Consider the following 576,716-nt stretch of genomic DNA (forward strand, 5'->3'; position numbering starts at 1 on the left):
TCTTAAATGGAAGTAATAAATTTAAAAACGAAACCCATTGAGACAACTGTTGTTGTGATTTTGAGCAACTTAAATAAAATTGAATTGAAAAAAGTTAGTGAGGCAACAACTGCACGTTTGCAAGTTATTTCTTGGAAATCCTATACCCAGACTGCTGAAAGCAAAACAGGCTGGTGAAGGCAGCTTTGTGAAAGTCTCCTCCCAGTGCTGACCCCTCCAACAAAAGCTATGAACAGGTGGTGGGGAGGGATAGAAAAGACATTTGTCAGACCCCCTCCTTCAAAAACACCAACGATATATGTGTTGAGTGGGTTTAATATACGCGCTTTCAAGGCACGTGTCTGTAAAAAAAATAAGGAAGGAAACAGTATTTTCAGAAATGTGATGTGGAATTTTTGAACCCACATTCCACATCCTTTTCCATCCACATGCTCAGCGCGACCTCACTCTGAACCGAAACATGTGATCCTCCGTTTACCCATGTTGTTCGTTAGGACTCGTTTGTTGTCAGCTGCAAGAATACACAACTTTTTTGGGAAATTCTTTAACGACAGATCTTCTTTTGTGAACGTCTACTCTTCACATTGTGAGTTTATAGGCTCTAAATTTGTTCGGCGTTTTCAGAATGGCAAAAAAAAAAAAAAAAAAAAAACTTTCAAGAGTCGTTTTTGTTAAATCGCGCCTGATTGGCCAGCTTAAACGTAACGCCTCTTATGATTGGACAAAAAAGTATCCTATTGACCGAAGGTGGAATCCCAAAGTCTGGAACACCAAAGAGAAAAAAAAATTCCAGTCACCAAACTGAACCATGCGCCTCCACCAACCAAGAGGGTTTGACTAATTCTTAGGAAGTCGTTTTTACTCAAGTTGGATGAATTTGTCGTCCGACCCTTTAACAGCCGCCGTACGATGTTTTGTTTCACTTGGTCTCGTTTTTGGACCGTCGTCACTGTCCGCTTCTAGCGACGCTGTTCAACACACAGGTAACTTTGTTCAAACTACGGTTAGCATAGATGCTACATGCTAGCAGTCTCTTAGTTTGGGCTCGGCGTTGTTTTGGTTTTTGTCACGTACTTTTATTTATCAGTATATTGAAGTTTTCAAAAAGTAACTGGACGCTAAGTTCGTTGTGAGATGACGTTTAAAGCAGTAATAGGTCATTTTGTTGAGCGCTAAAGAACAACAGTTAGACACGCCGAGTTGATGATCGATCTCCAGTGTTGTGATCAAATTCAGCCCCTTTACGCAAACCCACCGGATTTTTATTGTAGTATTAAAGTGCGACGTATTTAAATCAATGACCCACATTTTATAGTTTCTTTTCATCCGTTGTGGGGCATCTTATTTGAACTACAATGACTCACTTCGACCTGCCTTCCGTTCCGTCTGTGACCAGTTGTTGTTGGCTTGGTGGTCATTCATTACGTTGAGATTACTCAGTTTCTGCGTTTCAAAATAATGGCGGGGAAGCCTAATTTACCTTTTTTTTAGCCTCGATTTACTTAGTTAGTGGCGAAATGAAGTCAGTATTTAATAAAAGAGCCTATGTAACCTGTTAGAGGTGGATCAGATTACTTTGAAACGCGGCTAGTAACTGAATACAGGTTACATGACCAATATGCAATAGGTAATTTATTCATGATTTATTCACGTATCTTTTTTCCCTTCCCGGCTTGTGTTTCTGAGGAATTTCACTTCAAAACACATTTAAGTGGTAAAATAAAGCTACCAGTGAGGTATTCTTTGCCTTTGGTTAATAACGTTGATTAAAACAACAATAAACTACAATGTTGTTTTTTATTACATTGATGACAAGTACAGGGATTCTTTTGAAAATGATACTATATGGACCTACTTTTGCAGAAATTAGTTATATGATGCCACAAATGTCTGTAAAACGAAAACAAATTCTGATGTTTTGCTGAATGAGATCCTGGAGCTTTCACACCTTATTGATTAAACTCTTCTGTTGTGCTTGTTTTTTAACAGATGGGCTTTGGATTTCAGAAAAAATGGGATTATAAATCAAGACGGTATGTTTTGCTGCGTCTTTTTGGCACTGAATCGTCAGTGTGGGCTTTTACTCACAGCAGGATTTTAACCAAAGTTAAATGATGGCGTTCCGTTGGGGTCCTCCCTGTGAAGATGAGGAGAAAAGAGCACGGTTTTCTTTCTGTGAGGTGAGTACAGACAAACCAATTTTTGGATTACCTTTGTTGTGTTTATTTGCTCTCTGTCATGAGGAAATATGAAAATGGTTTTTGGGAATTGATGTTGTGGCTTTAAATAAGTTTTTCTAGCTCAAAGTAGGGGTTTATTGGCTGTTTTTTCGCCAGTGTCTTCATCATAAATAAAACGTTCTCTCATCAAGTTGTGGATAAAGAAATGTAAGTTGGATAAAAAATGTTTTAAAACTGTTCTTGTACAAGAATATACAAATAAGGTTAAAACTGTTTATAAAACATGTTTGTAAAATAAGTGTAAAGAAACAAAAGTGCTAAAGCCGTTTTTTGAAATTAGAGGCTGTGACCTCTATTATAGCAGACAGGACACCATCTGCTTCTCTGAAAGTGTGTCGTCTAAAGAAACACCCTCATATCTTTTGAGTAGCTGCTATAAATGGAAAAACTCTTAGAAAAAAAGTCTATATATTTTTGAAATTGCTCAAGCTTCCCCTGTTTGTTTATATTTTTTAAAAGAATCGCTTTCTCTAGGTGAGCTTGTATGAATGGTAGATACGATGGTCATTCTAATACTTTCAACAAACTGGATAGGCTGAACCAGATTGAAATGAGCTTCCTCCGTAGGGGGGCTGGGCGCTCCATTAGAGAGAGGGTGAGAAGCTCGGTCACCCGTCGAGAGCTCGGGGTAGAACCACTTCTCCTCCACATCGAAAGGAGCCAGTTGAGGTGGCTCAGGCATCTAGTCCGGATGCCTCCTGGACGCCTCCCTGGATAGGTGTTCCGGGCATTTCCCACTGGGCGGAGGCCCCGGGTGAAGACCCAGGACGCGCTGGAGAGACTATGTCTGTCGGCTGGCCCGGGAAGGCCTCGGGGTCCCCCCCAGAGGAGCTGGAGGAAGTGGCTGGGGCGAGGGGAAGTCTGGGCATCTCTGCTCAGTCTGCTGCCCCGCAACCCGGATAAGCAGTGGAAGATGGAATGATAGATGATAACTTTGAATATAATAGACTATGTCCTTTAAGCTTGGCTTTTTTTGTTTTGTTTTACTTTTTTTACCCAAAGATAATCTACATTAATCATGTGAATAACTCTTGATACAAGTTTTTGAAATCGATAATAGGAAAAATAGTTACCATGAAAAAATATGATTAAAAAAAACAAAACAAAACATAAAAATGAACTTATAATACAGATTTTGAAAGCTGAAGTATATTTAGCAAAGAAGAAGTCACTGACTTATCCTCGTAATTTTGTCTTCATTAAAGCTCATTATTTATCTCATTTTGGGTGGCTGCCTTTTGACAGAACCCTCAGTGCAGGCATCACATGGCCAACTGATGGCGATCGGAAGGGAAAATTGAACTTCAATTAGATAGAGCAGCCTGTTACTTCCTGTGGCATTATAGTTAGGCTTCTGGAGCAAACATAAGGCATGGCTCTGATTTATTTTTTCCCTCCTATAACTCGCCTATTTAGTGAAACGTCTATCCCGTCTGCGACAAAAGCCCTTGTGTGTCTTGTTTAGATAAGTCATAAAGGCTTGGATGATGAATCATTAGTGACAAATTGAACAAAAGAAGTTTTTCCTTTGATGCTAGTAATGTTTTTTCCTTTGTCAACAGTTCAATAAATCAATTTCTTGATCAGATCTTTCATGTATTCTGCAATTAAATGTTTTTATTTTTCAGTCAAGCCAACAGTTGTGCTACAGTGCATATTCAGATCTAACCAAGACATTTTTATCGAATCGTTTACTCATAATCATTGCTCTAAGATTATTCTATTCTCTTTTTTTTTTTACATCTTTAGCCTGCCAGAAAGTTATCAAAGTTCACACTAGAGCTGAGTTTAGAAAAAGTAATGAATCCAGCTAATTATATTAATATCAATTCCGTAAATCTGTGCAAAACCATCAACTTTTAAGGCATAAACCGGGTTTCTGTTTTCATGCATGAATTCCTGTTTTCTACTAATGGAAGTGTAAATCACCAATCAAAATTGGTCTTGAGTTAAACATGCTGAATTGTAAACGTGTGAATTGAAATACAGTCAGTTTAATGGTACTTGCTGTATTTATTTGCACTATAGGGCTCACTGGATTATATGGGGCACCGTCAATGAATGGTGTATTTTTAAAATGATGTTATATATGAGAAGCACCAAACTATAAGGCTAGACAAACGAGTAAGAGAGAAGTCAATCAGTCAGTTTTTATTCACTCTGTTTACTCTAAACTTGTTTGTAACACGCTACACGTTAGCCACGTTAGAAGTGTTAGCGTACTCACAATACTTTCATCAATACTTCAACCTTGTTTGCAACATGTAAAAAACAGACTGGTACAGGTAAAGCAAATGTTACTGTGACTAAAAACTGGCGCAATGCGTTAGCCACGTTGGCGTATTCACAATAACACTCAACCAAACATTTGGCGCCGTGTACTTCTCAAAGTCGCTTTGGCGTCGATAGAATTAATATAATTAATCCATAAAGTGCTCCGGATTAAAAGGTGCACTGTTGTTTATAAAAAAATTAAAAACAAAAAATAAATTAAGGCATTAAGTGTGATTTACAGTAGTATTCACACTGCAGTGAACTGCACCAGGGTTCACTTCCACACGAACCGTGACTTTATGTGAACATGTTTGGTCCTTGCCTCAGATCAGAAGTGAAGTGAAGTGAAGTTTCTGAGGAAAGGCTGTTGTCCTGACCAACCTGCTGTTAGAGCCTGAAAAAAAGATCACGGATGAGGCCCTACAGCACTTCTGACCTTGGCCTAAGCGGCAAGCTTTGGAGAGCCAGACCTTGCTTGTGAAGCTCTGTTATTATTATCACAGGCTTATAACAGCATTGTGTTTGGTTTGGCCAGGATGTGGTGTAGAATGTAGCAGCCCACAGAGAACTAGTTTTTCTTTTAATTCATGGTTTTGTGCTTCTGCGTTGTTTGTGTTTGCTGGTGGGGGCAGATTTAATGTGCTGCTGACGATGTCTTTTAAATCAGTTTTCCAAAATGCTGAGCTTAAGGTGTGGTTTGCAGTTATTTCCTAAATATGCTAAAGGTGGAAATTCCAGTCGAGGTAGGATCACAGCTGAATTTGTATTATTAGTTTAATTTCCGTTTGTATTATAAATGGATTGTGTCAGTCGTTTAATAAGTATGGAAATTCCATTAACAAAAACTATCCCCTTTGCTTTCTGCTATTGCCACCATATTTTTTTTAGAACATAAACGGTTGTAGGTAAAAATGAATAAATAAAACTAGAATAAAATCATTAATTTAAAATGATTGCCCTGTTAAACACTAGGTTAAAAAGTTAAAGTTCAAGCAGCTTAGCAAACATACCAGACTTATCTTCTATGTGCTAATTCTATGCTTGGACAAGCACGTGAAGGTTTTAGCTCAATAGAAAAGGCAGAAATGATAACTGGGATAGTTTTTCTCTACTTTTCAGCTTTATTTCTGCTCTCAGGCTTTTGAGCTTTTAGCTTCAAACCTTTTCATTAATAATGGTTTGAAGAGACTTTAAAATCCCTATTCGGCTATTTCTAAAACCCTCGTGTTTTTATCAAATGCCACTCATTCTTTATCTTTTGCTTTGGGAGTGTAGACATGATCACAGGCATATAAAATTAAATATTAGCTTGTTATGAAGGAATTGTGCAATAATACAGTCCAGTGGACTATGGCAAAAAAGTTGCTTAATTTGAGGAGTGGAATCTAATAAATTATTTTTTTGCCGTGTTAAAATGTTTGCCTCCTGAGATCAAGGGCTAATCCTTTTTTTATACAAGGAAAATGCAACTGAATAACAAATGGTACAGGAAACCTAATTGATGCTGCCTCACCCAGTGCAACCATCAGTCTGGTGATTCATAAATGGGTGAGAGGCAATTATTGGCGGTTAGTAACGGTGTATGTTTTGGTACACATTTGATGTTTTCTCCTCATTAGTCCTCCTGAACAATGTTACAGATACCAAGAATTCCTCATCTGAGCTCCTGGGATAAATTTTCATTCTTTCCTTGTGTTGGTTTTCCTTCCTTTTCAATTGAAAGGGAAACCACCATGTGATTTTGGATCTTATTGACTTGTTGTATAAAGGCAGCTTTAACTCTGCAGGAGGTGAGATAACACTGCATGGCAAGTGTGTGTTATGAGGCCCACACCCCCTTCCTTTGTACACCTCTAAAGATCATCGAGTGGAAAACTGCCTCACTCCCCGATCCAATTGGGCAGACTAGGACTTGCTTACCCTGAGGTTGTTCATGTATCGGTGCAGGTTTTGCTTTACTTCCTGCGATCTATAGTCACGTCATTTTTGGAGCTGTCTCCTTATGAATCTAAATGCTGGTAGGTGTGCTTGTAAGGAAGCAGACAAGCACAGACTTAAACATGAAACCCATGGCGTTGCTGAATATGGTTATTCACTGTAAACCGGTTAATCTGGTTTCTTCAGGATACATTGGAGTCAACTGTACCTGCAGCATTTTCTTTGCTCTGTGTGGTTGTTGTACAGAAGCTTCTCTCAATTCTGTGTTTTCACTGGAACATTTTGCCACATTAAAAAAAGCTTTTCCATTTTGAAGGTTTGTTCTTTTTATAAATTCATGGTTGAAAGCAGAAAAAGCTAAAAGGGCATCCTTTAATGTTGTATACACAAAAAAAACAATCTCTTTGTACCTGAATTAGTTAAATATTTTGGTCATTCTTTTGTGTGTGTTTTTTGTTCTTGTATTTTTTGACTCATGTCAGTATCTGCAGTGACTGTTTCACTGAAGGATCTGTATGAATTATTTTTGTAAAACAAGCTTGACCAGTGTGATCAAGAGATACGTGTTAACAGTTACGATATTCTTTGCATATTTTAGACTCGATACTACAATAAAATGCCTTTAAGCTGGTAAATTCAGTTTTTTTTTTCTTTTTTGCAACATTTTACTGTGCAAACACCACAGCTGAAGATGTTAACGCAAGCTCATCAAATTCCTCACATTGTGGGAAAAGGGGGAGGGGCTTATTTGAGACAGAGTAAAGGTGGAGAAAATAAAATACAAACTGGATCTTTTTGTGCAGCAATGAAAAGCTAAAAAAAACCTTGTGCTTATTTTGATATGGTAAAGATTTGAGTCCGATGAGGTTGTCACCCCACATATACCTCGATCGTTTAACTCAAGAAGTTTAGTTGATAAACACAACATTAAAGATAAGACAGCTTATAGAAAAAGGCAGGCATATTTTGAACATCTACTTACACCAAAAACTGGCAATTTCATCTGTTTTAAGCTGTTTTTCTGTGGTTGAAGCAGTTTAGGAATTTTTTTGACTCCATCAGGCTGTGGTGCTTTATGTGGGAAAAATTAATCAACACAATAACATGTCTCACCCTCTCTGGCCGTGCCAACACAGTGATTCAGTGTGTGCACCTGATTATGAAAAGTTGATTCATGTGTGAAAAGTCTGGGTAGCAGACACACATCCTGGGTGTTGCAATATATTTCATAAATTGCTTTGCTTTTTCAAGTTGTTATTTTTAGAGTTGACAAAAAGGACAGAAATGCTATGATCAGTTATCATACTTCTGTTTTGCTGCCTCTTGACTTTGCTTCTTCGACTTGTAAAGATGTCTGCTTTTATTCAGAACTTCCAACTTTATTAAATGATCAAAGTTAGATTTGACAAAGTTTTTATTTTGGAGTTTTGTCCGTTTTGTATTTTTCTGTTGGGGTTTTCCTGCCCTTTAACCGATTCCTGTTTCTTTATTCTTCTTTGGTCAGAGCGACTATGGAGCGTGGAGGACTTTGGCAGATCCTTTTGCAACAGAAGAGGAACCATTTGCATGGCAGAGGCCTAAAACTCTGCTTTTACGACGCACATCCCAAGGATTCGGGTTCACCTTGCGACATTTCATCGTGTATCCTCCGGAATCGAGCATGCACGGCTTCCCGGTTAGTTTCATAAATGTATTCACTAAAAAAGAAACATGCTAGAAGCTTGTGTTAAATTCTGACATCATGATGAAGGCAGGCATTGAAATGCATGTATTTGGACTTTTTCAGGTGGAAGATCAAGGCCGCAGAGGTAAGTCAAAAACAAAATATGTCTTGTTTTTTTTCTCTTAATAGATTGGTCCCTAAAGTTATGTTTTATTATGTTTAAAAGTGCTTATAAATGCCTGCTAAAATAGCTTTAAAGTCTATAAGTAAGGCTGCCAAGAAAGATGTCTTAAAGTATTTTACATTTTTTGTTATTATATAATTATTATTCGTTATTTTACTTTATTACTTTATTTATTTTATTTCCCAACTAATGACTAATCCGCGATGATCCAGTTTAAACTGAGGGAAGTGACTTTGACAAAAAAAATAACAAACAAAATAGAAAAGAAGTAGTCCGGTCCTGCACTTGATTAGTCAAGTGGGCCGAGCGACTGAGCGACCATGTCTCTGAGCAGAGCAGACGGACTTTGTGTTTGAGGGGAAGGGAGGATGCTTTGTTACGTGTGCGCTAAATGATGGGAGACTTCGGACTGCGATCCGTCCCGGAGCTCTAGGTGAACGAGCTTCCGAACTCAGGAGAACCGGTTCTCCCGGTAAAAGTGTGTGTCCGCATCGATTTTTATATTCATCAAAGGCTAAATGTTGTTAGCCTGTGTTAGCCTCTCTTAGTTCTGGCTTCTTCCCGCTCCATTCTTCAACAGAAAAAGCACTGAACACACGAATTAAAATTAAAATGAGCGAACAGGCGCTTCATAAAAACTGTAACATTAATAAAAGCTCGTTTAGAAGATCATCTCGTATATTACGGAACTGCCAGATATCTATCTATGTAGCCTCTCAGCGGAAGTCATTTCCTCTTCCAGTATTTCAAACACTACCGCGCTTGTGCGAATGATTCATTCCGACCGAAAGTGTGACCCATGTGAATGTTTGTTATAATCGGAAAAAAAATTTCTGGGCCCATGTACTTGGTTGAATTTTCATCCATCGGCACAACCCTAGTCCAGTTCTCTTGTACGTATATCCAGATGTAATGGTATACCTATAGATTATAGTATATAGAATTTCCCTTTTTTTCCACACAAAAGAAGAAAATTCAAACTAAGATGTGTATTTGTTTGTCTTTTTTGGTGATGGCAGCAGAATCTTTAAATGACCCCCTCAATCAGTAACAGTCACGAGGGCTCTCATGATCGACTCTCATTGTGAGGCAGTGTGTGCTGATTCACCACCAGAATATCAACCACTGTGGCCGAGTAAAGCTGCTCTGCGGCTTGGACCATTTATGTCTCACTTTACAAAAAAGAGTGGGGTCTGTGACCACACTGTCCCTCTTCCTCCTTGCTCTCCTTCTTTCACTGCCTCTATTTCTTTCCTCCACTCTTTCGCTTTTTTGCCGTGCAGCTGCTAGGAGACGAGGACAGAATGAAAAAACAGGGTTTGCCTTCCGTAGTCGCTCTAATTCATGTCACTTAAACACAATTTCCCACTAAAGTTGTTTTTAAATTACCTTATTTTATACACTAAATGTTTTAGATGTTTATCTAAAGTTAAGCAAGCAGGAACTGGAATGCTGCCTGTTCTAAAGAGGGCAGTAGAACTTCATTTCTAATTTAAAGTTTATTTTATGTCTGTTTTGAGTTCAGCTTCAGAGAATTATACCGTCGGTGAAGGTGTCTTAAAGCCTTAAATAACTTATTTTTTGGAGAAAAAAAACAATAAGTTAATTTTCAAGGTTTGCATTTGTTTACTGTAAAGTTTCTTTGTAAACATTTGTTTGTTCATATTTGTTTTTTCATCAGGGAGGCAGCAGAATAGGCTGGACGCCATGGACACTATATTTGTGAAGCAAGTCAAGGAAGGTGGTCCTGCTCATGAAGCTGGGCTTTGCACAGGTAGCTTGTTTATTTAAAAATGCATCCACTTGCAGACAAATAGTTCCTCATACGTCTTCATTTTCCGTATCCGAGCTGGCATCTACTCCTCCTGCCTACAACTCTGAGCTAAATTTCTATTGAACGACTGCCGCTCTGCTGAAACTATGTCCTAGAACATTTGAATGTTTTTTGCCTAAAAACAGCGTAAAAAAAGATTCAAAGATCCCTGGGAACGCCTTAAAAATAGATCAAAAGAGGATCACAGTGGGGCTTAAATAACCGAAATTCCTACTGTATTCCCCCTGTCTCACTCTTACCCTTTCTGCTCGAGCGCCCCTAGTGGCGGCCGAAAAAATGCATTAAAAAAAGAAGAAAAAAATGCATAAATTGAATAAGCCGCAGCGTTGAAAGGGTGTGACAAAAGTAGCGGCTTATAATCCGGAAATTATGGTATTCAACGTCTATATTAACTTAAATGTCTTTGCTACTTGCCTCACTTTCTGTAAACTCTGGTCCCTTCACTGATTTATAGACTTTAATTTTCCAATTTCTGCCTCTTAGTTATCACAGGCCATTTTATGTGACATATATGTGTTGTACATGTCTGTGTCTCCTCTGACAACTTTTCTGTTGATGATCAGGGGATCGAATAGTGAAAGTGAATGGAGCTAGTATTATTGGGAAAGCCTATGGAGAGGTGATATCTTTGATTCAAGACAGGTAAAGTTTCATAGTTTCATAGTTCAGTCTCGTTCATGTTGGCATATTTCATCATTTAATTATTCCTTTTTTTCTTTTTGTAGTGGAGACTTTCTTGAACTGTGTGTGATGCCAAAAGATGAGGATATTCTACAGCTGGTAAGATTTAATATATATGTTTTTATTAATTAATATTTGCTCAAAATGTAGCTTTTTTTATTGCGTGTCTAAAAGACAAGCTCTTGTTTTACCTTATACGGACTTGGTTCTTCCATAAAAGACTATTTAGGAACATGTCAGTGTTCGCTTATACTTGTTGTAAAATAGGGCAGAGATTTAGTAAATTAGGCTAGAGATGCAGAGATGCCTACAGAATTGTTTCTGGGCGTTTTAGAGGCCATGTAAACACCTTTCACCCCTTTTTTTGAGCCAGGTCTCCAGGACTAACTGCTATATTGCTCTGGGTTCTTTTTGTAAGTTGGAAGTGAGGCCTTTTTCAATATTGTGAAAATGTATGTTTGTGCGAGTCAAAAGTATCAATTCTGCCAAGTAATTTTATAATGTGCATTCTGGCATTGTAACAGGATAAATATCACACATGATTTCACACATCAGTTGTTCTTCTCTGGCGATTAATCGGTGAAAAAGAAAATGTTTTGATCGGTTATATTTCCATTCTGTCACATAGTTGATCTAGTTGAAGCTACTCAGGACTTTAGTCATGAGTTCCAAGTATCTGGCTTGTCCCATCAGAGGCCTCTATATAGGCCTTCTAATCAGGCCATAGCAGACTTGCAGTGCTCCAGAACTGCTGCTGAAATGTCCTAAATGTAGTGTGTGAGCAAGCGCCACCAAAAATACCCTCACAGACCAAATAATGTGGAGTGGAAAATATTCAGTGCCATCAATTTCTCGAGTCTATAGTGTTATTGTTTAAAGTTAGAGATCTGAATGTGTGCTTACACAATTCTAGTCAATCTAATTTTATTGATATAGCCCAATATTACAACACATTTGTCTCAACTGGCTTCATACCGGTAGATTCAGACATTGCAGCAACCATGAACTACAAATCATTACTTAATCATTTCTTATCATTTAATATACAGTGGAGCAAAAAAGTATTTAGTCAGCCACCAATTGTGCAAGTTCTCCAATTAAAAGATGAGAGAGGCCTGTGATTTTCACCAAACCTCAACTATGAGAGACAAAATGAGAAAAAAAGTTTCTTGTTTTTTTTTTTAAGAATGTATTTGTAAAATATGGTGAAAAATAAGTATTTGTTCTGTAATAAAAGTTCATTGTTGGCAATGACAGCAGTCAAGCATTTTCTGTAAGTCTTCAAAAGGTTTTCACAAACTGTTGCTGGTATTTTGGCCCATTCCTCCATGCAGATCTCCTCTAGAGCAGTGATGGTTTGGGGCTGTCGCTGGGCAACATAGACTCTCAACTCCCTCCAATTATTTTCTTTGGGGTTGAGATCTGGAGACTGGCTAGGCCACTCCAGCTCCTTGAAATGCTTCTTATGAAGCCACTCCCTCGTTACCCGGGCGTTTGTGCTTGGGATCGTTGTCATGCTTAAAAACACAGCCACGTTTCATCTTCAATGCCCTTACTGATGGAAGGAGGTTAACGCTCAAAATCTAAAAAAAGATGTCCCCATTTATTCTTTCATTTTACATGGATCAACCATCCTGGTCTTTTACTGAAAGCCCTTGGTCTTTTTTACAGGTGCCCTTAATACAGGTAACGAGTGGAGGACAGAGGATCCAGAAATCTTGTTTGTAGGTGACAAAATTACTTATTTTCCACTATAATTTACAAAAAAATTCTTTAAAAATGGGATTTTTCTGGATTTTCTTCCTCATTTTGTCTCTTATAGTTGAGGTTTACCTATGATGAAAATTACAGGCCTCTCTCAAGCCAAGGTTTGATATATCTATGTATAGATATATATTTTGTTTTGTTTGTTTTATTTAGTTTTTTATCTTTAATTGCTTAAAATAAATTAATTCCTATCCAAATTAGTTGCAAAAAAAGCATTTAATTGCATTTTTGTACTTGTCTTCTGTAGGATTAAGGGGCCTGTACCATGCAAGCTTTTAAGTGTATTATTATATTTATTCCTCACTCTAAATAACCCAAAACAGTATTTTCATCCGTTCATGCATTTTTGAGAATTCCTCAAAAAACCTGCTCTCGGAGCACCAGCCCCTCCCAACCCACAAAAATGAGCAGGTTTTCACATTGGGATGTAGACCAGTGAGAACCGCCCCTTCCAGGAAGAGTCTGCACTGCCAGCACCACCCCCAGGCTAATACACACACCCACTTTTTTTGCAGAGCTAGCATTGTTTTATTTTATGTGCACATCCATCTTTGCAAAAGTTTGAATGTTTTTTTTTTTTGTGTGCGAAACGCAGACCCGCAGCCGAGGCCGGCTCTGGGTTGACATCATGAAATGATGAAATTACATGAAATTACTTCCGGGTGGGAAAAGAGCTCAGGAAAATTACTAATATTTAATTAAAAAAAAATCATTTTCTCTGTGCTAAAGGTAAAATATTATATTTATGGATATAGGTTATTATAAAAGGCTTTAGAATGGCATGGTATATGCCCTTATAATATTTTATTTTTTAGATCCAGGCAAAATTTAAAAAAATCTGTTCTGTTTTTCAAATAAATACTTTTAAATCGTTCAGAAAAAATAACACATGAATACGTTTCTTTTTTTCTCTCTTCTTTTTTTAATTTGTTCCGTCCAACAACTGAGCAAACAGATTAGACCTGAAGGCCTTTTGTTTTGGACATGTTTTATTATTGTATATCTTCAAAAAACCAGACTGCAAATATGTATAAGCCCCTTTTTGTTTTTTATTATTTGAATACGTTTTCACTATTTTTGAATGACCTGTTGTTGTAAAAGGGCTGGGGGCGGGGCTTACTTTACCAGAGGTTTTACCTAGTAAACTATTAAAGACCAAAAAATCATGTATGAATAAATAAATAAGATTTTTTTAAAATATAATAAGCTCTTAAAATTCCTAGAAGTAATTACAGTGTGAGTGCGCCTTCATTTTAGTTAAGTCTCATTTTAAGGACTTTAGCCTCTTTGCTGTATATTGTAGCTTAATCTTTTCTGCTGATAAACACGTCACTGTACCTCCCTCTTTTTTTCCACTAACCACAGTCATGTACACAGTTCACACTCTCCTCCGCATGTGCTGTGATCCCGCCGGCCATAATGTTGCACAACAAAAGGAAGCAGCCGTATAAAAATATCACTATTGAAGACGAGCAGTTGAGTTGGAGGATTACGAGATGCTTGCAGAAAGACGTGACACTGTAGGAGGGAGTGCACGGCGAGTGCTTAAAGACCGGCAGCAGTTGCTTAGCAAAGAGGAGTGATTGAACATTTCAGGAGCAGAAAAGAGAGAGCACTATGATCCATGAAGGCGACGGGAATGGAAGCAGGAAAAGGAGGGAGAAGCGTGAATGATGAGCTAAAACCAGTCGCTGGAATCAGCTGACTGCACTGTGTTTTTAAACAAGTTAATGCGTGGAGAAGAAGCGAGAGGAGGAAGACGTGGGAGTGGGAGCCGTACCATCACAGCTGAATGTATAATCAGCAGCTGCTGCTTCTGTCATGTGAGCAATAACAGGGAGGGAGAGAGGCGTAGACTGGAGGCACCTTGTTCAGTTAGCGTAATACTCAGTTTGAAGATGGATGGAGCCACGAAGACCTAACAGCACCATGAGAGGCAATCTTCTGCTCCTGTCACCTCACCCAGGACGGAGTGTCACTGGCAGGTTGTAACATGGCAACCCCTGCTACATCTTTGGCTTTTCATCTCTGTGTAGTGCTACTGCAGCTCCAGAGTATTTTTAGCATGTCAAGCCCAGTCAGTGCTGTTTCATCTTCTCCGCTTTTGGATTACGTTCCGTTTCTCAAATTGTGTGCGTTTTTTTCTGCATCCTTTCTCTTTCCACCTCGCTGCTATATTTGCTTCCCAATCCTCTATTCACATGTTGTAACTGCAGCCTTTCTCTCTGGAAACGACTAATCTGGTAAGAAAATTGCACCCTGGCTGGCTAGCTGCTGGGTGTTGACATGCTGTACCCTCTGTTTTAATTTTGCATGTGTCATGCATGTCATCGTCCCAGAAGAATGACTCCTTGTACGTTCCTGCCATTTAGTTGAGTGAAGGGATCTATGTTTTTAATTCAAATGTAAAGCCTGCAGAAATGGCTGGCGCACTGTTCCTGCAGTACCTGTTACATTGAGAGCTCAGGTTGGCATCCAAATGACATTTCAGGGAAGCCTCGCCCTTTCTTCATCCTCTGTCAGATGTTATTTGTGTGATAAAGGGCAGCGACCCCTGAACTCAGATGTTCAGTCATCGTTGTGAAGGCTGGACCTGAGTCTGGCAGTGATTTCTGTGGCACAGACAGTTTATGTAAGATTGTAATCTGACACCAGCTTGTAATGGGTTCAAAGTTCTTCTACGTTAACAGTTTTTTGTTGCAACAGTGCATAACGAGTAAAGCAGGTGAGCTTTTTTTTTTTGACACATAAGCACATAATAAACTGAGGAATGTGTAACTGGACCTTTATGGTTGGTAAAACCTTTTTAGTAATTCTTTGTATGAATAGCGCCAATTTATAAATCATTCATGACGAGCCAAATGTGGCACTTAAGGGACAGACAACTGCTCATCTAAGCTGACTAAAAAGGTGGTGGTACCTTTGCACATTTTTCCTCTGTAAATCAGCGTCATCACTTTTTTGGGGGGTAAAAATGCTTAAGATTTTAATATTTAGGTGTTGAACTACTCTTAGGCAAAATTTTCTATCTGAACATATCTTTTTAATTTGTGTAAAGACACCAAACATTTTGTGAAAATGAACTGAACTGCCTGAAACGCCTCCACTCACTTTTATTGCAAAGTTGCATTGCCTCCACACGCACACCCAGTAACGTGCCGTATCACACTTGACCTGTGTGTAAGCAGTCCTTACCGCTCTGTTGAATTCCACAGGTACTTGCCGTTTGTGCTCAATGCACTTTCATCATGCTTTGTTGCTTTGTCTACAGGCTTATTCCCAGGATGCCTACATCCGTGGCCACAGCAGCTACAGTGGAAATGCCAGCCACATCCCTGATCCACCACCAGTATGTTACCCAAGAATAGACTGTAAGCCAACGGGCATGGCCCAGGCAACAGATATAACGGGGCAGGCTGGCAGAGGGCTAATGGCAACTCCTGACCACGGGTATCGCAAGGAAATCACCGTACCGCCATCTCCTCCCCGTCAGCCATACCCTAAAAGTCAAACTGCAGTGCGCATGCACAACAACAATGTTAGGACTGTGGTGGTTCCTCCTAATACAGCCCATTTGGGGCGCATGGGTCCAGCACACAGGGCGGATTTCACAGGACCTGCCTTTTTCAGGGGGAGACCTGGATCATTAGCCCAGTATCCTTACCCCCAAAAGGCTGATGTCTACCCTGGTGGTCCAGGTATGATTCTAATGGGAGGTCAGGTACCTCAGTACCCAGGCAACCATCAAAACATTGACTGGCGCACATACCAAACTTACAGGGAGTATATCGACAACAAGGGAATTCATTCCCATGGCAGTCGGACTATCCAAGACAGGCTGGACAGTTTACGAACTGCCAGTCAGAGTTCTTTTCCCACTTCCCATCACATTCCCCGAGGTGACTGGGCCCCTAAGGATATACGACGCAGGAGTACGTCCCATGAACGATCATACCAAGTACCCCCACTTCACTTTCAGATTGCCCCACGTAGTGTTTCACAAGACCGCATGATCAATGCTGACAAGATTAGCCGTGCCTCAGACTGGCCCCCTCGAAGTGCATCTCAAGACGGCCTTGTCCACAAAGCTCGAGTACGCACTACAGACTATTGTGATCCAGCAGAACTAGCTTGGTCTAATGAGAGGAAAATAGGACTTGGAAGGGCAGACCAAGGCACAAGGCCGACCAGACAGTCAATGCCTAGACAAGCGATGCTTTGTCGGCCCTCTATTGGATATGGGGGTGCCACGAGGGTGCCAACAAACCCTTCCTTCTACCACAAAGGACCAAATTTTAACCAAACCCGATCATCACCCATCCTCTCCGATAGGACTGTATATTATGGAAAGAGCAAAAGTGTTGAACAATCTTTCTCCGACCAAAGAGTTTCAGTCAATCTAGGCCAAACTAGCCAACAAGGCCAAAGCAGGATGCGAGCAGAAACCATGCACCCTGCCGAGACACGAAGAGATGAGCCATTGAGAGGAGTTCGATCTGCATCATGCTCTGCTTCAAAAGAGCTCCCCCAAAGGCCTGCTATCCCGAATGTACCCCAACCAAATGCTCTGAGTGAAATCAATGGGCAAAGTCAGTCGGAGGCTGGGGTGGTTCTAAGGCAGAAGCCCCCCTCTGGAAAGAACCCAAGTCCCCTGCGGCACCAATCCTACATCCTGGCTGTGAACGATGAAGGAGCGGACGTGATGGCATGCTATCTTCCAAACGATGCACGTCGAGAGATGCATATGCGCCGCCTCGAGGAACATCACACCTCCTGCTCCAGCAACCTGGATGAGTCTCTGGACTCCATTCCATTCATTGGTAAGATAATCATCAGTTGTAAGTTTTTGCTGGCCCACGTTGTCATGACAACAGGGAGCACAGAGAAAAGTGGTTCAGATTGATTGTAGTTGTACAGTGGCTAGTTTGAAAAAACAAGTACTCCAGATTTCAGCAGAAGCACTATCAGAAACATGAACACCGACTGTGAAGCAACAACACTGTCACTGCTGTTGGGTTTAGGTGTAACTGGTGTCTACAAGCCCAGAGGAGACGTTATTGGTTAAACTTTCCTCCCAGAGGCTATGAGGTATTTACACAGTGGCTATGGGATTTTCTGCTAAAGCAAGATAGATTAAAGGATGTCTAGGAATGTATTGATTTTTCTACTCTTGATGCATTGTTTTCTTTGGATGGACCTGTATTATAATTGAATTTTTCCTGTAATGAATTAGTTTGTTATTAAATTGTTTAGCTGCTTCCCATATTCATGTGAAATTGATAGCATCTAAATATAGACTGAGTTTTAGCGACTGGTTATTGAGGCATGTTCTGTCTCTTTAGTACAAAACCAACATTTATATGGCGTGGGTGTGAAAACGATTAAATTGACAAGGGGGCTGTTGAATGGAGGGTTTTATAAAGGTTCTTTAAAATGTAATTTTCAAACTCAGACACAATATAGGCGTTATATCAGAAGTCTGGATAATAAATAAATATTTGAGAAGCTTGGTTCATTCTATTTATTTTTGCAGATAGTCTTACTTTAATTTGTTTAATTCAGCTTTTTTCAAATTTAAGAAAACTAAAAGTATGTTAAAGATGCCAACGTTTTGCCATATATTGTCACGTTGTCTCGTGTTTTATTTTTTGTTGTAAAAATATATAATATAAAAAAATATATAATTTGTGTTTTTTGTTTCACAGATGTATTTGTCTCAGTCTTACGATGGTATAATGGCTAGTTCTAAAATAAAAACATCTTTTTAGAAAACTGAAACAGTTTGAAATAACTTCCACTTTTATCTTTGCAACTGTCTCTCTACGTTTAAATCCAATTAATTTACGAGCTTTTGTGAAAAACTTAAAATTTTAAGATTTTCATGTAATGTATTCACATTTCTTCACTTGTGTACTGAACTTAGAGTTGATGATTTATTGTTCTGTTTTCTGAAGCAAAGTACTTGTGTGTAGCTCTGCAGTTTTTACATCCGCAGTGTCTATTTCGGTACCTCAGTCCCAAAAACAGTGTCCTTATTAAGCAAGACTCTGTTGCAATCTCCCCCAGACACATCCTTTAACATTCAGAGCTGTTCTTTATAGAAAGAAACCAGCCACCTCTGGACTTTCCAGTGTAAAATCTAAATTGGGTTTTGCTGGGGAAAATTGTACTTTCTCGTATTTATCTGACGATGCTATCTCTGAAGCCAATCCTTTAAAAACAGAAGAATGAGGTCTGATGTTTTCTCATTCAGAAGTGCTGAATGTCTGTTCTAGCATTTGGAGTTTTGTTTTTGGTCCCCAGAATAAAAGTTTTCATTTGAAGTTCTTCTAATCTCAACATAGCTTTCTGCTTTGCATGCTTGTATTTATGATGCGTTTGCAGTTTTTATGCTGTAATAAGCTGATAAAAGCTAAAAAGGATGTTGTTAATGTAGAGTTATTGTCATGACAAAAGGCTTCAAGATCGTTGTGATGCATAAGATTTTTAAAAAAAAAAGACACCAGATGTCTTCTTTTTTTTAAACAAAATTGACCAAAAATTACGGTGGTTGCTTTTATTTTAACACCAAAATCCCTTTGACTATAAAGAATAAAATGTTGCTAAATATCAAAACATGCAGAAGTTTAATAAAGAACTTGAAAAAGATTATATCTCCTCTTTTGTGTTACATTGACTGTGTAAGAGAATTGGACTGAGTAATCCTTCAGCATTCCTTAAGCATGTGGTGCCTGCTGGCCCCCACCTCGAACATTCATAACGTTTGATTGACAGACTGGGGCCGCTTTATGTGGACAGGGTGTGGACTTCCAACAAGGTTACTCCTGATTGGCAACAGTAGTTGCCATAGAAACATGAATTCAGTCCGACTTGGACCAGTCGCAGAAAAGTGTCGACTGAATTGGCTTCATTTTGTCGGAGCAGGAAGTAAGACAGCTATGTGTGACGTCGCACATACTCAGTCCAGTTTTCTTACGCAGTCAATGGTTGATGAGAGAACAGTTTTGCTAAAAGAAAGATACATTTCTGCTTTTTTTTTTCTTCTGGCTTCGAGAATAAATATTTCCTGCTGCAACCACTAACTTAACCTTTGATTGATTGCTTACTTGTTTTCTGACGGTGCTTTATTTTGGAGGTTTCTAAAGCTGAGCTGTTGTTTCTCTCCCTGTAGATGAGCCGGTCAGCCCCAGTGTTGACCAGGAGGCGACTCATATTCCTCCCTCTGCTGTGATATCTGTTGCACCATCCATAGCCACAGCACCTTCCAGTCAAGGCTCACCATGTCTTCCCATTCGTCGTCAGCTATCACATGACCAAGGTAATTAGTGTTCAGTTGCAACAGTAGATTTGCTAATAAATTAATCATTTGTTTTGGACTGTTTTTGCTGCAACATCTTTTCAAATGTTATTAAAAAGGTCAGGATAGCATTTAATTAATTGGTTTTACTGTCAATGTAGAATCCATGCGAAGTGCTTTGTTGGACTCAGACTCTGCCAGTAAAACCGAGCGCTCCAAGTCTTATGATGAGGGCTTGGACAGCTACCCAGAAGAGGGCAGGGGGTGAGTGCACACCTTACTCCAGTTAACAGCCCCATTTCAAAACTAAAATTCCCTCTTTCTCCTTTCTTGTCTGATGCAGAAGATCTTCTAGCAAACAAATATCAGGTTTCAGGGGACTACGGAAGGTGAGGAAAAACTTGAGTGATAAAATGCTTCTTTTTTTTTAAATGTACCTTTCATTTAGCTTTTCCTACATTTTAATTGATAGTAAAATGTTGTCACTTTTTCTTGCTCCATCATTTATAAAAAGTAAATGCATCAAAATTACAGAAATAAAAGATGCCAGTTCAACAAATGCTAATTGGATTTAGGAATAATTCAATTTCTTTAACAATTTGAATTGATGCTCATAAAGAAAACACTGGAGGACTTCTGCCTTATCTGTGTTTCTAGAAAATTGGTGGAAAAATGACACGCTGATTAAGCACCTAAACCATTAAATCTACATTATATCATGTCAGTTTAATGGTATGGTTAAAAACCCACTCTGAAAATGATGTTTTTGATGTCTTTAACGTGTTCTTGCGACATTTTTCCGATGATGGAGGGCATATATTAAGAAAATTGGGCTCAAATTGCATTTTTGAGTCTGTATTCGATATCCGATTTCTACCTTGCGTCCTATTTAGAAATCATTTTTATTTACAAATGTTTTTTGTGAGTGAAAGTCTTTTGGTTTTTAAGTTGGAACATGTTTTACTATGTAAAGCACACTAGTTACAAATGTTTAAGAAGGGCTTTATAAATAAACTTTTATTGGATTTGCAGACTCTGGATGGGACTAAACCTGGAGATACTGGATCCCGCAGGGAGTCTTCTTCATGCATCTTCCCTGATTCTTCCAAAGAGGGGTATCTTAACTTCCGACAGCTTTGCGCAGAGAAAAACAAGGTAGATTTTTGTTTTCATACTAATGCCCTCAGTTTACAGCCATACTGAGGGCTACTGTTATAAAGTGGAATCATTTGCGTCTCTTTCCTTTCTTTTAGCGTGTCAGCGGAGGCTTGAAGTCATGGAAGCAAATATATGCTGTTTTACAAGGTCAGACTCTGACCCTTTACAAAGATCGGAAAGACGCACAGTCGGAAGAAGACCCACTGCGGATCGGCGTCAAAGCCTGCCTGATTGACATCTCCTATAGTGACACAAGACGGAAGAATGTGCTGCGATTAACCACCACAGACTGCAAGTATTTGTTCCAGGCAGATGGCAAGGAGGAAATGTTATCATGGATCAAAGTCATTCAGGATAACAGTAACCCAGACGAAGAGGTGTGTTTATTTCTTTTTTATGTTCAGGCGAGTCACAGAGCGGGTTAATAATTTTTGTAAGTGGACCTTGACACCGCCATCATATCTTGAAACGCCATCACTACAGGTTGCAAGTTTGTTGTTTTTGGGGCACAGTTGTAATGAGATGCAGGAAAAATGAGCAAAAATGTTAAAACCATCACGCTCTAGAGAGTTAAAAGAAAAAAAGGCACACCCAGGTGGTTTGTGACAAAGTTTGGTCTCTGAAGAACTTTCAATGAACACGCAGGTGAGGAGTTTTTTTTAACACCAACTGAACCTCAAGTAAGCAGTCATTTGAAACCAGTTCTACCTGGATAAAACAAAAACTCAGGTGTGAAAAGAAAATCAAGGCTTTTTCTCTTTAGCAGTGTTGCTGTTTGTCTTTAGGCTATGATCCTTGGCATCAGTTTGTTCTGAAATGAGACCTGTTGCTTTGAAAGACATTTTATTGCATTCATGCGTCCTTGTTTTGATCCTCTCCTTATCTTTAATGGTCTCGGTGCAAAAGTTTCTTAAAGAGCAAGTCAGGAATATGATGTAGTGTAATTAGTGCATCTGTTTATTCCTGGTTGTTGTCATTGCAGAATGCTGCGGTAACCAGCCAGGACCTGATCAATAAAAAGATCAAAGAATACAACATGAGGTATGCACCGCTGCTTGTCGACACTTGAGGAACATCCGCTGTGACGTGAAAATGATGTTTGCCTTTTGTTTTTCCTTCTCCAAACCTTCCAAACTTCCCATGCTGATCAGCTCGTCCAGCAGCAGATCTGAACCCTCCCCAAAAACAGGCAGGCAGTCACTTAGCATCAGGCAAACTCTGCTGGGGGGGAAAAACGATGGCAGGGTTCTTGGTCCCCATTCACCTAAAATGGGAGAGGAGCGGAGGACTCTTAAAGGTACCAGTCCTGAAGTGCTTATCTCCTTGCTTTAGACGGAACTGTAGATAAAAATGTGTCATTTTACTTTTTTTTTGTCCCTGTTTTGTTAGACGAGGCGAGTCCTCCGCGGGACAGGGGAGCCTGGAAAATCGGTATTCCAGGAATCATGAGGAAACCCTTTGAAAAAAAGACTCCGGCGGGCATCACGTTTGAAATCCGGCTTGAAGACTGTCCACCTTCAAAAAGTAACGAGGTGAGCCTCTCTGTTCGATGGACCGGTCCGCACTCAACACCGTGGCTTGTTACCTAGGCAACGATCCGATTCAGTTCACAAATCCAGACCAACGATTCCCGGATCAGACCACGATTCTTGTTATTCAAGGTGTTTGATTTGAAAACATTTATTTAAACACTATCATTTAAACCTGTATTTAGTACAGGAGATCAGAATCTATAACACATAAAAGCACAATGTTTTGCTGACTACGGTTAAAATAGATGGATAGTAATAAGATGGTAACCAGCTCAGTGGCCTTGTGCTAGAGCATCTGCCCTGAGACTGAAGATCGTGAGTTCAAATCCAGGCCGACTCATACCAAAGAATAAAACTTGGACCCAATCCCTCCCTGCTTTACACTCAGCACTAAGCGGTTGGATTGGGGAGGGTTAAATCCACCAAATGGTTCCCGAGGGCGTGTCTGCATCTCACCGCTCCCCCAGAGTGACTTTAACTTTAAACAAACACCCAAATACAAATGATTAGAAATCCGTTTGTAAAACATTTTCAACAGAAAAGTTTTTCAAAATGACTTTTTAGTCTATTTTAATAGAAATACCAAACACGTCCACACGTTAAAAGATTTGTGATTTTCCTTTTTTTTTTAATTCAAATTGTTAACTAAGTTTAAAACAAAACATGTTATTCTGACTATATTTCAGTAAATGTGCTAATTCAGTTTTGATGTTAATCTACAATTTTCATAGTCATGAAAATGAAGAAAACTCTTTGAATGGGAAGGTGTGTCCAAACTTTTGGTCTGTACTGTACTCAAAATGCTACATTATTCAGCTTTTTTTGTGAGAACTACATCATCTGAAGTATATTGTTACTATACTTTACTATATTCATGAAGATCTCAAGTCAGTGAGCTCAGGTGTGTTCTCAGATTTTTGGCTACCCTATTATAGGGTTCATGAGGTCACGGCTCGTCTCTCTCTCCGCTCTCATGCAGTTTGTTCCGCTCATCGTGGAGCTGTGCTGTAACATTGTGGAGGAGCGCGGGCTGGAGTTCACGGGGATCTACAGGGTTCCTGGGAAGAAAGCAGCCATCTCCAGCATGCAGGAGGAGCTGAATAGCAAAGGCATGGCGGACATCGACATCCAGGAAGAGGTGAGTGACTGAGAGTGGGGTCACAGAGTGTGGTTTGGCACTGCTCTGACAGCATCCTTTAGCACAGATTGATTTCTACTGTGGCTTAAAGTGTTTCTCTTTCCATCTTGTTTTCTCTCTACAGAAATGGCAGGACTTGAGCGTCATTAGTAGTTTACTAAAATTGTTTTTTCGGAAACTCCCAGAACCTCTTTTTACAAACGGTAAGGCTAAGATTGTCCTTAGAGGCAGGTGAATTGTTGTCTAAGTTGAGGTTTTCCTGCACTGTTTACAGAGAAGTATGATGAATTTATCGAAGCCAGCAAAACAGAGGACCCAGTGGAGAGACTTAAGAACCTCAAGAGACTGGTGAGATATGGCAAACGTTAACTGGAGGATCAGGCAGAACTGTTAAATTCTGCTTTGTCCTTGCAGGTTTATGAACTACCGAAGCATCATTTTGAAACTCTTAAATTCCTTTGTGCTCACCTCAAGAGGGTTTCTGACAACTGTGAAAAAAATAAGGTATGACTTTAACCAGACCTACCAGCTCGGTACACCCTTAAGTTCAAGCTTAACCGATTTATTTCCTGTTGTTTTCTGGACTGAGAACAATTTTTTTTCTATCAAAATGCTTTTCTTTGTCTTTGTGTGCAAAATGTTTTTAAAATCTCTGAGCGACGGGAACAGATTCACTGCTCTGTTGGATGCACATGACCTTTGCGCTCCAGGCAGCACTGCATGAGAAGCTATCATGCTGATGTGATCCATTCAGGACTTTCATAGAAAACTGACTGCTGCCGCTTGGCTGGAAAAGGATGAGAAGATATAGCTGCTTTATTAATCCTGCACATTAACAGCCATGTTTTCTGGTCAAAAATCACATTTCAGTTTTGCTGAGAAAAGTCTACAATGTGAATTTTCTTTACATCCATGAACTAAAGTACTTTCTACCACAATAACAGCTTTCAGACTGGTCTCCTCTCTCTCTGCCGCCTCATCATGTCCAGCAGATGAAGTGCTCTTACCTACAGCGCCCTCTGCTGGGCAGATGTCTTAGTCTCAACATGATGCATTCAGATATGCTGCTTATTATTTTGGGTCGTGTTTACATTCACTCTTCTGTGGGATTGGAGACAGAGAAGGTAGAAATCAGTTATAAATCTATGTTAACAGTTTTTAAGCTAATTTAAATAAACACAGAGTTGTGATTAAAAATATTTACCTAAAATAGATAAAGAAATTGTTTTTTATTAATCGCACACCTTGTGTCTTAGATCACAAATAAGTAGTAAGTTAAATACAATTTTAAAGCATCCAAATAGGAAAATTCTTACAGCATAAGCAGCAAATTTGATTGGATAGGAACAAAATTACAAAAATATATTTTTTTTAAACCTTAATTTTTTGACATAATTTGATTCATTATTCATTATTATTTGACCCATTAACTTTAACTTTTCACCATCAAAAGGAACATTACAAGCCTCATCTTTTTATCAGCAGTATTAAAGATTGACAAATACTTTTTCAAACTGCTGTACATAAATTGATGTCCGTTTGATTTAAATCTTACATCAGACTTCCTTCTGAAGATAACTTCCTTTCAGTAAATTACTTTTCTCTGGCTCTTTTGTGCAGATGGAGCCTCGTAACCTGGCGATCATGTTTGGTCCTACTCTGGTCCGAACCTCAGAAGACGACATGACCAACATGGTCAATCACATGCCAGATCAGTGCAAGATAGTCGAGAACCTCATCCAGCAATACGACTGGTTCTTCACAGAAGAATGCGAACAAGACCCTATCGTACGGAACGACTTATGTTCTAGTTTAACCCTAATAAATCTAAACCCAATCAATTCACGCATGTCTCTCTTTCTACAGACATCAGCAGACCAGGAAGGCACAGTTCAGTCCCAACCTGTGCCCAACATCGACCACTTGCTCCCAAACATCACTCGCAGCTCAACCTCACCGGGGGAAGTCTCAGGTAACTTAGCAGCAATTTGTTGTCGATATCCTAAAGGACAGTTTCATGACTGCTAACAAGCATTTACTTCATGATTATTAATATTACTATTGCTTTGATTGGTCATATTGTACTTTTTAAAGTGAAAGTGAGATTCTTTTTGCCAAATTTCAACCAAAAGAGTGAGGATTCCTTTTTGTTTTTTAGTTTTTTTGTTTTTGTCAAGTAAGCTTTTTTGTATTTTTCAGTAATTTAATCACTGAAAAAATATCCCCAAAAAAAGTATTCTAAGACCTTTCTTGGATTTATTTATTTTAATTTTTAAACGTGGTTCATTTTTCTGCTTTTGATCATAGTTTTTTTTTAACTCCTTTGCTTTTGGACAAAACTGTCCAGATTTAAATGTTTTGTTTTATTTGCATTACTCTTCTATTTATTTATCCATTTATTTGCTCAAGTCCTTTTCTTTTCTCTCCGTGCTTTATTTGTGTTGACGACTCCTCCTTTTCTTTCAGTTCTTTTCTTTCCCTCCTCCTCGTCTCTCTCAAAATCCCGGCATGTTCTTTCCCAAAGGAAATCCTAACAAACCAAAAAGAAGCGATGAAAGTTTTAACCCCTCTGACCTGTGCGCTTCTGTATGTAGTGTGTTGTTTTTCTCCCTTATCCCTGTCAGCACTCACACATTACCCCAATCTTGACACAGGCCAAGTGGGCGGCGTCTATCACTCGATGATGTCACTGATGGACTCTGTTTTGTCAGTGATGGACAGCTGGGACTGTAGGAAGAAGGACGAGTGTTGTGCCCAGTGTAGCTGCCTAGTCTGCAGAAACCCACAGCTCTTTTAAATTTGGGGCGAAAGGAGGAAAAAAGATAAAAAGAAAGAAAGAGAAGTCGATGTTTGTCATTTATTCCTGTGGTGTGCACGTCTCATATTTAAACCAATACCCTACATTGAGGGGATACAGAGCGATGCTGCTGCACTTTCTCTGAAAGCCCTTCTACTGTCTCTTGTTGTCTTTAAAGCTGATCGCAAGGACAAGTAGCATGGTACGGTCAACCTCGGGTTCTCTCCCGGTCATGTGGCATAATGTGTCATGATGTCTGAGGGTGGGGTTGTGTGTCGGGACTGAGCTGGGTGTTCCCGAGCACACACGCATTAACACAAACGCAATCTACACGCCTGCCCAGGAAGAACTTTGGAACTCCACTGATGCAGAGCAGCACCAGACAGAACAACAACCACCAAGAACAATATTTACAGCTCTTTTATTTATTTATTTATTTTAAGCCTTGATAAAACTGTCACATCAGCCACAGTTAAACATGATCACACACTTTCTCATCGTCTGTTACCTTCTTGACATCAGCCACTAACATTCTTCACTTCCTCTCAAACCTTTTGTATGTGCACAATCACTAAATGTGGAAGAAAAAAACCATCTGTCTACTAAAATACACAGCAGCTTCCTCACACTGAGGCTGTGTCTGAGTTCCCTCACTACACCCCCTAACCCCTAAAAGACAATCTGATGGGGTCAGATCACCATCAGCTTCAAGTAAATAAAAAAACAGGTTGTAATCTTAAGGTTAAATGTTTTACATTTAAAAAATTAAATTGTAAATGAAAAAAAAATATTTAACTTGAAGGAAATGTATAAAAAACATACATGCCGATATTGAATAAAAAAAATAACCTAAAACTGTCTTTCCCTTTTCACTTACAGTCCTAAATTTACAATTTTATTTCAGAAATTCTGTTTTTGAACTTAATTTTATGTTTTGTTTAAGGCTTTGAGCCCATTGGCCAATGGGACATGATTAACATGGGGTAATGGAGGTTTCGCTCCAAAACAGCGCCTCCTGCTGTTGCCCCATGTGCCTCCCTCCTCCAATCTACCAGACTTTTGGAGAGTATTGTCATCACTGTACCAGTGAAAAGTCCAAACTCTGAATGGAAACTGAAAATTGAAGACTTAAATTATAAAGGGAACGAAATGAAAAAAACAAAGATTACAAATACAAAAGTGTTTTTACATTTCTAATACCGGTAATTTTTTATAAATTTGAAACATTTACCAAAAATGTATATTGTTTTCGATTTTACAATTATAGTTCCAACATTCAATATTTTTATGTTTACAATTCACACTTTTGAGTTTTAAACAGTTTTCAAATTTTATTCTATTTTTTTTCAAACTTACAATCTTGTCTTTTATTTACTTCGAGCTGATCCTGATTTGACCTCATGCTATCCAGTGCCCTGGATTTTAAAGGGCTCATACCATGCTAAATCAGTATTTTCATCCGTTCCCACATCTCTGAGAATTCCTCTAAAAACCTGCACTCTGAGCACCAGCCCCTCCCAACCCACGAAAACAAACGGGCTCTTACATTGGGACGTAGTGAGAACGGCTCCTTCCAGGAAGAGTCGGCGCTGCCAGCACCTCCTCCAGGCTAACACACGGTACAAAAAGCTTTTGTACCGCTCCGCATTAGGCACGTCCATCTTTGCTAAAGTTTGGATGTAGTTTGTTTTCCTGGGCGAAACGCAGACAGGCTGCCGAGGCCGGCACTGGGTTGATGGCATGGAATGGACGACGCCCACAAGCAGCGAAAGGCGGTGCCCCAGATCGAGTCGTCTTACTTCCGGGTTGGGAAAAAGTTCCGGAAAATAACTCGTATTTAATTTAAAAAAACACTGGATTTTGAATTGTAAATTAGGACAGAAAAACGTGTACAGTGCACCACGTAGTGAGAAAACTCAGACAAAGCCTTCGTATGACTCAACCTTTTTATAATTTTTCCAAAGTTAGTTAAAGGCACAATACGTTTTTACATTCTAACATTTAAGAATAAGAAAAGAAAAAAAAAACTGAATTTTGTGTAGAAATCTTACAGCAGAATTAGAAGTTTTTGTGAGTCCTTTGTTTTGATCTTTTGCATTGTTATTTATAGTGGCAGGCACCATGTTAACCCTTTAACACCGAAGCTTTAGCTCCAATGTTTCCATTCTTTGACCACCGTAACTCTGTAATTCCAGCAGATTCTGATATGCGTCTCTTTACTGTATCCTGGTGTTAAATTACCTGATTGTGACGCAGAGCAATGAGGCTTGAAGGCGCTTGTCTCCATGTCAGAATTGCGGGATGTCAAAGAATGTGTTATTTATTTATTTAACATCTTCAGTGTTAAAGGGTTAAATGAGCAACCCGTCCCTCAACTGCATCCACAACACACACACACCGCCATGTTCAGCTCAGGCCCCTTCAACCCTCCGAGTCGGAGCGAACCCCCGTCCCTCTCCTCTGTGACATCTTGAGTTGGGGAAAAAACCTTGCCGACTGCTGGATAGTGGCGCCGTGTAATGCTCTGTGACTGCCGTGTTTTCCCGTAACGTGCCGTCGCTCCATTGAAACATGAGCATGAGCCGCTTTCTGTGCCTTGGATCTACTGGCGGGTCTCTCTTCATTCTTCATCTCGAGTCTTTTCTGCTGCTTTTTCTCCACTTTTCTATGTCCTGTTCGGTGTGTTTGCTCATCCTCCTGCCTCTGACTACTTGTGTCATCTGCTTTTGTCCAGCTGCTGTCATAAAACTGTTTTATGTCACGTTGATTTTGAGTAGACTTCTGCTGTAACAGAGACACTTAGGCTTCCAAATTCACTAATGATTCTCTTCTTATACCACAGACTCGGCATGTAGTGACTCCTCCAAATTAGTGTTCGGCTCCTTCTTTGCTAACCGCAAACGCAAGAAGGCCAAGGACAGAACTGTGCTCAACAGCTCAGATGACGACCTGGATGCTGTTTTCACTAAGGAGGAGGTGCAGAAGGAGGGCCAGCAGCAGCCTCTCTGGTCCCCCGACAGCCAGATTGAGGTGGATGTGCAGACGGATGAGAACAGCGACAAAGAGAGGGGCAGGGACAGCTCCAAGGAAGAGCTGGACAAGCCCACCCGGGAAGAGCCTTACCCTCCCGACTACTTGTCTGCCGAGCACATTTCCTCCACCCTTCAAACCGCTTCACCCTACACCTTTCCATTCCATTCCCCAAATCTCGGCTACTCTGTGCCTAAGGCTCAAGAGTCGTCCCTGTCAGACGCGCCTACCAGCTATGACGACGTGGTTTCTGACCTCGGTACGATGAACAGCACCAGCTCCCAGGCGTCTGTGCCCAGAACCAGGCGGGGGAGGGCGGCAGCTCTGGGAATGGAGGCTTGCCCGAGCGGTCCAGGAGCCGAGGTTTGCTCGATCACCTCGGACTACTCCACCACCTCTTCCATGACCTTCCTGACCGGAGCTGAACACAGCGCGCTCAGCCCCGAAGTGCAGTCCGTGTCCGAGAGCCGAGGCGGAGACGACGCCGACGATGAGAGAAGCGAGCTCATTAGCGAGGGGCGGCCGGTGGAGACAGACAGCGAGAGCGACCTGTCAGTGTTTACTGTCGGGAGGGCGGATCACCCAGAGGTGCAGGAAGTTCCTCGGGCCTTCCCCACTCATAGGCTCATCGAGTGCGATACGCTGTCGAGAAAAAAGTCTTCCCAACAGAAAACCGACAGCGAGTCGTCCCTGGATGGAGCTCGCAGTGAGAAGGACTCCAGCAAACTGTCACGCGGTTCCGGTTCAGTGAAGGGCCGCTCCACCGGAAGCCTCAGCGCCTCGTCCCGGAATGAGCTGGACAAGACGGAGCCAGCGTGGAAACTGAAGATCACAGACAGGTTGAAGGTCCGGCTGCGAACGTCGGCTGATGACATGTTTGGCGTGGGCACTCAGAGGAGTCAGTCCCCGGAGACCCGCAGTAAGAAGAAGAAGAACATCAGGCGCAGGCACACCATGGGCGGACAGCGGGACTTTGAAGAGCTGTCCGTTTTGGGGGTGTGGTCTCAGCAAGTCGGCGGCGGATCAGGCTCGCGGTCGGAACTGTCGGCTGTGGACCGGCTGAAACCCAAGTGTAGCTCTCAGGACTTCTCCATCGGAGACTGGATAGCCAGACAGCGCCACCGCACCAGCAATCCCGAGGTCAGCTTTGACCTCTCTGAACAGCAGGGGGGGCTGTGTCACAGCAACTTTCAGAACCCAGGGCCCTCAACCTCTTCTGAAGCCCCACGGCATGCAGCCGAACCACTAAGCGGAGACGCCCCCCCCAGTAAAAACCTGAGCCTGTCCGCCACCGCACACCCTCATAAGCTCAACAGTTCCCAGGTGGTCCATTCCCGTTTTTATCAGTACCTGTGAGGCGCGTAAGAAACACTACGTTTTCCATGTGTGAGTGTCCGTCTACTGTTGTGCGACCAATGTTCATTAATGAGCATGTTTACAAAACTCGTATGCAGCGCGCGTCTATAACCGGAAGCAGCATCACTGCTGCATACAGGGATGTTGCTCTCGGCATGAAACAAACATGGTTTCTATTTTACTTTTATTTTCCTTATTTTTTTACGACTCCGTGGAGGAAAGCCTCCATCCCGATAGAAGTTCCCGTCGCGCGTTGAGGGTCCGGTTGGCTCGCCAATCCACGAGCATGTGAAGGCGCGCTGAAGAACATGTGAACTCCAGATTGGGTTAATGTTTTGTTAAGGTTAAGGCTGACCTACTAATAATAATTCTAGTATTGCAGAGGAAGTATTTTTATGTAAAGAAAGTTACATGTTAAAGTTAGTGTGGCTGTAGGTAACCAAATGAAGAATGTACAGACATGCTCGCTGTAATACCGACTAAAAGCTTTACATGCTCGTGTTTCATTCAAGAGTGTACATAGCCCTATTTTTCTCTGTACTTGAAGTGGGGTTTTTTGGTACAGTCTGTGTGTGTGTGACTGCCTACTCTGCTGTCCAAGAGGCCTTTCCAAAGGTACGACGTTTCGATGAGGAGACACTGGACTTATGCAAATGAAAAAAAAAACTATAAAAAACACTTCACGTTCATCTCTGTGCGCTTGGGGAAAAAAAAAAAAGCTGCAAACAGCGTGGAAGGAAGAAGTTATTGATCAGGAATTGTTTATCTACTAAAGAAAGTGCCTCGACGAAATGTTTAGGGTGCCATACTGTCTTTGAGCTACGCGAGGTGTTACTGTGAACGACGTTTTTATGGCCGACTCATTCGACAGGTGAAGTAGATGCCGAGCTTCCATTCTCAAGGCATTCCACTCTGGTCTTAACCTGTTTTATACACATTTATCCCTCTGTTTTTCATCTGCTTTTTTCTTTTTTAAACTGAACTTGAATTTTAAAGATTCTTTGTGAAATAAGTAATTTAAATGTTCATATAGAAATGCCACATTTTAGCTGCTTTACTTTGTTTTTACATCTGCTGTAAGGAATAGGAATAATATTGTGAGAAGATGATTCGAGTGTTGGGGGCCGTTTGGCGCCTCTCTGTGGAGACGGGTCATTTGTAGGACACTTCAATCGACTTTTCCATCTTTTGTATCGGTGCAGTGTTCCTCTGAATGTGTGGCGGGGGGGAGGGGGGTACACAGACTCCTGAAATACTGGAAATAAATCACTTAACGGTGGCAAACGTCTATAATCGCCTTTTTTCATCTTCGTACATTTCAGAAACTCCATTTTGTTTAGTATATCCCTGAAATCTGAACACAGATCTGACATGTGGATGCCAAGCTTTAAATTTGAACCATTTTCCAAAAATGTATATTGTTTTTATTTCAAGTTTTATGTTGAAAATTATATTTAAAGAACCAAGAATGCTAGAATAATGGGGAAAAAAGATTTTTTATTTTATTTACCAAACTAACGTTAGATATCTGGCTGAATTTCTAGCATTTTTCTGTCCTTATTCTTAACTAAAGATTTTATTTAGTGTTCTAACTTTTATTCTGAAATTTTATTTTTAGTCATTTAAAATTTTCTTTATGAGGACCTAAATATGCATTTTTATTTTTGTCCTAAATTTCATCTGTCTTAAATCTCAAAATCAAAACATTTTTGAAAGAGGAAACTATTCTTTATTCCTAAATCTTTGTTTTCAAACATAGGAAGAATATATATTAAGTAGATTATACTGAGAAAAAAGAGAAATGGGTGTGGCTTTGTGGTCTAAATCTATATTTAGTTTTTATCGTATATATTTTTTTATGTTTCAGTTCCACACTTGAGCAAAGTCAATGTGAGAAAACTGCATTTCAAAATGCTTTATATATACAAGTTGCACATACAACATAAAGACATAAAAACAATGTAAGTTTATACACTTTGTACATCAGCTGTCTAGAAACCACTGATAATATTCTAACAGAAGGGACATGAAGAGGACCGAGTCAAGAACACAAGGAAATTCACTGAGGAAAAGAAGCGGTTAACTCACAGCTTTGGATTGGAAATATTGACAAACTCCAAACCAAATACTGTTTACATTTATGGGTCGGCTCTTTCCAAGAAACCGAGGAGAAGAGAGACAAACTTTTGCTCCAAACGTTTCCTTCTCATGTTTGGTGGTTTTGTGTTGGGCTCCCGGCCTGACCGTCCCGACCCCGCTGTAAGGCACAGTGACTAAAACAACACCAGGTAATGTCACGAGTGTGTGAACACTGAAAGGATGACTTTAGATACCTTTTTTTTGTCGACGTTTTGAGTACAACACAAGTAAAACATTGTGTGCTTGTCTCTAAAGCAACGCAGGACTGCAGGTAGATGTCCACTCGCACACAGCAGACCGTCACCGCAAGACACTGGACAGAAACGAGTAGAAACAAGTAGCAAGAAACACTGATGACCACTGCTTTCAGCAAGTTAGTTGGCAAAGTTATCACAAACTGGCAGCTTCGTAAAAAGTCCGATCTTTATGTGATGAGATGTCCTCGTGGGGTTTCGTTATGCTGCAAGTGCGTCCTGCTTCAGAGCGGAGGAGAATGTTTCAAATTTAGAAGGCGACCCTTCGTTTGGACTCCAGAGGGAGTGCTGGTCCGCTCATTCAGGGAGAGCTGAGGCTGTTCTTCACCACCTCTGCCTGCCGCAGCAGCAATCATACGAGGGGGGTGTGAGCAGAGGCCCTGTTTCACATGCAGGTGAGGCAGAATCAGACTGGAGTGCTGGGAGGAGGTCTGTGCATTTACTGGGAGAGAAGAATTGGTTGCATATTGTGCTGCGGTCCGACTGCTAAAGGATCAGGCTTAGCTGTCGTCCTCATTTTCTTCCTGCTGGTCTTCTGTCGGCATCTCCGGCACTCGGAAGCACTCCTCAAAGAAGTTGACCAGGGACTGGCTCAGGTGTTGCCGTGCCCCCTCGCTGTGCAGGAAGTGACCCTCGTCTGGGTAAATCTGTAAGTCACCACAAAATTGAAAGAAATTAATCTTTTAACAGATTTTTAGCTAACAAATAAATCCTGGAAGTTACATCCAATGCCAGGCCAGCACTCTACTGTAATCTCACGGTGAGAGCCCCTGGTTCAAATCCCAGCTGGGACCTTTCTTGTGGATTTTGCATGTTCTTCCTCTGCATGTGTTTTTTCTGGATGCTCCAGCTTCCTCCAACAGTCCAAAAACATGCTTCATAGGTTAAATGTGTCTCTAAATTGCCCCTTGATGTGTGGTAGTGTGGCCCTGTAACCAGTGGCGGTTTTTGATATGGTTGAGGTGGGCGGTGGCCCAGGGCGGCACTTCATAGGGGGCGGCATTTTCCGTGCCCGCTGAATTACACACAATGATAAACCAAATTCAAAGAGGAAGCTTTGAGCTTCTATTTTGACATGCCTGCAGCAGCTGGCACTTTGTGCTCTTATTTTGACAGATCTGACTCCAAACATCGCACCAATCTCAGAAGCAGTGACTCAACTTCAAGACGATGAATAAAAACCCTCTCAGAAAATGAATTCAACTACTTAAAAACACAGTTGAAACACTTTTAAAACTTTTTTTATGTTAAAATTATAGCTGGAGAACAGCACTGCCATCCATGGACACATCCATATCATAACAAATGTGACATACTAGTTTGGTAGAAAAGAAGAAAACGATTCTTCGTACATTTTTAATTGCTGGTCTTTGTTTCCAGAAGTGTCAATTAATCTATATGTAGCCAACTTAAGTTCCAAATAATTTATTTTCATTTAAGTTTCTTAGTTTTAGCCTTTGGTAAACTATTTTGACTAGAATGATAGCTATATTTTATTTTTTAAAACAGTTTCCAATGGAACATTCATTCTAAATGCAACACAGGCTGCTTTGAGGAATTGAAAACAATTTAATTAACAGGTGTTAATGTAAGCAATAATGTTTCTAGTGGGGCTCACCTGTAGAGTGTAATTGGCCTTCTCGCTGATTAAATGGTTAATAAATTTGGCTGTGTGCTGGAAGTGAACTTTTTCTGTGGAGGAGAAAGTGAGAGATTGGAAAAAGCCCGTTAGAATCACAACGCCAGACGGATGCTGCTCCTTTCGGTGAAGTAGTGAGAATGTCTCTAAAGTGTGCTACCATCAGCAGTGGGGTGAATTATTAAGTACTGTTTCTCCAGCAGCTGGCCGGCTCTGTTTGCCAAGTTTGTCATCTGGAGGATAGAAAGAAAGAGAAAATCCACCATCAGTTTAGTTCCACTTAAACATGGTCATTGGATAAAGAGATAAAAAGTTGGACACTTTACTGCATAAACTCTGGAGTCTGTCTTTGGGCCAAGGTAACGCTCAGAAAACGCAGAAGCTGGGGAAGAAAGGTGAGGTGAGAAAGGTTCTGTTCAGCTTTACAATAAATAAATGTGCTTCTTTATACCATAAAGCTCAAAGTCTGTGATGGGAGAGACGGCGGCTCCACACTTCAGTTGTGTGAACTCCTCCGAGCTCAAAAGCATTGTTGCTAAATATCCTCCATACGCCTGTGAGGAGAAACACAAACATCCCTCAATTTAGCTTCCATGACGACATACAGCAGCATGGACTGTTGCCTTTACCTTTCCATAAACCCCCATGCGACTTTTATCGATGTAAGGCTCTTTGGAAATAACCCTGCGAAGCAGAAAAGATGAAAACAGCTGAAAACCTTGAAGCCCTTCAGCTTCCATCCCGACCTGAGCTGGGCTCAAAGTGGAACCTGAGTGCCTCCAGCTGGTCCCTCTCCTCCAGCTTCCCCAGTTTCCTGCGGACCTTGTGGAGGAGGTTGGTGCCCTGAAATCCGCTGCCGTGGCCGTCAAAGCGGATCACAATGGTGCTGAAGCTGCTGACCAGAACCGTGGCCCAGTCCACCTGGAACTGCTCTGTCACCATCTGTCCACCGGGGGTGCCGTCTCTGTGGACACGACCAGTACATGGTTCACTGCATAGTGCAAATGCCTGATGACGTTTAACCAATAAAAGAAATAATTTCCCATTAGGACCTTTGTTAAAGCATGTTTCTAAACTTCCTGTAGTTTAGACACTTAATACAGAATCTGCTCACTGTGTACAAATCAATGTTTTCTTTCTTAACTTCCTGTTTGATGTTTTGCGTGAATCAATGAATTCTAAATGGAATAAAAATTTACCAAGCAAATGTCTTACTTTGCGCTTTAAGACCCACTAAAAATAAAAGTCGTGTTTTTGGTGTTTTTAACATGTTCCTGTTGCTTTTTCTGATGATGGAGAACAACATATATAAAGAAAATTAAGCTTAAAATTGTGTTTCTTTTGAATCAGGAGCAGATGAAAAACAATTTATTTGTGATGTTGGATAATACAGCTTCCTGCTCGGCTCCATTCGGATGCATTCACTTGAAAGTCTTCTTTGTTTTCCTTATCTGGCATCTGGCTCAAAACTGTACGGTTAGCTGGGTAGCTCCAAAATTGCTCGCCATTTTTGTTGCACCGCTAATGTTTAGTTGGGGGCATGAGGGCCTCTGAGCTACCGAGAGAGTGTAAATAAAGGGGTGATTGGAAAAGTTGGAAGGCTTACTACGCGCCAACGGTCCCACCCACAACTCAGAGGCCAATTTTTAACAAACAGCTGCCCTTCTGCAGAAACTAAGTCCTAGAAGCAACAAAGGTTTTTTTTTTTTTTTTTTTTTTTGCTAAAAACTGTGTAATCATAGTTAAAAGACCTCTGGGAAGACTTTGAAAGTGGGACTTTAAAATATCAAGTTCAAATATAAGATATTTCTTGCTCTGTTCCCAACAAAAACTGTAGTAAATATTTTCCTGTGATTTGACCAAAACCTAAATCAGATTCCTGACTGTTTTTGAAAGAAAATTCCTACTCACACGAGCAGCAGTAACGGGTAGCTGGCTGTGTTTATGAATCCAGCTGGCTTCAGAATCTGCATCGTCAGAGCTGCAGAGAAAAAGAACGAAGCAAACACTGAGGCCCTTTCCTTCCAGCAGGACCTCTCCACAGACCGCAAACACAGACGCACATACTGTAATCGTCTATGTTGATGGTCTTATTCTCCACTTTGGGTGTCTGCAGGTTGTTGTAGGTGCTGTTCACTTGCTGGTTTGTCTCCACGTCGTACATCTCTGTAGATCGAGAGGAAAATCTCAAACGTGTGATCAGGCAATGTCATGGTAAAAGCTGTGGGAGGAAACGACTCACTCTGTTTGTCCTCAGTTCTGTACACAGCTACACTCGGTATGTCTGGGCCTAACCAGCAAAAATAAATATTATTTTACAAAAAGGAAGCATAGTGTTTGATAATGAAATCACAGTACTTGTTAAAATAGGACACAAAAATCTAATTGTCAATTCGTTTCCTCTATTTAGCACTTTCTAGATAACAAAGTAAACTGTCCAAGCCTTCACATTCCTTCAAATTTCTTCAGAAGGATCTATATTTCTTTTTACTCCAAACGCAGTGATAGCGGGTCCACATGGCTCACCTTTGCAGTTGAGAAGGAAGTATTGCATGTTGTGGCTGAATGACACGTCCACATAGCCGCACTTGAACTCACAGGACAGGCAGCAGCGGTTGAAGGGAGGGATGGTGTCAGCGCTGTGGAATGAAAAGGTGTCAGGATGATTCGCAACAGCATCCTACCCACCAACTAAACTGAACTCTACCTGTACAAGTGCCGCCGCTTTGGGTCGTCCTCAGTGCTCAGAAAATATCTGGGAAAATATCCAAATGTTATGAATTAAATAGAAAAAACTGTTGGTTCTTTATGGGGTCAAATAAGGGTTAACTTGATGTGAATAAAAAACTAGATTTAAAAAAAGAAAATTGACTGTTTTAAACTCAATAGTTCAGATTGTAAGCTTGAAAAAGTAATTGAAAATAAAAAATTGTAAATTTGAAATAAAAATATTTGAAACTCGAAAGAAATTTTCAGAGTTTGAATAAAAAATTTATATATGAAAAAAAACTTGAAAGAAATATTGAACAAAAATAAAAATAAAAATTAAACTTGAAAGAAATATTAATATTTTGATTTAAAGAATGTAAATATGAAAAAAATTTGTAATTAGTTAAATAAAACGTATAATTAATTAATAAAAAAAAAAAATTTGAAAGAAGTAATGAAAATAAAAAGATAGGAAATTTGAAACTTGAATTTAAAAAAACGATAAACATAGGGAGAGAGCATAATCACACATGATCATGCCGTCTTGAAATCATCCAATGGCAATCATGTCACAGTGACCAATTGGCTCAAAGCCCCACTCCCACATAACATTGTGGTCAACTCAGAAAGCTAAACTGTGGGCGGTAGTTTAGCACAGGCGGTAGAGCAGGTCGTCCAACAAACAAGGGTTGGCAGATCGATCTCCACTCTCCCCAGGCAGCCGTCGCCCTCACCGCTCCCCCCAGGGGATGGGCCAAAATGCGGAGTAGAATTTCCCCATTGTGGTATAAATAAAGTATCAATTACCATTATTATTAAAAAAGATTCTAAATTTAAAACTGTTTATTGAGGGCTAAAAATATAGTTAGAGAATTGAAAATCAAAAATACAAACCAGCAGCTGTTACAGATAAGCATTTTTCAGGTGGTAACAGTTTTCTGTGTGTAGTCTTTTTGTAGTTTCTTTCAAGTTTAAAATAAGTTTACAAGTTTACAACAGTTTTCAAAGTTTCTTTTTTTCCTTCTTCAAATTTATAATGTTCATTGTTCTAAAGTATAATTAGATTTTTCGTGTACTTTAGAATGATCCTGATTTGGTTCTGGCTCTGTAAACGGTGAAAGAGGCGGCTTACATGAGGTTCTGTTCGTGGTTGTAGGCCAGGATGCGGGTGACGTCCCAGTCCCCGGAGGTCAGGCTCTGGAGGATGTCTGTGCTGCTGTTAGGCTGAAAGACAAACGCGCTTAAAGCAGCTGACCCTTTGAGGAAAACAATACCATGTCCCAGCTTACCAGTGAGGTGGACATGGAGATGTGGAAAAACTTCCCCCTCCCACCTTGAGGGATGGCCCTGGTGAAGAAGAACTTGTGTCCATCTTTGGAAAACAGTGGCTGTTCATTCTACAGGGACAACAAAACAATTTGTATTCCCTCAAACGTAGCTGCAGGCCATTCTTTTTTTTTTTTTTTATCACATCCAGAAACAAGGAGCAAATCTATTCCCTCCTTTCATCACCTACCTGTCGATGCAGCCAGCTTTCACTTTCATCTTCATGTTTCTGAAAAGAGTTATAAATGATTTCACTATTATTTTTATTCAATCAAAACTGTTTTGCAATGACGGTGCTGAACCATATTCTGCAAATGTTTAAGACAACCTCAAAACCACAAAACAAAGAGGAAACATACAGCTTGGCATGCTACTTCAAAATGCCCTCAGGTGAGATGAACTGATATTAAATATACAGTGGAAGTCTTGGCAGCGGGAGGAGGATTTCTACTTTTAAAGATGCTTTACTGCCATTCAGACGAGATTCTTTCATGTTTTCCTTTCATTAATGTCAAAAGTGAACACAGATGCTTTACAAGGTGAGCAAAAACAAAACTGTTGGGAACTTTTCATTAATATTGATTAGTCCCAAAAACAAATTTTAGCTTCTTCACTAGCATCTCTTTTTTTAACATAGAAGTTTGTGACAATTGAATGAAAAAAACATAATATCTGCAGTATGTCTAGTTTTTGTTTAGTGCAAATTGATGATAGTATACAAATATTTGTCTTTTGAGCCTCAATTACTTGTGTGTGATTTCATGTTTATGCCTATTAAGTGAGTTTTTAAAATTTCTCTTTGAGTCAGGAACAAATATTTAAATGGGAAATGGCTTTTTTGAAAAAAAAAATGTGTATTTGGAAATGTTCTATTTCAAGCAATCAATAAATCCATTAATATTTATTAAAACAAAATTAACAAAAAAGAAATTTGAATCTATGCACACATATATCAACTTACAATTAGTCATCCTATTGATTGGAAAATATATACGCATACATCCACATAAGCTTGTAAATAGTTCAAATGTTACTCTTAATCATAAATAGACACATCTGCGTACAGAACATGACACATCAGACTATTAAGTATGACGTTTGTCAGTATAAAATAAATAATTGCTTTCACTCATCAATCTTAAAAATCACCTTTTCTTATGAGCTTTAGAAAAAATTTATGACGCAGACATTTATTTTTGAAAATATTCGACAGGATTTCATTTCTATTTTATTTGTGTTTTTAGTTTTATCAAAGTGTTGCTTTTACTCCTGTTTTATTTTGTAATTCTTTCAGTCTAAAAGCCCTGTTTAACTAAATTGGCAGAGGAAAGCAACACATTCCTTCTTCAAGCTTTATGATCCTGAATCTAAAAAATATATATAAATAAGAAGCCAGTTGTATTTCGTTTTCACAATATCAGGGTGTTCAAGTGGATTACACATTTAAATTTAAATAGCGAAATAGATTTTTGTCAAATAAAAACATCTTTGTTTTGCTGTTTTAAACAAATAACAGGTGAATTTCAGCTTAGAATGACATGAACGATGGCAGGCGGGCTCACCTTTACACAGACTCCAGTGGTGGCTTCACACAGAGTCAGGATGGAGTTGTTCTGCGCTCTGTTCAGCCAGTTGACAGCCAGTTTGGTGTTGGTGGCCCACTTCACCATGGTGATGTAATATTCCCTCCTAGCAAAACGAAAGAAAAAGAAAAAAATCACACACCCCTGACAATCTCCATCACGGCACTGCTCCGGGGATAATGTTGCTGCTTCATAAAGCGACTGTTTGTCACTGACCTTATTCGGGGGTCGTCTGGTTTTTTCATCACCACCGTGTGCAGGGGCCCGTGGAGGTTTACGACTGACAGGTGAACCGTCGGATTCTCCTTCCCAGCCTGTGAGTGGGGGGGGAAATGTCTACTGCAGGTAAGCCCAGATTTGTGTTAAAGTAAAAGTTCCTAAATAAACACAGTATTTATTTATTTAAAGGATTCTCAACCAAAACCTGAAATCACAAATGTGATCTGGATTTTTAAATTGAAAACAATTGCTTTGTGAAGAAAAAAAAAGTCCATTTGTGTACAGAAGCCCTGAACTATTTTACTGTTTTTAGAAAAAAAGGATCCAAACATTGGAAAAATTTTTCATGACAGATGACTTAAACTTGCCTTTGGATAATGATAATCCAGGCTGGCGGGATATGCAGAGCCTGTGAAAAACGGGACCTCCATTTTCGGCACCAGAGTGTCGTTGATGGTCATGTAGGCCAAACGGAGGCCGTCTGGAGACCACCAGTGAGTGATGTGGGTCTGCAGGATCTCCTCTGCAAGAAAAAAGAAAAGACAAACAAATATTTTGAGTTACAAAAACATATCCTTGACCTTTTTAAAATTTAAACTGATAATCAAGCAGTAAAAAATATTGAGAATAAAATCTCTGAATTTATTTAAAACACAAATCAAAAAAGAGAATTTCAAAAAGCAGCACTATAAAATGACATGAAATAAAATTCTACTGCTTTGTTCATTTAACATCAACATTTAAGGTATGTGAACAACTGTCACATAACAACTGGGGCAAAAGTCAATTGTTTTTCCTAATCTTAATCCATTTTCACTTATAATTAAAGTACTGATGTAGTTATGAACATCTCAGTTTGCCTTGAATGAAAGTCATTTTCTGGTTGCATTTCCGGTTAAGCGGGGCTGATTCCAGCAGGGGGCAGCAGAGTTCCATGAGAAGTCAGACATGAACGTCATCCAGTCATAGGACGAGTTCCAACAGCAAAAATAGTCACATCAGAACTTTGGTTTCCTTCTGATTGATGTGAATTTATGGTCGTACTGAACCAAAGACTTTGTCTTTTACTACTTCATATTCCTTTATTTATCCACTTATTTAAAAAAAAACACATCAAGGGAGTTAAATAATATATATGATAAATTAAATTAAAATATCCCTGAATGCTAAGTGTTTGATTGAGTTCTCACTATAGGACTGAGAAACGCATATTCTTTTATCTGAGTTTCTAGTACAATCTTGGCAAAAAAAACAAACATGTCCAATGCAACCCTTTCAAAATCCAAATAGCAACGCTCCAAAGAGAAGCTCCTTTGTTTGGTTGTTAGACACAAACCAGGTTGGATCTGCCAGGAAGAGATTTTCTCTGCAACAATATCAAAAACATGAGGCTTTCATATTTTTCCATATTTCATGGTGAAAGCTCAGAGGTGTTGTTGTTTTTCTCATGTGTTGCTCCTTCTGCTTTACCTGACAAGCTGAACATGATGAGCCTGAAGGAACATACAGATGTCCAGAGAGGGCTGAAAAACCTTCAGACCTTCTCAGAAAACAGACAGAAACATCACCTGTCTCCTCACAAAAACTTAATTCCCAAAAATGTCTCTCAGAGATGGATGCTTGGAGGAATCGAGGTTTATTTCTGAATTAGCTTTTCTTTAATCATCTCTGTTTTGCCTAGGGCCTCCTGAAAGTACCCATGGGGTATGAGGAATTTATTTGCAGTACTGTAAAGATCCACACACAAATGTTGACCTTAAAACCCCACTTTAAAAAAACTGAAGCAGTTTTTGAATCTGTCATAAAATCTTTATTTAACAGTAAATGTTTGGCACAGAAAAACAAACATTTGTTTTATATATTTTTTAATGTCCGGCATTGGATTATCTGTGCATAATTACAGCTGACAGAATTGTACATTTCATCAGAATTTCAAGACCCAATCTGATAAAAATCATGTTTTTGGTGTTTTAAACATATACTTATGGCATTTCTCTGATGATGGAGGGCATGGGCATAGAAAATTAGGTGAAAAAAATAGCATTTCTGAGTATTTATGTATTCAAATTGTTGTGAATCAAGAGCAGACCAAATAGCCTTTGATGCATCCACTTGTAGTCGACTAGATCCATGTACGTCTTTGTTTTCCTTGTCTGAGCGGACATCTGGCTCAAAACTTTGCGACTGGATAGTTTCAATATTGCTAACGATTTTTGTTGCACCAGTAATTTTAGGTTAGGATTGTGAGGGGCTTGTGGGAAACCATGTAAACAGACGGGTGACGGGAAGTGGGGGAGAGGTTGCCCAATGCCAACGATTCCGCTCACAACTCGGAGGCAAATTTCTGATGAACTCCTGCCACTCTGCAGAAAATTTTTCCGAGAGAATGACACAGGTTTTTGGATCATGGCTAAAACCGGCATTTTTCTAATTAAAAGATCACTGGGAACTCTTCTTAAATAGATCTAAAGATGATTGGAGTGGGATTTTAAATTTTATCTGCTGGTCATGTCTACAGACTTCAAAAAAATACTTATTTAAGCAGGACATCCTTGTAATTTACAGTTTTGAAATGCTTGAAAAAATTCACCAAAAGAGCTAAGACAAGCCAAAACTGGATCATCTGTGTACCTGTAAGTGTAAGAAGTGTTTAGTTTTTAACAAATATTTTAGCCTTCCCCTCTCAACTTTGTATCTCTTTTTATCTCCGAGGGACCACGGGATGAAGAATATCATTTCTTCAAGAGACTGATGCAAAACATTGCTCCTCATCTTTCAAAATTAATGCTTTTTTTTTAAAATAACGATTCAAAGTTACAACATTTGACAAACTGTTGCAAATCAACTGTTTTAAAAAAGGAAATTTTCTTGTTTTATAGTGTCTATTTGCAGGTGTTTTGTAAGTCCCTGCTGTTCATTAACTGAACATTAAATAGCTAATAAAATCAAAGTGGCAGCTGCAGCCCGAACCCAGCAGCTGAATTAAGGAAGAAGATGCTATAAACTCTGTGTTAAATTCTCCATCAGCTCTTGTGAGAAACTTGCATAAAAATTCTAAAAGAAAAACACAAGCCAGCAAATCTTCCTTAAGCTCAGGAAGTGGATTACTTCTTTCATGTCATTTTCTGTGTCTGCAACAAAGAAATAATCCTATTAATGCAAAAGCGATTAGAGCCGACCCCGAAGCAGCTCCTGCTCTTCAACAGAATTTCTCCACAAAATAACTGCCGTTTGCAATCAAATTTCCCCTGCTATGACTTTATTATTACAATAAATAATAAAACCCACAGCTGAGGAGTGGAATTGCTGAACACAGAACACAAACAAGATACCAACAAATGCTGTTAAAGAGCGATTTCCGTGGAATAACGACTCTCTAACATGGCGTTGCATTTGTAAACAAAGCCCTATCAAAGTGGTGTGTAATGAGGATGTGTGTCCCACATGCGCTCTAATCAGAAAACGTCTCGCAGTACACGACAAGAGTGTTGGCTTCTGAACATTTGCCGGGTTAGATTTCGAGCGCTGCACACATCAATTAATTGAATGTGTTTGAACACAAAGACAAGCAGGGAAAAGGAGGGGCGCTGAAATGCACGCCAGCTGTGAAACTTCAGATGCAAAGCTCGTCACACCTCAGGGAGAGGCTGCCCCGGGGGGCATTTCATGTAGGATTCTGTCAAGTCAATGCAGCATATGTCCTCCAGCTTTTTTTAACTGGAAAGAAGCTCTAAAAACCAGGAAGCAGTGAAAGCATCAATGCTCAAGAATGAAACTCGCACATGAGGTGCAACATCTAGACAATCAAGACTATTCTGTAAGACAACCTTGTTTGTGTGCTTTGCAAACAGGCTCAAATGAATTGAAAGAAAATTCTGAGAATCCTGTAAACTTTACACAGGAAACCACAAAAGTGTGTATGTTGATAAAAAAAGGCTGAAGGCCTGAAGAACTCAAGTCTCATCCAAAGAATTCAAGGACAACTGAAAGTTTTCCAACTTCATAAAACACCTGATTGCTAAATAGTTGGATTTTTGAAGTCGTCTTACCTTCATAGAGCCAGTCAGCGAGTCCGTTGAAGACCACTCCCTCTTTCCCGGTGGAAACCAGGCGGATGGATCGGCTCTCCACCGTCGCTCTGTAGTAAATGTTGTTTTCAAATACGAAGATCTGCACAAATAAGTACAAAAGGGTCAAATCTTTCACTTCGTCCTCTTCATATTCAGCTTACACTAATATTTACCTTCAACAATTAAATGCATTTTAAAATAATTGTTGCATGAGGAAAAGAGATGTTTTTCAAACTGTTGCACTTTACAAACTCCTAAAATATTAGAAATAGTTCGAAATTTAAAGTTTTATGAAAAATGTGTCCGTTGATCAGCTCTTGCTAAGCCAGAGACTTAAATATTTAAGAGAACAAGAAAAAAGGAGCGCCGCTTCCCTAAACAGTGGTGAAAAAGCAGCATCGAAGACACCTGTGGAGATGAAACAGAATGGATTCTTTTTGCTGTTTGCTTTTTTAAGTGCGATTTGGGATTTCTTGCAAAGATCAGAACTTTATGTCATTGCCTGTTCAACTAATTGATGAAAATCTCTTTACTTTGGTGTCAATTTTCATCAAAATCCAACACACAGCCTTCCTCGTGCACGTGTACGTGTTGCTGATCGTACTCTCATGTTGGAGTAATTGCTTGTAGATTAATGAGGGAATCGCTACAGGATTCATCTTCCTGCTCCCCTCACTGTACATTTGATGCTTCACTGCACACAGACACACACCCTTTTAGCTTGCTGGTGAGACCTCGGATGAATCGTTCCAATTCTGCCACCATTAATGAGAAATCATTACATCCACATACCGAGCGGCAAACAAGAAAACATGTCCAACATCTTCAGGTCAGACACAGACAAAAGGGGTCATCTCATTTTACCTCCACAACTTCCGACCTTCATTAAATGAAATGCAGAACCAGAGCTACAGCACTGAACAGAACAATCAGCTGCACCATTACCATATGGAAATTCATCTGCGGTCTCCCCTCAGCAGGAAAAGTCACATCACACACTTGAAATGGTAACATTTTCTAACACCAATGCACCTGTAATCTCAGCAAACTGGGCGGCAAGAGCAGAAGAAAGAGCTTTGAAGTGATAGCTGACGACACGCTACACTGTCTGCTGTTAAACAGAACAGCTGAAACAAAGAAAATTGACATAAAAAGCATGCAAAGGATTGAGAAACAGCACAAAAGACCCTGTAGTTGTTTTTTTCTCCTCATTAAAAAATACTTGAAGGCATTTCTTGTTTCATTTGTTTTGACAAAGCAACATCATTGCCCTTTAAAAAAATGCAGTAGCTCTTATTCAAAAAAGGACACCTTAAATGTTAAAAGGGGCAAAAAAAGGCGCTGAAATTGCGGGGCACTGCTGGCTCCCGCATGCATAACTCAAACAGGCATAAATGGGGCATTTGTTCCAGCTGCAGACTACAGGACATAAAGCCTGTGGGCAGCTGTGAAATGGACTTGAACCATGATCTATGAGATTATTAACGTTTCCCCTAATGTTTTTGAGTAAAAATAAAACTATTAGCTGGGAAAAATCATCAAATTCTTAAGTAATTTAGCCCTTTTAAGCACCACAATCTTTTAGTGTTATGGTTAAGGAAGCATTTATTTTGTGGAAAGGAAAAAATAAATAAAATATTTCTTGAAATGAAGCTTAAAGGAAACAGGTTCATGAAGAAACCTTTTTAAGAACAAGATCCAGAAACCAAAAAAGCAATAGAATTGAATGCTATTTATGCTGAATATTAAATAAAAAAGAAAAAAGACATCAAAAATGTTTTGACAAACAGGAACAAAGGTATTAAAACTTCATATTTCCTTCCTGGTTTTCATATTTAATTTTAATTTATATTTCCCGATTGGCTTTCACTGTGTAGTTTCCATGAATGCGACAAGATTCAAGGTTTGAAAAGACAAGAAAAGTTTCTCTCTAGGTAAAAAGAAGCTGCTGCTCAAGGGCCTAGCAAGTTTGAAGTTCAGCAGAGTTAATGTTTGGTTATCTTAACACTCCAAGGATTTCTAAAAAAATAAAGAATCAGCAAAGGAAACCAAGAAGTCAGTCCACCGGTGCAAACACTAGTGACTCGTGCAAAGTAGCACACATGCAAAATAGCAAAATAAACTAATGATGGGGTGAAACAGCAGCATTTCATGCTAACAGACACATTAAACTATTATAATGAGATATCTGCTGGTTCTGGGAAGCTCCAGATGGCACTGCTCTATGAATTCACTAAAAATGTCAAAGCTTTGCAGTACTTCCTGTGTTACCTTCACAATCAAGTTAAAAGTTAAACTTGACTAAAAACAACTAAAAAAAAGTTTTTAAGACATAGTTGGATGTCTCAATGATCATATTTTGATACTATATTACAAGTTGTCACCCTCTGCTCTGTCTTTCCCAGCAATCCCCCTCATCACCTGCACCTGTTCACCTGTCAGCCGACCCATTGCTCTTCTCCCCACCAGTTCTCACCCAGAAAGCCCCCATCTCTCTGCAGCTCTCCTGTCTAAAGTGGTATGTACTTGTGAATTTTTTCATTTTATCACTAAGAAAATCAAGGCTGTTAAGAAGGATTTTTTGCTGGCTCTATGGACAGTCAGAAAAAACAGGGAAAAAGAAGAAAAAGGAAACACAATGTCAAATTTAATCCTGATCCTCATACCAAACTTAGATGGGGCAGTAACGCACCACAAAGCTGCTTGCTAACCAACAAAGAACAACAGAATAAAAAAAAAGAAGTTCTCCAGTCTATGAATCCTAATCTACTTGCTTAGTTCTATTTTTGACCCCAAATTGCCCTGGAATTGCCCCTGCTTGTGCTTCTGCATGTCTTGTGAGCAAACTAATTCTGGGATTTAAACAATGAACTGCATCAAAGCCTGTAAATTGGAGTGTTATGATAAGGTCCTCTCCTCATATTGGCATCAACCACCTCTAAAAGACTTTGTAGCTTCAGCCTGTTGCCCAGACCTGCTCAGACTTGCTGGGAGTCTGCTCAGTGCTGCCCCTCTCCTCTGCAGTGGATCTGCTCTCATCCCTAAAAAAGAATTACTAAACCTTTTGTTCTTTCCTGCCATCTGGGTGATTTTGCATTTTGGGGGGATTTGGGTTCTTCCAAAGTCGCTGACAAAAAGTAGAGTAAACAAAGAAGTACTTCCTGCTGTGAATCAATGTTTTTTTTTTCAAAGTCATTTTCTTTTTTATGCAATTTACAAAGACAGCAGATGGTAGATGGTTATCACAAGGTTTAACTTTGGCCTCTCTATGCTTAATCACAAGTGGCTTCTGGAGGCAGGCTTTGCAGATCTGCTGCAGCTGTTGAGTTTGTGAAGAGGGTTTTTAAAATGTACTTTAAGAACCTGCAAAGATTTTAAAGAGGGCAGATTTTTTTACCCAAATTGTTGTGCTTCAACCCATTCTTGTGTGTGTTGATTTAGTTTTATTTAACATGTACTAGTTCTCTGAGTGACCACAAATCAGAGTTTTTCTCTACCTCTACGGCTTCTCCCCATCCCTACAGTAACGTCTTCTAATCCGGACGTCACTCCCACTCGATGACGTCATTAACAGTCGCCAGTCAGCTACGTTAGCGCAGAAATGCACATCAACATTGGTTTTATGACTTTAAAAAGGTCATGCTAAAACATGACATTACTTACATTTAAATGTAAACTTTTGTGCATCAAAGCACACCCACGTGAAGAAAAACGGTTCTCCTCCGGGGCACAGCACGATGCAGAACACCCTCGCGGCGGAGGGCTCGGCATCCCTCCAAATGCCCCTACAATTGGAGGGTAAACCGTAGGGGTAGGGGACAAATTTGGAATCGGCCATGACTGCCAGGGAGCCTGTTCAGGACGTCTGGCCATGTTTTTTGGTCAAAAGCGGGATTGGCCACAGCCTCCTTCTGTTAATGCCTCAGTCACTTGCACCCTCACGAGGATTTGACCCCTACCGGTGCCGTAGGTATTTGGGTTGTTCGAGAGTGGTAGACAAGAGGGGGCCGCATCTTTAGAGGAGCACAGGCGTGTCTTGTAGGTCTTAGAGGCCCGTAAGTCACAAAAATGGAATGTACGATAGTCATGCGAGTGTTAAGTGTATGATAAAGTGTTTGTAAGAATTATGTAAGTTCCATGCATTTGTGAAGTGATGCCCTTACGCCACACTCTAGTCATTAGTACGATGGGTCCCTACTGACTGCTTGCACGGGATGTGCAGGTGATACGTAAGTGCCTGTAGGATTCCTGTAGGCCCACACAAACTACATTCTGATTCAGTCAGACTGCAAAAACAACATGTCATAGGGTGCACCTGGAATGCGCACTTACCACTTGAACAGCACTAACAGGCCTTTTGCGTTGTGCACAGGTTTCCCGGGGGTTGGAAAAGTGAAAACTCCACATGGCATTCCTGCGTCTAACCTACTTCACTCCTGCTAACACATATGTGTTGTTTAAATGTTCACTACAACCGGTCACTCACATTTTTGTTCTATGGGCTAGTCGATTAGTCAACAATCTTAAAGTTTTGTGTGGCCACCTGCGTGCCCTGTACAGGTTTGTCCATTTTTTTTACCCACAGAAAGCCCGTACCTGCCAATCAGGGCAGTTGTGACTAAGGCTAAGAAAGAATGGAGTGAATTGAATGTTACTCTGCTTTGTATTGTTCCAACAAACTGAATAAGTTAGTTCTGGTGAAGATTGAAAAACCCCTGTTTGACTTAATGTCTTCCGTAATTGAACATTCACATTACGTCCTCATCAAGATAAGCAAGAGCAGCACATAGCCTGGGTCAGTGTCATCTGTAGACAGCCATCCCCATAAAACTTCACGGCCCAAACCACCAGTTGGGGCACTGAGATGCCATCTGCCACTGTGGATTCGCTCTTTCATGAGTCCTCACAGAGAAAAACGACTTTAGCTGACATTGATGGAACACAGAGCTGCTAGAACCAACAATGCTGTGATTATGGAGAACAAAGATATCTCATTACCACAGCGTTTGTCTGTTTCCACTAACGTTGAGCTGCTGCGATGTGCAGTTCACACATATTCAGGGAGGCGGCCTCCTTACCAGCTGTTGGCCTTGAGGTCCCCATCCGGCAAACTGGAGAACAGCTTCTTGAACCTCAGGAGGATTTAGAGGCCAACTGTCCCTGTAGGGGGTGGTCACAATAACGATCAATAAACTCATTTGCACTCCAATGTTGCATCTCTGAGGACTAATCTCCATTCAGGTCTTAGAAGAAGGGCACGTTTTTGAGATGTTATTAGAAAATGTTGCTCATCTTGAAACGGAAAGGAAGAGATGGAGAATTTAAAAAGCAGAATGTAGCTTCCTGTGCTGAACTGAACTGAAAGGTTTTCCCATAGGGAGGCATTAAGGGCAGATAAATGTGACTGACGTCAGTGAACTGAGGTCAGAGTGAGGGCATACTGTCCATTCAAAGATCCGTGAGAGGAAGGAGACAGGCGGCAAAAACAACTGAGGAGGTTCTTACTGTTTCACAAGGCTGTAAATAATGTACTTGGCCACATAGGAGTGTTGGTAGATCTGGAAAACAAAACAGAAACACAGTCAATGACAAATAAAATGGATAAAGACACAAATACTGTAGGAGACAGCAGGTAGATTCCTCTTACTGGTTTCACATCAAAGGCAAACAGGACATGCTGCATGTCTGGGGACACTTGGTACTTGGAGGCCTTGGATCTGTCCTGGATGGGAGTGACAGGATGAATCAAAACACTGGAACATGACCAGCATCACAGCAGAAGACAACTGGACTCACGAAGAGCTGCTTGGGCACGACGGTCCTCGTTTCTTTTGTTTCGACGTTGAGCCTGATGACATTCCCGTTCCTTGATCGGAACATCAATTCATTCTCTACCAACGACAAACGAAAAACAGAAATCAAAGTTAGCTGTCATCGGGAGGACTTACCCCCTTTTTAAGTCCATATTTGTGCTATTGACAAAGATGAAGAAATCTATAATACAAACTTCTTTCACCTTTGCAAAAATAACTAAAGCAATATTTTAATAGCTAAAAAAAATACTATTTTAATATTAATAATAGTACTACAACGTCTTTGAAATACTTATTTTTGATTCTTTCATTTGTAATGGCCCTCCATTCTGCTGTTATTTCCCACTCTTCCAGAGTCTTCTGCCCCCCCAACAAAATGTTCTAACTATGCTGCTGGGTGTCATTTCAGTTTCTTAAAAATCTGAACAGTAACAATGGCTGAAAAGGCAGTCACATGGAAAAGTGCTTGAAAAGAACAGATGTATAAAAGCAAAAACCTTAAAATATTTTCTGCATGAAGCGTGTATTTAAAGCCTTGGTTATGTGCAAAAAAAATGTTTGAAAGCAAAAGATGGGAAGAAAATCCATCCGTCAATCTGGAGAGGACTAAAAAGTAATTCATCTCATTTCTTTAAAGAAATCTCTTTTCTTTCCTGAACCCTGTTGGCAAACGTCGTGGTACACAGGAAGGGATGTCTGTCTGTCTGTCTGTCTGTCAACTTGGTTTGAGAAGGAATGTTTTTCCCATGTACCATTCCAAGATACAGAACTGACACAGTCAAACTTTAAAAGTACATACTTGGACTACAAAGAGTACATTTACAACTGTAAGAGTATAATTCTGGACTGCATAAGATACACAACCTTGCATCAAGACAACAAAAAAGGGATCCTAAATGAGTTCAGTTCTGTTGTAAATATTTCTACATTGGTATAAAAGCATGAACTTACAGCATACAAAATTTACAAAAATGTGTGCACTCCAAGTTTTTCTAGTCTTTAATCATAAATGATCAATCATTGCTCCATTTTAAGTGCATCCTCTGTTCCAGCTGATATTTGAAAAAGAACAGAACATTCTTTTCCCTTTTAATGTGATCGATTTGAGCATCCTTTTTGAAGGAGACTCTTAGTTTTAGTCATTTTACTCAGTAAAAAATAAAAACTTGTCTTTTCCAAACACAACGTCAATAATTCTCCAGTCAGACAATTTATTTAAAAGAGAAAAGCATTTAGAATCTTTTTTCCAGCTGATTTTCGTTCAAGTTTCTAAGTGAAATCAAGATCAAGTAAATTAAACTTAAAAAAAATGAAAATACATTTTCCAGCAATATATCACTGACCCCAACGCCTCAGTTAAATGTTTCTTGTGAAATGATACACATGTGTGGTTATGTTTGGATTTTGTTTTTTTTGTGAAAGTAGTGTTGAAATTACTTTTTTGCATCTTAACGCGAGATGGAAACATCAGAAAAATCTTCATTTTATTTTTCCCAATATGGTTTTATTGAATATATTTGTATATCTTTGGCATGATGTTGACTTGAAGAAACACTGGTTTTGTGGTGAGGAGGGGTAGAAATTAAAATCTGACTAAAACTTTCCTCAAAACACATCCAGGTTTATAAAAGTTATGAAAACTTTTCTATTTCTAAATCTCAGTGGGTAAAATTTTTTTTAACTCAAGTTACCTAAAATAAATGTAAAAATGTAAAGAGAAAACAATCAGATGGATTAGCAATAATCAGTGCAAAGTTGATCTAGAATGGAATACCTAAATTGATTCTAAAGAAGCAGAGTTACGGATGGAGTTTCAAGATTGATCTCTGCTTTTGACTGTTAGGTGATATTCTATAAGGTGGAAAAATGCTGCAGAGCAGGATTGATATCAGAGCAAATGTTTTCAAAAAAATGTTTTTTTCATTTCGTTGAACCAATTTTTTACCTGTTAGAAACCGCAGTGTCTGTAAGAGGAACTCAAGTAGAACGGTGGAGTTGCAGGGAGCAGAGGTGAAGAGGGTGGAGGACTTTTAAATAGTTGGGGTCAACAGTCCAGAGAAAATGAGAGTGTGGGGAAAGAGGTGTAGAGGTAAACAGGTGGAGGAAGGTTTCAGGCGGGATATTTGAACTATGAGTGTCAGCAAGAATGAAAGGAAAGGAGTAGAAAACTGTGGTGAAAGGAGCCGTGTTCTTGGTTTTGAGACTCTGATGCAGAGATAGGAGGCAGAGCTGGAGGCAGCAGAGATGATGATGTTGAGGTTCTTTTTGGGAGTGACGAGGATGGATAGGATCAGGAATCCATCAGAAAAACAGATCATGTAAGATGTTGGGGAGATAAATGCATGGAAGCAGGCAGAGATACGTCGGGAGGGGAAACGGTGATGATTTGTTAAAAGGATGCTGAGGTTGGAGCTACCAAGAATTACAAGAGGACCATAAGGAGGACGCAGAAAAGGAGGATGGTTGGTGTAAGCAAAGAGAAGGGAGAAAAGAAGGTTAGATGGAGGTGAAAATTGGAAAAAAAAAAAAAAGAAAAAAAGGCACAATGACGAACAGAAAAAGCTCAATAAAAAAAAAAACTGCAAAAACCTGTGGCCACAACCTGAGGGGAGATTTCATTTATCTGTCAGTTTTATAAACTGTTTCAGCATTCTATTTTTTCCCTTCTCCTCAATTTTTTACATATTTTTCTGAAAATTATATAAATCTCTAAATCATTGTTGAAAAGATCTGTTTTTTCCTCACAGTCCCTGTATATTTGTACCATTTAAAACTACTTTAATATTTCAGTTAAACTACCCAAAATAATAGGTTTGAGTTTCACTGTTTGTCTGCCTCTAAACACTGATGCTTTCTCAATAATTCCTAAGAGCTTTGTGTCATGGAACAGCAACTATATTAGTAAATTATTGGGTAATAGTCAGCCATTAAATTGATCCAAGTCATCTGTCTCATCCTGAGAGTTACTGATTTATTTTAAATAAAAGAAAATTGGTAATGATACATTAATTCCTCATGACTTAACCATTATTTGATCTTTCATTTCTCCCGTAATGAAAGATCATACGCTACAGTCGTGCGTTGCATCACTCTCTTAAGATTGCTTATTAATAATTACCGAATCACTTTCTCTGTATTGAGTTGTTTTTGTGCGCCCTTGAGCAAAGTAGTGGATCAAGCGCTCACACTGAACATGGGGAGGATCTTTGAAGGCAGAGTTGGAGATTAAAGCACAGCTACAAAACAAATAATGCAACGCACAGTTGAGCGTGGTTTAGAAACACTGAATATATAAAATAAAGCAAGAACACAAAACATTCCAAAAAAAGACCCACTCTGATTAAAATTGTGTTGTTGTTTTAACATCATTAGCATTAGCATGTTTTAACAGCACAGTACCATTACTGCTGCTACAAAAGTGATAAATGACATTCTTGTTGCTCTTGACAATAAGCAGTACTGTGCTGCACTCTTCATTGATTTATCAAAAGCATTTGACACTGTGGATCACATTGTGTTAAAACAAAGACTTATCAGTTTTGGCCTTTCAGATCATGCAGTCTCCTGGCTCACAAATTACATGAAGAACAGAACCCAATGTGTTAGACAGGACGGTTTGTGTTCTGAATTCTTAAATGTACACACGGGGGTGCCACAGGGTTCTGTATTAGGACCCCTCCTATTTGTCATGTATATAAATAATATAGATCAAAATGTGTCTCATGCAAATATGCATTTTTATGCTGATGACACAATTATTTACTGCTTTGACCCATCCCCTACCACTGCTGTTAAATATCTGCAAAAAGCTTTTGATACGGTACAGCACACATTTCTCCAGCTAAAATTAACGGTTAATGCAGACAAAACCAAATTAATGCTGTTCTGAAACTCTAGAAAAACACCACAGGGTTTCCTTACAGTTTCCACTCTAGAAGGAAATGAAATTGAGTTGGTTCACGTGTACAAATATCTGGGAATCTTGATTGATGATGCACTCTCATTCAAGCCCCACATTGAAAATCTTGTTAGGAAACTGAAATTGAAACTGGGTTTTTTATTTCGAAACAAGTGTTGTTTTTCATTTGGGATTAAAAAACGACTTGTCACAGCAACTTTCTTATCCATTTTAGATTATGGAGACCTTTTATATATGAATGCAACAGCCCAATGTTTGAGTAAGATTGATTCTGTGTATCACGCCGCTTTGAGGTTTGTGACAAACTGCAAGGCCTCGACTCATCATTGTGAACTGTACTCTCGAGTGGGATGGTCTTCTCTGTCCACCAGGAGGTTCACACACTGGTGCATTTTTATTTACAAATCTCTTCTTGGACTTTTACCTTCCTACATTTGCAGCCTGATCAAGCTGAGGACTGTGGAATCATACGGACTGCGCTCAAATGACCATCTATCGCTCGCCGTTCCATTTGCTCGTACAGAACTGGGGAAAAAGGCTTTTGTCTTTTCTGCCCCCTCCACATGGAACACTCTACAGAAAAGATGGAAATTAAAAGAACTCATTCCTCTGAATATTTTTAAATCCAAGCTGAAATTTGAGGAGAAAGTCACTTTTAACTGTACCTGTTTTACATGAGTTCTAATTTTTATTTGTTTTTAATGTTGACATTTTTATTGTAAATGTAATTTATTGTTTCCCCTCTAGCCAGGACTCCCTCGAAAAAGAGATTCTTAATCTCAATGGGACAATTCCTGGGTAAATAAAGGTTAAATGAAACATGTTCTTGTGCCATTTTTCTGATGATGGAAGACAAATTTAAGGAAAATTAAGCTAAAAAATTACATTTCTGAGTATTTCTTTTTTCAAATGTTTGTAAATCAGGAGCGGATAAAAAATGGCGTATGAAAAACAGCTTGGCGGGTCACAAGCTTCTGATGCGTCCATCTAGAGACAAATAAATCCATGTACGTCTTTGTTTGCCTCCTCCGAACTGCCGTCAGACTCAAACCTGTGAGGCTGGAAGGTTCCAATGCCAATGCACCAGTAATGTTAGGTTGGGGTCAGGAGGGGCTGTAGGCTAGTGAGGGAGTGCATATACAGAGAGTCCTCAGCAACAGGTAGGGAAAGGGGAGCGGAGTTCCTCTGCACCAGTGGTCCCGTCCACAACTCGGAGGTCACAGGATTTTTGACTTTGGCCCAAAAAAAGGCATAATTATAATCAAAGCACCACTGGGAACGCTTTGAAATTAGATCAAAAGTTGATCAGTCTTTAATGAAATGAGTTTCTTTTCTCAGACTTAGACCAAAACACTAATAGGGAAATAACGGGGAAAAACTCCAACTTTTTTATTCTGTTATATCTCCAAAGTATGAATGCCAGACAGACAGTGACGCCTTTGTCTTTAAGACATCAATGAGAAAGTGGAATCTTTTGTCTTTGAATCTGGGTGAGAAACCAGGAGGTGAATGTGAAGGCTGCAGAGGCGATCAAAGGGAACACAGATCAATTACCCACGCTTTGAATGAAGCATGGGAAATATTGATGAGGGTTCTGAAGAGTGAGGTAATCCCTCTGGGTTTCTTATCAGAAGGTCATTAGTACCAAATGGGAGCTGATTCCAATAATTTAAGAGACAAATGCAACGACACACAATAGTTTGCCAGAATTTCATCAGATGCTGCAAAGCTTTTAAACCCTGATGTGGATGAGTGCACTCACACACGAGGATGTCCTCCATTTTTTGTTAATCAGGTGGTAACATCTGTAACTACAAGAAATTGGACATAACTACTTCCCGCCCTTCTAGGTCAATCTAACAGTTGTTGCTTCTAATTGATAAAAAAAAGAAGTGAAGTTTTAAAGGAGGCTTGTTACCGCTCCTAAATGTACAGTCTGACATCTTTGTCCAAATATTTTAATCAGAAATATTTCCATCCATCACTTTTCTATACCGGCTTATTCCTGTTCAGACTCACCAGGTTCAGAATTATCAACATTGTAACATTGACAATAGTTTATGTAACATCCTCACTGACCTTTTTTTTTAAACTTCTTAAAATACATATTTATAGACAAGCATTTGACAGAGCATGAGATTCGAGTGGGATTTTATGATCCTATTTCTTTTATACTTTACTATGTTGCAACTTAACTGTTTTATTCTTTTAATAGTTTTAAGAATTTGAGCTTTTAATGTACAGCTGCCTTGTTTGGCCATAGTCATATTAAGACACCATATAAAACAACTGATTTTATGATTCAATCTATATCTAATCTATATTTATCTGTGCATATGGATGGATGGATGGATGGATGGATGGATGGATGGATGGATGGATGGATGACTTTATTAATCCCACAATGGGGAAATTTCATTTATCTGTGGCAGCAAGAACGACATTCAGAAATAATCTATATAATATAACATCAAAAAAGGACATCACAAATGACATTCATATTAAATAATTAAAAATTATTTAAAATTACCCGGTCGCTCGCAAATACTTTGTGAAGGACTGTATTTATGCAAGTAACACAATTAAATGTCATAAGGCAAAAAGCAGAAGGACACAATTAAAGTTCTTAAATATTACAAAAATAACTCAAAAACAGACGAACTAGATGTTTTTCTCTCTTCAAGAAAGACAAACTTAACTAAATAGTGTTGAGATAAGACTTTTTTGGAGCCACTGACCTTACGTTCTCTTGTAACCCATTTATACTCACTTTAAACAAAGGGGGTCTCTTCACGGCTGCTCCGCAGACAACCTTAAACTCTATTTGTGTTTCTGTTGTCTGTCTGATTGTTCTGTGATTTACAAAAACCAATTTTAATTTGGGGGGAATTTCCCCTTGAGGGATTTATACAATTCTGTTTCTTTCTTTTTTTTAACTTAGTTTTATTCCACAATCAAAGGTACAGAAACATCGAAACAAACATCACATACGCAATAAATAATGTTTATACTTAAATTCAAATTTAGTCTCAAAATATGAGCCATCTTTATTTTTAGTAATTTTTATAAAGCTGACCTGTATCAACTTTTTAAGCACAGATGTGGTTCTTAATTCTTCAAATAACAAACATGTCACATTTCATAAATTTTGGTAACTTTTAATGAAGCAATATAATTCCATCTATAGTTGGGTTTTTTTCTCGCAATAAAAAGTGGAAAAAAATAATGCTGCTTAGTAGCACAGCAGTAAAGATAATAGACAAAGCTAATCAATGCAAGACACATTTTTGAAAAAACAAAAGTTTACTTTTGTTGAACTGTTTATAAAAATACTAAAGTCAATGTTTTTGTTTTCATCTTTTATTTTATTTGGCTTTATACTGAACTAAGTACTTAAATATTGTTATTTAACTAAAAGGAAAAAGATTAATTCAAAATCAACTATGTCCAAACTAAAAAAAAAGTTCTGCATTTTATTTTGTAGGAGAACACTGAAATGCTTTAACATCAACCTTGAAATTTTTCAGAAGATACAGTAATTTAATTTAAATGAATACATTTGACCTAAGTTCACTGCAAAAAAGACTCAACCTTGTTTGACAATGAAAGTGTTCCTTTTGAAACTACAAGGCAAATTATATTATTAAAATGAATTCAATAAAGAAAAGTCCCAACCGATTTGAACAGAGTCTTTGTGCATGAACTTCACCATTTTACCGGCTGCTGATGCACACTGCAGTCCCACAATGCAAGAGAAGAGAAGCACTGATTGTTCTGTGACCGTGCGGGGAAATGTTCCTGCTGAACACCAGGAGGCGCCCAGGTGACTCCTCCAGCAAACTGCAGCTCAGGTGGAAGCTTCCATCTCATTACTCTTGAAAGGTTGGAAAGGCCACAGCGAGCCGCTCCATTGAACATCTGTTCAATTTTGAATTCCTCACCGTGAGTCAGGCAAACGTTATGCTAAATTAGTTTTAAAGCTCACATTTAGTGGCGGTGAATGCAAAACACCCCAGCCAAAAACAGCCAATTATCTGAAACACTCTGTATTGTGTTGCATCTACTTTGTTGTCAAAAGAGGAAATCAGGGTTATGGAAAACTTCTGGCTTTATTAGGTTAGAGTTGTTGTTTGTTTTTTAGCTGCACAAAGAGGCTGTTTCATAAAACCTTTTCCGGGATTGTTTGTTGTTTTATTTAACAAAGACATTGAAGTGGATTTGAGTTCTTATTTTGCTTGTTTTTATTTTTGAAAGCTGAACCAGAAAACCTTTCTGTTTACCGCTGATCTCTCTCATTTCTGTCCTGTAACCACAGCACGCACATGGCAGACTGTAGACTCTGCAAGGTCACAGAGAAACCCAGCAAGGAAACCTGATCTCTGATCTGGCTCTGTGGTGGGCTCTTCTAAATTTTCAATCATATGCATTCAAGTTGACACGCTGCAGCTCACTGCATTAGGACCTGAAATCTCACATTTTTCGGCGCAGGACTTTAAACATCATTGGTTATAACTCCATAACTACTAAAAAATTATAAAGTGCTGGACAATCCAGCGTATTAATTGAAAGCAATTCGGACACCGTGCTCACAACCTTTTTCTAACGGCAAATATGGCATTACCGATTTCCCAAATTAAAAACCTTATAAATGCGATCATTTTACGAGGACTATTTATGAATGCACTGTGCTGTGATGATAACTTGGATGGCTTATGAAAAAAAATTATGCATTTTTGTCCATAGAACACAAAACATTATGGTCCATATTTGCCAATCTAGTGTGCATTGATGCAAACTGATTTTTCGCAGAATTCTGGGAAATGTCTGGGGTACTCAATTTTTGGAAATGTAGATTTGGACACCCCTACATAACGGTGAATGCACATTATTTAGTGAGTGGGGAAGGAATTCTGACACAACCAGAGAGTTTACTCACCGCTGAGCCACTTAGCATCCGGATCATGGATGTGAAGGTCTGGACCAAAGACATCTTCTATGGTTATCTTCTTTTTAAGGGCGAGGCTGTCGTCTTCACCTGTCAGGTGAGGAAGCAAAAGAAAAATACATAAATGATAAGATGTTGAAGGAATAATTTGAACGTTCTGTCAAGTTTTGATTAAACTTAAATTTTTGGTTCTTCCTGTTTTAGCAAAAGTGATGAAAAATACATAATTTTCAACCACTGCTGTTGTTTTTATGATTTGAGAGCCCATAAATCCTAATCTTTTTCTCCGCTGTGTATTTGTGTCTTACACAAAAATTAAAATGAGGAATTGGACAAAGAGAGAAGTTCCGATATGTGTGAAATGTTTATTTTGTTATTTATTTATTTTTTTTAAACTTGTCCTGTCCAACAACTAAGCAAACAAATGAGAGCTGAAAGCCTTTTGTGTTGGACATATTTTACTTTTACAACAGGGGTTATGAATCTTCTGATACACCAGATGTATATTTAAATAAACCGCTTTTGTAATTTCAACTAAACTTTATTCATGTTAATTATATTTGTAAATATTTTTTGTTGGACCGGACGGAAAAGAAAAGGAAGAAAGAAGAGAGAGGGATGACAGATAAGGGGAGGGGGGGAGGGGGGTGATTAGATAGATAGATAGATAGATAGATAGATGACTTTATTAATCCCACAATGGGGAAATTTCATTTATCTGTGGCAGCAACACGACATTCAGAAATAATCTATATAATATAACATCAATAAAGGACATCACAAATTACATTTATATTAGATAATTAAAAATATTACTAAAATTATTATGAAAAATTATTATCAAAAATGAGATTCTTATTAAATAAAGAAATAAATATTAAATAAATACAGCTGCAAAAGTGTAAAAAACATGCGGTCTGCAAAACATGTAAACTGTAAAGAAACATTACAAATTTTTCAAAATACAGAAATAACTAATGAAGTTCACACCAAGAACAAAAACAAACAACTGTTCAGGAACAAAAAACAATTTAAAATTGAAAAACAACAACTACAACAAAAGTAAATGAATCAATGACTAAACAGAAAAACACCCCTGGGACCGTGGAGTGTCACTTTGACACGGTGTTGTACAGTCTGATGGCTGTGGGGAGGAATGACCTGCGGTAGCGCTCCTTCTTACACTGAGGGTGCAACAGTCTTGTGCTGAAGGAGCTGGTCAGCGCCTCTACAGTTTTGTGCAGGGGGTGGGAGGGGTTATCCATGATGGATGTCAGCTTAGCTAACACCCTCCTGTCCACCACCTCCTCGATGGACTCAAGTGTGCAGCCCAGGACAGAGCCGGCCCTCCTAACCAGTTTGTTAAGCCTCTTCAAGTCTCTGCCTGCACTGCCCCCCGCCCAGCACACAATTCCATAAAGGACCACTGAGGCCACCACAGTGTCGTAAAAGGTCCTCAGCAGCTGTCTGCACACGCCAAACGACCTCAGTCTCCTCAGCAGGTGAAGGCGACTCTGGCCTCTCCTGTACAGAGCATCCGTGTTGTTGGACCAGTCCAGTCTGTTGTTCAGGTGAACACCCAGATATTTAAATGTGTCCACGACCTCAATGTCTGAAGCCTGGATGTTCACCGGTGACAGTGATGGTGAGGACCTCTTGAAGTCCAGTATCAGCTCCTTTGTCTTGCTGGTGTAACTTCACACCAGCTAACAAAGTCAGTGATGACCCCCCTGTACTCCTGCTCATCCCCCCCTGATACACAGCCCACAATGGCACTGTCATCTGAGAACTTCTGCAGATGACAGTGGTGGGAGTTGTAGGTGAAGTCTGATGTGTACAGGGTAAACAGGAATGGGGAGAGCACAGTCCCTTGAGGTGCCCCCGTGCTGATTATAGTATTAGATTATAGTATTAGTATTATTAGATTATAGTAGCGAGGGTAAGATCATGTCAGAAAGCAACGAGTTGCTGGAGCTTTATAATCACAACTGACGGGATAAGATGCAGGAAAAATCTAAAATGGGCGGGACCTATCCACACACACACAAATGTTACAAACACACCTGTTGGCTCCAAAACTGTTCGCACACAAACAAGTCTACATGGACATACTACCACTAACATTCACACACGCTTACTTATGCATTCAGACGCACATGTGAAACATTTCATTCAGTCACGCAAACTGTTTGTGCAAAGGTGAGATGGCACCTGTGCTCGAGTGAGTGTTTATATTCTTCTGGGGTGGATGATGGAATGTAAAAAGAGGGAAAGAACCAAGCCGCCCCCCCACCAAGGCCCCCACCGGAGCAGCAGCGGCAGCCAGGACCCCCCAACACCCGTACAGTACAGCAGGTACAGAAGGACTGCCCGCCGGGCAACCACATCTGCCACCCCGGGCAGGGCCAGCGGGACCGCCACAGCGGCCCCCAATGCCAGAAAGCAGGGGGGCGCAGGGGGTAGAGAGGGAAATCCCCAGGCCGACCCATAGAGCAGCCTCCCCACCACGCCCAACGACGGGCCCTGCCCCAGGGGGGCACCCCAAGCCCCAGACAGACAGCCCACCACCACCCAGGAGTCCTGAGCATCCCCCCGCCCCAGCCCCAGGCACAAGTCAAGGCACCCCAGGGAAGACCCGCCCCCATGCTCCAGGCAGCCCCCCCCAGGCCACGGTTAGTCTAGGAGAGAGCAAGGCAGGGGGCGGCCCTTCCGCCCAGGAGGAGGACGCCCAAGAGAAGCGAGGGTCCCCAAGGGGTGTCATAAATATGGCCCGACCAGGCTCACCCGCAGTTGGAAAATATGAAGAAGTCCAGCGCCCATGGGCCAGGACCCACGCCACCGGGACACGGACACCCCCAGGCTCAGATGTGATATGATCCCTGGCTCCCGGATATGTGTGAAATGTTGCCATGTTTTCTGTGCCCACTATGAGATAATCCGATGGCGTGTTCTTCTTGAACCGAATCTGTAACCATTTTTGTATTTTGTCGCTACAAATACATAATGTAAAACCTTGTTTATGAATGTTAAATACACTGAGAAAACTTCCTCTCCGGTAAGGAGGAAAGGGAGAAAGCCGATTCCCAGCAGGAGGCTAATTGTATCTGATGTGCAGATCTGAAAAACGACTGGAGCTATTACTGTATAATCATCTCCATTAAACAGGCCAGGACGTCTTAATACTTTAAAACATCCATTATCAGAAAGATGATTCTGTGCCATTCTAAAGCTAGCATCCAGGCTCCATCCAAAGATACCTAAAAAAAAACAAGTGTTGGCCTACTGAAAGGTCGTCGGATAGCTGCCTGCAGAAAACTGCAGTTGTATGACTCGGCAATATCAAATACTATTCGTGTGTGAAGAAAACTGTATGCTAAAACCTCTAAATTGGTGTGTCTGAGCGCTCTTCTCTCTTATCACCATGGATACATGCCTATTATGGTTTCCCATAAATAAAGCAGGCTTCAGTGACATTTGTTGGAGTGTTATGTCATGGCTCCAATGAAATGGACAGATGATTTTCTCTCAAAATTTTCAGACCTCGTTTTTGTGTTGCTGTGTATCTCTAATGTAAATTCCTGTCTATTACTGTAACCTGCAACCCCTTTGGCCAAACCGTACATTTACCAAGGCCAATTATCGAAATTGTAGTTGTTTTCCAGAAGCCTGTGGCTGTTCTGTAAAAAAAAATCAAACTTGTAACTTGTGATAAAATGCAAACTTATTTTCAAGGCAACTATTTTTTGTATAAACGATTTATAAATGAAATATTTTGTTGGTTAGACACTGCAAACAAAAGCGTTTTCACAAAAACATAGTGAGCCTGATATGAGTCTGAAAACTTTCTAGGTGTTTTTATTAATTTTTTTATTAAAGTTGATGCTAAAGTCTGTGCCTTAAAAAAAAACTTTAATACTTGACATTTATTGAAAACCTAGATAAAATATTGCAAGACCTGCAGTTAAGAACACTTTCCTTGTCATAAAAATGTAGAAAATGTGCAGACCTGACAACCTGACTCTCTTAAAGAAGTAGGGGGTATTGTCGGGTGAGTTTTATTCTTTGAATCTGAAAGGTTCAGACTTATTTTTATTTTGCAGAAAAATAGAGACTTTTTTTCCCCCAGAGACAAAATCGTAGGAAATAAACCAGGTCTCACAGCAAAAGAGAGAAGTTCTGCTTCCTTTAGTATGTTTAAGAATTCAGTGTGTGTTAGAGTTAAGTTTAACTGTTTTTTTTGACAGTTGGGTATTTGTAACATTTTAGTAGAATTTGTAGCAGTTTATTATTTGAACCATTTTATGATTTGTAAGTTCAGTATTTGTAAGAGTTTAAAATTTAGCAAAGGTTTAGTATTATAACAGTTTTCTATTTGTAACAGTTTAGTATATTTAGCTGTTTAGTCTTTTTAACAGATATGAGCTTGTAAAAGTTCACAAATGTATTATTTGTAACAATTTTTTTTCTGCAGCAATTAAGAATTTGTAGCAGTTTAGAATATTGGGTCCTACACCAGTTCCTGACTTTGTAACAGTTTATTTTTTGCAGCAGTTTAGAATTTTTCAGTTTTGTAACAGTTTTGAAACTGTGAGAGGTTAGAATTACTTTTTTTACACATTTACACGTTTAAGATGTTACAACAGCTTTTTTGCAACAGTTTAGAATTGGTAAGTACATCTTGTGTCAGATATGCAAAAGCAGAGATTCCTTTCAGAAGATGCTCCATTGCTTTGCGTGAAAACAGTCTTCTCCAAACACGCAGGTCCTGAACAGGATCTTCACTTTTTAAGAACAGGCTGAAATATAAGCCCGACCAAAAAGTTTTGTTTGTGTTAAAAACCTGGAAAAAGTCTTTTCATAATGAACCCATTAAGTGAAGTGCAGTCCCTTGGTTGCATTTGCTTTAAGTGTGATACATACTGGGGGTGAGAAGAATTACAGAAGTGACAATCAGGGAGCAGATGATTAGGATGACCAGCAGGGCGATTGCAATTCCCTTCCAGTTCCTCTGAGGCGGCGCACTGCCCACCAGGTCCTGAAAAACAAATTAATGATGTAAAATAAAAAGTAAAACTAGATTCCTTTAAGCAAACGCAAAACATCCATTAAATTATTTTCCTCACACAGACAAACAGATGATGATGAAACATGCGGCAGCTGGGAACCCCCAACACAAATGACCTTGGACAGTTTTGGTTTCATCATAAGTGAAGCAAAAGAATTTTTACCGTCTCTGTCGGAGGCTAGGGATGGCCATAGGACAGCTCATTCTGTGTCAGACAGAGGCCGACGGCTCAGCCACTTGTGTGTGGTAACGATGTATAATCGAGCCGTTCCCTGCTGCTTGCATACGAAGAGTCCCTGCAGCTTTGCCTGATAGCCAGAGTGGAGCACTGCCTCTGAGCTGACACAACGGGCAGAATAATGAGCTGCTCTCTTCACACAACTCAGCAGATGGTAGATGGCAAATCAGTGCCGTGTGAAACACATCTACTGCAAAAATCCACAGGCCATACAAAACATTTTTAGAGGAAGCTGCAGTCAGACAGACCCAGATGCCCGATCAACTCGCCTTTGGATGATTTTGATCAAAAGGCAACTTGAGTGTTGTTACAGAGTCTTTTTTTGAGTAAGAGGGCATCCACTTTGACGGTCCATTAGACATCCATGGAAACGGATGGAGTTGTAAATTGACTGTCAGTCACAACATCCAACAGATATGTCAAGTATTTCTATTTGCTCCAGTCTTACTTTATGAACGGACTTCCATTGTTTTTTTTGGTGGATGAAATCAAGCACTCTCTCAGCACAACAACTCGCGCTGAACACAATAATGAAGTGTGAAGCTATGGACTAATGAAACAATAGTTAATTAGAGGGCTGCTCTTTCCCAAGTACCCCGCTTTTTACACTCAAATTAGGCAAAATTTCCACACCACACCATTTCTATTCAAAAGACAGCAATTAAACAGGATTTTTTTTAAATAAGAGCTTTATTGAAAATATAGAAATAAAAAGCTGTGAATCTATTTATTTGAATTGGGTTTTCTTTAAGTTTTACTCAAATGATTGCACAGACATTCATTGAAACGTACAGTACATATGAGGAAATGGCCTTTGAGAGAGACAGAACAGAATAATTAATCCAAATTTGAACGAATTTTGGCACATAATTTGTGAAATTAGCCAGTTCTGATGTGGATTACTATAACCTATTAATGGCTAACATCATTAATGAATACTGGCCATTGAAGGATGGTAGTGATAAAGTATTATTTTGTATTCAAGCCACCAACTGCAATATATCACTAATTTATGAATACGTATGTAAGGGACGGAAATAAATGTTTTTGTTCCTTCCTTTATGAGCTACTGTTGATTAAAAACAATATCAAATGTTTACAGCTGAAACCTATCTTTTCTGAAATCATTAACAAACAGTTAAAGTCCCATTAACAGTCACACACCTAGCTGTATGAAAGGAGCTAAACTACTGACTGATTGGTTAGCAGCTTCCCTTGGATCAACTCCAAGTTTACCTATTGTACTATTAATATTAATTATTGCACTTGTTTAATATAATTGTTTTTATTTACGGAATGATCTATTTTTTTTCTAATTTAATTTAGTTTTGTTATGTTGTATTCTAGTCAACACTTGTCAACTCTTTTCCAATATATCTTTATGTGGTCCTTAACAGCTGAGCTGAGAGAATTACATATTAACAAGTTAATATATCAACTCTAAAAGGCTTGAATTCCTAAAATTCCTCCTTTTTTTTCTTGTTTCTTGCCAGGTCTTTCCATGAAGCTCAACTTTAAAAAAAAAAAAACATTTCATCATAAATACTCAAGCCACCTTTTTTCTTTACTTTTAATTTTGCAGTATGTCAAATTGAAGCTGAATTTGTATTTTTTTTTATTTAGAGATGTGCTTTGTTTACATTGAAATAAATTAAAATCATGCTGAAACTGAGTAATTCTTTACTCAAATCAGGGTAAATCAGGGGCAGACAAAAAAATGCCCTTTTGGAAAAAAAGCCTGTAGTGATGCCGGTGCCACAGTGGACGGGGCACAAACTCTCAAAGCCGATCCATTCTGATGCATCCACTTGCATCAGAATGGATCCATGTACATCTTCGTTTTCCTCATCTGAGCGGGCATCTGGCTCAAAACTGTTTGGTTGGATAGCTCCAATATTGCACCCCATTATTTTCAGGAACTATGGCCCAGAAAAGGATGGAAGTTTATTTGATTTTGTCTAAAAACAGCATAATCATAACATAAAGACCACTAAAAACGCTTTTCCAATAGATCAAAAGATGATTGGAGTGCCACTTTAATCTGTAATTTAAAAAACACAATGTTTAAAAGGAGGGTTATGTGAATAACCAGTGCCTTTTATATTAGTAAATATGTTTAGTATAGTCTTTGCACTGGTCTAATTAGGAGTCTCTACCTTTCAAGACGTAATATTTACAGTTTAGTAATATTCCGCACAGCTTTCAGACAGATTAAAGGTTAAGGTTTGTTTGGAACCATGAAAATGACCATCTGTAATCATGTTTGAGTACAAACAGACAACAAATTTGCAAATTAATTTTTGTTCAAATCAGCGAGGAAATTGAGCAGCTCCAGCCACATTCATTTCAGCCCAGCTTTTGATAACACTGTTACCAATTAGACCTCGTCTCTGGCTGCCTGTGGTGGTAAAAGTATTTATAGAGCCACAAACCATCCGCTACCTAATGAGGGGTCTGCAGAAACGTGAGGGGAAGAGGAAGCTCCGCTCCTGAGCTGTGCTGAAGCTTTACACCCTTTTTGAAGGCTGTACACTGTTCAATTGCGAGTTACTTTCTATTGAATGCTTAATGTGATCCTGTCTGTGTGTTGTTTACTTTCCCTCATATGCAGTTTGTCTCAAAGCAAAGCAAATCAATACTGAAGCCACTGAGTACACACTGAAAAACAGCGTCAAGTCAGTGCAGATATTTTTTTAACCTTGAAAAAAAAAAATACACACTGATACCAACGATCACCCCAGACCTCTGACCGAGCCAGATATGACACCGAGGCTATGACAGGCTGGCAGATAATGGTCTTTTCCTGCATCTGCTTAGTTTGTCTACCTGAGCTAAAAATGGCAACTAGAAATGAGAGAGGACAGGTGATCTGAATTGAGCTCAGACTGGAGCCCAGGTCAGCACCTGCACCCAACAACGAGAAATGAACTCCAAAATCTGACAAAGGAATCCAGTCAACCGGATAAGAAGAAACTTCTCATTAACGTATTTCACTTAAACGTCAGCCTGGAAGTGTTTGGTTCCGCAGAAGTTAAAATAAATACAAATTGAAAAGGACGAGCAGCACCAATGTTGACCTTGGTGAAGCTGCAAGCAAACATTAGATTATTGAGAAGCAGCCCAAGGAGTATTTTTTTACAATTCTAACCAATAAAAAAACAAAACAAAATGTAGCTGTAAAAGTTCCCACTTTTTCCTAAACCTCTAAGGATACATTGAGATATTAGTCTTTTGTTGAGCCCTTATGTTACGTTCAAACCGACCTTGGCTTGTGGTTGAAGTGGTCACTTCGTTCAAGCGACCACTTCCAATGAATAGTCTATGTAAATGCACATTTCCGGCTCTACATTCAAAACTTTGACATTGATGTGTCGTTACGCTAGTCTTAAGTCAGTTTCCAGTCTCTATTTAGCAGAACCTCCTCTCCACGACCCTCCACGTCCCCATTTGTTTAAGGCAGACCAGGTCTAAAAGAGTAGATCCAAATAAAAGGACACAAACATTTAAAGCAGTGACCTTTCCCCTGCAAATCAGTAGCAGAAGAAAATTCTGTTCATGAACATAAATTATGTTTTTGCTATCCCAAGAATCTGCTTCCTCTTGTGAGAAAAATGCCTCAATGGCCATTTTACTGCCATCATCAGACGGTCAAGGGTCAATGTTTGCTTTTTGACACTGAACACTTATTTCGACAAGCAACCTTTTTAGTTTTTTTTTTCAGTCCAAACATGATTTTGTAGAAACTAACTGAAAAATCTCTGTTCAAATGAGAGCCCGTCCTTTGTTCGTTGCTATAAAACCCTTCGTTTATAGTCTATTTGGTAAAATCCTGATAGTGTCTCGCACAAATTCAAAAACAACTTTAGAGACCTCAAAGCAACTGTTCTCACAGCTGGTGTAACCACTCTTATTAAGCCTCTAAGCTCTGATGCCTTTATCCTTGCAGCATGCTTCAACTCTGTTGCAAACGTGGAGTCTTTTTATCCACCTATTCAGCCCCAGACTGCAGAGCGGGCAACTCAGTCTGACTTTTAAAAAATGTGGGAGAAATCCCATTTTCTGGAAGTGAGAGCAACCAAACCCTTGAGAGCTGCACAACACCCAACATGAGATGGATCATTGGATTTCTCTGATGTCTCCACTGGATGTGAGTTTTAGTTTACTGGACAGTTCGAGTCAAAAACTGAATCTCAAAAAAACCAGCAACAACAGAAATGTTAACATTGAAGAGTTATTGTTAGCTTCCTGGATCAGCTCATTTTTGTTTGTGTGGAGCATGTGGGCAGCCCAAACAGCTGAGAACAACAAAAGCGCTATCAATAAATCAAGAATTGCCTCCGTACAGGCACTTCTAAATAAACGCTGTGCATTTTAGTTCTCACAACTCCGAAGGGCAGGAAATCTCATGGGGAAAACAATGTTTCTCTTAGCCCATTTGTTACTATTTTCATTCTGCTGAGAAGACAAAGGGTCCAAAGAATGAAACATCTTTTGAGGTCAAGCTTCCTTTACCCCCCAGCACTCTGTCTAATCCTCTCTACCTCCTACTTCCCTTTTAAGCATCTATTTGTCTCTCCGTTGGCTGCTGAAGTGTGAAATGGATCTTTCCTGATCTCCGAGCACCTGGTTTCCAAGGGAACCAAGAGAGTTGTTTGAGTCATATTCGCAGTGAAGAAAGAGTCGGCTGGTGTGCAGCCCAGCCGAGACCACCATTACAGTTGAGCTTGTCGGGAGTCTTTTCAGGGAGATTCCTGAACAGGATGAAGATGATGACATCTCAAACATAAGTAAACCTCTACAGATGTTGTGTTCTTAATGTGGCATTATGGTTTCCCTAAATAGCAGACTGGAGCCACCAGAATACGAAAAAGCATAAATAAACACAGGACTGTCCAACACTGGAAGCTGAGGTATTTTAACAAAATAGAAGTCTTTATTAAAACAAAATTATTAAAATACCTATGCTTAAATACACACACAGCACAGACGCCTTATACACCACACTGACACACGATGTCTCACATCGCTGTAATCTAGCGACTGGAGCAGTCAAACCAAAGAGTGACGCAGGATCCTGTGGACGTGGGGATCAACTTTCCCCCTGGAACAGCATCTATAAATCATGGCCATTCACAAGTGAGATTAAGAATTCATACCGGCTGCCTATTGGTTCATGAACGGCCAGCGGCTCGTCTAAGTTTGTGCACTTCGGAAATTGTGCGTTTGTTTGAGTTACCTTCAACTGATGCCAAAGCAAAGATGAGCAAAATGTTTTTTAATGATGCTCCGATAACAGAGTTCTTATAAAAAACAGAAGGAAGCCCCAAAAATAAAATCATAACATCATTTTGATGTAAAAACTGGACAGAAATGTCTCCTCTGTGGTGGGCTGGACCCAGTTTGTGTATCTGAGGCCGTTCTGCTGCATAATTCAAGCCTTTTTGGGTTTTTTTTTAGATATTTTCTATTTTTTTTCTCCTGTTTGATTTTTCAATAATCACAGGGTCAGAGCACTCTGCCTAACTGAGTTTATGCATACTTCCTTTTTATAAACTGCAGGCAATGGAGCAGTGCTGATGGCAGTGCTGTGAGGTAAGTGAAAGAAAGATGCACTAAGATCACAACATGTCAAGATAACATTAAATGATTCAAACCTCAGGCTTTTTTTTTGTGGCCATTATCTGACTCTACCTGAACATAAATTATTCAGCATGTTAGGAGATACTTTTTCTGTTCCATCACCAAGAACCTTCAGTTTTTTCTACACCATTCTATGTAATGATAATTCTAAATTCAGGGATATATTTCTAGGATATAACCGGAAAATCACGTATTAACTCTTTTTTATTATATTCTCAGATCTAGTGGATTTAGTAAGAGAAAACCCTATATATGAATGCATAAAATGTTAGAAATAATCAATAATAAACAGCACAGATTGTGAATTTCCAGAAATTGAAAATCACCCAATTTATGCAAAGTTCTGATCTAATAAGGGACTCCAAGTTTACGGCAGATTTTAGCTAAAAAGAGGATATTTCGGTGAACAAATCAGATTAAAAAATCTATAGATTTAATCCTTTATTCATCCGTTTACTTGTGTCCTGCTTGGGAAGAGAAATGCTGGTTTTATGTCATAAAATATGTTTGTCAGATTTTCTGCAGTAACAAGATCAAAGCATCGAACAGCAAAAGAATTAAGAGATTTCAACAAATCAAAAATGTCAAGGTTTGTTTTTTTACTGAAAAAATTGTAAGGTCAACTGCAGAGCGGCAGTAGTTCATTAGAAATTTACGTCTGAGATGTAGGCAGCACTGTTTGCATGGAGCAACCCCCCTCTCCCTTTCCAGCACTGTTCTTCTTACACGCTATGGCTTACAGCTCCTAACAACCCCAACCTAACATAACCAATGCAACAAAAATGGCGAGCAATATTTGAGCTATCCAGCCATGCAGTTTTGAGCCAGATGTCAGCTCAGACGGGGAAAACGTCTGAGTGTGGATGTATTTGTCTCCAAGTGGATGCATCTGAACAGAGCGGAGCAGAGACTTGTGGCCCACCAAGCACATGTTCTACGTCACAAATATGATCTTTTTCAAACAACATTTTTGTATCTGTTCCTGATTTACAACAATCTGAACATATAAAAACTCAGAAATGGAATTTTGAGCTTAATTTTCTTAGAATATATCTTCGATCATCAGAAGAAAAACCACAAGAAAATGTTAAAAACATCAGAAACGGGATATATTTATTGGAGTGGGTCTTTAAATCAGCAGAACTAACTTTGTGTGGAAGAGTATAGAAAAACTAAACGTTTTTCTAGTTTTGCTGGAATGGAATGGAAAGGATAACCACAGAACCAGCGATGGCCTGACCAGAAGGTGCAGAGACGCAAGGATGACAGTATGAAGTCAAAACAAGAGTAAATGAATGTGTGGGAGAACGTTCTCTTCACACAACAGGATTTTATGATCATAATAATGATAGCGATGAGTTTGGAGTGTTAGATGTGCTGCTCTGCATTAATATTCTAGTGCAACATTTGGTTTTCCTCCACTAGATACTCATTTTCTGTTATTTTGTTTTAGTGGAAAGAAATCCATCACAAGGCCAGCGCCACCGTGACGATCAGCTCCATGAAAGAAGAAAGATTCAGACCACCACTTTTTTTACCCCTTTGTGTGGTTTTTCATCATCTGTGAACAAGACAAAGGGAAGATGAAGGAGAAGGAACGTTTCTCAGAGGACATGAATTACTGCCTGCCTCTGGACAAAACCGCCACCGTATCTTTTAATCATCAGAGGAAGCCCCGCACAAAACAACGCCAGTGAAGTTGAAGAACAGATCAGTTGAAAGTGTCCCTTGTTATTTCTCCACCTTTTTTCTTCTTCAAAGCTGAATACGCTCCTCAAAATGTCGCCGAAAATCAAGTTCCATTATGAGGTGCGGGGAAGATGAGAACCGTGTTATGCTTTCAGGATAATTATGTGCAGATGTGGCATCGGGAAGGATTGAGGGGAGAGTAAAAGCAGTTGACACATTAAGCAAGAAGGTTTTTTTTGTTTTTGTTTTTAAAGCAATGTATGGAGATTAAGATGGGCGACATAAACTGAGAGGTTTATTCAAGCCAAGCCAATATGACAACATTATTTGGAGCGCTGCTTTATAATTTAACAGGATTACTAGAGTTTAAAAAGGGTTAGTTTTTAATCAAAGCACATTTGCTTTAGATTAAAATTGGCTGAAAAGAATAAAACACTTGATTTCTGCATTGTATAAATCTGCAGTGTAGCTGCAGGAGGTTGGTACATTTTTTCCTGTGTTGCATTTTCAAAGTTGTAATATTTCGTCTCTTCAGTGAGGGGGGAGCCTACATTTCCAGCTTTCAGTGCAACAAGAAATGGCATGTTTTGAGTAGCCCATGAATGATAAGGATGAAAAATCAACTGAACTCCATCAGATTTAAAATCACAAAATTGAAACGCTGCTGCAAAAATAGTAACCATGGGAGACCTGTGATGCACTGATGTGCAGATGAGCCAGTGTGCATCTCACTTTCTGCCAGACATCCAATTTCTTCAAAACCTTCAAACGAGCTCATGCTTCCTATTTTTTTAGATCCAAGCATGGTCAAAGACCTTCAGCGCTGCTGTCGACTCTGCAGTTCGGCTTTCATAAATGTATAAATAAGACGAAAAAGTAAACTCTCCGTGGGTAAAAAAAAAAATATTCAAAGATGCAAAGGAACATGGAAAAAAACTCCATTTGGCTGGAAGAGCGTACAATGAAATGCTGATGAGGTTTTTGTAAAAGTAAAACAAAAAACAGCAACCTTTCCCTCACTTTGTCTTCTTTCACAAAGCTTTTTCAACCAACAGCCAACAACAACATTTACTTTTCCTGATGTTCTCACTTCATTTGTGCAAACAGTAGTTTGTTTTAGTGAAGCACCTTTCAACATAAATTATAGCACCAATGCCAGAAGCCCATTTGTGGAAGCTGCAGAGGTGGATTTGGTGTCCACAAAGCATTTTATCACATCAGTCTTCCCTGATCCGCCCCCCCTGTGAACTGATCCAGCACCAGAGAGCTATTAGGACCCACTCCACGCCACTTTATTCATTTCTGTTTCTCTATTGCATATAGGGTTACATTCAAAAGTGCTCAGCGAGATATGCATGGCCCTGGACTCACACCCACCCTGCAGGAACTCTGCACCTCCGTGAGCCTTTTTCAAAATTTGTTTTACATCCATTGATCAACAGCACACTGACAGACTGTTATTGTTAAGCTGTAGAAGCTGCACCTGTGGGTTACAATAAGACCTGATTAAACATTCATGCTGGAGTTCAAGCTGCAGCTGTCTAAATTAAAAAAAAAACTGCGACCAAAAGCAGGCTGCCGTTCCTGTCACTTTCTCCTGTTGAACTCTTTGCGCTCACCGTGCGCACATCCTGACGCACGAGGAGCGCTAAACTCCACAATTAGAGGACGCGCAGTTTCAAGACCTACCTGATCGTACTGCTGAGCCACTTTTCCCGGGCCGTTTGCGTCTTTTGTAGAAGTCATGACAGTAAGCGGAGAGAATCGGGAACAGAGGAAGACGCTCGCTGCCTGTAGGTGCGGGATAATGAAGCGGGGGAAGGCGGGAGAGATGGGGAAAGCGAGAGGAGCGCACCGAGTGTTCAAGGAGCTCCAGCGATTTGCTAAAATAATGACGCGGATGTGGGTGCGCGCAGCGCGGAGTTCAGCGGCTGACGCTCAGTGCTGACATGTGGGAGGTTCAATTGGGTTCTAGAGCTGTTTGTTTTTTTAATTTTAAGGATACTTTTGTCAAGAATTCCACCTTTCATCCTCTGGAGGGTTAGAAATATTGAAATAAAACAAAATTTACATCTCAATGCCACCGAGGCATTAGTAGCCAGTTTGTTTGGTGATGCTTTTCATTTTTAAGGCAAGTTTTTGCTTTCAAAGTGAAGTAAACAGAAAGGTGAAGGTAAAAAGAAGCTAAAATGACAACAACAACAAAAAAACACTTTTAAGTTGTCTGAAGTGCCTCAAGGCAAATGTCTTTGACGTTTCCGTATCTGGATTGCTCCTTTGTTTTCTCCAAATATAGTTCAGAATCCACTAACAACTGCTGAGCTCCAAGCAGCAAGTAATAGACCTGGCAGTTTGTAATAGATCTTGCTGGCACTCATTACTGGCAAGTCCATTATACAGGAAATGGAATCAGGAATCAATAAAAAAAAAGAACTAAATACTTTAAGTTGTTGTTTTAGTTCTGTTCCGTTGGAATTGACTGACAGTCTGGATTCTGTGCAGCCTGGGGAATAAGGATTTGCATAGTTTTCATTTCATCCCCCCCCAAACGCATCTGTATTGTCAGCCAATGAAAAAACAGCTGGCCTGACTGTTGAGAAGCACAGATACCGTCCTCCCACATGGAGCAGAAATAGTTTGCAGTTTTAAAGCATAGTTTGCCCGAAAGTGTCACATCTTCGTACAAGCCAATCCACATTCTTGTTAGCACAGCTTGTCTGCTTATTTGTGCTGCACACACTCTCACTCACCTACACACATGTACGTTTGTGCAGGAGAGAATGTTTCCTCAGAAGTCACGCACAGCCTCTGCAGCACTCGTAGCCGTTTGAACCAGATCTCTGTTTGAGGAAAAGGAACTTTACAATCCCAGATAAGACAGTCCACGATGTGAGTCACTGGCACACAGAGGAGGATAGGTTCGATATGAAACCAAAAATCTCCTTCAAGCATGTGCAAAGCTGAGAGCAGACAGAAATGTGGGTCCTTCGCTTGCAAACATTTTAAATGTTTTAACTGCACAATGAAATGTGTGAAAACATAAGAAAATATGATCAAAAAGACAAGAAAATTTGCAGCTGTTCTGCTTTTTTGATAATATGGAAAACTACTGTCTTATGCAGCCTCAAGATCTGTCTCACCTCTTTCTTTAGCAGCTCAAACGTGCTGATTGATGGCTAAACTTTGTCTTTACGTCTTCCACATCATTATCACTTCCATGTTCTCCCCTGATTCTCCTGGCAGAAAGGGTTCTGATCTATGGATGCCCACGGTGTTACCATGTCTTAGTTATCTTCTCACCTTCTTTCACAGCTGATACAGTCTCAGAATGCACACAAACACACACCGAAGATGAAGGGCGGCGTGCTGATCCATCATTTCAAGATTCCAATGCGGAGAGTTGCAAGAGTAAAAGCAAAGTACAGAGGCAGCAGTTTGAAGCTGAGGAAATAGGATTTTTTGCTGCACATCATATAAAATCATGAAGGGACATATATGCTGCACAGGTTCCAGTCCCGCAGTTGCAAACTTCTCCACAAACACATGAGTCCAATGGATCCTCCTTTTAATCAGTTTTTTGTTTGTTTCAACACTTTTCAGAAGTTATTCACTTTAAATGCCCCCTCCTTGTAAAGACAGTTCTGTTGGGATTCTGTTTACAGAAATAAGAAAAATATGGAGAAGATCCATAATAAAGGAGAGCAGGTAACAAAAAACAACAAATACATCTAACTATTAAACTGGGATCAAGAAAAGACACTATGAAGCAGGAGGCTGGAGAAAAAAACAATTCAGGTATTTCTTTTCCTTATCGTTATTTTCAGTAACTTAACAATTGTCTTACAACAAAACTGAATAAAAGATTAGAAGTAACAGATCCATAAGGCATTTTTTAAATAAACCTGCCTGCCTTAAAGCAATGAAAAATATATTCAATGTCACTGTTCACGTGTACAGTGAGATTGACAGAAGTCACCATAGCAGTGCACAGAATTGTGCATCCAGTGATTCAGTAAAATTGGTATTCCAGGTTATAAGAAATTAAGAGAATAAAATCCCTTTGGCAGTAAGGAGATTAGAAAATATTGAGGTAAAAAAGACTAAATACCAAAATATGTAAACCCCAGGGGCATTTAGGAACTCAGCAGGAGGTAAATCAGATGCTGCACACAGTGGAGCATTTGACTATTTCCAATTTATTGGCATAAAAACTTGGTGTGACCTCAAGAGACTTAGATATAGGCTTGGATTTACCGTGCCTCTGGTGGGAGGTTGGTGCCAGTAATACAGATAACCAGCAAAAGATGAAGAGCAAAAGTAAAACCATCAAGTTTGGTGAAAATCAGCAGACTCACCCTCATGTCAGAGTTTCCTGACAAATTATATTCAAGCTTCTGCATCTACAATGACACCAGAGCACCTCAAGCTGGAGAATGGACTGTAAGAGTTTTTAAACATCAAATTAAAGTTTCGCTGTGGCAGAAAAAAGCCCTTATTCTGGAATAGAATTGGAAAATTAAGTAATTAGATTCTTTCCAACTTATCTTTTAATTGTGCTCTTTTTGAACAAATATGAATTAAGGAGAAGGGACTCAAATAGGGTTACAGAAGGCAGATTTGGGGAATCACTGCAATAGAGGACCAACATTCAGCTCCTTATGTAACTTTCAGCATATCTTTAACTGCATGCTAGCTCCCCCCAGTGACCACTTGTTGTCTGACATTTTTAGGGGAGATCAAAATTAAAATTAATAACAGGCATGTTTTACAGAAGACCACATGCTTTTACACTTTAATTGTCAATTGTTTAAGGTGTTTTAGTTAAAAAAATAAATGGGGAAATGATGTTGGAGAATCTAGGCAGTGCAAGTTTGGACTCCATCAGCTCCGGTTTAGTCTTTGTCACTAACCTGAAAGGAAGTGAAAAATAAAAATAACAAATCTAACAAAGGTTGGAGCATGTTTTGAGGAATTACTGATAATTATTAATGACATTTCTATACACCACAGCAAAGAAAGATGAAAAGCGTCGCTTCAAAGCCAGCAACCATTATCCTCTGTGTTTACATATTTTTTTATCTTTCGCCCAGATGGCACAAAGCTGCTGCTGCAGTGATGAACAAGGAGGACAAAGGTTGCTTCTGATACCTGAGCATTCTGCCGCAATAAAATTAACCCGCCCTCTCCTTTCAGAGACTGTGATTTGAATGAATAAATTAATCAGTCAGTCGACAGAGAGAGTGTTTGCATTTTCTGCCTGAGGTTTTTTTTTTTATATAAGACTCAGGAGACCTCTGTGCAGAGGTGGAGCTGCCACTGATTTCAGAAATGTTCAAGACTTACATTATGACTGAGTGTTTACAACTCAATATAGGATTAAGGTAATTCAATTTAAAAAAAAAGTATTTTGTTTGTTTGGTTAAGAAAAAAAAAACTGCTTTACAGTAATATAATTGGTCATTTAAACTGACCCAATGTGATCCTTTCATTACACTAAAATAAACTGAACAGAAAAGCAAATTGAACGAAATTGTGTTGAAAGAAAACTGATTATTGGTTTTGATCAATTGTTATTGCATTTTCTAAGTAAAGATCAATTTAGTTGAGATTATTACACTTTTTAAAATTGGCTTAAATGATGTTATTATGTAAACTGATTTTTTGACGGTAAAAAGCAAACTTTAACTTTAAATATTTTTCTGGCTTTTCAAATAAACCTTTTTGTACTTATTTTACATTTTTTATTTGAATGTCAAAATTTCAACATGTACTTTTAAAGCCCCACTCCGATCATCTTTTGATATATTGTAAAAGTGTTTTCAGTGGTATTTTAATTAGGATTCTGCTGTTTCAGCCAAAATCCCGAAACCTGTGTCATTTTCTGGGACATAGTTTCGGCAGAGCGACAGGAGTTTATCAGAAATTTGCCTCTGAGTTGTGGGCGGGACTACTGGCTGGGAGTAAGCCAACAATCATTTCCCATCATCCCTTTACACTCTCTCCCCTTAGCCTATACAGCCCCAACCTAACATTACTAGTGCAACAAAATGTTGAGCAAGATTGAAGCTTTTTTAGCTGTACACTTCTGAGTCAGATTTCAGCTCAGGTGAGGAAAACAGAGACCCACATGGATCTATTTGTCTGCAAGCGGGTGCATCAGGATGGAATGGAGCAGGAAGATATTGACTTTGATTGTAACACCTTATTGCTACTGGCTTTTTCAAACAGCATTTTTTCGTCTGCTCCTCATTCACAACAATTTGAATGAAGAAATACTCAGAAATGTAATTTTAGGCATAATTCACTTAAATATGTCTTCCATCATCAGAAAACTGCCACAAGAACATGTTAAGAACACCATTTTCATGGGAGTGGGTCTCCAATGTGGAGACAAGCGCTGAAGGTTCGGGCTCTGCTGTGGCTCCTGTACTGGTACTGCATCAGCAGTTTAACTATACCAGTCCAATAATGCAAAATCAATATGAAAACTCCTCCAGGGTTTATGTGAAATGCTTAAACAGGGGGTGAGATTCCTTTCTGCAGAGTTTGCAAAAACCATTAATGCAGGAAGAACTGAAAACCTTCACAACAGCAAAATTCAATGGTAGTCAGTAATGTTGTCGTGTTGTTATGTTTGAGCAGAACACATCTGTTTTGTGTGAGAATATTTGTTCTGGATAGTGGCAAAGGTATGCTTTTGTGTTTTCCTTTGAGTCACTTTGAGCTCGTGATGACAGTGAAACTCTGAGGCTGACGCGAAGCAACGGCAGCTGACCTCAAATCAGGCAAAGACAAAAAAAAAATCTATATGTCAGGCATTTCAACGGTTCCTTAATGTGCATTACTTATAAAAACCTATCAATCAAAGAGAGCTGCTGATTTAGGAACAAGCTGTTCCCACTCAGTGGTCCTGCCTGCTGTCAGCTCGGCCAGCTCAGCCATCAGTCACGTCCCGTTCGCCCTCTGGCCCGCTGTGACACCTTCAGCTGTCTGACTGGCAGAACAGCCGCTTCATACAGTGAACTGTTTCATCTCGGCCTCGTTCTGCAGGTTGATGCATGTGGGAAGCCTCACAAAGTTCAGCACAGATCGTTACTGTACTCTCAGGTCATCAATTGGGCTATATGGAAACACGCCTCCAGAGAGATGGGAGGCAGGGAAATTTTCAGGCTGCAGAGACAAGAGCTTCCTAATTGTTTGGACTTTCCAGAGAGGCAATTATCAAGCTCTCATGACTTTGAACTGATTCATTATTGGTCTTTACCAGTGAGCTGTCTGGAGATGTTTGCACAGACATGCCTGCATACACGCTCACAAATTCAATCTATAATAAATGTAAATAACAATAACATTAGAACTGAAAGGCTGGTGCAGGCCAACATTTTCTGAAAGTAAGAGCTTCTGTTTACATGAGTATGTTTGGCATTTAATTTTAATTTCATTTCACGCATTCGATTTCTACATAGGGCTGAACTCTTATTCTGTATAAACAAGGCAAGTAGACAGGATAGACAGATGTGGAGACAGATGTGACGCCTTTGTGGTTCACAAAAAACAAAAGAATTGATGCAGATTTCCATCCATCCAACCATCTTCAGAATCTGCTATATCCCTTTCGAGGTCACAGTGCTGCAGGGGTCATCTTGGATACTGTTGGGCGAAGGCGGGGTACAATCTGAACAGGTCACCACTCTGTTACAGGGCCACACACTCATACATTCACACCTAGGGGCAATTTAAAGACACCAGTTAACCTATGAAGCATGTTTTGGGACTGTGGAAGGAAGCTGGACATCCCAGAGAAAATCCATGCACCCATGGAGAACATGCAAACTCCACACAGAAAGATCTCAGCTAGGAGTCAAACCAGGACCTCCTCGCTGTGAAGCAAGAGGACTGACCATAATGACACGGTGCAAACCCTTGATGCTTATTTTTTACTTTAATTTAATCCTAATTAAAGCCTTAAGCAAATGTCCCTCCCCTTGTGTGTTAAAACTGAACTATTGTTCCTCGGCTCCCATCACTTTCACTGTCCAGCAGTTCCCCTTCTGACTCCTGCTACAGCTCAGAGGTTGTTAGTTATTTGCCGCAGTAATTACAGGTGACCTCTCGGTCCTCGTGTTGCCTCTCTTGTTAATGAAACGTGCCTGTTTTTCTCCGAGGTTCATGACATTGAATTGTACCAAACAGCTGTTGGGCTCATTAGTTTTTGATTTACAATAAGTGCTCATCAGGATGCAGCAAAGGATGCTTTTCTTACTGAAGCAGCCCAGGGGCAGCCGTTGGAACAGCAGCGCAGTCGGGGGTATGTTTGTGCTATAATTCACGCACTGATTTGTTCTTGCTGGTTCCTGTAATGGTTACATTGTCTTTGCTGTCAGAGAACATTTTTTATGAGACAGTCCCTGCTGTTGTTAGGAGCTTTGATTTACCATTAAAATCGTGTCCTGTCAGGTTTGTCTTGTGTTTAGTGGAAACAGATTTCTTTACACAGAATTACTGATTAAAGACCCACTCCAATGAAAATCATGTTTTTGGTGATGATGGAGGACAGATTTTAAGAAGACTAAGTTTAATATTGCATGTCTGAGTATTTCTTTATTCAAATCACTGTGAATCAGGGGTGGACGAAAAAATGTCATTTAAAAAAGAACGTATTTGTGACGTAAAGTATGTAAGGTAGCAGGAGGGCATGTAAACAGAGAGCTCTCAACCGTAAGAGGAAGGGGGGCGGAGTTGCTCTGCACCAATAGTCCAGCCCACAACTTAGAGGCTAATTTTTAATGAAATATTGCAGAAACATGATCCTAGAAAATTGCATAATCATGATTAATAGACCACTGGGAACAAAGTGGGTTTTTAAACTTTTGCCAAAACATCCTCTATCTTTCCAACTTGTTTTCTTTGCTTAATAATGTAAAATTTGCTATAATGTAAAAGCACCAACACACACTAAAAACCCTAAAACTGACAATAATGTGATATCTAAGTTTGTATTTTACAGTCTTGTATTTTACCTCTGTAATTTCTAAATCTGTGATCTATTCTGTTTCTTTTACCTAAACGTAACTGTGAGCTGAAGGTGTTTGTGTTTTCTTAGACAACAACAGTATTTTCCTGTGAGGCACTGAGCGTGTTTACCTTGCGATTATTTAAACAGCCACACTGTATGCGACTCACCTCTCCATCCCCATATTTATATTACAGCTGGGTTCCATGCCCGGCTAGAGACTGCATTTCTTAATGCCGTACAGCGTGTTTTGCCCCCCGGTCACCTCATGGGGTAATTTTTTATGCGTAAAACAAACATTTTTGGTTTTCTATTTGACAATATAACCCCCCCCCCCCAGCCCCCCCCCCCCACACACACACACACACACACAGCAACAGCACATCGCCTTTAACCTGAAATGTCTTCAACAGGAGAAAATAAGTCCTCATCTGAGGAGCAGCAGGCAGAGCTCTCTGTGAATAAATCAATATTCTCCACTGTGTGACAATGACTGACAAAATAAGACTCTTCATGGTAAAACTGTTCGTGAACTGAAAAAGAGTTCTGCTGTCAGTAAGCAATGATGTAGTCTGAAACTGTACAGCTCAGCTGTATTAACTTAAACTATCAATTCCCCCATTATGTTCATGCTAGAAGCAGGTTCCCAAATGAGCCTGTAAGACATTAAAGCCCTTCATATATCCAAGATGTTATTGCACAGTCTGCAAATGATAATTTAGTAATAGAAGGAAGAATCCTAATAACTCTAAGTGCTTACAACAATAGGTGCATAAAAAAACCCAATTGTCAGGACTACTGCACAGTGGCTCAGAAAGAAGAAAAGAAGAGGAGCTGCCCCCACCACATATACGATGTGTTTTCAACCTGATAACATTTATCCGAACTGTGTCGGGTTCCAAAGCATGCAAAGCTATAATTTTCCATGCCTGCTTGCATCACTGCTGACTGTCGCCTGTCAGATGTTTGCAGAGTTCAGGAAAAGCACTAGATAATGAAAAAAAACATCAAAAGTAAAGAAATGCATCATTATTTCTGATTGGTTCACAGGTAGTACCTTTCATGGTAAAAGTATTACATCATTGCGGAGAAAAACTGTCATGCATTCTTCTGTTGGTCATTAACAATAGCAAGGCTATCACTTAATGCAACTAAAACAGTCTGGTCTTTTTGACATGATTTGGACTAGACTGGATTATATTAATCAGGCCAGTTTGAAATTAACTGGATTAATATGATCTGGACAGTTTAGATTAAGATGGATTAACAGTAATTTAGCTCAGTTTCATGCTTATCAAGTTGCACCTTTAGACAGCATCAACTTTAAAATGATACCTTAGGGGTAACTGAAATAAACTGACTTAATAACTATATTTTTTAGTAGCATCTTTATAGTTTTTAATGCTATAAAGAGGAACAAAAACAAGGCAGAACTTTACATATTTTGTAGCATTTGGCAAATGCTTTGATGGACTTTCTGTTTTATTTTTAGATCCTGATGAAATAAGATGTAACATTTTTTCTCAGCTTTATTGTTTAGATTATTTGACCCTAGTGTACAAAAAAGAACAGAAAACATCTCAGTGAGTGTTTTTTTTTTTTTGTGCAGGAACACTGCAGTAAAAAAGCTCACAGGAGCCATGAAGCAAATGTTAAAACTTGCAGCACAGATCTAATGAGACGACAAGACTCAGGTAATAAAACAGAAATGTGAAACAAAAAATGTCATCAAGAAAATAGTAAAAATGTTCATTAAGAAAATCCTGTTGAGGCAGCAACCATACGTTTAAAAAGAAACACAGGATGAGGCAGCCTCGGTATGTAGAGCATTATCTGCTGATCCAGGCCTCATAAAACAAAATTATGTGCCTAATGAACTTTTTGCAGGCTTTCAAGAGAAGTATTAGATTAAAAAAATAAGGAAAGTTTGATTCTTTTTCTCACCGAATGTTTACAACAGTTCACTGGAGAAAAACAGCACACATAAGAAGCCATGAGTTCAAAAAGTTCAAGAGGTGCTGCAGTTTTCAGAAACAATTAAAGGTAAATCTCATGATGCAGTAATTAAAATATCAGTGTTGGTCTATTCTTCTGAAGAAAAGCATTACAGAAATACAGAGAGTAATGATTAAAAGCAAATTAGGAGCATCGATGAATAAGGGTTTTTTACTCATTTATTGTAAATCTCCAAAGGTTTCCATCATCAGGCTGCTCAACGTCTCCAAGGACCCAGCTGACTAACAAAACATATCCAATCGAGTTTGTGCTTAATTACTCCCTCTGTCTCCCTTCATTAGTGTTTCAGGCCCTTGTGGGATTTTCTCATTTCGACATTAATGCACCCCTCTTGTGTTCGGTTTGTCCCTGATTTGTCGACACAAAACCCAAAGTCAAAAGGCTTTGGATGCAGAAAAAGGTGGGCTCATTTGGACAAAGTCAAGCAGGAGATCTGATCATGCAAGTTCATGAGTAGATCAGCTGTCTAAATAATGAATCTGCACCAAATACATAACTCCTTCAACGCCTCAGAGAACACGTTTAGTGTGTAACAAACTCAAGAACACAATGAATTAAAAATAACTCCCAATTTCCAATCAAACTGAACTGAAATCCTTTAAAGTCTCCACAAAAACTAAATAAATAGAATGTTGGTGCTTCCAGTTAAAGGCCCATTCCAACCATCCTTTGAGCTATTGTCAAAACATTCCCAGAGGTCTTTCAAGTATGATTATTATGTTTGGCCAAAATTTGTGTCGTTTTCTACAACATAGTTTCTGCAAAGCGGCAGTCGTTCATTAGAAATTGAGTTGTGAGCAGGACTGTTGACGTAGAGTACAGCCCGCCCCCACTTCCAGTTACGCATCTGTTTATACTTTCTCTCCCTAGCTTACAGCCCCTCACACACCCAACCTAACCTTAACGGTGCAACAAAAACGGCAAGCAACATCAGAGCTATCCAGCTAGATCCAGAGTCCAGTTCTGACGAGGAAAACAAAGGCGTGCACGGATCTATTTGTCTGTAAGTAGATGCATCAGAATGGAGAGGGGAGACAGATGAGGCTGTGTCTCACCTACGTAATACAGATTAATAAATACAAAAATGACATTAAATGCTTTTTTATTGAAAAAAATTGAATATAAATTTTTAGGTATGTCTCTTTTATTATTACTTTTTTTCTATGAGGGTTTTCAACGTGTCTTTGGTTAAAAAACAGTAGCAAAATGTATAAATTTCCCGTTAAAATACATGAGACAGTGTGTGCCTCCCCTGCACCCAGAGTATTCTGCACACACTGACTGTGCTGCAGCTGATGCGTGTGCTTTACTATTTTGTGCCTTTTTATTGTCATAAAAGACGCTTTATTTTCAACTACTTCATTTTATTATTTCTCGCCCACCATCTAATTGTATTGGAGCCCATTTAGTCTTTTTTATCTACTAAAAATGCGCAATAGAAATACATTAGATGAGCCACGCAGCAGAGGGCGCTGGTGATCCCAGGGAACGTGAAACCCCAGCTAAAGAATAGTAGAATTAGTGGTAGAAAGTCAAGTGTCACCATCCAGTCATTTTAAAATATATTTTATATAGTCTAAACTTAGGAAGTTGTCAGTGATCTCTATTGAGACAGAGACTTTTAAAACAGAAGAAAGAAAAGGAATACTTCTACAAATGTGTTTCTTCAAAAAGTCCATGGAGTTCTTTTATAAGTGAAAGTAAGTCAATAATAACAATTTTGTGATTTTAGTTTTTCAATGCCACAGTTTGTCAGCAGAAGAAAAAAATGTGAAAGGAAATTTTAAACAACAAAAATCTGACTGATGACGTCAGTACCTCACCAGCCGTCAACCTTACTGGAGCCTGTGGCTCGCCCAGCATATTGTCTATGCCACAAATAAGTTCTTTATCAAATTTCATCTGCTCTACATTCACTTTTGCATAAAGAAACACTAAGAAATGGAATTTTAAGCGTATCTTACTCATATATGTCCTCCAACATCAGAAAAATGCTACAAGAACATGTTAAAACACCATTTTCATCAGAGTGGGTCTTTTAAGAGGGTTGTGAACATAAAGTTTTGGCTTCACCTCTCAATAGTTGGGTAAGTCCCACATTTATTTCATACATCTTAAGACTTTAAATATTATTCTGGTCAAAAGGCATTCCAAAAGTTCTCCTCTTTGAAAAGTAAACATTTTGACAGTTTGTTTACCGTCAGCTCTGACAAAATCTGATTCAACATGGATTTGGATGCAGTCCTGAAATATGTTGTCAAACCTACGATTCTGATAAAGAAAATGAATGTTTCCAGCTAGAGATCCCATTGCTAGATGAGCTGCAGCTGCTGATGTAAACCTGGAGTCTTTGCTCTCTGTGTTGAGCTGACTGCATCAAGTTGGGGATTTTCTTTTTTTCCCTGGTTCATTTTAGTCACAAAAATCTTTCTGTTTTAAACACAAATAGGAGAGACAGTAACCCTGTAGAATCCGTGAGGTCAAATGTACCCGCTGTTAGATGCTGCTACCCTCAACATTACTGTCTGTACATGCTTGTGCCAAACTCTATGCTACTGTGACAAGGAAATTTCCCATTCGTGGGATTAATAAATAAATAGATCTAAAATCTAAATCTAAATCTACCCAAAAGAAAGAAACAAAAACAGTCTCAAATTAACTTTAAAAGCCCAGAAGAAAGTTGTTCTTGGGTTCTCCAGGGCTAAACAAAAACAAAAGAATGAGAATATTAGAAGGAAGTAGAACAAATTAAATCTAAGAATAATTTAAAAAAAAAAGGATGGAAACCCCTTTCTACCTTTTGTAATTAGTTACTCTGACAAACGATCTGTCTTTTTTCTGTCAAGTTAGGAGCAACTCAAATAGACAAGACCAATCAAGTTATGACACAATACCAGCTTTTGCCATTTATGAAAACAAAATGTAAATTTCTCTTTCAATCCCCTCTCTACTAATGCTACAGTTATGAAATGCCGTTTTTAAATTACAGCTGTTCTTGCAATCCTCCAAAAAAGTTTGACATCACCAAAGTCAAACATGTCTAAAGACTTTAGAAACCCACCAATCAAACATAGGAAAGGAACATTTTATGAGGTATGTTACTGATACACTTCTAAATAGAAAAAAATGGAGTCAAAAACATGCAAAATTAGGGTAAAAAAAAATCCCCTTTTTTTGCACAAAATCTGCATATATTAAATGAAAAACGGGAAAACCACATATACGTATAGTATCCGCATTTGCAGTTCAAGAAAGCGACATGCAAATTTGTCATTTGATCCCCATCTGCTAATGCTACAGCACTGAAATACAGTTTTTCAGTTACATCTTTTCCTATAATCTCTCCAAGATTTTGGCGTCACCAGAGCCAAACATGTCCAACAACTTTGGAAACCCACTAATCAAACATTGGAATGAAAAATTCTATAATAGAGCAAAAATATGCAATTTTAACATCATTCTATAATTTTCTTTTTTGCAAAAACCTGCGTAATTTAAATGAATAATGGGAAGCATCACATGTATTACCAAACAAATAGAAAAATGTCTCTCTTTCTTTTTTACCAGCAGTTTCTCAGCAAAATCTGTACATGCACAAATAGTTGCACATAATGCACATAAACTCACACAGTTTATGAACGCCTCTGCAATAATTGCAAAACAATACATCAACTAAACTTATATAAACTGTCAATTCATGTACAATTATAACTGTGGACCGTCCATCTGTACGTCTCCACAGACAGCATCAATCATCTGACAAAGATTTATGTGTAGCCACTATAATTTGGCAGAAAACTCCCCCAGTGTCAACACCAACAAAAATGACTGTCATCTAAAGTGCTGGTTATATCATCCGACTCATTTAGAGCTATAAATACATGGCAGCACTGGCACTCCCTCAGTCTGCAACAGTTTCTCTGAATGAGCACTTGGAAAAGCAGAAAGAGAAGAAAGTTGATGTTGAATACAAAGACGGGATGCGTCTCTACCTGGAAAGATGTAGGACTCACCTTCCACAGCTTCTCTACCCGTGACAGCTTGCGCGTGTTCATTGCGAGGCAGCGCTTGCGGTGCTTCAGAGCGGGATGTGGATGCAGAGAGGGAGATGATGGAAAATGACCAGGTCATAAAACAGACGCACCTCGCCTCTCAAAAACCTCACAGTCAGCATCCACAGTAACAGCGCATTAGCTGAAACTGTGTGTGCGTGTGTGCATGCATATGTGCACAGGTTGCCACGCCCTACTTCCCACTGAAACAATGCCCGGCTTTCTCAGGTAAAGCCCAAGAACTCGACACCTCTGCAGCAGCACCAAAGGAGGTCAGGTCGCCGGTTGGAGTATCAGACTGAACAGGAAGCCGCTTATGGCTGAACGCTTTTCTCCACTCAAGCCCAGAGGATTCAGAGAGGGGATGCTGCCAAAGGGTTCAGCCTCCTCACAACATTTAGCGCCCGCACCACTTACCTGGGCCATTAGCCGCATCTTCTATTCAGCTCAGATCAGCATTACGCTCCACACACCGAGCTGGGCCACTCAATGCTCCACTTCAGTTGTTGATCCCTTCTGCCGTCCTCCCAGGAGCAGGCCAGAACATCAAATTCTACACATAATAGATCTATGCTCTTACGCATCCACGATGGCTTAAAATGGATGTGCAAGCTGAAACAGTTGCAACGTTTCACAAAAAAAACTATCTGTTCCCTCAAGCTTAAGAGGCCTATGCAGAGGGAGATGTGGGATCTCCCTGTAAAGCTCCTTTTGCTGAAAAAAGATTAAAAAGCAAAGCAGGCAGAAAATGATTCTGGTCTAAAATCACCCAGAAAGTGTTCAAAAGCACAACAGAAATGACTTTAAATCAAAGTTTGAAGATTGGGATTAGAGGATTAAGACCATCTCTGAAATTAAAAACGAGGCTCATGATCTATGCTGCTACATTCAAATTCAACTTTATTTATATAGTACTTTCTCTACTGCAGAACACCTCAAAGTGCATTACTTAAAACAAATAAATAATACAAATAATAGTATAAATTGTAATCATAATCAACAGGAAAAAACAGTCAAGTTAAAACATGAAGAAATGAAAAACTACTGAAAAGCTAATCAAAAAAGACGTGATTTGAATTGGATGAAGCTCTCAGATCCTCAGGCAGGCTGTTCCACAGACGAGGCCCGCAGTGCTGGAATCTGGCCTCGATGTGGATTTTTGTTCTGACATTTGGGACCACCGGTAGATCTGCACCGGAGGACCTCAAGGTTCTGGGAGGGTCAGTAATTCTGATTAAAAAATGAAGGTCCAATTCCATTAAGACTTTGTTTAACTAATAAAAAAAAAATCTGAAAGACCTGCTCTGAGGAAAATTGTGTTTTTAGTGTTTTTAATATGTGCTTGTTGCATTTTTCTCATGATGGAGGACACGTATAGAGAAAATTAAGATTAAAACTGCATTTGTGAGAATTTTTCAATTCAAATTGTGGTGAATCAGGAGCAGCCGAAAAATGCCATTTGGAAAAAGCCTGTAGGTAGGATGCAGCTGCTACAGTGGGCAGGCTACAGGATCCCAGCGCCGCTCCATTCTGATGCATCCATGACCTCTGGTACACCGGTAATGTTAGGTTTGGGATTGTGAGGAGGAAAGAGTGTACGCAAAGTGATCATGGGAAGTGGGGAAAGGCTTACTCCGCGTCAACAGTCCTTCTCACAACTCTGAGATGAATTTCTGATGAACTACTGCCACTATGCAAAAACCATGTCCTTTAGAAAACAATACAGGTTTTTGGATTTTGGCTAAAAACGGCATCATCTGGGAACGCTTTTAAAATAGATCACAGGATGATTGGAGTGGGTCTTTAAGACTTTATAAACTGTTAAAAGAATCTTTGAAAGATCTAAAAGACTGACAGAAAAGACAGGGAGACAGATGCGGCTCAGTTGGGCAAGCTGATAAGGTCTATGTTTGTTTTTAACACATAAAAGATAAGGTCAGCGGTGCAAAACGACTTCCCAAACAATCCAGCAATAAAAACAACGTATTCCCATGATGCAACAGCCAATCTGGTGAGCAAAGGAACATCAATCATCACAGTTCGACTCTTCTGCCTTTGGTGGGGTGCCATTTGATGGGCTGCCAGCTTCAGAATAGTGAATCACTCAATAGCACCCCCCGTTCTCTACACCACCTCTGCTCCACCAAACAATCATTATCTCCCCCATCTCTGCTCCATGTGAGCACCACACTGAACATAATCTTGGAAGTCAGCTCCTGACTGCCAGCTCGGGGTGAAGCAATCCGCCTCCCCTTCATCCCCTGAGCCCCCGCGCCTCATTCAGACCCCCCGATTCTGAGCTTATAGAACAGGACAGAAATATTGACTGGAGATGATGATGCTCACACCGCCACAGCTCTGCAAAGCAAGCTGCGCCTGACAGAAGAGAAAAAAAACTCCAAAACTTTTTCACAATGACACCCACCTTAGGTGCACCTGCACACCACAGATAAGCTTGCAGGTATACGCACACAAACACAACACACCGACACACAAGAGAGCAGCTGTGGTTTGAAACTGACCATACTGAGTTTACAGAATGCAAAGTACAAACCCACCTTCATGGCTGGAGGGACGAATGCTGTCTCTCCTGTTGCTTCTCTGAAGAACAGGCTGCACACAAAGCTCCGGTGAGGATGCAACATGAAAACCAAACTCATGTGTTATTCATCAGAAGACTAAACCAGAGCCTGGGTGCTGGAGGAGACCCCTCACCGTCATGGTGTCGTTTTTGTCTGGAATGCAAACTCTAACAAAGACGATTTTTTTTTTTTTTTTTTTTTTTTGCTAAAAGCTGTAACTAATGGATCTTATATGAAAGTGTTTCTTTGAACGTATTGTGCATTCCTTGCTCAGATTGCTCAGATACAAAATGCAAAACAAGCATCAAGGTTACAAATCACACTTCTTATGAAAATTCAAAGAGTCTGACAATAGAAAAACTGTCAAGGCAAAGTTCAATCTCTAAGTGTTTCTTTAAATGTAATCATTGAAACTTAATGTATTTCATTTTATAGAATAAATAATTTCATATTCTATTTTTACTAGGAAACGAAGCAGCGTTGGTTTCCATTAAACGCCCTCACAAATCATTCAGAGATGGCTGGAGAAGTGACTGGGGGAGCACCACGCTTTCCCATGATTGGTCTACAAATCAAACAAGGTGAGCCATAAAAAAAATAAAACTGTAAGGGATGTTTGTTTCCTGGCTCTTTCTTTTCATTCTTCAGTCCATGTGGTAAATATTAGTTGGGTTTTTTATCTTCATATGTATTTGTAAGCTCAAAGTCTAAGTTGTGCCACCAGCACTGCAAAAACAGAATCTTAAGAAATTATTAAGACCTTTGTTTCAAGAAAAATGTATTCTTTTATGTCCTACATTAAAGATAATCTTTCAAGAAAGTTTTTAACATCAAAAATGGAGAAGCTGCATTCAGCTTCTATGTTCCACATTTCTGGAAGAGACTTTCCGAAAGGCTTAGATCTAGATGACCCCACCCTTGTATTGACTTGTTCTCCCTACCATGACAAAGGTGGGTAAAGGTGGAAAGATTTCATGTAATCCATGGACACCAGTGAGGTTCCCGAATCATTGAAGAAAAAAGGTTAGTGGGTCTAGATGACCCAACTCCCAACGTTAAAGTGCCTAGGATAGCACAAGGGTTATGGACACTGTTCTCATTTGATCAAATTGTTCAAAACATCAGCAGTGTTACTTTAACCTCTTCAGAAATGGCGTCCACATGCATGGACATCACATTTTGGGTTTTATTACCACGGTAGTTCATTCTGCTTAACCAGGACCTGTAGAGGATTAGCTCAAATATCAACTCGGGTCTAAAGAAGTTAAGCTGAGGTTCGTTTCATTTTACATTTCTTTGGACTTTTATTTTGATGACATTTAATGAGTTTGATTAAATTATTTTAATATTTTTAATAAATATTTCTTGTAATGCTTTATGTAACTGACTTTGAATTGTCTTTGTGCACAAATTGTTCCATTCAAATGAACATGCCCTGCCTATTTAGACCGAAAAGAGGATCTTGAATTTATTCTTGGAATGAAACTGTTCTCAGCAAGGCGAAGCATTTTTTTTTCTGACTCTAACAGCAGCGCTGAACTGTCATTTTGATTTAAAGACCCACTCTGATGAAAATTGTGTTTTTGGTGTTTTTTAGCATGTTCTTGTGGCATTTTTCTGATGATGGAAGACATATGTAAAGACACTTAAGCACAAAATTGCATTTCTATTCAATTTCAATTCAATTTTATTTGTATAGCCCAAAATCACAACAACAGTCGTCTCGATGGGCTTCGAAGTGAAACATGAACTCAAAAGGATCACGAATACAAAGAGTTCAATAGTAAAATACTAAAATGAACTAACAAACTGACTAAGCTATACTGGCATCCCTGCCCTTAGACCCCCCTTCGCGGTAAGGAAAAACTCCCAAAAAACCGGATTCCGGAAAAACGAAGAAACCTCAGGGGTGCCCACATGAAGGAGGGATCCTCCCCCAGGACGGACAGGCAATTTACCAGAACTCAAAGAGAAGAATTTACTTATCTAAATCTACAACTACACATTTAAAGTCCAACAGACGAGCTTCATCCAGCCGTGGTTGTGGGGACAGTCAAAGGCGCGAGTCGAGCCGGAGACAGGAACCACAGCCAGGTGTAGGAGCAGGAGCAGAGACGAGGTACTCGGTCAGGTACAGAGCAGAGACGAGCCAGAGATGAGCCAGAGGCAGGATCCACAGCCAGGTGTAGGAGCAGGAGCAAAGGCGAGGTAAACGGTCAGGAACTGGAGCACGGATGAGCCAACTGGAGTCTGGAAGCACTCCCACTCCCCAGGAGGGGAGAGGAAAAGAGGGACAATACATGAATCGCACTGCACCAAACAGAGGCATGGAGAACTAAATGATAAATTATGGTCAAGAATAGAGGAGAGGAAGGGTAGAAGTAGAAGAGAAAAGAGGACAGAACCCCAGTGCACCATAGTTACCCCAGCTTCAACTTCTAGCAGCCTTTTAAAAGAAATAGTTATTAAGTTTAATTTAAACAAACAAATTAACATTAAGTTAAATAATCTCTGAATACTAAGTAGTCTGACAATAAGCCTGTCCAAAGAGGAATGTTTTAAGTCTAACTTTGAATGTAGAAACTGAACCTGGACTTATTCTGAGCTAACATCCTAAGGTTCCCCTCGATGTCACCAACTCTGGCCCCCGGATAACACCTGACTGTAGCCGCTGGGAGCTCCACGTTTCTAACTTCAGAAGAGCCTATAACCAGAGTTGAGTGTTCAGCGGGTGTGTCGCTGAGGGGGGAGAACCTATTACTAACGTGGAGTCTCGGGTGCTCTAAGTTTTTGCGTTTAGCACTATGTTTCCTCCCAACCGGTACAAACCCCTGACTGTCTCTCGGCTGTTGGGAGGGCGCTGGGGTGCTAACTAAGTTAGCCCTGGTAGCGCGGCCCGCGCTACAAGTAACGACCTGGCTAGCCGGCTTGACTTCCACTGTGCGGAGCCGCGCTTCTAACTGCTCCAGCCTGCTAAGGCTAGCTGTGTTTAGGTAAAGAGAAGTGGTTTATTTAGCAAAATGAGAAAAGTGAACAGCAAGCGGTTTAACAGTGGTGTATTCACTACTAAAAGGTGCTAAATGTGAATATTAACCCAGATAACCCTTAGAGTAAGCAATAGTAGTCAGGCTAATGCCAAACAAGAGGACAGCAGTCACACACGACTAGAACTGGGAAAGGCTCACCCGGAAATGACGTCACAGGAAACCAGCCAAGACTCCAAAGACTCCAGTGGTGTCAACAGGGGGTGCCACCACGACACCTGGCCTGAGTATTTCTTTAACAAATTGAAATTTGTCATTTGAAAAAGAGCGTATTTGTGATGCAGAAAAAACCCGCTCCGCTCCATTCTGATGCATCCACTTATAGACGACTGGGCGGCAGTGGGTCAGGCGACAGGTTGAGCAAGTCGGCCAATGATTAAAAGGGTCAGCGGTTCGATCCCCGGTCCCCCCAGTCAACTGTCGTTGTGTCCTTGGGCAAGACACTACGCCCTTCCTGTCTTCTTCTGTCTTCCTGTCGAATGCACATGAATGTCCCGGTGATGCTCAGAGGGGCTGTAGTCGCGTACTGGCAGCCACGCCCCTGTCAGTCTGCCCCAGGACAGCAGTGGCTACAACAGTAGCTCACCATCACCAAGTATGAACGCAGACTGAATGACTAATGGACACACTGTAAGCACTTTGAGCATCTGGAAAGTGCAGATAAATCAAATCTATTAATAGATCCATGCACATCTATACATGATGTTTCAGCACCTTTACATTAGAGCTTTTGACTTTTCTTTATTCTTTGTTGGCTATTTATTATTTTAAGTAATTTGTGGGAATTTGTAAGTAAGACCTCCATTGCCATTAGGAAAAACATCTCCGAATCAGGATATTTTTTATTTATTTTTTGCTTTTCTCTACTGTCACATAACTGCCCCAAATGCTGACTTAACCTGTTGCTTGTGTTGTCTCATCCCTCCAGGATTAACTCAGTTGTTTAATGACCTTCTTGACTTTGCTTTTATCTTGTGCGTGTGAACGGCTGAATCCCAGTGAAGTCATTTGTCTGTGTGCCTGTGTCTCTTGAGGGTGTTTCTCTGCTGTATCATGGCAGGGTTGATAAGAGATTCTGCCTTCGTGACACAACAGATTACTGCTGCCTGGTGTCAGCCTGGAAAAACGATATGGGAGGAGAAAGAAGTCTCAGGAGGCGCCGCAGCTCTGCTGCTCAAATTTTGAAAGTGGTCCGATTAATTAGACATAAATTCCTGCCAGCCTAGTTTTTAATTATATTTTATTTAGATGATGTTTTGAGGCTTTCTGTATCTCTGTAAAACACTTTGACATTCCCTTTTCTATGCCAGATGCCACACAGATGCTTTACGTTTGTCATTGTAGTTTTTTTTTAACTTTTCTGTGAAAAACCTCAGAAGATTTGCCTTTAAATGAATGTTCAGTTTGTAGTTTTAATATCGTCCTTTTTCAACACAAAAATAACAGTTCTGATCTTCTGACCCCTTGAAATATTGAATGGTTATTTCTCTGTGTTTACAGGTTAAAGTATCTTATATTGCTTGGCAACTTTGAATTTTTCTTTTTTTAAAATCTTTTGTCAACCTATTTTTGGATCAAGGTAAAATGCTTCAAACTGGAGATTTATTAAACTTACTGCAGTTTTTTCTCAGTCTTATTTGTGCTGCTAATTAAATAACACAAAAAGTAAAAATACTGAAACAACCACTTAAGCTGGAATGAGGGTTAAATCAGTGCATTGATTGCAGCACAACAGTCTCTAGTGGCAAAACAGATGCAGTGCACAAGAGCGTTAAGAAATGGGTTTTTCTGCACCTAAAACATCAATGAAAGGACACTGTGCACTGATTAAAATCTGATGTTGTAATTGTTGCAGATAATTGAGAAGACAAGCCGGTGGTTTACTGAAAACAACAGTCTACTTTTCTCCTTGAAGAAGATGTGTTGCTAAAGATCATCACAAGTATACCTCAAAATAAAAACCTGACAGTGCTCCCTGATGTTTTAGACAAAAAGCAGCAATATGATCACAGGTGTAAAAGAAGTGCTATGTTCAGCTGCTTCCTTGTGTTGTTCTTAAAAGCAGCTGAGATGTTTTAAAGGAACTGCGATGCTTCAGTGAAAAACAAGGCTGTGAGCGGCACGATGAAAGCTGGAGATCAAAAAGAAAACTGTTTTTTTTTCTTTTTAAATAAATGGAAAATTTAATAGAAAGCCTGATTTCCACAAACCAGAACTCACATCTCAAGAAGAAGGAGAAAAAAAGTGGCGCTAAAAAATCTGCTGAAGCACAAAGACTTAATGGGGCTTCACCTGAAAGCTGCCACTAAACCTAGGCATCATCACCATGTAATAAGGCTTTTTGGTGTTTCAACCTTGACTAATAGATCTGTCAGCTTGTGTTATAATACAGTAAATCATCAAGAGGGAGGGGGCAGTCAGACAGCACAGCAGCAGGCTGCTGAAGTCCTGCTGACAGGTCTGTGGAGGTGATGGGAGGACAGTGCGGCATCAGATGATTAATGGCGTGTCAACGGGGATTCCAGGTAGGGGATGAATGACCTGTTTAGATGCCCTCTTGAGCCCCCGGCCGCTACACCTCCACTCCCTTATCCAGCTCCACCCATCCTCAAAGAAAGGAAAAAAATCAATATCGACAAAGCCTGCTGGCAAGGACTGAAGCACATAAACACGGATGGATGCAGGTGTTCATCAGGCACCTGAGAAAAACACCGGCTTTCAGATTTACCAGAGAGAGGAGCCACACTGTGATCAACGCGGGGGGTGGGGGTGGGGGGCTCTTGAAACGGGAAGGGTACATTCAGTCTGCAGAGCAAAAAGCTGCGTCATCTCCACATCTACAGAAGGTAGTCAAAGCCACCAGCAAACAGCAGCGTATGTGTTACACAGCCTCCCCACCTTTGCAACCATGGCAACATCGAACAGGAGGTCCTGCTGAGGAAGCTTTGTTGTCCTGAGGGGAGGAGCTGCCCTGGGTGACTGCATGTCTGCCTTCTGTGCCCTTTACTGTACCACCGCCTGAAGGCTCCTTTTCCATGTTTCTGAATTGAAATGAAATACTTGATGGTCCGCTTAATTAAATGCAAACCTTGAGAGCAAATAGGTTAATCATATATTTATGAAGCTATTTTAAATTGAAGCAACCTGATTTCTACGGTCAAATCGCTTGCTATACGATGTAAAATAATGGGGTCAGTTGAATTTACTCTTGACTCTTCAACGTTGATTGCAGAATGGATACAGAAGGACAGTTTTCAGAGAGGTGAAGCAGCATGGCGTGTCCATTTGAAGATGATTTAGTAGATGAATAAGCTCAGATAATACTTTTTCCACCATGAGAGGCTGATAAGACCACGTATGGATGTTGGAAAGATAAACTTTTAACATCGATCTAACTTAATTATTTGCTTCAGTTAAGATAAATCATTTTTTCTAGTTAAGTCAGCTTAAAAAAACACATAGTTATCAGACAGTTATTTTCTTTTCTTTCAAATTAATTCAATTAAGTAGGTGTAACTTTGGGGCTGCAGTTAGATCGGCACCGTAAGGAATTGTGGGATACCATTCCCTTTGCCTGTCTGGATGGATTTGGGTTTAAGTGTGGGTTTTTGACCAACTGTGTTTAGTTGTTTAGCTGTTTTACTGTGTTTTGCTGAGTTATTTGTCCTGTTATGTTTAATTCTTTCTGCACCATGAGTGAGAGGGAGGGACAGGATGATGAGTTTATATAGCACAACTAGTGCAAAGTTGTTCATTGTTTAGGTTGGAGAAATGGTAAATATCTGTATGTAAAATAATATGATTCCATTTTGTTTCATTCATTGTATTGGTATAAAAATGAGTATATCTGCAGGCTCAAACTTAGACATATGAGAGTTCAAGAATTACAATGAATTAATATGGAAAAACATTTAATTGAATTGGAGTAACATGACATTTAGTTAGATAAATATGTAAATTTGAGTTGTGACAAAAAATGTTTAGCTGTTACCAATTGAATTAATTCATTTAAGTTGGATAATTTATACGTATATATGCGTCACAATGAAAACAGAAATGAGATAGAAACTCGTGCGTTTACTTTGTCCGTTATTTTTCTCCAAGCAGAAACTCTTTTTTTTTGCTGATGCAGTCGTGTTACTTTTGTGATGGGTGTAAAATCTTCATACGCCGTCATTAAAATCTCAGACTCCGTCTCACTAAAATATAGCGCTCTCTTTTTTTCTGCACGCGTTTCCATGGTGACTCTGGAAATCGACGATCCATTGAGAATGCCTTTATGTACTTGGCGTGCACGTGCATTAACCCAGGGTTACCAAGTCGAGCGTAATTACGCCAACTCATAGCCGATCTTTTGGAACCGACATACCCAGAGTAAGCAGGTTCAGGCGGATTTCAGCCAGAGTTCAGGGTTAAAGTCAGGGTAGTTTAAATGTGCTTTCTGGAATACCCCCCCCCCCCCCCCGTTTTCTTGTTGTGAACATGTGATGCAAACAAAGAGACAACCAATCACAGGCTAGCTTGTTCCAAGCTGGGTCAGTTACAATTGGCTGAAGGTGAACCACAGTAAGGGATGTCTGTTGTCTGACACTTTTATTTAACCATAAAAAACAAAACAGTCTAAATGTGATGAATGTTTTATGTTTGAAGCTGTTTTGTCAAAGACATTTGTGTTATATATGCTAAAAATAAAAAGTGCCAGAAGGAGAAAAAAGAGTTTCTCTGTTAAAAGGTATTTTTATTTAAAAGATCGTTTCCATGTAAAGAATTGGACGATATTATGTTACAAAAAAGTATAGAATGCGTAAAAATATTGTGCTTTGCAAAAACTGAATCTCAAGAAAATAAAAAGTCCCTTGTTTCAAAATAAGAAAAATAAGAATTCTTGTTAAAACCATTTTTCTTACCCCATTGGCAGAGGTTTTTATTTTTATTTTGCTTGTTTAACACTTTGACACCTATTAATACAAATATGCACCACTCCATTTCTGCAAACTTGTCTAAATTTAGAATCTACTAGAGAGCAAAACTGGTATAACTGACTTTTTTTCCACAGCTAGAAATAAGTTCAGTTGTCGATGGATTACAGAAAATTTACCAATGGGGAAACAATTTTGGAATTATTTCTGAGGGACTTGTTTTTGCAGTATGACAGAGAAAGACACACTCCCCTAGAATTGATTAATAATATTTTCTTTATCTAAATATTACACTAAAACCGACCCAATCGGCCGTGGTGCAGCAGTAGGGCGGTCGACCCATGATCCTAAGATTGCAGGTTCGATTCCCGCCTTGCACGCCCATGAAGTGTCCTTGGGCAAGACACTGAACCCCACCTTGCCTCTGGTGGTAGGCGGGCGCCTGTGTTTGGCAGCGGAGCCGTCACCAGTGTGTGAATGTGTGAGTGAATGTGTGTGTGACTGAGTGAATGGGTCTGTGACTGTAAAGCGCTTTGTCCTTGTAGGAAGAAAGGCGCTATATAAGTATATGCCATTTACCATTTACCAATCCCTAACTAGCCACTCCAAAAAAAAGAGATAAAGTTCCTGAATTTTGTTAAAGAAGGTTTCATAACACCATTCCAGTCTGATGAGCATCAACATCTGTTTTAGTTGCTGTCCTTTTCATGCCTTGATGCACTTGAACAAACGTGTTTGGGGAAAAAAGCTTGTAGTAAATCTAATTTTAGTCTCAGAATTCCTCTGGACATGTGTTGGCTGCAGTTAAAAAAATTCACATGTGATTCACATGTGTGCACAAAACTTCACCTATTTGGATTTAGGTTCATTGCTTCTGTTTAGTTTAAATTTTATATTTCAAACGATAGATAAACTGCATCTCAAATACATCATTTATTGATTTTTATTGTACCGGCGATGATTCTGGATCAGAGCGGAGAAAAAAGCAAGGTTTCCTTCAGTGAGCATCAGGTGTTGAATCTTAAGTCGTCCTGCCGTGGAGTTAATGAGGACAATCTTCTCACTGCCTTCTCTCTTTTATCTGGTTGCTGTGTTGAGCACAGTCTGGCTGATTTATCTGCGCCTGGGACCTCAAAGGAAGCAAGGAGCTAAACTAAGACCTGGGAACCGGGCCAAACTGTCTTACTCAGATCTGGAGTATCTCCATGCAAAAAGGATGAGAGCATAAGCGGTGTATGTGTGTGTGTGTGTGTGTGTGTGTGTGCTTGTATGAGTGTGTGTTAGCCATGGACAGACCCATTTGTTCTGAATTAAATTTTAGACAGAAACAGTTGCTGATTCATGAGTCACCTCTTTTAGAGCTCTTATTTTCCTTGAGGTCCAAAACATGATCATAAAATTACAAAATAACTTTTTTTTTTCACAAGTGTACTAATAATTGCTACAAAAAAATGTAAATTCCTTTTTAATTCCTTAGGTACAAGTTTTTAATTAAAAGATGGGTGATAAAGTGAACTTTTGGAGCCACTGAAAACGAGCCCTGATGTTGATTAAGCCTTAAAATCTGAACTTATGCATCCTTTTATTGCCCCTGAGCCTTTATGACTTTCCAAACTGCTTCTTTACCACCATCCACCCAAGGGAGACTATCACTCCTAATCTGCGTTACAAGGGCATCATTACAGGATGAGTAAATTTAAACTTGAACAGGCTATTAAAAAGAAAATTAAAACACATTTTCAGTGCGCTTTCATTTTTAACAAAGCAGCCCTGGGCAAGAAAGGGGGCCATTAAAAAGCAGCATGCCTCTCTGAGATTAAGGTGCTGCTGTGGAAAATGAGCTTTCACTAATGACTAGTGCTAATAGAAACACATGAAAAAAATAGCTATCATCACAGAACCTACAATGAGCTGCGAGGCTTCACTTCTGGCTTTGCCCAAATAAATATGCAGATAGACACCAAATGTTAATTTTACAAGATGCTAATGTGTATATTCTAGATGTCAAACGATTTGAAATGTTGTGGAGGGAATAATTTGTCATTTGCCTCCATAAAGTAAGTAAAAAGGGACAAATACATTAATGCTAAATCCCAGCAGAGCAATCAAATGTTAGAAAAAGCATCTAAAATGTCTATGAAAAGGGAAACAGGGGTGTTATATACCATCTTCACTGTTGTGTTCAAGCCAAACAAAGCCTGTGACAAAAAGAAACAACCCCTTTTTCCACCACATACACCCGTGCCCTTTTCCCATAATGCAGCAGAAAAAACTCCAGCTCAAATAAAGACTTGACACATCACTTATTTTACTTTAATTTTCCCTAATTAGAAGTTGACAAGAACATTTTAGGATACTAGTTCTCAGCACTGCTCCTATTAAATGTTATTCCTTTTCTAAAGGTTGTCTCACTGATGGACCAACATTTTAAATAAATAAAATGTGAATGAGTTGATCAAGTGTTCTGAGAAAAACCAGGCTTCTCAAGTTGGGCAAGAGCTGCAAGAAGAAAAAGAACTTGACTTTCACAGATCTTGACATGCAAAGCCTAATTCTGTCAATAACTGCAGAGGAATTCTAAAACTTGCCTCTTTTCATTTATTGGTCATGAGAATTAAAGATTTCTTGAGCAAAATAAAGCTATTTCATTGGGTTTTTCGGTTTGAATCTTTACTATTTTGCTCTGCAGAGAAACATCTTTATGTTTTGAGATGGAGGTGATTAGGCAGTTTTCTTCAAATGTGCAGAAAAGCTGCAAATGTACATTCAGGACAAATTTCATAGGGAAAGCCTTCATGAATACTATTTTGTCATATTTGCTGTTTATGTATTTTTTCATTATAATACTAATTTAAATGCTAGACACAACTAAAGTGTTGTTTATTTGTTTGTTTTTTTTGCATCCTGACATTTGTAGTCTTTAGAGGAAAAGTCTGTTCAGGCAGAGAGAATCTGGATTCCTCAGACTCTAACCTGAGGCTGAAGTCTTTGCATTTTTTTAACCTTTACATTTAACGATTTCGTTTTTTAGTGAGCCACAAAGAAAGCAAAAAAGTTCTACTGATATTGGGTTTTTGGTGACAACATACAAACCTGATACACTCTCACAAAAAAGCAATTATCTTTCAACACAAAACAAAGCCAGTCTCTATCTTCTCTGAACCATCAACACCAACAAGGACGTAAGCAAACTGACAAAAAATCCAACTCTTTCTGATTTAACCACTGTGGAAAAAGTCAGATGTTATTTTGCACACATAGAACCTCTCTGTGCTCAAACCTTCCCTGAAAAGGGAAATATCATTCCTTGAAATGGTCATTCCATCTCCAGAGGTATAGAGGGTAATTTCATGGTCAACTATGGCTAAATGAGACCTCAGGGCCAAAGGACACCTCAAGGTTAGCCGTGTAAACATGAAAAATGTCTCTGCAATATTACCGCCTTCCCTTACCGCCATGCAGTAAAAACTTACCTTAAGGTTTTTTTGTTTGTTTGTTTTTTTAAAGACCCGCTTCGATAATTTTTAAAATCTGTTTTAAAGCCGTTCCTCTTTACTGTCTTTGGCCAAAACATTAAAAAGCTGTGTCGTTTTTTTGGACGTAGTTTTTGCAGAGCCGCAGAAGTTTATTAGAAGTTTGCCTCTAAATTGTGGCCGGGACTGTTGGCGTGGAGCAACCCCTTCTACCCCTTCCCCCCTTCCCCTCTCCATTGTGATCGGAACAGGAAGCTTGTAGCCCGTTCAGCGTATTTTCTACGTCACAAATACAATCTTTTTCAAAGTGCATTTTTTTCATCTGCTCCTGATTCACAACAATTCTAATAAAGAAATACTCAGAAATATGAAACATGTTTTCATCAGATTGGATCTTTTAAGAAGCCAACTATTTCAAATGTATTACAAAGAATAGATTTTTTTTTTTTACATGGAGGCACTCAAGATTGTTTTACTTGACTAAAAGAAGGGGAAGTATGCTTTTGACCCATACAAATCCACATTTTTGTTACCGACAACTCCAGAAACATCACTGAGTAGCTTGTAGCCAGTCTCTCTTTACTCCTTGTCAAACATGCAGGGGTGGCACCAGGTGTTCACAGTGTTGGTTCCATGTTTCTAAACCAGCAAGCATGTGCAAACATGTCCTGAACCCCTTAGACAGGCTTTTAAAAAAGCCTTTGTGCAAAAGAAAGGAATCTGCAGTAGAAGTCGCTCTTTGACTGATACCTTTTGACTCAGACATCACTGTGTAGAAATAAACAACTGATGTGTTCAGCTTTAAGTCCTGTACTGAGTATTCTTAGACCTTGAATGAAAGCAAAATGTGATGATCAATGTTCAGATCTATCCACATTTAACAGATAAGACTAGAATCTATGTTTTTACTCTTCGGGTGAAGACTGCTTCTTGGATTATAACCTTGAACAAACGGCTAAATGTAAAAAACACAAAACTCCAACAGTAACATTTCTCTGGTAAGTTCATTTAAGTGCTCAAAGCAACAAACCCCAAAGTAAAAACCCAAATTGGACTTGTTATATAATCACAACACTTCCACTAGGCTCTCAGTTTCAGCACCATGGTCAGCACCCTGATAACAGTCATAAACTGTGTATTCTTAGCCTTTCTTTCTGCTAAATTTGAAACATTGTTTGAAAAAATTAAACATGTTCGACCACAACACAACACTGAGAGTGAAGTTTCAACAAAATATGAGCAAAAGAAGATGAAACTTTCTTGAAAAAACACGAGAAGTGCTGTGTGTGTAGAACAGCAGCTCAGTCGTGAAACACAAGGGGGTTGTTGTGTGAGAGAAGACAAACAACAACAGTCTTACGTCCTCATCCTCCCGCAAACACTTTTTGCGGTGCTGGCCGTAGGGTCTGCCGTCGGTGAGTGGATGAGGGGGCTTCGCTCCGTTCTCCTCGTCTGCAGCCTGACCACCGAGAAGGTGGCTGGCCTCAGGTGGATGCGGAAAGGAATTGTTCGTGTTGATCTTTCCGCTGAATCTCTGATACAGTGAAGCCATAATACAGATCCAGATCCGAGATTTTAAAAGAAAAGAAAAAAACAACTTGGAGAATTTCAGAGACACACACGAAACGCGTCTGGCTTGATTCGTCTTTGGAGAAATGATCGGGTTTCTGTGCGCTTTGAAGGGAGCCGATGGCTGGCAGCCAGTTTGGAGCAGAAGCAAGATAAAATGAGGATTTTTTTAAAAAAAAACGTCTTTATGGAGGAATCGCGGAGTGACAGATCGATATGAAGCCCAATCTTTTGCTGTAATGTCCTCGTATCTTTGTTCGGGCGCACAGCGGACTGCTGGGCTGAAGGTGTCAATAGTTGTCCTCCTTTGTATTCTGAACACGTTCTCCTCTCCTTCTCAGTTTCCTGATTCCATCTCACAGCGAGAACGCGGACGGAAGCAGACTCTCGATCCTCCTCAGACTCCGACAGGAATTACTCCACAACAAAGGAGCAAAATGACAGCGCGTCACGTCTGTCTGTTTCTGCGTGAGCCTCTCTTACGCAGGAAAAGTGTGAAGGACGCACACACAGCCCGCCAGTGTTCTCCACAAACGCGCTCTGCATGTGAAGTGACCATGCACGTTCATGTGGCGCGCCTGTCATTCCACTTGTGCCACATTACGCACACACGCTTCCAAAAACGACCATTTTTACAGGTTTACTCTCATTTGGACGGTTTGGTTGGAGGCTTTCAGGTCACTTGACGAATCAGGTCGTAAAGCATTCGCCAAATATGACAAATGGGTCCCAGGACAGAGCTCGAGTGCCTCTCTGTGGTTTAGCTGGATTAGGGCAGGCTGACCACACACCTTTCTCGCTTCAGGCAGGAAAAAAACACGATAGACATCCCTTTAAATATAATACAAAGAACCCCTTTCCCACAAATTGAGAACTTCTTTGAAGCCTAAAATCAACTGTGTCTCTAAATTGACTTGTAGATGCACTTCAAAAGCACACATTTTACTCAATCTGAATAAAATATTGCAAAAATCACTATGGGCTTATGCACACTGGCACAGATTCATGGGTGTAATAAAGTGTCTCTTTGAAATCTCATCTCGGTGCAACATTCAAACCATGAAATTGTCTCTCATTTCCCCCCAAAAAATGTATGCACAACCTTTCTATCTGTCATGTAATTTCATTCAGCTCACATCCGCATCATTCAGGCCCTGACACTGCAGGTGATTTTATGCTCAAAAAGCCCACAAAGGCCACATCAATGCAGCTCTAAGAATATTAGCTTATGTATAGAAAAGGGAGGGAAAGGCTCCTGGGTCAAAGTGTTAAAAATCAGTGCCACCCCTGTCATGAATGCCAGAGGCAAACACACCGTGACAGCTCAAACTGTCTCCCAAATGTCTGCGGCTGAGCTAGAATTGAGGGAAATATAGGTCATGTTCAAAAGCAGGGGTAAAATCTTCAAAGGACAGCTCCAAACACATTTTATTAATCACCCCAGCTGTGCTTTTCTCATTAACAAATTTATTTTGTGGCCAAGTTAGCACGTTGGACTGACTACAGCAGGGGAAATGTAAATATTTTTGATCTAACTTTGAATGAAAAGTGAGTCGCAATTAGCTCCCTTTCACAAATGGTGAGTCATGTGGGGTTTGGGAGGAACTGCTGGAGGCTCCATGATTCATGGCTTGAATTATGAATGTTACCGCGGTAAAAGTAAATCTGGAAAACACAGCATAAACGCCAGGAGTTTAGAAGTCATGATGTATGACTTTACCATGTTTGCTTGATTGGATTGTAGCATTTGCCTCCTTTTCCCTCTTTGGTTTAAATAAATTTTACTTCATCAAATATGAATGAATCATTTTATGTTTTTTTTTTTTTTAAAGAAAAGTTACCAGCTGCTCATGCTGGAGGCTAAAAAACTAAACCTGCTTCTCTTACCCACTGTGACTTGCAATGGTCACTGTCATCATTTGTTCCTCTTGTTCATTTCTTGGGCCTGTGCACCCCTGGGAAATAGGTCTAAGACACTTGACATCCATGCTGGCCTCCCTGATAGATGTCCTGCAATCTCCCTCACCTTGTTGGGGAGCTATTGTGAACCGCCTGACTGCTTTAACTCTTCCCTCAGGACCCCCCTTTTCCTCCTCCTCCACTGCCTTGTCACAGACAGTGGAAGTGGTCTGAGCTACACCTCTCCCTGCTCTCACAAACACCACCGCAGTCACGTTCTGCATTATGGCTGCTGGAGATTTGGAGAGGTTTGCAATAAAAAGATAACAATGGCTGCAGCGCATTAAACTTTAATAAGGAACAAACAACGCTTTTGAAGCCAGCAGAAACTGAGCACTAAAATTACATTTTTAGGCACATAACAGATTCATTTTAATCCAAATGATTTGCTGCATTTCTGAGTAATTTATGGTGCAGTGAATGATGGTTTTATGAGGCTTTGCAACACAATAAACTCCCCCGGGTGAGTTTACTTTCAGTTCCAGTGAAGGATTAACTCGTCAGCATTGCCAGAGTATTTCCTGAACTGAGTGCACTCTTGTTCAGTTATCTAAAAATCACCAGTCTCTAGTTTTTATCAAAAACATTCCCAATCTTACAACAGGAGTATGTTAAAAATATGAAAATAGCTAGAAATTAGTTAAATTATTTGTCCATATAGCGACTAATATTCAAAAAAACAACTTATGAGACATCAAATATAAACTCTTATAAACTCTGTTAAAACCCAGAAGGACAGCTGTCAATCAGGCAGCAGAAGGAGGAATATCAACCTTGGACAATGGACAGAACATGGACCTTCTTTTTAACAGCTTTACCTTATAATTATTATAAAAAAATTACTTAATCAATTATTGAAGATGGTTAAAGTGATTGATCTCTAATTATATCCCTTCACTTGTCCCAAAAAGTGATTCAGGATTTTTCTGATGAAAAATAATCTGCACATTTGTTTGACTTTTGATACTTGATCTGCATATGATGATTTCCGAAATGGTGTTGTGACTATTTATATTCATGATTGTTCTAATGAAAAAATAATCTGCACATATTTTGATAGTAAGTCAATATATGCTATGAAGAGTTTTTTTCTCATACAGTGTTATTTTTAATCATAGTCATGATTTTTCTAATGAAAATAATCTGCATATTTTTTAAAAAATTGATCTGCATGTGCTATGCTGCTTTCTAAAATAGTTATGTCTATTTTTACATAATAAGTAAGTTCTGCATCCTTGTCATGTATTTTATCAATACTTAAGGATTCTTAATTCTGTTTAATAAAACTTTATGAACAGGATGATGATAAAACATGTAGTGAAAATGGTTACAGTGGAAGAGGGGTGGGATTACATAAATTCACTTCCTTCCACTCAATTTAAAGAAATCACTGATTTAATGTCAACTTATCTTAAGTTTGATACGTCTCTGAATGCATGTATATCTGCTGATTGTGTTGTTTTGTTCATTATTCTTGCTTTGATTGCTTGCAATAAAAAATTTCAAATCAAATCAAATAAAAAATCTGGAAACAAGTAGTCCCTCACAAGCATTCAAAAAGGTCAAATACGATACAAAAATAGCTGTCAATGAAATTACTTGATAAAAAAATTACTTTTTGCTAGTTCTGAGCAAATGTTAGTATATTTTGAGTTTTTTCTACCTAATTATAGTCGATGATTGAACTTGATTGCAGTGACAAAAAACAACTGTAATAAGTAGAAATGACTCCTTTTCCAACCAATTCTGAACAAAATTAGATTATGATCCCAGTACAAGTTAACCAATCTTTATAAAGCCTCATAAAATGTAAAACTGGTGTTTGTTCATATGGTGTAAATTTAATTTTCTGTTTCCAAACTAATGACATAGATGGCTAACATGTCAACTTTATTGAACTTAAAAATATCCTTAAAATTGAACAAAAAACTACAGTTGGATTTGAGTTTCTTTGAATCTTAAATCAAGTTTTTTTTTATTGTCAAGTGTATGGAGAAATATAACTCATTTTCATAATAATTTCCTTGTTTCTAGATCCTATCTATTAATGAGACGAACAATTATCAACGTTAATGATTTTGAGAAAAGTTTGGAAAATAAAGAAAAGTGAAAACTACTTTAAACCTGGTAAAATATCTTGAATGTCTAAAAACAAGGTTTAAGTCTTTGCAAGTATCAAATAGTGTGCAGTGTAATGCATAAACGAACAGAAGTGTAAAAGATTTAAACAAATACACAACTAAAATCAGAAAGTCATCCATTACTTTAAATATCATCATCTTGACATAAACACGTTCATCTGCATTAACAGAAATGATACTGCAGCCCCACAGGTTTTCATCAGCATTCTGCACAGCACAACAAAATGACACATAAATTAATTGGCTGGAAGAGAAAACAGATCAATCAGTCCATGTCTGGAGGGAGCGCAGTAATATCTAATTTCCTCTGAACATCACTCAAATGAATAAGGAAATTAATGCACCTCTCTCTACATGTCTGAAACATAATGGATTTAGTTACAGCTTACTATAATCACATCTTTGTACCATTTTCTCAGTTTGTATTAGCTGAACCTAAATGATTTCCCTTGATGCTGGACTGAGCCAGCCCTGCAACAAGTTTCTGTATCATCCTGCTGTCCGTGGGTCGGATTAAAGTCACCACTCCACTGTGGCTCTACTGCCTGCTCCGTTTAATTTTGAAGCAGATATGAATAAAAAGTTATAGTGAAAACTATTCAAACTGCTGCATGAATCATTTGGTAGAATTATTTAAAAAGAAGGAATTACAGAGATAATCATTTAACAATCCTTCTGATAGTGGGAAAAAAATGTTCAAGTCATGGTTATTATAACCCATTAAATTAAATAAGGTCAGTTATTTATTTCTCCCCCAATTTATTACTTTCTCAGGTAAAGCTGATTCGCCATTGCAACCGCTGAAGGGAAATGCCGAAAGGTGAACAACAAGAAGTCAATATGGAAACAAGACTTGGGTGGATTTGGTCGTATTGATCTGAAAACATATTTACATTTTATTTGTAATCATATTTTTGACCCATCAGGTCACAGCATTAACCTCATATTATGTAAATGTCCCTTAAATAATTGTAAGTCGGTTCTCATGTGCAGTAACTATGATGGGATAATCTTTTAAGCAAAAATAACAATTCACAAAATGAAAATAATAAGTTCAGAAAGAACACATTTTATATTTATGGACACTTTAAATACTCAGGAATTTTTTTATTGTGTAAAAAATATGTCTGATGGTGTTTTGCTGGCCAGCTGAAGCTGCTTGTGTTCAGATTATAGATGTGTATTCTGACTGCAGCCCATCAGCCAAACAGCTAACAGCAGGAAAAGCTAACATTATGATAACAGAGCGACACTTCTCGGCATAAAAAATACAAATAAATCCCCCCAAAATGTACATTTTCTGAAGCGCAACCTATTTTATATTTCATTTACTGAGCCCTGTGTAATTTCATATATTTTCAGATTTCCCCCGAGCAAATTTCCCCTTGGAATATACCGTCAAAGGATATGTGCAGTATATTGCAAATGAATGAAAGCTATGCACTAAACCCAAATTGAAATGGCAGCAGATAAGTAACTGAGGAAATGGAGTTTAATGCTGGCTGATGTTGTAGAAAAGACTCCAGTTGTGTTTGAGCGGAGCAAAAGATGACAGCTGGGGGGGAAAAAGGAGGTGAGGAATGAGGAAACTTAAGCAAGTCACTGAAAAACAGAGACCACATGAGTGTTTTCTTAGATCTTTAAAAGAAACTAACGATTTTACGATTCACATAAAAGGGATCATCCAATCTACCTTGTGTCCCCAGCAAGTTTGTTCTTAATGTAACAAAATTTAATTCCAGATTTGCCCTTGGAGGTCCCGCCATCTACTAAAAAAAAAAGAAACTTTAAGCAAATTTATATCTGTCTGGGAATTCTGCCATTATTCTGAACTTTCACAGTCTGCATGCAAGCAGCAGAGCAGCCCAGAATTCTGCTAGAGATCAGCGCTTACATGGATTTTCACATTCAGAAAGAAAAAAAACATTATATTTATGTATGGAACACAAAAATTCAAAGCAATAATCCACAAAATATCAAATATGTACTAAAATGCAACTTTGTCTCCAAGATGGTCAATGTCCGCTGAACCAAACTGATGGCAACATCACAAGGAATAACAATGAGCAGGTAAACAATTTCCCCAGCTGAGATAACTAATCATTCATTAGGAGCAAACACCTGAATTTAAATCAAACGGCAAGCATTTATCCGTGGAGATCCTCAGAGGGGACACCAGAATGCTTCCCTCCAGCCAGTCCAGCTGTTATCAAAAACAGCCAGCAGCCTTTTTCTGTCAGTAGCAGAAGACTCACCCACAAATACCCACATTCCCCTGCAGCGTGCCATGCATGCTAAAAGGGCCTCTTACCCTTCTGGAAGGAGTGCTGGTTTCCATCATCAGCTGGGTGGCTATGATGACAGACATGGTGAAAAAAACTACCACTTCCCCTCTCGCTGTGCTCGCACCTTTGTGCGGTGAAGTTGGGGTTGCTAGGGATGTTTAAGACACCCCACCTCCCCTCCTTCCTCTCCCTATCTCCCGCCCTGCTTGAGGCTAAAGGAGAGGATGACCTGGGGGTTCAGGAGCCCAACCAGAAAACACTTCCCTCTCTCCTCGCCAGGTGAATCAATCACAAGGACGCTGGCATCTGCTGCACTGGAGGGGAGGGTGGCGCTGGGGACAGGGGGAGGTCTGGGAGGTTAGGGGGTGTGTGGACACTCCTACTGCTCAGACTGTTCCCAATGCTACTTATCTCTCTGCACCCCCACCCCCCTCCCTCCCTCTCTCACACACTGTTTAACCCTCTCTGCAAGACTTTTTGCAGGGGCTGAATGATGCAAGTAAATCTCCCACACAACAAACACACACTCACAGCCGCATTCCTGAACACACTACTGCCAGCTATGCAATTTTTTTCCTGCCATTTAGTTTGTGACAAAGTTGGCCTGAATCTCCAATCTCAGCATGTGCACATATTACGAAAAAACACATCAATTCAGGTGCCTTTGCAGCTGGGTTTTGATTAAGCACAAGTAATATTTATGGGTCCTGTCTTCCTCATCATAAAACACAACCCCACCCCTCTCTCAGCTATACATGAACACATATACACACACCCGTCAGGCCATACTTAACAGGACAGGAGCCTGCTTTATTCTTGTAGCCTTGTGTGTCAGAGAGCTGAGAACGAGTAACCCGCTCATTCAACCAAGACTACTGCACAACATCGAACTGCGGGGGAGATTGAGGGAGAGGCCATATTTATCAATGAAAACAGCTCCCTGCCTCTGTCTTAATTTCATCTGGTCAACTGAATGTGACAAACGCCAGAGGCACGAAGCTTCACGCCTCGAGAGAATCAGCACAGACGGCAAGAACAGAAAAGTGCTCATAAGTCATTCGTTAAAAATGCTTTGCTGGGGGCTCCACAAGCGACAAATCACGAGTCAGTTACCCGTCAGACGTGGACTGTGGGGCTGCAACATTACTCACGCTGATGCTGCTATTCTGCATTTTGCATAAATGTAAAATTAAGATGTTGAAGTTGTCTAAACACTGATAAGCATTAGATACATACTCCACAAGGATGGTCATAACAGTAATAAATGATTTATGCTCTTACTCTTTAAAGATCCACTCAGAAGAAAATTGTTCTTGAGGCATTTTTCTGATGATAGAGGACATACAGAAAGAACACTAAACTTAAAATTGCATTTCTGAGAATTTCTTTATTTAAAGAACGTGACGTAAAAAATACGCTGGGCGGGTCATAGGCTCCCTGCTCCGCTCTATTCCGATGGATCCACTTGTGGATGACTACACGGCAAAAGCACTAAATATCACCAAGTCTTTCGGTGAAGTTAAATATATTTTTACACTTGATGTTCTTTAGCAAAATGCAACAACTTGTTTTAAGACAGTAAAACTTGAAAAACTTGTTGAGTCATCTTATATCTCTAAAGAAAGTGTTTTTTTTTATTTATAATTTACACATTATTTGCATACAAATGTGTTATTCTAGTGTTCTTCTAATTGCTTTAGGAACAAGGATAGTTGGACTGTTGTAGCATTTAAGATAGGGTGTTTTTTTTACTCTAAAGTCAACAAAAATCTTAAGACAATTAACAGAGCAGTATACCCAAGTAGGAGTATTTGTGGCTGATTTCAAGATTACATTTTGTTTAAAAAGAGCACGACATCAAAACTTATTTTGAGAAATCTTCCCAAGACAAATACTACTAGTTCTATTGGGAGGTATTTTTTCACTTATAACAAGGGAAAACTATTTTGTAGTATTTATATAGTTAACTTGTTAAGAAAAGGACATTTTTTTCAGTGTAAACCAATGTACATTATTGTTTTCCTAAATCAAGCTGGTATCTGGCACAGAACTGTACAGCTGGATAGCTCCAATGCTGCTCGCCATTTTTGTTTCACCAGTAATGTTAGTTGGGGGTTTAAGGGGCTGTAAGCTAGTGCGAGAGCGTGTAAATTCAGCTCATGGGGGATGGGAAGGGGGAGCGGGGTTTCTCTGCACCACAACTCAGAGGTGAATTTCCAATGAACTACTGCCGCTCTGCAGACACCATGTCCTAAACAACAGATTTTTTTTTGTTTTGGATTAAAATGATGTAATAACACTTTGGAAAGAAATCAAAAGCTGATCAGAGTGGGTATTTAAAGTTGATTAGTCTTGTATTTAAAAGCTTTATTACCATGGAAACCTGCATTGGTTACTTTTCTTATTGCATGGATAATAAAATGCTGTGCATCCCCATTTGATTCATAGAACCCCATTACTAAATCCACAAAAAGTCACCTAAGTTCTTCCTCCACCGTGATTCAAAGGCCAAGTCAGAAGAAGAGGCTGGAGAAATTTCTCCATAGTGATCAGACGTCATTTAATTTTTTACAAGTTTGATTTCAACACTTGTAACGACCGTGTAATGGTGGTTGCAGCAGATAAAATGTTGGAGGGGAGATCACACATCATAGGACAATGAAATAAAACGCAGCAGCTGAGACAACTGGATGGAAGCTGCAGGATTCTTTGCAGAGTTAAAAAGGCCATTGTGCACGGACAAGATAAAGATGAGCTAAAGTTCGTATTTGCATGAACAGCAAAGAAGGTAAGCTTTCATTGTAGTGACTAATTACAGCGCGGGAACTAATAAAAAGGTGCTCTGAGCCCAAACAAAACACTGAAAAAGTCGATTCATTAACACTAGAACAAGCTCATTTTACGCCAAAGCATTCGACCCTGGTCATCTCACCATGCTCTCTTATCTTCCGCCTACATTTTTGTCATGTTTACAGCCGGGGCAGACATTTCCATGATTATGAATGGAGCCGGCTAACAGGAAGATTGCTGTAATTGCAATTAGTGTTGAAGGTCAGCATGGTTATTGCTCTAGAACACGGAGGTTATGTGGTGTTTTATCTTACTGACAGAAGATTAAGAATGGACTGCACAATTTTTTCCCCTGGTTATTTTTACTACACAGCATCACTTACATTCAATTTCCTTCGTTTTTCAAATCCTGCTGAATTGGCAGAATGTGAGCTGCCGTCAAAGCATTTTAGACGCTTGGATCAAAGCACAGTCACAGAGAAAATCCATAACTTATGGGAAAGAAATGGCCTGAGAATTATTAGTTTGAAGCTCAATTTCAAAAGATCAAAATGAGGATGTGAGTGTGAAGAGTGCGGTTACTTTGCTTCTGTTAGTCACCCATTGCTGCCTAAAGAAAAAAACTCCTAAAAGGCCTCTAAAGCCTAAAAGAGAGGAAGATTTATTATTTGAAAATGTGCAGAAAATGAAACCATTAGTCTCTGTTTGGGTTTTGGTTCTGGAAAAAAATGAGTAAATCGTAAAAGGATCAATACAGAAAACTGGTTAATGTCGAGTTGGTACTGACTGGTTAACCTTTGTGCTATCTTAGATGACCCCACCCTTACATTGACGTGTTATCCCAACCATGACAAAGGTGGATAAAGGTGGAAAGATTTCAAATCTAGTGGGTCTATATGACCCAACTCCCAATGTTAAAGTGCCTAGGATAGCACAATGGTTACAAGAGGCAACTTTGTGTTAATCTATTAGTTCTCAAGAGATTGTACTGAAAAAAAATCCCCTTGGAATAAGTCAAAAATTATTACCCCATTTGGCAGATTTTCTTCAAGTAAGCAAAACAAAAATCTGCCAATGGGGTAAGAACTATTTGCTTAGGAAAGAAAAAACTTCTGGTCACTAAGAGGTTTTTTTAAACTACGGGTGTGTTCAGACTGGAAAAGCCAGACCAAGTCCATTTTATTTGGCCTGGATCAAGTCCTGAACCTTGTGTTTGGTCTGTTTTCCGACTGCCTTCAACCGGACAATTCTGATTGAAACCAAAGCTTGTAAACAAAATTACGTCAAAATTACGTTTCAAAATCACTAAAGATTTCTTCAGTCATTGGCCAAAAATTAAAAGGGCAGGGCAAAGAAACTAGAGAAAGAATAATTCGAAACCTCCGCTTTGCAATCCTTGACGGATAAACTTTATATTTTGGTGACCAATTTTAAACGTCTGTATCAACATCAGGTACAACACTTTTTACTTGCTACTCTGGTACTCTGGAGGCATGCTGGAAGGGGGTAACAGAGGAAACGTCGGCTACGAAAGGTCTTTTGATTTTCTTAAGATTCAGTTTTTGCATTTTGGGTAATTGGGTTATAGACAAAGCCCTGCAAAGGCATAAAATCTCATCAAATATTCTTGTCTTGGTGTTTATGGTTTAAATATCATACTTGATATGAGGCAAAACTAGTCTATCAGTGAAATTTCAATGAGATGTGCAACTTGTTTTGAGACAATAAATGTTGAATTTCTGTTTGGTCTTTAAAGCATTTTATTTAAAGCAATGTTTAATATAACAAGTTTTGTTTACTTTAAATACTTATTATTAAACTCACTTGATTTAGATAAAGGAAGTTTCATTTGACTCCTAATATTAAGGCAAATGAATTTTAAAATGTGTCATTCTATAAAAAAAAAACAATATACCCAAAAATGAGTGTTTATTGCTAAATCCAAGATTAAATTTTGTCTAAAAGGGGCAGGACATCACCATTTATTTTAAGTAATCCTAAATAAAACAAATTATACTCCATTGGGAGTTTTTTTTTTTTTTTATTACAAAGGGAAAATATCTTTTGTTCTTTTTTTTCTAGCTTGTTTTTGAGAAGGATGTTTTTCCAGTGAGCTCATTCAAGTGAAGAATTAAAGGACAATAAAGCTCCTTAATTGCCAGAAAAAAAAGGTAAAAGCTTATATTGAACTCGGTGGGTTCTGAAATGTAAAAATAAATGAATCACAAGGATTGGCTGTGTTGCATCATTATAGCTGTTTCTGTAAGTTTTGGGAATTTCAGGTCCTTTAACACAGAGGTGGGGAAGTTACAATCCGGAGGCCATATGTGGCCTATTAAGATGTTTAATCTGCCCATCCAAACTGCAATAAATGGCATTAATAAGAACTGTTAAAGAGCCACTCCGATGAAAATCATGTTCTTGGTGTTTCTAACATAATCTTGTGGCATTTTTCTGAGGATGGAGAAGAAAATTAAGCTTAGAATTGAATTTCTCAGTATTTTATTCAAACCATGGTGAATCGGTGGCAGATATAAACATGTAAATTGAGAACACTTGTAAGTGTGATGTAGAAGCTACAATGGCAAGCCACAAGCTCCCTATTCTGCTCCATTCTGATGCATCCACTTGTAGACAACTAGATGTCAAGATATCTTTATTATCCACATCTAAGCTGGCCTCTGGCTCAGAGCTGTTCACCTGGATAGCTCAGTTTTTTTCCTTTTTTTTGTTGCACTTTTAATGTTAGGTTGGGGTTATGAGGGGCTGAAAGCTAGTGGGAGAGAGTATAAACAAATGGATGAGAGGAAGGAGGGCGGCTTACTCTGCATCAACAGTCCTGTCCACAACTAAAAGACACATTTTTCTCATGAGCAATTGGCTCTCTGCAGAAACTGTCTTAAAAATTACAGATTTTTTTATTTTTGGCTAATAACGGCGTAATCATAATTAAAAGATCGCTGGGAAAAAGTAATCCAATGGGACTTAAATGTTTAGTTTGCCCAGTAATTCTGGTGTCTCCACAAAGATTACTTTGCATTCATCTGATGTTGGAAGACTTGTTTTTCCGACGTTCATGTGTGTTTTCTCGGTCAGACAGTCATTTTTCTGATTGTTCCTACACTACATAGATGCAGCAATTCTCCAAGGTTGTGTTTTTCCCTGAGGGACATCAACCCAATAGCACAATTGGCACTAAAGTGTGAACAAAAGTCACAGTTTTAAAACAAAAGCTCCATAAACTGCAATCGAAATGTACTGTTATATTGATTTTCAATCAAAAGCAAAGCACGTTTTCCCCATATTTCGTGTTATTTATTTCTGTTATGAGGTGGATTACTGAAATACATTCTATGCATTTGGTCTGTCCCTTCTGTCAAATTTTAGAACAGTTTGTGGCCCACGAGTAAAAAAGTTTTCCCACTCTTGTGTTAACGTCTGACTGAACAGCATTAATCCAACGTCTCACTATGTTAAACCAAAGCTGATGCTTTCTGTTAGGGCCAGAGGTTTCTCCCAGGGTTAAGTCCACATTATTACTTGTCTATTTCAGTTGGGACTTAAGACTCAATCACAAGTCACATTCACAGCGACTGGTGGTTGCTGTAGCGACTGCCTTGAGCAAGTTGTCCTTGTCCCATTGACAATGACTAGGGCTGGAATAGAAAAGATCCCAAAATCAAAACTGAATCAATGTTTTCCAAAAATAAAAAGTCAATTTTCATTCACCAAATTGGTTTTCTTGTAAAGTACATTATTTATTTTTCCAGGCAAAAACTGCTTTCACTTAATTTTTAATGTAAAATATTAGGATTTTGTCAATGAAAGTTCCACTTTTTTCATTTTATTTCAGTAACAATGTGAAAGCCATTTATCATTGACGAATTTAATCGTGAATCCAAATCAGATTGATTCAGGATCTTGACGGTGATACTCATTGGTCAAAAATGTGGAGCAGCTGCTAAGCAAAGCTAACAAAGCAAAGCCTGACCCATCCCAAAGGGGGCATGAGGCTTCAGCAGGTTTCTGAACAAGTAGATATTTTGCTGAACTTCAGTTGGCTTAGCTCAGATCAGGGTCTGTGGTTTCTGTCTCTATTCAGTCTGAGCGGGAAATTTCTGTTTTCCTTTTCATTCTTGCCAGTGAACACATCTAATCTGTTCATTAGAGGACCGACACTGCATGACTTCTTTAGTCCTTGACAAAACAAACTCTTGTCATGCACAGTTAAAAATTCTGTATATAGCAGCACAGCTCAGAATCTGCTGTTCTCTCCCTCTATTCAACACCCCAGTAATGCTTCACTTGTTAAAACAAAGGTTAAAAAAATAGAGAATAGACTTCAGCTTTTTTTTTTAAAGCAGGAATGAAAACAGACAACGCTGTCAGGCAAGGCTGTGTCTTTACAAGTTGCAAACGGTTTAACTGCAGGCCAGGTATTATCAGGTCATCTGTCACAGATGACAGGAATCTGCACCCTGGAGGGCCCAAGCAGGAGCTGAGGATGAAAAGCTTCAGGTGAGCGAAGGTGGTCAGAAGCTGCAAAATCTGGACAGCTTTTTTAAACATGTTTCTCATCTACAGGAGGCTCTCTTTTCAGAACCAAGCACAGCGGTTAATGGAGACAAATGACTGCCATTATGTGGAGTTGTCTCTTTCTCCTGCACGTCCTTGCTGTTTTACCAGATTTCATTTGGTTGAACAATGCCATTGTGTGCCAGTGCATTATCCCATTCATTGTGGATATTGGGTAGAATAAGTAGATGGTATCTGAACGTGCACATAAAGCGTGTGTTTATGCATGCATCGGGAAAATGAAAGTCATTTTGTGATGATTTCTGCCGCAGTAGAGAAATACAAACATTTTAAGCAGGCAATTCAAAGTGAATTTGGTTCGGTGCAGAAATACAGAGGGCTCACTTGATGAATACAGAATGCTTTTTGAAAGGCATTTTATCCATTTATTTCTGCTGCATACAAAGTGCTCCAGTGTAACTTTGAACCATTTTCCTCGAGGGAATCTTAAAATTCTGCTTGGGATACAAGTTAATTTTTGACACCCACTTTAAAAGCTGGCCTCTCAGAAGTTTACTTAACTGATCAAAATGATCAAGTGTTTCAAACTTGTGATCTTGTTTTCTTAGCAAAACACACATAAAAACATTTGATTCTTGTAATTTTCTGTTGAACTATTTATGTCAGAGCATGAGACACAAGCTGGAAGTGGAAATTTCACATGAAAATCTCACAAATCACTGTCAAACTACTGCATCTGAGTCTCTTCAAAAGTACAAATTGTAAAAATTGACAAACTCAGGCTGCAATAGATCCAGCCAGTTTCACACAAAAGCAAACCCTGCAAGGCAAAATAAAAGTCAAATTTTCCTCTCTCTGGTTTTGCAAATATTGCTAAAAATTACACAGAGGATGTTTCCATCTGATTTGGTGTATTAACAGTGAAGGTATTATCACGCATGGACACAAAGCAAATATTGTAAAAGGCTCTGTTAAGGCTGTACTCTAACCTTACCTATCCCTTGTATTCTATTACATTTTTTATTTGGGAACTTCGTATTTTTTGCAAGGTACTCCTATTGCATGCTCGCCTTTTCATCCCAAGAATTTTGTGACATTGTTGACATTGTGTTAAGTCTACATTTGCCAAATAACGTTTCCTTCATTCATACATTTGCTCTGTGTCACCCATATCTCCTTTGTCACCCAGTTCTGTGTTGAAACTCTACACCAGTGATTGAATCTTCTCAATCAAACACCCTGTGCATTGGGATCTTTCTGGTCTCGCTCTTTGCTTTAATGGGGGGGGGGGGGGGGGTCCTATGGTAGCAACCTCTGTGAAAATAAGTGGGGTGGTCGGTTGTGTGGACATTTCCACGCTTCAGCATCAAGCCAGATTTCTTCACTGCATCTTTTTTATGAATCATTTCATTTCATGTTTCATTTTGTCGTGTGTGGGTGGAGGTGGGGGGAGGGGGACATTGTGTGTGTTTTTTTCAAATTTTTTTGTATGTGTATTTGCTTTTTTTGATTTTGATTTTAATTTTTTATTTGAAATGGTTTCTTTCAAGTAATCACGGAATGATGCACAAAACAATACAATAAGCATTCACACATTCATTCGAAGACGCATCAAACTTGGGATAAATAGATATTAAATCAATGATTGCTTGAAAGGGAGTGGAAGGAAGCGAATTTATATAATCTCACCCCTATTCTACCGTAACCATTTTGTGACATGATTTATAATTATCCAGTTCATAACTTTTCATCTGTTATCAATGCCTTACCAACAGTTTCAGGTCAATACGTATGCTTAAGTATCAATAAATCAAATGACAATGATGAATTACTTCATACTTATGTAAAGTAGTTATAACTATTTTGTATAATAACATACCACATACAGATCAGTTATTTAAAAGATATTGAATAAAATATCTTAAGCTTTTAAGTATAAAAAAAGGTTTTAATCTATAGCTTTTGGTGAATATATGTGAATAGTGCCTTGTAAAGTTTAATTGATTTGATTTGATTTGATTTGAACAAGTTTGGTAAGGTTTTGGTTTGGCTCACTTGCAGCCACCGATGGCCTGGAGAGAACTTATGTAACCTAATGGGTTAACAGCAGCTGTGCCGGAGAGTTCCTCACATACAGAGATTAACTGACGGTTTCATAACACCATATATTATAAATGATGTAATCCACTAATTCCTTGTGGTTTTAATAGTGTTTATTTGCAGGCACGTAGCTGCACATGCAGTTTTGATGCATTGCTTTTAGAAATCAATACCTCAGTGCTGCAAAGCTTTCTCTGCTTTTAGTTGCAAACAGACTTAGCCGATTAAACCTTTTGCTGTTATCATTTTACTCTCTGATAAATTGATCTTATGATCTTGATAGTAGAATTCAATAGAGAAATAATGATTTAACCAGCACAAATTTCAGACACATGCAATCCTCACTGAGAATCTGTTCTGAGCTTATAGAAGATTTAAGTCTAATCCTCTCTGCTGTGACACAGGATTTCCACTACCTACCAGAACACGTTTGAGATAATTTTGAAATATTTTACTAAGTTTATAGAATAGAGATTTGGTGAATTAACAAAAAAGTCCCTATTATTAAGGTGATAGATTAAGATTGTATCATTTCTGGCAGGGCAGTTTATTGAACCATTGAAATGTATGGGATTTTATTTTACAGAGGATATACACTAGAAACACAAACATATTTTCTGGACAGTTTCTGCAGCCACTTTCCTCACTTTAAAGTAAAAGAGTGTATTGTCGCAAGCCTGTCTTTGGGACTAGGAGTAAGGAGGATTAGACCAACCAAACCATAGATAATGAGATTTATGGAGGAAATATCTTGTCCAAAAGCTTTTCTGTCCTCGGAGAAAGTGCAGCAGCTTAGATACCCACATCCCGCCTTAATGAATTCTTTTCCATGCAAATTGACCACAGATTATGGTGGAATTTAATAGGATGAAAATGGGATTTCTTAAAGACCTCCAGATTGGTTATAGAGACTTCATGTTTCCAGGCTTTTTGTTTCACTGAGGTGTGTCAAAGATGCTTAGGTGGGAGCTTCTGCTCACGGGTCAAATGAAAAAACTGACTTGTTAATCTGGACAAACTTGCTTTAAGGTTGTCAATGCATGTCCAGCAGAGGGCAAGCTAGCTCCAAAAAGGGATGATCACAGCAAATGAGGAAATACAGTTCTGTACAGATAAGTAATTTCCCACACAAAGAGTGCACACATAATGTGACAAAATAAAAATAAAAACTATTAGCTTCCCATGTTTAGTTCAACTGAACACACTCAGCACTTTGGCTGACTATGTAAGAGAAAAGCAGGTCAGATTTTGGATGATTTCTCTGTTCTGTCCCTGGAGACACAGTGACTTGTTTTCCTCAGAGAATCACAGCAAAGGAAGCTGATCTCATTCATCAGAATATGTTTTAAGCAGAGGCTAAAAATCAATATGGTTGCCTTGTAATGCGAATCATTTTTGAAATGTGAACTGAAAATTGAATTATGGTGAAACTATGATTGCTCCTATACCTGGAAGACACAATTTGAAAGATATTTTTCCCCATTGTGCTCTTTGTTTTTCTTTCTTGAATTTAACACAGCTCTATAAGACAGTCAGATAACAGTAGAGCTTGGACAAAGTGAACAGAAACGTCAAGTTGGACCTGCTCTCTAACTTGTAACACTATGCAGAGCTCCAAAAGCATACATTCAGTGAGCTGATCTACTAGGGTTTCACCCTCCACAGAAGAGATCCAAGAAAACATCTCATCCAGATCAAATAATTGAAGAAAAATTACAAATTCATCCAAAAACACAATTGACAAAGAGCTAAAAAAGAAAAAAGCGAGTTCAACAATATTCTGAGAGTACAGGAATTATACCTTACCAGGTCTCCCTTGTGGGAACCTCTGCGGTAGTTTCCTGCGCCTGCTGATGAGTTCATGGTCCGGTGAAGCTGTGCTCTTCTACTTAAAAGTATTCAAAAAGCATCTCTGATATCCTGCCTCTCCCTTTCTCGCTGCCTCCCACTCGACCTGCTACGTGCGTCCACACAGACACTTGTTTAGGTTAAATCTGCTGCTGACGCGCGCCGTGGCTCTACTGTGATGAGACAGAGAAGGACTGAATTAAAGAATGGGTGGGATGAAACACCGCCCACCTGTGGTTGTGGGGTTTTCAAAGTGAAGTCCAATGGAAAATCAAAACGGCTTCAGCATAAACTCACCAAAAGGTAGAAACTTTGCGCTTTTTTGCGCACCCGCTTCCCTGTTGACGTTTTAATGATTCACACACTTTGGATCCTCAAAGGAAGTTCCTCACGAGTGTCCGTGATGGTCAGTCAACATTTACATCTAATAGGCTAAATCCAGCAGCCTGCTGTCCCCAACATAACCATCTGCATTCCTTAGAGCCTCCAATGACAAGTTAAATGTTCGAGATCTTGGAAGCGCACGTGTGACATATCCATCCTGTGTGACGCGCAACAACGTCTGCTTATAGCTCTGGTTAACACTGGTTTCCTTGCTGCCATCACGAGGGAACAAAAACTCTGCATATCTCCAGCCCTTTGTTTCGCTGAGACGCGGAGCAGGCAATTAGAGGCTTTTTAGCCGTGACTGCTGATCAAAGGCGAAACTGTGTCACCCCGTAGCCCCTCAGTGGTTCATCTTTTTCCAAGCCTCTAATGAGGAGGAGTTTATTACAGAGAGTAAAGTGTGAATTTAGAGAAACCACAGGGCGCTAAACGGCGGCGCTCTCTGCAGATACTAATGACACAAAGCTGGAGATTTTTCTTCTAATACAGCTGCAGGCGGGAAATTATAGACGACGTGTTATTGTAATTAGAAAAAAATATGATTGATGGTGTGACAAATACCTGAGTATAATTCATAATAATAGACAATCTTTTTTGGCACAGAGAGAAGTAACTGATTAAGGTCGTGGATTCCTTATTTCCTCCGATTTACTCCAACTTTTTTAAAATTCTTTTGTCGCATTGCACTGGTATTGAGTGATTAATAATTAAACATCAGGTAGCAGTGTATACTATTAATTATTATATTATTCTCATAATTGTCCCATAAGATATTGATCAGATTTGACATTTTATAACAAAATAATAAAGACAGAAAAAACTAACATATTAAACAAAATGTTATTACTTGGTAAATACATCTAATAAACAGGGTGTGGCTGACTAATGTCAAGGCATCCTCCAACAAAACCCAAATCATTTACAGATCAGCACCACGGACAGCTCTGCTGTGATGTTAATGGAAGAACATGCAAGGGGTATCTGTAGCCACAGGAGACCAATTATAGTTGTTACACTGTAGTGGAAATACTCAAGCACAGTAGAGGTTTCCGACCAGAGAGTGAGTTACACTGGAGACAAATAAATTGGAAATAGTGGAGGTGAAAATGAGCAAACTGTAGGGTATAATCAACAAAACCAATATGTTCTTTTAGCTGTTTCTTTTTTGTTTATGACCAGGTTTTGATTTGTTACTTTACAGACAAGAAATAAGCTAGATTACTTTAGATTTTACAGTTTTTGCACCACCATAATTTTAAATGAGTGTTATTACAATTATAATACACACTATAAGTTTGGGATAGTATTATTTACATGAGTGCTTTTCCCATTTGGTTGGAATTTTAATGAAATATGTAAAAGCTACATTTCATATTACTAATAATGAATGAGAAGGAAAAGCATTTTCATTATTTTGTTCACATTTATTACCCCCCAAATTAAGACTATAATAATTCTAGACCCCAAAAAACAAAACATGACCATGTCAATATTTATAATAATTTTCTATTTCCACTGTTTGCTGTAGTGACAGCTTGACAGTAACGTCTCATGCTCCGCACTAGTATCATGATGTTGTTCTGAGGCAATGCATTCCACTCTTTCACAAGTGCTACATAGTTCTGCCAGGTCACTTGAGGGTGGATCACCCTGTCTTTGCTTCAGCTGGTTCCAGACATGCTCTACGGGGGTTCAGGTCAGGGGTTATTGCTTGCCTTACTATGTTAGGCACTCTGACTTCTTAAAGTCCACCTATGACTGTTTTGTCATGGTATGGTGGAGCATTATCATCCATGAACAGAAATTAGGGGGTGTGCAGGTGGAATTGAAGGGATGATGATGGGTTCTATGATGGCTCTGAGGTAAGAGCGTGGAGTAAACACAAATTGGTTTTGCAGTGACTAGTGATGCCTGCCCAGACTGTTTCACCGCCTCCACCAATGCCAATGCAACGCTCACCTCACCTTCTCCAGTGATGCTGATGACCATCATTTCTGCGCAACATGACCTGACACCCATTAGTAAACAGGACGATTGCTGCATTGTCCGGGTCACGTGGTCTTATGTCCACTGCAAACATTCATGTCTTGGTGTCAGTGGAGTCACCTGCAATTGTCTTCTTGCCTTTAACCCTTGTGCTATCTTATATGACCCACCCTTACATTGACGTGTTCTCCCTACCATGACAAAGGTGGATAAAGGTGGAAAGATTTCATGTAATCCATGGACACCAGTGAGGTTCACAAATCATTGAAGAAAAAAGGTTCAGCGCACTGTCAAAAGTGGGTCTAGATGACCCAACTCCCAATGTTAAGGGTTACAGTCGAAGCAGTGGAGGCGGTTATAAATGGTTTGTCTGGAAACCCTAGTCCCCCTCACATCTGGTAAACAAGCCTGCAGCTGTGTGGCATTTGCTAAACCATGCCTGAGTGCAGAGGTCCTCAGGTTCTGCTCATGGTTGTGGTCTGTCACTCTTGTGGCTCCACTCCAGGGTCTGTCCTAAACTCTGTCAGTAGTTCTTTGTCTTGATGCAAGTCTGATGATGACACTTTGAGACACAGACTTCAACATCTGACTGCTACAACCAACCCGAAGGCGAACCATGGCCAGGTGGCGTTCCTCATGCCTGTTTGAATGAGAAACTTGGAGTGACTGACTGGCAAAATCAGCTTTTTTACATCGACAGGCTGTTGAAATTGATGCCACAATGAAAATGGTTTCCTTTTGGATTTTTTTTTGTTTTTGTTTTGGCCCAATTAGTAAGGGACACTGTACACAGTGAAACCAGAACACAAAATGAGGTGTGTCTGTCACCCCAATACAAAGGCCTCTCTATCCTGAAAATCTGTGAAATGAAACAAACACCGTGTTTACAACATTCACTGATGTTTTCACAATATCCCTAACATATTGGAGGAGTGTATTTTGTTAGCAATATAACACAAAACTTTTAGAAGCTGTCACCTTTCACACAACTGTTGGATGACTTAATTTATAACTCTCAATCTTTTTCTTTTCTTATAATTTATGAAAACTTATTGTACTGCGACTGAATCTCTTACATACATTCATGAACAGCTGGAATGCAAAACCGTTTTTATAAATATCTTAACAGACATTCATGGAAAGAATACAAAACTCCTACAGCTTTAGTGCTGACAAGAATAGTAGCTTACCTTTAAATATGCTTCCGGTAAAACACATTTATTCAGCTCCAGCCTCTTACATGGCAGAGAGGGGAAACAGCTTTCCTTGTCCAATGGTCTGTTTTTTCTCATTAAAGTTAAACCAAAGTTGATCACAAGTACATTAAAAAAAAGTTCTTGCAGGAGATGTCATGTCCCTAAGGGACCTTCGCAGTTGGAAGTTAATATTTAGGTGATATTTGTGGCAGATGTTTGCATTTTGAATGACCAGAAGAGACAGCCCTATCAGCTTAAAATGCTTCTGGGATTTAATGTGGTGTGGGGACGTAAAGGGGCTACATGAATGACGTGAAAATGAAAATGGACAGCAGCAATACCTGTGCCCAAAGCTCTCCGCTCTGTACATTTGCCTGCAGTGACACAGGTCTCGCAGTGGCAGTTAAATCCATCTGTTGTGCCTGTGACCTGGTTTGAAGGTGGAGTCATTTTCTGTGAGCTATCCAAAGAAGAACCACAACCACTCATCCAAATGGTGCATACATTTTTATCCACACTAGTTGGTCTTATTTGCATTTGTTGTTCTGTTTTGCCAACATTTTGTATCAAAAATGTTAACAGAGCTTCCAGAAAACAAATGCCAGACTAATGAACTGTTACTGCAAACTTATGGGCTGTGCAAGCTGTAATAAAGTTTTAATTTGAACAAACATCAACTCCTTTTTGGGCAAACCTGCTAACAAACAGAAAAAAGCAAACGTCCATTGCTGAAGAACAACCATTGTAGGCAAAGCCGAGTTTGCGTAAACCAGCAGACCAACCTTGTCTGTGTCTGCATCTACGTCATAAAATGTGTGCAATGCTTAGATTATATTGTGGAATTATTTTTATTTTATTTGTTGTTTTTGAGTAAAAAAAGTAAAGACATATAGTGAACAACACAATGGATTTGACTATCACCTTTTTACGATCATCTTTCTTTTTTCTTTTAACCTGTAAAATTATCCTTTTTTTAAACAGAATAATCAGAATCAGGGTTCCTTTTAAGAACTAGCGGAATACATAAAGAGTTAACCCCCCAAATATTTTAAAATAAATTACTCTGAACTGAACTTTTTTACAGTAACGGTTTCTTTCGAGTGTCCTCTGAAGGCTGTTTAAAAATATATATGCTGTATATACATGTCTTTACAGCAGCAGACATTTCCTTACACTGATCCACTTCCTGCGTCGAGTTTCAGGGTCAGGTCTCAGACTTCTTCGCCACTTCATCTCAGCCTGCGGTGATGAGCCACAAGCAAACTTCCCAGCGTATTGCTTTCACCTATCCAGTTCCACGCAGCTTCTTTTTACAAGACGGCTGACATCGTTATAATAATGAAAGCTGACGTCAACAATTCAACATCTCTGAAATAAATAAAGAAAACTTCAAACTTTTTCTCTCACATCAACATTTAGCCTCATTTCTTTGCCAACATTGACTTCTTAAATTTAAATTAAATTTTAAACACTGCTGTCCAGACTCAAAAAGAATCCCTATCTTTTTACCTAACATAGTAATAGGTTGTTTTATTTTTTATTTTTTAAACAGCTCTCCAACATTTCCCAATCTCGATATTTCATTCCCCTAATCTTCATTTAGGTCATTTATGCACCTCCCGACGGTGAAGCTTCTTGTCATTAGATATTTGTTACATGAAGATATTTGAGCCGGAAGATGCATATTAGCACGACTGCCCAAGGAGGCAGAGGCTTCAAAAACAACTCAATTCTGTTGCAGGATGTGAAATAGCTTCACTGGGGGATTTTAACCATTTTCAATTGCATACAGAATGGTCCTGTGTCCCAAATTATTCAAATTTGTTTATGGGATTTTGTCCCAATGCGGAGATAAAGTTTTTGAAGATAAATGATGCCAGCAGTGGCTGTGTTTCACAACACCACAAGGCATTCTCTGCCCCAGATTAATCTTCAAAATGAGCCAAATATTCAGTATTTTCTCTACCTATGTGCATTCCCTGATCACATTGGGATATAGGTAAAGCAAGACATACTGCACACAATAACCCTGCAAGAGAGTTCATCTGGCAAAACTCAATGAAACTCAAGTTTAAATGAAACACGATAAAACTCATGTTTTGGTGTTTTTAACTTGTTTTTGTGGCATTTTTCTGATAATGAAGGACACACACAAAGAAACTTAGCCTGAAAATGGCATTTCTTTAATTAAATCATTGTGAATAAGGAGCAGACCTGAGCTCTCCAAAAAGGTAAGGGGAAAGGGGGGGCTGGGTTGCTCCACACCAATGTTCTCCAGAAACCTTGTCCTAGCAAACGACACAGATTTTTTGATTTGGGGTAAAAACAGCACAATCATAGTTAAAATACCACTGGGGGCGCTTAAAATTGCTCAAAGGATGAATAAAGCGGGTTCTTAAGCTTTGCAAACTTGCCCAGCACAAAATGTTAGGAAGTGGCTGACAGAATGTGGACATTTTGCACATTTGCCACAACAGTGACACTTCCAAATGCTTTCAGTTACAGATATGAATGGGTCAAGAAGCCATCTTCACTCCAGTCAGATCTTTGAATAAAACAATGTACTTCCCTGATGCTGTTGCTCCTTCCCATTATTCTGTAAACAACCCTATGCATCACCTTGGCAGCCTACTGAACGTGCTTTATGAGAGGGAATTATGAAGGGAGACACAAACTAAATATCTTATGTTGACAGAAATGCTCTGCATGCACACAGGTCCACATGTTGCAGCTTTAAAACAATTACTCACCATCAAAGCCTTTTGTTATTGTTTTGACACGGGGAGGGAGGCCATTCATCACCATGAATGCAGGGAGACACCCAATTCTCACCATGCCGGCCTTCCAGCACATGTAGAGACGGTTGGTCCTGCTGGACTTTTGGATCACAGACTGGCTGTGCGCTGGTGTGATTTATATTTGAAGTTGTTTTTCATATTCTTACATATTTTTTAATGAAAGAAAAAGCTCTTTGCCCAGTTAGTGAAACAGTTCAGGAATGGATTTTACTGTGGTGACCTTTCATTCAACCCACTAAATGGGCTCGACAGGTGTTTCTGCATGCTCAGTAAACACAAAAAACAAACCTTGTGCTTGTATTCTCAAACTTTTCCTTTCAAATTTAAAGGCCCCCCCACCCCCCCACACACACACCACAACCACCAATGAAAATAGTGTTTTTTAGTGTTTTTCACCTGTTCTTGTGGCATTTTTCTGAGGATGGAGGACATATACCGGTACACATATTTAAAGAAAATTAAGTTCAAAATTCAATTTCAGAGTATTTTCTTTATTCAAACCATTGTGAATTAGGAGCAGATGAAAAATGCAGTTTGAAAAAGAGCTTATTTGTGATGTAGAAATAAGCTGGGAGGCCATGAGCTCCCTGCGCCATTCCCCACTTGCAGACCAATAGATTCATGTATGTCTTTATTTTCCTTACTTAAGCTGGCTTCTGGATCAAGACTGTACAGCTGGATGTCTCCAATATTGATCCCCGTTTTTTTTGCCAGGGCGGTGTGAGAGCCCTCAGTCTTTGTTTATGGGAAGGGGGGCAGGGTTACTCCGCACCAACACTCCCACCCGCACTTGGTGAACTTCTAATGCCACTCTGCAGAAAATGTGTCTTAGAAAAAGACTAAAAACTGCATTATCATAATTATAAGACAGCTGAGAACGATCATTAGTGTGTCTTTTAGATCCTTGTCAATTCTTATTACCGTTTCCAGAAACCAACTAAATTAAAGCCAATGTGTTTATCTATTGAAACCCGAGAGACAAAATCTGTCCATTTCCATTTTGTTTTGTGGCCTCGCTCTTGTTTTCTGAGTAGGTCGGTTGTGGCTTTTCCTGGAGGGTTCCGCCCACTCACCTGTGGTTCTCTGTGGTGTGGCGCACACCTGCTTGCACTTTATGTTGATTTGTTTTAATATTCTATAAGTGTCTCTGTTTCAGCCCTCGCTGTTGGAGTGTCTGATTGCCATTGGTTGGTGATTTGCTTCCCTGCATTGTGGTCGGTGGTGTTTGTCATACTGGTTTTTGGGTTTCTGGTTGTGTTTTTTTCTCACCAGGGGGGTATTCCAGGAAGCAGGTTATGCTAGCTCCGACGGTAAGTTTGAGGCTAAGGAAGTTAAAAACCTCAGTTTTCGGTTCCAGAAATTGAGGTATGTTTCAGGGTAGGTCAAGTTGCCATAGCAACTCATGCTCTGAACATAACCTGGTCGGGAGCAGGTTTAGTTGAAGGTTAGTTTGTTTACAGAAAGGTGAAGCAGCATGGCGTGTCCATTTGAAGATGATTTAGTGGATGAAGAAGCTCAGATAATACTTTTTCCACCATGAGAGGGTGATAAGACCACATATGGATGTTGGAAAATTCAACTTTTTCACTTTGATCTAACTTAGTTATTTGCTTCAGTTAAGATAAATTATTTGTTTGTTAAGTCAGTTTAAAAATAACACGTATTTATCAGACAGTTATTTTACTTTCATTCAAATTAATTCAATTAAGTAGGTGTAACTTTGGTGCTGCTGTTAGATCGGCACCGCAAGGGATTGTGGGATACCATTTCCTTTGCCTGTCTGGACGGATTTTGGTTTAAGTGTGGCTTTTTGACCAAATTTTTTTAGTTGTTTAGCTGTTTTACTGTGTTTTGCCATGTTTTGCTGAGTTATCTTGTCCTACTATGCTCATGTCTCTGCACCATGAGTAAGAGTAAAGGAGAGGATGATGAGTTTATATAGCACCCCTACCTCAGATAAGGGGAATGACAAAGACGGATAATTCTTTAATGAATGTGAGCGCAACGTGCATTTTTTCCCCTGTCCTTTTTATTGTTATAAAAATGAGTATATCTGACGGCTCATACTTAGACATATGAGAGATCAAGAACTATAATTAATTAAGATGGAAAAAATATTAATTGAATTGGAGTAATATGACATTTAGTTGGATAAATACATAAATTTGAGTTGTAAAAACAATTATTGAGTTTTATAGACGTAAGAAATTAGGTTGAATAAATTTAACTCAATTACTTGTTACCAATAGAAGTATTTCATTTAAGGTGGCAAAATTGGATAAGTTATATATATATATATATATGCGTCACAAGGAAACTTGAAATAAGATCAGAAACTTGTGCGTTTACTTTGTCTGTTCTACTACAAGCAGAAACTCTTTCTTCTGATGATGCAGCCGTATTACTTTTTTGATGGATGTATAATCTTCATACGCCGTCATTTAAATCTCAGACTCCGTCTCACTAAAGTATTGCGCTCTCTTTGGTTCTCCACGCGTTTCCATGGTGACTCCGGAAATCGGCGATCTATTGAGAATGTCTTTATGTACCTTCCGTGCACGAGCATTAACCCAGGGTTACCAAGTCGAGCGCAATTACGCCAACTCATACCCGGTCTTTTGGAACCGACATACCCAGAGTAAGCGAGTTCAGGCGGATTTCAGCCAGAGTTCAGGCTTAAAGTCAGGCTAGTTTAAACATGCTTCCTGGAATACCCCCCTGGAGTGGTGATTTTAGTCACTTAAGCTTCCATGTAAAGGGGCAAAACATACAAAGACTAAGCATAAATAGATTTTTAAAATTAATTGGAATAATTGTGTGTATAATACACAGATTTGAACTGATTTGTTAAATGGAGAGAAAAAATATAATTAAGTTCACCTGTGTGGTTTTGTAGTCAGTGGTTGTCAGTACAATGCAAATCACTCAACACTAACATATTAATGATCACAAGGACAATTAAAAAAGCAAAACAACTGATTAAAAAATTACATTTTTAAAAATTAAAACAAAATTCCAAAAACATAAATTCCCCCAAATAACTTGATACTTTCCTTATGTGTCCTGGATCTTGGTTGTCCTGAAATGCCGTACCTTGTATAGAGCAGAATAATTTAAACAACTTTGCTAAAAGAGAGATGTGTCACAGGTATGCTAAAAAAAATATTCATTGTTTTTTGGGGGAAATCGTGATTTTAATTCTGGAATTAAATTTCTTTATTTATCAGCAGAAAAACATGCTGGACTGTCTACAATCCGGACCTGTTGCAACAAAGAGGAATATTACAAATTTCCTGTCCTCAAATCTCAAATTTGCTGCTTTTTTGTTATTAACTTGTTTCCATTTTTTATCAGAGGCAGTTGTTTCCTCAAAAAGCTTTTATTGCTTCTATATACCGAACAAAACAATTCTCTCTGTTTCTGATGTTTGTGATGTCTGGTGTGTGTGTTTGTGTGTGTGTGCGGGATGAAATGCATTGAAAAAAAACAAGCAAACAAAAATGAAGGCACACTTAAGTCACATTTGATTCATTAAATACAGTGATTATTAGTCGAGTAGATCTTGATTTATAGCTTGAAAAGAAGTGAGAAGAAGCAAACTTGATATCTTAATATCTTGCACCATCACAAAAAGCTCCCTTAGAACAAACAACCTTTGTTAGGTCTGCAGTGAATTCAGTCTGTTCCACTTCCTCATCAAAGTTTGAAGTGAAGGTTTGATAGTCAGCAGGGAGAATTCTTGCAATTTTCTGGACTCTTGCACCATGACTTTTTCAGAAGGCTCACATTTAGTCCATCACCTGAATTTGGGATGGTTTTCATCCTGTCCAGGTCTGTCCGTGTGAAAATGTGTTGCTAAATAAGGACATGAAATTTAGCCCAATGGCTGTAAAAAAAAAAGAAAAAAAAAAGAAGAAGAAGCATGTGGCCTCTTTCTGATAGTTTGTTTCTGTTGGTATTGATTTATTAGTTATAAACAAACAAATGCACTGATATTAGCAGTGGGTGTAAATAATTGTGTTTTTTTCTGACCAATTTTGTGGAATGTTCTGGAATACAAAACATCCGACAATAACAATATTTTTCAGAAATGCCATTCAGTCATTGATTATTTTGGATATAAAATAATTCCATTTGAATAGAAGTGACTTTTCATTTGTATAATGGATATGGAAACTGAATTGATCCTTTTTGTTCACCCACTGCTTGCATAACCTAAATACCGTACAAAAGAATCTTATGCTGTATTTTTAAAATATTGACAGGTGGAGCCAAAATTTCCTTTTCCAGCTGAGAAATGTAGGACAAATATATCTACAAGTTTTCTCAAAATTTGTTAGGAATATTCCTTTTTCTTTATTTGGAAATAATCCTTTAAACCACTGAATGAGACTCATTAAGTCAAAGATATTGAGGCAGAGATGGATTCAAACCACAATCTAACACCATGGACGGCAACAACCACTCCAGCGTTACCGTGTCAGTGAGACGTTGAGATCATTACTGTGTTCAGGAACATTTACTGCAGCAAAGCACTTCAGATTTTTGACTTTGCGGTTCACAAACATGATCATGAAGAGGATGAGAGGCTGTGCAGAACAAACATGGCTCATTAATTGGCACATCATCAGCAACAGGAGAGTGCTTTGCAGGATAATCTGAATGTTTTTTTCTGCATACTCGGGGAGCAGCAAAGCAGGTACAGCTTTGAGCTAATTGTTAAAATAATTGTAGCTCTAAATCTAAATCTCTAAACCACCTATGAATCTGTTTATCTGAGTGCTAAGAATAAATTAGATTTTCATTCTCTCCAGTCTACTTCAGTGTCTCCACATTGCCTTGACAGGAGATTAATATATACATGGGTAAGTATCACAGGGCATCAATATTTGATGTTAAGTAATGTTCTATATGTGTTTTAAATGTAATTCATCGTATTTAATTGACAGTTCAACAAAATCACTACATTTCTTCTGACAACAAAAGAGTGGAATATTATAGAAAAGGGAATAGGAGCTACAGATAATGCAACTCTTGGGTCAAATTAGTGTTTGACAGCCATACGCATCAGCTAAAATGAGGAAAAATAGAAAATAACATACTTTTATTAAAAAGAAATGGCATTTTCATGCTTTATTTTGACAGGCTGTTATAGGTTTGTTGAATAAACCAATATATTATGTATGAGTGTCTTATAATGAAATTTGTACTTGTCAAATACCTGTAGTGAAACTGAATGTTATCAGCTCTGACATCCCACTCAATTTGGAGTAAAATTGCACTATTTTATTTTACTTCTTTGTTTTTTTAAACGCTAAAAAGCAGCATTTCAAACTGGATTTAATGTCCTCTGTGGCGGTCTGATCATCCATTGAAACACACTGTATTTCATTTTCCCTTTGGTGCACTGTACTAAATTTTCCCAGATGAATTCATATTTCATCCGGAACATGCTTGAATAATCAGATGGATGGACTGTACCTCACTATTTCCCCAAAGGGTCTGTCCGCTCCATTTCCGTTTTCTCCCTACAACGAACATTTAAATGCATGAGAAATAAATAACATTAACAAGTAAGTTATGTTCCAACAGCCAGTACAATAATAATTACTCTGGACAGCTTTTTCTGTCTTCACAGACATAACATAACAGTTATTAGTCTACTAAACCATTTCTGACATGGTGCCCAGTCTGGAGCATTAATGAGAGAAATATGAATGCCTACAAATCACCCCCTCCCCTCTAAAAGAAACTACCCACACTTCCCACAGCTCATTTCTGTGTAAACAAACAACATGACAGCTTCAAAACGTGAAGAATGAGGAGAGAGATTTGCTGTCTAGTATTCAGAGCCATGCTTGCAGCTCACTGTGAATATTCAGGGCTTTGTTCTAATCAGAAAGATGCCATGTAACACAAATATTTTCAATTATTCTTTGACTTGCTTAATGGTTCATTAAAATGTCTTTGCTGCCTGTCCTCAAAGCGGAAAAAAAGAGCAAAATGATGTGAACGTGCACAGAAAACAGTCTATAGTATGATAGGAAAGTCATCAGAGGTCAGTCTCATTCTGGCATTTATAAAACTGAAAAACCAATAATAGGAAGAAGAAACAGAAAGAAAATGAAAGAACGTTAAGGACTTCTGAGGATTACTGGCTTATTCAATGGTAATGGTGGACATCTTTCTTCATTTATGGGCATGGTGTAACCTTTTAAACTCAAATGAAAATGTAACTGAGCTTCAGTGGATTCATAGATTATTTCATAAATAAAATCATAAATGCCACTGAATACATCGCTAATGCCTCTTATAATATACTTTTCCCAGACTCAAAATGACCCCCTTAAGTGATTTAGAGTCTCATAAAGTCAACATGCCCGGGCTCTTAACATTGAGCCCACCTCAATCCTCCCTGTCACATTCACTGCACTCTCTAAGATGACTTCAGGGACCGCAGCATCAGTCCTGGTGCCTCACAGTTCAGTTCACTTTCTCTTGAGTCCATACGCATTACTTCAATCAATTCATCTATATTGCCGCAGCAGGATTGAGACATTTTATAAGGTCTGTTTTGCACCAAACAGCCGATTTATATCACAAATATGTTGCTTTATGATCCATATGACTAGATTAGATTTCCCGGGAAAACATAGGATTTTGCCACAAAAGAGATCATTGGAAAACAAATTATTTAAAAAGAAAAAAAAAAAAACGGGGACAGTGGCGAACTCATTTGAGACCACAGCATGTTTGCCATCTTTCAACAGAGTTGATTTCCCTCAGAAATCCCTGCGAGAAGCCAAAAAAACATTTCTAACAATATAATATGATAATCTCAGAAACCAGACAGACAAGTGTGAGATGGCCTGCATTTTGTTCTGTCTTTGGGGAATTTGGAGTAAAAACAGTCTTCTTCCCACCTTGCATCATTGTGGCACCTCCAGTGTTGTACATTGCCTTGCGTGTCTCAGAGGATGTTGAGCGCTGCAGAGAATCCGGAATTGTTAGGGAATTCTTCTGGGGGGGAGCTCTGGCAGGAAGTGTTAGATAAAGCACAAAGGGATTTAACCTAAAGTTTAATAAGGCCTCTTGGGTATGCATGCAAGAGAGCTCACTGCTTTGTTGCTTTTCCCTTTTTTTTTTTTTTTTTTTTTTTAATAAAAATGGGGGTATCACTAACTCTCTTCTCACTTTGACAGATGAACAGAACCGTATAAATAAGAATAAAAAAAAGTGGACATCATGAAAGCAACATAAACGCACAGCATTAAAAAGACAACATTTGAAATGCTTGCAAGATCATTTATCTATTACTCTACAATCAGGGATCTTCTGCTCACACTTCTCACCCACTCTGATCATCTTTTGATCTATTTTCAATTATTTTTATGCCATTTTTAAGCCAAAATCCAAAACCCTGCGTTATTTTCTAGGACATATCGTTTCTGCAGAGTCTCTACATGTGTGTGTCTCTAGGTGTGAATGTGTGTATGTGGCTCTGCAACAGATGGGCAACTTGTTAAGGGCACATCAGTGCCTTCACCCAACAGTAGCTGGGTTGGTTTCGGCAGCCCTGTTACCATTAAAGGGATTCAGCAGCTTCTTTTGATGGATGGATGGATGGATGGATGGATGGATGGATGGATGGATGGATGGATGGATGGATGGATGGATGGATGGACACATTTTGCCAGATTTTGCTTGACATTTTGTTAAATGTCGAGTTCCTCGTGTTAAGCCACTTCTGAACCAGAGACAGAATCAGAAGGGTCTTACCTGGGCTAAAGAGAAAAAGAAAGGAACCATTTCCTCGATGGCTCTTTTTTTTTTGGATGAAAGTCAATTTTACAATTTATTTGGAAATCAAAGTCTTCAGAGTCAGCAGGAAGAGTGGAGAGTCCCAGAACCCGCACTGCAGATAGTTCAGCACGTGTCCAGCTTGGGGCGCCATATCATCTGCTGCTGTCGGTCCACTGTGGTTTCTGGAGTCCACAGTTGATGCAGACATCTACCAGGACATTCTGGAGCACTTCCTGCTGCCCTCTGCTGACAAGCTGCATAGAGACCCTGATTTGACTTTTATTTTTGAGTTGGTGCGGCCAAGACTGGCAGAGCCACCAAAAGCTGGTTCAATCTCCAGACCCAACAAGGCAGCTGTCAAGGGAACCTAGACTTCCATTACTCACTCCCACAAACTGATCGCCTCCATGAGTTCATGCAGGATAAGCATGAAGCATAAAATAACTACGGAATGCACAAAAACATGAACATAGTTCTCAGAAGCCTGACATTTGCTGAAAGCATTACTTTTGCTTGGTCTAATGGGATTTTCTGACACAAAATTTTAGGTTCTCGTCATCTGCAGTGAAAAATCGTCAATATTACAAGAAATAAAAGTTTAAACCTACGTACTAATTTCATGTTTTTTTAATTCTATGACAAAAAATATTTAACTATTTCTTGATATTCTATTTTTTTATGCTAAGGAGGCATAAAATTGGAAATGTGTACTCTTCTATTGTCTTGTTGGTTTTGCAGCTGCATCATAGGTTATGTTATCAAATATAGAAACTTGGGGTATTGAGCCAAGACATTTTTCTTTTCCTCTTGTTTTTATTCTACCCCTTTCCTAATCTACATTTCCCCTCCCTTTTTTTTTCTCTGTCCGCAGCCCCATGAGGGTTTTCTTACATAACGCCCAGCCTCAGCTGTCATACAAGGTTCCCTAAATGTGCAACTTTAGATTGATCTAACGAGTCACTTTTCAGCTGCCATTGCTGCTCTTGAATGTCACACAAAGCGCTGCTGCGCTGCTCCAGCGGAGAAGAATTCCACTCTGTCTTGACTTAAATCTGGTAATTTGATGTCAGGCAGCCAAGACGTGAACTTTCAGCCATCACAGCACTCAAACGGCTTTTCCCACATACATCCCACTTCTAGCCTTCTCTTTTTCTTTGCTCCCCCTCTCGTAACTCTTTGGATATTTTCCCCACATGATTATAAATAGCTTCTAATTAGCTCCTCCAGCCATGGGCAAAAGAATTGTTCATCAAGCAGGGACTTCATACATTAAAGTCAGCACAAAAGTCAGAAGAGGAGCAAATCCTCTCTCCCTTAACTTACTTTTTTCATAGCGGGGAAAAATTTCCATATATTTTATCATTTCAAATAAAATTCCCAAGTAGAATAAATTCCCTTAATGGCTTAAAAAGACTGCAAGGTCAACCAGACAGAGAAAGTTATGAGGATCCACATGTGGCATCGCACAGCAGTGACATAAAAGTCCACTTTTTCTGTCATTACTCATCTATAATTGATGTAGATAAAAAAAAAAAATTCAGCAGCTTTTTTTAAATTTTTGGAATAGATTAAAAAAAATATCACTTTACTTTATAACTGAATGCACCCTTGAAAAAAATCAACAGCTTTTGAATTTCACAGCTTTAATCAAAGCTTGTAAAGACTGAGCACTTTATTCCCAACAGATGATAGGACGCGTTTGTTGTCTCTTTCACTTTTTGTCTCTTTCCACTTTCAACCACTTGAGTTGCTTCCAACACATAATTTGTTTAACATCCAAGTCTTGGAAAAACGACATTCATATGTCAGAAACATTCAAACGTATGTTTCTTTATGCGTAATGTCATGTTTTCTCCCAGTGGTTTTGCTCAACTGTCACACATAAACATTCTAAAATGTGCTTTGCATGTCATGATGGAAAATATGTCTCTGCTGAATCCAGCTTTACCTCTTCTTTGGCAGACAAAGAGCTTAGAAACCGTCAGGTTTCATGTTTCTCGTTTCTTCTATTATATTATCATCTGCTTTTTAACTGGCAGATGTCCTGTTATTCTGGAACCATTTGCCCTTTATTCTTTTTAGAAGACCTCCAGCCATCCATTTTCCAAACTCAGTCCTGTTTGGAGACAGTAGGTTGCTGGAGCCTATCCCAGCCACTGAAGGGTGAAGGCAAGAAGACCTGTAAGAAACGATCTAAGAAAAACATAAAAAGCAGCAAACGTTTTCATTAAAGACCCACTCTGATGAAAACTGTGTTTATGATATGATAATGAAGAACACATACATTAAGAAAATTAAGCTAAAAACTGGATTCCTGAGCATTTTTTCAATTGAAATCATTGTTAATCAGAAGCAGACAGAAAATGCAGTTTGAAAATATTGCATTTGTGATGTAGAAAATACTCTGCTCCAAGCTTTCAGCAACGGGGGAGGGGAATGGCGGAGGGGTTGCTCCGTGGCAATGGTCCCGCCCACAACTCAGAGGCAAATTCTTAATGAGCTACTGCCGCTCTGCAGAGACTATGTCCTAGAAACTAGAGTTTGTTTCTTTATTCTTTGCTTTAAAAAGCATAATCATAATTAAAAGACCACTGGGAATGCTTTTAAAACAGCTTAAAGACAGCAGTGAACTGATAATCATGTTTTTTTTTAATAAAGTTTTGTCTGTTTTCACTTTTAATGCTTCCTTATAGGTGTTGGTCTTTTTTTTCACTATAGTTTTGCTTACATCAGAGACAAATTTAGAATAATGACATGAAAGTTAGTGACTGCATGCGTGGAGTGAATGAAAATTACCACGAAGAGAACTTGCAACTGATAAAAGCTATTAGTTTCCAGTTCATTTCATGAAATAACACCCACACGATGACTTGGATTACTCCATAAATTCAGGTTTTAAGCGTTAGAAAATCTTTTTGTATTCCAAAGTGGTATATTCTGTTCATAGAGGACTCCATGAGGTTAATAGCCATAGGGCGTGAAATTATGCTCAGCAATAATAAAAAAAATAACTTTTATTGAGTCTCTATCTGTTCAGAAAGTGGTGATGTGTTATTTCACCCCAAAATCTTTCCTTTGCTTTAGCAATAAAAGAAGACATTGTAAATGAATATGCAATGAATGTCAAACAAATGAACACAGACAAATAAAAAATTTCCTCAGTTGAGTCTCTGAACATCGAGCAGCACAAATAAAAGTTAACTGAACCGACTGGAACAGATTGTTCAGTTTCCTTTCATCTCGTTTATAGTCATGGACAGCATGGCTCTCGAGTGTGATACGTCACAAAAGGGAACTGTTTATTTAGCAAAGAGGTGAACAATAGGCATTATAAGAAGTGGAAAGCATATGAAAGAGAGAGTCTGTCTTCTTTGTGCTGGTCTGTAAAGTGTAATTTGATCAGATTTCTGTCATCAGAGGCAGTAAAATTAGAGCTCTGCTGCCCTCTGTCTGTCTGTTACTAAATACTTTTTCTTAACTAAATGTGTGCATTTTTTTTATTTATAAGTGAAACTTATATGTAACATAATATGACAGCGTATTAGGGCCACCATAAAAGAACAATTATATATGAAATACTTTGTTAAATTAGGATAAAAAAGGTTAACACTTTACAAGAATAAACTTGTAAAATAATGACAGAAAATTCAACATTTTATGAGAATAAAATTGTAACTTTGTGGTTTAAAAAGTCGATATTTTTAAAGAAAAAAATTCATGCTTTTTTTCAAAAATTAAGTTATAACTTTAGGGGGGGAAAAGTAACATTTATATTTAAAAAAAGTAGCCTTAAGGGGTGTCAGTGAGATTCTTGAGCAGTACGATGTCTTACATCATAAATTAAACATGTTATGTTCCATTGTCTTTGTTGAAACATTTTAAAAGCTAATTATAAGAGTTTGTTGTTGAAAAAGCATAACTTTTTTTCTTTTTAACTTACGACTTTCTAAAACATAATGATACAAATTTTCTATAATAATTGTACGGCTTAATTGGCATAAATTTTGGACTTTTTTCTCATTTTACGACATTATTCTCATAACATTTTGACTTTTTTCTGATTTTACTATTTTATTCTTGTAACATTTTGTCTATTTTCATAATTGTACAGAATTGTATCTTTATACAATTTTGACATTTTTCTTATAATTTTACGACTTCATTCTTCTATATTCATGTATTTTTCATGAATGTTGGCCCTAATACTCTGTTTTAATGTTCAGAAAAAAATTTTAAAAATATATTGTATTCTGTTTTATTCTATAAAATGTACATCATTTATATCACCGGTATATTAATGCATGTCAAACAAAATATTAAAAGGTTTTTTTTCAATTATCATTGTGCAACAGGCTAAGACAAAACCAGTACAGAATATTACACAGACTACAATTCACTCCTTACCTTTTACAGAAAATTAACCCCCAGTTCCCCAATATATGCATCAAATGTAAAAAAAAAAAAAAAAAAAAAGACAGGAACCTACTATCATTGTTTCTGGCTGTGTCCGTTAGTATCTAAATTCTGGAAAAACGTTGCAAAAGAACTTACCTCAATACTACTCAAAACAATAAAACTAGATCCGGCCCTTTTCCATACCTCAGAAGAAACTTCCTGTAACTGCTGCACAGTTGATATTATTGAAAAAACTCTTGCTCCCAGCGAGACGATGTGTTCTTTTGCAGTGGATCAGAGAGAAACCTCCCAGAGTTACCCGATGGTACAAAGAAATGTTTCAGATTCCTTAAGGGGGGATGATGATGATTTTTTATCGGATTTGGCAACCCCTTCTTAACTTGATGACCTTATAGGTCTGCTACAAAAGGGATGCTCCTCCTTTGTCTTCTCAAGAAACTGATGGGGAGAGGTGAAGCAGTTTAGATCAGATGGAACATATGGTGGTAAGTGAGGTCCATGTCACTCAAAATCTTTCTCATTACTACAACCTGTGTAACTGATTGAGTTTACCCTGTGCTGACTGCTTTGTTATTTAAAAATTTAATAAAATACTGTAAAAAAATAAGTTTTTTCTTTTTCTTTTTAAGTAAAAAGAACATAAATTGTGTCTGAAACTAACTGAATGTTTGACAACTAGATATCTACTTAAGAAGCCTTTTCCAATCATTTTAATATGATTAAACGTGTAATTAAAAAAAACTCTGTAAATATTTATTCTAATTTGCATTCAGCTTCTGTAACACATAATTACTTTGGTTACAAAAACATTCACACTATTCAAATGATTATTTAAAAATCTCATCTTTAATTTACTATCCATTTAGCCTCATCATTTGCTTGTCATGTGCACGAGTGTGAATGTTACAACTCTGACCATCGGCCTCAAGCCTTTTAGAGTAATTGGGTCAATACTGGTTAGTGGTGTAAATGCACACCAGCGGAAAGGTCAAAACTTAATAAAGGACACTGGTATTGTGCAATGTCTCCAACTCAGTTGATGTCAGAAACCCTACTGACCTTTGAGATCTGATGCAAAAAAAGACAGGTGAATTCTTCAACAATCAGTGGTGCTGATAAGCTTCTGAGAACTTTTGGATCAGACTAAATTACTGATGTCACCGATATTACAAGTAAAGTACACTTAAAATGTCTTTCCCCTTTTTAAGCATCATAATATTCAATAAACCATTAGTGACATTACAAAAATATTTGTTTTTATACACATATACAAGTTTTCGATTTAGTCAGTGTTTAGTTTACATTTTCAAAAGCTTGAGAAGGTGTATTTTGTGTATATTCTGCAAGCGTTTAAAAAATCCCACTACAAAGATGAGGCAGAAAGCTGTTCCTTCCTCAGGAGTGGTTGGAATTTAAAAGTCAAATTTAAAAATATAATAATCTAACAACAGTGTACAATGTTTTTGTCAATAAAGTTTTTTTTGCAATTTGTTGTCCTGATGCTTTGAGGCATTTAAATTATACAACCAAAAATAGTAATGTATGGTCTCAGCCACCAGGGGGAGCTCACGGTTTGGTAAAGCGGTAACCGGGCACAGTTTGAAGGGACGGGGTTATGTTTATGTCCATTTCTTTTACCTCATGGCTTCACCTGGAGATACTCGTCGTGTCTTATCTAAGGAAGCCGGTCAGGCGGTGGATCGTTGCGGGCATGAAAAGCACGCTGAGTCCACGGATAACGATGTTCCATCCAGCCGCTGAAAGCCGACCTCTGGGGACTCTTCTCAAAGTTAACCCTTGCATGTACAGTATGTCTGCCTGATAGGCGATGAATAATGCCATGCCTGCTGTGTATGTGCGTGTGTGTATGCATTTGTGTGTGCGTCTTCGCCCGTGCGTACGTGCGTGTGAGAGAGAGAGAGAGAGAGAGAGAGAGAGAGAGAGAGCGAGACACAGAGAGAGAGAGAGAGAGAGACAGAGAGAGAGAGAGTCTAAAAGGGGACGCTTTAATTTGGTGGCAGAGAGGGGGCAGTTACGGCTATTTTTCTAAACTACCAAAGCCGTTGCGGATGAAATATAACATCTATTCCAGAGTTAGTCATTTATAATTGTAGAAATCCGACGACGGCAGGATCTTTGTCGCTAGAGAAGGTTTGCAGGGGCTGGAAACTGAACTGTTGACACTCCCACCCCCGAAAAGACTAGAATCCAGTTTCCGTCTTTTGGCTACTTCCTGGCCATTATTTTATTTACTAAATGCTGGTATCCCTCCGCAGGGTCAGAGAGTATTTTGAACAGAATGTAAAACGGTTTGCGCTCTGTTTTCTTGCATGTCGTGCTATCAACGTGTTTAAAATCTGACGGGTTTTTGAAGTGGCACCGTCCTGAGGAGTCACGAGGATTACTAGGTATTTGTTTGCTCAAGTTCTGTCAGTAGGTGGTGGATCTAGATTGTTAGGAGCCTGGAGGGGGATGTGGTTCGATGCCACTTATCATTAGATATGGCCATCGTTTTTAGACTACACCGAGGCGTCATCTTTCCCTTAATTTTGTCATAAATCGTGGGAATTTGGGGTTTTGCTCCGCGTGGCAGGCATAATGTTGTTTTTTGCAAACTAGTGTTTGCTTTCCCATATTTTTGGAGCCAGTTGTTACTGCGTGGCAGAGTGGTTACGAGAGTCTTCTAACTAGCCGCTTGGTCCCGCAGCTTGTCGCAGCTGAAGAAAATAGAACCAGTTGTTGCCAACCCAGCAGTCGGCATCCAACATTTGCTTTGCACAACGCTATACCTTTAAAAAGGATTGTGTTACATTGCTTTATTCCCGGGGCTCTTGCAGTGGCGTGTATTTCGGGGTTTCTTTGTGTGTCTGTGTTAATGATAAAAAAAAATTGCTGGCCATAGACTTGGGTGGCTAACGCCAACTAGCTATATAACCTGAACTCGTGCGACGACAGCTGTCATTGGAGAAAGGAAAGTGATCCCAACAAATGCGCCTGCCAGTGAAGCGGTTTTCTGTTGGATTTACATCAGCTGCTTTCCCGTCAAATGGGTAAAGTTTGGAATTACATTGCAACGCTGGAATACAATGCTATAGATGCGCTGTGCATTTTTGAGAAAGGCTGTGTTGTTTCATTGGAGAGAAGCTAGCTAGCCTTGTTAGCTTGCTAGCTAGCTGTGTGATAAAAGTGCGACGTTTTTATTCCCCAGTGTTTTTGGACATGAAGAGGATAATTCGCTGTCCATAGGGCCGGAAGGTAAGATAAAACCCTCACTTGCATTGTGTTTGTGTTGGCTATATTTACCCAGAATTCGCCTTTTCAAATGAGAGTCTGAGCCAACATTATCCTTCAGTCTGATGTTGGGGGAGGTTGTCGCCGCCTTGGCTTTCATGACTCAGACTGTTCAACGGAACGGAACATAAAACGGGACGGTTCATTATATTTTGCATAACGCCGACTTCGGAGGGCAAAAAATATATATATGGGCTTATTGTCGCGTTTATTTATTGCACAAGTCGGCCAATCGGCAGTTGTGTACAGCCGACATCAATTGTTAAAGGTAGACTGTAAACCAAAGCCTTGTATGTTGTGTAACGTATCATTCACTTTTTGTGAAGCATCGTTAGTTCCTCGAAACAGTTCCGCTGGATTGAACAGTCCGAACCTTTGTGTGTTGGACACCGATAAGTATTGGTGCTTTGATGATGATTAATACATATTTAGCGCCATCTTCCTAAAGTCGGTATTAACATCATGAGACATTATGTTTAGCATCTAACCCCAGCCTCCAGTTGCTGTGAGTTGCCAACTAACTACAGCCAGTGGTAACCTGTTTGCTTTGCGAGCCCCTTTAAGTCTCGCTAGTAGTAGTTGATGCCTTTGCCTTTGTACTGTATTGTTTGACGTAGGCATCAGCCTACTTTCAGTTTGACTAATTTTGACAATGCCTATGTTAGGTTCATCTGCCGCAGAAAAGGCGACATTGTTTAAAACAACACGCTAGCCCTCGCTAGCTTTTATGCAGCTGCTTTGTGCCCAAGCTTGGTTTGACAAAAGCTATCGGAAGGCATGTTTTCAATTGTACCCTGGTGGTCGTGACTGCTGCTTACCCAAGCCTTATATGACATGCACAGTCAGTTACATACATGTAATGTTACAAATCTCACAGATCTCCTCTTGTTTCCTCATTGAAAACCAGTGTGGCCCCATATATCCAGCAGAGCTTTTACTGACATGAAATAGAATTTTTTTTTCTTTCCATGTTAACCTTCTTTTGACAAGTGTTTCTAATGGATGTGACCGAGCAGACCTTGTAGTGGAGGCCAGAATTGACATAAATAAAGAAATTATTTAATCCTAGAGTGAATGAAGGGTTTTTGTTCCAGGAAATTACTAAAAACTGGGGTTTTTTGTAACCCATTTGGCCTCGAGCTGTTAAACATATCTACACAAACTATTACTTTTACTTCTACTGTTTTTTTTATTTTTATTTAACTGGAATCTTTTCTAACGCAGCTCTGATGAAAATACTAAATGGACACCTGCCAAAGCTACACAATTTTTTCCCATTAAAATAATTGTTTGCAAAATACCTTCAGGACCACAACAAAAAAGTGTGCCTTTTTACTTTAATAAAGCAAGAATATATACCTAAAATATTAAAATAGGTATATATAATTGCAGACAAGGATTGAATTCTTCTTTTTTTCTGTATGGTGACCATCATATAAAAACATGTTAGTTCTCATACTGTCACTTGGGAAGGAATCAGATCTTAAGGATGAAATCTGCTCATGTTGTTGCATCTTATTTAATTGACGAAATGTACTCTACGAATGATTGTATAATGGACACAGACCAATTTGAACCACAGGAAAAAAATCTTTAAACTTGACGTGTTTTAGTAAATGGCTTCCTTCTTGTTAGATTTCTTCTCTAGTGATCTTATATCCTTTCTTCCTGAATACTAGCGATGTGATAAGTAAAAAAAAGTCAATCAATGTCAACAAATGCCATCTGTAATAGAAAAGTAATGCTGTCATGCTGGCTGACAGGATTTTCAACATAATCAATGGGAGTTTGTATTTAGGAGCACAACCTAAAATTGTAGCATGTCATCTTCTGGTCTTTGCAGTTGAAGTATTGCACAAATTGCTTCCATAGTCATGTTCCCATCCATAGTTTGGCAAATAATTTGGCGTGTTATCCTTATATTTGAGCGCACCAGGCTGAAGTTGTTTTGATAGCTCTTACATCCATTGGTACAGGGATGTTGGACCCTTAGCCTTTCAGCTGTTGGTTGAGGGGTGACACTAATATTTAGCATGAAATTTCAGCTTTTGTGTAGAAAGTTTGCGCACACGGTATCATGAAATAAGTTTTGGCTGAGATGGACCATAGTGTTGAATGCAGGTGGATGGGAGCTTTGCAGATTGAGGGAAGTCTATGCTAGAGACAAAGTAATTTTTTATTTTGTTCTTGTTAGCACAACACAAAGATGCTGCATGATTTTGGCTGCAAGGAACTTTTCATAGAATCCATCCTCTTTGAGGTTTGGTGATAAAAATGAAACCTATGCAGCCACAGATTACCTACCTACCTTAATGTTGTTTTTCAAAATGCTTACATTGTCACATGTCATCATTTTCTAAGCTAAATGAATTATTGATGGTTTATGCCCACCATGTTACAACTACAGAATCTTTCATTTAATCCGCTCAGATATAACAGTGCTGTAGTTGTGCTACTACAACTGTTGAGTTCATTATTATAATGTTTACCTACTTCCCACCTCATAGCAGTTTCAGCTGTCTTAGAGAAGAATATCAGTGTCTAATTCACAGTCTTATCATGTCAAAAATATTGTTTGAAAAAAAATGCTTGGCAAAAAAAAAAAATTCAGAGTTTGGTGTAAAGTAACTGATACAAGATGTTTGGTAGATTATCAGGTAGAAAATAAAATCAGTATCAATATCATGATGTATTGGAGGCAAAGGAACCCTCTGGCCATACAGTAGTCCAAATGTAAAATGATATCTACTTAGCAACTGGGAGATACCCTTACTGAAGGCATTCTTTTCTTAATATTTGTATTATGAAGTCAAGCCAAAGGAATGAAGGATTGCTTTCAAAATCACATTGCCAAAACAAGCCCAGCGACCTGCTATACACCTCACGAAAACCTATGTTGCATGCCTTTAATTTATTCAAAAGAAACCTTTTGGCGTCGTGGAGTATAATTTTTGTCTTTTCTTGATCCAAGGTTTCTTAATTAAAAGAATAAAATTTGCAGCTTGATCTTTGTCATCAGACTAAGATTTTTAGTCTAATAGTTCAGCTGCATCTTCATTTTGTTGTGTGTGCAGGGCAAACTGTTTGGAATTTTGAAGCTCATTGCCAACTAATTGGAAGGTCCTAGGCTTAGTTTAGCACTATGTGGAGGGAACAAGATCTCCAGGTTATACCAGTGGTAGCAGTTAGAAAATTTGAGTAAAGCGGCGCTCCATGAATATCGCGCCACAAATCCTCATAATCAAACCGTTTTTCTTTCTGTTTCCTGCTAGCGTTTAGCTAAATGTTGTCATTCATTCCACCCATACATGCTGCCTTTGGTCTTACAGACTAGAAGAACAATGCAGATCTCCTGAAACCTGTAGCCTAACATTGGGCAGGTTCATTTTTTTCAATAATGGTACGCTCTAACAGCTTGAGGAAAAACTATCCCTTTATTCCAAATGATTACAGCCCATAATTATTGTATAACGAGGCTACTACTAAAAATTACAAAATTTGTCTGAATCAATGGATTAATGACCATATTGTATAACATGTATGGAACTATAAAAAAATCTTAGGAACAAGAAGTGCTTTTTTATCTCCCTTTTCCATTAAATTGAGAAGAAACTTTACCAGGCTCTTATTTTATTAAACCCAAAAGCCCAACTTTAAGTCATCGTATTGTTTAATGTTACTAGCTCCCTCAGAAGTGGTTTAACTTTTTAGTAGACTTCAATAAAAAAGGATTTCTTTTGTCAAATACTACGAAATTAGTTTCATTTGAAAAGGTTTAGGAACAAATTGCTCACTTGTCTGCAAATGTCAAGAACTTACTGGAGGTTTCAGCAGTTGTAAATGTTGAAAGTATCAGTATCATTAAAGATTTGTTCATCTGCATCATTTACAGCATCTCTGCACAAGTGAACTCACTAATAATTGTACAGAACTAAATTTAAGTTGGTAATGTCTAAATGCTGTCTTAAAATGCTCTTTAATACCTAAACTCAATGATTATTAATTGATAATAATGTCAACAACTTAAGTTTGCAAAAATATCCGTTGCGTTTGACAAAATGGGTTTTCTTTTTTTACTGCAAAAGTATCAGGATCTTGTTTATTTTGTTTGGTTTAAATTAAATGGGAACAAAGTAGATTTGCATAGGGAAAAGTGCTTTTTGAAGTGATTTCTGATAGTAAAGCACAACAGTTGCTGTTGACAAACCCTTTTTTAAAAATGTGCATCCATCATGCATGACATTTTTTCTCTTTTATAAAAAATATTTGAGTTGAAATGTTTAAATTTGAAGCTTTCTAATCAAATGATGTGTAGATTTTTGTATTTTTTTTCCGTTCTTGTAAGTATTTTTATGTGTATTCATTTTTAGAATGTCATCAGAGGATAAGTCTGTGGAACCCTCTGATCAGCTTCCCTCACCGCTGCCTAGCAGTGTAGGGGCCACATCCACAGGAAGCCCTGTCCACACAGACAAGAGACCCCGTGGCAGGCCACGCAAGGATGCTGTTGCCATCCTAGCCCAGACACCACCCCCATCCACATCTAAGAACAAAAAGAAGTAAGATTTTACCTCTATTTTACACAAACGGTTAATTTACTCGGTTATGGGTTTTTCCTCAAGTCCTCTCAATTAGTGTCGCTGCTAAACTGAAATGATGGAATTTATCAAGGATGTTGATCCTTTTTTGAGATGGGAGTTCTATAACTTCTAACATAAAAATCTGACAGATTGTACCAAGAAAGACAGCAGTGCGTCAAAACTCTTGGTAGGGGAGAGGCCAGTAAAACATTCATTAAACAGGCTTGCAGAATTGGCGACTATTGCTTTACTTTTTTGTCCATTTTTTTTTCTATCAAAAATGTTTTGGTTCAGGTGAACAATTCGAGAAATAATAGGTTTATTTCCCGTGTCACCAAAAGGAGTTTGATCCAAAGTCATATGATTATATTATATCATATAAAGTTTGCACAGTTGGCTTTAATTTAAAAGGATGATTTTTGGCACTGTGACCGTTGTTTTTGTCAATGAGTCGTAGTAGAATTTGCCATTGAGTTGTGTTGCCCTGGTGAGACCTCTGCACAGGATAAAATTACCTTTTTTGGCTTCTTAAAACACAAAATGTAAAAAAGAGTTGCCATGAGGATTAACTTTTAACCCTTTAAGACCACAGATAATATTAGCGACACCTAAATAACACGCACTCTTTGGCATACCGTAACTCTTCGGCCATTTATACAGCGAGAATATGCTGATTCTGATGCAAAGAAATTTAGCTTTTCGTGTCGGCTTTGCACCGATACGCATCACATTGTTAACTAAAGTGTTGCACATCAGCACAAAGCAGCTTTGCTCCACTTCAGAATTTGCTGTCATTACGTTGAATGTGTAAACAGTTGAGTTGCTCGTCGAAAGAATGTCAACACTGGAGCTAAAGGTCCGGTTTTACATTTTGTATGTGTATGGGCGCGTGCGCGCATGTGTTATGTATTTGTTAGTTTGTAAAGTGCGTGCCTTCCCAATGTTTTATCCATTTTAAAGAAGCAGATCGGTAACCGGGCTGCACGGGGGCCAGGGGTTAGCGCTCTTGCCTCACAGCAAAAAGGCCCCCGGTTCAAGTTCCATCTGGGGGACCTGAACCAGAACATCAATGGGGGACATTTCTGTGTGGAGTTTGCATGTTCTCCCCGTGCATGTGTGGGTTCTCTCCGGGGTCTCCGGCTTCCTCCCACTGTTCAAAAACATGCTTCATAGGTTAATTGGCAACTCTAAATTGTCCCTAGGTGTGTGATTGCGGCCCTGCGACAGACTGGCGAACTGTCCAGGGCGTACCCTGCCTTCGCCCACAAGTGGCCGGGATAGGCTCCGGCAGCCCCGTGACCCCAAGAGAAAAAAAAAGATTGGTAACCCTATGGCATTTTTGTTTTTTCTGTTTTTGCTTGTTTTGAGTTTTTAACAAAATGAAAATAACATTTGTGTGCAAAATATAGTTTGACTTGTTAGAAAGGTGATGGTGTATTGCACTTAGTTTGAGATGCATTGTTGTCACATATATACGTTGGTATAGCTGTATTTGGATTTATCAAAGTTGTACTTTTAAGACTGTATTTTTTTTTTCCGAATACTTTTCCGAATACACTTTTAACTTCTTAATTTTGTATTTGTCTTTGCAGTCCCGTCTTTAGGAAAAATTCTTGTTCTTCTGGGCTTGAGCAGAACCAGACAATCATGACAATCGTTGAAGTGCATGTACAATTGACATGAATTAGCTCATTTTGACGGAGAGAAAAGTGTATTTTTTCCCCGATATGACCAGCTGCTATTCTCTGCGTTAAAATCGGCTGATTTGTATTGATGCCATGAACGGTTGAGGAGTTGCGGTATGTCAAAGTGTGTTATTTAGGTGCTTCCTGTTACATTTCTACTGTTAAAGGGTTCAGCGTTAGTTTTGAGCTATGTAGACTTTGAGCTATGAAGACTTTATAACATAAATAAACCATAAAACCCCTAAAAGAATCACAACTGTGAGCTAATATTTTGGTAGGGGAACTCTACCAATTGGACAAATATTGACTTACAGTAACTTTACATGTATTTGATATATTTGTGGTTCTTTAATTGATTTTTCTTTCTTCTTTTTCTTAATTTTGCATTGGTCCGAATTTTTACTGTTTAAAAACCGTTTCATCAGATGAATGGATGTCTGGTTATTTGCTCTGAATACCTAATTGCTGCCGAATATACTGGATATTCTCCTTTTTGAGCAGCAGAATCCTCTCTAGGTTTTCCAGGCAGCTGAGTGCTGGCTGGAACTACTTACCACAACATTATTTTCACTTTTTTCTATCCCCTCCCCACTTTTCCTATGGTGGGACTGTGGGGAAGGAGTGAATTGTGCAACGTCGGTTGTTGAACACAAGTCCTAAATATTTGTGAGTAAAAAAAATACACAGCTAAATGGTTGCAGGCATTGCTACAGCCTTGTAGGAGACCTATTAAGGATGTTATTGGGCATTTACACGTGGATGTTACTTTTTGCATCCTTCACATCTACCCTCTAATGTTCCTGTGTAGAAAGTTTTTCCTTAAAACAAGAGTTTTTATTTTCCTTTTTTATATATTTTTTAAGTAATTTTTTTAGCATGTAAAAAACTATACAGACTTTATAAAGGTTAACAACCTCCACTCATATATTTGGGAAAAGAAATAGCATCTTTGACTAGTTCCTTCCTGGGCCTGTAATTTGACGTTTTTTTTGCATTCATTGTGTTGATTAAAGTAGATAAAGTCCAACATAGCAAAAGTGTTGCGTTAGTTTGTCGAACGTCATGTTTCTCATCCTGTAGATTAATTATTAGGGCAAATGTGAAACCAAACATTCGAAGGGTCTGTTTTGTCTGACTATGTGGGTGGCGAAGGCTCCAATGCTCCAGGGATAAATTTGTGGATTGGTCAACTGTATCTTTTTACTTGTTTATGTGGCAACTAATGCATTAGTCATAACTGCCCTTACAGGTAGATACAGGCTATCTGCAGGGCAAAAAAGGGTAAATCTGTACAATGCACATGCAGGTGGGTGTGATTATTCCATTAGAAGTCTTTTTTTTTCTTTTTTTTTAACCCAACCCTTTGGATTTTGGAACCTCTTGGATTAATTAACCTTTACAGAAATTATTTTATCTTTTTTTAAAACAGCTTCTCGATTAGTATTTATTATTTTGAAAAAAAACAGTGAAGGTGTAACATTTTTCAAACAAAACAAAAAAAAATTTCTTTATGGAAATTTTACAAATTAATCTATAATTTTGCAATAAAACAATCAACCGAAATCAGAACTTCTGCATAAAATTAATTCAAGAATTTTGCTGTTTAACTTGGCCTTAAGTTGAAGCATCTTCATTAACACTTTAAAATCAGCGCTATAGCAAGCAACATCTAAGTAGCACTCGCTTTTTGACGTAACGAAAAATCTTTGGCTGTTTACGCAATCACCGCGAATCAGCTGATTCTTTCGCGGAGAAAAGCAGCTCTTCTTGGCAGTTTTGCGCTGTTATGCAATACTACAGACAAAAATCTACTTTTTTCCCCCTCAAACAGCTGTGAATTACGTAAGCACTTCACTGCTGTACAGTGTTGCAAATCAACGCATGGTTTCTGCTGGAATTACTTTAATTGCGTCAACGAGTGAAGAGATATGGATGTCGAAAGAATAGAGCGTTAAAAGAGTTAATGGACTAAAAAAAATGTAAATATTATGAAAATGATCCCCTCTATATATAAAGGCCATTTTTATATCCACAGCTCAACACACCACTAATATGAAGGATATTTAGAAATAATATTAATTAATTGGAAATGATTTTACACCATTGTATTTTCACATTGTGACAGTTTATCAGGGAAAATACTTCTGCTTTCAAACATACAAGTTTCACTTTATCCACTTGTCTCATTTCACCAATGGTCAGTAATGCTTTATACTGGAACATATATGTATTACTCCTATGGAGCAGGCTATGGGGGCAGTGGGGGAGGGGAGGTGGTTGGCTCTATTGGCAATGTTACGCAGTGCTGGATCTGGGTGAAAGAACCCTCGCAATGGTGGGGGAGGGGGCATTTATGAGACGGTGGAGTACTAGAATAGTTAGAGTATAGCAATTGACACTGACCATTGACATATGCTTCTCCTCCAGTTCCTTTGTGCCTGCAGTCATCATTGAATCAGCTGAGAGACAGCTGCCTGGTCAAAAACAAAGTAATTTGCTGTTGTGTCTTACCCATTCACTTGGCAGGAGTTTGGCCTCTGCTATTACCTCAAGGGGTGGCATGGAGACATGACAGCAGTAAAAAAGAGTTACAGTCCCTGCAGTTTGTACAGCACATGGACAATTAACATTGTTACTAAATTGTGTTTTAAATATTATAATTCAGTTGTGCAATTTTCATCATTTATCAACTGCAAACCTTTTTATTACACATTCTTATTAAGAGCCTAGAGACCACCCTGGAATCTCTCAAAAACAAAATCTGTACCACAGGCCGTTTCTTCTTTTGTAATGTCTTTCTGGACCTTAACTGCATGTAATTGACAAGGTTTATTAAAGACTTCTGTTGGTGTTCTTGTGTTTAGTTTTATTCTCCATGGACAATATTTAAAGGGAGGGGTACATTTGGCTTGGAGCCATATGCGATTTTTCTCTCCAGTGACACTGAAAATTACCCCACCGCCCCACTCTCCTCCCTGACTTCGAGCCCTGTGTATCCTCCTGAGAACCACTGAGTTACGTCACTTTATTTATTTTTTTGGCTGAGTTTGCTTTCCCCCCTTTGCATGCCAACAGTAGATGTTGCCATTTAATTTTTATCCATGATAATTATTATCATGAAATCTTGCTTCCAAAATTAGGCTAACCTAGGATTTTACAGCAAAATGCTGACCGTGACCATTTTTGTTATTCTGTATAAATTAAAAGATGAGTATGAGTTGGTGTGGGCTGGCATCTGCATGAGTTTGCATGTGGGCACTTGGTTACAAATGTAGATGTGGTTGTTGTGCTGATGCCACACTTTCAGTTCTTTCACTCAGTTATTGTCTTGGGGTTATATAGTGCAATTCATTCTGTTGTATCATCAAACAAAATGTTTTTTTTCTTCTTTTCTTTAACATAAAAAAATATGCATTTAAAAACACTGAAAATACAGCTACAAGTCTATCATGTGCGGTCTAACTAACTATAGTATTTTCAGATTTCTTTGGTGTTGCATGATATGTACATTGATAGTGTTTGTATAGTTTTTTGTTTTACATCTTAGTTATAGGGTGTTAAAATATCAGTTTCCAGCTCATGGACAGGCCTTCTTGCAGTACAATTGTTGGACCGTGCTGTGCCAACATTGCCACAAGGGCTTTATTGCTCATCGTTTTTGGTTCCACCTCTAACTCTTTACCTTCAGTGCCCAAACACCGTTAACGCGTACATGGATGCAGTAGAAGGCGGCGTTTGCGCCTTTTTATTGGCCACGAGATCTGTCACAGAATGCCCTCACAGCATTACTATCCCGAGTCCAGAGGCTGGTGCCATGGCGGGCTGGCGGCCAGTGTCCAATGATGGCACAAAAGCTATCGCAGCTACCAAAAGAGTCGTACTTTAAGGCCACATGGATTCCGGCACGGCCAATCTGGTCTGCTGTGAGTGGGCTCTTAAAAATCATGGGGTTTTTCGGTCCATGTTTTTGCTGTAAACAAAGAAAACGATACCCTACACTCAGCGGATGCTTTTATCCAAAGCAGGTTATATTCTACAATTGGGGGTAATCTAAAGTTGGGTTTGTTGAAATCATGACATAATGATGGTCTAGCCTCAGATTTGAACTCTAGACCATTTAGTGAGCTGCAGTTGTCCCTATAACATGCATCTGAGTGTTTCTACAATGCCGTAATTTAAGTGTTTTTACTGTAGTTTTTCTTTTAGCTAAGTCTTTTAGCTGCTGTAGGGTGTTAGGATTTCTTAAAACAATGCCCTCTTTTTTTTCTTCTTTTTCCTGTGCATTTAATGAAATAATTCACATTTTTACACAATGCACTTATGTTGCAACATAAGTCACATCACATATTTTCACAAAACAAATGTATTCTTTAAATCACAAATCTCAAACCTTTTTTTCTTTGGTTTTCCAAGTGGATTTAGCACCCTAAATAAAACTATTTCCATATGTGGCAGGCTTTTTCTTTATGTACTTCTTTTAACTTTTCATTTTCTGTCTTTTTTTTCCTATTTCAGAGGTCGCACCAGAGGGAAAGTTGCTGTAGAAGAAGAAGACAGCATGGATGGGACAGAGATAACAGAGTCCACTGACCCTCCAGATACAGGTAAGATGTTGAGAAAACAGAAAATTAATTTCCTCTTCACACCTCCTGTCTGAGCTTGCATGTCCAGGTCAGAATGTGTCAGCCCTCTGAGGAGCTTTCAGCATAGTTAAACTGAGTCGTTTTTTTTCTGGGAGAACAGTGTATTAAAATGTTTTCTTCTTCTTATGGAACCCCATGATCAATCTCCAAGATTGACTTTGAAAGGGCTAAACCTGAACTGTGAAACTACATTAGATATGTATTATTTCCCTTCTGTTTTTTTTTTTTTTTTTTTGCTGGCTCTGAGATTGGCATTGAGGAGCAGTGGGAAACAGCCCAAGGCTAATGCCCTCTAAAAGCTTTTTAAAATCCCATCAGCCCCTCCAGGACCATTTTATGTGTTTTCTATGTGTATATCACATCATGCTACTGTGCCTCCCATTCCTCTATATCTTAGTGCAACATATTTTGACTCAGCATGCTTTAGATGGTTTGGAGTGTCAATTTAGTTGAGATTTTTTTTACCTCTTCTGTGAAGTTTAGGATTTCTTTTAATACATGGACTGTTTTTTCCTTTTTTCAACTACCGGTACTAAAGAAAAACATTAAACACACGCCCGGACTCAAACTTAAGCCGACTGCATTTGACGACCCTAGAGACTACCTATTTTTGATGAATTGAATTGAATCAAAAAATGATGTCACTACAATATTGTAGTTTTATTAGCAGAATATTTAGGGCTCCCACAAGTAAAATTAATGTCAGGTAGGGTTAGTTAGGTATTTATTATTGTCAATTATTAAGATGGCCTTTTTAATGCACATTAGTCTCATGGGTCTAAACCTGTTTCATCAACAGCCCATAAAAACCAATTATGTAGTTAATAATCTGGAACATTCTTCCCCCATGATTCCACATTTTGAATATGGGCAGGTATAAATGAAGGTCAGAGCAGGTTTACACGGCATCTTGTGTTGGCTAAGGTTGGGGTTCAGGTCAAACAGCACAAATGAACTGAAGTTATTGAATATTCGTAACAGGCTGACAGGAGTTTGTACTTGTGCTTTTGACTGAGCTAGAAGAGAGTGCAGCGATCAGCCGCAGTACTGAAATGTCTCGAAGACACCGCGTGTAATTTTTTGAATTAAGGCTACATGATAATAATTGTTTAAACTGAGCTTTGCTATTTGTTTAGGAACAATTTTCTTCAAGCGTTCGGTTGTGTTTTCTTTGTTGTGATGGAAAATCTAAATTTCTCATGTCAGGCGGTCAGCCTCCTTCTTTTCATCTTACACGTTATGAACGTTGTTTTTTTTTTAAATTATTGGAAACCATTAAATTCGAATCTTGAAAGCGCTTAGTTATGAATGGAAAATAACACCTATACAAACGATATTTTATTTGCATAGTCAAAAATGCTACAAAGATGACAAGAATCCACAACTGATTGAGCTGCAATCCTCACTAACTCACTAGAGTAGGCCTGCACAATATACCGCAAATTTATCGTTATCGCAATATCCAGCTCTGCAATATGCATATCGCAAAAGACGGCGAATATCGCAATAAATCGCAAACCCAAAATGTGTTGAAACAATCTTCTAGCAACTTGAAGCATTTAACGAATCAAAAGATCCCTTTATGCTTTGACCAATCAGCTCTCCTTAACCAGCTTGCTGTTGATTGGCTGACTCAAGTGATTTCACATCCTGATTGACTGAACACACCTGATTTTGGTTATCATTATCGAGCAGTCTAGGGAGAATTGGAAAACAGACAGGGTTGAGGCTCTTGAGGACCAGGGTTAGCCACCCTGACGTTTGTCCCCCATGTCGATGAGGGTCATTTGGAGTATAATTTTTAAACTGTTGCAATGAAATTGGATTGATGTTTTTGTTTATTTTTCTATTTGTTTATTTACCGCAAATTTATCGTTATCGCAATATTGATCACTAATATCGCATATCGCAAGTTTTCCTCATATCGTGCAGCCCTACACTAGAGGATTATGCTTGTTATGTCTTTACTAAGTGTACTTTTTTGTTGTTATCAGAAACACAAACCCAACAGGCAGAGACTATGGAAGTTCTGACCGCTGATTTGCCAGATGAAGACAAACCGTTTTCCCCTCTGGCCTTCAGTCCGTCAGTTGAAAGCTCAGATGGACCAACTGTCCCGCCAAGTGGAGGAATCAAAAGCAGGTCAGAAAAATGTATCCACCTTTTTTATCTGCAGAGGTTTAGTATTTAGAACCATTTGTTTTGCGTTTTATTTTTGTTTTATTTTATTACAATGTCATTAATGGACTAAAAGAACAACAATGAACTCTTACATGCAGCACTGTTTCTCCAGGCACCAGTTTAAACTATGGTCTATTTTCATCGTGTGTGTGTGGGTAAAGAAATCACAAATATTGTTGGAAACTGTCATGTTCTTTCTTAGTTGTACTAAATGGATGGATGGATGGATAGACCCTCAGAGAAGGAGGGTCTAAGGGCAGGGATGCCCAGTCTAGTTTAGTGTGTTTAGTTTATTTTACCAACCAGCTATTGTATTTTATAACTGATATTATGTTTTGTACAATTAGTGAAGCCCGTTGAGACAATGGTGTTGTAATATTGGGCGATATGAATAAAACTGAATTAAATTGATTTAAATAGATGGATTGATCAAACTTTAATTGATCCCACAACAGGCATATTGCTTTGTTACCAAAGTTTCGATTACCACCCGGCCTGCCCATGTGTCGAAGTTTCCTAGGGCAAGACACCAGACACACTGTGTATGGGTGAATAGGACAGTAACTGCATTTATATGGACAAAAGTGATCGGAATGAACGCCTCATCAGAATAAAAATGCGTCATGTAAACAGACCGTTCGGAATACTCTGCCCGCTTCAGACTAATTCGGATAAAAAAATTATTTCTGATTGAGATAGATGGGTTATGCCAATTGTTAATCCGATTGTGGTGCATATTCTGATCGTGGGTCACTACTGCGCTGGCTTTGCGTCATGAATAGATGGTGCGGCGCTCCAGAGACAGCTTTGGACCGGTTGCCTGCTCCACCCGTGTAAAGCATGTCTCTGAGCAGAGCAGCCTGACTCGTAGCTTCGTGTTTGCGAGCAGGGTGCTTTGTTTCGGAGGAGGCTTCGGACTGCAGTCCGTCCAGCCGCTCTGTGTAAGTGAGCTGCTGGATTTAGAACCGTGTCTCCCTGGAGGACCGTGTCTCAAGCAGAGGTGCAGCTCTGGAAAGGTTTGTTAGCTAACGGAGGCGGCTTTTGAATGGAGAAATGCCGCGAAGTCCTGAGAAACCGTGTAAACAATCATGTGAATTCATGTTTCCAATCGTGTCCAGACAAAATAAAGGCTGATGTTAGTCCCACATATTTACGTTAAGTTGCGATGCACATCGTGGCATTGACAGCAGGGATTTTAACTGCATCCACGCCTAAAAGTATTAGCCTAACCCTAACCCTTTTTCCGGCTCCGTTCCGCTAAGGAAAAAAGCACAAATTAAGAAAAATTATGAGCAAACAAGCACTTAATAATAATAATAATAACAAGAATAAAATCATGTTTAGAAGATAATCTGGCTCTGTGCGGCAGTTTTGTTTGTTTACAACAGAACTCAATATTCCTTCTTTTGCTGTCGTTTTCGGTATTTTGGAGAGTGCCGCGCATGTCCAAATGATTTGTTCCGACTGAAAGTGTGGCGTATGTAAACGTTTGTTATATTCAGATACGTTTTTTTCAGCGCCCATGTACACAGTTTAATTCTAATCCAATCTTTGATCCGATCAAAGATATTTTGGGCCTTCGAGGGAGATAGAAAAGGACTATACAAGTTATACACCATTTACCAGTACTGTGGCTCAAAATCTAAAAAAGTACAACTTTTTTTTTAAATAAAAAAATAATGTTCAATGTTATGACTATGCAAATGTTCAATTAATAGTCAGTTGTACTTTCATCCCTTAAGCTGCACCTTGATAGTCAACAATTCCAGTACCAATAGATGACGAGCACAGAAGTGAGAAAAACTTAGACTCTGGATTTGACCATCCCTTAAGGCATGGCTGCCCAACCCTGGTCCTTGAAAACACTGCCTGTTTTCCAGCTCTCCCATTCTTCCTTTCTGCTGACTCATTTCTGATCGACTAAACACACCTGATCTAGGTAATCATCTAGAAAGGCAAGGAGAGCTGGAAAACATGCAGAGGGGTAGTTAGCTCTTGAGGAGCAGGGTTGGTAAGTCCTGCTCTAAGTTAAGTGTGATTGGCAGTTTAAGTTGGGCTTCGAAAACATTTGGTAGTTCTCCAATCAGACCCTAAATGCCATTTCCATGTACCGGTAGGGTTTTGGACACCCTGACCAAGGAATCACACAAACTCTGTCAGTGATGGAGTGAAATATTCTTTCTTTGCAGTAACCAGATGCTCTATGTTCTAAACAATTTCAGCCAACACGTGTCCCAGTATCCGAGGTTATCTTTGAAACAGTCTGTTGGACATGAGGTTAAAATTAAAATGAGGCAACATCATAGATGGATCAAACGGTGGCGTTTTTACGGTCTGTGAGACCTCACATTTGCTGTGGTGTGTTTTTATTGGTCTGGTCACACATAAAAATACATTTTGTTAAAGGTTTTAGTAACTTTGGCCACAATCTGTAGGCTGGTACAGCTGCTGGTAAATGTCATTCACTATAGATATCTTCAGTTTTACACTCACTACTGTATAGGAGGCTGTGCCATAAAAACACATGACATTTCTGCTATTTATATTCATTACACGCCAACACTACTACAAATAGGTCTGTTATATAGTAACAAATATCTGTTTTATTGGATTTTATTTGCATTTATTGTCATTTTTTTGGGAAGTGGTGTGTCAGTGCTTGAGTTTTTAAAGCCTGTTTTCCACAGCTTTACTGTATGTTGCCACTTAAGATTTCTAAACAAAAAGACTTAATTCATGTTGAAGTCAATGGTGCTATGTTCAGTCACAGCAGGTATATATAATTAAACACCCTGCACCACCCATTTTCTTTGTTTCAGTGAGCGACTCTGTGCCTTTTGTTACTGCGGTGGCCATAGCCTTCTGGGTCAGGGAGATCTGAAAGTATTCAACACCACATTTCAAGATGAAAAATTCCTCCGCTGTAGAGGTGAAGGAGGCTCAACAAACGATAATGGTGATGGTGACACAACCACTCAGCCACAATTGGCCGAAGACATCGCCTCAGGACAGAAGGAAAAGAAGTAAGTGGGTTTTTCTGGTAACGGTGTCATTGATGCTTTGCTGTCAGAATTGGTCACATGACTAACATGATCTCTGATTAGTCACTTCTAGTGAATGAGCTGCACCAAATTAACTCTTAACTGATTGGCTCATTAAAGCTCTCAGGTTTTGTCTCAGGCCTTGATAAGGAAAATATCACAAAGACAATTTTTCTGTTTGTAAATGGTTTAGAGCAGTGTTTTTCAACCAGTGTGCCGCGGCACACTAGTGTGCCGTGAGAGATGGTCAAGTGTGCCGTGGGAAATTGCCCTCATTAACTGATCTAAAAACATTTTCCATCTCCATGATTTCAGCTCTCTGTTCATCCAAACAGGCCCTGATAAAACACTGAGGAGTTAGGAATATAAAAGATCATAAAATACTTTTTCTTTGCGTTTATTTTATTTTTTTAAAGACATTTTGATAAGGTACCGTGATTCAGCTGCACCTTCGGCTGTATTTTGGAAACGTCCCGTCCCTTTAACTGTCTCCACCAATCATTCTTGAAGGCTTAATCACATGTCATCAGTCTGACCAATCAGAAGTGGTTAAAGTCTTCACTTCCTTGTCCCGATTTAGCTCGTAAAGTCGCTCAGTTCTAAAAGAAAATAGCAGCTAAAGCTCGTCTTTAGCGGTGTAGCTTTCCACAGAATCCGGTATCAGACCGTGGAACAAGTGAACAAAACAATGAAGCTCCGAAAAGCAATCTCCGGCCGTTTTATGCACTACATCTCCCATGATGCATTGGGTTGTGAGAGTGACAGCGCATACGGAGATCTGTTGTTAAACGTCTTGAAACCAACGAACACACATCAAACTCTTTTTAAATCTTCTAACTTATCTTTTATTGCATCTTTTAGAAAAAAACAGCTGCAGTTTCCAGCTTTTTCTGTAACAATTATCTCAAAAATGCATGTGAGATTGCGGAGGGGCTGTAGATAAATACAGACTATGAGTTTCTCCTTTTTTTTTTTAATTTTTGGATGCTGGTGTGCCGAGGGATTTTTTTTAAGGTTAAAGTGTGCCGTGGCTCAGAAAAGGTTGAAAAACACTGGTTTAGAGCGATTCTGGTTTGTTCCTTCTATAAAAAACTAATAGTAAGTGATCCAGTCTAGTGAAATAACATTGCTTTTTGAGTCTTTTGGGCAATGTTTTGACTCCTGAAGGCAATTATCAAAAACCGGGGTTTTAATTTGTGTTTTATAGTAAAATTATTTTTCTGTGGTCTTTTTTTTTCTTTGTATTTTCTTGTGGGCGATGCTATGAAATTATGCATCCTCAATGTTTTATTAATATCTTCTAGTTATCAAAACTGGGATGGTAAAAATCTGTCAGATTTATTTTAAAAGGCAAATCCCCCTCAAAAAGGTAGGACAAGAGAACTTTTAAAACATGTTTCTGCACGGAAAAGTCTCCGGAATTAACCTGATTCTGGTAACCGTCGGTTACTTATTGTAATAAATGAACTTGGAAGATTTTCATCCTCAAAGAAATCGAACAAATTAGGCGATAGGTTCAGATGCTAGGTTATGGTTTAAATACATTAAAAGCTTTATTCTTTTCGTTGAAGTGAGAAACACTTATCAGGAAATCAAACCTTATTTTACAGTATTTTTCATTATTATTCTTGGGTCAAGAGAAAATATGGTATGGCTTACAAACCAAATTTGAGCATCCTTGTTTGATCTTTTCAAGTTGATTTGAAAACCAAACTACCAACATTTTGGAAGGTTTCATTGCCCAAAATTGAAAGATTTAACCATAATTTAGCATAAATAAATTGTTCTTACGCTTCATTTTTAATGGTAATGAATTCCCTGTTTTTGGTTTTGGTATATCTCCAAATAAATGTTGCTTCTGCATACTTTGTTATCAACCAATTTTTTTTTATTGCAACCCAGTTTATTTCACCTTAAATGATGTCAGTCAACGCGGATTATTTTTTTCTGCTTTCAGAAGCTTGAAGAGCATCTGAAGCTCTGAACGGTTGAAACTTAAATATGCTGTAAATGAATATATAGCTGAAGTTGACCGCACCTTTCCAAACCAGCACACTGTTGTTGTCTTCAGGCCAAGAAATATCAGATGAACTGTGCAGAAGAACCTTGTGTTTGTGTATGTACATGCTGTGCTTCCTTGGACATCTGTTTAATTTGTTTTGGAAACTAATTAAGTGTTACGCTGGATTCTCCGTATTGTCATGAGCAGTGATAGCACTAATTATAAGGCAGCATGCCATGCGGTAGCTGGTCTTGCTTTTATTTTTGTTGATGGTTCTTTGTCTGTGTGACTGGACATCCGTTGGGGCTTGTATGTATTTGTAACATGAAGCCAAAAACGAAGGAAGATTTTTTTTTTTTTTTTTTTGATGGAGCCCTTTGTGACCACACGTTAAATTGACTAACAGACTCACTCCGATGGAAATTTCGTTGTTTTTTAAAACGTGTCCTTGTGGCATTTTACTGCGGTTAAAAGGCATAGATAAAGAAAATCAAGCTTAAAATAGCATTTCTGAGTATTTCTCTATTCAAATTATAATGAATCAGGAGCAGACAAAAAAGTGCTGTCTGAAAAAGAGCTTTTTTGTGACGTAAAAAATACGCTGAGTGGGCCACAAGCTCCCTGCTCTACTCCATTCTGATGCATTCACTTGTAGACAACTAGATCCATGAACGTCTAGTTTTCCTCGTCCAAGCTGGCATCTGTCTCAGAATTGTGTGGCTGGATAGCTCCAATATTTCTTCCATTTTTGTTGTACTGGTAAATGTTGGTTGGGAGTGTGAGGGGCTGAAAGCTAGCGGGTGAAAGTGTTAAAGGGGATGGGTTGTTTCGCGCCAACAGCCTCACCCATAACCCAAATTTGTTTAAACTCCAGCCGCTCTGCAGAAACTATTTCCTAGTAAACAACACAGGTTTTTTGATTTTGGCTAAAATTCATAATTAAGACCACCGGGAACGTTTTTGAAATGGATGAAAATATAATCAGAGTGGGCCTTTAATTAAATGAATTTGGGGTTTTGATCTCATCTTCGTGCATGTTGTGAATGTAACATTACTAATGAAAGTGTTGACCTTATTTTTCTTCAGATTTCCCCACAAAATCCGTTTCCATTCATTCATTATTAGCGGAAAAAAAAAAATTTTGGTTACACATTTTCACTTGCCAAACAGCTAAATCACTTCAAGCTATTGGGAATCACATATTTTTGAACAAATTGTTTGAAAGAATCATCAACCTCTTGTTCATGCAAAAATGCATATTGATTTCCTTTCATTGTCTCTAAACTTGCATAACCCCCTCCTTTTCAGCGGGGCTGTGAGCTGCAAAGCAGAACCGGACCTCGCCAGCCGATTCTGGGATGAGCTCTCTTATGTTGGCCTTCCAAAAGATCTTGAAGTCCAGTCTCTCTTTGAGTCAGGTAGGACTGACTTTTGGGTTGTCTTTGATAGAAAAAAAAATCCCCAAATCCTGTTTTTTCTTTTTTTCTTTTCTTTTTTACTGAATGCAAAATCAGTTTATATTTGTGGATTTCGTCAAAATCAATATGTTCTGAAATTTCAGGGAAATGTTGGGCACATGAGAGTTGTGCCTTGTGGTCTGACGGTGTTTGTAAGAGTGAGGGACAATCTCTGCTTAATGTGGACAGAGCCATTGACTCAGGGAGCACAAAGGTGAGTCGCTCACTACCAGGATCTGCAAGTTATTAGATGCTGTTAACCACTATAATAAGCTTGTGGTAAGTTATTTTCTGGATATAATACAGGAGTTTGAATGAAATTTTGCCAGGTAATAAAGTTAAATGAGCAAGTTAAAAAAAGTTTCAGAATAGGTACCAATTCAAATCCTTTGTATAGGTATATTGGATTAAATTTTAAGATGTCCCATCATTCTCTATCATTACAAAAAGAGACTAATAACTGACTAAATGTTGCTGCTTCAATACATTGATATAGCCATGGACGTTTGCGCATCCCCTCTCCTCATAGAGGCTCCATGAATGTGAGCAACATGGAGATGCTTCAGTGAAGCAAAGAAAAGCTGTTGGATTGGGCTGACTGGTAAAGGTCGACAAGGCAGAGTGGATCTTTCAGCTGTGAAATAGAAAAGGTCACATCACTCAACAGGGCAGAGCTCCCGTGGTAGCATGCCTCCTAGTGGAGGCAGAGGTGATGCTCAAAGCTCTCTTGGTCATTTTTAAAAACTGTCAGTCATGCAGCTGAACAGACTTTTTGCCACTGAAACCCAGCATTTGTATTGGCGCACACTTTAGAAACGGGAAGAATAGGAATATTATTAGATTCTTTGGGGGACTTTAACCTCATAAAATGCTCTTATTTCTGTGCTGAGAACCTACAAAAAGTGTAAAACACAACTAAATTAGTTGCCCCTGTTATTTATTTAGTTATTAAGTGTTGGTCACAGATTAACAGAGTCAGAGCTATTTTTTATTCTTTGGATTTTGCTCAAGTTGAAGTTGTTGAGGTGGAGTTTTCTCTCTGCAGCACTGTGCATACTGTAAGCGCCTTGGAGCATCCATTAAGTGCTGTGCTGAAGGATGTGCTCAACTCTACCATTACCCCTGTGCGGGGGCAGCCGGGACTTTTCAGGATATTAGGAGTTTATCGCTCCTCTGCCCAGATCACATTGAAGTGGCAATTCATAAATGTAAGTTGTTTAAGATTAATGCAATGAAATTAAGAAATACACTTTCAATGTCTCCACTGATTGTCTGTTCCTTTCATTTTCCTTCACTCAGTTGTAGATGATGTAAATTGCGTGCTGTGTGATAGTCCGGGGGACCTACTGGACCAGCTCTTCTGCACAAGTTGTGGTCTGCATTACCATGGGATGTGCCTGGACATGGCCGTTACTCCTCTAAGAAGGGCAGGTTGGCAATGCCCTGAGTGCAAAGTCTGCCAGACATGCAAGTGAGTCGCATTAACCACCCACCTACAAACATTAAAAAAAGTCCCTTACCGAAAGTTTCTCTGCTCGCTTTTTCATCTTTTGTTCCATGTAATTTCTGCATCCCTTCCAGGCAGTCCTACTGCTGGTTTGTTTACCTCTTTTTACTTGGGTTTGTGAGAAGCTAACTGGAAATTGTACCCTTAAGCCTAAAATTGTAACCTCTGACCTTTGTTTAGAGAGTAACCTCTGTGTTTTACCATAGGCTAATGGAAATGGCTGCGAATCATAAATGAATCCCTTTGTTGGTATAAAAACCCGGGGCCTTGTTTGGATTCGACAAAATATGAAAATTTGCAAAGCCATGAAGTATTTTACCATTAAGATCAATCAAAAAATAGCCCGAGTCATTCATTATAAATTTGACAGTTTATTCATTTCGCCAGATGACTGAACAGCTGTATTGTTGTATTTCCTATGTTTTCTGCAGTGCATGTTATGAATGTTTTTGTTGTTTGCCTTTTAGCACATCCCGTCACAGCAAATCCGTTTTCAGTGATTCACGCATTGTTTTATGTTGCTTATTGATGTTATGATTAACTTACTAGTACTGTTGGATTGAAAATAATGTTTTAATATACACCTTTTCTTTTTGTGAAAAATCAATCAGCCACACAAAACAAACCAAAAAAAAAGGAAAGAATCAAACCTAAAAGCCAAAAAAGGTGGAAAAAGGAGCAAACCCCTCAGAATAGTATAAATGTAAACGCATAACAACTTTCTGTTTACCTGAAGGCCTACAGCACACATAAGCAGACAAAAATGACAAAAAGCCTTTTGCAATTCGTCTTCGTTGACTGTTTTCTCTATCTGTTAGGTTAAAGTATAGTTTTGTCCCACATTAGCTTAAGGTGTTCTGTTACAATGTGAGCTGTATGTAGCTTTAGAAAAATGTATGGATTACATGCATGAGTGGTTAATCAATTTATAGACCAAACTATGTCAGCACTTGCAAATTTATGTAAATGCGAACAATTCTATGATGTCGCATTAAAACTACTGATAATTTAGCTGGTTAAAAGAGTAAATTATCTTTATAAATGTTGCACATCTGAATCTTCATTTAAGAGATATATGCTGCAAACCTATTGTGTGTGTATTTACAAAACTATTAAGAAATTTCCCAAGTCTTACTCTGAACAACCTTGTTTTTTGTAGGAACCATGGAGATGACACTAAAATGCTGGTTTGTGATATGTGTGACAAAGGCTACCACACCTTTTGTCTTCAGCCGGCCATGGAATCTCTTCCCACCAATGGATGGAGATGTAAGGTAGGAAAGATCTTCGTGATCCAGGCAGATACTTGGCATTAGGTAAAAACAAAAAGAAGGTACATTTCAGTACTTTAAAGTGTTATAAAGTGTTAGTTTCATGGTTTCAATGTGGTAATTAAAGTACCAAAATTAGGTTTTTGACAAAAAATATCTGCTGTCGCTAAAAGGAAATTATGTAAATTTTTTATATTTCTAATAATACCAAATACTTCTTATTTTTTTATTCTTGATAATTTGTGCAGATGGAGATATTGATTCATTATGCTATGTAATTAAAATTTTAAAAGATTACTTTTGTCTTAAAACATTTTTGAACTCTTTTAAATGTGTTTCCATTTGTCTTTTAATTATGATTGTGCCATTTTTAGCCAAAATCACAAACCTTTCATTTTCTAGGACATGATTTCTGCAGAGCGACAGTAGTGCTTCTGAGTAGTAGGCGAGACCATTAGCAACCCCACCCCCCCTTCCTCTCTATGTTGCTGAGAGCTCGGAGCGGGGAATCTGTGGCCTGCCCAGCATATTTCCTACACACACAATTAAGATCTTGTTTTAAACTATATTTGTGTTTGCTCCTGATTTACAAAGATTTGAATAAAAAACATACTCAGAAATGCAACTTTAAGTTTGCTTTTCTTAATAAATGTCCACCATCATCAGAAAAATGCCTCAAGAACAGTTTAAAAACACCAGACGCACCATTTTTTTTGGAGTTGGTCCTTAAATCATACAAGAAAATATCCTTAATTTTCTGAAACAGGCATAGATGGTCAAAGTCAAGCTGTGCCACTCTCCTTTTGCAAAACTTGATCACTAAAGATTTTTTTCCATCAATATCATCGAACAAGAGGTAATTTTTGAAAAAAAATCTAGCTTTTAAGGTGTATCTCTAGACCAACCATATGTAAGCATCATGCACTTTATCATGTTAGCTAGTTATTGCAAAGGCTTTTTCTTAAGTGTACAGTCTTATTCGCTGTCCATTGAAGTCATGTCATTTTACACTCAGAACTGCAGAGTATGCATCCAGTGTGGAACACGAACCAGTGGACATTGGCACCACAACAGCCTACTGTGTGAGAATTGTTTCCAAAACCAGGATCCTGCTCTGTGCTGCTCAATGTGTTCTTGCATCCTGGACCCTGAGCATCACAAAGACTTACTGTTTTGTCAGACTTGTAAGAGGTAAGATTGTTGTTGATTTGATCACATTTCTAGACACTATTGAGAAGATCACATGAATGTAGAAGTTCAAAAGGTATAATCGATCCCTGTAAATACCTTTGCTCTCATTCAGATGGTTACACCTGGAGTGTGAGCGTCAGAACAGCGGCCAAACAGAAATCAACCCAAGAGAGGACTATGTTTGTTTTAACTGCAGGTCTCCTGCTGCAGAGCAGGCTCTACTGACAGAGGATATGGACCTTGGCCCAGAGCTCAGGCTTCAGCCAGCCTCCATGCACACAGACTCTGAGACTGGCCTACAGCTGGCTGAAAAGCACACAGACCCCGAAACTGGCAACCAGCTGCCCCCTGAAATGCACAATGACCCCAAACCGGAATTAGTTACTGTTTCATTGCATTCTGATCCAAAGCCTGTTCAGGCTACCGTCCAGAAGGAGGAGCTACCCGTGACAGACCAGAAGCCTGGTAGGATTTTCTTCTAAAAAATAACAAACACTCATGCTCCGATCCCTTTACACCCCTTTAAATGTCTTCATTTAAGTTGATGCTTGATAGTTCTTAAGTGGTAGAAATATTATTTTTCTTTTACAAGATGACATGATTATCATAATGTCAAGTACATAAATAAAGACTTTGGGTGAATTATATCTTAAGCTTTAAAAGTACTTGAAATAATCAAAAGGATTTGATTACAACCAACAGAGCTCTTTGCTGATTTTGCAAGATAATATCAATGAAATGATTAATTCAGTTTCCAAAATGGAGTATGTCATATACATGGGTAGCCTCCTGATATACTTGTGGTGCCTCTAATCAGTGGTTGGTGCATGACTGTTTGCTAATGAGGTTGTAGCTGTTTTGATGCTTAGAGTTATGTTGCATTGAAACCTCTGCGTGTGTCTGAAAACATAAGCTTCGACAGCAGTATAGGCAAAACAAAATTCTGCGAGGGGAATGCCATTGGCTGAAACACTCCCCGCTCTCGTCTGCCCACTCAGCTCACTCCAGACAATGGATAGTAGTAACATGATGGTGGTTATGTCACAGATTGCTTGTCTGCTAACCTACCTTGGAGAGAATGATGATGGTTTATCGCTCTACTCAACAAATATTCTTGCTGGGTTCTCTTCATATATACTGTTTGTTTTTGCCTGCTTCCTGTGTAGAAATATTGACAAAGTAATGGCTTCAATGCTATGCTTTTTATAGTATTGTGTTTTTAAGGCTTTGAAGGTTTATGCTGAGCATTTTATTGTAATAGCACCTCTTGAATTGTATGAATTTTGATTTTAGTTGTTTTGTTTTGCAGAGCAACTTTTAAGCCTCCCTCTAGTAATTGCTGACAGACTTGGTTCTAATGATGTGTTTACACCTTAAATATCGTCTTGGACATATTTTCTTCTCGATATAGAAAGGAGGGAATTTATAGATGGCAGTCCGAGTTCAGCTCGGTCAATTGCTGATGGCAAGCAATGGTCACAAGCGCATCTCCCTAATTGACTTTCTGGCACGTGCACCGGATGAGCACCTGCAAGCTGCACAGTCATAAGCCCAGAGCACACAGATCCTGAGACGTTGGTTGTCATGGTTACTCCCTTCCCTGGCAGAGTTGCATAGCAGGTGCATGTGTGTATCAGGATCAGGGTGACATGGGAACTTGTGGATTGAAATGGTGGGCATCTCCTTAAGACTGGGTTGTCTGTACTGTCAGAGGCTGTCTGGCAGAATATTGGCTGGAAGTGTGGATTCCTGATAGCTGTGAATGACTGGTTCTATTCATTCAAGTCAAATTCAATCCATTGATGTTTTTGATACGGACCCAATGGAGGGGAACACATTAATACAACTGCGTAGAAAAGGAGTGTAGTAAACATTACATTAACATTATAATGTGGCTCCTAACCCTAACCCATCAGTTTATTCAACTATGTTGACTGGCTGTTGTTTGTCATCTCATGCGGAAGTTACCCCTCCTACACACAAATGTCTACTTTATCCACTAGTTAAAACATAGTTATTCGGGATGCTACAAAAACAGAACAAACCGTATGTTCTGCCATTGAACTGAATTGTTCGGAAACTGGATCATTTTTGAGTACACACATCATAAATCAAACCAAAACAAAACTGGGACCCAAAAATCAAGGTTTGAACCAAACTTTAACGGTATAACGTTGCATTCCTAGTTGCTATACACTGGTCCCTTGCTGTTTTGCTGTTCGCCTTTCGCAGTCTCAGAGTTTTGTGGATTTTTTTTTTTTGTGCAACTTCGCAAGCTCCTTTTTTCTTTTTTTTCTTTTCGTTTGACACTGCAGTGTCTTCTACATCCTTTTTGGCAGTAGACCATTGTCAATATCATATTTGTTGCGTGTCTTGTACAGAATGCATTCAGCTTGCCAAATTTACATAAATCTTCGACCCCGAGCAGATCTGTGGTTTCATTCTAGAATACTGGACCTGTTATTCTACGAAAGTTTGAAATTTGGTTTTACAGCTTTAAACAACTATTGTAAAAATATATAAATAAATAAAGATGACCACTTTGTGGATTTCGCCTATCGCAGAATATTTTTTAAATACATCTCCTGGGATAAATCTGGGAACAGTGTATTCACGTACATTTGGTTGAAATTTCTCTATTTTTAAAATATGTCTTTTATGTGTTCAGTTTTGATAAATTAAACTTCAATATTTCAAGTGACTGTCTAAATGTTTTACACAACTTTTAATGTGCATATTTTTTTTAGCAGCATCTCATGGAACAGACTCTGTCCAAACGCAGGACACTGAACCTTCTGTTAAAGAAATTCCAGTAGGATCTCCACCAGGTTTGTACATCTCACCTTTTAGGGCTTGAGTTGACTTGAGTTGTGTAGATAACAAGTAATACATTCCTCTGACAGCTCTTTTTCTTTTTCTCTTCCTTTTGTCAAAATTTGTAATAGAATCAAAACCAGCAGTCGGAATCCAGCTCTTGTCAGAAGAAAGTCCTGTAGCGTCATCAAATCAGAGCCAGGAGCCTCTTCCAGTCCAACAGCCTGCGGAGGCCACAGAGGCACAGGACACATTGTTGCAAATCAAACCAGCACATACAGAAGCCTGCCCTTTTGAGGGCATGGCTAACCATAGCACAAAGGATTTTAAGGCCATTATTTCACCCACCAAAGAGCAGAGTACTACGCCAGTTACTTATGTGGACCAACCAATGGAAGTCACACTACTACCCCAGCCTTCAAGTGTGAATCTAACCGGGGCTTCTTTCTTGGAAACTGCTCCAACTGAACTGAGGAAAAGACATGAGATTCCGTTTCATATAACCCTCCCAGAGGCTGCTAAGCCCTCATCCTCAAGGACTTCAGCAGACATGGACACTACACTGGAAAACAAACCAAATTTGTCATTTACCAGCTTGTCATTGGAGGAGAAGCCAATCAAGTCGTCTGTAGAAAGATTAGTTGAAATGGTTTCTTCTTCCCACTCCTCCCCTTTGACTCGAATGGCCCCACTCAAAGAAGCCCCCCAGACCCACATTCTGCCCTCACTGGATGACGGCAGCGGTGTGATACCTCCAACAGCCCTTGTTCCGTTTACCCCAAAAATTGGAATGGGAAAGCCAGCCATTACAAAGAGGAAGTTTTCTCCTGGAAGGCCACGAGTCAAACAGGTAAGAAGCAAAAAGCTTATCTGACTGATGGCTTAGTCTGTCTTCTTTGTCTCAGTGTGGTTCATAAAAGGATGATCCATGTTGTTGTTCTGACTGTCCGAGTTCTGCTTGCTATGCTGCGTATGCGTGTGACAAAATTATTTTAAGCTGCGTGTTTGGCTTAAGACCACTTTTAAAATTATTTTAAACCATTTGTCGGTGAAGTTGCACCTCATTGTTTGTTCCGTTTAATAACATCATGCAAATGACTTACTTTCCCTGTATGGCTGTAAAAAGTAAGAGTTGTTTTATTTCTGATAATGTCGATGCAGATCTTCTTGGAGTCTTAAAACTTTTCAGCAGAAATTGTCTTTAGTAATCTGATGCGTCTTAGACTCATTTTAGTTAAGGGAATCCTCTCCATTTCACCCAAAACATAATCATCAGTCTGGTCTCATTCATCTTTACTCAAAAAACATATCACTACATTATCTTATCAATGATGACCATTCATTGAGTCTATTTACATCAATATTGTGTCAATAAAAGCAGGTCATTTCAAATGTTGAGTATCCAGTCTCCCAGTATAGAGAATAATCTGCAGGTAGAAATTAGTTTGTACGAAGAAAAAAAATCCAAATTTGATCGCTTCACTATGTATTATGTGGAACTTTATCAAATGGAAAATATACTACAATATTTTGTTTGGCCACCTTTCTTCATGCTCAAAATGCTTTGCTGTGATATTTTTGAAATCTAAGTTTATGGATTTTGGACTTGAACCTTGATGAAACAGTGATCTGTTGCAGATGTTTTCTTTGACATTCAAAAGAGTTGAGATCTTGAAACTGGTTGTTGTTGTTATGGTGGACCATAGACATTGTTTCACATTATTATCTGTTTGGCTAACTCCTATTTAGGGAACAGACCTTTTTTTAACAAACCTGCTAAAAAAGGCCAAAGCAGGGCAGTACCCCTTCGGTTACACACTTTGACTATATGTAAGAACTGGATCGAGTGAGTGTGACGACTTACTTGCGGCTCCAACGAAATAATTTTTTCCCGATATGGACGCCGCCATGCTATTGCCATATCAGTAGGCAGTGATCGGTCGATTAAGAGTGAACCTGCTGGAAGTCCACACTACTCTTACTTGAAAGTGGGCTACACAAAATCTGTCAATCAAATGTTGGACATAGGGTTTAGCAGTCGCCACATACTCAGTCATCTTATTGGCCAGTTTATAACATGAACAACTTGCACTACAAGAAAAAAATCAAGAGAAAAAAACTAAGATTAGCAAAAACATGAATTAAAAAAACTAGCAAAGCAAAAATTGTTATTCTGACAACTATGATAACAAAGTAAAAGCTTTTTTATTTGCCAACAGAAGTGTATGGAAATTTGGCTTCTTGGAGCCAGCGGGCACTGAAATACAAGAGGAGAGGGGTCACTTAGTCCAGTTCTCATATACAGTCTATGGTTACACATTTAGGAGGCGCTGTGGCTGTTCTCCTTCATCTTCTGCTTGCTCTGATGCACATGCCACTCTAGACCTCCATTGAGTCTGGAATCATTGTTATATTTACATATTCGAAGTCCAACTGTTAATAGAAAACATTTATCGCACCGGTTGATGTTACATAAATATAACCTGGAAACCACTGTGCTACCGTTTTAATTTAATTATTTTATCTATTAGCCTCGTTCAATCAAAGGGGAAGCATTTTTTACTGGAATGGTGATATATTTGATATAGGTGTAACAATTCATTTTAACAATTCGATGCATATTTACATTTGTGGTTTGCTGATATGATTCAAAGTCAATATTGGTTCATTTTGAGCGATCTGATTTAATCCGATTCACTGACCTAAAATGGATCCAGGACATTTTGAGTCACATTCTAATTCTAAGATAAATATCTGGGTACTGAACAGTGCAGGTGAAGTTTTCCAGATTCCTTTTATTTCTTGCAAGATAACCAAATATGTGTGCAAACAAAAAGTAAACAAGAATTAATGGCAAATCCATTTACGTTTTTAGTTTCATAAACTTCACCCCACTGTTGTTTTTCCTTATTAAAATAATCCAAACTGAAAATTATTAGAACATTTTACCACACTGTATGGTCGCAACATTCAAAGTGTTTTCCTCACATTTAACTTTAGTGATGGCTTGATCATATTTTGCTATTTTCCAAGATCGATAAATCGCTACCCCCCCTAGTTTTTACCAATTGTGTAGTGTATTCCCCAAAATATAACCTCAAATAGTTTTTTTTTTTCAACCTCAACGTTCTCTTGGCTGATGTGCTTGTTTTACCACTTCATATTTATAATCTATAATTCTTTTTATATTTCAAACCTTCCTCTTGTGTCTGTGTAAAATCTAGCAGTTCCATTTACTCCTCTTTAAACGTGCAACGCTCTGAGTACCGTCAACTGCATGCATTTAACCAAAGCTGCCACAAGCTCTGCTTTTAAATAGTTTTGTGGTTTGATAATTTTGAAGTGGCTGCATGAAGAGATGAACTCAAACTCATTTGTAATATTATATGCTCCTATTATAACACATCAAATGCTTTCTGGGTCCATTGCTTTTAAAAGTCAGAAATTCCTGAATGATTTCATTAGAAGCTCACCACATTTTTCTAACATCCTTCTTTGTACGTTTTGGTTTTTTTGCTGGCTTTGTTTTTAAGTTGCTGCATTTTGTCACCCTCCCTACCTCTCTCTCACCTTCTCACCCATCCTTCCCCACCTTAGGGTGCATGGAGCCCTCATAGCAGTGTGAGCTCACCCTTGTCCTGGTCATCAGACCAGCCAGAGGGTTGGGACCCAAAGACCAGGCAGCCTTCATACAGCCCCGGGTGGAGCATCAGAGTGGTAAATACAGTGGCTCACTAGAAGTTTCCAGGCAGCAGGGCCCCCGCTTGTCGTTAATGCAGAATTTAAAGAAATTTTAATTTCAGAAAAATTAAGCCCTAAATGATATTTAGCATGATTTAATTTAAAGATTTAACCAAAAATAACAACTGATAAAGCATTCTAAAATAAAAATGCAACTAAAGCGAACAAACAAAAAAAGTCTCTTTTACTTCCTGTTTAATGACAGGTGACGGGAGCTTAAAAAAATAAAAACAAAAGAAGAAGAGTAGCTTAACCCAGGCCGGCTTACCTGGTCAAAGCTACAGTAGTAGTAGTACAGTAAGCAAGTTCCTATTCACCTCAATATAGAATATTCCAACCTTGCGATAGAGATTGGTATCAATCTGGTTCCTGCTTATTTTTTTTTTTGTCGTACTGGTTTGATTCATTATTTAAGACAATTCTTCTGGGGCTAAATATATGTATGAACCTCCTTGTTTTGTTCATACTTGATCAAATTCTCATTTAAATGCGAGTGAGACTTTTTGTCTACCTTGTTCATTCTGCCTAGTTACCCATTTTCCGAAAGACTGGGATTGGGAACTGGGAACCTCTTTGTATGCCAGATGTTCTGTAATGTAGACTGGCACAGTTCAGAAGTCGAGACATTTCCGATCCTCCTTTTTTTAGTTTTTAACTAATATCTTTATGTAACCCTAAAAATCATAATGCTTTTCAAGCAAATGGGATAAAAAAAAGTAATTTAAAAGGTGAAAAATACAAAAAGGTTTATTAACGCAGAAAATATTTAAACAAAACAATTCTGATTCTCAAAGTTGCGATGACTTCTGATTCCATGTTGGGCTGCATGTTTTGTATTTCATGTTGAGGTTTTTTTTTTTTTACTTGGGTTAACAATTCTTTTTCCATTTTGCATTATGCATTTTTTAAATGTATTTCTTCTATTCCAATTTGACATATAAAATGGGTATTTTTGTAGGTACAAGTATTTAAATGCGAATTTTTGATGTGGCTTCATCCCAATTTCGCATTTTCTGCCAAGTTTTCATTATCCAGGTTGATGCAAACTGCAGTAACTATAATTAGTCTGCTTGGTAACATAAATTTCTGTTTTTATTCTTTATATGCTTTGCTACATTTTGATGAAATGCCTCATTTAGCCTTTATGTAGACATGTATCACCTTTAAAGTTGTCACTATAGATATCATGTACCATCCAAGCCTATAGCAACATGGTTTATGCTGTAACTGGTTGTTTTACCAGATTATGAAACCAGTAACAAGGAAAAATGGTCAGAGATCCTGTGTAACCCTTGTGCTATCCTAGACACTTTAACATTGGGAGTTGGGTCATCTAGACCCACTAGACAGTGCTCTTCAATGATTCGTGATCTTCACTGGTGTCCATGGATTACATGAAATCTTTCCACCTTTACCCACCTTTGTCATGGTAGGGAGAACACATCAATGCAAGGATGGGGTCATCTAAGATAGCACAAGGGTTAAAGACGTGCATATTCCTGATCAAAAGTCATACAAAGGCCATTAGGTGAAAACATTTTAGGCTTATAGCTTGATTAGGCAAAGCTGAAATGTTGGAACTCCTGTGAATTTTCAATTGTCAATCTAGATAAAAGCGCCTCACACCGCCTGTGTTACCTCTTTTCTGCTGTGCAGTTTGACATGACCTGTTGTAGTTTGTTGCTGCTTTCTGCACCAGATGGGTGTAGGATTGTGGTATTTAGAAAGGTAAAAATCCTCCATGTTGGAGAGAAGAAATGACTTATTTATGGATGCTAAAAACAAACTCCACAGTGTTCTGCCCAGTTTCACTCCAATGAAAATTATGGTTTTGATGTTTCTATCATGTTCTTGTGGCATTTTTCTGATTATGATGGACATATATTAAGAAAATTAAGTTTGACATTGCATTTATACATATTTTTTATTCAGATAGTTGTAAAGTAGGAGCAGATGAAATGCTCTTTGAAAAAGAGCTTATATTTGACGTAGAAAATACAATGGGAGCTCCCTGCTCTGAGCTCTCCGCAGCGTGGAGGGGAAAGGGGGCGGGCTGCTCCATGCCAACGGTCCCACCCCTAACACATAGATGAATTTCTAATAAACTACTGCTGCTCTGCGGAAACTATCTCCTAGAAAATGACAGTTTTTTTTTGATTTTGGCTAAAAATAGCATAATCATAAAAGACCACTGAGAACACTTTTACAGTAGATCAGAGATGATCAGAGTGGGTCTTTAGCGCTTAGTGTTTTGACTAACGGTCGCACTCGCCCATTAGGCAGTTGTTTTTTTCAAAGGTTATTCAAAAGCACGATCACTGCTGGTCTTTTTTTGTTTACATCTGGGAAAATGTCATATATACTAAGTCGTTCTGACCAAAAATGTAGTTGCATCTCAGAGCTGTTACAATGCTGCATTGTTGTTTTTGTTAGCCACAAATGATAGACATGCTCACTGGAACAAACGTCTCTGATCAAGGCTTGTCGTTCTGTGGAAGTGGACAGTGTGCATGCAAACTGGTGCACATTGTCTACATCTTGGCCTGTTAAAAAAAATGTACAAAACATGCTGCTGTCAGTGTTTTCTGTCACTGAAACGTTCATGTGCTGTCCCCACAATACACACAACAACAAAAAATAAACCATAACATACATTTGTGGGACGGGATCACATTTTTGGAAAGCTCTTACTTGTACTTTACTCTTGCTTACTTTAATATTTGCTGTTTAGGATGTTTATCTTGATACTTGTCATCGTCGTCGTGTGACTCAGTTTTTCATGTAATTTTAGAAATGATTTTTTTGTATTTCTAATTAGAGCAAAGGTTGATAGAAACAGCAATTCAGTTGTCACCATCACCAAATTTGGAATGGGAAAGAAATCCTTAAAAATTTGAATATTAACTTTAAAATAGAAAAAATTGAAAGTACTTTAATAGTACTTTCACACCTACTCGTACTCCAAGCACTTCTCATTTACTTATTCACTCTCCGGTGGGGGAGCAGGCATACCCCATAACTCGATCCATTCTTTTTTTTTTTTTTCCCCCAAGTGATGCCACTGTCTTTATAAAAAATATCTTATTTATATTTTCATTGTAAGAAACTGACTTTAATTTTTTTCATCTTTCAAAATTAGCAGATCAGTTTATTAGAAACCTCATGTAAAAAAAAAACTGAATTTGATTTAGTGGAGGGTTGCGTCTGTTGTTGTGACGAGCAGCAGGGAAAATCTTAACGGTTTGAATTTTGGGTCTTTTGTCCACAGGGTCGAGGCTCAGGCTTCCCTGGGAGGAGGCGTCCAAGAGGAGCTGGTCTGTCGGGTCGAGCTGGGCGCGGCAGAGCCAGAGGAAAGAATGGAGTCAGCTCCAGCATCAACCCTGGGGTAGGAATATACAACTCCAAGGCCTCTATTTTCTTTCCTAATTTAATGGTTATTTACTTCCCCTTACTATTCACAACCACAATAATTTTATATGCATTATATATGATGGGTTTTGATTATGCTGATGACAAAAAACTTTTTTTTGTGTATTTTATCTTCTGATATACAGCTGACAACATTTGAAATGCAGTACCCGGTCAAGGAAGAGGAGGAAAATGCAATGCATAATACAGTTGTCATTTTTTCCAGCAATGACAGTTTTACTCTGAAACAGGTTAGTTTTTCTTATTCTGTTTTGTTAGATTTATTTGAAATTTAATTATTTTTTTATTATAAAACTCAGTTTACACACTTAGATAATTTTCTATAAATCAAAAATACCGACTCTGCCCTTTTTAAGTGACCACAGCTAAAATGTGTGAATAAACTCTGTGCAGAGCTGAGAAGGTTTTCTTACTTACTAATAACTGGACATTGTCAGTTTTCTGGTCAAACTATTTTTTTCATTGAGACTTTAGTCTGTTTTATGACTTGTTGGAAAATCATTGACCGACACAAATGTGTGGCTAATTAGGAATTTGATTAACAAAGAAAAGAAAAGAAAAGTGAAGCTGAGTGTTTTAACAAGCCCCAAACATGATGATGACTGTGGAAGATCCCTTTTATTTTTTAGGAATGTAATTATCATAAGGTGGTGGTCTAAATGTTTAGCCCATTATCTGTTTTATTAAAAACAAAAAAACTACAAATGCCATGATGTGACTGAAACTTGACTTTCAAAAATTCTACCTGTCCAACATGATAAACATGGCAGCACCACATACACATCGCATTAGCTTTGCTTATGTGGACACTAATGAGTCTGAAGGTAGAAACAATGGGGTTAGTCATTTGTTTGTGGTCTGTAGTAACTGATTTCTGTGGGACACATTAAAATAGACCAACTGACATTTGTTTAACCACAATAGGGCATTCATTCTAAATTAAAAAAAATCCTAATCAAACTCTAACCTTCAATTATTTTCATAACAGAATTTACCTGAGCTGAAACAAAGCTGGTCATAATTGATTTGTTCTGTTCAGGACATGTGTGTGGTGTGTGGGAGTTTTGGCCTCGGTGCAGAGGGTCGTCTTCTGGCCTGCGCTCAGTGTGGCCAGTGCTATCATCCGTTCTGTGTTGGCATAAAGGTACAGTGTCTTTTTGGAATTCATTTCATACAATGCACTTTGAATTAATTTGGCAAAACGGTAAAAGTGAAAGAAAAACAAATAAATACTCCAAACACTTTTTCCAGATCAATAAGGTGGTGCTAAGTAAAGGCTGGCGTTGTTTGGAGTGTACTGTGTGCGAAGCTTGTGGCCAAGCCACAGATCCGGGCCGGTTACTGCTGTGTGATGACTGTGACATCAGCTATCACACCTACTGCCTGGACCCTCCACTGCAGAATGTTCCCAAGGACAGCTGGAAGTGCAAGTGGTGAGTAACTCATCTCTCAAATCCACTTCAATCCATTATTTCAATCAGGAGGGTTTATTCACACAGCTCTACGAATGAATAGACTAGCTAGAAATTAGAATTGGTTGAGCAAAAGAAATGACTTTGTGGCAACAGATAGACATCTGTACGTTGGAAGGTAAATCATTATTGTGTCTGTCTTAAAGATCATGTTTTTAAAATATCCTTCTTGAGAAACTTTTTCTTCATTTTTTTGTTCCTCTTGCACCTTAAAATCTATTTGTTAAGAAGTTTCTTCATTTCCCATCATCTGCAGGTGTGTGTCATGCACTCAGTGTGGTGCCACCACCCCTGGCCTTAGGTGCGAGTGGCAGAGTAATTACACCCAGTGTGCTCCCTGTGCCAGCCTTTCCACATGTCCAATCTGCCTGGTTAACTACAGCGAAGGCACCGTTATTGTTCAGTGCCGCCAGTGTGACAGGTTTGGAGCGTTTTTACAACATTGTCAGCTCAAGAGAACAGATTTCTGCTGATTCTTTGCAATAATCTCTACATAAATAAAGCTGTTCTCCAATCCACAGATGGTTTCACGCCTCCTGTCAGGGGTTACACTCGGAGGATGATCTAGAAAAAGCTGCAGAAAACAGCTTCGACTGCACCATATGCCAAACTTTAAAGACCACTAAAGGTTAGAACACACTAAATGTCTTTTTTTGTTTATTTTATTGTAGCTTCAGTTATAAGAAGTGAAATTCAGAACGACAAATTTTTGGTTGTTAATTTGTTGTGATTTCCTTGATGCTTATGTAGTTGTGACTAAGACCAGAGACAGCAATGCGCCACTTGTCTTGACACCATATGTAACAAAGGCTAGAGAACTTGGTAAGTTCAAGAATGCATATAATCAACAATGGAACTGCAAAATGTACTGAACTAATTCAATAATGAAAATTGTGTATTTGGTGTTTTAACATGTTCTTGTAGCATTTCACTGATGATGGAGGACATATATTAAGAGAATTAAGCCTAAAATTGCATTTCTGAGTATTTTGTTTTCAAATTATCGTGAATTTAGGAGCAGATGGGGGGGGGGGGGGGGGGCATTTGAAAAAGACTGTATGTGTGACCTAGAAAATACGCTAGGAGCTCCATGTTCCTCCAACTCGGAGGCAAATTTCTGAATAACTGCTGCTGCTCTGCAGGAACTAGGTCCTAGAAAACAACACAATGTTTTTGATATTGGCTAAAATGGCTAATCATAATTAAAAGACCTCTGGGAAAGCTTTAAAAATAGATCAAAAGATGATCTGAGTGGGTTTTTTGCATCGAAAACTAATTTACCTTTAAAATTTGCTATTTTAAAAACTCTTTTTTTGTTTACTCTTTTTTTCCTTTGCAGATTTATCGAGGACATACACCCAGGATGGTGTTTGTTTAACAGAGTCAGGGCTCTGTCAGCTTCAGAGCTTATCTGCTGCTGCTTCAAGACGGCGGAAAACCAAGCCCAAGTTGAAGCTGAAAATCATTAACCAGAACAGTGTGTCTGTGCTTCAGCCTCCCATGGACTCGCTCTCAGAACTCTCACGGGATGAAGATATGGAGGACAACAGAGGTTCGTCATGTCACACAAGCAAAATGTCGATAGTTTGTTAGTTTGCTGTAGCACGTCAGCTACTACTTGGCTACTCAAGGGAAAGTTGGACTCAATTTCTGTCAGGCTAATGTTTTCCTGTCAAACAATGTTTGGGTATCTCTGGATGTCTGAGGTGTTCTTCAGCTGGAGTTCTGTCACTCATCATCACTTTCCCTCTCCTGCTCACAGAGGCGGAGCTCCTCGATTGTGAAGCAAAGTCTGATTCGAGTCTTGAGCGAGAGCCAATGGAGGATGACTCCAAGGGGGTCGACGGCGGCAAGAAGAGGAAGAGGAAACCGTACCGGCCGGGTAGGGCACCTGATAGGAGGAGACAGCTCATGTGAAGCGTAAAATGGTGCAGTAGTCGGCCAGCGTTGGAACTGTAGTAAAGCACCGCCATCTCATGGCTTCTGAAATGGGCCTCGATTTTTTAGCCTTAATACAAACTCGCGGTCAACATTCTAATTAATCCCTGTTGTAATGGTATGAGCAATATATTGATTGAAAGAATAGTTATAGAGTATTATTTCACAATTCACAAGGCATTGGTGGGTTCATGGTTCGCCAGAGGAGCCGTCCAGGCCAAGGACCGGGAAAAGCCAAGCGCTCTTATTGCAGGAAGGACTCGTCTGGCTCCATGTCAGAGAATCTTATCGGAAAAGATGAAGGTCTGGGCTTCTGAATACACCTACTCTACGTTTCTTTATTAATGTCAAAAAATGTAGCTCATCCTAAAGGGATTTACTAATTTGTTTTGTTTTTTCTCTAGGTTGGGCGGAGCTGCATCCAGATACTCCTGTAGATGAAGTTGCACCTGGACCAGAGGTTCCAGAAAAGATAAAGAAACGCTACCGGAAGAAAAAGACCAAGCTAGAGGAGGCTTTCCCCGCCTACCTTCAGGTTTGTCTGCCATGACAATTGACATTTGATTCGGATGTGATCAATAATACATCGGTTCATAACATTTGTGATTCATAAGTATATGACAGTTAAGTTAATGACGCACTTGGAACCCCGGGAGGTTTACGCTTTATTTTGTGTACACGAATTAATTAAAAAAGTAACGTCTTTTAAAAAACAAACCATACATTAATGAAAGGGTCTGTTAAACAGCTGATGGCAAATCTATTTTTGCATTGTGATGCCAGTACTATTCTTATCCAGTGTCTTTTCACATCAAGTCATTTCTTCATGAAATGGATTTTATCTCACTCTCTGTAAGTTTGGGAGCACACTGCCTAGAAACCACCTTCAGAGCCATGGCAAATGTTACCCCTTCAGGGGGCTTTTTAAGTGAGGAAGAACCTGAATGAATTCTCAATAGACAATACTTGTCTGATCATAACTCATTAAATAGCCCTCGCTTTAGTTGCGAGTAGACGCACAAAGGCTTAACGGAAGATTACTTCAAGGCTCCTTTTCCCCAGCCAGTGTCTCGATGTCACCTTGTGTTGGCTGAAACATAGATATGTGATGTGCATTAAGCCACTGGCAGCTGTCGGCGCTGCTTCTTTTCCCACCACAGTACTGGGAGGAAAGTAATGCAAAGTATAGCCTAAGTATTCAGCTCAGCGATGCACATTTTATTAATTATTCACTTAACATGTCTGGCATTTAATTTCTCAGTGCAACTGCGTGTTGCCGTTCCTAAGCTGGGATGACTTGTGGTTTTGGGAAATGGTTGGCTCCAACAAAGACGGGGTCAGCCCCTGCATGAATGTTGGCTAAACAGCTTAATTCACGTCACTTCTTATTTGGCTTCAGTGAGTTTTTCGTCCAAGTTTGATAAAGAGGAGGTTTTTGTCAACAGAAACAGCTGAAGTCGGAGGATATTCTGTGTTTTTGTGTTTAGGAGGCTTTCTTTGGAAAGGATCTTTTGGACAAAAGCAAGCAGAGTAGACAGCATGGAGGTGAATCGGGCTTACTAGAAGATGGGCAAAACCAAGTGGAGCGAAGACGCACCAATACCAGCGTCCTGGACTCTTCATCGGTGCTCAACTTCTCGGCAACGTCTATTCCTACCAGACCAGGTATTGCACGTATGTATATGAATATATTACCAGTACTTGATGAGCATCTATCTAATGATTCATTCAAGCAAAGTAAGAAATTATACTAAATGTTTGATCCTTCCAAACACTCAGGCAGGCTTTCATTAAAGATAGTAGTGTCAATACCCTAAAAATCAGTTAGACATGGCTTTATCCCATAATTAGTCTTTTTTTTATTATTACCACTGATGTTATTATCCAGTAAAAGCATTAACAGCTCCTGCATGAAGGAAATGGAAATGGTGGGTGTCATAACTGCATCCTATTAGCTCTGACAACAGCTTCCAATTAGAGATTAATCTAGTATTTGCATCATTTCGATGCTGCTGTTATAATAAACCAAGAATTAAAGACAATAATCTAGGCTTTACACACAATCTGTTTGTGGAATCAAGCTTCAAACTTTCCCACTTTGTTTTTATCATTTTCTTTTTTAAATGGTGTGCACCCTTTGTCTTGACCTGAGTGATTTCAGCAGAAAAAACATTTGCGTAAAAGACAGTTGTCATGGTATTTTTCAAAGTATAAACAAACATTTTTTATTATACTGTTTTTGTCAATAGTTAAAATTTTAGGTTAGAAAAAGACAGAATTGGAAATAAAAGGCGTCATTCATGTCTAAGAGTGCTCATTATAACACTCCATGTTTCAAACATTTGCTTTCATCAGATTAGAACGACACAATGTTTGATTTGCATCTCATTTAAAAAAAAAAATAAATGCTGCTCATCAGAAGTCTGAAATAAAAAGCTCTAGCCTCGATGGATTTGTGCATTTATATTTACGTAGAAAGAACTGTTCTCTTCTTCTCTAGTTGAAAGATGAAATTAAAGTAAATTGAAGGAAAAACGCTAAATGTGGCATAAAAATAATACACCTTTTACTGGTAGACTAAAAGTCAGAATACTTATTTAGACATTCTTTTCTTTAAACCTCCTAAGACCCAAACTCTGTGAAATTATTTTTGGTATTTGGGCTGATTGGGACCCGGCGATCTTAGGAACAAAGAATATGCTTTTCCCATGGGGCTGTCCCTGAGAAAATTTTGTTTCCTTAAGCCTGACATTTCAAATAATCATAATAATAAATTTTATTTAGAATGCGCTTTACATTTTAGATAAAATCTCAAGCGCTACAATGGAGGCAGAAATAAAAATGGTTTACAATAAGAACAAAGTAAGACAAAAATAAAAACAACAATGAAAGTACTAAAAAGCATTATTAAAAAGGAAAGTTTTTAAGCCTTTTTTAAATGTGCCAAGGCTTTGTGGGGCTCTGAGGGATTGTGGAAGATTGTTCCAGAGTCGAGGGGCAGCAGGCTGAAAGGCTCTGTCTCCCATAGTGGGTAGCCTGGTCCTTGGCTGATGAAGTCAAATGACGTAGAAGTCCGTTCAGAATAAAATTAAGAATCGTCTGGACCAGGAGTTTTAAAGTCCCACATCGATCATCTTTGATGTATTTTTAAAGGCGTTCTCAGTGGTTATTTAATTTTTTTGTCAAAATCAAGGAACCTGTGGTTTTCTAGGACATAGTTTCTACAGAGCGGCAGGAGTTCATTAGAAATTCCCCTCTGAGGTGTGGGTGGGGCCATTGCCTTCCCCTCCCGGTTGCGGAGCTTGTGGCCTGCCCGGTGTATTTTCTGCGTCACAAATACAATATTTTTCAACCTGCATTTCTTTGTTTAGTTTTGCCTGCTCCTGACTCGCTACAATTTGATTAAAGAAATACTCAGAAATGCAATTTTAAGCTTAATTTTTCTTAATATATGTCCTCTGTCATCAGAAAAATGCCACAGGAACATGTTAAAAACACCACTTTCCTCAGTGGGTTTAAAGGTCAAATCTAGTTAGCCCCTTTGGGGTCCTCATACTCCTGATTGGGAGTCCTTGGTCTTAACTACCCAAAATGGGATGTCAATAAATGTCACAAAAGGTGAAAATATTTTTCTGGCTGTTTTTTTTATTTTATTTCTGGCAGTATTTTGTGTGTCAACAGATTAAAATGTTACTTTTGATTTGTCTAGAAATAGTCTATATTGCATATTTTTGTTGTTCCTGGATTTTATTGAAAACAAGTTGTGTTTGTGGCATATAACAAATGTTTCAGAATCACTCATGCTCATTCATCACCATTCTTTATTTGTGATCATTCGGTTTTCTTTCTTTGTTCCTCCTCCTCCTTCAATCTACAGAGACGCCCGATGAACCCTTAGTTGATCTAGCTGATGTTCTGAACTCTGATGCAGACATCTTGGGAATGCTCGGAAAGTCAAGCAGTGAATCTGGTGCGTCATTTTATCTCACAGGAAGTCACACTGAGAAACAATCCAAAAAACCTTTTCTTTTGAAATCTCCAAATTGCAAGTTTATTTCACTATCACCCACCTTATTGATTTTCTTTCCAAATTGCTTTCTTTAAAAATTCTGTTTTCCATTTTGGGTTCTGCCCTTTGTTTGTCAGACACCTTTTTTGTGCTTGGTATGTTTTTCACTGTTTTATTTCACTCATTTTATCTGGTTTTGGGTTCTTGTAGGTCTTGATTTTTGCTCCTTCCAGGTTGACAGCTCACCTCCTCCTTTTGGTAAGGGTGATAAGGCCAAACTAATCCCTTCACTCTAGTGCATTCTTCCTCTCAAAGTCTGTCTCTTTTTGGGTGTGCATTTGCATCTAACAATGCTTTCTCATTTGAAGCTTTTTCCTCAGCTGTTTGCTTCTGTTTCATTAACACTTCAAACCACACAGCGCTAACAGAATGCTGTCATGTTTTCACTAGTCTGGTGTTTTAATCTTTGTTGTTCGGCAGCCTTACCCCCCTTTTCATTATTTAATATCTATTTCTATACCATGCTGACGAGGTTTTAATCATGCACAAGTCAACTTTGATAAAGAATATTATCAAAATGTTAAATTATTTGAGTAATTCCTAATAGAAACAACTATTTTATTTAGATTTATTGCGCACGGATTGATGTTTTTGAAGTATTCAATCCTTTTAATGTTGATGGTCGCTTAATATAAATATTGAAAATAGCATTTTTTTCTCAAATTTTAAATTATGTTCACTATGAAGGAGTGTCTATCTCATTCTAATCAGAGAAATTGATGATTATTCCTAAAAACAAACAATGTTGCATTGACCTCCAGCAAAAAAAAGGGTAAAACGGTATTAACGAAAAAAAATCCCCCCAAAACAACTGATTATAGGTTGGGGGACCTTCAGAAATTACATTTGTGATTAAATGATTTGATACAATAAGCACAGAAATCTATGCAAAGTGCAAATTGTTATACACTTGTGATACTTTTTTGCCAACCTATCTTTTTTTAAATTAATATTTTACAACAAAGTTCTTCATTTCTGAAATACAAAATTTTGAGGTCAATACTAAAAGGAATAAACACTGAAAAATATTAGTCTGTGTAATGAATGAATGTAATAACATTTTGACTTTTTGAGCTGAAATACTGAAATTACAAAAACATCACAGTATTAAAAATGTAGCCCATCCAAAGCCATCTGCAGTTTTGGGAGACAGCAAAAGAATTTCTAATTTATTGCCTTCATAGAAGATTTCTACATTTTTATTTTTTATCAAATCTGATAATAAATTGTGTAGTTTGAAGTGTAAGGAAAGCTGATGCTACACTTTCAAAATGTAGATGTGTTAAAAGAACTCACAGTTTAGCATCAAGCAAGAACCCCACGCCTTTGTTGTGTTGGCAGTTACTCACCATGTTTTGCATAAAAAACTCATTTGCTGTACATTTGAGTTGGTAAGAACGATTTTGCCACTCCAGGTTGTTACAGTGGGGCAAAAAAAAGTTTCAACCACTGATTCTAAAAGTTGTCCAACTAACAAAGATGAGAGAATTCTGTAGTTTTATTTTCTTGCAGCATTATCCAATTAATTGTTATTCAGTTATTTCTTGATTACTTTTATAATACATTGTCTTGTACATATGATGAACTAGACCTCTGTGAAGCAGTTGGTCACTTGCAGAGACTGTGACTGATATACTTTTTTGCCCCACTGTGTTTAGTGCAATCTTGGGGATTATTGCTCCATAGTTGATTGAATTTCTTACACGTAACTAATATTGAATGTTTTTACCATAAAAACCACTAGAAACTGAGGACAAAATATTCGCTTAAAATTTTCCTTCGTGTTTGTTTGCATGTCAAAAAAATAATTATTGAATCTAAAAGAATTTACTTAAAGAGAAATTTAGCGGCATGTAAATTGTGTCAACACTCATCATAGTTATCAGAGACCATTATGAAAACAGAGCAGAAACCACTTGGAGTTTAAATTGTGCAATGGAAGAATTTAACCATGTGAACAAGTTCCTGTTGACCTCATTTGACAAGTTTGTGGGTGTTTTTTTTGTTTTGTTTTTTCTGTCTGTGCCCACAGCTGGTTTGGACATTGGGCCCCTGACGGACAGCTCCACAGTGGGGTCTCAGACTGGTCGAAGAACACCTCGAACGATCGCAGACGAGCCTTTAGACGGCATTCTCAGCCCAGAGCTTGATAAGATGGTGACTGATGGTCAGTGTAAAAAGAAGATTTTGATCTTAAATTATTCGTTTGTTTGTTCGTTTGTTTGTTTGTTTGTTTGTTTGTTTGTTTGTTTGTTTGTTTGTTTGTTTGTTTGTTTATTTGTTTGTTTGTTTGTTTGTTTGTTTGTTTGTTTGTTTGTTTGTTTGTTTGTTTGTTTGTTTGTTTGTTTGTTTGTTTGTTTGTTTGTTTGTTTATTTATTTATTTATTTATTTATTTATTTATTTATTTATTTATTTATTTATTTATTTATTTATTTATTTATTTATTTATTTATTTATTTATTTAGTTGGGACAACAGGAGTAGAGTAGGATGTAAAATGGTCAGTGTGAACTCAAACGACGTCATTCTTTTGGCTGTTGGCAATGTTATTAGTATAGTAAGTTTTTGCACAGCACCCAGTGATGGTGCAGGCGTTTCCTGCCAACTGGGCAGAAAAGCTTTTGGCACCATGCAAGTGGAAGAGGGACTGAGTCTTTCCAGCTACAACCTACTTGTGACACCTCTGTTTGTAAAAACCCCAATTTTAAGAAAGATTTCAACCCAAGTTTTGAAGATGATAGAAAATTCACATAAAATTGCAATGCTATTATTATTATTATTATTTGCTTTTGAGAGAAACTGTTCTCCCCTCTATGACCTAGTTTTGTTCAGCCGTTGGATTGGAAGCAAACCAGAAAAAATGCTGCAGTTCGTTAAACGATCACTGTAGGCAGTTCATAAAGAGGGGTAACATTCCATTGATTCTTTTTTTGGGGGGGGGGGGGTTGCCAAAAAAATACATTATTAAAAGTCTGGAATTAAATACCTATCCAGCGTTTATACCTTTATTTTCTTTAAGAACTATTTTTGATTAAGTTTAAATAGCTGGACGCAAAGTAGTTTTTGTCCTTTGTTTGTTTGTCTTTAAAATGTGGTTGAAAAGATAAATGAATTTGTTTTATTGGCCTTAAACACTGGAGTGTTATTTACAATCTTTTTGTCATTCCTTTTTTTTCAGAAACAATTCTCAGTAAACTCAATAAAATTCCAGGTAAATATTTTGTTTCTCTGTTGTGTAGCAAAATTGTGACTTGCCTAACTTGCCTGCTTTGTTTTATATTTTGTAAAACAGTCTAGTACTTTGCTAAATTTTATACTCGTAATGTAAAGTACATATGTTGGAAAAAACATATTGGAGTTTATGATGCAGATGAAGATTCTCTCTGTCTTTATAAGTTTATAAGTTACTCACTACATTTACCGGTACTCAAAATGATAATACTTGAAGCCACATATTGTACTTTACGGTAAATATTCATAATGTCTGACCTCCGGCTGCTGTATTGTAACAGAGTTGGAGGGCAAGGATGTGGAAGATCTCTTTACGGCAGTTCTCAGCCCAAGTACAAGCCAACCACTAACCACACAGATGCCCCACCCCCAAATTCCAGGTGCTCTCCCTCCCACAGCTTGCAGTAGCATGTCCCATCCCAACACAGGTATATTGTGGCCCACTTTTTTTATCATCAGATTTTTGTATCTATTAAGATAATTGACTTGGACACTGTCATATTCACCTTTTAATTGTCTATTTGTAAAAACACAGCCTTTCCAAGGATGCCTATGATCAATGGCATGATGGGACCAAATCAACGTTTCCCTGCAAACCCTGGAACAGGGCCCCGCTTCCCAGAAAATGTTTCCTCGCTTAACCGAATGCCTTTCTCTGAAAACCCAAGGTAATACAGATGTCTGTTGCTGTAAAAGTAGAAAAGAAAAAGTAGAATTTTCTTTTTTTCAATGCACACTTGCTTTTTTGTCCTGTCGTCCTTGATGTCAATAGAGATAGAAAATTTAATCAGATGCCTAGAGAGGCTGTTGGTCCATGGCCGCCCTCTGCACACGGTTCTGCTCCTGCACTCCCCGGATCTTTGCCTGAAGGAGAAACTGAAGCCATGTCAAATGCTCAAAGGAGTACACTAAAGTGGGAGAAGGAAGAAACACTTGGAGAACTAGCCACCGTGGCACCTGTCCTGTATACAAACATCAACTTCCCCAACCTCAAAGAAGAATACCCAGGTTTGTAAAATGGCTCTGATGCTTTTTCTTTTTTCCTCTTTCTGATTTTCTTCCTGTTTCTTACTAAAACAACTGCTATATTTTTGTTAACTACCCTATATATTATCGTAAAAGGTCATATAAATACAAAAAGCAATGGAAACATATGTGTTTCTCTAATTCTGTCAACAGATTGGTCAACAAGAGTAAAGCAAATTGCTAAACTGTGGAGGAAAGCTAGTTCACAAGACAGGGCCCCATATGTGGTAAGAAAACGTGAACTCCTCTGTTTGGCTTTTTTAATGTTCCTATTCAGTGTAAAATTCTGTCACGTGTGCACATGCAAATCATTTTAAAAAAATCCAGTTTTGGGAGTTTAGAGAAATTGTTACTTTTAATTGTTTTTGTCATTAAATATTACTGCTTTCATTTTTATAATTTTCTTTAGGTGGTTCAATGTATATTGCAGTTTAAAACCATGTAAAAAATAAATGTCATGGAAATTATAAAAAGCTGATTGACCTTAATTAAAAAATAAATTTTAAGTTCTATGTTATGTTGAGTATGTCAATGTGACGGAAAAGAGTTTTTGTTCTTGAACTGTTTTTTTTTTTACATAAAAAAGTGATGTTAGTGTGACACACACGTAAAGAACGTTTTTGTGGGTCTTATGTGTAATTTTGTTTTACCTAAATAATTTCCTTTTTGTTTTTAAAATGTGATTCCTTTGCTGTTTAGCAAAAGGCAAGAGATAACCGAGCAGCCCTGCGCATCAACAAAGTCCAGATGTCGAATGAGACAGTGAAGAGGCACCATCCACAGCAACAGCCTCCTGAGGTGTTTGATCCCAACATACCACTAGACACAGAACTCCTGTTTAAAGACCCTTTGAAACCAAAAGAGTCAGAGCATGAACAAGAGTGGAAGTTTAGACAGGTAAGAGTATATGCAATGAAGTCAGAGAATGCAGCGCCAGGTCCAGTTTATATTAAGACGACTAAGAAGTGGTGGTTTTTTAAAGCTCCCTAAACAACTACACTATCCTCCGCATTAACCCAGATGACAGTGGTGGTTAGTAGGCCCAGCTCATTTTTGGCATGAGACTGATAATTGCTGTGCATCTATTGATATCTTATCGCTGTCTTTCCTCTGTTCTTTCAACAGCAAATGAGACAGAAAAGCAAGCAACAAGCCAAAATTGAAGCCACACAGAAACTGGAACAAGTGAAGAATGAGCAACTCCAACAGCAGCAGCAACAACAGCAGCCAAGCAGCCAATCAGATGGAGATGGCAGTAACCAGAGCCCAGCCTCCCAGCCTAGCAATGAAAGCATGTCCCCTATGCAGCAGTTTAATTCTAAAGAAAATTTTGTCAGACCACACCTGCAAGGGACGCCTTCCTCAGCTCCTTTAGAGGATGTGTTTATACGGCCACAACCTCCTCCTCCATCTGGGCCTTCGTCCCAGCCTCAGTCTCCTCAAGTATTTTCACCAGGTTCTTCTGGATCCAGACCCTCCTCACCATGGGACCCATATGCCAAAATGGTTGGTACCCCTAGACCACCAACTCTCGGACCAAATGCCTGTCGCAGGATACCGGTGGAATCTAGCAAGTCTCCAACCCCCCTGATTGAACAGCAGGACAAAGGAAGACCCTCTCCAGCACATGAATCTTTTGGTTCTCCTACATCAGCAAGCAGTGACCCCTATGCCAAACCCCCTGACACTCCAAGACCATCTGGAGAAGTCGACCTTTTTCTGAAACCAATGGGTCCACCCAGAAACATTCAGTCTGCTCATGGACGACCCCCAATGGGCTCTCCTGGCAGAGACCCATATTCAAGGCCCATGATCAGAAACGACGCATACCAGCGTATGACCCAGAACCGAATGATTTTGTCCGATCCCTATTCAAGGCCTTTAATAGCGCCAATACCTGGGAGTAACGAGTCAGGCTCAGTTCCTCTGTTTAAAACACCAATGCCGCCTCCTCAAACTCAAGATCTGTTTAATCGACCAGGTCCTCATTCCAATGACAGATTTTTACAGAATCAGCAGAGTGACCCTTACGCACAACCTCCACATACCCCCAGACCACTTGGTAATGATGGATTTACCAATCCATCTAGAATGGGCCAGCATCACCTACAGGGACATTCATTTCATCAGCCAGGCCCAATGAATCAGACATCTAGAAACCCTTACGCACATGCTCCATCCACACCAAGGCCAGACCACTTCACATATGACCACTATCCTCAACCCCCTGGTCCTAACAAGCAAGGCAGTGATTCCTTTTCACAGCCTACAGTTAATCAACGGGCCATCAATGAACATGGAACTCAACCCCGGCCATTTTTTGAACCTTATGCCCGACCCCCTGGCACTCCACGTCCACATGACAACTATGTTCAGCCATCAAATGCATTTAGTCAGTCTTCAGACCCCTATTTACAGGCTCCCGGTACTCCTCGTCCAAGTATGATGAACCAGTTCTCTCATCAGTCTCTCCATGGGCAGAGGACATCTCCCTCCCATCCAGTCGACCCTTATGGACAGTCACAAAGCGCTCCAAGAAATTCTGTTGGAGAAAGGTTCTCAAAGTCCCCAGGTAGCCAGAGGGGGATGGCAGAACCATTTCCTAGTACTTGTGTTCCGCTAAGAGCAGGCATTGGTGAGGCATTCCCTCAACCAGGGGCCCCAAGACCAATGCTTAATGACCCCTATGCCCAACCTCCCGGGACTCCAAGACCTGGTCCTGATGGCCTGAACAGACCTGTACTCAAGATTGGACCATTGGCAAGTCAGGATCCTTTCTCCTCGCCCCAAGGCAGACTCCAAGAGCATTTTTCTCATTCAGACTCGCATGCACCAAAACATTCAAATGTCCCAGAAGATGGATTTAGTCAGTCTCCATCCAGAAGGCCCAATCAGACACCTAGCCATGACCCTTTTGACCAAGCCCCAATGACCCCTCATTCACAGTCAGCTGAAAACATTGAAGCAAAGGATCAAGCAGCTGTAAGTATCAGTGGAACCGGCCCTCAAGACCCTGTCCAATTGTTTAACAACCCTCAAGTCTCCGGTACTTCAGCTGACGCTCAGGGGCTTGCTGCTGTTGAGACTGAGGAGAGACTCAAACAGGTACCTGAACAACAAGATCATTCAAAAATATAAAGGAAAAAAAGCATATATTTTTGTATTCTTTTGTACTACTTTCTTCGCATTTAAAGTGATGAATACCTATTCAGTTGACTGTCACATATACATTTTCAAACATTGACTTTCAATTTAACTATTTTACAAATTCTCACTGTGACCTAATTGTGATAGTATGTATTTTTTGGATGTGATGTCATGTAAAAAGCTAAGAAACTAAGAAAGAATGAACTAAACATGAAATATGTGGACTGACTAAAATGACCAACATTTCTGTAAAATTCATCTGTTCTATAGAGACAGAAAATCAGGGAACTCATCAAACAGCACCAACAGAAGAGACAAGAAAGGAGCCTTCAGGAGCCGGCCAGCATGGCTCCAGGAACACCAAGACCATGGCCCCAGGAGGGCCCCAGTCAACAGGGTGAAGTGTTCAACCGACCACCTCCACCATATCCTGGACAAGTACCTATAAGAGGACCTACAAGATTTCCTGGAGCTTTTCAAGGAGATCGTGTTCCTTTCCATAATGAAGGACAACTTCCGTGTGCCCCAAATCCTGGAGATTCTAATTTGAGGCATCAAGGACCAAGGTTTGTACTGTGTCACTTTTTGTCACATTTTGATTAAAACCAAATATTTCCTACATGTTGGACTGTTGTTGTTGCATCACTGTACAAAGCTCACAGTTTTATCTATTTGTCTTAAATCTGAATTTTTAGGTTTGCGTTTCCTGCTGGACTTTTAGGACCCCATGGGGCACAAGGGTTCTTTCCAAGAGGGCAGCACCCAATGCAAGATGTACCTCCTCAAATTAGACAGTCCATGTCAGCAGAAATGACGAGAGGTATGGGAGGCAATCCAATGGGACTTCCCCAGCACTTTCCACCGCATAATATGCCAATGCAGCAGCACAACATCATGGGGCAGCATTTCATCGAGCTGCGACACAGAACAGTAGAAAACAGACCACGTGCTCCTTTTCCACTGGGCGCCATGCAAGGAAACAATTTGGATCCCAACGTGCAGGGTCAAAGGTCAGCTGGGTTTCCTGGAGCGCACGATTCAAGATTTCATTTAAATCACGGACTTAAAATGTTAGATCCCAACCAGACTGGTCACTTGCAGCCTTCTGCCAGCATGGAAAATCTTCATCATCAAACCCAATCATCAGGAATCAACCCAATGAAACAATCTCCACTGATGAGATCTATGAGCCAACCCGCCTCAAACGAGGCACATAACTTTGCACCATCCATGATGTTCCCTGCAGCCTCTGCTGGGCCGATTGAGAATGTTTCCGTTAACAACAGTGAAGCTGTTGAGGAGAAACTTGATACAGACGATTCAGCAGTCAAAGATCTTGAGGATGTTGAGGTGAAAGATCTTGTAGATGCTGACTTGGAAAACTTAAATTTAGATCCTGAAGATAGCAAAGACCTAGATCTAGAGACAAACGACCTCCACCTTGATGACTTTCTGACATCAGGGAAGTTTGACATAATTGCTTACACAGACCCAGACTCGGATGACATTAAAAAAGACATGTTTAATGAGGAGTTAGATCTTGGTGATCCAATCGATGATGCTGCTGAATCAACAAACACAAACAAAATTATAAGCACTGAATCAGGTAAATCTATAGCTACCGTTGCTAAATCTGAGTGTGCAAGCAAACAGTCCACAGAGGAACCCAAACCAGAGGTTTCTGGGAATCGTGACTCTGATTCTTTGCCACCTGACCAGGTAGTTAAATCAGAGGTCAAAGACTGTCAGAGGCCAACTAAGGTGGTACACCAGCAAGCTTCTGAAAATGCCACACATCAGCAGGGGGTTCTCTCTGACTCCACCCCAGTCCTTTCTAGTTTGCTCATTAAGCAGCAGCCTGAAGAGCAGTCATTAAATACAATCTCTGCATCTGTCAGTCAAGGAGCTAACCTTATGGTCCAGCAGAACCAAGTGACTGATACTCGGCAAACCTCAGAACACGCTCTGAGTCAAACAATACCTGACACCACTGTGGGAGAAGTTTCTGTGACTGGCTTTGGTGTAGAACAACAAATGGGGCTGAGCCCTGGAGTAGATCAGAGTGGTTTGAGTCAGACCCAGCAGGGAGGGGGTCAACTTGGCCAGCAACAGCGCCCCCTTCTGCTGGAGGAGCAGCCTCTTTTATTGCAGGACTTATTAGACCAGGAAAGGCAAGAACAGCAGCAGCAGAGGCAGATGCAAGCCATGATACGACAGCGTTCCAGTGACTCCTTTTTCCCCAAAATCGGTAAAACCTTTACATCAGTGTTTCTGTTTTTATGTTTCAGTATGGGAGCGAGTATTAACCCCTCTGATCTGTTATTTGCAGATTTTGAAACCATCACTGACCCCATCATGAAAGCCAAAATGGTGGCTATAAAGGGCATCAATAAAGTCATGGTTCAGAACAACATGGGAATGACACCAATGGTCATGAACAGGTGAACGTTTGCTTCTTTACACTAGCATTTTATATAGCCTTTGTAATGCATTTGCTGTTTGCATTGGAGATCAATAATCCTGCTTTTTATACCAATTTAAGCTAAATTGCTGCTTCATGTTTAAATTTATAATAACATGGTGTCATAGATATCCACCTGGACCTGGGCCACCTTGTCCTGAAAGCACACCCCTCCCTCCACAAGTGCTCGGACCGGTAATTACCTATTCTGAATCGGTATGTCTAATGTTTCAGTACATACACTATGTAATGGCATTGTTGTCCATCTTTGTTTCAGGATGGTAAACTGACGCAAGTAACAAGACCCAATCCTCCAACTTTTGGACCAGGATTTGTCAGTAAGTTTACAAACGTATTTATTATAGGTTTAAGATTTTTTTTACGGGGATGTTGTGGTTTAAAGTTTGAAAAATGTTCAGATTTCTAAGAAAAAAAATATTTTTTTGTATTCCTTCAGACAATCCTCAGAGAGCTCAGTATGAAGAGTGGCTCCAGGAGACTCAGCAACTACTTCAAATGCAGCAGAAGTTTCTAGAAGAAAAGATTGGCGCTCATAGAAAGTCTAAGAAAGCCCTGTCTGCCAAGCAAAGAACTGCGAAGAAGGCAGGCAGAGAGTTCCCAGAGGAGGATGCAGAACAGCTCAAGCATGTCACAGAGCAGCAGGGTGTAGTGCAGAAACACCTGGAGCAGGTAACTATGAAGCATATCGAGCTCTGCTGCTGTACTTGATCTCATCTATATATTTAGGCAAATATCCTTATATTTAAATTAAAATACTTAATTAATCCCTATGAGGAAAAATCGTAGTGTAGCTGTGTTAACATGTTATTTGTAAAAACAAGCCCATTTATTCCAAACTTTGCAAATTCTCTTTATATTACCGGTAGCTGTAGTTATTATTTAGAAACGTTACTGGTACAACAAAGCAGTTCTATTTTTCTATTAGCCCGTTTATCCCATTGTGTGTATAAGAGAACGGGACAAATTGAGTATGGTATCCATAGATCCATTGAAAATGTCTGACTTCTGGGTCCAATTAAATGAAGTCAATTCTGTCGCCATTTTTTCACAATATGGTCACAACCATGTTGGAGCCAGACATTTTCAGTCAGCATTGATTGGTCTGAGTCAACGTTTCTATAACAACCACTCACTCCAATCAGGAGTGGGCTTGTTGGAACTCCACACCCCTTCAAAGCAGGCTTGAACAAAAGCTTTCAAAGCTTTCGAGTGTTCAGCAGGCTAGAAGGCTCCACTTTATTGAGCCATCTGATTGGCCAGTTTGTGACTTAAATAACTTGCCATAGAGAATAAATATTGTGGGAAAAAATGTAAGCAAGTTTCTTGACTAATTTAATCACTGAGTAATAGCTGTTTATTTGTCAATAGAAGTCTATGGGATTTTTGGAGCATGCGGGTACTTCCTACTTGGAAAACAAAGGGAGAGGGGGTCACTCAGTCCAGTTCCCTCATAAGGGCAATGGTTTATCTTAAACTTGCCATTATTCTGCTTGGTCTTCATTTAGTCTTTACATTTGAGAACCACCGTAACGTTGCCAGTCTTTTTCTTGCAAAACGCAATCAGCTATAGATCACATTAACCTTAGCTTGACTTGATCTGAACTGCAGGCGAAGTGTTTTTAAGGATCCACTCCAATCATTTTTTGATCTGTTTTAAAAGCTTTTCCAGTGGTCCTTTAATTATGATGATGCCGTTTTTAGCCAAAATCAAAAAGCCTGTGGTTTTCTAGGACATAGTTTCTGCAGAGGCTGAAGTAATTCATCAGAAATTTGTGGGCAGGACCGTTGGCGTGGAGCTACCCACCTTCCTGTCGCTGAGAGCCCAGAGCAGGGAGCTTGTAGACTGCCCAGCGTATTTTCTACACCACAAATACGCTCTTTTTCAAATGGCATTTTTTAAATCTTCTGATTCACAACAGTTTAATGATTTTTTTTCAGTGTGGATCCTTAAAAGTTTAAGGCGCAGCCCTGATCACATCTAATGGAAATGCTTAAAATATGAATTGAACCAGACCGAGCTGCACAGTCTGCCCTAATAGAAAAGCAGCATATGTATAGACATCTAAGACTAAATCTTTTATTTTTCTCTGCAAAACTAAAATAGTTTAAATTCCTTTTTTTAAGGTTTTCAATCTTTGTCTAATTCATGTGGATGGAAATTAATGGCTATTGGTATTTTCTAGTATTTTCCCTGTCTGTGCATTTTTAACCAATTTTTTTATTTGTTTTTTCTAGATCCGGAAACAACAGAAAGAACATGCTGAACTGATTGAAGAGTACAGAGTAAAACAGCAACAAAACAACATGACACCGATCATGTCTGGGATGCACCCACTGCCGGGCTCCGCTGGCATGGTGCCCGCTGGCCCCCCAATGGTGCAGCCTCCCATCAACCCCATGATGCAGATGCCACTTCGCTCTGGCCAACCAAATGCCCCTCCACGTATGCCCAACCCTCAACCTGGCTGGCATCCTGGTGCTCCCATGCCCATGAGTGGACCAGGAATGCCCCCTTTAATGCCTCCTCAGGTACCTGTTGCAAATCCACCCCAGCCCCTTCAAATGCCAATGGCTCAAATGCCCATGGATCCTCAGGCACCACATGCTCCACCTGGGGGTGCAAAGCCCCTGCAGGCAGGCGGCGTAAAATTTGACGACAACAACCCTTTTAGTGAAGGTTTCCAGGAGCGAGAAAGGAGGGAGAGACTTAGGGAGCAACAGGAGAGACAACGGGTGCAGCTCATGCAGGAGGTCGAGCGCCAGAGAGCCCTGAAACATCGCATGGAAATGGAGCAGCAAGGGATGATGGGACCAGATGGAAACATGGCACCACTCGCCCAGATGCCTTTTTTTAATTCTGAGTTGCCACAAGACTTCATGCAGCCTCAAAGACCCTCTATGCCGCAATCGCATCAATTAGGTCCAATGTTTCCTCAACAGCAGGGCATGCAGCATGGCATCAGCTCGCCCCCTGGAACATTCATTCAGGGTGATAGGAGAGGCATGATGGGGAATGGGATGATGGCAGCTGATGTGGGGCCTGATAATGTTCCCCTTCAGGGACTTGGTTTTCCTCATGGTCATCCGCGGCCTCGTCAGTTCAGCGGACCAGGACTGATGCCAGCAGAGGGTCCGCCTTTTGATGGTGACACAGCCACACCCCTTCCATCCAACTTTCCAGGTTCGGGTCAGTCGCTCATTCAGCTGTACTCCAACATTATCCCAGACGAGAAAGGCAAAAAGAAACGGAATCGCAAGAAAAAGAAGGAGGATGACGCAGATTCAGTCAAGACGCCATCAACGCCACACTCGGACCTCACAGCCCCCCTCACACCCTGTGTCTCTGACACTTCCTCAACTCCAACAAGAAACACTCATCTTTTTGGAGAGCAGGACTTGTCGAGGTCCCCCTTACTGGGGTCGTCCACTCCCAGTCACACAGAGCTTGAGAAGCAGCTTTCTGCAGCCCAGTCTGGACCTCATGGTTTGCCCTCTGAGACGTCCAGGACCCAGGTCCAGGACCATGACAGAATACTGAGTAACATCAAACTTGAGAAGACGGAAACAACTGAGTGTCACGGGCAAAGGGAAGGATCCATCTGCTCAGACATGAGCTCCGTAAAGGAAGAGGGGAATAAAGGGGGCGTGTCCCCATTTCCTGCTGAGCAAAGTCCAAACAAGGGCGAGTCCAGCAATGAGCTACTCAAACATCTTTTAAAGAACAAGAGCACACCTCCACCTGCTCTGTCTCACCAGAGGTCAGAGGAAAGCCTTCGCTCTGAGGAGGGGGAAACCCCCGACTGCAAAAGCTTTCTGAGACAGAGCTCCATGGACAGCAGTGGGGTCAGTGTTTTTTTTTTGTTCCAGCATAGACGACTTGGAGAACTTCAATTAACGAACATAGTTCCCCAAAAAATGTAGCTCAAATGCTAAATTCATTAAATTGATGCAACTCATAGCTGTTTTAATAAGCATTTTTGTTGGAAAACTCAGCCGCTTCACAAGTCATTTTAAGTTTATCATCTTTAAAGTCCAGTTGGCCTGAAGAGCAGAATCCTGTTAGATGACTGAGAATCTTCAAAGACGGTTTATCTGTAAAACGTATTTGTTTCGTCCTCAGCAGGCATACTCCGATGGCACTTCTGACTTTCCTGGGCCTCAGCTGCCTGAACAAGAGAAGAAGAAGGGGCGGAACAAGAGACCTCCGAAAGGAGGAGAAAAACCCGCCTCGCGCTACAAGAAAAGGAAGAAAGATAGAGACGAGAGGCAGCTGATGCACTCTGGCTCGGACACAGTCATAACGCAGATCAAGCAAGTAAGACATGTTCAATGAAGTTCTTTTTCTTAATAAATCTTTAAAAAAAAATCTGATTTAGAATTACTTCACTACTTTTTGACACTTCATGAATGCTTCTCACACAATCTCTCATTAAGGTTTTTTTATTTAGGTTTGTTTTTTGAGGAATGCAATTATAAAATTATATTTATTACATGTAAGTTGTTGCTGATTATTAAATATTAATCCAAGAGCATAAAGAAAACTTCAGTTTTTATGTAAAAGTTTCCCAAATAAGTTTAGTAAAAATAGTCAAAATGGAATATAACTGTTACCCTAACCCATTTTTACTTTGACTTGTATACAAATGAATAATAAGGAAAATTAATTTTTCTATGACTGGTCGAGTAGGTGCGTCTGTCATGTTTTTTTAAAGTCTTTTATTTCTGTCTCAACTGTTTCTCTAAACACAGCAGCTCTCCTTGCTGCCGCTCATGGAGCCTCTGATTGGAGTAAACTTTGCTCACTTTGCTCCTTATGGAAGCGGGCAGCTCAATGGAGAAAACCTCCTGACTGGTACTTTCGGCAGTGCCTCGCTCGACGGAGTTTCTGATTATTACTCCCAGCTCGCCTACAAGGTGAGATGTGTTTACACCACAGGGAAGTCTGTAATCACAACAGCATCACCTTGTCTCTGACTCTGGCTTCGGTTCCTAATTTACAGCAAAGTAACTTGAGCAATCCTCCAACACCTCCGGCATCTCTTCCTCCCACTCCACCACCTGTGAGTCGGCAGAAAATGATCAATGGATTTGCTACAACTGAGGAGCTGGCCAGCAAAGCTGCTGCGATGGGTGCGCTTATTTTGAAGCCTTTAATGCTTATGAAGAAATGAATAGAATTCATGTGTCATTTATTGAAATGTTATTTTAAACGCAGTCTCCAAAGGGCTGGTGCCAAAGCCCCTGCATGTCCCCTTCAGGCCAGAGGAAGATCTTCTTGCTCGAGCCATTGCTCAGGGTCCCAAAACTGTGGATGTTCCAGCTTCCCTTCCCACCCCTCCTCACAACAACCAGGAGGAGCTCAGGTAACCCAGTGGAAACTTTTCGAAACCACATTAACGTGTTAGAAGTTGCTTCATTTGACCTTATGTTTGAAAACAGTAACAGGGGGCAGGAGGCTTGCAAGGACAGAGACACACCTGACAGCTTTGTACCATCCTCATCTCCTGAGAGCGTGGTTGGCATGGAGATCAGCCGCTACCCAGACCTGCGCCTGGTGAAGGAAGAGCCTCTTTCCCCCTGCCTGTCCCCTGCGTTCCCCCTGCTTCCTGCCCCTGATGGGAAAGGTGAACACTCTTTACCTAATTTTGTTTTAGAAACCTGTGTCAAAGATTCTCTGGTGTCCCATTGTTTATTGTAGCCTAACAGGATTGGGATCCTTTTAAACTTCAATTTCTTTTCTTATTCTTTAGGGTCAGAGATCAAACTCCAGGATATCAAGACTGAGCCGTCTTTCATGTTCTTCGGTTCTCCGCTTGGCCCCGTGTCCAGTGATTCTAAGCAAGGATTGGTGTCTGTGGCCATCACTTTGAGGCCGGCTGCAGCTGAGGTTTGGATTCAACATTCACTGAGACTGAAGCTCAAATGTAAAATACAGTGTTCCCTCGCTACATCGCACTTCACTTTTCGCTATCTCTCTGTTTTGCAGACCTTTTTCAGTGCAATTTTGCACTTTTTTTTTTTCTTTAACAGCGCACTGTTCTACATCCTGATTGGCTGTTGACTTTGTCAATCAATCTCCTCGTGCCGTGTCTCCTGTGCAGGGTCCACTCGGCTTTCCACTTTTTTCCATTTATGTAAATAAATCATCATCATTAGCATGGAGATCTTGTTTTTATACTATAACACTAGACCTATTTTTCTATGAAGGTTGGAATTTTGAGAGATTAAGATTTTTCACACTTTTCTCTGTTGTTTAATGTCTGTCTGAGAAAAGTATATAAAGTATGTAGTGACGAATTTTACAGCCTTAAAAATATCTGTTATCCTTCTTTGCGGATTTCACCTATTGCAGGTTATTTATGGAACCTAACCCCTGCAGTAATGAGGGAAAACTATAACCGCAGTCTCAAAAAAAGACATACCGAAAGTTTTTTTTGGACAGATTTAACCCAAAATTGCCAGTTAGTCCTCCTGCTCTAATTGAAAATTGTTGGCACGGTCGTTGGCAAAAAATCTGTTTGTGTTGGAGAAGAAGATGGTGTAGGTACCGTAACCATTCGGTCTGCAATAACCGTTCGGGGTCCTTCGACTAGTGCTGACGTCACCTTATGTGATTGGCTGTCCGTTGGTCCGATGACGTGTCAGATAGTGATTGGTCTGGACAAATTACGATACTACCATAGAAGAAGATATTATGCGGTCCGAACCCTTCTCCGGACCGCTCACCGTAACAAAGCACCTTCCCTGCCTGTGAACAGGAAGCTACGAGACTCCAGCTGCTCATGGATCGCTTGTGTGGAGCAGCAGGTTCATCATTCTAACAGCCACATATCTTTTTACAAAGTGGGTTGTGGCAAAATCTCTCTATAAATATTACAAAGAATAATGTCAGACACAACTTATTAGGGAAAAGAACTTTGGGTTACAAAAGGAAACGTGCAATGAAAATATGTAGAGCCCGAGCAGATCTCCACGCTACGCAGTTTGTCCAAGTGGGGTTACCATAGTGTGACGTTATCCTCAGTCGAAAGGACCCCGAACGGTTATTGCAGGCTGAATGGTTACGGTACCTACACCGATCTGCCAGTGCGTGAGGGTAACAGGTCTGACCTGACCTCAGTCACAGGCATTTATACGCAGTTAATTTTTTTAAGCCGAATCAGGCGGTGCGAAATAATTATCGACCAAATTTCAAAATCATCTTTCAACAACTAATAAACAAGAGAGGGCAAGATGCAGGAAATGAGGTCAGATGTTAAGAACATCAAAATAATGATTATGGTGGTGATTGGAACTGTAGAAGGTTAACTGAGCTGTTATCCTTTAAACTGTCACCCCGGTGAGAGTTTGATGCTGTCAGTTAGTCAAAATGAATGCACTCTTCTGCTTCTTATAAAACAAGTTTTATTCAGAGGATGCTTTGCAAAACGCAGCCTCAAATTTGTGTTTTTGACTTTGTTTCTTAGAACATCACCGGTGTGGTAGCAGCCATCTCAGACCTGTTGTGCGTGAAGATTCCTAGCAGCTATGAAGTGAGCAGCACCCCAGACAGAGCCCCTCTGTCCATGCTGAACGCTCAGAGGATGGGTCCTCTTGGCATGGAGGCGCGCCATCCCATGCTCTTCCACGGACATGGAGACGGGGGAGGGCTCCAGGGTCGGCACGGCCAGATGATCAGAGCCGGCGGCCCACAGGGAGTGATGCAGCAGCAGGGACATCAGTTCCGTTTCTATCAAAACAACCAAGGTAAGAGACTAAGACTGAGAAATTAGCTTTGTTGTGGATTTCTATCATTTCTATAATTGAGTTGCTGTATCTACTCTTAAGCTAATTATGACAAATTTATATATATCAACATAAAATGCATTTTCAACAGGAAAACCAATTATTCTTAGTACACACTTTTGTTATTTCTGAACATTTTGAATATACAGTATTCCCCCGCGTATTCGCGTTTTTGTGGTTTCACGTAATTGCAGATTTTTTTTCAGTCACATGACTCCTCCAGTTCATTACAAAAACTCAGCTCAAGACGCTCGTATAAGACTTTTGCGTCCAAAGAAGTTGCTGCATGGGAGGAGCGGAGTGGAGATGACGAGCACGCCGGCCCGTCAGCTTCCTTGCCGGCTGCTAAAGAACATTTCACAACTATTTCCACCGGCCGGAAAAAATCCTGATACTCTGAGGAAGAGGATTGCAGAGAATATTTATCATCTGGAGCAGGTGTTTAATACGGAAGAAACTGGACTCTTCTAGAAAAAGATGCCCTCTCACACTGCACTGATGGAGAAACAAGCACAAGCTCCTGGTTTTAAGGCACAGAGAGACACTCCTAATGTGTCCGCTACAGTACAGTCTGTTACCCTGAATAAAAATCTTTATTTTGAGCAATATTCCAATGTTCTTTGACAAATGTTTTACAAAGCATCAGAAATGTTTCAGAAGGTTTTTGATGAGCAAGGATAAGTAACGGACATTCTCCAGCCACAGGGGTGGGAGGTGGTTCTCCGTATTCTGCGTATTTACGGGTGTTTCAAGGTTCCTAACCCCCTTCATATGAAGGGAACGATGTATTTTCAGTAAATCCAATACGGGGTCAATCTTTTTTTTTTTTTTATTCACTAACCCCAGTTAGTTAAAGTTGTTGTTGAAGATGTTTTGCTGAAAATTGTGCATTTAAAAAATGTCTTTCAGGCACAACTGTACCGCGAGGGACTGACGGTAAGACCCCAACTAACCCTGCATGTAAACCTCACTGGTGCTGCCACTGTAAAGTGGTGGTTCTTGGAAGTGGAGTGCAGAAAGCCATCAGAGATCTCCCGGATCACATGAAGGTACTAAATATATTGGTCTAAACTGCTTAATTTGATCCATTTCATGTCATGTTAAGTGAAAGCACATTAGATCCATTTTTATTCCTCAGTTGTCAAACTTTTTTCAAAATAAAATTATGGCATAAAATGAGTTAAAAACTTCTCTGATTTTGCCTCCAGGAACCTCAAATGGGTTTAAATTCGGAAGAGGACCTGGTCTTTTGCAGTCACAGCTGTTTCGTTCTGTACTGTTCATCTTCCCTGTCGCAGTCCAGGCCGATGGCGGCAGAAACAAAGGTTTGTGAAGCGTGCAGGGAAGCTGCTGCTGTTTAAAAATCACAACATTTATTGACTCGTTCATACTTTGAACTTTCAGGAGTCCATGTCCCTTTTGCCATCCTCGGACCAATCGGAGAACCTTTGCAAAGCTCATCACCAGTACAATAACAACATGTCCTCACTGGATGTTCACTGCCTGGCCAAACTGCAGCCAAAGCACTCTCCCCCCTCGACTCCTCCTATTCCCTTTCCCGCAGCAGACGAGGCACCCAAGTCCGAGATCAAATCGGACGCCCTGAAGGTAACTGTCAAGCTAAAGGCCCGGCCGAGGTCCCACGATGGCTGGCACCAGGGGAAGAGACAGAAAGGTCTGCGCTGGAGGAAGTGGACCGTTCAGGTGGTGGTGCCCAGAGGGAATTCCCACCTCCCAGATGAAGATAAAATCGACGAGCTCCTAAAGAAACTGGGTGCCTCCCTGCGACCCCCAGCCTCCCTCAAAGACCAAAGACGCTGCTGCTTTTGTCACCAGTTTGGAGATGGCATCACTGACGGCCCTGCTCGGCTGCTGAATCTAGACCTCGATGTTTGGGTTCATCTAAACTGTGCTCTCTGGTCAACCGAGGTCTATGAGACCCAGGCTGGTGCCCTCATCAACGTGGAGCTGGCGTTGCGCCGTGGCCAGACGATACGCTGCGCATACTGCCAGCAGATTGGAGCCACCAGCGGCTGCCATCGCCCTCGCTGTACCAACATTTACCATTTCACCTGCGCTTTGCAAGCCCAATGCACATTCTTCAAAGACAAAACCATGCTCTGCCACGCCCACAGGCCCAGAGGAACAGGGGGTCAAGCCCTGGAGCACGAGCTGCGCTGCTTTGCCGTGTTCCGGCGCGTTTACGTTCAGAGGGATGAGATGCGTCAGATTGCCACGGCTGTGCAGCAGCCTGAGTTGGGTTTTACCTTTCGAGTGGGCAGTTTGGTGTTGCATGCAATAGGCCAGCTAACTCCACTCCAGATGGCCTCTTTCCATTCCTCTACGGCCATCTTCCCAGTTGGCTACGAAGCTTGCCGTGTTTACTGGAGTATGCGCCATGGCAACCGCCGTTGCCGCTACGTCTGCTCTGTTGAAGACAACGACGGGCTGCCAGAGTTTACCATCAGAGTCATAGAACGAGGCTACCCCGACCTGCTCCTCACCGATGCTTCCCCTAAAGGTTGTCTCTCAAATTAAGGCTCTGCTGTCTGTAGGGAAAACAGTTTGTAACCATCCTGTGTGTCTGTTTGCATTTAGGGGTGTGGGATAAGGTTCTTGGCCCAGTTGCTGAAAAAAGATCAGAATCAGGAACTCTGCAGCTTTTCCCAGTTTATCTGAAAGGAGAGGATCTGTTTGGACTCACAGTACCCGCCGTCACCAAGATCACCGAATCGGTTTGTAGCATCTCTGGATGTTTTTCCTTGAGCGTTGGTATTTTATAAATAAAACCTGTTGTTTTTTTATTTGTCCTGCAGCTCCCAGGAGTGGAGTCCTGCGATCGGTACTCTTTCCGTTACGGACGCAATCCTCGTTTGGTTTTGCCTCTTGTGTTCAATCCTGCTGGATGTGCTCGTGCCCAGCCAAGAACCAGCTCTCCCTACACCTCACTGGTGATCAGGTAAAGTGACGTTTTGTTGATGTGAGGAAGACTTGGCCATGTACTTCATCTGTATTTTAAATTTTTTTTTTTTTTTTAATTTCTCCTCAGGCCACAGCCACAAGCTGCGTCAAGCAGCAGTGCCAGATCCAACCAGAATGTGGCCCAAGGAGAAGGCGGGGTTCCTCACAGTAAGACTCCAGTTGTTCACCCGAGATCCTCCCAGTACCGCTGGATGAAGAGTGAGTGGCGGGCTAATGTTTATTTGGGCCGCTCTCAGATCCAGGTGAGTTCACCTCGGTTAAGCCCGGAGCTTTCTGGGTCTGCCTTGCCTTTTTAAATCACTAGAAAGCTGTAAATGTCTCCTCAGGGCCTGGGCCTGTTTGCTGCCAGAGACATTGAAAAACAATCCATGGTAATCGAGTACAATGGAACCATCCTCCGAAATGAGGTCGCCATCAGGAAAGAGAAGGTTTACAGATCGCAGGTAATACTTAGTTGGAAAAACTCCAAAGTTCCGTGATTTTTCTTTTTTTTTATATACATTTTTTCTCTTTTCTCACAGAACCGAGCGGTGTTTATGTTCCGCATCGACAGTGAACATGTTGTTGATGCCACTCGAACTGGAGGGCTAGCGAGGTACTCTGAAAATATACTCATTCATAGAAATTGTTGTCTTTTTGTTTTCCTATATGTAATATTTAACCCTTTTACTACCACAGCTGTCAGCAGCGACAGAATAAGACACGCAGTCTGAAGCGTAGAAAAGCTGCTTTTTTCCGCAGCAAAATCTGTTAGTTTACGTTATTGCATAAACACCACTACTATGAGGTGTTGCATATCAGTGCAAAACTACTTTTCTCTGCTTCCGAACCTGCTGGAACTTAGACGGTTACAGAGTTGTGGTAATTCAAACAACGACAACACTTCAGTGTTAAAGGGTTCAAACTAAATGTGTTCATCAGTCTCAATTTTTAAACTAATTTTTCTTTAATTTTATACTTTGCACCAAAAGATCAAATAATGAAGTAAAATTACACAAGAAGGTAATGTAAAAATAATCAATAACATGAATTTAAATTATTGTATAATTTATCTATTTTTAACAACTTTTCTTTAAGAAAATGGGGGGTTCATAATTGAGTTTTAGAAGCATTTCTATGTGAAGTATTTTGTTTTTTCAGTTGTTGATGGATAAATATACTTCTTCATAGTATTGAACATCATAGCTCATATGTGATGTATAAACTATTCCTGAGTTGAAAGCGAAAACTGTTCCTGCAGGGCTGGGAGCAGATGTTGAGCTTTTATTGGTCTTTGTTTTGATTGCAGATATATCAACCACTCCTGCGCCCCCAACTGTGTGGCAGAGGTGGTCACCTTCGAGAGAGGTTACAAAATCATCATCAGCTGCGTTCGGAGGGTTGAAAAAGGCGAGGAGGTGAGTGTTTTCTTCAAAGCAGTAACTTAGATGTCAAGTCGCTCGCCTCAGTTGCGCAGCTGCTCTGGCCGCTAAATTAAAAGCCCAAGGTTATTTTATTATTTATTTTTTGTAAATATGGGATCAGTGAAAAAAAAGGGGAAGAGTCTTCGACTTCAAAGAGGAAGATATTCACTGGTGATGGACAAAACAAGGAGTCTTCCTCGACAGTTGTTTCCATGTACCAATATGTACATAATATGCAGCGACCGACTCTCCTACACGTATGCTGATGATGAAGTTGAAAGCACAGCAGACTTTAATAGTACATCTAGAAAATACATGTTTGATGACGATAACACCTTGGCATCCGTTTTTAGCCTCCATTTTTAGGTTAATGGAAAATCTAAATCTAAGTATTTTACAGAGAATGAATGTTTAAAAAAAATAAAGCTGTTTATTTTTGTTGTACTGTATTTTCACGGCCATGGGGCGCACTGGATTAAAGGGCGCAGTTTCATTTTTGGGAGCTTTTTCTGCATTTAACACATACAAAAGGCGCACCGGGCACGTTAAAACATGTATGCTAGTGTGTGTTTTTAAAAAGGCAGCGGGAGCAAAACTGAGTTGGCTGTGCCGTCAATCAGCATCTAAAAATCCATCAAAGTCCTCATCTTCTGTATCTGAAATGAACAGCTGGAGATGGGCTAAATTTCTGTCAAACATGCCAGGTTCCCTTTCATCATTGTCAGAGTCCGTCTCGTAGCCGTGCGGCTCCTCATGAATTTTGCGAAAGCGCGACAAACATTTCAAAGGCCCTTTTTATAAAACAAAAGCACCATGACGGACCACGATGGTGACTGTGGAGACGCTTTTCCCAGCTGTTCTCTGATCGCTGATTCATCGCTCCAGTCGCTCTTCCAGCTCTGACCACCTCGTCTTGTTTCTTGACTGTGGGAGTTCGTTTTCCAGCTTCCTCCACTTGCGAACCATGGATTCATTCATCTTGAATTCTCTGGCAGTCCTCGATTCCCATGTTCCTCCACGTAGCTGATAGCTTAAACTGCTTCATAAGCGTGTCTCTCTGCATTTTCAGGGTTACCAAAACGATGTTGTTCTGCATAATGCACATACCTGCCTTTAGTACTAAAGGGGTGTCTTCTTTCACGTCCACACTTCCCTCCTTACCGTTCTCATGCTGTCCTCTCCTACGTCCTTTTTACCGAAGTCGCACAATAACACATTAGGCGCACCGCCACATAGGGCGCTTCGTACATTTTGGAGAAAATGTAAGACTTTTAAGTGCGCCTTATGGTCGTGAAAATACCCTAATAATTTCTCTACGGCAAAACTAAATTAGGCAGCCGTCTGTTAAGAGTCTTGAGCACAGAAAATAGTCCTCTGTGTTAAAGAGGAATACACAACGAATCAAGGTTAAAACAATTGTTTTCCCCTGAAAGAAGATCTGAGCCTGAATTCTCAAGTGTTGTGATGATGTTCTATGAAGAAAAGAAAAACTGTAATGTTCCCTTTATTGAATTTGTACAAATCAGCAACTTTGTTTCATTGAATCTTCATCTCCTGTAAAATATCTACTGACTGTTCAAAAATAGTCTTTTTAAACTAAATTTCATGTCGAAGCATTTTAATTTGAAAAATAGATTCTTATTTGTGGACCGGAATCTTAGAATTATTCAACGCCAACACAGGTGTGTTTAAATTATTGTCTGACATTAAACCGGCCCGTGGCCTGAAAAGGTTGGGGGGGCACCGATTTAGAGGGGGGGGGGGTAACGTTGACTGATGCTCATCTAGAACTGTTGTGTTTTGTCTCCCCCCACCCCGTCACCCCTGCAGCTGTGTTTCGACTATCAGTTTGACGCCGTGGAGGGCCGGCACAGGATTGCTTGCCACTGCGGCGCCCCTAAATGCAGAAAGTGGATGAACTGAAGGAAAAAAAAAAAGAGAAACCCAAATAAATATTATTCACTGCGGCGCACGGCCAACTCGGCTTAAAGAAAGGGACTTCACACAAGTCATTTCACCCACGAGGGGGGGGAAGAAGGCCTCTGGAAGAAAGGAATCCACCCGTTTGTCCATCGGGGTTGTTAAACAGAAATAAGGTGGAGGAAGGGAGATCTCCCGGTAGCAGGATGCGACTTGTGCCATACGCGGAGGCTGCGTCGCTCCTCCGTGCGTCCGTCTGTCTGTCTGACTGTTTTTCTGCGTGTTTGTTTGATGTTCATGGGTTGTGGAATCCACCAGCGAATGAGAAAGCACTGTGCAGGGTGCGGCCTTATTGCTTACTAAGGGCAGGCCCTTTTGTTACATACTGTCAATGTAAACCGTATGACTAAATGTAGACATCACTGAATGAGGAATGTACAGCAGTGAATACCGTGAAGGGAATATTAACTTGCACTAAAAAATAAAAAAAAATAGAAAAAAAAAGACCATACACATGAAAACTTTTGAATACTTGATTCCATGAGTCAGTTTTATCATAGGTCTCAGTCATGTGATTTGTGTGGAATTCGAGAGGTTTTGTATTTATTACCGAGTGAATGAATTTTATTCTTTAAATGAGATTGACTTACAGAAGGTCTCTAGATTGCTATTGTTTTTGAAGACTGAAGAAGACATGCTGTTACTTTTTTTGTATAAATGTACATAAAGAAAACTATAGGAATAACGACCAAATACTACCTTAATCTTCTCGATGTTTGGGTGTTTTTAAACTGTTTTTGTTCTCTTTGTCATTGAAATTTATTTAAGATAGTTGTTATTTCAGTCAGAGTATATATTATGATTATTCTGTACAGAATTTGTAAAATAACCACAATAATTCACAAAGTATTTTTGTTGTATTAAAGTAATGTATTGTAGCGTAGTGTTTTGTGACATACACATACTTTGACCACTCAAAAAAGAAATATTTTTGTTGACTAGTGTAACCAGTTAGCAGTTACAGATTTTTTTTTTTTTTAAACCGCTCTTACAGTAGTAAGAGATCATTGTCATATGTTTGCTGTTAATCAGGTTGGATTTTAACGAACTGTGAATTAGGTTTTGAAACCCCCAAACAACTTTTTAACTTTTTATGGCAAGAACAGCAACATGTATTTTACTTGTTTGTTTTTTTGTTGTTTTTATTCTACTTTTAGCTGAAAATCTGTAATGATGTTGTGACTTGGGCGCACTAGTGTGCAACAGAATCGTACGTAGAACCGTAGCTTGTTCTACCTTTTCTTGGACAGAAACGGCATTGTGCTTAATCAAAAATATTTCTTATACTGACACTTCACAAGTCACATGCTTAGAAATGGACGTTTTTCTGCGTGCACAATTTCAAATTGACTGTAAAATTTTCCAGACAGTCTTAGAACTTGTAATGTATATGGCATGTATTTTTTTAACTTTCCGAAGACTAAATTGTATATATTTTCTCAATGAATGGTTGTAAAAAAATTGTTTCTTGGATATTTTTTTCTCTTGTATAGTACTTCAACCTGCCAGTGTGTCTGTGCTACAACTTTTTTGTTTTTCTTTCCAAGTTGTGTAAAGTAGTCCAACTTTTTTTTATTTTTTTTCCTTGTTTCATTTTTTTTGAAAATGCCTTTTGAAGTGTACAAACTGAGGTTTGGAGTTTGTGGAACTGAATTTAGAAACATTTACAAAAATAAACTATTTTACATGTTAAAGATTTGTAAGAAACAACATTTTTATTTTAGTTGTGTCTTTTCAAGCAAATTAGTCATTTTAAAAGTCATATTGTTCAGTTGTTGACATAAATGTAATTTAGATCTTGTTAAATGCAAAAATGGACTTATAGACTTTTTTTTGTTGGGGGGGGGGGGGGGGGGGGGTTTGGACACTATTATAAATCTAAAACCATAAATTGTAATAAACCATTTCTGTGGAGCAGTTAAAAAAGCCAAAGCTACAGTGTCTGGCTGGGGTAAAATGTAAGTACATAATTTAAATGATGCTGCATTTATTTACAACTAATAGATGATTAGTTTGTGTTATTGACAGGTTTGTGGGTCTCTGAAGTTGATGAAAACGGTTCAAATTCTTACCGCTCAATTCCATTTTTCATAAAACACTTTTAGATTGAACTGTCTTGAATTTTTCGTCTTGATTTTAGTTTTCTAAGTAAATAATCTAACATTACTTCTCATTAAGTCTGCACTAAATCCATATAATATCCAGTGTAGATGTAAGGGAATCCATGAACTACATTTATGTAAACATTCCTCTTTCATATCTGTAAAATTCTTTTTTTGTTATAAACTTGTCTTTGTAGATTATCCCTAAAAAAAAGAACTATCTATGGAGCTAAAAGTGAGCTCTTATTCTGGGGAGAACTGTTTTTCTTAGCATTTTTATGTGTTTTGACACCAAAACCTTAAGACTGACATTTCAACAGAAACTTCAAAAGGTGAGTAAAAGCTTCTTAAACGTTCATCTTTGTTTAAATTCTCTTTTTATTCTGTTGGAGCTAAATTAGCCGTCTTATGTTGTAGTATTAATCTAATAAATGTATCGCGTGAGGAAACTAATAAAAGATCTAGTCCCCTGTCAGATTGGTGGTCTGCTGAAAAGGGCTTTAGGAGATCAGGAGGCTCTGTGAGACGCCTGGACAGTTGGGACACTGAGGAAAGCAAAGGAGAATTGGTGAACAATGAGGACATTCAGGAGTGTGTGAAGAGGAAAAAGGTTTGCTAAGAACATTGCTTATGACAGGTTGGACACAAAGAAGGGAGATGTTGAGCTGTACAAGTGAGATGGAAGGATGTGCACACTGTTAGAATGATCAGGGACATTGATGGAAATGTGTTGACGGGCTCATAAAGTGTGATGGAAGGTGAACTTTGAAGAGCTGATGAGTGAGGAAAGAATAGAAGAGGGGGATTTTGTGAAGTAGGAAGTAGCAAAGATTGGTAAATATGAAGTGAGGAAGAGGAGGAAGAGTTGAAAGACAGTTGGTCCTGATGTCATACCTGTGGAGGTATGGATGTGTTTAGGTGGCAGAGTTTCCAACTGAGCTATTTAACAAGATCTTGGAAGAGTGAAAGGCTGCGTGAGGAATGGAGAAGTTTCTGGTGCCCATGCATATTCAAGAAGCAGGAAGTTCTTTAAACTACAGAGGAACAAAGCCAGTGGGTCACGAGAAGTTATTGGGAAGAGTAGTGGAACCTGTAGGTCAAAAATGAACATTTGTGAGCAGCAGTATGGTTTCACGCTGAGAAATTGAACCACAGATTTATTCATTCAGTCATCTTCTAAACCTTTTTTGTCCCTTTCAGGGTCGCGGGGCTGCTGGGGCCTTTCCTGGTCACTCGTGGCCGAAGGCAGGGGTAATCCTGGACAGGTCGCCAGTCTGTCACAGGGCAACCACAGATTCAATATGTTATTTGTGGATGCTGGTGGAGAAAAACAGGTCATTAGGAGATATATTGGGTCTTTGTAGATCTAGAGAAAGTCTATGATAGGCTGACAGATGAGGTTAGACAGGAACATAGACCATAATGTTTGCAGATGACATTGTCATTTAGAGGAATGCATACCGACAGCAACACAAAAAATGACAATTTAATCACTATCTACAAAATGCAAATAAATTAGAAATGACCTCATGTTTAATGTTCAACCCAACAACAAATAAGTTTTTTTTGATGACACTATTTCTATTTTTTAAAAAGTTTTTTTTTTTCTTTTTTAGTTTTCTGGATTGCTTACTTAATAATTCTGTATAGGCCACTTTTTGAATTGGTTGTTCATCATAAAATCAAACATTGGGGCTTTTTTTCCCCACAGTTGAGCAAAAAAAAAAAAAAGGATTAATCAGACCAACAAAGCCACAGTTTCACCATAGACACCAAAAGTCTCCCTTATAAATAAAGCTTCACTCCAGTTTTATCTCAGACTCACAAATTGTTCATATTTTGTTTATAATAAGGCTTTTGTATGATGTAATATGTTGCATGTAAGTGTACGTTTTGACTGTGAATGCACTAACGCCTCATCAAAGACGCGCTTGTCAAAGTTCTAAGCAAAACTGTACAGAGCCCTAGACATAACATTCATAAAATAATACATTCTTCCCTCGAATTCATAATTTGTGGCCACGATTTAAAATTTTGTGGGCGCAAATTACTATTTTGTACACACAAAAATGCATTGTGTAATCAAAAATAAGTATTTTGTATGCACAAAAATGCATTGTATATTTGTGGACACAATTATGCATTTTGTTTTCTTGAAGATACTATATTATATGTACAATATAGTTTCTTCAAATCCTACTTCTAATTTTGGCCACAAATGACCCAATTTGTACAAACAAAATGCTGTTTTTTGTGCACAAAATCCTAATTCCATCTCTCAGAATAGAAATAAAATGCACACAAAAGGGTATTTTATGGCCAAAAATTAATGTTTTGTATATGAAATGATAATTTTTTTTACACAAAATACAAATTCGTGGCCACAAATTAGTAATTTGAGGGAACATTGTTTTATGTTAGGGATAATAAAGCAGAACTTTATTTATTCCTTTATTAACTTTGATGTTTCTCTAGTTTAGGGCTCAATAGCGTGTAAATGTTTCGTCCAGGCCTCCGTAATACTGACATCTGTTGGTCAAACATCTGCCTGACAGACCAAACCAAGTGGTGTTCTGTCACAGTTTGTTTACCTTTAGTTTTCTTGTCGGTCTGCCTTCGCATTTGCCTTCATCCAGTTCACCTTTTCTTGGCTTTTTAGTCAAATATAAAAAAAAACAAGGAAAGTGGAATTCAAAAACATGCAGTTGGGATGCGCTGTTTCACTGCGTTACAGAACTCGTCAGGCTCAACTATTAAATACAATTGTATTCATAGGATAGTGAGCAGTAGGTAGCAAAACAGTAGAAATGAAAGTTTTTTTTTTATGAAAAGCGTAAACGATATACATTTGTTTTTTGTTTTTGCTGCGTTTTCTTTTTCTTCTGGCATTTAAGCGAGCCTCCAAAAACAGGGCACACATTTGCGTAGGCTTGCGGAATGCCTCCATACACCTGTAAACATTCGGAGCTCGCGCTGTTTTCACTGCCGAGCCCTCACTTCCTGGTCGACGGGGCAGCGCCTCGCCTCGGTGTTGTCGTCGCGAGTGTCAGAGGCAGCTCTAGAGGGGGTGGAGGCTGCTGTCGCTCCGACGCCGTTCGTTTCGGACACATTTACTATTTGTGCTGGTTTTCAGACGGACACATTAAACATGGGCAGCACGGTGATGGACTCCAACAAGCAGAGCTCAAAGAAGACCCCAAAGAGGAGGAGAAGTCTGCGGATTAACATGCCAGTGAGTCGGTGAAGTATCAACTCATTTAGCTTCTTCCTTACTGCGACTTTTAATGAACTGTAGAGTCAAGGAAGTTGTGGGGAGAGGAGGGAAAATGAGGGCAGAAATGTTCGCCTTGTCATTTGTTTTGCTGCGTTTCGCCTGCGCCTGCGTGATGATTGACAGCTGCCTGGACGTGTTGCCTCGAGTTTGCAAACCGCAGAGCCACAATTTTTCGATTTTTAAAATCTAGTTTTCTATCATATTTTTTGTATTAACGTCCATAAATCAAGCTCTAAATCTGATGTCAGTGCAGCCAACTCCCTTGTTGTTGGAGCTGCAACAGTTGTGCAACTTATTTCTGATTTGTTGCTTTTATAGAGAGAAAATATTATACACAAGTGAGGTGAAAATACTGGATTTTTTTTTTACATAGATCCCAATACTAATTGTTTTAAAATAAAATAAAATGCAAGGTTTTGCAAACACCCTGAGCTGGTTACTTGCTTTCACCAGCCTTACCTTTTTGTTATTCCACCACTTTTAATTTATAATCATCTCTACTCTTTGATTTTTATTCACCTGACAACCTAGAAACTACAAGTTTGCATTTTTAATGTCTCCAACATCTCCGTGCCTGTCTGTGAATCTGCTTCCTGGTCTACATTTTTGCACAGTCAGCATTAATTTTGCTTAAAAACCACAGAAAGCAAGTATCACTTCAATATTTCGGACTTTAAACGTGTCTAACGTACAGTCTGAGACGCTGAGAACAGCCCTCCTAATCGAAATGCACTGATGAATGCCGGCCAGTTATTGTGGCTGACACCCAAGTGCAAAATGTGGGAACTTGCCACTGCGTTGCGAACTTCCCCATCCTTATTTGTGGTGGCAAACTTGCATAAGGAATAACAGAGGACCTTCCCAAAGCCGCTTCTACATGGCACAGTAATAAAGCATCGGTTTTGCGTTGTTATGCATCACGTAGATGTCTCTGCATCATGTTATTGCTCAGTTTTCTGCAGCGTTTAGGGAGAGTCAGGTCTTTTAGCCATCGTCATTTTTGTTTAAAATAATTTCTGTTTTTGTTGGTGTGACATGCAGCTGAACTTCCTTGATTCTTCCCAGAATGTCTGACAGCGAGGTCTCTGTTCTGTGCAGGACTTTGGTGCGTTTACTGCCTCTCCAGCGGCGGAAACCGGTTCTTCCTCCAAAAGCGGCACTCAGACGGTACATTCAGTCATTTTTCAGTTATATATATTATTATATATATATTTATAAATATTATAATTGACATTTGTTTACAGTTTCATCTCATTTGGGTCTCTCTGTTTGGGCTGAAGTCATTGTAAGCTGTACTTTTAGAGGATGCACTTGAAGCTGTCGTCCTTCTCCTGCCTTATTACGCCTACAGTGTTCAGGCAGAGCACAAACAAACACTAGGAAATAGATTTTTTTTTAAGGAAAGCGGCGTTCTCTTGCCGTCTGCTCCTGTTCTTTGGAAAGCGTTCAAACTGGACCCCCCCCCCCCCCTCCAGACTAGATGCATATTTCAGTTTTAGCTGGGATAAAAGCCGCACCGTCTCGTGTTTTGCTGGAGCGTCCAGACAAAACCCCTCTGATAGCTGCTTCACTTACTTTAACAAGCTCTTGCACAACTGCAGATTGAGATTTGTTGGCAAACAGAAAAGATGGGCGTGTGCTCTCCCTCCCTCAGATTACCACAGGATTGGTTTAAAGAGAAATGTGCCCCACGGAGCGCGAGCACCGGGAAAGTAGACCAAACAGGCCTTCCCTTTCGACTTTATCTTATCACCAACTGTATTTGGACCTTCTAACCTTCATATCGGAGTGGATTCATTTTCTCCAAATCAGCAGTTTTCTCTTTTTCCTCACATTAACGAAGAATTTTTGTTGGGTTTTTTTCATGGAGGAGCCGTGTTGCCAAAACACCCTGTTGCATTTGACTGTTTCCAGCAAAAACTGTCTCCAAAATGGAGTTTGGTTGTGGAGCTTCGGCAGCCAACGGAGGGTTAAATAACTTGTTGGCACATCCAGATCAGGCAGCAGGCAGTGGTGGGAGGAAGCTCTTTCTGTCTCCTGCTAGATTAGCTGCCATCTCTCATGGTCTGTTTTGATGTGCATATCAAACAGTGAAAGATTTCTCCGTGTGTTTATGTAATTTGGACCTTGGGGAGGCAGACACATAAAAGCACGGAGCCATAATATAAAAAAAAAAAAAAAAAAAAGCCTGCAGCCTGTTTTTGACATATTTAGAGCGGTTGGACTCATTGTTTTGTATTTAAACATGAACAAAATGGGAATTTTGTTATCTCTGATCATTTCAAGACAAATATTTTGCAGGGAATATTCTTTTCACTTGACTGTTACACAAATGTTGAGTCAAATACAGCAAACCCCCCCCCCCCCCCCCCCCCCCCCCCCAAAAAAAAATGCTTTGTCATGCTGAATCCAATGACTTCCTCTTATTGCTATGGACATGTAAAAGCCCAGAATCCAGAGTCATTTCAAATAGTGAGATTTTTTTATTCCTTTCCCTGCAAACATGTATTCTCTGTTTCCCAGGAGCCGCAGCACTGAATTATTTACAGCAAGGTAAAGACGTGCACAAATGTATGGGGTCAAATCAGGATCAGCTTCCCGGCGGTCCAATTGGCTCAAAGCCCCGCCCCCAAAGTAAAATTAGGATCAACTAATGATTTTGAATCAAACGATTCAAAAACAAAGAGGGTGAAAATCCAAACAGCAGCTGTTAGAATAAACCTTATTTTTCATTTGGAAACAGTTTTAGGTTAATTGTTTTTTTTTCCAGTTTCAAATTTGTTTATTTGTCTTTTTTGCTCTTTTTTGATTTCTCTTTATAACCCCAGTTGCTTATGAAAGTAAAGTGAATGAAAAACCAGATAGTAAATTTGAAGACAAAAAAAAAGTCAAAATAGTTATAAACTGGATAGAACGCCACATGCATATGGTGCAGCCTGTGTCATCCCACCTCTGATGCACCAAACTTTGGGAAAACATTATCGCTGCTGTACGGTGTTCCTTCCCTAGATCACGGTTCACCTTTTGCAGTCTTGCTGTTTTGTGGATTATTTTCACCGTGTCTTTGCTTTTTTAAAATTTAGTAGCACTTGGGGCTGGGTTGATAAAATCAATTAAACAATCTGAATCGATCAAAGCTTAATAAATAAATAATAGATCCATAGAAGGAGAGATTGATCTTCTTTTATGCCTTTACATTTCCAGTGAACTAACAGCAGTAAAGTCCGAGTCGGCTAGCTTGATGCTAACGTATAATGGAATTTCCCATAGGACGGCTAATGCTAACGCTCGGTCGACCTGAACATACATCGCTGACTAAATGAACAGCTTTATTTACTCACAGGCAGGAATTTTCCACATTTTTTAAACGGGTGAAACCATGTACTGTATAGTGTTGAAAATCTCATTAGTTTAGTATTTCACTAATACATTTTACAGTATTCGAACTGTATCAGACTAATATGAATAACTCTATATAGATTATTATTGTATTTTCTATACAAATATGTCTAATTGTGGAAACCGTATAAATTCAAAACTGAATCGAGTGGACCGAAAGAATCGTGAATTGAATAGATTCTGGAAATAATTGGTGAGACCCTCCCCTAATGGCGCACTGTATTCTACGTCGGATTGGCTGTTGATCATGTCAATCAATCTCTTCCGTGTCGTGTTGCTTGTACAAAGAACGTGCAGTTTCCAGAATCACATAAATCTGTATTGCAGTCAGATCTTTGTTTTTTTACTCTAGAAAACTGGATTCATTTTTCTATGAAAGTTTGACCTTTGACATCTTAAACAAGAAAGAAAAGTGTTGAAATGTCCGTGTCTGTCTGAAAAACATGTATAAAGTGTTTAGTGAAGGCTTTATACAGCCGTAAAACATCCATAATCGCACTTCAGGAGGGCCACTGTACGCCACACCAAAGGAGGAATGACTCAGGCAGCAAGAGATGCTGTTTTGGAGTTGAAATGCATTACCACCGTCTTTTTCACCCGATGCCAATCATGTCCCGGTAGCCAATAAGCTCAACGCCCCGCCCCCACAAATAATTAGGCTCAGCAGCGAAAATTCAGAATTGACACCGTAAATTGAGGACTGAAAACGAAGAGGGAAAGAAACGGCAAAAAACCAAAGTTGAATAGACAAAACAGCAGCTTTGTTGGGCAATGTTGGGGCTTCCCAGCCGTACAGTTTACAGCCAGATGCCATCTTAGACGAGGAAAATGTCTTTGTCTCTACGTGGATGAATCAGAATGGAGCGGACCAGAAAGCTTGTGTCCATGCCAACATATTATTTTTGATGTCGAAACGACTAGATTTGTCATTTGTTTGGTCTACCGATGCTCGATTTGATTGAAGAAATACTCAGAAAGGAACATTTAAGATCAGTTTTCTTTATATTTATCCTCCATCATCAGAAAAATGTTAAAATTGCCAAAAACACCATTTTTTACAGGAGTGGGTCTTGAAATCGCTGCACAGACTCGGGATCGCTCAACATGATGTAGAGAAAAGTCTACCAGAAATATACAAAACTCTGAAGAACGTGCTTCAGGCTCTTTAGGACGAACTGAAGTATTTGCAACATCAACTATTGGTTAAGTCAATTGGGTTCTTGCGTCATAAGTTAATATACCTGGAAAAGTCATTATCTTGTTTCCTCAAAATAGCAGCATGCACTTTCAAGACCCGTTTTTACAAGAAAGTCGCCTTTGTTCTGCAACTCCCTGCTTCCGATCTCGACTAAAACAAAGTCTGATGTGCTGATCAGTGAGTTCCCCGAGTTAACTCTTTCAGCGCTTGATGTTTGGTCTTATTTTTAACTCTGATAAGGAGTGAACTTTGTTCCGTTTCGATTTAGAATGACTTATCTGCAACAACAAGGACTAAGTAGGCCACTCTGGCAAAAATAAAAGCCCTTTATCTCTGCAGAAAGAGCCGTCCTTCTGTGATGACTACATACGGGAGTTTGTCATTGAAAAACAATCCTTTTTGTCCCGACACGGTGTCATAGTTTACTTCTGTTTTTCAAAAGTTAACAGTGTCAAAATAACGTTATAAAAACTGACCTTCTGGGGCTTTTATAATGAAAGAGTCGCGTATCCAGGAAGACCTTGAAACATTTCAAAGTTTTGTCCTCGGATATTAATAAATGTAGCTTAGCTATTAAACTAGATTATTGTGCTGCACTTTATGGGTGACTTTTTCACAAGCAGAGTTTTAAATTCCACAAAGAAGAAGTGCTCATAAAGGCAAAAATAAACAGCAATAAATCATTTTTCCTCTTTCGCAGAGTCTCTGAACGGATTGTTTTCAGAGTTCCTCTGCAGCCTCTCACTGCCTGGCATGAGTGTTTAGGGTAAGACTTCCTCTTTGTTGTCTTCCAGGGAGAGCGTCTGATCCGATCAGCCAGCCCCACCAAAGGAGCCTTTGCCAGGAGCCCCGTCAGCGTGCCCCCGACGCCCCTCTCCGCCCCGGTACAATCAAAACCCATTTCGACTTCGCCCAAAACCATCTTCCCCTATCCGTCCAATCAGAACTCCTCCTCACCAAAGTCTCCCCGCCGCCTGAGCTTCAGTGGGATCTTCCGGTCCAATTCGACAGCCGCAAGCAAGATCTTCTCCAGACACAGGAGGGGTGAGTGGACGCTTCTGTAAAAGGCGAGATTCTGACACAACCATGTCACGAAAAGAAAAAAAAAATCAAAGTTTAAGAGGAGTTCAAAGCTGTCTTTTCTTATGGATTCATTAATTTATGCACAAAGTAAAACCACATTGAAACTTCTTCTGTCTAACAGATTTGATTCCTTTTCAGTCAGAGCTCCAATGTTTGAGCTTTTCATCAATAAGCCAATAAGAAAAGAGTAAAAAGTAAAAAAAAAAAATCATGCTGTTCTTTATAGGAGCACCAGGTGCCTTTATCTCCCATCCGTAATACTTTCTGCAGCTCTTTTCATTTTTTTTGTTTGGATATATTGTAAAAGGCAGCGTGCTTTACTACATTACAAGTTTGGCAGTTCAAAGTTGGAGGAGCAGCCATCATTATAACTCATTAGAAGTATTATAGTTATGTGAAAATAAAGAACTGACTGGGTCAAACAAGGCCCGCTTTGTGAGGAGCAGAGTAAACTGGCGGATTTCTCGGTTCTTGTGCGTTTGAGCGGTGAATCACCGGCCAACAAAAGTCCGCCTGGTGTTCACGGAAACGCCTCTGCTGGAAGCGGCATGAGACGCGTGAGTCATAGGTTTTCGGATGGCGCTTTTCTGCCTTGCTTCCCCTGCTGAAGGTCAGTTTGGCAGCGGTTGGTGGAAGGGATCCTTCAGAGTCAGCGTGCTCCTTTTCCTGTGGAGACTGTAATTGATGTAGCACAACCAAAAAACATTCACTGCTGAGAATTACCACTGAATGAATCATAGCATCCCTTTTTTTTTTTTTTTAGTTCTGATTATGTAACGTGAGCTTACAGCTAAAGATCGTAGAACAACCACATTTTAGAGCCTTTTTAGATTTTCGGAAGACTTTCTTCTGACACCACAAGAGGGTGCTAAAGGCTCAGTGAAACCATCCTCAGTCACATCTCATTTTGGTCACTCATCCATATCTCTTTTATGTCAAAACATGTAAGAAATTAAACATTATAGAGCATCTTTGCCTCCCTCATATGGATGAAGGGCGGCAGATCTCCTTGGGGGTGGGGAGAACTTCTTTGCATTTTTGACAACACAAATAAAATCTCCTTTCGTTCCTGGTCTGTTCTAAAAGCGGTTTTCCTGTTGCCTGGACATCGTCAGCCTCTCAGCGCTGCAGCACCTCTGTCGCCTTTTCTGGAAGTTTCCAGACTCCCCGGAGCTCCTCGCACAGCCGTGCGGTCCGACCCCTCCCTCTCTGGTTCTCTGTTGCTACTGCAGATAAAATGTTGTGGGTAATTAAGGAATTTGCTTTTAGTTTTTCACTTAAGAAAAAAAAAAGTCAAAATGCAAGTCGATTTATTTCTTTTTTGGTCTTACTTTCAAAAATTAATTATTCCAGGGTTGTTTCCCCCCCACCGCCATCACTTTCCATGTCCAAACTGAAAGGAAAAGGAGTAAAGTCATGAAAACTGGCATCTTATCGTTTCGCGTTGAAATCTGAGCTCCTACGTTGCAGGAAACACCCAGAAGAAGTCCTTAAAGCTATCATCTTACTCTGCAACACAATTTCTCTCCACTTTTTTTCCTTCATCATCAAATTCAGATGGAAGAGCCTGCAATAAGTTCAATCACGTGATGACTGAGTGAAACAGATGCTCCTGTGCTGAATTTACTCCGACACAGGAGCAGGGGGGGGGCGGAGAGGTGCACTGCCTGAACCAATCACAGTGTCCCCTCCAAAGCCTGGCCTCCTTGTACAGGCTGCTGACACGCTTGCTATATTAAAGAGGCGCTTCCCCCCCCCCCCCCCCCCGCAGCAGCACCTGACGACTCACAGCTCTGAAGCCGCAGAGAGAGGGGGGAAAGGCGCCGCAGTCGCTCCTGCTGATATTTACATCGCTGCTCCGTGGAGTTTCAAAGTTTTCCGTCTTTTTCCTCAAATGCCTTCCGCTGAATCGGCTCTCTTTTAGTTTTCTACCCGGAGACAGCCTCTCTCACGCTTAAGAAGTTATGAAAATCCCCATAAATGCTAGAATTGGTGTTCGGCAGCAGAATTTCTAAGCTGAACTTGTTTTTTTTTTAAACACCAAAGTCAAGGAAAGTGAGTCCAACTGGGGGTGTTTTCGAGCTGCTTTTGGGACCTTTTCTTCATGCAGATGGTCATGACCAAATTCATTTTTGAGCCAAGAACCCAACGCTTTCCATGAAGAGGTTTGGCAGCCTGAGGAGGAGCAAAAAACAAAAAGAGCAGGTTGGGTTAGGAGGGAGGCATCAGTCCGAGGCGTCATGTCTGACGGGTAACGTGCTGCGCTCCTCATCCTCTTTACCATTCCCTGCTGTGTTCTTTTAAAAATGTCAATTGTTCTATTTAATATCTGATTTATTGTCACTTTAAACTGCAGAAGTGATTTGGACCATTTTGTTTTTGCAGTTTTTAGGCAAAACTATCTAGATCTGGTTTATTATCTTCGTTCTTTAAAGGGTTTGCAGATTTTATTAAAATAACTGTAAACTATACCTCCTTTTAGTACAACTGTTTTAACTGCTGATTCATCCTCATTAATATGCACTTTTTCTTCATCCACCTTTCTGCACCTAAACCAGACTTCTAACTAATGATGGAAGGACATTTCACTTCCAGAAACAGCCCAATCGATGTCAGTGACTGACCTAAAAACTGCACTGAGGGGATGGGGTCTTGTATCCGCCCAGACACTGCTTACACTGACCCAAAAATGTGTCTGTGGTGAGCCTCGCCAAAATAAAAGTCAGTGGCAGAACTGTTAATACAGACATCTCACTTGTTTTGAAGGAACTGCGCTCAGAAAAAGGCAATCTTATTTAAATCACATACAAATGCAGAAAGAGAGACTTCAGTCTTAAGAAGTTACAATTAAAAAAAAGATTATTTTAAATTGCAGGCCCACTCCGACCATCTTTTGATTTTTGTAAAAGCGTTCCCAGTGATCTTTTGATTATAATTATGCTATTTTTAAGCCAAAAACCATAAACCTGTTTCATTTTCTGGAACATTTCTACAAAGCAGCATTAGTTCATTTGAAATTTGCCTCTAGGTTGTGGGCGGGACTGTTGGTGCGAAGCAACCCCGACCCCCTTCGCCACCACATTGCTGAGAGCTCTCTGTTTAAGTCAAGCAGGGAGCTTGTAGCTTGCCCAGCATTTTTTCTATCTCACAAATGATCTCTATTTTAAAGCAGCTTATTTTTCCATCTGCTCCTAATTGACAACAATTTGGATAGATAAATAAATACTCAGAAATGCAATTTTAAGATTAATTTTCTTAATGACAAACATGTTAAAAACTAATCTTTTCATTGGAGTGGGTCTTTAAACAGGTAGGAAATCCGGCAGATAATGAGTTTTAGCAACAGTTTGGTGACATGACTAGTTATTTAAAAAATGCCTCTTATTCCAAATCCTGAGGGAAAATCCCAATGACCATTAATCAAAGGTACTATTTACAAATGAGCTGAAATGAAAAACAGCAGGTAAAGTAACTAAGAAAGTACATTTTTATCTAAGTAGCACTTTTTACTGAATAAAATCACAAAGTGCTTTACCAAAAGAAAGCATAAAACCCAAACACAAACGGGTTAAAGCATCCAACATTGACAGGACCTGCTAAAAACGATGATAAAAGTTAAAAGCACCATTTGACTAACATTAACTAAAAGCTTTCCTAAATTGAAATATCTCAGCCTGTGTTTAAAACACTCAAAGTGGATTTTTTTTTATTTATTTATTTGGTGATTTTACCCGAATAGAGCAGAAACACTGAATGGTGTTCGCTATGATCACAGCCGTACCGCCAGACCTTAGCAGGTGTGGAGAGAGACGAGGCGAGTGTGCAGTGATGGTTTCTAGTTTTTTTTATTAAAGTGGTTGAAATTATTTTCCTTCACCAGAAAGACTTTTTTTTTAGTTGTCCTGTAAGTATATATGCATTTTTATACAATCTTTTTTTTTATATGTATAGTATTTGTACACATTCTGCCTCTGACTATTCCAGACCCATATTTATGTTTTAAATCAGCTGTTGCAGATGGGAATCTTCCTTAAAGAGGGCGGAAGCAGCAGATCAGGATCATCTGGCTGTCTTTAAACTCCTTCTGTCTGAAAGCATTATTGCCATTTATGATATTCCTTTATGGACAGAGGCAGTGAGACCTGCAGGTGCTGTCGATGAGGCATTGTCAGTGGGTTTGTTCCAGCATGGATGGTAGACTTCACGGCACCTGATTCAGAGCCAGCGCAGCCTTGGCTGAGTAGATGACAGAAGCAGAGTCCCGTCACACTGATATATTTCTGTCTGTGGTTGTACGGTGACATCCTGGCCTTAGCCGCTGCTCCTTTCATCCAGATGAAACTATGCTCCTCTCTGAAGTGGACACAGCTTTCAGAACTTCTGCAGGATTCACCGTTCGGGGTTTTTTGCTCATGTGTCCGAGCAGAAGCAGCAGTCATGTGGCCTGAGACAGATGGAAGATGAATCATTTTAAACCTGCATAATTTCGATTGGAGATAACATTTTTTCCCCCGGATAGTTTAAAGTTGACATTTGCCTGAAAAGTTGTTTCGCCAACAGTTATTCTGCACTCCTATCTATGTTTGTTTGTTTGTACTGAGTAATTATGATGACTTCTTGTAATGACACAGTTTAATGACTAAATCTCCACAGTAGGATTTTTTTTTTTGTTTTGAAGAAATTTCTAGATTGGTGGTTTAAGGAAAAGAAATCCATAGTCTGTTTAGTTTTTTATTCTAAAAATCCCTGATTTTCTCCCTTTAAGCCACTTTCATTATAAAAAAAATGCTTTTTATAACCCCAGAAATAAAAATGTTCCAAAAATATATATTTATAAATCAAAAAAGGCTACTCGGCTCTAATAAAGATGCACCTTTTTTTCTTTAGACTCTGCTGCTTTACAAAAAACACATTAATTCTAACCAGCTTGCATGAATATTTCATAGCTCAGCCTCAATGCAAAGACGCTCTCCACAGGATGAGAGGAGAGCGAAGGGAAGCTAGTCTGTGTTATCATTACAACCCCAGGTTAGCCTGGTAAAATACAAAATAACTGCATTCAATTTACTATTTTCTCAAATTCCATTAAGATGATAAACATATCTTAGCATTTTGCAACTTGATTTATTGAACTGAAATATTTACTACCAGTAATTGGTAATCTGTCAATAAATCATTTTTATGGACTGCTTTTTGTTTTCCTATTATGGTGCTTGTTTAAAAGAAAAAGTTAAAAGGTGCTATTTGAGCAAATAAATCCAGTATTTCTCTTTATATTACATGTACATTTTTTGACAAAATCAGAAAACCATTCTTAAGCAGTTTAACAAAGCAGAAATGTCCAAAATAATATCCCAAATCAACCTTTTACCATAAAAGAAAGCATCAATATTTTTCTCTTTCAAAGCCAAACTGCTAATTTATTAGGAACAAAACAGCTTAAAGTCTTTCATTATCTCTGTCCACAGACAGAGCTTTGTACATCTAGTCACAGCTTTTCTTTTTGGACTTAAGTAAACAAACAAAAAGTATCACATAAAAGGCTGTTTTTCCACACAAGACGAAAAACTGGATACGGCAGAGGAAAAAATAAAGGTTGGTGTCTGGCTGCACCTTGTTGAGTAGGCAGCGGAGACTGCCCTCAGCCCCGCTGTTATCTACTCCTGTGGAATGTGCCACAACAGCGTGGCTAAAAAAAGAAGGCGATGCAGCGGAAACGGGGCACGCCAAAGAGGGCTGATACACGCCAACAAAATGTCAAGAGATAGCGTTCAGCCGACTCGAACGGACTGTGCAGAAAAGGCCTCTCAACTCCTTTTTAAATGTTTTTATTAGCACTTTAATGGTTGTGAGTCCAATATTAGAACAGTTGTTTCCAATACTTTTATTTTGAAGTTTCTCATGTTTCCACAACCATTCCTTTATATTATTTAACCAAAATGAGTTCTATTTCTTAGAAATGTTTAGAGATATTCTAGATGTTCTCAGTTTTTTTGAGAAAAGGAATGTAAAAATCCAAGTTCTTTCTGTGGTACACGCTGCAGAACCAGAACTGGTGTCACACCGATATGAGTCATGATAAAAGTCATCTGAACATCCCATGGTCGATCCCACGCAGCATAAACTTATTTGCTGCGTGAGGACTGTATCTCATGGCCTCAGAGGCGTCTCTGGGGAAAAGCTGTGGCAGCGTGGGGTGACATGCGACCCTCACGCTGCCGTGTCTGACGTACAGTAGCACGCTGGCTGTCATGTGGTGAACACCTCCACTCTGACCCTGGCAGGGGGAGCGGCTGCGTCACACACAGCTGACTCCGACCCTGGAGTCAGCTTTCATGCAGATCTGCCCAGTTATAATACAGAGAAGCCGGAAGCAATGAAGACAGTTTGCACGTTGTTTCTTAAAAAATGGATTAATCATTCATTTCTTTTCCCAGCATTTGTCATTTCTGTTCGGGCACAGCTCCGGACGACCTCTGGGGATTCGTTAATGAGCACAGGCAGGACGACGTGAACGTCAGCAGCTGCTGCTTTACTGCAGTGTTGTCAATATTCCACCAGATTCAATAAAGCTGCGACTTTACAGTGGTTAAAACAGCATGTATAGTCTAATTATGCAGCAAAACGTGAATCCATTTGTTTAATTCCAATGTTCCTTTTCAAAATGTTGCATCTTTAAAGAAATCATTTTTTAGAGAATCTGTATCACAGTTATGAACAAATCCATCTCTGAGACTGTTCAGTCATCACAAACTCAGAATGTGGCTGATAACAAATTCTTTTTTTTATGTATATATATATATATATATATATATATATATATATATATATATATATATATATCATTATACATTAGGGATGTAAAGGTTACAGATGCGTATCAAGAAATCGATCTTGTATCGAAGTAACAGCCGTATCATCTGAAAACCACACGTACAAATTACTGAATGAATCAAACTTTATTTCTAAACCACTTTCCAACACCATGGGGGGTGCCAAAAAGCTTTACAATAAAAAGAGGGATAAAAAGAAAATGTTTAAATTAAGAAAAAAAAATTTAAACAACAGCATAAAATGACAAAAGGCAATCAAATACAGAAAGAAACATACAAATTCACTAAAATTAGTAAAAGAAAAGGAGATGCCACCATCTACTGAGTATTAAAGCTGTTTAGGCCTGACATTATGCACATTTTTGGAGGAATTTTCTTCCATAACTGGGGCCGGCAATAGGGAAACCTCATTCATCTCTGTGTTTCTGTCGTGACCTGAGCACAGGGCCGGGCAGACCTTAAAACTGTCTGTGAACAGTTAAAATCACCGTGAAGCAAACTGGGGCAAGACCATGAAGAGCTTTAAAAACAAACAGTAAAAGTTTTAACTGAATTCTAAAATTGTCACCAACAAGATTAAGCTGGTTAAACCGATCCGGAAGTTAATAAACCGTTTCTGGTCAACTGTCTCTACCTGTTGTGTTCTCTACTGTCTTTGCCTTGTTATGCAAACCAAAAGACGTCCAATCACAAGCGCTTCTGCAAAGTCGAGTCAGTTCCAATTGGCTGAAGGTGAACCACTGTGTGCACTAAAAAGACGATAACCCTTTTCTCACAGCACGTCAAACAAACCTCAATCCATAAAAAGGACACCTTTTAACCCCATAGAACAAAACAGTCTAATAGTTTTCAATGTTTAAAGCTGTTCTGTCAAAGACATTTTGGTTTTGTTGCTTAAAATAACTGATAGGTTATGTAAGAAAAGTAGTTGCTCTGTTAAAAGGCATTTTTTTATTTTTTTTTAGATGTCAAATAAATGATAAATATCCAGATTGTATCCATTCAGGTAAAAGAACATAACTGTATTGTATCACCACAAAGTTAGTTGAATCTTTTATGGATGATTGGTGGATCATGTATGGAGATGTGTATCGAATCATGTAAGAGGAAAAAAACACACATTCCTATTATTCATCCTTAGTTTTAGGAATAGGAATAATAAAAAAAATTGAATCCAAACAGTCTTTACTTGGTTATATAAAAACATATTTTTCTGATAAATATTTACATTTTTAGACAACATTTTAAATTGACTGCACTGACAGAGGTACATTTGCATGTAATTTGACTATTTGTATTGGAGCCGGCTGTTTAAAGCAAACAGAATATTGTTTAGTTTATCTTTATGGCAAAAAATATCACAAAGAAATCCAAAAAGAAAGGTAACCGGAAGCTTTTTTTACACGTTAAAAATCACACGTAAAAAACACGTAAATCATCTATGTAAATGTCAACCAGCAAACCTCTTTGAAGCTTTTCTTTTGTTTTGTTTTTTAAAAATTAGTCAGTTGTGGGAAGCTTTATTGTTAAATCAAATGTAAATGATAATAAAAAACAAGATTTTTGTCCTTCTGTGTGGTAATCTCTTTATCATGATCCATCACAGGCCGCATCAGGGATGTGATCCGGCACAGCTGATCGATGCAGCTGAGAGAAGATGTATGTTTGTACTGAACTGCAAATCTCTCTGCAGCCTCTGGACTCTCTACGCCCCCCACCACCCCAGTTCAGGCATCCAGTCAGCCAGTGTTCCCCCAGGAGGCCCAGCAAAGCACCAGCAGCCATGAAAGCCTGGAGCCTGGCTCTCGGGTTCGATCCCTTTCCTCAACCCTGGACACGGGTCAGCGTGTCAACCTTCCCTCTGCAAAACCCCCCGTCTCTTCAGCAACCCCAATGCCCCACTATTCTACCTCACAACATGTGAGTAAACATGTTAAAAGATTTGTTTTCATTTCTTTGGTTATCTTACTGGAAAACAAGCTAATTTACAATAATTGACCTTTAAAAGGTCTTCACCTTTAAGCTTACGTTTTTCCTTTTAGGTAAATTTATATTTCTGTACTGTAGGCAGTGGATGTTGACACTTCCATTTTTATTTACATCACTCGAGAGATCCTGTACAGTAAGGTCATGAATCTACGGCAGCCCTGGAGTGCAAATCACACCAACAAATCACCTAACACAAAAGCAGATTAAAGATCATTTAAAAAGCAAAACAAATAATAATAAAACAATGTTACATTTCAGAAATCAAAATGTTTCTTAAACCAAGACACATTTCCAAAAAAATTCAACTAAATAAAAAAAACGTTTCGAAAAACAAAAGTTATTCACTTGAATCAAAACGAAATGTTAAAAGATGAAACAAAATAACAAACCGGAAAAATGTAGGGCGATGGGAAATCATTGATGGTGCTTAATTTTTTGACATTTTAGCTTTTCATATGCATCTTCGTTGTCCACATACTTTATAATTAATACAGAGCGTACTCACCCTATCGCTTCAAGCTAAATAACATTGGGTAGAAATGACAGACAAATGTCATGATGCGATCAGCGTTGTCCCATAGTTCCTACCTTTTTTTATTGTGTTTCATGTGATTTTGATTTCTGTAAATTACTTTTGTTTTCCAAAGCGTTCTTTTTTTATGCTGTTTTGCTTTCTGAAACGTTGTTTTAATTTCCAAAATGCAACGTTGTTTTTTTTTGTTTTGCTTATTTTATTTGTAGTTGTGATCTTTAATCTGTTTTTTTGTGCTCAGTGATTTGTCGGTGCGATTTGCACTTCAGGGCCACCGTCCAAAGCGTTTTAGGATTGTCCCGGACAGAAGGGGTCAGTTACTTGACCATTCTTACATCGGCTGCGCAATTGATTTTTTTTTTTTTTTTCTTTGCATAAACAGGCGAGTGCACATGAACTCGAACATGAACTGCTTTAGGGTTAGACGTGGATGTATTTCAACCAGAAAGAGCTTCATGACCGCCCCTCGGATTGTGCATTTATCTGTGATGGTAGACTCTAGCCTGAGATGGATAATCGATATTTCATCTCCTGGGTTATTTACTGTTGATATTAACACTCAAGAGATTTGAGCCTCTTATCTCACTTCATTAAATGATCTCCTCAGATGTTAGTTTACCTTTAGCCAAATCCAATTTCTGGAGCCTCTTCCTACATGGGTTTGTTCCTGTCTGTCTGCCTCGCAGAGGTTTGCTGTAATGCGAAAGCAGGCTTGCATGTCTGCTGAGAGCAGAGGGCAGATTTATGAAAGTGCAGGGGTAGTTTTTGGCCAGAGATGTGCTGAGTCACCGTTGCAAAGCACACCGGGGGACTATAGCTCATCCCGGAGCAGGTATGCGGTCTTCCTGTTATGCTGCAGAGGCTTATTGTGGATGCAAACGTTGTCCCGCTTTGCATGACACGGCACATTCCCAGCACACGGGGACATTTCAGTCAGATGCTTCCTCTTGTCTGCCTGGCCTGGACCTGTTTCTGCAGGTCCGATGAAGGTCGAGGACGTGATGAGGCATCCCCAGCTTCTAGTTGCTAGGTAACGCTGGGGATTTCCTAATATGGTGAATCACTCAGGTTGGTCTTGAGAGGGGCGTGTCGTCCGCGCACCACATTTCCTGCTTGCTTCTCTACGCTTCAAAACAGACTTTTTTCTCGGTGGGTTTCGTCTTTTATGCATTCAAAACCTTAGCGTGTTGTTTTTGTGGGTTAATTGTGCCGCAAGTGTGTGTTACAGTTGTGTTTTTAGCGTTTGTTGTCACAAGTGCGGCCGAATGGATCTGGACCGTTCCATTGCATATTTGTAGGTGTGTTCGGCTTTATGATAAAAGTTTATTTTTATGATTGTTGGGATATAAAACAACGGTTTTTTCCACGCTGCCCGTGTTTATGAATTAAAATGTTGTGTAGAATCTGTACAAGGTGTTTGTCTAGTTGCGTAGTTTTGTTCGCCGTTTTCGGTGTTTTTATTCGCCCCCCCCCTTACACTTTGAGTGGGATCGTCGCTGCTGCAGCCTTGCTAACAATTAACTGCAAAGTTTTAGCTGTTCTGAGCGGCGCCGTGAGGATCTCCTCACTGAAGCTTCCTGCTTTTTCTGTCGTAGGTCTGCGGCTTCTTTGAAGGTATGCTGGAGAAACTTGAACTAGATGATGACGGTGAGTTCATTCTCCTCCTAACGGTGTGGATGGGACCACGGTGGTGGCTTTAGATCTTTAGCCGTGACTGCAAACTTAGGACAGAACCATCACTTCTGCCACTTTTTACTAAACTAGTTTTTTTTAAAGGGTAGATATGAAAAAAAAAAAAAATTAAAGCAACCTTTTGTATAAACAGGAAAAAAAAACTTTTTTTTTTATCAATGCACTTTAGAGAAGGAGTCAGAAAAATGTATTCCCTAGAAGTTAATATTGGCCACTTTGACCTTTTTTAAGCAAGTACCACATTAAAATGTACAATTTCAACTCGAAATGTCATTTCCTCCTCAAAACTAGTTTGTTTCCATCCAAAAAGTGCCCAAATATTTACATTTCAAGCTCTCTTCCTCCATTGTTTTTCCTTTTGTTTATGTTTTCATTGATGTTTAATGGGGGCAGTAATTATCCGTTAGATGGAACAGCAAAGTAGCTGTAAGTGGTCCATGGCTATAATGGTTGTTTAGCCTATGTGCATGTATCCCCCCCCCCCCCCCCCCCCCCCCCCCATCCCTCATAACTTATCCCCCCGTGAGATTTCCCCCTCCCAAGTTTTCCCTGCTTCTGTCTTCCAGCTGCTGAACCAGAGAGTGATATTTACATGCGCTTTATGAAATCCCACAAGTGCTATGACATCGTCCCCACGAGCTCCAAGCTGGTTGTCTTTGACACAGCGCTACAAGTTAGTACAAGATTCTGATCTGGGCTTACGGTGCAGTTTTTCGTCTTCTGCCACTGGACGTCCATAATCTGTGCAGACAAAAACGTCTGAGGAACGCTGACACTTCTCCTTGGGTAGTTTGCCTCTGAGCGGTTTCCGTCAAGTGGTTGAGTAAATACTCCAAAAGCTGTTAAACAGTAATCCAACACCGCTCGGACGCCTTTGATGAGCAGAACTTTAACCATAAGGTCACAATTTTAAGGTGAAGAAAAGTGGACTACAGGAATGATGAGCCTGAAGTTTGGATTTTCTCAGCCTAAGCGTCCAATCTTTTTGCTTTTTTGTCTCCCAAAATATTTATTTGCGATCATTTGTAGAGCTGCAAAAGAAAAGTAAAACTTTGAATATTTTAATAACATATTTAGATTTTGTTGGTCATAGGGCTTTTAATGGATTAATAAACTGAGAATCAAGTTGACCATTTTACAGGATAATTGACTTTATGAATCACTGATGAAGAAATCACATGTTTTAATGTAAATTTGATTTTATTTTTGTTGCTTTTGTAGGTAAAGAAAGCCTTTTTTGCATTGGTGGCCAACGGTGTGCGAGCTGCACCGCTGTGGGACACGGAGAAACAAAGCTTTGTGGGTAAGAAACCTAATTAAGTTGTAAATTCTCCATCAAACTAAAGAAACTGATTATTTGGGTGACTTATAAATAGTTGACCTAAGGAAAAAGGATCGTTCTTTTCTTTTTAATAAAACTTTGGCCCGCCTGATGCTAAAAACCCTCATGGAAGGGAAATTGTTGTGGGCCATGAATGAAAACCCAAGGAAACGCAGTGTGTTGGTGGTCACGGTCACTGGAGCTTGAAGATGAAGGTCTGTATTGAGACGTCGTCATTGGAGCGGCTGTGAACCATTAAGGACGGAAGTCGGTTGTGTTTGGAAAACTTGTTCAGAGGCCTCGCTGGCCGTCTTCAGCTTATCTGGCGTCAGGAGAGAGCCCAGCATTGAACCAGATTTGTTGTGCTGAATAATGAATGGCAGCTCATTGTGAGGATGAAGCCAGGGGGAGTCAGTTTTGAGAACCTCACCCACGTTCACCTGCACAAAGCCTGCAGTCTTGGTGCTTGTCGCTACCCAATCTGTGGCAGAAACTCAAAAATAACCCTCGTGTGTAAATGTTACGTGCAAGATGAACAATTTGAATGAGATTAGCTCCCGGTAGCATATCCCAACAGTTTAGACTTATTTACGATTGTCAGAGCCATTTAAACACTGGATAACTCCATGTTCAATCAAATTTATGCTTTCCTCAACAACAGAGAGCTTCCTCTGACCGAATTACAGCGCCATAAAAAAAAAAAGTTTTTTATTTTTTACATGTTGACAATGGGAAAGGAGGACATTTTATCTGGCCTCCTGCATCCACATAAGGCGTTAGTTCATCTGTTAACAGAGTTACTTAAGTGGCGGTATCCTAGTACACTGGGGAGTAAACTCCCTTCAAATTAAACCCAAGAGGAAGAAAAGATCGAATAGAGCGAGCCGTGCAGTCCGACTTTGCACATGCCCAGTAAGAAAGGTGCATGCCTTTTCCTTTCCTTTTTTGTCAATGGTAAAAAAATGTTGCCATTATTGTAAGCATTTTAAGAGGTAGTTGGTATTGTTAACATCTCGAGAGATACCGGTTGGTGCTTCAGCAAAAGTAGACGCTTTTCGCGAATGCGTGAAACCGAGGAGGTAGCAACAGTGCTGTCAGTTTACAGACGGTTTTCATTGCAGGTATGCTGACTATCACAGACTTCATCATCATACTGCACAGATACTATAAGTCACCTATGGTGAGTACGCTTCTGGGAAAAGGTTTGCTTCTGCTCCTTTAGGATTACAAAGTTGTTTTTGTTTGTTCAGGTGCAAATTTATGAGTTGGAGGAACACAAGCTTGAGACCTGGAGAGGCAAGTTCCCATAGCCATATTGCATGCACACTTTAAGCTTCTCATAGTCTTAAAAGTCATAAAATTCCTGCTTCACAGAGGTTTACCTTCAAGCAACCTTCAAACCGTTGGTTAACATATCACCAGATGCAAGGTACTTCTGTTCTCTTTTTTTTTTCCTGTGTATTTGTCTGTAATTGTGGTTGACCTTTTTCTGTGTGCTTCCAGCCTTTTTGATGCAGTCTACACCCTCATCAAAAACAAAATTCACCGTCTGCCTGTCATTGACCCTGTCACAGGGAATGCACTTTACATCCTCACACACAAGAGGATCCTCAAGTTCCTGCAACTGTTTGTGAGTCCAGATCAGCACACGCCAGTCAATTGTTGAGTCATTTGAGGATTTATAATAAGAGTTGAGGCCTTTCATTTTTGCCCTCAGTGTTAATTTTTTTTGTTGCCCCCTAGTGGTTGACGTGACAATGTATGGGTTAAAATTAAGGACCGCTTAAACTGAATGAAAAATCAGATTGTTTCAAAAATCTTCTTCTTTCTCTTTCGGCTTTTCCCATCAGGGGTCGCCACAGCGAATCATCCTTTTCCACCTCACTCTATCATGAACATCTTCTACCCTAACGTTAGCCAACTTCATGTCCTCTGTTAAGACATCCATATATCTCCTCTTTGGCCGTCCTCTTGCCCTCCGGCCAGGCAGCTCCATCTCCAACATCCTTCTACCAATATATCCACTATCCCTCCTCTGAACATGTCCAAACCATCTCAGTCTGGCTTCTCTGACTTTGTCGCTAATGCAACATGAGCCGTCCCTCTGATGTACTCGTTCCTTATCCTGTCTAACCTGGTCACTCCTAAGGAGAACCTCAACATCTTCATCTCCGCTACCTCCATCTCAGCCTCTTGTCTCTGTCTCACTGCTACCGTCTCTAACCCATAGAGCAGAGCTGGTCTCACCACTGTCTTGTACACCTTTCCTTTGAGTCTTGCTGGCACTTTTCTGTCACACAACACTCCTGACACTTTCCTCCAACCGCTCCAACCTGCCTGCACTCGCCTCTTCACCTCTTTTCCACAATCCCCATCACACTGAACTGTTGACCCCAAGTACTTAAACTCCTGCACCTTCTTCACCTCAGTCCCCTGTAACCTAATGCTTCTACCTTGATCCCTCTCGTTCAGATTGTTTCAAAAATAGACATTGTTAATTAGAAAAATAAAATAGAAAACTTAAAAAATCTAGCCACAGGGGTTGCAAGCCAGTTGCCTCTGTGCCGGTCCCAAGCCCGGATAAATAGAGAGGGTTGCGTCAGGAAGGGCATCCGGCGTAAAAATTGCCAAAATAACCATGCGAATCATCCACACCACTTTAGACATACCGGATCGGTCGAGGCCGGGTTAACAACGACCGCCACCGATGCTGTTAACCTACAGGGTGTCGGTGGAAATTTGACTACTGTTGGTCGAAGAAAGAGGGGAGGCAGAAGGGTCCGTGGCCAGAGAGAGAAGGGAAAAGGCAGGAACATAGGTTTGAGAATAGGGACTCTTAACGTTGGCACAATGACAGGGAAAGGCAGAGAGCTGGCAGACATGATGGAGAGAAGGAAGGTAGATGTACTGTGTGTGCAGGAGACAAGGTGGAAGGGCAGCAAGGCACGTAGTATTGGAGGAGGATACAAACTGTTCTATCATGGTGTTGATAGGAAGAGAAACGGGGTAGGAGTGATTCTGAAGGGGGAGTTTGTAAACAGGGTTCTAGAGGTGAAAAGAGTCTCAGACAGGATGATGAGCCTAAAGTTAGAAATCGAAGGGGTGATGGTGAATGTAGTCAGTGGGTATGCGCCACAGGTTGGCTGTGAGTTAGAAGTGAAGGAGAGATTCTGGAGTGAGTTGGATGAGGTCATAGAGAGTTTTCCCAGAGGAGAGAGAGTTGTTATTGGAGCAGACTTTAATGGGCATGTTGGTGAGGGCAATAGAGGTGATGAGGAGGTGATGGGCAGGTTTGGTGTTAAGGAAAGGAATCTGGAGGGACAGATGGTGGTGGACTTTGCGAAGAGGATGGAAATGGCTGTAGTCAACACTTACTTCCAGAAGAGAGAGGAACATAGAGTGACATACAGAAGTGGAGGTAGGAGTACTCAGGTGGACTACATCCTATGTAGACGAGGTCATTTGAGAGAGGTTAATGACTGCAAAGTGGTAGTAGGAGAGAGTGTAGCCAGACAGCACCGCATGGTGGTGTGTAAGATGACTCTGGAGGTCAGGAAGAAGAAGAGAGGGAAAACAGAAAAGAAGACCAAGTGGTGGAAGCTACAGAATGAAGAAACTTGTGAGGAATTTAGGCAGAAGTTGAGACAGGTCCTGGGTGGTCAGGATGAGCTTCCAGATGACTGGGAAACTACAGCAGAGATTATCAGGGAAACAGGTAGGAAGGTGCTTGGTGTGTCATCTGGAAAGAGGAAAGACGGTAAAGAGACTTGGTGGTGGAATGAGGAAGTACAGGAATGCGTCCAGAGGAAGAGGTTGGCTAAAAGGAAGTGGGATGTAGAAAGGACTGAGGAAGGTAGACAGGAGTACAAGGAAGCGCAGCGTAGAGTGAAGAGAGAGGTGGCAAAGGCCAAACAGAAAGCTTATGATGAGCTATATGACAGGTTAGACACAAAGGAAGGAGAGAAGGACTTGTACAGGCTAGCCAGACAGAGAGACAGAGATGGGAAGGACGTGCAACAGATAAGGGTGATTAAGGACAGATATGGAAAGGTGCTAACAACCCAGGAGAGTGTACAGAAAAGATGGAAGGAGTATTTTGAGGAGCTGATGAACGTGGAAAATGACAGGGAAAGAAGGGAGGAAGATGTGGTTGTTGTGGAGCAGGAAGTAGCAGAGATTGGAAAGGATGAGGTTAGGAAGGCTCTGAAAAGGATGAAGAGCGGAAAGGCGGTTGGTCCTGATGACGTACCTGTGGAGGTATGGAAGTGCTTAGGAGAGACAGCAGTGGAATTTCTAACGAGGTTGTTCAATAGGATTTTAGAGAGTGAGAAGATGCCCGAGGAATGGAGGACAAGCGTTCTGGTTCCGATCTTTAAGAACAAGGGTGACACGCAGAACTGCAGCAACTATAGAGGAATAAAGTTGATGAGCCACACAATGAAGCTGTGGGAAAGAGTAGTGGAAGCCAGGCTTAGGAAGAAGGTGGAGATCTGTGAGCAGCAGTATGGTTTCATGCCCCGTAAGAGCACCACTGATGCCATTTTTGCTTTGAGAATGTTGATGGAAAAGTACAGAGATGGTCAGAAGGAGCTGCATTGTGTGTTCGTAGATTTAGAGAAGGCGTATGACAGGGTGCCGAGGGAGGAGCTGTGGTACTGTATGAGGTCGTCTGGAGTGGCAGAGAAGTATGTCAGAGTAGTTCAGGACATGTATGAGAGAAGTATGACGGTGGTGAGATGTGCTGTAGGTCAGACAGAGGAGTTCAAGGTGGAGGTGGGACTACACCAAGGATCAGCTTTGAGTCCTTTTTTGTTTGCTATGCTGATGGACAGGCTGACAGACGAGGTAAGACAGGAATCTCCCTGGACAATGATGTTTGCAGATGACATTGTAATTTGCAGTGAGAGTAGAGAGCAGGTGGAGGAACAGCTAGAGAGGTGGAGGTTTGCTCTGGAAAGAAGAGGCATGAAGGTCAGTCATAGTAAGACAGAATACATGTGTCTGAACGAGAGGGATCAAGGTAGAAGCGTTAGGTTACAGGGGGCTGAGGTGAAGAAGGTGCAGGAGTTTAAGTACTTGGGGTCAACAGTTCAGTGTGATGGGGAGTGTGGAAAAGAGGTGAAAAGGCGAGTGCAGGCAGGTTGGAGCGGGTGGAGGAAAGTGTCAGGAGTGTTGTGTGACAGAAGAGTGCCAGCAAGACTCAAAGGAAAGGTGTACAAGACAGTGGTGAGACCAGCTCTGCTCTATGGGTTAGAGACGGTAGCAGTGAGACAGAGACAAGAGGCTGAGATGGAGGTAGCGGAGATGAAGATGTTGAGGTTCTCCTTAGGAGTGACCAGGTTGGACAGGATAAGGAACGAGAACATCAGAGGGACGGCTCATGTTGCCTGTGTTAGGGACAAAGTCAGAGAAGCCAGACTGAGATGGTTTGGACATGTTCAGAGGAGGGATAGTGGATATATTGGTAGAAGGATGTTGGAGATGGAGCTGCCTGGCAGGAGGGCAAGAGGACGGCCAAAGAGGAGATATATGGATGTCTTAACAGAGGACATGAAGTTGGCTGGTGTTAGGGTAGAAGATGTCCATGATAGAGTGAGGTGGATTTAAATAAACCCCTTTTGTAATTTCAGCTAAACTTTATTCATGTTAATTATATTTGTAAATATTTTTTGGTTGTTGGACCGGATGGAAAAGAAAAGGAGGGATGAAGAGAGAGGGATGACAGATAAGGGGGGGGTAGAAGGGTGATTATAGTAGCGAGGGTAAGATCATGAAGCGTCAGAAAGCAACGAGTTGCTGGAGCTTTATAATCACAACTGACAGGATAAGATGCATGAACAATCTGAAATGGGCGGGGCCTGTCCACACACACACACACACACACAAACACACCTGTTTGCTCCAAAAGTGTTCGCACACAAACAAGTCTACATGGACATACTACCACTAACATTCACACACGTCTACTTATGCATTTAGACACACGTGAAACATTTCATCCAGACACGCAAACTGTTTGTGCAAAGGTGAGATAGCACCTGTGCTCCAGGGAGTGTTTATGTTCTTCTGGGGTGGATGATGGAATGTAAAAAGAGGGAGAGAACCCAGCCACCCACCACCAAGGCCCCCACCGCAGCAGCGGCAGCCGGGACCCCCCCAGCACCCGCACAGCAGCGGGCGGGCGAAAATATATTTTAAATGTGAACATTTTCAGTAGTGATAATGCTTCTCCAAAAAGGGATGACTCGAGCACACTGTGTTTGGAGCGGAAGTGACGTCTCCATAACCTTTCACCCGATGTCAATCATGTCCCAGTAACCAATGGGCACAAAGCCCCGCCCCCACATCAAATCAGGTTCATATCCAAAAGCGAAGTCAGAATTGAAATCGTAAATCAAGGACTGAAAGCAAGAAGGGAGAGAAGGGAAAAAACAAAAGTTTAAAGTAACTGCAGCTGTTACAATCGTTTTTGTTTTTTCCTTGTTTTAAATTATTCATTCAATTTTACAATCTGGTTTTTCATTCACTTATAGTTGATCCTGATGTAACTTCATAACAACGCCGTGACATCTTGTTTTTAATGTTGTTGTTTTTTTCTGTCCAGATGTATGAAATGCCAAAGCCAGCTTTCATGAAGCAGACTCTAAGTGAGCTGGGAATTGGCACGTACCACGACATCGCTTACATTCACCCAGACACCCCCATCATCAAAGCGCTTAACATCTTTGTGGAGAAGCGCGTGTCGGCCTTGCCTGTGGTGGATGACTCAGGTGAGGAACTCAAACCTGCAACCCTAATGATTAAAGACCCACTCGGATAAAAGTCTTTCTTTGTTGTATTTTTCTAATGATGAAGAAAAGTAACCATTTAATCAGATGGTTGTCAATCAGGAACAGATGAAAAAATCCAGATTGAAAATGATTGTATTTGTGACCAGTGAGGTGGTAAAATAGAAAAACGTACATTAAGTACATATCATTTCCAGTGATCTGTGTTAAAGATACATTTTCAGTTGAATTTGAGTGTTGCACGTTCACATACGGAGCGGAACTCCGGCTAAGGCTCCGGAGCGCTTCGCCTCATGTCTGACTGCAGGACTCAATTATAAAGCTGACGTGCCTTCAGAGCGCTGGCTGTAATTGTGGAGAAAAGGCGGTGAGCCGGTGAGGCGAGCATCGCCAGCAGGGGGCAGGCGTGAGCAGACAGTAGAAACAGAACAGACTGGGATGTCTTTCTTTGTTGGCCACACATTAAACTAAAGGAAAATAAGGGAGACTTTTCCAACAGATCATAGAGCTTTTTGTGGAGAAAGATTGGCGCATGGACTCAAAAAGTTAGGCCAAACATGGTTTTATATCTTTGTTTTTTTAAAATAAAATGGGCGTAAGTGGAAAAAATTTAAGTTAAACTATATTTTAGGCCCAAAAGAATTATTTTATTGATCGTTTTCACAGACATTTGATAGCACTGATTAAAGCACCAGAAATAGTTACTGAGGCTCAAAATTAAATGTGTGCTGAACACATCTGTATTATACTTTAATTTCTATACAGTATATATGAATAATTTATACACGAGAAGAGTGTTCTATCCATGTCTGTAAAAGAAATATTCTCAGTTGGACAAATATGTTCTTGCGTGTATCTTATATTCTGTTACCTTCTGTTGGATGAATGCTGAAATATTCAGTTCTTGCAATTGTCAATCTGACTCCAGAGGAGTCTGTGCCTCACCAGCCATCAGCCTCACCGCACGCCACTGTTTGTGACGTAGAAAATATGCTGCTCGGCTCCATTCTGATGCATCCACTAACAGCCAAATAGATCTGTGTACGTCTTTGTTTTCCTCGTCCATGCTGGCATCTGGCTCCAAACGGTACAGCTGGAGAACTTTGAACATTTTTGTTGCGTCGGTTAATGTCGGGAACGCTTTTAAAAGAGCTCAAAACATGATCAGAGTGGGTCTTTAAACGGCTTTACATTTCACGGCTTTCACATTTCCCCCATCAGTAAACACTTGTTTTCTTTACCTGCAGGCACAGTTGTGGACATTTACTCAAAGTTTGATGTGATTGTAAGTTTGAAGTATTTTATGAGTTTTTAACTTGTTCTTTTGTTAGTTTGTTTTAACTGTTTTTTGTTTGCAGAACTTGGCTGCAGAGAAGACCTACAATAACCTGGACATAACCGTGACGCAGGCTCTGAAGCATCGCTCCCAGTACTTTGAAGGTGTTGTGAAGTGCCATAAAATGGAAACAATGGAAGCCATTGTGGACAGAATAGTCAAGGCTGAAGTGAGACACAAAGCTGTATTGTGCATGTCCTTAGAACGGATCCACGGCCGGGTTTTATCTGCTTTCACAGCAACGTTTTCGCCTTCTTTTCCCAGGTGCATCGGCTGGTTGTGGTGGATGAACGTTCCGGTATCCAGGGCATCGTTTCTCTGTCGGACATCCTCCAGGCTCTGGTGCTCAGCCCTGCAGGTATAGATGCTCAGCATTGCTAGCCCAAACTCTCCTTCTGTCCTGGACCCTGAGCTCCTCTGTCCCTCCATCTTCCCTGTAAGTCTGTTCCAGGTAGGGATGGAAACAGTTTGACTTTTAGCTGCTGATTGGCTAAAGAGGCTTGGTGTGTGTCCCGCGTCCTGCTGGGTGTCGTTTTGTGCAGCAGCGTTGTGCGGAGATTTGCATCCATTCTGGAAATGAATCTTTAAATAAAAATGCTGCTTTTTTTTTTACTAGAATAAATGAATAAAACATAGATGAGGTTTTCAGAACACAATATCTTTTATTAAAGTATTTTGAAATAGAAAGTAGAAGGTCTGATTGTGTTAAAGTCTCTTCAGTTTGGTTGCACTGTTGCTGGTTGAGTGCATTTTTCCTCTGTGTTGTGAAACCACGGGGATCACAGCTGGAGTGGACGGAGCGATTGATTTCCTTTGAGCTGCTTTTGTCGCTGCTTTTGTTTGCTGCAGAAACGTCAATGTTTGTGTGCACAGTGGAGGAGCATGTAATCTGTTAAAACGGCCACTCCTTCAGATTTTCTTCTAGAGGAGAGTGTTTGTTTGTTTTTTGCTGGTTTTTTTGCATATAACAATTCTCGCGTTTGTGGAAAAAAAAAAATGTGATCTTTTGTTCCAGTTTGAAATATCATCTCAAACTAAGAATTAAAGCTGATGTACATTGTTCCCTCGTTTGTCGCAGGAGTTATGTTCTAAAAATAATCCCCCAAAAGTCTGTTATTTAGTCATCTTTACTGCTTTTACAATAATCCTAAAGCTGTCAAACCCCTCACTACACACGGCATACACTTTTCAAAACATTGTCACACTTTTCTCTCTTGTTTAATCTCTAAGAGTTCAAACCTTCCTAGAAAAAGAAGTCGAGTTTTAGAGAATGTAACTGATGGAGTTTTAGGGCCACCAAAAAAAAACAGTACAATTTTGAGATTTTAAGTCGTAGATCCACGAGAAAAAAACTCGTAAATTTAAGAGATTAAAGTGGAGGTGAGCATACAGAGCAGCAAACGAACGCCGCGCAGCAGCAGAGCAGACCGACTAAACTCAATGGAACAGGTGAGCTAAATGTTTATTGATAAACTTCCAAATGTCTGGAAGCTCATTTGTTTGATTTATGATTTATTAAAGTTTTAGTTATTGATGGGTGGTTTGCTGAATCTCTGCAGCCCGATGAAGCCGTCGGGATCCCTGCAGCTGTTCACTTCAGTCCTTTCTTCCTCCACCAAAGACCAGATGTCTACGTTTGTGTGACGCTTCCGTCCGAGGAGGAGCACTTTTTTGGCATTTTCAACGTTCTAAAGCTAATATAACAGACTATTTTCATTCCTCTTTATTGTTTTATGCTGAAACGGGACGCTGTATCTTCAGGAGTGGGCGTATGTAACACTGTTTACATCCGCATTGGTGTTCAGATGACAGGTTCATGACGTAAGGTGACAGATGAACTTCAGGGTGTGTGAATGAGAAGGAGAATAAAGGCTGCAGCGGTTCTCTGCACCCAAACGTGTCTCTGAGCTCCTTATCATATGAAACTCCACTTTACTGACACCGAACCCCGGAAACACTGACAATAATCTGATTTTGAGTCATCAAAAGGTTCAGAATTTCTTTTTTAAATCTATCCGGAAATAAAGCTTCACAAAAGGCTCACAAATTTCATCTTCAAGCTAGGCTCCGATAAACGGACAACTTTGGTGTATTTTTTCTCGTTAATCTATGACTTTTAATCTCGTAAGTTTATGAGAAAAAAACTTGTAAATTTATGAGATTTTCTGTCGTAAATTTACGTCTTAAAATCTCGTAATTTAACAGTTATGACTTTCTTTCTCGTAAATTTACGGCTGAAAAGTAGTAATTTAAAAAAAAAAAGTTGTTGTTTTTTTGTAAACTGGCCCTAAAACTCCGTCGTAGAAAACAAAGATCTGCTCGCGATCAAAGATCTATCTGACAATCTCAATGGATTCTGTAGAGGAGATTGATTAGCAGTGGTATCCAGCCAATCAGGATGCAGACCACAGTGCGTCATTTAAAAAAAAAAAAAAAAAAAAGCATGCAAAGTTGTACTTGAAGGAGGGGAACCACTCTGTTGGGTGATGAACAGGGGCAAGTAATGGACTCTGTCCCTGTGGCACAACTTTGTGCTTTTTTGTGGGTTTCTGTTTTGTCATGGTCAACCTTTTTTGTCAGCAAAGTCTCTGTAGACTGTTCAGACGTGGCTGCTGTCTGGTTTGTCGAGTATTTGTGAGGAATGGTGAGCCGGCAAGAGCAGAGTGCATGTGGGACTCATTTACATTTTAAACACCCACTTTGATGAGAATAATGATTTTCGCTTTAACATGATCTTGGGGCATTTTTCTGGTGCTGGAGGACAATATATAAGAGAATTATGCTCATTATGTCTTTGTTCAAATCGTTGTGAATCAGGATAAAATGCAGTTGGAAAAAGACTGTATTTGTGATGTCAAATACCAACAGTTCCGCCCACAACTCTGTCACTCTGCAAAAGCTGACGTAGAATGGAAAGTGGATCATTTACAGCCATCAATACAATTATTTGAGTGGTTTTTTTTTGCTTTTTGTGGGAATTACCAGAACGCCTGAAAAAACAAAAATGTTGAAGAGTTATTAAGTCGTTTTTACGATGTGGGCAAAAAAGCAAACCAGCCAAACATCAAACTGAATAATACATTTAAAAAATGTTCAAATAAAACAAGTAGCCACCCCGTATCAAGGATAAGCTTCATTTCTCCAAAGGTGGCTGTGAACTGCAGAAAAATCCATAACCGTCAGACTTTTCTGTGCAGAAGTGGCGGTCTGGCTCCGATGTTGAGGAGAGTAAACAGATCGGTCTGTTTGCAAAGCTTTGGCTCCAGATATTCATGAACATTTGACGTTTACTCTCATCTTTTGCATTGACTAATGATCATGTCAGTAAATCCATATTCTGTCACAACGTCATTGCCCTAAATGAGGGTTTACTTTCTTATTTTTTTACTTTCTTTCTTGCATCTGGGTGTTTGTCTAAGAGGAAGTGATAAACTTAAGTGAAGGGTTTGTTTTGTGTGGAGTTAAAAATCCCTCCGATCAGTTTGCAGCAGAGAAAACATGGCACTCAGGGATTTATTAAGTAAAGCAAAAATCAGTGTGGGATTATGTGACTTGATAGCGTCTTTATGCTTTCATTCACAAAGGCTTCGTCTGCTCAGAATGCTACAGGCACAGAAACCTTTGAAACTCCATTTTTTTTCCTTTTCTTCCTGGAATGGTACATTAAAATAAACTGAATGGTGACAGGATAAAGGTTGATTATATTTTACACTTTTATATTCTGTTAGAAATGTTTTTGGAGTTTAGGTTTGACTTTAGTAAAGGACTATTTGTGCACTTTGATCTCAGGTTTACTGTATTGACATTAAAACACTGTAAGTTATGGTCTTTTATGTAAGATCTTATCTAAATCCCAACATTGGTGATGATTCCAACCTTTAGATGCCCACTTCCTTCCTCTTTTATTTTCAAAGCGTTTCCAGTGGTTTTTGTAAATTAGGATTATGCTGTTCTTAGCCAAAATAAAAAAAAACTGTCATTTTCTTGGACATAGTTTTGCAGAGCAGCAGGAGTTGATTAGTTGATTTCTGCAACAATTGGAGCTATCCAGCCGTACAGCGTAGAGCCAGAACCCGGCTCCCACGAGGAAAAACGATGACGTACATGAATCTTTTTGTCTGCAAGCAGATGCATCAGAATGAAGCTTGTGGCCCGCCTAACGGATCTTCTATGTAACATACTACACTTTTTGTCTGCTCCTGATTCACGACGGTTTGAACAAAGAAAAACTCAGAAATGCAATTTTAAACTTCATTTTCTTTGTTTATGTTCTCTATCATCTGAAAAATGCCACAAGAACAGGTGAAAAACGGCAAAAACAGGGTTTTCATCTGTCTTAAACAAAAACCCTTCAGAGCTGAATCCATCTAATGAGTTTCTTCTCTGTCGTTTTCTCTGCCTCAGATATCAATAAGGAGGAGAACGTGACTGAATGAGGAGGCGTTCCATCGTTTTACCTAGTGGAGTCAGTGAAGTCAGAGGCTGAGCGGAGCCGTGCGGAGGTCCCGCTGACCACCAGAGGGCCGCGGAGTTGCTGGAGACCTGCACAGTCGCGTCCCGCGGACCTCTGCAGCGAGGGTCGACACTGATCAAACACGCAAACATACAATTCAAAATGCAGTCAAACAAGTTTATGCACACACGCTGACCGAGGATGGTCCGACGATGACGAGGAGGAGGAAGAGGATACAGAACCTTCAATGGCAACAGAGCGGCACCACCCCTGCAACTGTCATTAAAGACTCAATATTGATTGGTGCTCAGTCTTTATTGTTGCTCTTTCATCAATACAGCTTTAAATGAAAGTTTTCAAACAACAGCATTGATCTGAGGAGGTGCTGATGGAACATGGACGCCGGTTTTTCTTTTTTGTGATTTCAAACGGTTAAAAATCAAGGATTTCTACAGGTTCTGATGAGCAGAGCTCAGGGGAAGCAGAAGTTTTAGAAAAGATTCTTTTAACTAAGAGCAAAGGTTGCGGTTCTCACAGATTTGTTTTCCAGTCACTGACTGCACAAAGGGTTTATTTTCTTTTGTGTTAAGATATAGATTTTTTTAATAGAGGTATAATGCATTTCTACCTTTTATTTTCTGTGGTTTTCATGCTTCAATGCTGTCAAACATGCAAAGTGATGTGTCCTTCAGCTGTAGCTCCACGTTGACTCATCTCATCCTGTTGTTGCTCTCCGTAAAAAGGGTTATTTTTATGAAAGTGTGAATACGTTCAGAGAGACTGCAGTTTAAAGTTATTTTTGTAAATATGTTGTGGCAACATGTGTAGTTACGCGATACTTTCTATCAGATCAACATGTACTGTAAATGTGCAAGCATGAAAAGCTATACTTCAGCAGAATGAATGTGCATTTTGTTTTACTTTTTCTATTTTTTTTTCTGGCTGCAGAGAAATAAAGACACTGAATGTACAATGGAAGTACTGTTTTTTTAATTTTTTTTATTTCTGAAATTGACAGTTGTGGAAACATTTCAAGCTGAAAATCCACACTCTTTATAAACCAAAGTGTGAAATTCCCTTTGAGGGCAGCAGCTGGATTGTAGGTTTCTCATCCTTCTTTTGCTTCCTGAGAACTTCCAAGTCACATTTAATCAAGTTGCCTAAAGAAAAGAAATACCTATTATGCATATAATAAAAGGCAATCATTTGTGGAGTCCAGCATTGATGACAAAGACACATCCATATTGATCCGTCTGTTTTTGAAAGCATCTTGAGACCACATCTAAATCCAGCAGCAGGGTGTCATGGCCCCTCGGATCTGCTGTGGAATCCGACACCAGAAATGTATCAAGGCTCTTGAAAAGAAGAGCAATGTATTACAAATTTGGGCATAAATTGAGAAAATTTTAAATGAGGTCATATAAACACTGAAAGAATTGAAAGTCGGCTGTGACCTCCCAAAGCTCAGTTTTTCTTTGTTGTGCTGTTTGGTTTTGATTGATTTAGAGGAGCTCAAATGGAGCAGAAGTTTAAATCTTTACTGTGACAAACAGGATTCTACTAACAAAGCGCTTTGCGGGTCCTATCTGAGCTTTTAGCACTTACAGTTCATTTGATTCTTTTAGCACTGGTGCACAAACGTTTACTCGAGCTTTCTACAAAGTCTGTGAAATTGTTAGGTCAACCCTTGTGCTATCTTAGATGACCCGATCCTTACATTGACGTGTTCTCCCTACCATGACAAAGGTGGATAAAAGTGGAAAGATTTCATGTAATCCATGGACACCAGTGAAGATCACAAATCATTGAAGAAAAAAGGTTCAGCGCACTGTCTGGTGGGTCTAGATGACCCAACTCCCAATGTTAAAGTGCTTAGGATTATAGCACAAGGGATAAACAAATACTTCCATCACAGTTACTGCAGTCTAATCTGATCAAATTTACAGACAAAACTAGCTTTTATAAAATGATGCCAACTTTATTTTTCAAACTTAAAATTACCTTTGTGCTATCCTAGGGACTTTAACATTGGGAGTTGGGTGAAGAGAAAACAATCCTGTTAAAAATATAAAAGCTGAAATCAGGCTTTTCCTTGCAAACAGTGAGACTACTCATGTGAAACCGATGGAGTTTTTAAATCTGCAGCAGGTTGGAAAGAGTGAAGCTGGAAATCTCATAAATCAATGTGTTTAGATTACTGAGGCACCAACAGCAGCTGATTTGATGCAAGAAATTAGTTAATCTGGCTTTTATAACTCCTAAAAACAAAAAAGTAAAAACGCTGTAGGAGTGAATCAATTTTAAATGATATTTAAATGTACTTCAGAAGGGAATTAGATTTTTAAAAACAAATTTATAATGTCTTGCTTGTGGAAAGTTCCTCTTTTAAATTTGTTTTTCAAATTTATTTATCACATGATTTAGGAATGAACAGAATAAAAATGCCGGCTTCCATCTCTGGGTTATTTTATACTTTGGTATTAAATTAAGCAAAATGATTTGTATTTCCAAATTTACCAAAGCACTTTGCTGCACTCCCAGCCTTTCACAATAAAATACAATGAAATCTGAGAGCTTGGCGTTTAAAACATCTGTTGAGAAAAAAAGTTTAAATATGCAAAAAGTAATGCTTTTAAAAATGTTATTCAGTTGCCAAAGAGGAGAATTCAAAATGAGGAAATCTTGTTAACCTCAGCTTTGCTGCCTGTCGGGAGCACTCCACTGTTTTCTGGAAAAAGAAGTTTACATATGCATGAAGGTGTTTTTTCTTTTTACAATTTAATTCAGGGTTTTACTGCATTTGCAAAATGTAAAAGTGGAGACGCTCTGACCTGAGAGCTGAAGGAAAACCTCCTGTCACAAAAACTCCAGGATTTCTCAGAGATGTCTTAAATACTCTCCTCTCCAATAACTAGATTGTTACACAGCATCTGTCTTAAGTTCTTAAGTTCAAACAGTCAGATCAGTTCTGTTTTTCCTGCTTTCAGAAGCTGTCGCATCCACACTCTCCTCCTGTTCTCCATCATAACACGAGCTTTAGATCTCACCCATGGAGAGAGTGCTTTGCAAAACACAGACGTGCCTGGCTGTAAGCTGCTGAGCTCTGAGCCCTGAAGCCTTTTATCTCCTCCTGGCATTCTGCCCTGAGGATATTTGAGAGCAGGGATGGACAACTGCATCCACTGGAGGAGTCAGCTTGGAGAATCTTCTTCAGGCTGAAGGAAATCTGAGCTGATTCATCTTTTTTATTTATTTTTTGCGTTTTGAAGTCCGTGAAATCAGATGATGGATTATTTGGAAGATAATAATTTCCTGCCTTTTTTGTTGCTGTAGTTGCACATATTGAGAATAGTGTAGTGTGTGCTTTGGAGCCACAAGGGGACACTGTTAGACACAATTTAAGAGCCTCCCCTCCTCACTGAATATCTTCATTCAGTAGAGGGATTAATAATTTCTGAGATGTGCAATTTATAACCCCTTTTGTGGGAAATGGATAGATTTGAGCAGGAAGTTTTTAAGGAAGTAAAGTTGGTTTAAAATGCGGGGTGTGCAGATCTGATGGACTTCCTAATGAAGGGTAAAACCGGACCAGGCCTCCTCCTGGTAATCTGCTTTGATCTCTCAATCTCCCTTGTGATCTCCAGCGCTGGGAAAGCCTCTTCTACACCTTGTATCCCCAAAAGTAAAGGAGGGAAAGAAAGCCCCCCCCCCCCCATCACTGCCCATCTTCCTGACTTCACACCCACACTGGACTCTCTTTTGAAAGTGCAGGACTTGATTTAAAATTCCTCTTCAGAGCATGTCACGCATTTTATATGCACGGTGAGCGGGGAGATATGGGGGAGGGATTGGGGGTGGGAGGTGGGGGCCTTCAGTCCAAATGAACTTCCCCTCACTGTTGGCCTCCTCGGGGATGTAGCTGCACACCACAAGCCCGCTCCTCACTCCTCAATTTCTTGCACCCACTCAGCTCCTCCAACATTAGTTTTACTGCATCATGCCTTGTGCAAATTCCACGGAGCAGCGAGAGGGCTGCAGCCTTTGAAGACTAGTGTGATCAGAGAAAAAGGCAGGGGGTGTACAAAACCTGGCCGCAGGGCATTTGGGGTTTTTTTTTTTTCTTTGCACTTGTGTTTAGCAGCGAGGCTGACAAGTGCGGCGTTTGGGGACAGGCTTTGAAGTCTGGTGGGGCGCGGCTCGTGCCTGTGCACCACCATCCTTCACGAGAAGACTGTCACTTTGACACACAATCAGGCTCACACAAGTGTGATGGATAACATATAATCAAAGGAACACAGTTGATCCCCTCCTCATCACCTAAACATCTGCTATTCTCTTTCAGCCTCGCTCTCAAGGAGGAAAAACACAACAGAAAGAGCACACAGCATCAACTTGTATCTGATTAGCTCAAGAAGTCTGGTTTATTAGGAACAAATATGATCCTGCTAGCTTATTGGCAGTAAACAACATAACACAGTACACTTTTTTAAGTGCTACGGGGTTTGCGATTATGGACATAAAAACAGTAGGCTACAGCAACAAGAGTGCTACATTCACATATGCACAGAGAATATATCAAAATTACAGTATATTGCTGTTAAGCTGTTCCTATTCCTGCCTCTGCTTTTTCACACACATCACTACACTCCAAGAGCTGTTTTCTTATAAGAATTGTGTTTATAGTGAGGATTGAGACGAGTCTGACAGCTTTTTACAAAGACCAAAGTGAATGTGATATAGTAGGACAACACAAACACAAAACAACCTCTCCAAGCTTGAAGTGTTTTTCATGAAGCTACTGCTAAATTACAGATCGGTTTACTTTGGTTTCCAGCTTTCTATAGGTCTGTACTGTGAAGTCGTGGCAGTTGAAGCTGTGGGTTAAATTGACAGTATAGCAGCCATAAGCCAATATTAACACAAAACACAAAAATTTATTATCTCAACATCGCTACTATAGCAGCCAGGAAATAACCGAGTTACAGTGTGATTTAATAGATAAAAAAGAACGAGAAAATTAAAAAGGCTGAATTTAATGAAAGCACTGTTAAATCTCTGTGATCTTGGTACCTCGTAATAAATAGGAAAGTCAGCTTTATTGATGTTACTTTTTCCTCTTCTAGTCTGTTATAAATATGAGTATATGCTGTGAATGTCTGTTGCATTTTAAACTGTCTTCCATCCATGCAGCAAAAAAAAAAAAAAAAAAAACAAAGTTTGAGAGTTTCTTAGAAATAAAGTCAGCTCTACATAGACAACTAACTTTTACAATGAAATATTTTGGAGCATGTACGTGCTTCCAAATTTTTCCATCAGCCTGTAACACAAGACAAACATCAATAAAACAGGATGGGAGGAACAAATCAATGGCTGGATGCATCTGCAGACAGGGGAGGAGAGTGTACACTCGCACACTCTTCAAGGATGATCTGTGGAGAAAACGCCGAAGCTGCATGTTTTACATGAGGAAACGCAGACATCTCAGGTTCCAGCGCGCCGGACTCTACCTTCAGTCCTGCTTCTGTGCAGTCCGCTCGGTCACATCCGCCCACGTCTGGTTCTCCACTGAGTCTTTGTGGGGCCAGGCCAACACATGTTGGCAGGGTAACCCCTAGAACCTGAATGAACCCAATCAATCTGACCACAAATGGACTCACGAAGAAGCAAAGAAGATGCAACAGGCTCGTTTTTTTCTTTTTTTAGCTCTGTGATTGTTAGACTTTTATATAAATTACCAATGTGGGTGGTCTGCTTTGCATTTCATTGCCTGTGGAATGCACTCTTAGACTCTCAGAGTAAAAAGAAAAAAAACAACCCAGAAGGAAACACAGGGATCAGCAAAAAGAAATTTTTTATTCTTCACATGTGGTTGAGCAGGACAGACCCAGATATAAATATATTGATGCGACTGGGAGGCTGGCAGAGGGCCTCCGAGTGTGAAGAGTGTGCGAGTGTACACTCTTCAAGGATGATCTGTGGAGAAAACGCCGAAGCTGCATGTTTTACATGAGGAAACGCAGACATCTCAGGTTCCAGCGCGCCGGACTCTACCTTCAGTCCTGCTTCTGTGCAGTCCGCTCGGTCACATCCGCCCACGTCTGGTTCTCCACTGAGTCTTTGTGGGGCCAGGCCAACACATGTTGGCAGGGTAACCCCTAGAACCTGAATGAACCCAATCAATCTGACCACAAATGGACTCACGAAGAAGCAAAGAAGATGCAACAGGCTCGTTTTTTTCTTTTTTTAGCTCTGTGATTGTTAGACTTTTATATAAATTACCAATGTGGGTGGTCTGCTTTGCATTTCATTGCCTGTGGAATGCACTCTTAAAATTGTGCGGTTATACTGTAAAAGCCTCAGAATACAAAATGTGCTGGTTATTGTGCTTCCTCCTTTCCTCCTTTTCTGTGTGTGCTGCAGTCCCTATTCCTCTCAGAATGACGTTTTCATCAACTTAAAACCTTCCTGAAGTAAAAAAAAGACGACGTAAAAGTGGAGGAGCTTTCAAAAGTCTGTAAAGGAGAAGCTGTTTGCATCCACCATCACAGGCTGGGAGAGTCTAATGGTGCTTCACTGAGGAGTGAGAACAGCAGACACACCGCACTAGCAACAGCAAACCGTTTCCATCACACATTCGGAGCAGCTGTTCCGCAGAGGAAGTGCTTTGAAGGTAAACTGGAGTCCACAGTTCAAACCAGGTCCTTCACCCTGACAAGAACTGACATAGTTGCACTCTCTTCTTCGTCTTCTCCGGAGTCATCATCTTTGCATCCGTTTGCCTTTAAGCCCCCCAAACTGCAATCCCACACATGCAAAGTCTACTCTAACACGTAACGTTCATGCTGTCACGGATACTAAAGCAGGCAGACCAAAAAAAGGAAACATGAAAAAATAGACGTGCGTTCCTTGTTTCTCTTGAACTTGTCTTAGTGTGATTACATCTCAGGTGCATCTTTTCAACATCTCCTCTGCCTTGTGGGCCGTGCCTCTGGTTCCCTCTCCTGTTTTGATTTGTGTCTGTTTTGACATGAAGGGGCTAGAGGGGGGGACTTTTCTGAGGGAGCCTTTGAAGCAAACCAGATTCAGTCTGAAGCGTGTCTCAGAGGGGTCAGGAGTGTCTCAGGAAAGGAGAGAAAGGAAAAGAAAAACAAAAGAGGCACAAAGTTGAGCAGATGGGAACGAGGTGGTTCACTTTTGTGCAAGGTATGCTCCAATGGTCAGGCTCGCCGCCCCGAGAGCAGCCAGGCCGAAGACAGTCTTGATGGACGGCCAGTAGCATGTGAAGACGGTTTCCTTCTGTCTGTCATACAGCTCCACAAAGGCATCCTGAAAGACAAACAGGAAGAACAAGAACTTCATGAATATCAGTTCAGATTTTTTTAAATAAAAAGTGTAAAAACACACATTTGCACATTCTAGTCACTTTTCTCTAAAAAAAAAAGTGATTTTAAATTGTTAGCTCAATTTGCTGTAACTCAGTGGGGGGTAGATCAAAGCGGCAGCACCTATTTTAACCCTTGTGCTGTCTCAGATGACCCCACCCTTACATTGAGGTGTTCTCCCTACCATGACAAAGGATAAAGGTGAAGAGGATTTCATGTAATCCATGGACACCAGTAAAGATCACAAATCATTGAAGAAAAAAGGTTCTTGTGACTCAACTCCCAATGTTAAAGTGCCTAGGATAACACAAGGGTTAATGACAAAAGAGACATTTTCTTACTGACCAAAACTTAGCAAGAACCACCAATTTTATTAATGTTTCTGTGGACATTTAGACGTTTATTTTTTTAAACGTAGCTTCTAAATATTTACAATAATTCAATTATACCAATGTGAAATTTTTCTATATATAATTGTTTTTTTTACTTTTAACTGTTACGCATAAAAGTTCCCTTCAAAATAAAATGCATCCTTTGTCAAGATCCTCCAGGAAAAGATTTACTTCAATTACAAATGAAAGAAATCCAAGTCAAACCTGAAATTTTGTATAAGTTGGACTTAGTGTGCTGTCATCCTTTTTCTCCTTTTACTATGGATTGCAAACATGGCATCATCATGTTTTTAATAAATCTATACCGATAAATGCCATTGTATACTTTAGGAACTGTGCTTTTGAAGCCAACTCTCCTATCTAAAGCTGCTAAAAACCTAACCTTTGAGTCGTTTTCTGAAGGATTTACTTTATCATGTATTTCATGGTTAAGGTTACAGATCTTCTCTCTCAAAGGCCGTCTGTTCATGTGAAATGATGCTTTGAAATGCAAACCTGCTGCAGAATATGGGTGGAAATAGAGTGTTATTACACCCATGCCGTAGAGGGATCCATTACTGCTCATCCCACCCTCCCACACCTCAGACATTCTTCCCGCTCAGAGTAAAAAGAAAAAAAACAACCCAGAAGGAAACACAGGGATCAGCAAAAAGAAATTTTTTATTCTTCACATGTGGTTGAGCAGGACAGACCCAGATATAAATATATTGATGCGACTGGGAGGCTGGCAGAGGGCCTCCGAGTGTGAAGAGTGTGCGAGTGTACACTCTTCAAGGATGATCTGTGGAGAAAACGCCGAAGCTGCATGTTTTACATGAGGAAACGCAGACATCTGCTCAGAACAGGAGACAGCAGGAACAGCTGGACAGGAAGTGATGGTGCCGAGCTCTCTGCTGTCCCGCCCCCACAAAGACAGTGAAAAGTTGGAGTTGAATCCCACTACAATAGACAGTTAAAAAAAAAAAAAAGTTCAAGGAAGGAAACACCAGCAGGTTTTAAGGTGGACCACGATAGCTGATGTGCAGTGAAGCTGTACATCTGAGCTGCTTTGATGTTAAAAGCTGGTGTTTGACCTTCCATTGAGTGTTGCGTTTGATTCACTGCAGCGTTCGTGCACCACTTCTTTCCACGAGGATCTGCTCAAATCTGTCTGGCTTTGACACGATACTTTACTGTTCTTAGTCAATTTTTGGGGTCATGTGTTTTTATTTGACCCTAATGGTGTTCATACAATTTTCTTCACAAGTATATTTTCTTTCAAAAATTAATAATGAAAAAAAACAACAACAGAGGATAAAAAAGAGGAGACTGAAGTGCTGTGGAGAGACAAAAGCATTTCCTGTTTCTCTTCCTGTACTGTGGCATTCCTGAGGCTGGGGGCTGATGACACCAGAGAAGAAGAATCAGCAGATTCTTCAAACTCAGGCCCTCTGGTGTCAAAATACACTTCATTTTCAAATCAGGCCAGAAACATTTTCCCTTTCTTTTGCAGATACATGTTTTTAATCATCTGGAGCCATGCTACACACAATAAGCATGCTAATCTGTAATGGATAATTCCAAATGGTTCAAAATGAGTAACATCTAAAATCTAGAAGAATAAAATGATGTAAAGGTTCTGGTAAAAAAAAAAAGCTTTTGTCCCAAACAAAAGGATCCCAGCAATCAGAGGAAATGCTAGTCAGTCAACTTATACACACAAAGTTAGTATACATAACAAGGTGGATGGTATGGAGCCCTGGACATGACATTGAAAGAAATGTTTCCACAAAATAATAATTTGCGCCCACAAATTAGTAGTAGGAATTGAAGATACTAAAATACTAATTTGTGCACTCAAAATGCCAATTTTTGTGGCCGCAAAGTATTAATTTGAGAGAACAAGTTTTTTTTCTGAATATCATGTTCATTGCTCCGTAGAATGGGGGCACTTTTCAGGAATGTTATACACTGTGATTGCATTTTATAAAGTGTTTATTGTTAATATTAATATATGGTGTAAAAAAAAAGTGAAGATTACCCGGAAGTGCGAAAGACAGTACTCTGCCACTCCTTAGGGGGCACTTGTGAGCAAAAAGATGCTTGTTTCTGCAGTCAATGAAAATCCTTTTTTTGGTGTTTTTAAAATGTTCTTGTGGCATTTTTCTGATAATGGAGAATATGTATTAAGAATATTAAGCATAAAACTGCGATAAAAAATTCCATTTCAAAAATAGAGCTTGTTTGTGACACAAAAAATATGCTGGGAGGGCCAGAAGCTCCGTGCTGCGCTCCATTCTGATGCACCCATTGAGCAGTGTGAGTTACTGCAACTACATAAAGGCGTTATTCCGTGTTTGCATGTGCCGGTCCCAGGTCCGGATGAATGCAGAGGGTTTAGGACAGGAAGAGCATCGGTGTTAACTCTTCAACCGTTGACAACATTAAACCTTGTGCTATCCTATGACCCCACCCCTACATTGACGTGTTCTCCCTCCCATGATGAAGGTGGATAAAGGTGAATAGAATTTCATGTAATCCATGGACACCAGTGAAGTTCACAAATCATTGAAGAAAATAAGGTTCAGCGCACTGTCTAGTGGGTCTAGATGACCCAACTCCCAATGTTAAAGTGCCTAGGATACCACAAGGGTTACTCATGAAATGAAGAAAAGCACAGCCAAAATGAAAAGCAGCTCTTCTCTCTGTGTCAGAATCAGCTGATTCTCACTGATCATGTAAACGGTGGAAGATGTCGAAAGCGTGAGATGTTTAGCGACAGATCCTGTTTCAAGGGTTAGAGCTGAATCTAGAGGTCAGATTCCCTGTGGCGACTCCTGAAGGGAGCAGCCACAAAACAGGCAAAGATCCCTCTTTAACACTAAAGTAAAATTATTTTTAACCCTTGTGCTATCCTAGGCACTTTAACATTGGGAGTTGGGTCATCTAGACCCACTAGACAGTGCGCTAAACCTTTTTTCTTCAATGATTTGTGATCTTCACTGGTGTCCATGGATTACATGAAATCTTTCCACCTTTATCCACCTTTGTCATGGTAGGGAGAACACGTCAGTGTAAGGGTGGGGTCATCTAAGATAACACAAGGGTTAAAGCAAAAAGAGTCACATCTTTCTTGCCATTAAGTAAATGGAGGTTAAAGCATGAAATATGGAGGCATCGTTCAGACTTTTTAGCGTCTATCAAACTGGAGTAAAGGTCAGATGAAGCCATCATTGGATGCTGGCAGAACGGAAAGCAACATTCCCGTACAATTTTCCAGCGTTTACACAGGTCATTCCAGCTGTGAATGTCACTCCCTTCTGTGTTTTCCATGAATTTAAAGACGACTAGTATTCAGTCTGAGGTCCAGCTGAAAGGGAACATACGGTCATCTTTTTCCTACTTACTCCTGGAAAAAAGAGTTTGCTGAGGTCAATACTTGAATCAGCAACAAGTGCATGTGACTGCCAGCATGGTTGGACAAAACAGCAAACTCATGATGCGTGTCCCAGACAGCTTCCATAGATAATTGTTTATTTTAGTCCTAAACTCAAGAGGACAAATTACAGGAAGAGGCTCAAAAGAGACGTGATGGGTGTTTAAAAGAGTCTCACAAGGGCAGGGATGGTAACAACTCCAGGCTGACTCAGTTAGGAAGCAGGGGAAGAAACGGAGGGGAGGGGTGTCAGGTGGATATCATGAGACCGAGGCATGCTCCGCTTCAGCTCCTGGAACTTTTTGACCCACACGTTAGCAAGCAGTGTTGCCACAACCATGTGAGTGGGGAGCAAAACAAACTATTACACTCCTACTTTTTCCTGTCCTTCTACGCTACTGTCCCTGTTTTTGCTCCCACTTTTAAAAGGCAGCGACGAAGAGCTGAAGATGGGGTAGACACAGAGAGAATACATGAAAGTGCATCCAAAATACTCAATTTTTGGGGCAACAGCTTTAAAAAGGCCACAATAAAATAGTACATTCTCTCCTCATTTGAATGTCCCGCAGTGAATCTGTCAGCGGTATATGCAGACATAACAGCAAGGACACGTCGCAATCCCATTCTCAGCCAGAGGTTTGGCATAGTTGCCCGCTTCCCATGGTTACGCTGACGGGAAGCTTCACCCATGATTTGCTTTTCCCACCAGCGGGACAGAGCCCATCCTCAATTTTGCTCTGTTTTTCACATCGTTGAAAACCTCTGGGTTTCGCTCGGCGTCTTTCTCCTTGACTCTCCCATGTTCCCATCTTTCTTGGATGCTTTATCTAATTGGCAGCTGGACATGGCAAATGTTCCTTTGTACTTTTGGGAGTGATCCCACAGGCTGTGTGGAAGATAATGAGTCATCTTGTGTGTTTGACCAGCTTTGTTCAAACTCCCAGCAGCCTTTGCCAAAACAGTGGAATGATTAGGCAGCCATCCTGTTTTTTGGGAGGCTTCTGTGGGACAAGGGGATGTGGGTTAAAGTTCAATTTGTAATTAAAGCGCCTGTTATGGCTTTTTTCACCTCTGAACCACACGTCTGCTCCAGCTCTGTTTATTTCCAAAGCAATCACACAGCAGCACACGTAGTAATTCTCATGTGATCACTGTTGCCCCATGTTCTTTCAGAAAAGTCAAACAAAACAACCAGTTTTTAAGCTAAGGTCCAGCTGATACACATAAAGCAATTTTTGTCCTTCAAATTGATCTTTCTATTTAGGTTAAATGGTAAAATCTCTTGTCATTCCGGTTCAAAGATATGTAGGAGGTTAGAATAAAAAATTAAAAAAAACTCCCCTAACAGTGAAGAAGTGGAAGGACAGCAGACGGTTGCCAAACAAGGTCAGGTTCCATCATGTCCCTGAGGAGCCAGTTGGCCAAATCAAACACAAAAAAGAGATGACAAAAAGGGTTTTACTGCGATGCTCATTATCTGCTGAATACCACTGTGTCAGCAGCAGCAGCAGCAGCAGCAGCAGCTCAGAGCTGAGGACACTGAGCCCTTCAATGACCTGTAAAAATGCTGCAGCCCAAAAATGGCAAACGGAGCGGACTTCTGCACCAAAATAGATTCCAAATTTACCTTTTGGAGCTGAAATTTTAATCAGGGACATCTATTATTCATTTAAAAGAACCACCCAAAACTCTAATGGGTTTTTCCATCACTAAGAATTCAAGGAGATGCTGGTTCAAACCTCAACTGGGACATCGTTGTGTCGATAGATAGAACAGACTCGAGCTGACCCCGAAATTCCGATGAAGAAATGTAATGTTTGTTTTTGCTGTTTAAACTGGTCAAATTGTTAAAAAAATCTCTGGGTAAATGAAAAAAGAAATCCATGCAAACATAGATACTTTTTATTTATTTCAAAAATAAATAGCTTTTCTAACTTTGCAAACATTGAAACTTTTTCATCCCAGTTAAATAGACGCATTTGATTTATTTGCTCCCATTTTTTGGATGCCAGGCAAAAAGAAAAGCCTCTAATAGCCTCATTTGTTGTGTTTGTAGAACTGGTTTTAAGGTATTTTAGTTTCTCTTTTACTACATATGAAACTATACCAAACAAATGCGTGTTCCTTTCATTCATCGTGGTGCTAAACAGCCAGATGACCTGACCCATGACTGGCACAGATTCATTTCTGATTAACCTGAACATTTTTAGAGTCCCGACCAGGTTTTGAAACGACATCTTATAGCTCAAGGAGCTTCATTCTCTCTGCACGCCTCTGAAACATCCTTTATTGGGAATGTCCTCCACAAGGATGTATGCCCCCTCAAACGTGACAGTAAAGACAATAAAAAGGTCAAATATTAGTCTAAAAAAACATTGTGACCTGGAACAAAGAAAATGGAAACCTTGCTGCTTTGTTTCCACTTGAGTTTCACTGCAAACTCCAGTTTCATAAAAAGAAAAAGAGAAGCTATCTTGACGTTGGATGCACCCTTAAAGGTTCATAAATATTCAAATTTGCGTCAGCAGCAGCGGCGGCAGCATTTGTGTGTTTACAAAACAGCTCGCGCTCCCGTGGGAGTGAGCTTCCACTGCTGGAACATGAAACACGATCGCCAGTAAATCACCCACACTCCACATGACACTCTGCTCTTTTTTATTGTCTCCATTATTCATTGTCCAAAGTTGCCAGATAAAGAAAGGAGGACCTGAACTTTACCCACGAGACTATGGTTTCTGTGGAAATATAAAACAATAGTAATCCTGTTGTTTATGCTGTCAAGGATGTGAGTTTAATGCTCCAGTTAGTCTGGGAAAAGAAGACGAATGTTGAGAGAGTTTGGGGGGGGACGACCTCAACTGGAAAACATTTCTCATGTGCAAGACTGGAATTCACCAGAACAGCGTGGATTGAAGGACTGAGAGCGTGCATGACAGGAGGAATATTGTGGACGGTGTTGGCCCTCCTTTCACTTTCTTTTCTGCTGCGGTTATCTATACACTTTCCCAGAGCTCAGAGTGTACATGATAAGCCGCCTTTAAAGCAAAGACCGATCAAAGCAAAGGGGCAAACCGCAAAGACACAATCCTGTTTCATTCACAAAAGAACCGCTCCAGCTCGGTCACTATTTTTTATTTCAGCCTGAATAGTTGATCCGAAATCCTTTACAGTCGTCAAAAGAAGTGACAATGTCTCCCTGAAAAGGTGGCTGTGCTCCCTCTCCCTGGATGTTGGCTCTAAGCCCAGCCTTCCTCCAGCAGAGGAGAAAGGAACAGGGTCCTGCCACACAAGTGGGAAACTGCTGTGCTGCTATAAATATCAAGGCTTCGTCCCAGCCTCTGCTTCAGAGCGTCACAATCTAATAAAGCAAGGCTCGCCTTGCCGTTCTGTCCGTTTATAAGGACGTGGGTGACGTACAAGAGCAGGGGGAGAGGGCTAAAGGGCAGCTGAGTCATCATCCGAGCGATGCGGCTGCTGAGCTCGGAGTGCATTAAACCTGACTTGAGTGGCTTTCCACTGCAGACAGGAAGTCTGCCACTTGAAGGTCTGAGAGCTCCATGGCTTCTCCAAGGAAGAAAGACGCCGAAATTATATAAACGCAGAAAAAGCTAAGATTTTTGTTATCCTCTTTCCCAGCCAAAGGGCGAGGGTTTCAAGACCCACTCTGATCATCTTTTAATCTATTTTCAAAGCGTTCCCAGAGGTTTTTTACGTATAAAGATGCTCTTTTTTTTTAGCGAAAATCAAAACATCTGTGTCGTTTTCTTGAACATAGTTTCTGCAGAGTGGCAGTAGATCAAATTCACCTTTGAGTTCTGGACAGGACCGTTGACTCGGAGCAACCCCGCCCCCTCTTCCTGCTACTCGTAACATTAGAGCAACCTCTTAACACTCTCTCCTGCTAGCTTACAGCCCCTCGCCCCTCCAACTTAACAGCATCAGGCAACAAAAATGGCTAGAAATATTGGAGCCATCCAACCGTCCAGCTTTGAGCCAGATGGCAGCTGTGGATGTGGAAAACAAAGACGGACATGGATCTGAACGGAGCGGAGCAGGGAGCTTGTGGCGCCCAGTGAATTTTCTTTGGCACAAATACGCTCTTTTCAAACTAAGTTTTTTCAATCTGCTCCTGATTCATAATTTAAATAAAGAAAAACTCACAAATGCACTTTTAACCTTAATTTTCTTTATAAATGTTCTCCATCATCAGAAAATTGCCACAAGAACATGTTAAAAATACTGCAAACCAAAGTAAAACTTACTTTTCTGCCATCAGCTTTCTTTGTCACAGACAACAGAATGCTTGTTACGTCAAAATAGTGCCAGCGTTCCTAAAGCTCTCCTTGATTGAGGCCACGGGAACCAGCTGATTCCCAGGTGGCCTGTTGCTTCTCCTCTGACCGACACGGTCCATAGAGGAGAGGCTCATTTCCTGAGATGGGGCGGCACACTGCTTCCAGCCTCAAAAGTCAAATGGAATGACCCTTTAAGAGCACACAACCACACCAGAACAGGCGGCTCTCGAAATAGACCAGAGTCCAAAACCAGCTACTGGGCATGAAGTAATGACAGGGATGTGTGGGAACCCCATCTACATGGAGGCCGCATGGCTCCAAGAACTTCACTGAAATGACACGTCAACGCTTTCTGCTGCCTGTAGTTGTGTCTCGTTTTTTTTTAAAAGCCCTGATGTAATGAGATTACACAATCTTTGCATCCAGAAAGGAGCTTTGCATTTGAACAGCGAAGTCTTAGAGAAGAATCTCAACAGTCCAGTTAGTGTGAAGTCACTTCCTGTGCCAGATGCGGCTAGAATGACATCATTGTCTGGTTTGAGACTGTAGCTTCTCTGTGGCAGGGCCAAGTATGGTCAGATCAGAGGCTATGTGCGTAACAAGGGAAAGTCTAGAAGCATGCCAAACATGAAGTCATACTAATACCATGGAGAAAGGGAGGAGAGCAGCAGAGGAGAGCTACCATTGGTTAAGCTCTGTAGCTAGGAGCCTTTGTTTTGTTTAAAGTGATTCAAGTTTGAGAAAACTCCAGGTTCATAAAAATCTCAAGTCCCCTCAGTAATTTAGGAGGCACAGCCAAACAAATACAACATCATGTAGTAGAGAATAAAACAACAGAGGAGAAAGTATCCGCACATCAAAGGTGAACTCCTCTTTCATACAGGAGACATCTTGACAAGCCAGGGACTAAATGAAAGAATGTCAGATTTGGAAACAAGATATTGGAGCGGTTTACGTGATTGCACTACATGAGGGGCAGGTTTCATCGCTAGCGGTCTTCTCCTCATACCCATGTAAATGAGAGACGGGGCACAGTTTGGGACGGGGCGTGCTGGGAGCACAGACAAGACTGAGGATCTCAGATGTCCGATAATGTCGAGGAAGAAGAAAAAAAAAACAATCATCTCTTTGAGGTGCAGCTCCCTCAGGACCACCTTTGAAGTGGAGAGAAAACGGAGCAGGAGCACACGGAACCATTACCACAAAGTCACAGAGAAGGTGGAAAGCAGCCTGAGCAGAACATTAGATCTGCAAAGACTTGTCAGTAATCTGTATTAAATTATTTAGACATACAATAATCCTAAAAGGAATTTTTGCTGTGCTTCCCAAACGTTTGTACTGCAGTCAAATGCTGAGAAAAAGGTTGTTGTTGTGCAAACAACAATCCTGAGAAATGAAGCCACTTTTTCAACGTGACGCCACAAAGGTCACACTGAGGTTATGTTTTGTTACCTAGAAAACTGTGTATTTTCAGCTTCTGCCATCCACTACAACTTCCACTTTAATACATAACAGATTTATTTTCCAACCAGATATGAAAGACAAAGCAACTTCATGAACCGTGGAGGATCGATTTTTTATTTATTCAGAAGCTTCTGTTCAAACTCTTATCTTCAGGATTCAGTCATTGGCTTCACATAAGGGCCCAGGGATGGACTGGCAAACCATCCAGGGTAAACCCCGCCTTCACCCAACAGTGGCTGGGATAGGCTCCAGCAACCCTGTGACCCCCACAAGTTTGGAAAATGGATGGATGACCTTCCATAAAAGGCTGAGTCCAGTTAATCCACCTGGGTGGGAAATACATTTTGGGAAAAAAGAAAGAGGTTCACCCCTTTTAGCCAGTTAAAGTTCCCAGTCTGATCATCATTTGGTCTTTTAATTAGGATTACTGGTATGCTGTTTTCAGCCAAAATAAAAACAAAACAGTGTTGGTTTCTTTTTTAGGACAAAGTTCCTGCAGAGCGGCAGGAGTTCACTTGAAAAGTGTGGTTGGGACTGTTGGCATTCACGCACCCCTCTGCTGGCTTACAGCCCCTCACACCCACAATCTAACATTACTGGTGCAACAAAAATGGCGAGCATCCTGCCGTGTAGTTTTGAGCAAGATGCCAGTTCAAATGAGGAACATTAAGAGGTACATGGATCTATTTGTCTTCAAGGGGAATGGAGCACAATGGAGCAGGACAGGGAGTAAAACGCTCCTAAAGACGCTCTTTTTTAAACAGCATTTTTTTCATCTACTCCTGATTCACAACAGTTTGAATAAATCAAAAATCAAAAATGCAGTTTTCGGCAGAAAAAGGCCACAAGAGCATGCTTAAGAACACCAAAAACACTATTTTCATTGGAGCGGGTTATTTAAGAAGCACTAATCCTGATAATGCTTGAGTATATTAGCTACACCAAGAGAGCCTAACATCCTCCTGTGACTAACAGGATCAGCATGAACCTTATACTGAAATATCTGAGCAAGATCAGCCCATTGCTAAAACCACATTGCAAACTCATGACTTCAGATTTCTGGAACAGTTTTTTCTATGAGTTTTCCTTCTGGGTTTCGTCTGCTCCTTCTTCATAGTCTCTACTACATCTGACTGTGGAGATTGCAGCAACGTCATTACAATTACACAAGAGTGAGCTGAAATCTCCAATGTCAAACTCTCAAAAACAAAGAGAGGGCTACAACATTCCTGTCACGCTATAGCCAAACTCCTGGGAACCCGAAGCTTGTCCAAGATTCTTCTCATTCCTGTGATAAAACTCACTTAGGTGGTGTTCAAAGCAAACAGTGCTCCTGTAACCTCACTCAGTTTGGTTCTACTGGAGGTTTTTTCATGTTCTTGTGTTTGGATGAAGTTCTCCTCTCCTGTGTTGTCTTTTATTTGCTCAGAAAGGGAATTTCTCCAAAAAAAACATTGAGGTAATCTGTCGGTAAAATGATTCATATGATGATCTGGATTGAACTGGATCATAATTTAGCTTTCCTTTTTGCCAGTTCTGCACTCACTAAAGAAACTGAACTGAAGTAGAACATTGTCCCATTTTGGCTGCTCAGGCTGTGTCTGGTTGAACTTCACATGCAGGCCACTGAGGGCGAGGCGTCTGAGAGCTTTAATGGAATTTATTTCATTCCTGCAATAATCTTGTTAACATGTTTCAGTTGTGCTCCGGCTTCCATCACACCTCAAACCTTCTGCCTTCAGAGAGTTGACAAAAACAGTCCGAGAACTTCCAGTCACTAAAACTCCCCAACAATGATACCGCGCTGATAAATTATCGTCCTTTTTGAATTGCGGTTTGAATCATCGTTTCTTCTTGTAGCTTCTTTTTAATGAAAACTGTATCTAAACAGAGTTATTATGTGATTCCTCCACATTGTCGTGTGCCAAATGCATACAGGGGCTAAAAAGACACTATGTGGGAAGACAAAGCAGAACTCAGTGTGGTTGGAGAATCGGCTTTCCCACAAGCTGAAGTTGTGAAATGCATTACAAACCTTTTTCCCTAACATGAAACATGAGATCATATTGAAAAAAGGAGAAGAATGAGGAAAATATTCTAAGCTATATTTGACTTTTTGCTAAGAATAATCTCTTCTGAAGGCAGTGAGTCATGGGGAGACCCTCTTTAAGACCAACTCCAATGAAAATGCTGTTTTTGATGTTTTGAAGATGTTCTTATGGCACTTTTCAGATGATGGAGGACATATATTAAGTACATTTTGCTCACAACTCCATTACTGAGTATTACTTTACTCAAAGCAGGTCAAGCTTCCTGTTCCGCTCCATTCTGATGAATCCAGTTGTAGACGACTAGATCCATGTACGTCTCCATTTTCATCGTCTAAGCTGGCTCAAAGTTGTTTGGTTGGATGGCTCCAATATTGCTAATCATTTTTGTTGCAATGGTGATGTTAGGTTGGTGGTGCGAGGGGCTGCAAGTTAGCAGGAGAGCGAGTAAACACAGAGCTCTCAGCTATGGGTGATGGGAAAAGGGGGGCATGGTTGCTCCGTGTAAACAGAAAGCTCTTAGTAACGGGAAAAGGAAGGGGGCAGAGTTGGAATGGTTCCGCCCACAACTCAGAGCCGAATTTCTGATGAAGAAACAATGTCCTAAAAAACGACAAAGGTTTTTGGATTTTGGCTAAAAACGCCATCATCTGGAAATGCTTTTATAATAGACCAAAAGATGATCAGAGTGCGTCTTTAAGAAGAGGAATGCTGGGGGGAAAAGTTCAACGACCTCTCAGGCAACCAGCTGATTTTCCATGCAGGCCTGGAGCAGAGGAATGTTAGGAATGCATTGATGTGTGGAGACAAAAAGCTTCAGTGTGTGCGCCCGAGAAGCCTGTTCTGAGAAGGAAGGGCCTGGGATAACAGCAAGAAAGTCAGCTCCAGAACACGCGCCTTGTGTAACAAAATCATTACAAAAAATAATTGAATCACAGGAACATTAGACCCACAGGCTCACCACAGACAAGAATAATATTTCTTCCTTTTTCCATCTTTCTTTTTTTTCGGTCTGCCTCACATTTTAGACCATTGTTGACCAGCAGGTTTTAGCATAAAAGAACCAATTGTTTGAGGTCTCTGAAGAAAACTGTGTGACCTTCAGCACAGCAGACCTGAAGGATGCTAATTACTTTGTCTGTTGTGACAGTTTTTGTTCTTCAGGGAAAATGTAAGAAAAACAAAAAAGGGGCACGCACACGCTTTAAAAAAAGAAGGTTTCTCTTTAAAGGGACAATTTCAGATTGTATGTAGCTGTGACCAACAGCCTCAAACTACAAATTAAAATCACTGAGATGACGACGATCATTCATTACTTTTGGGATTCCCTATTGTTGTATTTAAGTACTTTACTGATGGATCAGCTGATAATCAGCTGACTGTTGAGGTGGAAAACTTTCAGCAACAAATTCCTCAGTTTTATTCCTCTGCACCAACTTTCATTAAATCTCAACTGAGAACATTGGTACATTTTTGTTTGGGAAGAAAGGGGGGCTTCTAACACTGCAACCTTTACTCTCAACCATCCTTTTCTCAGCAAAGAAAAATCTTTCAATCTTGATCTACCATGCAGCAGTGGAGCACAGGATCCCCTGCTTATAACTTAATAAGCCTCTTCTTATTGCTTGCCCTTCTGGCTCTTATCCTCCCCTTCTATAACCTTGCGAGCTGCTGATCAAAGAAGTCTTCAGATGTCATTTCATCCAGGATTTTTTAACATTTTTTTTTTTACATTACATGTTCCCATGAGTGCTGGAACATGCTCTCATTTTAATTCAAATCTAGATTCCTTGAAGGTCAGGGGGCCTGAGCGCGGGTGCTCATCGAAAATGAGTTAACATAGGTGGCTGATAATTTGCAAAGTGACGCACAGAGGTGTGGTTTTTACATCCGTGTCCAAAAATAAGATGCTGGAATCTTTTGGTGAGCCAGCTTTTCAGCCGAAAAACCTTCAGAAAACATAAAAAATAAATGAACTTCTTATTTTTTGGGTCAATTTGCAGGGGTAATTAAAATTGCAGTTGTTAGAGTTGCAGACAGAACTCTTGTCCAAAAAAAAAAAAAAAAAAAAAAACCTGCACTGCAAAGCAGAACGCTGCCTGAGAAAACTGAATGCAAGCAAGATTAGCTCTGACATGAGTCTGAGATCACGGCATCTCTGAAAGAAACATAAACGTAAGTCACGGTAATGTCAGAGGGAAAGAAAACAAAGAAGAAGAAAAGGAATCACTGTCAGCTCTTTTCTTTTTTGAAATCAATATTTGCTTTGAAGTAGCTGCCATTACTTGAGCTTGTAATGACAGCCAAACAACCAATTAAAAGGTTTGTTCTTCAGATCAAATTCAGCAAAACTGCTACAATAGTTTTTAAACAAAGAGGACTGGCAGCATCAGGTTTTCCTCCTGCAAGGTAAAAGGGTTTTTGTCAGCTCCAAGTATTTGCAATACTCTGAAAACTGGATGGTTTTCTGTGAGACCAACATGGCTGTAGATTTTTTTAATTATTATTATGCTGTTTTTAGACAACATCCAAAAATCTGTCTTTTTTTAGGACCTAGTTTCTGCAGAGCAGCGGGAGTACATTAGAACTGTTCCTCTGAGTTGTGGGCAGGACTGTTGGTGGGGAGTAAACCTGCGCTCATTTCCCATGAGCGATATTGGAGCTATCCAGCCGCACAATTTTGAGCTAGTTGCAACTTGGACGATGGAAAACGAAGATGCACATGGATCTATTTGTCTACATGTGGATGCATCAAAATGGAGCAGAGCAGGAAGCTTGTGGCCTGCAGATTGTAGATGTACATAACTACAAGTTTATTCATACAGCATTTTTTGTCATTATTGGAATAAAGAAATACTCGGAAATATAAAAATATTCTTAATATATGTTCTCCATCATGAGAAAAATGCTACAAGAACATTAAAAACACCAATTTTCATTGGAGTGGGTCTTGAAAGTTTGGGATTGTGTGTGGATGATGGGCCCGAAACAAAGCTTTTATCTTCTAATCGACTCTGCCATTTGGCTTTTCTCTGAACTTCAAACTAAATCAGTCACCATCAAAGGTCCCAGCCAGCAGCTCGGCGCTTTGTGAGCATGTGTCAAGGTCTTTTTCTCACTTTTTAACTTCAAAAACGAATCTTTGTGCAATGCACACGGCAACAGCCACAGCGTCACCCTGTTAATTGAGTCCTTGCTCAGGCATACTGACAGAAATCATCGGAAATGCTCGGTCAATACAGTCCAAATGATATCGGAGCAGCGGCTGACCTTACTCAGACGGAGTGAAACGGATCCGATTTCCTGTGGGTTGTTACCTCTACGCCCTGAATTAACATCGGGAAGGGGGTGTGGAGAATTATTTACTCCTGACCTACACTGGAGGAAGAAAAATGTTTTTACCAACATCCACCTCTTGTTTTTTTATTTATTTCAGTAGGGTTTCTAAAAAAAAAAGAGCTAATAAAGGCAGTGGTTAATGGCCACTGCTGTGGTTAGCTGCAGTGGGTAATCCCAGTGGACATGTGAATGTGTGTGTGTGTGTGCGCACGCCAAGGCCGAATGGCACAGTTAACAGGAAGCTGGGCACCCTGGGGCCATCTGCTCCCTGCCATGGCTCACATGTCACCCTGTGACAACACAGCATTATTGATTCACACCAGCACATCAGCTTCTGTGTGTACACGCCGAATGTGTGTATGCAAATGCACGTGAGTGCGCACAAGGCTATTTTGTGGACGGCAAATAATTGATTTGCACTTGAACATCCGCTTCTGTGTTTGCCTGTGTGCGTGTGTTTATATAATCTTTATCAAGCCTAAAGGGTCATTTCACACAAATCATAGTAGATTTTTTCAAACTTCTCCACAACAGTATATATATATGTCAATATATGTGCATGCAGAATAAATTGAGGATGAACATTTTGGTTTTACGATGGTGTTTTTTACACCTTCAGATCTAAATTTGATGAATAATACTTTGAATATTTAAACTGGTCCACGGATCTGTGCTGGTAAGCTACCAACACCGTCTTTAAAAGTTTGAACAATAAATGCCTTAAGCTTCTTTTGCTTTTTCTGAAAACTCCTCACACGCATAAAAAATGTTCAAACACACTGTCCATTTTCCTTAAATGTGTGAATTTGCTCTTTTTTGTTCGATATGAGAAAAACTTGGACTGTGCGATATTACTGATCAGAATTATGATGACGATATGACATGTGATACAAGGACAAAAAGCAAAACTACGGTGGCCCAGAAGTGATGTTTTAAATTTTTATTTTTGCATTTTTATTGTAATATTTTAAAAGGTTTTCGCGTCGATTGATTTGTTGATGTGATTTGCACTTCTGGGCCACCGTACAAACCAACTAATACATAATTTCACTGCAACAGTTTATTTGAATAAAAGTTAACATAACATAAATTATACGTCAAATGACAAACGTCTAAGAACGTAAAAGGTTCTTAATTCGATTGGTCAACCACGTTAAGGGTACCATCCGATTGGTTAAATGTGTAAATGGATCTATTTGTGTTCGTTAAACACTGAGATTGTTTCAGTGTAAACATTTAAGGAAACTATTTATTTGCGGTTTATGCCGTCTATTGCGATACACGCACTGCACAGGTTGATATCGTGATAACAATTTATTGTGCAGGTCTACATAAAACCCTCTATTTTCTTAGTTTATTCACTCAAAAAAATTCTTCAAAAATAAATGTTGAGTTGTCTTCTTTTTTTTTTTTTAACAAAACTGATTGGCAAACCAAACACAAAAATAACCATCATCATTGCAAATTTGAGTATTTTGCTTAGCTGGGATTCTTAAATGTCCTCCGAAACCTTTTGGGTGCTCCGTCCCCCCAAACACCAACAGTAGCCAGACAATGGGAGGAACTGTCTAACCTTGCCAGTTATTGATATGCGCTGCAGCACAAGTGCGTGCCTTGTGGCAAAGTCAACTAACGTCTCCTCAGGCTTCTCATTATCCAGCTAACAACATGACAGGAAAGGTGGAAAACCTTTTTTAATCTTTGATCTCAAAGGCCTCCCTGGAACACTTTTCCATCCAGATGGGCTGAAAGATTTCAAGTGGACTGAAAACTGAAGCAAAAACGTAGCAGAGATTTACCGGCAGAAAGACAATTAAAAGGCCCACGCAGGCACGGTGATGGTAACCCTTCTAAATTTAGAGGCTTCTTACATGTCCCTGCATTTTTTAGGGACCTGGGGTGTCACGTGGCGCCGAAGTCTGGTCTCCGGGTGTAAGTGAGTCTTTGGGAACTGATGGAGCATGTAATGTATTAGATTTAAAGGTGATGTGGTCAGGAGGGAGGATGGAAAGAAAAAAAAAAGTCTCAACTTGAGCCCTGGCAGCCTTTAGAGTTCTTGCATTAAGTGTCTGAGTTTCTCCATTCCATATATTATTTATAAAGATGTTCTCTGAGTGAAATAGCAGGCTTTTAAATAGCCTAGGCACGTGTCCTTCAGACTAATCTGATCACTTATTTGTGTAAAATTACAGAAGAGAATTTAGCATCAATTCTCTGGCTACAGGCTCACATTTAACACTTTTTTTGCAAGACATAATAGAAATAAAAGCCGCTCACGTCAGTACATGTTCTTGGAGGAAGCACACTACCGGGATTATCCAACAAAGGAACAGAAATTGTCCACACCCTTCACCGGTCTGCTCAGGAAAGGAAAGCCCTGGTCGTCTCCATTATTTATTTACAGTTACTGTTCCCCGGCACATTCCTGCAGCCCTCCTGAGGAGGCCCAGAAATAATCACACAGGATGGGGTGGAGGGTCTCAGGGGGAAAGGAGAGGTCGCGGAAAGAAGCACAGGCACCATTATACCACTGCATCTGTGACAGAACAGGGTTTGTGTGCTAATCGGGTTGGTTTTCCATGCACAGCAGAGGTTTCACGTGTTTGGGGGAACATCCGTGAAATGTTGGGCAGGTGTGGAACAATGAAGACAGAGTAAACACTCCATGGAGCTAGGGAATGTCATTTACCCAAGTGTTCCAGTCTGCAGCAAACTGATTTAAATGTTAGCGAGACTGCATTTTTGGGTATTGCTGTCTCTAAAAAACAAGACAGGAAAAATATTTTAAACATAAAAAAATGTTGTTTTGAAAAGATATTTTTGGGGAAATACTTTATGCCTGAAGTTGTAACTAACATCACTGTCACTACCGAGCAGCAGCTTTTATTAGCAGGATAAGTAATTTTTTTTTAACAGTCTGAAATACTTCAATTAGTTAAAAATTATGTGTTTTCCAGTAAACAAAAGAAGAAGTAATGCTTTGATTTGTGAAGATTTAAGATAAGATGTTAAAGTACTCTAAGAGATCTGAGCTCTCATGAAATCTCTTAATACAGCTTTGGGTCTTAATGAGCTTGTTGGAGTTGTTGGCCGTTTCTCCATCATTGCCAGGAAACTCCAGGTGATGCAAATGAGGTTCAACCCGCCTGCAGCGTAATTTAAAAAAAACAAGGCAACAGTCCTTATTCCAGATAGTTTAAATCTTGACGAGTCAGCAAAGTCTGGACTGGAGATACTATTTATTTATTTGCCTCGTGTGATGTTTAAAGTTGTTTTTTTAATGTTTTCCTCTACAAGTTAAAGTTCTGCATCCAAATTTGAAAAAAGAACCCATTTTGGAAATCCTTCACTTCTGATGATTTTGGAAAATCCCCCTTTCAATCTGGAAGGACTAATAATGTGTTGTAGCGAGAAGAACAAATAAACACCAGCTTAATTTAGAGGAAACAATCCAGTAATTTGTCAGAAATAAAGAAAAATATTTCAAAAGACTAAAATAACCCAACGGAAATCTTTGGTTTTCCTTTTTAAAGGAGCAGTTTCCTGTAATGAGATCAAGCTAGGATGTTAAAAGTGGATGTAAGTAAGTGCTGACAATGCAAAATGTTTTGGTTTTTCGTGAATAAAATATTAAATGCACTTAAAAAAACAACACTTTTTTTCAAGTTGATGTCCTCAAAGCTCTTTGTGCATCTCATTTCTAAGGACCGGTTTCTGGAAGACGCTGTCTGAATCAGAGAGTTTGAGCCCAGAGCCTCAGTAAGAAATGTTTCTGAGATTACGGCGGCCGGGCTGATGGGTGTAAACACTGTGGCAGATGGTGAACCACTGCGCAGCAAAAGGGGTTCGGCGGAGGGGCAAATCTTGGCTCCTTCCTCCCACACTAAGCTCTTTGGTGGCGTAGCATCTTCATCACAGAGCTGAGTCAACATCAAGAGACAAAACTCTTGTCAAACTGTCCAACTGCAGCTTTTGTTGCTCAATGTTTGTTTTGATTCTACTGCTGGGACTCTACAGTTGGGTGGGATGAGGGGAAAGCCCTGAACCATATTTGCATGAGAAGTCATTTCTTTCGCATCTCGATGGCTCGAAACAAGAAAGCAACGATCATCCCACACTAAGAGACTCACAAAATGACTGTGGCAGAGAAGATCTGAAGCTTAGATTCGATGAATTAGTCACATCTTTAAGAGGTCATCACAAATGCAAAACACAAATCGTAAGACAACAATCCTTTGGGCTGTTCAAAGCAAAAGCAGATGCAGCGTCCAACGCTCTTTCGCTCTCCTCTCCATGACTGCATACATTCCCACTGGGATTTGCAGCTTTGGAGGATTTTTGTCTCTCCTTGTCCAGGAAATCAGCCGTGATGCATGAAGATAAATGACATTTTTCTGCTCTGCGGGAGCTACACGCCATTTCCAACAAACCGCAAGCAGATTGTGCTCAGTGAATCCTCTAAAGGACTGACCCCACCCAAATCGCTACCGACTTCCCCTAACACAAACACCTGCCACAAAAAAAAAACACCTGGCTTTCCACTGACACCTGATCTCTCCGTTTAGGGGGGAAATACAAAGAATACTCGAGAGGAATGGAAACGCAGGTTGGGCTCCCACTTCAGCTGTGCTTTAGAGGATGATCCTCCACGAAGATCTACATGAGATAAATCATTTGGCCTTTTTTATGATAACTAATTTTCTAATTAGTAGACCTTCCGAACATGTGATAAGAAGCTAAAAACAACTCTAAAGGTTTAAAAAAAACAGTCATCTTTCAACACAAACATTGGGAAATTCCCCTCAAGTTTTTGTTATCATTTTTCTGTTTTTGAGCTCTTCTCTTAACTGTAGCTTGGTAACTTGCTGTTTTTTTTTTTCTTGGAGAACCTTTTGCTGTGTGCCACCCCCACAGCCAGTCAAAACATCTCAGGTCAAGCATGTAATTTAATATCTCAGACACTTGGCTGTGTCTTTCTGCAATCACACTGTATTTAGTGCCAGTGAGTGTAAACAAACACAGGTATGGGTGAGGCTGCTCAGCTGAACGGACGGCTGCTGCTTCTGTTAGGGTTTGACGGCAGTATTGGGGCCAATGAGCAGAGAGGTAATCAGAGCAAAGATGAAATCATTTCATCCTCAGCTGGGGTTTGCATTCACAACAGGAGCTTTGTGACTTCCAGAGAGCAGGTTTTGTGTAACTGAATGTCTACTTGAGTCACCCATGATGTGTAGACTCAACAGCAATTAGTGGGTGAAGCTATTCTGGGCTCAAATTGTCTTAAAAAACAACAGGAAGTGGAGACTGAAGAAATGATAGAGATCTGTTATCAAATACATCAGTGATACCTTGATTAGTACCCACCGGTGTTTTGTATTGTGGAAAAGCCAACACTCAGCTGAGTCACACAATAACACCATGGACAGTGTAAGTGACCATAAGTACCACCTGTCAAAAGAGAACATTAAACCTCGTTTACAGAGTTTCTCTACTGTTGGTCAGAAGGGTGATCTAAAAAAAGGGAAAGCAACCAAAACACCTTGAAAATGGGTTTCCACCATTGACTGTTTATTAGAAGTGGACTAAGTGGCCCAAACAGGAAGTACCCACCGCCTCCAAGAAGCCAAAGTCCCATAGACTTCTATAAAGAAATAAACAGCTATACTTCATTATACTATATTTGTTAGAATAACTAATCTTCCTCTGGTGCTTTTTGTTCTTGATAATCATGATTCTTTTCAGGTTGTTTTTTTTTCGTAGTGCAATTTATTCAAGTTATAAACTGACCAATGAAATGCCTCAATAGAAGCATGTCGTCTCACATCAAACGTTTGAAGTGTTTGATTGACAGATTCTCCAGAGCCCGCTTCTAAGAAGTGGGGTTGTGGATCTCCAGCAAGCTCACTTCTGATTGGTAAGAGTGATTGCCATAGAATTGTCGACTTTGACCAATCACTGCTTACGGACTTACTGACATTATCTGGCTCCAACATGGTGGCATCCATATCATGAAAAGTGGCGACTGAATTGACTTAATTTCATTGAAGCTGGAAATAAGACATTTTCGTTCCAGTTCCATGTACAGTCAATGACCCCCCCCCCCCCCCCATAAATGGACATGCTCAGCCAATCCCACCTTTAGATTAGCTGTAAGCACATAAGCTTGGCCACTACCCTCTCAAAGCTTTTACATTAAAACAGATTGGATTCCAGATTATTTCCGTGCACTGAGGTCACAAACTTTAAAATCAGGCCAAAAACTGCATCATGGGAAGAGCTGTGAGCTCAAGTTATTGAAGAGGTGTGTTGCAATGTCCATCAGTGACAGACGGTAACACAACTACCTTTTGTTTAATGATCTATTTTGAGGAACATTTTATATGTTTTCTGAAATTGAAATTGATGGGTTTTTGAGACAAAAGGTCAAATAGATAAGACTGAAGGCACTGAAACTAACAATTTCCTGGATAAGGAAACCCAATCTGATTAACCAAGAAATGGGTAAAATGAAGATAAATAATAGTTTAAGTATATGTTATAACTAATCTCAGATGAGGGTCCAAACCGACATGTTAACAACAGCCATTGTAAGAGAAAGCTAACAAGAGGAAAGTTAAGTCAGTTTCATTCTGCATGGTCAGGTTTTCACTGGTGAAATATTTTGTTTAGTAAAGATTTTCCTTCAAGCATACAATTAATCAAAGAGACTGTATCTAAGGTAAATAGAAAATATTGCTTTTAGTGAACTTTTTTTGACTGAATCAGAGAAAACTCAAATTCTAGTATTGACAAAAACGTGATTTGGTATTCCACAGCTCAGGGGGGAATCTGACCGAGATCGACCATTCACGCAAAGTTCACAGTGTAACACCCCCCCCCCCCACACACACACACACACCCCTGAGAAAACTACCGTTCAAGCAACTTTGATTCAAATTCAAAAATTAGACTAGGTTAACAAAAACAAATCCATAGCGGTGTCTCAGTTATTAAACGTCGTGTAATGACGGAAACCAGCTCATCGGGGGAACTCCCTTCCCGACAACTATTCAAATGAATTAATATCAACATCTTCGCTGAAAATAGTTTTTGTTTTTTGGTTCCTCCAGAGCAGAAATCCATCAAACATTCACCCTTATGCAAACCCCCAAAATGATCATTTGTATACCAGGCCTGTGCTTTCCCCTTTTTATTCTCTCCAGTGGATGCAGAGATGCAGTCATCTCCACCCAGCTGTAAAACACAGACTATGATGACCTACATTGTAGCACACTGGCCACAGGCTCCAGGGAGCTTGTTCCAGCATCTATGCAGCCCAGTCTCCTCCAAGCTTTAAAACACAAGTCTGCAAAATCAGACGCAGAATTCGAGCCTGCATGCTCAACAGATGACTGCATGTTAACCACAGTGGCTCTAGATTAGCACTCTGTGTTCCTGCAGGGCCCTCCCTTTGTTGCTTCCCTTTGATATGTGGCACGAGCTGCCAACTCTGGGGGCAAGTCAGACTCAAGGGGAATGCTAAACGGTCCTATCCTTTGAGATGAAGGATTCCATATGAATCATTGATGTCCCTCCTACCTCTCCAAACATGCACGCACATCCCATTATGACACCTTCCAGCTAAGATGCTGCATAAATGTAATGAGAACCCTCTGCTGATTAAAGGCTAATTTATGGGCCGACATCTTCTGCACTCACATTAAATGTAAAATAGAGCTCAGGACAAGTATTTAAAAGTAAAGAATTATACATTTCAACTCATGCTGGGGCGTCCATTCATCTTTAGGACCCATTGAATCCCTCTTTGGGGTCACAACACTGCTGTTAGTGACCCTGAACAGCTCGCCAGTATTTTGCAGGGCCACATACATACTTACATGCACACCTAAGGGCAATTTAGAGCCAGCAATTAAACTATGAATGGATTATGTGCCCAGAGAAAACCCTTGCATGCATGAGGAGAACCTACAACGTACAGCAATGTCCCAGTTGGGATTCAAACCTCCTTGCTGTGAGGCCAAAGTGCTAACCACAGCACCACCGTGCAAGAAGATATTTATATCTGATGCTAAATATTTTAACTATAAATCAAATGTATTTAAAATGGTACTCAGGCTTTGAGTTTCTTTCTTCTTCTTACTTGAATGAATGTTTCAATAATACCTTTTACTTCTACTTGGGTGTTGTTATTTAGAATTGAAGCAACTTAAATGAAGTTTTTGGATATTCAAACCTATAAACTGCTCTTTTTTTGCCAAATAATCCTAATCTGCACATCAAAAAAAGCAGTTTTAAACATATTTCCAGCAAAAAGATCTATTTTAAAAGAAAAGAGTGCGATATTCTGTCTGTTTTCTAGCAAATGTTTTGATAATATCTTCGACTTTACTAAAGTGAAGTGTTTAAGGGGGCACTTCCAATACATCTGTCTGCCTCCACATTTCTGCTCTGCTAACAGGGCGGGACTTTTAATCAGAGCGCGGAGGTGTGACACAACACCTGTGCTCCGATTGGACACATGACTTTAACAGCCAACGCCTTCGTCCAATCGGAGCGGCTCACCGGGGGGGTTGTCCATCCTGAAAGCTTGCGCAGTCGTGCGTCACTTTGAGCACATCCAGAGCAGATTTTTCCAAGACTTCACGTGTATTTTTTCATTGCAGAAAGACAAATCAGAGCCCAGCATTGGTGATTAGTCAAATATGAAGGTTGTGTGTCATGAAATCAACACTTTACATCAATGGAGTTGGGTCCAAAGAGGACCTTTGCCCCCCCCCATGGCGCACAGCTGCAAAGCGCGGAGTCGAACCTACCCATCCCCCGTTTTCTTCAATCCAGCTGTTGAGAGGTCCGTTTAAATACTCCGTCATCCACTCGGCGATGCTGGCCACCTGCGTGCTCATCTCCTCGTTGGACGCGCACTCCACGCACACCGTGCCCCCGAACTCGAAGAACGCGATAATCCGGCCCCAGTTCACGCCGTCCCGGAACAGTTCGTCAATCACCTCGGCGAACCTCGTCTTCGCCGTGGTGGAGGTGAGGTACAGCTGCCGCGACATCTCCGTGAAGTCCCGCTGGTACAGCCGCTCCAGCTCGTCTCCCGCCTCGCGCAGGACCCTGTGGATGTCCGCGAGCGGGTCCGCCCGGGAGAGCGCTCTGATGAGGCGGGGGCTGCTCTCCTCGTCAGGCCCCGTTCCTGCGTCGCAGCGGCGGCGGACCGGAGTCGGGGAATGGTCCCCAACCGAGCCGTTATTGGCAGCATTCTCGCGCTGGCCGCCGTTCAGCCCACACACGTAGCCCCTCTTGGAGAGTTTGTGGCAGATGTACTTTTCTACAATACTGCGATTAGACACGTTCGCCATTCCTGCGTAATTTGGCACAGTGGACAGTCACTGATCCCACTAAATAATCTGCATTTTCATCCACATCGTGCCGCTCATGACGCACAGAACAAGCGTCTCCCCCCCCCCAAAATAAAAAAAAACTAGGTTGAGATCTGCAACTAATTATCCCACGCAGCGCAAATACTTGGTAAACGGTGGAAACCCCCTGAACGGAACTGCGCAGACGCGCTAGTGGAAGTCAGAGAAATCCCGGGTCCGAATCAGCAGCAATCTTCATCTTTTTTCGAACCTTTGCAGGGGAAAACTGTCGAAATTTTCTTTCCAAATAAATCCAAAAACGCGGAAGAGGCAGTAATGTTGTTCCAATTCCGCGCGCATCCCCGTGCGTGGCGAAAAAAAATGAATGAAAGGCAAACTTCTGCGCGCCAAAACGAAACCGCTGGTTTCGCAGAGCCACGGAACAAGTAAGTCGGACAAGGTCCGATCACGACTGCTCCCGAAATCCGCCTCCTCCTCCTCTTCCTCCTCACGCGCAGCGCAGCGCAGCCAGGCTCTGCTGGTGAGGTATCCCTGACGTCAGTGAACCCGTGGTTCCGCTCAGATCCTCAGAGCGCGCTAAAACTAACGCACCTCATCAATCACAGGCGCCTATTCTCACGGATATTTTTTTAAAGGTCTTTGTGGTCCAACTAAAACATAAATCATCTAATCGTAAAAGACGTAGGGAGAAACCTCCTGCTAGTTGTCCATGAGGTTCAATCACCCCCTTGTGGAGGAAAATCCAACAGAGCAGAACAAATGACAAAAAGTCAGGACATTTGTGTTTATATCAATTGTAAAATTGACTTTTAATTCATTCCCTATATTTAATTTATCAAAAACTGCAGAAATATGTTCTTTTTGGAAACATTTCTTTTGAAAAAAACAAAAAAAAAATGCTTGTTTCTCAAAAATGTGGCAACATTTAAATGGGACAGGCTTTCAAACTCTTTATAACTGTTGCAAAGATTCATGTATCAATGCAGACTTACTTTTTGTGCTTTGCTGGATTCCTGACATTTCCTTTGGTTCCATCTATAATCTGCTTTTCTTATCAATTTTCTTAAAGTTTTGGGAAAAGCTTTTTTGCCATCATTCCCAAAATCTCCTTAAATCAGGGGTGTCCAAACTTTAACATTAAATCCAATGAACAATTTAAAGAAAACAATGGGATTAACCATTTCTTCACTTATTAAAGAAATAAATCTAAATACATTTCAACCCAAATTACTGTGAAATTCATATTTGAAGACCAGACATAAAAGAAAGTGTCTGTATGAAAAATACATTATTAAACCTGTTGTTTATATGTTTCATATTGTTCATGATGCTGACTAAACTTTTACATTTAAATGACCTGAACAGGAAAATAACAAATAGTTATATAGTTATACTTTTCAGAAGTACAAACCATTGTGGTTTGGATGACAGAAACAAACTGTTCCTCACGTCTGGCCCTTAAGCCTCTGAAGGTCAAGTAGCCACAGGTTGTTGCTTCTTATGACCTAATTTAACCAATCACAATCAAGAAATCATACACGGCGTTCTTAGAAAGTGGTGGAGGTCGCATAATATTGATTTGGCACTGGTGGAAATTTGACATGTACAGGCTGAGAACGGAGGAGAACGTCACTTTTAACTGCACCTGTTTTACATAAGCTGTTATTTTTTTATTAATTTTATGTTTTAAATGTTTATATTTTTATTGTAAATGTAACTTTTTGTTTCCTCCTAGCCAGGACTCCCTTGAAAAAGAGATTCTTAATCTCAATGGGACATTTCCTGGTTAAATAAAGGTGAAATAAAAAAAAGAATAAATAAATGTCCAAAGTCATAGTCCGGACTTTGGACATGCCTGCCTTAGGGAGACACACAAACACCCCAAATTCTTTGTTTTTGACAAAAACTCGTCCAAAACAAAATATTTTTCTTACAGGTGTTTATTGTTTTTCTCATGTAAGAAAATATGACAAAACATCTCACATTTCAAATATTCTTTGAATGGCACAGAAGGTGAAGGTGGCATTTTTTTAGGCAGAATTATTTAAAAAAAAAAAAGTAAGGAATCAAACAAATGAGTGCAATGGGATGTTCAACCTTTTTAAAACTTTCTAGGAATGAATCCAAAACACAAAACGGGGAAAACGATAGAACGGCTGCAGAAGGGTTTTTCTTTTTCTTTCCCCAAAGCTAATTCTAAGCTAAAGTTGCATAGCTTAAAGGTGCTCAAACCAAAACAGCTTTTCTTTCCATGAGCTACATCTTTAAACTGTTGGCTGCTACTTCAAACCTGAAAACAAATGAACCATGAACAATGATCAAGCGCAGAAACGATTGGCCTTCACCAATATCAAATGAGAACATCATCAAAACACGAGTCATTCATTCTCACTCTCATTTCTTGGAATTAAGGAAGGATCACGTCGCCATACAAATAAAATACATCGAATTTCACATGAAAAAAATCCACGTCAGCTGGCACTGTTCTGTTAACAGTTTCACACCCAAAGCTTTTGTGAGTTTAAGGCTTAGAATGTGACCTGCTCCACCATCTTTAAGGACTTTGAACGAAGAAGAAATGGCATCCAGAAGTCTTAGGTTAAATGCATTTTTTTCTCCTGACATCTTCAAGATTTTGAATTTTCAAACATTAGTGTTTTCGAAAAAATACTATTTCTGTGTGGTGTGCTTTGCATTCAAGTACATTCTCTCAGTTTTACTAAACCAAAGGGAGACTTGCGAGAGTCGTTTTTACTGATTCTAACTGGAAATGAAAAACTGTAGACAGATTTCATGGTAAATAAAAAAGGAATTGTTTAAGGAATTTTCAAATTTCCTGCTACTTTTGACAGCAGCTCAAAACCTTCAGAGAAGAAGACCACATAGATTGATCCCAGTGACATTTTGGTCTCAATGTAAAGCTCATCTCTAGCGCCCTCAGTAGACCAGACTAAGAAAAACAAGACTTGAACCTGCAAGTCTAAACCATTTCTGAATGGAATTTCTTATCAAAGTGTGTGAATTTGTAAATCAACCCAGCTGATTTAAAAGCTCATTTTCTGGTTTTATAAATGGACAGAAAAGGAACTAAACTTGTGCAGTTAAAACACAGTTATGCTGGGTTTTTCTCCTCATTCGGTGATGTCAGCTCAAAGAACCCGCTTTCCTTTAAAGCTGCGATAAAGAGGAAAAAAAACAAAAAGTTTGGTGATTTGTTGTTTGTTTTTTACCAGATTTTGACGGAATGGCTTCTCTCTTCCTCTGGGATTTGTTCGGTTACAGAAAAGCAAACACATCCTTTCACTGCATGTGAAATGTCAGAATATTACATCTTAAATTGAAATATAACTTTTTAAATCAGTAAAAAAAAAAACTGAAAGCCATGTCCTTCTCTGATAATAATCGAACATGCTTTGCCTGCAAAGACTTGTGGAAGGAACGTTAAGACAACGACGAGCTCGTTTAGCAGAAAGTGTCGCCTTTCAGACAAAATTGCAAATACATACAACGACATGGCTGAGAGTGTGTTACTACTTTTTGCTGCTCTCCCTGGTGAGACACAACTTTGCTGCTCCTCCTCCGCATGGGGGAGGAATACATCCTTTAAAACTGTTTTGTCTGTCCTCACCCCCCCCCCCCTGAGTGAGGCAGCTCTCACAGGAGAAGCAGGAGGACACTTTAAACCAAACAGAAGCATCAAAACAGATGATGGTTTTAGGGGTTAAACTGCATTCCTGGACCGGTGAAAAGTAAACAAACTCTTCTTTTTTAGTGTGTGTGGACATCAAATGCACTTGTTCTTTTTTATCCCCTCCATCTGTGGCTGTGTACTTGTATAGCTGGAGGGTGGGGGTGTGTGTGTTTGTGGGGGGGTTGTACTCTTATGGTTGCTGTTACTCTGTCTTGTCAGCTGTTTTCGACTGCTCCCTCTGAATCATGCAGCGGCGCACGATGCTGTCGAAACTCCCCAGGTAGAATAGAGCAATGGTGCGAAACAGCCCCATGGTGACGATCTGGGCGGGAATTCAAAACGGAGCATTAGCGCTGAAACGTGAGGGACGACGGGGAAGGGAGGGGGGGATCGGAGCCGTACCTGCTGAAGACCTTCTGTGATGGAGGTGACAGGTGACATTCCACAGGTAAGAGCTGACAGCATATAACCATCAGGACCCACAGAACTGTTGAAATTTCCTTGCTGTAAAGCGGTAAACAACAGAAAGGTTGACGTAAAGCTGTCCTCCTTCATAGAACCCTTTCTTTCCCTCCCACAGGTAAACAGTCAGAGCTTCCTACCACTGCGTCCTTGACGAAGACTTTGGCCACCTGGTCTGGCTGCCAGACTCCAGAGGTTTCAGAGATCAACTTGGTCTCTAAAGGCTGAGTGAGAAGGAAAACGTGAAGAAATCTCATCTACTGTGAGAAAATCCAAAAGAAACACGTTTTATTCACCTTTGACTTGTTTTCTTCAGCCAGCAGGGGCGTGTCCGTGTCAGGGGGGAATGCAACGGTCACATAGATGTTGTACGGCTTCATCTGAGGAGGGAAAGAAACTATCAATGTCGACCATCTGACCAGGGCGACCATGAACTAAAGTTATTGCATAAAACCGGTTTGAGACCCACTCCCATGAAAAGTTGTCTTTCTGGGGTTTTTAACAACTTCCTGTGTTATTTTTCTCATGACGGAGGACATATATGAAGAAAATTAAGATTAAAACTACGCTTGAGTCGTTCTTTAAATTGTGGTGAAACAGGTGAAAAAAGGTATGGCTGGATGGCTCTGATGGGGTGTGAAAGGGCTGGAAAGCTAGCAGGAGAGTGCGTCAAGAGATGGATGATGGGATGTGGGGGGCGGGCTTGGTCCGTGCCAACTGTCCCGCCCTCAAATTTCTACTGAATTACTGCCGCTCTGCAGAAACTATGTCCTAGAAAATGAACAGGTTTTCTGATTTTGGATAAAAATGACATCATCATAATTAAAAGAGCAGTGGAAACGCTTTAAAAAAGGATCAGAAGAGGGTCGGAGTGGGACTTTGAGAGTGTTCACTGCTCTGTCAGTCACAGATATTTACAAGCTAATCTTCAAACAGGGAATAATTATTTCAAGCCCACTTAGTTTGATTGATGTAAAAAAAAATTTGACAGGATGACGTCAGACCTCCATTTGCAATGATTCTGCCAATCCACGCAGAGCGAACTTTGAAGGCGAGTAGGCCGTGTATCCGAAAAGACCGATCTGGCCCGCCTGGGACGACACGAACACGATTCGACCCATTCTTCGCTCCTTCATGGTGGTTATGACGGCTCGTGTTGGGTAGACGCTGCCCAGGTAATTCAGCTCCATTAACTCCTACGGCAAACAATGTCATGGTTAAAATATCACCACGTTCCCTGATTAATTGCATGGAATTTTTTAAAAATAACCTGAAATAGGTGAAATCTGCAAAACTGGATTCTAGAGGTTTCAAAGCTGTAAAACTCCTCATTACACACTTGATTCATTTTTCTCAGACAGGCGCGAACTTTTTCACGTTTTTTTCTCTTGTTTAAATAATCAAAGTTCAAACCTTCTAATTAAAATAAGTCAAAAATTATAGAATGAAACCACAGATCTACTCGTGATCAGAGATTTGTGTAGATTTATTAAACTGAACACATTCAGTCCATCAAACAAGGCATGGAAGAGATTGATTAACAATATCTACAGCTGATCAGGTCACAGAATACAGCATGCTGTAAATAAAAAAAAGCAGCACGTTTTTGTTGCACTGAAAAAATTAGCGAGACTGCAAAAGGTAAACAGTGATAGGGACCACTGTACAACCACCTGGATGCAGAATAAAATGTTGGATTCAGCTTTAGACATGTTGCCATGGTGACACAGCTTAGAGAGATGCAAACCTAAAACGATATTAGAACTGGCTTTGGTTCAACCTTTTAGGTAACTTATTATTTATTACTACAGCGACTTTATGGGATGTCCGAGCCTGTGGAGGGTCGTAGACAGGAGCGCAGTGGTGTTATCCCGTTCCCTTGAGGCTCTAATGCCCCCTCAAGGGATGTCGTGAAAAAGGAACGTACCATTGTCATGCATGTGGTAAGTGTATCCTGAAGTATTTGCAAGAATAATGCAAATTGCACGCACTTCTGACCTACAGGTAATGCTGTCGTACGGTGCCCGTAAGCTGCACCCGAGTCGTTTTAAAGATGCACATACTCGCTCCTTACTGACCGCGCCCAAATGCTGCATGCATGGTGTATGCAGGTGATGTCTGTGAAAACTACGCTCTGATTTTCTGATTTCCTCACATTCAACAGTCAGGAGTTCACATGTATCACTTGAACCGCACCAACAGGCTCCTTGCGCAGGATTTCAGGGTTAAAAACATTAAAAATCCGAACTGGGTGCCTGTGTCTTTACCCCTTTACCCCTATGTGATGTACAAGTGTTTGCTTTGACCCGACGCACGCAAAAAAATGTGCATGAACATTTTCGCCCAGCGAGGTCACTGAGCGGTCTGTGACCTTGATATTTTGAGCGGGCCATCTGTGGACCTCCAACAGGTCTGTCCAGTTATTGTCTGCAGAAAGCCCACATCTACCCGTAAGGGCAGTTGTGACGAAGAATTCAGGAGCTTCAAAAACCTTTGATGTTTTTCGTTTTTTAAACTCTATAGGATTTCTTTCCCATCTGTTCACATAACTGTTTTTTCTTTGCTCTGTGGTTTATGATTGAGCAAAGTTACAGAAGAGGTCATCGTGATGACGTTCGCCTCACTATTTACAGCGATTCTGTAAGATAACTGCAAATCTGTTATCATTTTCTGTGTTGATAGATTCCCTCAGTGAATCTATTCAAACTGCAGATTTTTTTTTACATTTTAAAACAAAAGCATAGTCTATTCTAGACATGAATAGAAAATAGAAATAGAAAATTCTTTTACATAGGCCAAATCCGAATTGCTTCCCTGGCTCCTCCCTTTTGCTCCAATTGTAAGGAGATTTGAAGCTGTAGTGGTGTCTGAAAGTGTTTTTTAAGGCGGATCAGCCTACGACTTAGGGCTGGCTATTCCTCCACCCGTAGGCTGATCTGCGTTGCGCTTTAGGCGCGGAGGAGAAATGCATTTCTTCACATGGGTGTGATCTGAAGCACATACGTTTACACTTAAATGCAAGCATTGACTTTTTATAGTTCTATAACCGATGTTATGTATTTTCCCATTTTCCAGGTGCTGGGAGCTACGAGCTAACTTAGATAAACGGCGACTATTGAGGACGTCATCAATTGGTAGTAACGTCCGAATTTGAAGACAATTTTTTCTGTATCTCCATAAATGTAGGGATAGGGATAAGCTGTTGCGGTAGGGAAGCTACTCGGATTCATCCACAGTCTCTTTCAATGAGGAATGAGTGTGTGTGTAGCAAATACTTTGTGCCTCTATGACGTCTGCATCGTCTTCCCTCTACGGATATACATATAAAGGGTTTGCAGGAACTTACTTTGAAACGTTCCACTTCCATCTCCTCGAACTTCCCAGCGACGGCTGTTCCAGCGCAGTTCACCAGCATGTCCACCGGTCCAAGCTTCTCCTGAGCCTGCATGACAGAGAACAGTCCCGTCAGCACTACAGAAACCAATGATCCGGTAAAGACCACCTTTAAAGAAACGCTGATGTTATTCACACATATTTTAAGTGCCAACTAGCACAAACGCTGATGGGATTTCATAACGGCCACATGTAATACGTGCGGCCAAGATGTGACATTGCTGCATTTTAAGTGCATCCAATGCTAAATGTTGCTGTTGCTTGAAGTGGCCTTTGTACTTTTACAGGGTAATTGTAAAAGCAGGAATGGTTATCAAGTGGCACAGCAAATATTTTTAAGTGCAGGTTTATCAAGCCACGTATTTCCAGCATTCAAAATAAGTGCGGCCAAGAAAAAGGTATTTTAGAAATAAATACGAATAGTCACTTCCTTAAAGAAAAGGTAACAGTATACCTGCTTTATCACATTTTCCACTTGAGTGTAATCACTGGAGACGTCGACCGATACACAGAGCACCACCTTGAATTAAAATAAAAAAAGGTTACATCAAACGTTACAGCAGAAAGAGATATTTTCCTGAAACATCAATTGTATACCTGTTTGTCATTGATGGCAAATTTTTCCACCTCTTTCTTTGCTCGGAGTAACTTATCCTAAAGAAAAAACAGCAGGTTTACTAAATAATAAACGCACGTGTTAATAATTCAAATGTCACGAGCCCCCAAAGATTTTTAAAAAGCCAGATCTTAAGATTCAATTGAAAGTGTTTGTAACATAATGCCCCAATAGGGACAAACTGTTTTACTTTAGCCGTGTTTATATGAAAAAGAGTGGAATATAATAACATAGAGGCTGTGACGAAATGGAAATTCAGATGTTTGTTTACCTCATCACGAGCTACCAGAGTGATAAAGGCTCCTTGTCTGTAGCATTCGATTGCAATGCATTTCCCAATTCCACCTGAGCCTCCGGTCACCTGAACAATGAAAGTTACATCACAGGAGAAAATGAAAACCAGAAAATAAAATGACAGATTCGAACTTTGACCTAAATTTAATCAAAGCCTCACAAAGTCAGTTACTTGAATAAGAGCAATAAATGAATATAAAATGCTATGGGGGGAAAAAAAAGAAGATAAAAATTTAATTTACATTCTTTATGAATGACGTGCAGTATTTAAAACAACCATTTTCTACTAGTTATACGTATTATCAAAAAGTAGCCCTAATTAATTTACACGTAAACCTAAATAGTTGAGCAAATATGAGTTTGTGACCCTAATTTTTCATGTTTTTGATATAAGGTTATAACGTAAAAAACAAACACATGAAAGATTTAATTTAGCTCTTATTTAAAGGAATTAAAAAAAAAATACATGAAATTACCAAAATAAAGTCACGACAACCAGACGTCAACAAGAACAACTTACCACGACGTGGGCCCCGTTTAATTTCAGAGGCTTCGGACTGATGAGCGGCGATATCATGTAAAGCAGCAACACAAAGGCAACGATGAAGGCGACCACTATAAGGAGCATAATAAAAGGAAGCAGGATCCACCAGGAATTGATAAAAAGCCAATCGGTGACAGCTGAACTGAAGCTTTCTGTAGAGGACATAGGGGAAAGCTTAGCCTACTTGCTAACTAGCAGGCTAGTACACGGGTTCAACAATAAAACTAAACAACAGGGCTGACAGCGGCCTCGAGAGGGGAGAGGGCAAAAAACACGAGCTCCGGGGAAATGAACTTTGCTCCGGGGGGGGGGTTGGCAGTTAATCAAACGCGTATAACGTTCATTTAGCATGCCGCGGGGGTGTCTGTCGTCTCGTAACAAAGCGCCATCACTGCTCTAAATACTAAAACAAACTGAACTGTGTACTTTCAGTGGACGATGAGTTAGCTGGTACTTGTAGTTCGTAGTTCCGAACGCCTCCCTGGGACTTAAACTAAGAAAATAAGCACATGACTACGACTCCCCAAATGCAACGCGCGAACTGTTCATGCTTGACGTTTGTTTGGATAAGCTCCACACCCAATTTTAAATAAACCGTAATGGTGGGGAAAAAACAAACTATGTTGACGTACATATGATTTTTCCACAGTATGGTCTACAGAGCAAACATAACGAAAGTTAATTTTTTAAATAATGCATTTTTTCAAAATTGATACACGGCTTGGTTTTATTTTTAAAAATTAACTGAGCATTAGTTTATTACTTAAGTTTCAACTACAAAACCATTTTTGTTCAGTTATAATAAACTGTCTTTAGACAACTACTGATTTAAAGTGAACAAAAGTTAATCTTTCATTAAAAAAAAAAAAAAAAAAAACTTAACTTCGTACATTAAAAGTGACCGGAAAAAAAAAGTGATATGAAGTGATTTTCTTAAAATCATTTCATATTAGATTTGATCCTTCAATGTCATCAATAAGCATCATCTTGTGATATAGCGTTAACTTTTATTTACATAGAGGAAGTGAAAAACAGAAAACTAAATGCATAAGTTGCCTCTTCTTAAAGCAAAAGGTTTAAGAGTTGGCTACATACATGTGTAGACATACAATAAAATGAAACATTGCCCTTAAAAATTTTGCAGGAGACATGTTTATACAGCCAAAGACCAGAAGTACAGCTAAATACAGTCTAGAGTTAACAAGAAATGTACAAGTACAGTACATTCCTTAGTTGTAGTGACAAAGCACTTGATTTTTTGATTAATTTAAAAATAAACCAAAACCACACAGCTTTTCTAGAAGGCACATGGTGCACAAAGTCATATTTGTCTACTTAAATTATTAAAGTTGCATGCTGTTGTTAATGTCTTGCAGCCTGAACCATTTAGATTCAAACCATGACAATACTATTTTAACCAAATTCACAATTTAACTATATTTAAATGGAAGGCTTAGATGTTTTTTGTTTTTTTTGCCGTTTAATCATGTAAACAGCAAAGCCTTTAGACATGAGAAAAAAAAGGTAGGTTGTGGAAAACAAAAATAAAGCCAAAACAATATAAGTATTTATGTCCCTGTGAAATGGGAACATAACGCTGGTCGGCGACCACCAATAACCCCGTTATAAGGGCTGTGTTTTTATGGAGAAAAAGTAAACACATCAACTTTCATTGGTTTGGAAGGTGGATAAAGATTTCAAAGTCTGTACAAACACTCATCCTGAGTATGTCTGAAGGTTCTGTCCAAGTTGGAGACAAATTTACTGAAGTCACGTTATTTCTCACACATTTCTCAAATGTATAGGCATTTCTTCCTTTGAGTATATTCTATAAATTGCTTGTTTTATCCTCATAAAAATAGATAATATGCTGAGATGGTTATTGACCTGGTGGGAAGTACAGACAAGTTGAAGAATAAAGACAACCTTCTTGCATTACTTGTGTATATCAATACATCTCTAAGATGATTTGTTGCTAAATCAAATAAATAACTAACATTTAGCGCTCAAGGTGGACAGAGGTTTCTGATGTGATGCTAAACCTTTAACCAAATCATAAATATGCAATGTTGTCCTTTTCTTTGGACAGTAGGGACTACACAATAAAACTATGACTCCCATCCTTGGTGTGGTTATCAAATAGCCAAAACCAGGAACAAATTTTGTCTATTTGGATAATCTATGAGGCTGAGAAAATGGCTAAAATGAGACAGAGTAAAGGAGGACAAGCACAGTAAAGAGACAAAACGATTTCTTTGCTTTGGTTTGGCTTCGTTAGTCAGTCTAGCCCTCTTGTCCAAAGTCTTCTGTGAATTTTTTCAGTTTCTCCAGATCTTGTTCGTTGACTGTTGGCTTTGTGTTGGCCAGAGACCTCAACATATCAGCCTAAAAAAATAAAAAAAATAAAAGACAATATGTCACACATGGCTGTGGTTTACAGTTATCTGCACTTTATCTGAATGGAATCCAAGTCGGTCCATTAAATTGGTAAGAGTCTTATCTAAGATCTGAAGTGGTTTGAATTTCAAAATAAAGAGCAAAAGCACGACCAACACAAATATTTGATGATGACTTTGAATGGTAATGTGCACAAGCAAAAACCTCACTACCCATAGCATCTTAATGATGCTATTAACAAGAAACTCTCACTTCAGCAGCAAGTTGGCGAGGTTAAAGGGAATTTTAGTTTGTCGAGTATATATATATATATATTTTTGGAATTAATATGATATTTAAAAGTTTCCAGCTTGGTTAAAGATGTCATATTTCCCTTGTTGCGGGATTTATGAGGTTCCGTTTGTGCCAAAAATATGTTTTTGTGTCCACTGTCTATGTCTTTGGTCCATTGTCTACTGAACGAGTTCATTTAACATTGGTTCATGCGTTATGTTTAAAACTTTGCATTTGTCGTTACCCCCTGTCGTCTCACTATGTCGTCAGGAAAGTCCTTAGCAACCGTTGCTAGTGTCGTTAGCTACGACGTTTCCACATGTCGTGTCGTTAGATCTTGTCATATTTCAAATTTTGCCAAAGTTGTGAGAAAAGTCCTTTGTACGGCCGGTAAATTGTTTCCTGTACAACCGCGGAACGGGAAAAAAAAAGTTTATTAAAGCCGGCGCTAGCGTTAACCATGACAAACACTTTTTAAAAATAAACTTAATTGATATTCATGTGAATGCGCATTACCAGAAAGAGGGGGGCGCATGCGTACAACGGTTTCACGTTCCCGAAGCATCTCTTGCCATTTGTTTCAAGTTATTTAGAGTGTGGCTTCAGTTAAATCTGGAGATGAAACTATTATTTAAGTCTTTTAAAAAATAACTGATCTCTATCAAAAATGGTGTCACAAATCGGGTGTATAAACGAGGAGCAGACGGGCCAAAAACTTTGATTGGATTTTGATCTTTTCTTTTTAATCTGTTATGTATTTATTTGACCATGAGGTGGCGCTCTTGGGACCAGTATAATGCTCTTTTGGGCGCCTCTGCTCCTCGTTTATCCATCAGATTTGTTTGATAAAGATCTGCTATTTTTCAAAAGACTTTTAAATAATAGTTTCATCACCAGGTTTAACTGAAGCCATAATCTAAATACCTTAAAACTATTGGCAAGTTGCTTCGGGAACGTGACACCGTTGTATGCATGCCCCCAACACCCCTTCTGGCAGTGCGCATTTACAGGAATATTATTAAAGGATTTTTTTTTCCTAAACGTGTTTCGTTCCGCGGTAGTACAGGAAACAATTTACCGGCCGTACAAAGGACTTTTCTGACAACTTTGGCAAAATTTGAAATACGACAAGATCTAAGGACACGACATGGGGAAACGTCGTAGCTAACGACACTAGCAACGGTTGCTAAGGACTTTTCTGACACCGTAAATGAGATGACATGGGGAAACGACAATAATAAAGACAAATGCAAAGTTTTAAGTATAAAACAAGCATATGCATCAAAAAACAAATACAAAGCAATAAGTAAAGGAGCATTGGCATGCAGATATGAGGTTCCATTTGTGCCAAAAATATAAAAATATGCAGAAGATATTGCTTTGTAGTACATCAACATGAACCAATTTTTAATGAACTTGTTTAATAGACATAGACAATGGACCCAAAACATAGACAATGGACGCAAAAACATATTTTTGGCACAAATGAAACCTCATAGGGATTTACATTCTGATAAGATTTTTGGCAGTGACACTATGAAATGATATTTTTTTCCATGTAGGAAAAACTGATAAAATTGGTGCTTCAAATATGTTGTTATGGCCTTTTTCTGATGATGGAGGACATATTAGGGCGAGCCACAAGCTCCCTGCTCCCCTCTGCAACGCTGAGGGGAGCAGGGACGCGGGCTTACTCTGCGGCAACGGTCCCGTCCACAACTCAGAAGCGAATTTCTTATGAACTATTGCCGCTTTGCAGAAACTACGTCTGTTTGAGCTAAAAGGCTATAATCATAATTAAAAACCACTGGGAACGTTTTGAAAATAGATCAAAAGATGATTGGAGTGGGACTTTAATGCCAGCTTTGTAATGTGTCATCCTCAAGTATTTTTTTCCGATGAAAACTTATAATTTACTATCACTGTTTTGTTCTTTTCTGTATTTTGTAGATAATTGCGAGTTCTCTATAATCTTTGGTTGAGGCTTTAAATGAGTCCTTTGGGTTTTTGCCTCTCACTGCACTGCATTTCCTTTACTTTTTCCAAATGTTCTTTAGTTTGGGTTTTATTTTTGCTGAATTTAAATATATTAGTATAGATATTTTAGGGCAGTAAAAACCCTCAATCCACATTTTATAAACTATTAGAAACATCTTCACTTTTCTCTCTGACTTGACCCTTCATAGAAAAATAAGTTCAGTAATATAGAATGAAAACAAAAATATTCTCGCGATCAAAGATTTATGCATATTTGGAAAGCTGAGCGTTCTTTACAAGAGACAACACAGAGGAGATTGATGCAGAACATAATGTGCTGCTTTTGCTTGTGTTTAGAAGAAAAAGGCATGCAAAACAGCTGTAAAAATGTATGAAATTGCAAGGCTGCAAAACTGAAACTATGTTATAGCAAGGGACCAATATTTTGTAAAACAAAACAAAAAGAAAAAACAATCATCTAAAAATCTGTATCTATACACTGTCATATAGAATAACATCAAGTTTATTGTTGTTTTCTTATTCTTACCATGCACACAACAGGTTCCAATAACTTCTCCCCAGGAACCTCCATCCAGGTCATTTCAATAGCATTTGGATCACCAGGTGAACAAGGCGTCAGTAAGTCGTCAACAACAACATTGGGGTCATCTCTTGATGGCCCCCGCACCTGTTTTGTAAAGATAACAGAAAAAGATCCTGACGTTAAAAAGATTTGATTGATTGTTACGCTGCAAAACCAAACAGAATGGGTTTCTGAACCACATACCCGTTTGAAGTGGGTTGCTGACTGGACCTTTCGCACAGGCTGCATCAGAGCATCTCTGACGATGACGCTGATGTCTGCTCCCGAGTATCCATTTGTCTTCTTGCCCAGGGTGGCAAAGTCAGATTCTGTAAGGGTGGTGGGGGTGGAGCCCAGATGGAGCTTAAACATAAAGGCGCGGGCGTGCTCTTCAGGCAGAGGGATGTAGATCCTCTTCTCAAATCTGAAATAGTTTGACTACACTGAGAACGGAGCAATGCCTGCTGGGAAACAACTTTCAAATTTCTTGATATTACCTTCTTCTGATGGCTGAGTCTAGAGTCCAAGGGATGTTTGTTGCCCCAAGAACCAGCACTCCCTCATTGTCATTCCCCACACCTGTAAAACATCAAAACAAAGGTGCCAGTAAGCACTACCATCCATGGAGGTAAGAACATTCTTATCAGATGATGTCATTTTGTTGCCTTCATTCTCAAACACCCACAGCTTTGAAAAGTCTGAAGTCACAAGACTTTTATAACTGAGAAGGGACTCTGAAGTCTGCTGGGCTGCACCATCAAGACAATACTTCATCCAATAGATGAATGTATTTATAGGAGTTATTTATTTATAGCATAACCGAAATGAAACATGTCTATCCACTGCCAGATTCCTGATGAAAAGAACGACACAAAGCTGAACGTTAAGGCAAATACCAGCTGCTAGGGGTTTGGGGAAAAGTCTTGGTAAGGAGGAAATGCATTCAAATAATCTGAAACTTCGATAGTGTTACGACTCTTTATTTCCTTTCTAAAAGGACTTTGAGCTCAGTTATTCAGTCAAAGTATTATTATTTCATTATTAGGAAGGAAGACTTTTAATTAAATTAGATAACGTGGTTCCATAAATGTTAAATCCCAAACAAATGTAAGTAAAAGTACTGTTTAGTAGGGGTGTAATGATTCACTTTCCCCATTATTTGGTTCAAACCTCATTATTTAGGTCACGATTTTGTTTTTGGGTTCGTTATACGGTTTGTGTATTACAAAACAACAAAAAACTAAAAAAGTACAAAATTCTTCTTTTTTTTGGCTAATAAGCAAATATTGAATAAAAACCTTTCAGCCGCTTTATACTAAGCCTAGTGTAATGTAATAAAACAAGAAATAATAATTCCTTAAATTTTGCAAAATAAATGCTTGAAACTTTCAACATGCTGGTATAGAGTGTTGATCAAACAATTCACAATTTGATTTAATGATGTACAGTGTGATTTGAAACTGAGCCTTGTGGGATACCTGGCGTTTGGTAAAGGATATAAAGGACACCAAGTATTTATTTTTAACATTAATGAACAAACCTGGGACAGTACAAAAGAGCTTTAAAGTTTCATTTACTTTTAATCAAATAATTCAATTTTTCTTATTTCTGACTATTAAACAAAAATTTGCTTTTTTTTTTTAAAACTAAAAAGTTAAATTTTTTAGCCTGTCAGTACTTTAGTGTGATATTTATTTCTTAAAGTTTTTGATTTCATATTACAAGCCAAACATTTTTGTTTCACTTTTCAGTCTTATTGAAGCCTTAATATGTTAACATTGAAACACGTTTGGAGAGAACTAGTTTAGTTGAGAACTTACCCTGCATCTGAACCAGGAACTCTGTTTTAATACGACGAGCAGCTTCGCTCTCATTCTCACTTCTGGAACCACACAGGGAATCTATCTCATCTATGAAGATAATTGAAGGCTTATGCTCTCTTGCAAGGCTGAAAAGATTCTTCACCAACCTGGGAATTTTTAGCAGATTTATAGACAGTTAGAACACAATAACTTTTATATAATTACATGACATTATTCCACCTAAATAACAGGACATTACAGATTGATTCTGCTTGATCAGAGGAGTAAATGAGAGTAAGCAAAAAATGAACCTATCTCAATTTAAACAAGAGATGTAGGTTTAATATTCCACTAGAAAAATAGAGATTGATGTTTTGAACTATGAACATCACCAACTACCTAAATAAATTGAATGCTAACATAAGTGAGATTAATGCAGAGTTCAGATTTTACCCCTAATGAGAATTTTTAGGATCTACTGAAATAAAACTACACAAAAATAGGAAAAAAGATCATTAATATGAGAACACATATCAATAGACTTTATAAAACCCCAAAAAAGTACAGTTTTATTAACCATAACTCACTTTTCACTCTCCCCGAGCCATTTGGAAACGAGATCAGACGATGAAATCGAGAAAAAGGTCGAGTTGTTTGCCTCTGTTGCGACAGCTTTAGCCAGGTAGGACTTTCCTGTACCTGGAGGCCCAAACAGCAAGATCCCCCTCCATGGAGTTCTCTTACCTGTCATCAAATCAAAGATGTCACTTATTTTGACAAAAAAAAAAAATGTGCACAACATAACCATGTGGTTCTCTCATCCAAAAGCAGAGCAGCAGACTCCATCTCAATAAGAATAAACTACCTGTGAAAAGGTGGGGGAATTTAATTGGAAGTATAACAGCTTCTTTCAGTGCCTCCTTGGCTCCCTCTAAACCAGCAACATCGTTCCATTTTATGTTTGGCTTCTCCATGACGATTGCACCTACAGATAAATTTCGTAAAGCGTGACAGGGAGTCATACAACATATTTCATGCAGCAATTTAAAAAGAATTTAAAAGACTAACCTGAGAGCTGGTTTTGAAACTTCTTTTTCTCTGGATCATCTCCTTCATCACTTTCATTCCTAAAAACCAAACAGTAAGAATTTTTGAAAAATCACTTCTTCAGTATGTTTGAGCTTCAGAGAGATTTGGCTACATTTGCATATTTATCCACGCTCTTCTAACCATATGTGAATGACACCTTATTCACAGAGCTCTGCCCCACCCAGAAACACACCCTTTGTCGTCAGATTGAGATTCTTTGACAGGCTTGGCGGGAGGAGCTTTCTCCTTCTTCTTTAGATACTCCTTCAACTTCTCTGCCCTGTCCAAGTATTCTGCACACTTCGCCCGAATGCTTTGTTTGGCTTTGTCTCCCTGGGCTTCATCTGTCAAAAATGGGTGCAGAGAACATAAAAATGAATTCAACTTACATTTTGTGTTTGTGACAGACATAAATGTTGCCTTAAATAAATAAAAGTACTGTTTTTAGATTTCCTGTGGCAAAAAACTGATGCAAACATAAAAAGTCTATTATGAACTTGCGATGTTAAAAAAAACAGCTGAGACTACTTGCAACAATAGACAGTGAGTGTAAATCTTTTGTCATGACTTACATTTAACAACATGAAGGAAATACTGAACCGCTGCTTGGTAAAGTCGGAGAGCCTCGTCATAGTTTTGATTTTTGTCTTCCTGTGCAGCCTTGCTGGCTAGATCAATGGCTTTCTGGAATTACAAAAACAGTGTTAGCAGCACTAAGTCTTATAGACGCTAAAAAGCGAAATATTAAATCATTTAGCAATAAGATGCATAGCAATTCAGGGCTACTGAAATCACAATAGGTACAGTTTGTCATTTAAAATAAAATGAAGACGTAAAAAAATGACACAAATAAGGCTTTTTAAATCAGCAAAGACATCTTCCAAAATTTGTGGCTGCAACAAAAAATGCTGTTTCTTTGTTAGTTTCTGGCAAAAGGTGCTGATAACTGACCTCAGTGACCAAAGGTGGTAAAAGAGCGGTAACGTCATTTAAAAGTTTAAAAACATTTAGGAATAGTTTGAAGGGGATTGTAAAGTGCAACCAGTGAAGAGAAGATTTCCTTACATTTGCAAGTGTCAGATAAGCTAAAAAGTAAACTTTAGTTCTACATCACTTTTTGTAGAAGAATATCACATATTAAAAAAAACTCTGAATAATAATAGTCTTGACCTTGAAAAGTTAAATCACGCAACATCTAAAAAAACTAATAATATAAAATTAAAAGAATTAAAAGGGTTAAAAAACATGCAGAAGTAATTTGTAAAAGACGACATTGTGATGAGACGGATGATTGTCTCACACAATAATACAATGGACTGCAGTAATTCAACCATGTCATAACAAACGCACAGATCACCGTTTCAAAGTGCTGCTGTGACAAAAGTTATTTACTTCGACCAGCTGCCTCAGGTGGAAAAATTGACATTTACACTGATCTGGCTGCCAAACCTTTTAAAAAATTACTTCAATTTTTCAATATTTTGTTTGTTTACAAAATTAGATCAAGATCTGTGTTTTTGTTTCCATAAGCATATTGACATATTTCTATTCTAGCATAAATTAACATGTCTTAAAAGTATCCAGTCAGTCAGTGACATCACACTACGACCATAAACCTCACTTCGAAACACTTTGTTTCACTTCCTTTTAGGGAAACCAACAGCAACATCGAATTTGGTTGACATTTTCAATAAAAAAATTTTGACAACTCCAATGTATGTAGAGTGATGACGAGATAAGCCAACAAGCTAGCCGGGTTTAATCTTATTAGGTAACTTGATAGTGACAAACCCGCTTTAAGATATACAAAGAATCAATACTACTATTAAACAAAAAAATCGACTTATAATATTTATAGTCGTCACTGTGACCAGGGTATTCTTTTTGTCTTTTATTTTTTTATACATCACATGGTTAGCAGGTTAACTCTCGATGTGCCCCTCCTTAGCTAACTTAGCTAGCTATGCTAATTAGCAATTTGTCTGAAAGCGTACTGCCCACTATCATGTAGAAAGTTTACACACTTATGCCTCACACAAATACAGATATTACTAATCGAGTAATTTCGACGAACACAGTATTTATACTCTTCTTTTTACAAGACTTCAAAAACTTTTTAGGCCCGTCAAGCGTTTTAGCCAGCTCAAACTAAAGGTTGGGGTTCTCTACTTACCTGTAAATTATTGTTAGCCATAACAGGGCAAGTCACTTGACCCAAAACCGTAACAAATGTAACCCCGCCGTGAATAAACTACTTATAAACACCACTATTTAGAAATTGGCTCCGAAATACAACGGTCAATCGCCGTCGTTAGCGAACTTGTTTTCTTTCTTTAGGTCGCTGTTCTAGGAAGCAACTTCCGCATTGAAAAGTCGACACTTACGTGAGGGGAATGTTGTGACGTAACGACGTCGCTCGCTCGAGCTCAAAACAACAAACTGGCTTGATTTCAAAATAAAACGCTTGTTTCACATAATTTTGGTTTTTCTTCTCAAAAGTAATTTCTAAAACATTTTAACTACACGGACTGTTTTAAAAAACAAGATTATAACTTCACGATCATTTTATTTTGGATTTCAATTAAAAATAAATACGTTTTAAATTAGCATGCTTGGTAACGTCAATTTAATTATTTTATAGGCCATAAAAGTGTGTTGGGCCCTAATTTTTTTTCCATTTGCCTTTAAATGTTAGAAAAAAAATAAATGTAGATGCTAAAATATTTATGTTGCTACTACTTATCACAGGTAAAAACGTTCAAAGTTTTAGAGCAAGTATTCTATCCATCTTCAGAACCAGCTGTACCCCTTTTGGGGTCATGGGGTTGCTGGAGCCTTTCCCACATAACCGTTGGACAAAGGCGAGGTACAACCTGGACTAGTGTGTTACAGGGCCACACACTCACACACACACACAATCTCACCTAAGGGGGCAAGTTAGAGACACTAATTAACATTCAAGGCATGTGTTTGGACTGTGGGGGGAAGACAGAGTGCCCAGAGAAAACCCATGAACACACGTGGAGAACATGCAAACCCCACACAGAAAGAACCAAACTGGAATTTGAACCAGGAGCCTTTTCACTGAGGCGAAAGCGCTAAATCACCATACATAACATGTTGAGAGTATGATCTCAATGACCAAATGTAATTTGTAGTGACCTCTTTATTTGCCATGTACTCTTGTAGTTCCTCCACTCTGTCCAAATACAGTTTACATTTATCTCTAATCTTCTGATTTCCATCTTTCCCTTGAGGTTCACCTAAAACAGACAAACAGCAGGTCACTCATGGTAGGTCAAATGTTTGAGGTCAACATTCAATACAGGTTTCTAAATAAACTCTTGCACATACAGGCAGGTCTCAGAGAAAGAATTAACAAATTATTATAAACTCCATAAGAAAATGATAGTGTGACATTATTGTGAGCTTCATTCCATCTCCCACCACAGAGACGCACGTTTCAATATATGGAGAAAATACTTGACGGCATGCTGGTAGGATCGAATGGCTTCCTCATAATTTCCAGCCTGATCCTCTTCTGAAGCTTTCTGAGCAACAGCAATGGCCTTCTAAAATGAAAAAAAAAGAAGAAATATATTGACTAAAATTTGTCAAAACTCTACTATTTAAGCATCTTATTACACAACTTTATTAAAGGATTTCAAAATATAAGTCACTAAAGTGTTAAGCTACTTTATTACCACCATTTTTGTCTGTCACTAATATTTTTTGGCATAATTACTTTCTCAAATAACAGGATTGGTGTCTAACATCTGTTTGGTGGCAACATATTTGGAATCAGTTACAATTTTGACTACCGGTAAATTTAGGTGATGTGACTTTATGAGGACAAACTTTCAATCAATTCTAAATTATTTAATTCTAGTAAATGTATCTTTAATATATATATATATATATATATATAACATATAGATATATAGATATAGAGATATATAGGCATATATTATATATCTCTTACAATACGCCATAATTCTGTGCAATATTTGCATTTCTATCTTAGTGAGTTTCAACTTGTAAGATGCACAGGATTTGATTTCCAGTAACTTCACATTTTAACCTACAATGTAATAACAGACACAGGCCCCTATAAAAAATCAGAGCAGAGAACAAAAGACAACAGTTGTACATTCGATTATAATCAGCATGTTGCTGTCAACTTTCTCTTCTTGGACTATGAATGTCTGGTAAAGTTTGAGGTTCAGTGTAGAGCTCTCCAAAGAAGTGGAAACAAAAGTCATGATTTTTTACAGTAATCTACCCAAAACAGAACAAAAAAATAAAGTAAAATTTGTAAAGTGTCAATTTTCCAAAAATCAGGCACCAATTTACAAATTGGTGCCTGATTTTACTTTGGAAAATTGTAATAACATTTTCTGATGACAATTAACATGCACTCTATTTTTGACATTTAACCTGTGATATGTACAGGTTTTTGTTTTTTTTAATTAGATAGTGTTTTCTAATCAGAAGACACAACCCAGAATGTGATAATTATGTAAACAATAAGTAAAATAGTAAACATAAAAGGGTGGGATTTTATAACTTTGCATCCTCCCACTTTTGTCCAAGCAATTAATTAAACTATTTTGACAAACTTTATTTTTAATGTATTCAGTGTGTCGTGTATTTTTTGTGCAGGTGCAAATATGTGTATTTATGATTAAGAGCAATGTTACTGACATTATTTACATGCACATGTTTGTACAGTGTCTTTTTTAATTTTTGGATTTTCCAATCAAGTCACAATTATTTATCCAGAGCTTAACATAACAATGTACTGATATGTTCATAGATCATCAGTATATCAGGATATACCTCTTGTGTTTGTCATCCTTTGTACGTTTTGTTTTGATAGCTTGAAATAAACCAATTCCAATTCCAGTCTCCAAATACAAAATATGTTATCATTAATAAGGGTCCAGTTTTCTACTTAAGCAGTTACTTGATTTGTGAGTCAAATGCAATCAGTGCAGTGACTGAAGCAAACCTTTATTTCCTGCTTATAACCTCCTAATTATCAGAAATCAGTTGTATTCATAAACAGCTTAGTGGTACACAAAACACCTGATTATACTTCCGCTTACAAGATAACCTAATAACCACATTTACATGAAAATGCTAAAAGAATCACAAAGGCACACCAAACAGTAAAGTCTTGCTCAGGATCCAGACTCTGATCAAGCAGCTCCCAGTAAATCAGCCTACCTGCAGATTAGTTGGCTCCATTCAGAGTCCTATCTGTAAGAAAAGCACACCTGACACAACCCCTGAACCTCGCAATTCTTGTTACATTTTCTGCGTTGAATGGTCACAGTACAGGTTTAGTTCCTGTTTCCTTATCTCTGTGTAGCACTGCCTAGAAACCAGCCAGTCCACTGACAGGGCTGGGATTCTGAAACCCTCCTGCCATTGAGTCATCGGCCAGTTACACAACAACTAACTATTGCAGTGCTTGTTGTAAACACCAGCTGTGATGAGTGTTTCCTGTGTTTTTTTAAGGTTAATTTAATATAGAGAATTTATTTAAAAATATTACATGTATATACAACTTTTCTACAAAGGAAGTAAACCGTAGAAAATAAAGAGTATTTATGTGTAGTCCACACTACAAAGTTGTCCACTAGAGGGCGCCACAAGCTAATTGTGAAAATTCAGTAGGTACTTCAGTAAAATACATTTTTTTAGAAAAACATAAACTTTGAGTCAAGTTAAAGCCTTCAGCTCAATGTATATCTAAATAATATATACATTTAATCTTTAAAAAAATGTCTTTGCTTTTTTTTTTTAAATCAAACCTGATTCCACATTTAAAATCATTTTATCAGATGATGTTGCTTTGGAAATTGATGTAAATTTGCCTCTATAGTCTACAAAAAAGTACATCTAACCGTCTGTTATGTTATCATAATCTACAAAGATTATAAGAAAAAAAGTTTTGGGTGGGATGAACGGTCAAACACAGGGTAAAGTGTGGTGGCAGACCTTTAGCCCCACTCAGTCACGGCGCATTAGAGCCACGCTCAGACCTTCAGCAGTCTGACACCTGAGAGCTCCGGGGCACGGCGCGGGCGCGCAGGACAGTTTGGAGCGCACCAACCCAGCGCGGGTAGTTTGGTGGATATGCGGCGCACAGAAGAAGCAGAAGCAGAAGATTCTCTGAAGTTTGACCTGAGATCAGCGGAGCCAACACGTGCGTAAAACTCTTTGCGCCTTTCTGCGTTTTCCATGGAGAGCCGCACATGACAGGAGCAGCTCCCGCTCAGCAGCATCTACAGGGATCTGTGAAACATGGCGAGGGGAACCGTGGGAGCTCACTTGCTCGCGGTGTTCTTAACTTCTTGGGCGACAGTTTTAAGGGACGCAGGTGGGCAAGAACCTTTTAACGACCTGACCGGGTTCAGCCTGAACCCGCCTTACTTCAACCTCGCCGAGGGCATCAAGATTTCTGCCTCAGCAACCTGCGGCCAAGATGAGGCTGGCGCTCCGAGGCAGGATTTATACTGTAAGCTCGTCGGAGGACCAAATTATGGACTTTCTAATCAACATATTCAGGTGAGAAATGAAGGTCATTGCAATTTGGCTGTTACGTGCATTCATTAGTTAGTAAACAGGTGATTACCAACAGAAATCCAATGGATTCTTTTATTTTTTGTGGAAATAAAAGTACATTCGTTGAGAAAAACAAAGAAATTGTCTACAACATATGTGACTGCCAGGATATGTTTATTCTTTTGGAGTGGATTTCCACATTTTCCAAAGGAAATGTCCATCACCAGTGACCCCACTTCCTTAGGAGTCCTCATTAAGATGTTCTGGATGACTGCAACAAGTGAAAAAGCTTTCTCACACATAGATTCTTAACTAAAGATGTTGATTACCCCCCCTTCTATTATTAAAGAGTTTCCAATGCATGGAGGTGTGTTCTTTCTTTAATTTTTTTTAATGATTTGACCCCATTTAGGGTCAGTTCTGTGACCACTGCAACTCGGCTGATCCAAGCAAAGCTCACCCAGCGACCAATGCCATAGATGGGACAGAGCGGTGGTGGCAGAGCCCTCCTCTCTCCAGAGGATCGGGCTACAATGAGGTGAATGTTACCCTGGACCTTGGACAGGTAAGATGCTTTACTCTGTAAAGAACAGATGTTTTCCAGTTGTTACCTGCCTTGAGTGTAATGACAGCTTGTGACAGAAAAAAAAGGAAGACCTTTAAGTAGACAGAAAGACCTCCTTTGGCCTTTGCGGTGCTGCCATGGGGAAATGACTTATTTGTGCAAGGTGGAAAAGAATGTGCACTGGTGTTTTTTCTCTCTAATTGCTGTGTTTTCCTGTTTTATGGCAATGCCAGAGAGAAACCTCCCTGTTTTTTTTTAATCATGAATGTCCAAGAGGTGCTAGATGATTGTGTTTTCAGTGTGAACTTCATCACCTCAGCAAGCAGTAATCATGTGCTGCTCCTGGATTTTTTCCAGAACTTAGATTCATGCCTCTTTGGCCCAAGAGTATGCTTCCATCATGACCCGTGTCTTTCGCGGGAGATTGGCCGACGGCCCATAAAACTGCACATCACGTTCAGCCATCCATTGCAGGGGAAGAAAGAGGAATGCTGTGTCTGGATTTGGGATCAGAGGGATATGAAATCAGATTCAAGATGTGCAGGTGGAAGTGCACCTGCACATCTGAAGGAGGGCCAGGCTGAATGTGGCTGTCTGGCACGTGTTGCATCTTTGGCACTGCGTCACGGTGTGGCTCTGGGCTTTTCTGTCTCTGTTTTTAGACCGACTGAGCAGAGCAAAGACCCCGTGAGGCTAAATATATAGTTCACAAGCAGATGAACACACGCAGGGCCTTCGGACAAATCTGACATTAACATGAGGTAATGCTCAGTTTATGTGGAAGCAGCATTATTGTACTATGGTATGCCAAAAAGAGTGAGATGTGCAACCAACCGCACAACACCCTGATACACACCTGTCACTCAAATTTCTATTTTCACGACACCTGTTACAGCATAATGCACACTTTTTTATTTTAAGACAATCCTGGGTTATTGCTTGACCTCCCATTTCTCCTGTAGAGTAGAAAATGCAATGATTTATGAAGACAATTGTAATTTCCTAGATATTTAGCGATTCATTTACATGAAAAGTTAAAATCTAAATGCACATACTGTTCTGTATGCTTACTTTCTTTTAGCGTGTTAGTGAAACCTCTCTTCCATTTCCCATAGTTGAGCTCCTGTAAGTCTCCTGCAGCCTAGTAGCTGTCAAAAGTGTGACTTCTCCATGTGGAGCTTTGTAGATTCTTTTGAAATCCACAGGATAAATGATGTGTTTAATGAGATATGAGGGCTAGAATGAGCTGAATGGGTGGCTGTGGTTTCTTTTAAGGCCCATGCAGGTGGCTTAGCGACTGGTCTATGTACGGCTCTGTAGATAATGCAGCAGTTTATGTTTATGTTGAAATGCTGGGGTTCAAAAAGGAAGGGCCTTTTTTGTCTCTCTCTTTTTTTTTTTTTGCAGGGCTGTTTCCGCTCTCTCTGTTTCAAAGTAGATTGTTTGAAGCACACTCTGCAGAGTTCAAGCTCTGGCTAATCTGATCAAAAGTGAGCTCAGTAGTTTGTCAGACAGATTTGCATGCTAGCTTCAGTGATGGCATCATTGGTTTGTGATTTCCCTGAATCATCTTTGGTTGGATTTTTCCCAAAATGAACACTTCTAATTATCCAACATGTTTTTTTTTCAACCAGATTTTCAAATAAACAAAATTCTTACTAACATTTGAAAATTTTGAAAGAAAAATTAGCCTAATAAACAAAAAAATACATTAGATGATCTTTATAGATTACCAGAGTTTAACTGGTGTAAATTTTATATTGAAATAATCTGTATTGCAGTTAAGAGTCAAATTAAACATGAAGTGTTATATCTCCAATATTATAAGACTGTGAGTTATTACTTTGGCTTGCACAACCAACTGCACAGAACGGGAGACATCATTGTCTTTCCTTTACTTCAAGTTGCCTTTGTGCCTAACTTTAAGTCCAGAAATTTTTAAGCAACTTTTTAAAATAATTTCTTCCTTTTTCTTTATGTACTAAAAACCTGAGTGAACACAATAGTGATGTGAGCTGCGGTGCCATTTTTCAGTCTGGAAAAGTACCTAAAAACTTCAGTATCAGCTTTAACTGTTAACTTTTACAAAGACATAATGAGAAATTGTGCAAATGCAAATATAGATCAGTATATTTAGTGTTTCTTTTGTTGTTTTGTCCATTAAAACTTTGTTTTTTTTCTAAATTATTGTCCACCCAGCCACCCAGAACTTTTTTCAATTTAATCTGCTTTTTTTCCACGCTGTTAAGCATCATAGAACACACTGTTAGGCAGCATATGTTTAGGTGTTTAAAACGTTAATAAAACAGAATGGAGACAAAGCAATAAAAAAATCTTTAATTTAAAAATTAAAGTTTATTTACGTACGCCTCCATTTGTTTTAAAGGTTAAATGATGCATATCCATTAAAATGATTATAATAACCTACAAAAAATTAGGTTGATTCTAAAATCTGTGCAACTTCATTATTTAAAAAGGAAGAAAATTTCTTTGCTCAGTTGCCGAGAGATCAAGTTAAAAGAAGAAAAATAAAAACTAAACAGCACGTTCAGCCACTGTTAGAGATCAACATGGATCCTTGAAATATTTTTTCTTCAATAGTAATCATAGAAAATTAAAAAGTGAAATTTTTTATGAATTAAATACGATTTTAGAAATATTTGCCTCAAAATCTAACAAACAGGTTCAAGAAGGTGATTAGCTCCCTGTTTTTTGTGACTTTTGAACCGTCCTACCTGTAATCAGGAAATGGCTTTCTTGGTCCTCATTCGGATTCTGCTTGAAATAGAAAAACTGTTTCCTGTCACCGGTTGAAAAGTTTCTAGCCCAGAAAACTGGATTAGAATCTGATTACACGAGTCTGTGAGGTCACACAAAGTTTTGAAATGAAATCATTGTTAGAGGTCACAACTTTAAGGCCTTTCAACTCAGCACAGGTCATGCAAAAACACTTTAAAAGACACTTATTTTCCTTTTTACCAAGCTCTTTAAGTTGGGAGGTCAGTGAATGAGATATGAAGAAACTAATACCGGCTGTAAAGTCAGATTTAGTTGTGTTTGAGTCCGTGGGAGGACAAAGCAGATTGTTCAGCTTTATCCAAGCATACCAAGTGCAGTGATGAGTGACTCATTATAAAAACACAGAGTTACATCCTAGTGGCTGTTAATGGGTTCAGAAAACAATTCAAATCCTTAAGAAGAGGAGAATGCCCTGCAACAAACTGGCGAACTGTCCAGGGTGTCCCCTGCCTTTGCCCACAAGTGGCCGGGATAGGCTCCAGCAGCCCCGTGACCCCGAAAGGGATAAAACGACAGAAGATGAATGAAAGTAGTGGAGATTGAGGAATAGTTTTGTTTAATTATAAGTATTAAAGCAGATTTTGCCATTAAACAATACGTTTTAAATCAAAAAAGGATTTGGACCATTCAAGAGTTCAGTAGTTTCTTTTGTGAATAGTCAAATGTGAAGATACATGATAACCTTTCCTAGAACATTTGCTCCACGTAACACTTTAAAGGAACCAATTGGAAGGCCATTGTTCTGCTAAACATTTACACCCCGTATCAGACTGCCCGTCGCTCCTTTTTTCTAGGGAATGTATTTTAGGAGCTGTGACCACATGTGCTTATTTGCCTGAGTAAGCCTATAGTGGACCATGTGAGGCAAATATTGCAGGGATTATTGCTGTCGGTTCCCTGAGTTTAAACGACTACAGATTGGTTGGGAGAGACGTAACAAACTTTGAAGAGTATTGATTTGAATTTGCCTTATTGATTTATGTTACTGTGCCGGTATCTTGATGAAAAATGCATTGTTTCTAGGGGCTGTGCTGGTGGTGGATGCCAAATTTTAATTAAAATTCTGTTTTTAGTATTTTTAACATGTATTTGTGGCATTTTTCTGATTATGGAGGACGCATATTAAGAGAATTAAGCTCAAAATTACATGATAAAGTCCACCGGAAATGCTTTAAAAATAAATCAAAAGATAATCGTAGTGGGTCTTTAATACTTCACTGTGGAAAGAACACAAACTGTACATTTTGTTTTATTATTTTATAAATTTAAGTAGTAAAACAATCATTTATCTGTCCAGTAAGTTGGAGAATGTTAATAGTGTGAGTTCTGTGGTTGAGGTTTTATCCAGTGTCTTTCTCACAGTTCTGCATGCACCATCAGAAAAAGCTTGCAGGAACTCAATTTTGAAGACATTCCCCGGGAACCTAATCTTTTCTTTCAGGGGTCCACCCCCCACCGAAGTTGGTTTGAATGTTTTATTTGCAGCCGTCATCCCCTTTTGTGTTTGAATCCTTCAAGGCGGCATTGTGCGACGTCCTTTCTGCGCTCTCAGACACTTTACAAAGCTTTTGCCTCGCTTAAAGCCTCGTTGAAAGTGACCTGCCCCTCTCCTTTCACAGGATAAATGGATGGAAATGGGGAGGTGGTGTAATTTGGTTGAGCGTAAGTGTTTGAACACATAAGAGTCACGACTGAAAACGTTTCTTCTTCCCCTTTCCCTCAGCCCTCTTGCAGCCATCGTTGTGAGCAGACGTTAAAGCACATGCATGGATGAGCTTGTACAGATTCAGCGTGCGTGACTGTGCTGGCTCTTTGTTGCTCCTGCACTAAATGGTTTCAAAAATCTATTGGCTGTAATCCTAATTAAGGTGTCATGTGATTTGTATGTTGAAAAAACACAGAAGCAAAAAAAAAAAAGAATAGTTCAAATGGCCTCTTGCAGAGCTGAGATGCTTTTTTTCCCCTTGTAGAATCGTAATTAAAATGCACTTGGCTCAGTCCGACGCCACACAAAACTGTCTGTTAGACGCACTGCTGTGTGGACGGTGGAGGTGATGTAAGTGGCTGTGTTTAGCTGGACTGCCTGCGGTGCCGAGCCATCCTAACACATATTTACCGCTCCACTAACAGCCACCACGTGCTAGTTAGTATTAGCCGCTTGGCTCAGAGAGAGCATCACGTTTGACCGTTGGACTGCAGCTCCTCCTAAATCTGGAGCTGCGATGTGGAAAAGCTTGCAGGGGTTAATGTGGGATCTTGTCAAGGCCTTTACCATCAATTGGCACATGCCAGTGGCGGCTCACAGGTTTCCTGACGTAGCAATTGATGCAATGGGGAAATGCTAAAAGAGTTGCAGTTTTCCTACTCCTAACTAAAGGGCAAGCGTCAGGAACAATGGCACCAAATAAATGCTGTCAGCTGCGTCCATCGAACTAGATGCAATGAAATACTGCAACACTAAAGCAAGACACAGCTTGCTTTTTGTTAGGATCATAATATTGCAACTTTATGCATATTTTCAAGATGTAAAAAATAGAAAACATTATTGACTCGTGCTGTAGCCTGTTTGGGATTGTTGCAAAAGTGTTTGAAGGAGGAAAACATAGACAAGCAAGTTGTTAAGCAGCTGCACTTCAGGCTTTTACAATGTAAAGACTGCAAACGTGTAGAAACCTGTAAGTTATTTATGTTTTTGTTGGCTTCTTTTCTAACATTTTAGCCAACTGTTCTTTGTTACTGTGCAACTAATTCTGTCATGGAGACAGAAGAAAATACACCAGACAACCCCCCCCCCCATTCCACTTCTATTCCCTCCACCTGTTACAGAAAGACAAACAGTTGTACATTGCATTGTTAAAGTCTGGAGGGCAAAAGTGGCACCCCCTCTGTGAACAGCTGATCCACTCCAACAGACACCGATGGAACTGCATTTTCTAAGGGACAACAGATTAATTTGATTTTTTTCTATGCAAAGGTTCTGCTTCTTTGAGTTTTTCTTGCTTTTCTCTTAGTTGGAAAACAAGAAAGTTTTCAAATGTTTCAAATGTTTTTGAAAAGTTAATCTGGACTTAATTAAAAAAAAAGTTGAAAGAAACTTATTGAAAACTTTTTCTTCTTGGAACCATCATAGTAAGCGTCATCACAGAGAAGTAAATGAGTACATTTTTCCTTTTTTTGGGTAAAGTTGCTTAAAATAAGACATCTGAAAAGTGCAATAATGTACAGAAAATGTGATCTTCATCTGGTTAGTAGGCTAGATGTTCCCAATTCTGCAAAATAGTTCTGTGTTTTGTCTGAAAACAGCGTTTAAAGAAAATTATAAGCTACTTGAAAAAGGGTTTTAAACTAATCTAAAACTGCTCTGATCATTGTGGCATCAATCAGCACAAAGTGCTGAATCGTCACAAGTTTTGCTTAAAGACCCACTCCGAGGAAAATTGTGTTTTTTGTGTTTTTTTAAGCATTTTTTTGTGGCATTTTCGTGATGCTGAAGGACATATTCGTACTAAGAAAAATAATCTCAAAATTGCATTTCTCAGTATGTCTTTATTGAAATCTGTGTAAATCAAGAGCAGACAAAAAAATTATGTTTGAAAAAGCACTAATTTGTGGAGGGGCTACAAGTTAGCGGTAGAATATGTAAACAGAGAGCTCTCAGTCAAGGGTGATGGGAAAGGCAAGTGGGGTTGCACCACACCACTGGTCCCTCCCACAACTCAGAGGGGAATTTTTAATGGAATGCCGCTCTGCAGAAACTGTCACAGATTTTTTTATGGCTTAAAATGGCACAATTATAGTTAAGATACCTCTGGGAACGCTTTTACAATAGTTTAAAAGATGATCAAAGTGGGACTTTAAGTTCAAAAATCACCTCTCTAAATTTGTTTGCCAGTTTAAAAGATATTGTTTCTAAACCAAATCAAAAGATTTTTCTGTCTTCCTCGTGTGTTGTTTTATCGTAAAGTTGGTTGAAGTGAAAGCAGCTTCATAAGTCATACAAATATTTTGAAAATCTCAGTTGTATCTGTTGGACTAAACGCCTTTTCTCCACATAAAATTGAAGTATCAGCATAACATGATGACTTAGCAAGACAACACCTTGACTTTTTTTGTTTTGTCCTTTGCATATTTAATAAAAATGCATTTTTTGTTTGCTAAAGGTAGTATATGATCATATACATGGAAATTTAGAAGTTTACAGTAAAAGGCTCAAGAAAAGCATGTGGTACGCCCCTGTAACCCTTGTGCTATCCTAGGCACTTTAACATTGGGAGTTGGGTCATCTAGACCCACTAGACAGTGCGCTAAACCTTTTTTCTTCAATGATTTGTGATCTTCACTGGTGTCCATGGATTACATGAAATCTTTCCACCTTTATCCACCTTTGTCATGGTAGGGAGAACACGTCAATGTAAGGGTGGGGTCATCTAAGATAACACAAGGGTTAAAAGTCTCTTAGGTCATTATAAAAACACCAGTGCTTTTAAAAAAAAAAGATCATTATGACTATTGTCCTATCTAAGACCCTGAACGTTGTTCTTCAGCTGAAAAGGTTGGAACAAACTGGCGTCTGCAGTGTTCAGACTTGTGCTGCACCATCTGCAGACAAAGCAGGCGATTAAATGACTGAGCAGCTGAAATCCAATATCAAGCAAAACTGGGGCAGCTTTTCAAATTTAATTTCTTTTAAACTTTTATAGTTAGTTGTTTAAAATTCATACAAATTAATACACACTAAAATGTGCAATCAACTGAAATTTTAAACATCCAATTGTGTTTTAGACAATAATTCTGTTAAGACATTTTTTCTTGATCATTTTGAGTGTTTTGATGTATGCGATTGACGTTTTTTTGGTCCCAGATTCTAAAGTGTGAACACGTGTGAGGTGAGGGGTTCGGGATTTGTTGTGTTTTATACTCCAGGGTGTTCATTTGTCACGTTTGAGCAGCCACACATACTAACTGGGTATTAGGTTATCTGCCACGGGTCAGTAATCTGGACTTGATTCACACACAATACAAAGCTAGGTCATGGCATATTCAGGGTCAAAAGATTTAACAAAGACAATCTGTGTGCGTTTGCCAAAACTCATTTACAGACTGCTACAAGAAGAGTTAGAAAGGCACAAATGTTACTGTGTGACTGCCAAAATGGTGTTTGGTTTAGCTGCAAATTGTTGTCTCTCTTGTCTGATGTGTTAATTTGAGAGTAATAGGAGTTACTTTGCGTATAAATGAAGTGGGGATGAAACGCACGTTAAGGTGGTTGTTGTCCCTTGGGCCAAACCTGCTAAAGTGCTGCCCTGACCTTTTTGACACCCACCCAGAGTATCCCAGCTTTAACCTCCATGCGTCAAACTCCTGCCTCAACATTGGCGCTGCTGATGCGAAGAGGGGAGGAAGATGGTTCTGCTCCAGACTTGTCAGTGCATTTTAATGTCTTTTATACAAGCTGAGCCCTTTGCTCATGTGCATGGCACGCACTCTCCGTATTTCATGCTTCTTACAAACAGTAAAAAGGCTGCTGGGTATATTTCAAAAGTGTGTTTGGGTTGGCATGACACAGAAAGACAGCATAGCCATGCCAGAACAAACCTTCTTCTTCCAAGATTCTCAGTTCTTGCTCAAGCCTAGAATCACATCAGCACCATTACTTGTAGTGTCCACATTTTCTGTACTTATGTTAGAAGCACCATGTAAATGGGAGGAGGTGTACATTTAAAGCTGTGGTTGGATCGTGCTTTAAAAAAACAAACAAACAAACAAAAACCTCATAAAACGTAATTCCTGTCTGATGGTTTTTTGTGACTGCAGTGGCACACTTAGGCTGACGTCTGCACACTCATCCACTTCATTTCCATCATTGTGTTTTGTTTTGTCTAAACAGTTTCTTTATTAGAAGAATACCTTGAGCACACTTTATTTAACCTTGTTTTGTTTTCTATTTTTGTGTTCAAAGTTGTAGATTGAGCTAAAACATATGCAGTTGAAGAAAGTATAATTTAATGTCAACTTTTATAAAAGATGAACATCTTTAATGATAGGTTTACATGCAGCGCTATGATGCAGATATAAACTGTTCATTTGGTTCTTCTTATGTTTTTTCATCTTTCAGCTACTTCTGCTGCAACAGGTTTTCAGCTGGAGTTGTTAGCCTTAGTTTTTCTGTATGGTCCAAAGAGGCAGCTAACAGTGAATCTGCTTCTTTTGCCGGGAAATGGTGGCCAGCTGTTGGTAGCACAGGATGAGGATGAACTGTGATTAAAAAAAAAAATCTTTTGATTTAAAGTTTTTTCTTTTCAACTTGTCCTGTACAGCAGCTTTGCAAACAGATCAGAGCTGAAAGCCTTTTGTGTTGGACAGAGTTTACTGTTACAGTAGGGAGTTATGAATCTTGTGACACACAATGTGCATATTTGTATAAACCCCTTTTGTATTTGAGGCTAAACTTTTTTTATTTTAAATCTGTTTGTATACATTTCTTGTTGGACCGGACAGAAAACAGAAAACAGAAAAAAAAAGGGAGAGTGTGATTTTTCTACTTATTGTTCCTAGTTGGTTAATCTTAGTTATACCATGGTCTGGATAAATACTAATTGATTGGCTGCATGGTGTACATTAAAAAGTGGTAATAGACACCTGTAAACCTTTACAAAGCATAATTTCAGGGGGAAAGTACACCTCTTACCGCTTGTTTTTGTCCAAATGTTGAAGTAAAAGTTTGTTTCAAAGAAACAAAGTCCACAAGTAGTTACTTTAGAAAGAAATATCCACCAATCATTGAATGGGTATTAATAAACAATTTATCTAATTAATGAATAGTAAAATTACTGCAGGGTGTGCGTTAAAAAGTGATAATCCACAGTAAAATAGAAGTTCCGGTCACATAGCTTAAATGTTCTATATCACTGTGCTGGCTTCTTTAAAACAACCTTTTGCTTCATTATCTGGACAAAAACAAGCGGTAAGAGGTGAACTTTCTCTCTGAACTGATGCTTTATCCATCGTGATCATCAGCGTATATACATATCGCTTTCCTCGAGGTCAGCACGTTCTCATGTTAGCTTGACAACTCGCCGCACGACCTTCGAAGTGTGCATTATCAGAAATTAAAGTTTCGCGTTGGACGGTTCAGGCTTCTATGGTGGCTAAATTTCTAAAAATGCCCACTTCGTCGGCCATCATCCCTTACATAATGGACGCCTTGTCGGGCGTTACCCCTTACTTATATTACACATGTGTCGTGAAGGTCTCATTTCCTTTCTTTTCAGGATTGTGTGCTCTTGTTTGATTTCCTTTTTGTGATGCATCTTGTTTCCCCGTCAGTCACTCCAGGCTCATGTTAACATCCAAAGCTGTCTTTAACATCCCTTGTGCTGTCCAAGGCGCTTCAACTGGAATGAATCAGTCAATCAATTAAAAGACAGTGTGCTGAATTTTTTTTCTTCACTGATTTATGATCTTCACTGGTGTCCATGGATTACATGAAATCCTCTTCACCCTTATCCACCTTTGTCATGGTAGGGAGAACACCACTAAGTAAGGGTGGGGTCAATATAGATAGCACAAGGGTTAATTTCTGTTAAAGTGTCTGATTTTCAGCTCTTCATGGGCAGGTATTCTGCTTTTATACCCTCTTTTGTTTCTTCATGGGTTTTGTTGTGTTGAAGTTGATTAAATGTTGAGGTTTCTGCCACCAAGCCTGGTCTCCTGCATTTTGGCTCCTGGTTCCCGACACACAGTCATTTTGTGTTTGCTGTTCTGTTTAGATTCCTCTTATATGGGCCCAACATTAGCATTTTTTGTAAATTAGATTTGTTAAAGATGACCTGTAGCTTCATGACCCGCTCAGTCTGTACTGATTAGTCATGTAATGAATGTTGTGTAGCTTTTCTGGGTGGATGAATACGTTCAGGAAAGCAGTGATGCAGAAATCATCACCAAATCCACTTCCTGGAGATCCCGCTGTCAGCGTTTTCTTTGCCTTTGAGCCCATGTTATTGAGGATCTGCTGTGTTTATCTCTTTAGCAGCAGCCAGTGTCAGAAGATTGTCGCTGCTGTGTTTTGGTCTTAGTTAGAGGTTCCCGAAAATTTCGGCAAGCTCTGCTTCTGGGCATTTGAATGAAAGGAGAATGTGACGCTATGTTTGGAATTTGAGACGAGTACACATCATGCCAGCCGGCACGTCTCTTGCCACCCCTGCCCTTTTTACCCTCCGCCTACCTCCTCCCCCTCAACCCTCCTTCAGTGTCATCACAGCCCGTGTGAACCAGATTTCCTCTTGGTCCTCAGCAGAACCAGCGAACTGATAGTTGGCAGCCTTTTGCTTCTATTCTTAGACTGCAGCCTCCTTTTGTCTGCGTAATTCCGCTTTTTTTTGTTGTTTGTTCTTTTTTTGCCAGTCGTGCATCCTGTTTAAGGTTGGTGGAAGGGTCCTCTGATTAATTTCACGACACACCCCATTCAGACTTCAGAGTAGAGGGCAGTTTAACTGTTTTTCTTGTACAAAGTGAACAAAAATACCCACTATGTTCTTTAAGTTTCAGCTCTACTTAAAGCACCCTGAGCCTCCGACTTTGATTGAATTGCAAACTGGTGGTCTTATTGGTGGTTATTAGGGGCTTTTAAAAGCCTGTTGCAAACAAGGCCAGAGCGTTTCTAGTTGGCCCTTGACCTCTCTCACAATCCATCAAACAGAGCTGTTTAAATGTGAAGATGCTGAATAATGGGGGGAGGAACTGATCCAGAATTGTCGCTTCTTTTTTACAATGGCTCCTCAGCCGTGACTTCTTTGCTGCCCTTTGCTTTAAAAAAAAACAAACCTTGCCTAATGTGAGGGAAGGCAGACGTCTACATTTTTTAAATGTGCACTGATCTTTTCATGAAGGTGTGGAGGGATGCTGGACGAGTGCAGGCCTGCCTGCATGGCCCTCAAAGTGAGACAGCTTGTGGAAATATCCTTTATTAAGACTGAGCTATGTGCTTCTGCTCCAGGCCTCAATTTGTCTTTTCTGTCCTGAAGGCAGGTACTCTGGCTGTGCGTATGTCTTCACAGTGTTAAACTGTTATGTTACTTTAGGGTCTTTAAACTGTGATTCAGTGTTGCAAAACGCGGTGGGTGTGGTTGGGTAAAGGTAAGGTGGTTTGTTGACACTGCGTGTGTCACGTGTAGGTTTTGTTTCCTAAAGGTTTCAACTCTGAGTCAAATCTTCTGCAGATCAAATGAGCAACACTTTTCCCTCTCAAAGGTTACTTTTCTTTGCACAAATTCTCACCAAGTAGAAGTTTTGAATCTTTTTTTTTTTTTTTACTTTAAATGTAAAAGAAAATAGAAGTAGAATTAGCTTATGCACAAGTTGTACTAAATGCACACAGACACTTTAGGCGGTCAATGATTAAGATGCAGAAGACAATCTGATCTCTGTCACAGGATGTGAAGACAAAAAGGGAACTAATTCTCAGAGTTCCAGTTCTTTTGTTGTGAGCGGTAATTACCAGGCCGCTCTTTGTGCTCTGATTTTCAGCTCTTCCACGTGGCGTACGTCCTCATCAAGTTTGCTAATTCTCCTCGTCCTGACCTGTGGGTGCTGGAGCGCTCTGTAGACAACGGGAGGACATTCACCCCGTGGCAGTTTTTTGCACGTAAGTTCGCAGGTGATTCGGAGTAGATGACTTTTTGTTTCAATTTGAGAGAAAACAAAACATCCTGTCCGTCCTGCCTCACACCTATACAGAACTATTTACCAGTTTGAGCTACAAACTAGATTATTAAAAGTTTTCTTTTATGATAAATCCTCCTGTTCATTTGTGCGACAAAACATCGAATTGGGGCTCAAAGCATGAAGAGGAAGGAAAACGACAAGTTAGATAACTTCAAGGGCAGGATGATTATTCTCATTTCTCATTAATTTATTTATAAAGCACCTTCCACCACCAGCCAAGGAAGCCCAAAGTGCTGTACACATGGAGAGCAAAACAAACAAGAATTAAAAGCATTAAACCAGATTAATTATTGGATGACTTTATTGCTATGATGGCAATCCAGTGTGTAGATCTAAAAAACACTTAAATACCAGGAAGTTGTTCATCTTTCAGCGTATCACACTTGCCACACTTTTACCCTGAATATTCCTGACACATCCCTGTATTTTATCCGGGCTGGGAACCAGCACAGGGGAACCCAGACTTGGGACATATTTAGGCAGTAGTAAGAAGGGTCTTTGCCCAAGGACCCACACTGGATGAAGCTCATTGAGCCCCCTGAGAAGTGAACTCTGGTTGCCCATGTGCTTCACAGAACAAATACACTGCTTAATCTTTTAGTATATTTTTTCACGTACATGAATTTCATCAACTGAAAGTATTCATCCTTTTTTTTCAGAACTGATTTATTGTGCAACTCTTCTTTACCTTTGTTTGACCTCTCGGTCATAAATCTGTCATCGATTTGCAATTAAATATAACATAGTTATTTTTGCTTTTGCCAAATTCTGATGTAATAACTAATACATCAGTCAGGTTACTGACATTTCCATTCACTTTGAATGTTCTCCTGTGAAATTTGACATTTACAGGGAGTATTAGACAAACAACTGCTCTTTGAATACTGTCTGCTCTCTCAGAAGATTCAATGAAAACCTGCAGATACACGCAAATCCAAGAAACTATATAAAAAAAACTATTTGCCAAAAATGACATCAAGTTTAAAGGTTTCTGCACTATCAGGCTCAACCTAAACTTAGTTTAAACAAGATCCAGATCTTAATCTACAGCAGTGAAGATATATAAGCTTGTTTATGTCAACATTTAAAGATAAAATGGATCAAAGTTGTATTAAAATCTGATTTTTTAAGGAACAAATTGATTTAAAATTAGGTTAATAATAACCTAACAATAGAATATTTCAGAAGGCAAAGTAAGAAAGTAAAACTAAGAAATAGCAATTTGAAATGACCACAAAATAAATTTAAGGCTTTCACTTTATTGATCTAATGTTTTTTTGGGTGACACATATCTAAATTAAGAAAGACAATGATTACGTATTTTTTGTTTAAAAAATTAAGCGACATTGACAATTGTTTTTTGAAAAATTGGTGAGATAATTCTATGAAATAGAATCAAGTTTCTCACACTCTCAGGCAAAAACTCTTCACAAAAATGAAACGTCTTTAAACAAGACGTTTCATTTTTGTGAAGCACTGAATCAGTGATTCTATGCATAAAGATGACAAAAAGTGAATGTTTCCTCAAAAGAATGGTTAAATATGAAGTTATGAAATACAGAAATCTAAAAATGTAAATAAAACAAACATGTAAAAGGATTTTTCTGTTACAGATTCAAAGCGGGAGTGTATTGAAAGGTTTGGAAAGCCTCCCAATGCTCGAGTATTAAAGGATGACGACCAGCTCTGCACCACAGAATACTCTCGGATCATCCCCTTAGAGAACGGAGAGGTGAAATGGGAATTACAGAGTGTCAGAAAAGTCATAGATATAAAAAAACAATGATTTTAATGCAAACTGCTGTCCAGATTGTCGTGTCTCTGATCAACGGCCGGCCCGGGTCCAAAAACTTTACCTACTCGCCGGTGCTGCAGCAGTTCACCAAAGCCACTAACATCCGCCTACGTTTCCTCCGAACCAGCACCCTGCTGGGGCACCTGATCTCTAAGGCCCAGAGAGACCCCAGCGTCACACGCAGGGTGAGACACAAATGCTACCACCTCACAAGGTGGTGTCATGCTGGCACCTGCCGATCTCCCATTTGGCCAAGCCGCACTCACTGTGTGGGCCTGCCAGCCCCTGTTGCTGACACAGTCACACTGCCTTGCTCACACATTCATCTCTCTGCAAACTTCATGCCAGATCAATCTGTCCAGCTGTCATGTGGATTCCCCTGGTTTGGAGAGGTCCGACAAGCTGCTTAAAGGACAAGATGGTCTAATATTAACAGAAAAGCAAAAGAAAACTCTTGATGCTTTTGTTGTTTTTGCAAAGCTGTGAGAATATTTAATGTTAAAGGAATTTAAAACAGCATTTTGTTTGAAATAGCTTTCTTTCTATTGCACTGATTCACCCAGTCTAAATTCTTCAGCTTATGGGACACGGTAGATGTTTGTCATGCATGACTCACATCTGTTGCAAGGTTTGTTCTGGTGTGGTTCATTTCTCCGTCAAGACAGTTTTCTCTCCTGACATGATGCCACGATTTTCTCTGTTTGCCGACAGTACTATTATAGCATCAAAGACATTAGCGTTGGGGGGCGCTGTGTTTGCCACGGACATGCACAGGTGTGCGGGGCAGGACGTAACCCAGGCAGCCCGAGCAGGTGAGTAATTCTGAGGGCAACCTTTGAAGAGTGACTTTTACTGTGGCTGAAGCAGGAAAAAAAATCGGTACTGTTCTTGGTTTTAGAGCAGTTAACTTGGGAAGTGAAATGTCAACCCTCAATGTCAGTCTCATTTATTCATTAACAGTGTTTTGCCACTGTTTAACTTCACAAATGTTTTGGTCTGTATAAAAATCAAGCAATAGAACTCTGCCACAAACTTGACCAGAATAAAAACATTTGTCTCAGAAAAACTTGTTCCATTATGGAGTCTAATATTTTATTTCCTGTGTAAAAACCTGTGAACCGTTTTAGCCTTCTGTATTTTGAGAAGCTAAAAAGTAAATTAAGGCAGAGAGCAGCATTGAATGGCCCAAAGGGGCAGCCCACTGGCCTTGCTGCCCCCTTTTGACCCACCCTACTGGCTAAGCGGCCCTTACTGTCGCCCTCTGCATAACCACCCTGGTCTGAGCTATATGGTACAAATTCATAAAAAAAAAAAAACACCTTTTTAAAAATAGCAGCTATTTTGTTGTCTATGTACTTTTTAGAAGAATCGGAAAAAGTAAATACCGTATTCTGATTTCTTTGGCAACAGAGGTCTTTGGTTAATGACGCCCGCATTCCAAATGTATGTCATATCATTTCGTTCAGCTTGAACAAACACAGTACTCCAGTAAAAAAATGTGTAAGCAACAGGGAAAAAGCACTTTGACAAGCTCGCCACGTCTTTAAAATCTAAAAACTTTAAAATTAAACTTAAAGTTAAAGTCCCATTAGCTATAAACACGTTTAACCCTAACCATAACCCGTAATCCTAAACTTAACCCTTTCTCTGGGTCAGCGCAGCCAAGAAAAAAAGTTCAGCACTGGCTGCATGTATTGGGAAAATAACGTGCAACTTGTCACTTTCTTTATGGCATTTCATTTTATTTGCTGTGAAAGGTAATTCAACAGTCTGCCTGTTCACTGGTGCAGTGTAGCGTAACTTAGAATGTAATTCAAAGCATTTATCATGGACTTATCAAAGTTTTTTTTTATTAAACTGCAGGGTCTGATACACACATTCGTTTTGTCATTCTGCACATTGTTCAAAAACTGTTGATTTGAAACCCAAAATATGTCACTTTTCACAGTTTCTTTATGGCTACAGACTGTCAGTCTGTGTCGTTTGTGGTCCCCATGCAAGACATAGTTTTTATCAGAAAGGGGGGGGGGGGGGGTCAAGGGCGGGACTACTCAGCTTAGCATCAACGGCCACGCCCATGTAGAGGAGATTTTGGAAACAGAGGCTTGAGATAAACATGAATCATGGCTTTTTAAGACATTTAGGTTGTGGAATTTTGGTTAAAATTGTCATAATCATAATTAAAACACCACTGGGAATGTTTTTGTTTTTTTTAACCTCTTGAGCATCGCATTGTGGGTTTTCTTTTCACTGTAGTTAATTCTGATTACCTAGAGCCCTGTGTCTACGAAAAAAAAAAAAGAAAAAGAAAAAGCATACAAGAGCTCGGGTCTCAAGAGGTTAATTGTCAAAGGTTACTTTAAATGAGTAAATAACGGTGTCACCTCTCCGATTCTTCAGACTCCAGTGTGAATGCCAACACAACACCTGCGGTGAATCGTGTGACCGCTGCTGCCCAGGCTTTAACCAGAAGCCATGGCGCGCTGCAACTGCTGACAGCCCCAATGAGTGTCGGCGTAAGTACAACACTTTACGCGATGTGTAAACAAAAGCACACACTCTGCCACTACACATGCTGCCGGCTCTTTGAGTTACGACCCTCAGAGAGGACTTTAGTGTCCTCTTGCATTTGAAATTGAAGCCCTATTGTGGATGCCCTCATATGGTATTGCAGTAGGCCCCAGTGAAGAGCTCTGAGGACATTCCTCATATGGTGTGTGATGAACAGCACTGCACTAGCTCCAGGGCATCTACGTTTTTGTCAGCTTACCTAGCTTGTCATTTGGCTCTCTAGGCTGCGCCTCTGCCTGATCGCTTTGGACTGATGACAAATGTTCTTCCCCTGATCTGTGACCTGGCAGCAGGCACTGCAACACAAAAGACAGAGGACGACTTGTAATCCTTTCATGGCACCCGTGCAGAGGAAATACATCTTAACCATTCATAAACTTTGATAAATAAGACACTGGGGTGGTATACAGGAAGAGGATATGTCCTTGTGTTTAACTTGGATTTTAGAGTTTCTATTTCATCTTAACAAGAAGCTGAAGGAGCTTAAATGCAGATTCGGGAGTCAAAGATAATTAACTAAAATTAACAAAATTGAATTACTGTGTGTGCATCTGTGTGTGTGCGTGTCTGTCTTGGGGTTTTCCACTTTAGCCTGCCAGTGTTTCTCCCATGCCTCTGACTGTTATTATGACCCGGAGGTGGAAAGGAGGGGAGCAAGTTTAGACACCTTCGGCAGGTACAGCGGAGGGGGAGTGTGCGTCGACTGCCAGGTATGAAATACTTCTCAAGTCTAAACTGATTCTATTGAGCAAAATTGTGTGTTTTTGTGGATGTAAGGGGCATCAAAATTCAACACGCTGTGTTTCTTTCTCATTAAAGCAGTCTTTGGAGACTGAAATTAGCTTCCATCTCCACATAAATTTAATTATTTTTACATTACATTTGAATTTTAATAAAAAATAATTTCAAAAAAATGTTTTTACCAAAGCAAAGTTCAATTGAGTGACATGTTAAGATTGGTTCTTCTGAAATGCCTGGATGAATCTTCCCAAAACATAAAGGAATGATAGAATAATTGAATGTTGCAGCTGTGGCGCTGAGGTGCAGTGGTCTGCCTCCGATGGAAATATCACAGGTTCAGCTCCCATGTTGACTGCCTATGTGTCTTTGAGCATCACCACATTGCTTGTTGACCTAAATGACGATAGAAAAATATGACACGTGTCAACAATTATTTTTTTTTTTAAAACAGTCTTAAATGATCTAAAACTGATGTAATGTTACATTACAAACATTTATAAAACAGAAAAAGCAAAATCTTCATCATATAAGCATTCTAATAGACAAGGATAATCTTCTTCAGTATAAAATAGCTGATATCATACATATGTGATTAGAAGTATGCATCTTTAAATACTAAATACAGTTAGTTTATTATTTTATAGGAGCATCTTTAGGGTGCGTTTGTCTGGGAGAATTTAGAGATTATAAAGCTGCATTCTGATTCTATAAATCAATATTTTTGTGGTTAGATGTAGGCCTTAGTTTAACAAAAATCATTTAGTGGTTTAAACTGATCCTCCCTCACAGTGTAAGATTGATTCACGAAATCCATGGATTGCCTTTAAAGTAATTTAAAGTTTTTTTCTTTTTTGGAAAGTTAAAAAACTTTAATGTAATTTCAGCTCAATTATTTACCATTTCAAATAGTCATTCAATAGTCATTTCATTTCCAAACCTTGAAGTTAAGTTAAATTAAACAGTTGAGCTGTATCAAAATGACAATTGAACCTGTAAACATGAACTGAATCGATTCATAAACCTGACAGTGATATCCAATCCTAGTTAAGCTGACCTCCCTCTGCCGTCACCACATTGTTTAAATCCCCACTTTTACGCCACTTTTTTAATTGTAGTTATTTTAGTTCTATACTAACATTGCATATAGCGCCACATAATATACATCCCAGCTGTGGAAACATTGGGATGGCAATCTGTCTGATCTTTATGGGTTTATGTGTGTCTTTTGTATGTTTTCTGTTATAAACGAGTCTGCAATAAAGTTTATTTATCTATTTACAACTTTGTCTGTTCTTTTAGCACAACACTGCTGGGGTGAACTGTGAAAGATGCGCTGAAGGTTTCTTTAGACCTTACGACGTACCCCCCGAGTCTCACACTGGGTGCATATGTGAGTCAAACTCTTGTCTTTGGTCTTTTGATCATGTGCAATATAAAACTACAACTTTTTCCTAATTTTTCTTTTTTGTAACTTTGCTTGAAAACATTTCAAATGTTGCCAAACTTCTGTGCTGTGAGTGATACTAGCAAATATTGATAGATTTGGTTTTATTTGTCTTAAACATAATACTTTTATTTAAATTTGTTTCTGGATATAGATAAAATAAAGGTTTTTGTTTGTGTAACAATTGTAGTATCAAAACAAGAAGCAGGATTCGCTTTGAGTCTGTAAAAGTGCTGTTGGATATTCTGACATCTCCTTTTCTCATCGCAGTTTGAAGGGTTTTATTAAACTTGAGAAACTGGAGAAGCATCTTGAATCTGTTGTTTTTACGCAGAATTTTTCGCTAAAAACATAATTGAAAATCATGTTAAAATAAAAATAACAAGCTTAAAAGAAAAGGATCCAGAAACAGGTTGGTGGCAACTTGGTTTAGAAACAGAAAATGTGACTGATATTCACAACTGCTAAAACATAAAGAATCCATGTAAAACAATGGGACAGGAAGTGAAATAAACACAATTAAAATCAAGAAAACTCAGAAATTAGGGTAAAACAAATAGAAGCTAAGAATATGATATTATTAATTAAAAAACCAAGAGGGTGGAAAAAAAAGTACAAAATACTGTTAGAAATATTGAAACAGAGACAGAGCATACATTTATTGGATTGTAAACAGTATAAAATGAAGGCTTTGGCTTGTTTGCTTTTCGAAACAGTCTTCAGCACTTTGCCGCAGACCACCCACTCATTCTTTGTTAGGGATAATGCATGATAGGCATTTCCGGAAAATGTTGTGTTTTGCCCTTTGGGTATTCCATAAATTGACTCTTACTTTGTTTTGTAATATTTGGCATAAGCATCTTACCACTAAGGTTTCATTGTTGTGTTGTATCAGTGAGACAAAAAGGGATCCAGCACAACGTTGTCACTGCCCCCAGAGCTTATATCATTACTTACTGTACTCGACAACTGTTTACATTATTTTAATGCTCCCTGGCTGTTTCTTGTGATATAAATAGCTGGCAGTTGTGTTCGGATGCTGTAAGGTAGTTAACAAGTAAAGGAATCCAAACATTCAGTTTAGCCACTCGTACAGCCTCTCACCCTTCCTACTAAGCCATAAAAATATGATTTTTTTCTTCTTTTTATAATCACTTTATTGCACACTTTTCACTAGCTTGTAGCTGCGATGACAGAACCGCCAGCGGCTGTGAAATGGGGTCTGGAAGATGTGTCTGCAGGCCGCAGTTTGCAGGAGAAAACTGCGACCGCTGTGCTGATGGATACTATCTCTACCCCCAGTGCATTTGTAAGTTGGTTTTATGTAAATCTTCGATATACGTTCTGTTCATTAACATCAGTGCATGCATCAAGGTTAGAATACTTTTGATTTAAGTAAAAAACATTATTAAGCAAATGTTTTGACCCTCCTGAGCTATAATGTTTCATACGATGAAGTGCAGTTTAACTGTCATTTATCAGTAAAAGATTTATGGCTACAGTTTAGCAAATTGTTTTCCTTAACTAGACTCAACATGTCAAACATTTGGGTATCAGAGGAGTCTTCCTCACAGTAGTTTGGGTTTAGGGTTACAGTGCTCGTTTCTTACAAACACATGATGATAGGGCTTTTTTTTTAAAGTTTTGTTATGAAAGTAGCACAAGCAGATAAAGAGGAAACACCTTGAATAGCAAGTCATGGCCACCACAATAAAAGTCAAAATAAAGTTATCGGTTGAAGCCTAAATGTTTAAATCTTGAGCTCTGCGAGGCAAATGTTTAAGATCAGGAGAAGCTAGGGGTGGATGAAGAGGACACAAACTACTCTTCGGTCTGTAAAAAACAAAACAAAAACTTGAAGCTTATTAAAGATCCATTATACAGTTTTCTCAATGTAGCCTACAAGCAGAAATGAATTATAGCAAACATGGATGCGACTCACACCACACATTTGAGCTGCATTTCTCACGTGGACGTGAAGAAGTCAGTTTTCCAAATCTTCAAATGAAGAGAAGCTCTTGTGAGTTTTATTAAGTAGATTTAATTTCTTTGGTAAACCCAGTCCCCTCCAAACATAATTAAAGTTTGAGGTTTTATGCAATGTCAGGTTTTTTATGACTGGAGGTTTTGATTTCATCCCCCTTTTGTGTAATCAGCATACCCAGTGCGCCTGACAACCACCGAGTCTCCTGCAGGTCCTATTGTGGGTAAGTAAAGGAAAAAAAAAACAATAAAAAAAACAATATATATATATATATATATTTATATGACAGAGTTTTAGGGCCAGTTCACAGTCGTAAATTTGTGAGAAAAATTCTCAAAACTTTGGTGTTTTTTCCTCATTAATCTATTACTTTTTTTCGCGTAAATTTACAAGTTTTTTCTCTCTAGTAAATTTACGACTTAAATCTCGTAAATCTGCAAGAAAAAAAGTAACATATTAACGAGGAAAAAACACCAAAATGTTTATTGGAGCCTAGCTTGAAGATGAAAGATGGGGAGCATTTTGTGAAGCTTTATTTCCAAATAGGTTTCAAAAACAAAGAAATTGTGAACCTTTTGACGACTCAAAATCCAATTATTGTCAGTGTAGACGGCTTTCTGGGTTCGGTGTCGGTAAAACGGTGTTTCATATGTATAGGTAGCTCAGAGACACGTTTGGGTGTTAAGGACCTCTCCTTTATTGTTCTTTTCATTCACATACCCTGAAGTCCATTTGTCTCATACGTCATGAAGCTGTCATGCGCAGAACACAAATGTGTAAGCAGTTACATACGCCCCCTCCTCATGATGAAATGTCTCGTTTCAACATAAAACAAACAAAGATGAATGAAAATAGTCTGTTATATTAGCATTCGAACGTTGAAAGTTCCAAAAAGTGCTGCTCCTCAGACGGAAGCATCACACAGTGTTAGAGATCTTGGTTTCATGGAGGTAGAAAGGATTGAAGTGGACAGCTGCAGGGACACCGATGTCTTCATCAACGGGCTGCAGATCCTGCAAGCCGCCCATTAATGAATAAAACATTAATAAATCGTAAATCAAACAAATGAGCTTCCAAACATTTTGAACCTTATTAATTCATCTTACCTGTTCAATTAAGTTTAGTCTGTCTGCTCTGCTGCTGCGTGGCATTCACTTGCTGCTCTGTATGCTCACTTCCACTTAATCTCGTAATTTGATTTATTTATTTACTTTTGGTGGCCCTAAAACTCAGTTGTATTGATTTAACCATAAACTACATGTTAAAATATTTTTTTCTGTGTTTAGAGCCTACTGCCTGTCCTTTAGGCTACTTCGACTCTCCCAACTGTCAGCGTAAGTGTGCGACATCATAACTGTTCTGCTCTTTTATTTAGAATTAATTTGACCCACCTAAAACTTGCAGTCAAGCGCCACATAAGGTTCCTTTAAATCTGACAATGTTTGCATTTGGTTCAACGTTAAGAACATGCAGGAGGTCCGTCGCCTAAAGGCTTAAAGCGTATGTGTGAGGTCATGTTTGAAGGCCTTTGAAAGCTGGTATTTGTTATGTTTGTGTTTGCTGGGATGGTTGGAATACTGGCTTAATGCATGCAGTTGTTCAGCATAGCAGCTCAATGGTCCACAACCATCTAATCCCCTGCTGGGGAATTAAGTGCTCCCTGATCTCTCATGATAGCAGTAGTTATTTGGAATGGTTCAGTAAGAACTGACCCATCTAATATTAGTTATGGCCCCCATTTCTAAATTCCCTTTTCTGGTTTTATACTTAGCTGGGAGAGCCTTTATTGGCAGCAAAGAATTTCCATCCAAAGTAGAGGTTAAGCTCTTTTTTTTTTTTTTAGAGAATGTAGATAAACAAAGTTTTTCTTGTAACAAGGTCAAATGTATTTTTTTTTTTTTTTTTGCTGTGAGCTTGTTAAGACAGATTTTCATCAGCAGCTCTCACAAAGCTGATTTGGCTGTTTTGAATCTGCTTAGTGGCCAAAAGAAGGCTGGGAGTCGCTCTGCTAACCGCTGGGCTTGTGCCAAGTCTGTTCACATACCAGCAGCAGTAGGTGAGGCCTGGCGTGATGTGGCTACCGGTCCAGTTGTGCCACTGTGTGCCACCATGTGAGAGTAGCTCAACTGCTGCAAATATTTGCTATCCTTTGCTGTCTGAAAGGCCCAAAAGAAGCAACATAACAGCTCCATGCTCTGCAGTGCTGCGACCTGAAAGTCTCCAGGGAAAGATGCACCTGTTTTGTTTTTGTTGCTGGAATAACAATCTTCTTTTTGTCTGTGTACAGCTTGCAGCTGTGATTACAGAGGGACGGTGTCTAGGGTCTGCGATGCTTCAGGGCGCTGTCTGTGCCGGGAGGGGGTGGACGGGGAGCGGTGTGACCGCTGCCGACGTGGATATTATTCTTTCCCAAACTGCCAGGGTGAGAAAAAAAAACTGTCTGTTGATATGCATATGAAAGAACCAAAAAGTGATGACTTTTATTATGAAAGGCAAAGCCACAAAACATTTAACAAAAAAGGAAGTAATCACAGAATGTGTTTGAATGTGGAAACATTGCTTTAGCCACATTAAATGTGTGTTTTTTAGCTTATTGTTTTAAATAAATCAAATAAATGCTTTTATATCATTTCTATTTGCGGTTCCTAATCATTGATCATTTGTGGATTATTTTGTTTTATATGCACTACTAAAAAATAGTATTTGTGGCGTTCATTTATGCTTTACAGTAAATGCATATACCAATGAAAATCCTATATTTAAAAAAGTTTTATGTTTTTTTTAAAACTATTTATTTGTTTTAAGATTGCATTTGTTTTCATTATATCTGTCAAATATTTAAAATCTATTATGATAAAAAAAATGTTTGAGTTTAGCTTTAAATATTCATTCCAATGAAAATTGTGTTTTTTGTGTTTTTAACATTTTGCTGATGATGGAGCGGTTGAGGTTGCTTTCCGCCAACAGCCTCACCCGCAACTCGGAGCCAGATTTCTAATGAACATCTCCCGCTCTGCAGAAAAACTATGTCCTAGAAAACGACCCCGATTTTTTATTTTGGCTAAAAACAGCAAAATCACAACTAAAAGGCAAATTAAAAGATGTTTGGAGAGGATCTCTAACTGTTTGAGGTCCTCTATTATTTAGTCCCCCACACCAACCAGAAGCATCAAAGTGTTCTGAGGACGGTCTTGAAACTACACGTCTTCTGATTCTTGGTTTCCCGCTTTAGTGTGCCGCTGTAACTGGGCTAGTGTGTCTGAAAGTCTGTGTGATCCAAGCGGCCGGTGCCTTTGCCTCCCAAATTTCACCGGCCTGGAGTGTGATGAGTGTGCTCCTGGTTTCTACGGATTTCCGGACTGCGCTGGTGAGTGGCTGTGATTTCTGCACCCGGGTGCAGCTTCTGTGTTCCTCTGTGTTCTTCTGTTCTTTGCTGTGGCCTCTTCTCATGACACTGGAGCATATAATCCTCACTCTCCCACAGAGTCCTGAAGTCCCACTATATCAAATAGACAAGTTTTCTTTCTTTTTTTAGTGCAATAAGTGGGCCACACAGAAAACTCAATTGTTGGCCTGCTTTGCCAAAAATGGGCATCTGGAACTCACGTAACCCTTGTGCTATCCTAGGCACTTAAACACCGGGAGTTGGGTCATCTAGACCTACTAAAGAGTGCGCTGAACCCTTTTTCTTCAATGATTTGTGAACCTCACTGGTGTCCATGGATTACATGAAATCTTCCCACCTTTATCCACCTTTGTCATGGTAATGAGAACACGTCAATGTAACGGTGGGGTCATCTAAGATAGCACAAGGGTCAAATAAATCACATTCCTAGTCACCCTAAAAGAAAAGATCCTGTCGTGGTTTTTCATTTTAGGTTTCATCAACTTAACTCATTTCTGTCTCCAGCCTGCCAGTGTTCACAAAAGGGCTCATACGACACCATTTGTAACCCCACATCGGGTCAGTGCCTCTGTCTCCCAGGTGTGGTGGGTCAGCAGTGTGACCAGTGTGCCTCTGGACTGAGTTTCCCTCAGTGCTCAGGTGAGATTGGTGGACAGATCTGCTGGACACTAAAGTTAAAGCTGATAAAGTGGATTTCTGTAGCACTTGTCAATAATTTTTTTAGGTTTTATTTAATAATATAAGTATTATTTGTCTTTGTTTCCTGTTTTATTTCATTTACCAGAAGCCATCCGTGGATGCAACATAGCAGGAACAGAAATCTCGGATCCCCAAATGGTAGATGAACTTAACTCTCCCGTTGCCTTGGCTACAGCTCGCTCAGCCCTTTTGTGGCCTTAGTTATAAAAATAGTTAACACTCAATATGGGTGAGGATTCACATGAGCTAACAGCCTTGCTGATAATGCAGCTGAACTTTGGCCAACTTATTTAACTGAAACAAGAACGTGCTTTTCCTGTGAAACGTGAAGGTAATTAAAAAAGAAATAAAAAACACTTGCTGGGTCTTTAAAGAGGAAGCAAGAATATCTCGATGAGGTGATTCTAATAATTTCATTAGGTCTACAGTCTTGCTAGAATCTGATTTATCTGATGGTCATTGTCTGCTGTTACAGGGCTCCTGCCGCTGCCTTCCAAACGTAGAGGGACCTCTTTGTGACAGGTGTAAACAGCTGTACTGGAACCTGGCAACGGACAACCCTCATGGATGCACAGGTTAGTGAGCAGGAATCAGTAAAAAACTTACAAGAGTGCAAACCAAACACAATTTAGTGCAAACCCAAGTGCTGAAGAAAGCAATATAAAGATTAAAAATACTGGAAAGGACAAAAACACAAACTCATTTCTGAAATAGACAAATTATTATTATCATTTATGTTTTTGATGTTGTTAAATATCAAGAAGTACAAGGATACTAAGCAAAGTTAATTATTTTCTTGATTATAATATTATGTATAGTGTGTAGTAGTACTGCCCTACCACAACTATGGTATTGAGGTATGAGGAAACGTCAACAAAATCACACCACAGCCACTACACATGCTACAAACCAAGCCATTAGAATAATTCACAAAGTGGGTTCATATGAACACACCAGCATTTTATAAATTCAAATTACTAAAGGTTAGGGATATAATAAAATATAATGCAATGCCAAGAATTCATAAAATGACTATAATAGCTACTTCCATGAAATACAAAAACGGTGTCTGGAAAAAGAAGGAGAAGATTTACTAAGAAAGAGAAAATGACATCAAACAACCTAGTAGTGTTAGGTTGTTTTTTTAACTTTCGGCGTATGCCACAGCCAATCAGCTTTCACTAAGTCGCACAGGTGGCGTGGTAGAGAATGACACAACCCCGTGTTTTATCCGGGCTGGGAATACGGCACAGGGGGGACCCAGACGTGGCCCCGCCCCTGTGGCTACATAGTTAGGCAGTATCGTGACGAGTCCCAGACTGGATGAAGCTCATCGCACCAACTTGTGTGAGAAAAAACAAAAAAGTTCTATGTTCTCTGTTTATTATCTAAAACTATAAGATATAAGATCATAAATAAAAAGATTTAAAATAAACAAACTGATTTTATTCGCTCTTCCTTTTTCTCTTCTAAATGTAAAGTTGCCTGAAATGCTCTGGAGAAGTACCAAAATTATTCTTGGCTCCATTTACTCTGAGAATATGTCAACAAATCCCTGTCAGCGGGGCCAGATCTGCTTTCTTGTCCCTCAGGGAAAACTGAAGAACAACGCGTTACTCAGCCCAAACTTCAAGTGTGACATTTCATTCCCTGACTCCACAATAATAATAAGAACTGCGTGCATCTTCAAAACAGCACCCTTCTTCTTTGTCCTTTATCCTATTCATCTGAAAACATTAATATGAGAATAAAAAGGCTTGGGATAGGACTCCAGGCTTTCCCCGGGTAACAATGTTATGTTACAGTCGTCTTCTAAAGCAAGAATGTTATCGCTGCCACGCTTACTGAGTACAGAAGAGGGGGAACAAGCGCTTTTAATATGTCAAGAATGCCTCTGGGCTAGTGTGGCCAGACATACAGAGATTTTTTTTCCTCTTTTGAGTGTGTACTAAGCTGTGGCTACAGGACCCTTTTTGTCTTTGATGTGCAGAACCCCTGTAATCAGAGTCTATTCACTGCAGATCCCGTGTTACGTTTCTATAACCCCTCGATGTGTTTTTCTCATACCAGAGTGTCATTGCGATCTGAAAGGGACGCTGAGCGGTGTTGGGGAATGTGAACAGGTATTTTCCGTTTGCATTCTTGTTGATTTTACTCATCGCTGGGAATCACTGCACTTTTTTGAAATTTTATTATTATTATTCTTGTTTTGTCAGCCCGTTTGTAACATTGCTCTTTCTGTGTTTGAGCAGAAAAGCGGGCAGTGCCATTGCAAGCCTCATGTGTGCGGCCATGCCTGTGACTCCTGCAAGGAAGGATACTTCCTGATGCAGAAGAAAGATTATTTTGGATGTGAAAGTAAGAGGTTTTTATTTGATATACAATAAATATGCTAATTAAACAAAATGCTGGAAAAATGGCAAAAATTGCTTTTCTTTTTTAGACTTTAAGAGACATCAAGCATTGTGCCTTAGTTAGGAGAAAAATAAATGCGTGAAACTTCTCATTGCAACGCCTGCACAATGTCAATAAGATATCTGAATCACCCACTGAACCAGTCTAAAAACAAGTTTTTCTGCTACAGAATCCTCAAAAAATTATGGCTTCAAATACTAAAAAAAGGCTTCAAATACTATAAAAGTGCAGATAAACGAAGGTCATGTAAAAGTGACAGGTGAAATTCACTGTTTGGCTAAACCGAGCTGTGACCAGGCACTGAGAAATGATGCATATAGGAGGAAAAACCTTGTGAATGAAACATCAGCGAGGATCTGACATGGAACAAAGAAAACACTGGGCTGCAAATGCACTGATGACAAGATGCAGCTGTGGCACAGTATCTGTAAACGCAGGTGTGAACATTGGCAGGAAGCAAAGCAGAACAGAAAGAATAAGGATGATTTTTTGCCAAGGAAGACAGGGAAATCTAACAGGACATGAAAAGAGTAGTGAACAGGAAATTTCATCCTATGGACTTCAAACGTTGACCTGGAAAGCAGTCCTGTCGTCCATGTACATCAACTATGAAAACAGTCTGTCATCCGACAGCTGCTCAGGGTTTTAGTGGAAGCTCATAAATTCTGTGACTGTGTTAGACCTGCACAAATAGGCGGTAGTGGTGGTTAAATACCAGCTTTATATGTTTCACAAGCACCAACCAATATGTAATAAACCTGTCAGCACAAAACCTGAAATAATTCCTCTTAAATTTGACAAATTCTTGATTTTTAGCCATTATGATAGTAATATTAATAACAGAATATCAAAATCTAGTTGGATTTTAGACAATTGATTGTAAAATAAGTAATTTAAACATGTAAATAGTTACACTTTTTAAATACTAAAAAACATCTTTATTTTTTAATTGAAAACTGGAAAGGCTTGGCTAATTCGTTACAGAAGACCATTTTTTTTTTTAAATGCAAACACTGATGTTATTTTTTTCTTCTTTTTAAATTTCTTCATCAATTACATTTAGTCTTTTTGTTGTTTTTTGGACTAATTTCACTGCCCTGTCCCTTTTTATTTGTATTTTTTTAACTAAAAGTAAAAGTAATTTATTTGGGTTTTTATTATTTTTCTTTCTTTAAACCTTTAAAATCAGATTTTGTTTCCCCCCCCCTCATTAAATAATCCAGCTCAGGTGGGGCATTTCATTGTTATAAAATCTAAATAAAGCTTGCTAAAGTTTTGAATACATGTATAATATATGGCACATTTAAAAAAAGGGTTTTATAAGAGTGGTTAAAATTTGCCAGCATTATAGTTAAGTTTTTGGCTTTTTGTTTAAACACAATCCAGCATCTGGACTGAAGTCTGTTTGTGACATTTTGCTCATCAATGGGGCTTCTTGAACGAAGAACACAGATAAATGTTTAAACTTGATATTCATTTCCTCCTTCTTACTGTCATAGCTTGTCAGTGTGATGTAGGCGGTGCCATCGGCATGGGGTGTGATCAGATTTCAGGACAATGTCAGTGTCGGGCGAATATAATTGGCCGTACATGCTCAGAGTAAGAAACTCTTATATTTACTTAGATTAAATAACAGTGTGCGATCATTGAATTAAATCTTCTTTCCTGCTCAGACCAGCACCCAGCTTTTACTTCCCTACTTTGCACCAGCTGAAGTTTGAGATAGAGGATGGCACGACGCCCAATGCCAGGCCAGTACGCTTTGGTTATGACCCTAAAGAATTCCCAGATTTCAGCTGGAGGGGTTATGCTATCATGTCTCCAGCGCAGGTTTGTCTATTTACCTTTGTTTTACTGTAAATGTTCCAAAAATGTATTGTGCAAATCACTTGCAGCTGCCCTGTGGTTTTCTTTCTTAGCCCGTTCTGATGCCAGCTTGAATCTCGTGCTTTTTACAATAAAATCTCCTCACAGCACACGGCCTCCTGTGACTTTGCTGCTGAAATGGGAATGTGGACACCAGCTCTCTTAGAACTAACACTCTCTGTCTTCAGCCAGAGGTGATCCTAATGCTTAGCCTTGGCTTTGCTGGACCTTTCCATATTGTAATGCGTTACTCCACCCCCCAAAGCAAGGGGCGAGCACGAGTGAGAGCATGGATCTTGGTGGTGGACCAAGCTGACTTTCATGCTCACTGTGACTGTAAGTGACGGGTCTGCTCTGCTTCTGCCGTATTTCCCTTTCTTCACCCTGGTTGCTTTCAAGAAATTAACACCCCCCTTCCCTTTTCAGTTTCATGCTCACCTGGTAATTTTCCCGTTTTAACATCATGTTGTCATTGTCTACTCCAGCTTGTACCATAGCAGTCAGTCGGTTTGTAACTTTCATCCCCTGCAGAGTGAAGTCAGAGTAACAGTGCATGTTGATCCCAAAGATGGAAGGCAGAACTTATTCCGAGTGGTTCTGCAGTTCATTAACCCCAGCAGCATCAGTGTGTCTGGTAGCATCAAGGCTACACATAGCAGAGGCATTTCAGGTGAGGCTGCCTCTGATGGTCACTTCGTCATCGAGCTGTCTGATCTAACCCATCATTCAGGAATATTCATCCCTACATTGGTAGATGACAGATCTTCACACTGACTTGGTCTTCATGCAAATGTCTGACATTACAATCATCTGCTCTTGTGGCTCTGCAGGGACAGATCAAATGAAGGAAATAGTATTTCCTCCAAGCTCCTCTCCGTCTTTCCTAACGGTCCCTGGAGAAGGTTTTGCTGAGCCCTTTGCACTGAATCCTGGGAATTGGATTATTCACATAAAGGCCGAGGGTGTTCTCTTGGTAAGTTTTAAAAAAACCTTGTTTTTAACATGTTCTTGTGGCATTTTGTGATGATAGAGGACATTTATCAAGAAAATAAAAGCTTTTAATTGCATTTCTGAGTATTTCTTTATTTATTTAACAGTTTTGAATCAGAAGCAGACAAAAAAAAGAAATGCAGTTTGAATAAGATTCTATTTGTGATGTAGAAAATACACTGGGTGAGCCACAAGCTCCCTGCTCTGCTCTGATGCATCCATCCTCTTGCAGACAAATAAATCCATGAGCTTTTTTGTTTTTCTCGTCCGAGCTGGCATCTGGCTTAAAACTGGAACGGCTGGACAGCTCTAATATTGCTCGTCATTTTTGTTGCACCGGTAATGTTAGTTTTGTTGCACCGGTAATGTTAGTTTGGGGGTGTAAGCTAGCTGGAGAGCGTGCAAAAAGAGGGTATGGGGTTTTGCTCTGCGCCATTGGTCCAGCCCACAACTCAGAGGCAAATTTCGATTGAACTACTTCCGCTCTACAGAAACGATGTTTTGGCTAAAAGCAACATAGCGGTAATCATAATTAAAAAACCAGCGGGAACGATTTAAAAACAGATTAAAAGGTCATTGGAGTGAGTCTTTAATTCTATGTGCACAAGTTTGTGTTTTTTATGAAAAAGTGTGACCTTTTGCATTTCCAGGACTATCTCGTGCTTCTGCCCCGGGAATATTATGAGGCATCTCTGCTGCAAGCAAAGATCACCCAACCCTGCTCTTACCTTCCCACCGCAGACACAACAGCAAAGTAAAGCTTTCTCTTCTAGTCACCGTCACTTACTTTTTGCGTTTTTATCCTGACTTTTTTGTTTGTGTGTGTGTGCTTTGTAGCTGTTTACTATACAAGCACATAGCCATGGATGCCTTCAGCTCTGTGTTAGGGACTCAGGGAAGACTTACTACCCGGAGAGGACGGAGGAAGAGGAGGCAAGCTCGTGTTCATCGTCCCACCTCAGATCACCCTGAAATGGCGGTCCTCAATGGCAGACAGGTAGATGAGTTTGAAATGAATATCTGAAATTCTTGCTTCTAGAAAGGCCTGATTATAAGGGGCACTCTTTGTGTCTTGTAGTCTCTGCTGGAACTCATTCTGCGAGTTCCTCACCCAGGATCATATGTCCTTGTTCTGGAATATGCCAGCGAGGTGGAAACCATCCAAACCGTCAACATTCTCATAAGTGATCTGCCTGGCGGTCCGATCGTGGCGAGAGTGAATATTTATACGTGTGCCTTCAGGTTAGTCTTGTCATACTAATCCGGGGATTTACTGATCTTTGTAGTTTGTGAAAATGAAGAGAAAACTTAGAAGTTTATGTTTTTTCAAAGGTTTTCATTCTAAATGTTTGCAGCACTTTGTGCCGGAGTGCGGCAGTGGACAGCAAAAACCAAGTGGCAAGACTGGAACTGGTTCACAGGACAGAGATTCTTCTGCAGACGTCCACTACATCATTCCTGCTGGTGCAGAAATGATCTTTATTGAAAAAATCAGTTTCTGTTTAAACATCTGCTGTAAATAGTGAACAGTAAAATCAATGTGAACTAAACTTCATCTGTATGTGTGTGTAGTATAAATTATATGCAGTACCTGCAGAGGAGTTCTCCACTGAGTACATCAAGCCAAAGGAACTTTGTGTCTCCACTCATGGACGCTTCACTGAAGATAGGTGAGTACGAAGATTTTGTTTTCATTACCCCCTTGTGCTATCTTAGATGACCCCACCCTTACATTGACGTGTTCTCCCTACCATGACAAAGGTGGATAAAGGTGGAAGGATTTCATGTAATCCATGGACCCCAGTGAAGATCACAAATCATTGAAGAAAAAAGGTTCAGTGCACTGTCTAGTGGGTCTAGATGACCCAACTCCCAATGTTAAAGTGCCTAGGATAGCACAAGGGTTAAAGATCCTATATTTTGTGAAAATTGGGGCACTTTTAAATAAAAATAAATCTAAAAAAAAATAGAGATGGGCAATTGGAGACAGGGCTGTTAAAGAATAAGGGAAGACTGAAAGCCCAACTTTTTTCAGGAAGTTGGACTTTAAAGGAAGAAACTCAAAAACCAACTTTTCAATGATTTATTCTAAAGAAATGTGTTTTTTTTAGTGTCTAAAGATTTAGGGGATTTGTGGACTTTTTGGATGCTCATAATCTTTGACACCTCAGGCAGCACTGCATAAGAAACCGTCACCCCTCCTGGATGTGCAGTCACAGGAAAATGATTCCTGACAGCCTCTTAGGTCTAAGGTTTTAACGTGTCAGGACATATTAGGAATTAAAAAATCTGGCGTAAAGAGGTCTGCTGGTGATTAGATTGAATTTTCGTACTGAAGAGGAGACCACTTATGTCAGACCAGGATTTGATAAACTTAATACCATTTGCATGCTCAAGCAAGAACTCAATTCAGCTCGAATGAGACTCTATTAATAAAGTTGATGAGCACCATAAACACAAACTGTTTGGACATAACTTGACAGTTTGTGGCTTTATCTAAATCAATGTACTTGGAAAATTCAAAATTTATGCCCCATTTGACTGTTTACATTATACGGCACAGACCTTGATAGTTATTTTCTTTGGAGTATTGACACATGTTTATTTTAACTGACTGGTGTTTAGGCCTGCACAATATAACGCAAATTTATCGTTATCGCAATATTAATCACCAATATCGCATATAGCGAGTTTTCCTCATATCGTGGAGCCTTAGAGGTGTGTCTCTGTGAAATCCCTTGTTAGGGCAGAGTACCATCTTAATGTTTGCTGCTGATATCTACACATCCAATGTGTTGCAGAGCTTAAACAAAAACACGTGCAGATTTCATTTTTCCTCAAATTTCAGAAAGAATATCTGAATAGGATAGTATATGAAATATTTTATTTTGATATATCTTACAGCCTTTATTTGAGTTTGAGCAAAATATTTTTAATAACCTAATTTAGTTCCAATAAAGGATTTATTCCCATTGCATTTGCGTGATGGCAAAAGGTTGCATTTCATTCAGAAAATATGCATTTAACTAATCAATGGTGTCACTCAAAATGAGAACTTAATGCACAAAAACACCTGTGCAAGCTTCAATTGAATTCATGCAAAATGCTGGAATACACCCCCAACAGAGATGCACACATGTTCTCCAGCAGGGAATACTCATACGTGTCACTTATGTGAAGTTAAACTCGTTTTAAGCTAAATAAGCATCTTAAACATCAGTGTTATGGCTGCATCTTTATGTGCAAAGAAGTTTGATAGTTCTTGATGGAAAATAACAAATTCATATGAAGTAAAGCTTGTTGTGTTCATGTATGAGGGTACATTGCACTCAATTGAACTTTGAGACAATTTAAAGAGTAAACCCATAACATATTATCATTGTTTGGGTATTTTTGTCTGGAGTCTTAATGGTCATAATGACCTTAAGAAAGCAGCTGGGAAAGTCTTAAAGGACAGACGGTTCCCTGTTTGAGAGTATAGTTCAACTTAGACTATAAGCAGAGATATAGACAACACAAAAACAGAATTTTACTTTTTAATGGAACAAAACAGTTCTGCACACATGTGATAACCTTTTGAATGACTTTGGATTTTTTCTGTTGTTAAACATTTCCTTAACACATTGTGTTTTTTTTGCAGTCGACATTGTATTCTGCGAGCTTTTGAGAAGCCCCCCTCAGCATTGATTCTGTATGCAGCCCACGACGGTCAGCCGCTGTCCACGCTCGCAGATGCTGTTCAGAGAGAAAAACGTGAAGATCGTAAGCAGAGACGACAGTCTGGCTTGTTTTCTGTCCAAGATCCTCACAGCGGTGGTGTTCTGCTTAAATTCCCTCAGGTATCTGCATCCTCCTTCACCTGCCGAATAATCTCTGAGTTTAGCTTTTTGTTGGGAGGATCTAGTTGTCACCATCATCGACACCATTTTTTTTTTACAGACAGAGATCAGTTTCGCTCCATCAGTGCCCCTCCCAGGCAGATACGTTGTTGTGATCCACTATCATCAGCCAGAACACATCTCCTTCCCAGTGGAAGTTCGAATAGATGCAGGGCGGGAATGGAAAGGTAAGCGTGTGAAAGAAAGCCGTAATCTGATCGAAAAATCTTTTTAAGAGAGTAACAACTCCACTTTCTACATTATCCCACATTGTTCTCTAAAATGAGATTAGATCTCTGGCCCCATGGTGAATCAGGAAGATTCAAATCTCTGCACCCAGTACTGTAAAAGAGCTTGATTACTGCATACGTTGTTTTGAACCCCCTTTTCTAACTCTAATCATGTCTTTACACACATTTAGGTTTGATAACGGCATCCTTCTGCCCAGCAGTCTCAGGCTGCAGGGATGTTGTTATTGCTGATGCACGCATATCTCTTGACTTTGACAAGAAATCGTGGCCGCGGCCCACCATCACTGTAATCACCCCGCCAAAGAAGACTCTAATTCTGGTGAGAGGCAACTCTAACATCATGTGTCAAATAAAAATTAGGATTATGCATATTTGCAAAATCTGACGGTTTTTTGTTTTGAGTTGTTGAAAGGCCCAGTCTGATGAAAATCATGTTTTTAGTGTCACTAAAATGTTGCCTTTTTCTGATGATGGAGGACAAATATAAAGAAAATGACACTTAAAATAACATTTCTAAGTTTTTCTTTATTCAAATTGTTGTGAATAGACGAAAAAATGCAGTAGGAAAAGAGCTTAGAGCTCCCTGCTCTAAACTCTGTACCACCCCACAACTCAGATGCAAATTTCTAATGAACTACCGCTGCTCTGCAGAAACTATGTCCTTGAGAACGACACAGGTTTTTTCATTTTGGCTAAAAATGCCACAATCAGGAAAAAAACAAACAAACACTGGAAACGCTTTTAAAATAGCTCCAAAGAAGATGAGAGTGGGTCTTTAAGTTGAGAACTTGGCTTGCTGCGGTCCTCCAATCCATGTTATACCATATTCTCGCCAACAATGGAAAGATTATATTCTACCTGGCAGCTTTAAGCAATACCTAAATTCCAGGAGTTTTAAGGCCCTGGGGGAAACACAATCGGCTTTTCAACAGACTGCACCTTTGGACCTTTGGGTTTTATTAAAATGCTAAAAAGATCAGATCTTGTCAGAATGTGTGTTTTTATATTGTATCATGGCTCGTTTCTTGTTTAGGATTACATTTTGTTGGTTCCTGATAGCATTTACACACCAGATCTCCTTAAAGAGAAACCACTGGACAAATCTGAGCAATTCAAACAGCTGTGTCCTGGAGAAGGCTTCCTTATTGAGTAAGTATTCACTGCAAAGTACAAACTAAACACAAGTTGAAAGGAAAGTGTATCATACATGCAGACTTTCAGTCCCTCAGATAATTTTGAAAATAGTGTCCTCTAGTGGCTGTAGAGAAAAACTTCATCTATATCTTCAACTGGAGAGGCCAAAAACAGTTAAAAGTTCATTTGATAAATCCTTCTGTTTGTTCCTTTTGGGTACAGCAATTCAAGCAATTCACAGCAGCGAAAAAAGGGAAAACAATAACTAAAATATAAATTAATAAAGAAGTTAAATTTTATCCCCTTTCTCCAAGGGTAAGAATCTCATTTATTCATGTTTCCCTTTGTATTTTTAGGCCCAGAGGGTCTTCCATCTTTTGCAAAGCTGCAGTCCACTCTCTGGTTGCAGCTTACAATGACGGAGCTCTGCCTTGTGACTGCAACAAGTCCGGTTCTACTGGGTCTGATTGCAGTCCAGTTGGTGGACAGTGTCCCTGCAGGCCGCACATTATTGGACGACAGTGCACAAAATGTGCCACAGGATACTATGGATTTCCATACTGCAGACGTGAGTCTATATTAAATCCTGAAAAAAAGAGCAAATGGGAGTTACTTTTTAAAGAAAACAAAGAAAAAAATGTATTGTTATTTACATTTTCAATCATCTCAAAAATTGAATAATTCTTTAAACTTATCTTCAGATTAAATTCACACCGGTCCCAGAACTAATACAGAGTCTGCTTTGGAAAACAGCTTGTGAATGTGGCCGCCGACTGTGTGACGAAGTGACGGGACGCTGCATCTGCCCTCCTCAGACAGTCAGACCAGCCTGTGACGTGTGCCAAAACCTGACTTTCAGCTACCACCCTTTGCTGGGCTGCGAGAACTGTGCCTGCTCGCCCACTGGGATCAGCACAAATGCTGGGCCTCATTGTGACCGGGTCTCTGGGCAGTGTAGGTACGTACAAACATCATTAAAGAAAGACAAAAACCTGTAAAGCGTTTAGAAAATATGGTATTTTTCTCTTCCACAATCATTTACAGTTTCAAAGCCTGTAAGATAGAGGCTCTCAATTGTCCTTGGTATTTTTTTCATGATTTACTTATGTATTTTTCCAAAAAAACAAACAAAAAAAAAAATTCTGTGTACCGTAAATAATTATGTGATGATATCTAAGTCTGAAAACAAAAATGTCAAACTGGGAATCGAACACATTTTAGTCTCTACATTTAATTTTCTGTGTTCTTATTGATTAAAGTGAGTAGTATTTCAAAAAAATAACTCAACAATGAAATTCGATCCAAATTATCATTAAACATGATTGCAGCAGATCGAGTTCATAATATACAACCACTCCAAAGATTTAATGAAAATAATGTTTTCTGGCGTTTTTAACGTGTGCTTGTGGCATTTTTCTCAAGATGAAGAACATATATAAAGAAGATTAAGCTCAAAATTACCTTTTTAAGTATTTCTTTATTCATATCGTGGTGAAACAGGAGCAGATGAAAAAAACGCAGTCGAAATAGAGCTTATTTGTGACGTAGAACATAAGCTAGACAGGCCAGACAAATAAATTCATGTACGTCTTGGTTTTCCTCGTCTGAGGGTTCAAAAAAGTATGACTGGATAGCTCCATTATTGCTCACCATTTTTGTTGCACCGGTATCGTTAGGTTGGGGATGTGAGGGGCTGTAAGCCAGCAGGAGAGCATGAAAACAGGGAAGGGGGGTGGGGTTGCTCTGTGCCAACAGTCCCGCCCACAACTCAGAGGTGAACGTCTAATGAACTACTGCCTCTGCAGTAAACATTACAGGTTTTTTTTATTTTTTCTCTAAAAATGTCATAAGAATAATTAAAAGACCACCAGATACATAAAATGCATGGTTCATCTGTTTTTAGCTGCAAACCTTATGTCGGAGGCCGACAGTGTGACCGCTGCGCTGCGGGGTATTATCGTTTCCCCAACTGTCTGCCTTGTGACTGCCATAAAGATGGAGTCACGTCTAACGTGTGTCACCCTGACACAGGAGAGTGTCTCTGCAAGGTGAGTTCAGTCCACCGACTGAAGATTTCAAATCCTGCTTCCTGCTGCTTTTACGCTATTTTCTCTTCCTGTTTGGATTCTTTCTGCAGAGAAATGTCGCTGGCGTCAGGTGTGATGTTTGTCGAGAAGGATCCTTTTATTTTGACCCCTCCAACCCTCAAGGTTGCACCAGCTGCTTCTGCTTTGGAGCCTCCGACCGGTGTCAGAGCTCCAATAAACGCAGAGGAAAGGTGTGTGCTTTTCATGCCCCTGCATGCCTGTGGATGCCTCTGTGTTGTGTGCCTCACAGAGCTTTTTGTGTGTGATTAATGAAGTCGTAGATACCAATGTTATTACTGGAGACAGACCCATTATTTTTGTTTGCATTTTCATGCCACACAGGTCAGTTTGGTGTGATTCTTTTCCTAAAGTAAGTAATACAACAAGAGGGATTGTAGAGGAGACTAACTGACGCATTTTTATGTCCCTACTAGTTTGTGGAAATGAGAGACTGGCGTTTGGAAAGCCCCGCCATCGAAGAGGTTTCCTCTGCTCTGAACACAGCCAGCAACACAGTGGTGGCGGACGTCCAGGAGCTCCCCCCAACAGTTCAGTCCTTATACTGGGTGGCACCACGGCCCTACCTCGGCAACAGAGTGAGTCAGTGACACAGCATGACCACGGAAATGCATCAATAATTCATTACAGTGTTTATAGACAGTAAATCTAACACTAAACAATGTTAAAATAGTCATTATTGACAATTCTTTTCACACCTTTTGTTCACCTTCAACTAAACTTAACTAACTGTTGATATATAAATGAAAAACTCAGTTTTGTTATAATCTATAAGAGCATCGTTTAAATGTCTTAACATGAGTTTGTTTTTTCTTCTGCCTTGTCTTAGGTTTTTTCTTATGGGGGTTTCCTCACCTACCAGTCCAAATCATTTGGGATACCAAAGGAAGGGATGGCTTTAATTGACAGACGGCCTGATGTTGTGCTGACTGTACGTGGTTTTTGTATGTTTAGAGGCTTAGTCACATCAACCCCAGGGGGGATTGACCCGTACGGGTGCTGTGTGATTTTGGGCTGTCCGGGCTTGTGGAGGGTTGTAGAGAGGAGCGCGCCTGCATCTTAACGGGGAAAAACCCATGGTGACATCAGTGTGACGTTCCTCTTGGTTTGTGGTGCAGTACACATCATTTTATTTTTAAGAAAAGAAGGGTCTGGGTTGGGTTAAGGGACGTCATGAAAATGGATCGTACCATTGTCGTGCATGTGGTAAGTGTATCATGAAGTATTTCTACGAATAATGTGGCACACACTTATGACAGATGCGTGAGACTGTCGTATGTTGCCCTTACTCCACGCACGGGATGTGTAAGTGATACGTAAGTGCCCGTAGGACGCCCGAAGGGTGTGCACAGAAACTACACTGGTATAATTTCTAACAGTTAGAATGAAAAGCACTAACGGGCCCCTTGCACAGTGCAGAGGGTTTGAAAAAAAATTAAAAACCCATTTGACGTGCCTGCATCTCTCCTACGTCCCCCTTACTTACCCATCCATGTTTTTTAAGCATTCGCTGCGACCTGTCGCCCGCACCTAGAAAGAAATTAGTATTTTTGATTTATGGGCATGACCTTGATTAGCCCGACACTAGCCCCTTTTTTTGCCCTCACACAGCTCATATCCACCTATAAGGGCAATTGTGACTAAGGCCTCTAACTCTGACCTCACAGCTATCAGAAATATATCACCTCTAATCATTTTCCTTTTTTTTAATGCAGGGTCAGAATATGAACCTGATCCATGTGGCTTCTCAAATTCCACTTCCAGACCGACTGTTTCAGGGGAGAGTCGAGTTCTTGGAGGTAAAAGAAAACAATTTCTGTAACACCAAAAATGATACATTTTTAAGGTTTTGGATTATAGATGCTGCATAATTGTTAAAATTCAAACAAAAAAGGGTAAAAAAAACACAGTAAATGCAATTTAGGTAGAAATTGGTAAAGGAATCAGGTATTCGTGTTTTTTTTGTGTCTACAGAAACTTCCATCTAAAGGAATTTGCCTCCACACTTCTTTTTAATGTCTAGAATGTTTTATTTTCAGGGAAACTGGCGCCATGCAGGCACCAACAGGCCTGTGTCCAGAGAGGAGCTCATGATGGTCTTGGCAGGTCTGGTGGGGCTTAGAATCCGAGCCCTGTACTTTGCTCAGAGCCAGCGGCTGACGTTGGGGGAGGTGGGCCTGGAGGAGGCCACAAACTCAGGAACTGGAAGTCCTGCAAATACTGTAGAGGACTGCTTCTGCCCTCCTCAGTACTCTGGAGGTTCTTGTGAGGTGGGTACTTCTCCTTTGTCCATGCACGCTCATGATTCCCAACAGTTTGAATGAAGAATTACTCAGAAATGCAATTTTACAGTAATTTTCTTTATATACGACCTCCACCATCAGAAAAATGCTACAAGAACATCTAAGAAACACCCCAAACACATTTTTGTCATAAGAGCAGGTCTTTAAATTCTTTGCAGTCATGATAATAAACAGGCTTAATGAGACTTCATTTAGCTCCTCAATGTGACTCCTTTGTTTTTGAAGCTTTGTCTAATGCAGTCCATTTTAAAAGAAGGTAATTACAATTGCAGCAATTTGCAGCACTTTGACCACCAACCATAAAATGCAGGCAACTAACATTAATGAAATGACCTTTTATTCAAGGTTTAATGCAATTATATTTAGCTAAGATTGTACTCATACTTTCAAAAGTATTAACAACGGCTTAGAAGCAGAGGTAGTTGCCTCTCAGAAGGATAAGAGCTGATTCTTCACTGCTCACTTTTTCTAGTTCGACCTAGAAAATACATTTACTTTATGAAGCAACTTATCCTTTAGGAAAATACTGCTCCAAAAGCAGGGGGACCTTGTGCATCTTCTGCAGTAGCTGTCTTTTCATGTTATGTTTATGTTCCTTTGGTTGTAACTCTTTCTGCCTCTTCCTATTCTTTTTCCTCCTTCTTGGTGTGTGTCACCAATTCGCAAATCCAGGACTCCACTTATATAGCATCACCTTGAAAGGAAAAAAAAGAAGAATATTTTTGTATATGATTGAAAATAAATTCAGGCATGAAGGGGGTTGTTCTTGTTTCAGACGGGAAAAAAAATCCAAAATAACCCCCTAAAAAATGAAACAACTCTGCAAGCAGAAGAAAATGTTTCTGAGGCTAAATGAAAATGCAAAAAATAAAAAAATAAATTTAAAAAATGCAGCACAGAATGATGCATGTCATCTATGAGGGAAGACAATCTTTTCAATAGTTCTGAATTCCCCCATTTAAAATAGAATCCAATCTAATTTTAAAAGCACTTTAATAAAAAAACACTTTTTTGATAATACACTGCAAAATACCCCCCCCAGAAATAAACCAAAATCTTTTGAAATTTGAAAAGTTTTCTATAAATTAGCAAAAAATAATCTGCCAGAGGGGTAAGAATATTTGGTCCTACCCAGAATTTGCATTTTAAAGGAAAAAGACTAGTCATTAGGACATGTCTTCTCAAACTAAGATTATTTTGCTTTTGAAAAATTTCTTATATTTCTTATAATAAGACATTAAAAAAAACAAAGGTATTTTTACTTTCTTAAGATTCAGTATTTGCAGTGTATACATTTAAACCCAAAAAGTCACGGCCATAATCTCATTTGCCTGTAAATAAATCGGAGACTAAATATGAGAACACAATTAGAAAGTTGCGACGAAATGGGAGGAAGTTCTGAGAATCACTATGCTAACAAGCAGGGTGGGGCTGTTCATTGATTGAAATGAGAAGGTGGGCCTCTTCCTCATAGTTTTTTAGGAAGTCCTGACATGTTTGAACCAAGAACCACACCTTTTCCCTAGAGGGAACATTAGCTAAAGCGCTGTGGATGGAATCCACTGGAAAGCACCCAATTTGGAGAGTGTGAGGATTGGAAGCGATTGCTCGGGCAGAGATATGTGGCACAGTCATGCAGGTATAATATTCTATAATCACGGATTACAGTTCACAATAAACAAAACAAAACAGCTTTTAAATAGTTGCTGTGCAAATTATTTCTTTTTTGTAGCCTGGAAAGGTTTGATTGAGGCTGCGTGTTTGCATCAATTACAATGCATGCATTTTTCCTACGGAAACATGTTTATTAAAAGAATTACCATCAGTCAAACAGGAGTTATCTATAAACATAAAAATGACGTTTGGTGTTTTGCTAGAGCAGCTTCTCTACATGTTGTACTTTTTTTTTCATAACAAGTATGCATGCATAACTCTGTGTCTGAGGTTTTTTGATTTTACGTGCCCAGAGGCTGTGTGACAAGGAGCCTCACCCTAAAATGCAGGGTGTGGTCTTTGGCATCAGAACATAACTCAAAGTCAAGTCTTTCAGCAGTTCTTGAAGCACCAATGCCTCACCCTGATGCGTCTGTGTGTGAGCAGCATGAGTCAGGTATGTCTTGTCTGGGTCGTCTGAGGATGTACGACTTCTCCTTTAACCAAACAGCCAGGAGTTTATGCTGCTCATGTATTATTATTTTCTATTTACTATTATTACCGATATGAAGCCCATTGAGACGACTATTGTAATATTGGAGCATTATAAAGAAATAAAATTGAATTGAATTTGAAGGATAAGCTTTGTTAGCACCCCCTTTCTGCTTGAAAAAGAGGGCAAGAACATTCTCATTATCTTCAATATCTATCTTGTTCCTGCTGGGACAGTTGATTCCAGTGCAGGCATACACATGCTCTCACTTTTACGTTTAACTTTAGTGTGTGGAGGTCAGTCATGGGAGCAGTGGGAGAACAGAAAGCATGTAAACACTTGCTTGAGTGCTCATGTGCCTGCACACACTCCAACTAATGTGCAAGACCTGACTCAGGTACGTGGGGTGTGTCTTCGTTGTGTCAGCGCCTGTGTGTTTAAAAAGCCGAGGGAAGCCAGTGCGGAGGATATTTTCAGACGCTCTAAACTTTGAAAATGTCCGATTTACGTACGGACAGATTCAGGCTCAGAGGGGGTTTGACACAAGCCCTGATGTATTGGACTTTGATTGGACTTTCTTGGGCTTCGCACAGACCGTTTAGTAAGGAAGAGCGCTACCGCAACACCAGACACCTTGACAAATGGGCTCAGAGGATACATTACCCTTCGCTTCACGACCAGGGATCTCAGCGAGTCCAATATCCATCTGTGAATGACCGTGGCGCCCAACAGGTGCTCTACCCTTCCTTGCATGGAGAGGGTCAGGAGGTTCAGTACCCTTCAGTTAGTGTGAATGAGGCCGGTTCTCAGATTCAGGTAAAGTAGCTGTAATGATGCTTCTTGCTTAAATAGAAAAATTACGTTCCTGCAGCTTTAAAACTGTTTCAGAGATTCTTATCTGTAGGTCAAAGGGCACACTGCTTTGTTAATTGTTAATGACCTGCTCAGGTTTTCTGCTTATATTTAAAAGACACAATTTTAAATTACAGTGGAGGATTCTTTCCCCCCAGAATTTTATACCTGCTACACTACAGAGGCTATTGATAATCTTTTACCTTTAATACTAACTGGATTTAGCAGAGGCTCTTTCATGTTTAAACTCTACATTTTTTTTAAATAAAATAAAAAAAAAGAGTAAAAGTCTTTATAATGCACACCTTTCATAAAAACATTCTACATTAGCATTAAGTCAACGTCTCAAGATGATTATAATTGTTTCATTACATATTTTCATGTCTTGTGTCTTTTCAGAAATGTTCTGCTGGCTTCTACAGAGATGCCATTGGATCCTTCCTGGGCCGCTGTGTGCCTTGTCAGTGCAACGGTCTGGCCTCCGAATGTGAAGACAAAACAGGGAGGTGTCTGGTAAGAGATTTACCCTCCTCTTAAAGTCTTGTAGTGGCTTCATAACCGCAGGTGTACAGACATCTGCTCAAGCCTAAGATCTGGAGAGACTTAGCCCGGATAAACCAGCAGTGAGCTTCAGTTTAGTCATTCCTAATCCCGACTTTAGTGAATAAGTCCAGACACAATTTTAACTTTCTCTGTCATTCTTGTGCTTCAATGCAATCAGGTTTTTCTGGTTTTAAATTTAAAACAATGTCAGTGTAATAAAAGAATGTTGAACAAAGTTATTTTATTTTAAATAAATTATTGAAATTAAATTATTCTGACATATTTCTTTAATTTCAATGAATTTGTTATTATTTTTATTATCATCATTGTTTTTATGTTCAGAACTGTCGGTACAACACTGCTGGGGACAGATGTGAGCACTGCAAGGAAGGTTACTATGGCAACGCCGCGTTGCGGACATGCAGAGCGTGCCCGTGCCCATTCAGCGAATCCGGGAACAAGTGAGTGAGATGAAATATTGAAAAAAGCCAGAACGGTTAGCTGGCAGTCGGTTAAATACACAATTTGACAGTATTGTTTTCATAGTGTCTTCAGTGTAATACGTGTTTTTGTGAACAGAAAGAGAAAATAATGAGAAAGATTTCTGTTTTTTAGATAATTTTAAGAAACTTTTGCATATTCTTTTAAATAACAAAAGTGTTATACTCTGTTTCCGTCATTGTGTAGTTTTGCTGTCGGCTGCAGAGAGGTAAATGGAAACATCAACTGTGTTTGCAAACCGGGTTACACTGGAGAACGTTGTGAGAGGTAAGCGTCCATGTGGACTCCTTTGTGTTGTGGAATGCAGGCCCTTTTTCTAAGGTTTTTGACGCTTGCAGATGTTCTTCTGGGTATTTTGGTGACCCTATGAGCCCAGGTGGGAGATGTCAGCCATGCAACTGCAATGGCAATGGAAACAACTGCGATCCAAGAACCGGAGGTTAGCCTGCAATCTCTTATTGAAACAGAGAAAAGCATCAAAATGTCTTGCTGGATTTGTTTGATGCTGTTATATTTATATTTTCAGTCTGCAAAAACACTCTGGAGCCAGGAGACACAAACATAGACAACCAGTGCCAAGGTAAAATAAAATAAACAGGTCCCTCATGGGGTCACACGTCCAAAATATGAGCTTTTTGTGATGCCCTCCTGTTTGCAGAGTGTGACAGCTGTGTTTGGACCTTACTTCACGACCTGGAGAAGCTTGACGATGAGTTGGCACGGCTCAGGGCTCAGCTGGAGAATGCCTCAGCCAGTTCTTTGTCTCGAGAAAGACTTGATAAGCTTGAAAAAGCTGTGACAGAAACCAAGGTAAAGCGTTAGTGTACCATAACTTTACACTGAAAGCTGCAGATACATGAGAAATATTTCAGATCTAAAAACTAGATACCAATTCTAAACTGAAATACAGACAAAGAGTGTTTTCTTTTTGATGACTATCAGTCAATCTGAGTTTCAGTGCATGCTGTTACTTGTAACCATTTGTTCAATCTGATTTATCACTTAAATCTTAAACGATAAAGATGGATGTTATTTGACTTCCTGCGATTTTTGCAGCTTCTTGTCAAGGAATTCAGCTCAACAGTTAACGCTCAAAAGAATAAAGTGAACCAGCTGGAGGATGACACGACCAGCCTCGCGGATGACATCAGCTCCCTCAAAAAGCTAAACGATATCAGGGCTGCGGACGCTGACAAGGCACTGGATGATGTTGACAAAACCCACAAAAGGGCAAAAGATTTAGAATCAGACATTCAGAAGATGTTAAAGAAAATACAAGGTAAAAATCAACACCAAACTTCAATGATTGTTATATTTAAAGACCCACCCCTATCATCCTTTGAGCTGTTTTAAAAGCATTCCCAGCGCTCTCTAAATTATGATTGTGCCGTTTTCAGCCAAAATAGAAAAAAAAACAGTGTCGTTAACTGGGACATAGTTTCTGCAGAACGGCAGGAGTTCATTAGAAATTCACCTCTGAGCTCACACTCCCAACTGTAAGCTACCTGTAAGCTGTGAGCTCCCGCCAACCAACCAATGGTGGTGCAACAAAAATGGCAAGCAATATTGGAGCTATCGAACCGTACAATTTTGAGCCAGGATGAGGAAAACAAAGACAATCAGAATGGAGTGGAGCAGGGAGCTTGTGGGCGAATTTTCTATGTCATAAATACGATCTTTTTCAAACAGCATGTTTTTGTGAATAAGGAAGTACTCTGAAATGCAACTTTGAGCTTAACTTTGTTTATATATGTCCTCCATCATAAGAAAAAGGCTACAAGAATATGTTAAAAACACCAAAAACACAATTTTCCTCACAGTGGGTCAAGCTGAAAAGTAAACCTGAGGTTTCATAGACTGAACATTTGATCTTGTGTGCTTGAAGACCTTTTGAACCAGATGAAGAAGGAAGAAGGCAGAGGTGATTCCCTGCCCAGTGAATCTCTGTTGAGCGTGCTGGAGAAAGCTCAGCGCATGGTGAAGGATATGGAGGAAAGGAACTTCACCCCTCAGAAGCTGGCTGCAGAGAAGGAGAAAGAGGAAGCGCAGAAATGTGAGAAATCCAGACTTCTCTGATTTAAATGTAGTTCAGAGAAAGGGTTCAGCAATGTAATAACAAAAGACTGATTTGTCTTTTCAATGCTTCAGTGCTAGACTACATCAAGACAAATATAAGTAGGCAGAGTGACCAAAACGAGGCTGCAGCAGAGAAGATCCGGAGCCTCCTGAAGATCTTCAACAGCAAGCTGAGAGACCTTGACAAAGCTTTAAAGGAGGCGACGGAAATGGTGAAAAAGGCTAATTCCTATAACGGTCTCAGTGCTCAGACTCTGGAAGATTTGCAGGTAAAAAGTCAAATGTAAATCAGTTATAACAATAATTTTTGCAATCTATTGGCAAGGAACATTATTTGAAAATATATCACATCCTTTCTTGCCTGAGGAGTTTGCTGTAGGAAACTGTGTCCTAAAATTCCCTGCATTACAACATCCAAATGATCGGTTGCTCTCCTTTTAAAATGACTGGTATGTTTTTTTGCAGAAACGGGTTGAGGACTTAAGAGAACAGCGTAAAACTGTTGAGAACCAAATAGCCACAGCTGAGGATTCACTGCAGAAAACAGTGGATTTGATCAAAGAGCTCTCTGACAGTAAAATGGTAAGCTTCATACATTTTTCCCTCTACGTCATTGATTACCGGCAACTCACAGCTTCTAAACACACCTGTAGCTGTAAAAATGGCATACTGTTGTTGTTTAATGTTTTTGAACTCTGATTGCTTTTTTCTGGCTTGAAATGATCCAGATATATGTTTTCCTCAGGTCTGAACACGTTTAAAACCCTGATAAGAATCGGTGTGACGCCTGTTGCTTTATTTTACATATTTTCCTCTTCTGTAGGAATATGAAACACTTGCTGCACAGCTGGATGGAGCAAAGAGTGATTTGACCACAAAGGTTAAGAAGATCACAAATGCAGCAGCCCAGAAGGATATAGTGGAAGCTGCAGAGGAACACGCAAACAACCTTGCCAAGCTAGCAAAAGACCTCGAAAAGTATGCCTGCAGCACATTATTTCATACAGTCTTGTGTTATTTAGCTGCTTTCTAACACTTTTTACGATGCTGTTTGAATACTAGTGCTGTGAAAAATGCAAGTGGGCGATCTGAGGTCCGTGATGCCAGGGATTCTATTGAGGCTTACCAGAACATCACAGACGCCATTAATGCTGCAGAGGCAGCTGCTAATGAGGCCAAAGAGGCTGCAGACAATGCCCTGAAGGTAGGCGGCACACTTGATGTTTTATTTATTCATAAGTCTTTTGCCACGAGATATAAAAACAAAACGAAAATCATTGAAGAATGAGTTCTTTAACCAGATTTCTTTTCTTTCAGAATGTACAAGACCAAAGTCTCACACAAAGAGCAAAAGATCTAAAACAGACTGGCAATGATTTACTGAAGGGTGCACGAGATGATGAGAAACAGCTACAGGGTAATCAGCAACACAGTTACATTTTTTGGGTAAAAATCAACCAAAAGTCCTTGCACTAAAGGTTTTTTTTTGTCACAGATGCAGCCAAAAACATCACCGATTTGAATAAACGGCTGAAGAAAGCTGAAAAGAAAAAGAAAGCTCTTGAGAAAGACCTCCGTGATGCACAGACTAAATTAAATGACACCAAGAGAGGTAAACAAGAATGACTTAAGTCCGTTCTTCAACAGGTTTGTTTGGGGATTTTTTGATCATGTTTTTTTCTCACCAGATGATATTAAAGAAAAGATTGAGGAGGCTAAAAGGAAGGCAGCTGCAGTCAATGAAACAACCAAGAAAACGATGGAAAAACTCAACAATATCTCAAATGAAATCAATAAGATCAACATTTCTCCTTCACACTCTAACCTAAGCAATGAACTGAAAGATATGAATCAGTCTGGTAAGGCTAATGAATTCTGTTCTCTTTAAATGAATTTTGCAGACATGTCTTTCAATTATTTTCTTCTACAGTGAATCAGCTGTTAAAAATCATCCCATCTCTGAACGACAAGATAGCAGAGGTGGAGAACGTGACTGCAAAGTTTCCACCAACAAACAACATTTCTGACAGCATAAAGAATGTCAAAGAGCTCATTGAGCAAGCCAGGGACGCAGCGAACAGGGTGAAGTTCAGCTCTCGAAATAACCAATGCACTCCCCTTTTTTCTCCAACTTAACGACAAACTTTGTTGTTCTCACTTTAGATTACAATCCCCATGAATTTTAAAGGTGACGGTTACGTGGAATTGCGCCCACCGAAAGACCTGGACGATCTGAAAGCCTACACATCCTTGTCTCTGAAGCTGCAGAGGCCTCTGGGCAGGGGAGATGGCAAACGCAGACGAAGGCAGGCCGTAAAAGATGAAGACATGTTTGTGATGTATCTTGGCAAAAGAGACGTGAGTGAATCCATTAAGACGGAGACATTGAGTATTTTTTTCTTTTTTTTTCAACAAATTCCTAACAAGCTCTTTTGTGTTGCAGTCCTCCAAGAATTACATAGGTATGGTTCTGAGGAAAAGCATTTTGTACACCGTGTACAAACTCAACAGTGTCGAATATGAGTTGAAGTCGAGTTACGTCATCAGATCTGCATCCGAACCGGCCAAGTTTGACAGAGTGGATCTTCACAGGTCGAGTTTATGGCTCAATTCTCAGCCCAAATGGAGATTATTTGGTTGATAACCCCTTGAAGGACATTTTTGTGTCTTTGTTGTTATTTAGAGTTTACCAAGATGCAGAGATTATCTATACAAGCGATGTCACCTCAAACACACCTGGTCAGCCTGTTAGCACCAGCTCTCAAGGAACACAGAACAAGGACCTCCTGAACATCAGCCCCAGTGATGTCGTCTTCTATGTTGGAGGCTACCCTGCCAACTTCACTGTGAGAATCAAAGCAATAACAGCTTAAATAAATAAAGGACCCTTACTAATAACTGGGGACTTTTAGAGTAATGCTTTTCGACTTTTGTCTCTTTTTTTTTTTCTCCAGCCGCCTGCTTCTCTTAACCTCCCCAAATACCAGGGGTGCCTTGAGTTAATTTCATTTAACGATAAAGTTGTAAGTCTCTATAATTTCCAAAAAGCCGAGAGGATCAACCCAGAGATTCCATGCAAGAGGTATGACCAGTGTGCAGATCACTAAAACTATCATATCCCTGTCCTTCCCGTCGTTTCCTTGAAAAATGACAGTAAATATTTAGCATTAAATAAAATAATAAAAGCATTTTTTTAAAGTCAAGCTGTGATTTTACATTTATTTTAATTAAATCTTGAATTTGAATGGAATTGAAACTTTTTTCTGTCTGATTTTTTCCTCCAGATACCTGCCTCCAGTGGATTCAGACTACTATGAAGGAACCGGGTACGGCAAAGTGGCCTTAACCCTGAGATCTACCACAGTTCTTGTCATCAGCATGTCCGTCCGTGCTCGTTCTGAAAACGGTATCTTATTTTACATTGGAACAGAGGTAGGGAACTTTAAAAAAAAGGTACTTTAGTAATAAGGGTTATTTGTGCTTGAGCTTGATTGCTTATCTTTTTTCTTGCCAAAGGATAAATACTTCACTTTGACGATGGAGAGAGGTGTGCTTTTCATTCGTAGTAATCTGCTTGAGGACGCCATGACGGACAACAAAAGAGTATCTCCGGTAAAAAGCTTTTTTTTTTTACTTTTCTTTAAAATTTACATTGCTTAACTGCACATTTTTTTTAGACAGTTCCTGAACTGCAGCTTTGTTATCTTTTCTCCAGATGACGGACTGGACTGATATACAGATCATTGTCAAGACTAATATAGAGGTTCAAATACGTGTTACCAGTAGCCTTGCATTCAAAACCGAAGTCAAATTTAACATCCCAGACTTCCAAGAATTCTACGTTGGTGGAATACCACAAGGGTTGAGAGAAAAGTACGTAGTGATGACATTTCCTCCTAATTTGTGCACATTTTGTGTCGTATTTTGAATGACTAATGTATATTTTTTTCTGATTAAAGAAATAACATCACCATGCAGCCTTTCCTGGGGTGCATAAAGAATTTGAAGGTGTTTTCGGACTTCCAAGTCCTTCAGGAACAAGTTGGAGTCAGTAAAGGCTGTCCTGTGGAATCCCTGGTACGACTTCAGCACCCAGATAGCTCTAAATGTATGTACATTTCTGTTAAATTGGCCTTCTTTGATGACTAATGAGCTCAAATCTGTGCTGTTTAGATTCTACGTAAAGCCCAGTTCAGCTTGGGGAGCTCGCTTTCAAGTAACCTCCCAGGCTTCAGTCTGGACAAAGACCTCACACTCTCTCTTGGATTCAAGAGTAAAGAGCCTGAGGGCCTCATTTTGCAGGACAAGTTGCAGGTGAGACCTTATTAATATTGGTATATATATATATATATGTGTGTATGTAAAGACACTTGGTATCACCATTACTTTCTGTGCCCACACTAACCTCTTCTAATGCAGCAAATATGATCTTAAAAAGATTGAAATTTAACCAAAAATAACTTTTTTACGTCACCCTTCTCTGTTTTTTACTTCATGCATAATCTGCCCTCGGAATGAAAAGGTTTTACTAATTTTAGGTAGATGTTAACAATCAGATTGGGGTAACTATAAATATAAAAGATAAAAAACTTAAGTGAAACATAATAGGGGTGGGATTATTTAATTTATTTAAATTTGCTTCTTCGCACTCCTTTTCTGCCATTATAGTCATTAATCAGTCATTATAATTAATGGACTCACTTTGATGTGAGTACTGTGTGTATAAGTCCAAATATGTCTATTTATGTTTAATTATAAATCATTAAGATAGCATTATTATCTTTTATTTATTTTCTAATGAATTTATGAATTAGTATAAGTTTCTCATTAGTATAAGTAGATTTGATATATCTGCGTATTTTTGTCTTTATTATCTTATTTCCATTCTTTTTTCAATCAATCAATCAATCAAGCAAGCAAGCAAGCGAGCAAGCAAGCAATATTTTCTTGTTTTAAACTCATCCTTTTTCTTTTTTTTCATAGGCTTATGGGATCAGCCTTGGACTGGAAAATGGCCATGTTATTTTGATATTCGACAACAAAGAACTAAAATCTAACTACCAGTACAAGGATGGAGAGTGGCACTACTTGACTATCACCAAAAACGCTGGCATGTGAGGAGAACAGTGAATGTTCAGGCTCATATCTAATAAAAAATACATGTATTCATTTGTTTTGTTTTTTTAGTGTTGGGTTGCACATTGATGACAATGATTTCGCGGAGGCAGAGAGTGGCTCCAGATCAGTGACTGACACGGGTGGTCTAATGTTCGTTGGAAATAAGAAGTTCAAAGGCTGCATCTCTAACTTTTATACAAGAAGGTAATGTTTTATTTATTATCAGATTGAACTATTTTACAGGTTCCAAACTGCAATTTTCTGTATGTGAAATTTTACGCTGATGTTTTACGTAATAATATTATGTTTATATTAGATGTCTTTGTCTCTAAAAGGTGCCTTAGCAGACTTAACTTGATAAATATTATTCCCCGTGACTGTAGGCCGGAGAACCTGTACAGGGTTGAAGACTTCAGCAACTTTAACTCCTCAGGAGACATCTTGATGGGTGTTTGTACGAATGACAATCCTATTCAGCTGATGCTGGACCGCAACTCAAAGAGAGTAAGTGTGACCTGCTAAAATGTCTTGTATTCACACAGCATCACAGTTTGTTTAATCATTTTTAGATATTTATTGTTTTTATGTATTAATGACTAGAACAATCCATATGATTTACTGTTGATTTACTGCTTTATTGTGTAGCAGCTGAAAGTTAAGATTTTTGAAGTAAGTCGCACCTAAATCTGACAACTTTTCAGCTTAAGTGTGTGTGCATTAAATTTTGCTGCCTCATTTCCAGAGATGAAGAAGAGGACCTGACCCTGCCGACAAGAGTCTAAATGTTGACTTGAGAATCTGGCAGTGTGTCCACCATATTCTCTCCTTTAACACATCCTGATTCCTTTCCATTGTGCTCCAATAAAACAATACTGGCATTCATGCTTCATTTGAACAAAGAAATGTGTTGTATTTCATCATTGTTGCTTTCTCTGCTTCAATTTATTCACTACATTGTAAAGAATAACCTTGAGATGGTTTCGTGTCTCCTCTCTTTCTTTCATGTAATCCTCTAACAGTCATTCACAAGCACATTCCCTCTCACTGGTTATAAAAATAAAACCTCACCCATACCTAACCCTGGCATCGCCCCTTTCACATTAACATACAATCATTTTAATTCATATCTTGGACATAAGAATTTAACTTTTGTGCCATCTTGCTTTGATTCAAATCATGAGGGACTATCCGATTGCAGATTTTGATAGAAATTAAATAGGAAACTCTTGTGTTTGTGGTAAATAACTATTATCCTCGAATTCAAACAAGTTCACTTTGGTGTGACTTCCAATAAAGGTATATAGATTTTATGATTTGAATCTCAATTAGACTTTATTTGAATGAAACTCATATGTTCTTATCATTCATTTTAAATTTCATTAGGTGTTTCATTAGGAATGCAAATTTTTGGCACAGCGTAGATTAATAATATCTTTCCATCTGGTGAGTTCCCAGAATGATAATCTCAGCTGACAGATAAAGATCATTTGCTTGAATAAAATATATATACACAAAAAATATATATATTAGAGGAAATATGGCTTAGAAATAACCAACATTTGTTCTGTTATTTTAAAGATAATAAAAAGAGAAACCTTTCAATGTCTAAAATAATCAATCGTTATTTCTGTTTATGAATTATAAATTATTATATATTTTATGGCCTCAAAAGTGATATTACAAATCTTCAATTTACATTTCTGCAATGTCTACAATTGTTTTTATTGCAAAAGTAAGTCAACTCTGAATTTGCATAAGGATACTGTGTCATACAAAGCACCAAAAATACAATAAAACAAACTAAACTAAAGAAAATGTAAAGATAAAAATCAATATGATCCTGAAAAAATATAAATGTGACGTAAGAATAAAGTCTCAAAAGTAGTTATGATTTAAACATTAAGTGAAATTATTTATTTATCTTCTAAAGTCAGTTTCAGAGCAATTGTAAATAGATGTGTACATCTAAATGAATAATCATTCACATCACTTTTTCTAAACTTTTTTTTACCTCTTAAGAAGTTAAAAATACCCTCGCTGATTATAAATTGATTATTTCTCTGGGTTTTTGTGTTTTGTGGCTTTTCAACGACTAAACCATTAAATCAGCTCATTTTTCACTGGAACTGAATAACTCAATCCTACCTATGCATCTATTTAATATGTAACTCCAACTACAAATTACAACAATAGATTTAACTAACATGTGTGACATTTTTATAAAATGAACATCATGTTTGAACATTTTTTATCTGCAATTATCAGTTTTAAACTTGATCAGCTAGACTGATCATGGAGATCATGATCAGACTGCATTAAGCAGATTCTCTGCCTCTGTCTTGTTGTAGGACGGCGTGACTCCTGTCATGAATGAAACTGCACCAGCATGTGCGCTGCCTGCACAGGTTCAAAATGCCTACCGTGTGGGGGGGGCAGGCAGCAGTCTGAGCTACAGCCTTCCACTGCAGGTCCTGCAGCCGAGGTGAGGAGCACAAACACATCCATGCATACCCAGGAGCCTGAAAGGAGTGATGTGCATGATCTTCTGCCTCTGCAGACCCCACTTCTCCTTAGATGTCAGGACCCGCTCTGCTGAAGGCCTGCTGTTCTTCGCTGCAACCAGAGGAGGGCGCTCTCATCTTGTGTTGTACATGTCTAAGGGAAGGATCAGGCTGTCTGTGGGCAAACAAAAGGAGATCTTTAACAGGGAGAAGTACAATGACGGAAGGTGGCACTCGGTCAGTGGATGACATCAGTTACATCCGTTTGATCCAATAGCCAAACATTTGCTCAGTTTTCACAAGTGTTATCACCTAGTGCACCGGTTTGAAAGATGCTGAACAGTCTTTGTTGAAACTGTTGTTTGCAGGTCATATTTACTTTTGAGAAGAGAAAGTTCCGATTGGTTGTGGATGGGATCAGAGCTCAGGATGGTCAGTTGTCAAATGCTGAGCTGAAGTCAATGCAGGAGTTTATGTCACCTGTGTTTTTGGGCAGTGCCCCGGAGTCCTTTCACAAGGAGTTAAAGGTAAAAAATGACAAGAAGTATAAAGACTTGGATTTTTTTTAAAACTTACTTTAGTGATTCTTTTAATGAATTTATTTACTTTAAACTCACAGTCCAAGGACCTTCCAAAGCACAGTGTCTCTGGATGTTTGCGTAATTTTAAAATGAACGGAGCACTGATGTCCAATCCCACCACAAACACTGGTGCAGGGCCCTGTTTCGAGGGACAGACACAGAGGGGAGTGTATTTCTCAGGGAATGGAGCTCATGTCATTTTGAGTAAGTACCTCTCTCTTACTAGAAATAACCCATGACCCTGTAAATGTTTATCAGTTTTTCAGTATTGTGATCAAAATGAACGTTTTTCTTAAAGACCCAATCTGAGCATCTTTTGTGCTGTTTAGAAGTGTTCCCAATTGTCTTTCATTTGTGATTGCCATTTTTAGCCAAAATAGGAAAACGTGTTATTTTATGACATAATTTCTGCAGAGCGGCAACCCCCCCGTTACTGAGAGCTCGGAGCAGGGAGCTTGTGGCCCGCCCAGCGTATTTTCTACGTCACAAATAAGCTCTTTTTTTTAAAACGGCACCCCCCCACCCCCATCTGATTCACAACAATTTAAATAAATGCAGCTTTGAGCTTAATTTTCTCAACATATGTTCTCCATTATTAGAAAAATGCCACCAGAACATGTTAAAAACGGCAAAAACACAATTTCCATCGGCGTGGGTTTTTAAATGCTTGCAGCTTGGAACTGTGCAAAATTCCTTTCTACCACCGGTCAGCTGACCCGTTTTGAACTGATTAAACTGATTTGATTAATGAAGGAACACTGGCTTCTTTCTGTCTATTATTAGTATAAAGCGGTTCTTTCAAGGATGTGGTCCACCGTGTTTGTTGTTTACCGTTTCGTACTTAATTGTTGATACTTGAAGTTATTCATTTTTTCCAGTATGTTAATAATGAGAAATTTCTTGTCCATCAGATGACTCGTTCACTGTGAGCTCCACGTTTGAGCTGCTCTTCAACATTCGTCCCCGGAGTCAAACTGGACTTCTGCTTTATGTCGGTGATTCCGGCCGGAACCAATACGATCCGACAACCGGACACTTTCTTACTGTGTATATGCTCAAAGGAGAGGTGAGGCCTCCAGTCTGTCTGCTGCATTAACCATTTTAAAAAGCTAAAAGGCTTTAGAGGAGATCACAGAGTTATTTTATTGTTTTGAGAGAACTCTAATAATTTTACAATATCACAACAATAGTCGTCTCAATGGGAATAAGACTGTAAAGAACATAAAGCCATACAATTCAATAAGTAATGACTAAAGTAAGCAGACTAGGCTAAACTGCACATCCCTGCCCTTAGATCCTCCTTCTTGGTAAGAAAAAATGCCTAAAAAAAAGAAAACAATGGATTCCGGAGGGATCCTCCCCCAGGACAAACAGGCGATGTACCAGAATTCATAGAGAAGAATCAGCTTATCTAACTCTACAACTACATGTTTAAATAATCATGTTCACACTGAAAATAAAGTAAAACAACTAAAGTGGTTATCAGGCTTTGGATTTGGAATTGATTTATTTTAAGCAATACAAAAAAACAACAGAAACATATATTTTCACATAGATATATCAAACTAAAAAAACATGCCATGAATTGATTGGAAACCATATGCATACATCCAAATATACATGCAAATAATTCAATTACAATTACTCTTAATCATAAATACACATATTAATACTTTACAAACAGTAAATGACAGACTGAAACCCTTCAATATTAGGTTTGTCAAAAGGAGTTTAATTAAGTGCTTGAAAAGGAATGAGAGGAGGCAAATGTATTCAATCCCTCCCTATATGCTTTACTTCAATTTTAATGAGTCTTTTACATATTTCTTATTATACAGTTCCTAACTTCAAATCAATAATTTATACTTTACCGTCACAAGTGCAGACCATTAAAAAAATTCCAGTGTTAATAAAGTCAAATGACAAAAATTAAATTTATATTAATTACAACATTGTGATTTTATTGGATGTCGTTAGAAAAACGTCTGCAATTATTTCAACATTATCTTTGCAAATCACACACAAAGTAAAGTGCTTATTGAGAATGACAAGAAAAGACTATTTGTTTAATCGTCATTATTTATTTAGGTCCATAATCTGAAAATTGTCCAAGCATTGGGTTTGAACTTTTTCCACTTTACAGGTGGTGGCAAAAGTGAACAATGGAAGAGGAGAATTTATGGTGTCAGTGAAACCAAAAACTTCTTTATGTGATGGAGTATTTCATAAAATATCAGGTGAGACATCATTAAAAGGACTTTTTTTATTTTGTGATGACTACTTCTTGTACATAAATGCAATGTCTGTACATATTTCTGCCTCATTGACTGTTTCTTCCGTAGTGATCAAGAGGTTGCATGTTGTGCAACTGTCTGTAGACACGATGGACAATTACAAGATTGGACCACCAACTTCCACACCTATTTTGACCAAAAGCCCTCTGTTTTTGGGTGGCATTCCTGGTGAGTGTCCAAAAATGTATAAAATACCTAACCTTCCACACAAATTGTAGAAAATCAACAAACAAAATTTCAGATGTGAGCAATGAAAATAAACCAAGTAAGCTGTATAAACTGTAATAAGAGCTGACTTTGTTTTTCAACAGGGACACTGACCCAAAATGCGCTTTCTGTCACGTCCTCTTTTATGGGCTGCATCCAAGACATGACGATCAACGATAAGCTGATCTCCTTCAGCAGACTGTCAGCTGTGTTTGGCCCAGTCAACCTCAAGGAGTGTCCAGGCTGAGCAATGCGGACCTCCTCTGAACAAACCTGGGGACCATGTTTACCACCACCTATGTGCAATCTGTTATCATGACAGAGAATGTTTTTGAGTGAGTGTGAATCGGACTTCGGTTTGAAGTGTGTGAATGAGTGTGAACCTGGAGAAACGAGCAGCGGCCTTTTGCTGCTCTCCCTCAGACATTTCTTTATTTATTTTGTAATAAAATCATGCCACATTTCAGGAATCTGTTTTCTGTAAGATGCATCAATTTGTTGACTCCACAACCAAATGCTACTGAATGGGTGTTTTTTTTAGTAATGTAGCCAAACCAGCACTTTAAGAAAACTGATTCTTTTTCTAATGGTGCTGTAAATGAGATCTGTTTTTGTTTGAAATACAAATTTATTTTATGAAAGAAAACAACAGTTTAATCTAAGAATGACTGAATTGGTGACTTTTCATGTTTTTTAAAAAAAAGGTTTTTTACATTTTAGCTGACTTTAAGTGTGAGACATCATTCATATTCTTTATTTGACTTGTTTTGATTAAATGTCCCACTTTGCATTCCTTCAAAGTAAAAGTAGAACGTGTTTCTGCAAGTATGACCGTTAAATAAAAAGCATACTTTTAGCATTTTACAGTTAAATATCAAGGATAAAGTCATGCCAGAAATAGAAAAGGAGTCGGGTTTGGGACCATTTCTATAAATTCAGACTAATGTAATTTGTCACATGATGTGTTTGAAGTACTTACATTCACCAGAAAGTGTTTACTCACCTGTTTTGTACATTTTTATCCAAGTTCTGAAATTAAATTAAAATGTTGATTTTAGCATCCCTGTCTTGTGATGACTGGTTTGAACCTTAAGGCCGTGTCACACAGCCACTATGCACATTTTGCGCATATTGCACGGGTGAAAATTGTTCGTATGTAAATGTACGTGGAAAAAGTGAGAAAAGTTATGGTCTTTCATGAGTTTTTCACATGTATCACGAATAAACCACGTGAAAACCACTGACAAAGTACGAATGAACCACCCAAAGAACACGTAAATCAACGTAGAAGATTCTTGTGCTGTTTATATGCAATCAATTAGTGATTTGTGCGTCAATTACATCACTTTAATATGATATGTGCACCTTATACGTGATAAAAAAGTTATACATCGGGGATACATGCGTGAAATCTATTGGACATATATATGGAACAGTCATGGAAAGCCACATATTTGCATATGAATCTAGCACAATTAATGCACAGTTGCGTAAGATTTACGTAATATTTGCATATAAAGTACGTAAAATAAACGCAAACTGCGCCTTTGTCAACCGAACAAAAATTTTAAGCAGCTCCATACCAAATACACCTAAAGAGCAGTCGGCTGAAACCCTCGACGGACATCTGCGCACTTTGACGAATGACAAACGCAAAAGAAACTTATTAATAATCGATATCACGCATGTTTCACGACAAACTATTTGACATATGAGGACAATCTGCTAATATAATAGCTTTATTTGTAGAGCAACTTTCATCAACATGATGCAGAACACAAGTTGCTTTACATAAAAAGACAAATAAATATAGATAAATAGAATAAAAAGTCATGAAACACAATAGATTAAAAGCAACAACAATCAAAAGATGAATATAAAGTGGAAGAAAATGCTGTGGTCAAGACTTTCAGAAAAGTACAAACGATAAACCATAAAAGCCATAAAATACATAAAAGCCAATGAAATGAGGTAATTAAATTAGATATGCAAATGCTACGTTTAAAAAGATGTCTCTTATTTATATTTATGTTATTCCTAATAATGTTATTTTTGTCATATGTTGTTGCCTGTTATCTTAATTACATTTTTCCAGCAGTCACAAAATATGTAAAAATCTCACCATTTGCTGAAAAAAATTAAATTAATAAAGGAATATGCATTTAATGTTGCTCTATAAGAATAAAAAAGATGAATACTACTGGAAAAACAAGAAAAGAAAAATATATTGACAAAAATATTTCACATTTGTATGTATTACCATTTCTTAAATCGTGCAAAAATGCAACATTTGTTTGTTTGTTTGATGTATTTTTTTCCACCCTGCAGCCTATGTAAAGCGTTGCGTTGACAGGATTATTGTTTGCCTTCTTAACTGCTGTCAAATCATTTCCGTAGTTCCTGAAGAAGCGAGAACTTGCCTTGAAGGCATCACGTTTCCTGTCTGCGCTGCAGGACCTCACAAACCGCCGGTGCTGCGCCGCGAGATGTGTTCTCGCGTAGAAGTCGCCCTCAGAGCGGGAACGCGCAAAATACATTATTTAACATCGTAGGCAAAAATTAAATTAAATAAATAAATAACATTTTATTTTATATGTTACCTGCTAATATTGTTATGACCGCTTATGTTTTATAATAATAACGCATGAGTTATTAGGGGTTAAGGTTTTCAACGGCAGTGCGCGCCCCCGCGCCCGGACTCCTCTGGCGGTTGGTTCGCTTTCGCAGCGCAACACCCGCCTGTCAGACAGAACGCGGAACAGCAGCACTCCTTTCTTGGACGCCGGCTGAGAAAGCGCTCGCGGTTGTTTCCACTTGTTAGCTCCACGGACCCGCGAAGTCTCACAAAAACTGAACAAAAATGTCGCGAGGTTCTCGTTGACGAAACATCCCCGGTAAAGTTTCCCGCGGTTGGCCTCCTTTTCTACCCGGGTATCTCCGTCAATCAATGGCGGACCCGACGGAACCAGCAGCTCCGGGGGGCGTGCAGGAAGAGCAGCCGGAAGACCTGAACGACGCCGAGCTGGCTCTGACAGGCATCAACATGCTGCTGAACAACGAATTCCGGCGGAGCGACGAGCTCTTCAGGACTCACAGGTCTGTCTGTCTGTGCGGGGCTTCCTCAGTCTGGCCTGTCCACACTTGTAAATAATAATGAGGGCACACTGACTGTCTCATAATACTCTTAACCCTCTGCTGCTTTCTGTTTGTTGTTTTTAATAGTTTTTTTACCCGGAAAAATTCAACCCAGACTGCAAACTTTCCAGATAATGATGTTTTCCTTCTGACAAGACACTAACAAACACCTATTTGTTGAATCAAAAATGACCAGTGGGCTTATTATAAAGCAGCTTTACATCATGCAAAAACTCTGCCTTCTGTGTTATTATGTAAAGGTAGATCAGGTGTTGACGCCTGTGAAGGGCAGCCCCCATGTCTCCTGACCCCCGGTGAAAGGGAAATGTCACTCCTTCCATTAATTACCCCCACATTCTGCTTTGACTGGAGCTTCATCTCCTCAATCCTGTGACAAAGGAGGTTTAACCACATTTCTTTAGGTCAGAGGGGTCAAAACTTTTTCCAACGAGGGCCAGAAATGGGGAGACTAAAAAAACAACAAATTTGCAAAAAATTATATACAGTTTTATCAAAATGTCGGTGTATTTCTGACATAAAGACTGGTGAATTCAGCCAATCACAATCAAGAAATCCTACACACCGCGCCTTGTTTTATTGATGTTATGACACCAGACATGTGGGCCGGTAAAAGTCTAAACGCGGGTCAAATTTAGGACCCCAGACTTTGGAGATACATGATTTAGGTTTTCACCATCATCTATTTATATATTTAAAAAAAAGCTGCTGACACAAGTTTTTTGCCCCCCCCCCCCCCCCCCCCCCCCCCTTTAGGAACCGCAGTCCTCTGATGAGTTTCGGGGCCAGTTTTGTAAGTTTTTTGGTGAGTAGAGACGAAATTCGTTATTGCCCAAGTCAGGTCTTCTTTTAAAAAGGCAAAATAAATAAACTGTTTTGTTGGTTTTTAATTATAAATAACATGATACTCACGCCACCCTGCGACAGACTGGCGACCTCTCTAGGGTGTCCCCTGCCTTCGCCTGAAAGTGGCTAGGATAGGCTCCAGCAGCCATGTGACCCCAAAAGGGCAAAACAGATTAGAAGAGGAATGAAGGAATGATACTTATGCCAAAGTTTTCATTTGTCTTTTTTTGTGTTATTTTAGACGTTTAAATCGACAGTAATATTGATAAAGAAGCTCTAAGTGAATTCTTCTATATGTTCTGCTACTTTTCTAAAACACCAAAATTCACTTATCTACCCTGTTATTATGGAAGCGATTCTGTAGCATAATTAAAAATAAAAGTCGATCCCAGAAATGCTTTTTCATTTACCAAATGAAGCTGCATTTGTTGATTCAAAATGAAAATGAAAAAGCAATCTGCCAAACTGCTTCTTCATTTTCTTCTTCAACAGCGCTCATTCTGTCACTTAAAATGACATTTCATTTTCAAAAAGTTCTCCAGTAAATGTGTAGCAAAATTCAATTTGAAATGTCTAATTTGACAATTAAAAGGGATGAACAGAAATGCTCATATTTCATATTCACCATGGAACGGCATCAAATGACTCAAAAATAAAATCCTTCCAAATGCTTTTTCAATTTCAACTTCAACACAACATTTTTTGAACCGCATAAGAGATTTTGGCCTCATTTGTTGTTTTGACGGTTCCGCCCGCTGTGATATCATCTGATTATATGCAAAATGTATTATTACCAGGTACTAGGTGCGTGCATATTAAAGCAGGTGTTTGAGTATGTGGTGGGGCGAAATATTCACACCTATGAACGTGCAGTGACAAAGAAGAATTGCCAAACAATGTGGTCCTTGCAGTCCAGGACTGCCGCAGGACATAAAAAGACTTATTAGGTAAAAGTAAAAAAACACAAATCTGAAATTCATCTCAAAGTTCTCTCACCTTTTTTTTTTTAAGCAAACGGAAAGATAGTTTGGTTTTACATTTCAGCTGTAAATAAATCTGGATTTCTTGATTTTGTTTAAGTTTTGTAAGTATTTCTTTGTTTTTAGCTTTTTGGTCTTGATGGTTTGTTCAAGTACCGGTATGTAGATTCATCATCACCTTCATACCACTTCCCTTTTAACTTGGCTCACCTGTCTGTCTGTCTGTAGAACGCCATGATGACGTTTGAAGAGGAAAAAATGCAGATGGCCTTTCAAAGCCTCAAAGCTACAGAAAAGCTGTGTGAGAGCGCGAACATCGGCGTCATTGAAACCATCAAAAGCAAAATCAAGGGGAACGTGAGTGTCCTCCTTCATTTGATGTTTTGTGGAGTTTCTGTTTTTTTTTCCCTGCACGTCTGTGTTTTCCTTGGCAGACGGACGCTCAGAGGTCGGGGACGGCTGCAGTCGATCGACTCCAGAGGCAGGTCATCATCGCAGACTGCCAGGTTTACCTCGCAGTTCTGTCCTTCATCAAACAAGAGCTGTCAGGTAAAATCAACGTCTGTCGGCGTGAAGCGGAGTCTCCGTCTCATCGTTTCACTTGCGTGTCACTCTGACAGGATACATCAAAGGGGGCTGGATTCTGCGTAAAGCCTGGAAGATGTACAACAAATGTTACAACGACATCACGCATCTACAAGAAGGCAGCAGAAGGAGGGCGTTGGACCAGCAGGAACGGTCAAAGCCGTCCTCAGAAGCGTCCAACCACGGCCCCTCCTCCTTACCTGGGCCAAGTACATCTCAAAAGCGCGACGGCGTCTCCATGGAGGCTCTGGACAGACTGAAGGGATCCGTCAGCTTCGGGTACGGACTCTTCCACCTCTGCATCTCCATGGTGCCCCCACACCTGCTGAAGATCGTCAACCTGCTGGGCTTCCCCGGAGATCGCCATCAAGGTCTGGCAGCCCTCACGTTCGCCAGTGAAAGCAAGGACATGAAGGCCCCTTTAGCTACGTGAGTGAGTATGTTTGGGAATTTCCTTTTTCTGTCTGCAACTCAAACGTCAAGTTTCATGAAATGAAAGCGTAACTTTTAGAGAAGGAAAACAGAAAGCGTGCTGACTCAGGCAGAATTTTCCCAGTCACATTTTTTCTCCTCCTTACTGTCTTTTAAAGACCCATTCCGATCATTGTTTGGTCTATTGTAAGAGTGGATAAAGCCCAATCTCTTCCCATCATCCATCTGTTCATGTGCTCTCCTGCTAGCTTACAGCCCCTCACATTCCCAACCCAACATTACCACGGCTACAAAAATGGCGAGGAATATCAGAGCTATCCAGCCGTAGAGTTTTAAGCCAGGTGGCAGCTCGGACGAGGAAGAGGAAGATCTAGTCGTCTGCAAGTGGCGGCATCAGGCATACGGCATTTGTTCATCTGCTCCCGATTCAAGACGACTTGAACAAAGAAATATACAGCAATTCTGAGCTTCATTTTCTTTTTATATGTCATCCATCATCAGAAAATGCCTCAAGAACATTTTCAAAACACCATTTTTATCTGAGCGTTTCTTTAAATCAAAGGCTGACATTCTATCACGGTCAGTTTTCTTAGTTTAAATTGGTGAGAGGGAGCTTGACATCATTGATGTGGTTCTCATTAGCGTCTGTGCTTGCAGTCTGGCCCTGCTGTGGTACCACACCGTCGTGCAGCCCTTCTTTGCTCTGGATGGCACCGACATACAAGCAGGTCTAACCGAAGCCAAATCCATTCTCAAACAAAAGGAGCCTATGTATCCCAACTCTTCCCTCTTCATGTTTTTTAAAGGCAGAGTTCAGCGCCTCGAGGTAAAGAGATGAGAAGAAAAGCTTTTGTGCTCTGTGATGTAATGTGGGCAGTTTTCCTGATGCGGTAAAGTGCGAAGGATAACCACACAGTTCCTCTTCTCAGTGCCAGATCAGCTGTGCCTTGACGTCCTTCAGCAATGCCTTGGATCTGGCCTCTGATCAGCGGGAGATTCAGCACGTGTGTTTGTATGAAATAGGTACGTCTCGCCACTACTTTCTGGTCTATTGCAGCTTCCTCTGTCCCCATTTCTGATTGGTGGATGTTTTAGGTTGGTGCAGCATGATCGAGCTGAACTACACAGAGGCTTACCGAGCATTCGAGCGATTGAAGACGGAATCGCGCTGGTCCCAATGCTACTACGCCTATTTAACAGGAGGTAACAGCCTTGCAGTGAAGTTAGCTTTCATGCGTTGTGTGACGACTTCTCAGACTGGTATACATGTGTTGCAGTGTGCCAAGGAGCCACAGGCGACCTGGAGGGAGCGGTTGCTGTTTTCAAAGATGTGCAGAAACTTTTTAAGCGCAAAAATAATCAGATTGAGCTTTTTTCTATAAAGAGGGTGAGTATTGGATCTGCCTGATATTTAGTTTAACGATGTACATCAGTGGTTCCCAAACCCCTGGGCCGCGGACTGATACCGGTCCGTGGAACAGTTGCTACCAAACCACAGAGACAAACTAAACAACATGACCTACATTTTTTTTTAGTTTTATTTATAATCCGATTCTGAAACCCCCAAGTTACCATAGTTAACAAAAAAATAACCATATCGGAAAGTTTCTATTTACAGTAAAGAGCCAGGAAGACTCTTTCAAAATAAAAGAGAGCTGCATTTAACAGACAAAAACCAGGTGTCTTTACTCCAAATATGGATTTATTAGGACAGTTTTTTTCACACATCATACAAATAATAATGCATAATATTCAGCGACTGGCTGTCAAATGTTACGAGGATGCTGCTAATAAAGTTTCTCAAACGGTGGATTCACGTTTATGTTTTCTTTTTATCTTTTTTATCCCCCGCACCTTAGTCGGAAGAGGTTAAAGTTGGCGTGCGATTAATATTTTTTTTAGCTTCCAAACAGTTATGGGTTAAGGGAAAATCTATATAAAATTGTACTAATTCCTACACACAATCTAGTGTACAACTAAAGGTTTAACCAGCTGCAGGTGTTTCTCAGAAGATGTAGATAAATTTGACCAAAAAGGTTGGGGTCCAGTCCTGCAGCTGATCTATGACCTGGGAAAACCTTTGATATTCCATCAGTCGGAGAAGCTGAGGAGCTCCAGTCTATCCAAAGAGCTCTGCAGCCTGGCTGTCATTGAGATTCTGTACCTGTGGAAAGCTCTTCCCAACTGCTCCACTGCCAAGCTGCAGGCGATGACAGACGGTAAACACTGAACACTTTCCCTGCCTTCAGAGGCACGTTTAGGTCTGTGGTCTGAACTTCTCCATCCATTATTTTAGTTTTGCAGATGATTGATGATGTCTCCTGCTTGGGGCTGAAAAACCTGCTTCTCGGTGCCATAAGCAAATGTCTCCAGAATACCAAAGAAGCCATTCAGGTACACTGCTGTCTAATCAATAATGTAGTGTTCAGCAACTGGAAACTTGACGCGCAGCATGCTCATCTGTACTTACAAGCTCCGGTTACAGAGCTGTTGCACTCGCCTCCTGCACTTATAATACAGTGAAGATCATCTTGTGTTTTGCAGCTAAAAATCTATATTTGTTTTCCAGTATTTCCATTTGGCTGCCACAGATGAGGTGGGGGGTCTCAGTAATTCTTACGTGCAGCCATACTCCTGCTATGAACTGGCCTGTGTACTGCTGAACTCCCCAGAGGTACATTTATTTTTATGCATTTTATGGAGTGTGCCTCTCATATGAATTTGTGGAGGAATCACATGATCTAGTATTAAATTTTATCTGCCTTTTTTTTTTCCAGACTGCAGGGAAGGGGCAAATGCTAATGCTGCAGGCAAAGGTACAATAAAGCTTCTCTGGCATTCTTACTTTAGTGAATTCCACTGTTTGTTCCCGTTTTATTCGTTTGTAGTCACTGATCATGAGTGAGTGTGAGAATCTGTAGTCTGCAGAAGCTGGACACATGTGGGAGGAAAAGGTCCCCCTATTTCAATAGAAAGTAATATAGTTGTACTGTCTGCTAATATAAATATGGATGTCCTCACGGCTTACATAGATGAGCTCTCTGCATGATCAGTTGAACTCAATAAGTATTGATGATCTTGTTGGCTCTTCTGGAAAAATGATATTTAGACAATAAGACACCTATTGTGTAAGAAAAACTGCGTTACTTCTCTCAATCTTGATGAAAGGAACAAATAGTTTTTGGATTTAACAGACATTTATTTTGGCTTTGCGTTCTTCAACTCGTCTCTTTTCATGCCCCAACAGAGCTATGAAATAAAACCCAGAAGACCTAAACGGACCCTCATTACACTGTGTTCTCACAGAGAATAATAAACGGAAACACAAATAATAAGGCGCACGATATACAAAAATAGACACCTATTTGAGCGTAAAAACACTAATCTGTCACATAGCTTTACTTTAAGTCATCACGACGATGAAATAATAAAAAACATGCCTCATTGGCCACACAAACTCAAGAGGAAAAACGTATACGGCTTATCTTCAGCGCACATTTCCCAGGCGTGACACATGCAGACATTGTGTCGGTGTCTTGTGAGGCTCTTGCAGGTGTAGGACGCTGGTCTGACGTCACCCAAATCAAAGAATGGAATTCCAGGTGGAACAAATTTCCCCTGTTTTTTCACAAACGGATTAATACCGAAATGTATTATTATTTATTTATTTTAAAATCTAACTTGTTTATTTCAAATAATTATTAACGAATTAATCTATTTACCGCCCAAATAACACTAAACATGCTATAAGCAAAGAATATATATTTGAGTTGCCTTAGCTACAAACGGTTTTATTTAAATCCATTGTGCACTAATGCCCATGTTTAGCTTTGTGGCAGCAATCGAAGCATTGAAAAAGGAAATCAGTCGCAGATTCACTTTAAAAGGTGAGTTTGGTCTGTCAGGCTAATTATAAATACACTTCAACTGTGAGAGACAGAATGATAAAAAAAAAGAATCCAGGAATTCTGTCCTTTTCTTTGTGCTATCCTATGACCCCCACCCTTACATTGACGTGTTCCTCCTACCATGACAAAGGAGGATAAAGGTGAAGATGATTTCATGTAATCCATGGACACCAGTGAGGATCAAGAATCATTGAGAAAAAAAAAAAGATTCAGCGCACTGTCTAGTGGGTCCAGATGACCCAACTCCCAACGTTAAAGTGCCTAGGATAGCACAAGGGTTACGAAGTTCTTCTAGTTTCCACTCATCACCTGTATTAATGGAACCTGTTTGAGCTGGTTATCTGGAAAAAAGGCACCTGTCCACACCCTTAAACAGTCAGACTTCAACCTCTCCACCAAGACCAAAGAGCTGCCTGAGGACAGCTCTTTGGTCTTGCAGCCTTTTGTAATTTTAAAACTTTATTTAAATGGGAGGAATAGATTGCGTAAACTCTAGTTTCCCCATTTCAGTGCAGAATGTCAGAGCCTGCTGGGTATGACTGTGACCAAACCAGAGTTTCAGTTCTCTGCAGCGATACTCTGCTCAGGTTTGGAAGCTGGAGCAGAGTGAAAGCTACGTGCAATCCGTGCACGACTACGCAGACATCTGACAGGAGCGTCTGCATTTTTAATAGCTGTGCTGATCCCTGATTGGACAGCAGAAACATTGATTTGTTTGATCTGGTCTGCAGACTGTCAGAACAAAATGATGAGGAAAGTAAGATTCCGTTTTTCCTCCCTTTGCATCATCTCGTGCAGGAGGACTACGCTGGCTACGACTTTGAGAACAGACTTCACGTCCGCATCCACTCGGCTCTCGCCTCCATGAGAGCCGCAGCTCAGCCGTGAAGCGTACAGCAGAAGAGGAGAAAGCGTTTCTAAAGGCCACATTACAACAGGTTACACTAAGGGGGTTACTGTGTATTTATTTTTATTTTATTCATATTTGTATAGAGATTTTTTGAGCCAAAGTTGAACTTAAAGGTTACAGATAAAAATTATGTCAGAAGATTTTTTTTTACTGTCTCTGAAAAGCCCAAGAGAAAATGTCTTTACTGTAGAAGTTTCATTTATAGAGCTTGTGTGCATTAAACAATTCTGAAGGCATCAGACCTCCTTTCAGAGGATCCCCGTCTCATCAGAAATTCAAACCCTGAGTGTCTTAAGCCAAACAGTTTAATTGAAGTTTGTAAATTCTTTGCTGATCTAATAGAGTGAAAGTTTAGTTTGTTTAAATACTGTAAGCTTTAATTAAATGTGCAGATTGGAATATCCCACTGTTCTTGATTAGCAGAGTTCACTTTGATTTTTGTTACAAGATAAATGAAACACTTTAGAAATGTTTTTTGTCAAACTTTAGGATATGCAGAATAAACATGAATTCTTTTTAACTCATTTCTTTTTTCTAAAGGGGTCTGATTTTGATACTAGATAGGAAAACTGCTGATGTCTTACGCTACGATTTCATGTTGCAAAAGTGGAAGAATCCAGGATCATGGAATAAACTATTCGAGTGAAGGTGGTCGTCATTTTTTATTGAAATAAATCTTAAAAAAGTAAACCTCACAACATTTTGAAATAAGCCTGAAATACCTGAAATAAAGAGGGAAAGACACTTTCTATAGAGCAAATGAAGCTGCTAAAAGAACCCAGAAATAAAAATGGATTCATTTCAACCAAATTTCACTGAGAAACAAAAAATGAAAAGAGTTTTTGGGGAAGCTTGGACTGAGACTCAATAGTTGGGTATTAAACACTGTGTTGGTCTCTAGACTAACTGGTTTTTGGCACCAGTATTGAGTTTTTGTTTTCCCAAGACATCAGTTGTGCTAATCTCAGGTTACTGTCCTTATGGCGCCTCCCTAACATAAGTATTCAGCCAGAACTGAACAAACATTAAGCAACAGGATGCAGGAGGTTTAAACTGTTCCTGAAAGTTTGCAAAGATGAGATGAAGGTTTAGGATGAACTACAGGAAGACTGTTGCTGCAAATACACAATGTATACAAGTGTAAAGCAAATGAATAAGCATTCAACAACATAAAGCTTTTATTAAGCATTTATAGAAATTCAGTTTAAAACTAAAATGACGGAAAAAAACATCCCTAAAACATGCTGCATCTATCAGTATCATGAGTTATTCAGGGCTTCACTGAAGGAGGGAAGGCTTTCATAGGGATAGCTATGCACATGCATTTGTAGAAATGCATTTAGTAGAGCTGCTCCATCACCACACCTTCATACACACAGATCTGTAAGTGCAGAGTTTGATCACACTGCCTATGTCTGTACAGTGTTAAATTATAGCAATGTTTATATTTAATTGTTCAAACCAGTATTACGTGTAATCTAAGGAGATTCAATTTAGCAGAAGTTTCCTTTTACATAAACGGCAAAACACACTTTTTACAGCCGACCACAGTTTCCATTCAAATAAGCAACGAGGCGGGTTTCTAACATTCATTTAAAACACCAATACTTGCACCATTTGCTTTACCAAGGAGGAGAACATAAGGCAAATTGATCAAAAAAGATGTACTTGGGAATCCTGCGATGCATAATAAAGATTAGCTCACAAGTAAAAACGTCAAAGCTGCATTCGGAAACAACCGTGAGCGCCATGTTGTCATCTCAATGATACAGATGAGCTAAAGGTGTTTATGCCTGAATGAGAATGATGGAAAAACTATCAAAGTTACAGTCAGTATTCTTTTTAGAACTTTTATCTAACATTTACATATCTAACATACATTCTACCTTTTGCACTACATGTAAATACCTCACTTCAGTGGTCAGTAGCCACAATAAATAAGCTAGAGTTGTTTGTGCTTTATTAATTACACAGATTTATTTACCTCCATGTTCACTGGTTTTTTTATATATATATATATATATATATATATATATATATATATATATATATATATATATATATATATATATATATATATATATATATACACACACACACACACACACACACACCCACCCACCCACCCACCCACCCACCTATATATCTATATATCTATATATCTATCTCTATCTATCTATCTATCTATCTATCTATCTATCTATCTATCTATCTATCTATCTATATCTATATCTATATCTATATCTATATCTATATCTATATCTATCTATCTATATATATATATATATATATATATATGTGTGTGTGTGTGTGTGGGTGGGTGTGTGTGTGTGTGTGTGTGTGTGTGTGTGTGTGTGTGTGTGTGTGTGTGAATGCATTCACAGAGCAGCAGACACATTTTTGAGGTGACACAGCAGTCTGCATTCAAATTTGCACAGTTTCCATTTAGTAAATATCAGGCATCTGGGTGTAGTTCCGGTCCCAGTAGCCTTTAAGGTAGATCCAGTCCTGAGCTTTGTTATGAGGGTTGGTTCCCTGCTGAAACCACCTGAAGGGGAAACGAAAAGATATGATCATTCAAGTGATGACTATGGACTATGAGAATAAAATCAAAAAAACATTTTTGACTGGAAAAACAAACTGGAAAAAATAAAAATCAGCACACGCAGTTTTCAATTTGTCCTGAGGAGGGCAGTGTAGTGCAGCACTTCACATCAAAGCAGACCATTGGAAGAGACCGATAAGGTTAAAATCAAACCTTGGGCCGGGTGCAACATTCCTTCTCAGTTATAGTAAAGGGAAAATGAACATAAAATAATAACAATTAAAAATGAATCAACTCATAAAATCAAGTAATCAGCAACAAATGTGGCTCCCATTATCCAATGACTGACCTTATTTTCCACTCCTCTGTAGATTTTGAGCGATTCTTCCGGGCTGTGCGTTGTTTTTCCTCCAGTCTTTTCTTCTCTCCACTTGCTAGATCTATTGCACAAAAAAACAGAAAACCTGCTGATGCCATAAATCTGCTGTAGCTGAACACAAACCTCTCCACCATCAATCCACACAAAGTGGCCGGCCCGGACAACATCCCTGGACGGGTTCTGAAAGACTGCGCGGAGCAATTTAAAGATGTCTTCACCGACATCTTTAAGACATCACTCAGGCAGGCATTTGTACCCATCTGTCATAAAACTGCTGTTATTACTTCAATCCCAAAGAAGTCAAATCCAGCCGGCCCAAATGACTTACGCCCTGTGGCCCTCACACCAATTGTGACCAAATGTCTGGAGCGCTTGGTCCTAAAACACATTAAAAACAGTCTTCCAATAACTATGGAACCTTCACAATTTGCATACAAAGCAAATGGACCCAGGGAAGATGCCATCTCCACCTTTCTCCACCTCACACTGGCACATCTAGAGAAGAAAAAAACCTGCGCTAGAGTCCTCTTCATCGACTTCAGCTCGGCTTTTAACACCATCATTCCACAGCAGCTGGTGGAGAAGCTGAGGCTACTAGGCGTGGACACGGCAATCTGCAACTGGACGCTCAGCTTTCTGACAGACAGGCTGCAGACAAGTCAAGATCGGCAGAAACACATCCAGGCCCATGTCAGTGAGCACGGGCACACCACAGGGGTGTGTCCTGAGCCCACTGCTGTTCAGTCTGCTCACGCATGACTGCGCAGCTCGATACGCCACCAACCACAGTGTTACGTTTGCAGACGACACAACACTGATTGGTCTCATAAGCGACAATGACAAGTCTGCTTACAGAATGGATGTGGAGCAGCTAGCAGTGTGGTGGACATCCCACAACCTCAAGATCAACGTGGACAAAACTAAAGAAATGGTGATCGACTTCAGGGCATCTGGCAATCACCCCCACTCACATCTGGCCATGAACGGTGCTGCTGTGGAGAAGGTCGAGGGGAAGTTCCTGGGGGTGCACCTCACTAACGACTTCTCCTCCTCCACCTATTCCATAATGCTCATCAGACAAGCACAGAAGCATCGACTCAGCAAGATGGTCAGGACTGCGAGGGAGTTCGTTGGTGCACCTCTCCGGATCCTGAAGGAGCTGTAAGAGCAGCGCCGCCTACGCAGAGCAACCCCCAGCACCCCTCTCATGGACTGTTCTCCCTCATGCCATATGGGAGGAGGTTCAGGAGTATCAGCTGCAGATCGAGCAGGATGCTAAAAAGCTTCTTCTCACAGGCTGTGAGGCTGCTGAACGGACTGTCCTCATGCATTCATGCTCTCACAAACTCCACTCTGCAATTAGACCCAAGGATCACCCCCAACCCCCCCACACAACCCTTGGATTGTTATTCTATTGCCATTTTTTTATTATTGCTTGCTTCTTTGCACTGTCATGCCAGTGAGAAACAACGTCTCGTCTCACCTGTATATTTCTCTGCATATGTGTGGAATGACAATAAACCAAATCTTGAAAACTTAAAAAACAAACAAAAAAAAACTACTACCCATGTCTCCGTTCTCCATGGCACGAATATCCGGCCTGAGACGACTGTCTGTGGGAGGAAGAACTCCCTCCATGATCTTGTCAAGCTCATTTAGCTGCATGGCAAACGTGGAAAACGCATAAAACTGCAAAAGACGGAAGCGATTAGCTAGAACCTTCTATTGATCCCCTCAACCTCGGCTCCCTGCGTACCTTGGCTGAATTCTCCGGTCGAGGAGTTATCTTCCAGATGAGCTCACTGCCGGGGATGACCTGAACAGTCTCAGCAACCGGTGGAGGCATCTCCTCTGCCTCTTCATCAACACTGTTCTGAGTCTGTTGAATCAGACAAACAGATGGATACTAGTGATGTGACGCCGTATCCAGGCTTGTTTCATGTAGGGGAGGACATGACAAAGGTTGGCGTTTGAATCCCTGCTGTACCAAATGAAGAAGTGTGGATTGTGCCGCGAGTTTTGACAGCAATATAAATCCCTCAGGCTCCAATAAAAATATGGGTGTTAAGTGGAGAGTTGTGGTCATTTGTAGTTTGAAGACTGCTTGGATAGAGGGGGAGACAGTTTGGAGATTTAGAAGAAAGTTGTTTTTAGTAAAAACGAATAATATGTCTCTGTTTTCCCGTCCTGATTGTCACACGTCACAGCCGTAAAGCAACACAAGCACAGTGACATGCTTGTGTTCGCCAATGTGTTCCCACTCCATGTAAATAACGTCATCTTTTACTTGGCTCTTATACTTAATCTGTCTTTTCTTCTACCATCACTTTGCCTGTAATACTCTTTTTGTCCACTTGATGGTGCAGTGGGGTAAATGAAGCACCTTGGAGAGTTGGTTGAATCACATCCCTATGGGATACCATTCATCTGATGAGTCAAAAATCATTAGATCACAAAGGTATTGAGTTGTGGATTTTGGGGGCCATGTACCCCCCCCCCCCCCCCCCACTTGATTGCTAAAGTTATTCTTTGATCCGTTACTGAATGTTTTCTGAAGATAATCAATCATTACTAGGCACTGGATTTCGTAACATGACAAGAACCGGATCAGAACCGGATCTCAAAACTATAAAATGAATTAACTCTGTAAGGTGGGGGCTCGCTTCTTTCCCACTCCTTTTCAAGCAATAAATCAAGCCCTACCTGACTTTTAGTTCATGATCACTATATTGAATTTAAGCAAATGTGATTTAAGCGTCTTTTTTGTTAGTTTTAGTTTCTGTTTTTTTTTTATCTATGCATTTAATCATTTCTGTAATGGATTTGCTAAATCTATGTAAAGATGCTTAAAATCAATAAATCACATCAAATCTCAGAAAAGACTCGGACTGGACCAGATTTTAGGATGATCCTTAGAAACTGGCTCACACCATGAAATCCTGAAGGTGCTGGATCTAAAATCTTTACCTCCTTGTTGCTCTTCTTTTCCTCTGAATTCTTTTTATCCATCTTTTTGTTGGCATCATAAATTGCAGGATCCACGACATACAGACATTCGGTCCATTTGCCGTATATCGCGCAGAGCTTCTTTTTACTGCAAACAAACAAATGTGAATGAGGAACTCTTTCTTTTCAAACAGCACTATGGAGCCAATTGTTTATGCCAAAGCTATTTCTTAATGGCACCAATCCGCAAATACTACCTTTTATCTAGAATATATCCCTCAACTTTGTGGAGCTCTTTCCCAAAGAGACCACATCGCTTGAACATCAAGTTGCATCTCTCACCAGTTCTGGAACACAAAAACGCAGCCTGTGAATTCTTTCGTTCTCCTCCTCTGCAGGTTAAACCTTCTTGATTTTTGCTCTAATGGATTCAAATCCTACTATCAGATCATGAAGAAATGATAACATTTCTCTGCTAATTACATTTTGTAAGAATAATCAGTAAGCACTCCATTTAGTTACTTGGAACCCTTTTTCTCGTGGATGACGGGGAAAAAAATCGGATCGTTGGGTCCGATGATGTCCCGTTTACTTATGGCTAGGTTGAGAGTCGAGTTTAGTTTTTATAAGCTCACACACACTCAATGTTTTTTTTTAATACGAAATGTTTTATGTTCTGTTAACGAAGACTCTTTGGTGCTGAATTTTGGCATTTGTTTCCTTGACTCGTGTTTCTCTTTTGCTGTGATGTGAATATTTTCTTTGTGCAGTGATGACTGGGCATGACAGTGAGAAGGCCCCTAGTTCAAGTCCCAACTGTGAGATAAGAGCGCTAACCTCTGTTCCACCGTGCAGCCTTAATTAATACATCAATTTATTTTTTTAATGAAGTAATACATTTTTGGAAAATAAAGAAAAATTAACGAACTAATTAAATTCATTTTAATTTAATTTTATTTTTTATAGCCCAATATTACAGCAATAGTCATCTTAATGGGTTTCAAACAGGTAGTTTTGGTAATAAACATGAATCATATATAACATATAGTCATAGAATTTAATAGGTAATGGCTAAACTAAACAGACTAAACTAAACTGGGCATCCCTGTCTTTAGACCCTCCTTCTCGGTAAGGAAGATGTCATCTTCTTGACAATGTCATTTCTCATAATCATAAATTGACTTGTATAGTATTTTTAGAATAAACTGCTAGACTAATTATGGCCTGAACCAAAGTCACTATTCAACTTATAACTCCAAAACTACACAGTAGGAGTATATACATTTTTTTGAGAAGATAGCTTTGTCATGTGTACTAATGTTATTTTGGTAGTAGTGCATAATTAGAACAGATGAGGCGTTTTATTATGAAAATAGGAAGCAGAGACAATAGCTTTTCACAGTGACGTATGCTTCAGAGGATGTCCGGTTGGCCGTTCTGCATGTCAATCAAGAGAGTTTTTTCACGCAGAGGATGTTGATTCGCTGACTGAGGTTTTAAAACATATATTTGCGCGGGGAGTTGAAGCGCCCGTCATCTACCGTCACATCTCGATCGATGTAATGCTATAAATGCTTGAAATATGGTAAATGGCATATACTTCAAATATACTTCAAATAAAAATAAGGTTTCCTTTACTTGTGATTGACCACTTCAACATTGCCATACTGCTCAATCCAAAGCTGACCAACGATGATGTTATGCACACAACAGGTGGGGTTTGTCCAAGTATAAGCCTCATTATATCTGCAGAGGTTAAGAGGAAAAAAAATTAGCAAACGAAACAAGAAATGATTAAGGAAAGCGGCGGTGAACTCACTTGGGAAGTTCCAGTGTAATGGTTCCTTTGGGCTCAGCCTCTATACTCTTTCCCCAGAACTTGAGTTTAGGATAAATGGACCCATGGAAGACAAAATCCTCCTGGAAGCCCTCAGCGTGAAAGGCACTGATGGGAGGGTGATGACTTACTTGCTCCGACACCCATCGGAACCCCAAATCATCTCTGGTTGAGGACAAATGTTGCTAGTGAAACGGTCATGTTCTCTGCTGATTTAAAAACACGTTTACATCCATCGTACCTGATCAGCTCATATGTTTCGCCCAAAAGCGGGTTAAAGGGTTTCCCTGTCCTTTCCCACTGTGATGCGACAGCGGACACAGCGAACGCTGCAACACACTAAACAGATCCATCACGTCAACTCAATCGCTTCGTATTGGTTCAACAGAAAAGATGCTCTGGAAAAAAAAACATTTCCTTAAGTACTCTTTGATACCTTCATCCTTTCAAGAGAGTCTGTGGCTGCATTAGCCTGGTGGATGAGGTAGGTGTGCTCCATGTATTCCGTCAGTCTCTGCAGGAAACTCAGAGGCTCGTTAAAAACCACCGGCATGGTGATCTTTGATAACTCCTGGGAAGAAAAGATGGGGAATTGGCTTGGAAATGGATGATCCACTCCTTTTAAATATTAGACTGTTTAAAAACCATAAACAATATAAAGAAAACGAAAAAATCTATGCGACCACGCATTTTTGGGCGACATTTTGTCCACAGATGAAAAAATACAAAGGGTTGCGGAACAAAGATTTGCTTTTCTTGTTGTGCAGCCGTGTAGAAAAAAAGTGTTTTCTTCTAAGTGCTGCTCTGCAGCGTTTTAGGTCAAATCAATTAAAAATGGAAACAAACAAAACATTACACTTGGGGGGAAAGTGTTGGAGAACAAAATCAACAGCTGCAGCCAAAAAAAGTTGCTTACCCTTTGTTTTTGTGAGTCTTTAGGAAGGGCTCTGTGTTTAAGCAGCAACAAACACCATTGTGTAGATGTGATGAACTTGTGTTACTTAAATATCACCCAATAGACTGAGACAGCCATCCTTGTATTTATTTGTATTGGTGAATTTTGCAGATCTGATGGAGAATGCCGATTCAAGATTACACTGAACCAAAGGTACCCACTTTATTCTGAACAAAAGATTCATGAACAGCAAACATTGGACTATTTTATTTTGTTTGATCTTAAATTTGACCAAAGTAGTTTAAATTTAAATCGACAAAAATCTTTTTTTTCTTCTACAAACAGAGTTGTGCTATAAAAATATGATGCTAATTTGATAATACTTTGCTTTTTATCAATAAGTAGTACATTTGTGAAATTGTAAGCAAAATAGATGGAGACAGCCTGTTCTCACCATGCCGATGCATTTTTTCAGGATGCTCCAAATGCTGACATCATTTCTGGAAAACATGGGAGCTGGCAGAGACGTCCTGAGAGAAAATAACACAAAAGAAAAAAAAGAGTGTGCGTGACATTTAATTCAATTCAATTTTATTCAATGGGCTTCGTACCGGTAACTGTAAAGTGAACATGAAATCATAAGTCATTTACTGACTGAAACCTTCATCAAACTGAAGTACACTTGTGTTAGAAAATACTTTGTTGATTAGTTTTTGTCATTTACAGAGGGCTGAACCGAATAATTTTGAAGTCACTCATGGGATTCTGACCAAGCAAAAAGAAGATTAAAGTAGCAGCTTAATCCCCATTGAGTAGCAGTTAGCCACCAAACCAGCCCTTTAACTTTAAACTGCAACTGAAGGTCCAAATCTAGACCTTCAGCCAGATTAGATCCCATCCATGCATAAATCAGCGCCAGAGAAAGCCTCAAGAAATGCAACTTCCAAAAGAAATACTTTCACCACAATGCTTTAAAGACCCACTCAGATGGAAAAATCACGTTTTTGGTGTTTTAGTATGTTCTTGTGGCCTTTTTACTGATGATGGAGGACGTGTATAAAGAAAATGAATTCAAATTTGCATCTCTAAGTATTTCATTATTCAAATCATTGTGAATCAGGAGCAGATGAAAAAATGCCCTTCTAAAAGAGCTTAATTGTAACGTAGAAAATACCCTGGGCAGGCCACAAGCTCCTTGCTCCAAGCACTAGGTAACAGGAGGGTAAGGGGGCGGGGTTGCTCCGCACCAGCGGTCCCGCCCACAACTCAGGCACATTTTTAATGAACTACTGCTGCTCTGTAGAAACTATGTCCTAGAAAAGGACACAGGGTATTGTATTTTGCCTAAAAATGGCATAATCATAAGAAAACACTGGGAATGCTTTTACAGAAAAAGTAAAGAAATCTTTGTTGAGAATCTTTCACAAAAACAACAATGCACCTCAAACTCATTTGTTGGTTGTTTTTTTCTGTCACAAAATTGAATTGACTTCATTTGGTTGGAGTAAGTCCCGGTCCGGTTCTCATACACAGTCAATGGTTTTAGCTGAGAAGGTTTAAAAGTCGCCTTTCAGGTGTAATGCAGAAATGTCAACCATTGATACTTTGCAATTGTTCCTGAAGTGCTGCTTTCCAGAGCATACTTTATAAAGGTTTTGGCGTTTTCCAGCTCTCCGAATCCAATCCTCCCTGTCTGTGGTTTCAGTGACTGACATGAGCAGAACTGATAGCTTACAGGTAGGCTAGCTAAGAGCAGATGGCGCTCCTGTTGAAAAAGGAGTGCTACACACATTACTTCAACAAAGCAAACAGAGATGTGGGGAGTGGGGAAGAATTTGCTCCATCTGTAGGATGAGCAGGGCACTGGTGCATAACAGATATACTTCTGGCCTAGTTTTTGTTGCAGTTCTGAGTTCCTTGAGGCCTTTAACACAATAAAGGAGTAAGATTGTATTCCCTATATTAACTATTTAACAGAATGTAATCCTATTTGTAAAAAGTACGTGAGACCTGTAGTTTTTTTTTTTTTTTTACCTCATAGGATACTTAAATGCTGCCAATTTTTTTTTACGTATTTATTTGGCTAATTTATATTAAAAATAACACATTTAAAGCATTAAAAATATGTATTAATAACAAAACAAATTGACAAATACTTTTCCTATGATCTTTTCGGAAAAATGTACATTTCCTCTAAGCGAAATTGCCTAAAAGGAACTAATTAGCGCCTAAAATCCAGTGATGACAAGCCAAACTGACTGAGCAAAAGGATGCCTCACAAATGCTTACCACACCACACAGTGTCATCACCTCCTGCAAGTGCTTTTTTTCCTTTCTTTAAGGATGTTGAAATTGAATTATAAACCACTAGAACCAGTGTGAGAAAGCAAAACACTGAAGGGATCGTTGATTTGGAGAACTGGAGCAGATCCCAAACAAAAACAGAATATTCTCTATGGAATACTGTAGTGTCTGAGAAAATAACATCAACAGCCCTCTGAGGGAAGCTTGCATCTTATTTTACCAATTCAGCCTAACGCATGACCTTCCCGCTGAATTAGGTCAGCCACCTCTCATCAAAACCAAGCAGGGCTTTTGTTCAAAGTTGAGGGAATATTGAATGAAATCCATTTATGATGGTTGTTATTCAGCCGGTTGTCTGCACAGAGCTGAGAGCAAGCCTCTGAATCAGCCTCCGTGCACATCACTCAAGCCTGTAAATAAACATGACATCAGAACTGGAGCATAGCCCACCTGTGCTTCTTGACGCCATTGTATTGGGCTGGTCGGTTGCCTTGGTTACCTTCGTCTGACATTCCGGCAGCCCCCCCGTGCGCGCTTGGATGGCTGAGGCTGTTGAAAAGGCGGGAGTCTCTGCCCTCGTCCTCGTCGTAGGAGAAACTGGCCACAGACAGGAAGCCGCTCACAGAGAGCTCCGACTCCGATTCTGCAGAGAGGTGGCAGGGGGAGGATATTGGGTCGTTCCAGTTATTTGCATGCGCCCGTTTGGTGCTCGCGCAGAAAAGCTCGGGCTCCGCCGCCTCAACGGTACACGCTCTGAGACTAGGAGCTCATGTTTGGCTTCCTCTCCAACCTCCTCCCTCCCAGCTGCCGGCCAAACCCCACCTGAGGATTGTGTTGCAAAGGGAGGCGACACAAAGGCTTAACTTCCTCCAACACTGTTTACTCTCTGCCTGCTGGATGCGATGTCAGGTGTTGTCTTTGACATATAGGGTAGACAATGCAGTTTCTGTACACTAAATTAGACTTTAAAGCTGAATTTTGTGTGGCCGTTGTGATATTTTTCATATATCTGCACTGTATTAAATGTTAACCAAATCTTAGACAGTTAAACTAAAAATAAAACCAATTTTTCTCTCTAAACAAATAAAGTTAAACAGGTTAACTATAACATATGTATAGTAAGGCGGCATAATTTAAAACATTTCGAAGCATAAATAGAACAAAAAAGGCTTTAAGATGACACCTTTAAAAATAATAAACACTTCCATATTGTTGAACTTAAATCATGCATTTTCAAAGACTTACATTTTCCAACTCTTCAATATTCGTAACAAACTTTATGAATCTTGAAGCTGTTGTTTTTACAGTCTGCTGCACGATCTAATGGAAAAAGCTGAGAGTGGATGCAAGACAGCATCCATCAAGCTTTTCCAGTTTTCCTTTTGGGGGTTTCTGATTTAAACTGTGTCCATTAAGACAGTGTTGCATGGGAGTGCATGAGCTCAAAAAATACAGTAGACTATAAGAACAGTAGATAGAAAAGTCTTTCTGCTTATCTTTAGTTGTGACGGCAATAAGAGAGCCAGAAAACTGAATGAGGGTGGCATTTGCACAAATGTAAGCTGAAACAGAGGGAGACTAGTTTGTCACGACAATGATAAACTGACTGTAGATGTAGACAGCCCCCCCCCCCCCCCCCCCCTACATTTAAACAGATGGAGGAAGATGTATGTGTGTGCAAAGCTTGTTGGATAAGGAGCCAAGTCCCTCACTGCAGCAGACGGCGAATGAAAATAAGTGATTGCAGCTGCTTGATTTACAATAACTGGCAGGAACGAGCCCTCTTAGTGAATGCTCATTCAGCAGTTTCTATGCACTGGCTTGTGCTGATGGAAAAAATGCTTCCAAAAAATACATAAGAAAATGCATATATAGTAAAGGATTTCATGTGCTTTAATGTGATTGAATAGATAAATAGTGGGAAGCTGGTGGTCAGGATCATGAAATAAGCAGACTTGCTGACCTGACACAGCATCATAGAAGTCATCTTCTGTGAGGGTTTCGAGGGTGGAAAACCTTCCGCTCTTATTAAAGCAACTCTTAAGTTCTTGATGCTCAGTTGCTAGAGTTTGGAGGGCTTCTGCCAGAGCTTTGTTCTTCTCCTCCTCCTGCTCTATTTTCAGACTCCACACCTGTAAAATACAGGAGGTTCTAATAAAACCAGAAAGTCATCTCCTCCTTTTTAAAAACAGCAGAGCACTGCTTGCAAATGCAATTGAAATCAGACATGAAAGTATTAATGTGCTTGATCAGCTGATACAGCGAGTGCATCTCTGGTGCTGATGAGAGGTCGTTGCTCTAACCCTTCAAACAGATCTGGTTTCTTTGTAGTGGAACAATACAGGCCAGTCTCTCAGAGCTAACAGTCCTGGAACCGAGTATCCACTGAAAGGAACCTGAGCCAGGTCATTATTAGACAGAACGGATCAGGGTTTCCTATTGTCTGCTGCTGATATGCATCCTATACTAACAGAACCAGAGAGACAAAGCTAAGCTAGAACAAACAATGTTGTTTTTTTAGCCAACACGTTTGAACATTTTTATGACCAATAGCAGGAGCAGACCAGAGAGATGACAATCAGGTGGGCGGGGCTGAAGAAGTTGATTGAAAGAGAAACAGCTGATCATTTCTTTCATCCTCATCCCTTTACATTTCATATAGAATGCAGTTGGATTTAAAGCTGAGCAATAAAATCTTTACAAAAAAAAGAAAATACCCAAATTATAGAAACAAAAGCCCTGACAGGTCACAGCACACACAAAACTAGTTTTAATATTTGACACAGTTTAAAAAAAACAAAAGACCAGGTTGGACCAAAAACATAATTTTAAAGGAAAAATAAGAGAAAATCTTGAAATCCACACTATTTAAATTAATTGTATTCTAAAAGCATTTTCAGAAAGTACAGAACTGATGGAAAATATTACACAAACACAAACAAAAAAACTATACATACTATGAACTTTACTCTAAATAACAATATAACACAAGATAGAAGCAAACGTTGAGACCCCAAATGAATGAAAGGTCTGTTTTTAATTAGCTAAACATCCTTTGTGATTAAGTGTTAGCTCTTAAAAGGTCACAGAGCCAGAATTTTAAAATGAGCACTGATTGTTTCAGCAAATATTCATTAAGTCCATTTTTAATCTCAGCTCAGATTTAATTTTCATAACCACCTGGTAATGACGAATATTTATATTCTGTAAAAAGATATGTATATTTTAGATCCTACACAATATTGAAGGGTAGGCATCCTGCAAAATCACCTTTTTTTATATTACCTACAAAAAAAAACAAAAAACAAAAGCGGTATTTTGAGCTGTTCATGCATCTCTGAGCATTCCTCTAAAAAAAAAAACCTGCTCTCTGAGCACCAGCCCCCCCAATCTACGAAAAGGAGCGGGTTCTCACGATGTCATATCACAAAGTGGGGAACAGCCCCTTCCAGAAAGAGTCTGCGCTGGCAGTACCACCCTCAGGCTAGCAGACACACATACTGTTTACTCTGTGGAGCAAGCGGGGCAAAAACGCTCCATTTCCTTTTATATGCACAGTATTCACATCCATCTCTGCAAAGGTTCGGATGTTGTTTGTGCTTGTGGGCGAGACGCAGATACGCTTCTGAGGCCAGCTCTAGGTTGACGTTAGGCAATGGGCGGCCCCACAAAGAGCAAAAGGCGGAGCCTCAGGGATGCCGTCTTACTTCTGGGAAGGAAAATGAACTCGCGAAAATCACTTTTCATTTAAAAAAAATGTTCTTTATTGTGCCAAAGTTAATATATAATATGTATGGTTACAGTTTACTCTGAAAGGCTTAATAGAATGATATCGACCCTTTAATAGTAATTTCAGAAAACAAATGTCTTACAATTTGACATTGTAGGCTAAACACAAATATGGCCCCTCACCTTTTAAAAAACAAAAAACCCAATCTGATAGAAATGTTGTTTTTGTGGTTTTTAACCTGTTCATGTGGCATTTTTCTGATGCTAGAAGACATATATAAAGAAAATTAATCCCAAAATAGAATTTCTGAGTATATATTTATTTAAACTGTTGTGAATCAGGAGCAGAAAAAAAATGTGTTTTAAAAAGAGCTTATTAATGATGTAGAAAATACACTGGGTGGGCCACAAAATATGCTTAGAGTTCTCAGCAACAGAGAGGAGAAGGGGGGCGGGGTTGCTATGTGCCAACAGTCCTACCCACAACTCAGAAGCAAATTTCTAATGAAGTACTTCTGCTCTGCAAAAAGTCTGTCCTAGAAAACGACTGAAGTTTTTGGATTTTGGCTTAAAACTGCATAATCACAATTAAGAGACCACTGGGAACACTTTTAGAAAAAAAAAAACAAGTGATCAGAGGGGGTCTTTAAGCTGTGTCCACCTCCTTAATGTTTTTCTTTATGAAATGACAAACAAAAGGAAAAAAATCTGGTTAGATTTGAATACATAGTCCTTATATAACTTTAAGGAATATACAAAAATATGCTAAACTTTCTTTCATTTTCAAATCATTTCCATTAAAAAAGCATTGTTTACCAAAGCAGTTTGCACAGGAGCTGAAACAGAACAAACTTGAACATTATCATAATTTATTCTAAATGCACCTGGGAATCTGTTTAAGGCTAAACGGCATGAGATAAATCCTGTTTCTGTGTAGGAGGCTGCATCAACGCTCCCTGTCCTGGACATTAAGCAGAAGAGTCCAACCACTTGGTTGTGTAACTATTTTCGCCAGCTCTATTATTCTCCCGGCGGCATCTCGCGCCCCGCCACAATTCTATTCTATTTTAAGCCATGTCGATGCTCTGGGCTGCAGCTGGAGACTGAGAGGGATGCTCCTCCTTGACCAACTAAATGCTGGATTTATTGAAAATAAAATACTACATTTAAACTAGAATAGCAGCTGAAGGTGTAAGTCATTTTAGAAAAACCATTTATGTCACTTTATAATTAAAAAAATTGAGCTATAAAAAGGTCAAAAGACGGATTATTATTGTAGAACAATGTACAGAGTAAAGACTCCTCAGAAGGAACTAAACAGTAAGGTGGTTGGTGAATAATGTGTCAGTGATGGAGGTGAAGGCCAATAGTACAGTGTGTTCTCTTCAGCCCCACAACCTGATGCTAAAATGTATGAATCAATGAAAAAAGAAAGCTGATCCTGGCGTCCTGCTCCTTTCGAGCAACACAAACTGGCAGATGTGTGCAGCTGCATGTCACGTCTTCAAACTCTGAACTTGCTCTGCTTCTTTGGCAGGTGCTGAAACGCCACCAAGAAAGGCTGCTCCCATAAATCTGAGAGATCCGTCACTGGAAGGTTTCTGTTTGTTTACAGCTCAGTCTTTATGGGGTTCTTCTGAAGGAGTCGGGTTAGCTGCACAAACCTCTTTACTTTAACAGCTGAGTAGTCACCAACAATCCTGCCCCGCTGTAGTCTGTGTGTATGAAATGAGACTCTGCAGCAGCTGCTGCTGCTGAAATAGGCCACATCTGCAATGCTGAGAGGCAAAATATTGTGCCTACTGGAAATGCATTTTAATTATGAATTCATTTCTTTATTGCATCATTTAGTCCCCCTAAAGTACAACAGCATGCATGCTCTACGAGCGCATGCAGCTCTCTCATGGCGCTAAATCCGAGTGTCATCAATGGAGATGTGGGATTAGACTAAATACTGCTCAATACCGGCAATCTCAGCAGTGTAGGAAATATAATCCAATTTGTGCTTGTAGTAGCAGCAGATTAGCATGAGGTGACAGATCCAACATGCATGCCGAAATATTGATGTTGAATTTGTTTTGTCTGATGTTTTAAGTGAATTCTGGAAATGAATGGACTTCATTTAACGTGTTCCTCTCACCATATTTACCATACCCCCATTTGGACCAAACCACATTCAATGATACCACTTATTACCCACAATTCCTCACCATTTCAGTAAAATGCAAAATGAGGGACGCCAATTATCAACTGAAAGAAGCTACAACTCCTACACAGGTCAACCTAAACTGACCAAATGGTAAAGAATACTTTCTAGATGAGGGATTAAATGGCAAGACTCGTTTCTTAACAGCTGTCCAATAGGTGGCGCTGTCAGAGGTGCCATTGGGTTTACTCATATCTCTGGAAGTACTAGGCCTAGTAGAATGAAATTCAACATGTCGGTTGAATCATGTATATCATATAAAAAAACTTTGCAATATTGTCAAATTGTGAAGCCATAATGTGATTTGGAAGTGGACTGGATAAACAGAACCGGCTGTTGTGCAGCAGAGATTTACTAAGTCTGACAGAAAATGATTAGAGATTATTACTGCATTTTTTTCTGCAAAAACCCACTTTAACTTGTACTCATCTAGGATAAAGATTTGAGTTTTACCAGTGGTTTTACATTAAAATGCTAATGTGTTTGGCATGATATTATTTTATAATTCTGAGTGATTTGTGATAAGATCAGTTAAGAAAAAAAGGACAAAAACTGTAAATGAGATGAATACTGAACTCTTAAAGTTTATCTGTATACAATACCAACTTTTAAGTATATTCTCTTTTATTTGTGCCCGTCCTTACAGATTACTCAGTCTGTGCTCGACTGTTAAACCCTTAGAAATGACGTCTGCATACCGATGAGTATGCCAACGCTTTAGACTGAATGTCCAATCTCCAAAAGAAATTGTTGTTTAACTTCAAACAACATCAGCAGGAATGGACAAACAGGCCATTGCTTTCATATTACTTAGGAAATAAGACAAAAATGTAAATAAAAATTTTCTACCTGTATAGACGAGGGATGAAAGGGCAGATGCTGCTTCTCTTTTATTTCTCTTCCTTTGCTCGGATGCTCTGGCACGAGGAGAGTGCGCCTGCAGGCTTTTATTTCACGATATAAAGGCGAGCGCACGCATCTTCGGCCAAGCCAGTAAATATGTGGCGCTTGAATTCCTTCGCACGGCGCACGCACAGCCTCTCCCCGGAGCAGGAGCGGGTAGGTCCAAGTCCCAGGGATTCTGTGTGTGTGTGTGCGCGTCTACACTGATCTGTGAGCTGAATGCAGACCTAAGCACAAAAGCGGATCTCTCCTGTGTCCTTCCAGCAAACATGCCGGTGATTATCACATCGTTCCAGTGCTCCCCCACCTCTCAAACTTCCATTTAGGACAGGTGGACAAAGACGGTCAAATTCAAAACCTGATTGGTATGAGAGCGCTAACGTAAGGGGGAAGGGCTTAGGAATTTCCTCACCATTCAGTATAATATGTTCAGCCAATGGTGGAACAGCACACAGGAGAGGGAAAGGGAATCAATGAGATTTTCAGTGAGCGTCAGCAAATCAAAAAAAAATAAAAAAATAAAAAAGGAGTGTCGAACATCCGATCCGATCTGAATGGGATTTAAATGTCTGCATTTTTGCAGACAAGAAACGACACGAGTAAAGATGGAGGACATCACAGTCTCCATGTTATTGAATCATTAGTAAACAAAACGTGCATTTCTCTTACCTCTTCTTGTTTCGACAGTAATTCAAGGCAGAGATGAAGAGCAGCACAAGTTTGACTGGTGAGGTCACAGGTCTCTTTGGCTTTCAGCAGAAGAGGAGCAGCCAATGCTGCGAACACAAACACGTCCGTTACCATCAAACTCACACAGCGCGGGAAACAAGAACCAATCGCCAAATGTCTACAATAAATGGAATGATGACACTTCTCTTTATGCAAATATATGCAAATTCATATCAAACAGAAACATCCCCAAATATTATTTTATTATAGGTAACCAATAACTTCGCTTGTGAAAATGCAGCCACTAAATATACCTATAATGAATTCTAAATCACTGGTGTAAAAAAAACTAAAATTATTGTTAAGTAATAAAAAGTTTTCCTAGTACAACAGAATGGACTATACTTTGCATTTTTGCAGAGCTTAGAAAAAAGGTGAATAAACCTCTTAAAAACTGATTTAGCTTTGCAGACGTACCATGAAAATCTGCTAACCCTGCTAATTGCCTTGTAGATATTATACAGATCATTGGAGCTGAGTTATCTAAAACACAAATACTTGGAAAAAAAACCCTGATACATTAAAAAGTACAAAAGTGGTGAAAGGTCAGCTTAAATGTATTTTTCTCAAATATGTCAAACTGGGCCGACTAATTTCATTACTATTTAAAAATGAGTGAACTACAGAAATGTGACCAATTATATTTCAGGTGGATCATTAAATGTTTCAGGTGTAAATATATTAAACTTGCACAAAAATATAAACATCAAGTTAAAAAGAGCATCTCAAACATAACATTAAACCACCACTTTTTAAGAATAATGTAAAAAAATGTATTTATTTGGCACTTAAACACTTTTGACAGACAATTCTGGAAACTTTGAATCTTTCTGACACTCACCAGAATTTTCTTCATTCTTCACCATAGAGCCAAATATTGACACTTCACTTTCCAGTGTCTGCTGGCTGACCTTCGCTGCCTGCAACAGCGACGACAAGAGAGGCACTTGAGAAGGGGGGCAATTTGTAACCCAGCAAAACTTTTGTAATGGAAAGGTCTGTGGAGGCGGCCGGAAAGCTGGTGTTATCGAAATCCGTTTTCATGACAAACTCAAGGAAAAGAAAATTGCAACTTAAATGAGGACAAAAAGCTAGAAAAGACTATTTTTGGCCACTAAAAACTTCTTATTTGACCTGTTTTTGAACGGAGTTCTTTTGTTGACCCATTATTCTTAGAGTTGAAACCCCCCAAATTGCTCCAAAGGGTAATTTCTGCCCCAGAAATGACAAGGGTAGAGGTATTTTTAAGTGGGTCGAACTGGAAACTGTGAGAAGACAAAAAAAATAGAAGTGTGATTGTGTTCGGTGTTTCATTGTACCCATGTGTCAAAAAAGAAGGAAAATGAGACACCTACAAACAGCAGATTAGAACAAATAAATAAAACATTTTGAATGATTAGATCTGAGACACATTGTTGGTTTTCTGACTCCTTTAAGCAGCTAACCAGCCCAGGGGCAGCGATGATGGCGGGAGACTTTTCATGCAAAGTCAATTGAAAAAGCACTGGGACACAGCACTGGGCATCATCTTCAAGAAAGGCTGTGCATCTTTCAGCAAGCCAATGCTAAACTCCAAATAGAGCATCGCTTGAGTTAAGGTCCAGAGGTGGAAAGCATGCAGTTTAAAGCAACGTTAAAGCATTTATCGCATTGTATAATAAAGGAGATCCAGCACAGCTAGGCAGTTTGGAAATCAGAGATGGAAAAAAAATAAAACAATAACTCAACTCTCGAAACTTCAGGAACAGGCCTGTGAAGGTTGTATATGTATTGTAGATAACGTAGAAGAAGATGCTAGTGGTTAATGGTTATATAGCCCCTCACTTTGAGCACAATATTAGTTTCATCTTTATCAAACGCAAACAAAAAAAGCAACAATTCTACAACCAACTTTGTAGAAGCTTTAGAATATAAGATAATATAGCAAATGCAAAGGTCAAAGCAACAAGAATGAGATTAACTGGCCTTGTTTTGTGTCGGAATTATATAAATATATACATTTTCAATATATTTTATATTTCCTTTGGTGCTGCTTTGTGCACCGATGTTGAAATTACTTGTCTTGTTTGAATAATATGAAAAATAAAGGCTTTTATTTATTTATTATATATTTCTTAACTTAATTCCTATATTTCTATGTGCCTGTACCCCATATATTTATATTCTGTATATTTACTGGCAATAAATGTGGACAGTGCCAATAAAGACATTCTGATTCTGATCTTCTAAATGTAGATGCAGAACTCTCAGTTCCATGGAAACCATAACATACCATCTCCAGAGTGCACTCGGATCCAAACCAGCACAAAACAAAAGAACAAAAAAGCCATTTTCTCATTTCTCTCAAAAGAACTTTTCAAATTACCTGAACAGCTTGGGCCAGGTTTCCCATTTCCACATCACTATCATCAACTCCGTCATAAATCACGAGGTCGTGTGCGGAGTGACGAGTGCTGTAGGCTGCGTGTTCTTCTAAAGCATCCAACCACCTCTAAGAAGAAAAATATTTCATGACAGATTATTTTTCTATTGAAAAAGCCAAACCAAAAAAACATTTACGGTAAATTATTATATTTTTAAAAACGTTTTTCATCTCACTTTTCTTTGTGCCACAGAGTTGATCTTGGAAGGGACCCTGAAGTGATGCACAGTGTCATCAAAGCATCTGAGCATGAAGAAGCAGTGATCCCACAGTTTGACCTGGAAAAACAAACACGGAAAAAGCAGGTCTGCTGCACCCCGAATCAAACACTATCATGTCCAGGGCTGATCACAGCTGAAGGATGTTTTGACTGGGCGCAGATGACAACAGGCTTTTAACCTCAGCCACTTACCATGCAGTAGGACTGTGCCAGAGCTTTACAGCCCTGTTTTCTGACACCAGTCTGTGCATCTGATCTAACAGAACAAGCAAACAAAATGACCAACAATCACGTCACTTCACGACTCTTCATTGAAAACTATTTGGAGCCCAAAAGGTTGTAGAAATTTGTGGATGTGCAGCTGCTTTGATATGTTTTGTATTAAACGTGTCCTGGATCACAGTAAAGTGTGTACTGGTAGCATAGAAGGCAACAAAAAAAAAAACTCCCACCGTTTCTTGTACCAGGAAATGGTTCCATTCTCGATGACCACCCAGTATGATCGCCATCCAAGAAAATATGAACTCTGGAGACGTAAACATTCGTAAAATTTGAAAGTTAGAAATGTCAAATTGAAGTAACAATAAATGCATTAGCATTTTTGTTTTATTCTTTGTGTTAAAACAACAGGCTCCAGATATAGCGGAAAAAGTATCTTTTGGCATAAATTAAATCAAGTGTTTTTTTAAAGGCTTTTAGATCTTCAAGGTGAATGTTTTATTGGTTCAGGCCTGTTATGGCAAGTTAATACATACATACCTGTCAAATAAATGTAGATTATAAGATGGTTATAAAATTTAAAGAGATCAGTATACAGGAGTTGTCCCTTTACCTTCCAAAGCGGGCCCTCAAACTTCTGTGTTGCACATTTCATGTACTATGAAAATTAAATTAAATAAAAACACACGACAAAAACATCTTTGATGTGATGTACAGACAAGATGACAAAAGTTTAAGATGAACTTTTCAATCAAACTAGGACATTTTAGACAAAAAATAAAAATAAAAAACTACAAAAAGTTTAAAAAAACATTGATATTGAAAATTCAGAAGGCTTGAAAAGTTCTGGAAAAAGAAACTCAGTTTTGAACTAAATGGGTGACTAAAAACGGTACCTTGTCTTGGTATGCTCCCACAATGTGTTTTAATTCATCAGTGCAAACCAGGTCCAGTGCCGTCTGACCTGCAAAATCAGCATTAAATAAACGACAGGGAACTACAAAGCAACTGCATGATGAGAACAATATACAGAGATACCATAGCTGTTTTTGACATTTGGGCTGGCTCCACACTTGAGCAGCTTTAAAATGCACTGCTTCTGCCCCCTGTAGGCTGCACAGTGTAATGGCGTGTTTCCCACTGAATCCCTGCAGTGGATGTCTGGAGGCCCTTTGTCACTGAGCTGCATGGATGAGTTCAGAGGAGACTTGCATTAATTTCCCTACATCAGATCATCTGAAAAACAAAATACAAGTTAATGCTGACTTAAAAGTCACTCCAATCAACCTTTGATCTATTGTAAAAGACTTTATTATGATTATGCCACGGTTAGCCATATTCAAAAAACCTGTCGTTTTCTAAGACATAGTTTCTTCGGAGCAGCAGTAGAAATACACCACAGAGTTGTGGGCACGGACTAAACCTTCCCTCATTTCTCGTGATCCCTTTGTTTACACTCTCCCGCTACCCAAACCCAACATTATGGGTGCAACAAAAATGGCGAGCAATATTGGCGCTATCCAGCCATGCTGGTTTGAGCCAGACACCACCTCGGACGAGGTAAACAGACGTACAAGGATCTATTTGCTTACAGGCTGATACATCAGAATGAAGCAAAGAAGAGAGCTTGTGCTGTTGTAGGTCCAACGTCACACCTACAAGCTCTTTGAAATGGAATTTATTTTGTATGCTCCTGATTCACAACAATTTGAATAAAGAAATACACGGAAACACAGTTTTTATATTATTTTTTTTTATGTCCATCAGAAAAATTCTCAAGAACATGTTAAAAAACACACAACAAACCTGATTTTTCTCTGAAGGAGTCTAAAGAAATAATGGAAGGTTAGCTGTCAAATAGTACATGACAACATTTTTTTAAAGTGCATTTCATTAAAAAAATAATAAGCAAACAAATCAAATACCCTTTAAACTTCTAAAACAAACATCCTAAAAAGTAAAAAAGTAAAGCTACTAACCAGCGTAGCCAGAGTGTGAAGATTCCCCTCTCTGGCAGCTTCCAGAAGCTTCTGCTCTCGTTGTTTAATCTCTCGTCTTTCTGCAGCTGAAGAAATAAAAGAAATATATTCTTAAGAGAAAAGACAGCTGAGCCTTTTTGATTAGATTCTGAATTTATAAAAGAAAAAAAGAGGGGGGGGGGGGGGGACTTCCCTGCACTGATGTCATACCTTCCAGCATTGTGTGGATTTCATCATCATCTGTGACATCTTTAGGAATTCGACCCGTTCCATTAATTATGTTGGCATGGGCATCATATCGCAGGAGCAACAAAACAATTTCCTGATACAAAAGGAAAAAGCACACATTTAAAATTCTCAAACAAACAAAATTTACGATAGGTTAAAATAATTTGCAACCCGAACAGTGACTCTTGCTGTAAAAGGATGGATTGATACCTTTCTTCCCGATTGGGCTGCCTTGTGTAAAGGTGTGTCACCCAGACATTCCTGCAAATTCACATCAACCCCTGCCTGCAAAATGCAAATACATGGATTCAATCCATTTATCAAATGTGCTCCCATCACAAAGTCTTACTTAAAGAAAGACACCTTAAGTAACTCCTCCACAACTTCTCTGTAGCCAAAGCTGGAGGCCAGGTGGAGGGCTGTCCATCCTGGAGTGCTTTGCGACTGAGCTAAAAAGAAAAGGAACTCTCAGAAATAAATGTTACTCGACTACTAAATGTTAACAACACTATTTACATCTGCAGTTAATATTGAGAGAGCTGCTTTGGCTCATTCTAGCCTGAAGTAACTTCTTAATCAGAGAAGAGTTTCCCTCTTTGGCATAAAGGAGGAGCTGCTGGTCCAAAACATCTCCATCCTCCATCTCTGAACGTCCTCAAAGCAAACATTTTAAGATAGAAACAGCAACTTTAGGATGTCAGTAAGGAAGAAAATATTACCCAAAAACTTTATTTTAGCTGCCAGAATAAATATGTAGCTAATTAAGTAATTGACAAGAGAAACGAATAAACTTAAGTTAAATGTATGTCAAGGATAAAAACGCACAAACTCATCTCTCTCTCTCTTTATTTTATTTACTTAACTTATTATCTTTAGAGTGAGATGGCGACTTCAAACTTACAGGTCAAGTCTTCCACGTTTTTCAGACTAGTTTGGAGGACATTTCCCAACCGACACCTGACCCCTGCGCTCAGCTGACGCGCTGTTGCTAAACTGGGTCACTGTTAGCAGGGGCGTTGTTATGCTAGCTGAAGGCAGGGGCGTGTCTTGATGGAAAGCTTTTCAAATAACTTTATTGATCATTTACAGTGGCCACCCCTGGGAAAAGTCCCTGCACCCTGTGGTTTAAGTCCATCAGCTGAACGAGGGGGCCGTTCTGGTGTTTCTAAACTAAGAAACAATTAGCAGATAAACAAATAAATATCTCGCATCAGAATATTTTTTGACAAGTTGGCCAACTTTAGAGAAGATGAACTGCAAACGAAATAAGTTTGTAAACCACATCACTAAATAGATATGTGAAGTTAGGTTTTCCCAAGTGTGTAAAAACCTTAACATGCATTAGGCCTTATAGAAATTCAACAGCATATTAGTGGAAGGTTTCAAGTTTGATTGACAACGACTAAAAGAAGTTCCACCTTCGAATCGACCAATTATGGTCTAATTGAATTGGTTATAGTCCAATATTTGATTTTTCATGAAATTTCTTGTTTTTACTTTATGGTTACTCACGGGTACTGCACCCTTTCACCTTGCTAGTTTACTTTAAAAATCCTCCCAACGCTCTTCACCACAGTGTTGTCATGCAAGTTCTGGGATGACCATGCATTTGATGTGCTGGTTCCTAAACTCTGGATTTTAAACTGTGACTGCTAATAGAGAGGCCACCCTTTTGGGAGCTTTAAAACCAAACTGTTCCTGCACTACCATGCCTTAGCATCTGCCTAGCTGTTTTATTAAATGTTTTTTTTATTCATGTTTAATTGCTTTTATTCCTTCGTTATCATTTATCATTGCATTGTTGCATTAAGGACCCTGTGTGCAGCACTTTGGGCCTCCTTGGATGGTGGTGGAAGGTGCTCTAGAAATGGACAAATGAAATGAAATAAAAGAACAATAAATCCAAGGAGCTTTCTTTATTCAAAACACATTCAGTTGCTTGGCTTAAGCAAAATTCTAGGTATCTAATTTAAAATGCAAAGAATCAATCTGGGTCTTATTGAATGTGCTTTGATGTGTGAGTGAGAAGTGATGAAATTCAAATTAGCATAAAATGTGTTACAGATCAGCAAAAAAAATATTTCTATGTTAATTGCCTTTCTGATTTGTAAGACACATCTGAAAGCGTTTAGATTGTTGCTTTGGCTCAAATGTACATTTATTTACTTAAGGGAGCTGCTCAATTTCAACCTTTTTCACCAACATGGATAGTTTTGTTCAAGCATTTCTGTTAAGTGTACATTCTAGTTTATTTACCTGGCAATTTGATTAGGAGTATGTCAGAAATATTCACTGTTTAATGCAAATTCAATATTAGTCTGTAGCATTAACAGAGAAGGACTAGTGGTTGTTATCAACTCAGTGATTTAGCTAAAACTTAAATGAAAGGTGAAACAAAAAGTAAATTAGTTGTAGGGAAGTCTGAACTTCACCTATTTGTTGTGTTATTTATTTTTTCCTTAAACTGAACTCTGTATCTGACCATTCCTTGTTTTTGATTTATTCTTAATTTTTTCGAACAGAGTACACGTTTCAATGTCAGGTTCATTATGTCAATGTTACACCAACAACACGCCTTCAACACCCACAAAGGTGATTTTATATTTAAATGTCAAAAAATAAAAATGATTGTTGGGTTTGTAATGTCATGCTTCTGCTGTCTTCATGCTGTCAGCTTTGGTCTGGGTTGTCAATGTTTTACTGCTTTGAAATGCTTTTGATAAAAATGATAATACGACTTGTTTTGCTATTGTTTTGACTTGTGCTTCTTTTTACCATATTTATCCTTAACAATCTTCCCTTCCCTATAAGAATGTAAGGTCTCGGGTATTTGTCAGTCACTTATGGATATGAAGTGTAATGACCAAAAAACAGGAAGTGAGCACTGAGACCATGCTGATGGTATTTTGGAATATGAACCCTTAAAGATGAAAAACCAACAGAGGCAAAAAGTCTGTTACCTTTCACTTTTCCATTTGTTTTTCATCTTGTCCTTTCTAGGTTTAACAGAAAACAGAAACATTTGTTTCTGCTCAAAAAAAACTGCTCAGCCAAATGTTTTTTGTTTTTGTTTTTTTAAGAAAATTTGGGACTTATGACTTTTACATAAACATACATCCTGTTTTCGAGTCAAAGCTGTAGACCTCTTATGGTTTGCATAATTAGTACCAAAAGAGGCAGGAGCTTCTCCATCACCTCTTAATCTGTCTCATCTGTGCCTTCTTGAATTTTTTTCAGATGCCAAAAACTCCTGGCTTTAGATCCCTTTGATCCTTTATAGAAAAACAAATTATGTGTGTTCAAAATGAAAGAAGATAAATGAATGGTAAAGTCACAGTAGAGGCAAATACTAATTAATGATGATCTAATGATAACTTGTTGGTATCAATCATCCTATTTGAGATTTAAAAAAAAACTTTTAATGTAGGCCATGGGTCTGCAACCTGAGGCTCTGGAGCCACATGTGTATTGAAGAAAAATGCCAACAATTTAAATAAATAATGGATTCGTTGTTTATTCAAATTTGTATTAGTTGAGTTTTGTTATTTGAGTTAATCAGATAATGGACCAAAAACAATGGTAGAAAGTTCAATATATTGTCAGAGTGATTTTATTATTCATATCTGCTGCACAACAGTGTTTAATTGCGGATCAGATGCAAAATTAAAGTATAGAATTGCATTTACAAGTATAAAATAAAAAAGATTGGTTTCTCCTCCAGTGTTGTCAATATTTGATGGTTAAATAAAAAAGAATGATGGTGGTCCAACATCATAATGACAAAAAATGTTTAGTTTTTTTGCAATTGTAATCCAAGAAAATTCTTTATTTTATTTTATTTTGTAAGGAACCTGTCAATATTTGATGGTTAAATAAAAAAGAATGATGGCAGTCCAATGTCATAATGATAGAAATTTTTTAATTTTCTTGCAGTTTTAAGTCTAGAAAATAGTTTTATTTTATTTTATTTTGAAAGGAATTTGTATGTTTAGCTGTTAAAACTAAAATAAATTAAAATACTTTTACCATAGAAAACATACAAAAGGTATAATTTAGGTGTTGTGAATATTTAGGCTACATTTTGCAAATGAAAGTCTTAATGACCACAAAAGCATAAAAAATGAAATAATGGGCTCATTTCTTGGGACTTTGTGGCTCTTGCTTGGTTTTGGTCGGTAAAAACTGGCCTAATTGGCTCTTATACTGTAGCTCTAGTCTAAAGGTTGCAGATCCCTGATGTAGACTGTTATTCATTTGCTGCAGCCACAGTGTAATGTTGTTAAAGCAATCATGTTAATTAAATATTGGAAAAGCAACAGGTTTTTTCTTATTTCACAGAGTAAATATTTGAGAAAAAATGAACAGAAAAACAGAAAATGAAACCTTTTCCCATGGTGCACAGCGTCTCACACCACAAAAAGGTTTTGACTAGTCTTTGATGTGGACACAGAATGACTTCATATGGCTCAGCTATGTGATCTACAACATGAAAGTGTGAAAGCTTCATGTATGATTCTGAGAAAATCCCCATCTGGAGGAAGGTTGTCTATTACATCATTCTGCCAACAACACACTGGGCAAAAGAGCGGCTGAAGCGCAGGTCTCAAAAATGTTTAAAACTCTGGTTCTTTAGTCTTGTCTAGCTCATCCGATCTCAGAAACTAAGGAGGGTCCGGCTCGGATAAGGGACTGCCTGTAGGACCAGGTGATGTAAACTACTGCGACCACGTGAGAACACTTTCCACATTTTCCATGTGCCAGTCCCAGGTCTGAATAAATGCAGACATTTGGGTCAGGAAGGAAATCACATTGAACTAAAGCCAAATCATTGATTTAAACCGGTTACTTTGCATTATCCTGCGATGTGTTTTACTTTCTATTTTATGTCCTGATTTATTTTTCTCTTAATTCTCTTATTATCGTACTGTCGTGTCAAATGCTTTTATTGTGATCTTATGTCCTGCTTTTTAATAATCAAGAACTGTATTTTCTAGTGCTTTTCTTTCATAATGTAACTGTGTGATGTTTGTGAGTCTATGCTTTGTTCACTGTTTACTTGTGTACCTGCCAGTGTCCCTGGCTGTCACTTAGCATCATTTCCATTGTCAGGTAAATTTACGTTTATGATTCTCTGAATAGATTTCTATTAATGTACATTGTCCCTATCAAAGAAAATAAACCTAAACACGTAAAACTTAAAGAATGCAAAAAGGCTGAAATAATACAAAAAAATAAAATGAATAAATTCTTTGTGATTTCTCTTTTGCTCTTTGGATTTGGAATTGGTTTATTTCCAGGAATCAAAACACAATACCAAAGAAAACAAACAAAAGAGATATATCTTTACATATCAAACTTTGAATGATTAATCAGGACTTTATTGGACATTTAAAAATTTTAAAGTGAAAGAGATAAACATCCATATATATATACTGTACATCCACATTTACATGTAAGGCGATGCCATTATAATTATTCTTAATCATAAATTGCCATATTTGTACCCCTGCCAAAACAATTAAATTAATTGTTTGAAATGAGTGAGAGGAAGCAAATTAAAATAATCCCACCTCTATCAAACTTTACTTAACTACTTTAACTACTTTTTAACATAGGTAACTAAGATTTTGTTAAGACTGAGCAAAAACGATACATCTTCTTCCGTTTGTCCCTTTCGGAGTCACGGGGCTGCCGGAGCCTATCCCGGCCACATGTGGGTGAAGGCAGGGGACACCCTGGACAGGTCGCCAGTCTGTCGCAGGGTCACAATCACACACCCATTCACTCTTACACACCTGTACCAAAAATGATACAGATACTCCTATTGATTGATTGTTTTTTAAAGGTTTGGAAAACCAACAGAATATGATTTTTGTCCTGAAAGATCCTCATGCATTGCTTTTTTGTTTGTTTATTCATTTAGTTGAAAAAGCTACTTTCAATTTGAAATCACAAGAGTAACACTGTTTGGTTAACTTTCTTTATTGCTTCTTGAAATTGTGTATAATATAAGAGGCAAATTGCTCCATGATGTAATCACTTACAGCTGGAGATATATCCGGATATGAATTTGAACTATTAACAAGTTTATTTTCATAAAATCCACCAGGGAATTCTATTGTTGCTCACTAGATGGAGGCATTCTCAATAATGCCCAGAGAGACTGGAGCTGCTATTGAAATGGTAACAATATTTTAATATTGCCTGTAAGTCATGGTATCTTTCAAACACGTTCCATATGGAAACTTGTTTTTGGTTTTAAAGGTCAGTCACTGTTGATATCTGAGTTTCTGTTTGCTGAAACCTGCAGAAGTTCCTCCAGTCAGTAAATGTCTTTGCAGAGCGTTGAAGGCTCTGTTGACGGCAACATGTGAGAGAACAATGGAAGGTCAAAGATGAGTCTCTATGTCAGCTGCAGGTAGAACATACATTTCAGAGTGGTATTGGACCTGGAACAATAGTTTGAGTAAAACTGTAACACAGTCCACCTTTAACAGGTGGACAAGAAAGGAAAAAAATAATAATTTGGAGATTGAATAATTCCCAGATATTTGCTTATTTAGAACAATCTGATTCACTGATCTATAATCCATCCAGGGCGTCTTTAACCAAAACTTAACCAATGTGACTCAGAAATAAATACCTGGGTACCAAACAGTTCAGGTAAAGTTTTCCAGATTACTTGTGTTTCTTGCAAGATAATTAATTGTAAATCAAATATGTGTAGATTCAAACAAGTAAACAAGAATTAATGGCAAATCCATTCACAGGATGGAGCATCCTCTCCATCCTGTTCTTGATGGTCAGCAGAGCACCTTCTGCAATAGGCGAAGGCAGCTTCGCTGTCACACCAACCGCTACAGGAGATCTTTCCTACCTCACTTCATTGGACTCTATAACTTGTCATCCATTTGCAATAGATAAACTCATTTAAGGTCTGTCTGTTTTTCTTCAGAGCTGCCATGCAAACCAACTGTTTTTCACTGATGTTTTTTTTCCGGTTGATAGATCTTATCTTACCTTATCTTATCTTATTTTAGTTTAATAAAGTTGTTGTTTCTCCACATCAAAATGATACAAATGGAACATCATTAGCGCACTGTATGGCCACACGTCTTTGCTAAATTCAAAGTGTTTTCACACATTTGACTGAAATGATGGCTTCACAATTTCTTGCTTCCATCCCATGTGTGTAATACAAGTGGTCAATTTTACGTTATAGTAAAATAAACCTTAACCTCAACCCAAATGGTATTTTCCAACACAGATACACTTGCTTTAATTGATTCATTTCAAACAATTTTATAATGATATAGGTCAGTTCAATTAATAGCTTGCCTCAGACAGATCGATCTGGCTGGATTGTAGGAATTTAAAACCAATTAATTGATTAACCATAAGTTGATTAATCATTACACCCCTACTGAATAACAATCACAAGCAGCCAAATGTGAGGACTATGGGAGTCAGACTTCACTTGCACTTTAGTCTTTCAAGGAGAGACTTGAGATTTGACCTCAAGGACTTTGGAATTAAAGATGAAGACTAAGACTACTTGACAGACTAAAAAAATGAAAGGTTTCGTTACACTGCTTTGGTTTGAGGAATGCAGAACACCTGTTAATTTGTCCCCATAGTTTAATGACATTTTGTGACTATAGCATTTTAATTTCAAGTAGAAGGTTTAATTGCTAATTGTAGCTGAAAAAAATTAAGACTTTGGAATTTGATGCGAAAGGCGGGTTCTGTCACTGGCTGCAAACTGGAAACATTTGAAGCAGTGATGGAGAGGAGGTCACTGAACAAGATCTTATCCATCATGGACAACCCAGACCGTCCTCTCCACCCTGTTCTGGACAAACAGCGGAGCTCTTTCTCTAGGAGGCTCAGACAGCTCTGCTCCAAAACTGCCTGATACAGGAAATCATTCTTACCCAACACAATTCAACTCTACAATAACTCACAGTGTAACAGATGACTCTTGCACATTTTTGCACATTCTATTTTCTCTTGTGTTCACTGCTACGGTAACAGACAAATTTCCCACATGTGGGACCATTAAAGTACTTCTAATTCTGATTCTGATTCTGATTCTCACCAAACACTATGAGACTTGAGTTGAACTTAAATACAAAGACTTCAGACTTGATTTTGATTTGCCATAGGGACTTGTGAGTATCTTAAGTCAGCCTTGCTCACGTGCTACTAAACATTTATTATTTGCAATGAAGACCCGCTTCAATCATCTTTTGATCTATTTTAAAAGCGTTCCCAGTGGGTTTTTAATTATGATTTAAACACTTGTCGTGCATGTGTTATGGGCAGGATTGTTGGCACTGAGCACCCCCACCCCTTTTCCCCTCCCCGTGTCTGAGAGCTCGGCGAAAGAAGCTTGTGACCTGCCCAGCATATTTTTTAGATTTTTTTCAAACGGCATATTTTCACCTTTACCTGATTCACAACGATTTACATAAAGACTTACTCAGAAATGCAATTTTGAATTTAATTTTCTTAATAAAGTCATTATCAGAAATACGCCACACCGACGTGCTAAAAACACCCCAAAACATCATTTTTATCAGAGTGGGTCTTTGTTACAGCTTGATGAAAATGCAATAGCTATAAAGTCCTTCAGCCAAATAAAAGATAAGAAATGGTAAAATACAAATGTTGAAATGAGATAAAAACAAGGACAGTTTAATTCCAATGGTGCTAATACATTTGCGTTCACACACTGGACTTGGATAAATGGAAGGAAGACATATTTGCAAACAGACTAGTTAGAGGCCAAAGTTCATTATCATCACTCAAATGTAATCAAAATGCTGCAGAAGACATTAATCAAAGCGTATTCATCAAATCAAATCTGGTGAGGCAATGAAGCCTACTGGGCTGGTTCTTGGTAATTAGCATGGCAATTACTGTAAGCTGTCACAGTTCTTAAGCAACCAAGTGGACTATATGAGCTCCAGAGCGTAATCCCCAGTAAATGACAAGATAATGGAGGCAAAGAGAGGCCATTGCTTCAAAAAGAAGAGAAGATAGAATTCCCGGCAGAGATATTTTAGGGACAGACACAGAGAGACATAGAGCAAGAACAGTGTGCATTTGCTTCACATGGAGCTTATTTGAACGGGAGAGGCACGTTTTTTAAAGAATTTCTTTGTCCAGTTCAGTTATCTTAACTTCAAAGCAATTTTCTTTCTTCTTAAATTATGTACATTTCAATGATCCATAAAAGTATTTTAAAAATAGTGGCAAGATTTTTTCATTCAATATTATTCTGAGTTGAGAATTCTGTAAGTGAGAATTGTGGGTTTTTACCTGTTGAACATATATTTTTTTTATTTGACTTAGCTTGTATCTTGATTATTAAAACAGATGAAGAAAAAAACCAGTCTGCAGCATCCTCCCAGTTTTAGCCTCCCTGTGTGCACACATGAGGACATGACATTTTTGCCCTTCTAAAAAAAGATATGAAAACGCACTCCAAGCAAAAGCCTTCTTCTCAGGGGGATAAATGGTCGCTTATTTCAACAACTCTTGATGCTTTTATATTATTAGTGACTTATAAAAATTGCATAGTGGAAAAATACCACATGTTGACTGACAGAAAAGTAAATAGAAAATAAATAAATTGCTCAAACCAGATTAAATTGCGGCACATGTAACTGAGTTATAGGTTTTCTCAAGTACTGTGCAGTTGATTTTACAAATCTGTCAAAACTATAGATATTAGCGTGCAAGATGTTTAGACCACGGATGTGAACTAAGTTTTCCAGACATTACAAAATAATTTTGTGTTAAATTCGATATTATTTCAACCGCTCGGTGACTTTTTGATGCTTTTTGCGTGGTGCTTTGAGACATTTTTTGTTGTGATCTGGTGCTTTTCAAATAAAGATAATTCAATCATAATCTAAACATTCTTGTTTACAATCATGGGTTAGTCATAACTGTTGTATGTAAATAATGCTTTTGCTTAATTGGTTTCTGCAAAGCAAGAAATTATAGATTTTATTAGAGAATAGTGCATTTATGAGCCATGTTTAAGAAGATTAAGCACCTGAATTCACTTTTTCATGTGTGATAAACTGATAGTATTTTACATGTGCTTGGGAAATGCAGTTTATACATATACAGTATATATTTTGGCATTCCTATCAGGGATAAAATTCCTAAAATATTTTTTGGACATTTTATGAACCAATAAAGTGCCCAACTACTATTATGGAAACAATTACAGTCTGTTTTTGTTTTTATTGAAAATAAAACAACATAAATTTTGCCTTAAATGTTGCCACCAGCACATTAAAGAAAATGTAATGAATTGTTTTGTCATAGAAGAGAAAACGTAATATGCTTTTTTTTCTCTGCTTTAATTCAGGAAAATCGTCTTTGATAGACGAGGTTTTTAAGTAAAGGTCAAAACGTTTTTCCCTCATTCACAAACATGTGTAAGAATCACAGCTCATCAATGTTTACAGTGATGAATGTCTACAGAATTTGGGATCTGAGGGTGAGGCAAGAAAACACTTTGATTAACCAGCTTGGAGGGGTTTGAAAGCAAAATGAAAAATTTAACAAGTGAAAAACACGGTCATGACTGGGAACACCCTCTGAATTTCAATGAGCTTCATGGATCTCTAACATAAAGTAAATGCCAGCACCCTTCCTCTTTGAAGCAGCCCTGCCGAACCGGCTGTGAGACGAGCTGTCCACCTACGAGTTCAGCTCTCATTAATGATCAACATTTGTTATGTAAACTCTGCTGTTTTGTGACAGAAGGACCATTTATTTTGTGTTCAAATGACAATCAGTCTGTGTTTAGCTTAATGATGCAGCAATTCTCTAGTAATGTACTAAAGTGTAATTGTCATTTGCTCCATACAGAGGATTCCCATTAGTCAGTATATGCATGTTCTGAGCCAGAAGTTGCATTCATAAGAATATATTTTACTTCGTTAAAACCACCCAATTTTTTATTTTCATTGTATATTCATTGTTTCATTGTATATTTCATCAGTGATTTTGTAGAAATGTGGTAAAATGTAACATGACAAACAAAAAAGATGGTTTTAAAAGACAGATCTTTAAAAAAACGTGCAAAATCTATTTGTTTAAACAAACTTTGAATGCAAAATTATATTTAACCAGTTGTTCATTTGTCTGCCCATCTAAGGTAAACGGCGTATACTTATATAGCGCTTTCTACCCTCTTTTGAAGGCCCAAGGTGCTTTACAGTCACATTCACCCATCCACACACATATTCACACACTGATGGCGGCTCTGCTGCCAAACACTGGCGCCAAACTCTCACCAGAGGCAAGGTGGGGTTCAGTGTCTTGCCCAAGGACACTTTGACACATGGGCGTGCAAGGCGGGAATTGAACCTGCAATATTACGATCATGGGTCAACCGCTGCACCACGGCCGCCCATCCATCCATCCATCCATCCGGGCCAATGTGCTTCAGTATTTTTTTTTTATATTTGGATACAGTTTCGCAATTTTAAAGTTGATAAATGCACTCGCTGGCGCCCTTTTTAGGTATGCACACCTGTCCAACTGCTTGTTCAAGCATATTTACTCACCCAACTCAATGCATTTAGGCATGTAGACATGGTCAAGACGATCTGCTGCAATTCAAACCGAGCAGCAGAATGGGCAAGAAAGGTGATTGAAGTTACTTTGAACATGGCATGGTTGTTGGTGCCAGATGGACTGGACTGAGTATTTCAGAAACTGCTGAGCTACTGGGATTTTCACCCACAACCATCTCTAGGGTTTCTAGGGATGGCCCGAAAAAGAGGAAATATCCAGTTGGCTGCAGTTCTGTGGGTAGAAATGCCTTGTTGGTGTCAGAGGTCAGAGGAGAATGTCCAGTCTGGTTCCAGCTGATAGAAAGGCAACAGGAACTCAAAGAACCACTGGTTACAACTGAGTTCTGCAGAAGAGCATCTCTGAACGCACAACACGTCCAACCTTGAAGCTACAGCAGCAACGCAGGTGCCACTCCTGTGAGCTAAGAACAGGAAACTGAGGCTACAATTCACACAGGCTCAACAAAATTGGACAATAGAAGATTGGACAAACGTTGTTTGGTCTGATGAGTTTCCATTTCTGCTGTCACATTCGGATGATAGGGTCAGAATTTGGTGTCAACAACATCAAAGCACAGATCATGTCAAAATGGACCAAACTCTCTTAAGAACAATACTGGATTGGATTTATCTGCGCTTTTCCAGATGCACAAAGCCCTAACAATCTATGTCCATTACTCATTCACTCCTTATTTATACTTGGTTATGGTAAGTTACTGATGTAGCTACAGCTGCCCTGACAGAGGCGTGGGTGTCAGTACACGCCTACGGGCCCTCTGACCATCACCGGGACATTCATACGCAGGAACGGGAAAGTGTCTTGCCCAAGGACACAACAACAGTTGACTGGGAACTGTTGAGACATTCATTGGACATTCATTCGTTCATTGGACGACCTGCTCAACCCCCTGAGCCACTGGCACACTGTTTCTTGTAAAATCTATGCTACCAAGGGTTAAGCCAGGTCGGAAGGCAAAAGGGGATCCAACCTGGTACTAGGAAGGTTTACCAAAAATAGTGGCTAGTGAGAGTAAAACTTTTTTGGGCATGGATAAAAACAGACATTGACAGAGAAAAAGAATTTTTGCCAAGTGTGAAATTGTTTTTTACTTTTGACTAAGGCTTGTGTGACTTCCTATTAAAATCAAAGACATTCTGTTCCACAAAGGATCATCCCACTGAAGCTAATGTACTCCCATAAAAAGTTTAAAAAATGCACGTCTACTTTGGCGGGCTGTCATCCTTTTCCCTACTTACTACTGCTGTTAACCTGAACTTTGTTGATTTATTTTGTATAGCTAATAAACATTGTTGTGCAGCTTTAAACTACTAAAATATAAGATTAGTAAAGAAAATCAAACTTTTTACTAAAGTTTTGATAGTATTTGAAATCTGAGTAAAATAGAGGAATGGAAGAGCGAAGCAGGCCTCGATTTAGTGTATCTCCCCCCTAGTAGCACCTCAGCTATAAATTCATACATTTAACAAATCTAAATAAAGCAGTGATAGCCAAGGATTTTTTCTTTAAAGTTAAGGCTACTATCATTTTTATTTTTTCTTCAGTCAGACAGCCTCTCCAGGGAGGTAAAAGAGCCACATGTGGCTCTGGAGCCTCAGGTTGCAGACTCGTTCTAGACTGAAACACATGCTCCTGGGTCCAATTTCCTTTAGTTTACTCATCTGTGTGAAACTGTATGAACACGCACTATGACTGTAATCTTCTCCCTTCAGCTTCAAAAAGAAATAAAAAAAACTCACTTATGTGGGTTCAGATTGTTTATTGGCTTTTTATAGTGATTACTCCAGACATGTCGGTATACTTACAGTACGATAGCATGTATTCTGCAGCCCAGCATCCAAACACAAACACTTGAGTTGCAGAGTGCCAGGGAGCCTCAGCAGGGCTCACTATAATAGGCAACTCGAGAGCTTCTGTGTATCCTCTGTGACACTGCTTTGAGTACCCTTGATATTAAAATGAGTCTCTGCATTTTGATTTCCAGGTTCAGTGACTGCACCTGCTGAACTTATTGCCCGAAAAACAATTTTTGTCTTCTTAATAAACGAACAAGCTTATTGCTTTATGGATATAAAATACATTGAATGTCAGATAAATACACTTTGCAGGGTGAAATTGCTCTTTTTTAAAAATTTTTTTTTTCAGAAACTGAGGCTAAAATTCAGTTGTTTTTCTCAGCTGCAATCTTAGTTTCTTCTTTTATCAAAATGGATTACAAGAAATTAACCTCATTGTAGGTGCTTTGTAAATATTTATGTCCATTTGTTTCCATGACAGCACAACCATTGTTTCCATGACACCATAACTCCTTTATTTCAAGTCTGATTGTCCATCTAATGGATATTTCCCTTTCATCAGTCTTTTTAAATAGCCTGTCAGAAAGTAGCTGAATATTGCAGTTTGGGCTAAAGGGGAGATTTTAATGCATGCGAGCACTCACAGGACAGAGGTTGAATTCATTAAAAAAAAAAAAAGTTATTTGTCACTCTTTCATTTTTCTGTGTTTAATCAGCATGACCTGAGCTCTCTTACATTTATTTCATTAACACAAAATATCGACCTTGTTCATTTTGAGATAGAGGAGAATTTTCTTTGCGAATGTGGTGAAAGCATCTGAAAAGGCCAGCCTTATGACTGGTCCCTGTGCAGCATTTGAAAGGTGAGAAACTCTGGACGAGGAAAGGGCTATTTCTGAGAAAATAACAGTAATTCAGACAGGGCTCCTTCGGTCACATCTGTGATGGTGTTTCTCGTCTTTGGCCAACAGAGGTCCAGGACAGTATATACGACTTTTGTAAGATCTATAGGTAAAGTTATTACACAGTGAAAACCAGTTGCATTATGTACATTTTGGTGCTTTTATAGGCACAAGTCTAAAAACAAAAGAAAAACTTACCTCTGACTGTTTCTTTTATCACTTTTAATTATTTCCAGTGGAATTTTTCAAAAGTTTTGAAAATTGTACCTTAATACAATCTTTTTTGAATCAAAAATGCCTTTTGAGCAAAAGTAGATAATCTTTTTAGGACTGTCTGTGTTATGAATGATACCTATAAATGCAATTAAGCAATAAACCACATCGGCTTCAAAATTATCTTAATTTTGTTTGTTTGTATATGTTAGTATATGTTATACTGGGACAGTATCCCATTTAAAACATTTAAAAATGCAAATAGATAAGATTCTAATCTTTTAGGCTAATTTCCATCTTTGGTCCCTTTAGACAGGTTGATGTTTAATCAACAAACAGGATTATAGTAGGCAGACCACTGCAAATACAAAGAGATAAGGAAATAGAAAATAAAACACAACAGTAAATTTATAACCATTGAAGCAACAACTGAGGGAAAAGTAGACAAAGAACAAAAAAATAAAATCAAAATAAAAAAGGGCTCTAATAAAAATTTTACAGAAAAAAACAATACAAATACAGAGTTGTGGTGGCAGTTTTGATTTTCTAAAAGCCATGATTTTATTCAAATGAGTTTAGAGTTTAGTTTTTTTTATTGTAGTGGGAATTGAGTTGCAGGTGTGATCTGCTCTAGGAGCAAACTATATTTTCATATCTGGAAATGTATTGAGGTGTCAAAGACCTTTGAGGTTATGTTGATAACCTATTAAAAATCACCTTATTGTGGTTGATAAATGACCCCTGATGAAGGAAAAATATAACGAAGACAGTCCAAACAGTAAAGTCAGTGATGATTATGTTTAGCGGAATAAATGGATGTAAAGCTAAATTTTAAAAAATCTGTCTAGTTTTTATTCTTCTCTCTAAAACATTCATCTGACTGTAGATTTAAAATATCGACAATCACAAGTGTCATAATTGAAAGGTTTTAAAAGGAAGATATCATTGAAGAAAACAAATCAAACTTGATATTTTTGTACTTTTACCAATCATCCTATTATTTATTGGTCTATAGGCAGGGTTAATTGAATCGCACCCGGGATCGTTTTAGTTTCTTGTTTTATGACACACGCTAAATAAAGTTACAGGAAGTTTACTTCCACTCTGTTTAGAAACAAAATTCCTTCATAACCTGTTCTTGCTGGCAGCGTTCTAAAGAGATTCGTTTCAAAGAGAAATGAAAATTGGTTCAGCCTGGTGCGCACGCTCTCAAGCCATTTCACCGGTGCGCGCTCTGGTGAATCCAAACGTGCCCGTGAATCAAATATGAAGATTTCATGAGGGAAATATGGTGATTTAGGATGGTTAAACAAAGTGGGTTGGCGCACTGAGGTGATTCAGACCATGAGGGGCGAAATATGAATAATGCAGGAAGAAGCAGACCGTTTTTTTCCTCCTTGGGACGGTCAGTGGTCACTCGCTTAAATGTCAGTTTAAACTGGAAGTTAAAGTCGGCTTTGCGCAGACTTTTGTTTTCCTCAAAGGTTTTGTGGCGCGTCTTTTGACACTGACTTCTCATCATGGAATTGGAACATTTGGAGACAGATGCTGTGATGTCTCAGTGCGATGCGCTCAGGCGCAGCTGGCAAACGCGCAATCCCCATCAGTGTTGAGGCAGCAAGATCAGTTTGATCAGGAAACCCCCAGCTTTAGGAAAGGTTCGAGGGCGCTGACGCACCTGTTGATTTTTCTTCTCATGAAAATGCGCCTGTTCCACGCCTGCATGTTGCGGATTTAAAAAGCGCAGCGCGCTCCTCACTTCTTCTCCACCATGTCGGAGGAACACTCAGATTTGAACTCCACGGGCTATTATTTTGACAGTTCCTCCACGAGAGTCCAAAGCAGCTTGGTGTTCTCAGGACCCATGTTTGTCCTTCTGATGGTGATGATGGTGACTTTGGTTGTTGTCATAGTTCTGGGGAATGCGCTGGTCATTTGGGCTTTCAAGGTGGACAAGAGTTTGAGGAGACAATGCAATTACTACTTTTTGAATTTGGCCATCTCAGATTTTCTTGTGGGTGAGTCTTTAATCTTCATCAAAAAGACAGTTTTTGTTGGATCTGTTTTTTTATAAACACATTTCCGTTTTTGTGTGTGTTACCAAGCATCATTAACCTCAGCTAAGTTGGGTTAAATATCAGAAAACTCAATATTTTGTCTCTGTGTATTGATTGTAAACCTTTTCTTTGGGTGCAGTGTTACAAATTCTGCGACAGTGTTTTTGTATAGTCATTTGTTTCAGTATGTAAGGAAGTACTGATCATATTTTGGTCCCATCTGAGTGTACCACTGTTCTCCGTTAGGTGCATTTTGCATCCCAGTCTACATCCCCTACATCCTCACAGGCAGGTGGACGCTGGGTCGAGGGCTCTGCAAACTCTGGCTGGTTGTTGATTACCTGCTTTGTTCAGCATCCGTCTTCAGCATTGTGCTCATCAGCTACGATCGCTTCCTCTCGGTCACCAGAGCAGTGAGTGGAACACTTTGTTCTTCACAGCCCCTCCCAAAAATAAAAAATAAAAGGGAATTTTTAATGGGAACATCTGCACTTGTGACAAAATCTAACTAATAAATTGGACAAAGTTTATTCTTTTACTAGGAAAGGTTTTAGATTAGGGATTGCAAGCAAAAACACACATGCTCACTCTTAATAGTCTGTAGTTAAATTTTCAATGAGTCTTAAAGGTCACTGGTTGGGGCAGAGCCACCTCATTTTCCCAAACGTGTCCATCTGTGGAGGTTAATCATCTCTGACCCGTTCAGGCCCAGTGCCATCGCTAATTATAGTGAGAAAAGAAAAAAAACAACAACACAAAATTAGGACCATGAAAGTAAAGAAAAATAACAAGACCAGCAAAAGGATGTCATCATCAACTGTACAATCGATTACAGAAAATTTTAACTTAACCCATAAGAACATGGTGACATCAGTATAACAGAAAAACATCAAAAGAGGGTTCTGTGGTCCACTTGGTATATCCAAATAATTTTCATTTTCAAGAAAAATGGCTGGTTCTTCTGGGTTAAATGATGCACTCCAATGAAAATTGTTTTATGTGGGGGGACATATGTAAAGAAAATTAAGATTAAATTGGAGAAGACAAAGAAATGCCATTGGAAAAAGCCTGTAGCAATGCTGTTAGTGCTACAGTTGATGCCACAAGCTCCCTGCTCCGCTCCATTCCGATGCATCCACGTGTAGACAAATAGATCCATGCACGTCTTCATTTTCCTCATCCGAGTTAGCGTCTGGCTCCAAACTGTACAGCTGGATAGCTCCAATGTTGCCCACCATTTTTGTTGCACCCGTAATGTTAGGTTGGGGTTGTGAGGGGCTGTAAGCTAACAGGAAAGACTGTAAATAAAGGGATGACAGGAAATAAAATTAGGTTAACTCTGCACCAACTGTCCCACCCACAACTCAGAGGCAAATTTCTAAAGAACTTCTGCCACTCTGCAAAAACTATATAGCTTAAAGAACGACACACGTTTTTTGATTTTGCCTAAAAACTTCATAATCATAACTAAAAGATCACTGGGGATATTTTAAAAGAGGTCAAAATATCTTTTAAGGCTGACTTTAAGGAAGAATTCTTGTTATTTAGAAAACTCCACAACTGTTCACGTTTACTTTACGTTGGGCTTCCACCCACAGATGTTTGGGTCCTACACACATCTGTGGGTGGTGGGATGATGCTTCCCGTGGCACACAAAGAGAGTCCTCTATTTCCTTTCAGAGACAAACACTTAACATCAGAGCAATGAATACAAATAACACCAGAGAGAGAACCTTTTCTTTAATTAGACAGCTTTCATCATAGAGGTTCTCCTCAGTGCCACGGTCTTTCCAACCCCGGAGAGATCAATCGCTTCAGACCCAGGCCTCCAGAAGCAAAGCAACATTTTCCTAAAAGCATTTCTCTCTGAACATTGGCAGACAAAGGGCTGTCAACAGTCAGAGCCACAGTTTGTCTTTGAAAAGAAGTGATGGAGTCAGATTACGCACCAGCTAACGTGACATCACATCATCAGAAATGCAGAAGCACCGTTTTTTTTACGTGCCAATTTTGATTAGGGACTGAGCAAAATGAAACAGAATCTTGAGGAAACCGGATTTGAGCAAGACACTGCAGAACAAAGAATCATTATGCAAACATGAGTGGAAACGAGTCCAAACGTCTCCGAGCTGCAGTTAAATGAAAACAGCGGAGTGTATTCCATGTCACTGCACAGCTTGTAAAGTGTGCCGTGCTCTTAACAGACAGGTGGACAGGGACATGGGACATAGCTGTAATTAAGACAAGTGGCCTTGAAAGGTTCTCCCTTGACCTAACACTCTGTAACACACTTCCAGGCTGCATCTTCTTCTAGTTTGAGATATGACTTACATGGGATCATCAGTATCTACAGGTTTAAATGTAAAGCTTAATTTTGAGCCTCAAACAAATGAATTCCCTTACACAGAGGTTTGCTCTAAAGACCCACTCCAATGAAAATTGTGTTTTTAACATGTCCTTGAGGCATTTTTTTCTCGTAATGGGGAACAAATTTAAAGAAAATTAAGCTTAAAACTGTATTTCTGAGTATATCTTTATTCAAATCATTGTGAATCAGGAGAAGAGGAAAAAACGTCGTTTGGAAAAACCTTGTAAGTGCATGTAACTATGACAAGCGACAAGCTCTCTGCTCCGCTAAATTCTGATGCATCCACTTGTAGACAAATAGATCCATGTATGTCTTCTTTTTCCGTGTCTGATCTGGCATCTGGCTCCAAACTGCATGACTGGATAGCTCCAATATTGCTCGCCATTTTTGTTGCACCGGTAATGCTAGGTTGGGGTTGTGAGGGACTGAAAGCCAGCAGGAGAGCACATAAACAGATGGATGATGGGAAGAGATTGGGCTTAATCCACAACAATAGCCACACCAACAACCCAGAGCAGAATTTCTGATAAACTCCTGGCACTCTTCAGAAACTATGTCTTAGAAAGCAACACAGGTTATTTGATTTTACCAAAAAAAAACGACAACATAATCATTATTAAAAGACCACTGGGAATGCACTAGCAATAGATCAAAAGAAGACTGAAGTGGAACTTTAAAAGTTTGTTGAATGCTCCCTAAACTAAAGGTTTTATGCACCCGAGCGGTCAGAAATGGGATCTATTTGTTGAAGCCTCGCCCTCATTTGTGTGGCACCATCCTTGTGTTATTAACTCAAGAAAACCTGTGTGGTTTGAGGCGGAAGCAGAATATAATCTAATGAAAGGTACTTGAACTCGAATGGAACTTGGTAAAAGCCCGGGAGGGTTTGACAAGTATAGAAAAACCAAAGTTAGAGTGTTCCCGCAGCCACTTTCAGTTTAAGGCTTAAAATTTCAACAACATTTAAAGAACAAAGAAAAACTTTTTTGATTTAACCCTCAGAAGTCTCTGAACTTACTTGTGCATTTGCCAGTCACAATGTTTGTTTACAATCGTGCAGGAATAATTATCATTCATAATTTAACGTGAAGGTTTCAATGTTCAGCAAATGTTTAGCTTTTAAAAAAATATAAGAGTTACGACACATAATAGTGATACCCTTTGGAATAAATCCTTGAAACAATTTAAATACGGTAGTTTAATGTAGGTTAACCTGTTAACATTTTAGTTAATTTTTTTGCTTCTCTTTGCTTTGTTTTTGGATTTACACATTTTTCTTTTACCTATAAACTTGAGATGAGAACTTGTAAAACACGAAAACAGTTTGAACTGAATTGTTGTGATTCTTTTCGCTGCAAAAAATGACAAGATTTACATATCGGAATTGATGTTTTTAGGCAGTTTCAAGTTTGTTGTGGAATTATTGTGCAGTATAATGACAACACAAGAATCGGTGAACAGTGCATGCTTGTATAGTGCTTTTCTACGCTGCTCAGAGTGCTTTACAGTCCCATTCACCCATTCAAGCACACAGTCACACTCTGGCACCAGCATTCAGAGGCATTGGGGGGTTTAGTGTCTTGCTCAAGTACGCTTTAACACATGGGCAGGGAAGGCGGGAATTGAACCTCCTGGGACCTGGCTTCCACATGTCTGAATACCCATTTTTGGTTATAATACCACATTAGTAAATCCTGCTTAGGTGGAGCCCTTAGACTATACATTTAGAAGGTTAGCTAAAAAATTAGCTTAGGTCTTAAAAATGTAAAGGTAAATTATTTAGAAGAAATTGTGTAGTAGTAAAAAGAAAATGTTCAAAAAAGGCCCCAAGCAAAGGGTTAATCCTGCAATTGATTTATGCTTTTTGTTGAATATTTTCATCTTTAAAGTGCAGCATTTTTCTGATTAAACCGGAGGCTGCTCTGTTTGACATGTCTTTATACTGAGCAGCTTAACGATGCCGCAAGAAACTGCCACTTAATAGTTTCCCCTGACTTCAAACCTCAGAGATGATGGACACAGTTCAGAGGTCTTCCAGGCTGAGGAGCAGACTGTAGGAGCCTGTCAACACAGAGCAGCGTTCAAGTCATAATGAGAGTAGAGGTCAGATTTAAAGGTTCTGCTGAATATTCAGAAAAATATACTGTAAAAAGGTTTAGAGCACTGCAAAAGGCAGTGTTGTATCAAATTGCTTTGAAGCATTGTTGACCATAAATCATATGTTTATGCAGTTGTTGCGGTACTGCGGAGAGCAGAAACCTATGACAATATTTCAAAAAATCAAAGTCAAATGTTTTATGTTATGTTCTTCTATTTAGCTATTTAATGCCATTTTTAAAAGGCATATTTTTGTATTTGCTCATCTGGACATTTTTAAATGATCATTCACCATATCAAACATAATTGTACACCAAATAATAATTGGAAATGGTGGCTTTGTTCATGATACGATTCTAGAAAGGATTCAGCTATTTATTGTTTTTATTTATTTATTTTTCAGTTCATTTTCTGTTCATCCTGATTCCTTCTGTTTATCATGCACACTCACAGCCAGAAAATCAACCAACCTGAGCTACATCTTTGTGATCAGTGGGAAGGTGTCATCTGCAGCATGGATACATGTCAATCTGTGCCAAGCTGGATATTTAGGACATTTGTCTGTTTGGAGCTTCGCTACACAATACTGATAATTTCACAGATGTTGCAAACACAGCTTCTTGCAGAACTTTTGCATTATTATTTAGAGATTTGGTTCAGATTTCAAAGTGAACCAAATTTTTAAAATTACTTTTTTACCCTTTTATCTTGTGCTATCCTATGGGGTCCAGATGACCCGATTCTTACATTGACGTGTTCTCCCTACCATGACAAAGGTGGATAAAGGCGAAGAGGATTTCATGTAATCCATGGACACCAGTGAAGATCACAAATCCTTGAAGAAAAAAGACTCAGCATACTATCTGTATGACCCCACTCCCAATGTTAAAGTGCATAGGATAGCACAAGGGGTATTACTTATAGTAGCTATGTTACATCCAATCTCACTCATTTCAGAGCAAGTTTGTTGATGCCTGGCAAATTGAGTCAGTTTAGCGCCCTCTGCTGTCAATTACCTGCAAAACACCTCCTTTAAAAGGGTTAATAAAAAAACTTTTTAAAAATTAAATTTCTTTATTTCTTTTCATTTTCACAACAACAACAACAAAAAGATCTTGCACAAGTTGTTTTACAAGTGAAATGAAAGCGAACAGATTTAACAAACTTGTTTTTCTGCCCATTTTTCATTATTTGAATAAGTGAAGTCCATTTAAGGCAAAAAGGGAAAAATAAGATGCACTTACATATATAAGTATAAATTCAAATCCTTACATACACACATGAAATATGAAAAGATTAAAAATTGATTTTAGGTTTAGGTACTGTATCTTAACATACATTTCAGCAATAGAACCTTTATATTGTTTGTTTGTTGTTGACATAACATTATTTGTTTAGATTGACCCTGCCAATGGCAAATTTCATACCTAAGTCATACCTAAGCTACACGGTTCATTGTTATAATTTTTAAGGAAATCTTTTTAACAAGTTTTTGAAAGTGATTTGATTTCTTTAATTGGTTGTTTTGGGTTGTTCTATCTTGACATCAACACTTTGCTATTGAAAAAACTCTTTCAGAGAAAATCTATTGAATCTATTTTCCTCTTAATTTACTTGAATTTCAGGAAGAAAGAACATTATCTCACTGCATATTTTTGTATGAATGTTTCTCAAAGAGTAGATTTAAAAAAAAAGATCTGTTTTTATTCACAGAGTTGTAGCAGTGAGTGAAATATTCAGATGTGGAAAATCTGGATCAGCAAATGCGTGACGGTGCACAAACATCCCTGAAAAACAGGCTATTCACATTCTAAACAGAAATTGCCCCTAATTCAACTATTGTTGTTTAGAATTTTTTTCAAGTATCATGTTTTTTTCTCCCAATATTGAAGTAAATTAGTTTTCAACATGTAGAGATAATGATATTATTGGAAGAAGGTTTATTAATTTAAGCTTTCTAAATGCCTTTTCTATTAACTAATTTAAGATAATGCAGGTGGATTCCTGGGGTGACGGCAGATAAATGTATCACTGGAAGAATCCTTGAAGTAAATTTCTCATTCATGCTGTTTTTCTTCTCCAGGTGAGTTATCGTGCCAGGCAGAGCATGACTCATCAAGCTATTATCAAGATGATTGCCGTCTGGGTCCTTGCCTTTGTCCTGTATGGCCCAGCGATCATTTTTTGGGAGCTGGTAGTGGGCAAAAGTCGTGTGCCAAAGGATGAGTGCTTTGCAGAGTTCTATTACTCCTGGTACTTCCTGCTGAGTGCTTCTATGCTGGAGTTTTTCTCTCCTTTCATCTCTGTGGCTTTCTTCAACCTCAGCATTTACCTCAGCATACGCAGGAGGAGACAACACCACAGGGAGGCCCAGCTTCAGCTTCAAGCCAACGAACCTGCTTCTGCCCATGGGGAAAGTAACCCCCTATCCCAGAACTGGGGGTTTGGGATAAAACGGCCTTTAAGAGGTTCTTTCCACTCCCAGACCTCCTCTCCCTGTTTGGGTAAACCGGATCCCTCACCCAGCAGGGCTGCTCATCCGAGCCGTCTGTCCAGGGATAAGAAAATTGCTAAGTCTCTGGCTATCATAGTTTGTGTGTTTGCCATCTGCTGGGCACCGTACACCCTACTGATGATCATCCGTGCCGCCTGCCGAGGGCGATGCATCCAGCATCACTGGTATGAGGTCACCTTCTGGCTCCTGTGGCTCAACTCCGCTATTAACCCATTCCTGTACCCTTTGTGCCACAGTAGCTTTCGAAGGGCCTTCAGCAAGATCCTCTGCCCAAACCGGCACACAACGCCACCTTCATCTGTGCTCCGCTCAGGCCAGTGACCAGCAGAGACCTGTGGATGGACGGTTATAAGCAATGTGCCACAGGCAGGGTAAAAATAAGTCAAATTTCAAATCAAAATCGACAAAAACAAAGCGGTGTGTCATTGTTTGTCTTGTAGAACATAGCTGATAGTCCTCAGTGACAAAGACCTGTTTTGTTCTGCAATCCATGTTGTAATTGAATGACTTTTAATTTAAGTTATTCCAAAATAGACAGAAAATTAAATTTTTGTACATAGCAAGAGAAACATATGTACATTTGTTCACTGTATAAATGGTTGTAGCAGTAACAAAGCAGATAATATTAAGTGCATTATAATTTATGTGTATTCAGATATATATTCATTGGAAGTGATGCTATCTTTGCATCATGATGACTTCATGTCCATCCCTTTTATCAGAATGTCATGCTGCCTTCATCTTTGAGGAAGTGCAGTGAAATAAAAACACAAAGTGCCATTACTTTGAAACTCACGAAAGAAGATGTGCAAAAACGTTTTTCTGTCTCATTTTTTGACTGTTTATTTATAGTATTGCATTGATGCTAACACTCAGTAAAAGTATTGTTCCTCATCAAATACATGCATTTTGTGCCAGACGGAGTCAAAAGTAAATAAACATTTTGTCACCTTAAATCTTCTAAATGGTGGTCATCATGAAGCACAGCTTTCTCAAATCGATCATTTTTGACAGAGGAGTTGCGGTTTACATATTTTTGGAATGTTGCCTGTTCATGAACAACATCAAATATTTATTACCTGGGACAAACAGGTGAATGTACCTTCTTGTACCACTAGATGTCACCGTTAACCTTTGTGGTTTTTTGTGTTGCTGTGCCTGATACATGGTTTTCATTCGACCATTTTTCTGTGAAATACTTTATTTTGTTTTCTTTGTCGTGTTATAATATTGTTTATCAAATCCAGGGTATTGATGGTGCTCATTTAACTGATGTTTTTGTTCCATGTTTATGTATTTGGTTAGAATGGTTTACTGAGTGTTGCAAACAGTTTTCAGTCGGTGAAATCATCCTAAAGGCTTGGAATTTGTGAAAAAACAATATAAGTTTTAACAGAGGAAATATGTCAAATACTGATTATTGTTTGGTTTAAAGGGACTTTAATACAAAGATTTGTGTTTTACTGTCAATAACAACTGAGTGTCGTCACTTCTTTGTGTGTTGTGTGCTCTGGAAAACACGAATCTGAAACCAATTTTGCAACATTCCTCTGTCTGTCTGTCTTTATTTGCTACAATTAAATTAGTTATTAGCAGATTTAGACTTGTTAGATCTGCAATTATACTATCATGTCGGAGAGTGGGGCTGCATTTGCAGGTGCTCCGGTCCCACTGGGGACTTGCATTGCTCAAATTATGGTTGTAGCTTTTGTTCACATCTGGGCCCCTGGTCAGGTGCTGAGAATAGGGGCACAGCTGCAGGGAAAAGGTCTCTGTCCCCCTCACTCCCCCCCTCACTTCCACTTTGCCTATGGCATGGTGGGGGAACACAGGCACACCTCTGACCATGGGGATGCAGGCACATTTCCCTTGGGGGGTTGAAAGAACTGCATTTATCAGCAAAAAGCAGGTCTCGGTTCAGCCACAAATGTGACAGAAAGAGCAGCTCCACTGTGGAGACATTGCACTGTGTGCACTTACATCAGGTGGGATACTGCCATTGATCTTGTTGATGGAGTGAAATGTCATTGTATGTGTGCCAAACCGATTGGTCGCTTAGCATCTCGGTTTCGGATCCTACACTGTGCCGGTTCTTTAAAAAAAAAGAGAACAACTTAGATTTTGTGAATGCGATATAAAATAACTGTTGGAACAATACAAATGTGTGTTGGTGCATTGTTCATAATTTAGCACAAGGTCCACTCATGTTCTTGTATAGAGGCAGGTCTTTGTAATCCTCTGACTTCTAAATAATCAATGATTTCAGGTTCACTTTGTGATTTTATGCTGAAATCTTGTGGCATCTGCTTGGATAATACCTCATATAGCTTTTTTAAAGGTGACACATCTAATAAAAAGATTATCCAGAGATATTCTGAAGTTTTGTAAGGCCTTTAGTGCCAGCCAATATTATATAAAATCAAAGGGAACCTGCAGTTGAGACCAAACCACTTTTGACAAAGGTCAGAGCCGTAACCCCTGGAACAGATGTAGTTTCACTTAGAGCACATTTTGCCCACTCATAGATGCTAACGTTCTCTGCAAGCTAAATAAAAACCCCTGTTAATATTTCATGCACTCAAAAAGAAGTCTTTCTGGATGATTTTTGCCTTTCCTCTTCTTCCGGTTTCTTTCTCCTTTTTCCTGCAGTGCGCCTCCTGACTAGAGATTAAATAATTCCACTGGAATCCTCTTAGGAAGGGTTCCCAGCACTTGGCAATTAAACAATTACATTTAATCAGCATGGGGCGACGCTTCAAATCACCCTCATTTCAGACGTTGATTAAAAGCAATTCTGCAGTGGTTATTGCTGTAGACTTTGGAAACTGTGGTTCACTCAGGTTTAGTGCATCTGTGGCGCTGGGTTGTATAGCAATCCGGGGGGTTCAGTGGTGGTCGAGAGCTTTATCTGCCTCTGGTGTGTAAAAGTGTAATGACAGAACTTATGGCAAACCTTATACTGACACTTAATTCAGAGCCACTTAGATTACTTAGAGACATTTTGACCCCAGAGCAAAGAAGACTCTTTGAAGAATGGAAAGGAGAACGGCATTAAGGAATGCACGTGGGAGTTTGAATACTGGAAGAGCGGGTGCACGCTTTCATGTGCATGCTTCCTCTTGCATCTGCATTTAAGTGCATTTGTCTCAAAGGAAACGCACATGCATGCATATTTGTGCTAACATAAAGTAGCATTTTTTGCCATCTGTTATGGCAAAGACTGGAGGAGAACACAGAAAAAAGAAGGTTTGTGTTTCTACATGGCACAGCTTTCCGTATTCTTCTTTATGCAACACACGTGATTTGTGATGGACGACCACTAATGCAAAATCAGATTCCCTCTGTTTCCTAAAGCACCCCACCGACTCCAGTTCTCTTAATTAGCTACTTTCCTCTTCTGGCACCTCGTTCTTTTAAACGCCGGTCACTAGCCTCCACTCCCAAAACACTAAGATCACTCCACATCTCCTTGTTAAGCAGATGGGTGTATAGAGAACTCATGTAAATTCCCAGAATTTTCTGAAATCTGAATTCAATTCATGCTAACAAGAGAACAAATTTAGGTTTTACTGCAGATGACTTCAGAGAAAGTTTTTTTTATCACCTGCAGACACCCTGTAATGAGACATTTAATATTTTTAGATGATGAAGTCAAATATAGATAATAGATTCTCAAGGATGGAGAATCAGCTATTTTTTTTTTTTTCATGGTGCAGTATCATCACAGCGCTGCAACAATAGTCTCCTCTAATGACATTCCCCCAGTAACTTCTTGCCTCTACAAATCTCAGGGGGGAACAGCTACAAAAAGTGATAATTACATGAAATATACATGGAGAATAAAGAGAGCATGTTTACATAACCAAGCCCATAAATATCTGACTGAGGAGACATTGTTCTCCAACTCCTTTTAAGCTGATCTCCCAGGGATGCCATTTTAATGACATGATGGTTTAAAGAGATGCTGCTCCATCTCGTTCCATATTTAATTAACTTTTGCTTTTCTGACGCAGAGGAAAAACAGAATAAAGAACTTGTGATAGAGACAAACACACACACAAGATTGCGAAGAAACAATAGCAAATAGCTGGGAGTACAGGGAGGGAGGCGTGCAGAGACCTTGTCATGCTTTTGTGAGCTGTTTACAATACAAAAGATGCAAAAAGGAGACGCTAAAGAGAAGCAGCGGAGAGGAAGACTGGCATGGATGGGAAGGGATGTTAGTGAAGGATGAGAGCTGGTTGAGAAAAATCAAACTTAGAAAGGAAAAGCAGAAATGTGAGAAGGTCCAGTAGAATATTTACATCTTCATTTTTTGCAAAAAAAGGTGCTGCAACACATTTATATACAAGAAAAATTAAAGTTCTATTTCTGATATAAACAATTATCAGTTCTCCTGAACACTTGTTTTTTCTTACAATTTTTGTGAATCAGCTAATAATTTAGCCAGTTCTCTCTTTAGTTTATTAACTTCATGGGTTGTGTTTTGCATAATTTCTTCTGTTCACTTTTCTATGATCTTAGCTCTCATCTGTTCATCTCAGAAAAGCACATTTAAGTTTACATCATAAAACCCCTCAATAAAACCTTGAAACTTTTACTTTTAAACTTGTCAGAGAATCCTCTATTGGCTGTGTGAATGGGAGTCGCTATTGTTGTTCTTAACAAAAGCTCATTTCTTTCTGGTGTGATGTGCCAAGAACCAGTGGTGGAGGAACCAAAATGCAGGAGACAAAGCTTAGTGGCAGAAACTCAAACATTTAATAACTAAACCACAACATGACAAAGACCAAAATAAATAAATAGATAACCCAACGGCACAAGAAAAGGGTGACAAAACTGATGAGCAGATACCATAGAAATGAGAAACCAGAGACTTAAATACTCTGGCATCATTAACAGAAGTCAAAACAGGTGTGGATGATTTACAATCTAAACCTGGTGACACAAGGAAAACAGAATAAATATTCAAATTAAAGGACGATTTTAAGTTTATTTCTTAATTTATTTTCTTCTTTTCCTTTTTTTCCCCCCAAGTTTAGATGTGTTTGTTTTCTTCAAATTATAGAATTGTGTTCATCAAACCTGTTTTAGGAAGTGACACCAAAAAAAAAAGGTTGAGGGTGTGAGCGCGAAAACTCACAGTCTTAATCTGCTCAGTCTTCCTTGATTTTGTTCATATTTTTATCTGCTCTTTTGATGACTTAACAGGAAGGAATAATCATTTGAGTTAAAACACTCTCAAAGACAAGTCTTAACTGCCTTTGAAGCACATTTGAAGCACTAAAAAGGAAAAAAGGCATCAGTTGAAAACTTGTTTTTTATCTCTCTTAAGCTTAAGCTAAACTTAAGCTAAATAACCGAGTTCCCATAAGATAAATGGTAACTAAAAATAAATAATCCTGTGACAAAGGTATACTTTTTCTCTCACGACTAAGTAATTGCAACTGAAACTGATGTGTACAAATCTTTCACTGCTTTTTTTATCTTACATTTTGGGCAAACATCTATTTAAGTTTATCTTAACATTTCTTTTTAACATTTTAGTAGACATATAGACATGTTCATGTTCCCATCTGAGGGAGCTTCCTCAGAAATCTGTCAGTTCTCTTTATTTCTTTAAACTTTGCAATGGTGACAAGGCGGTCCAACACCCAAAAGAAACTTCCGAATGACAGACTTCACTTTAGGAGTCATGCTGTGAACTGCAAAATGATGGCTGGAAGTCATTTCCTCCTACACAGAAACATTTTCATGCCGCGAATGTTTCACAGAGAATCCTGAGGTGGATTTCAAAGGATAGGTGTGCTGTCTGGTAAGGTCTGATATTATCAGCCACCTGACAAGAAGGAGACATTTCCGCCTTCCTTCTTCTTCTATCACTGGCCAATAAATGTCTAAACACTCACACATTATAAACAAGAAATTTCTGATTTATGATGTTTTATGAAGATATGAAAATAAAAATCACCAACTTTCTCATGAACTACTCACATGACAGTAACAAGAGCCCTTTTGCTGCACCCAAACACCTCTCTGCTATGGCTACGGTTAAGGCGTCCATTTTGCTGACACAGTTCTGAAGTGAAAAGATGGCTCTGTGGATGTGAAGTGCCGGTGTGAGAGATTGGGTTACCTCAGACACTCCCAGTGGATCTCCCAGCCAAATGGAGCTGGATCTCACGCTTGAGCGCACATATTGAATGCCATAAGAGGTCTCTGAGGTCTCCTTCAGTGGGAGGTATGTGCAGTCTAACAATGTGGAGTTTTCACCAAACTAAATTTTGCACCAAAGAAGAGCAATAGCTCGACACTGGAACACAGGGGAGAGGCACCTCAATGCGTATTTGGGCAGGTTGTTCAAACAGGATGAAATATGATATTCTTACCCTCACAGAGTGCAACATATTGCACAGCTTTAGCAGAATCTCATGCGTCTTTCCTATAGCTTTAACGCAGGCTGCCACTTTTTCTCCAGAGTACTGCAGGTTTACAGGGATAAAAAAAAGAGCCATTCAACACTAATCCTGGACAAAAACAATGCAGTTTCAGCGACTCCCAAACATCTGGCTCAATGGCTTTGTTTCGCTAATGACTGGCCAGGCTCTTCCCAGCATTGAGTGCCACTTGCATTAAGGTTATGCTCGGCTGATGACACCTCAGAGAACCAGCCATGCTAAGTTATCTCTGAACAAGCTATCCATTCTGGTGCTTTCTGATGGAAGAATACTTGGGGGCCGTGTAATTATATTGCTTTAAATGAACCCCAGAGAACCTCCTGCCAAAGTGCCCACAAAGTCTCACTCTTGGGCGAGAGTCAGGAACACAGCTATGCACCGTGTGTGTGTGTGTGAAGCTGCTTAGGCTGGCGTTAAAAAGGAAGGCTGCAGTGATTCTGATACGCCTCACAAGTGAATTTAATTAAATCATAAATATGAGCTGGAGGCCACCACCCAATTTAATGTAATGGATGAAGTGGGCCAGTCCATCTCTGGCAAAGTGAAGTTCTGGATCTGTTCAAATGCCCTTGAAGCTTATTAAAAGTGTCTGGCACGGGAAGATGCTAGCAAAGTTGTTTAATGGATGCCCAGCTTGCATTTGGTGTGACAGTTAATGCTGGACGGTACCATGACTGATAAGAATGAGGGAAGTGTTTTACCAATCCAATTTGTAACATCCAATCCTTCACATGGAAGTGGTGCTTACAACTGCCAAAGGGCATTTTGATAAACCATACACGAAGTATATATTAGAACATTAAATAAAACGTTAGATTTTTAATTTAACAAATAGCATTATGTTCCTAACAGTGTTTTGGTTGTGTTTTATTTTGAAAATCTGGTCTTCTTCATTTGTCAAATAATCCCCTATTTTCACCTGTTTATGTGATCTTTATCTGCTCAGATGTTTTGACTTGTGGCGTCAAATGATACATTTACATGTAATAGATTCCTTTATAAAGTGGCTTATCTCATTAGAGCATTGGTTGCAGTCTGGGGTATTTGTCTTTCTCAAGGACACACAATCGGATATTTGTACAGTATCAAGGACAGGTGCTAAACCACCTAACAACTGACATCCAGCTACTTTGCCTCTTGAGCTACAGTCTTTTCAACTATTAACCTCATTGTCTTAGTATTAAGTGCATTTTCCTGTAAGTTCTTAACTTTTACGGATTTTTCTCTTCCTCTTAATCATTTAATTTAAGCTAAATATGTCAGAAATTAGAGTTTCTTTTTACTTTTCTCTAGTCTTTCACGTTCATTCAAAACCATTTTTTTTAAATCTCTAATCAATTAGGAATATAAACATGATAATACTAGCCATCAGTGGCAGACTTTAGTCTAGTTTAGGGGAATAATAGTTTAGGGGAATAATAACAGCAGTGGTTGCATTCATTATTCTTTAAACAATCCTTAGCAAAACAGCAAATAAATTACTCATTGGCTTATTTTTAGACCACGTCAATGTCAAGAATCCAAATATTTTGATAATAATTTAAAAACTGAAATCACATTTAATTGGTAAAAAAATGTATTTTACATTATATCCATTAATTTACTTGGAAAAACATCACATTTATTGAATGGCCTAATTTGTTAACCCCTCACTTCCTACAAAGGCCAAATGACAATTTTCTGTCTTTTCTTGAACTTGTCAGGTTTAAGAAGCAAAGAAGAAGCAAAAGCACTAAAGAAGCAAAAGAAACAGAAATACTTGACCGAAAGATCAAAACAGTAGCATCAATAAAAGCAATAAAGAAATATTTTTAAAGTTACCATTTTCTTACCCTCCCTTCACCTGTCCTCTACTTTTCTGTCCCTTTTCTCATTCTTGACTTTTGTTACCTGCTTTTAGAGTTTTTTTTTCTGTTCTTGTTTTTCCTATTTTACTTGTCTTCCAGCTCATTTGGAAGTTTGGCAACAAAAGGACTTATCCCAAACCCACCCAAATTATGTCAGAATAAAAACTAAAAAGAATATAGGGCTGGAACCACCCTGTCTGGCAATGCTGCTTCTGCTTGCTAACTTGCAATTGTTGCCACTTGCTGTTGACTGGAATATCCCATTGCTGCAGATGGATGGGGAAGACAAAACACTTGTGACATTTAAGTGATTTGGGGATTTTTTGTGACAGTTAAATACTGATGGTCGTAAATTTGATTTTAGACACTTTTATCAAGTGTTCAGCTCAGGGCCCCTGGAGTGTTGGTGGCCCCAGGCGATCGCCTACCTTTGCCTAATGGTAAGTCCGCCCTTGGCAGTCATTTCAAATTCCTGCTTAGACTTTCTGAGGATTATAATACTTTTTTTTGGCTATGTTGTATACAGACTCATTTCTTCATTTTCAATTCTTCCCTATTCCTCTGAATGCTAGAACCTATTCCAGCCACCATAAGGTGTAGGCAGAGTACACCCTGGACAATCTGCAGTTCCATCACAGGGTCACATTTAGACAGCCAACAACAAACACTTAAATTTACTATACGGGAATTTAGAGTCATCAATGAACCTATGAAGAATGTTTTTAGTTTACGAGAGGAAGCCGGACTACAGAAGAAACCCACACATGCAGGGGGGGGGGGGGGGGGGGGGGGGTCATTCAAACTCCATACAAGAAGTACCCAAAAATTTCTCACTGTGAAGTGAGAATGCTAGATTATTACGAATGTAACAGTGTAAATACATTGAATGCATTTTTTAATAGAATTTTTAGTTTTTTTTAAACTAGGTGATGAAATCAGCAGCAATGAGGTGACAGATGATAGGGGATGCAGTGAAGAAGACTGATGAGACGCATCATGTAGATCACAACCCGCTAGAGCTGAAGCTGCAGGAGGGAAACCAGCAACTCCTCCTATCTGCTTGGGAGGAAGAACCGCTGAGGTGACGCCAAAGTCATTCCTGCACAGGAAGTCCACACTGATGCTGAGGGACGCTGACCAGTGGTGGTATATGAGCGGCAACGTTGAAGATTTTCACAATGGAAGAGCCAGACTCAAAAACTTAGAGTGTAACATTCACCTGTGCCTACAATAAAACAGCAACTGCTTTGCTGCATTTCACAGTTGGACTGAAGGAATGCACACTTTCAGCTTTGAAAGGACAATTCCACTGAGCTTTTGATTGTGTTTTTTTAGTTCATGGTTTATTAGTCCTGTCAGTCATTAGAGTGAAAATACTGGAAATAACTGTGTTGCATGAATAAAAATATCTTAATGCTGGAGATGAGTACAGGTGTTCATACAGTGCTGTTTGTTTGCCAATTAGTGACAAACCTAAATTATTATGTCCATTTTATGTGCTACTGTCAAATTTACTTTCTCAACTTTGTTTAGCATTTACTTGAATACAAAAACAATTTTTTCATAATTTTAAATACATTTAGGGGTTAAGAAATCATCAATACAAGTGTCTTGAAGCATTGGAAATAGCTCCTCAGCTAAAAGAAATGCTGCCTTCTTATTAATAACTATAATAAAACTGTTTGAAATATGTGTCTTAGTTCCTTTCATATGTAATGGCCTTTCACTCTGCTGTTCTTATTTGCCATCCCTCCAAAGACTTCTGCCCCCCTACTGCCACCCCACATACAATGTTCTAGCTCCGCCACTGGAGCACACAGAACCAACATGATGTTATGACACAAATACAACATACTATCTTAAATAAATTGCTGGGTTTTTGTAGCACTTGTTATTCTTGTTAAATCTGTTTTTGTTTGATTTAGATTTCGTCAAGGGTTGTTTTGTAGATGTAGTCTTGTACCTTAATACGCTTCTTGTCTTCATTCAAAACGATTTCTGTTATTCAGTTTTTAGTCAAACAATGTATATAGTATATGGGAAATTGTTTTATTTTACAGCAAAAAGTGACAGACATATAAAGAGGAGATTGAAGTGGTGCCCACTGTGTATCTTTAAGGAATTTGTTGCCTTGTTACTTACAATAGTAAAGGCGCACAAAGGTGCATTGCTGTCTTTTTTAACCAAATCTAAAAGTCTCAACCAATATTTTCCTGCTTGTGTGTCACTTTTGATGAATCATCTGCAGAGACAGACAGATGCTAATGTCCCATTCGGAAAGGCAGAGGAATCTTTTCCACAGTCCCCCGGAGTGTTGGAAGCTCCCTAAATAGACCTAGCGCAGGGGTGTGTAGAATGGGACCGCACAGGGTGATGGGTAATGGAGTCATTAATAACACAGACCTCCCTCAAGATGCTTCGATGTTCGTTAGTGAGTCATAAGGGAGTTAAGAAAAATAGAATGCAATCTGATACAATGAAAAAAGCAGCGTAAGCTTTTGATGATGATTGTCTTTATGCTGTCATAGCTCTTCTCTGATGGGTTAATTGTGTTTTGCCTCTCACACGCAGAATCCCTTCAGATGGAGAGACGTCAACGCCAGTTCCTTATACAGTTTTTAATATTTCCATCACATGTGCAACACAAAAAAAGACGAGGTCTGCCAAATACAGAGCTCCATATTTGTACAATACATTTTAATAACATCGGAGACAACAGTCTTTTTGCAGCAGGAGATGGTGATTTCCTGTAAACTGGGTAAGAACAATTGTCAATCAAAATGTCAAAACATTAAAGTTTCATACAAAAGTGCATCTCAGGTTCAATGAATTCCAAGAATTTACATAACAAAATGAATTAAAGTTTTGTTATGAGGGTCTTCCAGCTTTTGTAAAGGACAATAAGATGCTGCAAAAAAGAAAAAAGAAAAAAAAAAAGATACGAGTGTGGGCACTCTCCAGGAGAGCCAAAGACTGGGCTTTGTAAGTTTATCTCCCAAGAGGGACGCAAATTCTTCACGACCCTGAAATTCAACTGTTGCAGATTTAAAATACATAGTGACATAAAGCATTAAAAAAACACAAATTCCAGTAATCTCCGAGCTCCACACAGTAAACATTAATAACAGAAATGTACAGGTTGAATCAGTGGGCTTGAGATTTCCCCACGCTCTCAGAGCCACATGGGAGCTTCACGCCTGTGTTCACGAGCCAACCAGAGGAACTAACCTTTTCAAATCTGTGTCACTGCATTTGCATATATCAGCATCCCTTCCCTCTGTCCTGTTTTTCTCTTCTGCGTTGTTTTTTTCTTTTTTCATGTCCACCGCCTCTTGCATGAACTCCAGCGCACGCAGTGCAGGTCCATCGCTCACTGGTTCCCTGGCAGTCGTACTGCTGTTTGACAGACTCACAGACAAGATTTTTTTTATCTATCCTGGTGAATCAGAGTTCCTCCATCCCATAATGAGTGACCGTGTCTGGATACAGAGTAACTTTTAGCGCAGTGGGAGTGCCACTGATGAAAAGAGTCCTTCTGGGAACGATTGTCAGTTCCTGCAGTTTGCTTCGCTCTCAGTGACACCCTGTTCCTCCTTTTCGCAACTGCTTAAGATCCATCACGTTTGACTGACGTCATTTTTTTTCCTTTAATGTTTTCAAACAAACATTTTTAGCTGTACATTGGCAAATACTGTATAAGATTGCAATAGAGCTGAGGTTAAGCAACACATGAAGAGGTCTATGTACAAACAAGTTGGTCTTTTCTTTATTTTTATCATAATGGTTTTAAAGAACACAGTTTTCTTTTATGTCCATTCCCTTGTTCCTTTTATGTTCTTTTTTCCTTCCTGTGGCATGGTTTCTTGGTGTGACTGAGTTGAAACTTCAGTGCAAGACAGTCAGGGGGGAAACTGCCCTGATGGTAATTGGTGGTCAGTCATTGTTCTCGGCATCATGTGATCCTTCTGCTCCGCCACGGCGCTGAACTCTGCCATGTTAGCTGCTGTGCTGAGTCAACGTGTGGTTCTGCATGAACACAAGAAGGCACAGTGGAAACATGATCATTACATGTATCAGGTAAAGCTTTTTTCCCAGTCTTTCGTTTCATGGTATGCTGGTGAGATTCCTTTAAAAAAAAGTCACATTTTCACTTCTTTGAATTTATTTAAAGCTTCACAATTTGAAAAAAATGTATTTTGGTCTTGTCTAAATGTAAGCATAATTGGTTTTGGTTACTGCAGACCCAATTTACTTGACAAGTGAAAAATTGGTAAATGAATCAATAGTAAGCTAGCTTTGGGATTTAGCATCTTTAGGTTCTGGTCCAAGGTCTTAACTGTCCTTACGAAGGGATATGGGTTGTCTGCAGGCAAAAAACTGTCTAACTGGGATGCACAAAATATTAAAGTCGTAAACTGCTTGGTGAGCCCATCTAGAGCAAAAATGGTTATACACATTTTATTTTACTGCGAGTGACAGGTTTTAGCAAACACTCATATAACACACAAAGGAAGTAGGTGTCATATAGAATTTTCATTTTTAAACCCCTCCAAACCCTTCGCATGGTGGTCAATAAGTGGAGTTTATCTGACAAGTGTGTGCTCCCTGTGCTCAACCTGATTGTTACAATTTAAAACATTAGGCAATCAGAGTGTAGTTTGTGGCGGCATCCTACAGCCGTTTTTTGGGCACCTAGGTCTCACCTGCAGCACCCTGGCGTGCAGAACCCAGTACCACTACAGTGCGGCGTAAGGGCACCGTATGACAGCATCATCCGTATGTCACAAGTGCTTGTAACTTACATTAACTTTATAAAAATATAATGATACACTTTCCACATGCACAACAATTGTACGTTCAATTTTCATGACGTCCTTTAAGATGACCATATGAGTCTCAAGGGAACAGCAAAACACACTTGTGCTCCTCTCAAGATTCAGCCATACCTTTCTACAACCTTCCATGGACCCGGACAACCCAAAAACATGCAGCCCCTATACAGGTCAACCCCCCTGTACTGATGCACGCAACTGAGGTATAACACAAAGACACAAAACCACTGACAGACTACCAACTATTCCTCCCAAAGCCTGCCGACCGATCAGAGCCTGTATCCATGGCAACAAATCCATAACAAGGCATGGACACACCTTGCAGAACACCATCTTTGAAGACCTGTTTATGCAGAACCTAAATTTTACAAACGTCCAGTGTAGACAATAAAAAATGAGAAATACCTCAGGAGCAGGTGAGGGAAGAGATGATTTTATCCTCCACACTTTTATAAGTATGTCATGATGCACAATTCACTATGACAGGATATAAAATTGACAATATCAACCCGCTATGCTTGCCTCAAATCAACGCAGGCACACACACAGACTAGAGAGTAGTAGTGGTGGGGCAGCTGTGCCAGGTTTTTTAAAGGGAGTGTGGACCAGGGGGTGTGTAACTGGTGTCCCTGGTGGGTCGAATCCAGGTCATCTTTTGAAGTGACTGCTAATCCCTTTAATGCAAACTACATGCCCCACTTGCTGCGCTCCGTTTAAAACACGGCCTTGGACTCTGTACACTGGCACGGACTAGACACACCTGTCACCGAGTCATCAGCACGCATGCATGCACAAACACACGTGCCCCGGCGCAAGCTTGCCTGTTGTCCCACACACAGCCACACAATTCAGTGTGTGAAATTAAATTCATCGTGTGCAAGTGGCTGTTAAGTCTAGCTGAGCCAAAGAGGGGTTCTGAATCATTACTGCAACCTGAGTCAGAAGGTATACTAAAGCAGTCACCTTCAGTCGTGTTGGTGCAGAATCCCTTGGGCAGTGCTGAGACGCCTATTAGCCCCTCTTGCAGTCATCCCTTCCCTCTTTACCCTTTCAGTTGCCTTCATACAAAGCATTTAAACACCATGACAGCTTTCCCTTCAGTTTGGGCGATTACTCCCCGACAGGTGGGGTAATAAGCTGTTTGACGGGGAGCAGGATTGTGACCCCTGCACGGGTTAGCGTAGCTCACCTGGGCCTCACTCTCCCTTTAAAAAAAAAGAAAGTGGCTGTGGACAGCTTCCCTCTTCCCCCTCTTGCTGAAATAAAGCTCCTTTAAGTGAGTCTGGGAGGAGACTCCCCACGGGATGCTCTTTTTCCTCACCTCACCTCCTCCTCCTCCTCCTTCCCCCCCAACTCCAACCCCCAGTGAAGACATCCTTGGTGTTGCCGAGGAGGGACAGGAGCACTGCAACCTTATTAATGAATGCGGCCCATTACCCGTCAGCCTGGCTCCTTGGCGACTCCCAGAAGCCCCTGCAGTACGTGACTTCAAATGGCAGGATATTGACACGGGGAGAGCAAAGCGGCGAAAACTGTGTATGCCTGTGTGTGTGTGTGTGTGTGTGTGTATTAGTCTGTGGAAAAGAGAGAAACACAGAGAAAAAAATTGTGCTCAACTGAGTGTGCATGTCTTTGTGTGAGCCGCCAATGTGTGTGTGTGTGCGCGTTTGTCTGGACCCCAAAGGAATGTAGCTCCTTGGATATAATGTAGGGCTCGTAACAGCTATTAGAGGGGAAAATAACCCCTCTAGGGAATAGTTCCCCCTCTGAATGTCCCAGCTCTGTCTGACACACACTGGATTCTACCTTTTCCTTAAACATGCCAGGAGTTTTCTCACTGAGGGCTTTCTCAAGGACAGTGTAAAATGACTTCAGTGGCTGTGGCAGCCACACAGACTTAAGGGAAATAGACAAAAAAGAAGGGGGAAGAATGTTGAAAGAAAAGGAAACGGATTCCTTTATCTTTGTGGATACTGAACTCTGCAGAGTAGCTATAGACTCTTTAAATGTGGAGTAAAGGGGGATAAGAAAGCGGCAAGGGAGGAAATTAACTATCCGAGGTTTTTCAGGTAAGCAAGTGTTGGATGAGTAAAGTACTGGCGTAGACAAATTTGATAATAAAGGCACAGAAATGTCCACAGCCTCGACACGGAGGATGCCACTAATGGTGTCACAGTAAAATCACTGCAATTTAGGATTAGATGCCCTCCATTAAGCCTTTTAGCTCTCATCCTAATTTTATTCCCTGTGAAACTCTGCCTTTCCCCATGTCATCCATTTCCCTCCCTTCCATCCAACCCTTAATCTCCTCCTCGATCCTTTCAACCACCTGCTGGCCACACAGACCTGCTGCAGGGCCCGGTTACCAGCAGTGCTCAGGTAAACCATGGCGCTCAATTCTCCACTAAATTAAATTTCGCACTGATCGATAACTCACACCCACTTCCCTGTTATGAAGACCGGCTGAACAAGCTCAGAGAAAACCTCTCCTCCTCTCCTCTTTCTCGCCGGCTATGTGCCACCGTTAAACCCCTACTTTCATCTGATTACATCACCTCACCGCAACGCCTTCGGGGGTATTGGAAGGGAAGAGAGAACACCCGGCAGGGGTCTTGTGTACCCATGCAAACAGGTGCAACATGTCTTTGGAGTTCACCACTTTTGCTGAGAGGGGGAGGAAAAATGGGGAATAGCAAAAAAGTGGGAGTGAGCGAATTGGCTGTGGATTTGATTCATAAACTAATCATTCTTTATGTAGCTCCCTGTTGCTCTGGCCTCCACCGATAGCACCCAGTCTCCAGTGAGGTAACGCAGGGGCATGTCTTACATCAGCTCTGCGGATGGGGGCCAGTGGACTTGCAGGCACAGCCTCTCTTTCATCAGATCTTGCTACGTTAAGAAAAAATCCTCAGATTGTTCAACATCACAGGCAGAAGATGTAAAGCTTAATGGTTACACTAACAAAGTTTGATTAGCATAATGGTAGTACCTGCTGAGCACATGCTAAGTGGATGGGGGTTATTTTCAACCTGGTGTTATCGAGCATATAGACTCTACTTACAGAGCTGGGTGAGCAATAAGGACTTTTTTTAAGTCATGGCCTTCCTTATCAATCTTTCCCCAACAAATAAAGCCGTGTGCGCTTTACAGAAGTGAAGGGTTCACCAGTGACACAGCCCTCGAGAGCTAAATTATTTATATTTTTGAAATTGCTGTAATTTGTTGACTTCACACTAGAGACTACATTTCATGTTAGATTTTTCAAGGAAAAGGAAAAAAAAAGATTCAAAGAAAATATTAAAGACCCACTCAGATTATAATGGTGTTTGTAACACGATCTTGACGCGTTTTTCTGATGATGGAGAATATTTATTAATACAATCGAGCTTAAAATTCCATTTCCAAGTACGTCTTTATCCAAATCATTGATAATTTGGAGCAGACAAACAAATTGGGGGGGGGGGGGGGGGGGGAGCACAAGCTCCACTCTGCAATTGGGAGGGGAATTGAGGACCGGGTTGCTCTGTACCAGCCGTTTTGCCCTCAACTCAGAGGCAAATTTCTAATGAACTACTGCCACTCCGCAGAAACTATGTCCTAAAAAAATGACACAGGTCTAAAACGGGTCTTTTCTAAGAAATAATCGCTTTACTATTTCTTTGATTACTTAATTTCAGCTTTTCTTATGGTAAAGGTGCAGATTCGTCCCAAAACAACCTAAGCAAGCAAATAAGCAAATATTGTCAGGCACAAATAAAAAACAAAAACTATAAATATTATCTGTTAGGACTCTTTTTGAAAGAATGGAGCATGTGGACTTTAAACATCTGTAGTTATCACCTTAACATTGATTAATAAATAACAGCATTTTTTATTTGTTGATATAATATTACAGCAAATGTATTTATTAATTTTTATGTGTTCGTCGAGTTAGTTGTTGTTTAACCCTTTAACACTGGAAATGTCGCAAGTGAAACCTGTAAACTCTCCGACATTGACGTGATCAACGTGACTCAGCTGATTCTGACATGGAATAAAGGCATCTTTTCTAAGTGACTTGTTTACTAAGCACTTTGCTACACAACAAAAACAGGCCCCTGATTGACAAATCAAAATGTCTCACCCCATTGGCAATATAATCTGCCAATGGGGTAGGAAAAATGGTCTTACCAAAAGCGTTTAATTTACAAAAACAAATTCTAGTCACTAAAACAAATTTTCTCAAACTAAGATCATTTTACTACTGAAAACCCTTTTTGGTAAAATTATTTTCCTTGCGAGACAAAATAATAGGACATTTTGTCTTGAAATAGGGTTTTCTTTTACTTTTTTAAGATTTAGTTTTTACAGTGTACGGTAGTGTTGCATACCAGCGCAAGGTATTTTCTCCACTTCAGAATCTGCTGAAATTACGTTAACATGCGAAAACGGTTGAAGAGTTGCAATAGTTGAAGGAATAAAGCTCCAGCATTAAAGGGTTAAAGCAACTCTAGAAAAGGACAGAAGTATTGCATTCAGCCTCAATCTTTAACGACGTGTTGAACCTGGTTTGGTATCGACTCCTTTTGTGCTTTCCTTACTGTTGACCATGTCCACTGAGGGAGTAATCTTTCTGCTCTGACCTCAGGCCAGGCTTACTACCGGCGAGTTTGGCCGATGAAGAACACAGCCAAATAAATAAATAAAACAGCAGTTGGCATTCTCCACAGTCATCACTTATCAGGGCGCATAGGAGGGTCGACCCCAAACACTGTTGTACCACAACCAGCCTGGTCTCCTTGGTAACAGACTGTCTTGTTTGAGGTAAAGTGCCCTGGGAGCCGTGGTCACTCTGTGACAGCAGTAGGCTTGGAGGCAGAAAACAACAGCTATGGATTCCATCCAGTTTCATATCTTAACACAGAATGCTGTAGAAAACTAAATCCATACCGTTTGGAATTCTTTGATTACATGCCTGACTGCCCCATGGAAATACTTCTGAAGTGTAACCAGAGACGATGGACCACCCTTTTTTTTGTGAGCTGGTACTTTGTACATCCAAATGATACTCATTACCCTGTCTAAGTAGACAAGTGAATGGTACTAAAAAACACACTATACAGAGTTCCTGCTGTTTGACAGAGGTAGCAAAACAACTGCACAACTGCTGTGTTATTATGGGGCCTCATTAAGTGAGGGGAGAGAGTGGGAGACGGGGAGGGAAGGAGGAAAGGCGATGGCGAGAGGGCCAGCAAGCAGAAATAAAAAAAATAAAAACACAAAAGAAAGATCTGAACTGTGTTTTGAGGTGATCGCAACCCGCAGATGCCTTCCCAGCCCAAATGAAGACTATGACTAAAGAACCCAATTAAGGGCTTTCTTAGGGGAGCCATCTTGGGAGGGGGATGGGTCTTCCTGGGACATGAGCCCTGGGCTACATCCTCTAATTAGCCAGAGCGAGGGGGGAGGATCTCTGCCTGTCACTGGGAGGGAGATGGGGTCCGTGGGGTTCTGCATGTCAGTCCCAGAAACAAAACACAATTACTTTCACATTTAACCACTTCAGTCGGGGACAGCCTTTGACTACCACAGACCCTACCCACCCCATCCCCATCGTAGCCGTGACGGGGTCAACATCAAAAAGAGTTCACTCCTGGCCGACATTTAGCTTTTAGCTGATCTGTATACGTTATTGTACTTCTCTTTACTCTACTCTTTTACAAGCTTTTTCAAAGTTGAGTTGATAATTTTTTGTCTTATTAAGAACTAGAAGCTAGAAATAGGGGAATTATTATAATAATAATAATTATTTACTATATTATATAAAAATAATGTATTTTCATCCTTTTTGAATGCTTGTATGGAATTCCTTGTTTTTACATTTTGACGTTTTGTTTTAAGATTACTTGTCCCACCGGGGCATGTGATGCATGCTTGGCATAAGGTGTTCAGACTGAACGAGCAGGGAGGGGTTTCCTCTTCTTTGTCTTTTTCTACTGTTTACTAGCGCATGTCCTCCAGTATGTAACTTCTTCTTCATGATCTATTTTTCAAACAGTTGGCACTTTGGTGAAGCGTCACTTTCAAATCCGTGTCCCTGATTAGTCAGAGTTCGATCCGGTTTTACTTTTAACGTGCGTTCAATAGCTGTGGAGCCAGAAAAGCATCTATATAATGTGCGTAGCAGCACTTGAATGCAAAAAATTTACTTGCTGCATGGATAGATAATTTTACTTAGTGATATTCTTAAAAAAATGAGTGATCTTTGCCTTTTTTAGGCTACCTCTCTTTGCTGTGGTCTGAATGACGCAAAATTGATCGAATTCATTATGTTTTCCTTAATCTCAGTGACAGAACTTTGGTGTGCTTTGGTAAATACAGAATTCTAGAGGGAATAAATGTTGTAGTGGTGTTCACTCTGGCCTCTGTTGCTGTTTGTTAACATCAGAGCCCACCAGGCGCCTACGAATAAAACCTCTACAGAGGGAAAAATTAAACCCGTGGTAAATTTCTAAGAAGCACTTTCAATGGTGTTTATCAAAGTTGCTGAAAAAGTCAACAAAGAAAAGTAAAAGAGACATTTCTGAGTAAGAGATCCGGTGACGGATTCCAGTGCGCTACACCAAGCATCTCCTCTTTGTTTGGATTTAACTTTCCCCAGTGGCGCAACAGAGGAAAAAGGAAAAAAGGAGAGCTCAAAGGCTTCTGGGAGTTTTTGTCATGTCTCCCTCCAGACAATGTGTTTGCATGCACATATCAGACCCTGGGAGAGTCTCAGACAAAGACAAACACATGGAGCACGCACACAGATGTATACCAGCAAACATATTCTCACAAGCACACATTTAGAAAGAAAAAAAATCTCCCTGGATCATTAGGTCTGTCATGCTGTCTAATTCTCATACACCTACAAAACTGGAACACAACTATTGTGATACATTTCTAGTCAACTAAAAGTGTTCATATCCCCCGTCCGCAGTGCAAAGCAGTGTGCACATAATTATAAAAAAAAAAACTTAAATATTAATGATGGTGCCTTACAAGCCACTATTATTTCCTTTTTCTAATTGTTGTTTTATATCGCGGTGCGACTTTCTTGAAATAGTGACAGGATTCAAAGCACCTGGGGTGATGAAGAAGAAAACAAGTTGTCATATAAAAGGAAATATAAATATATATATGCAACTTTCAAATGCGTGAGAAGCTGTCACACTTGGCAGATCAAGACATTCAGAGGAAATTTGGTGTTTGAATGCCACATGGGGACAAACGCGCGAAGCTTTGCTTTTGTATGACACATTTGGGACTTGGGGCAGTTCGGGCATTTTTGGGGGCATATTTTAAAATGCATAAAAAAAAAGAACAGGAAAACTTCCTGGGAATTAAGTCTCCTGCGTGGTATAAAAGAATGAAATGATTTCTAAGAGCCGTCATTGACAGATTCAGCAGTAGCGATCAAAAGCTCCAAAGCTATTTTTCCTTTACACCTTGTTATCTCTCAAAATATTCCTGTCTTCCCTCTTTTGCAGGTTGGACAGACATTGTGACAAACGTAGCTGTTTACACTGACCCGGTGACCGCAAAGCCTATAAATATGCTTAATTAAAACGGTAGAATTGGTCACAGCTAGGCAATAATGGCTATCACAAGGGGAGAGGAGAATCTCATTTGTGAGGAGAAGTAGAACATGATGCAGATGTGCGTTTGTCACTTTCAGCACTCATTAAGGCCAGAGGCTTCAGATTGTCTTTGAAGGAATCCTTTTAAAAAAGACACACCAATTAAGGTTCGTGTCCTGGGGGTGTCTGAGGAGAGGGAGAAGTCATACAGGCGACTGCCCCAGTCCTTTTTACTCCTGAGTTGATCACAGCACGGCTCAACACGTGAGTTATGATCTCATGTCACTTGCAAGGAATGATAATCAAATTTGAAAATGGGAGAGGGGGGAATTAAAATCTCATGCGGAAAATGCCATTATCACTGTTTTGCAATCTCATTGTCAATGTTTGGTCAAAAGGGAAGCAGGGCTGGAGGCGTGGAGCTGAATCAGTGTGTTTGTTCAAAAATAAATGTTGGGCTCTGGCTAAAACTGTGCCTCCATCAGTTAATGGAGGTGGCTAATTAGGCTCCAGGTTACAGAGCTACAGTATGTGAAGCTGGCACAATGGGACAAGAGGACAGTGGGGCTTGTTTGGGTGAAAATATAAAGTGAATCTGTGTGTGCTAGTTTCTCAAAGGGTGGGCAGTAATTGAGGGTCAGAGAGACTGCTCCACAGCAAGTCTAGTTGCCCTCCCGATCAGCCCCTCATGAAATATCTAGACAGGGCTCCATATTTTAATCGTGTGAGGAAAGGAGAGGATGTGAAGGAGTGGGATGGTAGAGGAGAATCCCAGGGAGAGATTCCGGGGGAATGGTGGTCTATGTATCTCACAGTTTGTTTTATTTTTTTTCTGGGGGAAAAAGTAGCATAAAGAAGAGAAGTGGAGGAAAAGGAGAAGCAGAGTGAGTGAGATTATTCTCCACTGGAATCTGGATTCTAGGGCACACAGGCCCAGGAGTCAGTCAAACCGGCCAGTCTGAGGGGGGTGCCCAGGCGGGGGGTCCTGTGAGGGCTGATTAGATGGATGCTCTCCCATCATCCATCTCGACAGGCTGGCGAAAATTGGCTAGCCCCTTGCAGGGTAGAGTTCACGGAGGGAGGCATTGCGGGTGGATGCGGAGTGGTGCACCGGATACCTGTCACAGCCTTTGGTCCGTTTCAGGATCTCAGCAGCAAATTAATAAAATATCTTTCCTGCTTCCCTTTACCTGCCGTGGCAGCTCTCCCTCTTGCCGCTCATTCTCCCAGCTTGCTCCGGCCCTTTGACCCCTCTGACTACTGTGAGAGATGAGGAGCCCGGGCAGCTGGCGAGTGAACCAGTGTCAGGGAGAAAATAAGGAGAAACTCCAAACTCAGGACTTCGTGGAAAGAAGACAGCTCCACTTCAGACAGATTGGAAAACGACTGCCCCGTGTCAGCAAGACATTTTGATGTACGATACTTAGGGAAATGACAACAAAACAACTAAAAACAAACCATGTTCAAGCTGTGGATGCTAAACAAAGTAATGTATCACTGTTTTATTTGGATGTGTGCTCTACAAAGAATTATTTTGAAAAAAATAAAAATAAAAAATTCAAATGACCAAAATTAAAATCTAGATTTTGTGTTTCTTGGTTGTAGATTCAAAAGGAAAAATGGTTTTATTCGCTGATTGCAGATGTATTTGAGAGCATGTCAGCATGCGCTTCCATGGAAGTGTCTTCAGAGCAAGGAATAGGTTGAGGATAATGATTGTCTTTTCCCCAAGCTCATTCCTGCTCTCCTTTCATAACCCCTGCTTCACAACAGAGTGCCATAGGACTTTCATGTTACGCTGTTGTTTTTTTCACATGGAGTAAAACAATATAATCATGCATGAAACATCACCTCGGGGAGGTGGAGATCACTTCATTTCAGAAAATGTCAAACACACACACACAAACGCAAAAAAGTAGGAAAACATCCCCAGGTTATTTGAGATTGTTTACAGGTATCTGCAGCTACCTTTCCTATACAGAGAACACTTGTTCCAATGAGAGATGAAAATGTGACAAATAGGTTGGACTTGAAATGAATGAAAAGCCCAGAAACTTACAGTTTGGTGGCGTGTCAGGTTTGTTAAATAATCTTTCCGCAGTGGAGTTGTGCGTTGGCGGATCAGGACTTGTTTTATTTATGTTAACGATGCTCAGATGACCAGGAGATAATGATCACGTTCACCTTCCTCCTGGCAGCCACGCACCTGTGCTTACAAGCTGAATCTCAATATGAAAATCATTGCCAATCAATGCATACGTCCTCTGGCTACCGGCTTTGAGTCAGCGTGCAAAAAGGATGTGTTGAGGAGCCGCTTACTTCTATCTGCACATTAAGGCAATTTAGGAATAATTTTAGTTCTACTTTTGAACTTTGCGGTTGGAGAATATTCATATTTACCAGCTCCAAGCAGCTACGGAAAAGATTCTGGATATTAGAAATGTGTCGTGTGTGTGTGATACCGAATCCCCCAAACAAAACAGAGCTGCTTGAAAACACCACCACAGTGAAATAATATAATAAGGTCTGTTTCATTTTTTCACGTTCTCCAAGGACCGGAGAAAAAGATTGCAAGAAAATGGATTATCTCTGTAACATTGCGAGTTCATAAGTCCAACTACTAACTTTGTTGAAGGGCAGATATGGTTTCCCTCAGGACGAAGCTCATATTTAGCCATGAGGCCTCCTCTGTGATTAGGAAGAGCGATGCAGGCACATTGACTCAAGCCTGTTTTTGCCTCTGCACTGTATGTAATTACTTCTTCAAAAACGAGCATTCCACTAATCCTCTAATTCCAGATATTTTAGTGCTCTGTTGGTCTAATAAGCAAATCAAATCATATCTGCACATCACAAATGAGTTTGAAAACGGACTGAAATAATTCCTTCTGAGTCGTTCGTCCCAGTCGGGATAGAGGATAGCCGGCGTGAGCTGAGGCAGTGTTGACTTTTTGTTATGCTGTTAAAGCTTTCACTGTTGCGTCTGGCAGCTCGCAGCTTACCTATCTCATCCCTATGGCTCACCTGTAGCTCTGTCTGAAAGAAGAACTTCTGTGGACACTGGGAGCAGTCGTAGATCTTGTCCTCCTGGCCGTGGGCGGAGAAGATGTGCTGCTGGAGTTTGTTGGCCTGAACGAACACTGTGTTCATGCGGAGAAACACAAGAGGGGAAGATATGTTAAAGTTGAAGAAACTTGATACTTGCAAAGATTCAAAACTTTGTACTTAGACCTTCAAGATATTTTACCAATATTTTAACTTGTCTTTGCTTTACACCTTTCAAAGCATTTCTCAAAATCTGCACAGTGGAGATTTATTTTTTGTCTCATTAAGAGCTAGGATCTAAAAATCAGGGAATTATGATTAAAATGAGTCAAAATCCTTTGGCTCCATAATCTTGACAGTAAAAAACTTGATATAAGACTCAAAAAACATGAAACTTCTTGATTTAAGGAAAGCCACAAGCCATTTGTTTTCATTTTTAATTGCATTTTTTCCTAAAGGTAATAAGAAGAAGCACTGTGGTTTATGGTTCAACTAATATTATTATTTTTTCAATAATTGTTGAAAAGTAATATTGGTTTCATTGAACGGGTTTTGGAAACAAAAATGAGATATATATTCTAAGAATGCCCTTAGCAAAACATAGTACACCCAATCTTGTTTTATTAAGTTTTATTGAGTATATACTATGTGTAGTGAAGTATAATTACTTCTTCAGACTAATTTGGAACATAAAAAGTATTCAAAAAGTAAACTTCAAACATACTGCCTCACTTTTAGTCTAGACTAAGTATGTTAATACACTTAAGTATACTACATTTTGCTGAAAGGCTATTGCTAGTGTTTAGTAACTTGTATTAAAATCATATTTTATTGTATTCACATTTTGTTCTAAAATCCACTTATCTCACTAGTTTTTTTTTCATCTTAATCAAAACTGGGTTCATAAAAAAAAAAATTCTTGCTTGGAACTAAAAAAAAAAAGAATTATTAGCTTGTGTGACATTTATTTGAAGGGATTCTATCTCACAGTTAGCCTTTTTAGCTGTTTTTTCTTGATTTTCCCCTCTAATAGTTTGGGCGGAACCCCTTTTGATATCTTATTTGATATCTTATTATAAGTTAGACTTGCTGCATGGATAGATCATTTGACAACTTTTTAGTGATTTTCTTCATAAGATCCGTGTTCTTTTCTTATTTTTAGGCTACCTCTCTTATGATGTGTAGATTTTAACTTGTTTTATGGATGCTAAATGAAAGGCACTGTGGTCTTCCTGAAAAACAAAACAGCTAATGAACCAGTTATGTCAAATTGCTTAATTAGGAACAAATGAGTGCACTGTTAACACACAAAGCAGTATTGTTGTAAGCTATACATTGAGATGAAATAATTTAGATGTTAGCGGTAACTAGAACGGTCATACTTGTGGCTTTGGTGCTGGTGAATGCATAATGTTAGGGAATAATGGTGCTCTTTATTTAGCACTGCAGTGGGGACAACAAGCCAGGAAATAAACAACCACTAAAACTGGCATGGCTTCAAGTGCAAAACACGGCCTCCATTAGTCTACATCACTAATTATATTGACAATATAAATATTCATGGTGTTGCACTACTTAGTCATGCAGACTCAGTGTACACTCGCCATCGTACAAACACACAACTTGCTGGAGCTTAAAACACATACCATACATTTGTGCTTTAATTAAGCCATAGTCCACACTGAAAAGCTAAGTGGGAAAGAGTTTTGCATGTCTTGAGTGTCATACACTTGTGTGTGTTGGTGTGCTCTCCAAGGAGCACTTCAAACGTGCCGTTTGTTATCCCAGACCCTTGTGCTTTAAGGATGGCTGTCTAATCTCAAAGGTCTGGATGCACTGGAAAAGTTAGCATGTTGGGGCTTCATTTGAATTTCTTACAGCTCAAAATAACTTTTCTTCTAATGCATGCAACAAGGGCCACTAGGGGAGGGGGGGGGGAGGGGAGCACAACCACAAAAGGTGAGGTGTCTGTTGGGCAAGGCTTTGGGGTGGCTGCAGCTTTAAAGTGTCCCAATTTGAGCTCACCCTGGAGGATGATTATTAATTATTGAGCTGTGTAGAGTTCAGAAGCATTCAGCTTCTCTGAATGTCACATTCCTGAGCTGAAATGAAAGTTAAGATCTAAAGCAAACACTCAGTGGGGACGTCGTCAGAATGCTAAAGCCAGGATGACAGCTGTCTCTGGGACGTGGCAGTATGTTAAGCAGAAACGAACAAACCTCCTATAATGAACAAACAAACCACATGGTCGTTTTCTGAGGCTAACGACCGCTGCAAAATGAGAAACGCATTTCTGCAAACACATGGCTGGTTACCATAATTTTCACACCAGGTCGAGTCCACAGATATCCTCCATATTTGTATCCCAAAAAAAAAAAAGGGTGACATCCTCTTTGTGGGGAAGCTCTGGAAGCACAAATGTGCTGATAAACAACAGCATTTTTCTTCAGCTTTGTTTTGTCTGCATATAGTGTACAGAAGCAGGTCACTGCAGCTGCAGGAAGCCTTCATTATGCCTTTGACTGGAATAAGAAAAAGTCAATACAGCAAAAATAAAAATGGATTTGAGACTTGGGGGGGCCTTCAAATACTGTACGACGGGGCAAAACACAAATGAGATGTCAGGTTAGCTCGCACTCGCTGTTAATGTGTGCTCCTGGACTCCTGCCAGTGGGCGGTACATTTAATCAGCTATGCGGTTATCAATTTAAAGCCGGGCATTAACTTTTATGCAAAATGGGAGTGAAAAAAAAACTGCTGAGTTATTAAACAGTGAAACATCTATATTTATATTCTAGGCAAGGCTACAAATTAAAGGCTAAAATTGTATAATTGGACATTATTATTTTTGATGAGCTAAAAATGGATTCATTAAATTGAGATACATATTTGAAAAGAACTTTGAATGTGACTTTTTTTTTTAATTGGATACAATCTATAATAGGGATGCAACAGTTGATCATATTAACTGTAATTAATTAACTGTTTATTCTTACGATCCAACAATTGATCTGTCTAAGGCATCGAATCGAACCATTGTAAAAATGTTTCAAAATAAAATGAATAGATTGTAATCAATATTGGAAAATACCATTTGGATTGAGAAATGCTTCACAGTGGATGATGTGTGATGACAGCAAAAAATGATCAAGCCATCATTACAGTCCAATGTGTGGTAACGCTGAATTTTATGACCATACAGTGTGGTAGAATTTTGTAGAATGTTTCCTTTGGATTATTGTGATGTGGGAAAACAACAGTTGACTGAAGTGTATGAAACTGAAATGTGAATGGATTTTCCATTAATTTTGTTTACTTTTTTTGTTTGTACACATATGTAATTTCAATTTTAGGTCAGATAATCGAATCTATCAAAAATGAACATCGACTATGAATCGTTTCAGCAACCACAAATTATGGTAAAATTCATAGTTACACTACTAATCTTTAATATATTAAAGGATGCACAGTTTTACTTAGTGTTTCCTGTTTAGTGGAGAAAACCCATTATGTCTTCCTTCAGGGGTAAAATGAGCACAACGAGAAACGGAGGAGGAATAATCCAAACCACATCCAAACAGGATCAGTGGCTGGCCATTGTGTCTCTCCCTGCTGAGACTGTGAGCAGGAGAGAAAGAGAGGGAACTTTGTGGACTTTGTTGGCCGTGGAGCCGGAGCAGAGCGCAGCTGAACAGAGCGCTGAGCCTGGTTGGGCGTCAGGGGTGTCAGGGCTGAGGGGGCTGAGGGGCCAAGGTCTCCTCGCTGTGGGGGATATTAAGCCCTCTGATTAGATCTCAGGGGCCGCCATGGCAGACGTCTCCTTTACTGCAGGCCCCAGCTCATCTTTATTTTGGCATGGTGGTGCTCTCTGCAGGCTGCATTGCACCAGCACTAAGCTTTGTCTTTGTCTTTTATTCTTTTAGCCGATATATTTTTGTAAAAGTGCCACTCCGATCATCTTCTGATCTATTTTAAAAGCGTTCCCAGTAGTCTTTTAAATATGATTATGCTGTTTTTAGCCAAAATCTTGGACAAGGTTTGTTCAGAGTGACAGGAGTTGATTAGAAATTCACCTCTGAGTTGTGGGTGGGACCATTGGCACGGAGTAAGCCTGGGCCCATTTCCCATCATCCCTTTGTTTACACTCTCTATTGCTAGTTTACAGATCTTCCCAACACCATCCCAACATTACTGGTGCAACAAACATGGCGAGCAAATTTTGGAGTTATCCAGCCGTACAATTTTGATCCAGATGCCAGCTCGGGCAAGGAAAACAAAGACACACATGGATCTATTCGTCTGCAAGTGGATGCATAGAATTGGAGCAGAGTAGGGAGCTGGTGGCCTGCCGATGTAGGTCCCACGTCACTGCTAAAAGCTTTTTCCATAGGCATTTTTTCGTCTGCGCCTAATTCACAACAATTTGAATAAAGAAATACGGATAAGTGCAATTTTAGGCTTAATTTATGTTAAAAGAAACGCAAAAAAACAATTTTCATCGGAGTGGGTCTTTAAATCCAAAAGTTCACAACCCAGAGGAGGATTCCAGTATTAAACTAGGTTGTCTTATTTGGAAAGCCCTACTTGTGCCTTTTTTTTGTAAACATTTGTAAACTGTTATATTTGAACACTTTCAGCAAAACGTGGAGTATCTAATTAAACTGCAGTTGGGGGACTTGTGTGGGTTTGAAAGCAGTAAATCCTATATCGTGCTAAAAGTTTATGCCTCACGCAGAGTTGGAAGTAAAAGAAAAGTGCTCGCACACAAACATACAGGATTTTCATCAGGTACACTTTCTTCTGTTTTGTTTGTTTTAAGCACATATTCCCAATCACAATTTCCACACCAGCCCTCCCTACTGCTCCTAAGGGTGCAGGCAGACACTTCTAGCTGCAGGCTCCCCCACTTCTGAAACCTGTCAAATCTGTCCTGGGAGAGTCAGGCGCTCTCTCATCATCCAGGGGCTTATGGACCTCTCTCCATTTACCCTCCCTCCCCTGCACAGCTCTCTTTTTCTTCCTCCACTTCCCTTCTTTCATCTCACATCCAGACTTGCCAGTTGTAACCTTCTCAGCTTCCTCTAAGTTTTCTCTCTTTTCTCCTTTATTTTCCCTGTCCTCATCCACCTCCTACAACTTACTTTCCCCTTACTTTTCTCCATTGTGGTTTTTTTTTCCTTGTTGTTGAACGATCCGGGTTCCTGCCATTTTTGCCTTTCCGAGTGAGGATTCAGGATAATCAGGTGTGTGAAAGAACGACAATCATTGTCCACCTCCCACTGCGTTTTTTGGTCACAAGGGGGCAGATCAAACTGAAACATGGCCACTAAGGGGAGATTTTTTTATTATTATTATTTTAAAAACAAAGTCTAACCTTGTAAAATGAGCAAATGGAACTATCCTGGCACCATCACTACCACCACCTACTTCGATCAAAGCTATGCTTTCATGAGCAGATCCATGACATCCTTGCAGGCATCCTCTGTGTCTTTCTAATAATCTCACCTGGCTAACAGAAAAAAGCCTAAATGGTGAAGTTAATTATAACAACTTCAATTGGATTTCAGGATGTTGGTAAAATTTAAGCTTTTCCCACACAAATATGTGCACCTAATGATGTGTAACGATAAAACTGACATCATTGATAGAGGACCCCCCATCATGTTTATGCACCAAAACCCTAACCTAAAAACAAATTTAGTCAGTTGAAGTGAGGGAAAACCAGATATTATGATCCAGACATTTATGTTTTCAGGCGCAAAAAAACCCATTTTTTTTCAAGGTTTAGAAAAAAGGAACAGTCTGGCTTTAGGTACAAATTAGTAAAATGATTCCTACTTTCTGCTTCAAGCCCCTTCTTTAATATTTTACAAAGAAGCTTTCTCCAGTGAGAATTTTGATGCCTGAAAGTATTATAATCAGACGTCTATTTTATGTCAAGAGGCCTAAAGTCAAGGATTCATATATAGGTAAAAGTTTGAGACTGTAATATTTCCACTGAATACATATTTTTACTTAAATTCATTGAATTGTTTTTGTTTACAAAGCAATTTTCTTCCTCTGTTTGTCGCTTTATTTTGTGTGTATGTCAAGGAAAAGGATGCAAAGTGTGTTTTAGCAAGGATCAGAATCTTCATGACATTTTGATTTTTCTAAATCACTTTGGAACTTGACATCGATACTGTGTGGAATTCTTTAAAAGTTCTAAAGTAAAAAAAACAACAAAAAGAACCTGCTAAAAGCAAAAGTCTTGCACTATTTAAAGCAACATGTAATTAACCCAGAATGTTGAGTTGATGAAGGCTGACATAACAAAATGTTTCGTAAAATTTACTTTTCACGTAATTACACATTTATACACATTTGAATAAAATGTTATTTCATATTTTTCTGTATTATTAGTGTTACTCTCAGAACCGTTTGATACTTGGAAAGAATTAAAACCTTGTTTGTTTGACATTCAAGATATTTTTCCCTTTTTAAATGCCAGTGGGGTATTTAATGGATCATGTTCTAACTATCAGGATTTCTGTCTCTTCCAAATTCTGCAACAATGTTCTTGTTGAAATGGACAGATCTGACTTTTATTTTTATCGTCACTTTTAACACAAATAAAGCACAATTAGATCCTTTGGGCTCTGGAGATGATTTGACTCTTCTAACGACAAGAACCTTGTTCCATTTGGGTGATAAACGTCTCCCCTCTGCATTCCAGACTCAGTGTCAAAATCATACATTCAAGGACAGCTGTCAGCCATTCTCTCTATTTCCTCTAAGTCCACTGACTGCTGCTCAGTCTGCTTGTCCCTCTCATCCCCAACAGAGGGAGGCCTTTCAGTTCATACCATACTCTCCACTGCCTGCCTTCTCCACTACCAAAGGCCTTCGCCCATCTGTCTGTCTGTTCTGCGATGGCGGTCCTGAGGGTGCACTCTGCATCTCCCTCCTCCCTCCCAGCATCCCTCTCTCTCATACTCCGTGATCGATATGGACGCAGAGGGAGTGGAGGGACCTGTCCGTCAAAGCCGACGGTGGAAAATGAAGCCTCAGATGAAGGAGGCATGCTCTGTATATTAAATGCCCAGACCCCTGTGAGGGGTGGAGGCAGAGGAGCTTTGGTGTGGGGAAATATCAATAGCCTTCTTTCTATTAGAGAGATGGGGCCAACACGGGAACTTAGGTTGTGGAATAAATAAAGAACGTTATTAGAAAAAATGTAGATTGGAGAGAAAAAATGACGATAAATGTGAACTAATGATGTTAATTGAAGTAACAAGTGAGGAAGAGGCAAATTAGTCTTTCTGTGTGGTTTGGGATGCAGGGTTACAGGAAGTATGAGGGGAAAATAAGCTGAGGATCCAAAAAGTGTTAGAAAGAGTAAAGAGCTGAGAACTGAGAAAGAGTGAAGAGCTGAAGTTAACGACTTTGCAGATTTCATTATAGAGATAGTTAACCCTGTTGACACTGAAGGAGGGCGCTATCCTCTCAGGAGGAGTCCGGTCCTTCCACCTCCATGCTCAGAGACAGATGAGATCATTACAGCTATCAGCACCACTGCCATCCACAATTAGCACATCTCCTTTTCTTTCACTACTCCTACAACCCCCATCTCCCTTCAGCTCACACTGTCTGCCCCCCCTGCACTCTTTCGTTCCTCCCGTCTCACCTTATGACACTACTTTGGCTTTGATTTGGAGGCAATCTGACTACATAAAAAGCCGCATGCAGCAAACTGCTGCATTAGCTTGACCTTTCCAGACTCATTCAGAAAGTTTTTTTGACTTGTCATGCTCAAGAAAATTGATGTAAACATACAAACATCTGAAAAGTTATCAGAAACTAGTTCAACATCTGGAAAAAATAAAAAAAATGTTACCATTTGAGGTCACAATGGTCAATACAAACCTGTGAAGCAGACCGGACACTTAAATGTTCCACCCATGCCCTCAAAGCTGTGCTCAATCAGATGGCATTGAAGTTTCGCCGGAGAGTCAAACGACTGGCTACATAGCTTGCATTCATGGTTCAGTCCTTCCTCTGTGGAAAAAAAAAGGAACACAAACACACAGGAAGCCATGTGAGAAAAATAAACCGAGCATGAATGGAATCTTACCAACACCCTCACACCTTTTTTTCCCCTCGATTCTCATGAAATTTAAATTTAGCACATCAGCAGCAAAAAGATCTCGAAAATAAAACGGGATGAAGTATGATCTAGTTATATTAAAAAGCAAGCTTTTGTTCAGGTCTCTTTAATAAGTCCTTAAATGTTGTGATAAAATTGTACAAAAATAAATTATGTTCAGAAGGTACAAAAAAAGGCATATCTTGGTGATCTTTATAGTAAATCAGAAATCCCCTCTTTTCTACTTCAGTTAAACCGCTCAGACAGCCTTTTTCCCATTATGCAAAAGAACAATGGATGATTTGTTGGCATCAAAAATTCTCACATGTCTGTATCAGCTTCAGACTTTGTTAAATAAATGCCAATAAATGCTATTTAAACTGTGCTGGCCCAGAATTTACTCCTTCAAACTCTAGCCTGACTCCAAGGTTGTTCCGAAATTCAATCACTATTCTCAACTTCATCCACTATATAGTGCGTTTGGCGTTTTTTTAGAGCTTTCCGAGTCCACAATTTCATGTTAACTATATTGGCGGATATAGACCACAATGCATTGCGTTTGAACACATTTTCAGGTGGAAATTCTGTCCGTTCAAGGTTTCATCATCAGAACACAATGGATTCATAAATTGATTTCATAAATTGTTCACATTTATTAAGTTTTTACTTCTGGAAATTGGTGACGTCATGTTTGGCATTTAAAAAAATTAAAATAAAAAAAGTTGTGAGCATGGCAATCAAATGGTTTTTAAAATCCAGGGCACTAGATAGTCCCTGAAACTTTATAGTTTTATTAGTTAGGGAGTAGGGGCATGAGGAGAGGATGTCCTTCTGAGCTCTAATCCCAGCAAACATTATTCTTTTTACAAAAGACATATGCTTACTGAGCCCATCTGTGCCAAGTCTTGGAAAACAAGCTAAATGACCACTTGAAAAATGTAATACATGTATTTATATAATTGGCATGGAATCCCTTTAAATGTTTTTTTTAGCATCAAATACGTGTAAATCTCAATGTCAATTTGACACAGTATTAGTTCCTCAATAAATGACAGTATATGACAGTATATGATATAAAATATAACAATAGGGAGTTTTTGCCAATATATACAATATTAGAAATACTTTTTAGAGTTGATGTATAAAAAGTAGAAAAAATGTTGAGTGGAAGTGACAACAACCCAGTGACTCGAGTCCAATAAAATGGAAAAAAAAAGTTTTTTTAATCGCATCTTTTGTCAGTTTTGTGCCCAATCCAAATTTCTTTTTTTTTTAATCAGCAACACAGATCAAAAAAGCGAAGCTAAACAAAACACAGTGGAAATTCCTGCATGACTGTTCCATAAAAGCTAAAAGTCGATCAAAGCGGTTCATTGTATTTTGAAAAGAAAAAAATTGTGATCCGCAGCCATGCATAAAGCAGATGAGCTCCTGCGCAGCCTACATGTGCGTCTGAGTGTGGCAGCAGGCGTCAGCCAAAGATGGAGGAGGAGGGGGCAGCGTCCACACATCCGTGCAGCCATGGAGCGGGATCACTGTCCTCTTTGATCCCCATTCAGCTTGGCTTATCTGCGTAAGGGTGTGTGCACTAAGGTGCAGCTATAGCTGCAGTACTCAAAGATCGGTCCCTCTGCCATATGTGCAGACCTCATTTGACCCTATTGCACAATTTCGTCCCTTTGGAGACTTGGCCTGCTTTGCTATGCAGATAACTGCACCTGCCTGACTGACCTTATGGGTGCACATGCAAGTATTTTGTCTGTCTGAGGTGGGGCTACAGGACAAAAATATAAAGTTAAAACCCTTTTAAGTGTTTTAAAGAAATTATGTGCTTTTTTAAATACAATTATACCCTTTAAGACTGTTTGAATTAAGAAGATCTTTGGTTTGCAACAGCAGTGAGTTAAAATATTAGATTTAGTAGCTGGTGCACCAGCTCCAAGAATACTTAGCTGCATTAAATGGAGAGCAAATAATGAGAACAGGGTGGTTTGGCTTTGTCTATATGTAGAGTAAATGGTTCTCTTAAGGTCTCATTGCTGGTTTTGTCTTTAGTGAACAGGGGGGCCGAATGAGCCTGGCAGCCTGTTTCTTAGCGAGAGCCAAGGGAGGAAGTCAGCCTGCTAACCCCAATAGCTGCCTCATTGGGCTGAGGTCACTTCCTGTTGCTCCTCCAGCCCTTCTCCAGGGCTGCCCAATCAGCAAGGCCCTGCGTTGGCCCCCACCCCTCTCCAAGCACCAAGCAGACTCTGGATATAGTTACAGGGCCACGGGGGACTGTCAGCTCTTTCTCTATCCTCGTCTCTCCTTTCTCCCACTCTGTGTTTCTGAGTCTCCCGAGTGTTCTCCACTGCCACCACCCTGTCCCTCTGCACTCCAAAGAAAATCCTTTAGATGAAAACTGCTCCTGCGTCTGCTCCCTCTAAGCATCCCTGACACCAGCAAAGTAAGCCCATCTGCATATCCACAGGGGCTCGCGTTCCTGTGGATCATGGTTTATGTATTTCACAGCTCCTTAAGACACAAATGCCTAATATCTATCCCATGTGGAGGAGAGAAGAGGAAAAGAAGGAAGCTACTTTCATACAAAAAATGTCTTCATTACTTTTGCTTTTTTAAAATCCAGACTTGGGCTTATGTGGTGTTTAGGATGTGGGGGTTTGCAGACCTCGGTCTGACCTGAGTTCGGTAAAAATCTGATGTAGCTGAGCAACTAAAAGTGGTCCCAAAAAAAAAAAAAGAAGTAATTAAACACTTCGCTGGGCTTTGTTTAATTAAAAAATTCTCCCTCAGCTTTTCCGTTCACATTCTTACCATTGCCCCCTTTTTTATTTAAACAATTTGGCTGAAGAGCAGTCTGAATTGGAACATTTGGTTTCTTCAAATAAACGTTGGGATGCTTAGATTTGCTCCAGTCTCTGGGGCATGCTGAATTCTTCTCTGAAGCTCACCCAGTCTGCCTGAGTCGCTGGAGTATATGATATTAAGGACATCAATCAGGGCTCTACTTTGCTGCGGTAATGAGTAAACAAGTGGGAGAGCAAACCGCGGATGTTTAGTAGTCAGGGGCAGGTTGCTTTCGAGAAGTGGCGGCAGAAAGGCAGCGATGAGAAAAAGGTTTCCTTTCGTACGGACTGCAAAATGCTGCTTCTAAAGACAGGAAGTGCCTGAATGGAGCTGGAATATTTAGAAGGAATTGCACCTGTCGTAAAGTTTGCAGACTGTTCTGGATCTGTCATGACTTTTAGCCTCATTTTGAGTCAAAATGTCAAAGGAGATTTTGGAATTGCATGATTTCAAATGTAGCGTACACAAACCGCTACAGGATGCTGCAGGAGGGAGAAGAGACAGCTTCAGGCCTGTAAACAGTAGGTGGGCTTACTTCTCTCTTCACACCACAGGAACTATCCATTAACAGATAATGGGGGGAAAATCAGAGTGATTAAGGCCCAGGGAATTATGGGTGAATACAAATTGACTCCACCTCAGTGTGGTGTGCTCTCTTGAGGTAGAAGCACTGCTCATAAGGCAGAAGCTCATTTCCGAAGTACTATGAGGGCCATTAAGAACCGGAGAATGCGGTGTACAGGGGTAGGAAGGTGGGAGCACAGAGGGATGGACTCCCCCTGGACCTTGGCTGATTGGAGAACAGACGCCTGGGGGAAACAGTACTAATATCTATTTCCTGTCTCCACAGTTTGAGAAAGACAAAGTGAATCAACTGCAAAATGTTGAAACTAAAGTATAAGATTTAATCCCACCGTGATAAAATGTCTCTTCTCTAAATCAGAGTATTGCACAAACAGTGAAGGAAATGTGGTTGCGTGTGAGCTAATAAAATCAAAAATATTGGAGAGCTGCCACAGCAGGAAAGAAAAAGCTTTACTCAGGTAGGGAAGTGGGAATATAAAATTCAGTCTGAAGGAAGAAAATGAAGGTAAGGGAAGTAACAACGCCCTCATGTTAGGGTCCAGGATTTAAAGCATTTTCAACTTGCAGAGGGACAAAGAGGGGTGAGGCTGTGGCATGTCAGAAGTGGCGACAGCCTCACGCTGCAAGAGCAAAGGATTCTGGGGGAACATGACTTGGAGAATGTCAGCTCTGATGCACGGCAGCTCGTTGGAGGTGCTAATCAGAGCAGGGCAAAGCTCCTGTTAGGATCAGCCACTCTGTGCCTGCGTTAACCGCTTCACGGCTCCCCTGGCCACCAGGCCAGAAGTAGAAACACTGAACTGACAGGTTTTTGTGTCGAGATAAACATGCGCAACGCTTGAATGCATGCTACAAAGGGTTTAGCCAACTGAAACCCCCCTTCAGATCTGAAATAACATGCAAGACACAAAGAAAAGAACACAATTTGTGTCCCTGTTGAAACAAAAGAGATCTTTGCCAAGTTATTATGAATTTTAGAATCTTTTTTTATTTTACTTTCATTTTCAATAGCGGTTTGTACAACCTCTATTACTTTTAGATAGAGGTCTTTGGTTCAACAAAATGTCCAAACCAAATGTTATATATTGCACACACAATGTCTGTAGTGATGTTTTCTATTTACACCCAGTTCAGTTTTCTTGCACCTTTATGCTCTTTTGCTTCTGTGTGGTGTGGAGAGGGGGAAGGCTTGCTTTAGAGCTGCCATTATAACCCAAGTTAAAATGTTTTTGGTTTTTATTTTCTCTCCAATAAACTTTAAAATAGGAATATTTTATATTGTAAAAACACAACATATTACAAAGTATTTTTGTCTAGTTTCAAGTTTAATAATCTTTTTATGCTTAATGTAAGACAAAGTAACTTACTAATTAGTAACTTTTCTGCAATTTCTTTACTTCAATAAATCTCAAAGCTCTTTTTGAGTCATTTAATATTAAAAACAGCGTATTTTACATAATATTGCTATTGAAACAATTTTTTAAACTTAATTTACAAACAATTGTGACAACTTGATTTTAAAATGTGTATTTCTTTTTTTTTTTTTTTTTTTTTTTTTTAAACTTGTCCTGTCCAACAGCTAGGCAAACAGATGAGAGCTGAGGGCCTCTTGTGTTGGACATATTTTATTTTAACAAGAGAGGTTATTAATCTTCAGACAAACCAAAGGTATGTCTGAATAAACCCCTTTGGTAATTGAGGCTAAACTTTATTAATTGCAATCATGTTTGAAAATCTTTGGTGTTGGACCGGACGGAAAAGGAAAGAGGGGAAAAAGAGAGAGGGACGTTAGAGAGAGGGGGGGGGGTAGGAGGGTGATAATAGGAGGGGAAGGGGGGTAAGACCATGAAGCAGCATAGAGCAGACAGGTTTACTGGTTGTTTATCATTACGGTACGGTTCAAATGTAGTACAAAAAGGGCGGGGCCTGTTCACACACACTCAAATATTATCAACACACCTGCTAGCTGCAAAAATGTCCACATGTCAACATGTACACAAAACAGATAGTGTTCACAAACGCATACTTACGCCTTAAAACCAACTAGTGTGAAATCTTTCATTCATTCAATCATGCAAACTATTAGTGCAAAGGTGAGCTAACACCTGTGCTCAAGTGAGTGTTTATGTTCTTCTAAAATGGATGGTGGAATGTGAAAAGAAGGAGGAGGAGCGCCCAGCCACCCCCACACCCAGACCCCCGCCGCAGCAGCAGCGGCAGCCGGAATTCCCCCAACGCCACACGGGAACAGGCAGGGAACAACCGCCCCCCGGGCGACCAAGACCGCCACCCAGGCCAGGGCCAGCAGGACCGCCGCGAGGCCCCCAGAGCCAGAGAGCAGGGAGGCGCGGAGGGAAAGAGAGCGCTGCCCCAGCCCAGCCAGGAAAGCAGCCCCCCCGCCGCGCCGGGAGAGCCCAACGCAGGGCCCCACCGGAGAGGGACGCCCACAGCCCCAGACGAGCACCCCACCACCACCCAGGAGTTCCGGGCATCCCCCTGCCCCGACCCCAGGTACGAGCCAGGACCCCCCAAGGGAGACCCGCTCCGCACCCCAGGCAGCCACCCACCCGGCCCACGGTTGGTCCAGGTAGGAGCAAGGCAGGGGCCCGCCGCCCCCGCCCAGGAGGGGGGAACCCCGGGGAAAAAAGGGTGGCCCACAAGGGGTGTTATAAATATGGCCCGACCAGGCTCGGCCATGTTGGAAGTTTGGCGGGGCCCAGCGCCCAGGGGCAAGGACCAGGACCCACCCCCCAGGGACACGAACACCCCCGGCTCAGGTGTAATATGAACCCCCCCACCGTGCGGAGAGAGCACCGCCGGGTAAAATGTGTATTTCTAGCCTTATTACATTTGGTCTAGAAATAAAGGTAGTTAGACTGTTGTACCAATTCAAATAGGATGTTTTTTTGGGGGAAAAAGTCAAAGCATGTATGTTAAATATAGCTACTTTAAAGATGGAACATTTAATAAAAACAAAACCCTAATTTTAAGACATAACATTTCCAATTACCAGAGTATCATATGAGTGTTTAGAGCTAATTTCAAGATACAATTTTGTCTTAAAAGATCAAGACATCACAGGGTATATTAAGAAATCTTACCAAGACAATTTCTGCTAGTTTTATTGGTAGATTTTTTTTCACTTATAACAAGAAAACACATCTTATATTCCATATTCTTTAGCTTTTTTTGAGAAGGATATTTTTTCCAGATGCTGAAAACAAAAGCAAAGTCTGTCAGAGACGCATCTGCACCTCCCTGTTCCAAAAACCTCCATCAACCCTCCTACAGGTTCATTCTAGGAATTGAGACATCTTTAAAACGACAAGCTGCAAATTGTATTCCGATGCCACAGGCAGAATAATGAAGGAAAGAGGAGAGTTCATAGTAGAAAATAGACAAATAAGAAGAAACTTGAGTGGTGTGTGACTTCCTAGAGGGAGCTCACTTTACATAAAAAAACATTTAGAGCTTTGGTTTTATCCTTGGCTGGTCGGCATCAGGCATTCACGAGCCTCTGTGACTCATTCACACATAAAAGAAGATCAATGTTTGAATTGGCGATTGCATAATTTATATTATTTCAAGTCACATTTCTTCCAGCAATATTGGATTCAGATTATAGGATTGTACGTGTATTTTTAATAGACAAAGGTCATTTTAATCTTGCATGTATCAGACCTCGATCTTTTAAAGAAGCTTAAAAGACAAGAAGAGAATTTAAGATTCTGTGTGTAATTTTAGATCTGATGGTTTGTTGAATTTAGTGTTGCAGCAGAGGCTGGGAGGCAGATGAAGCTGTTGAAGTGCAGCTTGATAAAGAATCTGCCATTTTTGGGTTCACACCTCCCTCGCTCAAGCGGCCCCTTCAATGAAAAGTCTATGATTCAACACATGTTAATGTTTTGGGTTTCCGCGTTCAAAATAATCAAGTTAACCATTTTTTTAGTTTTGGTTGTTTTTGAGAATTTATGGAGTTATATATTTTATTTTTTAATCACCTTTTCCGGGAGCTTGAAGGACATTGCAACCGTCTGACTGCAGACGTTCTCTTAGTTAAAAAGTAACAACATTTTTCTTTTTTCTTTTAAATGCCTTAGTATGTTGTTGTTTGTGTTAAGACAAAAAACAAAGAGACACTTGCTGTTAGTTTAAAACGTTCATTAAAATAATTTTGAATTGAGAAGTCTGAATCTGTGAATATCTTGCTAACCTTACAAAACTGTTGTTGTGCGCCTCCTGCTCAAACTAGTGCCGTATTCTGTTGCACTTTACGGCAGGAAGTTGTCGTAATCCGTTCATGATATGCAGACTTTTAGTATGGCATTTATTTGAAATAATAAACTTGAAACATACAGTGCTTATCAAAAAAATAAAAAACTCAAAAAATATCGTAGCACTAATTGGGAGAGAACATCCAATATAGATTGAGTCTTAAATTACGCCCAGTGGGAATTATGTGACACTAAGGCTGAATCCGAATTCATCCCGTACCCCTACGGCTTCTCCAAACCCACTCTAATTGTAGGGGCATTTGGAGGTGTAGGGGTTGCCGAGCTCTCCGCCGGGAGGTTGTTCCTCGTCACGCTGTACCGTGGAAGAGAAGCTCTTTTCTTCATGTGGGTGATGCACAGAAGTTTACATTTAAATGCAAGTAATGACTTTTTGTTTTAGCCTGACGTTTTGATGACATCATCGAGTGGGTGTAATGTCCGGATTCAAAGACAGTATTTTTCCATTACTCTCCGTTTGGAGGACTAAATGTAGGTGTAGGGAGAAGCCGTAGGGGTAGGGGAAGAATTTAGATTGTCAAAGTCTTTCATATCTTGGAATAGAGCTGTGAAAGAAAAAATCTGGAGCAAGATTTACAAGATTTGCACCGCTTCGACATTTTGCACCAAGCCTAACAGAAAAGGAGGTGGCTGACATGCCCTAGTAAGCAATTGAAAAAAGAAAAACAAGAAGAAGCCCCTCCCTGTTTGTTCAATGTGAACACCATGGGCTATGCTCACATTCAGGAACCCGCGTATAAGAAAAGTCAGTGTGTCCGTAGCGTTACAGCTAAATAGACAGCAGCAACTTTAGTGGAATGAGCAGCACTCGGGTCACAGGAATAGAAGGGGAGAAAAGGTAGAGAAGGAAATACAAAAAGAGAAGATTTTTAAAGAATAATCTTTAGGTGGAGCAGGTACAGAGAGTCACTGGGGATGAGAAGTTTTAAGGGGGATAAGATGAAGCGCTTAGAGTGCTGGACCCCCTGCAAACACCCCTCCACACTGAATTACCCCATACATCACCAGCCTAAACTGTTATTCTTGTTTTAAAGGAAGCAAAGGACAAGCACACATGCACACTACACAAATCTGAATGACAGTAGTGTTGCTAACTCAAAAACATAGCAAATAAGCAAAGAAACTGAACAATGAGCAAAGAAACTCTGCTGAGCATTAGAGGAAAATGAAGTGTGAACAAAGATCCGACTCTTTTTCAGACCTCAAGAGTGAGTAGCCTGGATGCAAAAAGTTAATTATGGGCACATGCCCTGCTTTTTTTCTGTTCGACTCACTGTGGGATTGTCAAGCTGAGGTATGTGGCTCTACGGGGTTTGTGGTCCACACAAAGGAGCCGGGTGTTGAGGAGAGGCCCCTTGGCTGGGCTCACAGCATGGAACACCGTACAATTAGCCAGTCCCTGCGTTCTGCCAGCTTATAATTATCAGTGCTTGCCTTAATTGACTCCCATAGCCTGCTGCAGAGGGACTCCCCTTCTTCTTATACCCCCTTTTCCCCCACTACATGCGCCATGCCAGGCTCTCCAAAGTCATTTAGAAAAGCGCTCATATTTTCAACACAAAAAAGGGGAACATTTGGTGAGAGAGAATTCATCATCAGGTGTCTAGAGGTTTTTCTTAATAGAAAAGCTGAGTCCCACTGAGTGCGCTCCATGTAGAGGCCAGCCACGCATGCTCAGGACCAGCAAGCCGCCATTCACAGCAGGCCGCGAGACATTAACATAATTTTATATAACTCTGGCACTCGCACTGAAAATTTAATACATCTCAGCAAATATAAGGCAGCAGTTTGGAATATTTTCCTCTCATTCTTCTATTAGCTGCTTTCTTTAACAACCCTCCTTCCGTGTCTACCCCCTGTCTTTTCTTCGATCTGCCTGCATCTCCCTCTAACTGCCACTCTTCTTCGCCTCCACTCCTCTTTCTCTCACCCCATGGTGCTGCTCTCACGAGGAGAGGGGAAGTTCATTACCTCAGCTAAATCAGAATTAGTCCCTTCATTTTGACGGGGCGAACTTCATTAGAAAGGCCCTTCCTTAATCCAGCAGGGAGAACTGATGAATCTACATGGGGGCAATAATTTGCTTTACACAGCACATTCAGCCACATTCTCCACACTGACTCCACCTTCCCTTTTCAACGCCTTTCTGGCTGTGTATCCTTACAGTTTCATTTTTTATTAGATCTCTTTTAAAAAAAAAGAAACACAGAGAAAGGAAAACACCTGCATATAATTAGCTAATGGCAGCAGAAGGGTGTAAAGAATGAGTTATGCTGGTTGGAATGTCCCGTCCCCCTGAAAGACTTTAGGGTCTTTAGAGCAGCTGAAGTTGACTTGGATGTGGCCCAAACAAAAACCAAGCCAGGACTCATGAGAGCAAAGCAGTTAGGTTGGTTTTGAATGATGCTAAAATTACAATGCTGACATACTGCAAACTGTATGAAACAAGTGTCTTTGTCTCCATTTTTCTTCCTTTCCTAGGCCTTTTTAACACAGTTTTTCCTGGATCTCAGCAGAGACTGAGCCTTTGTCCAGATTCTTACAACAAACTAGCAAGCGGAGAGATGTGAATCAGGCCCGACAGCCCCTGACTGGCATACCACTGCGCCTGGTGTCAAACAGATGTGCAGCTTGGCAGCTGTGCTTCCCCGAAAACACAGAGCCTACAGATTCCGGAGTCGCTCTGCCCTCCCTTCTTTCAGCACTCCTTCCGACCCCAAACAATCCCAACACCCCCACACTGTGCCGCGGCAGTCGCCCTCCCTCATCACCTCCACGCAGGGGTCTCCTGACAGGTAATCTCGTCCCTCGAATGTGAAATCTCCGACAGCGATGCCCCGCGCTTTTACCCCCCACCTCCTTGGCTGATGGGTAAATTGGAATGGCGCACCCTGCTGGCGCAGAAAGCTCTGAACAGGCAGAAGCACACCCATGCTGAGACGCCCCTCACATGCTCTGACTAATATAGTGGACATGCACACTTGTTCCAAGCTGCAATATCCATGCACAGACACACGTCCACGCACAGATGTGCACCAGGGAACGAATACAGTCACGCACTCAAATACATCAGGTAAATCACATAGGCAGCCTCATAAACACATACACATGCAGTAGAGGTGCTTTGTGGGTGATGTGTTCACTCTCATCTGCATACAGATTGAATGTATGATAATAAAAAAAAAAGCAGATACTGAAGCGAGTCAGTATATTGTAAAATTTAAATAAGCATCATCTGAAATGGCTCAGCTTGTGTCCCTTTGTCAAGCAACTGTACCAGACTTCTGTTGCTACGGTTTCTAGTATGCGTATGTCATAGATTAGAATATGCATCACTGATCAATATAAGAAACTATCGAGTAAAGGTTAACAGCTGCCAGTTTCTGTGCTGAGCAACACTGAGTTTGAAATAAGCACAAAGCATCAACAGTAAAGCAAAGAACTTTTTTTGGGGGTTGTTTGGCATCAAGGTGGAGCTTCTCTATCTTTCTGTCTATTCTTCTCCTTAACTGATGCTCCGAGCAAGTTTGAATGGTTGAGTCTACCCTGGAATCGTAGGGACATCCTAAATAGTCAGTGGGACCTGAAGGGGCTAAAGATCACTGCTGCAGAAGCCACAGAGACCTTCCTGTCAAAGGCAACGTATTCAGGGGGCCAGGGGTGAGTTGAAGCCGGAGGGAGAGAGCTGGTGACATGACATACATTTCATTACACTTAAACCAACTGTGGGTTCAACTCAGAGCCCTGGATTTCCAATGGTGTCTCAAAGGATGGAGTAAGTGGAGGTGTAAGAGAATGGTTTTCACAAAGAGCACAATAGGTAGGTGGACGAAGCAGGCAGCTGCACTAATTGCTTGGGGGCTTGTAGAAATATTTTTCTAAGCACCTCTGTTTAAAGCTCAGTTTAGTGCCATGCAACCGTTCTGGTTAAAGCGTCAAACTTTATGTGTAATTAGAAAGTAAGGCATGAAATAAAGATAATGTGTTTGTACGTTTTTTTATTTTTCAAATCCATCACTTGAACAAAAAACTCTCATAGCTTGAGGTGTTTCCAAACACGCCTGGAGTGCTGTCTGCAGCCAGCCTTTTGGAGGGAGCTGACCTGTCTATTAAAAACGGGCAGAGGGTATGCTTGCAGAAATCGGGGAGCTTTATTTGTGGAGAGGAGGCAGGTAGGGTTGATTCCTTTAGATTCATATTATAGTTTGTGTTTGCTGATCCGATTCAGAGTCGATGTTTCATTTTAAATGATCGGATTTGATCCCATTCACTAACCTAAAACGGATGCAGGACACCTTTAGCCGAAACTTCAACCAGTGTGACTCAGAGATAAATACAGGACTGAACAGTACCGGAGAAGTTTTCCAGATTCCTTATATTACTTGCTAGATAATAAAATGTAAATTAGATTTGTGCACAAATAATCAAGTAAACAAGAATTAATAGCAAATTCATTCACATTTTAGTTTCCTAAAGTTCAGCCCACTGTTGTTTTTCCACATCAAAATAATCCAAAGGGAACATTATTAGAACATTCTACCACACAGCATGACCAAAGCATTCAAAATGTTTCCACACAGTGGACCGTAACGATGGCTTTATCCTTTTTGCTTTCATCACATGTGTGTTGTCCGCTGTGATGCACTTGGTTGCTTTGTATATGTTATAGCAAAATAAACCTACCGTGCCTCAATACAAATTGTATTTTCCAATATTAATTATAATCTATTTATTTCATTACGGAACAATATTATGATGTTTTGGGTCGATTCAATTCACAACTTGTCTCAGACCGATCGATCTGGTTGGATCGTAGGAGTATAAATTGATTAATCAATTAAGATGATTAATCATTGCAGCCGTAGTTACAGGGCGTGAGCCCAGAGGAAACGGATCTGGACGGATCTTTTGGATAGTTCTGCTCAGGGTTCGGGGGGACTGGAGCTGGACTCTGGGCTTTGATAATTCTCCAAGAGCAGCTCATTTAAAAAAAAAGAAAAGAAATAGTGCTTTTTGTCATTTCTGCTGCATTATAGAACCAAAAAATATTTGCAGTCTAACCTACTTCTGTTTACAAAGAAATGCCTATTACAAAACTCCTCAGTGTATTGTTACAATGGCTATAGAATTACAAAACACAGTTTTTTTTCCTCGCTTAGGGAGAGCCCTTGCTCATTAGGCTTCTAACATATTGTGGGTTTTGATTATTCCATCAGTTTCATTTTCCTATTATAGTGACAAACTCCTGCTATTTTGTCGCCAATCTCTATCCAGCTGTCAGATCCTTTGAAAGATCACAAAACCCTTCAAACCTACTTTGAAAAGGTCTCCAGAATTACCAGACATTGCTTGATTCCCCCATTGAATTTTCAGGATTAACTCGAGGAAGAAGTGTCTCATGTTTCTTAACTGGTTGCTGCTTCTGACATGAGAACGTATGAGATTGTAGCATAGTGGTATTGTCCAGGGGAGGGAACCCTCACTCCAACCGTCAGCGCTTTACCAAGTGGGACAGAGATGATTAAAACACACCATGGCTGTGACTGACAGACTCCCCACTGCTTCCAGAAGATGACATGTCTGCGAGTCACACAGAAAAGCAACTTCTCTAATTTTAACTCAAACTATAACACCGACCCCATCTGTCAAAACCCACAAAAAACATCCATGCTGAGATTCTTAACCACAATAAAAGTGATAACAACTAAACAGAGAAATAAGTTTAAAAGCAACAACAGGGAGGGAGGAGACAAAAGGGCTGAGAAGGCGCCGTTTCCCACCGGTACACGCAAACAGCAGGAACCTGTGAGCTTGTGACAACACCTTCAAACATTTCTGTTACTTTCACAGAAATATCTGATGCTGATGCTCCAACGTGATGCTTCTGCAGCAGCCTCGTCCCAGCACACATTCAACTTGGCAAGCTCTCGATTGCCAGAAAAGAAAGAGGAAAAAAAAACAACAGTCTTCCAACTGACTGTGCTTGACATTTGTCATGACAGAAATACACCGAGAGAAGGGAAGAAAAGAGGAGTGAGAGCTGGGAGGGGAAGAGGAAAATGGAGGAGTGGCAGAAGGTGATCGATGTGTGAAAATGTTTGTGTGAACAAAATAATTTGGCATTCTTTAGGGTTGTTGCCAGTTGAGTTTTTTTTTTTTTTTATGTGGCACGGGGTGTTTGCGATGAGGGGTGGGGGTTTCCTGTTATTGTCACACTAGGCAGTGCGTTCAGGGTCGCGCACTAAATGATTCACAGAAAACTGAATCTTTTACATTAGCGTCAGCAATTCAGCCAGGCGCCCTTGTGGGGGAATTCTTTTTGTGTGTTTTCATTGAAGTCTGCATTGAGTGCGCCCAAAAGCTCTGACAGGGGGCCCCCGAGGGCGCTTGTCTTCACCTCCAAATCATAAGATGGAGAGATGAAGCTCCCTCTGTGCTCTAAATTATACCCCTCAACTCCCCTTCTTGCACACAGGCTTGCAACTTTGCCCTTCCCACCCAAAAAATAAAACAGAGGCAAAGAAGAGAAGATTTCAGTGAAACAGTCCCGGTGGATGGCTCTGCGAACGCTGGCTGCTGCAGGAGCAGCTGACAGGCTGCACTGGGCTTGTTCCCTGTGGTCTGTCAGGATTGACGCTACAGCCTCACGGTTACTACTCCTTCTCTGGGGATGGACCTTTTTTGCTTTGCCCTGTGTGCCCCTAACATGACAGGCCTCTCCGCTGACCCATGGAAGATCTTTGGCTTTGCTTCAATTATTGCTACGGATAGGTAGAACTCTTGGATGATGTGTCTTTACCACTGTCATCCCTGGCGAATAGGAGCCCAAAGAGAGACTCTTGGCACATTGAAAGGAGGTTGCGGGGAACCGGGGAAAGGGGCAGAAGGGGGTTGGTGTAACCTGATCGGCAGGCACAGCTGCATAAACAGTGGCATTGTGGAATTTCTGCCTGTTCCGTGGATCTGACTTTGCAAGAATGGTCCCTCTTCACCCCCCAAAATGGGCCATTTTCCACATGTCTCGTTGGATATGACAACCAATCCAGCAACACAAGTGCAGTACTGGAAATACAACACAGCTGAAGCAGGCTTGTGTCTTTTCTCGAGCTGTGAAATTCTCCCTCTATGGCCATCTTTGCTAAAGACCTCATCCAAGTCCTGCTGCCTGACCTGTCAAAAGCAACCCAATTCACTCTCAAAAGCCCCAACAAAACAAACCAACAACCGCTGGCAGGGTCAAAAGGCAGCTGCTCTGGGTGCTAACACTCTGGTGTGCCCTCCAATTGGTGGAAAGGGCAGTGAGTAAAAGGGAATCTTTTCAAAGTGAAATCTCCAGCTGATGGCTTAGAGCTCAACACCCCACAGTTTGTTTCTCTTGCTGCTGTCAGGAGTTTTGCCTGAGCCATTTGGAAGGATTAGAAAAAGTGGGGGAAGAGGAAAAACTCAACCGTGGAGAGACTGTGTACTGCAGCGTCTGAGTGATGGCTCCAAGACCCCCTGGAGAGTGATAAACCTTTGACCTTGACAGCCCCCAGTGGTGACCCATGACCTCTGGCTCTTAGCCACAGACAGGTGCAGGCAGGAGAGTGACCACACCCGGACCATCTTGGCTTAACTCTCATTTATTTGACCTACAGCAACTGTCCTGATGGTTTGTTCTGTGTTAACACTGTAAGTCATTGAGATAAAAGAATTACATTTGCTACAATTAATAAAAGCTGTAAATAAACAGAAAAGGGTGGGGGAATTTAAAAAATTTAAGGAAATGTAAAATGGTCTAAAGAAATATGAAAATATTTGTTTGAAAACCGCTTTAAAGAATATTTTAAACGATCATACATGAATGTGAACATTATTTGAGGTGTAGTTGAGGCATATCCGTGTCTGTTGTACAGCGGGCACAGGCTCCAAGGTCATGCCAGTCCGCGCCAGTCTTTCTACAGATCCATTTCCTCTCCCTAGGCACTTCCCTCGTGTTGTTGGCCCAGTGATTCAGTGCTTTGCATTAAGAGCAATTCACCTGCCTGCAGCGTCCCAGAGGCACAGGTCTCCTGGGGAAACCAGGTGGAGCATAAAAAAGTTCCACATATGGTAAAGTCAAGCTGCTCGGAGGCTGCCGAGTGTGCTTTGGGGATAGAGCCTCCTAAAAGGCCCAGCTGGTACTTGGAAAAGGGCTTCTGCATTACTACACCTCAGTGTCTGTTTGGGCTCCCCTTTGGAAAGTGTTGGCCGGCGCACATGACCAGCCATTTTAGATTTCTCCCTCTACCCCCACCTCATCTCTCGCTTCCTCCCGTCTTCCAACTGGTTCTGTATCCAATTGAACATTTGGTCCTCCACTGCTGGTTAATCAAATTCCTCCATCTGGCCCCCCTTTCCCTGTGGAACATAAAAGGTGCAGCCTGAGCCCTGGTCCAAGTGCATATTGGGAGGGAGGAGGGGGATGGAGACAGGGACTGCCTACCTAACTTACATACCCCAGTCAACTAGATCAGGTAGAAAGCACAAGTTCTGGGCAAACAGGGACAGCTTGGGACTGAGTATCTGAGCCCTGCTGTTCATATAACACTCAGGGATGGAAGTCAGCTGACATGACAGTAGGAGGGTTTTATGAGCTAATACCTCCACATACACTGACAAATGCAGGAAATCTGAGCCCAAGTACCGGCTACAACAGAAGGCAAGCTACGCCACAATTGTTTTATTCTGTCTCCATATCACTAGGGGACGCTGTTCTTACAACAAAAAAATATATTTTACTAGGTTTTAAGTTGTTTTAACTTATCTTTGCTTTATACCATTCCAAGTTTTTCTTGAAATCAGCACAATTGTCTCATTAACAGCTCTGATCTAAAAATAAAATAAATATTAAAATGAATTAAAAAAAACATTTTTTCCCCTTTTTAATGCTAGTGCGGAACTCCTTGTTTCCACATTTTTATATCTTTTTATAAGATTTCTTGTAACGTAAAAAAGACTTGCTACAAAGACATAAAAACCTGCATATAATTAACTAATGGAATATAATTTATTTGCTACTTTCTAGTGATTCTTTCCTTAAGATTAGTGCTCTTTTCCTAGTTTTAGGCTACCTCTTTTTGCAGTGAAAGGGTAAACTCACATTTTAGCTCGGCTCTTAAGAGGTTAAGGACAAATAAAAAAGAGGAATGTGTTTTTTCTAAAAAGAGTTAAAGCTACACCATATGTTTGTTGACTTCATGCTCCGCCTCCTCTCAGTTCAAAGTAGCTACGCCTGAGTAACTGATCAAAAAGAGGTGTCTTCAGATATTTCTCAAACGTCAGCCATGATCCTTTAATCCGCAGAGACACCTTTCAGGCTCCGTGAAATATCCCCTTAACTGAATATTTAAAAAAAAAAAAGGTCCTTCAAAAAGCGAGACTTGCTCTGCAGAGCCAAATGGGTTACAAACGCCACTTACAAGAATGCTTCCCTTTAAGCCACAGCGGCCGATCGCGGCAGCGCCTTTTTCTGAAGAAACGGAGGTGAAGGAGAGGCGGAGACGTCAGCCAAGTCACAATACAGAAGCACACGGCATCTCAAGTGCTGCCACTACCCTTCCGTGAAATCTATTGTATGATTTCTATTCATGTCTGACCATCCTTTCCCCTGCCAGGTGGCAAAACATGTGTCAATAATTAAGCTGCTTTTACATAACAGGATACAGAAACACAATGCAATTTGTTCCCCATATTTCATTGGGCTTTTATAGAATCACACGAGAGAGTGTAATTAATCAAACCACTGGAATATGTGAACGGCAATTTTCACTTAATGGCACTTACAGGGATTGGGTCCCTTAAGCACCACGTTCTGTCTACCAAATGAGCGGGCCTCAATTCCATGTCCATAGTTTTGACAATAAATCTGGTGTTGATGGAGAACAGCACCAGTCTGACATCAGGAAATCTGCAAACATCAGACTGGGATTATGTAGCACGGTGTAATGCTTTCGGACGCTCCGTATCAGTGATATCAGGGAGGAAATGATGCAGCCGCTCCTTATGGAAGCCGTCAGCACTCTTGGATTTCAGATATTAATAAGCTTTTTTTTAATGCCCCTGCTTTGACCCTAAACCTGAGTGTAAGTTCAGTATTCACTTAACCACAGGAGGCTAACCACCTCCCAACAAGGGACAGGAAGAGGATCATTCGCTGCTTTTAGTGGCTTTCTGCGAGAGGATGGTCCTCGTCTAAATGGCACCCATGTCCCTAAAAGTGTTTCTCTCTCCCCCACCTCGCTTTCTTTCTCCTTGCCTCTCCAAAGATGACTCTAAGTGCAGCATCTTGTTTCAGTAATTCAGCCAGGGCATAGACAGTGGAGAGAGGAGAGGAATCGATTTCTCTCTCATTTGGTTCCTCCTAGACTTGCTGTAAGGCCTCTTAGGGGAGTTCTGGACTATTGGACAGGACAATGTTATGGGAAAGAGTGCCATTGTGTTTAAGGTCATGGTTACACTGAGGTTTTATTTAGAGTATATTTTTATTGGTGCATGGACCGAGAGAAAGAGGGGGGAAAAAAAAGCACAAACAGAGGTGTCATCATTTCCGGGATCACAGACATAAAGATACAGCCTCATGGATCATAATGATCATATTGGCAGCTTGTGAAAGACAGAGGCAGATATCAGCTGCAGCAATACGATCCACCATGAAAATACTCTCAACTGCCACTGTTAAATCGCTAGCTTTTAGTGAGGTCTATAGGTAAACCTTGAATCTATAAAAAGACAATCGTTAAATAATTTAAAGCAGAATGCCTTTTTTGATTCACGCTAACTCTCTTAATAGTTTGATGTTTTCTATTAAAGGAATTTTTACATTTTTTTATTGCACATGCATGTGTTTTAAAGACCCAATCCGATCCTCTTTTGATCTACCGTGGAAGCTGCCCAGTGGTCTTTTAGTGATGAACATGCCGTTTTCAGGCAAAATAAAAAAAAAATCTGTCATTTCTTATGTGGGACATAGTTTCTGCAGAGCTGCAGTAATTCATTAGAAATTGCCTCTGAGTTGCAGGTGGAACCGTTGGCGCATAGCAGAGGGCTCTCTGTTTAAATACCCACTCCACCCAATCAGGAGCAGCTGAAACAAGGCCATTTTCAAAAGAGCGTATTTGAGACATAGAAAATACGATGAGAGGGCAACAAGCTCCCTCCATTCCAATACATCCACTTGTAGACAAATAAATCCATATATCTACGTCATCATTTTCCTCGTCTGAGCTGGCATCTGGCTCAGAATTGTACTGCTGGATAGCTCAAATGCCGGTTCGCCTTTTTTTTTTTTGCACCGGTAATGCTATGCTGCGGTTGTGAGGAGTTGCAAGCTAGCAGGAGAGAATGTAAACAAAAGCATGATGCAGGGAAATAAGCACAGGTTTATTCTGCGCCACAAATCAGAGGCGAATTTCTAATGAATTTCAACCGCTGTGCAGAAACTATGTCTAAGGAAACAACACTGTTTTTTTATTTTGCCTAAAAATTGAATAAATAAAATGAAGACCACTGGGAATGCTTTTAAAATAGATCAAAATATGACTTGAGTCTGATTTTTTAAGAAAAAAAGTCAGACTGAAGTCTGAAAAAAGATTTTTTTTTTTTTTTAACTTGTCCTGTCCAACAGCTAGGCAGACAGATGAGAGCTGAGGGCCTCTTTTTTTTTTGGTCTTTTCATGATTAACACTTATTTGAGACGACTGTTGTTGTGAATTTGGGCTATACAAATAAAATTGAGTTGAATGGAATTGGATAAAAAAATTCTCAGAAATGCAATTTTGAGCTCAATTTTCTTTATATGACATATCTCATCAAAAAAATGCCACAAGAAAGCACCAACAACAACTATTTTCATCAGTTTGGGTCTTTCAAGTAATTTTGATCACTTGTCTACTTTTCAATCATTAATGCTCAATAATAGCCACATTATTATTTCTCACATTTCACCCTGCAAGTGCAGTCAAACTCTGGCTGCTGTTTCTGAAGTTTTTTGTTTTTTTTAACAAACTGCCTTCTGCAACAGGTTTGTTAGTTTGTTCAGACATTCTGGCTCTTTTGAGGTTTTTTAATCATCTCTTCTCTGTTTCAAGGTTTGAACCACCTTTCTACATTTTTAATAATAGTCAGTAACTCTCAGGTTGAGTTTCTTTTCATTTAGATCTGATAGAAATGTTCATGCATAAAACCAATTACAAATGCACTGGATCTAACTACAGACCTTGGCATTCTATTTTTTTCCAACACAGGGGCCAATGCCATGCATCATTAGAAGTGCAGAAGCTGCAATGCAAACAAGACAAATCTATCTATTGTTTATTACTTCCTAAGGATTTTTACCCAGAGGGAAGAATAAGAAAAGGAGAGGCAGAGGTCACCATAATTACCATTCACTCACTTCAGTCAGACAGTGCTAAGACATGCATTGGCAAATTCCATGTCAGCATCATATATCACATTACCATAAAGCCCCAAAGAGAGCTAACCTTTGCTCAGTTCCATTTGATTCTAAGAGAGGAAAACACTGACAGTCTCAACCAGCCTCTGTTTCAAGAGTTCACTTGTTTGTCTTTCAGTCTTGTGACTGCTCTCGCTTAAGATGTGCCTTCTAAAAATAAAGTGTCAGGGGACGCGGCGGATCACTGAATCATCCTGGGTTGAATATCGCATCATCTGGAGAGCTTTAAGCTTCAATCTTCACCATAAAGAGAAAAAAGGTAGCGTTCTTCAATTCAGACTATGTAAAAATAAAAAATAAAAATACAACTAGATATTTTAAAATTATGTGTTGAAGTCTAAGTTTTACAAAAATGCTTTTCCCCCCCTTTTTATTGTTAAAATATCAGAGCATTTACCTGGGAGCATGAATCGTTTTGGCTTCTGTTGACAAACAACAATTTACTGGCATTTGCACCACTACACCCTAATATGCCTGTTAACTGAAAAGCAAAGAAGCAGAGCTGACAGAATGTGAAATACTGTTACTAAGCAAAGAGGGCTTAGTGGCAAAGCCTTCTGTCATGCTTACAGCCAACGTCTCCGGCTCTTTGCAGCAAGGACAAACGCTGCCACACAGGATGAAAGAATTGCAAAAATAAGAAACAAAAATTCAAAAGACAGAGCAACATAATTGATACAATCACAAAGAAACAAAGGAAAAAAAGAAAGCAAGAGAAAAAGAAAGAAAAGAAAGATCTGTGAATTTTCCTCTTCTCTCCTGAGATTTCCCTTGATGCCAAGCATTCATCATCCAGCCTCTAATATCAGTTATTCTGTGGCTCCTCTGCTTACAGCAGAATTAATTTCTGCTTTAATTACTCTCATCGGCGGAATGCTGATGAAGGAGAGGGACGAGGCATTCTGGGACTCGGGCCTCATTCCACCGCTTTAATTTGAATGAATTCCACCCGGAGACGCTGGCAAACAACTGGCAGCCGAGCCCCGAGAGCCATTGTGGGACTGCGCAGAAGAGCCGCAGCCGTGGCCCCCACCAAGCGAGCTACCTTGTGCGCGTGTGCCAGTGTGTTCTTCACTCCGCGCTACAGAGAGCATGCTGATTGTGTGCGGGGTGGAAAAATAAAGCAAAATGGAAAAAACACACACACACAAGATGAGCAGGAGACAAATAGATGAGCATGCCTGCAGTGTTTGTATGTACACTAATGCAGTTTAGTATAAGGCAGGAAAGAAAACTTTTAACTTTCAAGGCAAATGCTTTCATACAGAAGTAAGAACAGGCCCATGCGGACACAAAACATATGAAATATGAACAAGATCGCTGACTGCAGCCCAGTGTGTAACACAAATGTTAGTCTGAGAGCAAAAAAAAAACCATTAATACTTAATTTGATTATTCCAAATATGGCACGTTGTGCTCTACAACAAACCCCCCAGCCCACGTTTCATACAATAACTGGTGGTACAAAAATAAAAATAGATAAGAGGATAGAAAAAGACTATTTGTGGGACACAAACATGATGCAGAAACAGTAAAGCACCACAGCTAGCCTGGCAGAAGAGCAGAGAGCGGCAGCGTAATTGACTTTTCCCCAAGCCAGCTTGGTAGTTACAGAATGTAACATATTGGATAAGGATTGTGATTGATTATGCTGGTCTGCCATACCAATTCGTTTGATTAAATGTAACTATGGCTTTCTTTTCCAAGCCCTAATGAAGCAGCAATTTGAAAGTGAGAGACTGGAAGAATTTAAGCCAGGCAGTTTTCAGCACAAAGTCATCTATCTCTGTGAGTTTGAGGCTTTAAGATTAGAGCTACATTCTGATTCACATATCACCCCCCCGAAACCCAATTAACACAATTAAACAAAATAAACAACTTATTCATAAAATTGTAATTCAATGCAAATGCTCAGAGTATTACTTCTGTGCTCGGCTGCTGGAATGGCATGAAATAATAGCAAGATTCCAGTCCAATGAATAATTATGTGGCTTGGATCTCTGCAGGGAAACATGCTTTTCCCCACACGGAAGAGTCACATAACTATAATTAACATGTGTGCAGAAATGGTGCGGCAGGAATATTCCGCCATTCAGTGGAACTGTTCAACATGAGTCCGCATCGCAAGATTCATTTTCTTCCATTTGCGAGCCCACCCCTCTGTCAGTTCAGGAGGGGGCGCGGAGGTAGGAAGCTGCGACTTCTGTGAACCCTGAAACCTCTGGACAGGTGGGCGGCGGCCTTCATTTTGGCAGCAGACCCCATCCCCGCGGTCGCCCAGATCACGATGAGCAGCTGGGTCACAAACACTAAGCACATTAATATCTTCTTAATGATAATAATCATTATGGCATAAGCACCTTCCCCAAAGTGGGAAGGCTCGTCGACAGTGCCAGGGCAGCATCGTTGTACAGGTAAAATAATAAATAAATTACAATAAATAAAGGGAGACAGAATGACTGTTTTAATGGGCAGCAACTCACAGCCACCGGGATAATGCAGACGCTAATGTGCTAACACGATAATGAGATCCGCTGGCCACATCAGGGAGAGCACAATCTCAATGAAACCAGGTTTGACAGACCAAAAATGAACTTTAAACCAGCATAAGACACGCGCATGTACAGTAGCTTTTTCTTCTTAATAGCATATTTCCAACCTTATTTCACTCTGCCTTTGAATCAGCAGAGTGCTATTGCATGCAGCTTTTCCCAAATACTCGCCTCATTTAATGTAACTGTCAGTATTCACCTATCATAGGCCATTATCTATCTCATCCGCGTTCATTATTGAAGCTAATGATCTGTTGTCCTCTCTGCTCCCCATTGAAGGAGGACTACATTAAAAGTCTCTTACTAACTTAATTAGTAATTATAAATGTTAAAAGATTAATCAGAAAGTGAGTGGCTTAAGGTTTGCGTCTCTAGACAGCGGTGGGACAAATGGAGAGACAAAGAGGCCGTGTCACTTTGGCGTTCACACTGCCCCGTCAAACTGGAAATGGAACAAGGCACAAGGAAGATGTGGAAGTGGCATCCTTTTGATTCAGCTGACTTCTGCTTCTTTAGCTTTTTTCACCTCACAGGTAAGAGTCATCGGTTCAAAAAAATGTGTTTGAATCGTCAACACGAAGACAAAATCTGTGCGTTAATTTCTCGGTCAAATCCACTGTTTTTGCTGCTTTTTCCTATGGTGGATATCAAGCTGTTTACAGGAAGCTGCATTTATTATGGTCGCTCATGATGCATGCAGCGCTTGCATTATCTCTTTCTAACAAGATGAAAATAGATCCCTTTAATTAAATCCTGGGTGTACTCTAATTCCTTTCTGAATCTGCTTCTTTCTGACAATTCTACATCAGCAGCCCTGTGCTCTCCAGTAAATATATAAGCCCTGACATCAACATTAAAACCCTCAGAACTAATAGAACGCTCATACACGGGGTTACAGTAGGATTTTCATTAACGTGAGGGGAATTGCCCAGGACCATCTCTCTGTTTTTTTTCCGGAGTATGTTGTTGCTGAAGCCGGGGGGGCCGGTGCTTTTGGAGCAGAAGGAAAACAAACAGGAACTTTTAGAGGAGCTAGGTTGTTGGATGCTAGAGATGCAAATGAACGCTGTGACTGATCTTTAAACACATGTGTGTATGGGTTTGCTTTTATAAATGCTGAAAACTTAATAAGGCTTCAAAGGAAAATATGCATATATATAACTATTTTTAAGAAAAACAACAATTTTAGGGAAATTGAACCTCAAAAGAGCAAAAGATCCTGAATGTGATTTAGAAAAAAAAAAGCAATAAACAGCTTTAAATGCAGAACAGGGAGTCCTATCACACAGGACACAATGGGCGCGGTGCTGGTAGGGGTGCTGGCTGTCTGGCTGGTGGCCCAAAACACCTGAAACCCATTAAAGGAGTTTGGGAACATTCCACAAAGTTCCTTCACTTCAACCAGAGGGCATTTTAAAGGTCCACATGAAAAAAAAAAAACGGTTTGGATCCTGACAAACGTGCACGAAGGTGAAAGATCAAAAGAGTTTGACATAAAAAATGTGAATACAACAGGAAACAAAGGAGGACGGTCTTCTTCAGGAATGCCACCACATATTCTGCACTCCGTGACCAAAGTGTTTTTGTGAAGGCAAACTTTGACCCAAAACATTTTTTATGGGAGAGTAAAACAGGAACTTTTTTTAACGAATATTTTGTAAAACAGTTTGCCATCTGGACCAAACACTGTTGGGGTCCAACAGTTAAAAGAAGGCATAAACATAAACAGATCCAGCTGCCAACTTTTTTTTTTTTTTGGTAGGGATAGCATTATCACCTCTCTTTGTGAGCACATATATGTGCTTTAGTGGTATCAAAGCTCATCCCTTTGGCTGGATTTCTGTCCGTTCCTCAGTGTTAGGCTCACTGGGTTTAGCTCTATGGGTGTCTGTGGCCTCTCCTCTGGCCGCCCGTGTCCATTTGCTCTGCGGGTATGGCAGGCCCGAGCTGACAGATGGCTGCCCCTCTCCATTCCGCTCCAGAGTAACACAGTAACTGGTTTTTCCTCCGCCGTTGACCTTGCCACAGCCAGCCAGCAATCCACGCTGGCACTCGGCCTGTCGAACAGGAGGGTAATGAAGTCCAGCGCTGCTCACATGATTATTAAGGCCTTGACGCTGGGGGGCCTTTCAGAACCGTATTCCCGCTCCCTTCTCCTCCCCCGCCTGCCATTCATACAGCCAAAGTTTGATGAGGATGGTCAACTATAGCATGATACTTTAGAAAGCCGCAGTTGTGCTTCATAAAATAGAGCAAAAAAAAACTTTTCGGAGGTTCTTTTGTTGGTTTTTGATACTTAAACAAACTTCTCAACACCTTTGCTTTGCAAATAAAACAAAAAAGTCTTTCCAGGTCACATAAGTAGTGGTGCATCGCGCTTGTCATCGTGTTAAAACCCCTACAGAAAGTTAAATCAGATTTGTCACACTACTATTGGTGCTGACAACCTCTAAAAGCAGTGCAGTTCAGCAGCGGGGCAGCACTTTATTCTCACTGTAAGTCTCGCTTACCACAAGCATCTCTAGGCACGCCTGAAACTTTGGACCCATGAGAGCCAGACTGGGGATTTGAGAGGTGTAGGTTGGAGCTCTGACCTTTACTAAGGCAGGATTGTCTGTTTGCACTTCTCCCATAAACCCCCACCCCATCCCCCCACCCTCCAGCTAGACTGCTAAGCAACCCCAGAAGACCAAGGGTGCGCATGCACCTCCAGCCTTTGTGACATTGCAGAGACCATAGGGAGGAAGAGTATGGAAGAGGTTAATTCTGATCATCCAGTATTTATGGGTTTCACTTTAGAACAAGGGTTGGCATTAACACTAAATGAGACATCTCTCCTGTATATCAATAAAACATGGCAGTGGAGGCTTCCTTTATCCAGGTTACCCTTTACCTACAATGCTCAGAACTCTCTGGAAGTTTTACATTCAAGCAATGGTTTTCCAGATCATAATTTCTGTGGTGTTGCGGTTAAGTCAACAAAAGGACATGGTTCAACTGATCAGCGAAGGGAGTTTTGCTCCAGCCAGCCAACCAATTGCAATGCAATAAGGGGCAGCAGGAGCTCGCTCAGAGTTTGTACAAGCAGGCTGTATGAACTGAGAGCATCAGATATTTTCACACATGTTGGCCTACTCTGTGAGGTGTGGGGAAATGTCAGGAAAATCAATAGATAAGGACCACATCAGACTGAGCTTGTCTGGCCTAGCAACAGACCATCCCCATGGTGATGTCAATTACCTCTGCTTTACAACAAAAAAACACCAGGAAGAGCAAAGCAGCCTCTGTGATGCTGTAAAACTTTTAATGCAGTCTCCTGGTTACATCCAGGAATTTGTAAAAAAAAAATAAAACTTCTTTTTTTTTGATTTTCCACCCAGACTGCCAAGTAACACAAAGAATGTGAGAAACTCATTGATGGCTGTTTTTTGCAGCTTGCTCTGATTTCTATTCTCCTCATGGACCGCGCATTAGTCAGGGAGAGGTATAATGTAACGAGCAGTAAGGTGCGCATAATTGCATATTAGCAGCAACACACTTGGCTGCACGGGAGGTGACTATGCTAACGAACAGAGAGGCGTTATTAATCACCAATTATTACAAGCAGGCAGATATCACACTCTGTTCATGGCACACATGGATTCTTTTATTTCCAGTCGTCCAAATCTGTTCTTTTATTTATTTCATAAGATTGATCTTGTTCCTGCACCGTGTTGTTTATTGAGTTCTGACTCTGATCCAGCCCCCTAGGAGTCAAATGAGGAACGTTTGGTCATGTTTGTTAACAGATTACATGTGTGCGTTTTCTATCAGAGAGTCCTCCAAACTGTGGGAACACCATCAAAGATCCCTCATCGGAGAGGATTACAGGGCAAGAAACAAAGAATTGAAGAAAAAAAGTCATTCTTTTTTATGCATCAGGAAAAAGAAAAGCACTTACTGGAGAAAAAAAGTGTTTCCACCTGGACAGACCATATAATCAACATACACCAGGACGTTGCTCATGGGGCTCAAGACAAGAGGATATGTGTCAAGGATAATTTAGGCTTTTAGTGAGAGACAAAACAATGCTTACAACTCCTAACACGGTTACATTGTGCCTCCTGTTGGTTTCTCCACTAACAGGCTGCACAGCATGTTTTTTGTTTTTCAGGTTAAAGCTCAGTTAATATAAAAATGTAGATACCAAGACAAAGAAAAGGAAGACGTGGTAGACAAGGGGGAAGATAGAGCAGGAGGAAAAAGGAGAGAAGAGCTTAAGGCCTCTCACCCGCTCTTTTCTCCAGCTCTGCAATGGCCCACAGTGCTTGCTTCACACAGAGCGGCCAGCTGTACAGCAAATGTGCCTTTCCCTCTCCGCCCCCAAACCTTTCCACCCCTCCGGTGCCCCCCTTTGCCTGGGCCGACCAGGCCACCGGCTTCTCTCTGAGAGAGAAGGCTCCTCCCTGATTTGGCTTCAAGCTCGCTGCTGTCACAGACCCAAAAAATCAGCAGAGGTGACCCCAGAAACACTTGTCTGCGATGTAGTCTGGTTATTTAGTTTCGGGTTGTCCTTCTGAGCGTCGTCACCTCAGCAGTTGCTGCTTTGAGAGTTAGATTCAAAACAGACATAACAGGAAATCAAAATCCCTTTTCACCTTCAAAACGCTTTAAGATGGAGCTCATGCTTCAAAACATGTCAGGGTTCTGAAACTCCACACAGGGACTTTTGAAACTGAGCGATAAATGGGCCAAGCGTGCCCCCCCATGAGGCTCCAAATGTCATAGTTTACACTGGGGTCAAAGTGAAGCAATGGGGTGGCATGATGGCATGCTGGTAAAACCAAACAGGCTTTTGTGACACTGAAAGACCTTCAAAGGTCCTCTTGAAAAATAAAATATAAGAAGAAAACATTTTAAAAAGGAAACATGTTTTATTTTAATTTTAAAAGCAGTTTCCATGGATTGGCATAAGTAATTATTAAAGGAAAATTTTGTAATCCAGAGGAAAAAGAATTAAAGGACTAATAGTGACCTCAACAGCTGAAAGCTGTATAAATCTGTGTGTCTCTGGAGAAAAATCGGACACCCTCATTTCTGTAAGTGTGCCATGCCAAAAAAACTCTAAACTAAAGAGTGGCCAGCTGTCTTCTGGCCTGCTATTAAATTGCTCCTTGGATGGTGGCGATAACATTTTTTTCTCCATAGGAGTATCACACCAGGTCCCCAAACAGAGCGGCCAGCTGTACAGCAAATGTGTACTGATCCATCTGGGCCCTAGCAGGCTGCAGCCTCCATCTTAAGACACGTGGGGCCGTTCACGGGCTTGGCTGCGGCTGGTCTGCAACACACTTCTCTGCAACCACGGCCACCTTCTTTTCTTTCAGTTACCTCCATTATCACACCAAATGTCGAATAGCTCAGCACCAAAGCTGCTTTTTATGTTTGAACCAAGACCGTCATCAACCAAGTGGAATATCAATGCATTAAAATCCGCTGGCAGCCTTACAGAAGAGGCAGAAACAGCTACTCCAGCCAGATGGGAGGAGGTGAAGGTAGAGGCTGGCTGAACCTGGTGAGGAGAGACTATTGTATTACAAATGTAGCTAATAAGGACTGGTCTGGGTGAGCTGGGGCTCAGGTTTTGTTGTTCCATACTCTTAGCACTATAGTTATGTCATGGCACATCACTATATATAGAGTTATCAGAGTCAGCTGACACCACGGAGTGGGGCTTGGATGAAAACAACACCCCTATGAATCCAGCGTCTGCTCCATTACCTACGCTAATAATGCTGACAGCTGAGCGGAGATGACCCCGACCCCCTGTTTCCCCTCTCCTGTGCAGATGGCCATTAAAAGGAGAAAGTGTCCCCTTTTTTCTGTAGAGAAGGTATTTAAAGATTTTTTTAATGAGTTTTTTTTTTCTCTTGAAGGGGAATTTTTGGCCCAAATTGACTTTGCAGCTACCAAAAGCTGGGCTTCATTTGATCTTAACCGAAATTTAAAGAGCCAAGATTTTAGAAGAACACAAAGCCACAAATTAATATGACACACGTGTGTTTTTTTTATGCAACTTGTTTTTTTCTTTTCTGTTATAATTGTTGCTACTTGACATCACATCATGATTAGTTTTGTTTTCTTCACATTTTTAAGATCACAAGATGGTGCAAAAGAAAGACTTTTGAGGAGTCAAATGAAAACCAGTACCATCTTGAATACTAAGCAACAGCATATCAGAGAAGGAAAACATCAGACAATAACCCAATCACCTATCCTCCTGTTATCTTAAGCTGTCTGAATTCCACTATTATGAAGGAACTGTGTGCTTGTGCGCCTGAAAGACATAAAATAACCAGTAGGGGGGTTTGTTTTCTACCCTCCCAGTGTGCTCCGTGCCTGCCTTTGCTAGAGAAAGGACTAATGCTGGCATGGTACTGTATTAGGCACCCCCAGTAGACTAGTGGGTGAGCAGATCGCAAAGATGAATACAAAACACACACCTACACACTCTCAGCTCATCTCCCTCTTTTGCAAATACGCTGCAGAATCAAAATCACAAATCACATGCTTCTGACTGCTTATGCACAAACAGTGGATCCCTGATAGAATTGCCTACCGGTCCTGATAGAATTGCCTACCGTGTTTAAATTCACCTGCGCCTAGAAGCGTGTCCCAAACAGAGAGGCGGTTTGGTTCCAGATCAATGAGTCTCTCTCCCACTGAAGACCACAGATAATGCAGTGTAATGAAAGAGCCGCCAAACGAGCTGAATAAATGAATGAAGAAAGGACTGTGAGACCGGAATTCAGATGCCTACTTACTGCAGGCAGGAAAACCGGTTTTTCTATTGTCTTCTCTCTATAAATTATTCTTGGCAACCAAAAATGAGGAGTTTTGTCTTACATTTACACCCTCTGCTTAAAAATCCAAGAAAGAAAAATGCAATTATTTATAGCTTTAAAGGAAACTCTATATTTTAGCAAATTTGACATCACTAAATGTAGAAAATATTCACTACATGCCAATGGATCTTTAAGCACAGGAAGTAAGGCAATATAAGAAAGTCAGAAGGCCATCAAAACACAGAAGAAGCAATTTTCTGCACAGTGATCATTTGAATTTTTAACTGTTTCCGAAAATCTCTTGAGTAATAATACTTTGGTATTTTTTTGACTACTTTATTAAACAATTGTTTTGGAGCCGTATTGCAAGCATGCACACAGACAGTAATAAACCATTCACATGCATGTAGAAATGAAACTGGTGGGTGTATGAAAGCACAACACTGGGGATGCATTGAATGGTTAAAATACTAAAATAATTCCACCTATTTGGTGATGTGATCCAGAAACTTGTGAGCCTGAGTGAGACAGGGTCAAATATGTTATTACATATACCGTATCACTGAAATCTTTAAAAAGTGATTCATCCATAAAACGGGGAAGGAAAAGTCAGTCTAAAGTGTTTGGGTGAATAAAAACAAGGGATTTAAAAAATAGTAATAAAGGATTTCTGTGCTGTTTCCATGACACGCACAATTAAAGCTCAATTTTACTGAAATGTTTGCAAATTACATAAGCGCTGTGTGTGTTTCTGGAGTTGCACAGAAACCAGAACAAAAAAAAAGGTTAATTCTTACCCAGCATGTGGTTGGCCACATGAACTTGGATGTCCCATTCACTGTAGAAAACCATCTGGCATTTGATACACTGGTATGTCTTCTTCTACAAATAGGAGAAACAGAGGGATCAAATAACACATTGGAAAACACAATACAATAGAAAACAAATACTGCTACTTTCTGAATTTATAATAACAATCCCTACCTCTTCGGCCTGCGAGGGACTAGATCTGGGCATGGGTGACACCTGGGGAGTCTTGAGCTGCCCACTGTTGCTATCTGCTGATTGTTCCCGATGCACTGTCTGAACATGGTTTTGCAGCTCTGCTTCTGACTCGAACTTCACATTGCAGCTGGAACAGCGTGTCTTGGCTGCAAATGATGAAGACGTGGAAGAGGATGAGGATGTTGAAGAGACAGCTTTGCCTTTTCCATCCCCAGGGCTGAGACTATCTCCTTGCACCCATGCAACGGTGTTTGTTGCCGGAGTGGTGGCTCCCCCGTGTTGCTGCGGCCGTCCTCCATTTACTGTTGGACTGGAGCTTGTGGAGCCGGCGGCTGTCACACAGGACGCACACAGTCCATAAGGCAGTCCATTTATGTCCAGTTTGACTAGGTCTTGTTTGGACCTGAAATCTTTCAGGCATGAGGCACACTTGAAAAATTTTTGGGCAAGGTGGTGCTGCTGGTTTTGGGAGAGGGCATTGCTTCGAACCATAGGCTGGTTGACTGACATGGTGCCGGTCTTCTGCATGTGAAAAGTGCCGTGAATCTTGAGCTCGAGTGTGGAGGTGACTGTCTGCATGCACACCACACAACGAAAACCCGTTAAGGAGTTTCTTAGGTCAGGGTGCATCTGGCAATGCTCCAGGAAGTCCTCTTCACTCTGTAGAGGCATCTTACAAATGCGGCAGCTGCCTGTGTCCAGACTCTTGCTGTGAGTGACCTTGTGCTCTGTCAAAGTGAGCAAGGAAGGGAATCGCTCCCCACAGATGGGACACATGTAGTGTTTGACTGGCCCAAGGTGGGTCTGCATATGTTCCCTCAGTCCAGCTTCAGAAAAGAAGGTACGGGAACAAACATTGCACTTGTGATTGCCTTTGATCATTTCAGCTTTTCTTTTTATCATTGCACTTTCACCAGGGCGGATGTTATGATCCCTCAGTTGGTGGTTAGTGAGGAGTGACTCCATGGTGTAAGATGCTCCACATATGTCACACCCATACATTGGCTCTGCAGAGTCCACCTCTTCCTCACTTCCATCATGGCTGTTTTGAGACTCCACCACAGATCCACCAGCTGCTCCTGATCCATGACTGTTGGTTAAAAGACCTTGCAGTTCAGCATCCTCTTTTGGTTGGCCTTCTCCACTGTTTACAGTTGAGCCATTAGCACTGCAGTTTTGTGTCTTTCCTTCAAACACACAATGTTTCTCTCTTAAATGTTTTTCCAAGAGGACAATGGCGTGGAAGGCTTTGCTGCAGAAACGGCAGTTGTACTTCTTGCTGTGGGTGGTAATGTGGCACTGCAGCTCTACCTCTGTTCCAAAGGACTCCCCACAAAATATGCAACGATGGGCGCGGCCTTGGTTCTCTAGATGGCTGTGTTTGACATGCAGTTGGAGATCAGTCTCATGCCTGAAGTCCCAGTTGCAGGATGTGCAACGATACACCTTCTTCTCGTTGCTGTGCTTCACAGCCAGGTGGAGTTGGGTAGAAACCTTGGAATCGAACACTTCCTGGCAGAGGGTGCAGCGAAAAAACACAAAAGTGTGCATGTCGAGCAGGTGCTTTTGCAGATCATCCACTGAAGTAAACTGCTTGTCACAGCTTTCACAGATATAATAGGTGGAGGTAATGGTGAAGTGAATAGTCACGTGCTTCAGCAAGGACTCTTGGTTTGGGAACTCTTTGTTACACTGTGGACATGTGAGCTGAGGCTGCAGACCATCCAGGTGAGTTTTCAGATGGGTCTGAAAAAGGTCTAAACTGGTGTACTTGGCTCCACACTGGTTGCAAATGAACTCACTGGTAGTGCGTGAAGCTGAGCTGCCTTGTTTCAGGATAGTCGTTTGTTCCACAGATATTGGTGAAGAAGGACTGAGAGTCCGCAGGGATTTCTTTCCATTGTTGATGTAGTTTAGAGCCAAAGGAATGTTCTTGTGGTTTTCCTTAATGTGCTTGTTAAGCTTCAGGACACTGTTGAATATCGGGGAATTAGTGCAGTATGAACAGGAGTACACCTCTACGATGGGCTCCTTAGGAGTTACAGCCAAAGGAGAGTCAAATCGCAGGCTTCCACCATCACAATGTGTCTGACGAACATGTTCTTCCAAGGTAGCCTCTGTCAAGAACCCCATGAAGCACTGGGGGCAGAAGAAGGCATTGCTTTCTTTAGCAACAGGGCTGGGGAAGCCATGGGAGCAGCGGATGTGTTCCTGGAGAGCATTCAGGTCACTTAGCACTTCAGGGCAGAAGTTACACTGAAGCAGGGCATCAGGCAGGCTGGCTAACAGGGCAGCATGGTCTTCTGCATTGTGAATCTGCTTGAGATGTTCATTTAAATTTAGTAAAGAGGGGAGAACCTCCAAACAAAACTGGCACGTGTGAGCTTGCTCTGGCTTGTCCATATGCATGGTTCTTAGGTGAATCTGCAGAACAGCCAGGCTGGAGAATACTTGTTTATTGCAATAGATGCAACTGTAAGATACTTTAGGTTGTTTGGAGGACCGCCCTCCAATGTCTGATGTGTTTTGAGCTGCTCTTTTTCTCCTTCCCCTAGTCTTGGGAACAGGTGGTGCTGTCTCCACCATTGTTGAGCTGTCGACAGAGAGGTTAGAGTCAGGAGTGGTGCTGGATACAGAGGTGTAGCCTACTGTAAGCAAAGAAGGGCTGTTACTATGGTTACTAGATTCAGGGAGCTGGTGAATGTCCATGTGAGCATAGAGGTCCTCAACGGACAGAAAGTGCTCAGAGCAGATAGCACAGATGTGCCCCTTTCTATCTCTGCTGTGGGCCTGGTCAATGTGGGTCAACAGGGTGCCCTCATCACTGAAGGGCTCGTGGCAATAGATGCACTGCAAGGTCGCACCCAGACCACCATCCTCGGATGGAGAGCAATCAGGGTGGCACTCTGCGATGTGTCTCTGAAGCTCCTCTGGAACATCAAAGCCTTCCTCGCAACGACTGCACTTCCGGGTTTCTTTCAGTTTCCAATCCTCTCCTCGGGAAAAGCTGGAGCTGCTGCCGTCTTTGCCCCTTTCATGCACTTGCATGTGGCCATGGAGAGAGCTGGAGGAAAGGAAGCCGCGGCGACACACGGGGCACTTGTGGGGCTTGTTGGAGGCGTGAGTTTTCATGTGGATTTTGAGGTGATCACTGCGAGAGAAGGCAGAGTCACACTCCCCACAGTGGTACTTCTTGTCACCAGTATGTAGTTTTACGTGTCGATCACGGCTGCGCTTATGTTTGAACAAGCGGCTGCAGAAGGTACAGCTGAAAGGGAGTTTGTCACCGTGGCTCTGTTCGTGCCGCTTCAGGAAACTCAAGCGACTGAAGGACTTGTCACAAAACTGACATGGGTACGGGAGACCAGGTCCTCCTTCATCCTCGCCAAAGTCATAGTCTTCACAGTGTCCAGGGGAAGTTTGATCCTTACTGGAGGGAGATGATGCAGGCCAGGAACACGATGGGTCATCTTCCAGATCAGCAACACCTATTCAAACAGACACACACACAAAAGAAAAGGTTTGTCAGTGAAAAAAAAATCTCATTTGGTTTCTTATTTAATACAAAGTGGACTACTGTGGTGTTATAGGTGATGGTTATTGTAAGTTTGTGGTGTATGAATTTATATTTCTATGTGGTTTAGATCTTTTTTTCTCCATCAGTTTTAGTGGAAACAATATCTCTCCTTAGGTGTTATATGAAAAGTTGCATTTAAATATGCAGTTTAAAGCATAATTTGAGAAAAGAAAAAGTGAAAATACTTTTACTACAATTAACCTTGTATGTGGCCGTGTAATGGCTTAGCCCACTGTGACTCAAAACACAGTCTCTGTGACATTTAAAGCCAACACAAGACAATGGGTGTACTTAGGATGTAAGCCCTGCATGAGGTAAATTAGAACATTTCTCTTAGTCCTGAACACTTTGTGGAGATGAATACATTAAGAAAAGGAAAGAAAAAGAGAATGAAGAAAGACAGAGAAGATTCAATTACAGCTTAGACCACAGCTATACATAGTTGGAAACTCTGCTGCAAAATAATTATTTCTAAGATACATGCGCCTTTCAGAACATTAGTCAATAGGTTATAAAGAATGCATATTTACCATTTCTGTCTGAATGTTGCTTGATAAGCTGTAAGTGATTGTAATGTGGATGAATAAAGTTGTCTGAGGATGAGGACACAATGCAAGAAGGGGACAGAGAAGGGTTATCAGCTAACTATTAAAAATCATGTTTTGAGCTATATTAAAAGTGTTCCCAGTGCTACTTTGATTATGATTATGCCATTTTAAGACAAAATAAAAAAAAAAACTTGTGTTGATTCATTGGGAAACGTTTCTGCAAAGTGGCAGCAGTTCATTACAAATTTGCCAATGAGTTGTGGGCGGCACTGTTTGTGCAGAGCAACTCCACCCCCACTTCCTATCACCAATAAGTGAGCTCTCTATTGTCACATTCTCCTGCTAACTTATGGCCCCTAACACCCCAACCAAACATTACCGGTGCAACAAAATGGCGAGCAATATTGGAGCTATCCAGCCGTACAGTTTTGATCCATATGCCAGCTCAAATGAGGAAAACAAAGACGTCTATTTTCAAGAAGGGAGCTTGTGGCCTGTCCATTGTTCTTTTTACGTAACAAATACAATCTTTTTCCAGTGGTATTTTTTTCATCTGCTCTTGATTCACAACAGTTTGAATAAAGAAATACTCTGAAATGCAAATTTGAGCATAATTTTATTTTATAAATGTCCTCCATCATCAGAAAAATCCAACAAGAAGATGGTAAAAAACAAAAATCTTTACAAGACTCATTCAGGCAACCAATGAAACAACCCCCGTCCCTCAAGAGGCTAGATTTAAACAATGCCTGTAAATTGTTGCATTCCAATCCACTGGTTCACTGTGCAATGATAAGTATGGAAAACCTAGAACAACTGTTTCCACAGGTTCAAAGGGTTACAGGCCATTTCTTCCCATTGCTAAACTCCAAGTGCTTTGCACATCCTTAGCTAAACAACAACGTAATCCTGTTCCCTTTTAAAAGAAAAAAAAATCTATGTCAAAAGGCCATTACTTGGAATGGGAAAAACAAGAGGAAACTGCAAAGATTTATGAGAGGGACAGAGGAAAAGCAAAAGCTCTTTCCAGGAACCAACCTCTGTACTCTCCTTCAGCTGACAAATCTAAGTGTCTTTCTCTCTTCCCCCTGTCTGTTGTTTTTGCTGGAAGATCTGCCCTTTGTCAGGATATCATGCCCTCTCTGAGCACTCACCCCCATCAGGGCCTATCTTCAGGAAACAGATGGGGTCGGAGGCCATTCCCTTGCCCCTCCAAACTGCTGAAAGCGGCACATTGAGAGCCCACCTCCACATCGCGGCCCTCCCGAAAACCTCCCACCCCTGGCAAGGTGCCCGCTCTGCACACACATCTCATTCAAGAAGTGAACCTTGCCTTATTTACTAGCTTTATCTCTCCTCCACGTCTCAGTGTTTTCTCTCTTTCTGGTTCGAGGGAGGATGAGTGACTCAGTGCTATGCCCTCCTCCACAGAGGGGGCGGATCTGCCCTAGCTCGTACTGCCTCCCAGGGTATAAGAGAAGAAGACAGTGCAAGAAGAATGACCTCAGCCTGTGCCTTACAGTCAAACATATTGGCTTGGAGACAACAGTATAAAACAAACAAATAAATGGGCCTATATACAGGGCTAAATGAAATTCCACTGTCTTAAATGAGGAAGCCTTTGCCAAGAGACATTACCAAGCTGTCAGCATAACCTCATTTCATTGTTACGTTTGTTTACATGATTTTTATTATTTGTTTGGTGTATTGCTCTAATAACACACAACCATTAAGTTATATCTGTGGGAGATGTATAAATTTCCAAACAAAAGGGACATGGAAAACAATCATAGTTTTTGGGAACAACTGTTTGCTGTCAGTTGAATTAAGGAAATGACAAAAATGGTGTAATAATAATAATGCAACGTCAAAATGTCTATGTTATTCAAAACATGATGTCAATGAAAACCTATGATCAACTTTCCTTTTCTTCACAAAAGGGAACTGCGTGAAGCACGGATGCAGTAACATTTATTTCTTTCAGTAGTTTAAGAGGACTGTATGTAAAAAAAAAAAAATCAACCAAATTACAAACCATTTGAAAATGGCATAAAAATGAAATATAGACACTTTAACTGACATTATAAGTTTGCAAATAAAATGGGCAAAGAGAGTGATTGTGTTTGGGAAACAGAGCCTTTTTGACCCCCCCCCCCCCAGATTTTTCTGACCTGGCTTTGTTTCATGACCACAGATACAGACATGATCTGATTGGTGAGAGGAAAGGTTGTTTCAGGACATTTTTACGCGACAATTCATTCTCCACATGATTCAGTTCAAACCTTGTTTTTTGGGTGACGGTTTTGTTTCGGTTCAATTTACGATTTCTGTCTTGAAAAACAACAAAAACTTAAAAAAAGAAATCAGGAAAATAAGTATTTAATTGATAATAAGCAAGTAACAATAATGAAAACCCTTTTAGTTGACTCATACTAAGCATGGTGTAATGTTATAAAACAAGAAATAATAAATCCTTCTTAAATTTAGCAGAACACGTTTGCCACTTTGAATGTAAACATACTGGTATGCTGCAGGGATGCAACGATTTACTTTCCGTATGATTTGGTGAAACATTTTGCTTTTTAAACAGATAATCGTGGAATCCCTAATGCTTACAGATCCTTGAGTCAAAAAGGCGCTTGTAATGAAAACTCTATTTTTAGTTTTTTAATACTGATGACAAGTAATAAATGAGGAGTTTTCTTTATGCCTTTTTTAAAAAATAGATTGTCATTGTCAGAGATAGGATCATTTCTGGAACTTCGCAGAGGCATGAAGATGGGGTAACTTTTGGCATTTGGAACTTTAACTGCTACAAGTAATTTTCTTCTCCAAAAGCCCTAAAAACTCACCTTTCTGAGAGAAAAGCAACTGGCTTTATAGTGAGCTGAAACTACATTTCAAAAACTGGATCTATTACTCTCTCAGCACACTCGCTCAAGACACATATACTTGTGCAGACTGTGTAATACACAAGAGAACACCGGTCCACGTAGTGCACTCCCACTCACACACAGGAACAAACATACACATGTGCACACATACCATGCAAGAGCAATGGCCGAAACAAGTGTGTGAACAACAGTAGATGAAAGTGCAGTGTTCCTCTGGAGACCACAAGAGGAAAGAAAAGAGAAAGACTTGTTTTTTTTCCTTCTTCACCCTGACAAGAAATGCCCAGGCCTCAGCAGCAGCCTGAGTAAATAAAAGAACGGACCTTACTTCCCTGTCTCTCGGGCCGGGGGTCTATGCACGCCAGCGCTCTCTGTGCTGCTGCCAAAGGGGATGCTGGGGCCTGAAAAACTACACCCTGCAGCTGAAGGGCTGTCTTTGTTAGTCTGCCAAGGCCTTCCTGAGCGTCCTCCAGCCAACAGCCTGTCACGTCCTGGGAGGAAGACCTCCATCTTAAGGCTTGTCCCTGTCTGGGAGTTCTGTCCCTAACCCCCCTCCCTATTTCTTTTAAAATATTTTCTATATGTGACGAATAAAAAACTCATTTGGAGTGCTGCTGGAGGGAACAGTAAAAATGAGCCACAGTTAGATTTATTAAACTGATAAAAACTTTACCACCAAGCTATACACAAGCAATAACTAAATACTTCTTTTTTAATTCTATAAGTTGAGTGACGGCAAATATCATTAAAATACATCCACAGGTCTAGACCAATTAAGTTTTTTTTTCTTTGGATTCACAAACGAAGAAGGTAACCACAAAAAAATCTCTCTCACCTCCCTTCAAGCCAGTCTGAACTAGTCTTTGTGCTGAACTTCCTCTATGTACAGAAATAGTACTGTCTTCCAGAGTAAATACTGTTGCTCAAAGTAAGACCTTTAATACTGGAAACAGGCAGGTTTTCCATTGATGTACACAGCAGACTTCATTCCCCTGAAGAAGTTTTGTTAAAATAAAAAGTAAAATAAATTTTACAGAAAATGTATTCAAGAAAGAAATTATTTATCTACTGACATTGTTTGGCAAATGACATTTGAAATGTTAACGACCTGTTAAATTAAAAATTAAGGCTAAAGATTTTAAATATTGTCTTTTCCTAAACAATCAATATATATATATATATATTTTTCTACTGTAAATCTGAGAAGAGATGTGTAAAAAAACAAAGATTTAGTTTTAATCAACAAAAGAAATAGTAAGAGTGTGAAATGATTATCGCTTTATGTGGTTATTACAAATGTACCTTGTAGCATTTTTAAAACGTACTTTATTTTAAAAAAATTCTACGTTTAATGTTTTGTTTGTAAGTTATTGTGTTCTAGAAAAAAATTAAGTGCTCAGAGCCAAAAATATATAGTTAAAGGATAGCTGTTTGAAATTGAAAAGATCATCTTTTTTACATAAAAATATGACTCAAATCCAGTTCAAAATGTTTATCAGAGAACTGTCTACGCAATGAGTAAATTTCCCATGGAGCCAATGATGAAAAGGGGCAGTATTGAAGCTACAATTTGTTTGTGTTTTCAGCCACTAAACATTCTCATCTTCTGTGTTACAGCAGAGATCTGTACGGATTGGTTGTCATGAAAGATGTGTTTTGTGCAGGCGTATTGGTGGCACATTGGGGATTGAGGATTCATTGAATAAACAAAAAGCTGACAACTTGTCTGATGTAACACCGTGACCTTTGGTCGTCCTCAGAAACTCGTAACAGAAAGGTTTTTTTTCTTTTTTTTTACAGTTACCGGGAAAAGTAGTGAGCCCTTCCCATGAGACAATGCGTGTGTCATCTCGCCACTTCTCCTGCTCTGATGCCCAAATAGGAGAGTTAGTCTGAATAACACATTACCATGTACAGCCCTCATTATGACAAAATTACTTAAGATCTAATGTGGTGAAATACAGTTTTACATTACATTCCCTGCAATCCTCAATCTGTGATTGAAACTGGCTCAATTTTGAAATTTATATACAAAAGTGATGCTACATATCTAACCTAAAAAAATCAAAATAAGGCTGATAATCGTCATATTTGATAGATTGGAAAGATTTATCAGGCTTTTCGCACAAGACAGTTGATGAAAATCCATAAGTCGCAAATTAACAGTGCATTTCTAACCGCATGCATTAACCTGTCTATCTTTTTCTTATTTTTCTTAGCAAACACAATATATTTTTACAGATCACTGAGAAATATCAGGTCCCCGTGCCCCCTTGCTACAGATCAATCAAATCCTTGAGGAGTGGGGGGGTTGTGAGACGACTGGAGATTTGGTGAACAAGGGGGCTGCCTTATCTGGACGAGGTAGAGAAAAACATCAGACGAAATTTGGACTTCTATCAAGCCACTAACTTGTATGCACAAGCCAATACAAATACGCCTACAGAAAATTAGAGCTGAATTGCTCTTAGCTCCCAAATTGAAGTTTTTTTTTTCTTTCATGACACAAAGGGTTGGAACATCAAGCACTGTCTTGACTCAATGGCCTGCATGTCCATTATTTCAGCCCTCATGGCTTTGTCTCTCCACCATGGGGAAGCAGCAAACTGTCAACTACTTTGTCCACATTACCCATGTCCCCCAGCTCAGACAGCAGCACTTGGTCACTGTCCCAGAAATCACAGCGCCCCAGCAGCATCCTGGGAGAGTTAGACAAATGGAAGGCTTAGAGGGAGAAAAGTAGGGCGACCAGTCATCCCTTACTCTGCTGTTTTTTTTCTTCTTTTTTCCGTGATAGTGAGAAACAAGAAAAATTAGAATTTAATTTCAAGTATGTGTGTCTGCAACGTCTGCTGGAAGAAACAAATGGAAATCAATGCTACTTACAAAATCAATGCTCCAACATTACTGCTTCCATAAAAATTAAAAGGGTAAGTGACCATCTCTATAAAGGCAGAAAGAAGTGTTGGCAGTCACTTAGTTCAGAGCAACGCAGTGTGCATAAGAAAGAAAAAACATCAAAAAGCAGTTTTTTTCACCATACCTCTATGGACAATTACAAGTCTTTTCTGACAATTTATTTAAAATTTAAAGTGATGATATATTTACAAGTCTGTCCCAAATTCATGCTGCAAAGAAGCTGCCACTTAGACCCTAAAAGATTCAGTCCACATGTTAAATGTTGGGAAAGGGCAACTAGAGGAGGTTTTAAAAATGTGGCTTCTCAAATAAACACAACAAAGAAACCAAGACTTTCAAAAATCCCTCTAAAAACAAACCACAAGAATCAAGAACAACATGTTTTTGACAGACAACATGAAAATGACCCTGACAACCATAACAATGACAAATAAGAAACAGCTCGACTGCACAGAAAAATCTCATATCAAAAAGCAAGAACTGTGTGCTTCTGATTAAGATTAATTTAGAGACAACATAACATAGAATCCATACCTTATTCCAGACAGTTATATACAGTCAACGAATATTTTGTCTGTTTGTAAATGTTTGACAATTACATGAGAGATATGTGGTTAGAACTGGATTTACAGAGAACAGAATCATGGACGTCATGTCAAATAAACAACAGAATGACCAAGAATAGAAGGCTGTCATGGTGTTGTGAAAGTCAAGACCTCAAGTTGAGCCAAATGCCATATTAGTTCCATAAGACATCTGTGCACAGAGTGGGAAAAGTGTCATTCTACACCTGTTATTGTCACCTGTAGAGCCTGTTATCTTGTTAAATGATTGTGTTAAATCAAAGTGATATGAATAGTTTTTTTCTTCAGAAAAACATTGAGCTCATACTTTAAAATACAGACATCTATTAAAAAGAAAATTTGATTCTGTCTTGCTGTTTGCTTTTTTTTTTGGTAACGTACAATATCAGGAAATTAAAAAAAAACAAAAAAAACTAATAAAGATAATTATTATTCAAGGGGACTGACTGAACTGCTTTTTATTCTCAAAAATTCATAGGCTAAAACAAAGAAAGAAATATTTAACTAGACAGTCGTTCATGTGAAAATATTAATAGTTATTGTTGCAATTATTGCTGTTATTGTTTTTTTTCTGTATTTAATCATTCCTTTTTGTTAATGCAGTAGGCGAGCATCATTTGCAAAACAGGCTTTTGATTTTTTTTGTCTGAAATTAACTTGATTTGAAAACATAATGAAATGTCACTTTTTTTCTAGACTTTAGTCCTGGATCCAGTAATGGATTATAAGTTTATTTAAAAATGTGTTTTTAGTTTTTTGGTTCTACTTTTTTTAAGTAGCCCATAGATGCTCAAAGTATCCCACATCACCGGACATAAATGAATATACATGTGTATATATATACAGCTTGGAAAGTGATGGATTGATCTTGAAGTTATGGGATGGAATTACATTTAACTTTAGTTTAAAGATATTTAGTATTCTGCTTTGTTGAAAACAATTTTCTTGCTAAATCAAGGATTTCGGGTTGGATTGAGGACATTTCCTTGGAGCAGTCTGTGTGTGGGAGTTGGGTGGTGGCTATGGTGCCATACCCACCACAACTGAGTGACTGATGGCGTGGAGAGGAACAGTTGAGCTCTTCAGGTGGACTTTAGCACAAACAGGAAGGAGGCTGTCCTGAGATCTTGGCTGGAGCCAAAGGCACAGTGGCCTTCCCAGGGGGAAAGAGGAGGATGACAATCTGTCCCCCAGCATGACTCTTCGCCGCCTGCTTCACTGCACCGGCTCTGAGGGACTGCTGCGCCAGGCAGGACCGGTTGGGCTGGGCTACCACAGGAAGGGGTGCCTTGGAGAGTTTGGGACTGTATGCTGTTGCCTCAACACTGCGGCAGACCAGACGGAGGGCCTGGTGAAAACTCAGCCAGCCAGTCAGCCACTGTGTGGGATCCTGCAGTTTAAGCTGCTACTATTTCCTCCATATATCATTTACTTAGATGATCTCTCTTTATGTTTCCCAACACTATGAGTTACTCCAAGAAATGGGTTTTATGTAGCCACCATAACAGCACTTGTGCATAAATGAACATATATTTGCTGCTGCACTATATTCTGATTTTGTAATTCTTCTCTTGAGTAAATTTGAGTAAAATTTACCCCCCCCCCCCACTGTCATCTATTATGAGATGACAGCAGTACCTACAGTTTGGCGACCATGTTGTGGATAAGTGTATGTTGTGTGAAATTTGACCATTTTCCCATTTATTTCTTGGTCAGCTGGCCGTGATGAACATGTCTGTGTCATTTTAAGAAGAATCTGCAAAAATAAACTGGAAAAGGACAACTTTTGTTCAAGCAAGCTTCACAAAGTTTCACTGACATCCCAATTGATTCTTTCTTATACCTCAATCAAAGTTTCATTGACCTTTGATCTTAGGAAGACGCCGCTACTTAAATGTATTAAAAAACATATTTAGTAACTTCTAATTGTTTAAACTCCTCCTAGGGATTTTCATTCTCAAGCATGATTGGGAAGCTACGTGGTAAAAAAAGTTGGTTAAAAAGTTTGTAGATTTTGAAGAAGCCTGGTGAGTCTGCAAAAGGAGCGTTTCCCTGTTGCTCACATTTTTTACTGAAATATTGCGAAAATTTGATAAATGAATTGTATCAAACTGAACAAAATTATATAACATACAATATGAGCATATTGAGAGTGTGAGCGTGATTTAAAAAAAAATTAAACTTCCGTTACCAAGCAAATCAAAAAGCTAAATTTTTGTAGATTCTCTGAAAATTTAGATATGTTCGTCACCATGAGGCAACCAAAAAATAAAACGGTTGCTATGGAGATAAACCAAAAACAACAGGTGCCATTTTTGGAAAAAAAAAAAGAAGTTTTTTTTATGGATTAAGAACATGCAGCTTTGACCATGGTGGCAGAGGCAGAAGGGGAGAGTGAGGGACATGAGAGGGTGGGTCAGCAGAAGGGGCCGGTGAGGGCAGGGGCCATACAACGCCAGTCTCGGCTTTTGGAAGTATGATCTATATTTACTTGAACTACTAATAAAAATTGGGTTCATCTTAAAGAATATAAAATATAAGGGGAAATGTAGGATTTAAACTTGCAAAGCAAATACTGTTCAAATTAAACCAAAGTTTACGTACAACAACCCAAACTGTGAGAGTTAGCTTTAGCAATAGCCAGTGTCAGACTCCAGCCTCCTGACTTGTGACCTTTGGCTCCCTTGATTAATACACTGTGGCTTTATTTGATATCTCATCAATACTTTTCCAGCCTGTCAGCATTAAAACAACTGGAGACAGCCCAGGAGGGAGAAGAAAACATGCATTGTGTAGAAGGAAGCGGGAGGGGAAGAAAAACAAGCATCAACTCAAGCAAGACGATGTATTTTCATGCATCCCTGTCTTAAATGTCAAGATTTCTTAACCCTCCGTGACTGCAGCGCTGACACCTCTCCGAGGTTCAACAGAAACGGCATTCATTAATAATTATCTGAGCTGTGAGGACAGGAAGTAAGAGATAGAATAAGACCGTGCAGCTCGCCTGCTAAATTTTAAACTTCTGTCCTTTCCCGGGAGAGTAGAATTTCACTGAAAGTTTTTTTTTTTTTTTTCAGTCTTCTACTTTTTTGTTTTGTTTTTACTTGTGTGTTGGCCACAGTCCTGAAGGCAGCCCACAAACGAGCAATACAGTCGTAGCATCAGCCTTACTCCTCCCTCCCCTCCTTAATCATGTCTAATACCCTCCAGATGAATAAACATCTTCATCCCTTCTCTGTGAGAGCCAGAAGGCTCCTCCACACTCAAATCCAAGAGAGGGAGACAGAAAGATAGAAGGAAATGGAAAGCTGATGAAGGAGCGCAGGAAAAGATGACAGATGGAAGGGTGGATCAATGCTGAAGTGAACCAACAGTAAAGTAACATAGCCATGGCGAGATTTTCTGCTTCATCCAATAATTTGTCTGATCTATTTCCCCCTTGACACAATTATCACAGTAGTTCTAATTATTTTTCCCTCTTCAACAGATTCCTAATGGCAGACTGTGCTTTTTATGATCGTGCTTGTAAAGTTAAGGTTTGGAGAGCTGTTGTGCAACCTTGTCGCCTCAGACTGTGTCCACAGACGTGCAAAGGAAGGGGGAAGGGAGTGGAGAGGGAGGAGGGCGGTCTCTGGAGAATGGGCCAGGCCTCAGACCAGTACTTCCCTGGCCCAGTAACTGTGCCAGAATACTCATGACATGTGTGTACAGTATGTGAGCGCAAATGGCAGACAGATTTAGGAGCTTGCTTTGTTTCTTCTGTTATTATTTTCTGCTGGTAACCAAGCAGCTCAGCATCGCTGTATCTTATTACCAAAAAGAGACAACAAAAGCGTACACACATACTCTGTGGCCGTAGTCAAAGATTGCACAAACACCTTACAGCCTCCCCCTCCTCTTTATTTGGAGATTGGGGATAAAATATGAAGCCTGAATACAAGTAGACAAATGACTACAGGGCATTTTACTTATTCATCCATCACTTCATAATGATTTATTCTTGTTTATCTATTTATCAGCTGATGCAAAAACAGCTCTACGTAAAACTTCTTTTGTTAAAATTTGTATTCTAATGAACTTAGTGAGAAACTTCTAAGGTTACCATAAAAATACAAATGTGAGGAAAAAAATCAGAACAACAGAATAGATGGAAAATGAATGTAAAGATCTTGACCTTGCTTTCCTTTCACTTCTAGATTTCAACATAATAGGCAAATGTAAGATTTCTTTCTTAGAATAAAAGAAAATAGAATAGAATATTATAAAATAGCTTTATTCCTGCAGCACTTTTCACAAAAGAATCACAAAGTGCTTTACAAAAAGACAGTATACAATTAAAGCCAAACACAAAAGGTAGTAATATCCAATATTAAGGCCTACTTATAGTCATAAGAAAAGTTAAAATCCTAGTAAAACCAGAACTAAAATCAACTAAAAGCTCTTCTTGACCTGGGATTTAAAACACTTAACTGAGTCAATCTAACACTGTTTTTGACTACTAACTACAACATTTAGAGTTAATAAACTATATGAACAAAAACAAAAAAAGAAAGATTTTTGCATGAATTAAAATTTAACTATGGAGAATTTTTTGCAATGGGATTCCCCATCAGGAAAGTTCCACAAAGGAACTCAGATAATCTCAGATTGAATGTCAGCATTGAACCATTAGGCATTCAATTTCCAGAGGAAAAAAAAGATACATTTTTTTCTTTTCTTCAAAAAATAGTAAGAAATCCTGTAGTACTGAATCAGTACAGGTGCATTGTTTTTTTTCTTTTTGTTCTCGTTTCGTAAATTACTGTGTGCGCCTTAATATAGTGAATTATATTCAAAGGCCATCAATCTGAAGAGTGAATGTAATAATGCACCCTGATATAAGCTATCATTAACAGCAACACCCATATCGACTAATTACTTTTCATAGGGTCATTGTAGATGAAAGGACTAGTGCCATTATCAGTGTATGAAAGACATTTTCCTGATAGGGTGGATGAGCTGAGCTACTGTTGGTCTCACTAATATACATAGAAACGGCATGAGATAATAAATCCTGTAACACTTATACAGTGTCTTATTTGGATATTTTGAATATCAGGAGAATATCATCAATGAGGGGACGATTGATTAAATTTGCTGTGTAAATAAGCTGATGAGTCAGGGGAAGAGTGGGAGATGGGTGGGGCTTGTTGTTAAATGGTGCCTACAATACTCATGGATTTTGTCTTTTAGAACACCTTCTGGAAACCATGATGTCCCAGGTAGCATTGTCTTTAAACCAGAGGTGGTAGATTGTAACAACTAACAGTGACTTTCTAACAATACTGAAAGATTTTCATGAGGAGCTTAAATTTGGTTAGCTCTTGTCTGAACTTAGATAAATACCAACTTCTGCTGGAATTTATTTTGGTCGTCTAAGTTGAGCTTTTGGAACTCCACTTGGTTTTCCTGTCTTTTGTAATTGGGCTTTGAAAGTATGGTATAGCTATTTTATTTTATAAGAGATTTTTTGTTTCTGTATTACCGGTGTAAATCCCGTTGAAACAACTGTGTTGTGATATATAAATAAAATTGAATTGAATTTAACTGAATTGAATTGAACACACCCACTTTCTCAGTGGAGCTAGTGGTGACCGGCAAAACACTTTTATTTTATATGCACAATATGCACATCCATCTTTGCAAAAGTTCAGATGTTGATCGTTTTCGTGGGCAAAACGCAGACACACTGCTGAGGCCGGCTCTAGGTTGACGTCAGGAAAAGGGCGGCATCCACAAGGAGACAAAGGTTGTCCCTCAGGGATCGAGGTGCCTTATTTCCGGGAGGGAAAATGAACTAGCGAAAATAACTCATTTTTAACATGTATATGGCTATAGTATACTCTGAAAGGCTGAAGAAAAGCATGATATAGGCCCTTTAACAACTTTTCTCACTGTAGCTTCAGTATTGACATTCCTTCGTCTATCGTAACACTTCAACCCTTTACGCAATTAATGTAATTCCAGCGGATTCTGAAGTGGAGAAAAGCAGCTTTGCACTAATATGCAAAGCTATACCATAGTGAAGTGCTTACACAATTAATTATTCGGTAGCGGAGAAAAGTGGCAGTTACACGACACTCTTCTTTGGTAAAGATTCATGTTGACTGCATAAACGGTTGAGGAGTTCCGGTATGTCAAAGAGGGTGTGTTATTTAGGTGTTGTCCGCGATGACACCGGTGTTCAAGGATTAAACAAACAGGTGAAAGATTTTCAAACTACCTGAAATCTGTTGATTTTTGATGAGGAGACAAACCTTGCAAAAGTCTAGAAATTAAGAAATTCTCACCGAAACTGATTCTTCAGGAGTTAGGAAAATCCTGGAAAGGAATGGCAGCTTCTTAATAACCGCGACAAAAATTTTGTGTATTTTTGGTGAAATTTTGTTTTCCCTTCAGCATCAGTCAATTCCAAAGATACACACTTCAGAAAAATATTGTTGCACAAACACAGCACATATCATACGTGGCCTAGACCCATCCGTACCTTTTTAATAAGATGTCTTGATTAGGATTCGGCAGACATAACATCCCGCATGCACCGTCTCTGCTTTGCTAGGCCTCAGCTAACCTTTATTCTATAGGGTTTAATTAATGTCAGCCAGTCTACTCTGCCTTTCAGAATGAAACGACTTATTCCTCTGCCTACATAAAGCCCAAATCCCTCTGTTTCACTGCTGAGGCCGGATGCCTTGTTTATCCCAACTACAGGTACTGCACCCTATTAAGGCCAGCACTTGTTACAGGGAAAAGGTTGAATTATTTACCAACAGTAGAAAGGGAGGAAGATAGAAGGAGAACGGAGAGCCACTTCAGATGAACTATAAATACATAATATTTTAAGGTTATGAATGCAGCAAGGCTTATTATCCAATGATGTTGAATACATAATATTAATTACCAAATAATTCAGATTTGAGAAAACAAAAAAAGTACTACAGAGAGATCAGTAAACTGAAGTATTTCATCATGGCTTCAACAGCCGATGGAGTTTTATCCATTCGGTCATGTGTAAATAGATGAATGTGTTTTGTTAAACAGATTCCAAGGGGGCATGCGCAAAGTCTTCACCCAGGGCAAACTGTCTGCATTCTATCTGCATCTCAGCCTCTATGCACAATACAAAAAAACATACAGAAAACAAAAGGGAGCACAGAGGGGGAGAACGAACAGACAGACCAAACAATAAACTCAACCACCAGAGACTGAGTTTGACTTTGTGTGTGTGTGTGTGTATGTGTGCGTGTCAAAGAGGGAGCCAGAAAGCACGAGCAGGACAAGGGAGATGAAGACAAATGCAGAAGGGAAGAGAAAGACAGAGGGCGGCCGAGAAAACGAAAGACAGAGGGAGAAATCAAATTTGCAAGAACATAACAAAAAGCTGTATCTCTGACAAAAGAGAACACACAGGAGTATTTGTCTAGCTGTCTGCACCAGCAGGATCCTCTGAAAGTTTATTAAACTAGAACCCTTCAAGAGAATGCAGAGTAGTAAACTATACTACTGGGGAGGGAAGAGGGAGAGACAGAAGGAATAAGGAGGGTTGGAAAAGGGGGGAAAAAAAGCTAGCTTTTCAGCCTCTGTCTCTCAGAAATTCTTTTATTTCAGCCATGCATTAAGTAACCTCCCCACTGAGTTCTGCTCCCCTTCCTGGTGTGGATAAAGCCGTCCCTCGGGGGAGCCGCTGGTAATTTCCAGCTTCGCCAGAAACTCAGGTATTAGAAAAGACCGCTTGGGGACCTGCCACAATATACCTTCACAATTTCATACGCTCTGAAAAAAGAGGGAGCCCCTCCCTTCCAGCCTACCCCAACCTTCCCTGTAAAACCCCTCGAGGGTCCCCAGTTCAAATTTCTGAAGTGCAGACAACGGGTGTATGTGTGGGGGAGAAGAGGGTGGTGGTGGTGGGGGGCCCGTGGGACTGAGAACCAGCAATAGAAAATCCACTGCATAGAGGAGAAAAAAGCATTTCCTCTCTGGTCTGGCAGGAGTGCCTTTTTTCCCCTGGCTCCCACCAGAGGCTTTTTACAAAACATGTGTTGCTGACATGTTGACAGATTGCTCAGTGAAGTGTTAGGCGCATGCACACGGCTGGCCATTTAGGGGGACATGGCTTCCTACCCAACATCCTCTACCTGAGGCACCATGTTTTATACATCACCCCCCCCCCCCCCCCCAAAAAAAAAAGAAGAAAAAAGAAGGAAACAATAAAAGGTAAGGGAGTTGCTTCCTTTGTAAGGATAGCAGAATATCATAGAGCAGAGCGAGACTGTGTATAATGCTGCTTTAGCTCAACTGCGGTGATGGGGAGGAGCAAAGGAAACAGGAATGGGGGGGGGGGTCAGGCAGGACTGAGAGAGAAAATGCACGGAGGTGGGAAAAGAAAGAGTTTGAGAGCAGATATATGGTTATGTACAGCAGGTGAGCTTGTCAAACCAGTAAAAGAGAAACCTCACAAGAACTTGTCTTTGTCTTCCTGCACTAAAGCCACCAATAGCAGTGAGGAGGATGAAATCTGATCGAAGGCCAGCTCCCTGATCCAACTTCTGCTTCTATCAGGGTATCGACAGCACACATCTTAATCGCCCTGCAGCTCAAAAAGTGCTGCCGTGGCAACAGGATGGAAATGGGGATCATAATGTATTCATGGTGGTAGCGACCTGGGGGCTGCGGAGCACGCTCTCTGGGGACTGCACTTTACCCAGAGCCAGACGTGTCTGGGCAAAATCACTCCACACAAGACAGCAGCAGAATACTGAAGAGCAACGGATGGAGGCAGTGTGGAAGAAAGACACAGAAAGGTAATAGGGATTGCAGAATGCAGATTTGGAAAATGAAAAAAACAAAGACTGCAGCAGTTTAGAACATTAAGGGGGAACAATGGGTGCTTAATTATGTCAGAGATGATTGTAAACATAAAATTTCCTGAAGCCAATAAAACAGCAGCGTCAACTAAGAGAACATGTGCTCAGTTCTAGAGGAAAAGTCTTGTTTTTTTGCTATTTGTTTTGTTTCACTCTTGCTGGGCAACAAATGTTGACATGTATGACATTCTTCCTAAATTGTTTATTCATTAGACATTACTTTTACATAAAAAAAGAGTTCAACTAAGCTCTTGTAGCTCAGAAACAACAGTTTTCATATAGTTGGATATCATTTCGTTTTCAGACTGGGCTGAAACAACAAAAACACAGAGTACTATAGCAGCACTGAACTAAAACTTTAACACACAAAGGGGAATGTGATTTCAGAGAAGGGGCTTGCTGGGATGAGCGGCCCTACCTTGAGAAGCCTGATGCTGCTCAACCAGGTGGGTGGTTGGCTGGGAAATAAATTGCAGAGGAAATTGGTCCAGATTATCAGGGCCACAGAGAGACATGGCCCTCTGACCAGGTGTGAGGACAGATAAATGGATGGATGAGTAGACAAACGGGAGGGCCGAAACAGAGAAGATTGATGGCTGAGCAAACGGACGATTGACGAAACCCGAGAATTCAGGTACCTAACATGCACCACTGCCCTTGACTGGCCATGGTACTGGTGAAAAAGCTTACATTGCAAATACATATTCTTTTCCCCTTACTGAATTCTCTTTGTCGGTCATTTGTCTCTCCCTTCACTTGACGCACGTATGAACATACAAACAGACACGCATGTTCATAATGTCAGACATACCTGCATCAGTGCCCAAACAAACAAAAACAAAAGTATAGCCCCATCTGCTTTTCTGCAGGAGGGCAGCATCACCAGGCAGCATGCCAGGTAAACATCCTCCAGCTTTGTGAACTCACTGCAGAAGGCAAGCACAATGCTGGAAACACACACTGAAATATAACACATGGTACACTATCTTTAAAATTTTTTTTAATATAGTCATCCAATCTCCACCTGCATCTAGAGGAAATATCCATCTTTTTCTGCTTTTATGAGGTTATATTGTATCCAAAAATAGAACCTACTTGTAAGTCTTAGATTCTAGTACATTAAGTAGCCGAAAAGCAAAGGTGTTCACTTCCAGACTGCGGCTTGCCTCTCTGCACTAAGTATCCCCCACACGTTTCACGACCCGCAGGCATTCAACCCAGGGCCACAGACAACTAGCCCTGCCTGTCTCCGCTTCCCATCTTCAGCTGACAGAATCTTTGAGAGCTAAACTTTAACACAGACCTCTGCGTTAGGAATGACTGAGCAAAGCAATCAAGGTAAAAATGGAAAGAAAGGGACAGATTGATAAAGAGGAGTATATGAGTGGAGAAGAGGCAGAGGAGCAAAACAACAGACATGACCCCTGGCCATCCTCGGGCATCTGCTTTATGTGGTTGTCTAAGAAAGCCGTGCACACACCTAATGACTCCAGACCGCTCCATATCCCTTAGGTTTCTTTTATCCTGGACTGCAAAGAGGCTACCGACAATGGACAAGTTCTGCGGAGCAGACCTAATAGCTCATGACCTGGAGAAGGTGAAGGAGATTTCCCCACTTCATCACTGCTTTCAAAAATACTTTCAAAGCATATTGTTTTATACGTAATAATTAAAGGGGAACGTGTGTATGCATGATTCCGAATGCTGCTGATGTTTGGGGCCAACAAAAAAGATGCAGTTTGGACTCAAACCTCCCTTTTCTCCCTTGCTGTTGCTTGGCACAGATCTCAATTTACTTCTGTGAAGGAGATTAGTAATCATCCAGGGTCTTCATATTGATGGCCAGGCTCAGCTTGTTTGCATATTTACTGGCCTCAGAGCCCAGTCGCCTGAGGTGAGAAGCAAATTACATTTCAGCTTTCCCCCACACACAACTCTCTTGCAGTTTTTCGATTTTTTATCCATCTTCTTTTCTACTCTTTTATTCCCCCCCAACCTCGTTTCTCTTAACATGCTGATCAGTCATCTTGCGGTAAGCATCCTTGCTTGCCCTGGTTGCATCTGAGTACCGGTCTCATTTGGCTAACATCATCACAACGTAATCTTGTTGGAGAGAGCAATCGGTTTACTTTGGAATTAGGTATTCCGTTGGCGGACCAAGAGAGAGGCAGGACTCACAGGGTTTAAAGGATGCAAACGAAAGCATGCTCTCCAGAATACAGTTGAGAGCCTGATTGGGTGATAACAACCCACACAAGCTCCATGTGAGAGTAATGAATGGCCAATGGGAGGCCTGAATAATAAAGCAATTGGATTAAAATCCAATCACAGGACGGTTCTTGTCTGTTGACTTTGTTTGTAGGGTGTGTTTTACCAACCAAGTTCGTGATGAGAAAGATGCGTCCTCTTTGGACTAGGGGCACATAATGTCTTGATATACAGAGTAGCCCTATGTTTACAAAGGTGCAATCCTTTATTTGGCCTGTCAGTAAATTATAAAAGGGATTTCACCGTCCATGAAATGAATGCAGAATGAGTCTGATTAGAAAATAAAGTGGTGATATCAAAAGATGTTTTTTTTTGTATCATCAATCAGTGACTTACTGAAACAATGACTGCCACAGGTGGTGAGTTCCCATTTAATCAAGGATTTTAATGTCTCTGTTTATCACAGAGACATGCACCAAGTTGGCAGGATTGGCAGAATCCCTTCAACTTCTTGGGAGGCAATCTCTGAGGAGAGGATCTCTGATCAAATCTGTTGACTCTTCCACTATGATTGATCAGCCAGACAGGCTGGAGGAAGAATTGATTAGGTGACCTTTCCATTCAACATAATGCTGTATCCCCTGTTATCCACTACTTTTAAGAGGAGGTCTCTGTGCTACCTGACAGCATGACCTAACCGTCGAACCATTACACTTTGTACCGATACATGCTGTTCCCTTTTGTCAAACTGCAGTCCAGCTGGTGACCTTGGAGACCTGAAACGACACGCATCCTGCCCATAAACTGAATTTACGAACCTACCTTCCGGAATGAAAATGGCAATTAGAAGTAAGGAATAAATGTGTTATTTGACTTTATGATATTTGAGAATTTTTGCCCTTGTGGGTGGCTATATCCTGAAATGTAGAAGGGGCTACTCTTAGGAGCTCCACAGCAGCCCCCACCCAAATACTATCCTTTGTCCAACAATAATAACCCCTGGGAGGTAGAGGACAGGGGGAAATTTTGAGTCGTGGTGTAGCCCCACCGCTCCTAAACCACAGTGCCTAACAGGATGCCGTCACAGCTGGCTCTACTCCTTCCTGTGGGTCAGCTCCATACAGCTCAGCCTGCAGGGAGACATAAACCTGTCGGATTGGTCACTCTTTCCACCGCCCTCTGTCTCCCTCCTTCCTTTCTTCCCATTACTGGTGAGTTTGGCAAAAGCCGTCTCAGACAAAAAAAAGCCCTTTGGGGATAAATGTACAGTATATTTCCACACAGACACTCGCAAAATCCTTTGACCTTTTCATCAGGGAGTATTGATGAACATTACTCTTAGTCCTACAAATGTTTTTAAAATATGTCTTTGGAAAAATGGCTTCTCTTTATCCCAAATCCACATGACATCCAGGTAACTCCTAGTGTGGATTACATCCCTTGGCATTCGTTTTCAGTGAACTTCAACAGAAATCACTTAACTTTTGAAAGAGAAGCTATACGTCTGTATCTATTTTGCTAACTAACTAACTACCAAAGAATGTATTGATATGAGAGAGCCAATCATCCAATATGTTTATATGAGTGTGATAGTGCATTTGAGTCCAACGAACTTTTTTTTTACACAAATCCAGCCACAAAGCAATGGAGCCAAAATATGACCACATCATGAAATAAAATTACAGTCTAAAATAAAGGGAAGAAAACACTATTTTAAGTCTACTGACAGACTTGACCTTTGGTCTCCTGGCTGAAAAAGTCAATGGAATATTCATGATTGCAAAATATAAATAGACATTGGCATTGGTTAAAATTCTCTTCCAGGAAAATCCTGCCATTTAACAATCCAGATAAAGAAAAAAATCATTTCTGAGTTTTTATTTATTTAAATAAAAATAAAAAACAGTTGGAAAAAGCTTGTAGATGTGACGCAGAAGCTACTACATGAAGCCACAAGCTCCCTGGTCTGCTCCATTCTATGCATTCACTAGCAGACCAAAAGATCCATGTACGGCCTTATTTTCCTTGCCCAAACTAGAATCTGGCTCTAAACTGTACAGCTATGATATCTCTCGCCATTTTTGTTGAATTGGTAATGTTTGGTTGGGGTTGTGAGGGGCCGTAAGTGAGTTAGAAAGCACGTAAACAGACGAATGATGGTAAGGGGGTGGGATTGCTCTGCACTAATGGTACCACACATAACTCATAGGTGAATTTGGAGTAGAACTTTAAGAAAGACACATTTGTATTAAAATGATACCTAATCCACATTAGAATTTTTTATAAATTAAAAAAAGGTAGTTAACAATAAATAATGTGCATTTGTTTTCTGCCTTTTGTTTGTGCCTACCTATGCTTCTCTGTATAACCTTCATCAATATTCTGGTGAGAGGAACCATGTTTGAAACAGAAAAAAGAAAATCATTTGAATTCTGGGGACCCAGAGGAGAGAGTGTAAAACCCAGAGGTAAGATCCAAGCTCGCTCTAAGTGCCCTTCCACTGACTGCCTACCTGGTAAACATCCCCAGCTTCTTGCTTTCAAAACACGTCGGCCAGTGCCCGTCTACTTCAGCCTGCCCTGCCAAACAGGATTGAGACTTTATTTGTTCTTTTTTGCGTCTGAGTCACCGCGCATAACCTGTTTGGGATTAATGATGATGTTAATAAAATTCATCTGGCCTGTGGGTGGATTTGCCTGACAGGCCTGGTGCCTGTCCTTCACAGAGATAAGTCCACTGCTGGCCTTATCTACCTCCCACAGCCCCACCCAGCAGTGCCGAGCACTGGACACACAACCAGTCAACTCATCACCGGCTAATTACCACCTCTGACTGTCTTACAAAGCAGGCCTGGACTCACATTACTGCTGCTCAGGCTACCTCTCCTCTGGCTGAATCCATCTCTGTCGTTTTCTTTTTGGCTCCAAAGTTCCCCTCGTCTGGCGTTTCTGATTTATCCCATCAATACATTTTTCTCGCCTCCTCCTCCCACTCCGTTTAATTTTTTCTTTTAAGTTTTCCATTATTCAGAGTTGATATATATTTGTGCAAATCATCTTTTCATTTTATTAAAAAGCCCAACATTCAGCTTCTTAGCTGTAGGTTGTCGGGTAAATTGTGTGCTCCAAATATTCAGATACACTTCTAGGAGTCTTAATTCCGTTTACAATACAGGTTCTGGGTAAGAGCTTAAGCCATTTGTGTGCCAGAGTCAGTTCAATCTCATAGCTTCAGCCGAGCAGCCGAAGTCACTTGTGTTACAGAATGAGGGAGCGGTTTCTTTTATTCAATTGTTTTCCACTTCCACGAGCGTGTGCCAAGGGGGAGGAAAGCGCCGGCTTAACACGCTCTGCAATTCAACACGGCCAGACGCAGTCCTATTAAGATTTAATGTGCCATTCTTCTGCTTGTGCTGCTGAAAAAGACTTGCAGGCTGAGAAAGAGAGTGAACAAAGAGCAGGCAGAGTCAGGGCCAGGGAGAGATGAAGACAGTGCGGGAGAAACCGACACAACCGTTCCATGAACCGGTCGTTTTCATGCAGCTCTGCTCTGTCATTTAAACGCTACGGAGAAGGAAAATAAAAACAGTGTCCCTGATCTAGTATTTTCCCTCCATGTGTGTAGTTCTGAGTGAGGACTTGACATTATCTCTGTTTTGTCCACATGTCATCCGCGCTGTTGTGGCTACCTACTTAAGAAAGAGGTCAACTGGATGAAGTCCCAGCATGTGTTGAGCCTCTTGGGCGATGAATTATGTGTTGTCTAAAATACAAACTGCAAGCGCGCAGGTGCAGCCAGGCAGCAGGAGTGCATATGCTCGTTAAACGTGTGTGCATGCACATGTGTGCGTGTCTAAGCGGACAACTGATTAAACAATCAAACGTGAGAGACGCAGTATGCTAGAAAGAGGGGGAGAAGATGTGCGAGGATGCAAGGCGCAAGCTGATGCCATTCATGCCTTAAATACACAAGCAAAAGCCTCTCTATTCTTATTTTGATTGTTTCTCTGCAGAAAATGCAGGCCTTGTCTGCCAAAGACCAATAAATACTTTATACAGTGCATAATGTGTGCGGTGTGAAGCACAAGGGAAAGAGAAATAGGGCGTTCTCACGAGGGCATATGCTTTGAATTTCTAATGACACTCCTGTTAACGTAACTCGCGCTGTTGCACAGAACACACCGTACAGACCAACGTCTCCAGTGAAGCTGCCTTTTCTCCCCCCTGTCCTTCATAACCTCACTTTCTATTGATACCTGTCTTCTTACCTGTCTTTTTTTTCTTCCATAGAACACACACCAACACACATAAAAACACATACACAAGAAAGACTCAACTCCAATTGTGAGAGCTCACTCTAGCATGAGGTCCCTTTTCAGTGGCTGCGTTGTGCCAGAAGTAGCTATTCTCCCCTGACCGCCTCTCCTCCTTTTCAAAGCCTTGTAATCAGCGAGCTGCTTTTTGTACCAGGATGTCACAGGACGCCCAGGCAAAAACACAGCAGACTTGCTGATGAACGTCGTGGTTCAGAGTTCGGCTAATCAGGTCTTGTTCATTTCGCTTCCCCCCTATCTAGGCCTTTTGAAACATATAAAGTCGATGCACTTTTGTACTGTCTTCTTGGCAGCCACATAGCAGCTGTGGGATCAATAAAAAAAAAAAAAAAAGTTATGCAAGAGAAAATAAAAAATCATCACAACTGAAAGGGGGGGCCTGTTTGAAACACACCAAAATGCAGAGCTTCATGATGGAGATTTACTGAATATCTTTCCATGCTACAGACCCAAAGAGTAGATGTAAACAAATTCAAAACGCTTAAACAAAACATTTTGCGGTCCGGAAAAAAGAAAAAGACGGAAAACAAAAGAAAAAATTTGCAATGTTCCCCATCACAAAGAGAGGCTTCATATTTGTCTAAACTCCTTCAATCACATTAGTCACCCCATCTCCATGTCAGGATGTTATTGTTTCTCACAAAGTATTAGTGTTTCATTTGTATTTCTCTCATAAAAATGAAATGTACTTTTATTGAATTCAAATGCATTCTGCTGTGTCTACAGGGATACAAAAAGGGGAAATCTACATAATACAAATCCATACATCGCCCAGTTATCGGCCACCGTTTCTCTGGTGTACCCTCTCTGATTGATTCCTTTATCTAAGGGAAGCAGAAGACATGCTCTGTTTGCCCGTACAGTGGCCAGCAGGAAAACAGAGAAAGACACTTGTTAAAAAGGTCATCTCACAGAGGGTTAAAATAGCAGGGCACACTCTCTCTCTGGGGGCAGAAACCAGGCTCCTCCTCTGGTGAAGGACACAAGAAAAAGGTGCTGCTGGGCTCGTAATGAAAGAATTGCTGGTCCATGTGTGCACTAGCCTACTCAAATACTTTCAGAGGCACTGAATTGACAGATGCTTGAATTAAATTGTGAATTGAAGGAGTTATTTTTATTTACAGTGAGGTCCAGCCAGTAAACTGGGAAAAAAAGACAAGGTGCAAAGTGTTTCCGTGGTGTGTGGGTCTGAAAGGCAGGTTTTCTTGCCTACCAATCTCATATCTAACATATGAAGGTGTCAACTAAGAGCAAAAGTCAAACTACGGATGCGGTTTCCATGACGAATCATTAAAGTCTCACTCCAATCATCTTTTGATATATTGTACAAGCGTTCCCAATTGTCTATTGATGAGGATTTTGTCGTTTTTAGGCAAAATCTAAAAACCTGTCGTTTTTTTTAAGATATAGTTTCTGCAGAGCGACACAAGTTCATTAGAATTTTGCTTTTGACTCCCCCTTCCGCTCCCCATTGCTGAGAGCTCTCTGTTTTCGCACTCTCCTGCTAGCTTACACTCACAACCCCAACCTAAAATTAGTGGTGCAACAAAAATGTCAAGAGATATCAAAACTAGCTTTAGTTAGTTTTGAACCAGATGTCAGCTCGGACGTGGAGGAAAATGAAGACGTGCATATATCTAGTCGTCTACAAGTGGATGGATCAGAATAGAGTAAAGTAGGGAGCATGTGGCTTGCCGACTCTAGCACCTACTTCACTGCTACAAGCTTTTTCAAACACCTTTTTTTTTCCATCTGCTCCTGATTCACAATGATTTGAATTAACAAATACTCAGAAATGCAATGCAATTTTAAGCTTTATTTTCTTTATATGTATCCCTCACTTTAGAAACATGCAACAAAAACATGTTAATAAGAAAGATCACAATTTACTTCAAGCGGGTCTTTAAAAAAGAAACAAGTGAGCACAGATAGAGCAGAGAAAGGGTGAAAGAGAAAGACAAAGCGTTTATGAAATGCTTTTGGAAAGGCCTGTGGAATAGCTATGCCTCCAACCTCCTGTCTCCTCCCCAGGGCAGCCTAAAGCCCTGTCGGCAGGATGCTGATCCCCACATGGAAACCTGATCTGCAGCCATCCTGGAGCCAGAGGGGGGGAGGGAGCACTCCCCCCTCCCCCCGGAGAGCCCCTTTACTTCTGCCCCAGAGTAAAAGGGGTGCTCTGGGGGAGCATTTTTCTAGCCCTTCCTCAGCCAGCCTCCTCTCTCTACTCTCCAGAGGAGCATTCTTCCAGCCCTGCCCTAGCCTTCACTGGGACTCTCCTGGGGAGCATTCCTGAAGCCCTGCCCCAACCCAAGACGTGCTCCCTGGGGACGCATTCCTGCAGCACTTTCTCTACTTCTCTTTTTCCCTCTCCCCATCTCCCTCTTTCTGCCTCTCTCTGTCTCTCGCCTTCCTCCGCAGTCCAGCATTAGGCCGATCAATAGCACCGATCGCATCGGGGACACAAGGCGATCCATACCCATGCGCTCCCTTAGCGCACTGCAGTGGTCACAGCTTAAGTGCATGGAAAGGTGTTACACCTCTGCCGGATAGAGGGGAAGCTAAAGGCTGCATTGATCGAGGTGACATGTAACATCTTTCTTCTCTGTTCATCGGGCGTGGTCAACATGCAGTTCGGATGTGTTTGAACCCCACTCACTCCTCTAACCACTCTCGGGTTTCTGTGCTGAATATCACACAAGCATAATGAATCCCAGAAAAAAGAGTTTTGTGGGTTACGAGTTATTGGCTGGATGAGAAGGAGCTGAGGTTTGTCAGCAAGCAAATCTCCATTTGTGGATTGGTTCCAGTCAAGCTCTGCAATTTGTTTACCAAAAATAAAACATTTAAAATGGTAGAAAACGAGGAGTTTAGCAGGTGCTGGTGGCTGATTAGAAAATGGTTCTAATAAAGCCTCCATCTGTGGGTAGAGACTTGATGTAAGGCAGATTAATTGGTCATGGATGTCTACATAATGCCACATAGGAAATCTCCTCCCATATTCCAGAAAATACACACACACACACAAATTCGAAGTACTTAGTATGCCATCTAGAAGTTTCTTTTCTCCCACTGTGTTTGAATACTAATAGAGTTTTTTCTGCACAATCACAATACCCTAATGGCAATTACATTCTTTTGTTTAGTTTCCACAGGGGCTCCTTTCTAAACTGTGTGGGTTTTTTCCCCATCATTGAACAATTAGGAGTTATTTGTCTGTAAGATTGGCATTTATAAAAGATAGGCTTAATTATTGAAAAAGTATTGCTGAGTCAGCCATGACCACAATTAGATGTTGCGACACATAAACAAGACGTTTCCTATTATTAATATCAAATTCTTTAGTTTTCACAAAGTTTGTGGAGCGGGCCGACAACATTATAAAGCTTTGATGGATGCAGGTGGGTAAACTGGAAAAAAAACTTCCAACTTTAATTTCCTAAAAACAAAAGACCTTTTATTAGTATGAGGTAAAAGTGAGCAGTGTATTGATTTTCACAGTTTTTGTCAACTGACAAATTTTCTTTGTTTAATCTGAAGGCTGAAGAGAGCCCTTGGGGCACGCATATGGTAGATATAAACACATCTGCACATTCATGTGAAATTAATGTACTGGCTAAATTACGCTCTAAGTTTGACAAACTGCCGGTATAATTTTTTTACTGTCCACAGACACTCAAGCTAAGGTTTACAATGACTTTGGAAATGGAAACATTTTTAGGAAACTCAAGTTTTCAAACATGAATAGCACTCTCCAAAAGACCCACTCCAATTGTCTTTTGACCTATTTTAAAAGCCTTCCGGGTGGTCTTTTAATTAGGATTAAGCGGTTTTTAGCCAAAATTAAAAAATATCAATCGTTTCACAGTCTATTTCTGCAGAGCGGCAGGAGTTCATTCATTAGAAATTCACCTTAGAGTTTGCAAAATTGACATTGAGCAACCCCACCTCTCCTTCCCATCCTCATAATAAGAAAATATAACTATGTGGAATATTATTGATTAATATGTGAAAAGAAAAGGGATAGTCTTAAATAAGCGCTGGCCTCTGCTTATCCATTTTTCAGACGTATTCTTTTAGTTCAGTCTAACAGACTTGTTTTTATTTATATTTTCTTAAGCATTGAAACCCCAAGCTAACATTAGCAGTGCATCAACGATTTGAATAAAGCAATACTCAGAAATCAAATTTTAAGCTTAATTTTCTTCATCATCAGAAAAATAAAGTCCATGTCAAAAACGCCAAAAATACATTTGAGTGGTCTGTATTGTTATCTTTAAACGTTCAGCGGTAGCTCTTACGTACTTTTAAAGCTAATTATTACTAAAGCTTATCTATCTCATGCGGTGCTTCTGGGAAACCTGTGTCAGATGACATGTCTCAATGCGACCCCAATCATCACCCTCAGTTTGGACGGGGAGGCTACTAAAAGCACATGGAAACCTTCAGTTCACATCATTAGTCCTGTCTGCCACCTTGTCAGGGTATTTATAGTTCCATTCATCCATCAACAGGTCAATGACACGGTTTGCCAATGGCATCTATCTCCTTCAGCTCCATGCGGTATCACTATTGCTAACACCCGGACCAGCTGAGGAACTTTCCTGGAGCAAAGATTTGATTCCAGCTGGCGGTGTGGTTACTGTTGGACCAAGAAGCAGCACGTTAATAACACACTGTTGGAATTAGTGTAGTAAAATGTTGTGTAGATGCCCTTGTCACATGATACGTCAAACTGACTAAGGGCAGAAATGCAAGTAAATTAAAGACACATGGGATCGTATTTGTAAATGACATGACCTAGAGAGATGTATGGATGTAAAAGATAACACATAGAGAGGAATATTCTCTGTTGAAGACATGGGGAAAGAGTGGGAGTGGAAGAGGAGCTGAGTGGCAGAGTGGAGGGGGAGGCTTGGTGGGCTGAACGTTGTTTACCTGTCAGCTGGCATTGATTAATCTTGTGTTCGGTAAGATCGCTCAGCGACTCGAACACCTGCCGGCAGCTGTCGCAGCTGTGCAGTGCCGGCTCCTCGTCCTCCTCCTCTCCCTCCTCTCTTTCCTCTGGAGAGAGCAGCCCCTTCCTCAGTCGGCCAACCTCACCATCTTCCGTTGCCCTCTCGAGGGCGCTCTCTGGGTCTGTGGAGCCACAGGAAAATACACCGTCAGAGGGCTGACCCACGCAGTCAGGTACAATAGTTTTTTTCTTGGTGACAATAAAACGAATTTCCAGACTCTGGCTTTAATAAAAACAATAATAAAAGCTGTAATAACAATGCAGGTTCAATTTGGACCTCTGCAATTCAACCACTCATGGCATAACACGAATGTTGGGCAGGTGAGGTGAGAAATACTCGGGCAGAAAAGGTGGCAGAATGCTAACAAACACACTCCCACAAACACACTCTTGTTATTAGAAATGATTTTATCTCGTGTTTGCCTTGCTCCACCCAAGCAAAACTTCAGTATATGAAACTAGACTGATGGGAATATGTGTAGTTAATAAGTCCGGGATTCCAGTTTTGCTGGACAAAAGAAATATGAAATTCCACCAGTGGGAGCTGAACTGGATCAGTCAGCATCTGCTAAAAGAGATCAACTTTACTATTTCATCCAGATATCGAACCAGAACTCTGGGTGTATGCAGTGCAGCTTAGTAAAACATAAAAACTGAGATTGTTGTGGGTTAGACTTCGTCACGACGCACTTCCTTAAATTATTCAGCCTTGCTCCCAGGCAGCCGCGGGTCTCGCGCATCAATATTCTTCAATCCATCTGCAGTTTTGTCTCTCGTTGGCTTTGTGCCTCGGCAGTGCCAGGGGTGGGCCACTGACTATCCAAACCAGGAATAGGAAGCATCTTTCAAATTGCCAGTCTAATCTGAAGTTCTTCACATGATGCTAAAATATCCTGGCAACAAATAAAACCTCGCATTGCTCGCTTGCAGTGCAACATCCACATTTTATTGCAGAAAATGAAAAAAACAAGAATCTGTGCAGTTTGCAGCATCTTATAAATACTGAGCATGGCCTGAAGCACTCTTTCTCCCCTGCTGTGACCATTACCCTTAACAATAACACTGATTAAAAAGCCATACTTACAATCAAACAATCATGTCACCCCAGTCATGCTTGTGGGGGGAAAGAGCTTTTAATGTCAGCCATTTTAAGCCCCACTAAAAAGAAGTGCTCTGTTGCTTGTCTGAAATCTGATGGAGAACCTGAAAAGACTGATTTTTTCTTTGTTTTTTAATTTTTTTTGTTCAACCAAGCAGGCCATTACCAAAGCCTGAGGGCAAGGAGCACATGGCACAAGTACCTATGAGTGTGGGTGTACAGCAGCCATTTTACACCCTCATCTGTAGGGTGCCCTTAAACTGTGAAATTCCTTGAGGAGAGGCGTTCCAGAACTCATCAAGGCCACCCAGGATTTTTCCTTTCCCCCATTTGCGCCAAGCATTGATGTAACATCACACCCTCCATTGTCCTTCCCTCTTGGCGACCGAGGCTCTCGGAACATGCCCTCTAAAAATATCACCACTGTGGTTCCCGTTGGGACTGTGCAGAACAGAAGGTGTTTCAAGAAAATGAAAATCCCAACCCAATCCTCACAGATGCGGGCCTTTCTTGCTCTCAGGGACGCGCTTTTGACTGAGGCCAAAAGCCATATAATATAGAGTTATGATTCATCCAACCACAGGCAGACTCAGAGTATGTTGTCTGCAATCAAAAGTTAAATTCTCCATTTCTTTGTTTATGGGGAGTCTATGGATGAGCTTTTCGAAACCTTCATGATTTTTGCAGCAAAAAAAAAGGCCCCCCAAGAAAAAATATAAAATTCTTAAAATCAAGAGCCACAAATCAATACTAGAGTTTAACTATAGCAAGTATACTATAGTGTAGCCATTGTATAACTAGCGTATTCAGTTAGTATACATCCTATACTGCATGTAGTAAATTTACTATGGGATGTATACTAACTGAATACTTCTTCAGACAAAATTGGAACATTTTAAGTTTATAATATATAGATGGTATATAAAATGTAAAACTTCAAGTATCCTGCTACTTTTTGCTAATGCCTCATACCAATTAATGCAAGCAATAACTTTAAATGAAAAATCTATGTAAACCCACATGTATGCGCGTTTAATGCTTTTGTGTTCAAAACTCTCCCATTCATTCATCTCAACGCAACGTTTTACATTTTTTTTCAGGCTCTACGTGCAAAAACGGGCAGCCAATGAATGCACGTTGAAAGTTAAACCAGTTAAACTTTGATTAATCTAGGCTTTGGCTTTGGTAATGACGTATGGGTAGAGTCCTTTTTAATTCACGGAAAAGCCAACCGTTTGAGAAGTGATCACGGAGGAGAAATTAATAATTGTGGTTTCTGTTCAGCTGGAAATATGACACAAAGTTTTTCATGTATCGAAAAATGTGAAAGAAAAAGCTTAGAGCAATGATTCACAAGATTTGCATCGCTTCGAAATTTTGCACCAACGTTGGTTAATATCGGGCACCAACAGCGTGAACACCGTATGCTAAAAGCGCGTTCAAGAACCCACGTTCAGCTTGTTCTTAAACACATCACAAACCCAATGTGAATGTAGCATAAGGTTTACCAAGAATCCTTATTTTTCTATTAAAATAAGAAAAATAATATAGTCACTCAGAATTTCACTTCAACTAAGATTATTTTGCCATTGAAAAACCTTATCAATAAGATTATTTTTATGCAAGACAGGAAGTAAGAAATGTTTTCATGAAATAAGATTCGGTTTTTGCTGTGGCTTGATTTTGTTAGTTTGGAAGCAAAACGTAAAATAAATATGCTGCTTCAATAAGTGTCTTCAGGTTTGCAAGAACAAATAAGAAAACATTTGATGTTTATGCATTTGCCATATATTTTTCCTAGTCTGGATGACAAGCTAAAGCTGAGTGGCTTCCTGCAAAGCCAAGCCAGGTCAGTGTGGCGATCTGAGTGACCTCGGCTGCTGTGATGTGGAGGACGGGGGGTTGAAACCGTGCCTGTGTCTGCGGGGGGCTTGACACAGCAAGGTCACGTCCAACCCGGGGATTAAAGAGCCACATCAATACTCAGGTTCCTGTGCATCTGGGCCTCATATAGTAATCCATCAGATCAGGACATTCTCCTCCACCAGTCTCTAAAGGATGGACAGCGGATCGATAGCGGCACGCTTGTGCTGGCCGACAATCATATGTGGAATATTGCTGAGAAAACGTGCAACACATTGAGGGTTTTTCCTCTGGCCAAACACCTGCGTCACCTTTGGTAATCAACATGACAGCATTGCTGCAGCATTCTGAGAGGCAGAACAGGTTACCCGCTCATTCGTATTCTGATGAAAGCAGCTCAAAGAAAGATCATAGCTGTGACTGACAAATTATTCATGCAGGGGCCAGGGTGGTGTAGTGGCGGGGGTATAATGAAGACCTTACAGAAAGATTTCCAAAGATGAATTTCACATCTTTACAAGACTAAAAGCACATTGATATTGCACTAATAAAATGTGTGGATCTGAGAGGTGATTGTCACCTTTACTGCTCTGTAATATCTTACGGAGTCCGAATGCATTTATCACACTTGTGGTGCCTGGTGACATTTATCCCACCACAACTTTCATCTTAAGAGTTGAATAGTCTCCTGGACCCCCCCACCCTTTTATTATTGAATATTTCTCCTCTTAAATATTTATAGCCTTTTAATTGATATTCTTTTCTCCGCTCCATTAGCCCCACCAGGGACCTGTGGTCCCTCGCAGAGAGGAGGTCCCACTCTCATCCCCCTTGGTCTGGCCCACACACTGAGACAGGTAAAAACAGTGACCACAGGGAAAAGAGAAGAGCGTGAACTCGGAAGAATGAAGAGAAATAATAGTAAGCTATTGAAAGAGACAATGCAGCTAAAAAGTTCACTTTAATCAAGAATTCTGCCTCTAAACTGTGTGTGACTGTAAGCTAAAAGCCCCTAAAAAAGACTAAATTTGTAGATTCATACCCAAAAAAAGGGAGTAAAATTAAGACACAATCCTAAATTTCAAAAATACAAAATCTCAATGATTTTTCTTGTGTAGTTTCTATTTAAAATATTGTATTACAGTTGAAATAAGACACAACTAACTTACTAGAAACATTTCATTAGGATGTAATAACTTTTTTTAAACAATAAATCTTGAATATCATGATGAGTAATCTTGAAAACATGTTATTTTTAGTAATATCTCAAATGAAACTAGTTTTTTGACTTATAATTTACATACAACTTTGACAACTTTATCTTAAAATGAGAAAGTCTTGTACTATTTTAACTGGTCTGAAGATAACTTGTTTGTTTATTTTTTTTTAAATATTCTGTATTATATGTATTGTAATTGTAATGTGTTGATGCCCATATATTTGTTTGACTGTTTGTAACTGTTTATTGTGTCTCCTGGACCTGGTCTGCAAATTAGCTATTAGCTAGCTGGTCTGTGGACATGGCATTGGTTGCATCTGAAACTGTAACAATGTTTCTGTCCTGTATTTGTCAAATAGATAAATAAATCAAAAGGATAGTTGGACAATTGTTAAAATATGATATTGTTGAGGAAAACGTACTTGGATAAGTGTAAATGTACTTACTTTAGGGATAACATTTTTGTCTTAAGAGCAGGACATTATGACTTATTTCAAATCAAATTCAAATAGTTCCATTGGCAGATCTTTTCACTTATAACAAGGGAAAAACATCTTGCATTCTATATTTTGTAACGTGTTTTTTGGAGGACATTTTTTTCTGTGTGTGAGAATAGAAAGTGTAGCACTGAGGGCTATGCTCCAAACACAGAAAACAGCATGTAAGTCTTAACCTTGACAGAGCTTTTTTTGCGCAATGAAAGAATTTGTGTCAAAATATCACAAGCACACCCATCGTTACCATTTTTTCTTATAAATTTCAAGAGATCCTAATCTTTATGCTGTTCCCTCCCTGGCAACCCGCCCTGCAACCACCCACCCCCAAGTTCAAATTAAGAATTTATTTTAACCAGCGAGCAGCTTCTGTCGACACGTGTTGGCGGGCCTGATCAAAGGTGAGCGCACTCCTTTATCAGAGTGAGGGAGGCTGTCAGGAATAGGAGGACATTAAGATTGAATAACCTTCACAAGCTTGCTGGCACCTCATTATTTAAAAATCTAAAACTTCTGCGGAGCACCCAACATATATAGGTCAGGCTACAAGTCTAATGCCACGTGGGCTTGTGAGTGCATCCTCCTTCTGTGTGGATGGGATTTAGGAAATCTCCACTTGAATTGTCACATCCACTGATCCCCCATCGTTAAAGAATGTCATGATCATACGACGAAGCTGGGAGCCTGACACTTGCTAGATTGTTAGTGATTGTCAAGAGTTTATTCGGAAAGCAGGAGGGCTTTGTGTTCCTACGGTCGTGCAGTTTATCCGCCTCTGGCCCCCTTACATTTATATTAAAAACTAATTATAGTTTAACAAGTGGATCCGTTTGAAATGTGAGCAAAAAAATGTGTTTGTCAAAAAGCTGCCTCTCTTAAAGCTCTAAACACATTACCCACCTTCTTAATTATTACGAATAAATTGGAGTGTTTATGAAGTATGCCTTCCAAGCGTTTACAATTCAGGCAAACTGTGAAACGGCATGACGAAAGCAGCACAGGTACACAGGCGACATCATCCGCCATTAAAATCTTGTCACAGGAAAAAGATATAAGCGAGCAAGGGAGAAAGGAAATCAAAGCAGCTGAATGAGAAACAACATTTGAATATACCAAATGCTCTTTCTTTCTGTCTTACTGGATCCCTCACTGGGAGTGATAATATTGAACGGAGCGCCTCGCTATGCCATTAGTGCAGGGAAACATCAAAGGAAATGAATAATAGAGAATATGATTTTCTGAAGTGGTGGAGTGAAAGAGTCCCTTCCTCGTCTTGCTGTAGCAAGCCCTGCAGCGCATTGATCTGTGGGCAGCCTCAACCTCAGTCAGAGATGCTGCAACACAACGCTGCACTACTCTACTCTACTGCACCTAGACAACTCTTCAGATCTCCGGAGCTCCTCTGATTGCCAGAGTCAACTCCACTTTAAGAAAGCTGAAAGACTCTACAAAAAAGGGAAGACAAGAAGACTCCATCTAATATTATCAAGAGCAAACAGGAAAATGTAGACATCTTTTTATATTTTAGGATGGAACATGTGGTTATAATTACACACAGGCAGGCTCTGGTAAAGCTGCACATCTTAAGCTTGCTCAAGACAAGACAAAAAAAAGCACACTGCCTCATTAAATCTCAAAAATCACACTGTTCCTAGCCCTCTATATGATGCATAATACCACCGTCTATCTGTTAAGAGGGCTTCTTTTGTTAGCATTTCTCCTTTGCTTCTGCTACATATCAAACATGAATGAGGAGCGGGATGTGGGGCTGCTTGCAGCATCGCAGAGGACCACAACTGGGGGTCTACTTATGAGGTAGGTCTTGACTGCGTGTCTGATTAAGCCTTTTGCTTGTCAAAAGTCTGGCGGCTATTGTGGGCACGTCTGTCAAAGTAACAAACGCAGCAAACGCCGAGCCTTTCTGCTGCTTTTAAAGTTGCTTTTAAATTTAAAAATGCCACAAGGTGGAATTACTGCTGTAGCCACAGAGTTTGACGAAACATTTTAACTACTGAAAAGTTGTTGGGTATGTGAGACATGGGAGCTGAAAAGTTTCGTGCAACAAATAAGTCTTTTCTCGCTGGCCATGAGAGGGCGGTTTAAAAATAAATCAGTTGAATGAAGTCAAATGAGGAAAGTAGGAAATTAATTTGTGTGCCCTCCTGATTTCTCCACAGGCAGACATCGATCATGTGGTGGCTGTCTCCCCTCACTCCAGAGAAAGAGGTGGTGCGGGGACGGAAAAAGGGGAGATTCGTGTGTCTGAGGGGGTCGTTGCAATCAGGCACACTCATTAGCTCTGCTTTGGCTCTGGATGACAGCAGGTCTCCAAGGCAAGTCAGTCTCTTATCCCCAGTCCTCCATCCCTTGAGTTGAGGGTTAGAGGGGCAAAGGAGGCCGTTTCTTTTCTAAGAAGTACCTACCATTGCCCATTGATACAAATTACAATGGCTGCAGTTGGGAATTGCTCTGCTCTTTGTCAGAAATTTAAAGATAACGGTCCAAAACCAGCCTCTTTGAAGCAAGGTATTACAGGTATTAACCTTCCTTTGTCTAAATATGGCACAATATGATAGCAAAATTGAGATTACAAATGTACAGGCAGCAGAGGAGAGCGGGACTCTGCTGTAGTTATGCATGCAACTATGAGTAAATGTTGGACTAATGTGGCATTCGAGGTGTACCCAGGGTCCCCAGCCTGCTGGGCAAAACCATCCATATCGGGTTTAAAATAACCCCGCCTGAGACTTAACCTTTACCAGAGACAAATGAAATGAAAATATACTGTGTGGTGCATCAGGAGAAGGCTTCATTCATAGGGGGCTTTCTTCTAGCCTGACCTGAATTACCGCTCTGTTCCTGGAGGGCCACTGTGAATGGCACGTGTGGAGACAGGACACATTCATCTGCACAGCTTTATTCTACACCATACCGGGGGTTTCGAAACAAAGAGTGGGGAACACAAAAAAAACAGCAAGAACACACAAAAACACAAGTATGGAAGTGAGCGCACCTGCACAGCCACCACACAAACAAAAGAGGAGGCAGCAACTGCCCTTTTGCATGCAAGCAACAAACATGCAGTCTGCAGCATTTACAACATGAAAAACCTCCAAAACTGGATACTTTTTCAACATTCGGGCCCCTCAGCAAAGACTATACAGACAGACACGCACCCACACTACATGAATGATCCACTTTCCAGGCGAAAACGATGAAATATGAAATGGAGCATTACCGCTTGGAATGGCAGTCTGCCCGGGACTGTGCTGGTCCTCTGTCACATTGTCTTCTACTGCCAGAAAGAGAGAAGAAGGGGAGAGACAGGAGGGAAAGAAACAGTTAATGGTGAAAAACAACTTCGACACATTGAGATTTCCTTCTCTTGTATTATTTACTATTGAGAATTTCCATAAGGAAACGCCAGGAGATTTCATCTGCTTTCGACAGCTCAACCTGTGGTTTGGGAATCCGCACAAGTCTTTCATATGCATGATGTTTGGCATCAAGGCAAACAGCCACCCATGTAAATAACATATTGGACTGGGTAAAGATATGATAAATAATGAACAGCCCTAGCCTAGAATATCCTCTCAACACCGGCAGTGACCAAAAAAAAAAAATCACCTTGATGACTACATCAGGAAAAGGGAAAGTATGTGGCTGGATTAGATGGATAAATAGTAAAGTGATAAATCTGTAAAGATAAATGTAAACATGGATTTTCTTAAAGTTGACCATGCTCGGAAATCATGTACAAACCACACAGTAAAATACTCATGGCAAAAGACTCAAAGTAAAGTGCTTCTACTCTGAAATTAGGTATGCGACAACAGAGATGCTTTAAGAGCTGCTCATTAGGTGAGTGGCACCTCTTTTGACTGTCTGACAACAGCTCTGGCCTTGAAAAACATGACTTCTGTTTAGTAAAAAAAATAGGACCCTTTTACTTTGGAGCCTTTTTGGAAGTGGTGAGACTTCCTCGTGGCATGTCAACTACAAGAAATGAAATGGATTTTAACAGCGGGAAGAGAACAAAAGAGTCTCCCACCTGTTCCATGTAAAATGAGGGTCTCACTGAGGGCTTCATACGCCTCTGTGTTCCACCCCTGCAGTTGAAATGCATTCTCCATTATGTCTCTTCTTTATAGCCTTTCATTTTCCTGGGCAAAGAGGAAGGAGGGGGGAGTCTGACAGGATCTCCCAGTAAGGGAGTATGGCAGTGACTGCCAATGTAAAAATTGGCGCACTTTTATAATCGCACAAAATATCCTGTACTTTGCATAATTGAGGTGGAATCCTATGGTGGCAGAAGACTTTTTCTCAGACGAGAACAATTCTAAGTCAAGCCGGGTGACAAACCTCAGTGAAAAATAAATGAGGCAAGTGTGGAGCTGTTTCTGAACACTGGCAGAGCAACTTTGTTTGATGTCAGGGCATGCCTGAACCAAAATGTGCATCCACCGGGAATTATATAACAAACTACGGAAAGATCTGCAATCAACTATATGTGCATCATATAGGTTTAGGAAAGACCGAACTTGATAAAGAGTGAAGACAGGCTAAACCAAGGGTCATAGGCCTTGCAGAGATCATGTATCCCTCAGAGTCACAAATGACTGCATCAGCCAACACAGAAAACTTGTCCTGCAAAAGAAGGCCTTGGTGACTGACGCCCTGGGAGTTTAATGAGTTTCTCCAGCACTGTTGAGCGCCGTGCATCTAGGATCATTTAAATGGGCAAGGGATAGGGGGTCCTAATAAATCCCCCATGGTTCTATCAGAGATTGGTGGTGGGAGCTGGAGTTTTTGTTTTGATTACTGTCACCGCTGGTGAGATGTGGGAGTTCAGGCAGAAAATTCTATTTTACAATGCAATAAGAACTTAAATATTACAGCAGTTTGCGATGATTTGTCACCACTGTGAACTTATTAAAAGTTTTGTCATTTAAAGTAAACAACTTCCATCGCTGCATAAATTCTTTTCTCATTTGCACCTGTCTGCTTGATAATTAATAGTTAAGTAGGAGCAATCAGGAAGGGTGAGCTGTCAAGCGAGGGGCGAGCTCCTATGATGTTTGATACAAGCTGAGCATACCATCAACAACCGGAACTGTACAAATATAAATAGCCGAGCACTTTTCATCCAGATATTCTCACGTTTATGATCATCTCATAATGACTCCAGCTGATTAAAGCTCAGTCCACACTGATGTGAATGCATCGCTGCTATCAGTTAATTAATGTTTGACAAGGTAGTGTGTATCACCAAAGTGGAGACAAACTGTAATCACACTGCTAGGTTTTGCTAATACAATACAAAAGACAAGAGGGATCATTACAGCAAGCCGCTGTCGACTTTTAAAACGTCAACCCAGCGGTGCACCATTACCGGCCTCTGATTAACACACTGGCCTCACATAAAAACTGAACAATTAGTAACCATCATTGTATAATTTTTTAGATATTCTTATTCCTATTGAGGAATTTCTGCAGACGTGTAAGACGAATACAAAAATAAAAATATAAATAAGGTTGGCAGAAATAATGTAAATGATATAACCGAAAAATGGACACCAGTCCAGAACATTTTTTTACTGCATCAAATAAAATCCTCCTGCGTAAGAAAACAGAGTGAAGAGCATGTGCGTGTGTGCATGCATGCAAAGATGTGTGAATACTCTTGATGTTCTGTGATTTTACGCAAGGATTATCACATATTTGTGTGCGTCTGCTGCTGTGAATGAGTATCTCACACACACACACACACACACAAAAGCCCTTAGTGTGTTCTTGGATATGCGTGACTCATCTGCTTGGTTACAGGCTGCTTGGACGATACAGTTCCCAACACAATGGCTGTGTAATCCGCCCTGACTGACCGGGAAGGAGACACTCGCCACAGGGACTACAACTCAATTTAGCTCGGGTCAAGAGGTCAACCCTCCTCAATTAGGGCCAAAAAAGGAGGGGGGAGGATGCAAACCGCACATGAATAGCTTTCTTAATGAGCATTATTTGAACTAGTGATTGGTGTCATAAATAATTTGCAATAAAAGACTGTGTTAATAGGTAGAGTACCATTTTTAATTACTAGGTGTTTTTTAAAGAAAGTCATAAAACAAAAAGCTCCTTGTCTAAACTGTCTGTTTCTGTAACGTTTTTGGGGTTTCTTTATGTGTTCATGTGGGAGCCTTATGATGCAGCAGTTGTGCAAATTCATGGCTGTTTTTGGATCACAAGTCTGTCTCCATGTGGCAGACAATCCATGACAACAAGAGAGACACATGCCACGGAATGAGGAGAGATATCGGCCAGCTCCCGCGACACCCAGTCCAACGCACCGAGCTGCATGTCAAGAGCACTGACAGCCGCGCTAATGGGATTTTTCATGGCTCCGTCATAATTTCCTTAATGATAATTCTTAGCTATATTTTTGTGTCACATTAGAAAAGTGTTAATGGGTGTTATGCTATAGATCATTAATTGCAAAGAAAACGCAAAATACTGCAATTTTCTGATAAACTTTAGAGGAGAAGGTACGGTAAATAAAGACAGAGCAAGATGATTTTGCATCTTTCAATACATTTCATATGCAGCTTTTTTTTTACAATAAAGAGCGAGACGAGCTGTTACAAAGACACTGAAGATTAGTGCTGCCTATTACACGTCAATAGACCCGTGCTTTTAAGGGATTTTTCCAGTTTTTCTGACTTAAGATAGGAAATTCAGCTTACATAACGTAAATAATGTTGATTGAAATTAAAACAGGCTTTTTTTTCAATTAGATCTCAACATTTAAAAAAAATCCACATGTTGTAAGAGGTAAAAAGTAAAGTTTTCTATCATGAAAGCTAAGCTAAACCCTCAGAGTTCACCCAAGTGAGAGGAAATGTCTGCTTTTCAAGTGCATTAAATATTTAGGGTGTACATGACACAGTCCCGACTTCAGGACAATTGCGATACTTACAGGAAATGGTGCAGAAAATATATTTATATATGCAAATGACAGACCTGGAAACTTCCTCCTCAGCCAATGAACACATCACTGCTGGGACTTGAGTGTGTCATTTGCACTCCAAATGAAAATATCAACCCAGTCTCACATAATTCAGGGAGCATAGCTGGACAGGCAACGTGGCAGTCATCATGCAAGATTTGGGGAGTGAGATCGGCTTTCCTCGCTGCTCACCACTGACTGAGGCAATGTGCTGACCCAAAGCCACTGCGCATCAAAACAAAATTACAGTGTGCCTACAGTTGAGAAATGTAGAGGCTCAGGATTGAGTAAATGTCAGTGGCTGGGGTGAAGTGTTTGCATATAAGCGAATGATGCATGGTCTCGTCCTGTGCCATTTATTCCCCCAAGCAATAACACAGCCGGATCTGTCTCTCAGACTTAATTGAAACGGGACTTGTAATGTTGCCCTTTTCCTTTTTCGATGGGGCTCAAAACATAACCTCTGACTCCCACGAGCAGCCAGTGCTGAGAAAGTGGGTGTGTGTCGGGCATTCTCTCGGGAAAAAAGGAGTGCCAACTGTCACAGCATTATTTTCTCATCTCCTCTATGCGCATCACGTCCATACTTTTCACACAAGTCCTTCAAACCCAACGCCAGATGCCTATTTTACCTTCATTTTGTTTATTCCCTAATATACAGAGACCAACTTGTTCTTTCTGGACAAAAATGGACAGTCCACACCGTCACGGTCCACTTCCTATGAGGGTGAAACCCTAAACCGTGAAACCCACAACCATTCAGACACAAGCACAAACATGTCTGCACCTGGGCATCACAAATATAGAAGGAAAATAAATAGAGGTCCAAACTACATGTGCCACTATATAAAAGACGTTTAAAAAAAAACCTACAGATAAAATAAACACTTTAGTTTGCTAACTGTGAGGAGGAACGCAGCGTCAAGCAACTGGTTTAAAATTGACAAGTAAAGTTATTATGGACATCTGAATGAGCGCGTCTCTGTCCCAAAGGGAAGAAACAGACAAAGAACAATAAATAACATCTGCCTGGCCTTGCTTGGGTCCCTTCCAAAACAGGGAAATATCTCTGACGTATCTGCATTTTTGCTCTGCTCCAGCAGTCAGGAAGAAGACATGGAAGTCAGCGCTTTACATTTTTCAATTTAAGTTTTGGTGACAATTACTAAACAAACAATGTCATCACTCTGACTTCATTTGCATACTGATTTGCTCACTCTGCATTCCCCTCTGTCGCACATATAGATGTTCACGAATCCAAACAGATGTTTTTTTTTGTTCTTTTGTTTCTTCGAATGCTCACACACTTTCTCACGCACACACTTGTGGCATGTAAGCATGTTGGCAGGAGACAATTATTTTTAAGTGATATGTCTTTTGAGAATAGCAAATGCCTCACAAACTTACAAAAAGACAAATAAACAAATTAGTCAATAACAATATGGCCTAGGAAAATAGAAAATCTATGTATAGAGCTGTTTACTGTGATAGAGCAGTGCAGGTCTGCATGGAGGCAGAATGTCACAATTTTAAGATGTACATGCACTCACATTTCCACCTTCTCCTGAGTATTGATTTAAAATGGTGGCTGCATGAATGTACAACTGCAGACCATGTAATCTTCCTTTGAGACATGAAGCCTTCCGAGGCACGAAAAGAAGAGAAAGAGAAAAAGAGGACCATGGACCACAAGCTGGGAATGTGAAATTGTGGACAATTATTTGCTGAGCAAGATGCAATGCCTGCCAGATGAACTGGAGCTCAACCTCTAAAACCCTGCAGATCCTAAAAATGCTATCCAGAAAGGTAATATATATATATATATATATATATATATATATATATATATATATATATATATGTGTGTTTGTATGTGTGTGTATGTGTGTGGGTGTGTGTGTGTGTGAGGTTTGTCTGACTCTATTTTCACTCTCACTCCCCCTTTCTTACACACAGTGACAAATGGCGGGTCAAGTTACCAGCAAAGCAACTGTTAAAGAGAAGGGCGAGGGAGTAACAAAACCAACATAAAATGGAAAAAAAAGAATAAATATAATGAAATTATAAAGTTTGATTATTTTGTTTCATTAATATCAAAAAATATCTGTCAAAATTCAACAGTTTTACGCGTTCCAACTGACTGATCCAGATTTTTTGAACTTTTATTAGTTTCCCAAACATTTTCCAAATTTTGGAAGATTTGGAATGGGAGGGCCGTGGACGCGCGTGCACGGCCCTCCCATTCCAACCCCCAAACATATAAAATGTTTCCACCTTAAGTTTGCTCAGAGAGAGGGAGGTGGTGTCACGTGACTCTGCGCCCCATTCCATCAGACGGCTCAAGCTCCGAGCGTCTTTAGCGCATCCAGATGTGGAGCCAGCGGCGCGCCGCGCTGTTGCGCGCTGCGTCCTCCGTGCCCTGCCAGTGCACTTTCACCATCAACCACGACACAGTCGGGGGATAAAACTCCAAACAAACAGAAAAAAAAGAAAATCGAAAAGCCTCCTCCACCCGATGCAATGTCAGGAGCTGTCGCTTTAAAAGCTCAACAAAACATGAGGAACAGCTGAAAATGCGCTCAAAAAGGGGAGACAGTCACATTTCAAGTGCCCTCTTATCATGTCCGTTGCCAATCTCCTCAAAAGCAAATGTTCTGGGAACCAGAAAACATTCACTTACCTTTCAGGGATCTTGGTTTCGCTTGCTTGCGGCGCGACATCCTACAGAAAACGCTGAAGTTGCTCAGTTTCTGCCTGATAAAATTCGTGTCGGACGGGATAGTCTAAAGGCGCAGTCTCTGTGAAATTCCCTGACCAAAACCAGCCGCGTCTGTTTACCATCACAGAACGATGCAACTTAGCCTTGCGTGGATGGCCGCGCGGTCTGGACACGAGTTTCCTACTATTTGTGATGAGTAGGTGGATGTTACAAAATCCAATTAGCCCGATCGGTATCCGGGCGACTGTGTTCAGCTGAGCTGGGTATCGGGGAAAAGTGTGAGGATCTAGCAATCCCGTCATTCGCGTCCATTCTCCGGGAAAACGCGCGCGCGTGCGGGCTTGATGCCCGTTTGGAGATAAAAGCGCAATATTTGCTTTTCGCCTCTCATCTCAAATGCATCGGCGGGAGAAAGACATGAGTAAAACGCCTCCTGCGAGAGTGCAAAAATTCAACAAAACCAAAAAGAAATTTAAAAAAATGAGGAAAAATGATAATAGCACTTTTCAATTCATGTCCACCTAACAGCATCAAAACTATTGCCGACTCTTCCTTTTCTCACTCCAGTCAGCTAATCATGAATTAGGTTCGGAATCTGATCTAAGTCTACGTCTAAATTGCTCTTAAAAGAGGATGAAGAAGCAGAGAGAAGATGGAAGCTCCCTCCTCATCACAAACCTGCAAGGTCTTGGACTGCGCTGTCGCTCCGGTAGTCCACATAATAATGGAAAATGGAAGCAAGGCCCCCAAAGCCATCAGGATGGCTCCAGAGGGGGCCCCTACCCCGCAGGGACTCGCTCTGTACGTAATCACTGAGGAAATCATTGTCAGCCTGCCTGCACTCACACACAGACAGAGAGGCATGATTAAAATCCTGGGGATCGTGGCAAGATGTGGATGCTGGATCTACTGATCCCCGGATCCGGAGTCGAACTCTAAACCCGGAGTCGGCTTGCTTTCTCACCCTGGCGCCTCCTCTGCCTCTGCTCGCCGTCGGCCTCTCTCGGTGAACGGCAGACGGACTGGTCCCCCTTCTGGTGGAAACGGTTAAGCAGAGAAGAGGTTTGAGCGCCTGTGAGCATATGCACACACTGATTCAGGTCGGGTTTTATTTTTATTTGCTGTGAACTTAAAGCTTTTCTTTTCCTTCATTTTTTTCATACATTTTATTTCTAAAGAAACAGTTTTGATTTTTATTGAATATTAAAACACCACAGGTTAGAGGACGTTTAGAAAAAAAAAACTCTCAAACATCAATTTTTTTTTTATTATTATTACTTTTTTATATTATGAAGCAAACTTAAAATTGCATAAGATCTGTTTTCTCTTAGGGCACCACTGGATTGCACCCTTACCCGCCCGTGGACACCCAGGCCCCCGTGCTCCACCCAAGCTATGTGAAAATGAGATCCAGAGAGCAGTCCTGCAGAGGGCTTCTCACTCTGCTCTCCCCTACCCTGCAGGCTGGATGCAGCTTCTGCCAGAGGCCCCATCTAAAAATCACAGGCACGCAACAGCTTTTTCCCACTTCCAGCACATTTCTATTTAGACTAACTCACACAGCCAAAAGTAAAAGGAAAAAAAAACAAGGTTTTGGCTGCAGACCTATAGGGATGAAGAGAAACAGTCGATAAGGCAGCTCCCATTCACATGCCGCAGTCGGAAAAAAGGAAATTAACAGCAACCTTTGATAGCCTTCACTGCAGCAAAATTTAAATTGGTCAATATAAAAAGGGGCTGGAAAAGTTAACTATAAAAGTTAATGATGTGGGTATATGTTAGCTCAATTCAATTCTTGAGGGTGTCCACCACATTTTTTCATTGCAGTTCATAATTAGGTTACATGCTGTGGAAATGGAAATCAGCGCACTCATTCTAAATATAATGACTCAGGATTGCAGGAGATTTGATAAATACTAATATAATAAATCAATAGCAATACAATGTATTTTCTTCTCTTATGATCCTCCTTATGTTTTTGCCTCCTTAAATTCCTGATGACGTATTTTATTCTGATTTAATCTTCTTGACCCTTCGTAGATTCTAGATGTCTTAGTTTGCCAGTCATATCAGCTGTTTACACTGAGGAATGACACCCTCATCCCTTTATTCAATCAAAATTTGATTGCAAGGCTTTAAAAAGGTTTTTAACTGGGACATTTTTGGTTTTAAACAAACATAGTTATGACACATAATTGTGATACTCCTATGGAACATTGTGTTTAGTGGAGCTCTGCCAATTTTTCTTCTTTAGATTTTTTTTACATTGTTTTGACCTTGTTTTTACTTTACTAATTTTTGTATAATATGTCTATTTAGTCTCTACATGTTTGATCTTTGTTATGACACATAAGAAACGTTAAATGTCAATCTTTGTGATTTTTGCAATATATAAATGACAAAAACTCCTACCGTACTTGGAATTGATTTTTTTTGGACAGTTTCAGGTTCGTTGTGGGATTATTGCGTGATATAATGAACAATATTTGTTTTAAAAAAGAGAGAGAGATAGGGTTGGACAAAAAAGATCAAGCATTGCCACAAAAACAGTTTCAAGGAAAAATTATCAGAGCAAAAAGCCCAAAAAGCCCCAAACTACTACAGGTTAAACTGAGTCTTTTGACCTTCATTATGTCAACGATTTTCAATACGGCTCGCTATCTTTGAAATGTTATCTTTTAGCTTTAAAATAAAAATTCCCCTAAACCCACACGCTGCCAGAGAGATCACTAAGATAAAAAGAAACACGGATTGACAGCATGCCTCCATAATTTCAGCACCCTCACAAACTGCAGTGAAGTTAGTAAACATCTGCTTATAGGTGCTGGGAATCTGTCAGGAGGTCTCAGTAGCTTTAAAACTTTAATCAGAACAATGCTCCAAAGTTCCTGCTCTGTGTTGCAACGCTTTGTCAGACAAATCTCCCAAAGTTCTGCCACCTTACCCACCTTCTTACCTCTTTAATACTGCCAAAAACACAAATAACCAATACTCCTGAGCCCTCCAAGGCTTCTCGCTGCTTTCATTAGTGACAAAGCGAGGCTTGACTTGAGTTGGAGCGTGCGCGGTTAAGTTAAAGTACACTCTTCCTCAGAAGTCGTTTGTTCAAGAAGAAGAAGCCTCACTTGAGGAATGTTGCTCATGATGCTCCAAAATCTGCCTGACATGGCGTCCCTCTGCGGGATAGCACTTATAAATATGGAAAGCAGAATCAAATATACATATTTGGGAGCAAAGAGGCAGCATAAAGAAAAAGCAAAAATGTTTTTGTCTCAAGTCTCACCTCCACGGAGTGAGCAAGAGAGAACAAACAAGAAGCAAAGAGCAGCTTTCCCCTCAAAAAACAGCAAGACATTTGAAAAAAGGTCGTTTTTCCAACCAGTTCAGTTTTACTTATTTGTTTTTGCATCTTATTTGTCGTCCACATAAACGATTTGTGGTAAAAATGAGCAGCTTCATGGAAAACCCTCTCCCAAACATGGATTTTTTGTTAGACATTGAGGCTGCACAGCTTGAGCATCCATGCTGTTGCATCTGAGATTTCACTCTGCCTCTCAGCAGGGTGAAGCACCGCCCCCCCTAGTGGAATCCAAGACTCAGGGTTCCTTCAGCCATTCTCCCTGACCTCCGACCCTCTCACCCTCCATCCGTTCGACTCTGACATCACATTAGAAAAAGTTTGTCAATGAAGTTTCAAATTTGGGGAAAGTTTTAATCCCAATGAAGGGTTTCAGCTAGAAATAATAACCACTGAAGGCTATTTAGTAGAATACCCTCACAAATGGTGAAAAACGGTGGCTTAAAAGCACAGTCGGTCAATTACACTCGTTAGAAGAGGGCAGATGCAGAGGCATTAAAGTACAGCAACCACACACACACACATTTGACTTGCCTCATTAAAACCCATCCAGCTTCGAGAACTCAGAGATGTGAATGTTCCCCTTGAGGAGTGGGGCACGTTAATTTTGAGAAAGGCGGTGGATTTAAACTTTTTTTTCTTTTTTTTTGACTTGCTTGTAATTACAGCGATTGCTGAAATGCATGACCCTGAGAATAAGGCTGAGTCCTGAGAGAGTCCACCAGAAGCATCACCGTCTTCAGTGTTGGCTCTCTACTGTGTGTCTCCCCAGCTGGATGCCACCCACACCGGGCACGAGTGAGGTCGAGGCAGCGCTCAGAACACCAGAAAAGGCGTCACTGGGGACTCCACACTATGCACCAACAAGCCAACTCCTGAGGCGGAGAAAAGAAGTCAGGATGATAAGTGACTGAAAACATTGCCCTCTCTGCACGATGAGGCACATTCTCACAGTAAACTGATTAAAAAAGAACAGAAACTACACGGAGAGCTAACAATCACAAGGCTCTGGAGTTGGCAAGCAAGGCGAAAGTGTTGCTTTCCAACTTCACCGGTATCCAAATTGTAGAGCAATTAGACACAGGAGAAAGAAATGATGAATGCAGTCAAGTGTATGCAGTCAAGAAAATAAAATAAGTCTAAAACATGGTGGGAATAGAAGCATTAGTAAAATAATTTATTAATTTCAAATATTGATCGTCAGTGTAAGAGTTAGCGGCTGCTTCCATGAGTCAAATGGAGGTATGTCAACAGAAGAGGAAATATGAAGTGAGTGGTCATCGTCAAAAGTGACCTTCCAGCTGGATATCCACAACTTCCATCTTCCCAAGCCAAAGAGCCCCATGGAACAAATCCCAAACCAGGTCATTAGCACAGTGGTGTCACCATGCAGACAGCAGATCATGGGCCAGAAAGGGAGCAAGAGGGAGACTCCTGGCATTGCAGCGGCTGCTGTGCGGTTTGACATTCAGGCCTGGCTGATCTATAGGACTGGGGAGACAGTGCCCTTGCTCTGGGTCTCAGCGAGGAAAAAGGCCCTGGCAGTTTCTCCTTACATGAAACTGAGGTCATGAGATGTTTGAATATAATGCATCTCGTTTACACCTTGATTTGCAGGATGCTGTCACCTTCAGTACTCTCCTACCATCCGTTCCCGCCCTTAACCGCCTTATGGAAGGATGTGAAGCTCATTCACGGACTGAATTTATTGTAAAATGTCCAAAATCTGCATGGAACACAGATTTGTCCTGTAAAACAGTAAAGAATGACTTCCACGGAAATAATCAGGGAATAACCCATCAACAGTGATAAATTATTCCCGTTAGAAATAATCTTTATCCACTACGGGACAGTTTCATACCGTGATCAAAAATCATTCTGGGGTTTTTATGTCCTTCTCAAATGGCTTTGACCTCCACAGCCCATCTCCAGCAAATGGTGACCACTATGAACATGCCAAGATAGAGCATCCCTTGGGGGCAGTACCATGAGCCAAGATGAAAATAAAATTCTCCCAGTGAAAGATGGACACTTTCCACTTGGCACCACCTCACAGGATGAAGGGAAAAGATAGCAAACCTTTCAACACTTTTTTTTGAAAACTGCATTGAAAGAGTTTTTTTTTCTTGCTCATTAGTGAATCTTCACTTTATGATGAGATCAAATTAGCTCACCTGAATGTATGTTAGCTCTTAACTAAGCTGCAGCATACTGTGCTACATCGACCCCGATCTCTTGTTAGGGTCATTTTACACAATCAGCCAGACACTTCAGGAAGTTCCTGGTTATCAGTTTGTCACGTTGGATTTGGCACTTCAGTGAACCGTAACAGAATCTATTATCTGAACATCTAGTTTTGAGTTTTTCACAGAGGATAGTTCAGAAAGAAGAACAGAAACGGGAAACTTTTCAAGGTGATGCAAAGGATTGAGCTCTTAAGCCACGTTCATACGGGGCATGTGATACACGTTCAAGAGGCCACTTTTAATGAAAAGTCTATGTAAACCTGTGAGTTTCTGGTCTCCGTATTAAAAACTCTTCCGTATGACGGCTCTATAAGTACAAAATGCATTGCTATTGAATACGCGTTGAAAGTTAAACCAGGTCGATCTTTGACCAACAAGGGACTCATATGTGGAAGTAACGTATGGATGGCATCCCTTTTAATTCCCAGACGTGCCAACTATTTAAAAATTGATTATGGAAGAAAAATTATAATCACTGCTGTTTGTGCCTGGTTAGAATTGTGTGACACCAAGTCGTTCATATGTCATAAAAGAGATGTGAAAGAAAAAACCTGGAGCAGGATATGTGACATTAGCACAGCTTCAGCATTTCAAAAAAAGCCTCTTCCAACTGTAGGTGGTTGAGATGCGCAAGTAAAGAGTAGAAAAGAAAAGAAGAAGAAATAGCCCCTACCTGCTCGTCCAGTGTAAATGGAACCTGCGTTTTGTGCGTTCTTGAAAGTGTATCACATGCCCAGTTTGTTTGGAGCTTCATAGATTGCAAGAAAAGCTTTAGGCAGTCCAAAAACAGCAACAATTGTAAGATGTATTTGCTGTTTGGAAAACATTTCTGCAGTTGTGAAGAGGACAGGCTTCAAATTAATAGAAAAAGCCTTCCATCACATCTATGCAAACATTTATCATCCTCCTTTTTATCACAACCCTCCCAGCACTTTCGTTTTTGACCACGATTGCAGAAGTTTGGATAGGGCACTGTTAATTAAAGGAAAAGGGCAACACCCTCAGGGTTGGCAGAGGGTGCATCCGGAGGATCCCCGAGCAGAACATCTGCTTGCTATTTTCCCCCCGTAGAGGCCCCGGAGAACACAGCAGCACCGGGGAATGAGGAGACGCGACCTTGGGGAGTCCAAGCTGGGAGGGGGAGCGGGGCATGAAGGATAGGCCATGTTTGACCCTGACACTTAAGATAAAGGGACTGGATGGTGGGACTTTCCAGCGCCTCCTGAGCTGGGTCTTGGCTTTGAGCCGAACAGTTTCCCAAATAAGGTTTTGTCTACAGAGACACCATCCCATACACACACAAACTATAAATGAATGGTGTGTTTTAGATGTCAAAGAGGCAGGTAACTAAAAAATCTGAAGGACAACAGCATGAGGAGCGAGACGTGATGGTGGACAGTGACGGAAGGGACTCTGGGATGATCCACACGCCGCACAGCTGTTGTAGCCGACTGCACCATGTGTGAAGTAGCATGTGCTGGAGATCATTAAATCATGATAAATTATAACTGCATTTTTACCCAAATATGTAGCTTTATTCTCAAAAAAGAAAAGGCATTGGGGGGGGTTGGCCTAGTTTAGGCGAGTTAACCACAAAAAAGGTGTCGGGCATCAGTGGGGAATAAATGATGAATGGGTCACGTTTAGTAGCATTATCTTCAAGATTACTTCACTGAACAAGATGAACAACTTTACATCAATAATTGTTCCTGATTACAAACTAAGTGCTACAAAATGTGACTTCATCTGGGTTTTTACTTTAAACTAGTAATGACCTGCATTGGTTAATTCAAGTTCACAAACACTGCTTGCTCTGCCCCATCGCAGGTCAATGCATAGTGACAATCACAAAAAGCGTGCTGATTGCTCCTTACATTAATTCAAACAAATACTCACGAGCTTTTAAGTCAAACAAGAGGGAGTGAAACAGTTTTTCCTTCCTTCCCCCCCAAACAAGCGGAGATAATTAACCATCTATCCTCAGAGAAAAAGTGCTCCCACTGGAAGGTTGTTTGGTTTAAGGATTTGCTCAGTGATTTCTCTCACCAGGGACTCTTCATTTGAGTCTCAAGGTTTTGTATCTCTAACAAGACTTTAATTGCCAAGGTAACAAGCCACCTGATTAAGCCTGTCAATAAGTCTGATTTATAGGTTTGTTAGGAGGGATTAAAGTGAAGGAAAAGCAGACTAATATTCAAATTTCAGAATTTTAGTCCCCCCTTCTTTTTTGGTCGATTTGGTCGGGGAAATGGCCCTACACTTCAGCAGGATGAGCTATTTTCTCAGAAATGCTGTTTACTTCACATGAACTTTAGAAAAGCTCAGGGTTTGCAGGAAAGATCCCAATTCTACTGAGATGGAGGAGGAGGCGGCGCTCAAAGCCTCAGGTCCCATGCCATGTGCCCTCCTTATTGTAACGAGTGCATTTCTCTCCTCAAACTCTGACTGGTGAGTATGTCAAGCATGGGGCGGGGTGGGGGTGGGGGGTATTCTGGGGGTTTCTGGTGGTGAAAAACTCTGTGTTAAAGTCCCTTTTCTCCTGTCAAAGGGCTGACACGGAGCATCCAGAGACACAGGGCCTTTGTTGCAGCAGGTCTGGACACTGGCCTAGATTCCCTCTACCCCCCTACAACCCCCCCCCCCCCCCTTTCCTCAGACATCTCACCTACAAAACACTCCTCAGCTGGCCCATCTCATCTGTTCTTTACTGACATCCTGCCCTGGATGAGGTGCCTTGCTCCAATGACTCCTTTCCTCAATCTGCCCTGTGTTGCTTTTCCTTTGTTGTGTCTTTAGATCTGGTCGTTTTACCTTAAAAGAAATGCACTATTATAAATTTATATCAAGTCCCATATCTTATATGGTGAAAGTGAATACACTTTAGAAAAATTAGGAATGGCTTAACAACACAACTTTCATTTTAAATGATGTATACTTAGATAAGTTGCGTTAGTTGCTGGTTTTGTTCTTTTGGATTGAATCATAAAAGTTTGGTTTTGATAAATTCTATTCTAATTCTAAAGGTTAAATAAAAGTTACAGTTTCGGTCTTGCACAGAGATTTTTTAACCTGAATCTGATCCCTAAACCCTTTCCATTAAATACTTTTTTTGAATTCCTATAAACAAAGGATGCAAAGGATCCTTTTAAGCTCAATTTGATTTTACTATTTGAGTATGGTAAATATCTACATTTTTTTTCTATTTTTATTTTCATTTAACAATGATCAGTTTAAAAAAAACGTTCATAAAGTAAAACGTGTAAAACTATATTACTTTTCCTGTACAGGAATCTTTTAGTCAAGGTTCCTAGGTTTAAGTAAATTTTAGTTTTAGTTTAAAGGAGTTTAAATAGATGTAACTGTTAACGTAGGTTTTGTAGTTAATTAATTTTTTAAAAATTGTCTAAACATGTAAAAATATACTTTTACAGAGAGCGACTCACAAAGTGCATCACAATGTTAAAGCAAGTTAAACCAGGAAAATAATACAGGCTGTTTAAAACAGGTAAAACCCAATAAAACTTATAAAACATACTCAGACAAACATAAGTAAAAGATGTCTTCAAAATAAAAAGGAAATTAATAAATAAAATAAAAAAACGTCAAAAGTAATTATTTTAAAGAATTAAAGTCTTCACCCTAGTTTTCCAGGCATTGTTGAGATTTTTAATATAGAGATTATATTACACAATAATTCCATAACAATCCTGAAACTGTCCAAAAAGAATTCCAAAAAGTAAGATCAAACTATTTTTTTTGTTTTTTATGACAAAATATGTGAGATTAAAAAAAACATTTATACACCAAGAGACCAAAGACCCAGATTTTTATTTGTGTATTTTTAATTATGTATTAGATTTCTTAAATCTTAACTTTAGTCTTAGTTTCTGATGTCTAGAAACTGTTTTAGCAAACATTCAGAAGTCAAAAAGGCTGGTTTCTGCTGTTTTATTTTAGTTTGTGTGGAGAACATTCAGTATGAAATGACCTGCTAAATCTTTTGTCATCTCTTTTGGTTTTCTTGTTTTAGAGCGCATAAAAGTCAGTTTGAAAGGCTTCGCCAACATGAAACGCTTAAAGTGCTACTGTATAAAAATGACTTATCTTATCGACCCCAAAAATAACATCCAAAGCACCTCTGTCATGTGAGCATGTTTTACATGTCACACTGTGAAATTCAGTCTGACATGGTGCCTCAACTCTTGCACTTCCCATCAGGCGGTGTGTATGTGGCTATGGAAATTTTTTATGTCTCTCTGTGTTTCTCTCTCTGGCAGGTGTAAATGGTGCAAGTTTCTGTCTTGTTCAACACCCATGCTATTTTGATGTGTTGGCAATTCCTTTGCCAGACCAATAACTCCCTCACACTATCACTACTCTTTCATGCCGTCTGCTTTATTCTCATTCTTGGGGGAATCCTCGTGAGATACATAGAGCGCCTCTTAATTTCCCCTGGGATGCATGCAGGAAACATACACTGGTGCTTTTCTAGCGATGAAACACAGGCAAAACATTAGACCACAATATATCATGACATCTGCTGTTGCTGGGTCAGATAACCAGCTAAGTGGGTTCCACAACTTGTCACAAGTCCACAGTTTGCATTTCTTTTCACTTGTCTCCCATTTCTGTTTGCTCTTTTGTTTTCCAGGCTGGGGGTGGAATTATTTAGAACAGCAAAGCATTGAGCAACATTCAGCCAGTCAGAGCAAGCAAAGTAAGAGAGAATCCCAAGAGGCACCGTGGCCCGGTGGGTTTGGTTTGTACACCCGTCACAGACTTCTGAAGGGGTGACGTGCATCACTGCTCCGCTGAGAGAGAGCCTCTGCCATGTTTACTGTCATGTTCCAAGGTATGCTACGTGGCTTCAAACACATCAAACACATCTACAAGAATACTGATATTGGGAATGCCATAGGGAGGCACACAAAAGGTACAGACACACTCCTGAAAACACACATGCCCACAGCTCTGCCATGCAAGTGGCACAGAAATACATATGGATGTTCTTAAACGCTGTTTTTTTTTAAATTGTCCTTTACATTATAGTGAAAATAAGTGATGCGTTCGTTTAAACTCATGAACCCTTTGTTAAAATTCTGAATGGTGAATTAAAATCTGAAAACACTGAGTCACAAATGACTTGCAGCCATTTCTGGTCATGATAAATGTTTGCAACTGATGCAAACTCAAGGCTTTTGGAGTGTGCCACCACCCGCTTGTGCTTGATTTATTGAGACTAGTCAAGACTTATTTGACTATAGTGAAGTGCTCCCCTACTGGCCTGCTGCGTGTAGTGAGGAAGAGGGCTGAGCTGTTTGCTGTGCCTCTAGGCGTGAGGTAGAGGGGGAGCAGCCTGGAGTTCCTGCCTGGCTCAGGGGGAGGTTGGACTGTATTAGACGGCTGACAGCTGGGCCACATCTCTGGAGGTGTGGGGCGAAGAGGCCCCCTGTCTGTCTGCCTCTGCACCAAGTGTCAATTTGAGCATGAAGGAAGAATGGAGTGAGCCAAAGAGTAAGTAAGTGAGCAAAATGGAGCCACTGGTAGTCCTGGGCGGATTGACATCAGCTGTGCATGGGCCGTGCACACCGTTAAGCATCAGAAAGCACACTGTTTATTTCGTGTTTTGACTCAGGGGCACAATCGTGTGCTCACCGAAACAGACACAAGACAAAGTCCTCCTACAAGGTTGTAGCTTGCGGCCTCTCTAGTTAGGCAGCATCGTTCTCACTTAGTTGATTTCAAAGAGTGAGACTATAAGATAAATAAATGGATTTTCAAAGGCCAATCTTTTCGTCTCTATATCAAAGCCCAGCAAAATTGGCAAAGAAATGAACTCACTTCAGGTTATATCCTGTGCCATTACTTGAAAGCGGATTATAAACCTTTCAAAGATTAAACACTAATATCTGGTTCTCTTTTCTGTGATTTGGAAATGCATCTCACTTTTGCAGTCACTATTGAAAAAAAGCTGATATTTACCAATTGCCTCAACTTCTAGTAGAAATTCTTTATATTTTTTTGGATTGCATCATGTAAAACAACTTCAGCGGCACACTGTTTCTATGAAATGGGCTGCAGTTAAAAATGAGGAATTACTATAATAGGCTTTCTCTGATCTTCAGAGACTGCTTTGTGTACTTCCTGCTCTGAGACTTGCCATCACTGGGATGTGGGATGAGGGCCAGAGTCGACTTTATTAGCTGGTGATGTTCTAATGTGATTTATTTTTATAAATGAGACTAGGGTGGTAATGTAAGTGGGGGTGGAGGCCAGTATGCAAATGTGGACCCTCATTAAACACCACCACCACACTACATTATCTGCTGCTCTGCAGATTGTATGCATTAACGAGGCACAACCAAGTCTGCCAACTAATGACAATGTAATGATCACAGCGTTTATGATAAAGTCATCAGAAGGTATGACACATTCAAATTTGATGTATAAGGTGGATCCGCCCCGCCCGTGCTTTCAGGTGGACTTTAGGTTTCGCCCCTCATGACCACATCAGTCCAAAAAATGAACAATTAATACAAATTATGACTCCAAAATTAATAACAGTGACCTTCAGTGACAGCAAACAACTTTTTTAAATCACAGAACTTTCTTGCTTAATCGATTTTATCCTTTTAATGTTTGAGCTGGGAATAAAAACTCCCCTAAAGGTAATAGAGATTGTGTACTTCTTTAAAAGCTCATTAATCCGAACTTTTAATAAAACATGCTGTAACTGAGTGCACACTTGAAGCATCTATTGAAGTGTTTTTATGTGCTTCCACCTGATTGGTGTCGCGTCAGACATTACAAATAATCAAACTTCAAGTAAAATTATGAATCCCACCTTTTTTCTTTTTTGCTGAATAAATTGGACTGAAATGAGACATTCATTAGCAAATTCATTTTACACACTTTTCTAGTGTAAATTAACACAAATGACCGGACGAGCTTTCACGGCAGTTTTATTTTTGGTCCTTCAAACTTTCCTATGATGTTGCGGTGCAGTCCTCTGGGGAGTTTCATGAGCTCGCTTCTGTGTAAAGATGTTTATCGTATAGCTTCTGCGAGAATGAGGAGATTAACCCCGTAACTAGCAGACATCTTACAGTTGATCTGAGCGTCATTAGTCCACATTAATAACCCATGGATGTGCAAATGGGCTTTTTTTTTATCATCTTAATTACATGACATCTGAGCTCTCTATCTAAAGATGACTCTCTTTGGGCACTGTGACTTCGAGGTACTTGTTTTTGCTCGCACACAGCAGCCGTTTAAACTCAAAAGAACGCCGTTGCCCATTAGAGAGATGGATTGACAGGAGGGCAGAATAAATCTTTGTGGCACTGAGTCAGAAATATAAATAGAGCACCTAAGATAGATTTGTCTGCGGTGTTGATGAAGTTACCTTTGGGGATGAGGCTCTACCTTTTTAGTAATGAGGACAACCACAAACAGTTTGGTCTCCTAATGAGAAATGATGCTTTTGGAGGTGAGATACAAAAATGCCACAGAAGAACGCAGCAGTTCAGCATTTTCTGCTGCGATGCTTGCACTGAAACGCCACTAGCATGAAAGAAGCAGCCCCATCTGGTGGCTTTGATGTACAACATGCACTTCTTCAAATACAGACACTGCTGCTGAATGCACACATCCATGCCGTTTTTCGTTGCAATGTTGAAGATTTGTTTTCAGGAAAAAAATAAAACATTTCAAATGCTGAATAAAAGTGCAGACGTTGTCTTAAATAAGGGCTTTCTTTCCACGGTAGCAACAAGAGGAGAATACAGGATTAATGCAGAAATGGTTTTAATTGGATCAGTAAATGATGGTAAAATCAGGTAGGCATGGGAGGGAATGAATGCGCTATTACCCATTTTATCATCAAAGTGAGTGCTGTGCTAATTATGCTATAGCACCCAGTCAGAGCCCACATGAGACTGATAACAGAGCACTGCCCAGGGTTACACTGATTGCAATTGCTGACTCCATCTTAGCCATCTCCTTAGGCAGGTTGCTGATATTCATGCAATAGCAGGATGCATGACGGTATAAAAGAGCACTAAGACAAAGGTGCAGTATGCGGCCTTTTTTTCTTCTTCTTTTGTTCTCCTTTTAGTTTAAGAGCTGGCAAGCCATTAGAGTTCTATTGCTAATCAATGTGAGGCATTATAGGTTGTATAAATCACACTCTGACACCTGCTGTATGGGTCGTTAACAGAGAACTCACCAGGGAGGAGTGCAGAGAACAAACATGCAGACAAACTGAACAGAAATGTCTGCACCTCAAGCTGAGCTATTGATGCCAGAACTTCATTAAGGTGACCAAGGGGCTGATCAACTGAAAAATTTGGGCTTGAAGTGAAAGCATATCCACTTGAACAAGAATTACTTTCTCCTCCTTGGTAAATTAAATATTGGTTTAGTTGTCCAAAACCAAGCAGTCACGTTTGGAGCGCTTTCTAATAATGCTTTGTAATCTATGCTCAGATGGTACCAAGCAGACACAGACCACCAGAGGTGTTTTTCCAGTACTAAGAAGAGAGAGGTTCCTGTGAACATTTTTAATTGAGGATGTAGTCATTCTGCCCGAACAGGCAAGCAGGAAAATGCACACGCAGGCATTTGTAACCTCAGTGTGGTACAGAAGGGGACTATCTGAAGACTCGCAGGCCCTTTGATGTCTCCTGAATACGGGCATAATGCATGTGTAATTAATAAGCCATTTGCATATGATGAACTAGGGCACTTAGTCTATGTTCTCAGGATACAAATACCTGAGGAAAACAATAACAACAGAGAACATTAAAAAAGGGAGTCTTCGCAAAAAAAGGACAAATCTAAAGCCCGCTTTGGATTAGAAATACATTAGCAACTAATTATGTCCTAATTGCCAATATTTTAGCAGGTGTTTGTGCTTAACCAGTGGTAATGCCCTTCTGGAACAAGCTCATCGGGCTTATTCTCAGGTGAATCCCTGCAGCCTTTTGTGATTATACAGGGACACAAAAGACTCGTGGTCAAAAAGGAGGGGAAAAACAGGGTAACAAAATGTTGAAGATAACAATACGCATCAACATAGGTGCCAATTAAATTGTTAATAAACTTAACAATTCATAAAAATAAAATAAAGGATATGGACTAATCTGGTTAAGGAAAGAGGGTAATGAATTCCCACAAAGGGCACTATTTGCTGTGCACTGGCACTCGTGCTGAAATCCTTTGAGTACCCACTTCTGAAAGAAGTGTTCTGTATTTCTTTTTTTTTTTTGACCAAGCATTTTTAAAGCAATCAGAGACTCTGGGGGGCAGAAGTTTTCCCACCTAATCAAACAGCAAACGTAACCCAGCACTTGATTAAATATTGAGCTTGGAAGATTCAGATATCATTTTTCACTGGCCTGCTGGCATTTAGCAGCGTGGGACCATCAAACTTCTATAAGTCCCTGGAGTTGGTCTACTCTAGAAAAGAGATGAGCCAGCAGGTCAAACTGCAAAAATGCCACGGGTGCAGGGAAAGGAAGTGAAAACATACATCAAATGACAATTTTCATCTAATTCAATTTAATTCAATTCAATTTTATTTGTATAGCCCAAATTCACAACAACAGTCGTCTCGATGGGCTTCTCAAATGATGGTCTGATGACATCTATAGGAGTGATTTTTTGAAACGTGAAGTTAAGTCATGTTTTTTGGTTATTTCCCCATTTTTGTAGCATGTGGATCTATTGAAGAGAAAAAGTTATTTTTGGCTATTTGTGACGATATTTCCTGATTTCCTGTGGCATGAATCCACAACCCCTCCTTGCATCCAGTAAATATATGATTATGCAAAAACATGCTGCATCCAGACTCCATACTTGACTTTATTGTGCATGGAATGAGTTTTTCTTTTTTTCTTTATAGCTTTGCTGCACATGCATTTATTGCATGAGGATATAAAAGAAGCTAAATTTGCTAAAGTCATAGGTTTGTATAAACCTTGCATTTTATGTAACATGTTTTATAGTCATCCCTTAAGGATTTAAATTAAGTAGTGGTGACAGAACACATGGTTATGAAGTATAATAATAAAATAATTTAAATGATGTTAAAATCAGATGCTGAACTAAGTTGCTTTTGGAAGGCTGACCTGTTATTTAAAAAAAATACTCATAAGTAAAATAAAAATGGAAAAAAAGCACTTAAATGTAATTCTCTAAAAGACTAAAGCACTAGTAGGGTTCTACTTACATTTCCTACTGGTTGCATTTCCTGAAAACCTTTTAGTTTTTAGGAAATGTGATGAGAACTGCTCATTGTACAATGCCTGTCCGTCCTGGGGGGGATCCCTCCTTCATGTGGGCGCCCCGTGGGTTTTTCCTTTTTTTCCAGAATCCATTTTTCTAGGAGTTTTTCCTTCCGCGAAGGAGAGTTTATGGGCAGTGATGCCCAGTTACCTAATGAATTCTATGACTTCATGTTCTTTATGATTCATGTTTATTACACAATTACCGGTTGAAGCCCATTGAGATGACTATTGTTGTAATATTGGGCCATATAAATAAACTTGAATGTAATTGATTTGAATCTCGCTGACATGTATTCATTGCAAAATACAAACTTGTAGAAGACAAACATCTTCCTTTTTGCTGCTCCCCTCAGAAAAAACCTGTCCCTCTATCTTATCCTCTCTGCATACTCCTCACTCAACCACCCTCATGTCGTCCTGTACTTCATCCATAAACCTCCACTTTGGTCCTCCTCTTGGTCTTTTTCCGCAACATCCTTTACAAACGTATTCACTGTTCCTCCTCTCAATATGTCCAAAACTTCATCTGCTTTCCTGCATTCATCTCCAAAACATATTATGATCTGTTCCTCTGATTGATTCATTACTGATCCTATACATCCTTGTCACTCCAAAAGAGAACCTCAACATGTTCATCTCTGCTAGCTCCAGCTCTGACTTCTGGCTCTGCATCAAAGTCTCTAAACCAACATCGTGTCTGCTCTCACCACAGTCCTCTACAACTTTCGTGCTTGATGACACTCTCTTGTCACATCACACCTGAAACTGTTCTTCACCTGTTCCAACCTGCTTGCCTCTTCACCTCCTTCCCACACTCTGATGTTCTAAAACTGTTGACCCTAAGTATCTAAAAGTGCTCTTCTTCCGCTTTGTTCCTTCTAAACTCAAACTCAAACTTTATTTATTTATATAGCGCCTTTAATTTCAGTTAAAAAAAACACAAAGCGCTTAAGATAAAAGCAGATGAAATAATCATAAAAAAGGAAAATTATTAAAAACAGAAACCACAGGACAATCACACACAGATGGGACCCCTCCCTCACTGTTCCACTTAAATCCATCACATTTAATGAATGGTGGATGGACGGAAGTTCGATCATAGCTATAGTCTTGAATCGGTAAAAGATTAAATTAGAAATCAGTTTCATTACTTTAGTATTGTTGATCCTTTATAGAATAGTCCCCTTTGACACCTTTTTTTTCTGATTGTCAATGCTATTTTAGACTCTGGTTTACTTTGTTCAAATATCTTTAATAAACTTCTGTTTTCCTATTTATTTGAACATGTGCTACGAAAAAATTCAAAGTTAAAAGTACAACACTGACATATGTTTTGAATTAAATGGTAAAATGGTAAATGCCGTATACTTATATAGCTCTTTTCTACCTACAAAGCCCAAAGCGCTTTACAGTCACAGACCCATTCACACACACATTCACACACACACACACTGGTGGTGCCTCCGCTGCCAAACACTGGCGCCAACCTCCCACCAGAGGCAAGGTAGGGTTCAGTGTCTTGCCCAAGGACACATCGACTCATGGGCGTGCAAGGTGGGAATCAAACCTGTAAACATACGATCATGTGTCGACCGCCCCACCGCTACACCACGGCCGCCCTCTTTGTGAAGTGCATCAATTTAGGAAACAAAACTGAATAAAATAATGTTTAAAATTGCATAATTGCATGCAACAAGATGGCAACAAGGCAAAAGTGATAAATCAAAGTCAGGTTTAAAACACCTGAAAAAATAATGATTAAATCCTTCAAATGTTAAAAAGTTGTACAAATAAAATAAAAATTAAAGTCTTAAATATTTTAAATGTTTGAAATTAACTGTGGCAGTTTCCCCTGACTGAAACTCCACACAGGAACTCAAACATACAGACACACACATCATATACTCAGGGACTAAGCTAATGCTGGTTGGGTGGGTGCACACATTCAACCATTTAAAACATCTTGGCAAGTTCCTGACAACAACACACACTGATATACACACTGTTAACTCCTTTATTCCTTTATTATTTTGGGTGCTTTGTTTGGGTGTATTATGTTTATGTATTTTTGTATGTCTTGCTGACTTGTGTCTTACCTTTTTCAGTTTCACTTCCTGGGTCAAAGGACCCAATCTCTGGGTTTGATAGGCTTTTGTAGGGCCTGACCAAAAATCAACAATTAACCTCAACTGGAACCACCTGGCCCAGGGGAGGGGCCATGTCTTATAAAAGTGTGAATTTTGGTTCATGAGAGAGAGGTAGTTTGGGTTTCAGAGCATGTATGGCCATTGCTGCTGGTTACCTGCTGTAAAATAAAAATAACAGCCATTTTCCCCATTCACAAAAACCTTGTGGAGTGGTTTTTATTGGTCTTGCCTTGGACCTGTCGGTCTCATTCCAGACAGGAGCCTGACATTAACCAAAGTCCCCCCCCATTCTGTTTGTGGTAAAATCAAAAATCCTGTGGAAATATTTAGACCTGCTTGTAAAAACTTAATCAAAGCAGTTTAACGTTGATGTGCAAACAGGAAAGCCAGTCAAATCACAACAGACAGCAGCATGCTGAACAAAAACTGTTAAAGAGAATTTCTCTGATTTTTAGATTCAAACTCTGAACCAGTAGGTCTGTAGGTGTTTACATACCTGTGTTCTTTAGGAAATGCAGCAGTTTCTAACAAATATAATTGGTAGGAGCAAAGATGTTTTATGAAAGAAGAGGCCTCACTCCTTTTGGATCAACGCGATGCCTCCGCAATGTCTGTAAACTAAGTATTTAGGGGAAGAGTGATACATCTTTACCTATATACAATCTTTGTTTGGCTTAAGCGTGAGTTACTGTGAAAACTACAAAATTATACTCAGTAAAGAGAGGTGATAAAATTGTAATAAAGTAAACATTTACATTTATTACAAACTCAAATACAAGTAACAGTAGTAAAGTCATGTTCAAAAAATACTTATACAAAGATACGTGGTTATGTGAATCATACATTTTCAGTAGTAAATGGTTTGTAAGAGAAAATTTGTATAATAAGTGTTTATATATGTATTTGGTATTATAATGTATATGTATGTGTGTATTTTTACATCAAGCCCGGGGATACAGATGAAAACTAGCCTTTTTCTAATTCTAACCATTTGCCACCAAGTGTGTGTGTGTGTGTGTGTGTGTGTGTGTGTTTTGTTTCACTGTCCCTTTTTAAAAGAAATATCATTATTTACAAAGTTTACCCTAGGAATTATCTTTTTAAAATCTATGCTCAACAATACATTTAAAAAAAATGATTTGGTTAAGTTGGAAGGTAAATACAAAAAACAAGGACAACAACAAAATAGATCAATCTTTTCAATTTTCTTTTTTTTACATAATGAAATAAATAATTATGAAATAAATAATTATGAAATAATAATAAAATCAACAAACAAAACACACAAAAGATTAAGAAGTGGGTTTATTTATTTGCATTCTCTCCCAGAAACCCAGTCATGCTATTTATTTATCAACTTACTTGACTGACCTGTAGGTCTTTGGGGTAAAGGTGTTAGTTGTGTTTATATTTTTATTTTTTTTTGCCACATTTGCCACTTTTAACAGCAATTGAACATGCTGTTACCACCTTTAGCCACAGAGGTCGCTAAACTCAAGGAACTCGTAAAGCAGAAGGATGATGGACTCATTGTTTAAAGTTGTTAGGCCAGGGTTCTTTTAAAACCCGAAAAATCTAAAGTTTTGTTCATAAAACATTTATAGCCTATTTCAGCTCGGATTTAGAGCTCTTATTGAATGAGGATCAATTCACTCTGACGTATTTTGAGCCCCAACCACATATCCTTATGTGCCATTGAACAGTCGTTTAGATTTTTCATATCTCACCGTGTCAAATTTGAAACACGCTGTGGACAGATTCTGACTCAGTACTTAAAAGTTACATGAGAAACCTGCTCAACCTTTCTCTGTGTTTTTTTCCTTCCACTCCCCACACGTACAGTTGCATTGTTCGACCTTGAGTGAGATGCTGTCAGGCGCTTTTTCCAACATAAGCGTTGCAGTTTCCCATAATCCACTGGGAATGTTGAGGTGAGAGCTGTGGCCCAGTAGCACTCTGAGTGGCTGGCAGCGGATCAAAAGCAAACGAGGTTCCTGAGCTCATTCCAATTATAACAGCACACACTATCAACTACAAATACAAACAGCACATAAGTGATAGCGCTGGTGGCCTGGAGGACTGCTGCCAGAGACCAGGCAGCATGCTAATCAGGATACCTCTTGCCATGGGCTATTTAGGGAATAGCCTCTCATCCCACTAATTCCCCATGCCCTAACCAGGAAAACGAAAGAGAAGAAGAGGAGTGAATTCCCCGAGTGCACAGTCCAAGGACAAAATATTTGAAATGGATCTTTATCTTTGCTCTGGGCCAATATCCATTATAATTACAAAAATAGAAAAAAATAACACTTATGTAATGAATAAAATATGAGATTTGCCAAATTTATAAAGCAAATTATGACAATGTTGTATGTTGGATTTTTTTAAATTATATTAGCTCAGCTACAAGGCAAAAGTAAAGCTAGGTTTCCTCATTTCTTTTCATTTAATTCTAACCAGACTTTCATTGACGTCACAAAGTTGGAACCACATGCTCTACCCTGTGGTTTAACCTTTGCAAAAGTAGAGTGTGGAAAACAAGACCCTCAGTCATGTGCACATCACTTCACATTGTTTATCCCAATTACTTTGATTATTCATAACACCATCTTCTCACCATCTCACTGTAGCTGGCCAAACCAGGAAGGTGACTTATATATATCCAGTCATCTACCACAGGGGAAAGAAGTGAGATGTTTGGAGGGGTTCTAAGCTAACATGCACACACACTCACTCTCAAACGACAACCCCTCAGAGCTTGGCAAATCTCCAGAGCCATGCAGGGGTGGCGGAGTACAGCGGGAGCCTGAATGAGAAGCACACATTGTGCACTGAGGGACCCGACCAACCCCGGCCCGAAGGCACAACTCTCAAGGACATCGAGAACTGGGGCAGAGAACTTCCAAGCTTCCCACTGGCAGGGCAGGCAGAGAAAAAAGGAAAGTTTCCAAAGTGTCTCTGCCTGAGTGAAGCTATGTGTGTTGGAAAGGGAAGAACTACAGCTTTGTTTTCTGAACACTGTTATTACAATGATTTTTTTTTTAACATAGACTGATTCTGACCAATGTGGTTTTATTGGATTGTATGGAAAATTAACTTTGTGTACAGATTCTGATCATACTGAACTGGATGTGTTTGACTTTTTCCAAACATGGCAGTTCACAGTTCATTAAAGCCCCCTGTCCAATCATCTGGTCTTTTAATTATGATTATGCAGTTTTCAGGTAAAATTAAAAAAAACATCTCTTGTTTTCTAGGACATAGTTTCCGTAGAGCGGCAGAAGTCCATCAGAAATTTTCCATTTCCCCTCATTTCCCATTATCCCCTTGTTTACATTCTTTCCCACTAGCTCACAGCCTCTCACACCTCCAACCCAACATCCCTGGTGTGACAAAAATGGCGAACAATATATGAGCTATGAAGCTGTACCGTTTTGAGCCAGATGCCACCTCGAATGAAGAAAGTGAAGACATACTGTAGATCTAATTGTCTGCAAGTGGATGCATCAGAATGGATCGGAACAGGGAGCTTATACAGCACACTTAAAAGCTTTTTCTAAAGGCATGTTTTATCTGCTTCTGATTCACAACAATTTGAATAAAGAAATATACTCGGAAAGGCAGTTTTAATTATAATTTTCTTTATATATGTCCTCCATCATAAGAAAAATGCCACAGAAACATGTTAATTAAAGTGGGTCTTTAAATAAGAGCAAAATATCAAGTAATCTTTGAGGAAACATCTAATCTGTATGCAGTGTTTCACATACAATAATAAAAAGCAGCTTACAGCTTTAAAGACTGCTGGAGCATGCAGTGGTAGCAGCAAGCCTCTCTTTCATTGTCCTTCCTGTCATCTCTGCATCAGGGGGAAGGAACCACACTGATTCGAGATGGAGTACCCCCAACCACACCTTACAACATCGACCCATGCCACCATCCTGGGCCTCTAATGGAAGTCCTGGGCATCCAGACGCCTCCCCTGCTCCAACAGGGACGTCAAGTCGTGTTCCTCTCATCACTGGAAGCAGCAGGCCTCGCAGCCCTTCTCTTCTCTCCCTGGGATGGCTTTTTGGAAGATGGCAAGCAGATGTGTCCAGATGAGCACGTTCTAATTTGCAGACCCAGGTTAATGCCCTCCAGAAGCCTCCGAAGATCAATAGCTTTATTTCCCTAAAATACCAACATGGTGTGAGCCGGCTAACGGGGCGCTTTTATTAACACCACAGCTCCAGTGACGACTGGCTTCTATTGATTGTGCCCATGTGCAACTACGTGCGTATTCCAGGGAAGGATCTATTTGTGTCACCCTGGGCGGGGATGGGGCCTCCATTGGAGGAGGAGAAAGCTCAGCCAATGGAAGGTGCCAAAAACATCAAAACAGCCATGTTTACAGATTACCCAAAGGGAAAGCAAATTACAGCAATTATGCAGGCAGTGGGAATACTGATAACATCATACCTGCTTTTTTTATCCAGAGACTTCTTTTTGAGGCTAGACAGCATATAAAACATCATAAAAGTCAAACTGAGTTGGCTGTTAAAGCCCCTAACAAAGACGATCGACAATTTTTCTATTTCCTAATTTCATTCCAAAAATATTCTTTTATTTTGATGCAACATTAATAAAGAAACGTGACACGGACTGTTTTATATTAATAAGTAAAAGCATTTTGATTTTACAGAAAGAAATAAAAGGATTTGCAGACTTTATCAGAGAAAAGAGAACCTACAGAGCGAGAAACCTTATCCAAATCAAGGGCCTTTGTTTGCAGCTGTCGTGACATATTCATAACTAGGGCCATAATAGTCACATTCCTGTTAAATCCCCCAGGGAGCGCAGAGAGAATGGTGTCACATCCAATTACTGCAGCCCACTGTAGAGGTAAATCAACACTCATGCCATGAACTGAGGTGCACACACACTGCAGGAGCAGGAAGAGACAACAGGTATATCAACATTGATGTATTATTGGAAAACATGTTCTTTGGGTAACTTAGAGGTCATATATGGATAATCCAGAGACATGAAATAGACTGGAGGCTGTTGGCTTCCTTATCCTGAGAACTGATGTAAAGAAGATTTAGGGAAGAGTGCAAATGGCATAAAATCCGGATTTTACATTTGTAGTTTTTTTTTTTTTTTTTTTTTTTTTGCCTGTAAGCAGAAATTGGAATTACAGATGAGGATGAGCATCAATCGGGTCACCATGTTCTTTCACACCTTCTGCTCAGCACCAAAAAGATGCTTTTCTGCAGCGCTAAATGATTGCCTTTGTCTTCTCCTCCACAGTAGTCTTTGGAAAGCATGGTGGTTTGGTGGTTGGAGAGTTTCTCAGCAGTGCACAGCCCCATTTCACCCTGGAGTGGTGCAAAGCTCCTGCCCAATAAAGCAGGCTGGATCCCCAGGGCCCCTCCCTCAAGCCTCCAGTCAGCGCTTGTTTTTGCACCATTTATTTAGTGTGACACATCTCCAATTAAACTGTAGAGGCTGCTGCATTCCCCCCCATTACTACCTCTTATACCTCCCCATAGACTTTCTGTCACACCGAGAGTGTGGGTATGAAAGAGTGAAAAGGAGAGCTGGTGGAGGAAAGATAGATCACATCGTGCCTGCTAGCTATGATCACAATGTCATTTTCTCTTCCGTGCTCAGGAGTCCCCCCCCCACAAAAAGCCAGAAAATATAATTATCAAAATATTGAACAAGGTAATCACGTACTTTAATGATGCTGCCATGTTTTTGTTTGGCTTCAAATCGAGGTGAAGGTATGAGGAAATCTTTGACAAACTTTGATAACCCCTGCAACTGTTTGAGATTGTTTTTAAGAATCTGCTGCAGGTAAATCTAGCAGTCAGGTATGTCCATCTTTTTAAGGACATTTCAATCTTAGATAACAGTCTCCTTATCACCTCTTCATCATCTCACAATGGCCCCAGACTCAGTCACAGGAGGAGTGACTTTGTCCGACCCCAATACCGTCTGCGAGAGCGCAGCTGAGGGCAGAAATTGCCAGGAAAGACTGGTGGGGATGCGCCCAAAACGCCGGCTCTGCCAAGCGGCGGGGCCAGGGGGAGCCCCAGTGGCAGCTGGGAAGGGTGGGGCAGCCAGCTGTGGAGCAGCATGGTGTTGGGACTGCGCGTGACCACTAAATTTGAGCAGGGATACACAAACTCACACAAATACAATGTAAACACATAGGCGTAATGACAAAGATGCTTTGTCTCTTCCAACGCTGCATTTACACTAACATTTACATGCACAGGCTCATCACAGCACCAGGTCAATGGCCCCTTTAACACCAAACACCGGCCTCAAGTCATGTGATCTGGCCGCACATCTGGTGTGCCATCTGCATGCCCTCCCCCCCGCACACACACCAAAAGTGACAGGTAGTCCCTTTTCCGCCCCGGAGAAAGCAGAAGGGGAGAGAGGGACGTGGAAGGTAATTCTGAGTGTAAATGCGCTCTGGACCTCTATGGATGCGTCCAGACACGTGATGCTGAGCAGAGCAGGAACGCAAACAGATGTAAGCTCACCACCACAAATATGGACAAAACAGTTGGATCAAACTGTCACCTCCTGACGGCACTGATGCTGCACGGCTCATTCATGAGGGCAGAGCACTGAGCAGCTCTGTTGGAAAGGAAAGCAGTCAAGTTGACCCTATTTAACCGTTCGTATCATATTTGATACATGCATTTCTGAGAACCTCCTCTCATTAGCATGATCCAAACTTTTCCTGAAAACCCATTGTACAGAACCAGGCCCAGATTTACCCAGCCCCACTTTGACATGCAGGTAAAATATCAACGGGGCAAGTCTCGGTGTATTAAGTGTGTCGGATCCCTCAGAGCCCTTAAAATGTTTAGAAAACCATGCTATCATCATATTAATTCATCCATTCATATACCTATCTTTTCCTTTGATCCATTTGATATGTCTTATCATTTTTATGTCCAGTGCTCTTCCTGACAACGCCTGCATTTACCAGGATTGAGACCGGCACATAAGTTTGAGCCCTGTTGAGGCTGCATTCATCTTTCTTTTGTCTTTTATCTTATTATTATATTGTTTTTGTATATACATTTTTTTGTTTTTTGTCTTTATGAATGTAGGTGGCTGGGAGGTTGTGATTTATTTCTGTAATTATTTTGGATTTGGGAAGCCAATCACGACATTTAAGGGGTCACTGTCCAACCCCTACCCATGCCTAAGCAGGCCTTGTATAGAATTTGGAACACGTTTCCGGACTGTGGTGGATTATTTGGGGTTTCAAACTCCAGGTCTCGAGCGCCGACCTCCTGCTGGTTTTGCAGAATTCCTGCCTTATCCGGCGCTGATTACCTGAATCAGGTGTGTTTAGCCAGTAAGGAGTTGGTTGGCTGGTTGGAAAACGTGTTGACACCGGCCCTGGAGGCCTGGATTAATACCCCCCCTGAGGGTCAGAATAAGGGCAGTAAATGGGCATCTCCTGCTCATTTTAAAACGACTGCTTCCATTAAATCTCAAAAACACTTCTGTCAAGATTTCTTCCTAATTTCATGGTGAGAAAAACGTGTCTATTGTTAACCTTTGTATCACTACTTGCTGTATTGAAATAACGCAAAATCGGTTGATATTTCTTTTCAAATAGTTATACCATGTTAAAAATAGGTGGATCACTTCTGAGACAGTGGATGGATAAGGGGCCTTTTCCCTAGTGTCAATATTTTTGGACCTTGAACCAACATTGTTACTTATATTATCTACATCTTATTAAAAAATGCTTTAGCAAATAAATTAATTTTTCTGTCAATTCTTTGATGTAGTGGGTTTCACAGGGTTAAAAAGGTAAACACAAAAAGTATATTAAAGATTTTTCCGATTTATTGTAATGTACAGTTTACATTGCCATGACACGAATGTGACCACAACTTCAAATGGGATCGCAGAATGAAAAATATTAGAACAGCCATATAAACAATAAAAGAGGACACCGGATTCCTCTTCTTTATGATGCTGTACATATGGGATCAATAAAATATGCACCATAATACAGATATCAAGCCAGTGATATAAAACTGCACAACCAGTATTTACCGTGAAAATTAAGGAATCCATTTCAAGAACATTATTTTCACATCTTATCTTACATATTTGACACAAAATGTGTTTTTTTTTTTTATTCACAAATAACACTTTTGAAATGACATCAATGTAGACGGTTATTCCAAGGGCAGATGGGATTCCAGTACTGCCGTCTACCATCTAACAAAACTAAGAGTTATTTGATCTTTCCAAGTCACTTCACTGTAAAAAAATAAAAGGGGGCCTTCAACTCGATAAATTCTGCTACATATTACTTTTCTCAATTCAAATGCCACCTCTGCCTGGCAATATCATAAAAAATGAATTTGTGATCTAAATCTTTTTTTTTTTTAATTTGTCTTAAGGCCAAATTTTGAAAAGAATTTCTCTAAACATCAAAGACTTTCATGTTCCAGACATGCTCTTCATATTTTCTCTGCTTCTGTGCATTTGAATGTGTGTACATGTTGAATGATTTTTTTTTAGTGAGTATTCATACAAAGTCAAAGCCGATGACTTGGCAATCTAATTTAATAGTTACACAGTTTTAACAACAAAGAAAATGTGCTGAAAAGGACTCATTTACCATCAAAGAGCATAAAAAAATAAAAAATACAGACACATACACTTTTTTCTTCTTCGAAATAAACAACATTTAGTACTACTTTTCGAGGTCTTATACAAAGTTAGCTTGATCTAAAAAGCATAAAATATATTTTTACATCATCACATACATCGAGACATGTACCATTGCCTAGCTGGAAGTTCACCTGGTGCGTTTGCACTGTTTCCTCCAAGTCCCTAACCGTTTCCAAACTGCTGGTATTATTGCTTCTTTAGGTGAGGGATGCAGGACTGAGAAACAATGCACCACAGTCGACTGAAACTACATTTGAATCATTTGTTATTTGACGTTTTGACAGCCCGTTTCACAATCTGCAATGCTAAGGATAAGGCGGTTCCATTTTTAAGGCATTGCTTTTTGGAGACATACTGGGGTGAGTCGTGTACTGTAACATTATCGTGCCAATGTGCAAGAGAAATCGGGACAACGTTAAGCAGGCGACTGTGAAAAGCCGTAAAAAGATGCTAAATGTGTCTTGTTTTCTTGGTTTTTGTGGGTATCTAAGCGGAGCTGAGCTGAAACCATCATTAAACAGAATGTTTTGCAGCTGACCAAAAGGTCAAAGCCCAGACAGAGATCAGAAGAGCAGGGGAGGATGCTGTGACCATCTCTCATTGCTGGTAATTTCCATACTGGGCCTGTGGAATAAAGTTTGACAGAACCATGTTATTGACCCTCTCAAAAAACACAAAGAAAAAGCTCATGTTCAAAAATCGCAATAGGGTGCAAAAAGAAAATCATAAATAAATCAATCTGTGGTTTCAAAATAATTTCAGTCATGCCTACAGTGACTAGTGCTGACCAGCAGGTGGCAGCATGGTCACAACTTCAAAGCCATGTTCTATCGGTATACATCAGGCTTTAGCAGCACTACTGAGGAGGATGTTCCTCATGAGTGAACACAACTAAATCTAATAATTGTACAAACAGAAGTGTTTAACACAATCCTAAACAGGGGTCGAAATATGTTTTAGATTTAACCCAAAGTGGAGTGAAAACAAGAAAAAAAAAGAGGTATTTTTAGAAGATATCATTGAATGATTTTTAGGGGTGTAACAGTACACACAATTTTACAATTTAGTATCAATTTCCGTCAGGTCTTTGATTAAAAAAATAAAATTAAATCAGACTTTTCATAAAGTAAAGATGTTTTTGACTGTTGATCATCTTAGGTGCCTTAACTTTGCATTGTTTCCTTAAAAGTACTCTTAAACTACTTCCAGTCAACTCAAAAACAACTACGGTAGGAAAACCCTTACAATTAAAAATAAACATTCATGATTAACTTCAATCATTTGAAAAAGCTAGACAAAGCACTGCTGGTTTGTCCTTTTCATTAATGAAATCACAATATTTGAATTTTTGTCCCTGAAAATACTCAAAATCACAAAAGAATAGCTGAAAATTTTGTTTTGTAGAAATTTAAATTACTAAATGTTTAGATTGTGCAAAAACAAATGGGAACTAAATTGAGAGGCAAGATATTTGTTTGGCAGCACAGGCGCATCACCTGGAGCCCCAGTTTTGAGGAGATCACATGTACCGCTACACCCCAACAATCGCAGCTTCATCACAAGCACATTGTTCGTCGAGTGTTAAAGTTTGAGGAGACGTCTCACTACAGACTACGCATGCTTTTGTTTTGGGACCTCATTTCTGACAATTCGACCCCTGGTTAAAACAACAACAGTAGAGTTAAACAGAAATGGAAGAACTTAAAAAAGGTTGAATCAAAAAATAAAAAAAGAGAAGAAGAGGACAGATAGAAGAAACATTAGAAAATGCAAATTAACTCTAGGTGGTCAAGTGTCTAGATTGGACCCTGAGGTCTTCACAGCAACCATTACCTTTGCTTCTTACAGAGCTAGTCAGGGGTTCAAATCCCCGCTTCCTTATTTCCTCATGTGCCCCTGAATGTTCAAAGATAAAGATATCAACGTGTAGCTCTGGTCCCCACAGAAGACCATGGGAAATACAGGGCAGAAAACGGATTGCACTTTAAACAATGGAGCAAACTGACTCAAGTTTAAGGAAGAATCCTATTTAAAGCCCTGGTATTTCAAAGGAGGCACACCACATGAACCAGAAGAAATAACCAACACTACGGTTAACATTTCAAACACAGCAGCAGCATATACAATCTTCTGGAACAAACAGACTCAACCACCCAATAGGATGTTTGCATGCATAACACAACATGATTCTTGACTTTAAACTTCATTGTCTGTGGTTTCACTGAGAGCTAGAAAAGCATTTTTTCTGGCAATAAACTTGTTTAATTTGTAAGAAAATCGGAATTCCAAACAATCCGGTGACTGCTGCTATACTCACCTGGTCGTAACTGTACGGGCGCTGCTGCTGGCCCTGAGGGGGTCCGGGCTGGGGAGGACGGTAGCCCCCATACTGTTGGCCCTGCCCCTGCGGATAGTTAGGGTACTGTCCCGGAGCACTTTGGGAGGGGCCTAAAGTGAGCACAAACAGATGTAAGGTGGCGCTCTTAAAAGGACGGCTAACTGAAAAACCAACACATTCCATTTCTGATAAACCAAAAGTCTTAATTTTGTCAGTCTGAACCAAAGGACTAGTTGTTCAGCTAAAATAGGGGTCTAAACGTGACTTTTCCACCTCCGTTGTGGATCCCTGGTTAAAGAAAAACAACAAGCTTTTAATATAAGTGACTATAAAGTTAGAAGTAAACTTTATTCAACTCATTCACAGACAGTTGAAGGACAGTATGCATCACTCAGTGAGAAACCTGACTACAGTACCCATAATGCTCCAACAATAAAAGCAATTCGGACACCATGTTCACTACTTTCTTTTTGAAGCCTTATTCTTCTGAATGGTGAAGTGAGAAATTGACCCAAGTGACAATATATTAGGTTAGTATCTATAAAATGTGTGTAAGTATCCCTAAAGTTGTATCTTTTAACACTAACAAAAGAAAAAAAGCAATAAAAATAATTTTCAACAAATATTGACTTTATTTAGCCACAGAAACCCAGTTATAGTCTAAAAGAAAAAAGCTTAAAGTGCCTGAAATAAAAAAATCTATCAGTCCTTATTTAAAATAGAAACATTCTGACCAACTGAACCATTTGATGCTGAGAAAAATAATTTAGTCAATCAATAATATTAAATGTAAATTGATCTGAAACATTAACAGAGCAGCACCAATATATTTAACCTTTTTAGTCTGTAGAGATAGATAAAAACATTGTGCTGATGTTTTTCTAAATGATGGATTGTTTATTTATGATCTCATAAAGTGCAGCGGTTTTCCTGCATTACCTGCTGTCTTTATTTCAAATACTGACACCAACTAAACGACAGGCAGACAAAAAATACATTTATGAAAAATAAAGATGTCATCAAAATATCTATAACAGTTAATGAAGGATGACATTATTAGCATGAACTGAGTAATCTAAAAGCATGTGATGATCCTGGTGGTGCTAATCCAGGCAGTGCTTGCAGCTCTCCGCGTGCCCCATTTCACCTGGCAGCCTGAGCCTACTACCCCTCCCCTTTCGTTCTCACACACGCGTGTGACAGGAGACGGGAGCGCGCAGCTGCAGGGACGGGGATTCAAAAGTTTCAGGCTGTTACAAACTCTGTGTGTGATTTAACAGACAATAGGAACCGAATAGTGGCGCAGATTTTTTCCTCGCACTGAGCCGCTGTCGTCACCACCCCCATGTTAAATTTGCGCCCCGGACATTTGCCCGTATTACCTGTGCCTAAAACCGCCACTACCGCGCGCCCCTCCTGGCATCGCATCGGCGTGTCCCACTATTTGAGAAGCACTGCTTTATAGCAAGGATCAACCGACAGAAGAATATCAAATATTTGCCTAGGCTGCTTCTGAAACATGTTAGCAAGTTATGGATGCAACCAAATGAGTCACACTGAGGTCAGGGAGCAGTTACACATAAAAAAAAAAACAAGCTAAAGAAAATAAATATGTATATATGTATAAAGAGAGAGAGAGACCTATTTATAATCCAGCTCTGTACACAGGAGCCATCTTTGCCGATACTGTGAAGGACCGAGCAAACTAGACTTGGGTGGAAGTCAAATGAGGCCCACGCAGCATCGTTAGGCCCTCCTAATGCCTTATGCTGCTGTGCATAACCTTGTGGGAGCCTGAGAGAGCAGGCGTGTGTATGTGCCAGATGGATCTCACCTCACAGCCTCGGCATCTCAGCTGGCTCATTAATAACTACAGCTCTGGCTCACAAAGAGGGCAACTGACAGAAAGTTCTAGAGAAAACTGCCACAAAGAGAAATCCCTTAAGAGCTCCTGCAAGTAAACCCACACTTCAAATGATATCAGATCCTGATTAAATCATGTTTATTTCTATACTCTTTTTTTTGTTTTTTTTAAGTAAATGCTTAAACCCGGATAGCCTATTGACGCGTACAGGTGCAACAGGCTATCCAGGGCGATGGAGGATCGTAGAGAGGAGCGGCTGCGTCTTAAGGCGAGCACATGTGTGTCCTGAGGCCATCTTAAGGGATGTCATGAGAGCGGAATGTACGATTTCCCTGCGTGTTGGGAAGTGTACTGTCAAGTTTTTGTAAGGATAATGCAAGTTCCACACACTTAGAGCGACCTAACCCCGCACTCTAGTCTTCAGCAAGGTGCGCGTCCTGGCTCCTTACTAACCGCACGCAAACGCTGCACGCAAAGGTGTGCTGGTGATATGTAAATACAAATAGGACACTCGCATAATTGTTTCATTTTCTCATTTGGAGCAGGCAGGCTGCTCGTAAGGAGCACACACTAACCAACGTAGGGGTGGTTTGAATAGACGCATCTCACCAACTTCCCCCTTACTTAAATATGAGTTGTGCAACTCTTCCCTATGACCAGTCGCCCGCATCAGGCCTACAGAAACACATGTGCATGAACATTTTCTTGATATGGGCTCATGGAGCAGTCTACCATCTGCATGCCCCCTTCAGGTTTGCCCATTTTTTTGCCCTCAGACAGCCCATGTCCACTTACAAGGGCAGGTGTTACCGATACTCCAGAGAGATTTACCAGGAAACATTTCAAGTTTGTCTGTAAAACCTACTATTTCGTAAGGATTTATTACATACTCTATTAAAAATGTATTCTTTATTACATTCTCTATTATTAGCTTGGATCTGTCCATCATTCACTTAGATTTATTAAACGCTGTTACATATTAGAGAACTAACAACAAGTCTATTTGTGGTTTAATATTTTTGTTAAGACACTAAACTAATTATAGGAAAACTAAGTAAAACCTGAAGAGTTTGAAGTAAAATAAGGCTCTATTCTTAGAGAAAACTGTTTAAGGTTTGTTTATGCAGTATTTAAAAAAAAAATGTGCCTCTTAATTCTGCAAAAAAAAAAGATATAATAATAATGTAGTTGCGGACCTTTAGAATAAATGTTTTATTTGTTGTTGTTGATGGCATTAGTTCTAAAAGATCCTTAGAGCAAAAACATCTGAAAAATCCCAAATGTTAGTTTATCTGGACTGGCTCTGAATTTTAGAGTTTACAAAAAATTGTTTTGAAATCAGTAAGCGGTCCTCTGATTCCTGAAGAATAGTTTTTAAAGTAAACTGACATGCTAAAACAAGCACTAATGATTTATTTTTCCACTAAGCTCCAATCTCCTCAATATTTGATTATGTCAAGACATGTTCACTGTTTGGTTATTTCACCCATCTGCATTCCAGTGGGACATTGTGGCTTTCTGGGTTTCTGAATGGACTCACCGTAAGCTTGTTGTTGTGGCGGGTAGCCCTGCTGACCTGGGTACTGCTGCTGTGGAGGATAACCCTGCTGCTGAGGGGGGCCTTGCTGGTATGCTTCCTGCTGCTGGCCATACTGGGCATTACCTTCAAGTCAGAGAGGGTACAGTGATGAAGATACACTCATGCAGGGGTATACAAAGCAACTTTAAAGCGATTTTATGGAATTTGAATAAAAAAAAAGAAAATCTAAAAATAGGAGATGCTAATATAACCTTTTTTTTATTTATTTTTTTACTTTGAGTCAAATAATACATGAGGTCATAAAATAAGTACATAGTCAAACAAGTAAAATACCACTTACATTGCATATTATTTTATGACATTACTACCATAATATCTGTATATTCTAGCTGTAGTGTTTCAGCTTCACAGAGGAGATCACAGAATATAGACAACAAATAAACAAAAACAGGTCAAGAGTTTTGTTTTTAGTTTTAAAAACATCTGACTCTGAAAGGCTGTAGAGAAACGGAGAGTCAGTAGAGGAAAAAAAAGGGAATGTTAATTGAACAAAGACAGAAAAGAGTTTCGTATACAGTGTTCCCCCGTGTATTCGCGTTTCACTATTAGCACTCCAGTTCATCACAAAATCTCAGCTCAAGACGCTTGTATAAGACTTTTGCGTCCAAAGAAGGGGCTGGAGTGCATTATAAAGTACGCTGTGGTCAGTCTATTGCTCTGAATAATGTAAAAAAAAATCTTTATGCTGAGCAATATTTCAGTGCTTTTTAATAAATGTTTTACGAAGCATCAGAAAAGTTTCAGAAGGGTTTTTAATGAGTAAGGATTGGTGACGGACATTCTCCAGCCACAGGGGTGGGGGGGTTCTCCGTATTCACGGATGTCTCTGGTTCCTTACCCCCGCGAATAAGGGGGGAATACTGTACCATAATAGGCTTCTGCTGTGATTCTAGTGTGAAATGACCAATTTTGGGGAATTCTTAAAAAAATGCCATATTCCCTAAACATTTGGCTTCCCCAGAAAGTCATCAAGAAACTGATGAGTTTTGGGCTGATGCATCGCCTTTCTTTCCCAGAGGTTGGTGGGTTCACCTACCTTCTGAGGCTCCCTGGCCTGCGTGACTGTACTGGTCCCCATAGTAGTCTTCCTGTCCTGGGTACTGCTGAGGGGGTCCTACATACACACAACATACACACAAGTAGATTCAAGGTGTCGTTGGTATGGGTTTATGTGGGGGTGGGGTAGAGAGGATGGACTCCCTGCCATGAGCTCTAGAGAGACGTGTTCTCTTAGGATCTAAAAAGACTTGATGCTTCAGGGTGCATCAAGGTGTATGTGAACTCCACAAGAAAGGTAAATTGAGAAGAGAAAGAATGGGAGATGAAGGAGGAGGGTTCCAGGGAAGATCGGACTTCAAAACTTCCATGCATAAGACCACTAACAGCTTTATACCTTGCTGTGGGGGTCTGTAGGGGGGCATTGGCCTCTGTCCCATGACGTGGTTCCCCTGGTTGACCTGACCCATCATACCCATAGGGTTCTGTTGTCCTTGGTAGTGCTGTCCACCACTACCTGGAGGCATGTTGTACTGCTGTGACGGAGGCTGCTGATGCATCATCGGACCTGGAATTACCCCAAAATGAGTTAGATATCTCCCTATAATAGACCCATAATAGATAACAGCGCTAAACTTAATACACAAACACCAGTCCCGCACAGCAAGACGCAACAGAAATCAATAAAACTCCACGGATTGCAAGACAGGAAAACTTGCTTCACCTTGACTTGGCTGCATGTTTATGTTTGGTCGAGGTCCATAGTTTCCCATTGGCTGGCCTTGGGTCATACTCATTTGGCTCTGAACCGGCATCCCCTGAGAGGATGGGACAGCATGATTGTAACCCCCCATGGAGCCATGACTGCTGGGGGGCATGTTCATGGAACCACTGGACATGTTTGGAGGCTGGTTGGGGCCTGGACCGGGTCCTTGCATGGGCATGTGATTAGGACCTGAAAGAAAAAAAAGAAGCACAAAATAGTTATGGAAGGTCAAGAACATTGAGTGAAACAGTAATTTACACATAACTTTTCTGTGGCCTGATTTTGGTTTGATTTATTCTAATAAAAACTTAATGGAAATGACCATTTTTCCCGTATTACATTAAAAATTCTAGTGGAATGCTACAACTTTGGAATAATTAGAGTTTGTATTTTTTGATTTCATAAAGGTTCTTGCGAGTTTAACTTACAGATGGATGAACATTTTAGCAATTATGTTTACTTTATCTTCTAATTTAGGCCAGTTTTAAATGCACTGAAGGAACTACAGAAACTTCTTCTAATCTGTAGATGGAAAAATCATTTTGTTTATGATGATATAAATATCTGCTGGAAGTCTAAACACATTAATATGCAAACAAAAGATTGGATTGCAATTGTAAAAAAATTAAAACGCGTATCAGAAAAAAGTTGTATAGTTATCGATCAAATTCTTAAAGCTATTTTTAAAGTAAAACAGCTCTTTCTGCCTTTAAAATGAAGTCTTTGCCTTTGAAAGAGATTCCACATAACCTTTAAAGCAACCCTGATGGATGCAGTTCTTTTCTCTAACTAGTTAAAAAAGTCCACGGAAAACATGTGCTATATATTTACAGCATCAAATTCGTATAAAAAGATGGTTGAGTAATTTTTAGGAGAGTGACTTGATCCCCAATAAAATCTGTTAAACTTTACCCAGAAAAAGAGTTCCAATAAAATATATACCCGTGTATATTTTTTAGATTTATGTATACTTTTGTGCTTAAAAAGAAAACAAAAAAGGTATCAAGTCAAAATCAAGTTCAAGGCCATCACAGCACCCCAACGAATGACATCATCCTTTAGCAGAAGACCTCCCTCTTGGTTCTGCGGTGTTGCTAAGCAACCTGAGCAAGACAGAAACTGGGAGAGAAAAAAGAAAAAGAAAGAAAGACAGAGGAGGACATATTGAGTTAGTGACTTACCAGGCATCTGTCCATTCATCTGGCTCTGCATATGGGGGGCTGGGGGGCCAACACTGACCATTCCCTCAGAGGGCATATTATGACCATGTGGGGGCTGGGGAGGAGGTCCGCTTTGGGTCATGCCACCAGGGCCCATAGGCATGTTTTGAGTGGGTGGCTGAAAGCATTAAAAAAAAGAACAAATATACCAATCAATGGGAAAAATCATATCATCACAAGAAACAAAAAAAAGAAAGCTAAATCAAGTAAAAGTAAACTTATGTGCGTATGATTAGCAAGACATTTAGGCACACATTGACCAACTGCCAAATAAAACAACCTCGTTTAATAAACGTGCTTGTGGCCACATACAATGCCATGTGGATGCATAAAAAAAAACAGAAAGAAAAACAAACTTTTCAAAAATTTAAGGCATGTAAGAAACAATTCATAAATCTTTATGAAAATGCATCTTTGGGAAAGGAGAACCAAAGTTACTCTTTAGCTCACAGAGTCAGACTGTAACTGCCTTCCCTCTAACTATCTCTAACCTTTCTTAAATACGGTGAAAGTAGATATTAGACAACTAGATATTTAAAATTACTTTTAAAATATAATTTTAATGAAATCAAAGATGCTTGCTGGCTTTATTAAAGGAATGTAGCAAATAGCCTTTTTAATAATTGAAAAGAAAAAATGTCTAAGTGACTGAACTTCAGTATGACGGAGAGCTTTAAAAGCAAAGATGTTTCATCAACAAAACAACCAGAATAACTTGAAGGGCATACATCACGCTAGTCAAATACTCCTATGCAAATGTGGACTTGGTTTGGTAAATTGAATTTATATTCTGTTGGATAAATACATAAACTGACCCCTAATTTATAGCAAAGAGCAACACGTGTTTCTGTAATTAAACAAAGAAGTTATACAGGAGTGCTGAAAAACTTGTTTTAACTGTTAAATGCAGAGGTGTAAAAACACAAGTGACCTAATCTCTTACAATGAAAACATTTATTATTGTGGTTGTTTTAAGACTTCTGTCTGCTCTTTTAATGTTTTGCCCTTAGCAATGATCTAGCATGAAGAGCTATTAATTAGTCTTTAAAACAGAAGTGACAATAGTAAGTCTCTGCGTATTTTAATTTGTTCTTTTATTCTATTTAAAAAAAAAAAAAATAGACTATAAAATAAACTAAAAAATCCTCAGTCGAATTCCTAAAAAGAGCTGGATCATGTGAAGTAGTTACAGTCATCACAAAAAATACATTAATAAACCAGAATACATAAGTGTGCAGCCTAAAGTTATTTTCATCTACTTTTCATCTAAACATAACTTTTTTTATCTCTCATTAAATACATGTATGACTTTATATGTATTTTATCATTGCTGCTATGACACCTAAAGTACACAGGGGATCATATGCATGTACCGTAATGTACAGTTTAAAAAAGTGACAGACTAATAACTATGGGCAAGGATGAGTACTCACAGCAGGAAGGAGAGACTGCATGTTCTGATTAGAGTCTGCTATCGTGGCCAAGTACACCAAATTTCTATGAAGCATCTGTTGATACCTGGGGAAAAGACAAGTATTTATTATACTCAACAAACAGATCTGAAACCCATTCAACACAAAGGCTTTTAAAGGACTTACTGTGAACATTCTGCTGTTTTTCCTTTACTCTGGAAGTCCATTATACACTGGATCAGGTGGTTGTTTTCATCAAGTAACTGCAAAAAATAAAAGCTAACATTTAAAAGACGTCTGTGATCAATTGATAAATATAAACAAAGAGCTGGGTAGTATGTGAGTCGTTGGTGTAGGGGTCTATTTTTGTGATTTTTGGTGTGAGATTGTTGCAGTTTCAAAACAAAGGAAAGCGGGTTTGTGAGATGAGAGCGTGCGCTAACAAAAGACTCGTCTTCTTGGCTAGCTTTCGTTTGCTAACAAACCTGCAGGCCTCCATTCATCATTTAAGCAAACAGTCTGTTAAATCCGCTTCGTGTAAACATGGCGTCTCGACTGAAGAGAGTTTCGTATTCTCCGCGCTCTGATCGTGTGACATAGTTCCCGACCTGTCCGCGGTTAGACTTGGACGAACACTGTCAATCTCAACTGCTAACAACGTCTGGTAGCTTCCATAAGAGACGCGCTAAAAGAGATGCAATACCTTCTGTATTCCAGCGGCTGTTATATCACCTTTCCGCTGCCTGTGAGGTGCAAACGCCACCGACATGGTGATACAATAGGGGATGAAAGTAAACTACAGCATAAAAGTCAAAACTAAGCTAGCACTCAAGACAAATCGGTGGAACTCAGATCCCACTAGCCGTACTGAAAACGATGCAGTTTCTAAATTCAGCGGTTCGTGTAGGGGGGGAGGGGGTCTTATTAATTACAATTATTTTTAATATTGAGGTTTTTTTTATGTGAACCAAAACGATATTTAATTTTCCCTACAATATGATCCAAATTGTTTTTATGTATTAGTTAAAATTTAAATGTAATCCTATTTCGACATGATTTTAAAAAGTAGGTTCCCCATATTTCAGGAAGTGGAATGGTCCAACTGAATGCTAAAATGCCAGATAGCAATGAACATTGCTTCACAAAAAATAAATGTTGCTATAATTTAAAAATACAATGTAACTTTAGACATAGAAATAGTAGTGGATCTAATAAGTGGTCATTTGTTTTTTCTTTAAAATATTTTTCAACATCGGCCATTCTGGATTATCTAAGTGCCAAGATGTACCAGAAAATAAAAGTTAATGGATAAAAATTCTAACATTACTGAATGGTTACTTATTCATTAAAAATTAAATATGATGCAATTTATCTTTGCACCAGTGCATGTGTTCGCAGAAAAGTATGTTTTAATCAAAACTTTTGTCCGGTGTAATCTTTTTGGTATCCCAACAGGTCAGAGGTCGGGCGCATGCGCAAATCTTTTGTGCGTCTCTAGCTAACTAGCTGATTCATTTCGCAAAAACCATCACACTGTTTGATTTTCCTTCTACACGATGGCTGCAAGATATGATAGAGCTATTACTGTCTTTTCTCCAGACGGCCATCTCTTTCAAGTAGAGTATGCACAAGAAGCTGTAAAGAAAGGTTCCACTGCGGTAAGTCTTCAGGACAAACTAATGCTAAGGATAACGGTGGCAGTGTCTGTGTTAGCTAGTTAGCGGCTAATAGAAATGTTATACTAATTCATTAAGTGTTCTGATTAACGTTGTTGGTAAACAATGTAAGTTCGGGTTACGACTTAACATTTTGTTGGGCCGCTTACTAGACTTTTTTGTAGTTTGGATGGTAAAATGAGTTTTAGCTTAAACGGGAAAACGTGCCACTGGTTAGCATTTTGTCGCTGTGTCACTCTCGACACACTTTCGGTTCTGATTGAGCAAGGAAAATACAATCGATAATGTTTCACGGGGTAAACATTTCACAAATTGCTAGAAACAAGTATAATTTCATACTTGTTTGTGGAGACAACAAGGGCAAAATGTCTATTACACATTACGACGTTTGAAACTGTCTTGGGATGCAGTTTACTTACTTGTCATAATCCTGCTACCCAGAATCCCTCTCTTCTTCTTCTTAACTATTCGGCAATTTATTCATATTACAGTATGTATATGACACTGTTTATATATAATGAAGTATATAGTATCTGCTCCTTAATATGTCTGGTTCTACAACTCATCAGAAAAAAGGCATAAAACGTCATAAAAAGCATCATCAACAGTTGCAGAAAAAAATAAAATAAAACAGATACATCTGTTACTGTCAACTTAGTGGCTTGAAATCAAGTAAGCTTCAATGCAGTTGGTTCTTAACCACCTGGCTACTTCTTTTCCTTCCAGCTTTTCCCTTCAGTGGTCACCACAGTGAACCATCTTCCTCCATCTAACGCTGTCTCTTGCATCCTCTCCTTTAACACCAGCTACCTTCATGTTTTTGGTCACTGCATCCATAAACCTCTTTTCTGGTTTTCCTTTAGACATCTTGCCAGGCACCTCAGCATCCTTCTACCAATATTTTCACTGTCTTTCCTCTGGACATGTCTGAACCATCTCAGTCTGGCCTCTCTCACGTTAACTCCAAAACCTCCAACATGTGCCCTTTCTCTGATGTCCTCATTCATGATCCAGGATGGATAGAATCAGAAGGCTCTGAAACAAATCACTAATGTTTTTGCTTTCAAGTTAATGCTAAATAATGGTAATGTTAGTGGTTTGATGCAAAGCTGCATCAATGGGCATCAAGGGGTTACATTTAAACGGAGATCTTTATAAAAAAAAAATCAGATTCTTCCAAACAGCAATCAGATCCTGAGGTAAAATATCCAAACAGTTTTAAATGTTGATTTGAAATTGTAATATTCATTACCATCTCTTTTGTAAGATGTTCTGTTATTTTGAATGTATTGTTTAACATCATTGAATTCTGTTTTTCCGTCTGATCAGGTGGGAATCAGAGGCAAAGATATTGTTGTCCTTGGCGTGGAAAAGAAATCTGTAGCGAAGTTGCAGGACGAAAGAACTGTCCGCAAAATCTGTGCACTGGATGAACACGTCTGTATGGCGTTTGCAGGTACTGCTAAGGAAAGGTTTCTGTATGAAGTGTACATTTGCCGTAGATCTGTTGGATGTACATATATTTAATTTTGACATTTTTCTGTCGGGACATTAGTTTTTATACTTTCCCTGTCATGAACATCTTTACTTGTTGTCATTCTATTTCCCAATGTTTTTTTTTTTTACAGGTCTGACAGCAGATGCACGTATCGTGATAAACAGAGCTCGAGTTGAATGTCAGAGTCACAGGCTAACAGTTGAAGATCCAGTCACAGTGGAATATATCACACGATACATTGCCACACTGAAACAGGTGTGTAACTTTATTTTGCTAAATTAAAGATGACAAATGAGTGGATAGTGTTTTCCATCGTAGTTCCTGATTCTTTTTAAAAATCCAGAACTGATGTCTTTGTATCTTTGCTCTTCGTAGCGCTACACCCAAAGCAACGGCCGCAGACCGTTTGGAATCTCTGCGTTAATTGTTGGCTTTGATTATGATGGCACCCCCAGGCTGTATCAGACGGACCCATCAGGAACCTACCACGCCTGGAAGGTCAGTGTTGCTGTTTTTTTTTTTTTTTTTATTGTTCACAAGCATTTTATTGACCTGAATATAAATCCTTATTTTTTATTTGCTTCTGTTTTTTTTTTAATTGGTGGTCAATCAGGCAAATGCGATTGGCCGCAGCGCAAAAACTGTGAGAGAATTTCTGGAGAAGAATTACACAGACGAAGCCATAGCTGGAGATAATGAGGCAATCAAGTTGGCCATCAAAGCTTTGCTTGAGGTAAGGTCACATTAAAGCTCTTCATCCATGTTTTATGTATATTTTTGTTCTTTGTCAGATATAAATTTGGGATTTTTGAAAACTGCTTTTCATTTGCATGTATTTTGTTAAAAGCTTTTAAAACATTTTCTTTTGGAAACAGAGAGGATGTCAATCTGACCAAAAAAATGTGCGTCCTTATTTGTTTATGTATAATTACATTTTTTCTGGTCCATATCTATAAATATGAGCCCAACAATACTTTAACGGAATACTGTGGATGAAAAAGCTGACAAAGTTTGGAGAAAAAGAAAACAAAATAGCTTCCAAATGATTTGTATAATCCCAAAAATATCAAAACAATTTGAAATATGTACCTGATTGTACTTTATTTTTATTTTCCTTAAAATTTCCCTCCAATTTGATTGATTGTTACTTTACATTGTGGTGACAGGTCGTCCAGTCAGGAGGAAAGAATATTGAGCTTGCCGTCATCCGGCGAAATCAACCACTAAAGGTAACCGAAATAATAAAACTCATCATTACATTGACTAATTTTTATTTTATCCAAGCTTGTGTATTAAGTTTGTTGTATCTTCTGTTATCTTTTTTTTTTTTTTACAGATTTTGGAGTCAAAGGAAATCGAGACACTGGTGGCTGAAATCGAGAAAGAAAAGGAGGAAGAGGCAGAGAAGAAGAAGCAGAAAAAATCCACTTGAAACGCTTTGGTCCTTTTTGCCACTTGGATGGAAAAGCATATTTGGGTTTCAAATGTCAGGTTTATTCCTAAATGTCACTGTAAAAGCCTGAATCATAACTTGCTGCAGTGTTTTCATAGATTTTTGGGTCATGCTTTAGCAGCTACAAGAAAAGCCAATAAACAGATCACAGTTTGCTTGGATCTCAAGTTAAGATGTAGGTCTCTTCAACTCAAATCATCAATACAAGTGGACTTGTTTGTATCTTATCTGCAAAATTCATTTCTTAAATAAATTTACAAAGTGATGTTCATGTGTTGTTTTGATTCAAAAGTAAATATTCCTAAAAATAAGTTTAGAAGGATTTTATATTCTCTGCGATTGACTGGCAACCTCACCAGGGTGTAACCTGCCTTCACCCAGAAGTAGCTGGGATAGGCTCCAGCATCCCTGTGACCCCAAATGGGATTCTAAGATGCATGAATGGATTTCAATCTCGGCAGAACACTCTCACTCCTGATCTTTTAACTGTACCAGATGCTGAAAAAGACGGTTCAAGACCTAACCAATATAGGTGACAAAGATAAGTAATCTAGGATCTTTATTTTCAACCTTGCAAAATAATAAAAAAATTGGTTACAATCTAATGGTGAACAAAATAACCCACCCACCTTCTTTTTTCTATTTTTTTTTTTTTAATTTGACCCCAAATTCGCTTATCAAGCAACCAGTGCTCTGAATTCTCAACGACACAATTATGGCCGGCGGTGCAGTAGGGCTGCTTAATGGGATCTTGGCCTCAGACCCCAGTGGGAACTTTCTGTGACTTTAATCTGGAGCCCTTTGAAAAGTTGTGCCATGCTGTGCTGAAGAGCCTGGGGGCTTCCCTCTGACTCCTACCAAAGACATAATGCTGAATGCTGAAGTCCTTCATTTAGACTCATCTTCCTTGAGCCAGGATTTCCTCACCGGTTGTCCTGACTACAGCGATTACACTTTCGTCTTCTTGTTTGGAGTTATCATTTACCATTCAGCTGAATTGTTCAAACCTAAATGCTATTTATGAACAAATTTTGTCTTAAGACCATTAATATTTGATGTTTTACAAGCGAACCATTTATGTACTAATTGCCACACGTTTATTTTAAGGTGGAGCTACATGCAAGTGTTCTGACTGTGCCAGAGGGGAGGTATTTATAAGACAACTGCTTTTTGGTAAATGATGGTTTATTTCAGGTAATCCAGCTTTAGAGGTCGTCTAATCTTTTCTGTTAATGAAGCAAAAGCAACTTTAACTTCGCTCCTGCCTCTACTCCCAGTCCTTTGAAATGCTTGTGGGAAGATTTCTCTTTTTTATTTTTGTTGGCATTGTTGCCCACAATCAGAGCTGCTGTGCCTCAGGCCAAAGTCCATCTCTCTCATTGCTGGCTGCTGCTCATCATTAATGCAGAAAATAATGGCTTCACTAGAGGTCATTGAGGGAGGAACAACGCCTGAGGACATGTACTCTCCAAGCAAGAATGCAAACTGCTGCAGGCCGTCTACGTCGCTCTCTACATGCACACTCTCATTTTACAGGATATTTGTGCATGCATTTAAAATGTTTTAATGCGAAAACAACAGATTAAAAAACAACAATTTGCACATTGCTTTATCTCTTTATCTGCCTTAGCACTTGAGGCAAAGTGTGTTCTCATGCTGCAGATATTCTAATATATAACAGAATCTCTGTTTGTGTATTTTTCTTGAGTCCAACATCAATAGAAAATCTTTTTCCTTTGATTACCAGAACAATTCTCACACTGATTTCTCAGTCACGTGCAGGTTTCACTTTGAGGATCTACAATATATATATATATTTTTTGTCTCTGCACTTTGCTTCCCAGAGGCCAGATTTTAAATCCTGTCCCTTTCAGGATGTTTCAAATGTTTCAGTGCAAAAAAATGTCTTTAGGTCTAAATAAGGTAAGCGCTTCCAGGGAGTAAGCACACACTCTTGCCTCCCCGGGGAGAGATGGTTACATCAGTTCTCCTGTAAGTCTCCCTTCTGCAGAAAAGCTCAACGTTTCCACGTTTAAACCAGCAGAGTGCAGTGTTGCATAAAAGCAGCTCCCATCATATCACTTACAGTTTCTCTCACTCCTTGGTCCTGCAGATTGACGGGATGAACTCTCCTGCTAACAGTGAGCAGAATCTGCTGGTTACTAATGCGTCTTTTCTATTTCTTTTGTCTCTGTTCTTCAGCTCAGGACCACAAAGGCACTCTGAACAATTGAATCCATCAAATGAGTGCTGTTCGGCTTAAAAATTGTCAGATGAAAAATCAACATTGCTCATGTCCTCAAGCGAAGGCCAAGCTGTCAAAGTGTGTTGGGTCATAAAAGGCTACGCTCTCAACACTGTCCCTTTTCTGCTTGTCACATGTCAACAGTTACACTCCAACACTATTTGTGTGCAGCGGATGGGCCTGCTTCTCCCTAATGCCCTTCAGGGCTCAAGCCTTAGTATGAAGGAAAGTTTGGGCACACTGATGTAGAGGCTTGCATCTCCATAAGTGACCCTAATATGTTTTTCTTTTAATGTTCTCTTTTGACTCTTTGCTCCAGGGAAATATTTTGAATATTATCGCACAACACACCTCTTATCTCCTCTGCCCTTAAATCTCTTTTCCCTTTTCTCTCCCTGCCCCGCTCTTCTGCACAGCACACATCGATTTTCAGCCGGTTCTTGAACACACCCTCCACTCTAATCCTACAGAGCAACATTTACAGCTGAGAAACAGATACTGCCATCCTTTTCTGTGGTCATTGCCTTTGTGTTTCCCTGAAAGGATCTGGAATATTAACAGTTTGGGTTAAAATAAAAGCCAAAGGCGTGGTTTAGAGTTATCCCTTAAGAGTTACCTGTCACTTGTTTTGTCTGCAAGAATAATACCTCAGAGTGCATCCTTCTCCGGTTGATATTGGACACCACTGGCCTCGACGGGTACAAGGAAGCCAAGAGGGAAAGGCAGCAAGGATTGAAAGCTAAAATAAACAAATCCCAGGATGCTCCTGGCCAAAATCAAATGGCCCCAGGGTTTCGTGGCCTCTCAGGGCCATGGCAGAAGCCAGTCACACACATCACATAGCATTACTCGGGATGGGGTTACAGGAAAATGTCAGCCGACGCATAAGGAGGAACCATCGGCCCATAGGATAATTTGATTGCCTGAGGGAGGTGCAATCTTGCATTCCCACGATTCCTTTCTTTCCACCCACACCCTCTTTTCATTGTATTTTAGAATCCATCTTTCTTATTGAGTTATTTCAGATGTGCTGTTTGCTCTGATAGCACATACTGCATGCATGTTACTCTCCTGTGTGCTCTAATAAATGCAGATTTGCAAGATTTCTTCAGTAGAAGGCTACAGCGCTTTATTTTTTGAAGCTTTTCCATCAATCCTCATGGGCATTTTATGGGTCACTGGTTTGAAGTGTGGCCTCTGATGTCTTCATTTACTGCCTGACCCTGGTAATATGTTAGTTTACATGCCGTGTGATTGGTCTTGGAACAAATCATATCTGTTGCAGTCTTTCTTGTGACACATTCAGCCAAAACAAACACAGTGACAAGAAAAAAGATGATGTAGATTACATGAAGAAAGTGAACATTTTTGGTTAAAATTGTGTTGTTCGACTGGCGTCCACCCTGAAAGTGCTGCTGCACCTTGGCTGCATGATTTCCAGAATAGTAAAAATGTTTTGTGCGCTAGCAAATGAACACACAGCTGCATATGTGCACGTGCATCAGATAAAGAAGGATGGCGAGAGCAAAAGAAAGAGACAGCAAGAGAGTTCAGCCCAGATATCTGAGTGCGTCTGACAGAGAGGACAGCCCTGCAGGCAGGTCCCAGCCCTTCAGCACCGAAAATGACACATGACTGCTTTGACTTTTGTCATCCCCTGTCTCCTTACGGCCCCAAAACCAAGCCTCCAACAAACACTGAGGCGAGCTGAGCTGCACGCACTCAAAGACACACAGTCACACACTGTATACTGCTTAGATTACATTATCTTTGTCCCCGGGACATGAGCCCTCCTTGTTGGATGACATTTGGGCTTGTGCAGCAGTAAGGTTACCTTTCTTTGCCCCTGAGTTAAAGATGCCTGTCTGCAGCATGCATTCGAAATGAAGGACGGGGAAAAATCAGATGAGAAAGATTTCCAAAAGCACTTTGATCAGAGGCATCAACAGTCACGCACAAACTTGTTAAGCAGTATGTAAATTTGGGCTGATACTGAATAAAGTTGCCAGAATGGCATGAATCCATTGTGCTGCGATGATCAAAATAAAAGAGGGCTTCATACGCTGGAGGGCAAGAAAGTCACAGACATGAAGGTTTTTTCCTTTCCTCCTTTTTTCAACAAAGGGGGCTGATGTGATGCAGAGAGGAGAGAAGAAGGGGAGGGAAATGAAAGATAGGGGAAAGCCTGGAAGGATCTCAATCTAAATTAGCCGGGTAGAAGGAAGACTGTGCTGAGTGAGACATATAATTAAAACCAAAGTGATGAAAACATCAGCACTCATTCTGTTACTTGCTAGATGAATTTCGGAAATCTTGCTGCTGGGATGATCTGAGATGATTCAGAACTAAAGGTAAATCTCACCTATTGTTAACACACACCAATCTCCCCAATTATTCCCGAGTCTCCTTCTTGCCATCTCTTTTTATCTCCCCGCTCTCCTCCAGTTTCTCTCCCTTGTTCCTCCCTTCTCTACTACTGACATCCAGAGATGAATAGATACTGTCACAAGGACCCTTGTAGCCTGTCAGTTTTTAAACAAACGGTTAGTAAAAGGATCACTTTCACAGGAAACCTCTCAGTCCGAGGTTAGATTTTGATGCGTTAGGTTGCAGTGTCCAGTCTGATTAGACTCATCTTAAGATTAAAGCAAGAAAAGCACTTTTTTGTCAGTTTTGTTAGCTAACAAATAAACTTGCAATAGATAATGGTTTTGCACAGTAAAAATGAGAAAATGCCTGTAATTTTATTTGAAAATGTTGCTTCAATGCTGCCTTGACTAAGGCAGACATCATTATAATTACCTGCAAAAAAATCACTTGCAATAATGCTTGAAAATCATAGTTTTATCAAATTCTCTGCATTCAACAGATATAAAACTGCCAAGTGTGGCCTTAACCAAAATACAATACAGATGCAGCATGTTACTTTGACAACAAGTTGGGAAACCTTTATTCACTATTTATCAGGTGCTGCATTCTACATTTACATTAGTGAATAATCAATTTATCCCCAAAGAATTTGACTTTTGCCTTCATGATTTTTTAAAAAGTAATTGTAGCAGCTTTATGTGACGTTCACACCAGCCTCTCCAACAGGTTATCAAGCGGCCACTTCCAATAAAAAGTCTATGTGACCACACCTAAACGCGTGTTTCAGGTTTCGGTGATCGCTACCCAAGTTTTAAAGTCCGCTTTTGGGCTTTACGTACAAAACGCCATTGAATGCACGTTATAAGTTAAACAGTTGAACTTTGACTGATCTCTGATTTGGATGTGATGTATGGAGGGTGTCCTTTTTGAATTCACTGAAGTGCCAATCGTTTGTAAATTGATCATTGAGGAGAAATTAATAATTGTGATCAAGAATTTCATGTAACAGAAAAGAGATGTGAAAGAAAAAAGACTGGAGCAAAATTCATTACATTTGCACCGTTCCGACATTTCACTCCAAGCCTCTTCCAACTGTAGGTACTGTACATGCGCTAGTATTGGGGAGCGACAGTGCAGTGTCCACCACATGCTGAAAGACATTCAAGAACCCTTGTTCTGTGTATTCTTGAACGCATGTCAAATGTCGAACTAAAGTTGTGGCCTCTAAAAATAAATTGGATGGATGAGCATTGGATGAACATTGGTTGAGTTTTTTTTGTTGACACATAATAAGGATTCATTACAAAATAGTTAGGGCTACACCTTTCCTATCCTCTGTAAGGTAAATCAGTGGTTTGTGCTGCTTATAATCTGTACTTTGTGTTTGTCATTAAACCCATAGCTATTTACATAAATGGTAATCTTTTGTTTTCACTTCCTTTATTAGCTGAGAGAATTACAAAAACTCTCTGATCACAATTACACATACATACCAAATAAAAAATAATAATAATTCTGTAGTACTTTTATTTTTTTTTTTACTTCAAGTTTGTCTCCTGTGTTTTCTGTTCGTTTTGGTTGTTTGTGGAGAAGCTCAGCCCTGCTCCTTTCTCCCTCCATTCTTCCCTCCTGAGACCTTGCAGCACCTGTTTTTCATTAAACTCATGTGTACTGTATATATATACTCCTTGTCCTCAGCAGCTCTTTGTCTGATCACTTGAGTCTTGTTCCTGGGTTTGTTCGCCTTCTGCTTTCATGATTGCTCTTCAGTGTTCTTTGTGGCCTCAGGTCCTGGTTTGGGTTTTATGCGGTGAGCCACACAAGTTTGTATTTTTAATGACTTTTATTTAAATTCTCACTTTTGGTTTTTTAACTGTCTTTATATTGATTTGAATAAACCGTTTACCTTTTTTTTGTTGCTTTTATTCTAAACTCCATGTACATAATTTTTGTAACGATCACAATAAAAATACAAAAGTTAAGTGTTACAAGCCTTTTCTTTCTCTGCTTTCCTTTCTTTTTATGTAACTACAAATGGTAACAGAGGGTAAAACTTGCAGCATTTATTTACCTTTTTTTCTTCCAATAACTGAATAATTTTACAACTTTGTTTTTGTTTTCTATCTCAAACTTAAGGTGTCCAAAGTCTTTGGCTCTTCTTGCTGTCCCTAATTTATTCCTCAGTTGTTTCCTAATGAATGTTTTTTCACTACTTAAAATCAAAAGATCATTTTTGTTGTATTGCAATGCCTTAAACTTGTGCTTCCAATTCTGTACAATATTTCTTTAGAAAGTTTTATTTGTTCTGGCAGCTCGGATCTGTAACCAAATATCTGGCAGTCAGAGAGGAAGCATTCCAACTAAGAGCCCTCCTTTTCTCTCCAGTAGCTTATAGTGTACCTCCAGTGATTAACTTCCCCAGACAATAAGGGTACCTGCACCATAGTCCCACAAAAACCAAGCCTGCCTTCTCCCACACAAAAAAAACAAAGAAGAACAGTTCCCACAGGTGAGTCGTTCTTTCTGTCCTGCACCTGCAGTGGGTCTCTCAAAAAGCTCAGTGTGTCTCTCCACACAATGGAGACGGTGCTTTGCCTCTGGCTGCTCTCTCCAGTTGAGAGCCACCTCTCTCCAGAGAATAGAAGAGGAAAACTGCCAGCACTAACAACTGATCCTGGGTGATAAAGGTGCAGATAGGAGAGGATGGTTGAACAAGGCTCATCTCACCCTGGTGGCCACTTCTGCTTCTATCAGCTTCATGGTGGCATGAAAAACCACACAACGATATTTCTTTTATTGTTTTACAATGTCATCCATTCCTGCTTTATTCTGAGTCGGGTCCGTTGGTCTTATGAAGGAACTGTAGTGTGGCGTCACTCATAGAAAATGGCTTACTTCTGACTCCAACCAAATCAAGTCAACTCAGTTGCTTTTTTTTTTGCAATTTATATTCCACCATAGTGGAGCCAGACAACATCAATAAGCATTGATTAGTGCAAGTCTGTCTGAGTAAACATTTCTATAGCAACCCATCTCACCAGTCACGAGTGAGCTTGTGGGAAGTCCACAGCACCACTGAAAACAGGCTTGAGAGAATCTGTCAATCAAATGTTTCGAACCACCTACTTTTTTACTGAGGCATCTTATTGGCCAATTTATAACATAAAGATCTTGTTCTACAGAAAAAAATATTGAAAAACCTGAATAACTTGCAAAAGTAATCATGAAAAAACTATCAAGATTATGTGAATTACAGGTAGTAGCGCAAGAATGGTAATGCTGACAAATATGACTGTTTGTTTCTCAATAAAAGTCTACGGGATTTGGCCTCTTGGACCTGGCAGGTATTTCCTGTTTGGAACTCGAAGGGGGAGAGGTCACTCAGTCCAATTGTCTCAAAGTCAATGGCCGGGTCAATATGACAGCTGGACCATGTCCCAACCACCACAAGGCAGAGTCGGGAAACATGATAGACTGGCCAAAAGGCGCAGAAAAACACATCCATAAACATTTACAAACACTTCTAAGAAGCAGTTTAGTGTCCAAAATCAAGCTTAGAAACACCATTTGTTTTGAACTGTGAAAGGAGGTTGGAGGGCCAAAGAAAGCCCCAATCATGCACAGAAGAAACATCCAAACACCACACCGAAAGGAACCACCAGGATTCAAATGAGATTTTTTCCCTCTGACTGGTAAATGGAGTATAATTGTATAGCACTTTACTACCATACTTGAAGGCCCAAAGTGCTTTACAGTCCCATTCACCCATACACACAACGATGGTGGCTCTGCTGCCTCACATTGGTGCCAACTTATCACCAGGAGCAATGAGGGATTCAGTATCTTAGCCAAGGACACTTAGACACATGGGCGGAGCTGTGCAGACACCAAACCTGCGATCTTCCGATCAGAGGTTGATCGCTCTACCTCTGCCTTTCCCTGTACCGTTCATCTGCACATCATAAAATGCATATCCTCATTTGTGCTTTGATTCAATGCAAATACAACTTTTCATTTGTTTTCCGCTGCAAACACAGAGCTCAGAGCTTTTGAGGCCTTTATTTATAAGCTGTACTGTAGTGCCAGACCAGATGACCCAGCACCAGATCAGTGTAGCACTCATTCTCCCGAGGGCAGCTCACTGGAAGAGCAGTTAGGCGAGACAGCCATCACAGGTCACAGAGGCCACAGCTGGGGGAGCCCTGGGCCAGAGGGCTGACCTGATGTGATTATGTGTACATCCAGCTGCACATTATAAGCTAACACACTGAACTAGCTGTGCACCTGACAGTTTGAAACCTCTTACTCCATATTGTTTTTGTCCATTGAGTGGGGTCTGTTAGAGTAAAACTCCAAGTATTTGTCCTAAGAAAGACCTTGAAAGAAATGGGGTCCGAGCAAGAGTGGCTATTTTATTCCCCTCCACGCCGCTGCAGGCTATGGCTGTATTAATGCAATGGCAGGGATCTTTGAAGTTGTGACTTTATGAGACAAAAGCTAATTTCCTTTCCTTTGTTCATTATCGAGAGAGACTTCCAGCTAGGCGGAAAAGCATGCTGTGCTAATTATTCCATTCATGAGCCGTTTCGAAAGTATGTAATGGATTTCACCAGGCTTTCTACAGGTAAACAAGGCGACATGGTGCACACTTCTGTCGGCATGCTGGTTCAGGGTGATTACACTTCCTGAATTTATTCAATCTTTGCTATCGGAAGAAGAAAAAGTCTCCAAAGACAATCATTGTGGCAGACAGAAAACAATTTATTGGAATGGAACATGGTTAAATCTCTCATTTTGATTTTCCAGGTCACTGATTGGTTGTAAGGGAACCTTAAGTCAGGGCTGATGGCACAACGACACTTTATGTCTCAACAAATATATCCTCTCCTCTCCTTATAAGACCAAAACCCACTTTGCAACTCGTTAGGATCTGAACCCAATTTCACAAATGAGCTTCAGAGTTTGCAGGGCTAAGTTAGGCATGTGACATAATGGGATTTTCATCTTCCCTTAAAACACAACTTGGCAGAGCATGAAGGGAAATGGAACATTTCACATTCCCTCTTTGCCACGTACAAGGATGCCGCCCACAACACCTGAGCGCTCCCAATCTGTAAGACGCATGTGTCCTGTCATGGATGTAAGATTTGTATCCTGCGACATGTGAAAAAAAAGAAAAGTTTAGCTGTGTTACAAGTGAAGCCATATACCTCCTACACTGCGTTCTGACATCCCTACCCTTCCTCCTCCCTCCTCTGCTGCTTTGTTTGTGCTCATTTCATTCTGCGTGCAGCCTCCTGGATAGGCAGGTCAAGGTTTACCCTCGCACCACACACCATTTCCCTCACATGGCGCCTGGGGGAGGAACAAAGGAGGCCTGAGGCAAGGGCAAGCCCAAACAGCTCACACAACACTGCAGCTATAACCATATGTATAAGAGGACTGGGTATACTGAGCAGAGAATCACAAAGTTTGATCTTTTTCTTCCTTTTTCTCTTTGTCTCTCTCCTTCTTTCTGCATTTATTGCTTCAAATCCTTATTTCTCTTCTGCTTTCTATCTTATTGTGTTATTGATTTCCGTCAGTAGTAAGGTATATGTCCATTAACCGACAGATTTAATAGAGCGACAATAGAAAGCTGTTTATTTGTTCCCCCCTATAGTGTTAGTGTTCATTTTGAGAGTCTGATACTAACCCTGGCTAGAAGCTAGTGCTGGATTTTTAGCTGTAAATGGAAAATGCCTGTGGGCTTTTCATTTTCTGGGCCCAGACGTTCCCTTCATGGTGTCGGAGCCCTTGTGTTCACAGAGTTCATGTTTTGCTGCAGGGCTTTTTTTTTATTTTGTTTTATCTCATAGCTTAGACTAGCAGGGCTTTAACTCCCAGAGGACTCCTGCGTAGCAACAGCAGAGATCAACAAAGTAAGTTTGTTTATGTTGGCTGTGTCCGCATGTTGTCGACTTATACATTTCTCAGTCTCCATTTCCTGCCTCTCCTTGCCCCAGGGGAACGGAGCCCTCTAATTGGATCGTGTTCTAATTGAGCCTAATACTGGAGCTAACCGGAGTTGGGCCCTGTGGCTAATGAAGAGCTGAATCAAAACTAAGCACTAAAACTTTGTGCATATATGCGAATACAGAATGCCTGCTTTTTTTTCTGAATATCTTCTCCCCAGTGCATCATTGCTCGTTTCAAATTAAAAGATATTAATTTTACATTCCGCAACACATCTATAATTTCATTCAAGAGCAATCCAAATGTAAAGAAATAACAGAATGAAAACTCATATTTTTGTGTTATTTTAAGACTCAAACTGCTTTTAGCATATCTGCAAATCGCTCAGAGAAAAGTTGCACTGATATTTTAAAGATAATCAATCACTGTATGAAGGAAAACATTCAGTAGACGTGAATAGAGACCATTTGCAGCTTTAACAACTTTATTCATCTTTATTTCAGTTGATCTTGAATGAGAGGAGCTAGCTTTTAGTTTCCATGCCACATCATCGTGAATGTTTTTGACAGTGTTACAGTCACTTGAGGGTCAATTTCACTCTGAATCATTCAAGCAATATCTATTAAGATGCTGCATGGGTTGTAAACAGAAAAATGATGCTAATATCTTAAAAAGGGTAAAACTGGACTCAATTAAAGCAATACTGCCCTAAAACATGCCCAAAGCAATATTCCTCTTTTAGAAAAACGCCAAAGCTGGCATTGGTCTGCCATGTGGACAGTCGTCTCTACTCAGTTGACTGGAAAATAAATTTGATTTATCGGTAAAAGGCACATGTTTCTCAAAATTCTTGATAGTGTGCATAATCTCTGTTTTCAGTGGTTTCATTCCACCTTAAAATAGCTGTATATAACATGCATGCAGCTATTTTGACACGAAAGCCCATATCATGAAACTACCACCACATTGGTTTTCTGATTTCTGCCTGTTTTATTGTTTCAATTATGTCAGGAAGGTGGAATCATCTTCAGTCATTTTCTAATCAAAGTGTTACTTGATATCGAAAATGGGTTTGATTTACCTGTGTTTTGTCATTTTTGTATTATAGTACTCTATTATTTTAAATGCTGGAAATAAATCAAATTACATAAAATCAAGTCTTAATATTACAGGGTTCAATTTGAGGCCTGTTATTTTAAAAGGGTCAAAAAGTTGGACTTTATTGATTCTGAATCAGGTCACAAGGTAAAGAACCCTTTCATCTTAGGAAAATAGACGATCCTTTTGTTGATCTGAAAATAGAAATATAACTCTGCACAACCAACCATAACAAACACCTAGATTAGAATGCTGAATTGTAGACCTGTTCAAACCCTTGACTGTGTTTTATTTGTATTATCCACAGAAGGCTTGAAATTATTTACAGGGTATGTGAGATGTAAATAATTACATCTAATACTGAGAGTAACAGCAGTATCACTTAAAAATAACATATACAAACAAGATTAAGTTGGTAAGAAAAAGGTATGAAATCGAAACAAAGTTAATAACTGGTTTCTCAAACTTTGCCATTTTCTCTTCCTGTTCTCTGCATTTGCCATTTATACATGTGATGAAAACAAAAAGACATCCAATCACAAGTGTGCTTCTATCAAGTCGGGTCAATTTTCAGTTGTCTGAAGGTGAACTACAGTGACGGTTGAAGTGTGTTGTGTGCACTAAACATGTGATAGCCACCTTTTTTAACAGCATTTCAAACAATATCTTAATACATGAACATAATACACTTTTTTAACCACAGAGAAAAAAAACAGCCTAAAAGAGCCAAAATGCCAGGTTTTTATGTTTAAAGCTGTTTGCTCTTCAGACATTTTGTTATTGTTGATTAAAATAAATAATACCAGTAAAGAAAATGAGTTTTTCTGTTAAAAGGCATTTTTATTTACAGTTTTAAATGCCAAATGAAAAATATAGATTGCATCCTTTCTAGAGGAAAGATTTGAACTATACTTTTTCGGCATAAAACTATTAGAATCCATTGTGTATCGATTTGTGGACTGCTTATGGAGATGCGTATCATCATGTGAGACAGAAAGATACACACCCCTAGAATTCAATGAACAACATGGATAACTTCTTTTCATGATTTTTTCCCCCCAAAACTTCAGTTGAATTTTATTTTATCAACAGAAAACATCTACCTTAAAAAAATAAATACTAAAATGTTTTTACTGTGTCAGCTGTGTGTTGGACGATTAAAAAAATCTAACAGTCACTTTTAACATCCAAAGAAGTAAAAAACAAACAACAACTTTCAAATAAGTTGGACAAATTTGCCGGACATGTTTTGGAAAAAATTCCGAAACCAAAAATTACATTGTTGAATTTAAATGTACACAACTTTGTTTCAAAATTAAATCCTACTTTACCTGGAATTTGAGTGTTCATTGGGGTTGCCTTTTTTTCCCCCCTGTCAAGCTTGTTTTTTGGCTCTC

General features: G+C 39.7%; 14 protein-coding genes and 1 long non-coding RNA gene across 48 annotated transcripts; 7 read left to right on the forward strand and 8 right to left on the reverse strand.

Annotated features, from left to right (window-relative positions):
• The first annotated feature begins 662 nt into the window (after window positions 1-662).
• On the forward strand, window positions 663-32,173 carry LOC101162320 (rho GTPase-activating protein 21). Of its 3 annotated transcripts, XM_011486872.3 has the most exons (23): window positions 663-983; window positions 1,990-2,180; window positions 7,957-8,127; window positions 8,239-8,260; window positions 9,981-10,073; window positions 10,697-10,775; window positions 10,859-10,913; window positions 15,853-17,401; window positions 19,753-19,899; window positions 20,040-20,142; window positions 20,222-20,267; window positions 20,911-21,033; window positions 21,132-21,413; window positions 22,019-22,077; window positions 22,188-22,333; window positions 22,426-22,568; window positions 23,548-23,706; window positions 23,831-23,909; window positions 23,981-24,054; window positions 24,121-24,210; window positions 25,327-25,494; window positions 25,573-25,678; window positions 29,346-32,173. In XM_011486872.3, the coding sequence occupies exons 2-23, from the start codon at window positions 2,112-2,114 to the stop codon at window positions 30,887-30,889; spliced, it is 5,307 nt and encodes a 1,768-aa protein (XP_011485174.1). In that variant the 5' UTR covers window positions 663-983; window positions 1,990-2,111; the 3' UTR covers window positions 30,890-32,173. The 3 variants fall into 3 exon arrangements, with proteins under 3 accessions (XP_011485174.1, XP_011485175.1, XP_020566770.1); XM_011486873.3 differs by lacking the exons at window positions 663-983; window positions 1,990-2,180; window positions 7,957-8,127; ... (2 more) ...; window positions 10,697-10,775; window positions 10,859-10,913 and adding an exon at window positions 13,996-14,566; XM_020711111.2 differs by lacking the exons at window positions 663-983; window positions 1,990-2,180; window positions 7,957-8,127; ... (2 more) ...; window positions 10,697-10,775; window positions 10,859-10,913 and adding an exon at window positions 14,583-14,824.
• A 616-nt stretch (window positions 32,174-32,789) lies between these two features.
• On the reverse strand, window positions 32,790-120,605 carry LOC101162554 (dipeptidyl aminopeptidase-like protein 6). 3 transcript variants are annotated; one of them, XM_020711112.2, is made up of 26 exons: window positions 120,423-120,605; window positions 64,426-64,540; window positions 59,497-59,595; window positions 50,625-50,719; window positions 50,476-50,550; window positions 50,334-50,386; window positions 49,907-49,988; window positions 44,808-44,928; window positions 41,127-41,281; window positions 40,756-40,853; window positions 40,519-40,645; window positions 39,147-39,185; window positions 38,920-39,027; window positions 38,763-38,854; window positions 37,629-37,676; window positions 37,448-37,560; window positions 37,164-37,211; window positions 36,989-37,087; window positions 36,833-36,902; window positions 35,691-35,885; window positions 35,551-35,605; window positions 35,373-35,475; window positions 35,248-35,303; window positions 35,082-35,154; window positions 34,901-34,974; window positions 32,790-33,929 (listed from the first exon to the last, which is right to left on the reverse strand). In XM_020711112.2, exons 1-26 carry the CDS (start codon window positions 120,477-120,479, stop codon window positions 33,783-33,785), a joined length of 2,397 nt encoding a protein of 798 aa, XP_020566771.1. In that variant the 5' UTR covers window positions 120,480-120,605; the 3' UTR covers window positions 32,790-33,782. The 3 variants fall into 3 exon arrangements, with proteins under 3 accessions (XP_020566771.1, XP_011485176.1, XP_011485177.1); XM_011486874.3 differs by lacking the exon at window positions 120,423-120,605 and adding an exon at window positions 102,597-103,665; XM_011486875.3 differs by lacking the exon at window positions 120,423-120,605 and adding an exon at window positions 73,827-74,033.
• Window positions 120,606-141,039: 20,434 nt separating this feature from the next.
• On the forward strand, window positions 141,040-209,092 carry LOC101162786 (histone-lysine N-methyltransferase 2C). 13 transcript variants are annotated; one of them, XM_023965546.1, is made up of 62 exons: window positions 141,040-142,100; window positions 142,259-142,305; window positions 146,712-146,900; window positions 153,122-153,210; window positions 155,244-155,391; window positions 158,250-158,453; window positions 161,782-161,891; window positions 162,035-162,144; window positions 162,976-163,138; window positions 163,230-163,401; window positions 164,597-164,711; window positions 165,724-165,899; window positions 166,012-166,364; window positions 168,647-168,727; window positions 168,845-169,563; window positions 172,311-172,430; window positions 175,723-175,839; window positions 176,009-176,113; window positions 176,923-177,027; window positions 177,135-177,316; window positions 177,612-177,776; window positions 177,877-177,983; window positions 178,106-178,177; window positions 178,695-178,907; window positions 179,118-179,237; window positions 179,471-179,596; window positions 179,698-179,828; window positions 180,781-180,967; window positions 183,171-183,263; window positions 183,513-183,560; window positions 185,395-185,529; window positions 186,541-186,573; window positions 186,875-187,021; window positions 187,129-187,261; window positions 187,366-187,601; window positions 187,773-187,846; window positions 188,319-188,516; window positions 188,745-190,724; window positions 191,037-191,332; window positions 191,462-193,014; window positions 193,096-193,207; window positions 193,356-193,422; window positions 193,505-193,565; window positions 193,685-193,917; window positions 195,484-197,091; window positions 197,369-197,563; window positions 197,998-198,162; window positions 198,249-198,378; window positions 198,464-198,611; window positions 198,688-198,872; window positions 198,999-199,135; window positions 200,715-200,994; window positions 201,943-202,082; window positions 202,242-202,358; window positions 202,438-203,554; window positions 203,632-203,768; window positions 203,850-203,992; window positions 204,083-204,257; window positions 204,342-204,458; window positions 204,537-204,610; window positions 205,304-205,412; window positions 207,249-209,092. In XM_023965546.1, the coding sequence occupies exons 3-62, from the start codon at window positions 146,713-146,715 to the stop codon at window positions 207,339-207,341; spliced, it is 14,847 nt and encodes a 4,948-aa protein (XP_023821314.1). In that variant the 5' UTR covers window positions 141,040-142,100; window positions 142,259-142,305; window position 146,712; the 3' UTR covers window positions 207,342-209,092. The 13 variants fall into 13 exon arrangements, with proteins under 13 accessions (XP_023821314.1, XP_023821318.1, XP_023821316.1 ...); XM_023965550.1 differs by having other exon boundaries at window positions 198,001-198,162; XM_023965548.1 differs by having other exon boundaries at window positions 197,372-197,563.
• A 3,368-nt stretch (window positions 209,093-212,460) lies between these two features.
• Window positions 212,461-244,376, forward strand: LOC101160591 (5'-AMP-activated protein kinase subunit gamma-2). 5 transcript variants are annotated; one of them, XR_910464.3, is made up of 16 exons: window positions 212,461-212,732; window positions 213,873-213,941; window positions 218,166-218,415; window positions 226,981-227,207; window positions 229,404-229,455; window positions 230,067-230,173; window positions 230,722-230,803; window positions 231,943-232,001; window positions 232,072-232,117; window positions 232,196-232,250; window positions 232,325-232,451; window positions 237,426-237,591; window positions 238,857-238,894; window positions 238,968-239,114; window positions 239,210-239,396; window positions 243,350-244,376. XR_910464.3 is itself a non-coding variant. In XM_004079263.4 (16 exons), the coding sequence occupies exons 1-16, from the start codon at window positions 212,649-212,651 to the stop codon at window positions 243,379-243,381; spliced, it is 1,635 nt and encodes a 544-aa protein (XP_004079311.1). In that variant the 5' UTR covers window positions 212,462-212,648; the 3' UTR covers window positions 243,382-244,376. The 5 variants fall into 5 exon arrangements, 4 of the variants coding, with proteins under 4 accessions (XP_004079311.1, XP_011485178.1, XP_020566773.1 ...); XM_004079263.4 differs by having other exon boundaries at window positions 212,462-212,732; window positions 239,210-239,303; XM_011486876.3 differs by lacking the exons at window positions 212,461-212,732; window positions 213,873-213,941; window positions 218,166-218,415 and adding an exon at window positions 220,228-220,705 and having other exon boundaries at window positions 239,210-239,303; window positions 243,350-243,698.
• Window positions 219,201-220,188, reverse strand: LOC105356254. Its single transcript, XR_002292204.2, has 3 exons — window positions 219,963-220,188; window positions 219,786-219,847; window positions 219,201-219,680 (listed from the first exon to the last, which is right to left on the reverse strand). It is a non-coding gene; the product is annotated as an uncharacterized LOC105356254 (long non-coding RNA).
• A 4,856-nt stretch (window positions 244,377-249,232) lies between the features above and the next one.
• Window positions 249,233-275,619, reverse strand: bcl2 (BCL2, apoptosis regulator). The gene is made up of 2 exons (XM_004079356.4): window positions 274,547-275,619; window positions 249,233-250,724 (listed from the first exon to the last, which is right to left on the reverse strand). The coding sequence occupies exons 1-2, from the start codon at window positions 275,093-275,095 to the stop codon at window positions 250,587-250,589; spliced, it is 687 nt and encodes a 228-aa protein (XP_004079404.1). The 5' UTR covers window positions 275,096-275,619; the 3' UTR covers window positions 249,233-250,586.
• A 1,419-nt stretch (window positions 275,620-277,038) lies between these two features.
• Window positions 277,039-284,537, reverse strand: kdsr (3-ketodihydrosphingosine reductase). The gene is made up of 10 exons (XM_004079357.4): window positions 284,093-284,537; window positions 283,550-283,639; window positions 283,260-283,316; window positions 283,117-283,182; window positions 282,616-282,711; window positions 280,274-280,465; window positions 279,566-279,649; window positions 279,410-279,493; window positions 279,210-279,311; window positions 277,039-279,129 (listed from the first exon to the last, which is right to left on the reverse strand). The coding sequence occupies exons 1-10, from the start codon at window positions 284,279-284,281 to the stop codon at window positions 279,010-279,012; spliced, it is 1,080 nt and encodes a 359-aa protein (XP_004079405.1). The 5' UTR covers window positions 284,282-284,537; the 3' UTR covers window positions 277,039-279,009.
• A 566-nt stretch (window positions 284,538-285,103) lies between these two features.
• vps4b (vacuolar protein sorting 4 homolog B) lies at window positions 285,104-297,615 on the reverse strand. Of its 2 annotated transcripts, XM_023964780.1 has the most exons (13): window positions 297,467-297,615; window positions 295,698-295,809; window positions 295,400-295,500; window positions 292,810-292,921; window positions 292,431-292,581; window positions 292,217-292,275; window positions 292,014-292,133; window positions 291,736-291,892; window positions 291,167-291,315; window positions 289,844-289,925; window positions 289,551-289,770; window positions 289,311-289,451; window positions 285,104-286,501 (listed from the first exon to the last, which is right to left on the reverse strand). In XM_023964780.1, the coding sequence occupies exons 1-13, from the start codon at window positions 297,485-297,487 to the stop codon at window positions 286,400-286,402; spliced, it is 1,527 nt and encodes a 508-aa protein (XP_023820548.1). In that variant the 5' UTR covers window positions 297,488-297,615; the 3' UTR covers window positions 285,104-286,399. The 2 variants fall into 2 exon arrangements, with proteins under 2 accessions (XP_023820548.1, XP_004079312.1); XM_004079264.4 differs by lacking the exons at window positions 295,400-295,500; window positions 295,698-295,809; window positions 297,467-297,615 and adding an exon at window positions 294,411-294,619.
• Window positions 297,616-298,299: 684 nt separating this feature from the next.
• lama3 (laminin subunit alpha 3) lies at window positions 298,300-357,358 on the forward strand. The gene is made up of 77 exons (XM_023964954.1): window positions 298,300-298,813; window positions 299,223-299,375; window positions 311,700-311,817; window positions 313,511-313,629; window positions 313,707-313,877; window positions 314,404-314,504; window positions 316,093-316,208; window positions 316,855-316,973; window positions 318,304-318,394; window positions 319,626-319,757; window positions 320,605-320,655; window positions 321,719-321,772; window positions 322,699-322,854; window positions 323,665-323,799; window positions 324,343-324,477; window positions 324,623-324,675; window positions 325,013-325,112; window positions 326,608-326,660; window positions 326,790-326,895; window positions 328,452-328,551; window positions 328,626-328,782; window positions 329,350-329,488; window positions 329,649-329,791; window positions 330,459-330,562; window positions 330,646-330,805; window positions 330,887-331,050; window positions 331,164-331,272; window positions 331,381-331,478; window positions 333,449-333,647; window positions 333,748-333,874; window positions 334,108-334,256; window positions 334,971-335,086; window positions 335,428-335,639; window positions 335,825-336,029; window positions 336,975-337,119; window positions 337,209-337,349; window positions 337,593-337,754; window positions 338,006-338,107; window positions 338,892-338,975; window positions 339,216-339,446; window positions 342,121-342,441; window positions 342,877-342,990; window positions 343,363-343,481; window positions 343,708-343,788; window positions 343,860-343,960; window positions 344,048-344,101; window positions 344,180-344,331; window positions 344,578-344,800; window positions 345,407-345,574; window positions 345,670-345,866; window positions 346,063-346,179; window positions 346,421-346,575; window positions 346,660-346,801; window positions 346,915-347,014; window positions 347,093-347,209; window positions 347,286-347,456; window positions 347,528-347,679; window positions 347,761-347,955; window positions 348,041-348,189; window positions 348,281-348,443; window positions 348,552-348,679; window positions 348,882-349,029; window positions 349,114-349,209; window positions 349,313-349,470; window positions 349,557-349,674; window positions 349,771-349,911; window positions 350,581-350,711; window positions 350,785-350,919; window positions 351,099-351,219; window positions 353,064-353,197; window positions 353,273-353,453; window positions 353,585-353,743; window positions 353,836-354,001; window positions 354,709-354,863; window positions 355,941-356,034; window positions 356,140-356,259; window positions 356,403-357,358. Exons 1-77 carry the CDS (start codon window positions 298,550-298,552, stop codon window positions 356,543-356,545), a joined length of 10,593 nt encoding a protein of 3,530 aa, XP_023820722.1. The 5' UTR covers window positions 298,300-298,549; the 3' UTR covers window positions 356,546-357,358.
• A 1,401-nt stretch (window positions 357,359-358,759) lies between these two features.
• Window positions 358,760-367,759, forward strand: LOC101161089 (tetratricopeptide repeat protein 39C). Its single transcript, XM_004079265.4, has 14 exons — window positions 358,760-359,394; window positions 360,208-360,256; window positions 361,506-361,634; window positions 361,712-361,826; window positions 361,898-362,291; window positions 362,952-363,120; window positions 363,224-363,317; window positions 363,390-363,497; window positions 363,572-363,681; window positions 364,390-364,513; window positions 364,591-364,688; window positions 364,864-364,968; window positions 365,072-365,110; window positions 367,001-367,759. The coding sequence occupies exons 1-14, from the start codon at window positions 359,246-359,248 to the stop codon at window positions 367,088-367,090; spliced, it is 1,773 nt and encodes a 590-aa protein (XP_004079313.1). The 5' UTR covers window positions 358,760-359,245; the 3' UTR covers window positions 367,091-367,759.
• Window positions 367,760-369,396: 1,637 nt separating this feature from the next.
• LOC101163768 (oxysterol-binding protein-related protein 2) lies at window positions 369,397-391,647 on the reverse strand. 7 transcript variants are annotated; one of them, XM_023965280.1, is made up of 28 exons: window positions 391,555-391,647; window positions 391,170-391,298; window positions 391,017-391,102; window positions 390,864-390,938; window positions 390,636-390,747; window positions 390,426-390,511; window positions 389,485-389,629; window positions 389,343-389,410; window positions 389,060-389,104; window positions 388,680-388,753; window positions 388,420-388,483; window positions 388,184-388,285; window positions 387,951-388,076; window positions 386,427-386,505; window positions 385,526-385,632; window positions 379,982-380,150; window positions 378,469-378,661; window positions 376,169-376,244; window positions 375,256-375,390; window positions 375,061-375,158; window positions 374,802-374,984; window positions 374,621-374,728; window positions 373,240-373,329; window positions 373,004-373,130; window positions 371,793-371,915; window positions 371,602-371,725; window positions 370,007-370,097; window positions 369,397-369,660 (listed from the first exon to the last, which is right to left on the reverse strand). In XM_023965280.1, the coding sequence occupies exons 2-28, from the start codon at window positions 391,294-391,296 to the stop codon at window positions 369,558-369,560; spliced, it is 2,916 nt and encodes a 971-aa protein (XP_023821048.1). In that variant the 5' UTR covers window positions 391,297-391,298; window positions 391,555-391,647; the 3' UTR covers window positions 369,397-369,557. The 7 variants fall into 7 exon arrangements, with proteins under 7 accessions (XP_023821048.1, XP_023821047.1, XP_023821052.1 ...); XM_023965279.1 differs by having other exon boundaries at window positions 391,170-391,307; window positions 391,555-391,641; XM_023965284.1 differs by lacking the exon at window positions 391,170-391,298 and having other exon boundaries at window positions 369,398-369,660; window positions 391,555-391,643.
• Window positions 391,648-406,426: 14,779 nt separating this feature from the next.
• LOC101164005 (histamine H3 receptor-like) lies at window positions 406,427-415,852 on the forward strand. Its single transcript, XM_011486929.2, has 3 exons — window positions 406,427-407,204; window positions 407,490-407,656; window positions 413,792-415,852. The coding sequence occupies exons 1-3, from the start codon at window positions 406,958-406,960 to the stop codon at window positions 414,542-414,544; spliced, it is 1,167 nt and encodes a 388-aa protein (XP_011485231.1). The 5' UTR covers window positions 406,427-406,957; the 3' UTR covers window positions 414,545-415,852.
• A 9,279-nt stretch (window positions 415,853-425,131) lies between these two features.
• Window positions 425,132-522,745, reverse strand: znf521 (zinc finger protein 521). Of its 3 annotated transcripts, none has more exons than XM_023965488.1 (9): window positions 522,041-522,745; window positions 515,599-515,652; window positions 507,607-507,807; window positions 476,685-480,193; window positions 476,498-476,582; window positions 476,186-476,218; window positions 445,909-446,040; window positions 437,983-438,098; window positions 425,132-426,554 (listed from the first exon to the last, which is right to left on the reverse strand). In XM_023965488.1, exons 1-9 carry the CDS (start codon window positions 522,078-522,080, stop codon window positions 426,525-426,527), a joined length of 4,200 nt encoding a protein of 1,399 aa, XP_023821256.1. In that variant the 5' UTR covers window positions 522,081-522,745; the 3' UTR covers window positions 425,132-426,524. The 3 variants fall into 3 exon arrangements, with proteins under 3 accessions (XP_023821256.1, XP_023821255.1, XP_023821257.1); XM_023965487.1 differs by having other exon boundaries at window positions 515,599-515,655; XM_023965489.1 differs by lacking the exon at window positions 476,186-476,218 and having other exon boundaries at window positions 515,599-515,655; window positions 522,041-522,744.
• A 25,221-nt stretch (window positions 522,746-547,966) lies between these two features.
• ss18 (SS18, nBAF chromatin remodeling complex subunit) lies at window positions 547,967-559,922 on the reverse strand. 5 transcript variants are annotated; one of them, XM_011486884.3, is made up of 11 exons: window positions 559,728-559,921; window positions 559,211-559,287; window positions 559,046-559,130; window positions 557,574-557,730; window positions 556,351-556,581; window positions 556,024-556,194; window positions 555,667-555,744; window positions 554,571-554,693; window positions 551,146-551,276; window positions 550,662-550,724; window positions 547,967-549,452 (listed from the first exon to the last, which is right to left on the reverse strand). In XM_011486884.3, exons 1-10 carry the CDS (start codon window positions 559,791-559,793, stop codon window positions 550,707-550,709), a joined length of 1,137 nt encoding a protein of 378 aa, XP_011485186.1. In that variant the 5' UTR covers window positions 559,794-559,921; the 3' UTR covers window positions 547,967-549,452; window positions 550,662-550,706. The 5 variants fall into 5 exon arrangements, with proteins under 5 accessions (XP_011485186.1, XP_004079314.1, XP_011485187.1 ...); XM_004079266.4 differs by lacking the exon at window positions 550,662-550,724; XM_011486885.3 differs by lacking the exons at window positions 550,662-550,724; window positions 559,728-559,921 and adding an exon at window positions 559,510-559,640.
• A 533-nt stretch (window positions 559,923-560,455) lies between these two features.
• psma8 (proteasome subunit alpha 8) lies at window positions 560,456-563,916 on the forward strand. The gene is made up of 7 exons (XM_023964803.1): window positions 560,456-560,682; window positions 562,030-562,156; window positions 562,329-562,453; window positions 562,574-562,696; window positions 562,812-562,931; window positions 563,365-563,427; window positions 563,535-563,916. The coding sequence occupies exons 1-7, from the start codon at window positions 560,581-560,583 to the stop codon at window positions 563,628-563,630; spliced, it is 756 nt and encodes a 251-aa protein (XP_023820571.1). The 5' UTR covers window positions 560,456-560,580; the 3' UTR covers window positions 563,631-563,916.
• Window positions 563,917-576,716: the final 12,800 nt, after the last annotated feature.

This window comes from Oryzias latipes, chromosome 17 (assembly GCF_002234675.1).
Source record: "Oryzias latipes chromosome 17, ASM223467v1".
NCBI lineage: Eukaryota > Metazoa > Chordata > Actinopteri > Beloniformes > Adrianichthyidae > Oryzias > Oryzias latipes.

Bases quoted from the DNA above. Each gene is read 5' to 3' on its own strand.
- LOC101162554 (XM_011486874.3), bottom strand. From the start codon at position 102,788: ATGGCTTCACTGTATCAGAGATTCAGCGGAAAGATCAACACGAACAAT. The intron at 39,186-40,518 runs GTGAGCCCGCCT...AACTCTTTTCAG, and splicing joins CCACTGGAGTCTGTGTAAAG to AAACATGAAGATGAAAGTGA. The intron at 36,903-36,988 runs GTATGTGCGTCT...TTTTCTCTGCAG, and splicing joins CATCAACATAGACGATTACA to CTCTGACGATGCAGATTCTG.
- lama3 (XM_023964954.1), top strand. From the start codon at position 298,550: ATGGCGAGGGGAACCGTGGGAGCTCACTTGCTCGCGGTGTTCTTAACT. The intron at 346,576-346,659 runs GTATGCCTGCAG...TTTGAATACTAG, and splicing joins CTAGCAAAAGACCTCGAAAA to TGCTGTGAAAAATGCAAGTG. The intron at 348,680-348,881 runs GTATGACCAGTG...TTTTTCCTCCAG, and splicing joins CCAGAGATTCCATGCAAGAG to ATACCTGCCTCCAGTGGATT.
- bcl2 (XM_004079356.4), bottom strand. From the start codon at position 275,095: ATGGCGAACGTGTCTAATCGCAGTATTGTAGAAAAGTACATCTGCCAC. The intron at 250,725-274,546 runs GTAGGTTCGACT...TTTGTCTTTCAG, and splicing joins TTGAAGAAAACGGGGGATGG to GATGCCTTTGTGGAGCTGTA.
- LOC101161089 (XM_004079265.4), top strand. From the start codon at position 359,246: ATGGCGGACCCGACGGAACCAGCAGCTCCGGGGGGCGTGCAGGAAGAG. The intron at 363,121-363,223 runs GTAAAGAGATGA...TCCTCTTCTCAG, and splicing joins GCAGAGTTCAGCGCCTCGAG to TGCCAGATCAGCTGTGCCTT. The intron at 363,318-363,389 runs GTACGTCTCGCC...TGGATGTTTTAG, and splicing joins CGTGTGTTTGTATGAAATAG to GTTGGTGCAGCATGATCGAG.
- LOC101162786 (XM_023965546.1), top strand. From the start codon at position 146,713: ATGTCATCAGAGGATAAGTCTGTGGAACCCTCTGATCAGCTTCCCTCA. The intron at 186,574-186,874 runs GTAAATATTTTG...GTATTGTAACAG, and splicing joins TAAACTCAATAAAATTCCAG to AGTTGGAGGGCAAGGATGTG. The intron at 190,725-191,036 runs GTACCTGAACAA...TCTGTTCTATAG, and splicing joins CTGAGGAGAGACTCAAACAG to AGACAGAAAATCAGGGAACT.
- ss18 (XM_004079266.4), bottom strand. From the start codon at position 559,793: ATGTCGGTGGCGTTTGCACCTCACAGGCAGCGGAAAGGTGATATAACA. The intron at 559,131-559,210 runs GTAAGTCCTTTA...TCTTTTCCCCAG, and splicing joins AAAACAGCAGAATGTTCACA to GTATCAACAGATGCTTCATA. The intron at 554,694-555,666 runs GTAGGTGAACCC...TCTGACTTGAAG, and splicing joins AGGCCAGGGAGCCTCAGAAG to GTAATGCCCAGTATGGCCAG.
- kdsr (XM_004079357.4), bottom strand. From the start codon at position 284,281: ATGTCCTCTACAGAAAGCTTCAGTTCAGCTGTCACCGATTGGCTTTTT. The intron at 283,317-283,549 runs GTAAACAAACAT...TTTTTTCTTTAG, and splicing joins CTCTGGTAGCTCGTGATGAG to GATAAGTTACTCCGAGCAAA. The intron at 280,466-282,615 runs GTAAGTTCCTGC...TGTTTGCCGTAG, and splicing joins TGGAAGTGGAACGTTTCAAA to GAGTTAATGGAGCTGAATTA.
- LOC101160591 (XM_004079263.4), top strand. From the start codon at position 212,649: ATGGGCAGCACGGTGATGGACTCCAACAAGCAGAGCTCAAAGAAGACC. The intron at 232,002-232,071 runs GTGAGTACGCTT...TTGTTTGTTCAG, and splicing joins GATACTATAAGTCACCTATG to GTGCAAATTTATGAGTTGGA. The intron at 239,115-239,209 runs GTGAGACACAAA...TTCTTTTCCCAG, and splicing joins ACAGAATAGTCAAGGCTGAA to GTGCATCGGCTGGTTGTGGT.
- psma8 (XM_023964803.1), top strand. From the start codon at position 560,581: ATGGCTGCAAGATATGATAGAGCTATTACTGTCTTTTCTCCAGACGGC. The intron at 560,683-562,029 runs GTAAGTCTTCAG...CCGTCTGATCAG, and splicing joins TAAAGAAAGGTTCCACTGCG to GTGGGAATCAGAGGCAAAGA. The intron at 562,157-562,328 runs GTACTGCTAAGG...TTTTTTTTACAG, and splicing joins CGTCTGTATGGCGTTTGCAG to GTCTGACAGCAGATGCACGT.
- LOC101163768 (XM_023965280.1), bottom strand. From the start codon at position 391,296: ATGGAGGATGGAGATGTTTTGGACCAGCAGCTCCTCCTTTATGCCAAA. The intron at 376,245-378,468 runs GTGGGCTATGCT...ATTTTCTCTCAG, and splicing joins AATGGCGTCAAGAAGCACAG to GACGTCTCTGCCAGCTCCCA. The intron at 369,661-370,006 runs GTCAGTCATTGG...TTTCCCCTTCAG, and splicing joins ACAGAGGAGTGGAAAATAAG to GTGGTTTCAGCAGGGAACCA.
- znf521 (XM_023965487.1), bottom strand. From the start codon at position 522,080: ATGTCGCGCCGCAAGCAAGCGAAACCAAGATCCCTGAAAG. The intron at 480,194-507,606 runs GTAAACAACGTT...CTGTTTGAATAG, and splicing joins TAATCAATGCCAGCTGACAG to GTGTTGCTGATCTGGAAGAT. The intron at 426,555-437,982 runs GTGAGCCATAGG...GTGTTCATGCAG, and splicing joins TCTTTCAGACAGAGCTACAG to AACCACACGTTGACTCAGCA.
- LOC101162320 (XM_011486872.3), top strand. From the start codon at position 2,112: ATGATGGCGTTCCGTTGGGGTCCTCCCTGTGAAGATGAGGAGAAAAGA. The intron at 23,910-23,980 runs GTAAGGCTAAGA...CACTGTTTACAG, and splicing joins AGAACCTCTTTTTACAAACG to AGAAGTATGATGAATTTATC. The intron at 25,495-25,572 runs GTACGGAACGAC...CTCTTTCTACAG, and splicing joins AATGCGAACAAGACCCTATC to ACATCAGCAGACCAGGAAGG.
- vps4b (XM_023964780.1), bottom strand. From the start codon at position 297,487: ATGGAGCCAACTAATCTGCAG. The intron at 292,582-292,809 runs GTAAGTCATGAC...CATTTTTGACAG, and splicing joins TTTCCTTCATGTTGTTAAAT to ATGAAGCCCAGGGAGACAAA. The intron at 289,926-291,166 runs GTAAGTTCTCAA...GATGTTTTACAG, and splicing joins GTTCCTGGTTCAGATGCAGG to GTGTGGGGAATGACAATGAG.
- LOC101164005 (XM_011486929.2), top strand. From the start codon at position 406,958: ATGTCGGAGGAACACTCAGATTTGAACTCCACGGGCTATTATTTTGAC. The intron at 407,205-407,489 runs GTGAGTCTTTAA...GTTCTCCGTTAG, and splicing joins CATCTCAGATTTTCTTGTGG to GTGCATTTTGCATCCCAGTC. The intron at 407,657-413,791 runs GTGAGTGGAACA...TTTCTTCTCCAG, and splicing joins TCCTCTCGGTCACCAGAGCA to GTGAGTTATCGTGCCAGGCA.